This window comes from Lepidochelys kempii, chromosome 6, assembly GCF_965140285.1.
Source record: "Lepidochelys kempii isolate rLepKem1 chromosome 6, rLepKem1.hap1, whole genome shotgun sequence".
In the NCBI taxonomy this organism is placed as follows: domain Eukaryota; kingdom Metazoa; phylum Chordata; order Testudines; family Cheloniidae; genus Lepidochelys; species Lepidochelys kempii.
This window is the reverse complement of record NC_136385.1, coordinates 62294599-62869133: the sequence shown is the minus strand read 5'-3', so window position 1 is coordinate 62869133 and position 574535 is coordinate 62294599. Positions and strand designations below refer to the sequence as shown.

Sequence of the window (574535 nt, the reverse complement as noted above, 5' to 3'; positions counted from 1 at the left end):
ATTATCTGGTATCCCAGCTGAAATTCCACTCATTAGCAGAGCTGCAGGCGGTGAGCAAGGTTTCTCCTTCAGTTCCTCTTCCCAACTACTAGAGGCCACTCTGGGAGCTTCTGAGGAGGCAACCGAGACTTCCTCCCCTCTCTTCCCTTTTTTACTGACTCCCTTGTACATAGAGGGCCATAACCACAGATTGCAGGTTAGAACTTCCACTGGAGACCACTCTGATGCCTGGCTGGTCCAAGAATCCAGGTGGTAGAAAGACGGTATAAACCTACGATGGCTGACACCACCATGCACAAATGCAAGTAGCATTAAGGGAAGGTGCACTGCCACACTGTGATGTGCCTCAGATACTCCCAACTATGGCAGGAGATGCATTATTGTTAGCATCATATGAAAGCCAAAGACTCCGTGCAATACAAACCATACCTGCCTGGGCCCACTTCCTTTTTGTTTTATGCTGATGGAAAGTGATAGTTTGATAGCCCTTTATTTACCCATGGTAGGACACAGATACCTGTAGTACAAGCTACCTCTACTCTGCTTTGTCAGTGTGACTCAAGCCTCGCTGGGATGAGAAAGTTGTTCACTCTTCACAGTCCAGTCAGTCCTTGACCTGTCTTCTAAAAGAATGCATTAAATCGACCATCACTGATATTCGTTATATGGACATCTGCCCAATGGTAACTGTACTGAGATCATCAACTTCTTTTACATAGGTCACCAAACTAGCCAAATAAATGAAAAACAGATGAAAAATCTGAACTTTTAGAAATACCTGAGGCAATTGAATGACATGGGTGTGTATGGGGGGGCAGGAAAGGAAGAGGAGGGTGTGTGGAAGAGGTGAAAACAAGTCAGTCTGTAAGTGTGGGGATGCATTGTCATGATTTGCATGGGGGGAGAAGGCTGTGAACCATCTCTTGAGTGTTGTGACACATGCATAGTACTTAGACTTAATTTCTTTGTTTTATTTGAAGTTGAACAACACAGAAAGATCCTTTGGTGGCTCAGTAGAGGAAAGGGGATTTCTAGGTAGAAGACATCAAGGTAGCACAGAAAGATTACACACACTCTAGTGCTCATGCAGAATAGCTGTTGCTAATGGTGACCATGCAACCAGTAATGATGGAAAGGCTATAAAGAATTAGAGGTATTAAGGATGTCAGGGAACTGTTTATATCAATAATTCTTGGAAATATGTGTTCAAGAGGACACATTCTCATCTTGTTTTGATGATTTGTTCCCAGTGGCAATGTCACCAGAGGCTCATTGAAGGTTGATATATGTGAGCAAGCAGACAGTAACAGACTATGGCATGCAGTCCAGAACATGGAGAACACAGCAGAGAAGCTGAGGAAAGTACAGTCCAGGAAGACATGAAGGAGGCAATGAAACAACCACTTCAAAACTGAACAGAAATTAGAAAAAAAAGATGTTGAAGTGAGAGGGATCTTCCCTTGTTCCCTTCCTGAAAGGGAAGAACAGTATTTTCTGCATAACATACATTTTAAAAGATCTGGAAATAGATCTGGTCATTTGCCTCACTTCTAATATCACCGTATTCCTCTGTAGTGCCCACCAATAGAGGATCTTAAAGCACTTTGCAAACAAATCTGATTCGGTACAAACACCCCATGTGATAGGTCAGTATTATCATCCACATTTTATAGAATGGTGCAACTGAGACACAGAATGGTGACACTATTTATAAAAAGTCACACAAGTTTGTTGACACAGCTGGAAACAGAACACGGGAGTCTTGTCTTTCAGTCTCCTGCATTAGCCATTATACAGCGCACCTCAACAAATGGGCTAAATAATGTATTGAGCAGGTTTTATTGTAAAAACCACTTATCACTGACAACATTAAAATGTTGGTCACTTTGCAGTGCTTGCAGTACCATAATTTCTCCTATTCTAAGTATAGGTAAACATACTAAGGTTACTGTAGATACGTCGGGCCAGCAAATGTTGAGCCCACTTTAGCATGATTTTCTGAAAATTGCAGTTACTCACATGAAGAGTCCACTGTTTACGTTAAGCTCCTTGGCGCATAAATTATTCAATGATTTTTAAGATAGATTTTAGAAGTGCCTTCACTCTACAGGTGTGAACATAGCAAATTTGCAGTAGTGTCTGGACAGGAGCTGCATGTTCTTGGTGGTACAATTCACTAGCTAGGAAGGCATAGTTAGTTTTCTTGAGTATCTGGATGGGCACTGTAAATTCTTGATGACACCTGGCCCTGTTTACACTAGGGGCACTACAGTGGCATAGCTAACAGCACCATAGCGACACTGGTGCAACCCCATAGTGTAGATGCAGACTACAACGATGAACAGGGTTTTTCCCCCATCACTGTAGCAACTCCACCTCCCACAATGAGGGTAGCTAGGTTGAGAGAAGCAGTCTCCCCCAACAGCAGGCACGGGGAGCAAGGGAAGTGCGAGTGAACTTTGGGTAGATTGAGTACTAATTGGATGGGTCACGGCCCACCCAGGCCCACTGGTGGCTACACCTCCAGTTTCTAGCTTTTATGGTTGCATAGAAAAGCGAAAAAAAACCCATGAACCCCAAAAGATCAAAAAACAAAAGGCAAATAAAGAGCGCTCCGCATTTATCTTTTTTTTAAATCTCATGATTTTGGGGGCCTAACTCATGATTTTTGAGCATTTGGCATTGGCAATATTGTAAATTACTTAAGAAAAAATCATATTAGAATGTTATAGTAGTAAAAAAAAATCAAGCGTTTGAAAGTCTGAAAGTTGTAAATTGAGCTTCAACTAACCACCAGCCTTAAAATATACTCAGAAGAAATAGTCCTAATTGAGGAAGTGAATAAAAGAAATGTGACCATTCTAAAGTCAAACAATGAAATATATAAAACAGTGGAAGATCATTCAAAAAACAGCTCAAACCTCTCATTTTCAGACTCTGATATCTTCAACAAATGCTTGTCTAATTCTCACACATTTCTCCTAAAAATTTCCTTTGACACAAGACTAGACATGAAAAATTTCATTTAGAAAGGGTTTGCTTTGAGGAAGTTGGGGGAAGGAGGTTGTTAAAATTAAAGCTAGTTACAACCCAAAATACAAAACCAACAATGTAGCTTCATAATCCCAGAAGAATGAGCATTCTAGTCAGACAAAAACATTGTATATGTTGGCAGGTAAAGAGGAAAGTGTCCTGTACAATAAGTTGTGAAACTTTTCACAAGCTCATTGCTATGTGAAGTCTCTGGAATACCAGGAGAACATGAGACAGCCCATTTTTCTTAAAAACAAGTTGTTAAACAAGTTTATTATTGTTGTCCTTAATTTCTGGCATGGGTATCTCTGAAAAAGCAATTTCAACCTGGATTTCTTTAGTTTTTCAAAATGTTCCTTCTTGAGAGCCTGAGCTTTCTTGCAGTTGACATTTAATGGTTCTAGTATGTTCCATTTCAAAGTCCTGTGTATGTACTAGCAGCCCATTTTAACGTGCTTTTGAAATGCAGGTTCTGACTTTCATTCTTTTTTTGGAACTAGAAATATGTCTTGGGTAAGTTACTCTGGTATTATCCCATTTACTTTATCTACACCAAAGAAAACGCTGTAGGCACCAGGCCTGCTTTTATATCTGCTGAGCACTTGGAGCTTCCATTGACTTCAGTGAAATTTTAGGTGTTCACTTCTTAAAATCAGGCCCCTAACATTTTAAGACTGTTCACAATGGCTGAACATTGTGTTGTGGGCCACGTCTGGAATGTTGCATTGTATCCATAAAGAAGAGAGGAAGTGGCTAGGACAGTGCATAAGCAAAAAGAGACATAGTACTTGTCAGGGTATCTACGAGAGCTAACCATGTCTGTCCACTGAAACCTTAGGTCATCAAAGCTACAGTTTTCAGGAGTCCAGCCAAATTTCCACTTTAGCTACGCCACTACTAGAAACTTACTTTTTTTTAAATGGAAGGTGAGATTCTCACATAATCACATGATGCCAGGGGCTGAAGCTTTAAGAAATTCACCAAATATTGTGTAAGCTGGCAACATTGAATTTACCTGTTTTTCTAAATTTAATGAGGGAGGTGCTGAAATCAAAACACCGGATCTTGACATCTGTCCTCTTCCTTCTCCCCCACTCCCACCAGCTCATTAGCCTTCCATAGCCCATCTCCACCTGGACCAATATTCCACTGTCCTATATTTTATCTACTGATCTTTTTAAAAAGAAAACCTAGTAAGATGAAAACATAACAATAAGCACCTCACACTCAGATGCCATATTTCTTGCCTGCCTAAACACTCTCCCCACTTGGGTTTTGTTATTGTTCTTGTCATGCCATGCGGTGTTATGTCTGATTTTGCAATGAGCTCTGTGCGTTCAAACCCTGAGACCACAGAAACTCCCACTGACTTCAATGTGGCTGTGCACAGGTGCAAATGCTGCCCATGTGGAGCTTAATGTAGGATCAGGGATTTAGATTGTTAGCTCCTCTGGAAGGTGACCTATATTTTTTAATTGTCTGCAAAATGCCATGCACAGCTGTAGCAGTGTATTAATAAATAATAATAATAAAATTGCTGCTCCGAGGGAGAAAAGTATGAACTCTCTCTTTAAAAGAGCCAATAGCTCTGTTGTCATAAGGGGTTAGTTAAGGATACAGGGTTTTAAAATCAGTAAATGTCACAGCGATATTTGCAGAAGCAGTCGTGTAAATGTTATTTGTTGTGCCAAATGCATTTCCAAAGCAGATGTCTTCCCCAATCTACTCAGCTACATCAAAATGAAACAGTTATAGTTTCAGCCTCCTAGGCAGTATTACCATTCATGGGTCTGAATAAGGCCAGTTCATTACGGCACCAGAATAGTAACTCTGTTCACTCCTCTATGCTGCCCTTCAACTTTCTTTAAGTTACTCAGATGAAGATCACATGTCAGCTACAGGCACAGCCTTTTGGGGGCACTGAACACAACCAACGACATGAGCCATCCTAATCTGCACCCCCAGGTACAGACTCTTTGAACTAGCACAGCACCAGAATCTGATTTCATTTAGGGAAGCAAAAGCACTGAGACTGGCTTTGTCTTTCATGTCATGACATTTCTGCTAGCGATGAACAACGCTCAGATGGTTTAGGTGCAGAAGTTCAAAGATTTATCTAAAGTTTGTCCAGATTATTCAGCAAAGCAATGTCAAATCTCAATCAGATTCATTTGCTTGTCTGTTGTATCCTTAGCCCCTATTCTTCATCTGTTTGTGTCTTTAGATTGTGTGGAGGAGATTAGTTTCTCCTCTACCTTGGTGGGTCTTACGCTTATTGCTGGATTTGCTCACCTTGGAGTTTCATGGCAGCCCTCAGCTTGGCCGTTTTTGTGAACCCACAGTCCAGGTCAACTCCTCCTGTGCCTGACCAGGAGTTGGGAGATTTGGGGGGAAACCAGGCCTGCCCTCTACTCCGGGTTCCAGCCCAGGGCCCTGTGGAATGCAGCTGTCTAGAGTGCCTCCTGGAACAGATGTGCGACAGCTACAACTCCCTGGACTATGTCCCTATGGCCTCCTCCCAACACCTTTTTTATCCTCACCATAGGACCTTCCTCCTGATGTCTGATAATGCTTGTACACCTCAGTCCTCCAACAGTCCACGTTCTCACACTCAGCTCCTCACACGCGCACCACAAACTGACATGAGCTCCTTTTTAAACCCAGGTGCCCTGATTAGCTTGCCTTAATTGATTCTAGCAGCTTCTTGATTGGCTGCAGGTGTTCTAATCAGCCTGTCTGTCTTAATTGTCTCCAGAAGTTTCCTGATTGTTCTGTAACCTTCCCTGTTACCTTACCCAGGGAAAAGGGACCTACTTAATGTGGAGCTAATATATCTGCCTTCTATTATTTTCCTGTAGCCATCCGGCCTGACCCTGTCACAATCGTAAAACTGTTCAGGGCAGGGATTTTCTCTGTTCTATGTTTATAGAGACCTGAGCACAATAGGGCCCCCACCTCAGTCCTTTAAGTGTTACCAGAATATAAATATTTAATAATAAAGCTGGGCTGGTTGTTTTTTTTTAATGGAAAATGCAGTTTCTGCAAAATGAAATTTGCTGCAGGAAAATATTGGTTTTTCCATCAGGAAAAGCTAAACAAAATACTGCATTTTGGGTCAGGTTGGCCTGAATCAAAACATTTTAATTTGTTGAACCAAAACAAAATGTTTCACTTTGGGTCAGTTCAACATTAACCTGTCTGAGCTGCCCCGATGCCTAATGGGCCATGTAGTTCAGCTGCCTCCTGCCCCTTCAGTGGATTGCACCCCATTCTTCCCTTTGGCTGACTCATTGCAGTGGAACCTGGAAGTTCCATGATCACAATGCATCATAAGAACTACAGTCCAGCTAAGGAGCCCTTCCTATAGAGGAGAACAGAAGAGTGAGGCACCTGAACCCAAATTACAATTTCCATGAAGTAGCTCAGTACCTCAGGCGATACATTTCAATGCCAAACCTTTGCTATTGCACATTTTCATTTCAATTTGGGATCAAAAGGTGAAATATTTGAATTCCTCACAAGATGGAAATTCCAATTTTCAGCCAGTGCTATTTAATCATAATTCACCCAGCGACACTACCCTCATGTCAGTTGCTAACTTATCTTGGCTCCCCCATACCTAAAGTTTTGCCTCCTTGCAAGGGAGTCTGGCAGCCATCCTCATACAGGACTGGAATCGCCTCTGAAAGAGTAACTAAACAGCTCTCTTGCAGTTCTACCCCAGGCTTCAATGCCTTCAGGAACCCACCCAGGTAGCTTCACTTCTTCCCAACTCACTATCTTTTGGGATAGCCTGCCAGCCTGTTCCATCACGCTGGAGCATCAAGACTCCAGTAACATTTCTTCTGGATCCTCTTGCTTTGCCCCTTTTCAATTTTATAAAACACACCAGAGGTTATATCACACAGGGAATAGCTGGGCTGCAAATGTCTCAGTAATAGAATACCCCCTCCATTAATACCTCTGGAGCCTACCCCAAAGTCCTCCCCTAGCCAACCAATCAGCCAAAAAAACCCAAAACCAAATCAGAACCTTTTTTAAGGTTTGAAAAGAATCTGGCTACTTTTTTATTCAGCTGTTATTTTTCATTGTTGCTAGTATGTTAGGGCTTCCTGAGGTCAGCTGGGACTAGAAGCAGAAGTGCCATAATACTGTATCCTGTGAGAAGGGTTTTTCATGGTATTTCCAATACAATACACAGCAGAAAATATTGAGAATTCTCCCTCCCTCTCCCAAAAAGCTTTGCTCATGTGATTTCCAGCATAATTTTACAAACTCAAAAGATACAAAAAGTTTGGACAAGTTAGGGATAAGTATCTAGGACCTGATACTGCAGACTTTTCCCAGTCAAAACTCTCATTGACTTCAATGGGAGTTTTGCTTGAATAAGGACTACTGGATCCTGAACTTCGGGATGCTTGTTTGAACTATTCAATCTTGAAATGTTTAAAATGTGTCCAGGAGGCTGCACTTTTCCCTTCCTCTGTACTCTTGCTCCCAAAGCAGAATGAATAGGTCTAAGGCTTTTCATTTCTAGTAGCTCCTAGGCGTTATCCTACTCAGCATGTTGGCTGTTGAAATACCTGTTTTCCCTTGTAAGTGTTTCTTCAAACCACACTAGTCTATATATTTGGCCCTGACCCTTAGCTGTGGCTGAGGAGCATACAGTGGAACTCAGAAGTGGGGGGCATGCAAAGGTGGTTTTAAGCCACCTTTGCGCTCTCATGAGCCTGAGCTGAATTGTGTGCCATTTAGTGATCCTTAATCCTAAATCCCCTATTGTGAGGTAAAACAGCCTGAGGACTGCTCTAATATAGGTCAGCTGCCACTGGCCTCCAGGGGCCATTATGGCAGCTAGGGAATCACTGGGGCACTGGGAAACACTGGCTGTGCCCTCTTTTCCTTAGCCACATCTCTACATTGGTTGTAGGGATGGGAGGCGGTGAGGGAGCTTATACTAGCTCTGTGCCACATGCTCTTTCTTTGAGGTGATTCTCTTGTGACTGACTATGTAACTTTAGGACCATTTTTTGCAGCCAGTGCAGTGCAATGCAGAGCCAGTACAGCTACGGATTAGGGCCATTTATCGGCAGTGCAATCCATTAACTGTATGTTAATGTATGTTAATGTATGTTATGAGGAGAGGCTGAGGGAGCTGGGATTGTTTAGCCTGCAGAAGAGAAGAATGAGGGGGGATTTGATAGCTGCTTTCAACTACCTGAAAGGGGGTTCCAAAGAGGATGGCTCTAGACTGTTCTCAATGGTAGCAGATGACAGAACGAGGAGTAATGGTCTCAAGTTGCAGTGGGGGAGGTTTAGATTGGATATTAGGAAAAACTTTTTCACTAAGAGGGTGGTGAAACACTGGAATGCGTTACCTAGGGAGGTGGTAGAATCTCCTTCCTTAGAGGTTTTTAAGGTCAGGCTTGACAAAGCCCTGGCTGGGATGATTTAACTGGGAATTGGTCCTGCTTTGAGCAGGGGGTTGGACTAGATGACCTTCTGGGGTCCCTTCCAACCCTGATATTCTATGATTCTATGATTCTATGTTAGGCCAGGGACTGAAATCTTTCCCAATCTGGCTGTTTTTCATTCTTTGCTCTTAAATGCCTTCTCTTTATCTTGATATTATTCTCTTCAGCCTTGTGCAAGCACATGAGTTTAGACTGTAATTTCCATTTCTTAAACCTCTCTGAATTTAGTGTTGGGGAGAGATGCTGGGCTGAGTCCTCTATTTATACCCAAAACAGTGCAAGATCCACTTGTGCCCCACTCAACAGCCAACACCAGTGTGCCTCAGCCTGGACCTGGATGGGTGAAAGGGAAGTTCAGTTTCTGTGGTCAGTTTAGTCCTTGGCCACTGTTCACTATACCTGTTCACTATAACTACTGTGATAGTTTTTTGCAACATGGGCACCTGTCCACAGGGCTAAAGTCATCCAATCACTTTACACAGATGGCTGATTGGTCACCAGAAGGTAACAACTGGATTTATTTTAATAAAAAATGCAACTATCTTGCTAAATGAGGAGCACAATATAGAACCTAAATAGACAAACATGTGCAAAGTTTACCAAAAAAACGAAGAAAAAAAACTGTCAAGAGCAGCTCCCTCTATTGCTGTTAGCGCTGTGCTTGAGCGAGCAACATCCTATGGGGTCAATCTATCTGTCTATCCATAATAGTTATATACTTCATTTATCACCAACCTAGCTGAGAACTTACAAAAAATAAGCAAGTGGTTCTTGTCATGTGGTTCTCTTCTCCAGGTCCATCTCATGGTTGTGAGGAGTAATTTGTCTTAGCTATTGGCAAAGCTTTTTATTATATTATTGCTAAGGGAAAACTAGTGTGCTGAGATAGATTTTTATTTCAGAGTGGTGAGATTTAGGGTCATTCTTATCTCAGGAAGAGAGAGTTCCACAACCATGAGCCAGCTGTCAACAAAGCTGTTTCCAGATCTCTGGGGGCTTATCTTGTTGTAGAATCATCATTTCTGAGGAGTGCAGCTGTCAAGCTGTATCTTGGTCACAGAAGGAAAGGTGGTCCCTCAGGTAGTTCAGTCCTAGCCCATGAACAGCTTTAAAGATCAGGCTCATAACCTTGAATGAGTGGTCGCTGGGAGTCAACATAGTTTCTGAAACATGGGGGTGATGTGTTCCCTTCTGCCAGTGCTGCTTAGCAGGTTGGTTGGTGCATTTTGGATCTGTCTGCATCCTTTGGGGGCTTTAAATGTTCATTCCCAGCTACATAGAATTGCAATAATCTAGTTTAGGAGATCACAACAAAATGGAAGAGTATAGCCAAACATGTATTTGTTGAACGATAATACAGTTTCTTGGACAGCTGTAGGTGGAGACCTATTTGGTGGATATTGCTATTTGGGTATCCAAGATTGGTGAGGAATCCAGGAGGGCTTCAAAGTTGACCATTATCTTGAAGATCTGAGGGCTCAATCCCTTACCCATTGGTGACATTATGGTGCTAGCCAATTTTTCTATAAAGTGTACCACAGCTCACCATCATTATCTCCAGTTTGCCCAGGTTCAGCTTCAATCAGTTACTCTTCATCCGCGTGCTTATTTTTCTTAGGCATGGACAGAACTGAGAGTGAGTATTTTCTTCTTATGTGGTCAATGGCATCAGAAACAGCTGAGCGACCTAAAAGACTCTGCAGGAATACTTACAGTCTCTTTCTTCACAGACTTGCATCCTGTGTAGTCCTTTACGTGGGTGTATAGTGAATACAGATTGAGAGTAAAATGCTATCACTGACATGGGTGAAGAATTTTGATGTGGTAGCATTTTGTTCCCACTTTACCTGTGCTTTACACAGGTGTAAATGGCTATACAGTGTGAAAGGCAGCAGAGTATCAGATTCAATTATCTTTATCTATTGCCAGAAATTGCTCAGAAACAAGACCAGTGCAGTCTCCATACGGTACTTAGGCATAAAGCCAGAGGGAAACAGATCAAGGAAATATGATACTCCATGTGTTACTGAAGTTGATTCACCACAACATACTCAAGCTTCTTGTTCTAAAGAAGAATAAAGACAGTGTAAAAATTGGTATTTGGCACCAGTAGACCTGGTTATGCTTGAAAAGTAATCAGAGAGAAAAACACTTGTATCTGCTGCTGATTGCTGACAGTCTAAATTTACCAGCTTGTTCACCAGTCAGAACAGGTCTAATGTCAGGGAGACTTAAGGGATGCTATGGCAGAGGCAAAAACCAAAAACTTTTCTTCACTTCCTGCACAGGCATGATACAAATTCTTTGTTATATTCAGTCTGTGACTTCTGCCACTGGTATTCCAGCAGAGGCAATGTGGAGGGGGCACACGCGCCCCCAGATTTTTTGGTTGTGTCCCCTCAACCTAGACAGGCTGAGTGGCCTGCTGGGGTGAGTCAGGGGCTGGAGGTGGTGCTCCCTTTTTAAACCCTGCCAGGCTGGCCCAACTGATCCCCACCACATGGGGCTGGCTCAAGCCACCTGGTGTCACCACTCTCTATCTTTCACACACACACACACACACACACACACACCAGAACATTCCTCCACACGCCCTCGAGGGGAGCATTCCCCCCAGTTTGAAAGCCTCTGTGGGGTGGTCATGTGCCCCCTCAGAACCTTTAAATTGTGCCTCCTCACTATCAAGAGTTACGTGTCACCTCTGTCCAGCCATCCCCTACTTCATCTCCTACAGTTATAATGCTGTGCTGATCCACCGCTAGAGTCTTCCATTCCACTGAGCACATCGTACTCTCCCTCAGAGCCTCTGAGACCCAGCTGATTCTGTTTTGCCTTTGAGGAATAGGTCTTTTGCCCTACTAGGAAAGGTGTTTCTTGTCCTCATAGTGAACTCAACTCTCCATCTGTAAAATGGTGATAATACTACTCCCTCATATCACATGGATTATGTGAAGATGAATTAATGCTTGTGAAGCACTCAAACTATAGCGATGGAGCACCACAGAAAAAAGCCCTTGAGAAAATTAATATTTTGCCTTCCGAGCTGGGTTTGCATGGTGTGCAATAAAAAAGGAATAGATGTACAATGGGGAGAAAACAAACTATTGAATAACTAGCCAACCCCTGTTACAGAACCTGGGAGAGAACAGGTTGTTTGGCTATAAAGAGCAGCAGGAAGCTTTAATGAAGGGGGAATGTTCAGAGACTGCTATGGGAGAGCAGGCTCTTGTAGGAAGTCAGGACTGAGACTCCAGCCGGTAGGGTTTGGGAATTGCCAGCCAAAGCAGGAAAGGCCCCAAGTCTGGGAGGAGGAAGAGAAATCTTTGTTCTGCGGGGACTTGTGGATGGACTTGAAATCTTTATTTTGAATGTTTATCTAATAAAAACTCAACCTGAGAAGAGATGGGAATGGTCAAAAGTGTGGTGGTGGTGTTTTTTATTGTACTGAACAGCCCAAGAGGGGGAAGTAAGTGAGGCAGCTGCCTGTCACATGACTGTAAGTCATGAATGGGCATACAGGAGGTGGCCAGCCCTACTACACTACTTATTAAGTGAGCACCCTCCATTCTGTGGACTGACGGAGGTAGGGGTCCTGTGGAAAAAATGTGATCATGTAGTTAAAGACTGTATCATAACAGATATGCATAAAGGTGCCAAATAAAGGTTGCACAGACAACCTTAACTCAGGCATTTCCTACATTTTGAGTGCATGAATCTGCAACCTTAAGACTTTTAACATAGTTTTATGTGTGATGTATTATCATATAGAAAGTTCTGTACTTATCATTCCTACCTACTACTTATTCATCTGAGTTTCTACATTTTTTCTCACAAACATTCAGCATTTTTCATCTGCTTCCTGGCTCTAGGCTTATATGGTTGGAGGATAATCTGGCCTCCCTCGTGGCCTGTATTTTGCTGGGGAGCACAGCTGATGCTCAGAGAGCTGTCTTGGCAGTGCATTGTAGTTTTGGGGATTCTGCAAGTTTTCGATGTAGCTTTTTTCCCCCCTCAGCACATGTTTATTGATCTTTCTCTCCCCTCTTCTGCACAATAGGCTTTTAAAGAACAACTTTTAAAGGGCCAAGGCCTAGACTCCTTTCTTATGTACACACTTTGTTCAGATACTCAGAAGTGCATCAGACTGAAGATATAGATTCTTAAAACTATTTTTAAATCCCTACTTGGCCCATCTGTGTCCAGAGAACTCAACTAGATCTCACACTGATGTCAGTTGCTATGAAGACTGATGCTTCTGTTCATGCTTTTTACCTCACAACAGTTCATAAGCAGCTTTATGGATAGGCGGCTTCCATTCTTGTCCATGGACTGCGTCCGCTCGTTAATTAACTTATTGGGACCATTTCCACAGACCAGTTGAACAGCCAGTGACTGCTTGGAACAAATTGGTGACACTGTGCTTCTGGCACTGACATATGCAACTGCCAACGTAGGTTTGTTTGATCACTAAATGCAGAAAGACAAATAAAAGGTGTATTCGGTTCAGCACTTGGGGAAACACAGGTTCAGCTAATAGCAGTAAATTAAAAACAAGGAGACATAAAAGCTAAGTGCAGTTTTGTTTCATTCAGTGATGGCTCTGTACACACAAGGAAATACAGAAACTATATGGAGGGAGAGGAACACTTTAAGAACGCTGCTTCTCGGTGCTTCCCGATTTACCAATTAAGGAGCTAATTCACTACAAAGCTCCATTTGGGCGCCTTTGTTATGGGACTGGATGTCGACTTTGTTCCCAGCATGTTTCTCTGAATCTGGCTCTTTACACTTGGCAGACACTAGCAGCTGCATCCTTCTGGTGGCCATTTTGTAACTGCTACTGCATTCTCGGTTACCAGCTGATTAAATATTCTTAATTCCTTTTATTCCCCTTCCACTTTTCCCATAGGAGATTGTACATTCACACACTGGTTATGTACTTGGACAGAGCTAGACCCAAGTGAATTTTGCAATATGCACTGAATAAAGGATGTGAAATCACTGTGATGGTATTTGTGCCTCCTTTTCATTTGATTCTGAAAGCATTTCTACAAGTGAATTTTTGTTCACAGGTATGTTTGGGGGGAAAAGAGACATCACATACACTTGTGCTATGTAACTGCTATCTTGAAAAACTGTTATGGGTTGGAGTCATCCAATCAGGGAACAAAAATAGTTTCATGGGACATATCTATTTAGGGCTTGTCTTCACTATAGTGTTAACTTAAGGTATAGCTCAAAGTTTTCCCCTAGCCCAACTCCCATCCACACACAAAAATCTCTAGGTCGAGGTAAGTGGCACTTTAAGCTCAAGGTGGCTGGACTGTCTGCTAGCTTGAGTGGCATAACTTGAGTTAACTGTTACAATAAAGACAATACCATAGAGTAGGGGTAATCAATTATTTTTTGGCAAAATCCAAATCTCTTGGTCAGGGTCCAGACTCCAGAGGAAATAAAATAAAATAATAATAATAATTAAATTAGAAGATTTGGGGTCCGTTCAAAAGCCGTCCGCCTATTGACTATCCCGCCTTAGAGTGTAAGCACTTCAGGGCAGTACTGTGCCTTCCCTTATATCTGCAAGCGTGCACAGCACCTTTTGGACATACAACAGTATGAATAAAATAAAGAATAACCAACTTAAGACTCCAATCACACAAAGAAAAGAAGAAGCTGCATACAGGGAATTCTTAAAGCAGTAGTGACAGCAAATAGTTTGTGATTAGTCCATAGGCAGATACAGATTGTCAAATATTTCAGGTAACAAACAAGAAAATGCATCGACATTTGTCAAATAAATTGTTTGCTGTGAACAATTCACCCAGATCTAGAAAGGGAACGTAGGGGGTTTTAGTCAGTTTGATTCAGACCTTCAGCAACTGTCAGATGTATATAAAAATACTACAGGTTCTCCAATGACTTTTGTCAGGATTTGTAATAAGTATATTAATATAGATGAAATTAAGAAAAGGAGAATTTAAGATGAATATCAGGCAAAACATCCTAACAGTGATATCTATTCAGCCGTAGAATAATCTCCTGAGGGAAGCACTAAAATCCCCATCATTTGATTCTTTAATATTAGATTGGCCAAGCCCTGGAGAATCCATTAGAGGGAAAAATCCTGCACTGAACTCCAGGAATGGAATTGATGTGACCTACTCCTGGGTAGCGCTTTTCCATCTGTAACTTGAATAATTCTCTGATGATAAGGTACCTTGATAATACAACAGAGATAACAATGTAGGCATATAATGGGTACAGAAATTAAACACTCAAGGAAGACCAGGGAAGACTGTTTATTAACTGAATATCATTCCTGGTGGTTATTCCTCTTCTGCAACATTTGTTAAATAAGCTCATTTTGATCATAAGGGAATGTCCTGCACACTCAGGAACTCACTAACTGATTATCTAATAAATGACAGACAACATCATCCAGAGTTCAGGGGAAAAATACATACTTTATCCACAAACAGATACATACACTAAAAGATGCTGTCTTCAGCCTTTATGAGTAATTCCACATGAGTGCTCAAGTTGCAGGGACTGAAATCATTAGGTCCAAGATTTTTAAAAATAAGAACCTAACTGTCGGTTCTTAAATACATATTTAGGCAGATATGGAAGTAGCCTGATTTTCTAAAGTGCTAAGCACTCAGTAGCTGCTGCTGAGGCAGATTTAGAAGCCTATCTTTTAGGACCCATGGGGGAACTGGAAATCTTGGCCTAGGTCTACTTTGAAAGTGCCAGAGGTGTTGGTCTACAAAAATAAAACAAAGTAAAATGATTGCTCCTAAAATTCACTATAGTATTCAGTGTAAAGTTTTGGGAGGAAAAAAGGAAGAATCCTGGCACACTGACTGAAAATCAGACTATCAGTGACAGTGTGAAAATGTCTCAGTTTGTCCCAACCAATGATTCAAAAGATACCTAGAAATGACATGGTCTTGTGCTAGACCGGACAAGCAGTCAGGAGAGCTGCGTTCTGGTTCCAACTCTGCCAAAGACTTGTTGCATAACCTGTGGTTAGTTGTTTGGCTTTTCTGTACCTCAGTATCCTCATTTGTAAAATGGGGATCACATTTATCCAGGAGGGACATTCTGAGAGGCTAATTTTCAAGGAAGATGCTGTAGAAGTGAAAAACATTGTTACTCTTCAAACGACAATGGTAGATGATGTATTGTTACATGTGACTTCATGTTTATCAATAGGAAATGAGCTGCTATGTAATTTTATGGTTCATAAATGTGTGTGGTTTTGAGATAGAATCACTAACCATTACACTATCTGGAAAATGACAGATCATTTGTGCAAACAGTGGTCCCCCCAAAATGTAACCAAGTGGTTCCATGCCTCACAATAAATATACTGGGACATGATTGAGCTTTCTAGTGACCCTCCCTGTTGCTTTAAACAAACCCATATAATCTTTTCCAGCCATCTTGAGTGAGAATCATTCCTTTTACCTGTGCACCAGCTGGAGTGAACCTTAGGCTATGTCTACACTACCGCTGTAAGTCGACCTACACTACGCAACTCCAGCTATGTGAATAAAGTATCTGGAGATGATGTATCTTAGGTCGAGTTAACATGGGGTCTACACTGCCTATCATGCACTATTTCCTCCTTAGTCTTGTTACATTTGTTTGCGCTGACTTAGGCTACATCTACACTACAGCTGGGATCAACGCTCTGTCTAGTGAAGACCCGCCAAATCGACAGCAGATCTCTCTCCTGTTGACCCTGTACTCCAGCCCCGAAGAGAAGAGTAAGGTAAGTCGATGGGAGAGTTTCTCCCGTCAACCCCCTGCAGTGTAGACCCTGCGGTAACTCGACCTAAGGTACATTGACTCCAGATACATTATTCACTTAGCTGGCGATGCGTAGCATAGGTTGACTTACCTCGGTAGCGTAGACATAGCCTAAGTCAGGGTAAACAGATATAACAAGACTAAGGAGGAAATAGTGCATGAGATAGGTAGTGTGGGGCACAGCAAAGAAACTATTAATTGGCAGGAAGGTCGCGAAGTTAGGTGTATTGCCTAGAACAGGACCAAAGACTTGTGGGAATAACTTGTGGCAGTGTTTTTCTTTATTTATTTAGCATTTAAACAAAATTATCCATTATAAGTTGTTAAAAAACCTTTGATATTAAACCAACAACAAAAAAGGGGGGAAATGTAACTAGAAACAATCAAGTAGGAATACAATTTATAGCATTTTTACATGTGAAGTTGAAAAATACCAGGACATCACACTACCAATAATCACTGATCATTAGACTCTGGAAACCTGAACAAAAATTGCACTGGCAAGGTTTCATCTGATGGTAATCTAGAGCAACAGAGACATGCATAACTCACTGAGAGTCTGATGCAACAATCATTAATGCCTTCAGCAAGGCTCCCACTAATTTCAACAGAGCTAGATCAGGCCCTTAGTGAAGAATATAGTATAAACAGTATAGTATAAAGCTACAACCAGCACCTCTTATTTTTATTTTGCAAAAAAGAGCAGCAATGACAAGTCTGAGCTGAAATTGTGCATTAAAAACAAACCCCAGATCTGTGGGTTGTAACTCTGGCCCCACTGATGTTAGTGTGAAAACTCCCATTGACTTCAGTGGGTCCAGGATTGCACCCCTTATTTCTTACTTTTTTCTCCCTTGTACAGAATATAAATTCCTCTTTCAATGCCTAGATTAAGTTGCTTCTTAAATAGTTGCCTCTGCAGTTGAGTGTGTGGATTTAGGGTCAGGACAATTCAATACAATGTGAGATGAAAGTTCACCAGTGACCTAGCCAGAGAAATTCTATTAGCCTCTTCCTCCCATTATGGAATTTACAAACTTAAAAGTTAACATCAATAGCAAAGACACTTCAGCTGCTTTGTGCCTCTCCTGCAATGAAAGCAGCTATAAACTAGCCATTTACAACAGGATTATGGCTGTTTTGCATCATTGCAGCTGCACAAAGCAACTAAAGTACATTGGTGACTCTCGCCCTTAATCTCCAAGAGGGGAGAGGATTCAAGGAAGGTGCACTCTCTGCTCCAGTACACCAGAGGGCTTGCCCATCACCCTTTGCACCTTGCCAGGGAGCAAAGTACCTCAAGGCATTCAAAGGATTAAAGGGGATAAACAGAGCTGGCTTTGGAAAGAAGCTGTGATTAAAAACAAACATATATATAATTACCCATGTTCAGTAGCTACTCAGGCTACGTAAAAACTGTGAAGAAACAACAAACCTCAGAAACACTTGCTATTCCATGCAGCTGGAATGAGCTAGCACTCCTCTGGTAGTCTTCCGATTAGTTAATTGCAGAGTGCTAGAAAGACTGGGGAACACCCACAGCTGGTGCTGTGTCCTGGTCTTGAATTGGAGGATTGTGGCAATGAGGAAGCAGAGTGAAGCTAATGTGACTAAGCATGAGAAACAGATATAGAGGTTGGCAGGTCCCAAAATGGTTGCAAAAGGCAGGTTCTCTTTTCTTCCTTAAAGTCCAGTTTTCCAAAGGTACCGGCACACCTACCACGGCAGGAGCAGGGTGAGCAGTTTTCACCCTCTGCACCTAAGGTCTTAATCTGGCCCCTTGATTTTGAATTGTGCAGATTGGCTCTTTTCTCTCTCTCTCTCTCTCTCTTCCTCATCAAGGCACTCACTGCATTTTTCATTGTATTGCTTTTTGGATGGGGGATATTGATCTGCTGTTATTTGTAGATTTATCTTTCCATGCTGCCTGGAGGAGATTTCCCTGCAATTTATATGCATATTGCTTTTGTTTTAAATGATCTCCTGTGAGATACACATTTCCTTCTGCAGCCTGTTTTTAGATTATACTGTTCTGCTTTCTGATCAATACTTTTTAAAGGTGACATGAAAACCTTTGTACTTTCCAGATCCAAACTCCACATTCTCTCTTGAGTTGAGGAAATCACTTACACCTAAAACAGAGCCCTGCTGCTCTAGAATGATGTGAGACGGTTTACTATGAAAAAGGTAGAGGAGATAACCTGAAAGAAAATCAAATAGCTCAGCAACTGATTATTGTTTTAAGAGTAAAACATAAGCTGACCAAGGACAGCAGAACAAAAGTGGGTATTGCCCAGTGGCAGATATGGAGTCACACAGAGATGGTATTTCAGGACTCACAAGTATTATACCACTTCACTGGAGTTACCAAAGTAAAATCAGAATTAGGAAGTGGAGAATTAGGCCCTGTGGGCTGGAGCTTCCCTGGTTGTTTTGTGATGCTCCAGTGATGCAAAAAGGAAGTCAGCTCTACTCTTCCCCCCCCCCCCCCCACACCCCACCCTAATCTGAGCTCTGGTTTGTGGGAAGGGGGAGTGTGGAGAGAAAAGGGACATGGCTGTCCTCTAATGATCCCTAGCAGCTTCAATGGCTCTTGGGTAGCTGTTGCCAATATGTGAAACTTGGAACAGCACCAAGGCTGCTGTAAGATAGGAGTGGAGGCTAAGTCCTCCTCCGGTCAGCCCTAGAGTCAGGGAGCTGTAAGAATGACATAAATCATTCTTGTGCGACCTGCTCTTCACAAGGTTGTCAGATGCGGCACCAGTGCAACTGAGGGTCTGGGAAACATAATGGGCCTGATTCTCCATTGTCTTGCACCTTGTGACATCTGTGCAAAGAGAGTATACAATGCTACCAGATCAGAATGGGTGTCTGTTTATTCTCGCTTTTCACAGTGCTTTGCACTTTTATGTGAGAATTGAAGATTTTTTTTTTAGATGAAAGTTCAGGCTCTGGAGAATAATTGTCTGTTCACACTGTCCCCTGGCTAGATCTTCCTTTTCTCCCCTTTGCCCATTGGATAGTACCTGATGCTTTGGAAAGCACTGCCTGGGGCAAAGGCTTGGGATCTCTGGATCCAAAGAGTTGCAGATATGGTGGCCCCTCTCCAGCCTGCCCCAAAGCTTCCGTACATACCAGCACAGATTTTCACTCTGTATGACTGATTTACTCAAAGTCCAACCTACATGGGGCAGAGGGCTTTGTGCTGGCTTTCTACAGAACAGGTAAATTTCATCTTTACCAATTTATCTACTGTATTTATGGCATTTGCAATGCTGTCTTTTCTTAATATTTTAGAATTGTTAATAGTTTCCCACTAGTTCTTGGATGAACAAAGGCTAGGGGAGAAAACCCTGAACCAAATCATTGTGAAGAAAACATCAGGAGGTTGGCACTGCAACTCAGCTCTGCTGGTCAGCATCTCCTGAAATTGTGCTGCTTCCAAATGTCTTGGTTTCCAAGCATTTGGGCCTAGTCAGTACCACCAAGAGGGATGGTCCTAGGAAATCTACCATTGTTGACCAAAGAGCTGCAGAAGCTTGACTTTGACATAGCTACTCTCTTTGAAACCAGACTAGCTGACACAGACACTGTATGTGAGATGCATTGATTACACCTTTTTTGGGCATGGAAGAAGCAAACAAGACTGCCATGAACGTGGGGTGAGTTCTGCAGTCAAAAATTCATTACCACCCTGTAAAGGGGAACAGTCACCACCAGTACTGCTTAATGGTCAGGCAGGGATGCAGTAGGTTGTCACCCTTCCTGATGTCTCCCCTTTTCAGTTATAGTCCTGTCTTGTTAGATCTGTTCCTTCTTTTGTGGCTCAGCGCCCCCCTCCTCCCCGCAGCTGGGTCGCCCATTTCAATCCACCTATTTTGGGGTATATCAAAAGAAATTCTGATCACAGAGAAGTCTTTCAGTGCCCACAAAGGCTTCAGGGCTTTCACCTTTGTTCAGGGACTCCAGATCTGGGCCCTTGAACTCCAGCTGGAGTGTGCACTGAGGTAAAGACTCCCATTATTATCCTATCTTTTGGAGTTGGTAGGGGAGGCTGGGCCCACACTCTCCACTGGGCTCAAATCCAGGGCCCAATCATGGGCAGCTAAGTTCTTTGCCTTAGGACACTACATATCTATCTCCCTCGATCAAGTCTCCCCGTGGTACCCTTTTTCCCCATGGGTACATTAAAGAACTGCAAATAAAGATTATGATCTCCAACACCAGAATTTGCAGAATTAATCAGGTCTCTGTTGCCAGGACTCAGGCAACAAGAGCTCCTGGTTCCTATGGATAGGGTCCCATGCTCAAGGGTTAGGCTTCCTATATGTAGGGTACTTGGAGCTAGGATTATGGTTCCTATGGGTAGAGCTCCCTGCCCTAGGATTAGGGTTACTATGATTATACTACTTGGAGCTGGGGTTGGGATTCTTATGGGTAGGTCTCCCAGCACTATGGTTAGGGTTCCTATGATGAGAGTACTTGGTGCTAGGGTTAGGTATCCTATGGATAATGTTCCCTGCCCTAAGGATAGGGTTCTTGTAGGTAGGGCTTCCAGATATAAGGTTACGGTTTCTATGGATAGGACTCCAAACCCTAGGGCTAGGGCTCCTATGGGTAGCATAACTGGAGCTAGGGTTAGGATTCCTATGTTAAGACTTCTCCACCCTAGGATTAGATTTCTATGTATTAGAATTCCCACCCTAGGCTTCAGGTTCCTATGAGTAGGGCACTTGAAGCTAGGGTTAGGATTCCTATAGGTACAGCTATGAGGCATAGAGTTAGGGTTTCTATGGCTAGAGGTCCACGTCCTAGGACTTCATTCCCATAGTTTGGGTTCTTGGAGCTAGAGTGATAGTTAATATGGTAGGCTCCCCGCCCTAGGGGTAGCGTTCCCATGGGTAGCCGACTTGGAGTTTGAGTCAGGGATCAAATGAGTAGGCCACCTGGAGTTTCAGGGTTCCCATGGGTAGGCAAGCTCACCTTGGGGTCAGGGTTCCCTTAGATAGGGCTGCCCGCTCTAGAGTCATGGTTCCTATGGGTAAGGCTGCCCACCCTAGTGTTACAGTTCCTAGGAATAGGGCTCCCCACCCTAGGGTAAAGTTTCCTATGCATAGGGCTCTCCATCCTAGGGTTAGGGTTCCAGTGGGTAGAGAACTTAGAGTTAGGGTTATGGTTCCTATGGGGAGGACTCTCCACCCTAGGGTTAGTGCTCAAATGGGTAGGGTTCCCCGCACTAGGATTAAGATTCCTATGGGTTGGCCACTTGGAGTTAGGGTTAGCATTCCTATGGGTAGGGCTGCCCTCCCTAGAGTTAGGGTTCCCATCGGTCAGGCTCCCAGCCCTACAGTTAGGGTTCCTTTACGGAGGGCTCCCTGCCCTAAGGTTAGGTTTCCTATGGATAGGCCAATCTAATTAGGGTTCCTATGGGTAGGGCTCCCAGCCATAGGATTAGGGTTCCTATGGGTAAAGCACATAGAGTTAGGGTTAGGGTTCTTAGGAGTAGGGCTCCCTGCCCTAGGGTTACAGTTCCTATGGGTATGGTTCCCCAACCTAGGGTTAGGGATCCTATGGGTATGTAGCATGCCACACAGTAACTGAACTGCTTCGGTGCTTACTCCATCATCCTTCCAGAGGAATGTTTTCCATTCATTTAAAATACATAAGTAATTTTCAAAAAATGTATATAATTCTTAGTTAAACACAAATATATATGTTTTGGGGGACTTTCTTTTTTATCAGTAAAAAAAAGTTTCAAATTTATCCTCTTTATTTGAGGTACCAACATTTAGCACTGAACTAAAATATGAGCCATTTGGAAAATGTTATTCTTAAAGGGTTTAATACTGTGTTTGTCCAGGTTCCGTTTATCTTTCATGAAAAACTAGAAATGCTCAAAGGCTATTTTCTGTTTGCAAAGGCTTTAATGGTAAATAAAATACTTAATCCAATTAATTCCAGGCATCCTTCTCTCTCCTTTCAGTTATAACACAAACTCTAGGGAACTCCCCAGTAGGGAAATAACACTTAAAGAAACAGAATTAAAGGGAATTTTTAACTTCCCTGATTTACATAGTTGTCTGATAGTATTTAAGTGTCTTTGGCTGTACTTGCCTTTCCTCTCCCTGTCTCTTTGCTTTCAAACTCCCAGCTCAGGTGAAGTAACTATTGCTAGTTTCTTACTCATTCCCACACTTGATTCTCATCTTTCAGAACTCAATTCACATTCAATATTTGAATTTTGGACTCACCTGGCATTTGGTTTCTACACGTTGCCACAGTGCATGGTTCCTCATCCTGGTCCTCCTTCCCCATATGAACAGGAACTTGAGGAGAGAGAGACAACAGCAACTTCCTTTCTTCACACCTTCTCTGGTAGTTGGGGGTGAAGTGTAGAGGGGCTGTTTATTTCTCTCCATCTTCATAGATGCTGGAACTAAGGTGCTGTCCCTGACCTGCAGTGGTTTCCATCATATACGGGGTTTACAGTTTGGTTCAATGACTTTCAGTCCCCCCACTATAAAAATTGTTCCAGCATCTCTGTTCATCCTCCTCCAATATGTATCAATGGTGGGGTGACTGATGATCACTTTTCCCTTTCCTTTCCCAGCGAAGGAGCCAGGGGATTCCTCTCTCCTCTCCCCACAGAGATCAAGAGACAAGGCATGGCTATCTTCTCCCCCAGCCCCACAAGGTTGTGTGAAATAGCCTCTAGGGCTTTCCTCATCCCCACAAAGGCAGGGAGAAGCCTGACTTGGGATGTTCTTCACCTTTCCCAGGCAGTGGGGCCTTCTTTTGGCTCCTCTTGCATGACAGGGAGAGTGTGACCACCACCAAGTGTGATGTCCCAGATATCGAATGCAGGCTGGGGAGCCCCCAGAGAGCTGTCACATCCTGGCCTCCACCCAATGGCTACTGAAACTGGGTGGTCTGAGACGTTACTTGGGCTATAGCCCCAGCCAAGGCACCACCCATGGGAGCTCTGATTGGAGGATCACCTGGCTCCACCTATTGGTCCAAATATACTATTTAAGCTAGGAGGAGGAACCAGAAGTTTGTCTGAGCAACAAGGTGGGTTCCTGTTGTAGCTGCATTGTTTTTGCTTGTGCCTGCCCAAGGCTTAAATTTACCCAGAGCCCACCAGAGCAGAGCTCTGGTAAATATTTTCAAACCAACAGGTGCCCTGGCCCCTCAGAATTTTCTCAAACAAATGTCATAGCAATATTATTCTGGCTATTCCTGGGAATGTGAATATCACTGAAGTTTATGATACAGTATGCAGGAAACACATTTAGTTCAGCCTCACTTGCTAACACCTATCACCAGTCAGTTTTACATTCCACGCATTGCTCTAAACACAACTGCAGTACTAGCCCCTGTTTTTTAATCAGGGGTTTTTCCTGGATTCTGCCCTGAAAGCATTTTACGAAGAACAGACAATGTGTTGATTGATTGCTACAGTGACAGTCAAGTCTCACTATTGCATTGCTTTCAAACAATTCTTGCCAAAATGCTGTTTTCTAATAGAATCTGGGCATTCTGAGCTGATACTAGCAGCCATACTTGTTATAGGTCACAAACGTCATCTTTCTTAAACTTGGTAGGACTTGGCTACTTTGCCCTGTGATTATAGCAGCACAATAAAATAATCTGAAAGGAACGTCCAACTGTCTCTGAAGTTTAATTGGGACAACACCCAGCAGGGTATTCAGTATATTACCTCTTGACCATTGTGAATTTGCAGGGTATTTGGTTCAGAAATATGTGGTTCAGAAAAGATCACTGTGGACGGACAGGAGGCTTTTTCTTCACCTTTCATTTTAGAAGAAAGAAATCTGAAACCTGCTGCACAGTTGGGACTGATGAAGGCAGAAAAAACGTGTGGTCAACCAGTTACTGTGCAGAGAACCAAAGCCACCGCAAAGATTCTGATGAATACTGTGGACAGAGTCACTATGCAGGCTGGTGGGGCAAGTGATGTTTTGGCACACACAGACAGCTTCCAAAGGATGCACTTCCTCTCATGGTGGGAGAACCTCTGGCTTGGAAGTCGGGGGCTATGTCTGTTCTTCCTGCCTCTTGGAGCGATGGAAGCTGTGAACATAACTGCAATACCAGCAGTGGGAAGTGATCTACCTGCCCTCCCTTCCAGTAGTAAAAAGTCATGGTTCTCTGGTTTAATGAATGTGTGCCTGCTGTCATTCCCTGCATCAGGGCTGAACCAAGAATCCAGCTCACTGCTAAGGAGAGTTGTGCTGCTTGAGATGCCATCCATCAGATAAGACACTGACCGCTAGTATTTTTAACACATACAACAATACACTGCTGAGAGCAAACATGCATTCTCGGTGTTCTGGGGAGCAGAGTCACAGCTCAGTCTCTCCAATTCCCTGCTGCAAACAGGAACCCTACCTCCTTCCCCTCTCTCACAAAATGAGAGCCTGTCCTGTAAGGATGGGTGTCATGTTGCTAATATGGGAGTGATTATGCCAATATCTGTGGTAAGCTTCTGAGCAATTTCAATGTGATCATTGTAGCTTGTCCATCTTTAGCCCACCCCACATCCCCATTAATGCTGGTAGAAGCTTTATCCCACTCCAGGAGCCCTAGAGCTTCCTGCTCCCCACCTGCCATGCAAAGCCATTAGCCCTATTTCCTTGCCCTGGCATGCTACTAACTCTGCATTGTTTAACCCTAACCACAATCTGATCTGATGTGCCAGCATGACATGACTAACTTTCAGCTACTGGTGTGTGGCCTGGGGACTAGTAGGGCACGTGGATCACATCAGGAGCAAGAGTGGAGAGGTAGGTCGGAACTTGCTGTACCTTACACTACTGCTCAACCCTGCTTCCAAAACGTCCCTACACCTCCCCAGGACAGAAACCACCAAACACTCTGAAATTTCTCAGAACCCAAATGTTATAAACATTCAGATTTTCATGTCATTTTTCTCAACACTACAGCTGTTAACCCAATGACTTAGCCAAATGCTGTTATATTTGCTCCCTTGAATCACCCTATGTTTCCATTTGTACAGTGAATTCTCCTTAATTTCCTGTTCTAATTTTGTTAAACAGCTGAGGTGGCACTTGGCAGTGGTGGCTCCATTTGTGAGAGTGTAGTGAATCCCGTATGCATCGTTTTTAAAAGGATGTTAGGATGAATGACATATAAATTTAAGGAGGACTTGTGGCACCTTAGAGACTAACAAATTTGTTTGAGCATAAGCTTTCGTGAGCTACAGCCCTCTTCATCGGATGCATGCCGTGGAATGAAGTGAGCTGTAGCTTGTGCTCAAATAAATTGGTTAGTCTCTAAGGTGCCACAAGTACTTCTTTTCTTTTTGCGAATACAGACTAACATGGCTGCTACTCTGAAACACATAAATTTAAGACACTAAAATATTATCATTAACCTGTGGTCAACAAACAGCTTTTCAATGTTGCCTTTATGGGGGCTTGAGACAGATTCCCTTAAACCATCTGAATTTTCATTTCCCTCCTTCAGTTCTCAGAGCAACATCACAACAACCCTCCTCCTATAATTAGTGGAAATCATTAATGGTGCTCAAATGACAGCTGGACATAAAACCAGCAAGCTGTATGCTGGCCTTGCAAAAGTTGAATATCCTCCTCTCCAGTGACCATGGATCCAAGGAGTGAGGGATGATCTTATGACCTCCCTTTGCCCTGCCTCTCTAAGACACAGTCTGCTTCTGCTAGCTTGCTGACCAGTCCTCAAATATATTTGTTGAACAGACCTATTCCATTAGGGAACTGACATCTCTTGCTTGAGAGTTTGCCTCACCAAAGGCCACACATCATTGTCCCCACTTTGTTAATAGCAGCGGCTCTAACAAGTACCAACCTAACATTAACCCACACTGAGATTTTAAGACATTATGATTCATTAATTTAGGGCTAAATACTGGCTTCTTCCAATCCAAGTGCTGTCCTATCTCATTTGTAAAGGCAAAACAGTGAACTATAATATTTAACCAAGCCATCCCAGGCAAAAAATGTTTGCACAAAGATTTTCTCACATAACCATATCCAACTGGAATAATTAAAAAACAACAAGACAGCCATAAACATAAGGGTAGGTTATTAATGTGATCTACATATGCAAAGCCTGTCAGGCAGGCCCTGTTCATCCACAGCCTTCCAAGAATTATTGCTGGATTTCTAGTAACTACCAGTTTTTGCTACTCTTTCTGCTTCCCCCCCTCTTGTCAGTGTTCCTCCTGCACCAGGAAATTATCAAGGTACACTGCCTCCTCCCCCAACAGAAGTGAAATTACAGTAAAATATGAAATGCACGAATGTAACAAAGATTCAACTTAACTAAGGTCAACAAATGCAATAACCTTAGCTGAACCTCTCTGGAAAGTAGCTTCCAGAGAAGGCGGATGAGCTTGCAGTTAAAACTGCTTGGAGAAATTTCAACAGAATCATATTCCACTGGAAAATGTGGTTCTGTCAATGTCAAAAATGTTTCACAGAATCATACTGATTTCACTGCAATTTAATTGTGGAAGAAAAGCAGAAAAAAAAAGTTCTGACAATGTTGAAAAGTCCCATTTTTGATATTTTCAGAACAAAACATTCTGATTTTTTATTCTAAATTGACTTTGTTTTGGTTGTTGTTTAGGTTGTTGTTTATTTTGTATAATAATACAATACAAAATTTAAAAAGTCTAAATCAAAACAAAACATTTAGATTTACCTGAAATGAAAAATTTTGGGAATTTTTCTTTGTGGAGAATTTTGAAATTTGGGGGGATTGTTCTGATTTGGAATTCAGCCATATTTTGAAATCTCTTAGTCCTTTACAAAACAGACCTTCTGTCCTCCATACAGCTCTGCCTGGGGTTAAGAAAAAGAGTGGGAGTTAAAAGACCCTCCCCACCATGTATGCCCATGCACAGCTGATCCAAGAGCAGGACAGGTATGTTCATGGCTCAACTCATTCCTATTCCTAAACCCCAGTAAACTATCTGTGTTGAGGGTCCTTTGGCCTGTATGAATGGGAGGCCTGATTTGTTTTTGTTTTTTTAAGGATGGGTAAGGTACTGTGAAGTACTGAGTATCTCTTTAAGAGGCAGAGTAAAGACTGTATGGTTGTCTTAAGTATCACTTTCTCTCTCCATTTCCCAGTTGTCTAAAGTTTGTGTTTTGCATTTTATTGTAGTGTTAATGCTCTTGTAAGGCATCTTAACTCTATATTTAGTGGTTTTCAAGTGGTTGAGTTTTGGGAATGATATTCTCACATTCAGGAACCATGCATTATTGCATGGCAGTGACCTTAACTCCACATTAACAAAGATTTTTTGCATTTGAGTTAAGCATTAACAATGAGAGTTTCCAATCTCAGAAGTCTGGGTCATCATCCCAAAATTTAAATGCTTATCTGAAACTTGGCCGAATTTTTTGAGCTTGTCTCTCTTCTCTGCATCCTGGAGTAGTTATTAAAGCATAAAAGAAAAATATCTTTTCTTTGCAATGTTACTTTAAGATGTATTTTGTATTTAAATAAATCACTGAATCATTAATATGCGACTTATGCCAGCCACAAAAAACTAAAGGAAGCAGTCTGATTTTGAGGAATGATTTTACTCAACAAGCTTTAGATGTGAAAAAATGAATGGTTATGTAGAACATTAATATAACCATATCATATTTATAAAGTTCCTACTCTACTCAAAATGTGTCTTAAAGTTACTACTTAATGGATCAATAAAATCTGCTATTTAATGGCAATGGTTTTCTCATAATGTACTGAATACATTTGGGGACATTTTGGAGCAGTTGTTAGGATAGAGGATTGCCTAATAAGGAGGGACTCCAGTACAGGTTTCATTGCATTTGCTACTGGTTTTCCTGTTGTTCATAGTGTCTCCTGTTCGACTTTAATCTTATAGTTGTAAATGAATAATTTATAAAGTTACAAGCTTATTCTTCCAAAAAATGGAAATCACAGTTTTGGCCATCTCAGTAATTAAAAGCAGGTAAAGCAGATCTACGAAAGAGACATTTAACAAAAACTAACAGACCATACCAAATCACTGGCCACCTAGCACTTCACAGCTACCCTGTGGTGTATACCACAGCCACTTGGCATGCCACTAGGGGAGCAGGGATATAACACAGATCCTCTTGTATGAAAGGTATAGGCCCTTCCTCGCTGATCTAAAGGAAAGTCTCCGTCAGCTGTATAGGGATAATGACAGAGTGACCAAGTGGAGTTCAGTAGTACGCGCGCGCACACACACACCAGTTCACTGGAATATTTTCCAAAGAGAGATTTTTGTCAAACTGGGCTAGTTCTAAGTGCTAGATGGTTAAAATAGAGCAGAATGCGGCCCTTGTGTGGCGTAAGGCTAGATGCCATGACCCTGCCTCCCATCTACCTCTTTGTTGGCTGATACACTGGTGCCAGTCACTTTTTACACCAGTGCAGAACATTTCAGCTAGGAGCTCATTCCAATGCAGCTATATCAGTGCAAATACACTACCCCCAAAAACCCAGTGTAAACAAGGACTAATTAATTGGGGTTAGAAAAACACTCTTCCATACTTGCTTTGTGCAGGGTTTCTTGTACCTTCCTCTGAAGCATCTGGTGCTGGCCACTGTCAGAGACAGGATACTGGACTAGATGGACCTTGGGGCTGATCCAGTCAGGTAATTCTTGTCTCCTTAAATAAATGTATGATTTTAAAAAAGAATGGTCAGCCTAGTTCATAAACGCACAGCAGAACGCCCTGTAAAAGGCGGAATGACTGAAAATGCATTTAATTAAACTTTGTGTAAAACATCAACCCCATTTTTATTGGTAGTTTTAAGTAATTTTATTTTTAAAAGTAATTTCTTTAGTGACTAACCTGATAGAAATTAAGAGCTAGTGTCTGGATGTCCCTGGGTGGATGTGCAAAAAGAGAACGTATAGAGTTCTCCTTTCTGTGTCTTCCATTCCCACACAGGGGGCATGCACTCCCTGAATGTCAGGGGAACTTGGGTTAGTTCAAAAAGAGGTTTCAGAGTAGCAGCCGTGTTAGTCTGTATTCGCAAAAAGAAAAGGAGTACTTGTGGCACCCTAGAGACTAATCAATTTATCTGAGCATAAGCTTTCATGCATCCAATGAAGTGAGCTGTAGCTCACGAAAGCTCATGCTCAGATAAATTGGTTAGTCTCTAAGGTGCCACAAGTACTCCTTTTCTTTTTGCAAAAAGAGGTACTCCACAACCCAAAAGGGCATGGCAGGGTGGCATTGACATAGCCAGGGCCACACATGGCCAGCACACTGGGAAATGATTAAAAGATCATAAGCAACACTTAAAGAATGGGGGACTCTATCTTGAGAAGCTGTGAATCTGAAAATGATTTGAGGGGTCCTGGTGGATAAGCAGGTGAACATGAACTTTCAGTGCAACACTGTGGCCAAAAGGCTAATCCCATTCCTGGATGCATAAAGAGGAGAATCTCAAGTAAAAACAGAGAGGTTAGTTTACCTCTGTATTTGGCACTGCTGTGATCACTGCTAGAATACTCTGGTCAAGTTCTGGTGTCCACAATTCAAGAACGATGTTGATAAATCGAAGAGGATTCAGAGAAGAGCAACGAGAATGATTTAAAACATGCCTGATAGTGATAGACTCACGGAGCTACATCTATTTAGATTAATGAACAGAAGGTTAAGGGGTTACTTGATTACAGTTTATTAAGTACCTACATGGAGTATAAATGATCCAATGGCTGGAATTTGAAACTAGAGAAATGCAGACTGGAAATAAGACATAAGTTTTTAACAGTGAGGGTAATTAACCAGTGGCACATTTACCAAGGTTCATGGTTGATTCTCCATCATTGGCAATTTTTTAAGACTGAGTATCTTTCTAAAAGCTCTGCTCTAGGAATCTGTGGGGAGAAGTTCTATGGCCTGTGTAATACTGACCAGACTAGATGATCACAATGGTCCCTTCTGGCCTTGGAATCTGTGTGCGTCTGCTAGTGCACTTCAGTCCTGACCTGCAACACTTCCTGCTATTGTAGTGCTAATCAACCCTCTATTGAATAGAAACTGCCAAACTTTTTGATGTGGATAAATGGAGAGTATAATGAAATCGCCAATGCTCACTTCAATGGTGACTGCAGAAAATCTGTCTCCCTGGGTGGAAAAATAAATACCACCCTGTGCACAAGCCAAGATCAAAGACCCTCACCAAGGAATTCCATCTCAGCAGGCATGTTCTTCTTCCAAATATTTTTACCACTAATGCCCGTGAATTAAAAAGTAGCAATATTGTGGCAAGGGAGCATCTCACTGGAATGAGGTAGGAACAGGCTTTGACCCAGAACCTACGACTGCACCATTCACATTGGAATTCTTGATATGGCAAACTCAATCTTAGCACTACAAAAAGTAATTTTTACTCTGTTGACATTCACACCTTCTTGTCAACTGTTGGGAATGGGACACATCCACCCTGATTGAATCAGTGACCCCCCACTTGGTAAGGCAACTCCCATCTTTTCTCGTGCTGTATATTTATGCCTGCCTACTGTAATTTTCACTCTGTACATCTGAAGAAGTGGATCATAGCCCACAAAACCTTATGCTCTAATAAATTTGTTAGTCTTTAAGGTGCCACAAGACTCCTCGTTGTTTTGTCACTCTATTCACCACTGGTCACAGACTTCCAGAGGGAAGAATTGCAAGTGCCTGCACTCAGTTAGACCTGCTTCCCCCTTGTTAAGTAACTTCTACTACTACCTCCCCAACCTCCTCATCACTTTCAGCTACTTAAATCCCCTACCACTTCCTTCACATCATAAAATTTGTCTCTTCTCCCAGCTGCTTGCAAGCTCCAACCACCATCCCAAAGCAATAACTCTGCTCAGCGCTGGTAAAGTTGCACTTTACTTCACTTGCCACCACCAAACAATATTTTTTCTGGCTCCTAATCCCCCTACATCAAGTGCAACAAAATCTGAGCAACTTTGGCAAACCCCCTACATTTGGCACACACCAGTCACAGCAGGTACTGAGCTGGCTGTAAAGCCTTAAGACCAGTGAGCCCACTATTTATCCATCAGCACATGCTGGAAGGCCAGTGGAATTCTGAGGTTTGGTTTTTGTTTTATTGTGGTTGAGGGTGGTTGTTTTTTTAAACATGAAGATGATTAATGATCAAATTTCAGCCACAAAAATGCTCCAGCGGGCTTGTGCTGATTTTTGTCAGACACAGGCTGGAGAATCCCCTGGATTATTCAGGTTTACTGGATGTTTTTTGCTGCAAATAAGATGCAAAGAGTTTTATACATCTAGAGTCTAAAAGATTCATTGCTTAGATACCATCTTCACTGGCAATACTAATTGAGCACTCAACACAAGTTTCTACTCATCCTTCCCTGAAAAGGCTACAAGAAGAAGAGCAGCTGGTCCAGGGCATTGGAAGTATGATATGGAACCTTTTTAATTCTACCTCACTGGCTCAAAGCCTGACCAGTTTGGTAACAACTGAACATTACCACCACCGTGGTCTTGTTCATCAACAATAAAGCCTCATGCATTTTTGCCTTTAATTTCTTTTTTTTTAAATGCTAAGGAATTACTATCTTGCATCCCTATAGCACCTTCTATCCAAGGATTGCAAAGTGCTGTGCAACCATGAATGAATTAAGCTTCACATTATCCCTAGGAGGTAGGTATTACTACCCCCCTTATACAGGCAGGGAAACTCAAGCAAAGAGAGGGTAAAGTGATTTGCCCAAGGTCACAAAGGGTGATTGTAGCAGAGTCAGAAATAGCAGTTAGATTTCTTGACCCTTGGTCCTCTGCTTTAGTACCAAGGCCATCCTGACTCTGGAATAGGGCTCTCTGTGATTGTGTGTGTTCTGGAACTGCATCCCACCCAGAAGTGCACTTTTCCACGGAGAGAGTAAAAAAAACACCAACCCTTAAAATAGGCAATATCAAGCTCCAGCAGAAAAGCTACCAGTTCAGCAGGGCTCCTTCCAGAGCTGTTCACCATTCTCACCCAAACACTTAAGATGGTATTAGAAGGGCCCAGTAGCTCTTAGAACCTTTCTGCTGGTTTCCAGCACTGAGCATTTCAAATGTTGCTTGCTGTAGAATGCACAGTGCATTCTTAGGTGCATGCTTCCCAAATTCCCAAAGTTTGACGTGAATAAGCCATGTAAAGATAGACAAGAGGCAGTAAGTCACAGCTCGTGTGATATTTACTAAAACAACACTGGGAACGCAAATAATCTGGAAAAAAATTCTAAAAAGCGAGAGGAAAATTGGAGTAATGAGAAACTGGAATGTAAAATGAGGGCTTAGAAGACTAGGTTTTTCTCCTGTCTTTTTTACTCTGGATTCTAATGTACACAAGCAGCACAGATTGAATTGCTGGGACACTGTTCTCATAGTAGGCAATTTAAACGGATCAACTCTTCATAGATTCATAGATATTTAGGTCAGAAGGGACCATTATGATCATCTAGTCTGACCTCCTGCACAACGCAGGCCACAGAATTTCACCCACCACTCCTACAAAAAGAAAATCACACCTGTGCTATTGAAGTCCTCAAATCGTAGTTTAAAGACTTCAAGGAGCAGAGAATCCTTCAGCAAGTGACCCATGCCCCATGCTACAGACGAAGGCGAAAAACCTCCAGGGCCTCTTCCAATCTGCCCTGGAGGAAAATTCCTTCCCAACCCCAAATACGGCGATCAGCTAAACCCTGAGCATATAGGCAAGATTCATCAGCCAGATACTACAGAAAATTCTTTCCTGGGTAACTCGGATCTTCACTAATAAGTACCAGTGCAGCCTCATTTGAGCAAAGTTTGTGTGGCCTGGACTTGATCGCCCAAGTCAGTGTGCTGGTCCCCTACAATGTATATCTTTCAGATCACAGAATTTGTCTTCTTGTGCTTGTCGGTAAAGCTCTGTGAACACACATGATGCTATAGAATAATAAATAATCATTTTCCAACCTTGTGATCATGTTGTCATTACTAACAGAGATTTGCTGCCTGCACACTAATCACCAACCACTTATTCCCTCTGTGATGGAACATTAAGCTGGCAATGTCCAGTATCACCTCCATGACTGTTTTCCAGCTGCTGTCCTTGCAAGAGGAAATGTTTGCAATCTGCCACTCAGCAGACAGCTCAGCAGAATACAGCATCACACTGAAGTGTACAGGTCAAAATCCTGCAGCAGCTGCTTGCAGACGTTAACAAAAGCATACACATTTTAAAACTCGGTAATTTTCATGTTGCATCTGGAAAATTCATTTGGGATTATAAATTCTATTATCACCACTGAGATTGTTCCTGAAACTGAAATGGTCCTTTAATAGTTCATTTCCAGAAACTCCTAAAGGGAAATGGCAAATAAAACAAGCAAACCTACAAGCTCTTCTTTCTTCTGTGCTGAGAAAGCATGCACAGGGCAGTTATGGGAGACAAAATAGAGGGGAGGAAGGAAATAGAAGAGACAGGAAAGGTAAATGGGAAGGAAGGAGAGAGAGAGGGAAAAATTATACAGTGAGGAGAAGAATTACAGCAAGGGTGATGGAAGTGGCTGAGAAAGAAAAGAATAGAAGATAAAGAAAAGTACCTTTTGGAAGAAATCGCATCCCATGAAGCAGCTATCCCTGTTGAAGAAAGTGGCAGTGGTGTAGATGAAGCTGCCCTGTGACTGGCTGGGTGCTCCTGTGACATCCCAGGGCCTAACTCGTGAAGTAGGCAGAGTGTGTCCCAAAAATCAGAGAGCATGAAAGAATCATTAGAACTTGTTGTGTCCTCAAGGGCATGTTTAATGGAGAATTTTAATCGACCTTTGTGTCCCAAGAAGAACTGTTCAAAAATTTTCTGACAGAACATTTTTGTCAGAAAATATTGGTTTATTAAAAAGCTAAATGCTCTGTGGGAATGTGTACATCCTGACAAAATTTTGTTTTGAAAATAATAAAAATGAAGCATTTTGATAAGGTTGAAATGTTCCATCTAGCCTCTCACACCAATGCAGGCATCCCCATTGCCTCCCTGTGCGATTACATTTTCTCTTGAAAACCTCTATGAGGAGGTATCAGCAGAGCTCATGTCAAGGTTCCTCCCTCACTCTGAACTCTAGGGTACAGATGTGGGGACCTGCATGAAAAACCTCCTAAGCTTATCTTTACCAGCTTAGGTCAAAACTTCCCCAAGGTAGAAAATATTCCACCCTTTGTCCTTGGATTGGCCGCTACCACCACCAAACAAATACTGGTTACTGGGGAAGAGCTGTTTGGAAACGTCTTTCCCCCCAAAATACTTCCCAAAACCTTGCACCCCACTTCCTGGACAAGGTTTGGTAAAAAGCCTCACCAATTTGCCTAGGTGACTACAGACCCAGACCCTTGGATCTTAAGAACAATGAACAATCCTCCCAACACTTGCACCCCCCCCTTTCCTGGGAAATGTTGGATAAAAAGCCTCACCAATTTGCATAGGTGACCACAGACCCAAACCCTTGGATCTGAGAACAATGAAAAAGCATTCAGTTTTCTTACAAGAAGACTTTTAATAGAAATAGGAGTAAACAGAAGTAAAGAAATCCCCTCTGTAAAATCAGGATAGTAGATACCTTACAGGGTAATTAGATTCAAAACATAGAGAATCCCTCTAGGCAAAAACTTAAGTTACAAAAAAGATACACAGACAGAAATAGTTATTCTATTCAGCACAATTCTTTTCTCAGCCATTTAAAGAAATCATAATCTAACACATACCTAGCTAGATTACCTACTAAAAGTTCTAAGACTCCATTCCTGGTCTATCCCCGGCAGAAACAGCATATAGACAGACAGAGAGCCTTTGTTTCTCTCCCTCCTCCCAGCTTTTGAAAGTATCTTGTCTCCTCATTGGTCATTTTGGTCAGGTGCCAGCGAAGTTACCTTTAGCTTCTTAACCCTTTACAGGTGAGAGGAGTTTTCCCTTGGCCAGGAGGGATTTCAAAGGGGTTTACCCTTCCCTTTATATTTATGACAGCTCAGGAACATTTGCTTTCCCTGATGTTTTATTTCCCATCTCCTTCTTTTGAAGCATCAGAAATGGCCATGGCTGGAGATAGGATGCTAGTCAGAGTGGGCCGGTGTGCTGCAGTTACTAACAATTCTCTTCTCAGGTGCCTGGCTGGTGGGTCTTGCACACATGCTCAAGATTTAACTGATTGCCACATTCAGGATATGGAAGGAATTTTCCCTCAGGTCAGATTAGCAGGGACCTTAGATATTTTTGTTTGTTTGTTTTCCTCTGCAGCATGCGGTATGGTTAACTGTTGTGATTATCTGGATATTTCTCACTAAATTAATCCCCAACAGTTGAAGGGGGCTTGGGCATTGGTATCACTCGGCCTGTCCTATTCCCTGTCTGTGGCACGTAATACTTTAGTCTTCTGACGGCTGTAATATGTTGGTCTAATTCTGGTTGTTGGTTTGGTAGTGGGTGGCATTTAGTAGCCTCTGAAATACTGGAGGTCACACTAAATGAGCTCATGGTCCCCTCTGGCCTTAAACTCTATGAAGCTTTGCCTGCCTCCTTTGATAGATTGTTTCAGTTTGTGGAATTCATTCATTCAAGTCATTTTCACTAATACCATAAGAAATCTTGACAGGGAGCAATGGTCTGGTCATCTATGACAAAAAGAGGTGTGTGGGAGAGCTGTCTGAAATGTTCAGATTTATATTTATTTACTTTATAAACACTTATTAGTGAAGCCTCACAAATCCACTGTGAGGCAAATAGGGTCACAGAGAGATTGAGTTACTTACATAAGGTTATGCAGTGAGTCAGTTGTAGAGGGGGGAATAGAACTGTAGGCACCCCAGCTCCTAGTTCCGAACGCTCACCATTAGACAATATTTCTTGTCTCTCAACCTTGGCATAATTTGAGTATACTGCAAGTTCCAAAATTAAATGTATAGCTGAATTTTATTCCATTAAAAAAGCAGAGAGGAGGGCTGAACCTCCTTAAGTCAGGTCTGGTTGCTCTCTGGTGCATGTGTACAGGTTACCGGATGGCCTGTAATAGGCAGAGCAGGTATTTCAATACATATGATTGATATCCAATTTTAAACAACACAGTCTTTCTTGAATCTCTGACAAAGCCCATGCATCATAATGAGTTGCTTCTTGTCATACAGCCTGACCGAAGCCAATCCAGTGCATTGCGCCATATCAGAAATGTAAGTCATCCAGAGTCCTTTTCAGAGTGTGGAAGTCGGGGAGAATTTTTCCGCTCCTTGGGAGGCTTTCAGTGCAGTTTGAAATTTGTATTGGTGTTATATCATAAGACATGATCCCCTGATGCAGCTGGGATTGCTAGACAAAAACTGAAACACAAACACTGCTTTGATTCAACATGAGGAAATAGCTCTAATTTATGTTCCTTATTTGGTGGAAGTACATAACTAAAATTAAACAATTCAGGATGACTACACATAAAATATTTGTACGCTGTTGTCTATTGCTGTCCTGCCACACTAAATAATGTAATAATAATACTTTATGCTGATGTCACTTTTCATCTACATATCTCAAAGTACTTTACAGGTGTGAGCATCTGTTTATATAATAAAACTCACACACAATGTGTCATACTGGGTGGAATCACTCATGTCTATATGAGGCAGAGGTGACCATGTTGTTCAGCACACAGCACACCAGAAATATCCTTGATAATGTTTTTGGGTGAGTAGCATATTTTGTACCACCAGTTTGGCAAAGACTCTGGAATCTCATTTTGAGAGGGCCATATGCCTCCTCAGTTACTTAAAGTGCCACCAATATGCAAGTCACACAGCTCTACTTATCCTTCATCACATATGAACATACCACTAGCACCAGGATGGTCCAGTGTTTGGATGAACACATGGAATTACATGGAAGAACAACAGCTGGTTATGCAGAACCTGGTCAAGAAGGAGATGATGATGATGCTGAGCAGAAGAAAAGGACTTTGCATTGCATTGTAGTTGCAAACTCTCCTTTGGTTGAAAGCATACACCCACAACTGGTCAAATTCAGCCCATAGCTTAGGAGTACTCCTGGATTCCTTGCTAACGCTAAACTCTTGGATGGCATCATCTGCTAGTAATGTTTTCTACCATCTTCAGTTGGCTAGGATACTCTCTATTCTGGTGTGATTACCTGTCCTTAACTGTACATTAGTGTCATCTCCCATCTGGACTACAACAATGTAATATACCTGGGTATGAAACCTTTAGCCCTTAGCAAATTCCACCTACTACAGAATGCAGTGCATTTCCTCATAGTCACATGGACTGGCCCTTTGTCTCGTGCAAAAATCTGGAGTTTAGTAGCACCTCTCTCTGTGGCTTTGATGGCATACAAGATAATTTTAGTGTCAGCCTCCTCATAGGAACTATAAAGAAACTCAACAGAAAGTGTGAGCAGCTGCTTCATTTTGCCATGGAACAATGAAATTCTTCAAGCAGTGCTTTGCTGGAGCATTTTTACTGAAAAACATTTGGTTATTTCATCCTTTGTGCAAGTATGAGACAGTAGCTTTTTCATTGTGACATTGGAGATGTTCATGGAGTCATTGATTTTGCAATACCATGGAGTCTCTTCTTTCTGGTAATATTTTTAATTGATTCCTCGGAATATATGTCAGACATGAGGTGGACTTCATCATAGGTGAAGTATTTTCTCTGTAGCCTTGTAATGAAGTGTTCAGTCAAATCTCAGCTGGCGTTAACAGTTTCTGGTTTGTCGAGAGCTTGTACCTCAGCCATATCATCTACAATCGATATGCTGAAAAGCCTCTGCTGGCATATGGTTCTGATGATGTGGGTGCTGGCTAAGATAACCATGTAAGATATGCATTCATTTGCTTTTTGCCTGGCACATATGCATTGTTCTAATGAATTCAAACATCCATCGTGGTACCATGGAGAAATCATACTTTCCCAAAGTCTCACATAGATGACCATGATGCTCGGATATGGACATGACCAGGAGATGAGCTAACAATGATTTGTAGGTAGTTAGCTCTGTAATAATCCTTGGCATCTTCACTCTGACTTTCTTCTTTGCATTTGAGCACAAATGTAATCTATTCTTGATTAGAGCCCACAGATTGACAGAGCCTTAGATAATTCTTTGGACTTTGAAGGCTTCATGCAAGTCATGACCCAAAGTATCCATTTGACTAATATATTTACCTATCTCCCCACTGCTTTAGCCATGATATTAATGAGCTATGGTCTGTCATATGCAAATAGGTTGCCAGTGTGAGCAAGCTCATCTTGTAGCTTTAAAATTGTCCCTTCTTGGTATTTAACAGCACCCAATGAGTCTAAATGGTGTTGGTTACTTCTGGGGAAGTCATCCTAGCCATGCTTAATGTTTTGTTCAAAATTCAATAAAATTCTGGGGTTGCCAGGAAAGAGCATTGGGATGCCGTGTTATGCCCACTAACCCCCCAATGACTTTATTGCTCTGTTTTTGTGTTCCAGGGCTTTGTCCGAAACAAGTTCACAGAACGGAACTGGTGACCTTTTAACAACTCAATTTCCTTTTCAAAATTCTTCCCATATGTCAGGGTCAGACTTTTCTGCACTGCTGATTTCAATTAGGTACCAGGCAATCATTGCAGAATAGTTGGTTAAATCTAAAGCAAAAAAGTATTTCACAAAGTCTTCCAGTGCTGTGAAGTGCAAATTCCAATTAGCCATCCATACAGATTGATTAAAGAGCAGCAAAAACTCACGCATCTTCATGAATCAGCATACCATCCCATTGGTTTGTCACCAGTTCAACCTCTTCAAATTGCTTGATCCAGTCGGTGATATTGCAGCTCTCCATTGTGTGCAATAGGTCATTAGAAGCTACTGGTTTGTACTCTTCATCTCCCCATTGATGCCTAAAAATGATCAAGACCAAAGTAAAACAAGGTTTTTATAATAAATAACATTGGGATTTTACTAAATTATAGGTTTCAGAGTAACAGCCGTGTTAGTCTGTATTCGCAAAAAGAATGCAGTTGATAGATTTCCACTCCATACGGCTAAATGTTATGTTATGATTTGCATGCCATTTATGGATGGATTCCAGTAATTTCTGATTGGATGCTGATGTCTTAATCAGTGCCCCTTACCACTCCTTTGGCATAATGAACAAAACTGAGAATCAATATCACTGAACCATTTCTTCTTTGCTATCGATGGCAAATCAACTTGACGCACCCCTTGCATTGATAGTAATGTATACCATTAAAAAATTAATCAGGTATCATGTTCTGAGAATTCACTGATACCACAGTACTGTCAGTCAAGAGCTACAATTTAACTTTGTGAGGGCTGCATGCTTGGCAAGCCTATGTTACAGTATAATTTTGAAAAAGTTTTCAAAAAATATTTACTCAAATATATACCTACATAATTGTTGTAGGTTTGTCATGTGTGGTACCATTGTGTTAATGGGAGAAAGGGCTTTCACATGACACCCAACTTGACCCATTTCCGACAAAACTGTATTTTCAAAATTTCCACCAACAAGAGGACCTGGAGTGGCAGCAAGTCCCCACCTGCCACGTGCAGAGGGTGACACAATTGAAATTAAGAGTCTATAGATTTTTACAAATCAATGACACCTCCCTTTTCTATCATTAACTTGCCCACAAAATCACACATGCTCCCAGACGGTCAGTTGAAAAGCAGAGCCTAAAACTCAGCAATCCTGAATTTCAGTTCCCCGTGTGAAGCAGTAGAGTATGCTGCTTTCCTATCAGGTGATAAAGCGTGGAGCAGATTTACTGTGGTGGGGTGAATTATGGGTTACCATACTATGTTAAAAGTCCTAAACAATTCTACTTTCGGAGAATGTTGTGCACCAAATTCCTGTCCTCATTGACAGATCACCAACCTAATATATTAATAACATGCCAATTACCTTGGCATTATAATGGGGAAGCCCAGATGTCAATAGCAACTATTTATATCTCCATATCACAGCAATCCGAGAAAATAGGGAAACAAAGTAAGCTGCCATGGGATAAGAGGGAAGGTCGTCTCATGGACTGGTAACTGATTAAAAGATAGGAAACAAAGGGTAGGAATAAATGGTCAGTTTTCAGAATGGAGAGAGGTAAATAGTGGTGTCCCCCAGGGGTCTGTTCTGGAACCAGTCCTATTCAACATATTCATAAATGATCTGGAAAAAAGGGGTAAACAGTGAGGTGGCAACATTTACAGATGATACAAAATTACTAAAGATAGTTAAGACCCAGGCAGGGGCAGCTCTAGGTTTTTTGCCGCCCCAAGAAAAAAATTTGCTGCCCCAAGCTCCGAGAGCGCAACTGCCCAAGCCAAAAAAAAGGGGGGGGAGAGAAGGGGGTGGCCGGAATGCCACCCAAGCAAAAACAAAATGGCTGGAATGCCGCCCCTTGAAATGTGCTGCCCCAAGCCCGTGCTTGCTTTGCTGGTGCCTAGAGTCGGTCCTGGACCCAGGTAGACTGCAAAGAGCTACGAAAGGATCTCTCAGAACTGGGTGACTAGGCAACAAAATGGCAGATGAAATTTAATGTTGATAAATGCAAAGTAATGTACATTGGAAAGCATAATCCCAACTATACATATAAAATGATGGGGTCTAAATTAGCTGTTATCACTCAAGAAAGAGATCTTGGAGTCACTGTGGATAGTTCTCTGAAAACATCTACTCAATTTGCAGCAGCAGTCAAAAAATCAGACAGAATGCTGGGAATCATTAAGAAAGGGATAGATAATAGGACAGAAAATATCATATTGCCTCTCTATAAATCCTTGGTATGCCCACATCTTGAATACTGTGTGCTGATGTGGTTGCCCCAGCTCAAAAAAGATACATTAGATTGGAAAAGGTTCAGAAAGGGGCTACAAAAATTATTAGGGGTATGGAACGGCTTCCATGTGAGGAGAGATTGATAAGACTGGGACTTTTTTGCCCAGGTTGGGCAGTGATGGTGTCCCTAGCCTCTGTTTGCCAGAAGCTCGGAATGAGCAACAGGGGATGGATCACTTGATGATTACCTGTGCTGTTCATTCCCTCTGGGACACCTGTTACTGGCCACTGTCGGAAGACAAGATACTGGGCTAGATGGACCTTTGGTCTGACCAGTAGGGCCATTCTTATGTTCTTAATCCTGCAGAGACTGAATATCAATGTTAAGATATAAAATAAGCATTTGAACCTTGACAACAGAACATCTATCTGGCAGACAAGGTGAGGAAGCATGTTTTAGCTATTCCACTCCTGAATCACATGGTTCACCCTCAGGCACCTATTTTACTTTTCATAATAGAGGATATGTGGCGATTAATAGACTATTTTCAAGGTTGTTCATTTTGGACTATAATAAAAAAATGAGACAGTCCCATGGCCAGAAGTATCGAACTGTGGCAAATCTCTCAAAGGAAGCAGTAGAAATCCTGTCACTTGAGTTATTGAAAACTAGATTGACAAAACACTGGAGAGCACACTGTAGGGAACAAATCATTCAGTAGCTCCTAAAGGTTGGATGGGGGTTAGGTCTTGTTCAGCGCTACTGAGTATGATTTTATGATTCAGATGGCTACAGTAACAGGATGCTCTATATGAGCAAACATGGAACAGATGTCAGAAGAAAACCCATTTCTTTTCACATAATAGGAGCTGCATAATCACAGCATACATTCAAACAGGTGGGAGATTCACTTTATGTGCACTCATACTTTCTGTTCAGGCTCCTTCTTCCCTTCCCTTCCTCCCCCCCCACTCTTCTTTTTTGCTTTGAGTCAAACTATGAAGGCTTTGAACGCTGTAATCTCCTAGAGATAATAGTAAATTGTTACCTGAATAGTTTCCCATCACTTTAAGTTATGGACACCACCCTGTCTGGAGTTCCCAATAGTGTCAGTTTCTAATTATTGGGAAACCTTTTCTTCTAAGGAGGAGGCTCATTATCTGATAACATACAATGGAAACAGCTGATGAGAAGAGTATGATTAATCAGGAAAAGGCTTGAGAAGTTAGGCTCCTGGTGACAGGCTCATAATAAGAATATGCAGTAAAGCAATTGTCTGATTAGTATTTTTCTGGCCAGTTCTGCATACAAAGCAAAATGTTGGGGATGAACAGGAGGACAAAAGAATAGAAATTCTTCTTTTCACAACCGTACTAACATCATTCAATCTTAATAGAAACAAAACTCCAATCTCTTCCCTGCCTTCAACCAATGGAAACTCCAGATACTGCACAACAATGAACTTTTTCTCTCCCTGCTGAACTACTGACATCTTTGATTTGCTTTGTACCAATGGGATAGGTCTTTGTGGGAGAACCCAGTCTTTCTTGCTTAAAGAAGTTGGGAGTGTTCCCAAGGCACTCTCCAGTCACCTTGTCTGACTGAAAGAAGAGGTGGTTTATGGAGCTTTGAGAAGCATGGCAATAGTATATGATTCCTGCATCTTTTGTTATCTGGAACATATGGTTCCAGCAGAGTTCTAAAGCTTTGCTCATCAGCAGTCAGTTGCAGCTATAGCTAGGCTGGAGACTGAACCTAGGAACAGATTAGATGAAGCTTGCAAAAAAGATCCTCATTGTTCTAACTTGATAACTTTGCTGTTATTTTATTTTACTTATTCTGTTGTTGTCATGGTTAATTAAGAAGGCATATTTTTCTTACTGGACTTCAGGAAACAAAACAGAGGGTCACAATGATGTGGTGTTTCTAGAGACTTATCAAAGAGGGGCATCCTGGAAGATCTCCAGAAGACAAACATTATTGGTGTTTCAGCTTCCAGAGACTCCTGCCATAAATGAAGGAAATGTATCCATGTGCAGACAAACTAAAAGTCAGCAGTTATGAGTTCTACCAATTGCTCATGGGGCCTCCCACAAGTTTTTGAACTCCTCTGTGCCTCATTTTCAGTAAAACTAGGATACACAGTGCTGTAGCAGAAATGGCAAAAACATGAAACCAGTAAAGGTATTGACATAAATATCTGAGAAGGGAACCTACAAAAATGGCCATTACAAATGCCTTCATGGGGAATCCATTCTTCACTCAAGGATCAATAGTTCTGTGCTTCTTTATTGCCCTGTAGAATTTATACTGGTGCAGAGTGGGTGTAAAATACTATTAAACTAGAACAGTAGAATTTTAGCCTCACTTTTCACAGGTATAAATGACTAACAAGGTAAAGAGCAATGGATAATCTAGCCCTTTATAAATATTAATTCACAAAGCCTCACAATGCCCCTCTGTGGTAGCTAAGTATTATCTGCCGCATTCTACAGACGGTGTAGCGGGTAGCAAGCAAGGTTAATCTACTATAGTCATCTCATTTTTGTTTGAATTACTTCGTTTGTCCCCAAAAACAGCTGAAGTGACACAATGTTATCTCTTTACTTGGGGAAAATGGGGCCCCAGCGTTCCAGATTCCCTGCAGCAAAAAGCTGTCAATGTCACAGCACAGCATGATCAGCCAGGAAAGGTTTCCCTTGGGACAAGAAGCATGACAGCCAACAAGCTAAACCAGAAGCTCTGGGGGGGTTTTGTTGATGAAAGGTTAGTTTAAAAATAAACATTGTTATGTTAATTGTGACATTTCAATTGAATCCCCAGAATTAAAAAACATAAAAATGCAAACCAGTAACTGAGTGAGAACTATGATAAGTTGCTGACAAATCTTAAAAGGTTCAGAGATTTGGTTAAGCACTAAAAGTCTGGATACTTTGCTCAACTTTAGCTAGACTTCTGAGGCTTGCAAACTTGGGCTGAATGGATACCTCATGAGAACATGCACAATCTCTGCCCCTTCCTATTTCCAGCCTGGCCAGAAATACCCCATGAACAGGTTCTCTCATGTTATTGGGTACTATGTCTCATCTAGATGCCAAATGAGAAGAGGGAAGACAAAAATGAAAAGTAATAGGACAAAATGAAGTTACCTGAGCATTTTGAACATCTCCTCAACACCTCACCCACACAAAAAAATTGATTACCATTTTGGTGAAGATTTGGGCCAGTTTTTATTTTGTCTGAACTGGTTGACCCAGACCTACTGGCTAAAATTCAATCACCATTGAGCAGCGCTAGCTGGAAAGGCAAAAGCAGAGAAGATTGATGGCACAGGTGTTACCTGAGGCTTTGCTGAACCCAAAGCTCTTGGGTGAAAAGGTATGGCAGGAAATAGATCAATAGGGACATGGCCATCTGACCAACAGTTGATGCAAGCAGGCAAACGAAAGTGCTTTCACTCAAGGTTTCCACTTTATTTAGTATCCAGCACTTACACACGTCCATAACAGGTTAGTACAGAACCCCAAATTAACCCCAGATTAATATTTACCCAAGGTCTTGAGGAGGTCTTCAGTGGATTTCTGTAGACGTCCAGTGGCCAGCCTTCCATCTGCAGGAGAACTTGAGATGGAAGTTCAAGGGTCCACTGAGCACAGATTTCTTCCTGTTTTTATACCCAATTTGTTAGTATTACATAGCTTTTTTTTTCAAAAAAAAAATTGCGGCGCAGAAGCTAAGTAAAGTGTGGAGTTTTCCAGCCTGTCAGGCAAGGAATTTTCCATCAGTTAACCAGTTGTATTTCACATAGCCGTAGTTAACTCTTGCCAGACTTTCCATCTTGCAAAACCACATTCTCCAGCAAAAAGCTCAAGTCAGGAGGGCACAGGGTTATGTTTACTCCCTGTGGTCACTCACTTTCCCTCTTTCCTCCTGGTCTGTTAGTTGTGCTAAGGCTTCAGAAATGGCCTTTCTAGCTGCTTTAAGCAACGAGTAGGGACCTACCAAATTCACAGCCATGAAAAACACATTATGGACCATGAAATCTGGCTCTTGTAGAGGGGTCTGCAGAGCTGGGTGGCCAGAGAGCAGCAGCTGTGTATTGCCACCCTTACTTCTCCGCTGCTGCTGGCATCAGCACTGCTTTCAGACCTGGGTTCTTGGCCAGCAGCCACCACTCTCCTGCCACCCAGCTCTGAAGGCAGTGCAGAAGTAAGGGCAGCAACACCACAATTCTCCTACGATAGCCTTGCCCACCCCATGACCCTCTTTTGGGTCAGGACCCACACAGTTACACCACCATGAAATTTAAGATTTAAATATCTGAACCATGAAATTCAAGATTTTAAAAATGCTCTGACTGTGAAATTTACCAAAATGGACCGTGAATTTGGGTGGACCCTAGCAATTAGCATAACAGTTGCTATTCCAACTGCAGGCAGTGGCCTAGGTTTGTTACTGGGCTCTGGGCTATCCAAAATTCTTCCCTCCCACACAGGAGCTAGGAGACCAGGCTTTATTAGCTTCAAGTTTTGTGCAGCAGAGCTCAGAGCCACAGAACTCTGTTACAAGCACCATGGTGGCTGATTTCAGTTTGAAGAAGCAGCCTGAAAGCTCTGAAGGAAGGAAGACACAATCCACATTCAAATCCAGAAGAATCACCATAGCTCTGGAGTAAGCCTCATGTCTCTGTTCTGAAGATGTGTAGTGACCTAAGATAATGGTCTTTTGATGGCTCTTAGGTGGTTGAAATGAAATTAGTTTGATAATTTCAGTCTAGTTGGCCACATCCCAACCGCCACCAGCACAGCTGGCACTAACAGTTCCTTTAGGACAATCTCAGCAGAGAAGCCAAGAGCAGAATGGGCTGCTGAGACTTAGCTCCTTTCTCACCCTAGAGGTGGCCAGTCTAGAGTAACATACTTATTAGCATGCAAGTATGAGGAAGCTCTCTTTGCTCCTCCTCCAGCTGTGAACCAAAATGAGGGCTTCAGTCTAATGCCTTTCGCTGCACGTGCACACACACAAATTAAAAATAAACTATAAACAATAAAGTTGTATAAACCGTATTAGCAGTGGGTGGGGCACAGATATGAACGAAGGTTTTACAGGAATTTGCATGAAATTGTGTCACGGCAGATCTTGAATTAGCCTGTGTCACTAAGACACTTCTATTCTAAAGTTCCATGTGTTAGGGAAAAATTGTTTTTCTTGGTACATTTATTGCTTCCGTCTCTTCTTCAGCAGGAAGAAATTGTAAAATGGATCTGAAAATAAAGTTTTTAATTATCATTAGTATTTGGTGCTACCAGCTGGTGGTAGCCATCTTGCTAAAAATTGATACAGGCAATCAAACGTCAAAGACTACAATTTCAATCCTCAGATGCACCAGAGCTGCACTTGGCACACTGGGAGTGGCTTGGGGCCCGGGGCAGAGAAAGCTGGCTTCACAACACCTTTCCAACCATTTCCACAGCAGACCAAACACCAGAATGGCTCTTGGCACAACTTAGAGTAACCTCAAGTAATGGTGACTTACAGTAGCCTCATAGAAGCCTTTACACTAGCTGAGGATTTCTGGAGCTCAGCACTCATCCATGCCCCACCCATCCTAGGCTCACCCTTTGTACCAGAAGAATCCTCAGCTGCTTTAACCTATGCTAGGGACAACTGTAGTTCCCCGCTGGCCACAAAATCTGGGAGATGCAAAGGTAGGAAATTACAGTTTTGCTCCCCAACTCCACGCTGAGCTAGTCTTGGCCTGACAGAAAACTGGGCCCTCAGCATTTAGTGGATTTGTGCTGACACAAAAAGCCTAATTCAGCTCCTTGCAAATCACTGAGGACCTTTCAATTGGTTTCAGATGGTATTGAATCAGTCCCTGAACTTCTAACTGAAACTGTCTTTTGCGAGACATTGAATTGTAGTCAGAGACTTGGTGGGTTGTTAGTTCTAGCAAGATATGCTTGTTATTTGAACTAGTTACATTTGCCTGAATACACAGTAAACAAAAAACCACAATAATAGAGTTCCTGCCTGAGACTATTTCTTTGGAAGCCACAGACAAGTCCTCAGAGAGGCTGTGTAGTTGTTTCATGACAATGTTCAGAAGTTAAACATCTGTTGAAATATTAACATTTTCTATAATAGTTAAAGACAGCTTTAGAGAAGGATGGGAAGTGGTGTACAATCCCAGACAGCTTTTACTTGTAAAATTCACAAAATGAGTCAATACACATTCATCTGAAAAGCAGTTTGTGGCACACTGAAGTCTTGCCTAGACAGAGTTCTTATACAGAAAAAATAGCAAGAAAGATTACGTTTATGCAATGCAAGCTAATTCTCAAAGAAATATACACGTCCCCAAGTTTTGTCCTGTGCCTGCAATGTTTGCTTTATCCAAGTGATTGAGCACTGGCTCTCCCAATATACCATATTCATAGAATCATAGAATATCAGGGTTGGAAGGGACCCCAGAAGGTCATCTAGTCCAACCCCCTGCTCAAAGCAGGACCAATTCCCAGTTAAATCATCCCAGCCAGGGCTTTGTCAAGCCTGACCTTAAAAACCTCTAAGGAAGGAGATTCTACCACCTCCCTAGGTAACGCATTCCAGTGTTTCAACACTGACCTAAAGTAACCCCTACTATTTAACTACTGGGCCTCCATGCATCCTAAGTCTGACAACATAAAACTACAATAATTTCATTTTGTGAAGTATCTTCCAGCTTTCAGACAAAACAGCTGCAGAATTTAAAAATAAATTATAACCCAGGGAGAAAGATAAGAAAGGTTTGCTTTACTCTGAAAAGTGACTCTAAAAATAGCCTGGTGAGGTTGCATGTTTACTGCATCTCAATGACTCTACATCAAATATGCTCAGTTTACTAGTAATAAAGTTGCTCTTTTCTAATTGACATCACTACCCCACTAAAGGTGTCAAAGGATCCAACCAATAATCATCACCATAAAACTAGTTTGGACAAAGCTCTAGAATGTATATGCATATACATGAAAGGATCCTGAGCTGGTGAATGGGGAATTAATGAGGTAGGACTTCAGGTCTGCTGTGAGTTTATCCTGGCTGCCTATGGCCTCAAAGCTAACTCTGGAAGCCAGGGAGTGCAGAGGCACTTTGCCCATGCTCCTTATGCTGAGGACCAGGAGTGGGGATGCCACACAATTACTATGCCAGCTCTGTGGCACCCAGGGATTACTCTGATGCCAGCACACTGCACAATAGTGGGAGGGGATAAGAAATTTTGGCCAAGGGTACCAGAGCTAACTCCCACAGTTGCAATAAGTGCCAGGGGATTTTTAGTGCATACTCAGGGCAGACAGCACATCCAATTTTAAAGTTTCATCTGAAAGATAAGCTGGAATGGAGCTCTCTTTATCTACTTCAGAAAAATGAAGGACTAAGTAATCTCTTCCAGGATTTGAATCAGTGGTACTACACAATCTAGAATTTCAAGGCAGATATTTCACACCAGAGACTTGGGCCACTAAGGGTTACTTAGCTATAGTGGGCACCAGTGAAGTAAACATTTACCTATAGTTACCACACAAAGACCTCTAATGTGGACCTTTCCACTGTGACCACTAATTATGAGTCATGGGGCTTTTTTAACTAACAACCGTAAAGCACTGTGAAAATATGATGTGACTGTCCCCCTCTAAGCTTGCTGAATGCACTGTTTACAATCACTGTCTGGAGTTTCTCTCCTCCATTCCATCTAGATCCTCTCCATTTCAGCATCTGTCTCTTGCACTCAACTGAAAATGCTCTTGCCAAAGTCTGTAATTACCTTTTCCTGGTCAAAGCTCAAAACCAGCATTCTGTCCTCATCCTCCTTGACCTGTCAGCCACCTTTGACACCATCGACCGTGCTCTTTTGTTTGGAAGCTAAGGGAGAACAAGATTTTGAGACACCTGGTTATCCTCCTCTCTCTCTAATTTCTCCTTCAGCTTGTCCTTTGGAGTCTCCTCCGCATCACCCCTTTGCCTTTTGGTGGAGGTTCCACAGTGCTCTGTCCTTGGTCCCCTTATCTTCTCCTTTATACTTTGTCTCTGGCTAATCTCATCTGCAAACACAAATTCAACTACCATCTCTGTGAGGACGATTCACAGATCTAGCTCTCTACCCCAGCCCTGTTTCAGTCTGTCCAAATTACTATCTTATCCTGTCTCTCTGACATCTCCTTGTGGATGTGTAGCCATCAGCTCAAGCTCAACATGACTAAAACAGAACTCTGAATCTTTCCCCCAAACCCTCCCCGCAACACGCCCCTGCTCCTGCAATCACTCTGAACAACATCACCAACTTGTCTGTCACTCAGGCCCATAACCTTGGTGTCATCTTCAACTCAGACCTCTCTCCAGGTCTTCACATTCATGCTATGTCTAAAGCTTGCAAATTCTTTCTGCATAACATCTCTAAAATACAGCCTTTCCTATCCATCACACAGCTAAGACCCTTGTCCAGGCTCATCTTCTCAATTATTGAAATATCCTTTTCTCTGGCCTAGACAAATGCAATTTCGCTCCGCTTATAGCTATTCAGAACGTTGTCGCAAAGATCATTTTCCTAGCTGTCATTTTGACCATGTCACCTCTCTCTTTGCATCCCTCCACTGGCTTCCCCTCCTCTAACACATCTAACATAAGCTATTTGTCTTTACTTTCAAGCCCTTTCACAGCCTATCCCCACCTACCTATCATCTCTCATTCACTAGTGAGATATTGACTCCCACCATAAATAGGCCCATGATGCCAGCTTCCATCACCCACTTGTTAAATTTTCCAACAAGCACCTCTGTGCTTTCCCTCCTGCTGCCACTCATGGTTGGAAGAAGTTGCCCAGAAATATCTGCAAAACTAGCTCCTTTGCCATGATGCCTACAAAAACTTGACAACAGTTAGACTGGTTTCGTATTGTCTCCTTGTACTCACCTGTCTGTCTGTTGTCTCTTGTCTTATATTTAGATTGTAAACTCTTTGGGGCAGGGGCTGTCTTTTTGTTCTGTGTTTGTACAGTACCTACCACAATGGGGTAATGGGTCAATCTCCCCACAAATCGGGTCCTGGTCCAGGACTAGGGTTCCTAGCTGCTACAGTAATACTACTAATAAAATAATATGGTCTAGGGTTGGAAGGTGCTGGATAAGTACAAGGGGTATTATTGGAACGGGGAGGGAGATGAAGAGGGATGGAATTATTTGTTTTATATTTTACATCCAAACACTTCTGTCTTGTCTTGTTTTGAGTTTGAAAGTAAAACATTTTGATTCATTCTTGCCAAGTAGTAAAGTTATATAAGATGTGGAAATTAGTTAGCTTGGTAAACAGTTTCACACACAGTTCACATCTGTATATTATTTCTACCCAATTAAAATTACTTTTACAGCAAAAATGTTCAGAGAATGGAGCCTATTGGGAGCTAAATGGCAGGGGAAGGAAGCTCTTTCTAGGTTCTGTAGGTACCAGATTATTCAAAGTAGTTTAAACATTCCACAGATGCAGCTGACCTATAGGAAATTCAGTGCAATCTTTGTGATCTCATGATGTTACAATATCAAAGTGTTATCACACTAAAGCTATTAGTGCTAGATGACACCATTGCTCCTGTGATGTCAGATAAATACATCAAAATGCCATCACTTTTCAATATATTGCCTAATGGGGTATGGGTCTCTAGTCGGTCTCCAAGGCTGGTTTTGTCCAGCTAAATCCCAGCACCCCACTCTAAAAACGTCCCGTTAGTGTCCACCTAAAGCATCTTTACTGGGGTGGTTGTTTTTGGATTGATTGTGCCCAGACAGTGTTTGGCTAATGACAGCAGTCTGAAGGCAGGAAGCAATGACATGTGCCCCAGTGATGCAGAGAAGATTCCATACATGAATCAGTTCTAGTTGAGAATCACCATGCAACTTTTCTGACAATTGTTCATCTCCTGAGGGTAATATATTCCCCGGAAAACACACATCTCAGCACATTCACAGAGCTCTGTGCATGGCGAGGACTTGGGGCTGTCCAATTCTACAAATTTCTGCTAGTTGGTTGGGAAGTGCAAAGTCTGATGGCTCTTACGGGACGCTAACTGGACAAAGCCCTGGGGATAATTATTAACTTGTATGCAGGACTTCTCTCATTCTTTAATGCAGAGCTTAAAAAGCACACACTCGCTGCAGACCCACTTTCACATAAAAAAAAAGAAACTGCGCCTTAGCGCAGAAGCAGGCAGATGGTGACCCTTGTATTAATATCTCACAGCATAGGCAAAATTCCTACTGGCATAGAGGGAGCCCTGAAATTGCAAAGAGCACATAGGATTTCATAAATAAGTACAGTTCAGAACATCCTACTAATGCATTCTTCAGAGACACTAGCAAGGAATACTTCAACCTGGCCTTAGTTCTCTGGACTCAATGAAAAAGTCTCTCTCTCTCTCCCTCTCAGTTTCTGTCTCTATCTTTTTCTCTCATTCAGAACCTTGGCAAATGGCTGGCAGCAGGTGCATTCTGAGACTCAAGCCCAATTGAACAGCTTTACTCTAGTGTTTGGTCCAAGAATAAATTGCTAGGCCTGTGGATCTTGCAATGCAGTTTAATGGCTTTTGGAAAAGCCAAGATGGGAAACACAATAATCAATGCTGAGAATTAAAATTAAAATGCTAAACCAACCGTGCATATGACTGTCAGCGCTGTAAAAATGGCAAACACATTTAAAGAGACAGCACCAGCTCCTTTCAAATTATTTCTCTTTCCCATTATTGTCCATTACTGAAACCAGTGAGCGCCCTGCACTGTACACATTTTTAATATTTACTGGACTGTGGTAGGGTCCATTTAATAATCTATTCCCATCGTGTGTGGGGAGACAAATAATCTTGTCTACTATGTTCCCCGTTCTTGAGTCCTGTATCACACTGACCCAGTATTGTAAACCCCAAGCATTCAAATATCATGAGTCAAACCCCAAAAGATCATGAGATTGGTTTTAAAATAAAAAAATAATAAATGTAGGTGGTTTTTAATTTGCCTTCTTGTGGTGGGACATTTAAGATTCATGTTTTCAGACTTTTCTCTGCAGCCACAAGGGCTGCAAACTTATTCTTTTTAAATTAAATCTGAGTCTCAGGAAATAACCTGATTCCAGCAGCAAGGGCTCTAACAAAAATATCAAATATTGCGAGACTCCCAATAAAATCACAAGGGTTGGCAATCACAAGACTCCCACCCCACACAGTGTTTTAGCAATAATCCCAACCTCACTCCTCCTCTTGCAGTGGGGAGAGTGTACCACATTCTACCCACTTCCCTCCTCCCCAGCTTTCTCAGTTTGTTGTCCAGGATTGGAGGAGTCCAAGGATTCTGGCAGGACAGTGGCCAACCCCTCAGGGAAGTGCTGCCTGGGCTGCTCCCGGGCTTTACCACCTGACCGAGCAGAAGTGATTTTAACTTAAATTGGTGAATAGAGAAGCCCACACTGGAGTCTCTAAAGTAGGCTGCTGCTCCCAGTGGCTTCACCTTCAGCCTTCTCAGTGCCATCCACCATCCCAAAGCCACCTCAGCTCAGCTCTATCTGCTGCCCTGGAGCCACCTCAGCTCAGCTTTGTTCACTGCCCTGGAGCCACCCCAGCTCCATCCACCACCCTGGAACCACCTCAGCTACCCCAGAAAACCCTCAGCTCAGCTCTGTCCACTGCCCTGCAGCCGCCTCAGCTCAGCTTCGCTCCATCTTCTGCTTCAAAGCCATCCACTGTCTTGAAGTTACCTCTGTGCTGAGTCTTTAGAGAGGAATCAGTGGTATATAGACCTCAACAGGATCCTTACTATCAGAGAGGCACTTCCAGCAGACGGTAGGAGCCCTTCCCTCACCTTCCTTTATCCCTGTCCAGGCTCCCTTACCCAGCTGTACGTGACAAACCTTGGTCAGGGTGATTCTTCACCCTAGGCACATTTGGTGCCGTTCTCTTGTCCTTGCGTTTCCCAACACAAATAGCAGCATTGTATTGCTCCCAAACTCAAAATGTAAGTGTATTTTATGCAGAATGCCCCCAAATTGTCACATAACAGAAAAACAAATGAGGCCTGGGCCATCAGTCATTTCCTCTTGCTCACTAACAGGTGCTGACACCCTCCCCTATGGAGCCCCTGCCCACCTGGAGTTCTCAAGCAGCTCTGGGCTGCTTGTCCCCCTATTCATCAACAGGTGTCAATACTGAGATCCCTACTCTTCAGGCCACAGAGTTTACACAGATGAGATTAAAATTGATGGTCACTAGAGATCCACTGGCATTTTGTCAAGACTAGAGGAATTAGCCTTAGTTTCCAGGCTAAATTCCAATTTAGGTAGCTATGTTCTGTATTTTTAATTGGATTTAGTTTTCTTTTTTACTTCCTGTCTAAAGTTATGTAGCATTGATATGAGCTGTTATCCAGCTGGGTAGCTGTATTTTAGAGGTGGGTAAAGTGGGATGTGTGTGTGTGTGTGTGAAGTTTGTAAAGTGCTTTGGGGTTTCTCTGGATGACAGGTGCTATAGGGATGTAATAATCCGAACCAAAACAGAAGAATTGTCCTATGGATAGCTATTGGAACATTCTCCAGATAGCAGCAGTGACAACCCCAGCAAGAACATACTTAAAAGCACAGCAGAGCCTTTTGGAAGGCTCCTGTGCTGTGCAGACAAACTAACTAACTAATTGCATGTTGATGCAGTTCAGAAGTAGTGTATGAGTAAGAGGAAGTTGGGGCTGGAGGAATTCTTCCATTGCACCTCCTGATATGCTAGCAATTAGAAACAGCAACCTTTACCTTGTTGCAGTTCCCAAAGCATCAGGACCAGATGCTCTGAACACATGTAGCTCTGAGATCGCCTGCCAAGGAAAGAATAGAATGTCCATTTGCTGAATATGGTTAGGGTGCCTGCTGATAGGATGCGCTGCTGCATAACAAGTGGCTGTACCATCTTCCGCAAAGCTCTAAATAACTTCTTAATTAAAAACACTCTATTACTTTTTCATGCAGATTGTCCCACTTGTATGTGATTGTGCAAAGCTGTGAATGCTAAGAGCTGGTAAGAGGGAAACAGAGCCAAGCAGCAGGAACTGGACTGACTTAGAGAAAAAAAAATCTAGTCTAGCCATGAGTGGTAAGAAAAATGGAGGTTACTTACCTATAACTAGAGGTTCTTTGAGATGTGTGGTACATATCTGTATTCCACACATGGGTACGCATGTGCACCATGTGCCTGAGTTTGGAGATTTCTAGGAAGTAGCGTCTGTTGATCCACACATGCACAGTTGTGCTCCTTGTGCTCCAAACCAAGGGAATAAGGGGCAGTGTGGACCAACGCTCTTCTGTATCTTACTATGGACCAGACAAGATCCAAAGCAGAGGGGAAGGAGGGTGGGTAGTGGAATATGGATAGGGACCACACGTCTCAAAGAACCTCCAGTTACAGGTAAGTAACTTCTACTTCATCTTTGAGTGCTGATCTTTGTGTGGGTTCCACACATGGGTGATTAACAAGCAGTATTTAAACTGGAGAGGGGAGGCAGGATGCAGTTGGTATAGATGCTTGTAGTACTGCAGTCACAACAGCGGAATCTGCATAGGAGGTTTCAGCTAATGCATAATGCTCCATGAATGTGTGGCTGCAGCTCCAGGTAGCTGCCCTACAGATTTCTAGTGTAGGTACCTGTCAAAGAGATGCTATTGAGGTGGCTTGCGCCTTCCACTAAGAAATGGGCTCTCACCCCATCCGGGGGAGGAATATGCACCAGCTGGTAACACACCATGACACAGCCATAGATTCATGTACAGAGTATTTGAGCAGATAAATGTTTGTCCTTTGGACTGTTCCGTTATAGTCTCGGTGATTGTCTAATTGGTTTTGTCCCATGCAGATAGAACACCAGAGCTTGTCTGATGTCCAAAGAGTCTGACATCCTCTCCTCATTGGAAGCATGAGATTTTTGGGAAGAAAACTGGTAAGTGGATAGACTGATGGATGTGAAACTCAGAAATTACTTTCGGGATGAATTTTGGATGAAGGTGAATGGAAAACTTTTCCTTATGAAAAATACTGTATGGCAAATCAGCCACAAATACTCCCAGTTCACTTACCTTTCTGGCCAATGCAATTACAACGAAAATGGAAACTTTTATGGAAAGGTGGAACATAGAACATGTGGCCAGTGTTTCAAATGTTGGTCAGGTAAGTATTGACAGTATGAGATTGAAGTCCCCTTGTGGTGAAGATTTCATCACCAATGGGAATATCCTAACTAGACCCATCAGGAATCTAATTATTGTTGGGTGAGTAAAAATGGAGTGTCCCTCTACTGGAGCATGGATGGCACTGATCGCTGCTAGATGGACCTGCGAGCAACCAGTGGAAAGCCCTGAAGCTCTCAAGGACAGAGGTAATCTAAAATCTGTAGATTCTGGAGATGACTGATTACTGATGGAGAAATGCCTTTTTTACACTGTCAGGAGTTGCTCACAACTGTGAGTGCCTACCTCAGGGCAGACTGTCAAAAGCAGGGGAGACATCACAAACTGGTGATATTTTCTATAATTAGATTTCACCAAGCCAGCAACAAATCTTAACTCCTGGATCACTATAACAGTCTTACCATGGACACTCTAATCTATCTTGCCACCCAGGCAAGTTGGACTTAGTGTAAATGGTCATTTATTAAAATATATATAACAAAATATTCAGGCTGCCTCCAAGAAACCAGTCAGTACCCCAGATCAATAAGTACTCTAGATCTTACATCAAAGACCATGCCTGTAGCCAGTCTTGTAAAAAAGTATCTAAAGGTTTATTAATTAGGAAAAAGACATGAGAGTTATTTACACATTAGAGCAAGCAAACCTATGCACAAATGTGTTGCAATCTAAATCCCAAGAGTGACAGAGTTATAGTGATCTGTCAATTCAAAGTGCCTTTCAGACCAGACCCAAGAGGTAACCCCCGCGGATCGCTGGGTTCAGTTTAGTGTCTCTGGCCCTGTGAGAGTTCAAACAGCAAAGAGATGAAAAATTTTCCTTTGTCTGTTTTATTTCCTTCTTTCAGCCTCCAAATCCATAGGATGAGCTTACTTAGATGGGTGAAGGGACACACTCTTCCCATCTGAGCTCACAAGTTTAGAGCAAACGTTTTCAAAGTCACAAAGCAAAACTTACGTATTTCCTTATAGCATGGAATACAGACTTTACAAAAAAGATGAATGCATGAAGCAACATATAAAAATTCTATAGCGTCTAAATACTAAACACATTCTAATAAGACTCATGCCTATTTTGAGCAACACTAACACATACGTGAACTGGTCTGTTTTCCAGCTATGATTTTGTCTGTTTTTAACTAATACCCGCAGCCTTGGCACGAGCTGCCACCGGCCTGCCAGTGCCACAGTCGCCATTTAGCCAGATAACATTTTCTGGTAAAGTCCTTCCTACTTTGATTGATAACAGACTGAACAGCCTCCAAGCAGGAATGTTCTAGATCTGATGCCCATTAATACGACACCATGAGGTGAAGTGGGCCTGGGTTGCGATGTCTAATCTTGCCATTCTGCTAAGTTAGTAGATGTGGGGAGGGTCAGATACTGATGTGGGGACAGGTTGACATTCACAGAAGATCCAGAAACCAGAATTGTCTGGAATAGTTGAATGCTATGAAAATGACTCAGACTTTGCCGTATCAAATCTCCTGCAGAATTTGTGGTAGCAGAGGGATGGGAGGAAAGGCATATCTGAGCTGGTCAGTCCAGGATAACAGAAGGGCATCACCCATGGAGCTGTGATGCAAAGCTGCACTGGAGCAGTAAACGGTGAATCTCTTGTTCATTTGGAGGATGCGAACAGATCGCAGTGTTCCCCACTGAGTGAAGATCTCATTCAGGACAGAACTGTGCACCTCCCACTCATGGTCTGTGGAGAAGTGCCCACTGAGATTGGCCGTTAGAGGATTCTGTGCACCTGGTAGGTATGTAGCTGAGACCATTATGTGGTTTCTGATGCACAAGTTCCATAAATTGATTGTTTCCATACAGAGAGGAAGGGATTTTGCCCCACCCTATTTGTTTATGTAAAAGGCAGTGGTCATGTCTGACTGATTTGGACATGGGGGGATTGAATAAGTGGGAGAAAAGCATTGCAGGCTATATGGACACCTGTCAGTTCTACTCAATATGAATTCTGTACTCATGAGAAATCCAAATGCCTTGTGTGGTTTGGTGTCTACAGGGACTCCGCATCCAATAAGGAATACATCTGTGACAATGGTTGCATCAGGTGTGGAAATGATGAAAGGAACTCCCATGATGAACTTTATCCACCAGTTGAGAGAAGCAATGACCCTGGTGGGAATTCTCACTCTGGTATTTATGTGGTCTCTGTCTGGTGAGTAAGTGGACTGGAGCCAGGTTTGCAGGCAATATAGGTGAAGTCTGGTGAATGATGTTGCATAAGTATATGATGCTCTATGGCCTAGTAGGGGAAGGAAGACCCTGACAGTGGTTCATGGATTGCAAGTGACTTCTCTTAGCAGAATGTTCATGGTCTGAAATCTTTTTTTAGGGAGGTAGTCCTTGCTGAGATCAAATTTAGGGTCACTCCTATAAAGTCTATAGTCCTGTGGGAGTCAAAATTGACTTTTCTTTGTTTACACAGATTCCCAAAGCAGAAGAAGGAGCAAGAAAAGAGTTGCCAACTGGGTATCCTGGACCTCCTCTAATGGAATCTGAAGGTCATTGACAATCTTTGCAGAAGCTCCTGATGATGCCTGTGGTCATCAGACAGGGATAGCAAAGATGGGCCAATTGCCTCATCTGCTGGGGAAGATGAAACACCTGTTGGCACTGCTGGTACCTGGAGATCCAGCTCAATCTTCTCTTTCTCATGCTCCAACAGAGCTGGTATGTGTCACATGGGAAAGGTGCATTGGGACTCATGAACAGATCCAGACATCTACTGTAGAAATCCAATGAGGCCCAATAGGGCCAAGATGAAGGGTCAATCATTTGAAGGGGACCTCATGGCATCAGATACCATTGGTCCCTGGGGTAGTCATATCTGGGTGGAGGACAGGGTCTAGATCTTCTTGAGACTCTGTCTGAACTCACTTTCCCCTACACAGGGATGAGGAATTGTCTGGAGCCTCCCATTTCTCTGAAGACGTGATCAGTTCCCATTCCACCAGTGGTGCCATTGGTACCGATGACTGAATGTTCATGCCTAAAGGCTGAGGAGGGAAACATTACCATTTCCTCAAGGTAGCTTCCACTCCTGAGCTCATGATTGGAGGGGTGCTGCTCATTGGTTGAGGCTGGCGTACGGTCTCCCTATCCCGGATCATATTGATGTCTCATAACCTTCACAGTCAGATGTTTTCTCAGCCAGAGCTCATGAGCCTCATGGGATCATGGGGGAAATGAATGGCAAATGTTGAACTCAGCTGAGATATGTGCCTCCTCTAGACAATAGGGGCAGCACTGTACTCATCACTCATGGATAAGGGGTGGGGGCAGAAGACACAGTTCTTAAACTCTGGTACTCTGGGCATAGTCTTTGTCCACAGAGAGAAATTCCCTGAGACAAGGAGAAAACTAAATGATACTAACTATGCTAATCGTAGAATCATAGAATAATAGAATATCAGGGTTGGAAGGGACCTCAGGAGGTCATCTAGTCCAACCCCCTGCTCAAAAGCAGGACCAATCCCCAATTAAATCATCCCAGCCAGGGCTTTGTCAAGCCTGACCTTAAAAACTTCTAAGGAAGAAGATTCTACCACCTCCCTAGGTAACGCATTCCAGCATTTCACCACCCTCCTAGTAAAGAAGTTTTTCCTAATATCCAACCTAAACCTCTCCCACTGCAACTTGAGACCATTACTCCTTGTCCTGTCCTCTTCTACCACTGAGAATAGTCTAGAACCATCGTCTCTGGAACCACCTCTCAGGTAGTTGAAAGCAGCTATCAAATCCCCCCTCATTCTTCTCTTCTGCAGACTAAACAATCCCAGTTCCCTCAGCCTCTCCTCATAAGTCATGTGTTCGAGACCCCTAATCATTTTTGTTGCCCTTCGCTGGACTCTCTCCAATTTATCCACATCCTTCTTGTAGTGTGGGGCCCAAAACTGGACACAGTACTCCAGATGAGGCCTCACCAATGTCGAATAGAGGGGGACAATCACATCCCTCAATCTGCTCGCTATGCCCCTACTTATACATCCCAAAATGCCATTGGTCTTCTTGGCAACAAGGGCACACTGCTGACTCATATCCAGCTTCTCGTCCACTGTCACCCCTAGGTCCTTTTCCGCAGAACTGCTGCCTAGCCATTTGGTCCCTCGTCTGTAGCTGTGCATTGGGTTCTTCCGTCCTAAGTGCAGGACCCTGCACTTATCCTTATTGAACCTCATCAGATTTCTTTTGGCCCAATCCTCCAATTTGTCTAGGTCCCTCTGTATCCTATCCCTGCCCTCCAGCGTATCTACCACTCCTCCCAGTTTAGTATCATCCGCAAATTTGCTGAGAGTGCAATCCACACCATCCTCCAGATCATTTATGAAGATATTGAACAAAACCGGCCCCAGGACCAACCCCTGGGGCACTCCACTTGACACCGGCTGCCAACTAGACATGGAGCCATTGATCACTACCCGTTGAGCCCGACAATCTAGCCAACTTTCTACCCACCTTATAGTGCATTCATCCAGCCCTTACTTCTTAACTTGCTGACAAGAATATTGTGGGAGACTGTGTCAAAAGCTTTGCTAAAGTCAAGAAACAATACATCCACTGCTTTCCATTCATCCACAGAACCAGTAATCTCATCATAGAAGGCAATTAGATTAGTCAGGCATGACCTTCCCTTGGTGAATCCATGCTGGCTGTTCCTGATCACTTTCCTCTCATGCAAGTGCTTCAGGATTGATTCTTTGAGGACCTCCTCCATGATATTTTCCAGGGACTGAGGTGAGGCTGACTGGCCTGTAGTTCCCAGGATCCTCCTTCTTCCCTTTTTTAAAGATTGGCACTACATTAGCTTTTTTCCAGTCATCCAGGACTTCCCCCGTTCGCCACGAGTTTTCAAAGATAATGGCCAATGGCTCTGCAATCACAGCCGCCAATTCCTTTAGCACTTTCGGATGCAACTCGTCCGGCCCCATGGACTTGTGCATGTCCAGCTTTTCTAAATAGTCCCTAACCACCTCTTTCTCCACAGAGGGCTGGCCATCTATTCCCCATGTTGTGATGCCCAGCGCAGCAGTCTGGGAGCTGACCTTGTTAGTGAAGACAGAGGCAAAAAAAGCATTGAGTACATTAGCTTTTTCCACATCCTCTGTCACTACTAAAACTTTAACTACACTAAAATAGTAAAAACTAGTTATAATATATTTACAGGTTTGTTAAGGAAAAGCAGCAAAGAGAAATTCGACACAGAGAATTCAATTCAGGACAAGCAGTGGTAAGGAGAAACTGAAGAGGTGTCAATTTTGCACCATCCCTTACACCCTCAGTTCAGAGCACAAGGAGAACAACTGCACATGTGCAGACCAGTGAACACTATTTGCTGGAAATCTTCAAACTCAGGTGCATGGTGTCAATGGGGAATACATATAGGGACCAACAGTTGAAGAAAAACCTCTCTTTACAGCACCACCTCCCATGTTTGCATGAGAAACACCCACTCATCACACCAGACCCCATTCCTCCTCATTCATCAACTATCCTGCCAGACTTTGTGGAGGGAGAAGAAAGTTCTCCTATCTCCCACCCACCCCCACATTCAGGCAGGCCCCACTCCCCTCCACCATGCCTCTTCCTGCCCAACCCAGGGGGATGAGGTAGATGAGGCTTTCTTCCGGCAGCTCACGGAAGCTACTAGATCACATGCCCTGATTCTCATGGGTGACTTTAATTTTCCTGATATCTGCTGGGAGAGCAATACAGCGGTGCATAGACAATCCAGGAAGTTTTTGGAAAGCGTAGGGGACAATTTCCTGGCGCAAGTGCTAGAAGAACCAACTGGGGGGGGGCTTTTCTTGACCTGCTGCTCACAAACCGGGTAGAATTAGTGGGGGAAGCAAAAGTGGATGGGAATCTGGGAGGCAGTGACCATGAGTTGGTTGAGTTCAGGATCCTGACGCAGGGAAGAAAGGTAAGCAGCAGGATACGGACCCTGGACTTCAGGAAAGCAGACTTCAACTCCCTCAGGGAATGGATGGCCAGGATCCCCTGGGGGACTAACTTGAAGGGGAAAGGAGTCCAGGAGAGCTGGCTATATTTCAAGGAATCCCTGTTGAGGTTACAGGGACAAACCATCCCGATGAGTCGAAAGAATAGTAAATATGGCAGGCGACCAGCTTGGCTTAATGGTGAAATCCTAGCGGATCTTAAACACAAAAAAGAAGCTTACAAGAAGTGGAAGGTTGGACATATGACCAGGGAAGAGTATAAAAATATTGCTCGGGCATGTAGGAATGATATCAGGAGGGCCAAATCGTACCTGGAGCTGCAGCTAGCAAGAGATGTCAAGAGTAACAAGAAGGGTTTCTTCAGGTATGTTGGCAACAAGAAGAAAGCCAAGGAAAGTGTGGGCCCCTTACTGAATGAGGGAGGCAACCTAGTGACAGAGGATGTGGAAAAAGCTAATGTACTCAATGCTTTTTTTGCCTCTGTCTTCACTAACAAGGTCAGCTCCCAGACTGCTGCGCTGGGCATCACAAAATGGGGAAGAGATGGCCAGCCCTCTGTGGAGATAGAGGTGGTTAGGGACTATTTAGAAAAGCTGGACATGCACAAGTCCATGGGGCCGGACGAGTTGCATCCGAGAGTGCTGAAGGAATTGGCGGCTGTGATTGCAGAGCCATTGGCCATTATCTTTGAAAACTCGTGGCGAACCGGGGAAGTCCCGGATGACTGGAAAAAGGCTAATGTAGTGCCAATCTTTAAAAAAGGGAAGGAGGAGGATCCTGGGAACTACAGGCCAGTCAGCCTCACCTCAGTCCCTGGAAAAATCATGGAGCAGGTCCTCAAAGAATCAATCCTGAAGCACTTGCACGAGAGGAAGGTGATCAGGAACAGCCAGCATGGATTCACCAAGGGAAGGTCATGCCTGACTAATCTAATCACCTTTTATGATGAGATTACTGGTTCTGTGGATGAAGGGAAAGCAGTGGATGTATTGTTTCTTGACTTTAGCAAAGCTTTTGACACGGTCTCCCACAGTGTTCTTGTCAGCATGTTAAGGAAGTAAGGGCTGGATGAATGCACTATAAGGTGGGTAGAAAGTTGGCTAGATTGTCGGGCTCAACGGGTAGTGATCAATGGCTCCATGTCTAGTTGGCAGCCGGTATCAAGTGGAGTGCCCCAAGGGTCGGTCCTGGGGCCGGTTTTGTTCAATATCTTCATAAATGATCTGGAGGATGGTGTGGATTGCACTCTCAGCAAATTTGTGGATGATACTAAACTGGGAGGAGTGGTAGATACGCTGGAGGGCAGGGATAGGATACAGAAGGACCTAGACAAATTGGAGGATTGGGCCAAAAGAAATCTGATGAGGTTCAATAAGGATACGTGCAGGGTCCTGCACTTAGGACGGAAGAACCCAGTGCACAGCTACAGACGAGGGACCGAATGGCTAGGCAGCAGTTCTGCGGAAAAGGACCTAGGGGTGACAGTGGACGAGAAGCTGGATATGAGTCAGCAGTGTGCCATTGTTGCCAAGAAGGCCAATGGCATTTTGGGATGTATAAGTAGGGGCATAGCAAGCAGATCGAGGGACGTGATCGTTCCCCTCTATTCGACATTGGTGAGGCCTCATCTGGAGTACTGTGTCCAGTTTTGGGCCCCACACTACAAGAAGGATGTGGATAAATTGGAGAGAGTCCAGCGAAGGGCAACAAAAATGATTAGGGGTCTCGAACACATGACTTATGAGGAGAGGCTGAGGGAACTGGGATTGTTTAGCCTGCAGAAGAGAAGAATGAGGGGGGATTTGATAGCTGCTTTCAACTACCTGAAAGGGGGTTCCAAAGAGGATGGCTCTAGACTGTTCTCAATGGTAGCTGATGACAGAACGAGGAGTAATGGTCTCAAGTTGCAGTGGGAGAGGTTTAGATTGGATATTAGGAAAAACTTTTTCACTAAGAGGGTGGTGAAACACTGGAATGCGTTACCTAGGGAGGTGGTAGAATCTCCTTCCTTAGAGGTTTTTAAGGTCAGGCTTGACAAAGCCCTGGCTGGGATGATTTAACTGGGAATTGGTCCTGCTTCAAGCAGGGGGTTGGACTAGATGACCTTCTGGGGTCCCTTCCAACCCTGATATTCTATGATTAACCCCACAGATAAAGGAGAGAAACTATACTTTCTAAAGAAGCTGAATCCCCGAATGCTTTACAGAGTTAAATATATTGGCCCAGAGTAATAATAGCTAGGAGAAAGAAATTCAGAAGCCAGGGCAAAGGAGAAAAGACCTTTTCTGAAGAGATGTGAATTGAGATGGAGAGTCAGCGAAGCAGAAGGAAGCACAGGGATGCTGTTCCAGAGGGCAGGAGCTGCCAAGATTACAGCTCTAACACAGTGTTGAGACATTGTGAAGAGACAGAGATGAGGCAGGTTCTGTCTGAGAGGAAGCACCAGTGGAATGGAAATAAAAACCTGTTTCCAGGAAATCATCAAAAACATGAACAGTAATTCCATGCTGCCACCATGAATCCAAAGACTGCCAGAAACACACAACAAAGATCAGCCCTGAGAGGCCGATCACATCAGAGTCTCAAACAAACTTACCATGCTGCTAACAAGCCAGCACAAACACTTGGGAGGTCAGCAAAGGACTCCCAAGATTTTGTAGATTATGTAAATTATCCTTTAATGTAGTTTCATCAACAATGGAAATAAAAGAATCTATGCAGGAAAAAACAGAAGCCATTGCATCATTTCTCTTGTCTTCTTTGTACACCTAAGTGTCATGTAAGCTATCTGGTGACCAGACACTACAAAAGATTTATCCAATCAGTGAAGCCTTCCATTTGGGGGGCTTGGTAGACAAGCGTTGTATTAGATGAGCTCCCCTTCGCTGAACTGAGAGAATCTGAACTAACTAGTGCATGCAAACAAATACCCTCACCATGGAGCCACCCATCTATTGAATAACTTCAGCATTATTCTGAAAGCTTTGAATTCAAGATAGTTGGTATTTTGCTAGACTATACCAAAACCAGTGCCATTCCTGAAATGAAAAAGCATTACGTGTAGATTCAGTAGCTATAGATTTTTTTATCCTCAGCAGGCAATCAAGTAGGAATTCTCTGCCCCCAAACATACTGGCAGAATCCATCTCACTGGGATTCAAGGGGAGGAAATGGACAATTGCTTGGAGATAAGTCGTATCCAGAGGATATGAAGGTTACTTAATTGTAACTGGAGTTCTTTGAGATGATTCTGAATGTGTCCACTTATCGGTAATGAGCCGACCCGTGCAGCACAGTGGTAGAACCCCCTCCAAATAGGGCCCATTAGAGCACACATACACCCCCTCGCTGCAGCACCTCTGAACATTCTGAGGGCAGGGCTATATGAGGGGCACTGCACTCCACTGCCTCAGTTCCTTCCACTGCTGACCCAGAGGTATGAGAATAAGACTCTGAGAAAGAGGGGGAGGAGGGCAGGGAGTGTGAATATGCAGAGTCATCTTGAAGAATGCCGGTTAAAAGTAATCTTCATTTTTTCTTTGAGTTGGTCTGTGTATTCCTACTTACGGGTAGTTTGGTAAGCAGAGCTGAAAACTCAAAAGGAGGTAACAGAGTTCTAATTAAATAACAACTGAAGCTCCACTTTACCAAATCAAGCTCCACTCTCAAAGCCAAATCCAAAGCATAATGTTTAGTAAACATATGGATTGACTTCCAAGGAGCAGCCTTACAGATTTCCCCAATAGAAACATATTTAAGACAAGCAAAAAATACTGGCACCATATCCTAGTGGAATGAGATCTCACAACAGTAGGTGCAAAGACTGGTACTAACTTGTAACATTCAAGGATCATTGTTTAACCCATCTAGAAATAATGTGAGAAGATGCACTATAACTAAGCCTACAATTTAGTCACGGGTATTTTTAGTAAAACTAATGGACAGGTCAGGGGGAAATAAACAAAAATTCATGGACCGTGACCTGTCCATGACTTATATTATAAATACCCCTGACTAAATCTTGTTGTGGGGGGAGGCGCTGCTAGGAGGGACCAGGGGAACCACTGCTGCTGGGGGGACTCCCTGGGGCGGCTGCTGCTGGGAGGGGCTGGGACCAGTGGCATGAGCTGCCAGGGGTCACCAACAGCAGCTGCTTTGGCCACCCCAGAGACCGCTGCTTAGGCAGTCCCTGGGGCCAGCCACACTGGCCGCTGCTTGACTGGGCCTGGGGCCAGCTACCTGGGGACCACCTGAGCAGCAGCTGGTGTGGCTGGCCCCAGGACCACTCCAGCAGTGGCCGGTGTGGCTGGCTCCAGGGCAACTGACTGCAAAGCTGCTCCAGCAGGCTGGTGTGGCTGTCCCTGGAGCCAGCTGCTTGGGTTGCCCTAGGGTCAGCCACACTGGCCTCTGCAGAAGTCACAGAATCCGTTACTTCCACGACCTCCATGACAAACATGGAGCCCTAACTATAACTTATATGATGCATAGCATAAGAAACACATAACCTAGATGACTTCCAAAAAATCTTTGGTTCTATTTAAATAATATGCTAAAACCCTTTTATCAACTAAACTATGTAATGCAGATTCCTCATTATTAGCATGCTATTTGGAAAAAATACTGATGAATTAACTGACTAATGTCAAACTCTGATACTATTTTTGGTAAAGACCTGGTATCAGGACTAAGAAACACCTTATCTTTATGGAAAATAGTAAATGGTCGGTCTACCATCAAAGCATACAATGCACTTATCCTTTTGGCTGATGTTAGAGCCATAATAAACACAGTCTTGACAGACAGATAAAATAAAGAGCACTCTGCCAAGGTTTCAGAAGTTGGCTTCATAAGCAGAGATAAGGCCAAATTAAGATCTGACAGTGGAACCAGATCTCTCGGGGTGAGGCAGTACATGTTAGATAACCCCTTCATAAATCTTTTAACTATATATGCACAAATAATGATCAATCAAGACATCAAATAAGCTCTTAAAGAGGAATTAGATAACTCCTGAGAATTTAAATACATCAGATATTCCAAAACACCAGGAATAAAGTTGAAGCTGGTAAATCAGATTTTCACCATATCCAATAAACAAAGCTAGTCCATATTAAGTAATGATATTAGACTGCTTTCTAGAATGAAGTGATGCATTCTGACCCAATGAGGAACAAGATTGTTCTACATTACTCGAAGTCTAATAGCCCAGGCCACCAGGATGAAGAGGCTGAGGATCCAGATGAAGGATCCTGCCATGCTACTGCAGCTGCAACAGGTCTGGAGATAAAGGAAGACCCTTGCAGACTCCATCAGACAGCGGAAGCTCAGCCAAGCTGGGGCTATCAGGATCACCCTGTCCTTGTCCTGATGTATCTCCCTTCCTGCTCTTGAACAGAAGAGGTGATATTTTTTGTTGAACCTGGTTACAAAAAGGTCTATATCAGGCTCACCTCAGCTGGAGAAAATCTCTTGTACTACTTGATCCTTCAGAGACCACTCTTGCATTTGAGAACGGTCTCTGCTGAGCTGATCTGCCAACATATTGCTCTCTCCTACTAAATGCCAGGCCAACAGATAGACATTGTGAAAAATATACCAGTCCCATAGATTGACTGCCTCAGCACACAGCAAGGAAGAATGGGCTCCTCCCTGTGTGTGGATGTAACACATGGCTGTTGTATTGGCCATCAGTACATGAATAATCTTCCCCTTTATGTGAAGAAGAAAAGATCTGAGAGCCAGACAAATGGATCTTAATTCTAAAATGTTTATAGGCAAATTCTTTCCTTGAGAGGCCCAATGGCTTGAACTGAGAACAAACCCAGACGAACTCTCTATCCTTTGTTGGATGCAGCGGAGGTTATCATGACAGATGCTGACGGGGGATTCATCAAAGCACCTCTGAGAACATTTGATCTGACTGTCTACCACATCAATGAATTTAGGCTTTCCTAAGCATGGTGACTAACTTTTGAAGACTGTTCCTCTTTAGTCTGTAAATTGGGCCATCCAACGTTGCACTGACTCTTTCGGAGGCATTCAAATGAATTAACATAAGTAGTGGCTACCATAAGATCCATCAGACCCAAAAAGTAAATCACTTCCTGTGTTCAAAGTAGATGCCACACAATCCACTAGGTCATGGAACTGCAAAGCATCCTCAGAAGGAGATCATGCAGAAGCCACACATACATGTTCATCAGGTGACCATCAGGATCAAAATCTGTATCCACCTGATCTTGTTCAAAAAGACAAGTTGTCTCCTCATCAGACAAAGTATCAGGCATCACAATCTGAACTGCAGACAGTTCCAGTGGATTCAGATCTGAAGATTCCTCAGCCACCAGATCCTTATCAGTTGGAACATCACTTTTCCATCCATAACGTGGATGATTTAAAATCTCCTGTGCTAGAGCCCAATAAAGCCAGGGAGCCCAGGACTGCCAATTGCTCCAACAGTTGGGATCTGGGCACATATACATACGAGGAGGCACAAACTGTCCAGAACACTGAGGAAATCCAGACTTACCTGGCACAAATCTGGATGGCTCAGGTCTTTAAACTCTTCCTCTAGCCTCTTCTAACTGAGGATATGACCTCAGACTGCTATGGATCTCACCAGATCAGCACCAGAGGATGTAGAGACATAAAAGGTGAGAAGGATCAGTCTGGTGATCTGTAGGCTTCTTAGGAGGAAGAGGGAAAGATGAATCTGAAGAAAGAGACAATATCTTCTTTTCCACCCTTCTTTTCAGGTGAAGGGGGTGCAGATCTCAGAGCGGATGAATCCTTTCTCTTCCTCTGCCCCATTGGTCTCCCATTCATATCTGAGGAATACTCAGAACTGTGAACATCAGCCACCACAGTAATACTCCTTTTTGGATCTGACAAGGGCACTGGAATGGGATTGGACAATTAATACAGATATCATCCGCTTTTTCACACCAATATAGGGCAACACAAGTAGCATGAACTTCCCTCACCCTCTGAAAGAAAAGAAAAAAGCAGCAAAAGAGAGCCTGAGGACTAGAATCATAAAACAGAACTCCTCAAAGGGATGACTCACACAAGAGCTTGTACCCCACACTGAAATACAATGGATAGCCAAAATGGCAGCTAGAAAAAGACACAAGGAACTGAATGGAACTCCAAACAGAGCAGTAATTGCTCCAGCACATGTCCCATGTATCTGGACATAAGGGAAACTGCAAACAGGATATTTTCCTGCTCTAAACCAAGGATGTGCTAACATATTCCTGGTGGAGATGCAGGGAGGGATCACCTCTTGAAGTGAGAAGGAAATTTCAGCTCCATTCAGTCCTGGGAGACTCTGCTGAGACTGCTGATAGCAATTAGTACTGTGATACAGCATGGCCAGAAGGCAGCAGGAGAGTGATATAGGAGAGATATGTAAGTCCCAGGATGAGGAGAAGCCTTATTCTCTGTAGAGGGAAGAAAGTTTGCTATAGATTAATTCAAAGCACCTGAAGCCAATCACCTGATAAAAAACCCTGCTTCAATCAGCCAGGGGAAGGAGTTGGAGCAGAGTGGTTTGGAGTAGGAGCAGAGAGCAGTTTGGAGGAGTTGAAGTAGAGGAGAGTTTGGAGAAGTGCTGTGGCTGGCTAGAAGACCAAGACCCTAGGTAAAGAGACACCAGGCTTGTGCAGAGAGAGGGCAGGAAGCCCACAAGCTGACGAGCAGGAGAGGGAAGTAGCCCAGGAAGTACTAGTTCAAGTGGTTTGCCACTATCCCTAGGGCCCCTGGGCTGGGACCCGGAGTAGAGGGCGGGCCCGAGTTCCTCCTTTTACATTACCCTTCTCTGGGTTACTAGTGGGACAGTAGATATCCTAGATCAGGGGCAGGAAACTGCGCGCTCAACATCCCACCCCCCACAAGAAGAGGAAGAGCAGGACCTTTTTCAAGTTGCAGTGGGGGAGGTTTAGATTGGATATTAGGAAAAACTTTTTCACTAAGAGGGTGGTGAAACACTGGAATGCGTTACCTAGGGAGGTGGTAGAATCTCCTTCCTTAGAGGTTTTTAAGGTCAGGCTTGACAAAGCCCTGGCTGGGATGATTTAACTGGGAATTGGTCCTGCTTTGAGCAGGGGGTTGGACTAGATGACCTTCTGGGGTCCCTTCCAACCCTGATATTCTATGATTCTATGACCCATCATAATCATGCCAGCAGTTTGCCACAGTACCAATTATGGAAGGTGTTTTTTGTGATGTGGATGCTTATCTAGCAGGAACCAGGCTATGACTCTCTTCAGATCACTCCATTTTGGACACCAAGCAGCCATCAGTGTAAGGTCTTTAAGTCACAGTCAACTAGAGCCAGATTCAAAGTGGGGAATTGAAGTAAATGGCTGTGCGTGTCATTTTCAGTCCCCTACGCTGTCTACCTAAATACTTGGAGGGATATTTTTAGCTATCCAGTAGACAGGTGCCCTATTTAGTCATCAGCTACCTGCCCTGAAATCTTCCTATTGAAAAGTCGTTTGACCAAGATCAGGTACATACATTTTCCTGAAGCGAGGAACCATACATCTATACCATTATGATAAGCACCATACAAATGATGGGATAACGTGATTTTGGCAATTAATTGATCTTTAAATATTCATGGTAAATAGGCCCAATGGCCTGTGATGGGATGTTAGATGGAGTGGGATCTGAGTTACTACAGAGAATTCTTTCCTGGGTATCTGGCTGGTGAATCTTGCCCATATGCTCAGGGTTCAGCTGATCGCCATATTTGGGGTTGGGAAGGAATTTTCCTCCAGGGCAGATTGGAAGAGGCCCTGGAGGTTTTTCACCTTCCTCTGTAGAATGGGGCACGGGTCACTTGCTGGAGGATTCTCTGCTCCTTGAAGTCTTTAAACCACAATTTGAGGACTTCAATAGCTCAGACATAGGTGAGAGGTTTATCGCAGGAATGGGTGGGTGAGATTCTGTGGCCTGCGTTGTGCAGGAGGTCAGACTAGATGATCATAATGCTCCCTTCTGACCTTAGTATCTATGAATCTACGAAATACTTAAGAGACAGACAGACAGTGGCTACCAGTCATGAAAGCAATTATGAGTCAAGTAATCAGAGGCCTCATTGGTGAGATCTTCGAGAAGGACTGGCTAAGACCCTGAGAAGCACACACTGCTAAACTGTGGTGCTGCCCTAGTCAAATGCTTCAACACAATAGCAAAGGTGATTCTGAAGAGTCCTCATTTCACTGTGAGCTACAAATGGCTGATATCAGTGGATGGACAGGAACAGCAGCGAAGGTACTTTCTCCCTATTTTTGGCTACGGTTGGTATCATGAATAGATGACCAAGAGCAGCATGGAAGGGGCCTTCACTCCACATTGGAACCACAAACAGCTGATACAAACAGATGGGCAGGATCAGGCTGACAACTTAGCATTTTACAGTGGGTCCTATTAAAAGGTCAATGTTCAGCACTGCAGAAACCTGTTCTTATACTTAGAACAGGAGATACCATGATACATTAATCACACAGGGTGGCAAATATTGTGGTTGCCTGGTGTACCTTTTCAACACATTAACTAATTAACAGCCAGCAAGTATAATTGATGCATTAGCCAATTTATGTCTCATTTAGGGTCCTGAGCCCACCTTTACAAATGTCCTTATATCTGCACTTTCCTGTGAACACAGACATCATTAGTATATGCTAATGAGTGATTTCCATTGGAAATGCTGGTTGATAGACAAGATTTTCAGCTAATGATATGCTGATTGCCGGAAATATGTGGAACTGCATGCCTGGTTCATTTGAATATTCTTTTTTTGAAGATACCCTCTCCTCTGAGTCCAAAGGCATGCACCGTGCACCTATAATCACACTGAGCCTTGTCTCCTCCTGAGTGACAGGCTTCCAGATTTTCTCATGACCATTATGGCTGTCTATTACATTACAGTAAGAGGATACTATGCCACCCAGTCCTCCTGCTGTGCTTAAGAGAAGAAGTGTCTCCATGCCAGCTGTATCTTTGACTCCTTCACTATGAGGTACTGTCTCCTGTTGGTCAAAAAGCAGATTGCTATGGCTACAGCTGCCCCTGGGTATCAGTACAATCTTCATCTGCTGTGAAAATTCTGCAAAATTCTGAAAATCTCTTACATCCGCATCCCTTTCCCCAAATGGCTTTTTGCAAGCTCCAAGCAGCCTGCATGGACAAGTGTTATCTTCTATTTTCAAAACCATAATTCTGCCCCACACAAGCTTTCAAAATTCCATAAAAAAAACAGCTCTGACAAAACTAAGTACCAAATTCCTACTACAAGATCTTGATGATTTAACATAAAGTATAACTCCTGACATATAAGGGTATTGTAAATATGGATCTCTTCTCTCACACGTACACAGAGCAGCAGCAGAATCCATCTGGAGTAACGGCATGCCGTCTGACTCTAGGAGTGGGAGCCGGAAGTTGTGTGGGACAGCTGCACATGGCCAGAGTCTCAGAAGTGACATCAGCCAGCGGCCCTCTATAGGGCAGATGTTCATTGTCGAAGCCCCTATATCAGGAGGAGGTCTGGAAATTATTAGGAGGCCAATAAGCAAAGGATTCTCAGCTTTAAGAGGCTAATTTGGAGATCTTTCAACTTTGACTGTTCCGTTTAAGTAACAAACCACTTCCCTATTGCATTCCTAACAGGATCAGTCCAGGAGCTCGTGCAGATTTGCCTATGAGATCTATGAAGCACTATGCATCTGCAGAGACAGCTGGAAGTCCATACACTCCCAAATCCAACTCTAATTAAAGGGATTGAGAGAGTGGTTATTCCACAGATAGACAAGCTGATAGTGAGGACGGGTTTAACTTGCATGAAAGAATTAACAGCATTTTTTATATTGCTGCTCAGGGCGTTTCTGTTACTCCAGTGGGCGATGAGCAGTGACTAGAATGGTGGATTCCATTCGAAATAGCAACTCGTTCCATTTAAATAAAGTTGCAGGTGGCTCTCCCAACACAGAGGAGATATGGAAGCATCTATATCACTCATTTTGGTAGAGATTCAAATGACAAAGAACGCTCTTTCGCTGCCCTTGGTGTGGATCTGCGGTAGATGGCAGTACCCAGGAGAGACGTGTAGTGTTTCTGATACAGAAATTACTATTTTAAAGAACTGTTTGGGGTGAAAATCTTGCTGATGTAAAGTTCCAGACTGAGAGCCCTGAAAACGAAAGCCCTCTAATTAATGGAACAGGTATATTATATTACAGGTTAATAGGCAGCAGGTTTAAAACAAACAAAAGGAAGTATTTTTTTCACACAACACACAGTCACCCTGTGGAACTCCTTGCCAGAGGATGTTGTGCAGGCCACGACTATAACAGGGTTCAAAAAAGAACTAGATAAATTCAGGGAGGATAGGTCCATCAGTGGCTATTAGCCAGGATGGGCAGGGATGGTGTCCCTAGCCTCTGTTTGCTGGAAACTGGGAATGAGCAAAAGGGAATAGATCACTTGATGAATACCTGTTCTGTTCATTCCCTCTGGGGCACCTGGCATTGGTCACTGTTGGAAGACAGGACACTGGGCGAGATGAACCTTTGGTCTGTCCCACTGTGGTCATTCTTATGTACAAACAGATAGTAGCCATACAAAACACTGCCCCACTGATATGCCTCAACCTTAACCTCTAGTTCCATGGTCCACTCAGTCCTTGCTTTCTCTGCAGAGACTGCCAGCAAGGAACAATAAGATTTAACTGTGAAGATGATTCTAGTGATCTGTACACTTGTCCACAAGGATGAGACCCATTAAAGTTATTTAACATAGGCCACTGACCAGCCACAAGAAGATACACAGATCAGTAGTTACTGAAATATGTATCATTTTTACACCAAACTCATCTCCATAATATCTGAACTCCCTACAAGTTTAAACATATTTTTCCTCCAGGATGAGATATTTTAAATTTATCTCCCTCCCTCCTCCCAGATAGTATTTTTCATTTATTTTGGTTTTACTGTGGGGATGCTGAATCAAATAAGCAACTTTTGCCTTTTGCTCTGAAGATGGTGAGGTATGTAATCATTCTGATGTGTCCTGACAGTGAGTTTCACCCTCTTGGGCCATCTGCCAAGAAAGTTCTGTCCAAACCACTCACGAGTCTCACCTTTGCGTCTGACAGCTCCATTGTGCCAGCGGAGTATAACGTTTATGGGAGGTCAGTCACGTAAAGGAGGAAAATCCTCAAGTGGTCTGAGCTAATTTCATTGAGGGCTTTTAATACTGGAATCAAAACCTAGAATTTGATTCTGTATCCCACAGGGAGCAAATGCAAAGAGTGGCACACGGGATTGATGTGCTCTCAGAGGTCTGCTGCTGCATTCTGAATCAGCTAGAGATTTTTCATTGTCAGCTGTTTCGTTTCTACATAGAATGAATTTTTAGAATCAGTGCTAGAGGTTACAAAAGTATGAATTACTCTGCTCAGATCAAGATCTGATAGGGTAGGAAGCACATTGATGGATAACCTACTTTTATCCATAGACAAGTGGTATACAACCATACAACAAAAAAGGGCTGACGTTTGAAACTCTAGATTTGACCTGGATGTAGAATATCTGCATTCACTAAGGGCTAGAGCCTTTGCTTGTTTTGATTTCAGAATATGACTGTTTGAAAATTATGCTATGAGAATGTCCCATAGAAATTTTTCTTTCCTCTATAGGTATACAATAAAACAGATGGAGTGCAGCTAGTTATATGCACAGCTGATTAGATGCACCCTTGTTGATTCAAAGGTCTTAAAGCAGGGCAAGACAAATAGCTGTGGTACAAAGAATTTGCAAGCTGATTACACCCAGATGTTTTCCCTTAACTTTTTCTTTTTTCTGCTTAAAAAACTAAGTAGTGATAGTGTAATATTAACACTGGGAGATCCAGCAATCAGAAGTCAGGTATTAACTTTTTCGCTAGTTAAACATAAACCTTTGATACACACTATAAATTGCACAGGACATGCAAGGAGGCAAATGTAACTTTAAAGATTTCTCAACTTGTGAGTGTTGGAGATTGCAACTATATTGTAAGCCTCTATGTTGGCACTATAGAGGCTGTTTACAAATATATTCTGGGCCAGTTCCTCAGCTACTGTAAATTATTCAGTGAAGCCATACCCACTTACACCAGCTAATGGCATGACCCTTTATTTCCAGAGTTCATGCACACAGAAGGAAGCAAACACAAAGAGTTTTGCTGGTTTTAGCTCATTTGAATATGAAGCGAAAGAGTCAAATCAGAAAGGAAAGTGCTGATTAGGAATCAATTGTTAGTTCCCAGGTTCTTAAAAATCTAAAAGTGCAGCAGCAATAGTGGGATGATGGGAGGAAACTGCAAACAGTTAAGAATAAAAAAAAACCTATAAATCAAGGTCATTTTTTCTGAAATGCCTTTTGAAAGTTGGTCTAACTGCTATAGACAATTGGAAATTTGAAGAATCTGTTTGCTTCTCAATATCCTCCTGCTTTAGCTCAACATCAAAAACACTTCCAAGGCACAATAAGAAAGACAGTCCTACAAATGGTGCCTTTTAAGAAAGATCTAATGGACATGGACAAATATGCACCTTTCCAATTTCCCAAGTCCACATCCCATTTGAATTAAATTGGGGCAGGGAGAGATACAACAAGCAAGAGCATGAGCAAAAGGAGAGAGGGAGACAAACGGTGATTAATCAATCATCACCATGCCCCACATCAGGTGTTTAAGAACAATATTATATCAGGAATAATCACCTATTGTTTTATAAAGTATTGTGACCGCTACAAACATTTAACTTTAAATGCTAAGCAAAAAGACAGCAAAAGGAAAAAAGAGCTACATGTGCAAGAGACGTTCAGCGCATTAGACATGAAAGGCTCAGAGACAGTCTGACACTAACACTTTGTGAGGCCTATCCATCCGAACTGGTGTTTTCAAATCCACCCTAATGCAACTGACAGGCCGCTTTTTTTTTTTCTCCTACCAAAGCACAATTTACAATGGCCTTTGGAAGAAACTGACTGGCAATGTAGCAGGGAGCAGTGAAGATGCATCAGGCACAGGTAATTGGTGGTGTTTATTGCATCACTGTTCTTCCACAATCCATTGGACTTTCACAGTTACAGTACTGCAGATGGAAAACGATCATTCCTGACATGCACAGAACAGCCTAACCTCTGTTTTAAGGCCACTACAGCTGCTTTACATTTTTCAAAGATGTAGTAATTGAAAAACAAAATCACTAGTCTTTGGAGCAAACGGGCATGTTCAGAAGAGATGTTTCTTATGCATTTAATACAGGAGGTCAGGTGATTCCAAAAATCAAAGCAGAATAATTGCATAAAGCTGAATTGTAGAGATTGGAACCCTGAGGAATTCATGTCAGAAAGAGAGAGAAAGCTTTCTCCCCTTCATTTCAACCAATCCACCAGACATTCCCTTCCACTTTTCATCATCAGGTTTAGAGCTGGCCTAGAGCTGAAAATGACCATTTCCATCATTGCTTGGTTTGTCCTGTGTATAGAGAATGACACAAGAGTCATTCCTGTTCAGTAGTTCAGCAAACACATACACAATAAGGGCCTCGCCCATCCCATGGTCTCTAGTTACACTGAGATTCTATGGTATGCCAAATAGATAGGGAGTGAGGGGCTCATGCTGGGAGATTCCCCATCATTTCATTCCAGAGAGACCCCTGGGGAGTGTTCCTGTCACCTGCGCTAAGGTACCCATCTGAAAAAGTCTCATCATTCTCACTAGAAGAACCCTTGAAAAGTTTTCCTTTGCTGCTCCATTCAGAGTGAACACCTGGAGTGAAATCCTCACCCCTTTGAAGTGAGTGGGAGCCTTACTGTTGACCAAGATTTCAACCATGGTGATTAATATTAAATTACTTTTTTTCACACAAAAAGACTATCCAGACTTTGAGGACTATCCTGTATTGATATGCCCTATCACCATGGAAGTGTACAAGAGCAAGAGATGAAGTCTTGAGGCTCGAGCTGGGACTGTCCAATGGGGATACTTACCTACCTCAAAAAAGGGTTCTAAGATTATATTCATTAAAGTTTGAAAAGCACTTTGAAATCCTGAAGTGGAATAGGAAAGTATTATATTGTGTAGTGTGTGTGTGTGTTGTCAAGAGGACAATGATCAATTGTTCTCCATGTCCACTGACTGTAGGACAATAAGTAATGGGCTTAATCTGCAGCAAGGGACATTTAAGGTAGATATTAGGAAAAACTTTCTAAATATAAGGGTAGTTACATTCTGGAAGAGGTTACCAAAGAAGGTTGTGGAATCCCCATTATTGGAGGTTTTTAAGAACAGGTTGGGCTAACATCTGTCAGGCATGGTCTAGGTTTACTTGGTCTTGGCTCAGAGCAGAGGACAGGACTGGATGACCCTTCAAGTTCCTTTCCAGCCCTATATTTCTATGATTCTAAGGCCTCTATCCCTTCTCCTCCACAGCTTCCTATTCCAGAGGGAAAATATTTTGTGTGACAAATCTTTTTCTTCCATTTCTTTTTGGCATGTCCACTTTTGCTAAAGTCAGTATACAGACATTTCAAAGTACTCCTTCCACTTTGTGTTCTTGGGTTCTCATCACCATTTGCTGGGGACTGAGATTTACAATTCAGTCATTACCGACTACTCTGATTTCCCAAGTAAATGTGTTACTTTTTAATTTCATTGAGTACCTCCAGGAGAGGAAAAAACAGGCTAGTCCTTTCTATCATTTTCATTATTATATATGCTCCCTCAGAAAATAGGAGGAATGGGCAGGGAAGACCCTTCTAGCAAACAGACCTCTATTCTCTGCATTTTAATAACGTTTAATGTTTTTGTCCCTCAAATGGTCCAATATTTCTCCTTCAAGGTGATGAACATTCAGCAAATTGTTACTTAAAAAATTAAAAACTGTTCAATTAAAAAAAATTACTTAGGCCGTGTCGACACTACAAAGTTAAGTTGCCTTCATGTAAGTCAACATCAAGCCTCCGATTTCAGCAAGTCAATCTTGCATGTCCACACTACGCTCATTGTGTCGGCGGCGTGCATCCTCACTAGCAGGCCTTACATCAACGCACGGAGCACTGCACTGTGGATAGCTATCCCACAGTGCACATAGCCAAGTAGAATTTTGGGTTGGGCTTGTAATACTTTATGGGACCAAAACATTGGAGTGGGTGCTTATGGAAACATGGTATTAGCCTCCCATGATGCACTTACCTCCCTCCCCTCAATCAATGGCAAACAAACCAAGCCTTTTTGGTGCCTTTTTTTGTAAGCCTGGGTTACCTGCATGAATGCCATGGCACCATAAGCATAGATCCTGCTCAGCTGTACACCGTTGTTGTGAGCATTACAAACACCTCGCAACTTATCCTGCAGTATTTACACTGCCGATACAGGAGCCGTCATGCCAAACAATGTGATGCCATGCAAGCAGCCCTGCTGGAAGACATAGAGTGGAACAATTTTCAGTTGCTGGTAACAGTCACACATCACCTTGACACGGTTGAGTGGCATTTCTGGGCCCAGGAAACAAGCACTGATTGGTGGGACCATATCATTATGCGGCAGTGGGATGATGAACAGTGGCTGCAGAACTTTTGAATGTGTAAGGCCACTTTCCAGGAACTGTGTGAAGAGCTTTCCCCAGCCCTGAAGCACAGCAATACTAAAATGAGAGCTGCTCTGACAGTGGAGAAGTGAGTGGTGATAGCTCTGTGGAAGCTTGCAATGCCAGACTGCTACTGGTCAGTGGGGCATCAGTTTGGAGTGGGTAAATCTACTGTGGGAGCTGTTGTGATCCAAGTTTGCAGGGCCATTAACAGACTTCTGCTAAGAAGGATAGTGACTCTGGACAACATGCAGAACATAGTGGATGGTTTTGCCACGATAGGGTTCCCTAGCTGTGGAGGGGCTATAGACAGAACACATATCCCTATCTTGGCACCAGACCACCTTGCCAAAGAGTACATAAACCAAAAGGAATACTTCTCAATGGTGTCGCAAGTGCTGGTAGATCATAGGGGGCATTTCACCAACATCAACGTGGGATGGTTAAGAAAGGTGCATGACGCACACATCTTTAGGAACACAGGTCTGTTCAGAAAGCTGCAAGTAGGGACTTGCTTTCCAGATTGCAAAGTAACCACTGGTGATGTTGAAATGTCAGTCGTGATCCTGGGAGACCCAGCCTACCCCTTGTTCCCATGGCTCATGAAGCCATACACAGGCAGCCTGGACAGCAGTAAGGACCGGTTCAACCATAGGCTGAGAAAGTGAAAAATGGCGATGAAACGTGCCTTTGGATATTTAAAAGGTCACTGGCATTGTTTGCTTACTAGGTTAGCACAAGGGTAGCATTGATAATGCATACATTGTTTCTGGTGCAAGGTTAATTCTTTTTTTATTAAAAAAAACACCCCTCAATACACTTCACTGCAAGCCACAACGTAATCCAAACCACTGGCTATCGCAAGACTCAATTTGCTGCTCCAGCCATGGTGAGTAAGGCCAGGAGCCATGGGCAAGAGGTCTTGAGCTGCTGCTTTTATGAAGACATCCTTGGGACTGCAGGTTGGAACTTGAGAAAAGCCCCCTTTCCTCTAACAACCTGGAGGGTGCTTGAAGACAGGCACCAGTGTAAAGGCTCCCAAATAGTTTGCTTTTCACAAAAGCGGCACCAGGTTGGGGGGAAGGGAGATGAACAGGAAGCCGCTAACACACCCCCTTTTTCCAATGCTGCTTGCCATACACAGTGATCCCTTCCAACCACAACCATGGAACATTTGGAAAGCATGGTTGTGCAACCTAGATTTCACCAAATGCGGGGCAGATTACTTGTTGAATTGTTTGCAGTTTAAGGGCTAGCATTGAAAACTTACCCTGTTTCCCCTAGGTGACCCTGCCTTATTTCATCCACCACAATAGGACACTTTCCCACGCCACTCCAGTATTAACTCTGCTGGCCTCATTGCAGCACAAGGACCAGGTCTGTACCCAGATGCTTGCAGCATCTGCTCCCTTGCCACCTCTGTCACCTCTGCTCACCTGCCCCACTTTCCTTCTTCCTAAGTTGCTTTTTTCAGTGGTTGCTGCTGTACCGTAATCAGTTTACAAGGAAATTAACAGAAGTAAAGAAGTGGTTGAGATAAGTGTATATTCAGCAAAGGAAGAACAAGGAGAGAGGATATTTTTCATGGACTTTTAAATGTAACAAAAATGATATTTCTGGTCTTAATCTACTTTTAAATTTGAATGAATTTTACATGGATAGTTGCTTCTCTGTATTGAACTCTGTGTTTTTTCTATAAATACAGAAGCTGGGTTAGTGGGGATATTTTCTAAAAGTCACAAGTAAATAAGTAAAGTTTAGGAACTTCACTTATTAATTAAGGACCTAATCATGAGAGTTGCTGATTACCTTCTATTCCCATGCAGGTCAGTGTGAATGGCAGATGCTCAGCACCAGTTATGATCAGAGTCTAAATCCCTGAGCACTCTAACTTTGCCGTACCTCTCATGTCTGTAGCCTTACTGCATTATGCTTTGATCCTGTCAGAGGTCACACACCAAGCAGAGTTTGATCAACTTATTACTGGATGACTTGCCACCAGGGAACATCAAGATGCTGCAGAAAGAAGGACTAGCAATTTAATAGACACTCTTTTTTTCCTCTCAGTCAATACAGAAATGATGCCCTTTCCTGGTGTTAGGGAGTGCTATGCTACTGGAAATGCTGACTTTCAGATAAGACATTCCATTGAGTTCCAGTCAGTAGTTAGACTAAATGGCTGTGATGTCTGCAGGTGGTATTGAGACAGTAGACTGAACTTTGCCAATTTTCAGCAACTCTACTACAGTGGCTGGACAGCATGGGCAGCCTGTATGTTAACTAAATTTAAACCATTATCTTTGTGAGGTCTGGAAGCAGCAGCAGCTTTACCAGGTACGGATAAAATGGAGCCTCTGCCTTAGTCAGCTCGGTGAGAGCTGTGCTAAGCATGGTTCAGATAGAAATCTTGCTTTGTAAATTGTACAGCCATTTCAGATACATAAATGCAGTTGACTAGAGAAGACTGAAAAAAAGTTTGCTCTGTGGCTGGTACTAATACTTGTAGTATGTGTATATGTGGCCTTGAAATTATGGTAGGGCAGTTAAATCAGAGGGTCTCAAGGGAAGAGCCCTGATATCTCATGATGAAAGATCAGATTCCATTAATGCAGTGTCTTCCCTCTCCTTGCTTTGGCATCTGATCTCCAGCCCTGTGTGTAATGAAGGACTTGCGATCCCTGAACTTCACAGCCATTGGCAACCAACAATGCTGGTTTTACCAAGCGGTCTAAAATAAAAATATAACCTTCAGTAGATTATTTTGGGTCAAAAATGGGGATAAAGGGACAGGAGGTGAGAGAACAGACCTAGTCACAATGCAAAAAAGCTGCTGTCCTTGCTTTCATTTTTAAAAAGTTGTTGCGGGGGGTGGGGGGGGGGGCGAGAAATGAGCACAGCACAGCATTCCAGTGACTGAAACTCAGTGTTGCTGAAATAAATTGTGAAACCACAATGAACAAAAGTCACTAAAATAAATTGTGAACATTACATGAAAAATGTATAACTTCTACATTTACTGAGTTGTTCGGGCCAGTAGAGGGGCTTTCTAATACTGCACTACTGCACTTTGGTCCCTTTATTGCATTTATAACACTTTGTAGGAAAGCTCTCTGATGCTCCAGTGAATTCAGTTTTGTCATCTGCCCAACTAGTGTTGTTTATTAATTCATCACCTATCACTTATTCATGCAGTGGTTCTCTTCTCATTTCTCCATTCTTCAGGAACCATGTGGTCTCTGGAAAATGAAAGCAATGAGGCTGAAGTGACTAGGGAAATGAGCCCAAGTTGGGCATGTTCCTTGTGGGCAGAGTCTAGGAGTGCTTGATCTGAATGTACTCACTGGAAGTGGGAGAACACAGGCAAGTGCCCAGTGACCAAACCGGCAGCTTGGGCTGTTGTGGAGCAGAGTGTGTGAACTATTCAGAAGCCAAGAAACCCAGGTCAGACATCGCAGTGATAAGCACAGTATAAAGACATACATTCTCTGCGTGTTTCTCCACGCTCTTCTCCTGTTCCAACACTGATAGTTTCAACATCAGTGGGAGAGGAAGGAAACATGATCTGTAAAGGTAGTCATGTGTTTGTATACTGGCAATAAAAACAGAACACAAACTGCAGAAATCACTATCAAACCAGTGTTCTGTCCAGTTGCAATTATGGGGAAGCCATGCAAATGTGCATCATATTTTAGGAGTCTAAATAGATGCTTGCAATTTATAAACATCCTTCAAATCTAGAGGCTTCTTCCTTCTTGTGGCTTTACATTGTTTTGTGTATGTGTGTTAATAGACAGCAAGATTCTCTGCTGCAACTGAGATCTGCTCAGGGTAGTAAAGGGAGCCAATTACAGCTTCCTGATTCTCTTCCTGGCTTCACCCTGTCCTGGTTTAGCTTAGAGCAGCCTCAGGTCTGCTTCTCAACTTTCAGATGTGCTATTCAAAATGTGTAACAGGTAACTGAATTAAGGGATACCTGTGCTTTGTTGCATGCCATGTCATAATTGACAAATTTTAATGGATTTTAAGGTTTTTAATTAATCATTGAGGGATTCTAATGATTTTTTATTTTTATCTTTTACATTTATTCTACTTCTAATTTAATTTTAATAGTTGACAAGTGCTAATGTTTATTTTTAAGGCCTGGTTTACACTACAAACTTAGGTCGACATAAGCCGCGTTAAGTCAATCTAATAATGTGTGTGTCTACACTACCGAGTCTCTTCCGCTGACCTAAGTGGCCTCTAAGGTCAATTTCTGTACTCCACCTCTGCAAGAGGTGTAGTGCTTGATTCAACAGCCATGGGTCGACATGGGGATAGTGTGTAGACACTGCGTTGTGTAGTTTGAATGAATTGGCCTCCAGGAGGTGTCCCACAGAGCTCCGCTGTGACCGCTCTAGAGAACACTTTCAACTCCACTGCATGTCAGCCAGGTACACAGGAAACAGCTGCCCCCCATTAAAGCCCTGGGTACGTTTGAATTTTCATTTCCTGTTTGATCAGCGTGGAGAACTTGCCACCGCAGCGGATCATGGAGACTCAAGGCCGCAAACGCACTCCAGCATGGAGCACACAGGAGGTGGTGGATCTTGTTGCAGTGTAGGGAGAAGAGTCTGTGCAGGCAGAGCTCTGATCCAGCAGAAGAAATGCTGACATCTATGCCAATATTGCATGGGGTATGGGGGAGAAGGGCTATACCAGGGACACGCAGCAGTGCCATGTGAAAATAAGGGAGCTTCGGCAAGCCTACCAGAAGACAAGGGAGGTGAACAGTCATTCTGGTTCTGCCTCACAGACATGCCACTTTTATGAGGAGCTGCCTGTGATTCTTGGCAGTGACCCCACCACTACCCCAAAACACTCCATAGATACCTCCCACGAGTCCTGGGCAACCTCAAGCAACAATGAGGAGGACACTGTTGATGAGGAAGAGGAGAATGTGAGGTGGGCAAGCGGAGGATCCAGTCTCCCTAATAGCTAAGAACTGTTTTTAACCAGGGAGCCCATCCCTTCACAGGACCAGGTGATGGCAGAGCATGATACCAGGGAAGGCCCCTCTGGTGAGCACAGGTTTCCAATCAAACTGTAGGGGTTTCATGCTATTATGTTTTTATGTTTATTCTGAAAAAAAAAGTAGGTATCAGTGGCCACTCCAGCTACGCAGAGGTGTCCCACGGGAAGGACTGTTTATGTGCACAGGGATGGCCCGGGAATCCTCCACAGCGATCTCTAGGAAGCTTCCATGGAGGTACTCTGCGATCCTTCGCAGAAGATGTCTGGGGAGGGCTGCCTTATTTCATCCACCACAATAGGACACTTTCCCACGCCACTCCAGTATTAACTCTGCTTGCCTCATTGCAGCACAAGGACCGGGTCTGTGTCCAGACGCTTGCAGCATCTGCTCCCCTTGCCACCTGTGTCACCCTCAGGAAAATGATATTGCTGAAGTGACTGGCCAACCCTTATTAAGAGCTTGAACGATAGTTTCCAGTTAGTGATGACCTGATGAAAATTTCTTCCACATAGAGAAAATGAAAGGTCTGAGAGTTACCAACTGAGCTAGTTACAAGAACTGAATATAAGGCGATACGTCACTTCCTGCGCAAACATACTAGTAAACACACAGGATTCTCTGTTCCATGAGACATCCCTCTGAAGCTTTCACTGCTGTTAGAAGATCTTCACTCTTCGCTGAAGAGCTATTCTGGATAGATCCAGTTCAGTTCATGACCTCTTTAACTATGCAATGCCTGTTCTTATTAGCCATTGAGGAAAGCTGACAACGAGCAGCTGGTGTTAAAAGAGAGTTAACAATGTATGCGCAGAACCTAATTATTGACAAGTCATGCTTCTCTGACCACACCTTCTGTTCCTTTTCTAGTTGGAAACATTTCTTATGTTTCCTGTTTTGTGGGGCAGAGCTCAAATGTAACCTAAGCAAAATAAAATGTGGCCGTGACAGTGTTGTACCCTCAAAGCCTGATCTAGTCGTCATGGCTCATGGCTTTGTTCTTGTTTTTTTCATCAGAAATCAGAACACTGCTGTAATTAAAATACATGTGTGTGTGTATCTACACAAGCAAACAATACATCCCAACCCCCCCGCTCATCATTAGGCCTTTTCTTTAGCAAGAGACTTTCATAGAGCAATAGCCTGGCATGTGAAATTCAAATGCAAGTGGGTTTGAGATTTTTGGCTAAACAGTTATTTCAGATGAAGAAACAAAAATGCTACACTCAGGCTCTCATTCAAATTATATATGGCCACTTTACAAATGTAATTTGGACAGAGTTTTCAGTTATAACCTAAATGTTTAGTATCACTGCACTGTAATTCTCTGGAGTGTGCCCCATGAAAATTGTTTCTGCTCAGTCAGACATGACAACGTTTAGAAGGAAAGCATCTCAGCCACACATTGCCTACTGCATTATGGGTTTGTTTTTACAGCAGTTGAAATGGAAGCTTATGTATCAGGTTTATTTTAGTACATAATCACTGTAAATGTGTAAGCACTGCTGGGCTGAGAGACAAACACATAAGCATGCAGTTTACATTATAGATAATGTGAGTGAGTGTTGTATTTTACAAATGAGCAACAGCCAACAGGTGTGAAATTATAGTGAAATATGGGTCTCAGATTTGCATTGACTACCACTTGCTCCAGATAGTCCTGATCCTGATCCCATGTTACCAGTGGTGCATTGAAATTGGTTAGCATTAGTAGGCGGGAGAAATGGCTAATACACTCAGGAGGAAATGCTGTGGCTGTTCCAGGTATTAAGGCTAAGTGGACATCAGACACATGGTGGGTTCACCCAAGGGAGGACATTCACCATCTTCAAACATACAAGGATCTTTAACCCCAGTCGGAATGACATAAAGCAAAAGACTTGTACTGACAGCGAGTCAGTGAGATCAGTAAGAATCACAGCCTTAAATAACAGTAAGACAAAAAAATTAACAGGTCCTCTAACAACCAAATAATAATGATGAAACATATGCCCAACAGTCTCTTCTGGAACACACACTAGGAGAATTAAACTCTTTCCCAAAACAAAATTCTTAAGTCTAGAGGGCTAAGGCATCCTTCCTCAGAGATCCTCTCACAGGAGAGAGGCTTCTTGTCCATTCCTGTTTTGGGTTTTTTGGAGTGCCCTCTCCCCAAACAATCTGACTGGCTGAGGGGAGGGACTCAGCTGTCCATCTAAAACATCCTCTTATTGTAATATGTATATTTGCATTATACCATTCAGTCACTGGATTACTCTGTGTGCTGCATAAAATTTCAGCGTGTCAGTGACCAGGACATGGGCAGTCAGCTCGCCCCTGGAGCAGGAATCAGGCCTCATGATTCGAGCGAGGGTTGGTAGCCAGGAATCAGAGCCTAGGGACAGAGCCCAAATGCCAGAGCTAAGGGTCAGAGCTGAAGTCAAGAGTCAGGAATTGGAGCCAAAGGTCAGGACCAAGTTACCTGGAGTGAAGTGAGGCAGGAATACGCAGACAGAACTATCACAGCCATAGGTGAATGCTTTCAGCAGCCACTGCACTGCTGCGGCTGGGCTTCAGAGCTGGGCTTCTAACTCTTCCAACCAGTAAATCAGGCAGCCTACTACAGGCCACCTCCCCTCATCAGAGTGTCCAGGAGTCGCTTCTGCTGCAGGCCCTGAGTCCTCACAAGACAGGATGTGGTCCTTGGTAAACAAGATCTTGAGACAAAGCCAAAACTCAAGCTATATGAAAGTCTGTTTGTCTGTAGTTATAGCTGTTTTCTTTAATAAATGGTTCCCATTTAAAATGAATTGTGATTTTATGTATCATTACACTGATCACCCTGAAAGATACAAGACAGAAAGTGATGGCCCATTCACTGAATTATAAACGATCTGTTTACAGAATTTCTATTACATGCCAAAATATTATCTCATGCAAATTATGACAGTAGTTCCCAACTTTTCCATGTAACTGTACCAGTTTATATAACTCATCATCTGTACCAACTACTCAAATTGCCAAAGTATTTCAAATCAGAACCAGTTACAGTCCAACCACCACCATGAAGCCCCAGGGTTTTACTCACATATTGCTACTGTCTGGAAAATGTGCACAGAAACACTTTCTTCCCCCTGCCTGTCTTCATCTGGATACCTGTGAACTTTTTCAAGCTTTCTTCACAATGCATTTCAAATTTGAATCAGGTTCATTGGCCAGCTCATGAGATGGAAAGTCTCCTATCAATTTTTCCTGTGTCTGTGATTACCTACGTTTGCTCTGTTCAATCAGGAGTCTGCCCAGTTCAGCAGAAGCCGATTTCAACTGGTTTCTTAGCAAGAAGCTGCTGTTCAGTTGAGCTAGCTAATCAAAACTGGAAAAATTCAGAAAAAAATTCTAACCCTGTACATGTCTCAGAGTAATCTTCCAAACATTTATTATTTACAAGAGAATTTAGATATCTCCTTGTATTTCTGAGTCTGGACAGAGGCCTAAATTACCCACTAAGCTTGTTCCACCGTCTACTAGAGTTTCTTCAGTTGCCTAAGAATGATTTTATTATTTCCTCTGATTAGGGTTTGTTTAGTGCTGACAGTGTGCTCAGTGCTGTACAATACACAAAATAAAGATAATCCCCACACCAAACACCTTACAATTTACAAGAGAGACATGCAGAATAAAGAATGCACTGGGGGAAAAAAACTGATGGATAATTTAAATGTCTATGAAGTCCTCTTTCTGGAGAGATTTGAATGAAGAGCAGTGGTTTGGGAAGGACATTCAGAGCACAAAGAACAGTTTGGAATAATGCATAGACACAGGAGTGAGGCGAGGAGGTGAAGTGGGAACTGAAGTTGGTATCACTGGCAGAATGAAGAAAGTGAGAGGTGGGTGCAGCAGAATGTGGGAGATCATGATACACAATGGTTTCCAACACCAGCCACATGCTGACAAAGCCCAGCTCTAAATGTTTTTCATCTCAAATATAGAGAACACCATCTCTCAGCACCTGTCATTAGAGAAGCTCCTGGATAAAGTGCAGCTGGTTGAAACAAACCTGGACAATGTTGGTAGGAAGAGGAAAACATTTTGAAGAATTAGCCATATCTATAATGTCAAGCATCATTTGAGGGCATTTGTCCTCTGTCAAGGTGAATACACAATCTTGGGCCATAATCAACTCTATTACTCTTAGATACCCAAATAATGAGTGGCAGACATATGGCTCTCCATCTTTGGTTCACCTCTTCCTACTAGATATGGAAATGACCACAGTGATCTATACATTTGCTACTTCCAGGATAGACTGTTGCAGTGAGCTATGCTTGAGAATGAAAGCGGAGGCTTTGAGTAAGCTCTAGCTAGGTCAATTACGGTGTCTATTAAGAAACAGAGGTGACAACTGGGTATCCCTCCAAAGCTCCACACACTGGCTCCCTGTCCAGTAATTTATCCATTTCCTGGTTTTGACATTCAAAGCCCTCAAATAGCTGAGTCCTGGTGGCATCGGGCACTGCTTTACTTACCACAACAGATGAGTTCAGTAGTGATTCCGAAGCTGATGGGTATCTGGCTGAAGCTCACAGAACGGACTTCTTCAGGTTTTGGCCCCTGGTGGTAGAATGCTGCTTTCAGAGCTGAATGAGCCACTTATCTGTTCTCAAAAGCCTTCCCCACAACCTTAATAGAAAGGCCTGGCACCACTTCACTCAAAATACGTGTCACGTGTTCCAAAGCTTAGTTTTAAAAACACAAAAACAAACTACCGAAGTTCTCAGGCATAACATGAAGGGACAGAGCTCCTGAGACCAACTGTTTTTTATAATTTTGTTGACAGCCACCTACCATGGCAAAGGGTGCATTATAAATACCAGATTTATAGCTAGATAGAATATTAACCTAAGGGAAATAAAGCCAAATACTGCAAAATAAAATTATGCTTCAGACTTGTCCCCCTGTATCTTAATATGTTTGCACCTGTTTTACAGCTAAAGTGGCAGAAAAACAGCATCTGTTACATAAAGAAAAGCCTTTCAAGCAAAAACTTCTATATTCAGGAATCCCAAACCCCCAGTGTAAAGATTTATTAATTCCATCTACTGTATGTCACAGGTGGGGCTGCTCTGCATCATGGTATGGAAGGCACTCCTTGCCTTCATCCACAAGTTTTGGCTGCCTGCTTGGAGCAGGGTGGCCAGTACCAGTCTCTAAACTGTTATATAGAAATTAACTCAGAATTTGTCTGCCTGAATCTGTAAATAAACAAACAAAACCTCAAGGGAAGGTGCTTAGTTGCAGCACTTAAAGGCAAGGCCTTGACATTCTGGACTAACCCTGAGCAGCTACTTCTCTGACCCAATCTCACACAGCCCTGCCCCCAAGAAGTAGCAGGCAAGCCTTATTAACTAGCCTGCAGGATCCCGATTGATCAGTGTCTCCTCCTGGCCCTTCTAGGCCTGTGGAGGACTAAGTCTGGTTAGTAGCTGGCTTGAACAGGTGGATGTAAGGGCACTGATGGCCCAAGCAGCAAGCAAGAAGGCCTGATAGACCCTGTCACACCATATAATTTCCAGGGAGGGACAGATGAAAATTAAGGCAGTTAGCTCAGCCTTAAAGGATTTGTTTAGTTTTACAGAATTGAAATTTACTCCAAGCAAAAATAAAAATAAAAAAATTAAAAATAATGCCAGAGCACTATAAACTCCTTCTGAGCCAGGAAGAATCACGGCCTGTGTCAGTTTAATTCCACATGCTTTAACTTGTCTCGTTGGTATACTAACTCTATTCTCAAATGAAATCAAATAAAAATTTTATAGATGTTACAAAGTAACTACATATTTAACATTATCAAATTGCCACAGTCCATTCTCCAATAATATGCTCAAGTGGATAGACAAATTATATTCCCATTTACTGGCTAATTAGTTGTCTGTGGCTTGGCTTGACGGCATGAACATTGGGTTCCTCTTCACCCACTGACAAACAAGACAACCAAAAACCACCAGGCATTTCCCATTTTCTAGGGCTCCCTCTTTTGCTTCTTCAGTTTGATTCCTGCTGCTTGCAAAGATCTCTGTTAGCCTACTCTGCTTCCCTATCTTGTGGAAAGCCCGATCGGCTGGGAGTCTGCACTATCTTCTCTGAGGTAGTAAGAGGGGATGCAATATCAGATTTCAGTGACCCCAGACACTGAGGTTTATATAGCTGTATCCCAGGAGAAAAAAACTTGAGGAGGGAGAAGAAGAAAACTGAGGGTGTCTAGACAAGGAAGCCTAAGTTTGACAGATGGTGAAGAAAGAGAATGGGGTTCTCGGACTCTTTGTCCACTCTCCCAAAGGGAGAGCCTCTCACTGAAGTTCTGTGGTAAGCACTCTGCAGTCAAGGACTGTGTCTGCAGACATCTGTGCAATAAGCTGGTAGAGCAAGGGATGCTAGGTAGTAGCTTTGCAAAGCTTGACCAGAGATCGCCTTCTCTCCAGCCTAGGAGCTGTATATGGATCTAGTGGAATGGGCAATGTCTCACTAGACAAGGAACTTTTATGGCCTTGTAAACCTCATGGATACTGCACTTGACCCATTTGATCATGAGGCTTTTCCTGAAGTCTTGGAAGAGAATGAAAAAGGGGATCCATTCTCCTGAAGGTTTCTGATCTAAGTACATCTTAAGGGCCTTGTGAACTTCAATAGGTACCAAGCTTTTCCCTTTCTGGCTAAAGATTTGGATAGAAACTGAGAAGGGAGGTATATTGGTTAGATGAAAGCAGTAAACAGTCTTTTGGCAAAACTTAGGACAGGTGCAAACAACCTCCTTGTTGCTCTGAGAAGCCAAATATGGACAACTACTGGAAAGCATGAAGCACTCCTCACTTTTCCTGGCCAAAGTGATCACAATCCAGAAACTACCTTCAGAATGAGGAACTGCAAATCTACCAAGCAGGAAGGCCTGAAGGGAGGTTCATAACATGGAGGAAGACCAAGTTCAGATGTCCTGGATCAGGGAACAAATTTGAGGGCACAGAAGGTCACAGTTTTCAGGAAACATAACACCAGCCTGGAGGATCCCCCTGAGGCCTGCCACTACTGGATGCCTTAAGGCGCTTAGGGCAAAGGTCTGAACTACCGGAGCAAAGGGTTAGTTCCTGTACATTTCCTGGAGGATATCTAAAATAGCTGGGATTTTGGCTTGGCTAGCTGGAAAAACAACCCAACAAAAACAAAACAAACCCTTAAATCCAAATTAAAACAAAAACAAAAAGCCCTGTGCATGCAACAGGTGGGAAAAAACACCAACATCCATAACTGATCAAGAATAGAAAAAGTACTGTTTTTGTAGGTGCAATATGGTCTGGGCAGCCCTATAGATGATGCCTGCCTTCTTCTGGAGCTCCTGTAGCAACTTTGGGCACCTGGACCTAATGGCATTTCTGCACCATGCTAAAGAACATCTTGGTATACAGGTAGAGGGATTTTTACCCTTTGGGAGAGCATCAGCAGGTCTGCAGATCAAGCCTGTCTCAGCCAGTCTAGGGCAATTATTATTATTAGAGGATGCTAGTGGGAAGCAGCTGTAACATGAAGGAAGGAAAGGTATAACCTAAGGGAAAGTTCCATGGAATAGCAAACATGTCCCAGCCCAACATTGCTGGGTTCAGGTACCTGCTGCCAAAAGGGAGCAGTAAGTTCTGTTGGAAGACCTCAGTCTTTAGGGACACAATTTTGGAACAATTTTGGAGCCGCTTAGTTGTGCTGTTAAGATGGCAGAGTAGGTCTTTAGCAAGAGGGGGATCATCTCATTCTAAGCAAACAAGAGGCAAATTCCTTAGCAGGCTTGGAAATTTTACGCTACTCTGACGGTTCAATTTCTGCAGGGTCATCAGACTTTAAGACGTCATGCTTTAACCAGATTAGCCTTCAGAATACTATGAAGGACAATCCAACTGCTTGCAGTTTGGGCATTCTTGTGGATTTTTCTTTCCCTGAAGAGACCATTCTCTCTGTGCTGCATGGGCTTTGGGGTGAGCTCCTTACGGACTGGCATCTGAAGTAATCTGTACACTATTGGTGTGTTTCTTTTAATTATATTTATTTTTGTTCAATATGAAAACAAGTAAATTGAATAAAGCTGGTGCTCTCCAGTACTACTGCTGGTCCCAAGAGTTTTCTGTCCAAAAAACAGTCATCCAAATAAGGAATTACACCAAATGCTCAAATAAATTGGTTAGTCTCTAAGGTGCCACAAGTACTCCTTTTCTTTTTGCGAATACAGACTAACACCGGTGGTAACTCTGAAACCTGTCATTATGCAAGGCACTGCATTTAGCCGTATGGAGTGGAAATCTATCAACTGCATGAAAAAACTTGTACAGATACAGACAGACATCATCTTCCTTTCCAAATGCAAACAGATGGACATCGTACCAAACTGACTGAAGGTAAAAAATCCATTACAATCTACATACCACACAGACTATGCTGACAGCTTGTGCCACACGCTCTCAAAGAAACTGTGGAATCACCTGATCAACATCCTCTATAGCAAACAGGGAAAGATAAAGAAAGAGCTCTCAAAAATGGATACTCTCATAAAAAACCAACCTTCCATATAAACTTCCTCGTGGCTGGACTTTACTAAAACTAGACAAGCCATTTACAACACACACTTTGCTTCTCTACAAAAGAAAAAGGACACTAAACTTTCTAAACTACTACATGCTACAAGGGGCCACAGCAATGGTTCCCTCAACCCACCCAGCAATATTGTTAACCTATCCAACTATACTCTTAGTCCAGCAGAAGCAGCTATCCTATCTCGGGGCTTCTCCTTCTGCCCCTCCAACCCCATGAACATGATACAGTTCTGTGGTGACCTAGAATCCTATTTTCGATGTCTCCGACTCAAGGAATATTTCCAAGACACCTCTGAACAACATACTAATCCACAGAGACCTCCCTACCAACACTACAAAAAGAAGGATTCTAGGTGGACTCCTCCTGAAGGTCGAGACAGCAGACTGGACTTCTACATAGAGTGCTTCCGCTGACGTGCACGGGCTGAAATTGTGGAAAAACAGCATCACTTGCCCCACAACCTCAGCCGTGCAGAACACAATGCCATCCACAGCCTCAGAAACAACTCTGACATCATAATCAAAAAGGCTGACAAAGGAGGTGCTGTTGTTATCATGAATAGGTCGGAATATGAACAAGAGGCTGCTCGGCAGCTCTCCAACACCACTTTCTACAAGCCCCTCTGATCCCACAGAGTTACCAAAAGAAACTACAGCATTTGCTCAAGAAACTCCCTGAAAAAGCACAAGAACAAATCCGCACAGACACACCCCTGGAACCCTGACCTGGGATATTCTATCTACTACCCAACATCCATAAACCTGGAAATCCTGGGCGCCCCATCATCTCAGGCATTGGCACCCTGACAGCAGGATTGTCTGGCTATGTAGACTCCCTCCTCAGGCCCTACACTACCAGCACTCCCAGCTATCTTCGAGACACCACTGACTTCCTGAGGAAACTACAATCCATCGGTGATCTTCCTAATAACACCATCTTGGCCACTATGTATGTAGAAGCCCTCTACACCAACATTCCACACAAAGATGGACTACAAGCTGTCAAGAACACTATCTCCGATAATGTCACGGCTAACCTGGTGGCTGAACTTTGTGACTTTGTCCTTACCATAACTATTTTACACTTGGGGACAATGTATAACTTCAAATCAGCGGCACTGCTATGGGTACCTGCATGGTCCCACAGTATGCCAACATTTTTATGGCTGACTTAGAACAACGCTTCCTCTGCTCTCATCCCCTAACACCCCTATTCTACTTGCGCTATATTGATGACATCTTCGTCATCTGGAACCATGGAAAAGAAGCACTTGAAGAATTCCACCGTGATTTCAACAATTTCCATCCCACCATCAACCTCAGCTTGGTCCAGTCCACACAAGAGATCCACTTCCTGGACACTACAGTGCTAATAAACGATGGTCACATAAACCCCACCCTATACCGGAAACCTACTGACCGCTATTCCTACCTAGATGCCTCCAGCTTTCACCCTGACCACACCACACAATCCATTGTCTACAGCCAAGCTCTACGATACAACCGCATTTGCTCCAACCCCTCAGACAGAGACAAACACCTACAAGATCTCTATCAAGCATTCTTACAACTACAGTACCCACCTGCTGAAGTGAAGAAACAGATTGATAGAGCCAGAAGAGTACCCAGAAGTCACCTACAACGGGACAGGCCTAACAAAGAAAATAACAGAACGCCACTCGTCGTCACCTTCAACCCCCAACTAAAACCCCTCCAACGCATTATTAAGGATCTACAACCTATCCTGAAGGATGACCCAACACTCTCACAAATCTTGGGAGTCAGGCCAGTCCTTCCCTACAGACAGCCCCCCAACCTGAAGCAAATACTCACCAGCAACCACATACCACACAACAAAACCACTAACCCAGGAACCTATCCTTGCAACAAAGCCCGTTGCCAACTGTGCCTACATATCTATTCAGGGGACACCATCGCAGGGCCTAATAACATCAGCCACACTATCAGAAGCTCGTTCACCTGCACTTCCACCAATGTGATATATGCCATCATGAGCCAGCAATGCCCCTCTGCCATGTACATTAGTCAAACTGGACAGTCTCTACGTAAAAGAATAAATGGACACAAATCAGATGTCAAGAATTATAACATTCATAAACCAGTCGGAGAACACTTCAATCTCTCTGGTCACGTGATTACAGACATGAAAGTTGCGATATTACAACAGAAAAACTTTAAATCCAGACTCCAGCGAGAGACTGTTGAATTGGAATTCATTTGCAAATTGGATACAATTAACTTAGGCTTGAATAGAGACTGGGAGTGGCTAAGTCATTAAGCAAGGTAACCTATTTCCCCTTGTTTTTTCCTACCCCCTTCCCCCTCCCCCCCGAGTCGTTCTTGTTGAACCCTGGATTTGTGCTGGAAATGGCCCACCTTGAATATCACACACATTGTAAGGAGAGCGATCACTTTAGATAAGCTATTACCAGCAGGAGAGTGGGGTGGGGGGAGAGAAAACATTTTGTAGTGGTAAACACCCATTTTTTCATGGTTTGTGTGTACAAAAAGATCTTCTGTACTTTCCACAGTATGCATCCAATGAAGTGAGCTGTAGCTCACGAAAGCTTATGCTCAAATAAATTGGTTAGTCTCTAAGGTGCCACAAGTACTCCTTTTCTTCTTGTGGAAAGGTTGCTGATATGAGTAACATTACTTCTATGAACACACGTGGGGAAAATGTTAAGCCAAATGGAAAAGAGCTGCATTGAAAATGGATTGTGTAGACTGGCATTCACAAGTCCACTTGATGCCAGTAAAACTCCCTGTCCCTCTGCAAGTAGAGTGGATCTAAAGGATTCCATTTTCATTTTCTGAGATTTTATAAACTGGTCCAGCTATTTCAAGTTTAAAAAAACACTTTTGATCTGAGACAATGGGAAGGCTGACCACTATCATGGGAAGAGGTGGATGCTGGAGGAAACTGAGAAGATAACGATGAGAGAAAATAGAAAAGAACCCAGGAGTCCAAAGAAAACTAGAACAAGTTTTAACATGGGAGGGAACTTCCTGACCACCATGGAGTAACTTTCCTCAAAGAAGAAAGCTTAGGCTTCTTTTTCTGAGAAATTGAAATAGGAAGACAAAATTTGTCTGGCAATCTAGGGTTTTCTCCTGGAGAGGAGAAATATCTTCCCATATGACCAAATCCATAATGCCTAACAATTCACTAGGGAGGAAGTGAGTGTGTTGGCAGAAAAGCCTTGGGGAATCCCGTTCAATACAGTTCTGGGTATTAGCTGTCAATGGGACTAGGATAGCTGAGGGTGAAGGGGCAGTTCAGTTCCCTCTATACCTTAGAGAAGCCTCAGGACTGCAGTCTTTGGCAATACATAAGGCTACTTAACGGAAAAATATGCGAAAAGTTAGTTAGCCTAACTGGAGAGAAACCAAGGGAAGCGTTCCTTTAGAAAGAAATAACTAAAACTAGGTACAATGGAAAATAAATTATTACAGAAGATGTAATAAGTAGAACTGTGTGAATAACTGATTTTTTGTTTTGCTGACCATTCTGAAAAAAATAAAAAAAATTCATTTTATGTTGAACAAAACATTTTGTTTCAATTGAGCTTTAAATTTTTTTGAAAATTTTCAATAAAATTGAAATAAATTTTGAAGCAACAAGTTGTTTCAAATAAAAAAACCGAAACATTTCATTTTGAAAATATTGCAACAAAACGTTTTGATTTTTTCAAAATTGTTTTTTCCCTTAATGAAACAATTTCACAAAATGTTTTGGTTGATCTGAATCTGCATTTTTTGGGTGAAAAAAGTTTTGGCCAAAAAACTTTGCCCAGTTCTAATAATAGGCATATTACATATATAATAGGAAAGGCGGAAATTATATGGTTATATATTAAAATAAATTAAAAGGAGAGGAATTAAAACACTAGTTTATATCAAAGAGTACATGAACTATAACTAGGCTGGGGACTTATACCAATGATTCTGTCTTTATAGGGATATGTCAGACTTGGAGCTCTGATACAGAGAAACAAAATGGACTTCTGCAAAACTAAGACTTGATCGGACCAAGTAAAATTTATAATTATTATGCAACTTAACTAATCACTAGTACCTTCATGCGATGCTCCATTCAAGTTCCTTTCAGGAGTTTAATAGATACCGTCTTTTTATTTTCTGTTTTCTCTCTATTCCATAAGCTACAATATCTACTACAGGGCCTGATTCTCATTTACCCCTGGGCTCTTTACCACTGTGGTAGTGTAAAAGGGCTTTTTGGCAACTGTGACTCAAGTCTGTAGTAATTATTTTGTTTAATCTAAAATCAATTGAGTTTTGGCTGTTTTATCTGGGGAACTTATTAACTGGTTCTCCTGAAGGAAATAGATCTCTGGAAAACGTACGACAGGCAGCATATTGGAGTGGAAAAGCTGGGGTCTTTTCTCCAGGACAATGCTACAGAAGGACTGCACTGTAAGCACCAGAAGATCAAATGACCAATGGGAACAGGAGGCCATTTAGTTAATATTTAGTTAATATCTACAAATAAATATTTTATTGATAATAGTTTATATTTTATAATATTTTAAACATATCTTTATCAAAATCATTTCACTCATTATTCCTAAGGCTTTTAAAAGAAGTGGGGAAACACATGCATCTTGCCACACTTTTTTCTTTCAGTCTTACAGTTTGCTATACAATTGCCAAATTGGCTATTATTTCTCCCACAACAGCACTGGTTCTGGTTCTTTGGTTGCTACATCAGGAGCTTTGCTGTTGCCTGTGGGCCAGTCTCAGCTGCCTTGTCCCTTGGCTGATATTTTTATTTGACTTACCTCACTCCTCAGGAATCTTCATACTTTAGTTCATTTGTGAACATTATTTCTGCACTAATCTCCAAGTGATGAGTAGGAAGCTTATAAAGTCTGCATTTGTAAGCAAAGAGCTTAGAAAATCTATAGCAGTATATACTTATTTTACAAAATCTAAAAATATTGTATAGAAATTACAGTATTTATTGAGAAATAACTGAAAACATAGGGATTCCAAAAAAGTTAAAACTATAGCTATTCACTAATTTTCACTTTGAGATCAAAAGACAAGTGAGTTATTTCTGAAAAATTTAAAAAACTAATTTTTTCCCCCCAAGTCTTGTAATTCCAAATAGCTTTGTTCATCTCCCTCAAACTTAAAAAAAAAAAAAACTCCTCTAGCCTCAGACTATGCATGTGAAAAACCAGGCCAGAAATTTTGCTAAATTAGTGGGGAGACTCTCAAAATCAACTAGGAAACTGCCTAACAGAGTTAATTCTGTGGCTCCAAAATAAAGAACTGTTAAATGGGAACAGGCCAGCTTAGACACAAGCCCATGAGCTTTAGGATTTCTCTCAAACACACTACAGCAAAAGGAAAGTCTGGCAATGAGTAGATACAGAGGAGCCTAACCTTTTGAAATGATAGATTTGCTGACAAATACTATAAACAATGTGTTATATTTTACTTACATTCCAAAGTGATAGCATTCAATGCCAAAATAATAAATTAATGTTTATAATTCCCTAACAGAACTTTATATTTCAGAAGAGAAATAAAGAAGATGGAAAGTTGGAGACTTAGAGAAAAAGATATGGACAAAAAATTCTGAAGCACTGAAATCCATTCTCTGTAGAAGTCCCTGAGAAACAGTGACCCACTGGCAGTTATTCAACTGAGCAATGAATATTTAAAAATATATAAAACTCCAGCTACTCGTTTTTTAAATTTATTTTTTGTTATCAAAGACAATGTCCAGAAACATACAGTACTAAAGAATCTGTTCATGGCATTGTTTACAAAAGTTCCTAACAGACAGTGAATATTTTATTGTTTGGATGTATCCTTTATTATTGATGAGGTGAACTAATCAATGGAATTGTTTCTTTTAAAAGAATCTTGTAAAGAAAAAAGATCTAGTTTGATTTTTGAATCGGTTGATTGGAGCAAGTTCGCCACTCGTGACAAGACCAGTTAAAGATCAGCTCTTGCCTATCAGTGGAACTGGGCATGGCTCTTCTGAAAAGGTCACAGATCTTTCAAATATAGGCACCATGTTGTAAATTCTGCACATACAAAATATGTTCATGTCACTCAAATTACACAATATGGCAGTGTTATAAGTCTGAGTATTATAGTCAATTAATGACAAAGAGGAGAGCACAAAGCTCACACATGACTAATGACAGGGACAAATCTTGAAAGAGACAAATAGTATAAAATAACAGTTTTCCTGGGAGGATGTGTGCACGCACATGTGTGAGAGTGCATATAACAAAAAAAAAAAGTTCAACACAAAGTTCAAATAGCGACCTGTCCATTTGCTCCAAGCTTCTTATTTAGTCTGAATGCTGAAGGCTTTCATTTTAACTACATGTTAAAATGCGAATTCAAATCCCATATAAGCCTTCTGTATGTTGGTTGGTTCGAACGGATTAGAATTGAGAGTGAGTGACAATCCTCCTTTTGTTCTATTTGTCAGCCTCTGGGTATGTAGGGTACTTGACTGTCTCGATTTTCTCCTTTACTTTGTAAGATGGGTATAGGCCTGTTCTCCCTAATTTCCTATTGATGCCTTTAGAGTAACCATCCCAGTGGTTTCCAGCCACACCAATTATATCTTCAGGTTCCATGGGGATTTCATCAGCAGTTCGTGGATGATGGGCATAAATGGCAATCTGGTTGTGCGCATTCTGTCCTCCAAAATAGTAGATATCATCCAAAGAGTGGAAATATGCTGAAGCATCTGGATGCAAAGTCTGCATGATTTCATAGGCAACTCGACAAACCTTGGGAAAAAAAACAGAAAAGAAGCCATGAGTGCAGTATGTCCCTAACTCAACACAACAGTCAACAACATACACCCCACAGCTACATTACACACAAAAGAAGTTCAAGCACTGGAATTTCCAGCTTAAACTCTCAAGTTCTTTAAATGGCATATTTGAAAAATACTGTACGCTTGCTAACAAATATCACGTAACTCTGCTGTCAGAATTCTTAACATCACATTTGGGAAAAAAAGAAAATGAAAACTTTGCACTTTTCAAAAAAGAGGTGAAAGCTGAAAAAAATCAAGGATTTATAAAAAATCACAGTTTAGGTTTGTCTTTTTTTTCTTGTAACAATACTTTGAAATAAAGCAACAAGTAAAATGTGTCATCTCTCTACATAGAAAATCTTGGAAATCAGTTTTACCCTCCCCCACAGGATTTAGAGCTTTTACTCAAACAAAACATTAATCAAAGGCTTTACTTATCCACTGTCAATATCATGGACCACTCTCAGTTAGGTTTCAAGTCAGGTCCTGGAATAGAGTCAGCATATCACTGTTTCATCTCAGCAACATATTTTTATATGAGGTAAAGGAGACAGAACTAGGTGTCATTTGCATGCTACTAGCTTGTAGAACATCGTATCTCACAAACCTCCCCAATGGTTTATGCAGAAGTTAAAAAAGGTTGGAAAGAAAATCAAGCTTTATGGGGTGCCAGAGATGAATGCTCTGGAGGTGAAGGAATGTGGTGAAGGCATTAGTGATCGCAAGAGAGGATTAGAAGCATTTGAGTACTTTTCCATTATTCCTTACTATGTCACTGAGATGAAACAGTGGTATTCAGTGATATCAAAAGCCGCAGACAGTCCCAGGAGCATAGACATGGACATTCTCTGTGGACAGGACAGGTGTCATCCATCAGCACCACCAATGCTGACCCTATTCGAGGACCTGACTTGAAATCTAACTAAGAGGAATTCTTGAACCCCACTAAGTTGTTGTGGGAGACTCCAGCATTTATTTCAGCAACTTCAGAAAGAGTTGAGTGAAAGTATCAGGTCCTCCCCTTAGGGATTTGAATATTTCTATTCACATCCATCACCCCCCTTCATCTTGTTGTCACTGCAGTAAATGAACAATCCAAACAAGTGTACACATCTGTCCCTTGACATAAAGATAAAAAAAAGTAGATCTCTTTGGGTGGAAAGTACATGCTATGGCTTGGCTTAAAGTTAGAATCACAAACTACTTAGCCACGGTGACCAAATATAATTATATTCAGTGGGACAAAGAAGAGTTATTTTCTAACAAGGTACCCCCTGACTTAAGAGGAGTTTAAATCAATTTGGTCAGAGGATCATCTCACCATCAGAACCTGTCTTCAAGCTACTTTACACTCTGCAGACCCAGGGGCTAGATCAATGGCTACTGCTATTGCCAGGAGGAAAGACCCCAGGTTATCTGCCTCAGGATTCCCTACAGAAGTACAGAATGTGGTACAGGATTTACTGTTTGATAGACAAGAGCTATTTAACCCAAAAATGGATTATACACTGCACTTTTTAAGAAAGTCTCAGACCATGCTTAGATCTTTGGGAATTCATACTTCCAATTTTAAAATAAAAAAAGCATGAACCTCAGTATAGCTCTCAACAGAGCTCTCAATCATCTATGCCCTTGTACAACCAAATCCGTGTAGGAAAGGACAAAGGTTCCTAAAGTGGAAAGCGATTTCTTCATTGGCTTCTCAACTATCCCCCTCACAGAAACAACAAATTTGATGCTTTGGTCAGGGATACTGAACCAATCTATGTGGATCTGTATACCTTCCTTTCCCCCACTCCACTTTCTGCCTCTCTTTTTTCAGGAATGCCTTGACCAAAATAACATCAGACCGCTGGATCTTGCAGATCTCTCAGCTGCACTTTGGGATTTTATGAAATGCCTATCAGAGGTAATTGCTCATTTACATCAGCAAGGTATTTATGTGTATCCATACCTTGATGATTAGTTAATCCAAGGGTAATCAGTCCAGCAGGTCTCCAAACTCAGTGAGATTGATTCTGTGCCAGTTCTCAGACTTAGGACTGAAAATTAACCTAAAGAAATCTCATCTATTGCCGTACCAACCCTAGACTCCAGGAGACGCCAACTTCAACTCTCCTAGACTCCAAGTGATGCCTTTTGCCAGATTGAGGCTGAGATCTCTTAATTCTTGGATCAGACCAGTTTATCATCCAGTCACTTACAGAATGAACTGGCAAGTCACGATCCCTCAGTAGAATCTCTTGTCCCTCTGTTGGTGGTTAGAGACAGACATCGTTTGTAGATATATCTCCCACCCAGACATTAGTCACCAGATGGATCCACAAGCTGCTGCAGTGTACATCTGGGTCAATTCCAGATGCATGACCTATCGAACTTTGCAGATCAATCAGCTCATATAAATGTGTTGAAGCTCAGAGTGATTTGCTTCACTTGAAAATCATTCCTATCATGGTTGAGAAACCAAGCTACGCAGATTTTGACAACTCCACAGCTGGGGAGGAGCAAAATCAGACTCCTTTGTCAAGAAGCCGTTCTCCTCTGGGAATGATGCATCAATCATTGCATAGATCTCATAGTGATACATCTCCCAGGGGAATAAAATGCTCTGGCAGATTAACGAAGCAGGAAAAGCTGATCCACTCACAAATGGTCTCTAAAGGAGTCAGTGGTGAAACGTCTTCCAAACATGGGGTTTTCCAAAAACAGATCTCAAAAAACACCCTCTGTTTTGCTCTTGAGGGGGTCAGAGTAAGGGTGCTCTCGCAGATGAATTTCTAATCTCCTAGTCACATCACCCAGGCTATGCATTTTCTGTTTTTCCTTTAATTCTCAGGGTTCTAAGTAACATGAAGCAGGACAGGACTCAAATGATCCTTGTGGCCCCAGCATGGCCTTGTCAGTTTTGGTATTTCTCCGATCATCAGTTCATAGCTCTCCCATTTCTGCTGGACTTAATGACTCCAGATTCTGGAAACAGATTCCAGCCTTATGGGCTTATTGCACATGTATCCACCAGTAATACAAATACAATTTTCTTGGGTCTTAAACTTAGTCTCTCCTTCATTTATTGAGCTCTCATTTGAGCCTCTGACATCTTGCTCCCTCCATCATTTATCAAGCAAAGTGGCATTTCTGGTGGCAATCATTTCTGCCCATAAAGTGAGTGAGATCTAGGTGCTCATGTCTAACCCATCATATACAATATTCCATGCAGATAGGGTAACTATACAACCTCACCCTAGATTTATCCCTAAAATTGTCTTGCTCTTTCATATTAATCAAATACACACATACCTATATTTATTTCCAGGCCTTGGTCATCCCCAGATGAGGCAAAGTTACATACCCTAGATGTCAGAAGAGCCCTGTTGTACTATCTTAGCAGAAAAAGATCATTCAGAAAATCTCCTAGACTGTTCATAGCATATGGGAATGCATCAAAATGTAGACCAATCTCCTCTAAGATATTATCCAAATGGATCATGCATCAAGATTTCTTACATCATCGATAAATTACAGCTACCAAGTAGGGTGATTGCTCATTCTACCAGAGCCCAAGCTATTTTAGCAGCCTCCTTCAGCAGAGTTGCAGTCATTTAAAATTTGTAGAACAGCAATGTGGTCCTCAGTTCACACATTTACCAACCATTACTCTCAAGCATCAGCATCTAGAGCAGATGCTCAACCATTTTATATGAAAGTCTGCTCCCTTTATAAATGAATTAAATGTTTTTGATATTTCCAGCATGCTAGCAATTGTAAAATCAGTAGCCCTACAGTGTAGACTGGAAGAATCAATTTGCTGAAAAAGACTGATAATGTCTTCTTGCAAAACCTCATGCTTGACAGTGAAAGTTGACACATTTGCTGCAGTATGAAACTGCCATTTAACAAATATTTAAATAAATGGCCATACCATTTTGTCAGTTATGCCACCTTAGTAGCAGAAGCAAACCTTTCCACCCCTAAGGAAATGTTAAATACACAACAGCTGAAGTGAATATATGTAATGGGAAGCTTTGAATTCCACCCCATAGCTTTTTATATTATGTGCAACTCATCTATCCATCTCTATCTGTTAAATTATATCTGTTCATTCATTTTGGAAAACAACCCATTTTATGGCTATTGTTTCATAGAAATATTCTGTACCAGCATAATATTTACATATTACAGAATGCTTACTGAGTGGAGCATTTAGCAGGGAGCACATGGCACTGAGATTTGCACTGTTTACCTGTGGACCTCTGCGTAGCATTTAAGATGTTTGTCATGACCTATAATGCTCAGAAGGACCTAGGACCCGTCTAACTGAGGATTGCCTCTCCCTCCAAGACATACTGCCACAGCTGTAGTCAGTTCCTCCTGCCTTGGTCTGAAATAGCCTGAATTTGATGACTTTCAGAATAGGCTGAAAAAAACATTTGTTTGACTGGATTTTGGGGGAGGTATGAGGGCATAATTTGGGGGGAAGGAATGAGGTATAATTTGGGGATGAGAGGCTTTTCTGTATTTAGTTATTGTCTGCTGGCTCTGATAAATTGTTTTCGGTATTTAGTTATTGTCTGCTGGCTCTGATAAATTGATAAATTGTCTGATAATTTGGGGGAGGTATGGGGTATAATTTGCGGATGAGAGGCTTTTCTGTATTTAGTTATTGACTGCTGGCTCTGATAAATTGTTACCTCCATTTCATTATTTCTGTCAGAGTTAATTTATTTTTATATTAGTATTTATACTGATATGTGGTTATTGTATGTTTAATTATTGTTAGGGTGCAGAAGGTAATCTGTATTTTGAAGTTGTGCAGGATATTCGCCTCCTAAAGTGATTTCAGCACTCATTAGTATTATGCCTGTGTATCAATGTAACAACAAAATCATGTTGGCCTATGCTGCCAATATCCACAACCAAATTCTCTCTGATCAGTACTGCCATTTAAGAGCATAAGTGACAGCAGTAGGACCTTTGTCTGATTTTAATTACACCTTTTAGCTTTTTCACAGATATCCATCTGCCTGAACTGATGTCTTTTGGATCAGATGGAGCATCATGCCAGTGAGAAAACACTGCTTTTACTATACTATTTGTGTTTTAAAATCCTTAAGAATTTATCATGATCCATGAAATTATATTTACATGTAATAGAACAGAAAATACCACAACTATTGTATCATTCATATTCCCACTGGACTGAAGTGCTTCGTAAAGCTACTCAAGAAAACAAGCCTATAGCATGTAATTATTTGCACAACAAATCTGAGTGGATTACAATGGATACAATGTAAATTTACTGTACTGCTTCTGGCCTCGTGGAAATGTAATTGACCCTGAAGAGGAATTTCATTTCTTCCTTTCCCCTCCTCTGAATCCTATGAAGTAATCAACTGAGGCCAAAGGCTGAGGTGTTTAAACCTCTCAATATCAGCGCACTGAAGTGCAGAAAAGGATAAATTTGGGTTATCTACTGACTATGCAAAATCATAGAGTATTATACAAGCCTAATTACCATCTGCTTCTTTTAAATACCCTAAGCCAAGTGCATTAAACAACTACAATGGCTGACTTCAGTGGAGGAGGTGTAATCAACCAGTGCTAGCAAATAGTTCAATATACAGATAATATTATATGGAATCTTTTAATTCTTTCATGAAATTTTCACTACAAAACACTGAGAACATGGTACTATAGATGCACTAGCTAACATTAAGTAAAAAAAACTCAGACTTTTAAAAGAATTGACTGATGTAATGTATATTTAGCTGTTACATTGCAGTTTACCTGTGACGAAAACGTACAGACCAGGAAGTCTGCTTGAGACAGAAAGTGGATATCCAGAATAACACCCCGCAGTGAGTTTTCAGTGTATCGATTATGAAGTCCAGCTGACCAAGATATGGAGTTATCACTGATAAATTCATAATTTGGATATCTGGAAAAAATATAATCTACAATTAATATTAAAGCCTTAAAATTAAAATTTTACAAACCGGAAGCACCAACCTAATTGTAAGAGCAAGCAGTTTTAAGTCACAATTCTCTTTTACAGAGAATTTACCATTGCCTTTTTGACTACTCTAGGATTTTAGCCCTCTGTCCTCCCCTTTACCACCTCGCAAGGCCTCCTTCCCCCCTGCTCCCCACCACCACCAAAAAACCCTTCACCAAGCAGAGTTTTGACCCTGTAAAGGGAGAAGGGCCAGAGACTCCATGTGGTCGACTAGGGACTTTGGTCGACTAGGGACTTTGGAACGCACTCAGATACTATACGAATGGGCACCAGGATGAAACCCTAAGATAGATAGTATGGCACTGTGTTTTGATTTTAGTATACTTTTAGCCATATTTACTACCATTCTTTCTTGGAGGCTTTTAATCTGAGCATTCCATATGGAAATCAATTACTGGTGATAGGGTCTGACAAATAAACAAATGAGCAGAAACCGAAAAAAATCAATTTCACTTTATAACAAAGTGATTTAAATTACAGCACTGTTCAACTATAGTTACAGTGTAATTATGAAGCATACCCCTGCCAATTATTGGATTTAACCTGCCAATTATTGGATTTTTTTAACTAGGTGCATTTATCAAAATGTATAACTTTATAGTAATTACAGGGTAATGTGTTAAGTATGATACTAATGGAGTAAATAGTGAGTCATTCAATCATATAGTTAACAGTCTAGTTATATGAATTAATGGTACCTACAGTATCAAGAGTTCATAATTTAGAGCAGCCCCTAACACTGGGGCCAGAGCAGCTGCTGGTCCAGAATCAAGGTGCTATAACTGGCTTTCTTAGTACCTTCCCTTCTCCTGTGCTAAGCATAGCTCAGAGTAAGAGAGATTAGCTCCAAGTGCTTGGACAATGACTGAAGTTAGAATCTTCAAACACACTTTGTTTTATATATCAGAGGACACTTAAATATCAAGCCCTATTTGGTGGGAATATGCCGAATTTAAACCCTCACAACGTAAGAACTACTAGAGCAATTTTCTTCAAAGGTGAAACGGGTCATACACAAGGAGGCTTTTCTCTTCAAAATTAACTAGCTGTGGCCACTGAGACAGGGAAAATCCTTTGTCTAACGTCAACAGCTGATATTGCACAAAAACAAGAGTTTTATTTGCTCTTAAATACGTTGTTTGAAGCATCTGGCTTTGGGGGAGATTTAATTAGAATTTTGTGTCTTGAAGGAAACATTTGTTTCAACATAAAAATGAATATATTCATGGAAAACACTCCAGAGTTAATGACTCAGTTTTAAAGATAGACTTGGCTATACATAGAATGTGGAAACAGAGGTTAGATGAGAAAAGGAAGAAACTCTCAATTTTGAGAAGATGCTGCTGCTGCTCCTGAAGAGAAATAGACAAGGCCACGTATGACAGGAAATAGGGGTCATATCTCTGTCAGAGAGAGAGAGAGGGGCTGTCACTAGCAATATTTTTCTTCTTGTCTTCCCCATTGTGTCCAACAGCTTCTGCTAATGTTGCACTAAATACAGTAGATGATAATACTAGGGTGTCGATTAATTGCAGTTAACTCACATGATTAACTAAAAAAATTAATCGTGATTTAAAAAATTAATCATGATTAATCATACTGTTAATAGAATACCAATTGAAATTTATTAAATATTTTGGATGTTTTTCTACTTTTCATATATATTGTATTGTGTATTGTAATTTAAATCAAAGTGTATATTGTTTATTATAAATATTTGCAGAGTAAAAATGATAAACAAAAGAAATAGTATTTTTCAATTCACCTCATACTAGCACTGTAGTACAATCGCTTTACTGTGAAACTGCAACTTACAAATAGAGATTTGTTTTTGAGTGCAGTTATGTAGCAAAAAAAGAACCAATGTAAAACTTCAGAACCTACTCGTTCCTACTTCTTGTTCAGCCAATCGCTAAGACAAACAAGTTTGTTTATATTTACAGGAAGTAATGCTTCCTTCTTCTTATTTACAATGCCACCAGAAAGTGAGAACAGGCATTTGCATGGCACTTTTGTAGCCGGCATTGTAAGGTATTTACTTACCAGATATGCTAAACATTTGTATGCCTCTTCATGCTTTGGCCACTATTCCAGAGGACATGCTTCCCTGCTGATGATGCTCATTAAAAAAAATGTGTTGATTAAAACTGTGACTGAACTCCTTGGAGGAGAATTGTATGTCCCCTGTTGTTTTACTCGCATTCTGCCATATATTTCATGTTATAGCAGTCTCAGATGATGACCCAGCACATGTTCATTTTAAGAACACTTTCACTGCAGATCTGACAAAACGCAAAGAAGGTACCAATGTGAGATTTCTAAAGATAGCTACAGCACTCGACCCAAGGCTTAAGAATCTGAAGTGCCTTCCAAAATCTCAGAGGGACAAAGTGTGGAGCATGCTTTCAGAAGTCTTTAAAAAAGCAACACTCTGATGCGGAAACTACAGAACCCGAACCACCGAAAAAGAAATCAACTTTCTACTGGTGGCATCTGACTCAGATAATGAAAATGAACATGCGTCGGTACGCACTGCTTTGGATTGTTATTGAGCAGAACCTGTCGTCGGTATGGACGCATGTCCCCTGGAATGGTGGTTGAAGCATGAAGGGACATATAAATCCTCAGTGCATCTGGCATGTAAATATCTTGCAACGCCGGCTACAACAGTGCCATGCAAATGCCTGTTCTCACTTTCAGGTGACACTGTAAACAAGAAGTGGACAGCATTATCTCCTGCAAATGTAAACAAACTTGTTTGTCTGAGCGATAGGCTGAACAAGGAGGAGGACTGAGTGGACTTGCAGGCTCTAAAATTGTACATTGTTTTATTTTTGAATGCAGGGTTGTTTGTGCATAATTCTATATTTGTAAGTTCAACTTTCATGATAAAGAGATTGCACAACAGTACTTGTATCGGGTGAATTGAAAAATACGATTTCTTTAGATTTTTACAGTGTAAATACTTGTAATCAAAAATAAATATAAAGTGAGCACTGTACACTTTGTAGTTTGTGTTGTAATTGAAATCAATATATTTGAAAATGTAGAAAACATCAAAAATATTTAAATAAATGGCATTCTATTATTGTTTAACAGTGCGATTAATCCCGCAATTAATCGCGATTAAATTTTTTAATTGCTTGACAGCCCTAGATAATACTATTATTGTTTAAAATATATTTTATTTGTTTTGCGCTAATGCGAGTTTAGCTTGTCAGCATGCTTTTATACAGAAAAAGTGTAAAAACAGCAAGAGCAACACTTTTGAATTTTGTCAGAAAAAAAAAGAATACAATTTCTCTGTAATCGGAACTTTTTTGATCTTATAGTACATCACCAGACTTTTGTGGAACTTATAAAAAGCCAAATCTCACAAAATCACTTTCAGAATCCAGATAACTGTCATTATCAATCCCTTCTTATACAGCATAACAAGGGCATCTTGCAAAAGGAATGTGTAAAGTTGAATATCCTGCAGTTGAACATACATTCTGTGTGATCTGTTACTATGATATTATGGGGATAACATGATGATACTGACACACCCCATTACAAGTTCTTGTCACCAGGAGCACTAAGAGCAGGTGACTTTCCTCAACCTATTCTAGAACAAAGTCTACATACCATATAGAGTCAAAACCTCACCTCGTTTCCTGGGATTTTGCTTTAGTTACAAACAAAACTAACAATAACTTAAAAGTTCAGCTCAAGTCTTCTCCCCAGGGTTCTTACTTTAGTACTGCTTAGGCCATATTCTAGATTCTCTCTCTCTCTACAGAGCCAGCTCACTTTTGTCAGCATAAGGTAACCTGCCACCTACTTCAGAGATTCAGAAGCCATTTACTCTTTCACAGTAGGATCGACACTTTTTAAGAAGGTGGGTTCAAGTGGAAGAGATTCCAAATAACTTGTTGATTTTCAAAGGAACACTTGTGAATTTCTGTAAATGTTCCCAGAAATCCTACAGTGTTCAACCCCACCACAGTAAACTCTGTGTACCACAGAGAATTATGACTTAAAACAGAAAGATCGCATTTCATACTTTAAATCTATTTCAATTTCTTGTTAACTTGAGCTTCACTGCACACAGTGGAATCTTCTAGCCCCTTGTAATCACATACGTCTATTCAGAAGAGAACCTCTCATTTTTTCCTGTCTCCATTTGTTCAGGAATCCCAGGTTTCTAGATGTTTCCGAATCTGGGCAACCTCCATTTCATGAATTTGATTTCGAATCACCTTATAGTATTCTGTCAGCTCTTCAATTCAATCTGGCTAGTTAAAAGCATCAGAATATAATACAGTATTCCTTAGGGTCTCTGTCTTTCTGAAGAAATTATCAACCACTCCTCTTCACTGTAAAGCCAAAGGACCAGATTATGATAATCAAGCAAAATAATTAAAACTGGCATCTCAAAGCTTTCTTCATATTGGATTATCTGTATGCATTATTTCTTCCCCACTCATAGTTATCAGTTTCTGGTAGTTCATTTAAGCTTCATTATAAATATCCTCACACTGCATTCAGAAACAGAGGGTTTTATTTACTTTTTGGGGAGGGGATACTTTTTAAAATGTTATCTTCCTTCAGAGACCATTGACCTTGGATGAGACTGAAACTACAGCACAATTGAGGGACTAATTCAAGCTTCAGTGTGTTGGAACACAGTGGTTTAATGGATTTAGAAGTTACTAATGCTGATGTTTTTGCAAGACAAACTACAGCCATTACATGTCAAAAAAAATGTTTTAATTTAATGTAGTGGGAGTAAGGAAACAACAGTGAAGTGCTCTGGAAAATCTCCAGATGTGTTAGGGAAATTAAAATTGAAAAGGAAAGAGACAGTTTGTGCAATGCAACGGAAGTTGAAAGTTTAAAAAAAGCATAATGTGCTCAAGATTGTATTTATTTTTAAATATTTTCCTCTTTTTCTGCTTTACAATACTAAAAATATAAATTATTTTTAAATGGCCGAATAGATTATGCTCAATTTACAAAGTCTTACCGATGAGCTGAGGCCAAACATGGAAAGATTCAGCCACAACCAAAAAATTTCTGAGAAAATGACCAACAAATTACAAGAAAGGCTATAGTGAAAGTTGAATTGTAATCTCAACTGTATAAATTAAACCACAGATACTATGTTGAAATACCTACATTAAGAATTGTACCCACAAAGGTCAGGAATTGTAGAACTCTTCCTAACTGACACGAACACTTCCATTGCACATCTATATAATGCAAATATAATTAATCTTACTTAGATTTTGCCTCTTGTAGTAGCGAAGGGTCATCGGTAGCCAAATAAACCCGTTTTTTGTCTATATGCATTCTGCGGGCAAGAAGCTGGAAACGTTCTTCAACATGTACCATGTACTCTTCAATGGGATGAAACGCTGCCTCTGTTCCCACTTTGTCTGTCCTTCGGACGTGAACACTGAAAAGAAAGGCAGACGCTTGGGATTCAACATGTAAATCTTTTATATTTTTTATAATAGACAGTTTGGCAATTGAAATTTAGATTTGATCTTAGAATAAACATTTTTGCCCCATTATGGTACTCAGATGAGCCTTAAAATGAACCACTAAATAAAATGAAAAAGGATTAAAAATCAATAGCGTCTACAGACAAATATTCACCAAATGTGAAATACTAATTGCAAAGTCTGAAATATGCCAGGAACCACAGGACATACTAGATTTGTTATGTAACACCATGGGAAGTAACTACCATCCTGCCCTTGAAAACAGAATATAATTATTATTTTTGGAGGCGAAATGCTAATATGCTCCATATCTGTCACTGTGGAATCTTAGAGCTACAGTTCTGCAAACCTCTCCAAGTCTCTGCTACTGAGTAGGCTGAAGCTGACCTTCCTTTGATCTTTTCTGCATATATACACCTCCCAGGTTTTATTTAGTTGCCACAGTGTACAGTTTAAATTTCTTCAGGAAAACTATATATGAGCTGTCAGGACTAACAGTATTACATTTTCTCTGGTCTCAAAAGGAAGTGCATTTTTAAGATATGCTTGTCCCCTCCTACCTTTTACTAAGTCAAAACACTGCCAAGTAATTCCAATTTTCTGTATAGTGCTTCTGTATAGCATTTCTCTTTTGGGTTTTAAATGGAACCTTATTTGTCCTCATCAGAACTGCATCAATTGTAACACCTTTTAGGATTTGTCAGACACTTCCATTAAAAATCTGTGGACATTATATTCCAAACAAGTGATCTATCCCATGACAAATAAATGGCTTCAGATACTATTCAGGAATTCAAGGAGATTAAAACCAACAGGCGTGGCGTGAAAAGGTACATTCATTGCCCTTATATGGACTAGTTAGTTTACTCCACAACAGACAATATTTTATTTCCTTGCTCAATATTTTAAAATATCATGTTTTTACAGGTTTCCTGGCAGCTGGCTATGCAGTCTGCATGTCCAGTCTGATGGGAAAATCTAGAGGGAGCAATGCAGGGGCAAGGAGAAATTTCAGCTATTAGCATAGGTGTAACAGAGCATGCTTGTCCTTTAAGGTAGGGTGCAGCCTATCACACCTGTTACAGGGCCATAACCCTTTGAGAGCAAACATTCTGATACTTCTAGTCTCCAGGAAGTCTGCTGAAACCAAAGCCTCCTCGGAGATGATGCAGGTTATAAAAGTCAAGCTATAGTATCAATGGGAGAAAGACATGGAGCCCCTCTACTGGAAGACCTGAAGGAAAACAGGTGTGGTTTTTAGGTCACTCTTGGCAAGGGCCCAGGGAAGGAGCTTGAGTGGACATTGGGCCAGAAGCCACTGAGCAGGCCAGGGTTTGCCTTCAACTGGTGAGGACCCCTAGAGCCAAGAGGAGCAAAGAAGACTACTCAGAACCTATTGAGAAGGTTGTAAAGGACATCTGTAGTCAAGGGGTAGAAGCAATGTTGTGAACACTGATAAAAGAGAGGAAAAAAGTATTTGCAGGCCCTAGCAGAAGGGCTTTGGACACCTAAGTAGAGACATAGATGGGAAGATTATAGGAATATAGATTTATTGTAAATTATTGGCATATAATTTGTATATTAATAAACCAGACCAGAGAATTGGAGATATTATCTTTAAATTCTATTTGTATGAGATGTGATCACCAGAGGCATTGAAGCAGTTAGGAGAGAACTGATGCTCAGCTGTGCACCTAACAACATAGAAGTAAGCAACTGTAATACAGTGTAAAATGATTGATATAAGATTTCTAAATATGTGGAGTCTGGTTTTGTATCCATCATATTTTGGAAATTTATTTATAGCTAACATTTATGATGTGCAATAAACATTTATGATGTACAATTTCTTGGCAAACACCAAAATAAAATTCCTACCCAATAACTGGATGTTTGAAACCAAGTTTCCTTGTTGCTTCTTCGATTTCCTTTTCTAGCCATGGTTGTGGGCGAATCAAATATTTGACAAACTGCGAGACCCACCACACCGCAGGATCCCCATGGACACGAATTAGTCTATCAGCCAGGTCTTCTGGGACAGCCAATGGCAAATAAGGTGGTCGTGGGTGTAGGCTGTCAACGATGGGAAGTTCCACCACCTGAACGTTCTTATCATTTGCCTCACCTGTACCAGAATACAAATAGGATGAACCAAGAGTTTCAGTTCAATAACAATCTATATATGAGATATACGAGAATATGTAACATTCCAGATGGATTACCAGAACAGCATTTTCAACTTGTTAACAATGAGGCTAATGAACCCCCTTTCTATTTTTATTGAAATTTTATTTATAATAATGGATTAATACTATGCCATTTTTTATGCTTCTAACAACCTATGCCACCAGAATGTCTTTTCATTGTTATTAGGCTGATTATATATACAATAGACCAGAGGTTCTCAAACTGTGGTCCGTGGACCACCAGTGGTCAGCGAGCTCCATTCAGGTGGTCTGCGGATAGTTCCCTCTGAGGTGCATGCCTGGGCAGCCACACACAAGAGAATAAAGGGCCACCCTAATTAGTGGAGCCATGCAGGTGTGGCTCCACTAATTAGGTGCCTGGACCCTGGAGAAGACACACTTGTAAGGTGAGGTGGTGGCCTTGGGGGAGTAGGGTGTAGGTGGGAGGGGGAAGTGGGGTGAGAAGAGGGGGTGGGGGGAATTTGGGATGTGCAGGGCCGTGGTGGCCAGAGAAAGAGGTGACTTTCCTCAGCTCCAGGACTGTGGCTGCTGGGGAGAGATGACCCTCCTTCCCAGCCTCAGCTCAGGGGCTGCTGCGGTGGGAGAGAGAGGGAGAGACCCCCCCTCTTTCCCAGCCCCAGCTCAGGGGCTGTAGCGGCGGGGGAGAGGCACATCCATCGCATTGGAAAGGTAAGACTACTGATATTAAAATATGAGTTGTGCGCTTTTATTTGTAGAACAAAAAATGTTAATCATTAAGGGGTTTTTTTTATATAGTGCTTTATCCAAAGCACTTTACAATAGTTAGCTAACGATACAAACAACATTTGGAAAGATCATTAAGTGGTCTGCTGAGACCCTCAGCAATTTTCAAGTGGTCCGTGGGAAAAAAAAAAGTTTGAGAACCACTGCAATAGACCAACAAACCCTCTTAAAATATCACTATTGTGCTTCTCGGTCTACTTGGACATTCCTTGCAATTCCGAATGATCAGAATGAAGTTGAGTGTTTAAAAATAAATCAAAAACATTATTTCACAAATCAAGAACTGGATGACAGAAAAATGTAAACACGAATTCCTGCAGTGTTTCAATATGGGGACAGTTCTCAATGTAGGTCACTTTTCAAAAATTTCCATATACTATTATTTAATGTTTATATTACAGTCGAACCTAGAAGCCCCAGTCATGATTGTAGCTCTGTTGAGCTAGCTGCTGTACAGAGGAAGACACAGCCCTTACTCTGAAGAGCTTATAATTTATGATGAGTAGCATACCAAGGGGTAGGAGAGAGGGAGACAATCAAATGCACATTGAATATACATGCATGAATTTGCCTTCTTTTAAATATTAATTATAACAGAATTGATTTGTACACACATTGGGTTGCATCACTGACAGCTAAATGCCAGGGCAAATCCAGAGCTATTTTAGATCTGGGGCACCACTATTAGGACAAAACTAATTCCATTAAATATTCTCTTAGACTAAACTTTCAAAAAAGAATGAAAGTGTCCACTTTTCTGATGTTCCCAGAGCTGAACAAAAGCAACGATGATCAGAAAATTAGAAGCATCAGAATACAGTACTATACATTTTAATTTTTAAAATTGAAAGATTTAGATATGCATTTCTAGTGGGCTGATCAACTCACAAAAGACGTTGTCATTGTCTACAATGGATTCCAGTGCAACACAGTGAAAGCTGATCACTGGACCACTACAGAAAGAATGCTTTATGAGTGGCTCAGAGGATAAGCATATTTTCAGCTTAAGCCATCAGAAACAAACATGGTAAAAATACTTTTTCAGTACTAAGAATAAAGTATTCTATGAAGGTTTGGAAGTTAAAATGATCAGAGAATAGTTGTCAACTATTAAGACGGCTAATGGGCTGACAAAATCTATTTGCTGTAAGTAAGAATAATGAACCTGTGTCTTATTCAGTAAAAGGGGCAATTAGAAAATTCCCTTGGTTGCAACTGTTCTGCGTGTATGTAAAATTCATTTCAGTACACGTGTAAAACAAAGCCCATGAACATGACATTTACTGCATGATTAAAAGGCAAGCTGCAAGAATTTTTTCACTGGTACTGTAGAGTACATCAAAGTTGGCAGTCAAGGTTCAGGAATAACAGCAATAACCTCTATGAGATGCAGAACTTTAATCAGGAGCTGGTTGGTTAAGGTGAGGTTACTTTCAATTAATGTTTTCTGGAAAGAAGCCTACAAATTATGTAGCTGCAAATAATTATTACTCATGACTTTTAGAGATGAACCTGTATCTTCTTTGGATATGAGTCTTATACTGTATAGAACTACGTTTTAACTTGTATCTGATAAAGTTATTGAACTGATAATTGAAAACAGAATGATAACACACTTATAGCCTGCTACAGTAGGACGGTTCTGCCAGTACAGTTATACTGGTTTAGCTAAACTAGCAAAATTGTCCTAGTATAGATGCAGTTATAACACTATAACTGGGCTTATACTCGTGTACCTTATGCCATTCAATGCCACTATAAATCAGTGTTTCACCCTCATCTGGAACACTGTATTCAGTACTGGTCACCCCATCTCTAAGAGGATTTCGCAGAAGTAAATGGGATTCAGAAATGAGCTCTTATATGAAGAGACTGAAAAGACTGATAAGTTTACTTTAGAGAAAAGATCAATAACAGTTCACTATTATAAAATATACAAAATATTGAATTTTGAACAACATTAAACAAGTGGATCTCAAAATACAAGAACAATGTGCCATTAAATAAAACTGAAAGGTGGCAAATGGAAAACTGATCAAAGGGCATACTTTTTCTCATAACACAAAATTAGACAGCGAAACTCACTGTCATTATAAAAGTAATATTTTTTTTAAAGTTTTAAAAAGGCTGTGAAACCTCATGCTTTAATCTCTTTTGAGGTTAGGAGACTAACAAAAGAGTGTTGTCCTCAAAACAGTGCTGAACTGCATTTTAAAAAGAGTGCAGCCTTATACAGGCATTCTGCAGAGCAGTGAATTGCACCTGGAAACACACTATAGTTTTCAGACTATGGCTTTCTGGTGTACCGACAGTTGAGTGCAATACCCCACTCACATTCCATCACCACTAGTACTGAGCTCTCTCTATAACATTTCCAATCAGTCTTCTCTGAGAGGTCAGAAATGACTCTTCAGACAAAGATGCCATCAGGGAACCCATTCTGGTGGTAGTGCAGAAGCAGCACTTCAGAGATAAGAGAGGAAGAGGAAGGGCTACAACATGTGTCCACAATCATTCGTCTACTCACTTCCCAAGGAATTTGACCTCTCCCCTCCCAATTTCTTCCTGTTACAAACCATTTTAGCTTTATGTTCAATGTATATATTGTGGCTAGGCATCTCCCTCGCCTCAGGGGGCTCAGCATTTTCCTCTCTGGTGGTGGGGGCCTGGAGCAAATCAGTCCCACTCCAGAGAGCTTTTTAATTTCTCATTTGGGTTTTATTTTTTAATATTTAGAAGGTGGGCTTCTGGGTAGGCCCAAGGAGTACTCTTCAGCCAAACAAAAAGAAACAAATTCATAACACGGGTCTGGATTTCTGAAATGGGAGTGGTCTGCTGCTGGAGGGTTAATGCAAGCTCCTCACACATCTTGATGAAGGTCTGCTTCCTCAATCTGAAGTTCTATACCCATTAGTCATAATCCCAGGTTTCCAAGATCATGTGGTCCCATTATACTGGTTCTCTGGGACCAGAAGTGGTGGTCCACTCATGGGCATACCAATGCACTCTCAGCACTTGACCCATCTGTTCCTTGGGACCACAGTGGATTTTCATTCCATCTCTGGATCAACCACCTTCACCATCTCAAAGTTTTCTGGACCAATTCCTTCTTGTATCCAGTAATGTACTGCATGAACATTTATCCAGCGAGCGTAGCAGACCCACATCATCATATACTTGTTGCATGTTTCCAGTGTTGTTTGGCAGAATGGAGAGTTGAGTGGGAGCTGCAGTAGCAAAATACGTGAATGTGGTGTATAGTACCAGCAACACGCAGCGAGGTGATTGCCAGAGCATCTCCTATGACACACAGGACTCTGAAATGGTAGTGCTAAATGTCACATACTGAAAAAAGGCTGTATGGACACGGATATGAGCCTGTGTACAGCCTGTACTGATGCCCAGCTCAGCAATGTGGACACTTGTCACAGGTATGGGATACATGAGCTAGCAGTACACAGACAAGTACCCAGGGAAGTGTACAAATGTAGACATAACATTAGACATGTTAATTTTAGTTACAGAAACACCTATTGAGCTGGTGGAAAGTGAAACAAGAAGCTGGATAGACTTTCTCAAGGTTTAATCTACTTATAACGACCAAAGGGGAAATTGTTGGCAAGATGATAGGCTCAGTAAAATGAATTACATCACCTTCACAAGGAACGTCAGATGTACTTGCAGCACCCTCCACATTCTTGTTAAGCTAGAATGCACATGAATTCCTAGTTCCTGGAAGCACAAGTTCCAAGATAGGGAATCCTGTGCAAATGGTATCCTTGAATAATTTTTTTTAAAACTTAGAATGCTGTATGGAACATTGGACAAATTCAGTTATCACTTCACATATGTTAGTCTAAAATGTAACATATCATAATATAAATTATTTTCCTGATATAGAGTGAGTAATGTATGTAAGAAACCCCAATTGTAAATTCTCACTTGAGCAGTGCTTTTTTGCAAGAGACAATGCACATAACCAACTGCAAAACTAAAATTAAATACATGAGGTCATTATTATTTCAGGAGTCCGTTTTCAAAATGTGTTATGTCATTTTAGGTTTTTCTAAGGTTAAGCAAGATACATAAGCCAACTAATTCAGAATCATAGCTCTTTGCCTGAAACATTCCCCTGCGAAATCATCAGAACAACTTGAAGAAAAATAAAATGGAGGAACGTGCAGTAGTGGTATCCTGTTGATAACATTCTACTTTAAATTTGTCTCTTCCATCATTGTGGGTGATGAAAGAAAGACTAGCTGTTGGTTTTTATTCAATTTTTAAAAAAATCATTTGGCAGATAGACTCAGCAAAACAAAATGGTGTAATGAAGGAGAAGATACTCCTCTGTGTGAGGAACAGATAGGCATCAGAGCAGGTGACAGTTCTATTGCCCATCCCACTCATCACCAGATGCTTAAAGTGTGATTTATAGAATTGCCTGCAAGGGTACAGTAGTGTTTATATTTAAAAAAATGGTCACAATGTATTAAAATTGTGACCTGTGGGCTGGGAACAAGAAAACCCACCCATGACCACCACTCCGTAGTTCTACACCAAACCTTTTTTTCCTTTCCTTTCCACGATGGTACAAAGTTGGTGTGCAAAGGGGACGGATAAATATTTTTGTTCTGTGTGAAACTGGTGGCAGGATTTAGGGCCATATGCACCATACGGTTAGTTATCTGTGACCCTCCCCCAAACTGGTATGGAAAAAGTCTCAACATCCATCTACCCCACCTGCATACACTGTGTAGGCAGATGTAGGATTAATTTCCTAATGTTTAATTGTTCTGCAATTATTAATTTCAAGGCCAAGTTCTTACATTATTATAGTAGAGATTAAATTTAGCCCTTTGAATATACCACAAACCCTGTGCAGAAATTTTACAGCTGAGTCAAATACTCTAAGATTTTTTTATCATACTATCCTCCTGAGGGAATTCTGTGCCCAAAATTAAAAATTCTGCACACAATATATTAAAATTCTGCAAAATTCTGCATATTTTATTCATCAAAATAACAGAATATAATCACACCATTTTCAATTATTTTGGTAATTTATTTCAAAATAAGTGTCAGCAAATAATTGAAAATGGTGGGATTATATTGTTATTGTATTTGTGTTATTTTGACAAATAAAATACGCAGAACTTTGCAGAATTTTAAAATTTTAAATTTTTTGGTGAAGAATTCCCTCAAGAATACCAGGGTTCTGTGTGGCACAATCTGGATACTGGCAGCTTAGTGGGAGGCTGGGGGTGGTGGAATCTGGATGCACAGGGGCTCAGTGTGGGGTTCTGGGTGCAGGGGGAATGGGACTCTGCAGGGGAGTCCAGGTGAAGGTGGTTAGGGCTCAGTGGGGAGGACTGGGGGGTCCGGGTGCAGCTAGTTGGAGCTCAGTAGGGTAGGGGTCTGGGTGTGGGAGGCTCCTGAGGCAGGGGGCAAGACTCAGTGGCGGGGAGGGGGTTCAGCGGGATCAGTGGAGTGGGTTCTGGGTGTGGGGGGTTCCTGATGTGAGCGGGGGGCTTTGGGAGGGGGTGTTCCGGGTGCAGGGAGGAGAGTTGCTTCCCCTGACCGCATCACCAGGACCCTGCATCCAACCCCTGCTCGATTCCCCCCCGTCACCGAGCCTCAGCGCCCCCCCCCCCCCCGACCATCTCCCACCTACTCTCCCCCTCCCACAGAGATTCCTGCAGCCAGGAGAAGTTTCTGGGGGTTGATCTGACCCAGCCCTGGTGGCTTTGTGCCGGGAAGGGGGAGGGGGAGGAAGAACTCTATCTCAATCCTCCTCCTTTCTCCCAAGATGGGACTAATGTCCCTGGGTACCCCGGGGCACCCCCGGACCTCCCTCCCACAAGTGATTTACCTCTCCCCCGGCTGCCTGAACAGAATGTCTGAGCTGCTGGGAGGGGTGAGTGAGCACCATTGCAACTTCTCTTTGCTTCCCCAGCGAAACCATTTTCTGCAAGGAGCAACGGGAATCTGCAGGGAGGGGGCATTTTTCTGCTGCGCCGCAGTGGCACAGATTTTCCCCAGGAGTAACAGTCAAAACTTATGCTTGGCAGTATTTTTCTTAGGAGATCCTCAGTATCCAACTTGGAGTCAAAGATCCCTTCCACCCTCAAGAGATCATAATGCAGCAAACCATCCTTCTGGCTGAGGACTGAGTATTGGAGTTGTCAATATTACTCAATCTTCCAAAGATGGTGCTGTCAATCCCACCTCCTTTTGCCATCGAGAACAAGAGATTGGAAACTGGCTCTCTGGCACTGCTCAGGAGAAAACCAATGGTATATGAAGTAATGTCCAATAGGCAATTTTTGTTACAAATCTGGAACTGACCTCTTGTTCATTTCCAACGGATTGGTTTCAATAACTTTAATGGAAATTCTAAGTAAAGTGTGATTTTATTTTAGTTGATTGAATAGGATTCAAATATCATATCCTGAGTTTCTCTCACTGACCCCACCAGCAATGATCACCTTCCCCAATGCAGGGATGCAGGATATATTAAAGTGAATTGGATTTTCATTCATCGCTTCTATCGGAGCAGCCAATTTCCAAGGTAGCCCCCAGCTAACTTTCTGTATACAATACTTATACTATGCTGTGCTTAGAGACCATCAATAGGTTCTTCTGGTGCCATGTAGAGTTAAATCTGCTCAGAATGCCACTGGTCCTGAACTGTGTGGAGAGCAAGAGCCCCAAGATGGGTCCTACAACAGAGAATTCACACCTCAGCCAAGCCAATGGGCAGCCAGAGTCTTTTGAAAAGATTGAGCCAAATTGTTTGCTGATATAAATTGCTGTAACTCCAACTGAAGTCAATGGAGTTGTACCAGTTTACACCAGTAGGGAATTTGACTAATGAATTATTTGTATTTGAAAGAAAATAAAACAGACAAATTGCATTGTTAAAAATTTACAGTATCACAATATGTTAAAGCAACCAAACTAATCTTTAAAGAAGCTTGCAAATCAATGGGTTAGCATCTAAGCGGATCCAGCTAAAACCAGGAAGAAAGAAAATGCTACAGAGAAGAAATCTTTATTTGCAATCTGTAATGCCTTGTGAGAGCATGATTCTGACACGTGTTTAGTATCTGAAATTGCCATTGGCATCAATGGAAGTAACAGTTGCTCAGCAACTCTCTCGAAAAGACCCCCTTTAATTATATTAAAAAGAAATATGAAAAAATCAGATTTTTGAATCTGTGTAAGGAAAACCATGAAAAAAGCTGAAGCAATGATTTCCTGTCCTAATAGATGGCAACTATTAAGTAAAACTTAGATTGGCTAAATGACCATTTCAACAACAGTGTACTTTCATAAATATTTACTCAACACTGAATATATCACATCTTAATATGGAGGGGAACATCTGTAATATAAATCCTACAGGTTCATTACTTATTAGACTATTAAGAAAAGCAACATAACTTCACAGAATAGGCACTGGAAATAACCCATGATGTTTTGATACTTTGATTGCAATTTGGACATTAAAAAAAGCACGGTCAATATGTTTGGTTATGTATAAAGAGTGGGATAGACTGACTCTGCCCAGAGGAGTTTATAATCCAATTCAGAAATAGATGAAACAGTTCAGATTATAGCATAATACACCAGAAGGCAGTTCAGTGTCAAGTGGTAGGAATCCATTCTGAGAGATCAATGTTGAAGGGATTTTGATAAGTGACTCTTGCACAGTAGCCAATAGTGTTGGCAAAAAATTCAATGAAAAATATTGTATACTGTCCTAAAAGTTGGATAGCATATGCTCCATTCTTCTTGATGAAGGCAATGGATGGTTTATCTATAACAAGCGAATCAGGCAGAAGTTGCCCGAAGACCCAGGAATGGAATATTTAAAAATGATGTCACACAGGCCAACCTTACTTCAGTAAGGCATTTAGCACATGCTTAACTCTAAGTGAATTAGTAGTCTCACTGAACTCAGTTGGACTACTCAGGTACTTCAAGTGCATAGCTGGATCAGAGCCTAAATGGCTAAGTGGCTCTCTATTTCCACACCATACAGTCTTTTCACAAAGAGCCATGAACTGAAACTTTTAACCCTAAACATGAATATAGTGCTCTGAGCATGAGGACTTACTCCAAGCAGAGGGTCAAGATAAGAGAAAACATGATTTGGGTTCCACTGTTGGAACTATAGAACATTTGACTGCACTGACAGCAGATAGGAATAAGAATTGCCATACAAGATCAGACCACACCAATTCCAGCTTCCTGTCTCTGATAGTGGCTACATACATAAGAAGTACATACATACTTATTACTGGAGAAACATAAATTGGGCAATTATGGAGTAATCTTCCAATTTGGAAGTTTATTTCTAACATCTTCAGCTGGAGTTGTCTTATACAATGAGGCAGGAGAATTTATATCCCTTCCAAACTTGACATTTTTGCATATAAGCCTATCAAATATATTAATGGACATTCTCATTAGCAAAATAAGTATTCAATCCTTTTTTAATTGTTTAACCTCTTGGTTCCAATTATATTTTGTGGCAATGAGTTCCACAGACTAAACTGAGTGTTGTGTAAAAAAAAAGTTTTCCTTTTATCAGTTTAAAAATTGATGACATTCAGTGTCATTAACTTTCCCCTTGTTCCTGTATTCTTAGAAAAGTAAAGTAGGAGCTCCCAATTTACCTTCTTTGTACCACTCATTATTTTGTACAGCTTTATCATGTCACCTCTTATTTATCTGATCTCTAATTTAAAAAGTCAAAATCTTTTCACCTCTCTTCATATGAAAGTTTTACCAAGTTTCTAACCTTACCATCTGTCCCTAAATCCTCTATATATCTACTATACTTTTTGAGATACAATACCAAACACAGTATTGCAGGTGAGGATTTACCATTTACATAAAGGCTTTTGAACATTTTCAGTATTATTTCTGATTCCATTCTTTACGGATGCCAACATTTTACTTTTTTGACTGTTGCTTCACATTGAGCAGAGGTCTTGTCCATAGTTACATTGTCTTCCTCCTGAGTTGCTACAGTTAATTTAGAAAAACAGTTATATGCATAGGTCAAATTTTTCCTTTCGGTGTACATTATTTTGTATTTAAAAATACTGTTTCATCGGCCATTTCATTGCTCATTTATCTAGCTTTGTTTTGTATTTGAAGTTCCTTACAGTCTGGGTTAACCTAAATAATTTTGTGTCATTTGAAATTTTTGCTACCTCACTAATTATCTCCTTCTCTACAGCATGAATAAACAAATTTTAAAAAACAGTCCTAGTACAAAACCTTGTGGTGCCTATGTCAACTTTTTGCCATGATGAAAATTGCTAATTTATTCTTACTTTTGTTTTCTGTATCCTAGCCAGCTTCTAATCCATGACAGAACTTTGCCTCTTACCACATGACTGCTTGGTTTCCTCTTGTAAGGGACTTTGTTAAAAGCTTTGAGAATCCATGTATATTATGTCAGCTGACTCTCCTTTTTTCACTATTTTGGTGATTTGTCCAAATAATTATAAGGAATTAGTGAGTCATAGTTTTCATTTTCAGAAGAAATTCCGGTCACTTTATATCATATTATGATTAGCTATGTGTTTTATAATGCTATCTTTAAATTATTGTTTCAACCAACTTACCTGGTACTTAAGTAAAATATGATTTTGCTACTCTGCAATGTCCTTATCTTCCTTAACTGCTTACTTTATTCACTGGTAGCCCAGAGGTCTTACTGATCCTCTCAAAGAATTTATTCTAGTACATGTACACTTAGAGAACTTTCTTGTTGTTTGTTTTTATTCTCTTTGGCTACTGGCTTTTCAAATTCCATTTTAGTCCTCTTCATTTAATTCTTATGAATAGTAAGCTGCAGTTTATGCTCTTTTCTACTGACTTCGTTTAAGGACAAAGGATATCAATTCGGCTCAAATAACCTCTTGAATATTGTCATTTAGCCATACTGTTTCACTTCCTGCCAGTTGACCACTGGTTGAGAGCACTACTCAGTTCAGTTCTTCAGTTAGCTGAGCACTCACTAATTTGCATGGCAAAATTTCAACTCCTTTTCAAGTAACAGTGAACATAGTTAGTTGAGTGCTAATTGAAAAGTCTGTTTGAGCACTCTATTCACTTTCTCAATTGAAGGGTTAAAATCCATTGCTAATGTAATAACCTGATATATGGATTTGTGTACAGGCCCAAAGTCCAGAGTTTAGAGGTCAGAGGCCTAGAAAATAGTGATTAGCTAAGAGAAAGCAAAATAACCAAAAATAACCTCGCTTTTGCTAAAATATGCCTGGTCAGCAAAACACCGGATGTTTGAGGCAATAACTGTGTCTTATTCAAAGTTGCAAATACAACAAAGAAACCCTGTTTCTGTTGTAATCGTTTCTTCTGTAGGGAGACGTTCTTCCCACACATCCAACCTTGAGTTTATGAAAGTTCGAGCATGTCAGTATAAGATATGGCCTCCTCCCACCTCCCTTTTCCAGGGACCAATGCCTGCCTTAAAACACAAATAAACAACTTGAAAAACAATCTCTATTGCCATATACTTTCACGGTTTCTTTGCTTTTACCCCTAAATACATATCTGTTAAACAATCAAAGGAGCTACTTCATTCCTATGGACCCCAAATTAAATTCAACATATATATTTTATACTAATACATTTATTAAAGTACTAATTAAATGTTAATTTGTTAACTCGAGACCATGGGCGAAGACATTATGTAATCTTTGACCATTGGCTACTGTGCTATCATGTCTTGCTGCTAGACCTATCTGGGGAAGTGGGGCTGCCTACCCCGTCACTTTCCCCCACCCATAAAAAATCCATATATTCCATTGTAATCAATTAATTGACAGTGCCTAATAAGCAAGGTGACACTCCGTCAGCGCTGTACGTAATAAACTCCTGGGCTTGACCTCTACACAGTGTGAATTTATGTCCTTCATCAATATTTGTAAGTACAGCACCTTGGAGTACTTTTGCTGGAAGTTTTCTTAACAGTATGGTATGCTGCTTTGGATTTCCATAAGAAGAACGTTAATATTGCATGAATCTGGGTTTTGATTTAGTTCTTTTTTTTGTTAGAATACAACCAAAATATATTCCATCTGATAAGGGTTTCTGTGAGCTGAATGAGCAGCTGTCACCTTCCATGTGAATCTCATTATAGCTCTACTTAAGTAACAACCAAAAAAATCTATTATTCCCTGTTTGAAGCCTTAACTCAACAGAGTGAAAAGCTCTAAATTCAATCACATGAACACAGCACAGTGTTAAGAATGTTGTTAAGAATTAGCATATCACACAGTAAAAGCGTGAATTGTGCTGAATTCTCTCAAGACACTTTACTGTCTTGCTGACAACTGCACATGTATTGCAAAGACAACTGGTTCATGGTTTACTGACCTCAGTGATATTCTGATATATCTCTTTAGAGACCAGACAACAAAAAAATGACTAGTGGAAATTATGCATCATCTTTGTGAGCTATACAGCTTCATAAGTACCAAACAGCTTAGAAGAAACAAAAATAAGCTTTTGTTTTCTTTGCTTCATGCGAAAGAACGTATCCCACAATTGCTTTTAATGATTTTGAAACTATTATAATTATGGATGCACCTGATAGTGACTTCATAATTAGGACTGAGTTCTAAAATCAGTTCACAATAGGGTAGAAATTCCTGTTTTTTCTCTAAAATTAAATGGCCAGTTAGGTGAAATCTTACACAGAGTTAGTTTCTATCTTCTGAATTTTCTATGTATTTTTGTTGGGTTTCTCTTCAGAAATGTTTTATTAGGAAGTCTTTGAAATTGGGCTCTGACTGAACTGTTAATGACAATCTATTTTTTATTGTTGACCAATATATTTATAAACAAACATTATCTACACAAAAATGGATGGATCCTGAATAAATCTGGTACAATGTGCAGCTTTTAAAAATGGATTTAGAATCATTTTAATTTGTTAGTCAACTTATAATGAAGTTTATGTGCTGTGTAGCTGATGGGGTCAGATATGGACATAACACTTGGGCCATATGCATATAAAATCATTTAAAGAAGGTACTTAAAGGGATGACGGTGGGAGGTCAAGTTGCTGGCACGAAAAGTGTTCACGCACAGCTGCGGTCAGAAAATCTTCTGTCAGCAGCTGTACTTGTACTACACACTGTATGTGTGAGGTCACGTCGCATGAAGGATGCCATTTTGCTCTACAAAATGGAGTCCTCTGCGAAGTGTGACCTCGTACATTTGGTATGTGCAAGGTCACGCTATATGAAGAATGACATTTCATAGAGCAAAATGGTGTCCTCCCTGCATTGTGACCTTGCATGCACCGTATATAAGAGATAATGATGAGTGGAGCACACAAGGGATTGCTGCAACCCCATCTGCTGATGGAGTGACCCCACTTGGGGTCATGACCTGAAGTTTGGGAACTGCTGCTGTACTAGTAATGGTTCAAGTCTACAATTAATTGAAGGAACCTCCTGTATGCAGGAGGGATGTCTACTTGGAAATAAGTGTCCTTTAAATTGAAACCTGTGAGCCAGTCATCTTTGTTTAAGATGGGGATTATAGAGGCCAGGGTGATCATTTTTAAGCTCAGGTGGCAGATGAAGACATTTAGCTGTCTGAGATTTAATATGGGCCTCCAGCCTCCTTTGGTTCTTGGGGATGAGAAAATATCTTGAGTAGAATCATTTTCCGATGTGCTGAAGTTGTACTGGTTCTATGGCTCCCAGATGCAGCAGGGAGTCTAATTCTTGTCTGAGAAGCAACTTGTGACAACTGTCCCTGAAGATGGATGAGGAAGGGAATTTTGTGGGGAGAGGGGCACAGAGAGGAACTCTAATGTATAACCTGAAATGATAATCCAAAGAACATCCATCTGATGTTACATGGTGCCATGCCAAGGAAAACTGAGCTAGGCAGCCCCAAACAGGGTGTAGGAGTTATGTACAGGTGGATTCTTGGCTCTGGAAAGTCCCATTGTCAAAAGGATTTCTTCACAGGAAGATGGGGCTGGAAGGAGAATGAAGAGGTTCTGCTTACTATGCCACATTCTTTGAGATTTCCTAGGAGGCCCATAAGCCCTTTGAGGGTAAACTGGTTGAGGCCCTGGTCATTGTCTGTTAGACTGAGGCTTGAGAAATTTCCTCTATGGTGCCGAGATACAGCTATCCAGAGAGCAAAAGAGTTGCTCTCAAGTCTTTGAAAGTACATAATGATTCATCAATTTTCTCACAATAGGTTATTTCCCTCAAAAGCCAGATAACAGTGGATTGGAGCCACAAAGCCCATCTCAAAGCTATGGATGTTGCCATCAACGGGAAGGCTGTGTCTGCTGCACCCATTGAAAGCTGGAGGATTGAGGTGTCTGGCAATTGCATCAATAATTGCTGGAACTGGAGCCTATTCTCTTGAGGCATTGAATTTTGAGAATTTATTGTAATTAATAAAATCACACTGACCTTAATGCTTGGTAGTTCACTATGTGGAACTGTGAACTTGCTTCTTCTCTGTTCTAAAATGGCCTCATTAGCAGACTGTGCTATCTTACTGGGATCAACACTCTGGAGAATATCCAGTGGATGATGAGGGATATCCTGTACTTCCTCCAAAAGTATCTGGAGCATGTCTGTGATTCTCCTCAGAAGTTCCTGGATTGCCGATAGCCATCAAATGATGATGGCAAGGTAGGTGTGACCATTTCATCTGCTAAAGACAATGATAACCCCACAGGACCAAGTCTGTTAGGGTTGGTTATCTTTCTTGGAGTGAACTGAGCTTCTTCTCCAGGTGGGTAAGCAGGACTCAATATTTGGGATGTTTCATCTATGGATCTCAGACCCCAATAAATCTGGAGTGATCAAATCAGTAATGAGGTGGTTGTCACAGAGAAGGGCGCCATTAGTCCTTAGTCACACAGTCCTTCCTGTGAGAGTGGGAAAATGCTGATGAGATCTTGGACCTCCTGTAGAGGCTGACTTCCCACCTTGATAAGGCTCGTGAAGCTCTGCTGTTGTTTCATACTCATTGGAGGAAAATGAGGCAGTGCTGTCAGTACAATGGTCTCAGTATGCCTTGGATGATCGACAGTACCGGAGAGTGGTATAACGATGGTGTAGGGACTTCCCTGGTTAGGACCAGATCCAACAACACTGGTGATTCTGGGTCTACATAAATAGTAAGGTCCTCTGGGATGGTGTATCTAGCTCCTGTTGCAGGAGAGTGGACTGAGCTTCTGTCCACTGACGGTCCTGACAGAGCTGGCTTTGAATTGACAGTGGTTTTGGTGCTGACAATTCCTTTCCTCTGTGCACTGGCCTCCACTGGTGTAGGCAGTGTCCAGTCTCTTCCTTCTTCATCATTACCAAGGATGGTCCCACCCCTTTGGCTGTCAAAGGTTTTGGGGGACACTTAGATCTTGATTCAAAGTTAGGGAGAGTTTGGGCTTGCTTTGCAGCGTAATCCTTTCTCAACAGCTGGTCAATTATCTAGGCCATCACAGAGAAGTGTTGGAACTATGGCACCACCTTCTCCCCATCCTGCCTCCGTTACACTGGTTTATATCTCCCTGGCTTCATAGAAGCAACAGATCCTGCACATCCCTCAGTTATGCAATTTAGGATACTAGGTCATGTAGATAAAACCTCCAGATTTTGGACCTTTAGCCTGAATGGATACGTGAACACAATTAATAAAGCTTTGCCCATGGCTAGGTCTATTTAAGCTCTGAAATATAAGAGGTAAATATTTAGAGTTTGCTATCAAATGCCTTTTCAGCACCCATACATAAAACTATATTCTCTTAGGTTTGTTGGAGAAATGCATTAAATTATATAATCTTTGGATTACCTACAACTATGGGCAGAGCAAGCACAATCTGGGTCTAAATTTACAATTTGGTAAATCTAGTTTATTCAACAATATTTTAGTTAGTATTTGTCAGGCAAGGTTATATCTTGTCTCCCATCTTGTTTGGAGTTGCTATCAACTTTGTTATGTGACAGACTGTCAAGTATGGAAACAAGCGTTGCATGGAGAGAAGGCAAGCTTGGAGAAAGACTTTTCATACAACACTTGTCACTTGAAGATATGCAGCAAAAGACCAACAACCTTGCAAATTCTGCCAAGCAAATAGGTCTTATTATCAATAAATCAAAAATGGAGGTTATGAAAATTAATTTACCTACTGAGGATTGTATTGACTTGGAAGGTGAAGTCTTGAAAACCTAATAAATTTACTTCTCTGGGTAGCATCATTCACAATACCGATGATTACATGTTTGATGTAAATTACAAAGCAGGTGAAGCAAGTACTGTATTTCAAAAAACTTAATACAGTATAAAAGCCTAGTGAGATTACCAAAACCGTCAAATTTAAGATCTTTTGAATCAATATCCTAAGTGTCCTTCAACATGGAGAAGAGTTCTAAGAAAATAAAAAGACCATCAAGTACAAACTGAACAGCATTCTGTGCAGGTGTCTGTGCAGAATATTCAAAGTAAAACAGACTGACAGAATATGTAATGAAATGGATCTAGAATGGGCACAACTACCTAACAGAATAGAAGTAGTATGAAGAAGAGATGGACGTATTTTGGACTTATTTTAAGAATGGCCAAGAATAAGCATTTCTTTGGTGACATCAGTGCAAGAGATGGAAATGCCAACCTAGAGAGAGACACTGAAGCACAATAATGGCTGATGTGACATTATTACATCTGATTATAAAAGTCATGGAAAAATGAACACAGGGTATGGATGATTGGTGACATTTAATTTCTGCCTGTGACGGGGAGCCCCGAGGTACAACCTGGAACTAGGGGACTGCAGTGCCCTCTTAACCCTCCAGCCTGGACTATCTCTCACAGTGCTTTGCCAGTGACAAGCACGAAACCACTCCAGGCACGGTTACACTCAGCCACCAGCATGCAGAAGCATACCCCACTAAGTTGCATGAATGCTCTCCAAGCCACTAATGACCTATACAGAGGGAGACACAAGCAAATCCCCCTAGCCTTGCACCCTAGAAATGTACCATCTTACACTGCTCAGACCTTCTCTTGAACAATGCATGCTCATTAATTAATTAGCCACTTTGTCAAAGGATAGCAGACATGCACCAGCCTTTGTAATCAGTGCAGATTCCCCAAGCACTTTAGATAAACTCACTGGTAAGGATTAAATATTTAAATAAGTTTATTAGCTATAGAAAGATAGATTTTAAGTGATTATAACTGGTAGGTATAAATATTAGAGATAGTGACCTAAGAAAATAAAAAGTAAACATGCATTCTAAATCCTAAATTTTACAACTAAGCAAGATTTGAATCAAACAGCTTTTCTCACCCTAATAGATGTTACAAGCAAGATTATAGTTCTTAATACACAGGCTGAATTTCCTTCTCAGCCTGGGACCAGTTTCCTCAGTTCAAAGGCTTTGTCTCCTCAGCATTCTTGTTGCCTTCAGCACAGGCAGGGAAGGTGAAAGATGATCTCATGACGCTACTGTCCCTTATTTTATACTCTCAATTCATGTCCCAGGGAAAATAATGGCCCAGACATTTCCTGGTGAGTCTTGCTGAGAGACAGAGTTGAGCAATCCTCATTACATGGTGTTTGCACAACTGTCTCCTACAGAATTGTAAATCTCTTGTTTACAATTCCCCTGCTGGTCAATGGCTCATGATGGCCGCTTAACACCGCATCCTTTGTTACCACTGGGTGTCTAGCTGTGGATGTCTCCCGGACACAGAACATATTTCAATATCAATATCAACCATTAATATCAATATCATATTTCAATATCAACCATATAGCAGAATATCATTATTCCATATACAATTATACACATATATTGACAAAAGAATGAGTTTCAGCAGATCATGACATTTCATACACCACCTTGGCAAGACACGCTTTGTATGAAATATCACAACCATATACCAATGATTAATATGGAGGTTACAGAGCAATATGCTGAGGTACAGTACATCACACTGCCTTATGTACTTGATGGTTCAGAAGAATATGGATTTGAGAGAAAATGAGTAGTCAAACCAGTAATGACCTATTTCAGATTTTTGGGGTTTTTTTTTCCTTTTAATGTTATACACACACATTCATCCATCAAGGCAATTAACATATATTTTCCTTTGTATGCCATTGGTAACTTTACTTAAAGTGGCTGCACTTAAAATTTTTTTTCCATTTTGAGAGAGATGACTGGTTTCAGTGGTATTCCCCATTTTAAGTATTGAGAATCTCTATAACACTGGTAGACTCTTTCAGTATGGAAAACATTTTTAAAAAGTGTGACCATATCTACAGAACACTTCATAAGAAAAGCTAAACAAGTCTTCTTCCTACCACCTAGCTCTCCCGCAGTTTATCACTAACAGAATCAAAAATAATCTTTAATGAATGCTAATCCTTTATCAAGAATGGCTTCAACATAATTCCTCATATCTATTAAAGGGGGGTCAGTCATCCACTTAGGCCTATATAAATAGCTTGATCTGTTTCTACTGCAATAATGCAGACTTCACATTTCATTACAGCCTGACAGGGCACAGAAATTTATTTCATACTGAACTTATTAAAATACAAATGGACTCAGTCCAGGTGTCAACATGCTAGATTTCAGGTGGCATTGTCAGCTTTGTGTTGGGGGATGATAAGAATATATTTAAAATTTTAATACAATAAAACCAAAAGCCCAAAGACAAACATGCTACTGCATAAAAACGATGACAAAACAAAGCTAGCTACAAGAAAGTTGCATTTCCTGTGATTATGACAGCATTCTCTTTATGAAATATGCACAATTACATTGTATAGTTAATTGATTTTAACTCTGATAGAAACATAACACTTAACATACTTGCTGAGAGAAATGAGTAGCAATTATTAATGCACTTTACATATATAACTTTTTTCTGAAAATAAATTTTGTGCTCATAAAAGGTACCTGTAATGAGGGAAACACATCTCTGCCTTTTCTTTTCTATCTATTCTATTTCTAACATTCTTATCACCTAGGTATTTGGGAAACACAGAACAGAAACAAGGAAAACAATCTGATTGCTGTATTGTAGTCCTTTTAGATGAAGTGAAAAAATTTTACACACACACACACACTCACTCTTTTATACCTGGCTTCTGAGTGAATTTTTGTTTTCATTTTATTTATTTTTATTTTTAAAAGTGGTACAAAATTTTAACAGTGGTAGAGAATAAATATACCTATCTAAACAGAGACCGCGAATACGTAGTAGAAGATATACACAGCCAATAAAGTTACAATGGATTTAAAACTGTATAGAAAAGGAGAGGACTATATCACTTGAATACTGAGACTCTGCCATTTTTAAAATGTTCTTGCTAAGATCATCTTCCTGGCCTGTTTTCTGACCATGTTACCTTCATTTTGGCGTCCTTTCTGTAGCTTTCTTAACCCTATTGTACATATTCAGGTTTCTTTCTTGTCCTCATCCTCAAGGCCTTTACAATTCTGTTCCATCTTTTTTCTCAGCTCTTGTATCTTATTGTGTGGCCCTACAGCCCCATCAACTATACTGGTTACAATCATTTGTTCGTTGTCCACATCCTCCTCAAGTGTCTTCACTCTTTCTTCTATGCCACTCCGTATGCATCGAACATGGTCTCTTTGAACTAAACTGTAAGGCCAACAGTATGCCTGACAGAACGTTAGGCACCATTAGGAAAGGAATAGAGAATATGACAGAAAATATCACAATGCCACTGTATAAATACATGGTATGCCCACACCTTGAATACTGCTTGCAGTTCTGGTTGCCTCATCTCAAAAAAGATATATTAGAACTGAAAAAAGTACAGAGAAAGACAACAAAAATGACTGGGGGAATAGAATGGTTTCCAGACGAGGAGAGATTAAAAAACTGGGACTGTTTAGTTTAAAAAAGAGAAGATTGAGGGGAAATACGATAAAAGTCTATAAAATCATGAAAGCTGTGGAATAAGTAAATAAGAAAATGTTATTTACCCCTTCACATAATACAAGAACTAGGGGTCACCCAATGACATCATTAGGCAGTAAGTTTAAAACAAACATAAGAAAATACTTCTTCACATAATGCAGAGTCAATCTATAGAACTCATTGCCCGGAGATGTTGTGAAGCCCAAAACTACAACTGGGTTCAAAAAAGAATGAGGTAAGTTCATGGAGGATAGGTCCATCAATAGCTATTAGCCAAGATGGTCAGGGACATGACCCCATGCTCTGGGTGTCCCTAAAGTTCTGACTGCCAGAAGCTGGGACTGGACGTCAGGGGATGGATTACTTGATAAATTGTCCTGTTCTTTTCATGCCCTCTGAAGCATCTGGCACTGCCCACTGTCGAAAGACAGCATACGGGCTAGATGGATCCTTGTCTGACCCAGTATGGCCATTCTCATATTTTTTCTTGTCCTCATTCAAGATGCTCCTCAAGACTCATTTTTACAATGATGCCTCCAATAAAATGCAAATTAATAAATGGTTAGGCAGGTGACCAGCAGGAATTACTTATATCATTAATATTTTTGTCTATTATATTTTAAAACTCAACAAACAAAAAAGTTAAATTACTTTAAACCATCTCACTGTCTACACAAGTAATCTATATAACCTTGTGTGTCCAACATTGTCACCCTCATCCTTCCTGTTCCCTTGTTTTGTTATTCCATCTTGTTTTGTCTTTTCTTAAATTAAGCTGTAAACTTTTCAGGGCAGAAACTATCTTTTATTACACTATTTGTCTTTACAGCACATGACACAATGGGGCCTCAATGAGCTACTATAAGACAAATAATATAAAAATTGGGGCTATTGATGAATAGTAATTAACTCACACGATTAACTCAAAAAAGTAATCGTGATAAAAAAATTAATTGCGATTAATCACAGTTAAAATCGCACTGTTAAACAATAGAATATCAATTGAAATTTATTACATATTTTGGAAGTTTTTCTACATATTCAAATATATTGATTTCAATTACAACAGAGAATACAAAGTGTACTGTACTCATTATTTTTATTACAAATATTTGCACTGCAAAAATGATAAACAAAATAAATCATGTTTTTCAATTCACCTCATACAAGTACCATAGTGCAACTTCTTTATCATGAAAGTGCAACTTACAAATGTAGATTTTTTTGTTACATTGTTTTGTTTTAGAGCTTATGTAAAACATTAGAGCCTATAAGTCCACTCAGTCCTACTTCTTGTTCAGCCAATTGCCAAGACAAATAAGTTTGTTTACATTTACAGGCGATAATGCTGCCCGCTTCTTATTTACAATGTCACCTGAAAGCGAAAACAGACGTTCGCATGGCACTTATGTAGCTGGCACTGCAGGTATTTACGTGCCAGATATGCTAAACATTCGTATGCCCCTTTATGCTTCGGCCAACATTCCAGAGGACATGGTGCCATGCTGATGATGCTCGTTAAAAAGATAATTCATTAATTAAATTTGTGACTGAATTCCTTGGCGGAAAATTACATGTCTCCTGCTCTGTGTTCATCCACATTCCACCATATATTTCATGTTATAGCCGTCTCAGATGATGACCCAGCATGTTGTTCGTTTTAAGAACACTTTCACTGCAGTTTTGACAGACGGTACCAATGTGAGATTTCTAAAGATAGCTACAGCACTCGACCCAAGATTTAAGAATATGAAGTGCCTTCCAAAATCTGATTGGGATGGGATGTGGCACATGCTTTCAGAAGTCTTAAAAGAGCAACACTCCAATGCAGAAACTAGGGAACCTGAACCACCAAAAAAGAAAATCAACCTTCTGCTGGTGGTATCTGACTCAGATGATGAAAATTAACATGTGTTGGTCTGCACTGCTTTGGATCGTTATCAAGCAGAACCCATCATCATGGATGCATGTCCTCTGGAATGGTGGTTGAAGCATGAAGGAACATACGAGTCTTTCATGCATCTGGCACGTAAATACCTTGCAACGCCGGTTACAAGAGTGCCATACAAACGCCTGTTCTCACTTTCAGGTGACATTGTAAACAAGAAGCGGCAGCATTATCGCCCGCAAATGTAAACAAACTTGAGCGATTGGCTGAACAAGTAGGAGGACTGAGTGGACATGTAGGCTCTTAAGGTTTACATTGTTTTATTTTTGAATGCAGTTATTTTTTGTACATAATTCTACATCTGTAAGTTCAACTTTCATGATAAAGAGATTGCACTACAGTACTTGTATTAAGTGAATTGAAAAATACTATTTTTTATTTTTACAGTGCAAATATTTGTAATAAAAATAAAGTGATTACTGTACACTTTGTATTCTGTGTTGTAGTTGAAATCAATATATTTGAAAATGTAGAAAACATCCAAAAATATTTATATAAATAGTATTCTATTTTTGTTTAACAGTGCGATTAATCGTGCGATTAATTTTTTTAATTGCGCGATTAATCACAATTATTTTTTTAAATTGCTTGGCAGCCCGAAATAAATTATATCTATCTGGGTTGGTAGTAATTTTTGTAGTTCCAAAAATTGTAAAAGAATTAGTTCATGTCCCTTTTCTCAGTCATTTCATTTATCCATTATCAAGGTGTCTTCAATTTCGAAACAAAGCAATGGAACATAGGAGTTCCTTCTTTTCCCAGTAATTCACTAACATCTTCCATTTCTATTGGTCAGCTATATTTTAATAGCAGGCACATCACTGACATAAAAGAGAGTAAAGGCAACTTGGCCCTAGAAATGTCATGTAGTTTAAGATTTACGTCAATAATCTACATATCTTTGGTCTTTAAAGTATCATTGGGTCTCCACGTTCCCTCCAGTCTATTCACCATAGATTTATTGTCAGTAGAGAGTGAGGTGCCATTGCTACTTTGTAATGATTTACTTTTATTGTCACATAAAAAATGTTGCCACCCATTTCTATTTTAATACCTCAGTTCAAAACCACTTCTAGTTTATTCCTACTGACTCATAAAACTACCTCTATTTGTATTCCATTTTTAATATGATTATTCTTTCTTAACTCTAAAGTGTAGTGTACCTGAAGTTTAAAAGTGAGAATGCGAGCACATCTGTATTAAAAAAGACAGCCTCTAATGCCTTACTCATGAACAATGAAAGGTCACACCAGTTAACCTGAGACTACAATTTTATTCACAAGATAACATATCAGTGGCACTAAGAAAAAAAGATTTATAGAAATAGGGGGTGGGAGAGAGTTTACAGTAAGGAAAGAATGCAGGTATCCTGAGGTAAAAAAATAATTTCCTGATGGACAAAGATGTTAAAAGCACATAAGTGGTGCATACACTTTGTAATCCTGGAAAAGCTACCTCCTTTGTCCGAAGAGAAGTGAAAACAGCCAGCCATATTGAGGCCTGGAATTCAATGAAGCACAAATGTTTTCCCTAACAGTAAAATGTTCTTTTATTTCATTTTCTGTTTATGTATTCCTGCTACTCTCCTATGTACATTTTCCCTAGAATAGATGGAACTTAACTGTAATTCTGACCTCTTAAAATTCATCCTATACCCATCCATTCATAATACTCCTGGCACAATACCTACCTCACCTACATTTCCAATAGGGAATTTTCAGTTTAATTCACTTACCTTACATAAAGATATTTTAAAAATATGAATCACGCCCTTCTACAGTTCATCTGATCATTCGTAACAGCTGGACTGCTCATCTGCAACTACACTCCATCTAGCTACAACGCTATCAGTCACCTAGATCTGAAGATCTGCTGCTTCTTAACATAATAGGGGGGAATAACCCCCCTCCTTGAGTCACATAACATATTGAAACAATGTTATCAGCAGGAATACATACTCCTCCCACTGATCAAAGGGAGGAATATTGTGAGTGAAAGTCTTACAGCTTGGAAAACCAAGTGGTTTGTATATAACTTTTTCTCTTGATTTCTAGAGGCTGTATGTGACTAAGAGACCCAGCTGAACAATTACATTTAAATAGGAAGCAACTGTGTCCCTATGGTCAGAGAGGGAATTGGAGAAGAAAAAAAAAAAGACTTCTTTCAGCAAATTGTTTGAAAGGGATCACCACAAGAGGCAGCGCCAGACCTACTGAATGAGAAACAGGATGAGGTCAAGGTTGTGAATCACAGGACTCTTGAAGATAATTGACTTAGATTTGAAGAGAATAATATTATTAAGAATGTATACTGTGATATCACCATTGGGCCCCTAATCAGTATCAGGGCATCATTGTACTAGCCATTATAACAAACACTTTTGACACCAATATGAGGATGCACCTGAAGCTTTATGAAAGGCATTACAGAAGTACATGAGACCATTTGTCTCAACTTGCAAGAGTAAAATCTGCCCAAGCTGAAGTCAAGACCCTGAATCTTGAAATGCCTTCTCAAGATCCAAAAATCTGTTCTGAGGCACATAAATCAGGTTCTTCCAAGCACCTAGACAAGCTCCTATAAATAACAACAGACAATCAATTTCAGCTGATCTCTTCACATTTATCTTCAACTCTACAGAGTTAAAAAGGCAGCACAGTTTGTCTTGAGGACATGAACTATATCACAATAGATCATCTCATTACAAATTAGCGTCAGTGAATATGTGTAGCCACCACTGCAAAACATTTGGAGAACACCTTTGGGGCAGCTACCAGCCAAAAAGGCTGGTACTGAAAATAGCTGCTGACAAGCCAAAACTGGTATTTCCTCTGCTTTTTTCTAACTGGTATCTGGGAGGTACACATTCAAAAGTCCTGAACCAATTTTAAAAGCTGAAGGAGATAATAGGGAGCTGGTTCCATCCCTACAATGTAGGGTGACCAGACAGCAAATATGAAAGATTGGGACAGGGGGTGAGGGGTAATAGGAACCTATATAAGAAAAAGACCCAAAAAATCGGTACTGTCCCTATAAAAATCGGGACATCTCGTCACCTTACTGCAATGGCTGATAGCAAGACAAGTTGAACAAAAGTTAGAAGATATGGTCTTTCACATCCATGGTTCCAGAATGTTTTGGAAGAAATATGTGCACTTCTTCCTTCTGCTTTTACTGTTAATCATAGAAATGTAGGGCTTGAAAGAACATCTAGCCCAATCCCACCACAGTGAGGTAGGACCATGCATACCTGACCATCCCTGACAGGAGTTTGTGTAACCTATTCTTAAAAACCGCCAATGATTGGGGATTCCAAAACCACCCTTGGTAACCTATTCCAGCACTTAACTATCCGTGTACTTAGAAAGTTTTTCCTAATATCTAACCTAAACCCTCGCTGTTACAAATTAAGCTGATTAGTTCTATGGGGCATGAGGCAGGCAAATGATTCCTACAATGTGAACTAGCAGTAAATTTAATGAAGGAGAGTTAAAATATCCTATAGCAAATTTCCTGGTATCCTAAGCTAAAAGTGAAAACTGTCTTCACTCACACACTATTACACAATGTTGACAATTTCTGTCTGAGTCAGAGAAGTCAGGTCTCAAAAAGGAGGGGAGAAAACATGTCAATCTCAGCCAAACGAAATAAAACCGTCACGGGGCAGCTTTCTTTGGCCACAGGTTCAAATGAAACAAAAACACAAGGCAGTTTCCTTTAGCCAAGGATCCAGCTGGCAGTCACAAAACAGTAGTTATAATCTCTGGGCAGCAAGATAATCTTCCTCAGTTCAACACAGGGAGCTAATTATCCTGTTACTCCTTTTGCCTACCCAGGATTCAAGAGGCTTGTGTGGTAGGAGGAGACTAGACAGCAACTCCTCTTTATGCCTTAGTAACACTTCTCTCTCCCCTCCTACCTCCCCAGTTTGGAAGCTTCTGCTTCCTATTTTATGACTTCCCCCATTTAGCTCCACCAGCCAGCAGCCTAACATACCACAGCGGTTAACTTGTCTCTTGGGTCTGGCAGCTCAACTAGTATTTCAGGACTAGCTTCTTCCTTTCTGCGCATTGAAGGTGTCCAACAACTTCTCAGTCCACACAGACAGAGCACACATACACACTGTCACATATTCTTTTGAATGAAACGGGTTAAATAAATATGAGATTATATCATTTTTACTAACTTGCAAAGTAACTTGACTGCTACAACAAACCTTGTCACAGCTAAAACTGATCCTTATTGGCAGCTAACTAATCCTGCCAACTAATTTGTTATGGAGAATTACAGCTAAATTGAGCCAGCATTTTGAGATCCAAATGTGAGGATCTGTTCTTACTGAAACATTAGTATAAAATTCTGTCTTTTACACCCAGAAACATGCTGGAAATCAGGGGCATGTAGCATGACTGGGGGGGACTCAGAACCAGCTGCAGTGCTCGAAATTGCTTTTAATTATTTTTAAACATTGACTAGATTGGAACTTGATGTATCATTTTAAGAGTATGAACAAGATGTTCAGTTGTGTGTGTGAAATCATGGAATATTAGGGTTGGAATAGACCTCAGGAGGTCATCTAGTCCAATCCCCTGCTCAAAGCAGGACCAACCCCAAATAAATCATCCCAGCCAAAGCTTTGTCAAGCCTGACCTTAAAAACCTCTAAGGATGGAGATTCCACCACCTCCCTAGGTAACGCATTCCAGTGTTTCACCACCCTCCTAGTGAAAAAGTTTTTCCTAATATCCAACCTAGACCTCCCCCACTGCAACTTGAGACCATTGCTTCTCGTTCTGTCATCTGCGACCACTGAGAACAGACTAGCTACATCCTCTTTGGAACCCCACTTCTGGTAGTTGAAGGCTGCTATCAAATCCCCCCTCATTCTTCTCTTCTGCAGGACTAAATAACCCCAGTTCCCTCAGCCTCTCCTCATGAGGTATATGTCCCAGCCCCCTGATCATTTTTGTTGCCCTCTATTGGACTCTCTCCAATTTGTTCACATCCCTTCTGTAGCGGGGGGACCAAAACTGGACGGGAAATGGGATATTGCACACACAACTTGCAACTGTGTAACAAAATACATTTTCTGATGGTATCAAAAAAGCCCAAACATAAGAGCAGAATATATAGATGGATCTGGGGGATGGTGCTAGGCATTTGTTTAAGCACATAAGTAGTGCTTTTAACAATATAGTTAAAAACAAATTTTGCTGTCGAATTTAATCAACCAATTTGTATATTTACGGAAGTGGAGCCACTGAGCACTCCACCGTGAGCTTAAAAAACAATTATTTTCAAAGGGCACTGAAGTATCTAGTGCTGTTTTAAGTTTGGTTTGGTAGGGATCCTCCATTTCTAGAATTTGTTCCCCACAGAAATAAGATTAAGCATGAACTTGGCTACTTTTAGCCCTGGTCTACACTAGGACTTTAGGTCGAATTTAGCAGCGTTAAATCGATGTAAACCTGCACCGGTCCACACAATGAAGCCCTTTATTTCGACTTAAAGGGCTCTTAAAATCGATTTCCTTACTCCACCCCTGACAAGTGGATTAGCGCTTAAATCGACGTTGCCGGCTCGAATTTGGGGTACTGTGGACACAATTCGATGGTATTGGCCTCCGGGAGCTATCCCAGAATGCTCCATTATGACCGCTCTGGACAGCACTCTCAACTCAGATGCACTGGCCAGGTAGACAGGAAAAGAACCGCGAACTTTTGAATCTCATTTCCTGTTTGGCCAGCGTGGCAAGCTGCAGGTGACCATGCAGAGCTCATCAGCACAGGTGACCATGATGGAGTCCCAGAATCGCAAAAGAGCTCCAGCATGGACCGAACGGGAGGTACGGGATCTGATCGCTGTTTGGGGAGAGGAATCCGTGCTATCAGAACTCCGTTCTAAAATCAACAAAGGGGGTGTCTTTACATCAAGGAGTATTTCAGGCAGGACTTCACGGAGGGTTCCAATAAGAAATGGTGCACCTAAGTTATCGTTCTTATTGGAACAAGGAGGTTAGCCTGGCCTCTGATTGATACATGGCTAGATTTACCTCGCTGCACCTTCTCTGTGAGTGACTGCAGTGTGACCTAGAAGAATGAGTCCCCTAGACAGAGGAGGGGGGGTAGCAAATGAGTACAAAACAAATCTGGTCTATTTCTTGTTTTGATCCACTCCATCTATCTTTTACATCTTTGGCTGGCAGCAGACGGTGCAGAAGGACTGCATGCCATCCACATCTCATGGCTGCTCGGCAGAAGATGGTACAGTACGACTGCTAGCAGTCTGTATCGCCTGCCCGCTCACCATAAGACGGTTCAATAGGACTGACTGCAGGACTAAAGAGAATGACCTGGTCAAGTCACTCCAAATTTAGTCCCTGTGCCCATGTCTGCCCAGGCGCTCCCAGCCGACATGGCCAGGAGCACCTCAGACATGACGATGACGGCTACCAGTCGTACTGTACCGTCTGCTACCACAAGGCAAGGGGTTGCTGCTACTGCGTAGCAATGCCGTACCGCGTCTGCCAGCACTCAGGAGACATAGGGTGACGGTTACCTGAGCAGGCTCCATGCTTGCCGTGGTATGGCGTCTGCACAGGTAACTCAGGAAAAAAGGCGCGAAACGATTGTCTGCCCTTGCTTTCACGGAGGGAGGGAGGGAACGGGGGCCTGACGATATGTACCCAGAACCACCCACGACAATGTTTTAGCCCCATCAGGCATTGGGCTCTCAACCCAGAATTCCAATGGGCAGCGGAGACTGCGGGAACTGTGGAATAGCTACCCACAGTGCAACGCTCCGGAAGTCGACTCTAGCCTCGGTACTGTGGAAGCGCTCCGCCGAGTTAATGCACTTAATGCACTTAGAGCATTTTCTGTGGGGGGACACACACTCGAATATATAAAACCGATTTCTAAAAAAACGACTTCTATAAATTCGACCTTATTCCGTAGTGTAGACATACCCTTAGAAAGTAGTACAGCTTGCATCTCTATGCCCATGTCTTCACAACTGATTAAATCTCTCTTCTAAATGACTGCTAAAGCTGCAAGGAAGCATGGTGCTTGTTCTCTCTTAATAAGATCCTGAATGTATCAATCTTAGTTTTTTAAGGTACCTATATACCATGAGGAGAGGCACTAAATATTCTCTCCTTTACGTCCCTGTATAGCACTGTGTACAGTAAAGTAGAAAAAAAGATCTGGATTGCTGGTAATAACATTAGCATAAGAAATATTCAGAATGAAAAAAAAAAAGCCATTTGCTCTACCAAGTCTTATCTCTTACAACATATGATTTCTGCCAGAAAAGAATGTAATTGCTTTTGGAATACTCTCAATTCTTTGCTTCATTACCCCTCCCTGGTAGACTACAGTAAACATTTATTGTTTTCTCAGTAAAATGTCTTTGTTCTAAATGTGCCTGAGAGTTTCATTTTTATCACTGGCCCTCCCTATCCTCAGAGTTATGTCTTTAACTTGATGACCTAGATTCAAAATAGATTCCCAAAATGTCACAATTACCTAACTTTTAAGAATTCAGATTTTACCACCGTGCAGAGTTCTTTTCCAGCCTCTGTGATCTTCTCTGTCCTGGGCTAGTGTACTTTGAATTGACTTGATATTTTTTTGAGTGAAAGAAGAGTAGCCTCAAGAATGCAAGTTCTGCTCTACATAGCTACAAAACCCCCTTCCTCATTTGTAAGATCAATTAGATAAACAAGAGTGAATTTAACTTGTCGCATTAATCCAAGAATTAGGTTTTTTCTTTGGTAGACATCTTTTGAGCAAAAGTTATAGGTCAGATATATTTAGAGGCATGTGAGAGGTATTTTCCTGGTGTTCAAAGACATCTATTTTTGACAAAAATGTTTAGAACATAGGATGCTTAGCTTTTTGTACACATTGCTAGAAATCCAACAGCATAAATAGTAAATAAAAGATGTGTAGGCAACAATTTGTATTTCTCATGACTCGTGCCAAAATGAACACCAGTAAAACCCACACAAATGTAAATATCTTAAACAATTAATTTCAGAATTATTTTAATGAATATTCAGAAAAGAAATGTTTTAAACATTAAACTTCAAAAGACGAAAAAATGTGAAAGTATTAGCCAGAAAAAGCGTTTTATAACTGTAAGATAGAACTTGCAGTCTCTCTTTCTAGCTTGTCTCAGTAAGAAACAGCTACTACCAACTTGTCAGCATGCATCAACGTGAGTGCATGTAAAGGCAGTGAATATGCTAATTTGCACAAAGTTAGCAATGAATTTCAAAAATTCCTGTAAGGATCTGGAATTCTTGGAATCCCATTTAGAACCCAATGACCAGACCAAGTAAACAGGTAGTTGACCATCACGTAGGCTTCTTTCTGCCAGCTGGACTGTAAGATTCACAAATTCTAAGGTTTCAGAAAACACTATGATCATCTAGTCTGACCTCCCGCATATCACAGACCAAAAAATTTCACCAGAGATTCCTGCATCAAGTCCACAACATCTGGTTTCACTACAGCATATTGTTACAGCCCTGGCTGAGTCCTCCAGTGGATGGGTCACCAGGATATTATAACCAGACCGAGCCTTTAGATCCCACATTCATATAAGTCAACTGGGTCTAGGCAGAGCCCAGAAATTGCCTTTGGCTCTGGGTCTCTAGTGCACAGAGACAGATTCCCTCTTTAAAACCTTTCCTTGGGATGTGACACTCCACAGTCCAACTCCCCTAGACTCGAGATCAGTACTGAACCTCCCACGCCTGCCCAGTTCCTTATGCACGCTGTCCCTAGAGATCCACTGTCAATGGCACTCTGTTTTATAGTTTAACTCTTCAGGGACACATGTTAAGTAAAGTAAAAAACACAGGACCTTGTTAAACACACACACAGGACTGTTAACACAAGAAAGTTATAGATTTATGCAAAAGAATAAACCCCTGCATGCAATCTATCCATCAGAGTCCTCACCACTCCCGATAGTCCCGAATGTTGGTCTGTGTCCTTAGGGACAGGCAAAGCCAATTCTACAGCTGTATCTTCTGTTTTTCGTGATGAACTGCCTCTCCTTGTTCAAAGAATATGTCTCTTTTCAAAAGCCGTCTAACACATTTTCTCCTCTCCATCCTCCGGGTATTTTCCATGCTTCCAATCCCATGTGGGATTGCTGGGCAAATAGTCACTAAAAATCAATGGTTCTGCCAGCAGCAATCCAACTGTTCTACCAGGGCACAGCTATTCAATTCTTGATAGCCCTTTGACACCTCTGTTACACCTTTCCAGGTACAGTCTGTTCACTATATGTCATGTCCCTGTTATCAAATGGATGATCAAATTCACAATGATTGTTACAACCAAAAATAATATTTCACAAAACAAGAAGGAACTCAAACTGACATGGACATATTCCTCAAAGCATCACACATTTTTTAGGAAGACATCCAATCTTAATTAAAGGACTTCAAGTGATGGAGAATGCACCACATCCCTATGTAAGTTGTTCCAATGATTAATTACCTTCACTATAAAAAATGGATTTTATTTCAATTTGTATGGCTTCAGCTTCCAGTCATTGGATCTTGTTATGTCTTTGTCTGCTCAATTAAAGAGACATCTACTATCAGAAATCTCTTCCTCCCGTAGACAGAATGTGATCAAGTCACCTCTTAACCCTCTCTGTGTTAAACTATGTGGATTGAGCTTCTTTAGTCTCTCACTGTAAGACAGGCTTTCCAGACCGCAAATCGTTATGGTAGCTTTTTACTAAACCCTTTCCAGTTTGTTAATGTGTGGACACCAGATCTGAACACAGTATTCCAGTCTCACTAATGGTAATATCTCCCCCATACTTTTGTTTGATATTCTCCCATTTATAAATTCAAGGATCACATTTGCTGTCTTGGCCACCATTTTGTTCTGGGAGATCATGTCCAGCTAGTTATCCACCATGACCATTAAGTCCTTTTCTGAGTTATTGCTTTCCAAAAGATATCTTTATGTTTACTTTCATAGAAGGTCTTCAGGCACCAAACCTAGATTACGAAACCTGTAGCCAGACCTTAAAAGTCAATCAACCTCAGATGAAAGGGAAAACAGAAGCCAGAAAACCCTACATCTCAGACCACCTATTCACCCACTTTGTCAAGGTATCTCACACACTAGCATCTACCAAGTGCCTGCTCTTAAGACTACATTTCATCAACACTCGCATTAACTGATGTAAGTAATAAAATCCAATTTCTAATACAGATAAAAAACAAAAGCTAGAACCTGACACCTTTTTATTTATTTATTTATTTTTTGCAAACTGCCACAAAGGACAGTGAGGATAGTGGGTGTGAGAAAGAGAAACATTAAACCTCATACAGTAACTGTAAAGCGAGATTGCCTAATTAATTATAGTAACTACGTTTAAGAGCTTTATTGGATTCATACAAAATCTTTAATTGAATTCTGTGCTTGAATAATTCTAACTACTTTGTCAGGAATGACTCGTTATTTCTAGGAAATGTATACTATCCATGTAAAATGCAATTTTGCTGATTTCTTGCAGTGAAATCTACAGAACTGGTTTGTATGAATTAAGTTTATATTGTTGATTTATTCTGATTTCTTGCTGTCTGACTGGCAGTAACAAAAGTAGAAACTAATTTGCTATATCTATAGAGTCCAAAATCTTCCATCTCGGATTATACATATGAAAGGGAGCTAGTTAGTTTTCATTTTAACTGTAAAGTCAGCCTTCCAGTAAAACTTCTGAAAACTTTGTTTTGTGTAACTGTTTTTTCAAGTGATTTTACAGAATTCCAACCTCTGTGGCTTGGAACCGACCCTTTTCACTCATAATGTACCAGTGTCTCCTCCATTTCCTCTTATACCACCACACTGGTGTGGATGTCAGTTCTCACCTGTTTTCGTGCACTATACCTCATCCTCCTTTTTCTGTCCTTTTATTTGCTTTTCCCATGTATTTTTGTGGATTTTGCTGTCCATTTTTCACTCTTAGATTTTCATACCACCATTCTCTCCCTCCATACATTGTTTCCTTCCTCCTTTTCTGTCTTCTATCTTTTCAAGGGCAGGGTGAGAGAGAAAACAGGGAAGGATTAAGGCATAGGCCCTGTAGACCTGTGCTAGATCCCGTGCTCCTGAAGTGACATGATTACATCACAAGTTATGCTTTCATTTTTAAAAATGCAAGTTTCTGGCCGCAAAGGTTGTAAAGAAAACTTCAAAAATGTCACCAGACCATAACCAATGTAGGGATATCTGCCTGCGACTACAGACAGTATGAAACATTGACTCTGAGAAGAGTGAACAGATATCTTCATCTTAATGGTTTCTTAATTCCAAGATCCAATGCTCTGTGGGCTTCCTACCATCACTATCCCAGCAGAGGATGCTGTGTGTGGCAGGAAGAGAAAAGTGCAGCAGACCCAGCCTATCCAACCAACCAGATACACACTGGCTGCTGGGAAAATAATGGGGTGTTCATTTGTTGCCACCTCAGTCTCTCTATAAAGCTGAGAATCCCCCTGTCACCATTCCTGCTGCTCTGGAAGGGAGGGGAATCCCCATGCCACTGCCACCACAACACAGAGGGGGTGGGGGAATGGTGGTTGCCATCACATGGGAAGGGCCCTGAATTGCCTTAATTGGCTCAGATAGAAAGACAAGTGATTAGGTAAGTAGGTGAGGCTAACAATCTAATTTAGGCAAAATTTTGAGACTACTTTGGAAAGGAATTTGGGATTGGGACAAAAGACAGCTTTGTCTTTCAGAAAAGCTACAAACGGTGGGTCAGCCATCAAAGCCTTAAATTCAATCACTCTCTTCACAGGTGTGAAGGCTATCAGACAGATTTCTTCTTTCAAAGCAAAATGTAGACTAATGAGCATTCCCTGATAGTTGTTCAAAAAGTGCTTCCATCAGTCTTGTGAGCACCAGACTTGCTCACAACAAGATGACCTTGGTTATAATTTATCTGGAAAATCAGAAAACTCATATAATTGAAGAATCAGGTATAGGACAGACCTTTGATCCTATCCAACAGAAGTGCATCTGTGACAGATTTAATAACAACAGAATCTTGGGCACTGTGTATTTGAGTTGATTGTGAACAAGTTAACTTGAGGATGGCCCCACTCCTAGAACTTTGAATTTACTATTGATTGTTTGAGAAACCATTTATGTTGATCTTCAATTATGCAGTTCCACCATTTTGCCAAGGTGCTCTCTTTCTCCTCTAGACAAACAACAGGACAGATCATATGGTTTTTACACCAGTGTCACATGATTATCTTTTTGCAAAGTGATCTCAAGTGGACTCCTCCCTGGTTATTGACATAGAACACTGCAGTAATGTTGTTTCTAATGACCCAGAATACTTGATCTCAGAAATGTGGGTAGAAATATCCAGAAGCCATTTTATAGCACACATCTCTAATACACTAATATGGAGCTGTAACTCCGAGGTGTTCCATCTGCTAAATAGGCAGGTTTTGCCAGTGAATTTCCAAGCCTTTGTTTAAGGCATCTGACTTGATTACTGCTGCTCAAGATAAACAGAAGAGAACAGCAGCATTTTCAGGACATTCAGTCAGATTTCCAACCAGTGAAGTCACTGGAGCATGTTTGGAGGCACAGTTAAAAGAATCACAGAAATGTAGGGCTGGAAGGGACCCTGAGAAGTCAACAAGACCAACTCCCTGAGCTGAGGGAGGACCAAGTAGATCTAGGCCATCCCTGACAGGTGTTTGTCTAATCTATTCCAAAAAATCCTCCAATAATGGGGATTCCACAACCTCCCTTGAAAGCCTATGCCAGAGCTTAATTACCCTTATAGTTAGAAACTCTTCTAATATCTAACAGGAACATCCGCATTTGGTGTGTAATTGAGAGGTATCCTCAACCAAGCAAAAGGAGTCACATAAATTGCCAAAGCCATGAGGGCTTATCAGCTTGAGGTAAAATATCACTGGCTGACACAAGCTGTTTCTTAAACTTTGAATGGTGTGACATAGTTTCCAACAGTCTTTCCTCTGAGTTGAGGGCTTGCACAGAATCCAAGACTGCTCTGATATTGAAAATCCTCTGAAATGGACTGATAGAACATTTGTGCTACCTGATAAGAAGTTTTAGGAGGTTTAATCTTTGGCATAAACTTCAGCCTTAGGAACAAAGATGGATTCTGCCTTTGGAATTGGAAGTATGAGAATATCTGGATTTTCTTCTTCTGCAATAGGTAATCTAGCCTTGTCTCTCTCATTTTCTCCCAGCTGTCAGTGGGGGAACTAAAAAGACTTTACCCATCAAAAGGTAGATCCTCCACCAGGGTCTGCATCGTAAGTCACTCAGGAAAACTGTGTAATGGCTGAGCCTTTCTAGTCGATTATATTGATAATGTAGCATTATAGTCTATTAGTTAACAATATGAATGCACAATGTCACAGATGATTTTTGACAGGACTACTAATACATTTAAAGTTATGCACATGCATTAGTGCTTATGTTATCTGGGCCCAAATAGATATTTTGGGCCTAAAATAAAATTAATAGTATCTCTTTAGTAGTACAATCTCTATATTGATTATTTGTAAACATTTGACTTTTTATATCAATATAATAAACAACTACTCAGTATAGCTATGAATTATCCTGTCATGGACAGTCACCTTTTAACAATATATCTGTATATAATATGTGACTTTAAAATGAAAAACAATTTACACAAGGAAGTCTTTTCTTTTCCACCTGTTTAGAGAAATTGTATGTAGAATGATAGTATAAGGAAGTTTGTGAGAAATAAATGAAGAATAGAAAAATTAAAATTGTAATTGGGTATAAGGTAACTACTGTATTTGGCACAAATGCACAATATAATTTCTATTCTTATGACATATCTGAGCTAGAAAAACCCAGTTCCACTTGCAGGCATGTCATGTCAAGTTCATAAGAACAATTTTAATTCATAGCGTAGATGCTAAGGGAAATATCCCAAGATTCATTGCACAAGTCAGAACAATGACAGATGTAGTTAATTTATTGTAAGTAACAGATTAATGTCAAACAGCTTATTAGAATTCACTCTATTTCCCTTAATTCTAGAAACATGCTAATTAGTTTTCCTGAAATATGCACACATGGATAGCACACACAAATAGAAAAAAGACTGCAAGTATTGTGTTTTAAAAACCAAAATCCTCTTAATTCACATATAAACTTCTTAATTCTTCTGACAATAGGTTACTATCTAAATAGTATCAGTCACAATAGGCTTTAGAAATATTAAAATGATTGTTAATCTAAATTAATTAAAACAGGGACAGTCCAATTCATTAGCACAAAGATAAATGTACAATTTTAAACAGTACTTGTAGGGATTGGAAGAAGCACAATTTAATAAAACTATAATTCTGCCATTTACTGTAAATTATAAACAATATGGTCCTGTAGAACACTGTATGAAGAATACAAATGACTAGAAGAATATAGTTTATACAATTTTATGCAATTTTCAAAATTTTTCAAAACGTAATTCCCCCGCGTCCCCCACAAAATAGAGGATGTGTGTGTGTGTGTGTTTGCATACAATCATACTACTTTTCTCCATGATTCTGAATTTCAGTTTTATGCAATCTTTCCTTGAAAAAAGGAGATGGATGAGTAGAAAAATTCAACTACAACACAGAAATTTGGAGTAGCATAAAATGAGAACACAAATTTTGGCAATCCAGTGAGGTCATCCTTCAAATTTACTGGCAATTAAGCACCCACTGAAGATTCATATTAAAGCCAAAATTGGAAACAGTGTAACACACAAGCATCTGTGACAATCTTCCTCAGTGTTCTTGCCATCTCACAAGATTAGAATAGGATCTAGTCTAAAATCTAAGAGTTTGCCATAGGCCATCCTTGAAGGTCGGTCTTTCATGGATGGATGTGTTGCATGCCCATAACCTTGAAATTCAAACTGGTAGTTTGATGAAACAAACTCAAGCTGATGAGAGCAGCCCTGGATAAATGGCAAGATACATATTGATATTACAGCCCACAAGGGACTCAGTATGTGCTACAGGCAGAAAATAGGAGGGACCAAGGTGTACCAGTGTCCAACGCCTGTGCAATGGCAGGGAAATGATTACGTGAGATATAGACAGATTATCCTGGCAAGCCCATCCACACATTGCAGAAGAAGGCAAGCCCCCGGCAAAGTCACTGCTAACCTGACCTGGTGAAAATCCCTTCCCAACCCCAAGTATGGCTATCAGTTAGACCCTGAGCATGTGAACAAGAAACAGCCATCCGCAATATCTGAGAGAGAGAGAATGCTTGGGACCAGCTCAGAGCCCTGGCCCTCCCTGTCCAATGTCCCATCTCCAGCTGTGGCCACCTCTGAAACTTCAGAGGAAGGAGATGAAAAAACCCGCAGAATACTGGGGTGGCGGAGTCTCTTTTTTGTTCCCTGCAGGTGACTGGCTGAAAACCTGAAGCATGAGATTTTAGGAACAGAAGACATAAAATGGGAGTGAGCCCCAAGGCTGCTGAGCCCTGCCCCCTTCCATCACAAGCAACCCCATCACACAATTGAACTAATACATTTGTCCAGCACCACCTAATAACAGGAACTACTGGCAATGGTGGAATCCTAAAAAAAATAAGTGCTGGAATCAGGGCACTGGGAGAGCCCTAGAAGGGGCAGAGGGGAGCAGGGAGGAAGATAGTGAGGGAGTTGGGAGAGGCGAAAGAGAGCTTGGGGTGACACCTTGCAGAGCCCATCCCATCCCTGCCTCCCACCACCTGTGCCTTGTGCCTGCTCTCCAAGGTGTGGCGGCATTGTTTGGGCATCTCCTTTACCCCATTTTTCCCAGAGGCTCCAGCCCCTGTGCTCCCCTGCCTGGTCCTGGCAGAAGCATCCCGGCTCCCTACAGGCTGACCCACTGCTGAGCACCTCCCACCTGAGCTTGGCACTGGCCAGTTTGGTGGACTCTCTACAGCTGGGGAAGGAAAGGGGCCACCTGGGGTGGGACTGGCAGAAGTCCAGTTTTGTTTTGGTTCCTATAAAAAGAGATGGGATGGTATTTTTGAGTGTTCTAGCATGACGTGAGTGCTGACTATTGGGAAACATTAGTAATAGGCCATGGTACTAACCCTGCATGTACTATGTAATAAAATAGTTATAATGTAGCTCTACATAATTTTGTACTGTATATGCACATTCTATGTACATAGTGAGCATAAACACATTTCCAGCTGTGATCATTCTTTTGTATCTATCCATGATATATTTAGAAAACTCCTTAAAAGCTAAATAATCTCCTATTAGTTAATGGAAAGAGGAGCTGGTAGATAAGTATATCCAGTACCTGCTTTAACTAATAGGTACTGCGTATAATATCTGAATATTCAAAAAGGTACCTGCGAGCGATCATGACCTAAACATGTTTTTGGGAATTGTTTACATATTTCAGAGTAACTGTGCACAAGATGTCATTTGTTCTAAGGAAGACATTCTCTTTGTAAATCTAAATATCTTTTAAACATATGTCATTTCAACACTGGTAGCTTTAAACTGGAGCTTTTAGAAGCAATCCTCTTATCCAAATGCTTCCTATCCGGTTTTTGTAAATGTTTTAGCTGGAACAGGGTATGTCATTAGAGAATTGAAAAGACAAGGATTCCTAAAACATTTGGAGTTTTTTCTGTTAACTGAATGTCCTTTTTCTTATTGAACACAACTGGTCAAATATGCAGCACATACATATTTCCTAGGCTAAAATAAAAATATTATAAATGGCATAATTTATTCAAAAAATCCAATCACTAAGCCTATGCTTAAGAATTAGAAAGAAAAAGTACAAACCCATACCCAGTTTATGTATAAATCATATTATTACTCCAAGATTTCAAATACTAAAAAAATGCAAACAAAAAGAGGGTTTTTTTTTAAATATAGTCTAGTGCTTCATCCTTTTCTTCACCCACTTTACGGGTCTATTAACTCAATGTTGTCTGTTTAGATTGCAAGCTTTTAAGGGAAGGAATCTTCTTATGTAGCTGTATTACACTAACACATTTCTGAGTGCTACAAAAACAGAGGTTTTTCTACATCTTGAAAAAGATTTAAGGTAAAGCAATCAACCCACCAATTCCTGTGGAAATTATCTTCCAAAGTCCTGGTCCTGAAAACTCTTATGATACTTACATTTACATAGATTATGTGACTATAACATACCATGTAAATATTTGTTAGCAGCTATGGCAGGATTGGCACAACAGACTCAATCCAAGTGGGCACAGATTTCACTTCCCCAACTGCACAGAGGCCTGATCCAAAGCTCAGTGAAGTCAAAGAGAATTTTTTTATGGACTTCACCGGCATTTGATCAATTCCTATGTGGACTGAATGAATTTCAGTCAAAATTCAGATAAAAGAAAGGAGAGTGAGAGGTTAGGCAATGGCTAGCTAAGTGTAGAAAGCAGGGAGATTGGACTCCCAAACACACAACTCAAAACAGTACCTTTTGAGCCAAAACTACAAATTAAAATCAATAAGCCATCATCTTTGTGGCACTGATGCAGCAGAAACTTGGTTTTTTTTGTTTGTCTCCCCGAGTTGAAGCAGTTCCCTGGATGTTTGCTGAGTTGTCTCCCAAGGTGGCTAAAGCTGCCAGTGGATCTTGCAGTCTGCTTTCTAGAGAAACCAACTAACTAATGCAAAAGGGGTAACATTTTCAGGTCAGATTTGTGTGTGGATGGGTAACAGTTATGGACAAGCACTTGAAAAAGAACTTGGATATATTAACAATCCCATAGGGGCCACCAACTCAGTATCTGGCTTCTGCCTCCCTCACTTTCCACCTTCCCTCCTCTTCTATTCCCTTTCCTCCCTTCCTACCTTGGAAAGACTTGGACTCTTTACCCTACATGGTACATAAATAAGAGGAGATATGATAAAAAAAAACCCACAAAACAGTGAATGATATTGAGAAGGTAAAACACCCTGTTTCATGACACAAGAACCATGGGACACTCAATGGATTAAAAAGGTGAACAGTTCAAAACTCATAAAAGGGAATGTTTTCACACAATGCACAATTAAGCCTGTGGAACTCATTGCCATAGGATATCACAGAAGACAAGGGCTTAGTAGGATTCAAAAAGGATTAGACATTTATATGGGTTTAAATAATATCCAGAGTTATAATAGCAAACATTTTTTTTTTTAAATCTCATGACTGCCTAGTACGTGTTTTCTTAAATCTTCCTCTCAAGCAACCAGTACTGGTCACTGCTGGTGACAGAATACTGGACTTGGCTTACCATGGACCTTCTCCAATATGGCAATTGCCATGTTTCACCCCTCCTTGCCTGAGTTTTCACAGATTGCTGATTATCAAGCTGATGTTATTGCTCAGGCATTTAAAATACGGGGAACACAGATTAAAAACTTTTCTATGTTGTCCACAGGGGAGACAGACTAATTTCCTAATCTACAAATTTGTGATTTTTTTTTTTTTTTTTTTGCAAAAGTAGGTGCAGCAGCTCTGCTCTTTTTTACAGTGCAGGTTTTTTTGTTTTGTTTTTAATTTTTCCTTTCTTTTCTTTGTCTCTCGCTCTGGCAAAATAAAAAGATACATTTAAACCTCATTCAAAGTCACCAAAATGATAGGTAGCTTGGAGGGAGAAAAACATTTTGAAAACCTTTTCCATGGAAGGAACAATAGGAGCAATGACATCCACGTCAAATTTATTCCTGTACAGAATACATGTGCACAAGGCCTATGCACCACTTAAATCCTATTTATGCCTGGATTGACGTAGGCCTTGTGCTGAACTTCTGCACAGGCAAATTCTCCAGATCAGAGCCTGCCTAACCAACTTAATTACCAACCAGGGCAATTACCTGCAAGATTTTCAAATGTTACTAGTCAAAATTCAACAGGCAATACTGTTTCATCTGTGGAAAAATAGCAGATCTCTCAAAAAAGAGTCTACAGTAAGTCAAATAGTCACTGAACACTCACTTCATACCTCTCACAGTGAAGTTTGTATTGATGTTGTGGAGATGGATGTGTTACCCTAGAATTGACATTCTTGCATGTACCCCAGAATTTGACAGTACTGCACTCAGCAATTTTGTATGTTCAGCTACTGGCAGCTGAAAACCAAACATCACATAGCTAGGAAAATCTTACGCCTTGAGAGTTAAGGCCGCGCAGCTACATGCTTGCAGTCTGCTAATCACAATGGGATAATGGAACCAAAAGTTAACAAATTATAAGTAGGGGGAAAGGTAAGTAAATAGCAACTTTGGTTTTAAGTGCCCATAATATATTGTTGTTATGACAAGAAATGTCTTAATACTAATACAAAATAACAACTTGTTTTGCTGAAATTAAAAGAATTGGTGACCCACTAGGGATTACTATAGTGACCTGCGAGGAGTCACTATAGGTTATGTGCTTTGTTTGAGGTTAGCTATAAAAATTAGGCGAAAGAATTTGCTTTGGAGCAGTCCAAAGAAGCTTTCTTTGGGCAAGGATTTGACAGCTAAGTTCCCCAGCAGTCAGATGGAAGGCGGAGCCCCTCAGAAACCTGGCTGCTGATCCCTTTTGAAAAAGTAGTTTTAGGTAAAACCACTTTTGCTTGTGCCAACTATTTATCAGATGGATGCGCTGTGCCCCCATTAATTTATTCCTGACACCGCCTGGAGAAAAACAGTAAAGTTACCACTGCTTTGGGTTCTGAAGACCCTGCATACCATGTTATCACAGACTACTAAGAAAGTCTTGTGACTTAGGAACTCTGCCTATAATAGAATCAATTTAGAAAAAAAATCTAAGAAAAACTAATAAGCACATAATCAGTGTGTATGGGGGCAGTGACCTGGAACACTTGTAGAACAGACAGTTTATTCATGCCTGTAAATAGTGTTCTCATAACAGAAAATCTGTTTGTCTGGAAAAAACTAGTGGCCCAGTGCCAGAGGAGACAAGTACTGGCAAACAGAACTAGCCATACTTGCCTGCTTTCAGACCACTTCCCCACCAAGATTTGTGGGTCAGGAGCCTGACAGAAGAGACAGAGAGAGAGAGAATGAATAAACAGGAAATGAATACCTGCAAATGCAGGATCCAAAGACTTTTCCTATGAATATGGGAAAAGATACTGTGAGCTGCTTCTGTCAGAACACTGGCTTTGTGATGCAGTTCATAAATTTATATACTAATATATAGTGAGAATATAGGGAATAGTGGGGTACACAAACTTCTCACCAGTGAGCTGCCTCTATGAGCGTTGGTATTATGTAGTTCACCCAAAAGTTTATGCAAGAAAAATGGGTTGGCTGTGCATGAGAAAATCTTGTAAAGGTCCTAACTGGATCTGAAGCCTTCATTTGAGGCATTGCAAGTACCTGCTGTTTCACAGACAGAAAGACGTCAATCAAGTCCTATACCGGCGAAATTACTGAACTTCTTGACAAAGACATCACCTTGAGAAAATCTGGAATCTTGGCAACAACAATAAAATACATTTATTTCAATACTTCTGTTCTGAATTCTGTTGTTAACTAGTATTTTTAGAAGCAAAATGGATATTAGCTCAGAGAGAGGTCCCTGATCCATCAACATATCCAGATAAGCCTGAAATGTAGTCAAAATAATTATATTTATCACCCCAGCTAATGTAATATCTTTTCAAAAGGATAATGATATATGTGAATGGAATTCAACAACAGTGACCGTGATGGTGGGGCCAAAATCCTTTTGTGGGTCTCTAGAGCTACTCTAAAATAGATGATAAAAATATCAATCCTTCTTTTCTGCCCTTGAGCAAATGGTAACTGGACCAAAACATTTTACTTGGATATGACTAACATACCATGTATCAACAGCCAAGTTCTTTATTAATGCTAATGAACCTAAAGCTTTGGCCTGAGATGTGGTACAATGCAGGACTGTTTATCTCCCTTACTGTTTATTCTTACTATGGAATCTCTGGTCCAGCAACCATATTACCTGAATAAAAGTTAGGTGTTCTGATCTATGAATAGCATTATATGCAGATGACACCTTACTTTTTGTGTTTATCTTTATGGTATTCCCTCCTAAAGTAAAAAGAAAAGGAGTACTTGTGGCACCTTAGAGACTAACCAATTTGTCTGTAACAAATTTGTAGCTCACGAAAGCTTATGCTCAAATGTGTTAGTCTCTAAGGTACCACAAGTCCTCCTTTTCTTTTTGCGGACACAGACTAACACGGCTGCTACTCTGAAACCTCCTAAAGTACCGAAGCAACTACAACAATTATTTGGAGCTATTTAAATTAAAGGATGCCCCTTTTGCTATTCATTTTAATAAACATTTGCCTAACTGGAATATCTTAAACCTGTCATTTTCTCAGTTAAACACTATTAATATGAACACATATTAGCTACCTTTAAGTGCTTCTAGTATCTTTTCCAATTCTATTCAACAAAACTCCAGAATCATATATTAAAATATATTTGGACAGGTAACAAATTCAAAGGTAGTTTGGCCTTCCAAATTTAACGCTCTAGAGTTTAACGCTCTAGTGGGTCCCATCAGCTGACTGGCAGAGAAATTGCCCCCCAAAACATTAGATCTCTACGGAGCAACTACAAATCCCAGATATAGTATCTGAATATATTTCCCTTCTTCCATAGTGTAGGTTTATCCACTCTTTACGCACTCAATAATTAACCTATTTACTGACCACACAATGATTATATGGACAATAATTTCCAAAACTATTTAATACCCTCCATTCTCTTTGTCTCCCTTTTGTAAGAATCCACTGTTTCCTCTGGAAATCACATATCTTTGTATAGAAAGTGAGACTTCTTGGATGTCACTAGATTAATCTAGTTGATTATATCAGAATCATCACCTATGTTCCTTTGATCCATTAAAGACACAGAGGGCCAGATTCCAAACTGTCTTTCTCATGCATTTATTCCAATATTTCCAAACTCTCATGCATTTACAAGACAACAGTGTTTAAATGATCAGATAACTGACTCTGAAGAAACAGTATTTAATATATCTAACAATAGAGAAAGATTATCTAAAACATATTAAATACTTTTGGAAACAATCATTAATATAAAAGATATGCAAACAACAGGGAATTGGATATTAAAATTCCTGCCAATATTCAGCCTAGAGTTTGAGGAAAAGGCTGACATACTTCCAATCATCCGCAGTAGGCTCCTTCATACTAATGTAATGGGATTGTACATTTATACAAATATTTTGGGAAATGTTCAAAATGCAAGCTAATTTGATTTTGGAGTTTTCCTGTACAGTTATATTCATAGCTAAGCCAGGTGTTGACAGTGAGGTTTCACTAGAAAAAGTGATTCCACCCTCTCCATTTTCTGTATATACGTGTGAGACTATCTATTACTGCCCAATGGAAAAAATCCCCATGTTCCTTCTGTAAGCATTTGGTTCAATAAAATAATGGATTAATTTCCTGCCCTAAATAATAAAAATACACACATTATCTTGCTACATGGGCACCAATTACTGTTTTACTAGTCTATTTGATTCATAGTAAGAATTTATGTTTTATTATTGTTTTGAATATGTATTATATGCCTTTTTTTGTATTTATATTTCATATTTCCTTCAGTATGATATTCCTTCAGTAGGATTCCTTCAATATGATATTCCTTCAGTATATTTCATACTTCCTTCAGTATGATTATATACTTTAGCACTTGCCTCTCTTTACTGTCATCGCTATTCCCTCACAAAAATGAGATCCTAATCTGCCACCCAATGTAACTTGATATACTGTTCAAGGATTTTGGTCTGGATTTGGAACTGGTTTTGCATAAAAACTCCATGCTGATGTAACAGGATCCCCTAAGAGAGGATACTAGTATCTATTACAATACATAAATGAAGGGGAAAATGATGATCCATAAAATTGCAATCATAGTTAGTTATTACTCAATACTTAACAGTCAAGAAACAGGTTATGATATAGTCCTGTAATGTAGACACAACAAAAGGCGAAAGGAAAATTATCTGAGAATTGTTCATTGAGTCTTACCTGACCAGTGTCCAGTGGTAGTGCCTGATCTGTCTGTGCACGTCTCACTTACAGGTCTAAAGACAGTCTCCCAGCCACCAGTAGCATAGCGCCAATTCTGAGACTCCAGAATGAGTGTTCGTTGTGTTCCATATGCAATCATGAAGCAGTAGACAACATGATGAAGTTGACAGCCATAGCCACAGCCTTTGTTGATATTACACACAAGTTTCTTGGCTTTGCTGCAATCCTTGGGGTTCTGTAAGCAAGGATGAAGAAGTACAGTTGAAGACAAGATATACACAAAGGCATATTTCTCTAAGTTAATAAGTGACAAGTGTCATAAATCACACACACGTCATGCCAGTATAGTACATCCCACATTAAAATGAAGACAAGCACCAGCTGAATGAAAATTGTTTGTGCATTCTCAGCAGTTAACATGAACAGCGATTACATATACTTCACTACTCCAATGTAAAATAATACACCTTTAAGATATTAAATTATGTTTTCATTTCTAAGGGTGTCAGAATATGATAACATTCAGTCTCAAAGTTCACATCCAAAATAGTTCTGTGTAGGAATGCTCTTTCTTGATTTCCTCTGGCTCTTCTCCAGCTTTGTTAGCACTATTTCAATGAACATGAATGAATTATTTAAAAAGAAAAATTCAGTCTGCCTAGAGAGTCAAACACTTTATTAATAGACTATTTTCCAAACTAGTTTACTACAAACCAAGTATAGAACATACTACATGGTTAAACAAAGTGGTAAAAGTCAACATTTTCATCTGGACTGTATTCTTGATAAACATAAAATCTAGTTATTGAAATAGTCCAGCTCTGCACAAAAACATTATGCACTGAAAGCTTGATAAAATAATTTTAAAACAATTTTCTGTACTTTTAAGACATTATATCCTACATCATCTACATTAAAGGCCATTTATAGTATGTAATAATTTCTGATACAACTACTGAATTTAACTGCCATTAAATAAGGAATGCAAGCATGTTTAAAATTATAGAATATTAAATACTTTTTGGGTTTATAAAATCCGGATAAGATCTTTTTCTGTCAGAGTTTTGTTCTTTGCTGTATCCATTGTTACTTACATATTCCCAGACATCTTTTTTCCATAAATATAATTTTTATATGAAATATTTAGTATGAGAAGTTATTTTGGGTTGTTTAACTGCAAGAGGGCAGTAACTCTGTGCATCAATACAACCATATCTTTCCCTCCTTCCTATCCAACAGTCTGTAATGGATTTTTCCCTATCCACACTTGGAAATAGATAAGCCCTTTGCTGAGAGGAAGCTAAATATCACCCTCCCTCCTGAGAACTATTCAGAATTATATGTCTCTACAACTGCAGTCCTCAGACTTCTATTTCTTAAGAGTATTTCAATGTATTTTATTTGGCTTTCCCGCTAATTTTTCCCAAAACAATCCATTCAAATTTGACCTTTTGAAATTTTGGCAGTTTGGCCCAAAATAATTTTAGGAAGGGCAGATTGTTTGAAGCTAACCATTTAAGGGACCTGGTATAGATAACTTATCCTTATGAGGTTGCTTTGTCCAGACAACTCAAGTTTGACAGTTGTTCCAGCAGTTGGGCACAGGCTGAGACTCCATACCTGCTATGTCCTGACCATCTGAAGCATTGCAGGGAGATTGAGCCTGTCCCTGGGTGCCAAAATGGCTTATCTTTTGCTTGCTCTTCACCTACTTCATTGTTTTCTCTGCCTAATGGTTCCGTGAAGGAAGAGGAGCATGCCAAAGAGTTAATGAAGCATTTAAAGACTTTGGGAGAGAAGCTCTGTGGTGACCCTTAGATAAGGCTGTACATACCAAGGATTATAAATTCTTAGATATTAAAAGCACATTTTAACTCACATTTTGTGGCTGCCTAATGACTTGATTCATAATTTCAGGAGGCATTAATTTGTACAAATCTCTCTTTTTAGCACAGTAGACGAAAGGGAAATATCTCTTTCTGCCCTAAAATCTTTACATTAAGAATGCTACCACATTCTATTTTTATTGTAAATTTAATGGATTTACATACATTTAAAAATTTCTATTTATAATTGTTTTTGTATATTTTTGTCAATTTACTATCCTTCACATAACATATTAGTTGTTGATTTTATGCTGATTTCTTCCAAAATCTTTTTTTAAAGCACTCTTAAAATTGGGATGAATGCCTTAAGAGTGTGTATTTCTTTCTGCTCATAAGAATTCTCACAGAGCTTATTCAGAACCAATAGTTTTAAGTTGTCCTTTAAGTATATTAATGTTTATGTTTTCAAAAGAGCATTTTATACTAGCTCTCTGTTAGACCTCAAAGAAATGCAGTGTAGTTAAAAAGGATATGATTAACTTAATTTGTTTAATAACTTTTACAACCAGTATGTTAGATATATAGTTACTAATTCCCAAACTGTGATTGAACAAACAGTAGTAAACATATATATGTGCACGACTGTATCACTTTACTGGTGGGTTGAGGGCTCTGTTCATGCACCAGTAAAATAGTGGGCCTGATTCTCTTCTTTCTTACACAGATTTTACACCATTGTAACTCCATTTATTCCAACTGAGTCACTCCAGAATCACTCCCAGTATTTGCTGCTCCTTAGTTTACCAAGTAAAAATAATTTTTCTTCCTTCTGTTTCTGAAAATGAAATCCAGAATTTGAAGGCAGTTATCTCCTTAGAATTTAAGTACATAGGCATGTATCATTACAGTATCAAGGGGGTAAGCTTTAAGTCAACTTACAGCTTGCAAACAGTTTACATTGTAGATTTCAAAGGCAAGGGTGTAACCATTGATATGTTCAAATAAATTAGTAAAATTGCAATCAGAATGTACTGTAGATTGCTACTTCTCTATTGTTTGATCAACCTTCTTTTCATCCCTGTTTCTAAATTTATCCATCCATAAAGTTTTATACTTAAACACGTTCATTTTCTCTTCTCACATCACAAATAGAAATATATAAAAACATATACTTACATATACACAAACACACAGATAATTTTTTCTTACACATTAATTTTTCTGTTTTAACTGACGTTATGCTCTTTGGATCAGATTCAGCCCTTGGAAAAATAAGTAGGTACACTCTCATTGAAGTCAATGACAAATATGTACACCTAAGCTTGGGCCGAATATTTGGCACAATGTATACAATTTATATCATCAAAATAACATTACTCAAGACAGTGTGGTTTTCCCTTTAACAAAAAGGGGACTGACTACATAGCTCAAGCTTCAACAACCTAAAAATAATAAAGAATACAATAAGCGACTTTGCTAAAAAAGGATGAAAAGTTTCCACTTATTATGGGGTTTGCAGCTGTTTATAAACTGCTTGAGTAATTGTATCAACAGAATACGTCACACAAATTACAGATGTATAACGCTATAACAAATGCTGTTGTTAATGAGTTTTAGTTTATATTTACTTTTTCTCTGAGGTATGCTGAAAAACATCAATCATATGGCATTCTCAGCTCCAGCAAGCTCATGTAACAAATTATTAACTTGAATTATGTAAAAATAGCCAACCAACAAAGCAGGTAGGTTGTCTGCCAGCTGCTATTAAATAGAGTAACAGAAGTTATTAATGTAATTAGTTACAGATTACCGAACAGATTGGTTCTTTCTTGCTCCTTTAATTTTAGTTGGTTCCCTTTTCTTTTTCCTACTTACAGTCGTCTTCTTTTTGTTTATTTTCTGAGAGTTACACTTTCACCCTGCCCCCCACCATTTCCTTCTCTTTCTTTTAAGGTTTACTATATTAATTAATTCAGTGTATTTAGGATAGATGGGAACCATGTATTCCTCTGGTTCTTTAACTTACACCGTTCTTACCCGTTCCTGGTTAATAGATGGCTTGCAGAATGTAGCTGGAGTTAGAGACAGATCTACTTACTTTTCTTTTCTTTTTTTTGGGGGTGGGGGTGGGGGGGGGAGAGAAGGGGAATGAAAATTTCAAAATACAGAAAAATTTCCCTTCCCCCTTGAAAATCCAGTTTTGTAATACAATTAAAGCATAAAAAAGAAATGAGTAAACTCTGCAAAGTGTTAAAAAGTGCTAGCCCTTGTCTGCAAAAGCTCATGTAACAACTGAAATGAGTTTGGAGATAAATTAAAACTTTACCAGGCATCAGAGTATTACTTATGTTACTCTCCTGACAAATGCCCATGTTTTCATAGGAATAGGTAGCATTTTATAACCCATTTGTCTAGTCAGGCTATTCTAAACATAAAACAAAATTCCCAATGTTACTGAATCTTCCATAATACATCACAAATATTTTTACTCTCATTTTATTCCCTTTCCTTGCTGCTGGTGAATGACTGAACTCCCTAATGCACAGGGTAAGTGTACTCTATGTAGAAGCCAGCAGGACATATTTCACAATAATGTTACAAACCACTACATTCTGTTTTGGCAATATAAAGAACAGCCCCAAAGTATTTAGTTTATGGTGTGAGATCAGGTTAGTAGCACAACACTACAGTGGGTGGCAGCTCTATATCCGACCTCAAGTCAAGTTGGACCAAATAAAGTCCAAATAGTGTTTGAGACATAGTTGATTAGAATCAGTCAGAAATATACAGATATAGGGTTCAAGTCACTGTCAGAAGATCCATGTTTATTGGTCCCCAGCTGTGGAAAGTCCATCTGGAAGGGACATGAGTAACACAGTACAATTCACCAGGAACTCCTCTTCTTTTGGGTCTTGTCCAGTGCACTCAAAAAGTCAGTGGGGTCAGTGGGGGAAGTTGTCAAAAGTGCCACTGGCAAACCTCTCAACCGTCTAATGTGTGTGACACAAGCCAGCAAAACGTGACAAGTTATCAGAACGTAGAACATCGGTGCTCTGTAGCACATTATACCATAGGCAACAAATTACACTGCTTTTAATTATAAAACATGTTTTTAAAGATGTTTTTTCATTGTGTGAATCAAATAAGCTAGCTTTGCCATCTGTAACAGTTTAATTGGTGTGGAGTGAGACGGTGGCCTGTTACAGATGGCAAAACTGGCTTATTTGATTCACACAGTGAGAAAACAGTCTTATAAATAGCTTTTATACTTCTAAAACATAATTTCTTGCTTATGGCTTGATGTACAACAAAACACAAGTGCTCCACATTTAGGACCAGGTCCTCGACCAGGCTGCTAGGAAGCTTGAAGGAGGTAGTCCTTACCCACGCTTCTCACAGAGTGCCAGAAGGAGGGGAGTTCTCAACCCAGGCTGCCCCTAATTTAATTCACACAGCCCTCCCCCCACCCCCTACAATACATGTCATGCACACTATACAATCTGTGCCAGGTCCTTGCTTCCCACACAAAATTAATGCTAATGCCCCGCACGCCACCCACTTACCCACAGTCAATACAGGCCAGCTCTTCCCCCATCCCCCAGTTAATGATGGTCACTTTCCCCTTTAATGCAGGACCCGGTCTTCTAAATGTATTGCTGACCTGTTCCTGCTGCATTCTTCCCATTCCACTCTGGTGAATAAATTGTCAGCCCAAGAGCTCCCTTCCACCTCACCCCTCCTCTATCTGAAAACTTTCAGCTCCTCCTGGTGAGCCCTCCTTCCCACACAGGCTTCTCTTTGCTCCTTGGAAGGAAGGTTAGGGAGGAAAAGGAGCTCAGAGCTACTACTCCTCCAGCCAGCAGACTCAGTCTTGCGGACCACCTGAGTATGTATGTGGTGCAGTAGAATAGGGAGCCTGATCTTGCTCCAGTGTAGTATAGCTGAGTGCGCTGGCAGTCACCTACCCTCCTCTAGGAAGGGATTTCACCTTGAGCACAATCACCTCATGAATGCAGAGGGGCTGCAAACTATTTCCCTCGGTCTACAATCCCCTAATGGTAAACTAGTCCTGACTTACCGTTGGAGACTTCCCATGTAGGTATCAGCTGGGTTCATCTTAAAGGAGGTTTTTACCCTTATAGATTAGACATTTAGATAGTGAACTACAAAAGAATTGATGGAGCAGAACCAACACTTGATTTAATATTGTAGTAGACATTCTCTAAGCTTATTCAATTTTCATATGTTCACTACATTTTCCCTTGTAAAAATATAAGTATAGAAACTTATGTCATCTAATTCCAGTCTCCCTCAAAAACATCATTTAAAAACATGCTTTCCAGCTGCTATTTTCTCTTTTGCTCATTTGTTTTATTTTTAGGTAGCCTTTTTATTTTGCCTAAAAGACTGTCTTTTCAACATGCTGAGCCCCATTCCCATGCCTAAATTTCTTTTAAGGTGTTTTTGGAGAAGGTGTCTATTCACTAATCCAATATTATGAAATTAATTCAACAATGGTTGAGGAGCACATTAAACATGCATTGTAAAATACTAAAAAAAGGGATATGGTAAAAGATATTAAGAGAATAAGAAAATGCCAGGTTACATGTATAGTCACAAAAATTTGAATTCACTAAATATAAAGATTTCCAGACACTATTATATGATTATTGAAATCTATAGTAGTGAAACAGAACAAAGAAATCCATAGTGAATTACATGTAGTCTTGACAGTCCATTTAAAGGAAGTATATACATAAAATCCCTGATTGAATTTCTGAATGATATTGTGGATAAGGCAGAAATCTCCTGAGGACTTCTCTCCTGGTAATTTGCTGACTCTGTTGAGGCTTTAATACCAGAAGGAATAAAGTAGATCAGGCATGGAAAATTTTCTTATCAACTTTCAAAAATGGCAAACAAACAGCATGGTCATTGTGTCTGTGTTTTGTAAAGAGGCGTGTTTACGCTCATGCTTTCTAACTGTTTCTGCCTGAGGAACTATGAAAGAATGAAGACAGCTCATCATTCCATGTGGATGGTTATACATGAGAAACATTAAAGAGACACTGTCAACCTAAATTTGGCCTATTAAATTTTATAATAGTATTTTATAAAAAGGTAAGACTGATAGAAATGTTTCACAATTTTAACATTCCAATCAAAAACAATTGTTTTAAAACAAACATTTCATTGTATTGTCTGAATCACCACAGCACTAAGAACTTGAAAGTGAAATAGACTATAAAAAAAAAGTAAAGCTGACTTCATTGATATTTTTCCCGAAACTGAGATAAATATATATAAAGTAAACAAAGAGCAAATATATTGGATTTTAAAAATTCTTTCACTTGGAATATTGTGCAGTATTATGAGTAATATAAGAATTCTTTTTTAAACAACATATTATTTTTAAGTTTACAATGTCACTAAGACATTTTAATAATCACCTGGAGTTTCATTTGCTGCAAATCTAAATCAATAAGGGAGAAACAGTAGATCCCACGGTGTTATCTCCAGTTCTTTTGTATATATTCCACTAGGAAATATTCACCAGATCTAAAATATTATCCCGACCATAAATTAGTTTTAGCTACTAAAAATCAGAGGCAGAGCAGCTGAAACATTTTTCTGCTACTTTATAACAGTTATACAAAAATTATGTTAGATAATGGCAATACATGTAAACCAGCCAAAATTTCTTCCTGCCCAGTCTTGTTTCCTTTCACGTTATAAAACAAAGTCGTGATTAAGTTTTCACAATATCATTATGTAAAACTCTTAAGGGACATAAAAGCAAAGATTAGTAGTTTGTATTTGATGGAGTGGAGCAGGGGGAACCAGAGGAGGGAACCAAAGAAAGGGGTGATGTGGTCAAAGAGATAAGCCAGAAACATGATCTTTATAGCATAGTTTTGAATGGACATAAGTGAAGCAAAATGCATTTGCCATAGTGAGACAAATGTCAAGATGTGAGATGGTGGACAAACGGCTTAGCTTTGGAGAGGAAAGGCCAGATCTTAAAGATGCTATGCAGAGAGAAGAGAAGCAGCAGGATTTAGGCACAGCTTTGATGTTAAGATCTAGAGAGAATCATGTTGAAGGTAACATCCAAGCTATGGGCTTAAGTGACGGAAAAGATGATGGTGTTGCCTATAATGGCTAAGAAAAGGGGAAGATGGAAGGACGGGGGGAGAAAAAGAGTTCTGTTCTAGTCACATTGAGAATAAGCTGATGGTTGGACATCCACAAGGAGATGTCGGAAAGACAAGCTGTGATTTTAGTTTGGAAAGAAGACGACAGGTCAGGAGTGCAGATGTAGATCTGTGAGCCATCAGCATATGTGTGGTATTTATTGACATACAGAATGAGATATATCAAGTATGTTAGACACAAATAGCTAACATATTCTCTGCTTAAAGTATTTACAACATACCTAGTATGAGTGTCCAATTAGTTTTTTCAAGGATAGTAAGAAGAAAGTTTCTTCAGAGTACAACAATAATGGGGGAAAGAGCAATTATTACAGAAATATGAGAGAAATATGGGAGTACAATTTGATATATTAAAAATACTAGAGATTTCTATAAATTCTATAGGATGTACAGGGGCTTTAAAACAAAACACTGAAAATTAAGGGATTGAGGAACTCAGGAAGAACTAGAATAGGTGGTAAAAGGTGTTAGAGTCAGAGAAAGGGGACCTAGAACATGATTGGATCATAATTTAAAGAAAATATCTTTATGGGAGAAATTTTAATGAACATGTCGAAATTAAATAAGCTTAGATAAAAGCTATTACAATTTTAAGTGAGAATGATGGTTCTGCACACCAGCTGTTTATGGTTCAGTGAGTGACACTGTAATTGATAATGGATAATTACATTATTTATGTAAAGTATCTTCTCTCTCACTTCAGAGACACCACTGATGAATTGAGGAACGTGTCTATAGGAGAACTCCCAAAAGATATAGCCACTTCTTGTAATATACCAAAACACAAGCTATTGTTAGCTTTTGCAGACTTATAGAGTCTGAATGAAAAGGCAAAGTTATAGTCTACTGGCAATCATGGATCCAGCACAAAAAAATACCCACCCCCAAAATATATGTCAGAAGATTATATTATTGCACAATTACAATTAAACCAACAGTTAAACCCTTTTCTGTTATTGTCCCTTTGTGTGTGAAAATACTGGCTCACTTTACACATAAATACAAAGGATTATTACATATCTACAACATAAATCCTCTCATATTGCTATCTACAGAATTTGCACCTATACATTCACTTAAATTACTTGAATGTTTTTACTACATTGGCATATTTTAGTGGGTTAAAATATTTTTTCAACAAATCCCATTTTTAATTTTTCCTCTTAATTTAAGCACTTTTATTCTACCTTCTTACCTGAAGATATGTTATTCTCCTCTGTACCAGCTCTGTCAGATCTTTGGCTTCCTTTTCTCGCCAATCACCTGCTCCATCTGTTTGACTGAGGTAGTACAGATCTGTCATTATCGACCTATAAAAGGCAAGCAACATTAGATAGCTACCTTACTACTAAATACTAAATTAGAGGGCTAGGCAAAGCCACAAAGAGAAATTCAATAGGCCTTCTGATTACACTGATCTGCTTAAACGTTTTTAGTGGACAGAATACGTAATTAAACTAAGAGGGGACAGGTACATATGCACTGCAAAACACTAAATTAATTTGACTGTTGGTATGCCACAGCATCAGTGCAGATTACCTCTCTCTGCATGTATCTCCCAACACAAACAGCAACCCAAGATGGGTGTGTACACATTATCTGATTCTGTGTCCTCCATTTACCATATTTCTCTTATCCATACGTAACTGCAGTATTAAATGGCTGTGGGGTAGAAAAACTCTTAAGCCCACTAATCAAAATTTTTCACTGAAGAAAAGCCCCAAAGGCATTAGTTCCAGGATAGATCTGAAATTCATTGGCCCAGGAAAAGAGACAATCAGAGGGTGGCTTCTCTGACAATGTGATGTTGCTATGCCATCAGAGATCAGCTTACTGTCTTTATATAAATGTAACATTGTAAATGTCATGGTTCAGAGATTCTACTGTGTTCCCATAGTCCTTATTAGTACACCTGCAAACCAACTGTAGAATATTATTAAAAAATTTGGGATAAAGAAGCATCTCTTTGTCTATAATTAAAAAATAATATTATGGAAAATATAAGTAACAGCATAGGAAGAGTGACATGAGATGTGACCATGATGTAAATCTGGATTTAAGTCACAATAGAATCATAGAATATCAGGGTTGGAAGGGACCTCAGGAGGTCATCTAGTCCAACCCCCTGCTCAAAAGCAGGACCAATCCCCAATCAAATCATCCCAGCCAGGGCTTTGTCAAGCCTGACCTTAAAAACTTCTAAGGAAGGAGATTCCACCACCTCCCTAGGCAACGCATTCCAGTGTTTCACCACCCTCCTAGTGAAAAAGTTTTTCCTAATATCCAACCTAAACCTCCCCCACTGCAACTTGAGACCATTACTCCTTGTCCTGTCTTCTTCTACCACTGAGAATAGTCTAGAACCATCCTCTCTGGAACCACCTCTAAGGTAGTTGAAAGCAGCTATCAAATGCCCCCTCATTCTTCTCTTCTGCAGACTAAACAATCCCAGTTCCCTCAGCCTCTCCTCATAAGTCATGTGTTCCAGACCCCTAATTATTTTTTTTGTTGCCCTTTGCTGGACTCTTTCCAATTTATCCACATCCTTCTTGTAGTGTGGGGCCCAAAACTGGACACAGTACTCCAGATGAGGCCTCACCAATGTCGAATAGAGGGGGACGATCACGAGGGGATAGTTCAGAAAAAGCTTTCATATCAATGCATATGGGCATACTTTTGTATCTTTCTGTATGAAGCAGTTATATTTAAAATGTATACGCATTAAGTACAAAAAAAATCTACATTAGTATCACAAATTTAGACTACAGAATATGGAGATCATTTTTTAGGATCTGTCAGATACTAAATGATGACTTCTGTATTAGTATCTAGTTGATAGTCATAACTGAAGGTCCAGGGAAGGGTGGTAAGAAAATTCTGGCCAGCAGAAGAGAGCAGGAAGATGGCAATATACTGGGGATGCGATCAGGCATCCTGACCAACAGGAGGGAATTTGGGTAGAACAGCAGCACATCAAAGACAGCCACAACCACATACCACAGGCCTTTTATGGTATCCAAAATTTTTTGAGGGGAGGGGCTTGGAGAGAGGAAGCAATCAGAGGTAGACAACAAGTGGAAGGGGGCTCTCTTGGCAAAATCCAGTATTCATAGTAGGGTGGGGTTTAGATTCCTATTCACTCAATACCCAAATTATGCAAAGAAGAGTCAGTAAATGGAAAATATTATGTTACTCATAATGACATTACCCTGTCTACTCTGCAAATACAAAAATAATTTTACATTTAATAACCTAACTAATAATCCAACATTACAGGCAGAGAAAGGAGCAATGCCTACAGTTACCGCTGCTTAAAACTTCTGATTATAGTACCCAAGTTGCTTGTAACATTGACAAACTTTAACCATTTGGGATGATACCCTGTTTATTTGGACTTGAGGGGTTGTGATTTACCAGCCGAGAGTCTTGATGAACCACACATAGGAATACTGGAGCAGAGGGAGGATACATAACAGGGGTGGGGGGATGGAGGGAGCCAATGGGGATACAAAAAGGGTGAGGGCCAGGGAACATGCTTATTCTCCTAGGATCCCCTGGTAATGCCCTCTCAGGGTAAGGGTGGTATAAGAGACTCTACCTTGCAGTAATCTATGGCACTGGAGCTCCTTGGCTGAGGCTACTCCTTATAAGCAGGCTTGTTGACAAAGTGGGGAGCAGGCTCAGCATGTAAGTCCACATTGGCACCATGTACCCTCCTGCTGATTGCCTTCTATGATGAGATAACTGGCTCTGTGGATATGGGGAAAGCGGAGGACATGATGTATCTTGATTTTAGCAAGCTTTTGATACGGTCTCCCACAGTATTCTTGCCAGCAAGTTAAAGTAGTATGGTTTGGATGAATGAATGGACTATACGGTGGACAAAGTTGGCTAGATCATCAGGCTCAATGGGTAGTGATCAACGACTTGATGTCTAGTTGGCAGCTGGTAGCAAGTGGAGTGCCCCAGGGACCAGTGTCTGTCCTGGGACCAGTTTTGTTCAACAACTTCATGAATGATCTGGATAATGGGATGGATTGCACCCTCAGCAAGTTCGCGGATGACGCTAAGCTGGGGGGAGAGGTAGATATGCTGGAGAGTATGGACAGAGTGCAGAGGGACCTAGACAAATTGGAGGATTGGGCCAAAAGAAATCTGATGAGGTTCAACAAGGACAAGTGCAGAGTCCTGTACTTAGGACGGAAGAATCCCATGCACTGCTACAGGCTGCGGACCGACTGGCTATGAGGCAGTTCTGTTTCAAGAGTGACTTATGCCTCAGAGGACCATGAGACAATAATAAAGAAGAATAAGCCACTTGGAAGAAGGAGGAGATAAGGAAGAGCCCCCCCTCCCCATGAAGGAATTAACCATAATTTGTGGGCGTAAGGCACCTAGAAATAGATTCAAAACAGTACTCAGATCTGACTAAAATGCTTTCACTAAGGCTCTGTGAATTTTTTTTTTTTAAATTCATGGCAGAATCACAGGTAAAGTATTGAAATTTGCAGATTATGCATGGAATGCAGTCAGCAAAAGGTTACTGGTGCATTTCTTTGCATACAAGTGACTGCAGACATCCCCTGAACTGCTCCGAAATGCAGCTGCTGTGCGCTATGAGATGCACTGAGCATGAGACTGGCTCAGGAGAATGCCCAGTTCTGCTTTCCTGGTGAGGCTGCAGCTGCTCATGTTCCAAGCAGTGATGGCTACTGTACCGCCTTCTCCCGCTTTAATGCACCACCACAAACTCAATGTAATATGATGGATGGACGGAACACAACAAAATTACATGACCCTGCTCTCTTCTTCATTTCATTTTAATGTCTAGAATACTGGAAAAATCACAGTGCAGAGCTAATTTCATGATTTCTGCTCAGTGCATGAAATTACAATTTTCACAGGGCTGTTATCCAAGGAATCAAATCATGAACATCCTTTTCTACTACAGCTGATATATACAGAATTTAAGCAGCCTTGAGCCAGCCTGACTTGACTTCAACGACATCTTTGATGTCACCCCACTCTCCAGTCCATTATGTGGAGTGTTTCTTCTGACCCAAGTTAGACCACAATGAATATTTACAGCAATAGACCTTTCTTTTTTGCTTTGGCTGATCAGAGCCAATTGGACTGACAGAGCTTTTACTGAGCTTTGTATTCAGCAAAGCTTTGGACTCAAGGGTGTGCATATTCAAGGTCTTTAAATGCTTCACAGCTGAAACCTTTGTTGTGGATTGACTGGACTGTAAAAACTGTCATACTGGACCACACCATAGGTTCATATAGTCTAGTTCAGAGGTGGGCAAACTACAGCCTGCGGGCCACGGAACCCTCCTGTCTGGCCCCTGAGCTCCTGGCCCAGGAGGCTAGCCCTTGGCCCCTCCCCTGCTGTTCCTCCTCCCGCGCAGCCTCAGTTCACTGCGCCACCGGCGCAGTGCTCTGGGCGATGGGGCTGTGAGCTCCTGAGGCAGCACAGCTGCAGAGCCTGGCCTGACCAGGTGCTCTGTGCTGCATGGTGGCATGGCTGGCTCCAGCCGGGCGCCATGGCTGTAGCGCTGCCAGCCACGGGTGCTCTAGGCAGCGCGGTAAGGGGGCAGGAAGGGCTGGATAGAGGGCAGGAGAGTTCCCGTGCCGCTTCCCGCAGCCCCCATGGGCCTGGAGCAGTGAACTTCGGCCAGTGGGAGCCGCAATTGGTCAAACCTGCAGATGTGGCAGGTAAACAAAGCGGTCCAGTGCACCAGGGGCTTTCCCTGAACAAGCGGTGGACCAGCTTTGAGAACCACTGAGATAGAAGACACAAAAGACACTCATCAAATCCAAGGAGAATGCTTGCTCTCTATTTCCTGAGAACATCCAGGTATCTATTGACAGGTGTTCGTGCACTGACAAAATAATACATTTGCAGAAGCAACACAAGCTCACAGCAATATGTCGTCCATTGCCACAGAATCTACCCTTCAACACAGTTTATTTTACAGAATCTAAGCTTTCATTTTAAGCTTTTCATTTAAAAAAAGAATTACATGTCCAGCTCTGATGGTTGTGAAGAAAACATGAAGAGTGACAACCAATGCAGTACAGTCTTGAATCAGCAGAAAGCCTGAAACAAACAATGTCTCAGTGGGATAAGTCAAAAAATAAGAATGTGGGGACAGTGTAAAGTAATCTTGATGAATATAAAGAAGTAACATGGTAAGGGGAGTCCCACTTCTATGATTCGCAAAAAGAAAAGGAGTACTTGTGGCACCTTAGAGAGACTAACAAATTTATTTGAGCTTAAGCTTTTGTGAGCTACAGCTCACTTCATCGGATGCATTCAGTGGAAAATACAATGGGGAGATTTATATACATAGAGAACATGAAACAGTGGGTGTTACCATACACACTGTAACGAGAGAGTGATCACTTAAGGTGAGCTATTACCAGCAGGAGAGCGGGGCGGTCACCTTTTGTAGTGATAATCAAGGTGGGCCATTTCCAGCAGTTGACAAGAACGTCTGAGGAACAGTGGGGGGTGGAGGGGGGGAATAAACATGGGGAAATAGTTTTACTTTGTGTAATAACCCATCCACTCCCAGTCTCTATTCAAGCCTAAGTTAATTGTATCCAGTTTGCAAACTAATTTCAATTCAGCAATCTCTCGTTGGAGTCTGCTTTTGAAGTTTTTTTGTTGAAGAATTGCAACTTTTAGGTCTGTAATCAAGTGACCAGAGAGATTGAAGTGTTCTCCGACTGGTTTTTGAATGTTATAATTCTTGACGTCTGATTTGTGTCCATTTATTCTTTTACGTAGAGACTGTCCAGTTTGACCAATGTACATGGCAGAGGGGCATTGCTGGCACATGATGGCATATATCACATTGGTAGTTGTGCAGGTGAACGAGCCTCTGATAGTGCGGCTCATGTGATTAGGCCCTATGATGGTGTCCCCTGCATAGATATGTGGACACAGTTGGCAACGGGCTTTGTTGCAACGATAGGTTCCCTGGTTAGTGGTTCTGTTGTGTGGTTGCTGGTAAGTATTTGCTTCAGGTTCTGGGGCTGTCTGTAAGCAAGGACTGGCCTGTCTCCCAAGATCTGTGAGAGTGATGGGTCATCCTTCAGGATAGGTTGAAGATCCTTGATGACGCGTTGGAGAGGTTTTAGTTGGGGGCTGAAGGTGATGGCCAATGGCGTTCTGTTATTTTCTTTGTTGGGCCTGTCCTGTAGTAGGTGACTTCTGGGTACTCTTCTGGCTCTGCCAATCTGTTTCTTCACTTCAGCAGGTGAGTACTGTAGTTGTAAGAATGCTTGATAGAGATCTTGTAGGTGTTTGTCTCTGTCTGAGGGGTTGGAGCAAATGCGGTTGTATCGTAGAGCTTGGCTGTAGACAATGGATCGTGTGGTGTGGTCTGGATGAAAGCTGGAGACATGTAGGTCAGCATGTCAGTAGGTTTCCTGTATAGAGTGGTGTTTATGTGACCATGATTAAATTTCATATTTCATAATAGAAAAACTTTGAAAAAATTAAATGAAAACACCACAGAATTGGTTATCCTGCCAGATGAAAATGTGGCAGAATCTGAGAATATTACTGCAGAACTTTGGATCAGAATGTCATGGGGTACACAGGGCCTTTTACAAGTCCACCAAAACACTGATTAAAAAAATACTGGGGGGAAAATTCTGGCCTCATTGAAGTCAATGACAAAACTCCAGTTGATTTCAGTGGGGCCAAGATTTCACCCCAGGGGCAACAAGCATAGACTCCAGGTAGTGGATCAACATCAGCAGCTGAAGAGCCCACTGCAAAAAAAAAAATATTAATTTTTAGAACAAGTGGCCATGTGACCAGAAAGCCATTCAGAAACAGTAGTTGCTAACAGATGTCTATTCAGAGTCAAATTAATCTTTCAGAAGGGGTACAGATAGTTTACTCTGACTTCCATTTTAGATGTCTTCATTAGCGTGTGTTTTATTAACTGGCTGCATTAATTTATTGTTATTTTTGACTATCATAAAACAGATCTATATATGCTGGTGTAAGTTAGGAACCACAATGCAACACACCATTATGGCTAAAATGGAACAAGCTGAGACTTTAAATACTTTATATTTGCCCCTACAGCAGACTGAGGGGAGCTGTGTGAGGGGTCTTCCACACATTCTTCATCAGCTGATCCAACAAGTGATGTAAGAGCATGGCAATTCCAGAAGATGAGAGTTATGGTCCAGATACCTCTCTATTGTACCTCTTGCAGATTTCTGAACCTGTTCTAATGTAAACCAGTTGAGTTAGCTAACTTCTGCAAATACTGGGGGTATGTAGGATCATCCACATCAGCACCACTGTCAAACTGTTGATCTGCAACACAGATTTGGCATCAGAAGAGTCATCAGCTTCTTCTCTGTCTAAACTTGTCTTCATTCTGCTCTTCAGCCTACCCCATTCAATAGGATGGAATAGTTTAAGGAAAGGCAAGGCCTAGAGCACTGAGATAGCAGAAAAATCCTTCAAGGTCTGCACAGGTGCCATTGGCATGAAGGATGCTGTTGAATTGCTGGGGAATAGGAATCTGGGACCCAACAGAAATTAAGGTATTCTAAAATCCTTGTTTACTGTTACAATACTGAACAGTTAACAGTGGTTTAAGGTTTTGCATTAATTTATTTTTGGCTTACTCCCATTGTAACAACCTCGATTTAAAAAAAAAAAACCCTTAACCCTTTATTAAATATACAAAAAAAGAAGAAACAATTAATGCATTTGAAAAGTCTTTTTATGGGAAAATCTCCTGCCTGACAGTCTCTTACTTGCATTCAAGATGGTTCTTGCTGGGAGAAAGAAAATGCCAGTTTAAGGTGGTCACTTTGGGTTCAGTCAAATCCTGTTTCTTTTTAGGACAAAACTAACAGAAAACAGAGAGACAAGATTTTTAAGCAGCTTCTGTCCCTATTACTTTCAAATTAACTGCTAGAAAATTACAGACACAGCACATGGTCTCATTAATCATTCTAAGATTTAGCTAATTTTTACCAGTTGGACTGAAAGAGGAAGTTACTCACCTCATGCAGTAACGATGGTTCTTCGAGATGTGTGTCCCTATGGGTGCTCCACTTTAGGTGTCTGTGTGCCCCTGCACCTCTAATCAGAGATTTTTGGTAACAGTGTCCCGTTGAGCCCGTGCATGTGCTCTTCCTCCCTTGTGGTCTGCCTCGAGGCTATTTAGCACTGCACGGGCAAACCCCCCTCACTTCCTTCTTTACCACAGAGCCCTATAGAGAACTCCGATGTAGAGGGGAGGAGGGCGGGTTGTGGAGCACCCATAGGGACACACGTCTCGAAGAACCATCATTACTGCACAAGGTGAGTAACTTCCTCTTTTTCTTCGAGTAGTGTCCCTCTGGGTGCTCCGCTTTAGGTGACTCCAGAGCAGTACCCATCACTGGAGGCTGGGACTTCGGAGCGGAGTTTTTTTACTACAGAGAGTACTGTGGAGTTGAAGATGGTGTCAGCGGCCAAATCTTCAATGATCGCATAATGTTGTGTGAAAGTATGGACAGAGGCCCCCATCATTGCTCTATAGATTGGGGAGATAAGGGTATCCCTATGGAATGTGATTGAGGTAGGAACAGATCTCATGGAATGTGTATGGACGGAAGCAAGTCGCGCCCTTGCTAAGTGATTAATGCAACTAGAGACCCATTTGGATAGTCTTTGAGGCGATATCACAGAGCTTTTGGATCTTTCTGTGGATGAAAGGAAGAGTTTAGGGGATTTCCTGAAGTCCTTAGTCCTGTCCAAGTAGAATGCGAATGTCCTTTGTTAAGGAAAAGTTAGCACATGTGACTCCATTTTGGTTTGGGGCCCACCATTGTTTAAATGCCAGCACATCATACACCAGGAAGAGTGATCCTTAGATACTGAATCCCTGTGAAAAGCCTCCTCCTTGTCTCCAGCCTGCCTTGACTCCCAGTATCTGGTTTTTGTCAGTCTCTAACTCCCTGTCTCTTGGCCTTGACGTGAGGCCTCCCATCCTGATAATGAAGGTTACTGATGCATGGCTTTAGGACCATGCTGCGTAATTAACATACTGGTATAGCACGAGGAATGCACCAAGCAGGGATAGGTGGTAGATAAGACAAGGGTTTGTTTATTGGCTAAGGTTTCCAATGCACGAGGGCAACATGCTTTGCTAAAAAGTATATAACCTTTGTATAATCTGTATTCAGGGTCCCCTCCTGGCTAGCAGGGGGGCACCACGCTCGAGCGTAATAAACTTAGTGTCTTTTGGGAACTCTGCAGTTGTGGACTTTGTTTATGTGCCTCAGCCTAGATTCGAACTGTGCGTGTCCTACCAGGTGTAATTTGCAGCATTTGTGTGCGTGTCCTACCAGGTGTAATTTGCCGCATTTGTGTGCGTGTCCTACCAGGTGTAATTTGCAGCATTTGTGTGCGTGTCCTACCAGGTGTAATTTGCAGCAGTTGTGTGCGTGTCCTACCAGGTGTAATTCGTAGCACCTTCTAATATCTAGCATATGCACAATTGTCTCCCAGTTGTCACAATGTGGTTTTGGGAAAAAACAAGGAGATGGATCTGTTGATTCATATGGAAAGTGCAGAAAAAGTAGGGAGAAACTTGGGATACGGCCTTAGAGGGTTTGTTTGTTTGTTTTTTTAAAAGACAAAGGCCGTGAATGATGGGTGTGCCATCAGGGCCGCTATTTCTCCTATGTGCCTAGCTGAGGTGATGGCAATTAGAAATGCTGTCATCATGGACAGGTGTAAGAGAGAACAAGTTGCCCTGGATTCAGAGGGAGGTCTAGTCCAAGCCCTGAGAACTAGATTAAAGTCCCAGGCTGGAGTGGGTGGTGTCACATGGGGGAAGAGAATCCCAATGTCCTTAAAGAGTCTACGGATTAGTGGTTGAGCAAACTCCAAGTGGGAAGCCATTTTCGCCATGAGATGTACCTTAAGGGAGCTGAGTGAAAGTTTAAAATGTAGTGCAAAATCAGAGGGAGTAAAGATCAGGTTGGGTCTGTCCGTTTGAAAAGGTACAAACTTGGAGTCATTTACATTTTGTAGATAGGTATGTGGAGTGGTCATCTTGTGGTTGTGCTGCAACATGTGTTTCAGCTTGTCAGAGCATTCTGCTTCTAAGCCTTGGAACAAAGAAAGATCCAAGCCTAGAGGCGGAGGACACATGGGTTGGGGTGAAGGGTCAGCCCATTGTTTTGAGAGAGTGGGTGAGGAATGGGCTGATGTCAGAGGAACAGGAGGGCATATTGCCATCTGCATCAGGTAAGGGAGCCAGACCTGTCATAGTCAAGAGGGGCAATCACAATAACTCTCGCTTTGTTTCATTGAATTTTCAACAGAATCTTGGATAGGGTAGGAAACTGGGAAAAGACATACAAGTGGGCCCTGTCCGCTGGGAAGATGAGGGCAACTACCAGTGAATGTTTCCCCAAAGGGTGGCTATATCTTGAAGCATCTGTGAATTCAGTATACACTCATTGTCATGAGAAAATTCCAACTGAGACAGCTGGTTATCCCATTCTGTATCTCTTGTAGACAGACAGCTGAGATGAGCTCATTGTGATGGGTGCATCAATTCCAAAGTTTGAACGCTGTCTTGCAGAGGGAGGGAGATCTGGCAGCTCCTTGGCAGTTTATACAAAACATACAGGTCACATTAAGTCCATCATAACCTTTGTGTGTTGTTTCTGATTAAAGTCAGAGTTTGTGCACAGGCACTCCTGACAGCTCCTAGCCCCAAAAGAGTGATATGGAAGGTCATTTCTGTGGAAGACCATTTGTCCTGAACCTTGTTATTGTGTAGGTGAGCTCCCCAGCATATTAGGGAGACGTGTGTCCCAGGGTGATGAACATGGGTAGTGACAGGAGCGCTCTCGCTTGTACTGCATCAGGTTGGTGCTGATAAAGTCCAGTCACTGTACAGGGGTTAATAAGCTTTGGACTCCCTAAAATATAAGCTTCTCTGCAAAAATGATGGAGTCATGACATGTTCCCTTCATCTAGGGCTAGGGGGTCTGGCTTGGTGAAAACAGCACTCCAACGAGCAGAAAGCTCTCACTACCATCAATCTGGAGCACAAAGCCATCCCCAAAGCATCTTTGTGGCTGCTTCACAGAGGAACACAAGAGACCAGATCCCTGGGCATCCCCCTGCTTATTTGTATCTAAAAGACAGGCCTAACGTAGGACTCATTGTGTCCTGGCACAGTCAAGGAACTATGATGTGATTGGAATAACAGAGACTTGGTGGGGTAACTCACATGACTGGAGTACTGTCATGGATGGATATAAACTGTTCAGGAAGGACAGGCGGGGGAGAAAATGTGGAGGAGTTGCACTGTATGTAAGGGAGCAGTATGACTGCTCAGAGCTCCAGTATGAAACTGGAGAAAAGCCTGTTGAGAGTCTTTGGGTTAAGTTTAGAGACTAGAGCAACAAGGGTGATGTCATGGTGGGCATCTGCTATAGAGCACCAGACCAGGAAGATGAGGTAGATGAGGTTCTCTTCAGACAACTAACAGATGTTTCCTGATCACAGGCCCTGGTTCTCATAGGGGACTTCAGTCACCCTGACATCTGCTTGGAGAGCAATAAAGCAGTGCACAGACAATCCAGGAAGCTTTTAGAGACTGTTGGGGACAACTTCCTGGTACAAGTGCTGAAGGAACCAACTAGGGGCCGTGCTCCTCTTGACCTGCTGCTCACAAACAGGGAAGAATTGGTAGGGGAAGTAGAAGTAGGTGGTAACCTGGGCAGCAGTGACCATGAGATGGTCAAGCTCAGGATCCTTGGAAAAGGAAGAAAGGAGAGCAGCAGACTACGGACCCTGGACTTCAGAAAAGCAGATTTTGACTCCCTCAGGGAACTGTTGGGCAGGATCCCCTGGGAGGCTAATCTGAGGAGGAAAGGAGTCCAGGAAAGCTGACTGTATTGTATAGAAGCCTTATTGAAGGTGCAGGAACAAACCATCCCGATGTACAGAAAGAATAGTAAATATGGCAGGCGACCAGCTTGGCTTAACAGAGAAATCTTCGGTGAGCTTAAACACAAAAAGGAAGCTTACAAGAAGTGGAAACTTGGTCACATGACTAGGGAGGAGTATAAAAATATTGCTCGAGCATGCAGGGGTGTAATCAGGAAGGCTAAAGCACAATTGGAGTTGCAGCTAGCAAGTGCTGTGAAGGGTAACAAGAAGGGTTTCTACAGGTATGTTAGCAACAAGAAGGTGGTCAGGGAAAGTGTGGGACCCTTACTGAATGGTGGAGGCAACCTAGTGACAGATGATGTGGAAAAAGCTGAAGTACTCAATGCTTTTTTTGCCTATATCTTCGAAAACAAGGTCAGCTCCCAGACTGCTGCACTGGACAGCACGGTATGGGGAGGAGGTGAGCAGCCCTCAGTGGTGAAAGAACAGGTTAAGGAGTATTTAGAAAAGCTGGACATGCACAAGTCCATGGGTCCGGATCTAATGCATCCGAGGGTGCTGAGGGAAGTTGGCTGATATAATGGCCAGGGGTCTGCAATCACCTTTGAAAACTCGTGGTGATCAGGGGAGGTCCCAGATGATTAGAAAAAGGCAAATATAATGCCATCTTTAAAAAAGGGAAGAAGGAACTACAGACCGGTCAGCCTCACCTCAGTCCCTGGAAAAATCATGGAGCAGGTCTTCAAGGAATCCCTTTTGAAGCACTTGGAGGAGAGGAAGGGGATCAGGAACAGTAAACATGGATTCACCAAGGGCAAGTCATGCCTGACCAACCTAATTGCCTTCTATGATGAGAACTGGCTTTGTGGATTTGGGGAAAGCGGAGGACGTGATGTATCTTGACTTTAGCAAAGCTTTTGATACGGTCTCCCACAGTATTCTTGCCAGCAAGTTAAAGACGTATGGATTGGATGAATGGACTATAAGGTGGATAGAAAGCTGGCTAGATCGTCAGGCTCAACGCGTAGTGATCAATGGCTCAATGTCTAGTTGGCAGCCGGTAGCAAGTGGAGTGCCCCAAGGGTCTGTCCTGGGACCAGTTTTGTTCAACATCTTCATTAATGATCTAGATGATGGGATAGATCAGCAAGTTCGCAGATGACACTAAACTGGGGGGAGAGGTAGATACGCTGGACGGTAGGGATAGGGTCCAGAAGGACCTAGACAAATTGGAGGATTGGGCCAAAAAAAATCTGATGAGGTTCAACAAGTTCAGAGTCCTGTACTTAGGACGAAGAATCCCATTCACTGCTACAGGCTGGGGACCGACTAGCTAAGAGGCAGTTCTGCAGAAAAGGACCTGGGGATTACAGTAGACAAGAAGCTGGATATGAGTCAACAGTGTGCCCTTGTTGCCAGGAAGGCTAAAGGCATATTGGCCTTCATTAGTAGGAGCATGCCAGCAGATCGAGGGAAGTGATTATTCCCCTCTATTCAGCACTGGTGAAGCCACATCTGAACTATTGCGTCCAGTTTTTGGCCCCCCACTACAGAAAGGATGTGGATGAATTGGAGAGAGTCCAGCGGAGGTCAATGAAAATGATTAGGGGGCTGGGGCACATGACCTATGAGGAGAGGCTGAGGGAACTGGGTTTTATTTAGTCTGCAGAAGAGAAGAGTAAGGGGGGATTTGATAGCAGCCTTCAACTACCAGAAGTGGGGTTCCAAAGAGAATGGAGCTAGGCTGTTCTCAGTGGTGGCAGATGACAGAACAAGGAGCAATGGTCTCAAGTTGCAGTGGGGAAGGTCTAGGTTGAATATTAGGAAATACTATTTCACTAGGAGAGTGGTGAAGCACTGAAATGGGTTACATAGGGAGGTGGTAGAATCTCCATCCTTAGAGGTTTTTAAGGCCTGGCTTGACAAAGCCCTGGCTGGGATGATTTATTTGGGGTTGGTCCTGCTCTGAGCAGGGAGTTGGACTAGATGACCTCCTGAGGTCTCTTCTAACCCTAATCTTCTATGATTCTATGAATTGCCTGGAATTCCTTGCTTTCTGTCTGGGTATCTTTTACAAAAGCTTGACCACATCAGAAAATGCAGAGCCTAGCACCACTGATTTTAGTGGTCACCCCTAAGAGGAAACCTCCCCATCAGTGCTCTGCACGTTGGGGTAACTGGATGGGCACTTTGGAGGCCTGGCTGCCCTGCTGCACCTCCGATGGAATGTTCTGAATCAGCACTTCTGTGAGCATCACCTGTACAGATTCCCAGCAGTGTTCAGAAGAATTAGCCTTGGATTTGAGGATTTCTCCTTCAACTCACCATGAGGCAACCTTGTATCAGACATCTGGGAGTCTCCTTGGAGAGCCTAAACAACAACTTAGAGGCATTCCCCATGTTTCTTGAGTGTACTGGATGACATCATCAGACAAATTTCAAATCCATGGATGTCATAGGAGGCTTCCAGGCACGGTACATGCTGCATATGGTCATCTGCGTTGAACATTGTTATGCCACAAGATTGTGACTTGAAGCCAGAGACCATCCTCCTTCAAATGGCATTTGTAATAGAAACATGAGAAACTGCTGAATAAACTAGTGACATGGAAGAAACAAGAAAATGTGTGCAAGTGTTGAACACCAGTATGTATTGAAATAGAAATGCCAAGCTGTTACAATTTTTATTAAGGTTCTGGAAACTCAAGCTTCTCTGTTGGTGTCTACAATTTTACCAGAAATGCTCAATAAAAATGTGGGTAGTCTTTCTAATCTGAATAATTTACAGTCACAGAGCATGACTGCAGTTACCTTTAATCATGCTAACTTGGTTCATGGAACAGTGAAGCTGCAGCAGGGCAAACTTCAGTGTGGGCTATACCCACCTAGACCCCTGGGTAATTACTCATGAAGCTAGTTCATGTGGATGCTTACACTGCACAAATGTAATACACTTAAACAAGTGTAAGGCATTTTCCTTAGCAGCACACAACGTGCAATTAAAAAGTTAGTGCTAAACAACCTCAATAAAGCACACGTTTAATTGTTTAAGGGCAGGCCAACTGACAGATATCACAAAGTAGCTATTAATGGAGAATCATCATTAATTGGGGATTTTCTAGTGGGGTTCTGCAGGGTTGGTACTAATCCCAACGTTATTCAACCTTTTTATTAAAGATCTGGATTTTATCAGATCAGATTTTATTAAAGATCTGGAAATAACTATAAAGTCACTCCTGATAAAATTTGCAGATGACACAGACTGGTTGAGGGGTAAATAACAATGAGGACCTGGCAGTCACACAGAACAATCTGGACTGCTGGTAAACTGAGCCCATACACACAAAACACACTTCAGTATAGCTAAATTCAAAGTTTTACATCTAGGAAGAAGGAATACAGGCCATACAAGAAGAATAGGGGGAACTGCATCCTGGAAAGCAGTGACTTGAAAAGCATCTTGGAGTCATATGGATGAGCAACTCAACATGAGCTCCCCGTGTGATGCTGTGGCAAAAAGGCATAATGTGGTCCTTGGAATGTATAAACAGAGAAGTAGTGAGTAGGAATAGAGATCTACCTCTATATACGGCATTGGTGAGACTGTTACTGGAATACTGTATCATCCAGCGTGGGTGCAGAAAAGAACTACAAAATTATCTGAGGGCTGGAGCAAATGCGTTAAAGTGAGAGACCTAAAGAGCTCAATTTGCTTAATTTAGGAAAAAGAAGGTTGAGAGGTGACTTGATTAGCATATAAGTACCTTCACAGGAAGAAAATACTGGTTATGCAGGACTTTTTAATTTGTCAGAAAAAGACCTAACGAGACCCAATGGCCGGAAACTGAAGCCAGACAAATATAAATTAGAAATAAGGCACAATTTTTTTTTTAAATGAGGGAGAGATTAACCATTTGAACAAACAAGCAAGGGAAGGGGTGGATTCTTCATTTCTTGATGTCTTCAGTATAAGACTGGATGCCTTTTAGCCAAACACAGGTAATACTTTAGTCAAATACAATTTAATGGGCTCAATGCGGGGATAATTTAGCAAAATTTGATGTCCCACAAGACACAGAAGGTAAGACTAGTTGATCTAATGGTCCCTTGCCTTAAACTGTATGCATCTATAAACATGCTGGGGCTGAAGATTAAAGAATTAGTAGACCATGTCTCTTTCCGCTCTCCCAATACTTTAAATTTATACTATTTTTATTTGAAAAATTCAGCATAATCATGATGCTAAAATGAATTTCAAAGAAAAGAATATTCTTACTAGGTACTCCTGTAAAACCAGATAATTTTTCAGAACCCCTTTTAACACTGCTATTGATGTTAACGTGTGAGGCTTTCTTAGTTTAGTTTAAAGAAAGGGAGGGTAGGGTTCACAGTGCTAAGTTGTGTTAACAAAACAATTTTTCTTTTATTGTTCACTAATGAGACACTAATTGCGACCAGAATCCTACTGGGAATGTAAGCTTTTACATATAATAGGCCTAAGGACAGTTTTCACTGTATTTATGATGATTCTTGGATTCATTTTGTTCTGCATGAACACACTAGCACTAAAATGTTTTCATTTCACATGAAAGAAATTTCAGATGAAAGAAACTTTTAGTAATGGGAAAGTCGTAGGATCAGCTTCAACTGCAAACACAATTCAGGTTTTTCTGTACAGCACTATGATGGCAATGCAATTAAAGGAAAGGTACATTTTTATCTTAAATGTTCTGTTAACCTTTAATTAGGAGAAGAAATAGCTTTTTCTTAAATGGCTATAAGTCCTGAAATTACCAGGACACCTTCTCGTCTTAATGTAATTACAGTTTACTGTATGCTGATGAACAATATCATTCATTTCATTCTAAAATATTGAAAAAAGGTACCTAAAATTAAATGTTTTCTTGTGTTTTGTTAGTTGTCATAGAAAGAAAGAGAGAGGAAAAGTAACTATGAGTAGAAAGCCATAATAAACTATGATAGGTTTCTCACTGATAGATTAAAAATATATATAAAAATATCAAAGCAGAGTTTCCATCTAATATTTAAGACTTAATGGACAACACAGAAGGTTTACTCAATGACCCCTAACATACAGATATAATTTGCTGCTAATGTCCCAGTCATGATATTCTAATCCAGACAGTAGCACTTCTCCCTTTGCAAGGAATCTAATGTCCCAGTACCTTAATCAGTTTCTAGTCTTTAAAAAAATAAAAATGTAGTAGCAACCAGCACTAGTACCTTTCCTGGTGACCCAGATCAGATAGAAATTCATCAACATGTCTTTGGAGTTCACTTCCCTCCAAATTTTTCAACTTCTTCAATTCACTCTGAAGAAAAAACCAAAGTTCCTTGGCTCCATTTTCAATCCTTCTTCTCAATATTTCATGGTCTTTCCCCATGCCTGCTATTAAAAAGCATAAACATATCAGTATTTCCAGTGAAGTGGTACATGATGAAATTGAAACATTTGTGATATGGTATATAAGAGTTTAAGAACAAAAAGAAAACATCTCTCTACCAACCATCTCCAGTTCGTTTCTTATAGTTTTCTATCTGCTCTTTGGCCTTTAAAAGCTGCTCTTCTAAAGCATGTACCCTTCCTGCAGCTGGCCCCTGATCAATGGGACCATCCGGTATCCTAGAGCACCGGAAAGAAAATTAAAGCAATAATTAGGTTTATAAATTATGTAATATTTGCTTACTTCACTAAAACTAGTTACTGATAACACTTTCGGTATTATAACACATATAGAACCAACAAAACTCCAACAGAAACTTCTTCCCGGTTCAGCAATAATTTACACAAACAAGACTACAGTTCATTAACTAAAAGGAAAATGTCAGTGTAACACAAGATACTCTAATTATCACAACTGTATTAGGATAACTCAAAATTTCAGCAGCTAAGGTAACAAGTGGTGGTTTCTGGGCAGATACCTGTATCAAGAACAAACTTTAGAGGTGGCTATTAGGTTAGTCTTGGGAGACAATGGGGGGGAGGACAAACAAAATGTAATCCCTTCTTATGAACTCAATGACTTGAGGTTAGGGCATGCTTTTCCAAGATAAAACATTTATTTCTGATGATCTGTCGTTCTTCAGCAACTACAGTTTCAGATTATTATGGGAAAGTATACTCTGCAGCTAACACCCACTGTCTGGCCTGTTAAGATGTTATCTTTATAGCAATAGTTTGTCCTCAACTATCTTTACAGTGGCTCTTAAAACTTCCTCTTCCCTGCCTTCATTCAGGAAATGGGTACAGAATAATAATGTAGAACTGAAGTGATAAGTCAAGGCAACAAGAGCTACATTGCCAATCATGGGCAAAAAGGCACTTGCTGGAATATGGAGGAAATGGTATTGGTAGTCTGAAGACAGTGGTGTAAGAAAGCAAGTCTTGAGCTTCGATAGCACTGTCCAATGTAGAACTACCCTCAGGAGTCAAACTTCTAGTCCCCTGAGATTTTTCTCAGTCTCTGTGACACAGAGGCCCATGGTGGTTCACCACTTTGTGACAGCAACTCCTGTCAGACCTGACATAATCACTACACTTAACACACTATTGTCATGATATATACCCAAAAGGTGACATCTAATATATCCTTGGAAAACTAATGACTCACTAATCATCATTAATATTCTTGCATGATATACATATGGAGTAGGTTCAAAGAGTTTTAAGAATTACGTTCTTAAAATATGTTTGGAAAGCAATGCATAAGCCCAGTCTGCCTTAGACAAAGGAATATGCATTTGTTTGTCTGACTAGCCTGGTCATCAGGCAGAGACAATGAAGATACAGTTACATAAAAAGTAAACAAAGCCATGAACCTACCGAGTCGGGGAGATAGCCTCTTGCAGGGGTCTGAACCTCAAATGATAAGCAATTGAATCAACTGATTGCATACAATACTACTGTATTATAAAAGTGTATCAAGTAATGTATTTTATGAAAGCCTGTAACGCACTGGTGATGAATATCATTGTGAAGTGTATGCATTAACACTTCGTGACGAATTATGGATACTCACTAATATTATGCTTTGAAGTCTGTGACCAAACACAGGGAGAAACAGATTTTTCCCCAGCCCCAAAGACAGCATTGTGGAATCAATAGAATAGAAGCCCTATTTACATACAAATCAGCAGAGGGGTGGGAAACACACAGGCAGGGAAGAACAGCATGAAGTAATCCTGCTTCCTGAAGCAGGGTTAATGAACTCAGAGATATAAGGGGATCCATAGAGCCACGTAGGCGTCTTTCACCTAGGAAGACAAGGGAAACCAGGACCTCATACTTCTGTGGAAGGACCTGACTCAGAGAAATCAGCCATGGCTGGAAAGAAGAAAGACTGGTAAGGAATCTATATTTAACCAAGACTGTAGCTTTTTAAGTCTTAGTCACTAGAAAGCATATTTTAATTTTATTTGCTTGTAACCATTTTGGTCTTTATCCCTTGTACTTCAACTCACTTAAAAACCTCTCTTTTTGTTAATGAACTTAATTTATTTTTAATGTAAACCAAACCAGTACTCTGTTTTAATTGAAAGGATTGTTAACTCTAGCTGAAGTAATAAACAGTGCTTTTGTCTCTTCAAAGGTGCAACAAACCTTAGTATTTGTCTGAGTGTTCCAGGACAGGGCTGGACACTTCAGGGCAACCAGTTTTGGGGAAATTCTGGAGGAGGACTGGAGTCACTTTGCAAGTAGTAACCAAGGCTGGTGGAGACCAGGGTGGGGCAGGTTGTTGGGGTCAGAGTGCTGAACGAGAGCTGCACAGTACACAGACATTCAGGGAACTGTACGCTTGCCTGCTGGATATTGGTATCTGGGCTGTGAGCCACAGCAGCAAAGCTAGGATTACAGGGCAGGTGATGACAACTCCTTACTGGTCTGGGTTGAACCCCAAAATGTCAGTCTCACAATAGGAAGGCTGACAGCATACAGAACACCAAAATATATCTTCTTCATTCCAAACATCAACTATCTCCACAGTTACCTCTAATGGATCAACGGTTGGCATAAAATCAAGAAGGGCCAAATTAGTATGAATACTGAATCTATAATCTTAGCGGGTGATTTCAACAAAATATTGGATCTAAACTTTAATTAAAAAATAAATTAGCTGTAGACAAGCCATCATCAAAAGTATGCATTCATTATACTGGATAAAGCAATATATAGCAACACCAATGTTCCAGAAAAAGGCTACGCAGAGCTCTTGCTCTGAAATTCATAAAACACAGTCAAATATTTCTTTAGTACAAAAAACCCTTCCAAAAACTTCTGAAGATGCTGTTGGAATAACAGAAATATTAGTTATTAAATCTTTCTTTATTGTACACAGGTACTAAAGTTTGGCGTAGAAATGGCAGGGTATTTACCCAGGGCAATAGCATCGGCACATTCCCGTCAACTGTCCAGTTAAGCATACAGTGGCTGCATAGGAACCCTCCTGCTATTTTTTCTTCTTTACTGGGACCTGTGGACTGTAATCCTTCCAAACTGCACATCTACGCAAGCAAAGAAGTGAACGTGTTCTTAAATGACATTCACAGTTTGGGTCCCCCAAAGATTCAGTGGCTGCCATGTACTACCTTGGGTAAAAACTGACCAACTGGGATCATTTTGACCAATATCATAGCAATAGTCTGATCTCTAGCTCTGCCAAAAAAAAAAAAAAAAGCCATCTAGAAACTTTTTGGGCAATGGCTATTTTTTCAGGTTTTATATCTCCAGAACCCCTGACTTAAATGAGTCTAAATTTGGGTCACTAACTCTACCCACCACTCCAGTAATGTAAAGCAAATTTCAATAAAATCTGTGCAAGCATGCATATTTTAGAGCTTTTATAAGCACCATCCTTTAAATAGGAAAGAGAGGGAAAGCACTCCTCTACGCATCCATCTGCAGCATTGGAATCTCTCGAAGGTGTGAAGTGGCCCATTCATCTCAATGTGATGTTCTCAGATGAGAACACCTCATGGAGATGAATATAACCCGAAACAACAGTTGGGACAGGTGAATTGCTCCATTTACCTCAGTGTTGTGTTGTCATCCCCCTCGTGAGTGCTTTACAGCTTGTGATATACATAAAGTATGCCTGATCTTAATTCCCCACTCAAAGGGGTAGGACTTTCCCAGATCTCAGCTCACATGGGGGGCAGGTGGGGGGCCTCAGACCCTCCCAAAAGGGCAACACCCCCCCCCCAAAAGCCCAGCTCATAATAACGGGGTGTGGGGGATTCAACTCCTATTGATAGGCATGAGCCCCCAAATCCTAGAACATACAGCAGCGAGAGGTGTTCAGATGCCCGCAGAGTGCCACAGCTTCCCATATGCCAGCTTATATGAGGGGAGCACCGAGTGGGTTCAGACCTCCAAAAGGGGCAAGAGCCCCCCCAAGACTTGGGCATGCGCACACACGAAGGAAGATGTGGGGCTGAAATGTGCCCCTTCTCCATATCTCCTCCCGTCCCACTGCCAATCACCCCATGTCCTCCTTCCCAGTGTCCCAGCCCTCTACCCCTGAGTTCCCACACCTCCCTCACCTGAGCCTTCAACCTCTCTCCCCTCACCTACCACCTCTTCCCCATGACCCCCGTCCCCTCACTGCAGCCTCAAATTCCTTTCCCCTTATACCCTCACTCCTCCATTCATGAAAACTCCTCCCTGCTCAGGAAGTATTCACATCTAATTTCCCCCCCAAAGACTTGGATTATGTTCTCCCCAAAATAAATTTGTCACCGATGACTCAAATTGCAGCAGGTTCCAGCCACTCAGTACAAAACTACTTTTGTTTTAGGTGGGGGCTTGTGATTAATTTATCCTTAAATTATGTTAATTGAAGAGCCAGTTCTCACAGAGGTCTGTGATTCATCCAGTCATTTGTATCTCAAAGTTTAACAGTACAAGGCAGCAGGAACAAAGGTTTTTGGGGTTCTGTAATTGAGGAACTCCTTAGTCAAATGATCCCAAATTTGGATCACTAATGCTACCCCAAACTCCCATGAGGCACACCAAATTTCAAAGCAAGCCAAGTAACCATTTGGATTTTAGATCACTTACAAGAGTCAAGCTTTAAAGCATATAAAATAGAATGAATGGAAATCCTTCTAGCTGTTTTTCTCCATTGGCACATGCACACTGTAAAAATGTACATTTTCTTAAATACCATTCTCAGTTTGGGTTCCTCAAAGATTTAGTGGGTACAGTGCGCTATCCTGGGTAAACTCGACAGATTAAGACCATTTTGACCTGCATCACATCAACAGTTTGATCTCTAGCTCTGTGCAAAACACAAAAAAACCAGACGCTTTTTGAAAAAAATGGCTGGGGGGGGGGGAGATTATCTCTCTACTTGGCTCCAAATTTGAATCACTAACCCTAGTCTGCACCCTCCTGAGGCACACTACATTTAAAAGGAATCCAATTAAGCATACTGATTTTAGAGGATTTAGAAAGGTCTACCTTTAGAGTTAGTTTCAGAGTAACAGCCGTGTTAGTCTGTATTCGCAAAAAGAAAAGGAGTACTTGTGGCACCTTAGAGACTAACCAATTTATTTGAGCGTGAGCTACAGCTCACGAAAGCTCATGCTCAAATAAATTGGTTAGTCTCTAAGGTGCCACAAGTACTCCTTTTCTTTTAGAGTTAGTGTTGTGTCATGACTTCTGTTTATAGTGGTGCTGCCAGGCCACTATAATATATTTAACATACCCTTTGAGGACAGAGGAGTTTTGGGAAGTGTTGTGGGCATGCCTGCCCTGTGGCAGCTCCTGCTGAGCTATGTGGCACTGCATGCCTTAGTTTCCCTTCTCTCAGGGTCCCTTAAATCCAAACAGATGTAAGATTAAATTCCATGCTGGTGTTCTACTTTAATGAAATTCAAAATAAACTTGAAATAAAAACTTTCCCCTTGGTTTGAGGAATTGCAAAGCCCTCCTCCTTGGTGTGTGTGGTTCTCAATTCTGCGAGCGAATCTCCCTTTGGAGAACTTCTCTCTCTCTGACCATGTGCCTCTAACTGAGGGCTTGTCTACACTACAAAATTAAGTTAAACTTATCTAATTGAACCTCGAGCCCCCAAATTAATTAAGTCAATTGTGTGTGGCCACATTAGACCCATTGTCTCGATGTAGTGCATCCTCACTAGCAGCACCTGCATCAATGCGCAAAGCAACGCACCATGGGTAGCTATCCCAAAGTGCAACTTGCCACAATGCCTCATGGGACCAAAACGTTGTCGCAGGAGAGAATAGGAACATTGCGTTGGCATCCCACAATGCACTGTGTTCCCTCCTTCACATCAACAGCAAACAACCCAGTGGTTTTCGCGTCTTGAAATCGCCGCCCGTACGCCATAACCCCAGAAGCATGGAGTCTGCTCAGCTTGCACTCTTGCTGTTAGCACGTCAAACACCTTGCACTTTCTCTTGCAGTATTTCCAGAGCCAAAGTAGGGGCCGCCGCATGGAACATAGCAATGTCCTGCAAGTGGCCCTGCTGCAAGCCATTGAAAAAAACAGTTCACAGTTGCTGATGAAAGTCACAGAGCAGCTGCAGTCTGTCAAGCACTGTTTCTGGTCCCGTGAAACAAGCACTGACTAGTGAGACCGCATCGTTTTGCGGGTATGGGAAGACGAGCAGTGGCTGCAGAACTTTCGAATGCATACGGCCACCTTCCAGGAACTTTGTGCAGAGCTTCCCCTGCCCTGCAATTCAGCAACACAAAAAATGAGAGCTGCACTGAGAGTGGAGAAGCGAGTGGTGATCGCTATTTGGAAACTTGCAATGCCAGACAGTTATCGGCCAGTGGGGAATCAATTTGGAGTGGGTAAATCAACCATGGGAGCTGCTGTGCTCCAAGAGTGCAAGGCCACTGATCGACTTCTGCTATGAAGGGTAGTGAGTCTGGGAAATGTGCAGGATATAGTGGATTGTTTTGCCACAACACAATGGGATTCCCCAATTGCAATGGGGCGATAGATAGCACACACATCCCCATCTTGGCACCAGAGCACCTTGCCAAAGACTACATAAACCGAAAGGGATACTTTTCAATGGTGTTACAAGTGTTGGTGGACCACAGGGGGCATTTCACTGACATCAGCGTAGTATGGTTGGGAAAGGTTCATGACGTGCGCATCTTTAGGAACTCAGTTCTGTTCAAAAAGCTGCAATCCAGGACTTTCTTTCCAGACCACAAAATTAATATTGACGATGTTGAGATGCCTACAGTTATCCTGAGGGATCCAGCCTACCCCTTGCTCCCATGGTTCATGAAGCCATACACCCTCTGTCTGGACAGCAGTAAGGAACGGTTAACTATAGGCTCAGCAAGTGCAGAATGGTGGTTGAAATGCCTTTGGTTGTTGAAAAGGTGCTGGAGAACTAACAAGGTTGGACCTCAGTGAGATCATCCCCATGGTGATAGCTGCCTGCTGTGTGCTCCATAATGTCTGTCAAAAAAAGACGGAAAATTTTCCACGGTGGGCAGTTGAGACAGATCGCCAGGCAGCCATTTTTGAGCAGCCAGACACCAGGGCAATAATAAGAAAGGGGCACTGTGTATCCGCGAGACTTTGAAAAGCCATTTCAATAATGAGTCACAGTATTGTGAGCTGCTTGTCTGGATTGTGCTTTCCCAAACCTTCACCTAATTGGCATCACTGTCCCTGTAAAGCCAACCCCCCACCCAAGCCCATTTATTTTATTTAACAAACATAAGTAAAGAGGGAGAAGAGAAAGAAAAGGTAACATTGGGGGAAAGGGGTTGTAAAGTTAGAACAGGAGAAACATTTTCAGGTGTGTAACATAACCACATTCCAGACCACCAAAGGTCTCTGAATGGGTGCCTTCTGTTCCTTGTACCCTTCCCCCCTCCGCCCGAGTTAAGTGAAAGGGATAATTAACTTTTCGCCCATGCCTCGGGGAACATTTGAGGGAGGGTGATTTTGCGCCAGGCGATGCTGGCTGACTGTCCACCAGGGTCTGCAGAGGGACTCTACCCTCCTGCTTCTGTTCCCGCATTTCAACCAGATACCTCAACATGTCCGCTTGGTCCTTCATAATCCAAAGCATCTCATCCTGCGTCGCACACTCTTGCTCATTGGAAGCTTTCTTTCTCTCTATGTCCACGTCTATCTTCTCGGACAGCGAAAACCTCCACGCTCTCAGCTCTGCGTCAGTTGTCCTGGAGGCGTTCATTGTCTCGGTGAACACGTCCTCCCACATTCTCTTTCTCCTCCTTCTAATCTCTGAAAGTCTGCTTTCAGGTGTTGATGACCCGCCGAAGGACACATTTCCAGCTGTCACTCAGGGGAAAAAGATAAAGGAGCCATTGTACACAAATAATATGTTTCCATAGCAAGGCAGTTTTCATTAAAAAAAAAAACAAACCAAAAACCTTTATTACACTAGGTGCAAGCCATAACATAACAAGAATCCATAACCATTCACTGTGTCATTTTGCTGTTCCAGCCATGGTGAGTAGGCCCCCCCGGGTCATGGGTGACCTCACTTTTAATGAAGTTTATGACAGGCTCATGTCGGGAGCACAGGTAGCTAGTCAAACAATGGTTCTTCCCCATAGCACCACAGGAAGCTGTTTACGAATGGGGCAAGGGAGGAACATTTTCACTCCCAAATTGCGGAATCTCTCTTATGGGACCCCAGTCCCCTATCAGCCACTTTAAACTACTTGCCAACCTATGCCGAGCACAGTAAAGGCACATTAGTGGACGCATGGTTTGGCAATCCGGAATGTGGGGGTGGGTGCGTATTTGCCCTTTTTTTCCCCGTGTCAGAGCACTTTTAATGAGAACTTGCCCCGTTTCCCCTAGGCAACCCTATGTGATATCAGTCTCCTGAGGGTAATGGAGGCAGAAATGAAGGAGATGCTGCAAGCATCTGGGTATAGACCCAGTCCTTATGCTGTGTACTGCAATGATGCCAGCAGAATTAATTCAGGAGTTGTTTGGGAAAGTGTTCTACCACAGTGAAAGACATAAGACTGCCCTGCCCAGAAACCTTTTGCAAAGGATTGCAGAGTACCTCCATGAAAGTTTCCTAGAGATATCCATGGAGGATTCCCGGGCTATCCCAATCCACATAAACATTCTTTTCCAGGGGCCACCCTTTGCGTAGCTGGAGCGGCCTCTTTAAGCAGAGAGCCACAGCACCTCGCCTTTTCTTCACGGTAAGCATGCAATACCTCCGAATGTGTTTGCCCGCTAAAGTTTAACTGGACTTTCATTTTAACTGTATGCTCACCAGACGTGCCTTCCCTAGCATCACAATCCACCACGGTGATCTCCTGTGACCCATAGGGCTCCAGGGTTAAAAATATTTCCTGGCTCTTGGGGAGAATGGATCCACCGCTTGCCTGTCTCCCATTATCCTCCTCCTCCTCCTTCTCATCCACCATATAACCCTCCTTGTTGTCCCTAGATTCACACACCTGTGAGGTGTCCACATTGCTTGCGGGGGTGCTGGTAGGGTCACCCCCGAGAATCGCATGCAGCTCGTTGTAGAACTGGCATGTGTGGGGTTCAGCACCAGAACAACTGTTCGCCTCCCTTGCCTTCTGGAACGTTTGGCGAAGTTCTTTTATTTTCACACAGCACTGCGCTGTGTCCCTCATGTAGCCCTTCTCCCCCATTCCACGAGCGATCTTTGCATAGATGTCAGCGTTTCTTCTGCTGGATTAGAGCTCTGACTGCACAGACTCTTCTCCCCACACAGTGATGAGATCCACGACCGCCTGTGCAGACCAGGCTGGAGCACATTTAGGGCGTGTAGTCTCCATGATCAGTTGTGCTCAAGCTGGCACTCTCCCAATGCTGATCAAACAGGAAATGGAAATTCAAAAGTTCCCAGGGCTTTAGCAGGGGAGGGGCTTTTTCCTGTGTACCTGGCTGCAGTGCAGCAGAGTTGAAAATGATCTCCAGAGCAGTCACAGATGAGAACTGTGGGACACCACCTGGAGGCCAATTAAGTTGAATTACACAACGCTGCGTCTGCATGACTTCACAGTCAGGCCATGAAAATTGAACTAAGCGCTACACCTCTCGCAGAGGTGGATTACAGAAGTCGACGTAAAGGACCTGGTAGTGTACACACATACATTAACAGGTCAACGTAAGGTGGCTTCCTTCAATGTAACTCTGTAGTGTAGACCAGACCTGAGTCCTGATGGCCTTTTATCAGACCCAGGTGCTCATTACTCAATTAGCTGTCTAGATGGGCTACTTAAACTAGCTCATCACAGGCCTTGACTCCCCTTAAAGGGAACAGTAATCCCATGACAGGGAGGATGGGGAAAGAGTCAGGGGTAGTATGAGGGAAATGAGAGTTTTAAACTGTCCCCTACCAAAGCCCACTATGCTGCCATTTCAGCTACACTTTACATCCATTAAAGTCACCTTTCTACAGTAAAAGCTAAGCTAAGAGCTATTTAATACTCCAAAGTTAGATTTTTACAAAAGAAAGTGAATTTAAATTGGCTATTAGACTGCAATTACTGATGAGAAGGGCAGTGAGGCTTCTGAGGATAAGGAGTTGAGGGAAAGGGTCCAACTAGACAAGAGAAACTTTCAAAAAGAGAGAGCAAGCACCCACACAAGAACATGAGCAAGGAATGAGGGTTATAATACATATTCAAAGCAGTAGAGAAAAGATTTTATAACCATTTTCTTATTGTAGTTTTGTCTCCTCTGAATCTGTTACCTCATCAAACTTGGAATTGCTTTTCCCCCCATTTCTCAAAATTAGGAAAGAGATTCCTTTCCTCAACCTGCACAGCCAGCCCATCAGTATCCACAGATACATCTGGAGAACTGCATGTGAGACACAGTGGCAGCTCACCAGTGAGATGTCTTTGCACCAAGCAGCTTCCATATATGCCTGGTAACCCTATTACAAGCTCCAGCAGATCATTTGGATTATAAATACTAAATGTTAAGTATGTTTTTATATACATTTTCTTGAACAGTTCCGCTGCTTGAAATTTTCTAGATAATGTTACAGTCCAAACCAAACTTTGACATCTAATTTAGGATGATAATTTTAGAGGTTATCTCCAAAACTATGACACAGCCTTAACAACAGATGAACATGTCAATATAGCTCCAGTACAGTATATCTTCTTGCCTATTTGTTTTTTATCTTTCTCAGTAAGATAATATAATAAACTAAAAGGACAAATTAAAAAGGACAAATTAAAAAAATAAACCTCTTGACATATCCTTGACGTACCATGCGGGGGTTTTTTCTAGTACAAAACAACCAACAATTTTGCATATGCTGTTTCCTGCCAGCTCACAGTAAACAGAAACCATTTTTTCAATATGAAACCATGGCAACTGAAAATATTTCAGTCAGATCTTAAACATTTAACAGCTCTCAGAGATTCTCCACAATTATGTTTACTTGATATTTTGTGCCTTGTTTAGTGGTAAAATTGCACATGCAAACGACCATGCAAGCAGAAAAAAAGTATTTTGTTTAAAACATCCATTTTATTAAAAAAACATTTTCACATAATCTCCAGGTGACACAGATGGATGTCAGCACAGGGAACCAAACAGAAAATGTAATCATAGTGACATCAAATTTAGCTGAGGAGCACTGGTATGACATATACAATAGGTCCAAGACTTCTACATCCAGCAGTAGGTATTAACACTGGAGCCCAAGTTTCACTGAAGGAAAAGAAACTGACAAATAACAGAGACAAATAAAGCTTTTGCCTAAGATATAAGGGGGTTTTTTGTGTGGTTTTTTTTTTTTTTTTTTTTTTTTTTTTTTTAAGTACAACAGCCATCCCTATGAACCATAAAGAGATCTCAGAGATACATAGAATTCCCTCAAAAATCCTAGAACAGTAAATTCTGAATAAACTATTCCAAGATCATCTGTCTTTAAAGAAAATTTTATAGCAGAGTAGAATACTCCAGGTTGTATAATCTCACTTTAAAACAAAATACTGATGTTAACCAATTTGATTTATTTATTTTTGCATATCAGACTTCCCTAAGAAAAAAAGGTTTAAGTGCCTACGGCACTAATTTTCTCTCAGCCTCTAGATATTTTAACAGGTTACAATGAAATTCTCTCTACAAAGAAATGTGAAAAATTCCTAAAAGCAATCTATTGAATCTGTTGATTCTTTTTATTTGGCTTTTTCTCAGCTATTTGCATGGAGTGGAAGGTCTATTAACTGACTTCACCAACACTGGGATTTGTTTTTCTTTGATACTTTCCTTTAATTCAATAGTTTTTATTATGGGAAGGAAACAATACCCGGTTACTGAGGTAAGAGGACAACTGGCAGTAGCAAATAAGCATAAAGAACACAAACTGACTTGACTCTTCTATAAGATCAACCTTAGAAAGAGGACAGTACCAATGAGACAAACCTCAGGTAACTAAAACCAGAAGGGAAATATTAAAGGTGACCTGCAAACAAATATTGGGGGCTTCATCCTCGGCTGATGTAAATCAGCACAGGGCTATTGATTTAAATGGATCTATACTGCTTTATACCAGCTGAAGATCTAGCCCTTAGTTTTTAGAATTCTATGCTGAACCAGTAAAGGTAACAGCGATGATTATCATATAACAACTGAAAAACTCCCCCCACCCCATTTTACACACACTTGCTCTCTGTGAAAGCCCAACTCCACACCCAACTTCAGATTGGAGCCACCTATAGGGATATAATAGAACAAAAATATTTTAAAATTATATTAATTTGCTTCGTTTCTCTTTAAAAATATCTTTGTATCAAACGAGCCTTTGATATGTTTATAACATTAAGCTCTACAAGTTAAGTCCTCACTGGTGCTTAGTAAGTGCGGAGCAGTTGAGGGGAGAGCCACAATGGGGCTGTTTGAAGGTAATTGATTTTGAAACCGGTTCTATGGCAGCATCAGCCCGAAGTGATTTAAGGTACGCACAAGTATCTCCCTCAAATTAGAAACCTTTCTGTCCTTTATTAACAAATGTTTAGAGCTACATGAGTTATGTCTAGTATTACTGATGTTTGTAATAGGTTTGATTTTATTTTACCCTTTTCCCTCCCTTTCTTAAATATGTTCCTATTCCAGGGTAAGAAACAGATTCTTGAGATTAATTTTACCTAAAAGGAACACAGGTTCTACAAGACACAAACTGAATGTTTTACAGATTATAGGAACAACAAGCAATTAAAGTTTCCTCTGAACTAGTACAAAAAACTCATCTTTTTCTGAGCTAGCTACTGAATTTCAGGTGTGTGGAACCTGTGAGAGAACTCGACTGTCCTATACGTGTTGCAAGTAACTTGCAAACTGTCTTAGACAATGCATGCATTTGTGAATTAGATATATTGTGTGCCCTGATCATAACAGATACTTTGTAGAAAATTCTAGTTATCCATTTTTGTCTGTATTTACTGCAAACCATTTTGTGGCTGTTACACTGACGTTTGCATATTTTTTCTATTGATCTGATATATCATCTCACAGACACTATGCTGTGTTTCCTGTGTTCCTACAATCCTTTGCCTACATTTATTTGATCTAAATAATTTAAAATGTTGCATGTATAGTTGTCTGTGGCAAATGAATACAAATTGTTAAAAATCAAAGATCTTTGTTTCAGGACTGCTGGCTTGAATTAAAAATCATTTGATTAAAAGAATCTCTTGCTGAAAAAAGTAAACAATGATTTCCCTATACTTAATCATAATGGGATTACTACTATTAATTTTAATATAAAATATTGAACAATTAAATTACATTTATAGCATTTTGCATCATCTTTGGTTGAAACCTGATGGCATCCCATTAAAAGATAATTTTCCACATATCTCAACCTCTCTCATATTTATACACCCAACAGAAGAGTCCCTGGCTTGCCAGTTACACATAGGATGATCTGTCCCTATATCTCTCTATCTTTAGATTTGGATGCTACAGTTGATAGGCTGTATCAGCATCTAGCAGAAACCGGAATTTGGAACTGTTAGCTGACTGAAAGTGAAAAGAGAAAACGTTGGTGACTGGGAGAAACAATTGAAGGAAATGGCAGAGATACTGGGTGAAATCCTAACCCCCCTAAAGTCAGTGGGGTCAGAAATTTACCCAATATCTTTACATTCATTTTAAGATCAACAGGCCCAGTTAAATTGAACCCAAGAGTCTGAAAAGAGTGGGCTGAGGAGCCCTCCTGCCCACTGATGTTAATTTTTAATATATCTTGGCATACCGGGAAAATTCCAGAAGACTGGAAAAGTGCTATTGCCATACTGACATTCTAAAAGGGTTAGCAGGATGACCTGGATATTATAGGCGAGTTACCCTGACATCAACCTTAGGGAAAACAATGGAAAAACTGACACATCATTTAGTCAAACGATGGGAATACAATTAATGCCTGTCAACATGGTTTCATGGAAAATACCTCATATAAAACCTGATTTTTGATATGATAAATTTGGTGGATCATGATAACTATGTTTTTAGATTTTTGTAGAGAACTTGACTTAGTATCACACCATATTCTGATTAAAAACATAGTGATATATAATATCAATAAAGCACACCTTAAATAGACAACAACTAGCTATCTAACATATAAAAAAAGTAGCTGTCAATGGGGAATCATAAGAACGGCCATACTGGGTCAGACCAAAAGTCCATCTAGCCCAGTATCCTATCTTCCAACAGTGGCCAATGCCAGGTGCTTCAGAGGGAATGAACAGAACAGTTAGTCATCAAGTGATCCATCCTCTGTCCCCCATTCCCAGCTTCTGGCAAACAGAGGCTAGGGACACCATCCCTGCCCATCCTGGCTAATAGCCATTGATGGACCTACAAGGGGGGATTTGACAGCTGCTTTCAACTACCTGAAAGGGGGTTCCAAAGAGGATGGATCTAGACTGTTCTCAGTGGTACCAGATGACAGAATAAGGAGTAATGGTCTCAAGTTGCAGAGGGGGAGGTTTACGTTGGATATTAGGAAAAACTAATAGGAGGGTAGTGAAGGACTGGAATAGGTTACCTAGGGAGGTGGTGGAATCTCCTTCCTTAGAGGTTTTTAAGGTCAGGCTTAGCAAAGCCCTGGCTGGGATGATTTAGTTGGGGATTGGTCCTGCTTTGAGCAGGGGGTTGGACTAGATGACCTCCTGAGGTCCCTTCCAACCCTGATAGTCTATGATTCTATCTTCCATGAACTTATCTAGTTCTTTTTTGAACCCTGTTATAGTCTTGGCCATCACAACATCTTTTGGCAAAGAGTTCCACAGGTTGACTGTGTGTTGAGAGTCATGAATGAATAGGGTGTTACTTGTTGAGTTTCGTAGGGATCAGTTCTGGCTTAATGCTATTCAATATTTTTGTCATCAGTAATGTGGAAGTAAATATAAAATCACTACTGGTAAAAAACTCAGGATGACACAAAGGTTGGCAAAGTTATAAAAAGTGATGAGGACTGGGCAGTCATACAGAGCAATTTGGGACACTTGGTAAGCTGGGCCCATTAAATAAAATGTATTTTAATCAACCAAATGCAAAGTTGTACATCTAAGAACAAAGAATGAAGTCAGTACCCATAGAATCTGGGACTGTATCTGGGAAACCAGTGACTCTGAAAAGGATTTTGGGCTCACAGTGGACAAGCAACTCAACATGAGCTCCCAGTGCAATACAGTGGCAAAAAGGGCTAATGAAATCCTTGGATGTATAAATAGAAGTGGGAAAGGGATTTCCCCTCTATAAATGGTATTGACAAGACCAGTACAGGAATATTGTGTCCAGTTCTTGTGTGTCCATAGTTTTGAAAGGATGTTGAAAAATTGGAGAAGGTGCAGAAGAGAGACAAAAATGATTTGAGTACTAGAGAAAATGCCGATAGTGAGAGACTTAAAGAGCTCAATCTGTTTAGCTTATCAAAAAGAAGATTGAGAGATGACTTAAAAGACTCTTCTGTCTGCTGGAGAAAGGCATAAGAACCAGTGGCCAAAAGTTAAAGACAGACTTCACATTAGAAATTTTTAATAATGATGGTATTGGAACAAACTACCCAGCGAACTGGTGGATTCGCCAACTCATGATGTCTTCAAATCAAGACAGGTGCCTTTCATAAAAATATTCTTTAGTGAAACATATTATTGGGCTAAATGCAAGGGAACTGAATGAAATTCTATGGCCTGTGTTGTATAGGTCAGACTAGATGATGCAATATCCCTTCAGGTCTTAAAATCTATGAAACATATGACTCTATGAATAACTAGTATAACATTATCTCAGCCTCCCTTCCCTCCACCCCCAATCATATCCCCTGCAAACATGGGTGCCTTTAATGGCCATTGGAAGATATTTGAAAATTCTAGCTAATAACCTTATGCTTGAAAAGGTAGTCTCAAGGTAAAAAGAGGCACTAAGTAAGTCTAAAATAAACTCAAAGAGTTGCATACTTTGTTAGCTGAGAAATAAGCCATCCTGTAAAACTCACTTGCACTAACCAGGCCTGAAAAATTCAGGAAAGGTTTTTTGGAGGTCATTAAGAACTCCCTGGAGATCTCTTAACACAGTGAGTCTTAATATAGATTTGAGAGGAGTTGCTTCCTTGACCTAAACAAAGAGGGGCTGTTGTATTAATTTATATGGAATGTATTTGCCAAAGATATTAACGTGACTATGTAACTGTCCAACATTAAACAGTTGGAAACAAGGTTTGGGGTTTTGTATACAGAGACCTCAGCCTGATTAGTACCATTTTAATGGTAAACACCATTAAAAATCTTTTAAACCTTTCATAAAAGATACAGAAAAAGAAGGAAAAAACAGCTAAAGCATTTGAAATGTAATATAATAAGCCAGGCTTTCACTTTAACAACATTAGATGGAGACAGATTTTAGAAGGAACCCTCCCACCCCCAGTCCCTATTCTGACAATCTATTACATGGGAACAACTGTCCTTTTTGGGAAAAAGAGAAAAAGTTAGTTGAGATGGACTGCAGCTGTTATTATTGCTGCTGTTAAAGTCTGATCCGGTTTCTTGGAAAACAAAACAAGACAAACACACAGAAAAGGGGAGAGAAAAGAACAGCACAGATAGAAAATGCAGCTTCTGTCTCTGGTGTTGACTCTTACTTGCAATCTTACAGCTGAAAAAACACAGGCATGGCACTTGATCACCTTAGTCATTTCAAGACCTTGCAAACTTGTACCTCCGTAGGGTTATTTAGGGTACTGCTTTTACAGTTGTCTCTCTTGCCACAGGCTGACAGCAGTGTTGCAAAATATACAGTGTAGGCCAGCTAAGCCAGATTTTTATTAGACGGGTGGGGGAAAGGAGAAGTATAGCTTTACCTCAGCTAATTTCCCCTCAAAAGTCTTATTTTAAGAACCCCAAAAGGCATGATGGGAGGAACAGCCCACCCCTTCTATGTTTTGTCCACCAATTAGGCCTAATTTCTGACATACCAAATTGCTGATTGATTTCCAGTCCCACACTTTTCTTGATCTTTACCCCATCTTTGAGTTAAATTAGTAGGCCTTTTTGTTGGACTAATTTAGTCTGTCTCCCTTTTGCACCTTTTCCCACATTTATCATTGATTGGAACATTCTATAAGCTTTCACTCACTTCTCACAGTTGAGGTAACATTTCTAGACCCAATTATCACAACAAGGCCTTTAAGGAATACTGACCAAAAGTTTCAGAAATTACTGATAAATCAAAAAGTTGCAGGCAGATGGAGTCCAAATTAGTCCTGGAGCTGGATTCAGTTTAAGAATCTAAGAACAGTCATATAGGATCAGACCAATGGTCCATCTAGCCCAGCATCCTGTCTTCCAACAGTGGCTGATTCCAGATGCATCAGCGGGAGTGAACAAAACAGTTTTGAGTCATCCAGTCCCAGCTTCTGGAACTCAGAGGTTTAGAGACAGCCAAAAAAAGGAGAAAGTCTTCAAGAGGAGCATGAAAAATTATATATGGAGCCCTGCTTGTACCACATTACAAAACTCCTCTATTTGGCATCGAGGATATAAGCATTCATTCCCTACAGAAGGCACCATTGGGACTTTGAAGCACCAATAACAGAACTTAGCTAAGTGACTTAAAGACTAAAATGAGAATATTCTTCATCAGAACGCAGCTGACAAACTTTGATACACTGGCCCCTGCCACACACATCTGAAAAGGTGATTGCAGAAACAGCACCTTATGAATTAAGAGAGAAAATAATGGATTTCTGTTAGTGCACCTGCAACTGAAGAGGCCTGAACCAAAGTACTGACAATTTGCAGAGCTCAAACATAAGACTACTATAAAGTGGATGCACAACTGGTTGAAAAATTGTACTTAAAGAACAGTTATCAATGGTTTGCTGTCAAACTGGAAGGGTGTATGTGGCTGAGTCCAGCAGGGTAAGTCCGGCGTCCAGTACCATTCAATATTTTCATTAATGACTTGGATAATGGGGTGGAGATTATTTTTTCTAAAATCTGCAGATGACATCAAGCTGGGAAGGGTTGCAAACACTTTGGAGGACAGGACTAGAACTCAAAAGAACATTGATAAATTACAGGATTAGTCTGAAATCAAAAAGATAAAATTTGGTAAAGACAAGTGTAAAGCTTTACGCTTAGGAAGAAAAAATTAGATGCACAAATACAAAATAGGAAATAACTGGCTCGGCAGAAGTACTGATGAAAAGGATCTGGGGGATTATAGTGAACCAAAAGTTGAGTATGAACCAACAATGTGATACAGTTAAGAAAAAGGCTAATATTTTGGGATGTACTAACAGGAGTCGTATCTAAGACATGGGAGGCAATTGTTTTACTCTGCTCAGCAGTGGTGAGGCCTCAGGTGGAGTACCATGCTCTGTTTTGGGCACCACACTTTAAGAAAGATTGGACAAATTAGAAAGAGTCCAGAAGAGAGCAACAAACATTGTAAAAGGGTTTTGAAAATCCAGCCGAGGAGGAAAGGTTAAAAAAAACTGGGCATGTTTGGTCTTGAGCAAAGAAGACGGCGGGGGGGACTCGATAACAGTCTTCATATGTTAAGAGTTGTTATAAAAAGGATGGTGATTAATTGTTCTCCATGTCCACTGAAGGTAAGACTGTCAGGGATAGTCTAGGGAAGGTATACATGGTCCTGCCTCAGTATGGGGATTTAAACTAGACGAGCTCTTAAGGTCCCTTCCTGCTCTATATTTCTATGATTCTATGTTGAGGTGCCTTGATGTGAGGCACCAATATCCAAAACACCAAACTTTAAAGATGCTGGGGTGTAGGGTACTGAGCTCCTGAGACATCACAGTGAGATCTGCAGAGGCACCAGAGTATTTGAACTTTTGAGGAGCCGGAACACCAAGACAGCGAGTTACTGAGCTGCCGAGTTCTATAAACATTGGAGTCCTGAGCAGCCAAAATGCAGAACTCCACAGATATCAGTTTTCTGAGCCCCTGAGATGCTTCAGCTCTGATCTCCACAGGCAACAGGGCACCCGGCTCTTTGACATGTCAAAGGCACAGGAATATCAATTACCACTGGTGGTGGATCAACCCTAAGGGTGAGAGGACTTAAACCTGCACTTGAGACACTTGGTGCCGAGTTTTTTGAAGCAATCAAGGTGCTTTGCTGCTCAACCCACCAATCACCACTGGCATTAAGGCTCTGAAAATCCCAGATACTGCTCTGTTCTGTTCAGAGGCACCAGAGTACCTAAGGTGACAAAGCACTGACCTCTGGATGTTCCAGAATGCTGAGGTTTGGAGCCATCAAGGTGCCAAATTTCCAAGGCACTGAGGTGTGAACCACCCATGTTGCCAGGTTCAAATCTCTAGTGGCTCAGAAGGTAAAATCCAAAATAGGCACCAGGGAACCCAAGGCACTTGAAGCACTGAGCTCCTGAGCATCAGGATTCTCCATTCCCCATAAATATTATTACAGCACCCGATGTATATTGCTAAATTATTACGATTTATAATTTAAGTGCTGACTGTGTGGTCAGCACTGTACAAGATAACTTTTATATAAGTGAAAAGAGATAATCAAAGTTTTGGTTTTTTTTCCTGTTTTTGCCTACTGGAAGGGAGGATTCATAGCCATCTTATTTAGTAGTAGTAGTAGTAGTAGTAGTAACAATAGTCTAAAATGAACCAGGATGCAATATTTCACAGACGTCAACTGACTATACAAGAATACAAATAATTTCCTTTTGGACTGTACAAGAATACAAATAATTTCCTTTTGGACATCATTCAGATAACCCTTTCGAATCTCTATCACAAGATTTGAAACATCAAAAAGTAGCAAATCCAGGCATTACTGTTAATAGTGCAAACGACTTCTACTGTACAAATGTTTTAGAGACAAACTTACTTCAAACCAAAACTGAAGGGTAGAGCCAGCCACAGACTCAGAAAATAGGTACGGAACCAGCCAAAACAGGAACTGCTGAACTGGAAGGAAGGGAGTAAAATGGGACCAAGTTGGGGCCACCTTTACCCCTACACCCACCCCCAGAACCTCTCTGAACCCAGAACTGTGGAAACTAAACACAGCCACAAACACACTGGCGCCTCCCCTCACCTGCCATGTGTACTTGAGAGAAAATGTAGAGAGGAGCCACCCACAGACTCCAGCCAGTAGGGGCAGATGCAGCCAAAGCAGGGACCATTGATCCTCTGGACTTTCAGTAAATGTACAATTTTGACTGGACTTTCTCTGGCCTTTGGTGACTAGTTGTTCATTCCAACCCTCTCCTTCCTCCCAGTCTCTTCACCTCAGCTTCACTCCACATCTGCTTCTCTTACCCTCTTTCTCCTCACTCTGTCCCTCTCACCCACTTCCCTTCCCTATCCTAAGTAAACCCACCCCAAATAAAAATCAATGAACTAACATGTTTGGCTTAATGGAAAAAAACATGAGACGATATGAGGGAATACAACCCATTCAGGGGGAAAAAATATGACAGAACAGAAGAGAAAGAAAAACATTTGGAGACAAAATGGAGGAAGGAAAATCAACATCAAAGAGAGATTGGAAAGATTAGATAACCCCACTCTTCACATTACCTTTCTAAACTACATACACATCTTCCATGGTTCAACTTTAATTGATTTCAGTAAAAAATATTTTCTCTGTAGTTTTCTTGTATATTGCTCTCCTCTCATTGCTTCTCTGTTCTTCCTTTTATTTGTCACTTAGTTCCTCCAGTCTCCCTTTGTCCTCCCCAATTTGTTTCCCTGTTAATAACAAGTTATCAGTACTGAGGAAACCATAACATTGAAATGATCTTCTACAATAAGGAATTAAGAGAACCACTATTGAGTGATCAGATGCTTCTCCAAATAAAACTTTAGAGTTGCAAAACTGACTTGAAAATATCATGAGAAAAGCCTCTCGGAGTTTTGGTACTTTCATTTCTGGCAGGAACTAGAAAGTGTAGAAAGGAGCAAAGATTAAATAATGAACAATGTATATAAAACTTTTCAAACTTTACCAATGTCTTGATTTGGACAACAGGATAAAGTTCAAGTTAATTTTTATTTTCTTCTGATGATACAGCAAAAGATCAAAACTAATTGGTGAATAATTAAACAAGCTCAGTGGTCTATAAACATGTACCATGGACATGCTGGAACACTTTATAATAGATAGAAATGTCCTGAAGACTGTAGTTTGTTGTTAAATGCATATAAAAATTAAATGTTTTTTATCTTACAGGATTAAAAACAAGATGTAAAGATTTTTAAGCCATATGGGAAAGAAAGATTTAGTCAATATCTCAGTGAGCCTTAAATATAAATAAGTGATTACTAACTTGACCTTCAATTTCTAATGCTTTTTAAAATGTGATTCAACAGCTAGAAATTTTTCAAAAAATGCAGCCAAAAAACATTGTACTTCCAGAAATTTGGGATAGCATCAAATACTTTTACACTTACAGTAAATTTTTCTAAATGTTGATGTTACCAAGTAAGAGCATAATAAATAACCTTAAGATATGCACCCTTTTATCTCTCACATTATCCTCTTAACAGAATACAATAGGTGGTAGAGAGGATGAAGCAAAGCATTATGATGAGGAAGTGCAAAGCAAGATAATGTTTTATTGTCTTCAAATGAAAATTGGCAATGCACCACTAGGAGATGGGACACAGTTTTGAAGCTTAATTTTAACTTGCCAGCTTCCAAAAACATTTTTCTGCTTTGAAGCTTTTCAGTCTTCTACTGTACTCACTCACCCAATGATTTTCCCCATGATGAACAGACTCTTCTGAGACAGTAATTTTCCTCAATGATCAAAAGAATAATCTTAAAAACGTGCTTATATAGTAGTCAGGGACTGGCAGCCAGTAGAACTGGTAAGATGGCTGTCAGTTCTTCACCAAACTCTGGTAACAGATGTCTGAAGCTTCAAAACCAGGCAATCTGTTAAGGTTTGATAAAACTTCTCTGGTATAAATGGTGACATTCACTTGACCAACATCTCAGACCACTCTAGATGTCTATTGTTCTTCAGTTGTTCTGCTCAATGTCCTGTATCTAAATAGGAAAAAAATTAGAAGCAGGAAATACTGTTTCCAAGTACAAATTCTTTTAATGTTTTATTATAAGACCACTATCTACTAGTGACTTATTTGAACTTATTAAATCTATTTGGATTGACAGTTGAAAATCTGAAGATCACCGCAAATAAAAGTATTGTATGTTGATGTGCATTCCCAAGAACCCATAATTTAAATGGTTCAATAGTCTGCTTCTTCAATTCTGTCTTAGTTTTTGTCACAGATATTTTTCTTAAAAGATATTGCTGTTCCAGCAACAACATCAACTGGATTAAAGACACTATGGCTCATTGATTAGAATACAAATGCATAATATGACTGCAGCTGACTAAAGGCTTTGCTACATAGTAAATAAAAACATAGTACTTTTACAGCATTTTGCATCAATAGCTCTCAAGGCTTTATAAAAGAGTTGTATTATTCCCATTGTATAAATGGTGAATTGAGGCACATAAAGGTTAAATGACTTGCCCAAGATCACTAAGCATGTCAGTGATAGAACCCAGAATAGAACACAGGTCCCCTAACTCACAGTCCTACATGCACTATATACTTCCTCCATAAAGCAAGGTTTCTCCAAAAGAAAAAGTCTATTGTGTATATTCAAACTTTGCCAGAATATAAGCAACTAAATATTTCAGAAAGCTGCTGTGTAGAAGCATATGTCATCCAGTAATGTAAAATAATCACTATGATCATACTACCTATAGCTATCTTCCGTTATAAAAATTGCCTTTTGGATCATCATCAAATAAATAATGATCCAATGATTTACCCACCTTTTCAATAAGGATAAAAGTGGTGCTGGAGTATTTCCATCAAAAACTTTAGGCCCAATATCTAGACAGTTTGTTATACTTGGTGCAAATATAATTTGTTTTAGTGACAATATAGAAGGAAGGAAGGAAAAAGTCCAATAAGAGCTTAGATACACCATAAGATGCACTTGAAGCATGCATGGCAAAGTTCATATTACCGATGTGGAGGCAATTCCTTACATTTGCATCTGTGATGATTACTGGTCCCTGAGGATCCAGGAAAGGCACTCCTATGGAAAGATCATGAGGATGCTTCCATCATATAGGAAGACCTGGAGTACTGAAGTTGGGATGCTCTTAGTCTGTAGGACCTTCATGTGGGGTTCACTGAGATAGGAGGAGGAGAAGCAGGGCCAAATGTGCTTCCTAGCCTACAACCAAATCTATGAAGGGTTACATGACACAAAGCATCTGGAGGATCTGTTTGATCAGATAGTCATCTGATTTCCCAATGTGAGCTACTGAAAGAAAGGCCTTCTTAATTCTAGGGTAGGTTGAAGACAATTCAAGTGGACCTATTTCTGGGAAAGGACAAGTTTACTCTCCTTGATGTTTGTTTATTTTAAAAAAAGTCCCAGGCAATTAAGAGCTCCACTGACTTCTGAACTCCGCCCCCAAGCCTCCAGAATTGACAGAGCCTTTCAAGACACTTTCTCAGAGTCCTCTATAAGATAAGACACAACTTGCTCTATAAGCAAGTGAGCTGGGGAGGCTCTTTCTCTCTTGGAAGCACCCACCCACCTCAGAGCTTTCTTGCCACAGAAAGGATCGATGTCACTCCATAGTCTATGCAATGCATTGCTTGCTACTTCAATCCTACTATCACTGGCCACAGCTGCAGGAACCTGTCTCACCATGAAGGTTTCAGTGTTGTTGTAGCCAAGCCATGCTAATTCCAGGATATTAGAGAGTCAAGGTGGGTGAGGTAATGTTTTATTGGATCAACTTCTGCTGGTGAAGAAACAAGCTTTTGAACATTCACCTTGAAGAAGCAGATAACTGAGGCTAAGAAAGAAGGTGCTGCTGATAGGAAGGATTCTGCCAAAAGTCTAGAAACCAGGTAGAGAGTGGAGCTGCCTTCAACAGTGTAATTAGGAGCAACAGCTCAGTGTGGGCTCCTCACACAATGCAAATTTGATAGCAACTGTAACACAGTACAGCAAAAGAGAACACAAGAAAACTATGAGTGTCAACACAACAATATATTGCAAAAGGGAACTCAGGGACAGAATAGGAGGCAGGGAGATTGGGAAGTACTCATTCACTCTTGAAAAAATTAGAAATGACAGAAAAGTAATCATGCAAGCTTTTCTCCTTCCATCCTCCCATTATGTAGTCTTCTAGATAACACAGTGGCAGACTTACTTGCCATTCTCAAGTCATGCATGATCCTCTTTACTGATTCAAACAGAGTTCAAGGTATACTATAATCTCTGCAACTAATAATGATATAGTGTTACATAAAATTTTGATTATTTCTCACTCAACTTCCTTCATTTTTACCTTCAAAAAGGATCTATGAAACTTATACTAATAATAATAAGTGGTCATGATCTGGCAAGTGTTCATTCAATTCTACTGAATTCTTCCTGGAAATAGAACAGTAAGTACTCAATTTATAAGGAAGTCAGTTTTGCAAATATTTTGTAGTATGGGGATTGTCTGGGTCACTTTACAAATAAAACCAGATTTGTCCATATCAATGTTATCTATAAACATGTAAAACTGTATATCTATCCCAAATGTTACAGATGATGAGATTAATTGTGTGCATAGTTTCTGATAGACAGAATAAAATGCCTTTTGTATTCATCTTCTGCCAGGCTAATATGCTCTTGTAGCATTTTAGAGATTCACAAACAATCTTTATTGAGCACCATATTGACAGAAGAAAAAACACAGTAACTTTTCACTCAGGTGCTTCCAAAGGCAATGAAGCAAAGCTTCAAATGAAGCTTCTGTCCCACTTGGTGCACTAGGATGGGGGGAGGGAACTGTATGCTGGGGTCTCATGCCGCATCCGGAGAGAATGACATGGGGGTTTGTTCGGGGAAAGCCCACCCTGACTCTCATCACTCTCCTTTCTCCCTCCCCACCCCACTTACAGCTGCTGTGGCAGTTCCCAGCATTCCCAGTGCAGTGGCTGCTGCTTTTACAACTCAGCTAAATTTGCATAGAATTTCACAGGACAAAGAAATGTTACTGCTATAGCCTCAGAGGTTTCTCCCTTCTGAATATCAAAGGCCTTCTGCAAATAATAGAAGTGGGGAGGTTTCTCAAAGAAAAGGTCACAAGAACCCTTTATAATGGAAAACGTTAGGTAATCTAAATATAGGAATAACTACCAGCACTAAGCCCCAGTTTTCTTCAGTATCCAAATGTATACTTTCTCGTTCCAATCACCACCAATCCCTGGGGGACCCCACTCAGTCTCTTTTCATATTGACAATTAGTTTCTGATATCTACACTTTGCTTCCTAGCTTTTAAATACTTTCAAAGCTCCTTGACAAGAACTTACCTTTCACCCCATGGTAACCAAATTACCTTCAGACCTTAACAGATATAGATATAATTTAATTTATTTCATACATGACACTACCAAAATCACCAAGATAAGCTACAAAGATTCTGCAGAATATTATCCAGGAACCTTACAGAACCTAAGGTCAGAAAATCAAAAGGGCTATAGAAATACTGTTTTGTACATTCTGTTAGTGTGTATTATCTTTTAAGCTACAACGTACTTCTGTATGACTATACCATACTATTGCTTTAGCATTCAACCAGTGAACTGGAGAATAAGAAGGGGATGCAAAATATAAAGTCTCTCTCTCTCTCTCACACACACACACACACACACACACACACACACACACACACAGAGAGAGCATAGAAAAAGAAAACTGAGAAGGAACAAAAAGGAAAGTGACAGAACATGAAAGGAGAAAAATATGAATTGAAAATGTTTTTTTAATGGCAAATGTGCTAGGCATAGTACAAGGAGACACAGATGTTCCACAGAATGCCAACCTATCAATCCATCAAAAAGGGGCACTCCAACAACAACAAAAAGTGTGGCAACTAGGCAAAAGTAATCATGTCACCTTCCCCACCCCTCACTATCGTGAATGGCACAGCTGGATACAATACTGAATCATCTACAATCCCAGGAACCGTCCTCCCACAAATTCACAATCCTCCTGACTAAGGGCTTGTCTACACAAGAAAGTTTTACTCGTTATAATGTATAGTTAAACAGATATAGTTATACGAGTTGTGACCCAAGAATCCCATAATGCTACCTTGCAAAAGCGGTCCGTAGGGGTTACAGGGTTCTCCTCAGTCTGGCATATACGTTCTAGTTCAGCAAAGAATGTCATGTGACATCTCAAAATAAAATGGTTTCACACTAGTCATCGATATGATTGTGAACTCGTGTATGAATGTTATACAAGGAGTTATGTACATACGCTGCACATTATGTTCTTTAGGTTTGGGTCTAGTCACCAGAAAAGGTGAAAAATAGGTATTTTTGTCAGACAAGAAATGTTAATCTATCTGGTTGTTTACATGTAAACTAAGTATTGTATGGTTCACAATGGTCTCGTCTCATCAGTCTAATCTGAATGCTAATGAAGAATTGTAAAAACTTCCAAAGAAAAGTAATAGGAAGATGCAAGGGTGGGGGAGAAAACCCTAGCTTGAGGTGCACATCAAAGATTTGTTACATTTGAGGGACACAAAATACCCTGTCATCCTTCACTTAGGAGGTAAATGGACAGCACGTTTTCTTAATGAAAGAGGAGTCTCAACCAGACTGGAGAGAGCTTTGGGTGAGAAAATCTCCTTTAGACAAGACAGTAACTCGTCCTAAGGGAAAGGTTGTATAAGTCCGGACATAAGGTAAAGATGCATCATGGTACGCAGGAATAGAGGCCTTGGTGTGTGTATCAGTGTGAATGAGGGTCGCCGAAAGATGTCCAGAGCACCCTGCAAAGCCAAAAGGCTTGTGACCGGGACTGTCTCTAACACAAGCCCAGTGGACAACCCCTCAGTACCAGTACATTAACCTTTTTGGGGGCGGCAACACAGTTCCCCAGCACCGCTCTGTATCTGATCTTGCTGCACAATCAATAAGTTCGGATGGCATAAGCCCAAAAGGGACAGATAGCCTCACGGACAGTCCTCCTCCGATACCCCAATAGAGATTTCAAAAGGTCTCTCACCTCTATTGTGGTGCCATGGGGTTCGAAGGGGAACAGTCCGCAGCAGCTGCTGTTGTCTCTGCAGGTGTTGCCATCCTGGATGAGCCCCCAAATTGTCAGAGAAAAACATAGTTCTCACTCTCAGGTTGGGTGCAGCAAGTCAGATACACTTTATTATCTCAAGCAATTGCACAGAGGGAGGGAGTGCACTAGGACACAGGGTTTCCCCCACCTAGGCAGGTCTCTCCAAGATAAACAATTAGAGCAAGTGTTTATACCCTTCCCCACTATAGTCTTGAAAATGCCCCACATCTGGTCTCAAGCATAAAGAGAAACAAAGTTATAAAAATATATATTAAATGTGAATGCATCCTATTGGGGCACAGCAGAGCAGTGGCGGCTGTTAAGGAAGTCAAGTAAGTTTATCTGGTTCCATTTCTCTGCTTTTTCATTGGTATTAATGGATGCAGCAGGTAGGCAGAGTTGTAGGAAAAAATAACTAGTGTGTTAGTAGCCCTGTCCTGGTTTCCTTTTTTCAGCATCTGGTGCCACACTAAATTAGATGCCTCCTGACGTCTGACTCTCTTTCTCCAGTTCTACTCAGACTACAGCCTTCCTGTTTTTTAAACAAATTAAAAACAATAAATTTTCCATCCCACACAAAATAGTCTGTTTTGTGTGATTGTATTCATGCACTGGGCACAGCTGTCAAAGGGAAGTCTTGCAGGGCAGATGAATCCAGTCAGGCACACTGAGCAAACATTTGGTAAACTTTCTGCTGCATCCTGGAGAGCAGGAGAACCATGTGATTCTACCCTGACAAAGATGAAAGCAAAAGACCTGTCACCTCAAGGGATTACGCTCAGACACAAAGGGGTCAAAGGTGTAAATAGCTCTTAGATGTGACATAAACCATCTAAAGTCTGCAGCATCCCACTACTTCAGGCTGCAGTAGATTTCTCCTCAGCAGCAGCAACGTTTTGGTTCGACATTTCATCATCAGAAGCTGTACTGGAATACACAGGAACCCCTGTGACATCACATTCTTGTGCACCAGTAATGGTAAGGATATCATTTTTTATAGTAGTCTGATGTTTTCACCGGTGACTCCACATTCCCATTGCTTCATGGGATGGTCAAACTACCAATGATGAGAAAAAATTCTGAATTCTTCAGAAACAAGTTGGGGTCTATTGTTAGCAAATACAGTGTTCAGAATCCCATATCTTGCAAAATCTTTCATTTGCTAATCACTTCCTAACTCTCATATCAGGCAGAAAGAAAAGGAGTACTTGTGGCACCTTAGAGACTAACCAATTTATTTGAGCATAAGCTTTTGTGAGCTACAGCTCACTTCATCAGATGCATACTGTGGAAAGTACAGAAGATGTTTTTATACACACAAACCATGAAAAAATGCGTGATTATCACTACAAAAGGTTTTCTCTCCCCACCCCCCCCACCCCACCCATTCTCCTGCTGCTGGTAATAGGTATCAGGCAAAGTATTCCAGAAGTTGGAATAGTAAGGTTTTCCTTGAGGGTAAATAAATTCACTGCAATTGCCTTCCACACCCTGATAAGAAGCTCATGTATCATTAGACTCCCGCTATTGGTTGCTACAAGAGTGACATCTCTCACACTTTTACATATAGGACCACAATTGTGCATTCATTCCCCAACAGTAAATAAATCTTGAACCTAACTCATCCTTCAGTTCCACTAATCAATTCTACACTAGTCCATGGCAGATATTTTAATGCAGATAAGAGCAATGTGGACGCAGCTCTAACTTGAGACAGATGAGTCTGGTCTCCAGAGATCCTTATGTTGGTTGGGGATAGTCAGAGCACAGCAAGCTCTGGGCACATCTCCTGACCCTCCCTCCCCCCTGAATTAAGGGTTGCAGGAGGAAGACACAGGAGCCAGCTGAACCAGCCTGTGCTGACTGGGAATCCTAAGAATCTCCTGCAGGGGACTTGAAGGGATTAAATGTATTTATAGAAGTGGGAATCTGCTCTGATAGCTATAGAAAGGTTTTGCCAAATTTTTGTGCTACTAATCTGGATAGAAGGCCACAGAAGGCAACTGAAGGATTTTATGAACAAATGAACAATTGGTTTACCTTGTTTTTCTGCTTAGTTCAATACATGGCTTAATGGATTAAAAGACCCAGCTTTTCGCAACCAAAGCAAAACAAGTTGGTTTGTTCATCAATAAGGGGGAGACAAATATATATATATATATAGCTATCAATATCCCAAAAGCAACTATCAGAGTAGACGGAGAAACACTAGAAGTATGTCATTTTACCTATCTAGGGAGTGAAATGTGCAATGATCGTTACACCATGCTAGACGTCAAGCAACAAATAGCAAATCACTTTCATCAACCTGAAAAGTAACATTACTGACATTTACACAAATATATAAATTTTTAACATCAGCATTGTGTCTCCTTTTGATGGAGCAGAGTCATGGAAATCTACAACTGAAACTGATAAGAACAACTCATTCCAAAGTAGATTTCTGCAAAAGATCTTCAGCTTTCACTTCAGAATTAATTGCAACATTGGAAATTCTAAGGAGAGCAAACCAACCTATGCCATCAAACATGGTAAGAATATGATGATAGACATTCAGGATATGCTTTAAAGATGCTACCAACATGACTTCCACATCAAGTGATAATATGGATACCATCTGGAAAAAGGAAAAATAAGGCGACCAAGAGAAACATTTCACAAAGAGAAAGAAACCAAATCCATCAACATGACATTCAGAAGCCTAAACAGACCAACAAAAGACCAAAATAAGTGACGGAAACTGATGGATACTCTGTGCATCTAAGGTTGCGGGCGGATAAAGAAGAATATAGATAGTATTCTCAGAGTACTTGCAAGATTATAATCTATTTTAGACAGTGAAACGGAAACAGTTTAGGTATATCAAGGTATTGAGAAGCAAAGAAATAAAGGAAAATGTTATTCTTGTGTAATTTTAAATGCTATGCGCTACTGATAGGAAAGGACAGTACTATCATCATGGCTAGCCATCCATCACAAGACTAACACCCCATAAATTAAGGTCTAATAGTTTGCAAGAGGGAAGAAAAAATATTTTTATATGTTTATAATTACCATTGATATATTTCAGTGGCAATCAATGGATCAAAGTAGTGAATTCTAGCTTTGACCAATATCAGATAGAGAGGCTATATTTAAGAGTTCATACATGGAGAAAGAATACTGCTCCTTCAGTATGGTGGTTGGGGACTCTCTCCTCAGGGGGACTGAGTTATCTATCTGCCGCCCCGACTGGGAAAACCGAGAAGTCTGCTGCTTGCCAGGAGCTAGGTTTCACGATCTGACGGAGAGACTGCCGAGACTCATCAAGCCCTCGGATCGCTACCCCTTCCTGCTTCTCCACGTGGGCACCAATGACACTGCCAAGAATGACCTTGAGCAGATCACTGCAGACTACGTGGCTCTGGGAAGAAGGATAAAGGAGTTTGAGGTGCAAGTGGTGTTCTTGTCCATCCTCCGCTTGGAAGGAAAAGGCCTGGGTAAAGACCATCGAATCGTGGAAGTCAACTGAATGGCTATGCAGGTGGTGTCGGAGAGAAGACTAAGCTGTTCTCAGTGGTGGCAGATGACAGCACAAGAAGCAATGGTCTCAAGTTGCTGTGGGGGAGGTCTCTAGGTTGGATATTAGGAAACACTTTTTCACTAGGAGGGTGGTGAAGCACTGGAATGTGTTACCTAGGGAAGTGGTGGAATCTCCTTCCTTAGAAGTTTTTAAGGTCAGGCTTGACAAAGCCCTGACTGGGATGATTTAGTTGGGGATTGGTCCTGCTTTGAGCAGCAGGTTGGACTAGATGACCTCCTGAGGTCCCTTCCAACCCTGATATTCTATGGTTCTATGATTCTATGGCTAATGTTTTTTCCCCCACACATAATACTGTTGAAAGGACCAGAGGAAATATAAGCACAGTACTTCTTCCAGAGTAGCAGCCGTGTTAGTCTGTATTCGCAAAAAGAAAAGGAGTACTTGTGGCACCTTAGAGACTAACCAATTTATTTGAGCATAAGCTTTCGTGAGCTACAGCTCACTTCTCTAAGGTGCCACAAGTACTCCTTTTCTTTTTACAGTACTTCTGATTCTTTCAATCCCACTTTCCCTTCCTACACTCAGAAAAAAATTCAACATTTTAGGATACTTTTCCTAAATGTATAATACTCTCAGAAGCATTAGGAAAAACGTCAATAGGTTAGGTAGTTGCCTTCAAAATTAGTGTCTTTAATCTAAAAAAATGACAGCTTCAGACTTCTAGACTTCTTTCCAACTCTAGTCTATATGCCTTTTCTTCAAAAGACGTTCTTACAACAGATTGGTTATCTGACCTAATTATACAGATATTTGAAGTCATATTAGATAGTCTATCACATGCTATGATTAGCGCACAAAATGTACAATTAACTAATACAATTTTAAATAATATAATATAGATATCTGATTGATATTGATGAGGAAGACAAACTACATACTTGTCCAGGTCAGGAAGGGCTAAATGGTCAGTCCTAGAAATGTGAACTGTCAATCCTGCCCCACAAAACCTGCCATCAGTATCAATGCTTGAGGGAACAAAAAAGGCAGAAATAGAACCTCAGAGCAGAGCTGTCTTGACACAGGGATACTGGATCTGAAGCAGAAAAGACCTGGAGTGTGCAGTGAGCAGCCCTGAATTGGGAATCCTACAAGCAATCAAGCCTGGGGAGAAGGCTTAGATTGTATTAACTGATCACCAGACTGGAAGCTGGTGGTGCTGAGGGTCCAGTTATCATGGCCCCATTATGGGCAAACAGAGGGAGTTCTAACCAGTAATGTACATACTTGGTGCTTCAAAAGGGCTAACTTTCCCAAAGCTGAGGAAAACTAACTGAAATTGATAGGGAGAAAAAATTTAGAGAGAAAATCTGAATGAAAATTGAGGTGTTTAAGAAGAGTTTATTAGATGGCTAAAAAGTCACAATTTTACAGTCACTTAAAAGGACAACTATAATACATAACAAATGGAAAAACAGGAAGTAGACAGAAATCAACACATTCAAATTTATTGAATATATAAAATTGGAAAGAGTAAGTAAAGATATCATGGAAAAAATCCACAGCTGGCAGGGCCAAGGACACAAGAAGGAGCTTTTTAAATATATCAAGAACATAAGAACGAACAATGGTTTAGTCCCATTACTAGATGGAGATAGTAAAATTAGTAATAATGAAGAAAATACAGAAGTGTTCGATAAATATTTGTCCCGTCTTTGATAAGAAAAAAGATGTACTAATATCACATGAGGATGATGAGCTACTTTCCAGTCCATGAGTAAGGAGGATGTTAAACAACATCTAATAGAAATAAACATTTAAAGATCAGTAGGCTCAGATAACTTACATCCACGAGTCCTAAAAGAAATGGCTGAAATCTCTGGCCTCCTGACGTTAATTTTTAACAAATCTTAGAATCTAAATCTTCTCAATTTAGAAAGTTGAGAAGACTGGAAAAGTGCTAAAGTTCTGCCAATATTCAAAAAGGGCAAGCAAGATGATCCAGATAATTATAGACCAGTTAGCCTGATGTCAGTCCAGGCCAAAAAAATGGAAAAACTGACAGGATTCAATCAACACAAAATTAAAGGATGGGAATGTAATTAATTAGGGTTTTCAATTTTGGTTGGACATATTCCTGGAGGTTTCATCACATGCCATAATCTTTAATCTGGAGCTTTTTCGCCTTCCTCTGTATCATGGGGCACAGGTCACTTGCTGGAGGATTCTCTGCTCCTTGAAGCGTTTAAACCACGATTTGAGGACTTCAATAGCTCAGACATAGGTGAGAGGTTTTTCGCAGAAGTGGGTGGGTGAAATTCTGTGGCCTGCATTGTGCAGGAGGTCAGACTAGATGATCATAATGGTCCCTTTTGACCTTAGTATCTATGAATTAAAGACTAATCTTTAAGCCCTGGAGACTTCAGGACAGGAGGGTTGGCAACCCTAGAATTAATGCCAATTTTCACGGAAAACATCTTGCCAAACAAATCTGATTTTATTTTTGATAAGGTTACAAGTCTGGTGAAAGAGATAACCACACAGGTTTAATATATTTTGAATTTTGTAAGGCATTTGACTTAGTACTGCACAAGATTTTGGTTAAAAATTTACCCTACACACCTTCAATAAAGCATGAATTAAATGGATTAGGAACTAGCTAATTAGCAGATCACAGAAAGAAGTATTTAGCAGGGAATTATAATTGAATGGGGGTGTTTGTAATTGGGACCCACAGGGATTGGTTCTAGCACAACACTATTCAATATTTTTATGAACTATCTGGAAGTAAATGTAAGCCTGTGGTCTGAAGCTGTAGAAGGAAGGAGCTTTCTGCTGCCATCTATTGGTGAAGCATAGGAATAAACACAATAAGATGGACTTTATTTGCATATTAATAATGATCTCAGCGTGAATATTCTACTTGTTTTAATTAAACTTCATTTAAGTTTTGAGTATAGAGGTAAATGAAATGTTTCTATCCTTATTATGTTACAAAAAGGCAAAAAACTGCCTTTAGTGTGCTCTGAGTGATGAGGCACCAAAACCAAATCTCCAATTTTGCATGACTGAGGAATGGAGTTTGGACACAAGGGTTTCCTATCATGTGGCAAGGAGTGAATCTCTGGTGACAAGCACTCTGCTGAAGGGTTCTATATGCCACTGAACCCCCTCCACAGCTGGATCTTTGCTGAAGTTACAGAGGACCATGACAGAGCTGAGTGAACTCTGTTAAAGACCCCCTTATTCAGCACCACCAGAGCTATAATTACTATAGCTGGGTTAGATGGCACAGCCTGTGGACCAGATCCAGAGTAGGGATGGCACTGCAACAGTGTGACAAGAGATGGCATAGAGGCAAAACTGTGGAGAGAGACAACGCAGAGGTGACACCTACCCAGCACCAGCTCAGCTGAAATCACTTTAGCTGGGTTAGGCAGTGGACCAGTCCTAAGGTTTGTCCTATAAGGACTGGTTGGGCTATCTTTCAGAATAGCAAAATTAAGCTGACTGGTTTATAATTCCCTGGCTTGTTTTTGTTCCCCTATTTATAGATAGGCACTATATTTGTACTTTTCCTCTGGGATCTTGTCTGTCCTTTCTGAATTCTCAAAGATAATCACTAAAGGCTCAGAGATCTCTTCAGCCAGTTCCTTAAGTATTCTAGGAAGTATTTCATCAGGCCCTGCTGACTTGAAGATTTCTAACTTGTCTAAGTAATCGTTAACTTGTTCTTTTCCTATTTTAGCCTCAGATCCTACCTCATTTACACTGAGATAGTTTGCTCTTGTGCCCCTTATGTCCCTTTAATAAACTGCCAATTCTCCTGCACTCTTTTTTCCTTAGACTTGCTTCCCACAGAATCTTACCTACCAATTATCTGAGTTTGCTAAAGTCTGCCTTCTTGAAGTCTCTTGTCTTTATTCTGTTGTTTTCCCTCCTACCATTCCTTAAGCTCATAAACTCTATCATTTCATGGTCACTTTCACCCAAGCTGCCTTCCACCTTCAAATTCTCAATCAGAACGAAATTTATAATAGCCTCTCCCCTCGTCACTTTCTCCACTTCTGTAATAAAAAACTGTCTCCGATGCACTCCAAGAACTTGTTGGATAATCTGTGCTCTCCTGTATTACTTTCCAACAAATATTTGGATAGTTAAAGTCCCCCATCACCAGCAAGTACCATGTTTTGGATGATTTTATTCCTTGTTTTAAAAAAAAAAAGTGTCATCTTTCGTCTTCTTTCTGGTTAGGTGATCTATAGCAGACATTTACCAAGACATTACCCTTGGTTTTTTTTTTTTTTTTTTTTTTTTTTTTTACACCCCTTTTGTCCTTACTTGGAGACTTTCAACAGCTATGTCTCCACTTTTATCTCAACCTCAGTGCAAGAGTACACATCTTTGATATACAAGGCATCACATTCTTCTTTTTTCCCCTGCCTGTCCTTCCGGAACAAGCTGTATCCTTCTATACCAATATTCCAGTTAAATGAATTATCCCACCACGTTTCTAGGATGCCAGTTATGTCGTAATTGATTATTCACTAGTATTTCTAGTTCTTCCTGTTTATTCCCCATACTTCTTAACTTAGTATGCAGATACCTAAGATAGATTTCTCCTCTATTTTGCCTCCTCTCCTTCACTCTGCTGTGATTGCCAGGTTTTCCCCAGATTCTGACCATTCACCCAGGTTTCCAGGTTTTGGAATTACCTGTGGGCTTTTATCTCCTGCCCTAGACAAACCTAGTTTAAAACCTGTCTCACTAGGTTAGCCAGTCTATATTGGAAGATACTCTTCCCATGCAAAATTTTAATTCATGAATAAAAATATTTAGCTGTCATAGGTCAAAAACGGATCTCCATCTTCCCCTTTTCCTAGGAACTATTAAATAGTTGTAGTAAAACCCTTTTCCTTGATGCTGAGTGGAACTTGCTCCTAACACAAGGAGAGAGTCCACCTCATGTCCGAGGATTTCCTCTTAAGAGTGGTCCTGGAAGAGGAGCCAAGGTAGTGGTTTTGGAGGAGGTGGAGAAATAAATTTGATGGTGTAGCCAAAGTGCATGATATCTAGTATCCACTTGTCCATTTTGATAGCCCTCAATTTATAGGCAAAGTAAGGTAGGCAGTAATCAAAGGGGAATTTGGAAACAGGTGCAGATTACATCATTGTTTGGTCGCAACTCTTGAGAGTCCCAGTCATGCAAATCTCCCCACCAGGTTTCAGTAATACCAACGAGGTCAAATTTATGCTCATAAAGAGCAATTCCTGTTATTCTTGTTTATTACGAAGGCAACTAGCACTGGTGTATAGGCAATTACAGTTACTTGATTAGTCTATAAATACCTACATAGGAAGAAGATATCAGACATAAGGAGGCGCTTTAATCTAGCAGCAATAACAAGATCCAATGGATAGAAGTTGAAGTTAAAAACTTGTCCCTGGGTTAAACAGGGCTTCAGGGTAGGAATATCACTTCATTTCTTTAAAGCTGACAGCATGTTGCACACGCTGTTCCATTCAATCATAAAGATGACCAAAGAATTGGATTCTCTGTACTTTATGTGCTATGCATAATTTGTTCACAGATTAATTAAATTACAAATGAATTCTGCTACTTATCTAAAATGCTACTTTTCTAAAATGTGAACACTAACATTTCTTCAATATAGTACGTCTCGTCAATGTCAATTACGAGCAATCCAAATGCGTAGGAAAATATCTTTAATAGAAGGCATCTTTGTTATAACATAGTTAACACTCTACATTTTAAAATAAGGTAATTTTGTACTGTACAGATGTAAGGAGAGTCTGGATGAGCTCTCCCCTGACATCTAGTGGTGAGCTGTGGAAAAAGTCTTAAGAAGCTGATCTCATTTGCATGGACACACCAACCCTGCCTAGGTGCTCAGCATAATGGGACTGCTTGCCCAAATGATCACTTGTGGCTGGAGTTGGATCCCCAGGCTCCTTGTTATTCGGGCAGGAGTAATAAAGGGTTGTTATCCTTGTTGTGTGAACCAACGACAGCAGAACTGTACCTGGCATACCGCAATGGAGGGACTCGCCCTCAACTGAACAGCACTCGCTAGGCAAGGGGCATGGGTCACAAAGCCCAATGTACCTGGTGGTGTGGGCCTGGTTTAATGGTCCTAGACACCATTAGACCCTTCCTCTCTCCATGGTATAATAAAAGAGCTAATTTAGACTCAATTGAGAGTCTTGTTACATGCTGCAGAGCTGAAATCACTGCTACCTAGGTCTAAGTATTTGACCTACTTTGGGACAGTGTCTCTATTGCAAGAGACTGTCCAGTGTGCACCAGCAGTGAGGCTCCCCCACTAACAGCTGATATCATTGAGAGCTGAAATCACTGAGAACATAAGAACGGCCCTACTGGATCAGACCAAAGGTCCATCTAGTCCAGTATCCTGTCTTCTAACAGTGGCCCATGCCAGGTGCCCCAGAGGGAATGAACAGCACAGATAATCATCAAGTGATCTATCACTCGTTCCCAGCTTCTGGCAAACAGAGGCTAGGGACATCATTCCTGCCCATCCTGGCTAATAGCCATGGACCTATCCTCCATGGATTTATCTAGTTCTTTTTGGAACCCTGTTATGGTCATGACCTTCACAACATCCTCTGGCAAGGAGTTCCACAGGTTGACTGTGCATTGTGTGAAGAAATACTTCCTTTTATTCGTTTTAAACCTGCTGCCTATTAATTTCATTTGGTGACCCCTAGCTCTTGTTTTATGAGAAGTAAACAACACTTCCTTATACACTTTCTCTACACCAGTCATGATTTTATAGACCTCAATCATGTCTCCCCTTAGCAGTCTCTTTTCCAAGCTGAAAAGTCCCGGTCTTATTAATCTCTCCTCATTCGAAAGCCGTTCCATACCCCTAATCATTTTTGTTGCCCTTTTCTGAACCTTTTCCAATTCCAATATATCTTTTTTGAGATGGGGTGACCACATCTGCACACAACATTCAAGATGTGGGAGTACCATGTATTTATATAGAGGCAACATGATATTTTCTGTCCTATTATATATCCCTTTCTTAATTATTCCCAGCATTCTATTTGCTTTTTTGACTGCCACTGCACATCGAGTGAATGTTTTCAGAGAACTATCCACAGTGACTCCAAGATCTCTTTCTTGAGTGGTAAGAGCTAATTTGGACCCCATCATTTTATATGTATAGTTGGGATTATGCTTTCCAATGTGCATTACTTTGCATTTATCAACATTAAATTTCATCTGCCATTTTGTTGCCCAGTCACCCAGTTTTGAGACATCCTTTTGTAACTCTTCGCAGTCTGCCTGGGTCTTAACTATCTTTAGTAATTTTGTATCATCTGCAAATTTTGCCACCTCACTGTTTACCCCTTTTTCCAGATCATTTATGAATATGTTGAATAGGACAGGTCCCAGAACAGATCCCTGGGGGACACCACTATTTACCTCTCTCCATTCTGAAAACTGACCATTTATACCTGCGCTTTGTTTCCTGTCTTTTAACCAGTTACCAATCGACGAGAGCACCTTCCCTCTGATCCTGTGGCAGCTTACTCTGCATAAGAGCCTTTGGTGAGAGAACTTGTCAAAGGCTTTCTGAAAATCTAAGTACACTATATCCACTGGATCCCCTTGGTCCACATGCTTGCCCCCCTTAAAGAATTCCAGTAGATTGGTGAGGCATGATTTCCCTTTAACAAAATAAAACCTGAGAGCTATATTAAGTGTGTGTGGGGGGGCTGAAGACATCTTGGCAAGCAGGCAGCTGGGAGAGAGGCACGACCAGCAGGGCAGCTGGCGGAGAGGTGAGGCAAGCGGCCAGCAGGGCGGCTGGCGGAGAGGGCCAGAGCAGAGCCCTGCAGAGGCGTGGCAATCGGCTGTTGTGGCGATGAGCGAGTGCCCGAGCAATGCAGTGTCTAAGGTGCCTCCTTACCCCGCCTTCCACACAGGGTGGGAGGTGAACTCTGTGGATGAATCTCTGTACTCTGGGGCTGCACTGGCCAAGGACAGCAACTGTGAGTGGGGTACAGAGAAGGGATGGGCACGTTAAAGGGACTTTTGGGTTGCTGGACTTAAGACCCTGAGAGGAAAGGGACACTGCCCAACTTACTTGGGGGTGGGTCTTTTGCTCATGGTTTGTGTTTATGAACCTTAGTTGTGGTGTTTTCCTAAATTAATGCTAAGTTAATTCCCTCCTTTTATTAAAAGTTTTTGCTACACTCAGACTCTGTGCTTGTGAAATGGGAAGTACTGCCTCTTAGAGGTGCCCAGGGGGTGGTGTGTAATTGTCCCAGGTCACTGGGTGGGCACTTGAGCTGGTTTTGTATTGTATTGTTGAAAAGAAACCAAAAGATACTGAACCTGGCCCTTGTTGCTGCTGGCTCCGCATGGCAGAAGGGTTACATATATAGTCTCTAAAATGTCTTTCTGGGGAAAAGTCTGCATTAAGATAGATTACATTTGTCTCGATCCTGTCATACATCATCAGCATACATAGTAACTGTCATACAATTAATTTTTTTGAACATTTACTCACAATAAACCATACCACCATTTGCACCGAGGAATAACTGGGAAAAAATGCTTGTATGAAATCTGTTTTAATCTTGCAAATGTGTATAAACAATGGGATAAAAAAAACTTTAAAAAACTTTGAGACATCACACAGGTTCTCTGAATAATTTTTTTTAAACCTACCTGAGAGACTCTGCCATCCGCCTTAAGTCTTCATTTTGCTGTTTTAAACGTTCAAGCTTTGCAAGTATCTTGGATAGTTCACGGCTGGAGTGATCTGGGTGTTCATTGTCTCGTACCAAGTGTCCGCCTATATAAAATAGCAAGGTCCCCCAGGCAAAGAGGATGAGCATAATCCAACGCCAGGAACCAGTCCATGGCCGCATTTTCATATGCTCAGTTCACTGCAAAACTGTTTTAGCTCACAAAATAAACATTGTAATTCCTTAGTCTCCACAAAGATGGACAACTTCTGTTCCTCTGTTTCACCACATTATGCTTAAGACAAATTATAATCAGTGTTAGTCCTACAGCAATTCTTTGAGAGAGATCCTTATAATGTTGTATGTAGAAAGCTTTAGTATCACGTGCTTCTTCGTTTTATATTCTGTAAAAAGAATAAAACGAGTGTAATTAAGTAACATGACTTATAAATAATCGAATATATTGGACTGCAATTAAAGTAAATGTACATGCAAGAAAACGGGCAGATAAGATTTCTACCCCTTCATCAACTAAGGAAAGAAAACCTCTTAAGTTTTCACACTAAATCTACTGTGTTTATTAGAAATATGCCATGTGATAAAACAATCAGCTCCAGAACTAAAACAACACAAAGCATCATCAGCTCTTCCAAATAATAATGCTCACTAATTTGTCCAATACCATTTCACACACTACAAAGGGTTAAGTCATTGGTTTATCAATAAATCAGAATAGGCATTCTGCAGTAAATTTTGTATTATCTCAAATGGAAATGTAAGCATAGCTATTATTCAATTATACTATTTTTTCATCATCTATCCTTTCTCATTTTTATGAGCTCTCACTACTAGCTATCATTATTGTATTTGCCTTAGTACACAAGAGGTGGGTTGCCATTTTTATAGTAGACTACACTACTGACATGTAGATTGGCCAAGCAGCATCTATAACAGCAATTAAGCAGCTCACAAGCACTCCAAAGACTATAAGCAATAATTTATAAAATAACTATCCTCCATATGCATTCATCCTTAACTAGGTCTGTATTCTCAATAAATGTGGCAAGTTGCCTTCTCCCCTATAAAATATCTCATGTGCTTTGTATGAGCATAACAGGTCAACCTGCACTGGCTTCAAGTATGGAAATGTAAAATTAAACTACAAATCTTTATTTCTCATTTAAACTGCAACACAATCCAGCTTCATTATTAGGCCTTCCAATACTATTCACAAATGTTTCCTACAAAGAAACACTGAACTTTCAAAGGGGGTGGGGGGGACACTTCAAACAAATTAACACCCTATAGTTAAGCACAGAGGGAAACCACACCTGGTTCCAGACAGAAAGAAAAAAAGAAAAATCAGCTAAGTTTTTGAATGGTGTGAAGAATGCATAAGTACTTCATGTAATGCTAAAACATATGCAATGATGCATACCCACATATCTCCAAACAAAACCAGGTTTATGAAGCCAGTTCAAATTGTTAAAACTCATGTTTATTTATATACAAATTATATATGAGTTACATATGCAACTGTTAAAACCAAATTAAAAAGTACTACATTTGACATAAAAAGACCAAAACTATTTTATCCAAAGTGACCTTTTTAAAACATCTCTCAGTTAATTTTCTGCTTAGCAAAACACATAACCTCCTGGTTCTAACAATTTCCTTTATCTCACTGTATCCAGAACTGATATTTTAAAGTACTAATTAATAAGAAAGGCACACAATCATCTAACCCCACGTGTTACTCTTTCTTCCTTGTCTGCAACTGAAAATTTGTGCAGATTGTCAGGAATCAGTATTTCCTATGCAGTTGGGAGTTTTCTTTTGCCCTCCTTTCAAGTCTGTAAATCTGCCATCTAAACTAAAGCACCCTGAAACATTTCTCTAAACTCTTTTTTTACCTTCCTTCGATGATGGTCTCCTTGTGGCTCTTCAAGGGAAACTTCAAGGGAAAAGTCACCATTCTAAGTTGAAAGGAATGTTTTTTTCTACCATGCAATAACCTACATACTCATCCAGTAACAAAGGATATGTGGACAGCATTGGCTTCCAGATCCATGAAATTCAAGGTAACATGAAAATTACTAACTGCCACCAAAACCTGACAGAGCTTTCTCACCTTTTTTGAGAGTGTGGCTCAAAACCTTCATCTCAGACAACCAGCAGATGGCAGATCTGGACATACAGGATTAATAGTCAGTAGATAACAACTGAGTAACACTTAAATGAAAAAGATTTCTAGTAACCCTCTCAGCCTTTGTATCTAAGGGGTCTTTGGTGAGACAAATCAATGTGCAGATCAGTTTTCCTTGAACAAGACAATTTCAGAATCGCACATTAGGAGCCCATAATTTTCTAAACATTTCTAAGGCAACTTTATATATGTATTTTTTGTTCTGTCATGGCAAAGAGCAAATTGCATCTGGGGAGACATAGGCTGCTTCCACAAGCTTTTGGTTGTTCCTCCTTAGTAAGAGTGAATCAATAGGATCCAGTTTCCGTTCTGGTCCTTCAAACCTTATAGCTGCAAAGACATTCTTAAAGCAGTCCTACAATACTATATTAATTATTTTTATTACTGTAGTGCCTAGGAGCACTAGTCATAGATCATGACCCAATTGTGCTAGGCTCTGTACAAACCCAGAACAAAAAGATGGTCCCCTACCCCCCAAACAGTTCACAATCCAAGTATAGAATCATAGAATATTAGGGTTGGAAGAGACCTCAGGAGATCATCTAATCCAATCGCCTGCTCAAAGCAGGACCAACACCAACTAAATCATCCCAGCCAAGGCTTTGTCAAGCCGGGCCTTAAAAACCCTCTAAGGAAGGAGGTTCCACCACCTCCCTAGGTAACCCATTCCAGTGCTTTACCACCCTCCTAGTGAAAAAGTGTTTCCTAATATCCAACCTAGAGACCTCCCCCACAGCAACTTGAGACCATTGCTTCTTGTGCTGTCATCTGCCACCACTGAGAACAGCCTAGTTCCACCCTCTTTGGAACCCCCATTCAGATAATTGAAGGCAGCCATCAAATCCCCCCTCACTCTTCTCTTCTGCAGACTAAATAACCCCAGTTCCCTCAGCCTCTCCTCATAAGTCATGTGCCCCAGCCCCCTAATCATTTTTGTTGCCCTCCGCTGGACTCTCTCCAATTTGTCCACATCCCTTCTGTAGTGGGGGGACTAAAACTGGACGCAATACTCCAGCTGCGGCCTCACCAGTGCCGAATAGAGGAGAATAATCACTTCCCTCGATCTGCTGGCAATGCTCCTACTAATATAGCCCAATATGCCATTGACCTTCTTGGCAACGAGAGCACACTGCTGACTCATATCCAGCCTCCCATCTATTGTAATCCCCCGGTCCTTTTCTGCAGAACTGCTGCTTAGCCAGTCGGTCCCCAGCATGGGTGCATGGGATTCTTCCTTCCTAAGTGCAGAACTCTGCTCTTGTCCTTGTTGAACCTCATCAGATTTCTTTTGGCCCAACCTCCAATGTGTCTAGGTCTCTCCAGACCCTATCCCTACCCTCGATCATATGGAGGACAAGAGACAACAGAGTACAAGGATAGACAGAATACAAGGAAATAATGAGACAATATTGGTCAGCATGCTAGGCAATGGTCTCAACGCACCGGGAGCCTAACCATTGTCAATATTTTTTTTTTGCAGGCAACATGGCAAGAGTGAGTTTTCAGAAGGGCTTCAAAGGAGGAGTAGGAGGCAACTTTGTGGTTGTTTATAGGGAACTCCTTCCAAGCATGAGGAACATCACAGAAGAAAGCACAAAGGTATTTGTTTGAAAGTGTAATAAGAGGGTGATGGAGGCTGGCATTATGGGCCAATAGGAGGTAGAAGTTGACTTCTCAATAGCAAATGAGAGGCAATAGTAGAGCAGGGACAGACTATGAAGACTGAGTCTGCGGCTGTGCTTCAGCCTCTGAGTATGACAACACTTAATTCTCCTCCTCAAAAGGGTACTCTGGGGGCACGTGTACACTACACAGAAAGTTCTTAATTCACATTATACAACACCTTAGCTAAATCAGATTAAAGCAGCAATGAAGGTACAGAAATTTGTCTTTGAACTTGAGTTAGCAGCTTGAGTTCAAGTCTATAGGGCAGCCTGGGGTTGAACTCAAGCTGCTAACTAGAGATAAAAGCTGAGCTGCTGAGTCTTCATTGTTTGCAGGGTAGACAGACCCCACAGAAAGCTGGCTGCCAAACAAAAGAGCAAAGAGTCTAAGGAAGTACCAGTTGGAGCTTGATTGCCTGAGTTTTCAGAGCTGAAACAAATACATCTCTTTGAACTGTCAAGCAAGTTTCTAAAGAAACCTGGGCAGATTTTTCTTTATAGAGGAGCAAAAGGAACTTTGAAAAACTTCAGCCTCCATGAAAAAACATGTTAGCACAGTTAATGGCTTCTAAGATCAAGGATATGGACTGAAAGAAAACTCTAGGAGAACCATCCACCGCTGCTGCCTGACCCACACTTATACAATCAAAATCATCATCTGGCCTTGTGCTGCTTTTTTTTACCCCACATCACCTCCACCTCAAGTTACTCAGAGGAACAGGAAGAAATGCACGTAGCAGAGAATACTGCTCCCACTCAAGAAGAAAGCATCCATGAGAGAAAGTTTGTCCATTCATGCTCTGGAGCACAATTTCAGGCATTTTATATTGATACTAGTTGCAAACCAGTGGATTCAGTGGCCACTCACACTGATCCTGAAGAATACAATTCAGTTTGTCTACATGAATTTTCTCCTTGCTGGCCAAATCAAGGACAATAGGATAAAAATGAAGAGCTATGTACTGGTCCCAGAGAGTTATTGTGTCCCAGTAAAAAGGCTTGGGGGCTTCTACTTGTCTATCTAAAAGAAACATGCTGTCTGTAAGAATTTGAACCACACTGCCTCTGATTTGAGAGAAATTATTTGAGGTCTCAGCTAACATATTACAGCTCCAAATAATTTATAAGCAGTTTCTCCTCCCCAAATGCTCCAATGACCATGCACTGTGAAGGATCCCCAGCCCAGTTTGGAGTCTTCTGTGATAATTACAGTTGATGGTGACAGAGGAGTGAAGACCTTGTCTCTGAGCAAGTGATCACCAATTCCCATCACTCTAGAAACTCAAGGACCTGTGTCAGGTAAGCAGACATATCATCAACATTAGGAGTAAAGTTCTGAGCTAGACAAAAGTGGAAGACCTCATCCAAAGGTGGACATAAAGTGTCACATATGGTGAGGATGCCATGAGGCCTATCAGATGGAGGAAGAACCTCATTGTCTGACACAGGTTTTCATTTAAGGTAAATAGGCCTTGAGACACATTCAAAAAACTCTCCTCTAGGGGGGAAAAAAAAGAAAAAAGAAAAAGACATGAACTGAGTTTGATTTAGTGCTAGTGAAATAAATCATCTGAGAGGATACCAGAAGACTGTTTTCCCAATATAAAAGGAGGTCCAGAGTTTGAAATGAATTACAAGTACTTTTGATCAAGTTTTTCAAAGCCTGACAAAAGCATGCTTCAATCAGATGGTCATCTAAATTCATGCATTTAAGAATTAGCTCATACCATAGATAAGATTTGCCCACCTGGGCAAAGTATTTGGTGAAGACCCTGGGCACCATATAGAAGCTGATGGCATAGAAGATTGTCAATAAATCCACCTCATCCACGGATTATAAAGACCAGGTAAAATGGGCTGGATTAAATTCACCCAAGGAGCCTAATGAGTTTGATAAGGAAAGTTTCTAGAAGGACCAGAAGGGGACCAGAACTCATATTTACTGGTCTAGGAGCTGTCCAGGTAAGTCTCAAAGCCAAAAGACAAAAAGGTCAACTGGAACAGCCCCTAGAACCAAGTAAGACTTCCCCGGGGCCAGATATGAAAAAGAGCTCTGATCAGATAACCAGCAACCCTGGCACAATAAGATCTCTTTCCTCCTGAGGACAGTCAAATTGAGTCCAGGGAATCAGTAGCACCAGAAGAGCTTGCAACAATATTGGCACCAGGGAAGAAGTAGCGTCCCTGTCTGCTTAGGAGAGACTTGAGGGCAAGACAGGGTTGCAGATGAGTTTCTTCTTAACATTGGGGAAGCCACAATTGACAGCTCTGAATTCCCTCTGCGCTTCCTGGACCTATGTGTCCATGACTACTTTTTCTAGCTAAAGGAGGAATGGGTCATTGGCACAGAAAATGCCTTGAAGACCTGACTGCTCTTGCCTTTATGCTTGAGGGCAGAGAAGTGTGGAACTCAGGCCTACTAGAAATGTTGACTTGACTGCACCTCTATTTCTGATGGAGGTACAACATCCAAGTTAGAAGAAGGGGTTCATTCATCCATTAGAACCAGAACCACAGCAGGCACTGAAAAGCTAACAATGTTGTTAGCAACAATTTCAAAGCCCTAGCTAACTTAAGTGGAGGTGGCATGAACCAGCTAGTGCTGAAACCATGGCATCAACAGTCTCGGATAGATCCCTTGCAGTAGATACAGAAAATGGTGCTATTCCCAGCATTGACTCCTTCATTCTGCCTCCAGAAGATTTAGTTGCCTCAGATGAATCTAAGGAGTTGGCTTTCAGTGATTTCTTTAGAAAGAAGGACCTAGAGTTTGCTCTTTCTGAGCCTGGGGCATGAAGGAATTGACACAATGACAACTCGCTGCACAAATAACCCTTGCTTAGCCAGACAAGAAAATAAGCATGTCTTTTAGGTTTGTCATAATTCCTGTCATAGAATCATAGAATATCAGGGTTGGAAGGGACCTCAGGAGGTCATCTAGTCCAACCCCCTGCTCAAAGCAGGACCAGTCCCCAACTAAATCACCCCAGCCAGAACTTTGTCAAGCCTGACCTTAAAAATATCTAAGGAAGGAGATTCCACCACCTCCCTAGGTAACACATTCCAGTGTTTCACCACCGTCCTAGTGAAAAAGTTTTTCCTAATAACCTAAACCTCCCCCACTGCAATTTGAGACCATTACTACTTGTTCTGTCATCTGCTACCACTGAGAACAGTCTAGATCCATCCTCTTTGGAACCCCCTTTCAGGTAATTGAAAGCAGCTATCAAATCCCCCCTCATTCTTCTCTTCCGCAGACTAAACAATCCCAGTTCCCTCAACCTCTCTTCATAAGTCACGTGTTCCAGCCCCCTAATCATTTTTGTTGCCCTCTGCTGGACTTTTTCCAATTTTTCCACATCCTTCTTGTAGTGTGGGGCCCAAAACTGGACACAGTACTCCAGATGAGGCCTCACCAATGTCAAATAAAGGGGAACGATCACGTCCCTCGATCTGCTGGCAATGCCCCTACATATACATCCCAAAATGCCATTGGCCTTCTTGGCAACAAGGTCACGCTGTTGACTCTTCTCCAGCTTCTCATCCACTGTAACCCCTAGCTCCTTTTCTGCAGAACTGCTGCCTTGCCATTCAGTCCCTAGTCTGTACCGGTGCATGGGATTCTTCCGTCCTAAGTGCAGGACTCTGCACTTGTCCTTGTTGAACCTCATCAGATTTCTTTTGGCCCAATCCTCTAATTTATCTAGGGCCCTCTGTATCCTATCCTTACCCTCCAGCATATCTACCTCTCCTCCCAGTTTAGTGTCATCTGAAAACTTGCTGAGGGTGCAATCCACGCCATCCTCCAGATCATTTATGAAGATATTGAACAAAACCGGCCCAAGGACCAACTCTTGGGGCACTCCACTTGATACCAGCTGCCAACTAGACATGGAGCCATTGATCACTACCTGTTGAGCCCGACAATCTAGCCAACTTTCTATCCACCTTATAGTCCATTCATCCCGCCCATACTTCTTTAACTGTGTCACCACGCCACAGTGCACACAGTGAGGAAAAAAAACTGCACTAAATGCAGAAAAAAGTTTAAAACTATGTTTTGAAAACACAGTCACAAATAAGCAATGCTAATACTAAAATTACAACTCTATAAAATAAAACTAGATTAGAAAAAAGTCTTGACCAGGAAAGATAGTTTTCTGCATCTATAGCTAATTGTGGAAATGAGAGGACACAGAGATTTTAATGCCTTTAAGAAAAAAAAATCCTTACTGTGTTGCTAATACCACTTTAGATTTTTCAAACTGAATTTTAAAACCTAGTTTATATTTCTATTGAACTTGGAAATAGATACGAGGCCAGTCAATTTCAAGCCAAGTTTACTTCAGGTGTTCATGTACTACCATAATTCCACAGGGGAACATTTATTAATTTAAAAAAAACTGCTTCAACAGTAATTTTTTAATTTCAATTAAAACATTTATATTGCTTTTTGGTTTGGTAAGAATTCTCTTTCTATAAAGAAATTCTGGCCTAAATTTGACTTGACAGCAGGCTTTTAAGGTTTCAGTTGGGACTCTAACTTTGCCTCCTTACCTCCACTGTAAACATCCATTGCAAGACAGATTTTCATTATATGATCTCACAACAGAATATATGCACGAATTCAAAATGTTACACAAATGTATTTGATTAGAGTACAATTAAAAATATATTGGGGAAATGGATCCCTGAGGCGCTTTCTTTAGATGAGGAAAATTATCCAGTTTACTGTGGAATTTGCTTTATGATCACAGATGGAAAAAAGACTACAGTCAGAAACCCAGGGGAAAAGCTAATCTTTAAAGACTCTGATGTCAGAGACAAGGAATGAATTATTACTGCTACAAGGCAAGATGCAATGTGAAACTTAAGGAACACACACACTGAGAAAAGCTGAGTGATGAGAATTTTTTTTTTAAACTGACGCCTCAGTGGTATCTCCTTCAAAACGGAGAGTACCATATCCAGACAAGGGTACACTCAAGGTCCTTACAATTTAAAACAATATAAAGAACCAATTATGCAATAACAGATGACACAGATGAAAAAGTCAGTGGATAAGAACTATTTTGATAAGTTCTGAATTAAATCGGCCATGTCTTATTATGAGATCCATATATTAAGTCAACTAGGAATCCTCTCTGTTTGGGAACTGTTTCTTTCAAAATGCTCTTAGAGACCGTGTTTTTCTTCTCATCATAGCTGTAAGCATCTTCAGAGAGTATTTTTGTGATACAATATGTTTATTCTTAACAGTATTGTAACATCACTGTATGCCAGAAATGGGCATCCTTTATTTTGCTATAGTTAACTGTATAAACTAGGGCTGTCAATTAATCACACTGTTAAACAATCCAATACCAAATGAAATCTATTAAAATATTTTTGGATGTTTTTCTACATTTTCAAATATACTGATTTCAATTACAACACATAATACAAAGTGTACAGTGCTCACTTTATATTATTTTTATTACAAATATTTGAACTGTAAAAATGATAAACAAAAGAAATAGTATTTTTTTCAATTCCCCTCATACAAAGACTGAAGTGCAAACTCTTTATTGTGAAAGTGTAGCTTACAAATGTATATTTTGTTGTTGTTACATAACTGCACTCAAAAACAAAATGTAAAACTTTAGAGCCTACAAGTCCACTCAGTCCTACTTCTTGTTCAACCAATTGCTAAGACAAACAAGTTTGTTTACATTTACGGGAGATACTGCTGACTGCTTCTTATTTACAGTATCACCTGAAAGTGAGAACGTTCGCATGGCACTTTTGTAACCGAGGTTCCAAGATATTTACATGCCAGATATGCTAAATATTCATATGCCCCCTTCTTGCTTCGGCCATCATTCCAGAGGACATGCTTCCATGCTGATGATGCTAGTTAAAAAAAAGTGTTAATTAAATTTGTGACTGAACTCCACGGAGGAGAATTGTATGTCTCCTGCACTGTTTTACTCGCATAAACAGTAAAATAGTAAATAGTAAAATTCTGATTTCAAAACACTACCATTCTCAACCAACTTTGTACACCACCCAGCCCTAAATTATAATTCTATTATAATGATTTTCTACTGACTTAAAGGAAAGAATGCCCCTACTGAATACCTCCCTGCACAACACTTCTTCTGTATTCTCAACAATAGCGACAGTATCAAGTGTCTTGTGATAGTTGGCATTTTTCATACAGTTCCAGCTCTCAAAGTCATTTTATTATATGAGGATCTCAGCCTTGCATTTTTTTAAAAGGAAGTTTCTAGCTCTCATGCTTGTGGAGAAAAGCTAAATGCAGAAGGTTAAAAACCAGAAAGCAAATAAAAAATTCTAAATTTATTTTTTTTAAACTCATGATTTTTAAGCCAATCATAATTTTGGGGACCAGATTCATGTTTCCTGTAACATCCTCTATTCTCCTTGAAGATCTCCCAACCATGGAAGGTTGCAAACCTATTAAGCTTATGAGAACTCAAGATTGTAAGGAAGATGTCTGATGTAATACCGAATGGGCAAACCGGAAATGCTGGGAAACCCTTAACTGTAGTTTTCCCAAAGCTTGTGCAATTAAAAACCCTTGAACTTTTAGATATGCAGGTTGGGAGCCTAACTGTCCTTTGAATATAGAAACATTTCCCCAAGCATGGGGTGTTCGCCCCTGGGGGAGCACAAAGTACTAGCTGGGGGTTGGCGTGCAGACAGACCTATTAATTCTTCTCCTGAGTCTTCATTTTTTAAGAAATTAATCTGTAAACTGTTACAGTTGCAAAGATAACTTTCAGAATATGACCTGAGTGTAATCGATGAAACAATGTCTGCCTGAGTTTGCAGTGCACCTGAAACAATAACTTTGAGGTGTGAATTGCCCCATTCATTTCGGTAGGTACTAGCTCTGATGCCAATGATGACAATTAACAATGTTGACATTTAAAGTACTTCACTAATAGTTTATTCTATTACTTCTAGTTACATCCCTTAGGCATGTCTACACTACCGTGGTAAGTTGACCTAAGTTATGCTACTCCAGTTACGTTACTCACGTAGCTGGAATCAACATAGCTTAGGTCAACTTCTTTCTTTCCAACTTCAGTGCTCTCCCATTGACATACCTTAATCTTCTCATTCCAGTGGAGTACTCTGCAGTCAATTTAGCAGGTCTTCACTAGATGTGATCCCCGCTACATCAATCACAGCTGTGTCGATCCCCAGTAAGTGTAGACATGCCTTAAGGCTTGGCTACACTTGCGAGTTTGAGCACAATAAAGGAGCCCTGGGCACACTAGCTCACTACCCGTCCACACTGGCAAGGCATATAGAGCGCTCTGATTCCATGGCTACAGCGCTGCTGATACTCCACCTCGGTGAATGGAATAACATTTGCTGCACCCTTGCTGGAGCGCCACAGAGCCATTGTGAACGAGGTGTTGCTTTACTGCGCTTTGATCAGCCTCCGAAACATCCCATAATCCCCCTAAGTCAAGTAGCCACTCTTGTCATTGTTTGGAATCAGCTGTAGGAATGTGGAAATGCCCTTTGAAAGCTCCATTTCTGATAGCCGGCTGCTTATCTGCTCTGAGACAAAGCAACCACTAGTGTGGAATGCTGTGGGGAGGGGGGAACGGGGGGGTGACGCGGGTCTGTGGCTGTCTGAACTTCCAAGACAGCATGCTGACATGCTCTCAGCCCCCCCAAAACCCACTCTCTCTCCCCTCACATACACACAACACACAACCTGTCACACTCCACCCCACCCCCCACATTTGAAAAGCACGTTGCAGCCACTTGCATGCTGGGATAGCTGCCCATAATGCACCACTGCCGATGCCGCTGCAAGTGCTGCAAATGTGGCCATGCCAGTGCGCTTGAAGCTGTCAGCGTGGACAGACTGCAGCACTTTCCCTACTGCGCTCTGCGAAGGCTGGTTTAACTCAAAGTGTTCTACATCTGCAAGCGTAGCCATGCCCTTAGACAGCCCTAATTCTTATCCATTCTTGGTATTTATAAAAACCAAATACTTCCAAATACCTGAAACACCTATGGTGAAATCTTTGCCCCACTGAAATCAATAGGAGTTTTGCCATTGACTTTAATGGAGTCAGGATTTCATGCTATGCCTATCACCTAGTTACTGGAGTGCATGAGAGAGAACAACAGTTAATGATACAATATTTCTACAAGAACATTGACCGTATTATCTTAATTTTAATGAGAAGGTTTATTAAACCAAGTTCTAAAATCTTTGTTTCCACACACAAAAAATCCATTCCAAGTGCTGAAATAAAAACCAAATTATTTCATGGCAGTATGGAAACAATAAGAAATACCACTGGTAATTTGTTTTTTTTTAACAGAAAAAGCTTGCCACATTTTCAAGTGGTATAATTAGCAAGCTTTACAGAAACTGTAATGCCTTATTGCCATATGGTTTAGACAATTCCATGAATAAAGAGAATGCTCATTTTAATAAATAACTTATATATAACAGCTAAAAAGCATTAGATAAAATCTATAAATAGCTATGTTGACCAAAAATATTTAAAGCTGTACACTAGTATATCTATTTGTTTTTAGGATAATACCAAAAGTAAGGCGATAATCTATTTGAAGCTAACCTATACTAACTAAACCATTAACAACTACCAGAAGAACAAACTAGAATTAAATTAACTAGCTTGAAGACCTTAGAGCCAAGTTCCATTAGATCTCTGCTGCAACAAAAATACTGAGGCAGTTGGGTGGGACGTGCATTTCCTTACAGAGAGTAAAAAGAAAAGGAGGACTTGTGGCACCTTAGAGACTAACCAATTTATTAGAGCATAAGCTTTCGTGAGCTACAAGCTCACGAAAGCTTATGCTCTAATAAATTGGTTAGTCTCTAAGGTGCCACAAGTCCTCCTTTTCTTTTTGCGAATACAGACTAACACGGCTGTTACTCTGAAACCTTACAGAGAGTAGGGCACTGACATCATCCTCCGATGGAGCTAGTCAAACACCACACCAATGGATATTCAACAGAGCTGACTGAAAATCATTTCAGCTTTTTTATCTCATTTTTATAAGGTCAAAGTATTGTGAGAAGATAAAAATGTTCCGTTTCTACTGTATTGCTTTGATTTCATTTTAACTTTTATATTAAAATAGTATTATATTATATTTGATATGCTATGTTCAATAATAATATTTTGACATTATCAAAACAAAACGTTAAAAAAGTTCCAAAAAAACCCCTTTCATTTCAGAGTTTTCATTTCACAGAAAATTTTCGCTTTTCATTCCAATTTGGAATGAAAATTTTGGTTTCCTACCAGCTCTATTATCAAGCCAGTTCTGCAGCTCCACACCAGGGCTGCTGTGGTAAAGCAAAGTGGTACAAGCATAGACAACTTCAAAGAAGAAATTGCCATTTCTTTTGTGTCCATCACATCTCCAAATTGCAACTGCTATTCATGTAATACAATGGTTCTCTCAAAACGAGGTCTGTGTAGCAACACTAATTCAAGGAGTAAATGCTGACTGTGAAAGATATGACAAACACAGGCATATCTTGAGACTATTACATTTACCTTTATGAATACTATCTGTATGTTTGAGCCAGCTGTGGAAAGCATGAAAAACTTCAACGACTATTATATCAAGATGGGCCAGACAATAGGAACCCATAAAATATTCATAGACATTTGTATCAATAAGTTTTTTATGTGTTTGTGTGTTTCTGGCTCAGTGGGTGGGGTCCATGTTGAATCTGGAATGATTAGGAGACAAATAATGCAAAGTCCCAGGGCTGATTATGCAGATACTGAGCCTTTGAAGCCTTATCCCCGGGGGAACACGGGTAGCAACTGGTTTTACCTCTTTCAGGAAGCCTGGAAACAAAGATGGGGATTGGGGGTTTAAAAGTTGAGCTTGAACTGAAGGGGGTGCTTCTTTGGCTACATTCTAACACAACCTGATAACCAAGAGAGGCTCGTATACCTGCACATCCACCAATGTGATATATGTCATCATGTGCCAGCAATGCCCCTCTGCCATGTACATTGGTCAAACTGGACAGTCTCTACGTAAAAGAATAAATGGACACAAATCAGATGTCAAGAATTATAACATTCATAAACCAGTCGGAGAACACTTCAATCTCTCTGGTCACGCAATCACAGACATGAAGGTCGCTATCTTAAAACAAAAAAACTTCAAATCCAGACTCCAGCGAGAAACTGCTGAATTGGAATTCATTTGCAAATTGGATACTATTAATTTAGGCTTAAATAGAGACTGGGAGTGGCTAAGTCATTATGCAAGGTAGCCTATTTCCTCTTGTTTTTTCCTACACCCCCCCCCCCCGATGTTCTGGTTTAACTTGGATTTAAACTTGGAGAGTGGTCAGTTTGGATGAGCTATTACCAGCAGGAGAGTGAGTTTGTGTGTGTATGGGGGTGGGGGGGATGTGAGAAAACCTGGATTTGTGCTGGAAATGGCCCACTTTAATTATGCACATTGTAGGGAGAATGGTCACTTTGGATGAGCTATTACCAGCAGGATAGTGAGTTTGTGTGTGTGGTTTTTGGGAGGGGGGTGAGGGAACCTGGATTTGTGCAGGAAATGGCCCAACTTTATTATCATGCACATTGTGTAAAGAGTTGTCACTTTGGATGGGCTATCACCAGCAGGAGAGTGAATTTGTGGGGGGGGGGGTGAGAAAACCTGGATTTGTGCTGGAAATGGCCCACCTGATGATCACTTTAGATAAGCTATTACCAGCAGGACAGTGGGGTGGGAGGAGGTATTTTTTCATATTCTCTGTGTATAAATAAAGTCTGCTGCAGTTTCCACGGCATGCATCCGATGAAGTGAGCTGTAGCTCACGAAAGCTCATGCTCAAATAAATTGGTTAGTCTCTCAGGTGCCACAAGTACTCCTTTTCTTTTTGCGAATACAGACTAACACGGCTGTTACTCTGAAACCTTAGAGAGTAGTTTGAAAGACTCTGAAACCTATCAGCAACTCTCATAAGGATTGATAAGGGGTCTCTGGTAAGTTTAATTATGTGTTTAGATCCGTTTATTGTTTTATATGTTATCTCTGTATACTTTTGTCCTTAAAAAAAATGTACCCTGCTTTGGAATTGCTGCTTGGTTACAACTAACCACTGACATACATTGGCCATAGCCTTTGGAGAGAACACAAAGCGCAGGGGCTGGACTTGAGTCAGACTTGTTGGGATAAATGCAGTGGAGTCCAAGAGGTCTGCAAGACTAAACCCCTGGTCGAGAGGGGCCTGGATCCCTGCACAGAGAGGTGATAGCTAGAGGCCTGAGATCTGAGAGGGCATTCCTTGAGGAGACCATGGAACAGTTCAAGCATAGATACCCCAAAACTGTGAAAACGATAATTGACAGATCATACTGGAAACTGAAGAATTGCCTCTCATTATGTTTCCAGCTGCACAGTGAAAAGTAAAGAAGCTAACAATAATTAAGGGATTTCTTCAAATTACTTTCTTGGACTTCACACACAGTGTCACAAATGGCAAATATTTCCCACTCCCAAAAGAATGATACAACAGGGTACTGGAGCATTCCAGAGAGAGTCTCTCTCTCTCTCTCTCTCTAAATATACGCACACCCACACACCCCTCCATACGCTGCTCAATCATTCTCCACACCTACAACTACAAACCATTTCATATTAACAGGAAACTTTACTCTCCCCCAGCCCCACTGCCTACCCAGTCCCTGTCTTCCCTCTGCACAGTATGGCCTCTACCAAAAGAAATCTCAGCAAAACATTTATAGGTTTACATCAGGGTTGCTTAAGTGTAAAACCACCTAATGCAATCTTTGAAAAACAAGGAAACGTCCAGTGAAGTAAACCTTATTTAAGATACCTAGATACACACACATCTCATTAACTAGGTGTAATGACAGACTACATTCCTTCATCTCCTTTTCCCTTTCAACATATAAAGGAAAAAACAGTGTACATGACACTCCACAATTTTATTTTCACCTGACAAATGACTGACTTAACATATCCCCTCCTCCATAGCTTCCAAAGTCTCCTCCTTTCCTAGTGAGGAACATTTCCAAATCCCTTTTCAACAGTAGAAACCTTTCTGGGCTTTAACAAAAAACAAACAAACAAAAAAGGACAAATGTCCAATCTACTACCTAGCTGCTGTGGAAGTATAACATTGTGGAAGTATAACATTGTATAAGGGGACATGCTGGATACATTGTATATGAGAGGGCATGCCAAAACATGTTACAAAGTATCTGAGGGAGATCTGATGAAGTGAGCTGTAGCTCACGAAAGCTCATGCTCAAATAAATTGGTTAGTCTCTAAGGTGCCACAAGTACTCCTTTTCTTTTTGCGAATACAGACTAACACGGCTGTTCCTCTGAAACCACATAGGGACAGTTAGCTTTTGAATGGAGAAGCAATTAAGATAGAGCCAACACGTCTAAGAAGCAGGCATCAGAATGGAAGGTGTGAAGGGCAATTATTTAAGTTAACTGGAAGCTGTTAAAGGAGATTGTTAAGGGTGGCAGGTAATTGAAGATACGTGACTGGTCTCAGGGATCTCGAGGGGTGGTGACTAAAATCTTTTTTCTTCTTTTGTCTATAACTTCTCTTTAACTTGTTCTCCAAAAACTGTATAAATTAAGAGACACAAGCCTCACTCGGGGGGCTCACTTCTAAATGTATTAGCAGAGCAGCTTTGCTAATAAAACAGAGTGGTCTGATAAATTGTGAGTCTGAGTCAAACTTTGACACTGCCAAAACGACACATCTCCCAACCTATGAATAAAAAGACTTAACATAAGCAAGCTGCAGAAAATGCCCAAGAACCTAGTTGCATAAATCCTTTGAAAACTCAGACTGACTCAGTAGCCAACTGTGAAATCTTCCCTGGAGCCTTTTATTGGAGACACAAGAGACCTGCGACAGGTTTGGTAGCACATATTTCATATATCAAAGAAGATAAAGACACTTATGAAGATTTCCTGTCCATCCTTGTAAATTATTTTGGTTATTACAAAATGTTTTTAAACTAATGAGAAAAATTAAGAAAACAGTTTTTAGGTTCAAAATAGTTGTACTGTAAAATAATGGATAGAATATTGGTAAAGGCAAATTTTTAATTGAAAATAAATTTTACCTATATTTAAGCCATCATTTTCAGGTTTAACGTGATCTTGAATGTATTAAGATCTGTTAAAAAAATCAGCATAGAATATGCAGTAACATTTAATGAAGCAGAAAAATAATGAAAAGTATCTGCTATTATAATTCATTAGAAGTACACTGCCCTTACTATAACGGATCCATTGAGGGGTAACTAATATTTCAGGAAAGGAAGCCCAAATCATCATTTACTTACTGCTACATGTGGAGAACAAAAAAAGTAGTTAGTGGCACAAACTTAATTTAGACAGTATTAAAGAGAAGGCAAAACATTGACATAAAAATTATGCTAAGACACCATTCAGGATCTGCTTGGATGTATCACCCAGAAAACCACATACCAGAAAGCTACTATACATTAAAGCAATAAACCAGGGTGGATAGAAAAACAATGATTTAAAAAAATAAAAATAAAAAAATTGGATTTTTTTTATTTAAATCAGATTTTTTTGATAAAATGCTTTTTGAGGAAAAAGCCTATCTAAATATAGCTTGAATTAAGATACATTATAGCTCAAAGATATCTCATCATGGAATAGGGATTATAAATTCTAGTTGAAAACTGGACCGTGTGCTCTCAGCTTTAGGAGGCTGATTTGCACCCTGGCCTCCAAAGCTGCCAGAAGATGGAGCAAGGACAGAGTCACTGACTGGACGTTCTCACTGGAACAACCCATTAGGAGCCAGTCATCAAGATTCGGAAAAATTGTATGGGCCTGAAATCTCATCTGGGCCCTCACTACTGAGAAGACCTATGTGAAGACCCTGGGTGCTGTAGCTATGCTGAACAGGAGTACTTTGAACAGATAGTGTTATTGTCCTACCATAAACCTGAGGAAACTTCTGTGGGACAGATGACTGTCCACAAGAATATAAGCATCTTGCATGTCAAGAGCCATGAACCAAATTAACCTCCTGTAGGTAGGAGATCCTTGATGCCAACATTACCATTCGTAATTTTGATTTGCAAATAAAAACATTTAATTGCTGAAAGTCAAGAATGGGTCTCCATCCTCTATTTTTCTTGGGGACTATGAAATATGGAGAGTGGAACTCTTTCTTTTGGTACTGATTTGGTACTTGTTCTATGAACCTTGTTGGAGGAGAGAATCTGCCCCCCGACAAAGAATCTCCCCATTAGAGCAGTTCCTGAAGAGAGGCTGAGAATTTTATAGAATAGCCACAGTGGATGATTAATAGTACCCACTTGTCTGTTGTGATTGTCCTCCAATTATGGGCAAAAAGGGTGGGGCAGACAACAAAGGTTGAGGCAGCAGTAGATGTCATCGTCAATAGGGGTAGGCGGTTCTTGATCGTCCCAGGAAAAATCTCCCGGACGGTGGATGGGGCTGGATAGTTGTAGTTGTGGTAAAGGCAGCTGTATTTAGGCCTTTGTATGCTCTGACGTTTGCATGGTGGCTCGAATGATGACTGGCAGTAGAATGGTTGGGGAGACAGTCTTGGCTTGTACACCTGTTTATGGCGTTTTTGGAACCGAGATTTAAATGCTGAGAGAGCAGAGAGTTGGTCTGAAGACTTTCAATGAGTGTAGAGACTCATCAGTCTTCTTGTTAAGACCAGATGGGGATGATGAAACATCCATTGGTCCCTGTGGATCCAGTTCAATCACTCCTGCCTCATACTCTGATGGAGCCAGTAGGTGTTGCGTGAGGGAGGTATGGTGAGATTCCTGGATGGATCCAGGATGTCTCATGTAGGGATTCTATGGTCCCCAACAGAGCCAATATGAAGGGTCAACTGGCTGAGGGAGTGATGGGGCACGCCCTCACTCTGGTGGAGGACAGATTAACAAGCTCTTCTGGGCTCGTTCAGCCCTAAGAAAGCTCACCTCTAAGGCTTGCTCTGCCTGGAGGGGTGGAGCTTAAAAAGGGGAACGGCAACAGGATTACCTGCCACAGGAAGGGTCAGTGAACAAGACAACTGCCATACCTCAGCCATGATGAAGCCAGTCACAGGACTAACCATCCTGGAAACTGCATGGACCAGCTGTCAAGCAGGGTGCCCCGAAGAGATGGGCCTGGAGGTAGACCCTAATTAAATACTGTAGAGCAGCAGCTAAGCCAAGCCCTAAAAGACTGACCCCAGAAAGACTTCAAGAGACAAGCCACCTTTGCCTTTATTTTCTTTTACAGTAAGTCTCATGTCTCACAAGGGAAAGACAGAGAAAAGGACCTCTTTTTTGTTTGTCTTTTTTGGAGAACCTCTGGTGTGCTACAAACAGGGGGAGGACTTTATAAACAACTTGGATTGGCATCAGGTAGAATCAGAGAACCACAGGGTTAGAAGGCACCGCAAGGGTCTTCTAGTCTAACCCCCTGTCAAGATGCAGGATTTGTTGGGTCTAAACCATGAAGAACAGATGGCTATCCAGCGTCCTTTTGAAAACCTTTTGTGCAGGAGCTTCCACAACCTCCCAAGGCATCTGTTCCACTGTCCTACTGTTCTTACAATTGTGAAGCTGCTAAATCTGCTATGCTGCAGTTTCAAGCCATTGCCTCTTGTCCTGTTCCCTTTGCGGCAAGAGACACAACTTTTCTTAGGGTTGCCAATTTTGGTTGGACATATTCCTGGAAGTCTCATCACACAACATAATCTTTAATTAAAGATTCATCTTTCATTTCTGGAGAGTCCCAGCCAATCCTGGAGGGTTCGCAACCCTAACTTTTCTCCATCTTTTTTATGGCAGCCTTTCAAGTATTTGAAGACCGTCATGTCGTCATCCCCCCTCATGTCCTTTTTTCCAAACTAAACATACCCAGTTCCTTCAGCTTTTGCTCATATGGCTTGCATTCCATCCCTTTTATCATCTTGGTCACTCGCCTCTGGATCCTTTTGATACACTGGTGACCAAAATTGAATACCGTACTCCAGCTGAGGCCTCACCAGTTTTGAGTAGAATGGTACTATCACCTCTGATGACTTGCATGCTAGGCCTCTGTAAATGCAACCTAAAATTGCATTTGCTTTTTTTTTGCAACAGCATTGCATTGTTGACTCATGTTGAGGTTGTGATCCCCCACAACTCCCAGATCCTCTGCAACAGAGATGCCTGTGTTTGAGGCCACCGTGCTCATAGTGCCAGGTCTCCGCAGCTGCCTAGTCAAGTAATAGAATGGCTTTTCTAAACTGTCAAAATGTAAAATCTGGATCCTGAAACTACTGTAACATCAGCAAAATCCCCAAAACATTATTTCATCAAAAGATCTATACATGAGAGAGGAACGATGGTTTTGCTGTGAAGGAACTGGACTGGGACTGAGAAGAGATACATTCAATTACGCAGGTATACCATGGACTTCCTAGGATACCTTGGGCAAGCCACTTAAGGTCAGAGTTTAAAAAGTGCTCAACACTCACAAATGGGGACAAATTTTCAGAGGAGTTCAGCATGTTGTGTGCCGGGCTCTTTTGAATATCTTCCCATAAATGTCACAGGTGGAGCTGCTGCATGCTGACCACTTTTGAAAATCTGGTCCTTATTTTACATGCCTAAATGGGAGCAGAGCTCTTTGAAAAATCCAGACCCACTTGTGCATGCTAAATGCTTGAAAGTTTGGCTTTGATTTGGTGAAATCCCAGCTCTCTATACCTCAGTGCCCCCTCTGTCAAATGAGGTTAATATTTCCTCTCTCTCACTCATAGAAATGTAGGACTGGAAGGGACCTTGATAGATCATCCAGTCCTGTCCCCTGCATTGAGGCAGTACTATTATCTAGACCATCGCTGATAGGTGTTTGTCTAACCTGTTCTTAAAAACTTCCAATGACCGAGATTCCACAACCTCCCTAGGCAATTTGTTTCAGTGCTTAACTATCCTTACAGTTAGGAAGTTTTTCCTAATGTCTAACTTAAATCTCCTTTGCCACAATTTAAGCCCACAATTCTTGTTCTGTCCTCAGTGGTTAAGGGGAGCAACTTTTTACATACTTGAAGATTGTTGTTATCCTCCCCCTCAGTCTTCACTCCTCTAGACTAACAAACCCAGTTTTTTCAATCTTTCTTCATAGGTGATGTTTTCTAGACCTTTAATCATTTTAGTTGCTCTCCTCTTGACTTTCTCCAATTTGTCCATATCTTTCTCAAAGTGTGGTGTCCAAAACTGGACACAATACTCCAACTGAGACCTTATCAGTGCTGAGTAGAGCGGAAGACTTACTTCTTGTGTCTTGATTACAACACTCATGCTAATACATTTGAGAATGATGTTCACTTTTTTTTTGCGCAACAGTATTACATTGTTCACTCATATTTCATTTCTGATCCACTATAACCCCCAGATTCTTTTGTGCGTACTCCTTAAAGGCAATCATTTTCCATTTTGAATTTGTGCAGCTGACTATGCCTTCCTAAGTGTAATACTTTACATTTGTCCTTATTGAATTTCATTCTATTTATTTCAGAACATTTCTCCAGTTTGTCAACATCATTTTGAATTTTAATCTTGTCCTCCACATCACTTGCAATTCCTCCCAGCTTGGTATCATCCGCAAACTTTGTAAGTGCTCTCTATATGCCATTATCCAAACATTTATGAAGATATTGAAAAGAATGGGCCCCAGGACAAATCCCTGAAGGACCCCACTCAATATGCCCTTCCAGCTTGACTTTGTATCATTGATAACTACTCTCTGAGTACAGTTTTCCAACCAGTTGTACACCCACCTTATAGTAGATTTGTCTAGGTTATATTTCACTAGTGTGTTTATGAGAAGGTCATGGGAGACAGCATCAAAAGCCTTACTAAAGTTGAGATATAACACATGTACTGCTTCCCCGCTACCCACAAGGTCTGTTACCCTGCCAAAGGAGGATATTAGGTTGATCTGATGTGATTTGTTCTTTACAAGTGCTAATTGACTGTTACTTACCACTTCATTTTCTTCTTAATGCTTACAAATGTATTTATTATTTGCTCCACTATCTTTCTGGGTACTGAAGTTAAGCTGACTGGTCTATAAATTTCATGGCTTGTCCTTATTGCCCTTTTTATGATAGGTACTATACTTGCCTTTTTCCACTCCTCTGGGATCTTGCCTATCCTCCACAAGTTCTCAAAGATCTCTTCAGCCAGTGCCTGAAGTATTCTTAGATGTATTTCATCAGGTCCTGATGACTTCTAACTTGTCTAAATAATTCTTAGTGTTTTCTTTCCCTCTTTTAGGCCACGTCTATATGTACAGCACTTCAGCAGCACACCCGTACCAGTAGAGCTGCGTCACTGCAGTGTGTCTGGTGAAGACTCTCTATGCTGATGAGAGACAGCTCTCCTGTCAGCATAAAAACGCATCTCCACGAGCAACATAAGCTTTGTCAGCGGGAGAAGTTCTCCATCTGACGTAGCACTGTGCACACAAATGCTTGTGTCAGTGTAACTTATGTCACTCAGGGAGTGGAATATTGATACACTTTGCCGACATAGGCTGTAATGTAAACATAGCCTACGAGTCAGATCCTACCCCTGTTACACTGATGTTCATTAGGACAGGTTTCAGAGTAGCAGCCGTGTTAGTCTGTATCCGCAAAAAGAAAAGGAGGACTTGTGGCACCTTAGAGACTAACCAATTTATTAGAGCATAAGCTTTCATGAGCTACAGCTGAAGTGTAGTGAAATGATGAAGTGAGCTATAGCTCATGAAAGCTTATGCTCAAATAAATTTGTTAGTTTCTACGGTGTCATAAGTCCTCTTTTTCTTTTTGATGTTCATTATGTTATTCACCCAATCACTGCTAAGTTTTTTGGTGAAAACTAAAACCAAAAAAAAAAAAGGCATTTTACTCTTCGGTCATTGCTGTGTTTTCTGTTATTGTTTTTCACTCCTCACTAAGTAATGGACCTATCCTGTCCTTGGTCTTCCTCTTGCTTCTCATATATTTGTAAAATGCTTTCTTGTTACTCTTTATATCCCTAGCTAGTTTAATCTTGTTTTTTGGCTTGGCCTTTCCAATTTTGTCCCTATATGCTTGTGGGGTTTTTTATATTCATCCTTTGAAATTTGACCTACTTTCCATTTTTTGTATGATTCTTTTTTGAGTTTCACCATGTCTTTTCTATTTTGATAAGCTCTTCAGAGCAAGAACAGTCTTTTATTGTTTTTGTACAATGCCTCGCTCAATGAAGCCCCTATCTCAGCTGGAGGCTCTAGATCCTACTGTAATACAATAATAATGTCAAAGATTCCTTCCTTTAACATAAACAGACCAACTGAAATGCATGAGACTATTGTACATATTTTCCTTCAGTTTGCTATTTTATATGTATCATCTCTATACATTTCAAATGCTATGAAATGGAGAGGTTACTTACATGCACTATAACTGGACTTTGAGATGTTTTGTCCATGTGGGAGCTCCACTTTGCACATCAAAGCACTTTCAATCCAAGATTTTTGGTAGAGTATCTGCTGGGTCAATGCCTGAGCCCTATATATCCTCATGCTCTAATCAATCAGAGGGCCTATGGGGAAGACAGACCAAACACCACTCCAGTTCCTTCTCAGCTATGAAAACCATTCAAGGTAAGGACTCCAAAGAAGAGGGGAAGGAGAAAGGGTAGTGAAGCACCCATAGGGATAAAACACCCTGAAGAACTCTAGTTACTGTACAAATAAGTAATCTCTCTTTCTTTAGGTAGCTCTCCCTATGGAAGCTCCACTTTAAGTGATTCCCAAGCAGTGTCCCAACTACAGAGGTGAGTGCTGAGGAGATGGCTCTAATACTGATTGGAGAACAGCCACACCAAAGGCTGCATCTCAACTAGGAAAAAGTGTACATAGACAACTAGGTGGCAGCTTTACACGGGTCTGACGTGTATGTTTTTAAGTAGAGCAACAGAGCTACCCTAGTGGAATGGGAAGACACGTTTGCTGGGGATGCACTCCAGAAGCTTCATAACATGTCAAAATACACACACACTTTCATAGTCTGAGTGGAAAGAGGGGCTCCCTTCATCTGGTCTGCAAGAGAGAGTGAGTCTAGGATAGGCTCTGAAGAACATGGTCCTTTTGAGGTAGAATGCAACAGCTCTTCTCATGTCCTGAGTGTGAAAAATAGTTTCTTGTCCTGAAGTGAGAGGTTTTGGGGAAAACACTAGCAACTGAATGTCCTGATTGACATGCAAGTCCAAGGAGATCTTGGACAGGAAATGAGATTGGGGACATAGAATCATCTTGTCCCGGTTACATACCATGTAGGGTAGATCTGTCAAAAGTCTCCCAAACTCCCCTACCCTTCTGGCCAAGTGATGGAGAACAGAACAACTTCCCATGGACTTAAAGGGTGGTTCCTCAATACATTGAGAAATAGATTAAGGTCCCAGGTGGAGTAGGCTCTCTGATGTGAGGAAGGTTGGTCAATCCCTTAATGAACCTTGAAGTGAAAACCCTTCAACTGATAGGTGAAAGGCGGTAATGTCAGCCAGCTGGACTTTGATAGAGCTCAGCGACAAGCCTAGAGTTTAATTCAGCATGTTTTCAAGTATGTGGGTGATATGTGACTTGGAGGGAGAAATTGCCAACTGGATGTTCCAGCAATGAAATCTCTTCCACTTTTGCAGGTAAGACTTTCTTATGGAAGGTTTACGACTAGTTAGTTGGGGATTGGTCCTGCTTTGAACAGGGGGTTGGACTAGATGACCTCCTGAGGTCCCTTCCAACCCTGATATTCTATGATTCTATGACTATTCAACAGCATATTCTGTACTTCAAAAGAACAATCCTTTTCTACACCCGAGAGACATCAAGAAGCCAGGCCTTGAGACATAGCAAGGAAAGATTGGGGTGAATTATTGTGCCTGATTCTTGGGCCAGTAGGTCTACTGTCAAAGGGAAACAGAGGTGGATTCAGACACAAGGAAATCAGATCCAGGAACCATATGTGCCTCAACCATGCTGGTTCTATGAGGATAATTACCAATTTTTCTTGCTTTAGTTTGTTGAGTAGCAACAGCATCAGGGGATAGGCATACAGCAGAATTTGAAGTAAAAAATTTAGGAAGGCATCTCCCAAGAAGAGTTTCAACTGTGTCTTCCTCCTCAAACAAAATCAACAGCATTTTGTGTTGGATGGTGCCCCAAAGAGGTCTATCTCTGGGAAGCCCCAAGTGAGAAAAATCTTCAGTAGCATAAAACCACATTTCCCATTTTTGATCCTGACAGAAATGTCTGCTCAGCATATCTGTATAACGTTGTTCAGACCTATCAGATATGTCACTAAGATGTTTATTTGGTGGGTTATACACTAGTTCCAAAGTTTTATTGCCTCTGCACACAAGGATTGGGATCTTGCTTCTTGTCAGCCCTCTTGCAAGTAGGCGGGATAATGACCCATGTTTTCCATATTGCTTGGACTAGTGACAGCAGGAGGTCATTTATAGGTAAGGTTACCTTGCTTTGGAGAGAGGTGCGTAGGTTATCCACCAAAGCATATTATGGTTCCTGCACCACTTCCAAGGAGATCTATAAGGATTCAACTACCTTCTTCATGAGTTCTTGGAAAAAATTCAATTAATCCTCACAGGAGGAGGGAGGGAACATACCTGCCTCATAGGGCAAGGAAGAGGACATAGATAGCAGGGCCTCCTCCACTCTCAGCTCTTGTTCTTCTAAGGGGTCCTTTTGAGGAGGGGGGTTCTGGGGTACCAGTGGCTGCCTTCCTTGGCGGATCCTCTTACATGAGGGTACCCTATAGAACAGGCCTCTGTACAGGACCCAAGGATTACAGAAGGCCCAACAACATACCTAAAGGCCTTACAGGCAACATAAAGGAAAGGAGAGGGGCCCCAAGGTGCTCCTGCTATGAAGGTTGTTGGGTCAGTTGTCAACTGGTATCTGGGGTCTCTGCCTTAGGATACACTTCAGGAGAGGGAGGTTCAAACAGAAAGGTAATGGAATCTTTGATGGAGATCTCGGAGTTCAAGATATTTTCCCCCTGTTTCTAGGGAGGGGGGCAGAAGCATTGGTACCAGTGGCTGTGTTGTATTGGTGGTTGAATTGGTACTGGCAGAAGAGCCTTCATCTGAGATTGGGGCAGCACTGAAGGGTACATCGGAACCAGCAGAAAATCCCTCTTGGTCCTTCTCAACTTAACACCATACATGTGTCTGCCCTCATTTTGCTGCTGTGCCCACACCTTATTCAGGAATGAAAGGGCCCAAAGCAGCTGAAAAGCTGTGTGTGCTGTGCAAGCAGCGAGAGGGGAAGAGATGGAAGGGCAAGAGTGATGGAGACTAAACAAAGCAGGACCACATATCTCCACCAAGTGTTCCAAGGCTCACCATGGAGAGAAAAAGTGAGCAAGTAACTGTTTCCATTTAACCACAAATCCACATAGGAGAGGAGTAACAGACATTTACTCAATTAGAATCATAGAATCATAGAATATCAGGGTTGGAAGGGACCCCAGAAGGTCATCTAGTCCAACCCCCTGCTCGAAGCAGGACCAATTCCCAGTTAAATCATCCCAGCCAGGGCTTTGTCAAGCCTGACCTTAAAAACCTCTAAGGAAGGAGATTCTACCACCTCCCTAGGTAACGCATTCCAGTGTTTCACCACCCTCTTAGTGAAAAAGTTTTTCCTAATATCCAATCTAAACCTCCCCCACTGCAACTTGAGACCATTACTCCTCGTTCTGTCATCTGCTACCATTGAGAACAGTCTAGAGCCATCCTCTTTAGAACCCCCTTTCAGGTAGTTGAAAGCAGCTATCAAATCCCCCCTCATTCTTCTCTTCTGCAGGCTAAACAATCCCAGCTCCCTCAGCCTCTCCTCATAACTCATGTGTTCCAGTCCCCTAATCATTTTTGTTGCCCTTCGCTGGACTCTCTCCAATTTATCCACATCCTTCTTGAAGTGTGGGGCCCAAAACTGGACACAGTACTCCAGATGAGGCCTCACCAATGTCGAATAGAGGGGAACGATCACGTCCCTCGATCTGCTCGCTATGCCCCTACTTATACATCCCAAAATGCCATTGGCCTTCTTGGCAACAAGGGCACACTGCTGACTCATATCCAGCTTCTCATCCAGCCATAAAAATTCTTCAGGTTATATTCAGCAATAGTTTAGCACTGCTAGGCTTCCCGTGTCCGTATGTGAGGCAAGAGATAGGGTGTGTGTCCAACAATAGTTATTCTCTATAGTTATTCTCTACCCTCCTCTCCATGACCAAAACCCTTTTACTTGCAGGATCAGCATGAGGACTTAGATACTTTACTAATTTTTACGTTTCTACAAATGCACCACAACACGTATCTCTAGGGTTGTTGTTTTTTTGTGGGGGAGGAGGTTAATTCAAATGTACAAAAATTAATGTCAATTATTTCCTTAAGAGTTCTTCTGCTCTCAAGCAGGTGCTATATTGCTTTTATACTATGTCCTAGAGGTCAACAAATCTGGACTCTGGCAGACTAACATAAAAATTGAATTTCAGAATTAAGGGTACTCTACAAAGAACTTCTTGCCCTGAGCCTCAGATGTTCTGATCTAGAGACTCTTCACTTTCTTCTGAAGGAGATGTGGTAAAAACAGGGAGGCCACTGGAGTAATGGGAATATGAATTGGACCTGCTCTACCTGGTACTAATATGATCATCGGTACTGGGGTCAGTGTCCAGGTCAATGATAAAGGCAGGTGCTTCACAGAAGCAAAAAATGGAGAATATGATTCCCGACAAAATGGTAAGGCCTTTGTAACAACATATAGCTTTGGTGCCAAAAGAGCTGACAATATCATTACCAAGGATACAGGCATGAGGGTAGTGAGTGTCACTACATACAATCTAGATAGGCTCAGTACCAGAACCACAGATACAAAAACAGACAGTGGTGCTTCACTAACAGTACTGGTGTGATAAGTACCGATTGTATCAGTATCATAGTAGCCAGTGCTGTGGAGAGTTAATCATGAGATCTCACTACAGAGGACCTTACGTTCACCAGTACGGTACCAGAAGAGATCGGAGATAAGTCCATGTCCACATTGTGTTCAGTAACTTCACTATCAGAAAGGGTGTTCTGAGAACAACTTTAAAGTCTTGAGCTACCTTTATGTCTGAAAGTCTGGTAGTTTTATAAGGTTTGGATGCCAAACTTGGAGAAGGTGAGTTGCGTATTTGCTCCTTGTGGCAATTACATTCCTTCTTACTTGTGACTCCAGAGGGTTTTGTCAAAACAGAAGATTTGGTGGCTGTTTCAACCATCCAGGAAGATGAAACTGCAGAAGCACTCAGAGGATCTCTCATCCTTTTTAGTCTCTCATCATTCAATGATTACCTGTTCTGTTCATTCCCTCTGAAGCACCTAGCATAGGCCACTGTCAGAAGACAGGCTTCTGAGCTAGTTGGACCATTGGTCTCACCTACTATGGTTGTTCTTGTGTTATGTTCTTATATGGCTGTGAAGCTTGGGTCAGAGGCTGGGTGCACTGATTGTGCAAGGAAAAGCATCCTGAAGCAAGACTTTCTTGTTTTAAATATGTGAATTTATTTTGCAGCTCTAAAATAGTCTGCAAGTGTCATACCTATCAGGGATGTGTGCTTCCTTCAGGCACATCAAACATCTTATATGACCATCAGTCGGCAGCATGACAGCTTCACAAGATGGGCAATTTTTTAAACCCAAGGAGTTACGGTTTATCATCGTGAGCGAACTGATACCAAGTACTTCCCAGGGGGAAAAAATATTGTTCCCAAATATTGTTCCCAACTGAAACTACACAAGAAGTACTTAACTAAACAAACTACTGCTAACTAAATAACTGACTATTTAAAATGTATTTACAAGGACAGGAAGGCAAGCATGCTAAAAGAGGAGAGCTTCGACTCATAGCCATGGGCAGTGAGAAGGAACTGAGGGTAGTTGGGTGGCCTGACCCTTTTTGCCCTCAGTTGGAAGTACAATGACATACAGGGTTCAAGCGCTGCCCCAACAGGTATTGCTGATTAAAATCTCTATCTTGAGGCACTGGGCAAGCACTTACCAACTATGGAATATCTATATCTATCTATATATGAAAAATCACTTGAAGAAGAATCACAACTCATTCAGTTTTAATCTCCAAGTATCAGATATGAACAGTAATCAATAAATCTGAAAAACAACTTACCTTCTCCATGACAGTAGGAAGTAGAAACAGTTGCATGATGGGCTTCTAGGGAAATAACTGTTTCCTCTGATCCAGCAGTCAGTGAAATTAACTGCTCAAAAAAAGCCAAACAAACAAATTAGTCATAATTTCAATGACTGCATTTTATTCTGTAGTACAGCAAGCACGTGCCACATCCCAAAGTGCAACTGCAAAAGTACAATATGGCATATTGTTGAAGTTAAAAATGATATATCCACTGTCTTCAACTCTACTAGTTTTTGTTCAACTTGTATATTGCCAAAATGGCACCAAATAACAGAAAGCACTTATGTATTGTCAGAATAATCTTTTTGACCTATTAGTTCTTCAATATTTGTTACAAATACACTAGAAAGATGATATCTGAGAATAGCTTTATTAATAAATTTTAACATCTCAGAAACAACTCTAAGGTGATCCCAAAAAAAATAAAAGATGCTCTTGACTGGGAACACATATTTATATATTTCCTAGATAAAATTCTGTCAATATTAAACTACCAAAAATCAATCAAGTTTAGTAAATTAAAATATCTAATTTTTGATGTACATATCTAGTGGGTGCATCCTCACAGTGGGTGCATCCTTGTAATGCCAGTAACACTACTGTTTTGGATCACAAAAAACACTGCGTTATCCATCCCTCATTTGTGTCTCCATTTTAATCCCACCATTCTCAAATCCCCATAGCACAGCTTCTATCCTTCCAGATAAGAGGTTCTAAACAGAAAAATGATCAGCCAGATGTGCATTGGCTGAACCACTGGAACACACTGAGCCACTTCTCCACATCACCTTAAAAATTAGGACAAAGCCTCCATGGTGCTCCAAAACCCAAATATTGAGATACTGTTGTCTCCTACATACAACAGTACAATGAATAACCACCATAACTTTTGGCTAGCTCAACTCTAGTTATTGTATGAATGGGATTTCCAGTAGCCACTGCAAGTCATAGCTACAGAAATAAGAACATGTTTTTGAAGGAGGTCTACAGGACATATAATATACAGCTGATAATTACTTGAGACTATATACAATTCTCTTTTAAAATATAATCTTGAATGTTCTGAATCCACTGTTTTCCCAAGTTTGATCTACTTTCCACTCAGATCAAAACTGCTTGAAGATGTGATGGATTGCTCCTATAAAAGTCGCCCATTTTTAACAGTAGGCAGCAATCATTTGCAGGTCAGTTAAAGAAGAGGCTGCAAATAGTATTGTTGGTTATCTATTCTGTTTGTAATTCTAAATACTCTGAATCCCACAGCTCTTAGGCCCTATTCGAGGAAAATACTTAAGCGTGCATTTAACATAAAGCATGTGCTTACATCCCAATAAACTCCAATGGGACATAAGGACATGATTATGCATTATCCTGAATTGGGGCCATAGTCCCTGAACTTCCCATAAATACATTTTCCTGTAAATTTTCTGTTATGCAATACAGCCGAAAGAGTATTGGATTTCTGCCCTTAAGATGCCTTAAATTCTGCTTTTCCTTCATCAGGTTCACATAAATAGAACACAACAGGCAATCATAAATATGTATGAACACAGTATCTTCCCTGACAGTAAAAAAGTACCAAATTTAGTGTAAAGGCTATATTTAGTTGCAAATCAAAATGTTTTAATCGTTACTAACCAATGAGAATCAATCTTTCTTTAGAAAAGATAACTAAAAATGTACAAATACAAATAGGACTAAAATAATTATTTAAATCATGGTTTCCTGCTTGCTGATTTAAATAATTAATTTAGATTATTTAAATCACTTTGATTTAAATCAATCCCAACCAGGTTGTGTAAACGCTGTAATATTACTACTAAATAATTTGTTGCAAAGATACAGAAAAGACTGTGCCATAGGCCAAAGACTCCCAAACTGTGATCCTTAGACAATTAGTGGTTCACCAACCACATGCTGGTAATTTACAAAGAGAGAGATTGCCAGTTACATTATTTTGGTTTCTCCTTATTTACAACTACTAAATTGAATTAAAGGACAGATAAACAACTCTGAACTTGGACTAGTTCAGATGGAAATGGGAAACAATTATTTAAAAATAAATAAGACTCATGCCTATCATATGCCTTTATAAATTTTGATATTATGAGAATAATGCCATCCTTGTTTTTATTTTAGATATGCTATTAAAAAAGAAAAAGGAAAGATGTATAGAATTTCTATAATATACTCCATAAAAGAGGTGGAAAACGTATTTTATATACATTTTTAACATTATTTTTAAATTAAAACTGCTATAGTTGCAACAGGGATGTCATGCAATTGTGAATGAAACGGGAGGTGATTCCATTGAAATGAAAAGGAAAGAAAATGGTCCAGAGAGAACAATTATTAAATATGTGATCCACCCTATAAACAAGTTTGAGAACCCCTGCCAGAGAACCTAGGCTAGAAATAAATTTAGTTTTTCCTATCAGCCATGTAAGCACTGATCAGTGTTACAGAGGCAACATACTGTCTCATGAGGGAGGAACACAGAAGAGTCATTTTAGGAAGCAGTGGAGAAAGCAGATAAAGCAGTCTGCACTTCTGTTTTCAATGTCTCAGTAATGCCTTTTAACTATGGCTGTCAAGCGATTAAAAAAATTAACCACAATTAATCCCGCTGTTAAATAATAGAACAACATTTATTTTTCAGTGTTTTCTACATTTTCAAATATATTGATTTCAATTACAACATAGAATACAAAGTGTACAGTGCTCACTTTATATTTATTTATTATAAATATTTGCAATGTAAAAAACAAAAGAAATAGTATTTTTCAATTCCCCCATTACAAGTACTGTATTGCAATCTCTTTATCATGAAAGTTGAACTTACAAATGTAGAATTATGGACAAAAATAATTGCATTCAAAAATAAAACGATGTAAAACTTTAGAGCCTACGAATCCACTCAGTCCTATTTCTTAGTGAGCCAGTCGCTCAGACAAACAAGTCTGTTTACATTTGCAGGAGATAATACTTCCCACTTCTTGTTTATGTCACCTGAAAGTGAGAACAGGCATTCACATGGCACTGTTGTAGCCGGCGTTGCAAAATATTTACGTGCCAGATTTGCTAAAGATTCATATGTCCCTTCATGCTTCAACCACCATTCCAAAGGACATGCTTCTATGCTGATGACAGGTTCTGCTCAATAACGATCCAAAGCAGTACGGACTGACGCATGTTCATTTTCATCATCTGAGTCAGATGTCACCAGCAGAAAGTTGATTTTCTTTTTTGGTGCTTCGGGTTCTGCAGTTTCCACATCAGTGTTGCTCTTTTAAGACTCCTGAAAGCACGCTCCACACCTCATTCATCTCAGATTTTGGAAGGCACTTCAGATTCTTAAACCTTGAGTCAAGTGCTGCAGCTATTTTTAGAAATCTCATACTGGTACCATCTTTGCGTTTTGTCAAATCTACTGTGAAAGTGTTCTTAAAATAAACAACATGTGCTGGGTCATCATCCGAGACTGCTGTGACATGAAATATATGGCAGAATGCGGGTAAAACAGGACAGGAGACATGCAATTCTCCCCCAGTGAGTTCAGTCACAAACTTAATTAACACTTTTTTTTAAATGATCATCATCAGTATGGAAGCATGTCCTCTGGAATGGTGTCCGAAGCATGAAGGAGCATATGAATGTTTAGTATATTTGGCACGTAAATACCTTGCAATGCCAGCTACAAAAGTGCCATATGAACACCTGTTCTCACTTTCAGGTGACATTGTGAATAAGAAGTGGGCAGCATTATCTCCCAGAAATGTAAACCAACTTGTTTGTCTTAGTGATTGGCTGAACAAGAAGTAGGACTGGGTGGACTTGTAAGCTCTAAAGTTTTATATTGTTTTGTTTTTGAGTGCAGTTATGTAACAAGAAAAAAATCTGCATTTGCAAGTTACACTTTCACAATAAAAAGACTGCACTACAATACTTGTATAAGGTGAACTGAAAAGTATTTCTTTTGTCATTTTTACAGTGCAAATATTTGTAATCAAAAATAATATAAAATGAGCACTGTACATTTTGTATTCTGTGTTATAATTGAAATCAATATATATGAAAATGTAGAAAAACATTCAAAAATATTTAATACATTTCAATTGATGTTCTACTAATTAACTGTGATTAATTTTTAATTAATTGCATGAGTTAACTGCGACTAATCGACAGTCCTACTTTTAGCTATTAAAAATGAGACAGATATCAGTCAGAAACACACCTGGGTGAAAACTACCAATATCTACTCTTAGCTATTCTAATGTCTTCGGTAGATGTATTTATTTGCATGGAAAATATGGGCCCGAATAGTCAAAGGTGTTAACATAATCCAATCACCAAAGAACATTAAACACTCAAATAATGTTCAGAGTTTGGTATACAGAAATCTTAGCCTGTTTAGTACCATGAGAAACACATCATCAAAATCTTCTTAACATTTTATTAAAGGACACAGAAAAAGAAGGAAAAACAGTTAAGCATTTGAAATGTAAATATTAAATAAGGTTTTCATTTTAACAACATCCCTTGCTCCCTTTAGTGGGAGACAGGTTTCAGAAGGAAAAATCTCTTGTTTGACAGTCTCTTAGATTGTATTAAAGATGGCAAAAACTGTCCTTTTGGAGAAAACAGAAGAAGTTAGTAGAGATGGGCTGGAGCTGTTATTGTTGCTGTTTAAGTCCGATCCCATTTCTTAAGAACACAAAACAAGGTAAACACATACAAAAGGGGAGAGAAAACAAACAGCAAAGATAGAAAATGCAGCTTCTGTCTGTGGTGCTGAATTTCACTTGCAACCTCACGGGTAGAAAAACACAGGCTCAACACATGGTCTTAATAGCCACTTGGAGAGCTGACTAATTTGCACCAGCTTCAAAAAGCTTAGATGTTTTAGTTGCCTCTCTGGTCACAGGCTTAAAGCGGTGTTGCAAAATATACAATCTTAGCTGGCTAAGTCAGACACTTATTAGACAGAAGGAAAAAGGAGAGAGGAGGAGGAGGAGGAGAAGAAGATATAAAATAGAGAAAGAGAAGGACATGTGGGGTGTGGGAGGAAGACAGTCTCACAACCCAGGTAATGTTTGGGATTCAGATGGAACTGATGAAGGTGCCATGTCATCTGTCTCCCTCTCTCTGGCTCAGTCTGGTCAGGACATCTCTCAGGATCAGAATGATGAAGGCCCGAGATCCCAGGAGATGGTGGGGATCCCAGCTATGTTTCATAGATCCATAAGTTACAAGGCCAGAAGGGACCATTGTGATCATCTAGTCTGACCCCCTGTATAATACAGGCCATAAAACTTCCCCAAAATGATTCCTAGACCATATTTTTAGAAAAACATCCAATCTTGTTTTAAAAATGGTCAGTCAGCGGTGGAGAATCTACCACAACCTTTAGTAAGTTGTTTCAATAGTTAATTACTCTCACTGTTGCAACACTCGTGCAACTGAGGTTGTAGATTACATCCTTTTCACCCTCCCCAAGTGAACGAGCAATGAGTCACCTGATTCCAAATGTGCCATTCCCACAGATGGATACACAAGACAGTAGACCAAGCTACCCTCTGTTGAGGTAGTACATAGAATCATAGACTCATAGAATATTAGGGTTGGAAGAGACCTCAGGAGAGTAACCACATTACCCATGAGACTCTAAACAGATTCCCTGTGATTTGAAACTGGAATGGCCTTGAGAGCCCGTTCAATGCCTTTTGTTCTAGTACCAAATTCCCCAGGGTGTCAACCATGGCACTGACCCAAAATTCTTCAGCAACAAGCCTGGCAGCAAGGCAGAGGCATATGATCCAGTACCAAGGTAAACACTAGTCTTCCAGAGCTGAATATAGAGTATCATAACTGCACCAACAAAAACATGTTTAACATCAGGGTCTAGCAAACATAGTAACCAACAAAATACAAAGATAAGGCTTCTACTACATCCCCAGTTTTCCCAGGTTTTACAGTATCTGAAATCAACAAAATGCATGTCAGGCATAGACACATTTTCCAAGTATGTGAGCCATATCTTTATAAGCAGATGTAGATTTCTCATTGGCAGTAAGGCACTTTTACACCACTCTGGCTATGTAAAGGGGCTTTAAAGCTTAGCTCAAGACAGAATCCAAGCCACAAAGAGCATTAAAGACTGAATTGAACCGAGAAACATTTTTTTAATCTTAAAAATGAAGAATACACATACAAAGACATATAAGTGATAGTAGTAATACACTGCCTCACCAACATGCCTCAATCCTAATCTGGAAGGACCAATTCTAGACAGTAGAGGGAACTTGAGAACTGGTACCTGTGACATAACCCAGAGTACAATCTGGATGTTTCAACACCTGTGTCCCCTCAGTTCTCCAACCTGGGGTGCCTTTTACATTGCCAAAGAGCAACCACTTCTGCCCTGCTCACATGCAGCCTCCAGCATGTAAATTACTCCCAGTTATACTGCAATAGTGTTACAGCCAGCCACCCCTCGAATTGCACTTTGGAGCAAGACCAGCAAATTCCCAGTCCCAGACTTTCCCCCAGAAACGTGCATCTTGTAGAGTCCAGCCCTCTCCTCAACACCACAAATTAAAGTCCATCATTTTGTTAACAGAAAATGATACGGACAAATCCTGTTACCTCAAATGATGTTTCCCAAACACTTCAATCCAAGCACACTGGTTTAGTTAAAACAATAAAACAAAATTATTAACTACAGAAAGATAGCTTTTAAATCATTACAAGTAATGAGGCATAAAAGTCAGAATTGGGTACAAAGAGATGATACAACCATAGTGTTAGAAGACTGCACCAGTTATCTACTGTAACCTCCTGTCAAGATGTAAGATTTGTTGGGTCTAAACCATCCAAAACAGATGGCTGTCCAGCCTCCTTTTGAAAGCCTCCAGTGAAGAAGTTTCTACAGCCTCCAGAGGCAGTCTGTTCCATTGTCCTACTGTTCTTACAGTTAGGAAGTTTTCCTGAGATTTAACTGAAATTTGCTATGCTGTAGTGGGAATCCATTGCCTCGTGTCCTGCCCTCTGTGGTAAAAAAGAACAACTTTTCTATGGCAATCTTTTAAGTATCTGAAGACTGCTATCATATCCTCTCTTAATCTCCTCTTTTCCAAACTAAACATACCCAGTTCCTTTCTCCCTTTGCTCATATGGCTTGCATTCCATCCCTTTGACCATCTTTGTTGCTTGCCTCTAGATCCTTTCCGTTTCTCTACATCCTTTCTATACATTGGTGACCAAAAGCGTACACAGTACTCTAGCTGAGGCCTAACCAGCACCGAGTGGTAGTATCACTTCCCATGACTTGCATGCAATGCCTCTGTTAATGCAACCTAAAATTGCATTTGCTTTTATTTCGACAGCTGGTTCATACTGAGGCTGTGATCCACCACAACTCCCAGATCCTCCTTAGCAGTACTGCTGCCAAGCCAGTTTCCCCCCATTTTTTATTTGTGCACTTGGGTTTTTCTGTCTTAAGTGTAGCACCTTGCATTTATTTGTTGAATTTCATTTTCTTGTCTATACCCCAGTTCTCCAATTTTTCAAGATCCCTCTGAATTTTAGCTCTATCCTCCCGCCTAGCTGTCTCATCTGCAGACTTGATCAATATGCTCTCTATATCTACACCTAGGTCATTAATGAAGATCCAGAACAGAACCACGTGGAACCTCACCTGAGACCTCTCTCCAATCCAACATAATTCCATTAATAGTTAATCTTTGTTTGCAGTTGTTTAACCAATTATGTATCCACTTAATGATAGTTCTGTCGAGCCTGCATTTCTCCAGTTTACTTATCAGAATGTTATGTGGGACTATGTCAAAAGCCTTGCTGAAGTCCAGGTATATTATGTCCACCGCATTCCCCCTACCCATCAAATCAGTTACTCTATCAAAGAAAGAAATCAAGCTAGTTTGGCACAATCTGTTCTCAGTAAATCCAGGCTGGCTCTTAGTGATTACCCCTTAATCTTCCAAGTATTCGCAAACTGAATGTTTAATATATTGCTCTAGTAGCTTCCCAGGTATCAAAGTCAGGCTGAGTGGCCTATAGTTTCCCAGCTCCTCCTTTCCCCCCTTTTTAAAAGATGGGCACTATGTTATTCTAGATGACTGAAGAAGGGCTCTCTCCGAAGTAAAACACAACATCTAACTTAACAAGCTAAGTGAATTCAAAACAAAAAGTCTCTCTCACCACCTGCTGCAGCAATCTTACTGGCTAATCTCTTTTCAGACAGGCTCTCTCCCCAGTCTAATGATGCTTCCTTTGTCCTTCAAGTGTAGTTAATGCCATGAGTAGAGATGAAGGGAGAGATTATTTCTCCACTCTTTATACTTTTCTTTTTCTTTGAAAATCATCTCCAGCTGAGGTTCAGGAGACAGCAAATCTGTAGGGACAGGAACTTCCAGCTGCTTCTTTGCCAAAATGTAGATTTCTCATTCACACCCTTTTTCCTGCCAAAGAATGGCTGCTTAACTGGGTCCATCTGATTTTGTTGACACCTGGCTGAGATGTCAGTTTGCCTTTTGACTCTGAGGAACTGGTTTATGCCTGCTTTACTAAACTTGGAACATATCTAAGTAATGTTGTACAATAGAATCTTATAACTTTACACACAACATTGCCACACATATTTTACCAATACAATGATGATCAGCAAATTATGAGTTTTCAAATGATACCTCATAACGCATACTTTGTACAAAATTTATCATAGTCTTGTAAAAAGGGTGAACATAAGTATGCAGACTGTCACGGTACCTGTTTAATCTTTAACCATCACTGCCAGACTAAGGCCAGACACCAACTAGTTGTGAATGTGGATTTTTTTATGTCTACTGCTATCCACTTATAACTAGATTTAGAACAATTGATTTCATATAGCATGCTAACAGCCACCTAAGTGTAATAACTTTCAATGAGTATTGGCCTGGGACAAATTTTAGTTAGTAATCTGGCAATGTAAGAGTCGCTGTATCCCACAGCCAGGACTCCATGTTACCTGTGGTTCAACAGACATGGAATTCAACACTTACTACAGAACTGTAATCCAGAAGCTCTTTTTTTTTTAAAAAAAAAAAAAAAGATGTTTCTGGCCCTTATGGTTGCAGAAATAACCTAGAAAATGTAAGGGAAAATCTGAGGCAACAGCTGAGCGGGTGTGTGCTGAAGTGCCTGAGAATACTGGAACAGCTAGAAGTAGTGGAGGTGTCTGCAGTGGGTGAATGTTTGTAGGTTGCCTGGGGCTGCTGGAGCAGGGCAGAGAGTACTCAAGAGCCTAGCTGTTAGAAATGGGTGTCTCGTGTGGCCGGTGGCTGTTGATGGTGGCAGGAGTAACTAGGTGTTAGCAGCAATTGACTGGATGTTAGGGAGCTGGGAGGGTGTTTGCTTGGGAGGAGGCTGTTGCAGCTGACTGCAGGGGAAAAGATGAGGCAGCCTGGGCCAATATTGGGCCCCTCACTTTGTGCTGTATCTGACACTTCCCTCTGTGATTTCTACCACCTCTTGCCTCTCACTGCTCCTTAATGGCTGGGATCCAGCATGGGAAGGTGGGAAAGAAGACACTGGCTGCCTTTTCAGCTGCAGCCAGAGCAGCTGACGGAAGGTGCAACTTCAGCTTGGCCAAAGCTCGGATGAATGCATTAGGATTCAGGGTGCCAAATGTGTAACTGCTGTACAAGATGTGCAACACTTGGCAGCCTTAAGGAAATTTGAGTCACACTTACACCCAGGAAGTTAAGAGAAGCCAAATGCGTAGGCAGAATCACACAGCACCCAAGACCATTGGAAATGAGTCAGTGAGGATGCCTACAATCTCCCCACCTTCCTTAGTGCATGTGGAAGGAAGGAGGTTCTGAGCTGAGCTGCCTGGACAATGTCATGGTGTCCAAAATCCAGGGACATGCACAGAATGGAGAAAATTGGTGGGAGCAGGGTGAGAGAAAGGGACAATGTCATTATTGCCAAGGTCCAGGGACAGGGAAAACATAGGGGGAATGAATGGGATACAGAGAACATTGAAAGTATTCCCTATTGAAGTAATCACTGACTTTTTTTTACATCAATTACCATATTAAATTTAAACCACAGTTGTGTGTGTTTGTGGAGCCTGAAGGATGAGATTGAAGAGTATTACACAAACAATAGAATAAATGAATAGTATCATAAAAATGTAGGGGGGCTTGCTGTGATATTTGAGCTCATTGTGCCACAACATACACTTGCCTAAGCCTATAAAAATCCCTTCAACTATTCAATCTCCAAACAATATATGTTATATCTTCAAAGAAAAGAGTTTTTACTTTTCATTTAGAAAAGCATGGAAATTAAATACACAAAATATCTAAACAATATTAAGGTGACATAAACCAAACCTGAAAACACAGGAAGCTCAAAATTAAAGCTGAAGCTGTCCTGAATTAACAAGCTAGTGTCTTCTCCCCTCTCCTGCCGCCTCCTCTAAACAATGGCATGAAATACTGTAAGGATGAAGTGTTAGCCTTATGACTGAATTTCATGAGTTTTGATATCTTCTGTCATGGCTTTAATGGTATTTTAGTTTATTTTAATTTTACTTATAACTGAATCACAAATGTCAAGTGCTAAGATCAGTACATTAACCAAATTTCTCTTGAAATTACAATGTAATTACCATTAACTCATAAACTTGCTACTATAGCACAAATGATTATACGAATGATAACTGACTGTCTGGCTTTTAGTATAATGAGCTGTTTTTAAAAAAAAAGTTCATTAGAACAAAGTTCTTTACCACAGAAGCAAATTTTCTTGGCATATTTTTGTCATTGGGGATCAATTAGGCAAAAGTATTCCCTTTAAACAAAGAACATTTTCTAAAGTAAATATTCAAACTAAAAGAGGAACTAACTTTCCCTGTACCACACAGGACAGGTCATATAAATTAAGTAAGTTATTTTTCAAACACCTTCCTCTTTTTGCCTGTTTTTAACTCGATAATACAAGTGAAAGATGTTACTATATTGATTAACTACGTATTTTACGAAGGACTCTGAAACGTTAATTTTAACTAGATATACTTTCTCTCAACCATAGAGGTATTCACATTTTTAGCTAGGTCAATGGTGTGCAAACACATCTTGTGGGATTTGAAATAGCTCCTTAAAATGCACAAGGACAATCATTAAGCAAGATCTAGTATCTATCACACAAGAGCAACTCCACTATTAATTTTATTTAGATTTCTTTCTAGTTAGTGAATCAGTACAATTATTTGTTGTCTACTGCCATTGACAAAACAGGTCCTACGTATCACTCCCTTTTCATCACTTCCACACCTGGCTTTGGTATACTCAGAGAAATGAAACTGTTCAGAAGGCTGGTGTGCCAGAAGTTGATCCACCTGGAGGCAGACTTCACTGTTCATGGGAAACAATGCAGTCTGTTAGACTCATTTTACGGTTGGGAATCAGGAAGTTCTGGGTTCTAATCCTAGCTCTGACTTGCTGTATGGAGTGATTGAGACAACTCATTTCACCTCAATGCTCCTGTTTACCCATCTTTAATAATGGAGATAATACTGTACCTATTTCACTGGAGTGCTGTGAGAATTAATTTGTTAATATTTGCACAGCATTTTGAACATGCAAAGTGCTCTAAAACTGGCAAGTATTACTATTGATTCGTCTCCAAGAGAACTCATGTGATGTGTCCAAAGCAAAGACTGCTTTTATAGCAGGACTGTTGCAGATTGCTGATGGCCCTGTGCACCAGTTGCCTGTGGTCCCCAACAGATTTGATGCTTACAGTAATGCCTTTCATTTGTTCTTTCATAAGAAGGGGAACCTCCTAGGAACACTACCTTAAAGTCTGTGTCTAGCAACTGCCAGCAAAAGCACTTCAGCTGTCAAAGAGTTACATGAAGTTTAAGTACTGTACGTCCTCTTGGTAGTGTAGTCCAAACCATAAATTAAAACTAGCAACTGTCCCACTGTTCCAGAAGAAGTCACGGTTCTTCTCAGCTGGACAATTTTCAAGGTATCTAAGCCTCTAAATGATTAAACAAGGCTGGTCCTCAGAGTAACATCAATATCTGTACAGGAAAAGATGAACATGCAATCTCTTTTGGTTAAATTCCAAATTGTCTTTCTTTCTGAGACCAAGGTGGTACTTGGTGGGTACTGATGGTACATACTGAGCCACGTGTGGCATGATCCACATCTCTAAAATGGGACAGGGGAGAAAATTGAGTGAAAAGATCCCCCCTGAAAGGGTGTAAACATGTAGTTTGACCTCCCGGTATTACATACTTCACCTTCCCAAGCAGGGAGAATAAGCAAGTTTGTTATGAAAAGTACATGAAAAAATGTGATTAACCACACATTTAAACTCAACAGATTTTATCACAATGTTCTGTTACAGATTCATTGACCTACCTATTACTGATCTCCTGAGTTACCCTATCCCATGGTTCATAAGTAAAAGTTGTAGTGGACTTATTTTTCTGAAGTATACAGGACTCCCTCAAACATCTTACAAAATTCTTCACTGTATGTTCTATGGAAATTTTAGTCAATACTTTTAAAGCCAGTGGGTAAGGTTAAGATTTTGTCAAGGGTATTTTTAGTTAAAGTCACAGACAACAACAAACAAAAATTCACAGAAACCCGCAACCTGTCCATGACTTTTACTAAAAATACCCAAAACTGACAGTCTGAGCCCTGCCAGGGGCTGACCACCAGCCACTGCTCAACACTGCTGCTGCTACTGCAGCAGGGGCTAACCGCCGCTGCTCCAGCCCGGGGGACTGACCCAGCCCCACTGCTGCTTCAGGTCCTGCTCCAGTGCTGGCCACTGACCACCAGCCGCTGCTCCAGCCCTGCTGCTCCTCCTGTGGCAATGGGGGCTGAAGCCAGAGAAACAACAGAGGTCCATTGAAGTCACAGTCACATGACCTCCAAGACAAAATCATATCCTTACCGATGGGTTACAAAGTTTTAGAAGTCTCAGGCCACTAAAGCTAGAATAAAGTTTTGGTCTTCGTATAACAGAAGTGGTAATGCCAAAATACAGAAGAAAAGATGCAAGAGTATATAGAAACCTTAGAAGAAAGCTGATCACATAACAAAAACCTACGAGGACACATTAAAAATCACAAATGTACAGAACTTGTAGAGCAGAAGATTAGAGAAGGATTTAATTTATGGGCAATGCATAAAATATTAATAAGGCAAATGTCTTATTTAAAAGCTCTATTAAGGCAAAAGGTAACTACAAAAATTGTTAACATATCAAGTCATGCCACTGTGAATCAATTAGTGAATAATGACAGATACAAACTATTCAATACTATGTTTCTGCACCATAAGGAGTTTAAAAGCTGAATTGACCTTTTAGCTAGATATTTTCAAAAGTAGTTACATTAGTTGTCTGGAGCATTCATATTTAAATTGAAATACAGAAAAAATTAACAGGTCTGATTTCAGAGGCTATGAGACAGATATAAGTCAGCGGACGTATATCAGCACAGCTCCACTAACTTCACAGAAGTCCTCAAGTAGGATTGCACGTTCCACTTCCTCTCAATACTGCCTCCCAGCAAAAGGCTAGCGAAAGCAGAGCCAGATTCCAAGCTGAAGTTGGGTGCTATAGAAGTATAACCCACGTGCCTAATATGGAGATATCTCTTTAAGAGATATATAGGGAGCAGGTAGGAATGAGTTGTGTCTGGTTCATTGTTGCTAGGTACATGCACAATTAGTGCTCCACATCCAGAAGTTTCTGGAATTGGATGTGGTAGTTTTGGGTATGCTCAATAGGTTCCCTGTTGCTGGGGTCAGACTCCATGAGGGCGTAGTAAGGGGAGCTGCTTTATAAAAGGCCATGTGCCCTGTGTGGCTTGGGAGAAGCTGAGCCACAGGAGCAGAAAGCAGGCTGTTTTCCCTAACTCTGAAACATTTTGCAGCAGGTTTCTGTGGGGACTGACCTGTTTAGATTTAATTTGTTTTCTTTATTTATATTTATGCATAACTATGAAGATAGTGTATATGGATTATAAAGGAGCCATGTTATGTTCTAAAAATTAAGTTGTAGTCATTATTAATAAATAAAATAATAATAATAATAATGTTTCTTTATTGTAAGACTTCATAAAGTTGGTACTTAAGAATTAAGTTAGACTCATAGACTTTAAGGTCAGAAGGGACCATCGTGATCATTTTGTCTGACCTCCTACACATTGCAGGCCACAGAACCTTACCCACCCATTCATGTAACAGACCCCAAACCTCTGGCTGAGCTACTGAAGTCCTCAAAGCATGGTTTAAAGACTTCAAGTTACAGAGAATTCACTATTTACACCAGTTTAAACTTGCAAGTGACCCCGTGCCCCATGCTGCAGAGGAAGACTAAAACCTCCCCGGTTCTCTGCCAATCTGATCCGAGGGAAAATTGCTTCCCAACCCCAAATATGACCATCAGTGAGACCCTGAGCATGTGGGCAAGGCCCATCAGGGAGATAACTGGGAAAGAATTCTCTGTAGTAATTCAGAACCTTCCCCACCTCCAGCCATTGGGGATTTTTGCTACTGGTAGTCGACAATGGGCCACATGCTTCCATTGTAGAAAGTCCCATCATACCATCCCTTCCATAAACTTATCAAGCTCAGTCTTGAAGCCAGTTAGGGTTTTTGTTATATTGGGGCTTAGACCCTGTGCAATCCTTGTTGAAAGTCTTTAGAGACTGAATTTTGGGTTTCAAAGTTGCTCTTCTGTGAGAGATGGGTTTTTTAAGGCTCTGGAAAGGGCAATGAAGTAAACTATGGCTCATCCAAACGTTACAGAAGTATTAGAAAATTTCCAAGGGAGAACATTCTATTCAAGGTACTTCTTCATTTTAAAGGACATTATAGACCACAAATGCTCAATTAAATGAAGAGGTTAAAATTTCAAACGCTCACTCTGGCCCTCAACATCCCTTTACACTCTCTGAAAAACTGGTTTGAGGTTCTCAATCTGAAAGATGCTTATTTCCATATCAATATCAGACAGTCACATAGCAAGTTGCTATGCTTTTGTTCGGGATATGACCATTACCAACACAAGGTATTATCCCCTTCAGGCTCTTCACAGCACCAAAGTTTTACCAAACATTTAGTTATTTGAGATTACAAAGTATCTGTTTTTCCACCTTGTATGACTGGCTGGTTCAGGCAGCATCTTATAAAAACTTAAAAGACTCAGTGCAAAAGAACTCCAGTCTTGTTCCAGACCTTAGATGGTCTGTTAATCCCCTTGCAGAGAACCTCTTTCATCAGGAAAGTTCTGGACTCCATACAGGCCAAAAGCTCCCTCCTGGAAGAAGGATTATTAAGCACATCTCAAACCACTGGTACTCCGAGGGAGAATTTTTGTCAGATGGGGAAATTCTTCTTCATCAGGCTCATGCAAAATCATGCTCCTGAATCCCAGCTTTCATTTAAAAAGTCAAGTGCCTATCCTTTTTCATTGCAAAACTATCCTCAAAAATATTAACTGAATTTAAATCAATGCTTGCACGAAGGGTGAGCTTAAGTAAGTCAGAGCAACATTGCACCTTTAGTTAAAGCAGAGCAACTTGTGTTTAGACAAGCCCTGAGTCGTTAAGGAACCTGAAACAATGGCTCTCAAAGGTGCACCCTGCCCCTGTCATCTCACTCAGAGACTCATGGACTCAGCATAACTGCTTGGCCATGGAATTTGGCATTTTATTTCAAAATACCACAGAACTCAGCATTTTTTCCTGCAGAGTTCATGATTTTGCTGCAGGGAGGCACACAACTTTTTGTTTTCTATCTCCTTCCCCTGCTGGAACCTGCCTGCAGCTGTCTCCTCTTGCCTCTTCTGTACCTTTCCCTACTACAGGGGAATTGGATTACAGTGTATACTCCCTTCATTGTTCTAAAGTACCAGTCAGGAGAGGTCAGAAAGCCAGAGCTAGAGTTCAGTTTCAGCCAGGGAGAAGGGGAACTAGAAAGGCAAACTGGGCAATTAGGCTGCATGGAGAAGAGAGTAGCAGCCAAGGCCTGTGGAGCTGAGAGGAACTGCTGAAACTGACGACAAGCTTCCCTTCCTTCTCTGGTACACAAAGGGCAGGAAGATGATGATCCCAAGCCAAACCACCCACACAACATCGTTAACTTATTCAGGTCATAAAGCCGGACTGTTAGAAGAATAAAGCCAAAAAAGATATCCATCAAAAATAATCACTGCTAAAAATCATCATTAAAGAATTATACATCAATGAGTATTTTCAACAATGAGCCATAACCATGTGTGTGTTTGGGCACAGGAAGGATAGGAGAAAAAAGAATGTTACAGAATGTTAATAAATTAACACTGCCATACAATTTCTTGCCAAAGAATTTAAGGGGTGCTTAATGCAGAATTTCCCATTGGGCTATAGAGTACATAGAACCCTCCCTATAGTTTTTATTGGTTAGAATTGAGGTGTATTTTTTAAAATGTTCCCTCACTCTGTGGGACTGCTGCTTACATTTAGAGAAACAGTGAACTGTAGAGGTAAAGTAGCAGCCCAATAGGATCACAATTGTAGATGCTACTATAAAAACAGAGAGATTGGGGACAACACATAGCCCTAAGCACTTTGTATAATAAAAGTGATGTGTAAATTGTTTTAGTGATAGAATAAAATATTCAATATACTTCTATAATTAAGTCACCTTACTACAGCTAAGTTTTTGGGCCTGCAGGAAACAGCTGAAAGACACAAGCACTAATAATTGGAAGCTCTTCATAGCATATTGATCAAAAAATCATTCCCTAGTAATTGTTTTTGTGTCTGCAGTACCTTTCATCATTATGCTCTTTTGCTGGGAAAGTTTCTCTGGGTTTTTAGTAGGAGAAGTAGCAAACTACTAAGACAATCTTAATTAAGGATCTTTAAAAGCAGGCTGTTCAAAAGACAAGACAGCACAAAATGACTAAACCATACTTCTAAATCCGACTTCTGTTCAATGAAATTTGCAAGAAGAAAAAAAAAAACAGTTACATACCAGTTTGGTAACTGATGTTCTTTGAGATGTGTTACACATGACCATTCCACTTTAGGTGCATGCGTGCCAGTGAACCAATGCCAGAGATCTTTTTCCCATAGTGGAATGTGTCAGGGCAGCACACACACCCTCCACACACCCATTCTGCTGGCCAAGGGTATAAAGGGCAGAGCTGCCCCGACCTCCCTCGGTTCCTTCACACCAGAAACATGTTATCTTTGACTCCAACGTACATGAGGAGAGTAAGTTATGAAATGGACATATGCAACACATCTCAAAGAAAAAGAAAGTTACCAAACAGGTATGTAACCATCTTCTCTTCTTTGAGTGCTTGCATTCATTCCACTTCAGGTGACTCATAAGCAGTTCCAGACAGAGGAGGGTATCAGAGTCTACCTGAACAAGAACTCCAATGCCACTCTTCCAAATCTAGCATCATCTCTTGATAGACTCCTAGATATTAAGGTCAGAAGGGAACATTATGATCATCTAGTCTGACCTCCTGCACAATGCAGGCCACTGAATCTCACCCACCCACTCCTGCAATAAACCTCTCACCTATGTCTGAGCTATTGAAGTCCTCAAATCATGGTTTAACGACTTCAAGGTACAGAGAATCCTCCAGCAAGTGACCCGTGCCCCATGCTGCAGAGGAAGGCAAAAACCCCCCCGGGGCTCTTCCAATCTGCCCTGGAGAAAAATTCCTTCCCAACGTCAAATATGGCGATCAGCTGAACCCTGAGTATGTGGGCAAGATTCACCAGCCAGATACCCAGGAAAGAATTCTCTGTAGTAACTCAGATCCCACCCCATCTAACATTCCATCACAGGCCATTGGGCCTATTTACCATGAATAGTCAAAGATCAATTAATTGCCAAAATCATGTTATCCCATCATACCATCTCCTCCATAAACTTAGAGTTTAATCTTGAAGCCAGATGGGTCTTTTGCCCCCACTGCTTCCCTTGGAAGGCTGTTCCAGAACTTCATTTCTCTGATGGTTAGAAACCTTCATCTAGTTTCAAGTCTAAACTTTCTGATGGCCAGTTTATATCCATTTGTTCTTGTGTTCACATTGGTATTGAGCTTAAATAATTCCTCTCCCTCCCTGGTGTTTATCCCTCTGATATATTTATAGAAAGCAATCATATCTCCCCTCAGCCTTCTTTTGGTTAGGCTAAACAAGCCAAGCTCTTTGAGTCTCCTTTCATAAGATAGGTTTTCCATTCCTCGGATCATCCTAATAGCCCTTCTCTGTACCTGTTCCAGTTTGAATTCATCCTTCTTAAACATGGGAGACCAGAACTACACACAGTATTCCAGATGCGGTCTCACCAGTGCCTTGTATAACAGTACTAACATCTCCTTATCTCTACTGGAAATACCTCGCCTGATGCATCCCAAGACCGCATTAGCTTTTTTCATGGCCATATCGTATTGGCGGCTCATAGTCGTCCTATGATCAACCAATACTCCAAGGTCCTTCTCCATCTCCGTTACTTCTAACTGATGCATCCCCAGCTTATAACTAAAATTCTTGTATTAATCCCTAAATGCATGACCTTACACTTCTCACTATTAAATTTCATCCTATTACTATTACTCCAGTTTACAAGGTCATCCAGATCCTCCCGTACGATATCCCAGGCCTTCTCTAAATTGGCAATGCCTCCCAGTTTTGTGTCATTCGCAAACTTTATTAGCACACTCCCACTTTTTGTGCAGAGGTCAGTAATAAAAAGATTAAATAAGATTGGTCCCAAAACCGATCCCTGAGGAATTCCACTGGTAACCTCCCTCCAGCCTGACAGTTCACCTTTCAGTATGACCTGCTGTAGTCTCCCCTTTAACCAATTCCTTATCCACCTTTCAATTTTCATATTGATCCCCATCTTTTCCAATTTAACAAATAATTCCCCATGTGTCACCATATCAAACACCTTACTGAAATCTAGGTAAATTAGATCCATTGTGTTTCCTTTGTCTAAAAAAATCTGTTACTTTCTCAAAGAAGGAGATCAAGTTGGTTTGGCACAATCTATCTTTTGTAAAACCATGTTGTATTTTGTCCCATTTGACCTCAATGTCCTTAACTACTTTCTCCTTCAAAATTTTTTCCAAGACCTTGCATACTACAGATGTCAAACTAACAGGCCTGTAGTTACCCGGATCACTTTTCTTTCTTTTCTTAAAAATAGGAACTGTTAGCAATTCTCCAGTCATACTGTACAACCCCTGAATTTACAGATTCATTAAAAATTCTTGCTAATGGGCTTGCAATTTCATGCGCCAATTCCTTTAATATTCTTGGATGAAGATTATCTGGGCCCCCTGATTTAGTCCCATTAAACTGTTCGAGTTTCGCTTCTACCTCAGATATGGTAATATCTACCTTCATATCCTCATTCCCATTTGTCATGCTACCATTATTCCTAAGATCCTCATTTGCCTCATTAAAGACTGAGGCAAAGTATTTGTTTAGATATTGGGCCATGCCTAGATTATCCTTAACCTCCACTCCATCCTCAGTGTTCAGCAGTCCCACTTCTTCCTTCTTTGTTTTCTTCTTATTTATATGGCTATAGAACCTTTTACTATTGATTTTAATTCCCTTTGCAAGGTCCAACTCTACTTGTTCTGACCTCAATAAGGTAGCTTTCCTTGCTGATCCCTTCCATCTTCCTCTCCCTGTATGCTTTCTGCTTTTTCTTAATCATCTCTCTGGGATGCTTGCTCATCCAACTTGGTCTACAACTCCTGCCTATGAATTTTTTCCCCTTTCTTGGGATGCAGGCTTCCGATAGCTTCTGCAGCTTTGACTTGAAGTAATCCCAGGCCTCCTCATAATCCCAGGCGTCCTCTGCCTTTAGATCCATAAGTTCTTCAATCCAATCCACTTCCTTAACTAATTTCCTTAATTTTTGAAAGTCAGCCCTTTTGAAATCAAAAACCCTAGTCGCAGATTAATTTTTGTTTATCCTTCCGTTCAGTTTGAACTGAATTAGCTCATGATCACTTGAACCAAGGTTGTCCCCTACAACCATTTCTTCTATGAGGTCCTCACTACTCACCAAAACCAAATCTAAAATGGCATCCCGTCTTGTTGGTTCTGCAACTACTCGATGAAGGAATCCATCAGCTATCGCATCTAGGAAAATCTGAGCCCTATTATTACTACTAGCACTTGTCCTCCAGTCTATATCTGGGAAGTTAAAGTCTCCCATGATCACACAGTTTCCATTAGTATTTACTTCATTAAAAACATTAAAGAGGGCTCTATCCATATCCAAATTAGATCCCAGCAGTCTATAGCACACCCCAAGCACTATCACAGGGGAGGCTCTAGTAATTTTCTTCCCCAATGTGATTTTTGCCCAGACAGACTGTCTTATCCATTCCATCGCTTCTTATTTTATGATTCTATGATTCTATTTCTTTACATTCTACCTCATCATTGATATACAATGCTACTCCACCACCTTGGCCTTTATTTCTGTCTTTCCTAAACAGCACATACCCCTCAATACCTGTAGTCCAGTCATGACGACTATTCCACCATGTTTCTGTTATCCCTATAATATCTGGTTTCACTTCCTGCACCAGTAGCTCTAGTTCCTCCATTTTGTTACCTAGGCTTCTCGCACTGCTGTACCAACATTTTTGCTGTTTGGCCTCGCTCACATTCTTTACCCGATTAGGCACGGATATTCTACAGCCAGTATGACCTGTTAGACTGGTATCCATACTGCCCTTCCTCCTTATGTCCATTCTCCTACCCATGGAGCATAATGAGTGGTGAAAGTGTGAACAGATGACCAAGTTGCAGCCCTGAAAATGTGATTGATGGCTACATAACTTAAAGCAGACAACACTGCTTGTGCCCTTATAGAGTGCGCTAAAATGCGTTAAGGGGAAGGAACCTTAATATCATAGCACTGATGAATGTAGGAAGAGATCCAGGGGGAGATCCTCTATGAGGAGACCAGTTGTCCTCTCATCATCTCAGCAATGGAGACAAATAGACTGTTTAGATGTTACTGATTTGTTAGAGGTAGCTGGAGGCAGGAAGAGGAGGTGGTGGTGGTCTCTGATTCTTATGGTGCATCCTAGAGATTAGTTCAGATACCTTGGCAGATAGTACATCCCTGGTGGACCTAAGGATGGAAATGCTCTCTCTCAAGGGCTGGAGTGTAAATGCCTAGTGATTTAAAGATTGCCCTAGAATCTTTAGCAGAATGCAAGGCTTTATCTGTTTTCTCAGGGAATAAGTTTACGTCTTCACTGGGAAAATATTCAATTGTTTGTCGGATTTAGCCAGAATGGCAGATGATTGCTGTGATGCTGGCAGACCAAGTACCAGCTCATGCCCAAGTCCCCAGGTCTCAATTGAACACTAACAAATACATAGCTGGAATCAGTCTGGCTCACTCTGTGTTAGTATTGTTAAAATAGGTATTAGAATTATAAGAATGAGTTTAGTATTTAGACTTTGCTGAAGGTTTATGAGCTGCTACTTGCATTAATCTCACTTATAACCTCTGTATCTCATGTTGTAAGGTAATATTTGGGTGGTTGTAGTGTGAGCCCATGTGACTGTTAATCACCAGACTGGAGAGAGACAAATTAGTGTGAAGTGATGATCTTCAACAGAAGGTATTATGACAGGTTTCAGAGTAACAGCCGTGTTAGTCTGTATTCGCAAAAAGAAAAGGAGTACTTGTGGCACCTTAGAGACTAACCAATTTATTAGAGCATAAGCTTTCATGAGCTACAGCTCACTTCATCAGATGCATATCGTGGAAACTGCAGCAGACTTTATATATACAGAGAGAATATGAACCAATACCTCCTCCCACCCCACTGTCCTGCTGGTAATAGCTTATCTAAAGTGATCATCAGGTGGGCCATTTCCAGCACAAATCCAGGTTTTCTCACCCTCCACCCCCCCCACACAAATTCACTCTCCTGCTGGTGATAGCCCATCCAAAGTGACAACTCTTTACACAATGTGCATGACAATCAAGTTGGGCTATTTCCTGCACAAATCCAGGTTTTCTCACATCCCCCCCCCCACCCCCATACACACACAAACTCACTCTCCTGCTGGTAATAGCTCATCCAAACTGACCACTCTTCAAGTTTAAATCCAAGTTAAACCAGAACATCTGGGGGGGGGGGGATAGGAAAAAACAAGAGGAAACAGGCTACCTTGCATAATGACTTAGCCACTCCAAGTCTCTATTTAAGCCTAAATTAATAGTATCCAATTTGCAAATGAATTCCAATTCAGCAGCTTCTCACTGGAGTCTGGATTTGAAGTTTTTTTGTTTTAAGATAGCGACCTTCATGTCTGTGATTGCGTGACCAGAGAGATTGAAGTGTTCTCCGACTGGTTTATGAATGTTATAATTCTTGACATCTGATTTGTGTCCATTTATTCTTTTACGTAGAGACTGTCCAGTTTGAGCAATGTACATGGCAGAGGGGCATTGCTGGCACATGATGGCATATATCACATTGGTGGATGTGCAGGTGAACGAGCCTCTGATAGCGTGGCTGATGTTATTAGGCCCTGTGATGGTGTCCCCTGAATAGATATGTGGGCACAATTGGCAACGGGCTTTGTTGCAAGGATAAGTTCCTGGGTTAGTGGTTCTGTTGTGTGGTATGTGGTTGTTGGTGAGTATTTGCTTCAGGTTGCGGGGCTGTCTGTAGGGAAGGACTGGCCTGTCTCCCAAGATTTGAGAGAGTGTTGGGTCATCCTTTAGGATAGGTTGTAGATCCTTAATAATGCGTTGGAGGGGTTTTAGTTGGGGGCTGAAGGTGACGGCTAGTGGCGTTCTGTTATTTTCTTTGTTAGGCCTGTCCTGTAGTAGGTAACTTCTGGGAACTCTTCTGGCTCTATCAATCTGTTTCTTTACTTCTGCAGGTGGGTATTGTAGTTGTAAGAAAGCTTGACAGAGATCTTGTAGGTGTTTGTCTCTGTCTGAGGGGTTGGAGCAAATGCGGTTGTATCACAGAGCTTGGCTGTAGACGATGGATCGTGTGGTGTGGTCAGGGTGAAAGCTGGAGGCATGCAGGTAGGAATAGCTGTCAGTAGGTTTCCGGTATAGGGTGGTGTTTATGTGACCATTGTTTATTAGCACTGTAGTGTCCAGGAAGTGGATCTCTTGTGTGGACTGGACCAGGCTGAGGTTGGTGGTGGGATGGAAATTGTTGAAATCATGGTGGAATTCCTCAAGGGCTTCTTTTCCATGGGTCCAGATGATGAAGATGTCATTATTAGAAGGTTATTAATAGAAGGTATTATGTCCTTCTCAACAGCAAAAGTCCATTGACACCAGACGGACTATTGTGGGATGTTAAAGAGGGCAGAAGACCGTTGTTCTGCTCTCCCCACCACTCATGAAGATGATGTGAATCATGCAAGTGGATTCCTCCCATCAGCTGAGCTTACAACTCAGAGCACAATGCAAGAAAGGGATAAAAAAAACCTTAATAAGAAGGAACTGGTCATCTTTGTGCTGCTTGGACTCTGGGGGGTAAAAAGTTTTCTAGGCATAAGCAAGAGATCCCCATCTGCTTAGCATGAGTTAGTCCTAAAGGACATATAGAGCTTGCTTACTATACAAGGCCTATTATCTTTTGAAATGTAAGATTGTAGTTCATTTGTGTATATATATGTTTATCTGCTTTAACCTTCTCAATAACTCATTTCCTTTTCCTATTTAATAAATTTTCATGTCGTTTATTATAGGATAGGCTACAAGCATTGTCTTTGGTGGGAGTTCTACGGTACAATTGACCTGGGGTTAGCGACTGGTCCTTTGGGACTGGAAGTAACCAGAATATTGCCATGGTTCTTGGTGTAAGGGACCATCACAAAGGTATGCTCACCTGGGCAGAGAAGCAGATCGGCGTACCCAAGGAGAGTGTCTGTAACTCCTTGTTTAGCCAGTTATAGAACCCAAGGCATTTACACACTTAATAATTGGTTGCTGAAATCTAAGTATAGAATTCACAACCAATTTGGGGTTTGTGCCCTGGTTCCTAACAGCCTGTCCTGAGGTTGGTATTCACACTCTTGAAGCATTACAACTGCAGCCACGAAGCATAACACATACTGACTGCCATTACCCTTACTTGAACTGCTAAATCCACCTCATCTAAACCAGCCTGTAAGGACAATCTTGCTTCCCAGCAGCTTTCACTCACAAGTGCTGTGTACTTCTCCTTAGAATCATCTAGCAACTTGTCTATACATTTCAACAATCATAACGAATTATGAGAGCATGATGATTTGCCATTCTAAACTGCAATCCTGGTAACAAATAACCTTTCTCCAAAAGAGATCCAATTTTTTGTATCTTTGTCGCTGGCAGTAGATTTAGATCGCCCTATCTCACCTTTTCATTCACAGCCATCACTACCAAAGAGATCCCTGCTGCACTGTATGTTTCAGATGTTATTGGTACCAACAAAGTAAGATGTATCGTAGAGGAAGTTGATATCACAGAAGGTACCAGCAATGTCTCAAATGGTACCACATGAGGTGCTTGTGTCAACAACTCTATAATGCTAGAATGCAGTACGAGGGAGTGCATAGCAGGAGCTCCAATCTCTGTGCTAGTCTTCCAGTATGAGACCTAGCCCTCAAAGATGAGGAGGGCTTCTTCTGGTTACAAGAGGTTCAAGTGTTAGACTTCTGATGCTGTTTGCAAGGTACCAGAGAACAGTATCTTCTCTCCAGCTCTCTCCACCCAAAGATGTCACCAAATCTGGTGGCATGCTCTGAGACTGAGTCAAGTCCAAACGCTTATGTACCAAATGGCTTAGTTTCAAAGGGGGTCACAAAGCTGCTTCCATCAGGATAATCTCGAAGTCGAACATCCATCAGCTTCTTAGTTCTGGTCTTAAACCCCTACAGATATGGCACTTGTGCCTCACATGTCCTTCTCCAAAACATTTTAAGCAGCAAGAGTGAGGATCACTCACTGGTTAGATTTGTGACAGCTGGAATAGCATTTAAACCCCTGGGACTTAGGCAAATCTCGATAGTGCATTAAAAGCTCAATGAAAAGTAAAATAAAAATCAATACATTTTTCCTAAACAAGTACCACTAACTAAAACTAGAACTAGAACTATGCTAAAACTATTTAGAATAAAAAAAAATTAGGAAAAGGTTCTCTAAAGACAGAATGGGAAAGAGTGTGAGAAGCTCACAGATGCCCCAGGTACCAACCTTGGTCAGTGAGAAGGAACTGGGGGGGGGGGGCGGGGCGGGTCAGCGCGGCACCACTCTTCATACCCCTGACTAGCAGCATGAATGCACAGGGGTGGGTGTGCCACACTGTCCCAAAAGGTACTGCTATGAGAAAAAGAACTCCAGCTTCAATGCACTGGTGTGCACACATCTGAAATGGAATGGACACTTGAAGATGAATAATTGACTCTGGATTAATATATACTGAAACAGAGAAGTGTATTTACATTTATATATTTCCATTATAAATTAAGTACTGTAGAAACACTAAAATTCTAATATATTTCAACCATTTATAACATTATATGCTATAATATTATAATATGTTTTATTATATATATAGAATATGTTTTATTATTTCTGTTCGAACAGCTGTGAATGTCAGCTTGTGAACTGCATCTCAGCAGATGTGCAATGTACAATGTACATCAAACAAAATGTACATATTCCAATGTGACCTTCACATAAGCTTATGCCACTATTCGCACCTTGCTTTTGAAGCCACAATCCATCATTAATAATCCTGCCTCCCACCTAGAAAGCAGGGAAGCAGCACTTTTGAAACAGATTGATTCTGTATGATAGATTAAACAACAGGATGTGCTCAGATAACAAGCACTGGGACAAGTACATACATATACACGTATTCCCACTCTACCTGAGAAAGTACCAAAAATCCCCAACTGCTGGAGATGGGACACTAGACAGGGAGGGCTCTGAGTTACTACAGAGAATTCTTTCCCAGTTATCTGCCTGGTGGGTCTTGCCCACATGCTCAGGGTCTCACTGATCACTATTCGCCTTTCCCTGTAGCATGAAGCATGGTTTAAACTAGTGTAAATGGTCAATTCTTTGTAACTTGAAGTCTTTAAGCAGAAGTGGGCAAACTACAACCCGTGGGCCACATCCAGCCAGCGGGACTGTCCTGCCCGGCCCCTGAGCTCCTGGCCTGGGAGGCTAGTCCCCAGCCCCTCTGCCACTGTCCCCCCTCCCCCGGAGCCACAATGCCACATGGGCAACGGGGCTGCGCGCTCATGCAGGGCAGTGCGGTAGCATGTCTGGCTCCGGCCGGGTGGTGGAACGGCCAGACATGCTGCTCTGAGCGGCAGGGTAAGGGGGCCGGGGGGTTGAATAAGGGGTAGGGGGTTCCGGGGGGCAATCAGGGAACAGGGAGCGGTTGGATGTGGCAAAGGTTCTGGGGTGCTCAGGGGATGGGGAACAGGTGGCAGTTGGATAGGGGGCGGGTCCCAGGAGGGGGTGGTCGGGGACAAGGAGCAGGGGGAGTTGGATGGGTCAGGGATCCTGAGGGGGGCAGTCAGGGGGTGGGAAGTGGGAGGGGGTGATAGGGGGCGGGAGCCAGGCCATTTGGGGGGGCACAGCCTTCCCTATCTGCCCCTCCATACAGTTTCGCACCCCAGTGTGGCCCTTGGGCCAAAAAGTTTGCCCACCCCTGCTTTAAACCATGATTTGAGGACTTCGGTAACCCAGCCAGAGGTGAGGGGTCTATTACGTAAGTGTGTGGATGAGGTTCTATGGCCTGCAACATGCAGGAGATCAGACTAGATGATCACAAGGTCCCTTTTGACCTTAAAGTCTATGAGTCTATGTGCTCAGATGACTAGCAGTGAGACAAACACGTCATCCACTATATGTAAGACAACTTAGTCCTTCAGTGTTCAAAGGAATTATTTCCCCTACTCTCTCCCTTAATATTGACCCTGATCCTTCAACTGACTCCATGTAAGCACAAGAGCTGCTCAGAGACTCAGCTGCAGGACTGGTACCCAATTGTCCTCAAAGATGAACAACATACTGCACCTGTACTATATATCTTTATTTGTACTTAGTACAAAACTATGAGTCTTCAATCTACTCGCAACAACATTCCGCTTCCCTCTCTTATATGAAATCAGATCACTTTGGAGGGGTGACAAAGATTCACTTTTCATCATGCATTTGTCTGCATCTGTAAATTATCGCAAACTCAGTATTTTTGTCATTTAGTAAAATTAACTAAGCACATAATAAGACAGACTGAAAAGTAACACTGCATTTTCATTCCATTACTGGTTAGCCCATTTTCTGGTCATATTATGAAAGGGGTAGGGAGGGAAATGAACCCAAAATCATCTTGAAAATATTCAGGTCAAACAAAGGAGGAAAAATATTTACCCCTCCAGTTAAAATTTCAGTAATCACAAACCATGTATTTGAAATCCCTCAGAAGAAAGATTAAAGGACACAATCATAGTACTTTGGGCTGAAAATTTAGGTTTGTTTAATGTAGTTGTTACAAACAAAAAGTCTACTAATAGAAGCTTCTTTTATAATTGTAATGAAAACACTTTCTGGTTTGGATTTACACATTCCTCTGCACTGTCTGAAATCCAAACATCCCAACAGTATGGTAGCATGAGAATCAGAAAGTGAAATTTAGTAAAGAGCATCAGTGGTAAAATGATAAACATGTTTTTTAAAATCCTCATACTCGGGGTATATCTATACTATGAAATTAGGTTGAATTTATCCAAGTCAATTTTTAGGAAGCGATTTTATACAGTCAATTGTGTGTATCCACACTAAGCGAATTAAGGTGGCGGAGTGCGTCCACAGTATTATGGCTAGCGTCGACTTTCGTAGCGTTGCACTCTGGGTAGCTATCCCACAGTTCCTGCAGTCTCCGCTGCCCATTGGAATCTGGGTTGAGCTCCCAATGCCTGATGGGGAAAAATATTGTCATGGGTGGTTCTGGGTACATGTCGTCAGTCGCCCCTCCCTCTGTGAAAGCAATGGCAGACAATTGTTTTGCGCCTTTTTTCCGTGCAGGAGCCATACTGCTGTCAGCATACGGTGCAGTCGGCCTGCTAACCATCGTCATCCACCGCTTCCACTACAACTCTGCTCTCCTGGTGTCATGAATCCACCTCGCAGGTCCTCTCTTCGTTCTGTATAAATATCTATTCTCATGGCATCTGTCGTCAGCCACCACTTCCACTGCAACTCTGCTCTCCTGCAGACACCATACCACAGCAAGCATGGAGCCTGCTCAGCTCACCGCTGATGCTGTGAGCGTTGTAAACACCTCACGCATTATCCTGCAGTACGTGCAGAACCTGCAAAAGCAGGCGAGGAGGCAATGACAGTGCAATCACGATAGTGATGAAGACATGGACACAGACTTCTCTCAAAGCACGGGCCCTGGCAATTCGGACATCATGGTGGTAATGGGGCAGGTTCATGCTGTGGAACGCCGATTCTAGGCCTGGGAAACAAGCACAGACTGGTGGGACCGCATAGTGTTGCGGGTATGGGATGATTCTCAGTGGCCACAAAACTTTCGCATGCATAAGGGCACTTTCATGGAACTTTGTGACTTGCTTTCCCCTGCTCTGAAGCGCAAGAATACCAAGATGAGAGCAGCCCTCACAGTTCACAAGCGAGTGGTGATAGCCCTCTGGAAGCCTGCAACGCCAGACACCTACCAGTCAGTCGGAAATCAATTTGGAGTGGGTAAATCTACTGTGGGGGCTGCTGTGATCCAAGTAGCCAACACAATCACTGAGCTGCTGCTATCAAGGGTAGTAACTCTGGGAAATATGCAGGCCAGAGTGGATGGCTTTGTTGCAATGGGGTTCCCCATCTGTGGTGGGGCAATAGATGGAACGCATATTCCTATCTTGGGATCGGACCACCTTGGCAACCAGTACGTAAACTGCAAGGGGTAATTTTCAATGATATTACAAGCATTGTTGGATCACAAGGGACATTTCACTGACATCAACGTGGGATGGCCGGGAAAAGTGCATGACGCTCACATCTTCAGGAACTCTGCTCTGTTTGAACAGCTGCAGAAAGGAACTTACTTCCCAGAGCAGAAAATTACTGTTTGGGATGTTAAAATGCCTATAGTTATCCTTGGGGACCCAGCCTACCCTTAATGCCATGGCTCATAAAGCCATACACAGGCACCCTGGACAGAAGTAAGGAGCAGTTCAACTATAGGCTGAGCAAGTGCAGAATGATGGTAGAATGTGCATTTAGACGTTTGAAAGCTCGCTGGCACAGTTTACTGATTCGGTTGGACCTCAGCAAAACCAATATTCCCATTCTTATTGCTGCTTGCTGTGTGCTCCACAATATCCGAGAGAGTAAGGGGGAGATGTTTATGACAAGGTGGGAGGTTGAGGCAAATCGCCTGGTGGCCAATTACGCGCAGCCAGACACCAGGGCGATTAGAAGAGCACAGCTGGGCGCCCTGCACATCAGAGAAACTTGGAAAACCAGATTCATAACTGGCCAGACTATGATGTGACAGTTCTGTTTGTTTCTCCCTGATAAAAACCTGCCCCCTTGGGTCACTCTACTTCGCTGTAAGCCAACCGACCTTCCCCCTTTGATCACCACTTTCAGAGGCAATAAAAGTCATTATTGTTTCAAAATCATGCATTCTTTATTAATTCAGCACTCAAATAAGGGGGAAAACTCGCAAGGTAGCCCAGGAGGGGTGGGTGAAGAGGGAAGCACCAGGTGGGGTGGTGGATTAGGGGAGGAGGGAAGGACAAGGCCACACTACAGTTCAAAACTTATTGAATGCCAGCCTTCTGTTGCTTGCGCAATCCTCTGGGGTGGAGTGGCTGGGTGCCCATAGCCTCCCTCCTGCATTCTTGGGCATCTGGATGAGGAGGATATGGAACTTGGGGAGGAGAGCAGGCAGTTATACAGGGGCTGCAGCAGCGGTCTGTGCTCCTGCTGCCTTTCCTGCAGCTCCACCAGACGCCTGAGCATGTCAGTTTGCTCCCCCATTAGGCTCAGCATTGCATCCTGCCTCCTCTCAGCATGATCCTCCCTCCTGCCATCGCATTAATTTAACGCTTTCCTGGACTCTGCCATTGTTTGCCTCCATGCATTCTGCTGAGCTCTTTCAGTGTGGGAGGACTGTATGAGCTCTGAGAACAAGTCATCGCGAGCGCGTTTTTTTCACCTTCTAATCTGCACTAGCCTCTGGGACTGAAATGATAGGGGGAGTGTAGAAACATTTGCAGCTGTGGGAGGAAAAAAAGGAAGAGTAGTATTTAAAAAGATACATTTTAGAGAACAAAGGGAAGACTATTTCACACTGAATCAAGCGATTCAAATTACATAGCACATGTGCTTCACCCCACCCCCCAGCCCGCACCCGCCCACCATGTGGCTAGTATCAGGGAAGATCCCTCTCAGCCAAACACGAACAGCTCAGCATGAACGGGCCTCCCCACACCACGTGGCAAAGGCTTTTAGAGTACCTCCAGGACAGCTTCATGGAGATGTCCCTGGAGGATTTCCACTCCATCCCCAGACACGTTAACAGACTTTTCCAGTAGCTATACTGGCTGCAAATGCATCCCAAGTCTTCAGGACAAATTAATCATTAAACATGCTTGCTTTTAAACCCTGTATTATATTTACAAGGGTACACTCACCAGAGATGCCTTCTCCAGCTTCATGGTCTGGGAGCCCGCCTTGGGAGGGTATTGGCTCCAAGAGGATGAACAGTTCCTGGCTGCTGGGGAGAAGGGATTTTCCACTTGCCTGCTATGCACTATCCTCAACCTCCTCCTCATCATCATCCTCTTCCTCATCCACAAAATCCTCATCCCTGTTGAGTGAGAATCCCCCCTTACAGGTGTCCACGGACACTGGTGGGGTAGTGGTAGGGGGCCACCCTAGAATTGCATGCAGCTCATCATAGAAGCGGCATGTATTGGACTCTGACCCGGAGAGACCATTTGCATCCTTTGTTTTTTGGTAGGCTTGCCTCAGCTCCTTAACTTATAAGCGGCACTGCTGTGTGCCCCTGTTGTAGCCTCCGTCCATCATGCCCTTGGAGATTTTGGCAAATATACTGGCATTTCGTCTTTTGGAACAGAGTTCTGCCTGCACGGATTCTTCTCCCCATACAGCGATCAGATCCAGTACCTCCCGTTCGGTCCATGCTGGAGCTCTTTTGCGATTCTGGGACTCCATGGTCACCTGAGCTGATCAGCTCACCTCGCTGGCCAAACAGGAAATGAAATGCAAAAGTTCCTGGGACTTTTCTTGTCTACCTGGCCAGTGCATCTGAGTTGAGAGTGCTGTCCAGAACAGTCACAATGGAGCACTCTGGGATAACTCCCAGAGGCCAATACCATCGAATTGCGTCCACACTACCCCAAATTCAACCCAGCAAGGTCGATTTTCGCACTAAACCCCTCGCCGGGGAGGAAATCAATTTTAAGAGCCCTTTAAGTCGACAAAACAGACTTGGTAGTGTGGACGGGTGCAGGGTTAAATCGACTTAACGCTGCTAAATTCAACCTAAACTTGTAGTGTAGACCAGGGCTCAGATTAAAGTGAACACTTTGTTTTGTGTTGGGTTGAACCTTGTTGTTATGAGTTGGCCATAACTACCATTTTTCACTCAGGATGAATGTAAAGAGGGGATTGAAACAGCGGCCATCATATGGAAAAATTAATTACTCTTCAGTCACTTCTACCCACAACACCCCAAATCTGGCCAGCCACTTCGGTCAAAAAGGGTAACAATATTTTTAGACATCCTGAACTCAGACAATTCCCCACTGACTTGCACCTTATGCAGTCACTTAAACTTGCATAAAGTGAGTGTAAAATACAGCAGTGAGTATTTTGGTAGTGTTTTACACTCTCCTTGCACTCTATTTGCAGATGTGTAAATGATTACACTAGGTGTAGGAAAACAGTAGAGAATCAGACCCACTGTATTTCAATTTGCAGCCGATATCTGAATGGATAATCCTCAAAAACTTGTTATTCAAAATTATGAAGAGAAACAGGCATGATAAAACAGTCATTTTATACAGTTGACAAAACACTGCCAAAGGTTTAATATTTAAAATCAGAATATGTAAGAGTATAATGAAAGTAGATCTCAGTTATGGTACCAACCTGTGTCTTTTTTCTTCTATGGAAGGTAATGAAGATTTTTTTCTACTTGAAGCTGGATCACGTGTATCTGCTTCTCTCCTTGAATTTTACAAAGACAGTGACCTGAAACAAAACATTAATAGTTTGAATATACAACTTATGAAAACATTTCCACTAAGGGCCTGATTTTCAGAAGCACCAACTCCAACTGAAGTGAAAATGAGCTGTAGATGCTCAGGATCTCTGAAAACCAGGCCCATAGTTTCTTTCGTGGAATAAATTACATATTTTTTCATCTTAAGTGCTCAACTATACCATGTAAATCTTTATAAGACTATTAGTAGAATAACATCACCTGTGTGAAGTAGGAACTGACCTCTCACCACATATTTCAATTGTTTGCAAAGGTAGAACGTTCACAACCTCAATTATCTTCAGAAAACACATAACTTTGTGAGAATGTTCTTTCACTTTAGATTTCTAATTACAGGTTAAATCAAAGTCTGGTGATAAATATTAAATTCCTTCACTTCCTCTAACCTGTAGCTCACTGGATCAAATGGGAACGCCTATTGCTGTAGCTATCTACCTTCATCTATACCCCCAATATCAACACCATTACATCACCAGCACCATCACTAGCCAGCAGAGAAGCAGACTGTCTACTTCTGCCACAGCATTTACCTTCACCCTTCAGCGTAAAATACATCTATTTTAGCATTTTGCCATAGTTGTTCTGTCACTTTCACTGCACAAAGTACAAAGCAAAAGTACAATAAATTGCCTCTAGTATAGCAACTGCTTTGCCCTATGATTATCATTAGTCTTCAGAAGTCTAGTTGTCAATGGATGTCAGCACAAATGTACCAAGGATTAAAAATGAGTTAAGCTTTCTAACAGAAACGGTCAACTGAAATTGAGAGTTTCATAGTTCTTTTTCCTACAAAGACATTACAAAGTAATACTTTTATATACTAATTGGGACTATTTTATGGCTATCACAGTCATGGATTACATATTTTTTATGCTCTTTAAAAAAAACTGATTACTTGACATTTTTGGAGTTTTCCATATATGTAGGTAGATGTGACAATAACAACATGAACCAATCTAAATAAGAAATTTGAGTACTGCCAATTTAAAGGTTCATAGATTTTAAGGCTAGAAGGGAGTCAGCTCACCAACGTGGTATGCAGAGGTAACAGTTCCCTACTTCTGCTCAGTGTTCCCCTGCGTCTACATCCAAGGATCATGTTAGTCTTTTTTGTCACAGCATCGTGCACTGGGATCTCATCTTCACTTTGTTATCAACAGTGATCCCCAAGTCCTTTTCAGAGTCACAGTTTCCAAAGTACAGTCCTGGCCTTGTAAGTATGGATTGCGCTCTTTGTTCCTCAATGTATGATCTTGTATTTGCATAAAGACTGTTTCTAAGTACAAGTTCATAGTAAAAATAGGGTGTTTTTGCACAATAAATAATAGTCTCAGTTAGCCACTGTTGCTGGATAATAGTGTTCTGTAGACAAAAGAGAACAGGTGAATCTTAAGGTGATTTGACAGAGGGTACAATGGTGTTTTCAACTGGATATTGGACAGGGAGTTCTTCCCTGTATACATAAGGGATGGTATGGAAGAAAGTGCAAAAATATTTTTGAGAGTAGACTAACAGGTGGTGAAGACACACATTGCTGGCAAAAGCAAAGAGTGCAGTTGTCAGCACAATAATTAGAGCAGCCAGATAGAGCTCATAAATCTTGAAAGTAAGGCAAAGAAGCTTATGTTTGATACGGTGGAGAAGACAGAGCTAGTAGAGGGATGCACATAACATATGATTTGGTAAGAACAAGCCAAAGTGATCTTAGCAGAAGCAATTTCAAGGGATTTTTGTGGTGTGGTCAATGTTGCAGTAGTCAAGGCCAGAGGGCTATATCAAAGATACTCACATTATGGGCCTGAGTGACTGGAAAGATGGTGGTGATGTGATTGAGGCAGTGATTCAGAAAGCTGGGAGAGCTTGTGAGGAAAAGATCAAAACTCAGTTTTGGCCATGTTATGTATAAATTAATGTCTGGTCATCCATGAAGAGATGTCAGAAAGAAAGGCTGCAACCCATATTGGAAAAAGGGAGACAAGTTCAGAGTGCAGAGTAAAAGTGAAAGTCGTCAGTGTAAGATGTATGCAGACTTGTCGTAGTCATGTCGGTCCCAGGATATTAGAGACACAAAGTGGATGAGGTAATATCTTTTATTGGACCAACTTCTGTTGGTGCGAGAGACAAGCTGATAAGTTACACAGATCTCTTCCTCTCCCACCTTGTCTCATCAATGTAAGATGAAGAACAAGGTGTCAAACATATTGCCCACAAGCCGGATCCCTCCTCTATTACCCTTTCTTTCAGCCTGCAGCTGCCTCGGCAATTTATAAAGGTATCCATCCTGCAACTGCCTCTCTACTATAGCTCAGAGGTCCTGGGAAGGACCCAGAGCAGGAGGAGCTGAGGAGGGAGCTCATGCCTGGCTGGGCACAGGTACCTGAACCCCTTCCCCACCACACCACCACCAGACTTCAATTCCCTCCTGCTGCCTCCTCTGTATTGCCATGAAGGAGTGAGCTCCTTCTACCTCACCAAGCATCCCAGCATCAGACTGGCAGACTGCTCCCCTTAATCTGCCAGTGATGTCAGTCTTTACTATCTATTACTCCATTTCTCCAATAAGTAATTTTGCACTTCCCATCCTCCTGTTCCCACCCACTTCCTGTTGCTGCCAAATTCTGAAGGACCAGGCTCAGGATAACAACTACTTCCTACCTCTGCTGGTGAACAGAAACCTAATGGAGAGAATCCTCTAAGACAGTGTGGGGATAAGAGGGTGAAGGAGGGATGAAAGACTCCCCAAAGAGAAGGAAAGTGGGGCAGACAGAAGAGGCGAGCAGAATGTTTTTTTTATTCTTGTATATTAACATTAACTTCATTGTCATAACAGTCCAGGATATCTTTATGGACTGACAACTTTTTAAATAATTTATCTTCTCTCGCTAACAGACTATAATAATTTTGTCAGCTAAATGAATTAAACATTTAACAGAATATTTTTGCTTTCCTTTGGAAACAAGAGAGAACTGCGTATAGTAATTTGTATTTTCCACATGGCCTCTTTACAAACTTTCTTAATATTTATGTTCAGCTTCTTAAGATCTTGTCTGAAAAATCCAGAGAGTAATGAATAGAATTCAAGTGATCTAATTTGAAGATAAATGTCTGAGCTAATCTTGCCTAAAATATTTATAGGTGACTTGAAAGAAACCAAATATTTCAAATCGGGAACCCAATTATCCCATTAACCTATAAACAAAGTTTTAGTGTTTATCCTGTCACTTAACCTTTACAAACTACAAAAATACAAAAGAAAAACTTATCGTGTTTCTTACCAGGCAGCCTAGTACTACAGACACTTCATTTTGTGTAATGGGGAGGCCATGACACATCGCAGCATTATTTGAAGTCATATCCCACTCTAGTTTCAATTTTATTTTTTAAAAGGTGATATATAATTGATTTGGTTTAAACAGAATCTTTAACGTTACCAAAACCATACAAGAGAGACCTTGGTAAAAGTTAGAGTCCTGGTGCTAGAGTAAAACAATGCCATACTGCCAACCAGGGAAACAAGTACTGGAGCAAGTTACCTTCTGTTTTGGGGTATTTAGGTTAAATAATTATATCTAACTCTTAAAAACAAATACTGACTTGAAAACAAATGTTTTTACAAAAATCTGACAAAAACATTTTATGCATCATTACGACAGAGTTCAGACTTTTAAAAATGTGTACCACAAATGAGTTAGACTTGCAATAATGTGATGAGAAACTGTAGCTGCAACAAACAGCAACAATTGCTAGATAAAATAGCAATATGTCAAAACTGATTTTCACAGTATACACTAAAATCATAATCAAAAGCTTGTGATTTTCTCAGGGTATATTTTGTTTTTTTGTTCTAAATCTTAGGTTAAAGGCACACTGTCAAGCATAAAACAAATTAATTCAGAACACAGATTAGTCATTTCTCTTTCACTAGCCTCAATCCTGAAAACATTACTTGAGGCATATGCCAAAAGGCAGTGTTGTACTCCTTTCCTAAACTGTTCAAAAAGGCTTTCACGTACCACACTGAAGAACAGAAGTAATCAATGTAAACTATATTCTCCATTGGCTAAACATTGTGCATAAAAAGTAATTTTAAAAATCTTTTTTTGTTTAAAACATTACATAACCCAGGGAGATCCCAAAAATCTCACTATGTACAAATTTGACTTTTTACAATCCGCAGTTCTCACATCATAGAGACCTAAAACATGATGAGACTCAAAATGTGAATGTTTTTAAAAGACCAATTAGTAACTGATCAAAGGGAGAGGTTACTCATCTTGTGCAGTAAATGGAGTTCTTCAAGATGTGTCCCCCTATGGGTGCTCCACTTCAGGTGCGCATGTGCCCCTGCACTTTTGAGCAAAGATTTTTGCCAGATTTTACCCAGACTATAAAGGGTTGTGCAGACAAACCATCTTCAGTTCTTTCTCAACTGCACAGTCCCATAGAGAAAACTCTGATGCAGAGGGGAAGGCGGATGGGAGCTAAACACCCATAGGGACATATATCTCGAAGAATTCCAGTTACTGCACAAGGTGGGTAAATCAAATTATGTTTCTTTTGGTGCTCTACTACATGTAACTCATAAGCAGTAACCCCACAGGGAGAAGGGAGCTTCAGAGTAGAGTCAAATACTGAAGACAAAACTGCAATGCCAACTACAGTATCTGATCTAGAGGCACAGTGGCTGGAGAAAGTATGTACTGAAGTCCTAGCTTCAGTTCTGCAAATTTCAGGAACTGCAGCATTCTTGGGTAATGCCATGGAAGTAGATTGCAACCATGCAGGATGGGCTAAAACTCTAGAGCAAAAGGTCCCCAAACTCTGGGGTGCGCCCATCCTAGAGGGGCACAGAGGAACCTTCGAGGGGCACGGAGGGGCATGGACTAGCCCACACGGGGGGGGTGAAGAGAGAGCACCACTCAGCCCCTCTCTGCTCCCAGCTCTGCTCTCACCTGCAGCTGTGTCCCCAGGTCCTGGTCCCGTGCCTGGCCCTGTCCCCAGCCTTGCAATGGCTCCTATCCCAGCTCAGCCTCACAGCTCCATCCCCTGACCTAGGCTGAGGGTGGAGCCAGAAGTGGAGCCACACCTGGCTGCAGGCCCAGCTGCTGCTCTGTTCCCACCTCCAGTCTTGGCTCCATCTCCATCCCCGCTCCTGGTCCTGGCGCCCTCACACCTGTCTGTGCCCCCCACCCAGCCATGGCCCTGTTCCCATCCCTGGCTCCAGGGAGGGGGGGGCGCATGACCCTCAAAAATTTGCGGGATCACTGGTATAGGAGAAGGTTGAATGTTGACTGTCATAAAAGAAATAATATACCCAAAAATCCATCTTAAGAGCCTCTGGGTGGAGCAGCAGGTTTAAAACAAACAGAAGGAAGTATTTCTTCACACAACGCACAATCAACCTGTGGAAATCTTTGCCAGAAGATATTGCGAAGGCCAAGACTATAACAGGGTTCAAAAAAGAACTAGATAAATTCAGGGAAGATAGGTCCATCAATGGCTATTAGCCAGGATTGCGTCCCTAGCCTCTGTTTGCCAGAAGCTGGCTACGCAGGTGGTGTCGGAGAGAAGGCTTTGAATTCTTTGACCAATGGATGGTGTTCCAAGAAGGAGAAGTGATAGGCAGAGACGGGCTCCACCTAACGAAGAGAAGGAAGAGCATCTTCGCAAGCAGGCTGGCTAACCTAGTGAGGAGGGCTTGAAACTAGGTTCACGAGGGGAAGGAGACCAAAGCCCTGAGGTAAGTGGGGAAGTGGGATACTGGGAGGAAGCACAAGCAGGAGAGAGCAAGAGGGGAGGGCTCCTGCCTCATACTGAGAAAGTGGGATGATCAGTGAGTTATCTTAAGTGCCTACACACAAATGCAAGAAGCCTGGGAAACAAGCAGGGAGAACTGGAAGGCCTGGCATAGTCAAGGAATTATGATGTGACTGGAACAACAGAGACTTGGTGGGATAACTCACATGACTGGAGTACTGTCATGGATGGATATAAACTGTTCAGGAAGGACAAGCAGGGCAGAAAAGGTGGAGGAGATGCATTGTATGTAAGGGAGCAGTAGAATCATAGAATCATAGAATATCAGGGTTGGAAGGGACCCCAGAAGGTCATCTAGTCCAACCCCCTGCTCAAAGCAGGACCAATTCCCAGTTAAATCATCCCAGCCAGGGCTTTGTCAAGCCTGACCTTAAAAACCTCTAAGGAAGGAGATTCTACCACCTCCCTAGGTAACGCATTCCAGTGTTTCACCACCCTCTTAGTGAAAAAGTTTTTCCTAATATCCAATCTAAACCTCCCCCACTGCAACTTGAGACCATTACTCCTCGTTCTGTCATCTGCTACCATTGAGAAGAGTCTAGAGCCATCCTCTTTGGAACCCCCTTTCAGGTAGTTGAAAGCAGCTATCAAATCCCCCCTCATTCTTCTCTTCTGCAGGCTAAACAATCCCAGCTCCCTCAGCCTCTCCTCATAACTCATGTGTTCCAGTCCCCTAATCATTTTTGTTGCCCTTCGCTGGACTCTCTCCAATTTATCCACATCCTTCTTGTAGTGTGGGGCCCAAAACTGGACACAGTACTCCAGATGAGGCCTCACCAATGTTGAATAGAGGGGAACGATCACGTCCCTCGATCTGCTCGCTATGCCCCTACTTATACATCCCAAAATGCCATTGGCCTTCTTGGCAACAAGGGCACACTGCTGACTCATATCCAGCTTCTCGTCCACTGTCACCCCTAGGTCCTTTACTGCAGAACTGCTGCCTAGCCATTCGGTCCCTAGTCTGTAGCTGTGCATTGGGTTCTTCCGTCCTAAGTGCAGGACCCTGCACTTATCCTTATTGAACCTCATCAGATTCCTTTTGGCCCAATCTTCCAATTGGTCTAGGTCCTTCTGTATCCTATCCCTCCCCCCCAGCGTATCTACCACTCCTCCCAGTTTAGTATCATCCGCAAATTTGCTGAGAGTGCAATCCACACCATCCTCCAGATCATTTATGAAGATATTGAATAAAACCGGCCCCAGGACCGACCCTTGGGGCACTCCACTTGATACCGGCTGCCAACTAGACATGGAGCCATTGATCACTACCCGTTGAGCCCGACAATTTAGCCAGCTTTCTACCCACCTTATAGTGCATTCATCCAGCCCATACTTCCTTAACTTGCTGACAAGAATACTATGGGAGACCGTGTCAAAAGCTTTGCTAAAGTCAAGAAACAATACATCCACTGCTTTTCCTTCATCCACAGAACCAGTAATCTCATCATAAAAGGCGATTAGATTAGTCAGGCATGACCTTCCCTTGGTGAATCCATGCTGGCTGTTCCTGATCACTTTCCTCTCATGCAAGTGCTTCAGGATTGATTCTTTGAGGACCTGCTCCATGATTTTTCCAGGGACTGAGGTGAGGCTGACTGGCCTGTAGTTCCCAGGATCTTCCTTCTTCCCTTTTTTAAAGATTGGCACTACATTAGCCTTTTTCCAGTCATCCGGGACTTCCCCGGTTCGCCACGAGTTTTCAAAGATAATGGCCAGTGGCTCTGCAATCACAGCCGCCAATTCCTTCAGCACTCTCGGATGCAACTCGTCCGGCCCCATGGACTTGTGCACGTCCAGTTTTTCTAAATAGTCCCTAACCGCCTCTATCTCCACAGAGGGCTGGCCATCTCTTCCGCATTTTGTGATGCCCAGCGCAGCAGTCTGGGAGCTGACCTTGTTAGTGAAAACAGAGGCAAAAAAAGCATTGAGTACATTAGCTTTTTCCACATCCTCTGTCACTAGGTTGCCTCCCTCATTCAGTAAGGGGCCCACACATTCCTTGGCTTTCTTCTTGTTGCCAACATACCTGAAGAAACCCTTCTTGTTACTCTTGACATCTCTGGCTAGCTGCAGCTCCAGGTGCGATTTGGCCCTCCTGATAACATTCCTACATGCCCGAGCAATATTTTTATACTCTTCCCTGGTCATATGTCCAACCTTCCACTTCTTGTAAGCTTCTTTTTTATGTTTAAGATCCGCTAGGATTTCACCATTAAGCCAAGCTGGTCGCCTGCCATATTTACTTTTCTTTCGACTCATCGGGATGGTTTGTCCCTGTAACCTCAACAGGGATTCCTTGAAATACAGCCAGCTCTCCTGGACTCCTTTCCCCTTCAAGTTAGTCCCCCAGGGGATCCTGGCCATCCGTTCCCTGAGGGAGTCAAAGTCTGCTTTCCTGAAGTCCAGGGTCCGTATCCTGCTGCTTACCTTTGTTCCCTGCGTCAGGATCCTGAACTCAACCAACTCATGGTCACTGCCTCCCAGATTCCCATCCACTTTTGCTTCCCCCACTAATTCTACCCGGTTTGTGAGCAGCAGGTCAAGAAAAGCACCCCCCCTAGTTGGCTCCTCTAGCACTTGTGCCAGGAAATTGTCCCCTACGCTTTCCAAAAACTTCCTGGATTGTCTATGCACCGCTGTATTGCTCTCCCAGCAGATATCAGGAAAATTAAAGTCACCCATGAGAATCAGGGCATGCGATCTAGTAGCTTCCGTGAGCTGCCGGAAGAAAGCCTCATCCACCTCATCCCCCTGGTCCGGTGGTCTATAGCAGACTCCCACCACTACATCACTCTTGTTGCACACACTTCTAAACTTAATCCAGAGACACTCAGGTTTTTCTGCAGTTTCGTACCGGAGCTCTGAGCAGTCATACTGCTCCCTTACATACAGTGCTACTCCCCCACCTTTTCTGCCCTGAGTATGACTGCTCAGAGCTCAAGTATGAAACTGCAGAAAGACCTAAGAGTCTCTTAATTAAGTTTAGAAGTGTGAGCAACAAGGGTGATGCCGTGGTGGGAGTCTGCTATAGACCACCAGACCAGGAGGATGAGGTGGACGAGGCTTTCTTCCGGCAACTCACGGAATTTACTAGATCGCAGGCCCTGGTTCTCATGGGAGACTTTAATCACCCTGATATCTCCTGGGAGAGCAATACAGCAGTGCACAGACAATCCAGGAAGTTTTTGGAAAGTGTAGGGGACAATTTCCTGGTGCAAGTGCTGGAGGAACCAACTAGGGGCAAAGCTCTTCTTGACCTGCTGCTCACAAACTGGGAAGAATAAGTAGGGGAAGCAAAAGTGGATGGGAACTGGGGAGGCAGTGACCATGAGATGGTCGAGTTCAGGATCCTGACACAGGGAAGAAAGGAGAGCAACAGAATATGGACCCTGGACTTCAGAAAAGCAGACTTTGACTCCCTCAGGGAACTGATTGGCAGGATCCTCTGGGAGAAAAGCATAAGGGGGAAAAGAGTCCAGGAGAACTGGCTGTACTTTAAAGAATCCTTATGGAGGTTACAGGAACAAACCATCACGATGTGTAGAAAGAATAGTAAATATGGCAAGTGACCAGCTTGGCTTAACAGTGAAATCCTTGCTGATTTTAAATACAAAAAAGAAGCTTACAGAAGTGCAAGACTGGACAAATGACCAGGGAGGAGTACAAAAATATTGCTCAGGCATGCAGGAGTGAAATCAGGGAGGCCAAATCACACCTGGAGTTGCAGGTAGCAAGAGATGTTAAGAGTAACAAGAAGGGTTTCCCTCAGGTATGTTAGCAACAAGAAGAAAGTCAAGGAAAGTGTGGGCACCTTACTGAATGAGGGAGGCAACCTAGTGACATAGGATGTGGAAAAAGCTAACGTACTCAATGCTTTTTTTGCCTTTGTCTTCACGAACAAGGTCAGCTCCCAGACTACTGCACTGGGCAGCATAGCATGGGGAGAAAGAAGTGGTTCCGGACTATTTAGAAAAGCTGGACAAGCACAAGTCCATGGAGCTGGATGCGCTGCATCTGAGTGTGCTAAAGGAGTTGGCAGATATGATTGCAGAGCCATTGGCCATGATCTTTGAAAACTCATGGCGATCAGGGGAGGTCCCGGACGACTGGAAAAAGGCTAATGTAGTGCCCATCTTTAAAAAAGGGAAGAAGGAGGATCCTGGGAACTACAGGCCAGTCAGTCTCACCTCAGTCCCTGGAAAAATCATGGATCAGGTCCTCAAGGAATCAATTCTGAAGCACTTAGAGGAGATGAAAGGGATCAGGAACAATCAGCATGGATTCACCAAGAGCCTGACTAGTCTAACTGCCTTCTATAACAAGATAACTGGCTCTGTGGATGAGGGGAAAGAAGTGGACGGGTTACCCCTTGACTTTAGCTAAGCTTTTTATATGGTCTCCCACAGTATTCTTACCAGCAAGTTAAGGAAGTATGGGCTGGATGAATGAACTATAAGGTGGATAGAAAGCTGGCTAGATCGTCAGGCTCAACAGGTAGTGATCAATGGCTCCATGTCTAGTTGGCAGCCAGTATCAAGTGGAGTCCCCAAGGGTCGGTCCTCAGGCCAGTTTTGTTCAATATCTTCATTAATGATCTGGAGGAGGGCATGGACTGCACCCTCAGCAAGTTTTCAGATTACACTAAACTGTGAGGAGAGGTAGATACGCTGGAGGGTAGGGATAGGATACAGAAGGATCTGGACAAATTAGAAGATTGGGCCAAAATAAATCTTATGAGGTTCAACAAGGACAAGTGTAGAGTCCTGCATTTAAGATGGAAAAATCCCAGGCACCGCTACAGACTAGGGACCGAATGGCAAGGCAGCAGTTCTGCAGAAAAGGACCTAGGGGTTACAGTGGACGAGAAGCTGGATAAGAGTCAACAGTGTGCCCTTGTTGCCAAGAAGGCCAATGGCATTTTGGGCTGTATAAGTAGTGGCATTGCCAGCAGATCAAGGGATGTGATCGTTCCCCTCTATTCGACATTGGTGAGGCCTCATCTGGAGTACTGTGTCCAGTTTTGGGCCACACACTACAAGAAGGATGTGGAAAAATTGGAAAAAGTCCAGCGGAGGGCAACAAAAATGATTAGGGGACTGGAACACATGATTTATGAGGAGAAGCTGAGGGAACTGGGATTGTTTAGTCTGCAGAAGAGAAGAATGAGGGGGGATTTGATAGCTGCTTTCAACTACCTGAAAGGGGGTTCCAAAGAGGATGGATCTAAACTGTTCTCAGTGGTACCAGATGACGGAACAAGGAGTAATGGTCTCAAGTTGCAGTGGGGGAGGTTTAGGTTGGATATTAGGAAAATCTTTTTCACTAGGAGGGGTGGTGAAGCACTGGAATGCGTTACCTAGGGAGGTGGTGGAATCTCCTTCCTTTGAGGTTTTTAAGGTCAAGCTTGACAAAGCCCTAGCTGGGATGATTTAGTTGGGGATTGGTCCTGCTTTGAGCAGGGGGTTGGACCAGATGACCTCCTGAGGTCCCTTCCAACTCTGATATTCTATGATTCTATTATAACTATTATTTAACATTCCCTACTGTACCCTCTGTTGAACAGGAAGTCTCTACCCCCAAGAATCATGAAGGAGCCAGGTCTGAAGTTGCAGAACTTGCAATCCAAGATGCAGTAACCAACCAGCATCCTGAGACAACAGATGGTGACTGACTGGAAGTCTCAGCAGCAGATAAAACTCTCCAGAGCAATATTGTTCGTGGGTATGCATAGAAGAGGCCCTTTGCGTAGTGAATGAGGATCTAAACCCCCTCTGGAACAAAATTTCTTGCATTTTTTGTTGGCAATCGTTGCAAAGAGGTCCACCTCCAAGTTAGGAATATGAATAGGCTGTTGAGGACTTGAGTCCAGCTCCCATTTGTCATTTTGAAGAACTGCCTTCTGAGGTCATTAATTGTGGTATTCTGTATATCAGGAGATAAGAAGCTGAGATGACCTCAGTGGCTATCCACCAATTCCAGAGTTTTATTATTTCGACACAAAGTGAGGGGGAACATACCCTGTCCTGGTGACTGATGTAAAACATGTAGGTCATATTGTTTGTCATCATCTTGTTCAATTTGGCTCTGATCAGAGGAAGTCAATTCAAGCATTACTGTCTGTTCTTTACTCTAGAAGGCTGATGTGAAGGAGTCACTAATGGGATGACAATTCGCTCAGGATTGTGTGACACCCCAGATGTACCTCCCATCCCAAGAGGGATGCGTCTGATGTCATGGTGATGGAAGGTAGATCTTGAGTAAATGGGACTCCTACACAGATCTCTGGGTCCTTCCACCAGATGATTGATTGCAGAACATAGCAAAGAGCAGACACCTGTTTGTCCAGATAGTGCTTGTTCAGTATATAGAATGTCCTGAGCCATTCTGGATGCATCAGAGATGTAACCTGGCGTGCTGAGTTACAAAGAACACAAACTGCCATGTGCTCTAATAGCTAGCGAGAATTTCTTGCTGAGGTTTGAAGACTGAGCTGAATCCTCAGTCATCCTAAAGATGAAAGTCTTTAGGTGGAAAAATCTGACCACAGGTAGGTAAGCCCTAGGTGTCACTACATCCAGAGAAGCTCCTATGAACTCCATTCACTGTACTGTCATCAAAGTGGACTTCTCAAGATTGTATTGGAGGCCTAAACTGTGGAGTGGCAATCCTTTTGCTTGTACTGCTGACAATGCCTCTTGATAAGATCTACATCTAGGCAACTAATCATTGAGTTAGGGAAGATGTAGAAGACAGGAAGACGTTGTGACTTACACCCCATATTCTTCATAGAAATTTGTTATGATATGAATATGGCATGACTAAGATATGTTTTATGCAACAGGGGTCATAAGAGGTATAATTGAGAAGGTTATGATCTACTGAATGTGTTTATCCAATTTGTATGCATGTATCATTTTTATATCTGAAGCTAGAAATATTGACCATGTATCTGTATTTCAAATGTACTACTTGGGTGACATCCACAACTAGCCCTTCAGGTACAACAACTAAAGAGCCAGACAGGGCTGATGGCCCATCAGCAAAGACAATGGACTGTGAAAGAGCTTAGTCTTCCTTTGTACTCTCCAAACAGCCTGTGAGAAATGGCTGCAGGGACAAGTGACTGAGTCACCTGCTACTGTACCCCCACCTTGGAATGCCCATGTTTTTCCACTGCAAGACAAAGGGTTCCCACCATACACAAAAGCTATATAAGACAGGGGAGTGACATCATCGTGGTTCTCCTCTACCTCCCTACCCAAAAAAACACTGGGAAACACCTGGAAACAAGAACTGAACTGGTGGGGAGAAGAGCTGAGGTGTCTAGCCTGTGAATAATAATACCTGAAGCTTCAGGCTGCAGGCCAGTGAAGCTGGCTTTCAAGAATCTTTGCAATCTGCCTGAAACAACACTTAGGGTGAGAAATTACTATTTGTAGCCAGTTTCTTTAGTGTATTAAGTTTAGTCTGCGTGTTTTGTTTTATTTGCTTTGTTCCATTTGCTATCTCTTATAATCACTTAAAATCTGCCTTTTGTAGTTAATAGATTTGTTTTGGTTTTTATTAAACTCAGTTTGTGCAATTTCTAACTGGGGGGGGCAAGAAGTTGTGCATCTCTCTTCATATTGAGGGAAAGGGCGAATTTTTATGAGTTTGTGCTGTGCAGATCTTTCTATATTGAACAAGACTGTATTATTTCGGGTTTATTCCATAAAAGGAGTGAATCCTCTCACAGAGAGCTGACTTCAGTCTGTCTCTGCAGCTGGATGTGGCAGTGTGTGCGCGCGTGCAGGCTGCAAGAGGCTGGAGAGTCTAATTCAGCTAACAGGGAGAGGGAATCCAGGCTGGTGGAGCAGGAGAGGCTCAGTGAAACCCCAGTACATCAGGTGGCACCCCAGAAGGAGGAGTCTAACCAGTCACAGACATATCTTCAGATGATATGGGTGAGCGACTAAGACCACCATGATCTTTGAGAATACTCTTGAGGCTGAGAAGGGGCTGAAAGGGAATATGCTGTATAGGTTGTGGTTGACTCTGAAACAAAGAAACCTCTTGTGAGAGGGATGAATCATGACATGAAAATTGACATCTTAAAGGTCAAGAGTTGCAAACCAATCCCCTGAATATAGGAAAGGAATTACAGCTGCAAGGGTCACCTTCCTGAATTTCTGCTGTTTCACATAGTTGTTCAAGTATCTGAGATCTAATACTGGCCTCCATCCCCCGTTCGTTTTGGAAACCAGAAAGTACAGAGAATAAAATCCTTTCCCAATGTGCTGAACTGGAATTGTTTCTGTAGTTTCTAAGCATAGAACTCAGGTGACCTTCTCTCTCACCAACTGATCATGAAATGGTTTCCTAAATAGGGATAGGCCAGATGGGTGGGATGGAAATGAAATGGATGGAGTAACCGGACATTATGACCTCCAAAACCCACCTGTTGGATGTTATGGTCTCCCAGGCAGGTTGGAATTGGGGAGGTAGTATCAAAAGGAGGCGAGGAAAAGGATGCTATAGTAACCTGTGGATCAAGTGGTGCTGAGATGATGTGGATGGCTGAAATGAAGCAGCTGTGGCAGTAGCTAGCCTCTTTTTGGAATATCTTGGTCTCTTGGCTGGAGGTTTAGGTGGTCTACAGAAAGTAGAGAAGTGTGCTAGTGGAGATCTCTGTGATATTTGAGACTTGCTAAATTTTCTTTTATTCACAGGTGTATAGATCCCTAGGAATTTAAGTGTTGTTGTCAAATCCTTTAACTTGTGAAGGGAATCATACACGGAGTCCAAAAATAACTTGTGACCATCAAAAAGAAGGTCCTTTATAGTAGATTTTACCTCCATAGGGAAGACAGACAGCTGGAAGCAAGATGCTCACCACATCATAATCATGGTGGATATGGACTGGATTGTAGTATCAGCTGCATCTAAGGATATCTGTAAAGAGGTCTTTGCCAAGAGCTGACCTTCATATATGATGGCCTTAAACTGTTCACTGTGCTCCTGCAGCAAATATTCAATAAAGGTGTTAAATTTGGTACAATTGAGGTCATCATATTTTGACATGGACACCTAATGATTCGTTATCCTGAACTGTAATGTTGCAGACCAATAGCTTTTGTGACTGAAATGATCAAGACACTTCTAGGCCCTGTTGTGCTGCCTTCTGCATTCATTAACTGCATCCACAACCAAGGAATTCAGTGTTGAATGTGAGAATAAAAATCCCAAATCCTTGGCTAGGACACATTTTTGTGGGCATATTTGCATGTTGGGGGTGTTGTGCCAGGAACTTCCCAGATCACCTTGGCTAGCTCTAGAAGAGCCTCATTAAACCAAAGTGTCACACACGTTGACACTAAGGCATGTAAGAACTCCAGGAATTTATGATGGCAGTCCTGTACTTCCTTAAGAGGAATCTGAAGCATATCTGCAATTCACCTCTTAGAACTGCTGAAAGCAACCCATGAAGGAAGGTGGTGAGGACATTGCAGCCTCTTCTAGAGATGAGAAAATATTCGTGTGAGTTGTTACTTGCATGTGAGCCCTTCCCTCTTTCTCTTCAAAATATCCTTTATTGGTTCTGGTTGCTGAGGAAGGAGAGAGGCATGGGAGAACAAGACTGTCTATGCTCCCTGCAAGACAGACTTGGGGCCCTTAAAAATTAATGATGATATAGGGCCTATGGACCCTAATAAGTCCACTGAGGCATAGGAGAAGGTAGCCACCGTTGGTCATCCCAGCTGGTCGAAGATGGAGGTAGTTTATCCTCCCTTCTCTCTGTATGTGGAGAAGAGGAATGTCTCCTCCAACAAACAGGATACACTAGAACAAAGAGCTGAGATTCAGAATCAGAGTACTCTTGCACATATTAATCTAATGGACATGATAATTACTCTCCCTGGATGGCGAAAGTCAGAGAAGTAAAGAGTCTCAATTAAAAATTAGTAGTCGGTGACCCAAAAGATCTTGGTACCAAGAGGTGCAGAGTCCCAGTAAATGATGCAGACTCTAGCTCACTGGAAACTAAGAGGTCTCATCTATAATTCAGTAAAAATGGGTTTCAGAGTAGCAGTCGTGTTAGTCTGTAGCCGCAAAAAGAAAAGGAGTACTTGTGGCACCTTACAGACTAACAAATGTATCTGAGCATAAGCTTTTGTGGGCTACACCCTACTTCATTGGATGCACAGAATGAAACATATAGTAAGACAAAAAATTTTTATAGTTGTTTATAAACTATACACACACACACACAAGGTGGAAGCTGATAGATATATATCTCTCTCTTCTTACTATATGTTCCCTTCTGTGCATCCGATGAAGTGGGCTGTAGCCCACGAAAGCTTATGCTCTAATAAATTTGTTAGTCTCTAAGGTGCCACAAGTACTCCTGTTCTTTTTGCGGATACAAACTAACATGGCTGCTACTCTGAAACCTGTCATTTAAAGCCTGGTGATCCCAGAAAATAAAAGTCCAAAATGACCTGGCAAACAGGAACACGTAAAAGAGAAAAGATAAGAATCCCAAAAGGAACTACCTACAGCTATATACTATCTATCTAACAACAATAAGGCACTCAGTCGAAGCAGGCATGCTCAATGCTCTGTCTCAGGCCAAAGGCGGTTGAGAAGGAACTGAGGATGGTTCATCTGTGCAGATCTACCCAGCCTCGGTACAGGCCACACGAATGTATAGAGCACATATGGGCTGACTGGGCACTGCTATCAAAAATCTCCAATCAAAGGCTCAAGGGTGCATGTGCACCTGAAGTGGAGCACCCACAGAGACACTACTTAAACTTTGAAATTTACTAAACAGATTTTACTTGAAAGCTACCAGAAAATTCAAGCTTCTCTGTGAAATTATATGCTGAAAATCTGGGATAGATACACTATATAAATAATAGTGATAACAATCAGTGGTTGAACCCTAGCTTTAAGTGCAATATAGAATTCAACCTTAACTATGGAATTACTACTGATCCTCCTTAATACTGCCTTCATCACCATGCTATCAGAATGCCTTAGACCAGAAGATATACAAAGAAAACCTTCTCAAATAAATCATGTTTTTATAAACAATGGGCACCCAGTTTTCTATAAAATAATAAATTTTAAAACTTACTACATCTCGCCCTTTTTTGTTCATTTATTTGTTCGGCGGGGTGGGGGGGGTGTTTTCCTAGTCTCCCTCTTTCTTTACTTGAAAAAAGTTTATTCTGGATTTAGTGGGCTAAGTTACTGATAGTTAGAATACCGATGTGTGCATCAAACCTTATAAACCACTACCTCATACACTTTGTGTGTGCCCAAGTTAATTCGTATGAAAACCAAGAATATATAAAATATTGATAAGACCAGAATCAACAAAAACTAAACTCAAAAAAAAATAGTTCCTTCACCATAGATAGGAACAGTGGGCCCCCTCTGCCCACTTGCCATTCATGACTATGTCTATCCACACCCAAACGATCCCACAGAATCACAGCTCCTGATATTTTCTTAGCAAACAAAAGGCAGGAGGTTTTTTTAATGTTTTTCTCCCTAACTTGCTATAAAGTAATACAATACAAAAATTATCATAGTTTTTGTTCAGCTGTCTTTCTTTACTCAAAAAAAAAAAAGGAGTACTTGTGGCACCTTAGAGACTGAAATTTATTTGAACATAAGCTTTCATGAGCTACAGCTCACTTCATCGGATCCACTGAATGCATCCAATGAGGTGAGCTGTAGCTCACAAAAGCTTATGCTCAAATAAATTTGTTAGTCTCTAAGGTGCCACAAGTACTCCTTTTCTTTTTGCGAATACAGACTAACACGGCTGCTACTCTGAAACCTTTCTTTACTCAGTACTTTTCTTCAATTCTGTCTGTCTCTTCCCTCGGATTAATTTTTCTTTCCAGTTCACCCCAGGCGAGTATATTTTTCAAACTTGGCCTTTGAATTTTTTAATTTAAAGTTCAATGGCACAGGGGATAGACTGGTGAAATGTAGAATAGTATCTGGAATCCACCTGCCTAGAGTGGGAGTAGTCCAGAAGGAGAAAGAAAAGTGTTTATTTTATTGTCTTAAGGAATCCTGAACAGACAAAGTCACCTTATATGTTTGAGATGTTGATGCCAAAAATCAAGTTATACTAGATATAAAGGAAAGAACGGACAAGAAACATGTTTAAACATTTTTTCCTGTTTAGTTAGATCACCTACACCTAGGATTCTCCATTTAAGAGGTACAGCTTGGATTCAAGCGCCAGACCCACATATCTTACGAGGAGGAGATTTCTGAAAGTGGACTTAGATTATTCAAGTTATTTCCACTGATCTTTTCCCTGTCCTGAGGCAGGGCCAGTGGGTGCTGCTCCCAAACTTTCTATTTCTGATCTTCACATCCTTTTGTGGGATAATTATCTCAAGCTTTTGGAGTTAAGGGTAAGGCAGTTATTTCTACAAAATGGCTGCCAACTCAGAACATAAGTATAAGGGACTGTCTTTCAGCTAGCATAAAAGAAAGACCGGAAGAGATGGGCAGGAGCCTGGAGGCTAGGTCTCATTTCTTACTTCAAATTGCACTGAACGTTGATCAGCCCGGTTTCACAAACTATCATACTATGCCATATGGGGGAGGGGGAAAGACAAACATCCCTATTTCTTCCCCCCAGTCCTGATCTTTACTACTGGATTACAGTCAAGGTACTGAATGAATGACAGTGTGATGGGGTGACTAACCCACACTCACCCTGCAGGGTCTAATGCAGGCCAGATAGGTCAATTAACCCATTAGGCAGCTGATTAAGGAGGCTCAGCTGGAAAGGAATAGATGGGGCCTATACAGCCCAGGAGATGAAAGCAGAAGGAGTTGCTGGGAAAAGGCAAATACCCCCAAGAAAAAGGGAGGAGTGAAGTGGAGACTGCAGTCATTCCCTGGGAAGAGGGAGGAAGCTTTTGGGAACTGGTAGACCTAGGAAGAAAAGGGGAACCAGTAGTAGGAAGCAGCCCAGGGACAGAGCAGTGAGGACAGAGAGAGAGAAGGCACAGACTGTTCAGCTAAGGGTCCCTGGGCTGGAACCCAGAGTAGAGGGTGGACCCAGGTTCCCCTACCAGCCACTGGGCAAGTGACACTGAGTGGGAGGACTGCCTCGGCTATTGAGGTCTAAACCTCCCCTGGAAGGGGGGAAAAATGGAGAGTGACACGGCCAGAGGGCCAAGCCATGAAGAGGACGCTATGGTTCCTGAGGCTGCGGGAGAAGCTGCAGGTAGATGGAATGACGATGTGCAAACTGCAGACACGGTGGGGCACTGGCCTAGAGCTAATTCCCAGTGTACTAGGAGGAGATGACAGTCCAGCAGTGAGTGGTGTGCCCCGTGACAGACACTAATAGGGTAGCGGTATGCTAGACCACTCTGTTGCATAACCCAGAGTACTGCTGGTAAGTGCTAAACAAGATAAACTAGGCCATTCCAGTAATAGAGGGGCCAGACCAGGAGAGGGGAAAATAATTGATTTATTAATATTTTGCTGTTAAAATGAATTCAGATTCACCACTGAAAACTGAGCTAAGGGGAAACAGTTTTGTTTCTTTGCGTTTTTTTTTTTTAAAGGAAGGAAAGAAGCTCGCTAAGGAGGAAGGGGGATGTTAAGAGACTGTCCTGGGCAAAGGAGATTAACAGAAACAACTCATGCGACTACCTGCGGAGTCCTAGATGTTGCACTCTCAAGGTAAGAGAGATTTGAGAGCAACGTACAGGTACAGAAACACTAATTTGAGAACATGAAGAGAACTTTATTGTAATAAAACTGTAAGAGTCAAACTTACTGCTGGAGCTTCTTTACAAGCTGCTTTGAGCTTAAGGACATGAAGATCTTGGACAGACACAGAGCTCTGTGACTGGGCTTGTGGTCATCAGGAAGTTCTTCTAGGACTCTGCACCACTGCCCTACCCCAAACTGATTACATTACAGACAGTTAGTAAAATGTCATTCTAAGTGAAGGAGCACATACACCAGGAAAAGCCACAAGTGCAGACAGTTCTGTGGGATTGTGCAGGGAATAATTATGAGAGTTCCTAGCCCTAAGGAGTGAATGGAAGATGTACAGGCATAGAGAAAAAACAGGAGTCAAAGTCCCGATTGTACCGTTACACTCTCCTAGTTTGACAATGAACCATTGATACCTATTCTTTTGTACCAATCTTTCAATCAGTTCTGCACCCACGTTATAGCAATTTCATCTGGACCACATTTCTCTAGTTTGCATAAGAGAATGTCATGTGGGACTGTGCCAAAAGCCTTACTAAAATCCCTACACACCAAGCCCGTAACCCTGTCAAGGAAGGCAATTAGTTTGGTTTGGCATTATTTGTTCCTGACAAATCCTTGACATTCCTTATGACCCTACTATCCTATAGGTGCCTACCAATGGATTGTTTAATAATTTGTTCAAGTATCTTGCCAGGTGTCTAAATTAGGCCTACTGGTCTATCATTCCCTTTTTGTTCCCCTTGTTCCTCTTTTGTTCCCCTTTTTAAATATAGAGTACAATGTTTGCCCTTCTACAGTCATCTGGGGCATCACCTGTCCTCCATGAGTTCTCAAAGATAACCGCTAACAGTTCAGAGATTGCTTCAGCTGGTTCCTTAAGTACACCATGATGAATTTCATCATGCCCTGCCAACCTGAACATATCTAATTTACCAAAATTTCTTTAATCTGTTCTTTCCTTTTCTGGCTTGTATCTTAACCCTCACCCTAAATCAATACTTTTTTTAAAAAACTCATTTAAAATTAAATGTGAAATTATGACAACCTACTGTAAGGCCTAAGCTTACTCTAATCTAATAAAATCAAATAAAAAAATATACAAGCAGTACGTGTTTTCTGCCAGAATTTTTAAAAAAGTCAAACTATTAAACTGGAGAAAGTCACTGGCTAAGCACCTGAAACCACACTGTTGAAGTGATAAACCAGCTTTTGTAAGTAGTACTCTCTTCTGCAGGCTCAGTTCAGTGAGTAGTTCATTCTAAGTTAAACCAATTAGGAGTTGAGAAAGCATGAAAGCTTCTTTTCCTCTTTCATCTCTAAATAAAAACCAAGGTGTGAGAGGATGAGATCATCTACATTTAATTTTTTAATTAATTTTTGTTGATGTTTATATAAAAACAAAATAAGCAATAAAAGTACAAAAAGATCAACAACTTACAGCTTGCATATGTTTCCAAATATTAATCTTAAAGGACATGGTAACCAGAAACAATCAGTTAAATTCACTAACTACAGATATTTCCTTGGTTTAATAAATTAGATAATATTAAGTGCAAAATATGTTTTTATTAACTTTTTTTCTTATATATTCCTCAAATTTAAGGCACTTTTAACTAATAAAAAAATAAAATGCTGGTTTTGTGCAATTTTAATTGAATTTTAATTACCATCCAAATGCAGCCTGACAAAAATCATGAGTAAAAATATTAATTCTCCGGTAAATAAATAAAAAAATGCATCATTCACCATTTTATAACACAATAAAAATTTCAAAATTAAGAATCTGAATAAATGTATGTTAAGCTACATAATTACTTAAATAAATCTGTATAAAAACAGCATATCTTCCAAGTTACCAAAAGTATGAAATCGAATATAAACACTATATTTAGTTACAAACCAGCATGTTTTAATGATTACCAATCAATGAGAATCAACCTTTCTTTACGAAAATAACTAAAAAGTAGAAAGGCAAAACAAAATTAAAATAAATAATTTAAATCAAGGTTTCCTGGTGGCTAATTTAAATGATTTAAAATCAGTTATTTTAATTAATCCTCCCTGCATCAATCCTGTATGATTTTCTTAAAACCAAAGAAGTGATTTTGTTTCATGAACACCATCATCAGATCTAACATTATTAAAATGTGATTCAAAAATAATGCACAGTCTTGATAACAAGGGTCACACTTTAAAACAAGTAACATGAAAGGAAGATGATGCACTGAAAACAGAGACCGTGATCAAACATTATTTTCAAATTTTCTGCAATGCTGTAATCTACTTCACTATCCAGAAAAAAGCTTTTATTTAAAAAAAAATCACATGTAACAAAAACATGTTATACACCTTAAAATATTTCAGCAAAATGTTAGTGTCCACATTTAGGCAGATGTGTCAGTCATATAAACTCAATACAAGAGTAAAAACAATTTTTTCTCTCTAATGAAGAATCAAGTTTCCTACCTACTTGCATTTTAAGTAATGGGATTTGGAAAAGTCACTTCCTTATAGCCTATCAAATCCTTTAAGCCACAGCATTTTTGTGACCATTAAACAGAGATATCTTTACTAACATACTATACAGAGTAAATCTTCAACATTCATTGAGACTCAGAATTAAATTTCTTGTAGTAAGCCTTGAAAATGAACCATATAATCAGCTAATGTGCTTATAAATCAATTGTCAGCAAGCACAGCCATACATTTACCCAAATGTTCAGTAATATTTAATACTCATGCAAAAATATAAAGAATAGATTAGAGAAGACTAGCTTAAAAAAATAAAGATTCAGAAGACTTATCTCCATGCATACGGGTACTTACATTCTTAACTCCCACTAATACCCATGAGAGTTATCTGTAAACTTGCCTCATAATCCGTCACTAACTCCCCTTTCTCCCCCAATTAAAATTACATTCATAAATATAAGCAGATTTCTCTCTGAACTCTAAATGACTGTGTTGCTGTGGTCATTGTTGGGTGGTGAAGTAAGAGATCAAGATGAATTTGATATTTCATTAACAGACAAAGTACTATGAATGCTCTTACAGAAGTGTTTATCCTACAAAACTCTTTCCACTATGCTTACAAAAAAAAAAAAAAAAAAGAAATGGTTACTCACCCTGTGCAAAAAGAAAAGGAATACTTGTGGCACCTTAGAGACTAACAAATTTATTTGAGCATAAGCTTTCGTGAGCTACAGCTCACTTCATCGGATGCATTAGTAAGCATGGTTCTTTGAGACGAGTGTCCCTATGGGTGCTTCACTTTAGATGTCTTGCATCCCCTGAGCCCTTGATGGAAGACTTTTCATAGCAATGTCAGTTCAGCACGCCCCTGCATGTTACTCAGTCTCACGTTCTTTGCTGTTGTTATATAGCACTGCCCAGGCAAACTGCTCTCAATTCCTTCTTTACTGCAAAGCTCCACAGCAGAGAACTCCAAAGCAGAGGGGAAGGAGGTCAAGTGATACAGCATCCATAGGTGAACACATCTCAAAGCACCACAGTTACTGGACAGGGTAACCATTTTTTTTTTTTCTTCGAGTAGTGTCCCTATCGACACTCTAGGTCCTACTGAGTAGTTCCCCTGAGGGAGAAGGGGGCTTCAGAGATAAGTCCAATACTGAGGAAAGTATAGCTGAGACAAATGCAGCATCAGAAGCAGAGTCATGAGTTATTGCAAAGAGCTCAGCAAACATATGTATAGAGAGCGTCAAGTCGCACCTCTACATATTTCAGTGATGGGAAGATTTTTAGAAAGGCTTTAGAGTTGGAAATAGACCTGGTAGAGTGAATTCACATGTTTGAGGGTTCTTCGAGATTACAAGATTGGTAGCAACAACTAATGCAGTTGGATATCCACTTGGAAAGCTTTTGTTTAGAGATTGCAGACCCTTTTGACCTGTCTTTAATCAAGACAAATAATTTGAAAGTCTGCCTGAAAGGTTTATCTTGTCAAGCTAGAAGGCCATGGCTCTCCTGACATCAAGTGTATGTAACAGTGCCTTTTCTTTGCCTAGGTGAAGTTTAGGGTGGAAAGATTTGGAGGTGAATGGGTTAGTTAATATGGAACTCAGAAGATATTTTGGTAAAACCTGGGGGTATGTTTGTAACGTGACCTTGTCTTTGAAAAATACTCTGAAAGGGAGATTGCCATAAGAGCTACTATTTACCCAACTCGCCAAGCCAACATGATGGTTACTAGAAACACTTTTCGTTGATAAATGGAGGAGTGAGCAGGTAGCCAACAGTTCAGACCGTGATCTTGTAAGTAATTTAAGAACCAGAGTGAGGTGCCAAACCAAAGGACAACATCTGACTGGTGGAAAGATTTCAGAGCCCCTTGAAGAACCTCGTTGTTGGGTGGGCGAATACGGAATAACCTTTGTGATACAGCAGGGCCAGAGGGCAGCAGGAGAGTGCTAGATGGGAGGTATATAAGCCCCAGGATAATCAGAGCCTTATTCTCTGTGGACTACGGAGAGTTACTATGGGTTAATTAGCGCACTAGAGCCAATTAAGGCGCCATCTGAGACCTAATAAAAACCACTGCTTCAGTCAGACAGGTGGAGGGAAGGAGAACTGACTGTAGTTTGGAGGCATATTTGTGTTAACCAGAGAATCAGAGTATCAGGGGAAGAGACCCTACCCAAGCAGGGCAGAGTGACTCCCCCAGTACAGAGGACCAAGAGAAACCCTGCCCAAGGGGAAAGAGGCCTATGAAGCTGAAGGGGCTGGGACCAGAGATGGGGGTGGACCTGGGTCCCTTGCCCACTCCCTTTCTCCCCTCTCTTTCCCCCCTCTCCAGTGAACTAGCGGACCCCAAGAACAGGGGCCAGGGCAGCACCCTGACCCACCACAATAACGTCGGCCCTTTGCCACACATTCTGTCTGAGAATAGAAAGCCAAGATGGCTACCAGGTGGACTCTAATGGAGCTCAACAGCTGCCCCAAGTTTTGTACTTCTAGGATGTAATCCAATATATCAGACAGCCATGAGGTTGTTTGTGAAACGTTTGAGGTCACATCAGTAGGCAAAGCTTGTCCATTTTTGTAAGTAAGCGCACATTGTTTTCTGCTGTGTAATAGCACTCTTTTTACTTCCTCTGAACCAGTAATTTCTAATCCTGTGAACCATCAACTAGACATATTTGAGGCAAAGAACTGCGAGATTGGGATGAAGGATCTTCCCGCCTCCCCGGGAGAGGAGATGAGGAGAGGCCTGGAGAGTAATCAGTGAGTGAAAGGTCAGTATATCCCATATGGAACTATGTTTCTCTGTGCCAAGTACGAATTATAACAACAACTCTGGCTTTGTCCTTTTTTGAGTAGAACTTTGGATATTTGAGGAGTCAGAGGGAACCTGTACAGTCAGAGGTGGATTAGGGGTTTGTGGGGCCATGGGTCAGAGCAAGTGGAGGCCCCTCCCCACCCCTTCTGCCTGCAGTCCCCCTTGTCCATTGCCAGCCCCGGCACTCCTGCCGGGGAGCATGAGCGGGCCACCATGGCTTCCCCTGCCCCGGCTGCCTGGCACTTCTACTGTACTGTGTACAGTAGATCCAAAAACCACTGAAGGTGAAAGGTATCCCCCAAGGATCGGTGACCCAGCCTGCCTGTGGAGCAGAACTGGGTACACTTCTTGTTTGTCACCTTGGCAAACAGGTCTACTTGAGGGGTGCCTCAATGCCGGAATATGTGGTAAAGTATGATTAAATCTATCTCCCAGTTGTGTTCTTGTGAGAAGTTCCTACTGAGTGTTCACAGTCACAATCTGAACTCCTGGAAGGTAAGCTGCTGTGATGACTGTGTATGCACCAATGCCAAAGCTTGACAGCCTCTGCACAGAGAGAGGGGGAATCATACCCCACCTTGCCGGCTGACACAGAACATGCATGGCAGTACCAGCTTTGCCATGGTCTTCAATACCGATGACTCCTCCTTATTCCACACTGGTACCAATTGCTTAGGAAGCATCCGCTGCCTTACTGGTACTGGGAGTAGTCCCGTTCCTTTGGCTAGGGTGGGTTTCAGGAAGTTCTTGCCTTTCACTGCTGGGAAACTGGTACCGTGTCCCTAGTGAGCTCCTGACACTTCTTTATCAGGGCCTGGAGCCTCACCCACTTAGGAGTCAGAGAGTAGGAACTCTTCTTGGACGAGGACTTGGAGGAGGATTTCTCATGTTTCTTGTGAGTGTTTGCTCTTACCTTCCTCATGCCTTTGTTTGGAAGAGTCCTTAGCTCTGCTTCTATCATACCTAAAACCAGACACCATCATGCTCAAATAGGTGGTTTTCTGTGCTTCCTTCCAACAGAACGGAGAGTCTGATGGGCCAGGATTGGTCTGGGGCCTAACTGTTTGGTCCACGAGGAATCTTCTAAGTCTATACTCATGGGCATGACAGACTCAGCTAGGAAAAGATGGGCAGATGCTCCAGTTAGAGGGGATATGTGCCTTTATTGCTTAAAAGAAGCTCATGTCTTGGTCGTCTCTGACCAGAAAAGCCTGGGGGAAGGCTTATCTTTGTTAATTTAAAATATATATTTTTGCAATCTCTTTAGAATCTCCTCTAAGTTTTATATATTTCTCTGTCCTCGCCCTGTTGTGCCGGATCCATTATTCCTTTAAACAGAACAGAGGTACTGGCTACCCCATATGGTAATTTTGCAAAACTAACTAGTATTCCGTCAGAACAATTTTTTTTAATCTGGTTCCAGTGCCATTTGCACCAATATCATAGGACAAGTCAAGTTTGGTAAACTTCATTCCTTCTGCCAGTTTTGCAAATAAATTTTGTGGTTTAGGAACTGGATATCAGTTCACTTCCAGACACGAGTTTATGGTGACTTTACAGTGCCAACAAATTCTTATGCTAACATCAGCCTTTGGGATACACACAACTGGTGCAACCCAGTCACTAAAATCCATGGCTGAAATTACACCCTGCTTTTGCAATTCCTTCAGTTGCTTTTCTACAGACTTGCAGAGCACATGACACAGGTCTAGCCTTTAGGAATGGCCTTTTCAAACACAACGAGCCTCGCTGTAATGTCTTTTACCAAACCCATGTCTGTATTAAAATAGAGTCTTGTATTTTTCTTTCATTTCCTCCATTCTGTCTAGCACGTGGTATACTACAATTCAATCCAAGTTAAGCTTGTCTAGCTGTTTCTGCCCATCAGTTGGAGGAGGTGTGAGTGGGGCATTTCCTTTAGTTACAATTAACTCTAATAGTGAATAAATACCTTTAAATTACAGTGACAGGGGGACTACCTAATATTCCTCTCTGCCCTTTATTGTAATTCTGTAAAAGCACATTGGATTCTCTTAATCTTGCCCCAGGAAATATTTTTGTACACCACTTCAGAAATCATGGACTTTGCTGCTCCTATATCTATTTCAATATCATATCATTTACCTTTACATTAACATAGTATAAGGGATAGGATGTCTGTTCAGTTCTGTGAAATGACATCTCACACCTCTTTTCATCCTGGGGAAAACTGCTTCCAAGCCTGACTCCTCCACAGTCACAAAACTAGTTCAGTGATTCATACTTGTAGGCAAGGCTTCCTTTCAGCATACCCTTTGGTGTGCAGAGGTGCACTGTGGCAAGCCCAGGTGGCATGTCCCCTTTTACTGCACTTCTTACATTGCAGCTTATTAAAGAAACACTGCTCCTGCTGGTGTGATGTCCCTAAACAGCAGAAACAAGGCTTCCTCAATTTTGCTGCAAGCCTGTGATCGATGCCAAACTGTGTTGTCATCTTTTCCACCACCTGCTGAAACCATTCTTCCAAGCATGGCATGATGGATCCAGTCTATTTTCAAATTTTTGAGTTATTTGTCTTTGTGGATTCAAACAAAGCAGTCTCTATAGCTCCTTCTAGCACAGGGGTGGGCAAACTTTTTGGCCCGAGGGCCACATCTGGGTATGGAAATTGTTTGGCAGGCCATGAGTGCTCACAAAATAGGGGGTTGGGGTGCGGGAGAGGATGAGGGCTCTGGCTGGGGGTGTGGGCTCTGGGGTGGGGCCAGAAATGAGGAGTTCAGGGTGTGGGAGGGGGTCCCAGGCTGGGGCAGGAGGTTGGGGTGCGGAGGAAGGGTGAGAACTCCGGCTGGAGGTGCAGGCTCTGGCGTGGAACTGGGTATGAGGGATTGGGGGTTCAGAAGGGTGCTCTGGGCTGGGACAGAGAGTTGGGGCGCAGGCTCTGGGCAGCTCTTACCTCAAGCAGCTTCTGGAAGCAGCGGCATGTCCCCCCTCTGGCTCCTATGCAGCGTCACAACCAGGCGGCTTTGCACACTTCCCCGTCCTCAGGCACCGCCCCCACAGCTCGCATTGGCTGGGAACTGAGGCCATGGGAGCTGTGGTGGCGATGCTTGGGGCAGAGGCATGCCGCTGCTTCTGGGAGCCACATTGAGCTATGGCACGCAAAGAGTGGGGCAAGTCCCTGACCCTGCTCCCTGGCTGGAGCAGGGCAAGCCCCAGACCCCACTACCCAGTGGGATCTCGAGGCCCGGATTAAAACAGCTGAAGGGCCGGATGCGGCCCCTGGGCCGTAGTTTGCCCACCCCTATTCTAGCAACAGTTCCTTTTTTATATACAACATTCATCCTCTCTTAATTCTGGGTGTTTTATACCAAGAACAATTTGATCACTGAACGCCTCTTTTAGAAAGTTACCAAAACAACAAATGGACAGTTTTTTCAGGCTTCCCAAAAACTCAGGTACTTTCTCCTTTTATTTAGTTTCTTAGAAGCTCACATCATTCTGTTAAAAAAATGTGGACGGCACAAGTTTCTTTAGAATCTCTATTGTCCTTATATGTCAGCTCACCAGATTCTTGTGGAAAGCAAAAGTCTGTAAGCACTTAAATGTTTTCTCCCACCAATGTTAGGAAAACAGTCCATTATCAGTATCTTCTATAGCATTTGCATAAAACTACTACTCAAGTCTGAGTATATGCTGCAAAATCTTCCTCTTTTTCATTAACTTGAACACTGTCCATATTGCCATATGCAGCCATTTTATTTTTACTTTTTAAAGAGAAGTTGCATAAAAACATAAAATTCTTGTTCTAGAAGGATGCAATGTAATATGGCTTTATTTGCTAGAATCCAGAATCCTAACAGACAAGAACAAAAAGACAGACACACAAAGCAGGCTGCTTCTTAAGGCAGAGTGGCACAACTCAACCCACCTTGTTCTAGGCTGGCTGTTTGCAGACTGCTGAAGACGAAATCACATGCTTCCCTACAGAGTTTCCGAGCCTGCCAGCAGAATCAGGAAATGCCTTACAAATTAAAGTGGTAATTACTAATTTTAATACAGTTTTCAATACCCTAACAAGGGGCATCACCTCTTCCTCCAGCACTATTTGCAGAAAAAATAGCTAAGGTACTTCACTGCAGTAGAGGGTTTACATGTATGAATCCCAGGCACTTTTTTCCTCCCCAGAATTAGGGACTTTACAGCTCCCCACTCAACATACTGGTGTCTGTGGATCCCTTTATTAGGCACCACTTTCTCTACGCATTGCATACAGAACTTTGGTGCCTAACTCATGATTACGGATTCCACTGGGTGGCAATGTATCTGAAAGTTAGGCACTGCAGTGCCTAAGTCAGTCCCTTTGTGGATCTAGACTTCAGGACTGGGGTGAAGAATCCGATCTTTGTTTCACAACAGGAGATCTAGAACAAGTAAGGAAAAGGGACTAGCGAATACCAGGTCTAACAAACCAGAAAATCAGCAATGTCTCACCCAAAATGGAGCCATAATGATCACTGTGTCTCTTTCCTGATTTTCCAAATCAACCTGTATATGAGGATTCAGGAGAAAATGCATTTAACAGGTTCCCAAATCACTGTAGGAAGAAGATATATTTAAGTTGTACTTAGATTGTCTTCCTTGGAGCAAAAATAATTTGCACTTACTGTTTTTACTGGCTGCAAAAAGGTCTATATGAGGGGATCTCCACCTAAGAAACAGAAATGAGAGGATGAAATCCCTTAAGGACCATTCATAGTGAACTCTGTACAATCTGCTTGTACATAGACTAGTAGGTTGTTCTCAGCAGTTACGTGAAAATTATTTCACCTGATGTTGTATGCACCATGTTCAGAACCTAATGGCTTCTTGGTGCAGAAGGGTTGACTCAGCTCCACCATTCCTGCAAATATAATATATGGCAGTGACTTTGTCCATCAGGATCTACTAAAAGATGCCCTTGAATCTGTAGGTTATACAAACTGTTCTGAACTGTAGTGCATTTTAGAAAAGAGGATTCCTGTGGAATCAACAAACGCCAAGTTTCCAAGTGACCCAGATGAGTATCCCACCCTTCAGTGGAGATGTCCAACACCAGTATTGTTGAAGGAGGTTGTGAATGGGATTCCTCTGAACCCCAATCTCAAGATTTGTGCACCTGCACAAATATACAAGGACTGGGGGAGGGGGAAGAGGCTGTATGTGAATAGCAGATACTGGAATGTTCCTTTCATCCTGATTGGATTAGAGGGTAGTCTTTACCATTGACATTGCCTTGAAGAGAACATGATGAAGTTAAGACAGACATGTTATACAATACAGAAGGCCATATGGCCCAGAAGTCTTAGACACATGCACTGGCTGAAGCATGCGGGCTCGCTCTGAGATTGGAGATGAGGTTCAAAATGGTTTAAATCTGTCCAGAAGCAGAAAGGCTTTGGCTACCTTCGCGTTTAGGACTGCCCGATGCACTTCAATATCTACACCAGTGTAGACTTTAGCAGGCTGATTTTCAGTCTGAGTGACTGGAACACTTTTAGCCATTTAATCATGATTTTCATTTCAATTTATGGGAGCCTTAGTGGTGCTTCAAGGAATCACTTTCAGGAGGTATCTGGTTTGTTGGTTCTGGTTTTTGTTTTTTAGGGATTCTGTTTCACTGCAGCAACCTTCGGGGGTAGGGGGAAAGATAGTGAGAGGAAGTTGTTGAACAATGAGGTCAGGAAAAGCTGACACCCAGGCAGCATGACTGTCATGAGTTGTGAGAGGAGGTGCAGATCAGTATCTCTTCAATTTCTGAGTAGATAGAGATTTGTTTTGACCTAATATTAAGTTAGTCCAGTCCATTCTAGTTTGTGGAGTCAAAAAACAAAACAAAAACATCAGCAACAACTTTTAAGGGACCTGATAACTTATTTGAGGAAAGGATGGACAGAAAAATGTTACAGAGTCATCAAAAGTTCTCAGCAGGGACAGTGAAAGAATCAGCAAAGGGAAGCCGTAAATTGTATTGCCCTGCGGCATTTAGGGGTCCACAAACTAAACATTTTCTGCCCCAGCTATTAATGTTATCCTTTCTGAAATGCATATTGGAGGACTCTACATGGCAGGCAAACCAGCCAAAAAATTGTTAAGATGGTCTCTTTCTGACCTGCCTGGCAAAATCCCTGTAAAAGGATGCAACAAGCAGGGACCAACGGTTCTCTGAAGTCCTGCTCTAACAGCTACTGGAAGAAGAATGCTTGGAGAGGCCAATGAAATAAAGGAAACACTTTTCTGCCCTCAATGCCAATCAGAGCAGTCTCTGTCCAGGCATATTATATCACAAATGCTTCAAAGAGCATGGGTCTCAAAAAGTCCACCCAAAAAAGACCACTGGAGAGTTAGAAAGGAAACTCCTGCTCTCTTCAAATCAGTGGCTGAGCAAAGATACAAGCTAGTGATGAGGCAAATGAAACTTTAATGTAGCTGCCTCTATTAACAGCAGAAACTGGTACAACATTGCAGCAGTAAGGACTAAAACAGTGTTACCTACATGTCTAATACTGTACATATTCATGGCATAAAGTAATTTTAATCAGCACTGTTGATGAAAGTAGCATCCGTAAGATTATAAGTGGTTTACATTCAAACAATTGATGTAACCACAGTGAGTTACAGATGAGATTTTTAGTGTGTGAACAGTCAAGCAATTTAGATGTGTATGTACCTGTTCAAATATTTGTTTTATCAATAATGATCTCTCAACAAAATTCTGCCAGTGTACAATTGTTACTTATTAACTTACTGTAAGCTAAGTATAGAGAGTTTCATCAGCAATTTTACTAATACAGCTTCCACTGGTATATTTAAAATTCTGTCACACTTTCACTACAAATCCCTTTTTCGCAGTATTAAAATTAGTCAAACCTGAAAATTAGCAAAGGAGTTGCCCAGGACAAGATTCATTCGAGGCTATGGGTTGCATAGTCAACAGTTTTGCCTTGACATGATTTAAGATGAAAATCCAAAAAGCACGACTGTGAAGACACTAGGTGTGCTATGAAGTGCTTTTCTAAATACAGAATAATGTACAAAAAGACATCCTTACAAAACACACTGAACAATACAGTCAGAGAAAGCTGAATATAAGAATACATCAAAATATAGGCAGTTTTTAGTTTCTCTTTTAAAAACAGTTATTTAGGAAAACTGAGCAATTTTATAGATCATTACAAGTACCAGAAATATAGTATGAACCATTACAGAAATGAATTTAACACTTTTGTTTAGAGAAACATTATGCAATAATACAGTCATCAAGTTTCTCTCTTTAGAATGGTAATAAAGTTATAGGATGACCCTCTCTATGCACTTTGGGCTAGATTCACAAAAGGTCTTAGGTGCCCAATTGCTACTTTAGGCACCTAAATCACAGAACCAGGCCCCACTAAGATTCACAAAACCCCTGCTCGGCTGCCACTGAATGCTAGAGGAGCCTAAACTGGCTTGGTGCCAATTTTTTTTGCAGTAAAAGTTCTCTGGTACCTTTCTTTCTGGCTCTGTGCATGTGCACTGCAGCCCCCCACCAGCATCCAGCACCTAAACCCCACATTGATTCATGAACCAGGGAAAAATAAATAGACACTCCTCTGCTTAAATCATCTGCGGGGCCCAATCCAGTAAGCATGCTCAGACCTTGACTACTGGATCAGGCTATCTGTAGGTGAATTCTCAAAAAAAAAAAAAAAAAGAAAGGTAGGGGAGAAGGGATTTGAACAGGGATCTACTCCCCTCAGTTGAGTACCTGAGCCACTGGGCAATGAGATATTCTGATGTGGGGCTCCCTCACAGCCTCTACTGTTGAAAGTGCTCCATTCTGGATAAATAATTTAAAGAGTCATTAGAGCAGAGGGAATGGACACATGATCTTGCAACTACAGAGTCATTCTGATGCTTGCTCCGACTCTGGCCTCATGATTATTTCATTATTTATCCATAGTGGAACAGTTTCAACAGGAGAGACTGAGGGAGCGCCACATCAGAATATCTTATGTTGCAGTGGTTAGGGTACTCACCTGTATTGTGGAAGAGCCATGGTTAGTAACTTAACCACTGGGCTAAAAGTAATGAGGGATGTTCCCCTCCTCCTCCTCCCTCCACCCCAGCTTCTTGCTAAAACAGCACAAGGCACCTAAATCCAAGAGAGGGTTTGCAGCTGAGATCCCAAACAGAGAGAGGAGACTCCTTGCAACCCAGACTTGGGCACCTAGCTCAGTGAGGGGCAGAGCTTAGCACACACCCCTCAGCTTGGTACCTTGCATTGGTTAACTTGGGCAGCTCTCCACCTAGCACGCTGGCTTTTGTGAATCCTGTTCTGAGGAGCCTATCTCACTCCATTCATTGTATTGGGAGCCTAGGCTTCAAATCCAGGCTTTGTGAATCAGAGATTTTCTAGGCACCTAAAACTCACATGTTGAGAGTCAATTGTAAATCAATCATTACAAATCCAGGTTTGAGTTTAAGTCATACTCAAAAAACAATCCAAACATCTTAAGGTAAGAAATGCACAAGGCACCTGTAAGAAGTGGCACATCCCCCAACAGCAAGCCACAACATGACAGGTGTGCCTCCCCCAGTTTCCCCTCAGTCCAGCAATAAAGGTAACAGTCTCTCCCAGTGTCCACTTGAAATCCCACCTCTGGACATAATTTATTCAGGTACACATACAATAATCTACAGAGCCTTCATAGTAAAAACTCTTCCCCCAATTCCCACAGTAAAACAGAGAATTCTACAGCAATTTTCCAAGCTCCTCACAGAGGAATCCACCAGCACTCCACTCCCAATTCCTTTCTGCCCTTGTTCTAGGACACCACTCTCCAGGCCAGCGTCCTGAGAGTGACTGAACTGGAAACATCCATTCAATGTGCAGCCTCAAAAAAAGCTAACAATGTTTGGAACCATTAGGAAAGGGATAGATAATATTACAATGCCGCTATATAAATCCATGGTATGTCCACATCTTGAATACTGCATGAAGATGTAGTCATCCCATCTCAAAAAAGATATATTAAAATTGGAAAAGATACAGAGAAGGGCAATAAAAATGAGTAGGGATATAGAACAGCTTCCATATGAGGAGAGGTTAAAAAGACTAGGACTTTTCAGCTTGGAAAAGAGATAATTGAGTGGCGATATGATAGAGGTCTATAAAATCTTGACTGGTGTGGAGAAAGTGATTAAGGAAATGTTATTTACTCCTTCTCATAACACAAGAACTAGGGATCACCCAATGAAAATTAATAGGCAGCAGGTTTAAAAAAAACAAAAGGAAGTACTTCTTCACACAACACATGGTCAACCGGTAGAACTCTTTGCCAGGGAACATTGTGAGGCCAAAACTATAATAGGGTTTGAAAAAGAAATAGATAAGTTCTTGGAGGATAGGTTCATCAATGGCTATCAGCCAGGGTGGGCAGGGATGCAACACCATGCTCTGAGCGTTCCCAGCCTCTATTTACCAGAGACTGGGTGTGGAAGACAGGATGGATCACTCTATGACTGCCTGTTCTGTTCATTCCCTCTGAAGCACCTGGCATTGGCAACCGTCAGAAGACAGGATACTGGGCTAGATGGACCATTGGTCTGACCCAGTAGAGTCATTCTTATGAGCAGTCCCATGACTCTTCTGCCTAAAACACAGTCCCATCAATCATCTCAGCTCTTTTCCGCCTTTCAGCACAGGTTCTTTAGTTCAAGAAGGTACAAAAACTAGCACCTCTGCTGGCTTCCTAGCCAATTTCTCCTTCTTCCCAGGAGTCTCTGCAGAACTTTCCCTGTCTACAGTCATTTCCAGCTTTCACCTGCTCCATTGCTTACTCCTCCAATCTGTACTCAGGCAGCCCTGATTCACTCGTCTCTCTTTCTCTCACTGGATCCAGATGCCCTCTTTTAAACCCAGTAGAAGTGAGCTAATGAGGCACAGGTACACTTATTTAAATCAGATTTTTTTTTATAAAAATGTTTTTTGAGGAAAAAACCTATCTAAATATAGTTTTAATTAAGATACATTATAGCTCAAAGGTATCTCATCATGGAATAGGGATTATACATTCAAATTCTATAGTATGACAATATATTCATGTAATGTTTAAGAAAAGTTTTTGTAAATGAGTTCCAATAGTTCATGGATTATGGAACCAATCTTATGGGGTTCCAGGGGCTTCTGTATACATTATTTAGGTTAATCTTTCTAACTACCCAATGGGACTCAGTGCTCAGTCTAGAAGATACCATCAGAGATGCTTAGTTTTGCGGTTCTCAAACTGTGGATGTGTGTCTCCGGAGATAACATGCTTGTTAACAGCAAAAATGTTTTTAAATAAATAAATAATATATAGAGGTGAGAAATAACAGTCCTCAACCCTATTGTCCCTCTGCAAATTTGTGTACACAGAGTCAATCCCTTACCTCTCTCTAAAAGTGCAAAGTTTCAAAAAGTTCAATGAATAGAAGATTGTTGGGGGCGGAATAGATCTGGACAAGGAGAAGAAGTCTGGAGATAAATGTGAAAAGGGAGGCACAAGCAGTAGAAACAAAAGTGAAACTGTTTGAGCAACATATTCCAGAAGTTTTAAGGTCTTTCTGTGTGTAGTCCTCACCATATCATTCTCTCACTAGAAGGGAAAACCTATAATGGCAGCAGGCCATAAGAGAGACCCAGTTTTGGAACATTTTAATGAAGTTCCTCTACCTGTGGGTAAGACAGGTCATGCCTGCAAAATGCAAACAGTGCAACAAAGAAATACAAGGCCTGGTTGCCCGAGTGAAACAATATCGTAAGAAGTGTTCCTTCTCAGGAGGAAGCTGGGCTGAAGATGATGAAAGGAACATGTCTGAACATGCAGGATCTTCAGGTTGGTAAACTTTTGTATTTCATACTTCTTTCTTAAGGACTGCCTGTCTCCATCTGGATTATTCTTGAATTCTCATATTTGAGCATAAAATATAGTTGTTACTCTATGGTACTATCATTTTAGATGCAGTTGTGATAAAAAATAAAAAGCTGAAATAGGCAGATCTTCTTTTTACAATTTCACCTTTAAAGTAGTACGGAGGGTCAGTGAATGCAATGAGTAACACTAAATGAGCAGTATGGTAATAATAATTAATTAACTGCATTGACATTTTGTTTAGAATTCATCCTCAACATACAGGATTCTGAAGACTATCTACCTTCAAGATCACCATCATTTTCTATAGTTTCAGAGCTAACTGCCAATTATAGTGTTTCAGTCACATCCCATATGTCACATAGCCACAGTATACCACCTGTAGCAAAAAAGAAAAAAAAAATTTCCATCATCCAGAAACAACCATATATAAGTTTGTGATAAGAACCAGCATATTACAAAAAGAGGTAATTGATTAAAAGATTGCCCCGTTTGTTTATGCAACAAAATCTCCTTTCCGTATGATTGAGAACCCACACTTCATTAACATGGTTCAGTCATTAAGACCAGGATACAGTCCACCCAACAGAGCAGATGTCAAAGGCAAATTGCTTGATAAAGTGTATGAAAGAGAAACTGAGCAGTGTGCAAAAGGTCTAGAGGGTGAAATTGTTAACCTGAGTCTTGATGGGTGGAGCAATGTCCACAATGATCCTGTTATATGTGCCTGTGTGGCAACAGAAGAAGGGAATGTCTTCCTTACAGAAACAATTGATACATCAGGAAATGCACACACAGCAGAATACTTACAAGCAGCAGCAGTAAAAGCTATAGCAAACTGAAAAAAAAATTCAAATGTCTAGTACGCACCATGGTCATAGAAAATGCTGCAAATGTATCCAAGATTAAAAGAAATTTAGAAGAGAGTGACGAGAGTCCCAAGCAACATGGTTGTAGTGCTCATCTGATGTACCTCCTAGCCAAATACTTCAGTGTTCCAGAAATAAAGGCTAATGTTGTTGAAATTGCAAAATACTTCTGTAACAACCTCTTTTCAGCAGCTGCTCTGAGAAAAGTGGGCGGAACCAAGCTAACTCTCCCACAAGACGTGCGATGGAACTCAGTAGGGGACTGTTTTGAGCACTGTATCAAAAACTGGCCTAATCTGATGACAGTTTGTGAACAAAATTGGGAAAAAATAGATGGCACTGTCACAACCCAAGTTCTCATATTGGACTTAAGAGAAATGTTGAACACATGCTGAGTACCCTGAAGCTTATTTCTGTAGCCTTAAACAAAATGCAGGGAAATAGCCGTTTTCTTGCTGATGCTTTCGAAATTTGGAAGGAACTGAGTGAGATCTTAAAGAGAGAAATATGCAATGACAGAGTTAAATTACAAGCATTAAAAAAAAAACAAATGGGACAAGCACTATCTCCAGCTCATTTTCTTGCAAATAGTCTCGGTACCAGTGTCAAACCTTAACTGCTGAAGAAAAGGGGTTGGCTATGACATGGACATCCAGCAAGCATCCCTCCATAATGCCAATTATAATAAACTTCAGAGCTAAGGGTGAACCATTCAAGAAATATGTTTGCTGATGACATTTTAAACAAAGTCACACCAGGAACTGGAGGAAGTCACTTAAGACTTGGATTCAGAGACTGTTGAAGTGATAATCTCACTTTTAACAGCAGTAGCTTCTTCTGCTGATGTAGAAAGAATATTTTCTTCCTTTGGACTAATTCATTCCAAATTGAGAAATCGTTTGGGACCTGAAAAAGCAGGAAAGCTTGTTTTTCTTTTCCAGATTATGAACAAACAGGAAAATGAAGGTGAAGATGATTGAGTTAGCTGCAGAAGCCAAAATTTTAAGTTTCTCATCTTGACCTGGCTGACATAGTCAATTTAATTTTGGGTTTTTTTTAAAAAAATATTTCATTTAATTATTTTAGTTAACGATTTTAACAAAAACAAACCTGATTTTAAAAAACTTGAATGTTTAACTAAATTCAAAAATTCATATGCTTGTTTTGTTAAAATATTATGTGTTTGCCATTGAAGAAAAAAATCTAGAGTACACAAAGTTGTTGTTTTAGTTAAATAAAACAATTTAAATGTCTGTCTGGTGATGTTCTCCTCCTAGTACAGCATGGCAAGAAAATCCTCCAAATATTAATGATTAACCTGCTGAACTGGAGATAGTTCACCTCCCAATGACTTCATAAATATTTGTTTCAATTACCTTTGGTAAATGAAATAACCAATCATTCATTTTCTGATACAGCTGTAAAACTAATCTGAAAAGTTTTCAAAATAAATCACTTAAAAATGTATAGTGTGTACCTTCTAAAAATGAAACCTACATCTATCTCTGAGTTGTGAATATGTATTAAGGTTATAACAACCAACATGCACTTTTATGTAGAAATCCATGATTAAATCGAGTCTTCCTGACTAGTGATTTAAATCAGTTTGATTTCAATAAAATCCACCCTGCTGATAACCCACAAGGGAATCAATTACTTTACAGGCAGAAAGAGGTGGACAACACCTATTCTCTTGGATCGGAGGATGAAATGCTGAAATCACCACTCAACTGGACCCTCAAGTGGAGCTGCGTGAGAGGCCTGAGGACTTAAGATGTAACAAGTAATCCAAAAAGACTTGAATATGTGCTAACCTTAGCTGAATTACTTTAGTCAATGACCAAACCAAAAACACTTCCGCTTAACCAAATAGGTAGACCTAGTAGGAGGTTTTCTACTATTAAGTAGAACTCACTGCTCTGCTTACAACGCTGTTCTTCCTGTTCATCTACCCATGTGGCATCCATGCCATTAGCCGCAGATTTGGCACAGGATGCCATACCTGACCACGTTGTTGTGTCAGCAGATTGGGAATGAGGGTGAGAGATCTGGGAGTCTAAATAGACAGACTGGGGGAGGTTGGAGAACCAACACTGTCTCAGCCAAGACAGTGCAATGAGCATCCACTTGACATGATCCAATTTTAATTTGAGAAACACCTTGGGGAGGAGCATGATTGTGGGGGAAGGCATACATCAGGGCCAATCCCCAATTCAAAGGGACAACTTTGGTTAATAAGCCTGGATTGAGACCCACTTGAGAGCAAAACTGATTGCATTTCTGTCTTTCTTTGCAAACAGATCAACCATCAGAATTCCCCACTCCTTGAAAATGACTCTAAGTTCCTGCTGAGATGATTGGCCATATGGTTCTGTGCAACTGGTAAGTGAGCAACTGTGAAAATGATGTTTTCCCTGATTCACAATTGCCAAAACCTTATTGCTTTAGACTGAGCTCCTCCCTGCTTGTTCACATGATATACCTTAATGGTATTGTCAGTAAGGATAATTAACTGCTGTGCTCTTGATCTGCACCCAAAAGACATGGCAGGCATTGTAAATAGCTTGAAACTCCAGCACATTGATATGGATAAATGCTTCCTATGCAGTCCACAAACCCCGAATTTTCAGTGTCCTCAGATGTTCTCTCCAACCTATTGTGGAGGCATCAGTAACTATGGTCTTGACCAGTGGAGGACAGGCAAAGGGAACACTTTCACAAACACTGAACTGATCTTGTCCACAACTGCATGTACTCCAGGGTCACTGGTGACACTTGAACAAGCCTGTCCAATGACTGACAATTTGGGCAACAGACCAACTTCAGCCAAGCCTGAAGAGGAGGAATATGCAATCTTGCATGCCATAGAACAAAAGTGCACACAGCCATACAGCTTAGCATACATTGGCCATAGCTGAAGGATGTGAATGGAGGGACAGAGATAGGTGACAAAATTGTTTGGAATCACTCATGCAGGTGAAAGGCCCTTGAATTCACATAGTAGGGCCCAAATAAACTCAATATTTTTGTGTTGACATTAACACTGATTTTGCTTTGTTCAAAATCAGCCCCAGCCAATTTAAAAGAACCAAAATAAACTCATCATGGTGGAGAACTTAATTTTCAGACTTGTCCCTCACAAGCCAATCATACTGGATGGGAAGACATGGATTCCCACAGTTCAGCCTGCATTTTGTAAATGTGTGGGACTGATGACAGGACAAAGGGGAGAACTATGTATTGATAATGTTAACCTGCCACTACAAACCTCAGCAACTTCCTGTGGATTTATAAAATTGCTACATGGAAGCAGGCATCCTGAAGATTGAGGGCAGCAAACCATTCGTGCTCCAACACAGGAAGAATTGTAGCTAGGATTACTATATGGAATTTCATATATTTGATGTATTTGTTCAGATCTCTATGATACAAAATAGATTTCACACCTCCCTTGAACTTCAGGATCAGGAAATATCGTAAATAGAAACCCTTTCCCCAATGCTACAGGGGAATCTCTTCTATAGCTCCCAAAGCAAGCAGAGTCTGGACCTGCTGAAAGGGTTATGACTCATAAGAGGGCTCCGGAAAGGGGGAATGGAAGGAATTGGATGGTACCAAATCCCACAGTGCTTAGAATCCACTTGCTTGAGTTTATTGACTTCCAAGCACTGTGGAAGTGGGACAGCCTGATCCCAAAATGAAGGGGAAATGGACTGGATGTTGGCAAATGATATGCTGCTCTCAAAAGAAGCGTCAAATCAACTGCTTGCCAGCAGCTGATGGAGAACAGGCTGGATGGCTGAACCTGGAATCAGAGGGCCTTCTCCTGTGTGACTTATGTCTCCTCTTGGAGTAGTCCTGTCATCTAGCAGAATGAACTGACTGCCTGAAATACTGCTTGGAGCACTGGTGGAATTGCTGCTGCCCCATATGACGACACCTTTTGACTGTTGGGGTATAAACCCCTGAAGATGGTAAAGTGGCCCTGGAGTCCTTAAAAGAATGTAACATCTCATCAGTTTTTTGAGAAAACAAAAATCAGCCATCAAATGGTAAGTCTTCGATGGTCTGTTGAACTCTGGTATTACTCCTGACATACATTAGCCAAGAAGCCCTCCTCATTGTTACAGCTGAATGCATAATCTTAGATGAGGTGTCAGCTACATCGAGCACCAATTTGAGTAATATTTTAGCCACTAGACAACTCTGGCATCCTTAGGAAACTTATCTGTAAAGTTAGACATATTCCAATTCAAAAAGTCATATTTAGATAAAGGCACCTTTTGATTAGAAATGTGCATCTTTAAGGATGATGTAGAATAAATCATCCTCACCATTAAATCCCATCTCTTGGCCTCTTTCTTTATGGATCAATGTATATCTGCCCTGGTACGTTTTGGAGTAGGAGGGAAGGACGCTGGCATGTGCCACAGGGACTCTGTAGCTCCAAGAGAGCTTCATTTATAGGGAAGACTACCTTTCTCAGGGATGAAGGTTGCAGAATGTCCATCAACTTATGGGTGTTCTCTTGGACAAGCTTGGCTCAGATATCCAAAGCTGCAGACATCCTCCTTAAGCCTTAAAGTCTTCCAGAACCAGGGAGGATGAGTCCAGGACAGTGAAATCATCTGATGAAGATGATGAGAGAGGTGGTGGGGCAAAAACTTCCTTCATAGGCAAAGCTTGTTCCTCTTGATGCACTGGAATTTGATGAGAGCAATATCAGGTTGTGTCTCCCATCTAAGAGATATAAGAGGTGAAAAAACTGGACAATTCTGGGATCTCAGTTAAAGTGTGAGCAAATTAACTGGGATCTTGAAGAATGTGGGACACCCCATAGATTCCAAGAATGCCAATGTGGAAATGAGTATAGTACCACAGGCCAATAACACAATGCCAAGCTCTCCTGTCTCCCAGTCAACCAGTGGGGGCCAGACTGTCAATGCCAAATAACTGCTAGGACACTATTAACTAACTATTTAAGAAAGCCAACAATCTCACTGTCAGTAGCCATGCAGTAAAATCTACACAGGAAGCTATAAGTCAAGCTGCGGGGAATGAGAAGAAACTAAGGGGGGTTGGAGCAGCACTGCCCTTCAATAGCCATGGGAGGAATACACATCTGCAATCACTCAGAAGAATTCTGGATCAACCTAAGGTGAAACCCTTTTTAGAGCACAACTCAGTGACTAAGGCATGGATTACAGCATCAAGGGGTACATCTAAAAAAAGAATTAGTCTCCTGATCAGGTAAGGATAGTAAAAAGTATTCCAGGATACTATTGCTATCTGACCATCTAACAATAGCTAGGAATCCAACATAAACCCCAGATGAGCAACAAATGTCAGAAACACACCTTCTACCAAAGGGGGGATATCAGTCTCGACATATATTATCCAGTTCTTGCCCCAACCCAACAGAAATCATGTTAGTCTTATCCAAAGTGAGCTTCAGCCAGCTGGCTCTCATCCTTGCTTTACACACTGGGTCAGAAGTTCAAAAGCACTGGCTGAGTCAGGTGCAATAGATGCACAGAACTGCATGTCATTCGCATATTCAAGACACTGCATCTCATACCTCCTCACTAGCCCTCCTGATAGTCTCCTATGTGCTTTGAAGAGGAGAGGAGACAAGATAAATCCATGCAGAACTCCACAAGAGTATCTTAAGGGGTCAGAAGCAACTTCCCTAAAACATTTTCTAGGATCTCTAAGCCCTGGTCTACACTAGGACTTTAGGTCGAATTTAGCAACGTTAAATCGATTTAAACCTGCACCCGTCCACACAGTGAAGCCCTTTATTTCGACTTAAAGGGCTCTTAAAATCGATTTCCTTACTCCACCCCTGACAAGTGGATTAGCGCTTAAATCGACGTTCCCAGCTCGAATTTGGGGTACTGTGGACACAATTTGATGGTATTGGCCTCCGGGAGCTATCCCAGAGTGCTCCATTCTGACCGCTCTGGACAGCACTCTCAACTCAGATGCACTGGCCAGGTAGACAGGAAAAGAACCGCAAACTTTTGAATCTCATTTCCTGTTTGGCCAGCGTGGCAAGCTGCAGGTGACCATGCAGAGCTCATCAGCACAGGTGACCATGATGGAGTCCCAGAATCGCAAAAGAGCTCCAGCATGGACCGAACGGGAGGTACGGGATCTGATCGCTGTTTGGGGAGAGGAATCCGTGCTATCAGAACTCCGTTCCAGTTTTCGAAATGCCAAAACCTTTGTGAAAATCTCCCAGGGCATGAAGGACAGAGGCCATAACAGGGACCCGAAGCAGTGCCGCGTGAAACTGAAGGAGCTGAGGCAAGCCTACCAGAAAACCAGAGAGGCGAACAGCCGCTCTGGGTCAGAGCCCCAAACATGCCGCTTCTATGATGAGCTGCATGCCATTTTAGGGGGTTCAGCCACCACTACCCCAGCCGTGTTGTTTGACTCCTTCAATGGAGATGGAGGCAATACGGAAGCAGGTTTTGGGGACGAAGAAGATGAGGAGGAGGAGGAGGAGGTTGTAGATAGCTCACAGCAAGCAAGCGGAGAAACCGGTTTTCCCGACAGCCAGGAACTGTTTCTCACCCTAGACCTGGAGCCAGTACCCCCCGAACCCACCCAAGGCTGCCTCCTGGACCCAGCAGGCGGAGAAGGGACCTCTGGTGAGTGTACCTTTTAAAATGCTATACATGGTTTAAAAGCAAGCATATGAAAGGATTACTTTGCCCTGGCATTTGCGGTTCTCCTAGATGTAGTCCTAAAGCCTTTGCAAAAGGTTTCTGGGGAGGGCAGCCTTATTTCGTCCTTCATGGTAGGACACTTTACCACTCCAGGCCAGTAACACGTACTCGGGAATCACTGTAGAACAAAGCATTGCAGTGTATGTTTGCTGGCATTCAACCAAAATCCGTTCTTTATCTCTCTGTGTTATCCTCAGGAGAGTGAGATATAATTCATGGTCACCTGGTTGAAATAGGGTGCTTTTCTTCAGGGACACTCAGAGGTGCCCGTTCCTGCTGTGCTGTTTGCCTGTGGCTGAACAGAAATGTTCGCCGCTGTTAGCCACAGGGAGGGGGGAAGGTTGAGGGGGTAGTCACGCGGTGGGAGGAGGCAAAATGCAACCTTGTAACGAAAGCACATGTGCTATGTATGTAATGTTAACAGCAAGGTTTACCCTGAAAGAGTGTAGCCACTGTTTTATAAAATGTGTCTTTTTAAATACCGCTGTCCCTTTTTTTTTTTTCTCTCCACCAGCTGCATGTGTTTCAATGATCACAGGATCTTCTCCTTCCCAGAGGCTAGTGAAGCTTAGAAAGAAAAAAAAACGCACTCGCGATGAAATGTTCTCCGAGCTCATGCTGTCCTCCCACACTGACAGAGCACAGACGAATGCGTGGAGGCAAATAATGTCAGAGTGCAGGAAAGCACAAAATGACCGGGAGGAGAGGTGGAGGGCTGAAGAGAGTAAGTGGCGGGCTGAAGAGAGTAAGTGGCGGACTGAAGACAGGGCTGAAGCTCAAATGTGGCGGCAGCGTGATGAGAGGAGGCAGGATTCAATGCTGAGGCTGCTGCAGGACCAAACCAGAATGCTCCAGTGTATGGTTGAGCTGCAGCAAAGGCAGCTGGAGCACAGACTGCCACTGCTGCCCCTCTGTAACCAACCGCCCTCCTCCCCAAGTTCCATAGCCTCCACACCCAGACGCCCAAGAACGCGGTGGGGGGGCCTCCGGCCAACCAGCCACTCCACCACAGAGGATTGCCCAAAAAAAAGAAGGCTGTCATTCAATAAATTTTAAAGTTGTAAACTTTTAAAGTGCTGTGCTTAAAGTGCTGTGTGGCATTTTCCTTCCCTCCTCCACCACCCCTCCTGGGATACCTTGGTAGTCATCTCCCTATTTGTGTGATGAATGAATAACGAATGCATGACTGTGAAGCAGCAATGACTTTATTGCCTCTGCAAGCGGTGATTAAAGGGAGGAGGGGAGGGTGGTTAGCTTACAGGGAAGTAGAGTGAACCAAGGGGCGGGGGGTTTCATCAAGGAGAAACAAACAGAACTTTCACAGCGTAGCCTGGCCAGTCATGAAACTGGTTTTCAAATCTTCTCTGATGCGTACCGCGCCCTCCTGTGCTCTTCTAACCGCCCTGGTGTCTGGCTGCGCGTAACCAGCAGCTAGGCGATTTGCCTCAGCCTCCCACCCCGCCATAAACGTCTCCCCCTTACTCTCACAGATATTGTGGAGCACACAGCAAGCAGTAATAACAGTGGGAATATTGGTTTCGCTGAGGTCTAAGCGAGTCAGTAAACTGCGCCAGCGCGCCTTTAAACATCCAAATGCACATTCTACCACCATTCTGCACTTGCTCAGCCTGTAGTTGAACAGCTCCTGACTACTGTCCAGGCTGCCTGTGTACAGCTTCATGAGCCATGGCATTAAGGGGTAGGCTGGGTCCCCAAGGATAACTATAGGCATTTCAACATCCCCAACAGTTATTTTCTGGTCTGGGAATAAAGTCCCTTCCTGCAGCTTTTGAAACAGACCAGAGTTCCTGAAGATGCGAGCGTCATGCACCTTTCCCGGCCATCCCATGTTGATGTTGGTGAAACGTCCCTTGTGATCCACCAGAGCTTGCAGCACTATCGAAAAGTACCCCTTGCGGTTTATGTACTCGGCGGCTTGGTGCTCCGGTGCCAAGATAGGGATATGGGTTCCGTCTATAGCCCCACCACAGTTAGGGAATCCCATTGCAGCAAAGCCATCCACTATGACCTGCACATTTCCCAGGGTCACTACCCTTGATATCAGCAGATCTTTGATTGCGTGAGCTACTTGCATAACAGCAGCCCCCACAGTAGATTTGCCCACTCCAAATTGATTCCCAACTGACCGGTAGCTGTCTGGCGTTGCAAGCTTCCACAGGGCTATCGCCACTCGCTTCTCAACTGTGAGGGCTGCTCTCATCCTGGTATTCATGCGCTTCAGGGCAGGGGAAAACAAGTCACAAAGTTCCATGAAAGTGCCCTTACGCATGCGAAAGTTTCGCAGCCACTGGGAATCGTCCCAGACCTGCAACACTATGCGGTCCCACCAGTCTGTGCTTGTTTCCCGAGCCCAGAATCGGCGTTCCACAACATGAACCTGCCCCATTAGCACCATGATGCATGCATTGGCAGGGCCCATGCTTTCAGAGAAATCTGTGTCCATGTCCTGATCACTCACGGGACCGCGCTGACGTCGCCTCCTCGCCCGGTATCGCTTTGCCATGTTCTGGTGCTGCATATACTGCTGGATAATGCGTGTGGTGGTTGATGTGCTCCTAATTGCCAAAATGAGCTCAGCGGCCTCCATGCTTGCCTTGGTATGGCGTCCGCACAGAAAAAAGGCGCGGAACGATTGTCTGCCGTTGCTCTGACGGAGGGAGGGGCGACTGACGACACGGCTTACAGGGTTGGCTTCAGGGAGCTAAAATCAACAAAGGGTGTGCCTGTACATCAAGGAGTATTTCAGGCAGGACTGCACGGAGGGTTCCAATAGGAAATGGTGCACCAAAGTTATCGTTGTTATTGGAACAAGGAGGTTAGCCTGGCCTCTGATTGATACATGGCTAGATTAACCTCGCTGCGCCTTCTCTGTGACTGACTGCAGTGTGATCTAGACAGGGGAGGAGGAAAATGAGTACAAAACAAATCTGGTCTATTTCTTGTTCTGACCCACTCCATCTATCCTTTACATCTTTGGCTGGCAGCAGACGGTGCAGAAGGACTGCATGCCATCCACATCTCATGGCTGCTTGGCAGAAGATGGTACAGTACGACTGCTAGCCATCTTCATCTCTTGCCTGCCTGGCATAAGATGGTACAATACGACTGCTAGCAATCCTCATCTCTTGCCTGCCTGGCAGAAGATGGTACAGTACGACTGCTAGCAGTCCGTATCGCCTGCCCGCTCACCATAAGACGGTTCAATAGGACTGCAGGACTAAAGAGAATGACCTGGTCAAGTCACTCCAAATTTAGTCCCTGCGCCCATGTCTGCCCAGGCGCTCCCAGCCGACGTGGCCAGGAGCACCTCGGACACGACGAGGACGACTACCAATCGTATTGCACCGTCTGCTGCCAGAAGGCAATGGGTTGCTGCTACTGTGCAGCAAAGCCGTACCGCGTCTGCCAGCACCCAGGAGACATAGGGTGACGGTTACCTGAGCTGGCTCCATGCTTGCCGTGGTATGGTGTCTGCACAGGTAACTCATGAAAAAAGGCGTGAAACGATTGTCTGCCCTTGCTTTCACGGAGGGAGGGAGGGAACGGGGGCCTGACGACACGTACCCAGAACCACCCGCGACAATGTTTTAGCCCCATCAGAGTGCTCCATTGTGAGTGCTCTGGACAGCACTCTCAGATGCCCGATTGTTTGCCATTGCTCTGACGCTGGGAGGGGCGCTTACAGGGTTGGCTTCAGGGAGCTAAAATCAACAAAGGGGGTGGCTTTACATCAAGGAGTATTTCAGGCAGGACTTCACGGAGGGTTCCAATAAGAAATGGTGCACCTAAGTTATCGTTGTTATTGGAACAAGGAGGTTAGCCTGGCCTCTGATTGATACATGGCTAGATTTACCTCGCTGCACCTTCTCTGTAAGTGACTGCAGTGTGATCTAGAAGAATGAGTCCCCTTGACAGGGGAGGGGGGGGAAGCAAATCTGGTCTATTTCTTGTTTTGATCCACTCCATCTATCTTTTACATCTTTGGCTGGCAGCAGACGGTGCAGAAGGACTGCATGCCATCCACATCTCATGGCTGCTCAGCAGAAGATGGTACAGTACGACTGCTAGCACTCCGTATCGCCTGCCCGCTCACCATAAGACGGTTCAATAGGACTGACTGCAGGACTAAAGAGAATGACCTGCTCAAGTCACTCCAAATTTAGTCCCTGCGCCCATGTCTGCCCAGGCGCTCCTGATCGACCTCACAGAGGCGACCAGGAGCACCTCAGACATGACGATGACGGCTACCAGTCGTACTGTACCGTCTGCTGCCACAAGGCAAGGGGTTGCTGCTACTGTGTAGCAATGCCGTACCGCGTCTGCCAGCATCCAGGAGACATAGGGTGACGGTTACCTGAGCGGGCTCCATGCTTGCCGTGGTATGGCGTCTGCACAGATAACTCAGGAAAAAAGGCGCAAAATGATTGTCTGCCCTTGCTTTCACGGGGGGAGGGAGAGTGGGAACGGGGGCCTGACGATATGTACCCAGAACCACCCACGACAATGTTTTAGCCCCATCAGGCATTGGGATATCAACCCAGAATTCCAATGGGCAGCAGAGACTGCGGGAACTGTGGGATAGCTACCCACAGTGCAACGCTCCGGAAGTCGACGCTTGCCTCGGTACTGTGGAAGCGCTCCGCCGAGTTAATGCACTTAATGCACTTAGAGCATTTTCTGTGGGGGGACACACACTCGAATATATAAAACCGATTTCAAAAAAACCGACTTCTATAAATTCGACCTAATTTCGTAGTGTAGACATACCCTGAAAGCGGCAGAGTCCCGTGGCACCTTATAGACTGAGGGTATGTCTACACTACAAAATTAGGTAAAATTTATAGAAGCCAGTTTTTTAGAAAGCGTTTTTATACAGTCGATTGTGTGTGTCCCCACACAAATGCTCTAAGTGCATTGAGTCGGCGGAGTACGTCCACAGTACCGAGGCAACCGTCAACTTCCAGAGCGTTGCACTGTGGGTAGCTATTCCATAGTTCCTGCAGTCTCCGCCGCCCATTGGAATTCTGGGTTGAGATCCCAATGCCTGATGGGGCAAAAACATTGTCATGGGTGGTTCTGGGTACATATCGTCAGGCCCCCCCTTCTCTCCCTCCCTCCGTGAAAGCAACGGCAGACAATCGTTTTGCGCCTTTTTTTCTGGGATACCCGTGCAGATGCCACACCACGGCAAGCATGGAGCCCGCTCAGCTCACCGTCACTGTATGTCTCCTGGGTGCTGGCAGACATGGTACTGCATTGCTACACAGCAGCAGCTCATTGCCTTTTGGCAGCAGATGGTGCAGTATAACTGGTAGCCATCGTCGTCGTACTTCTGGGTTCTCTTTTAGCCAATCTCGGTGAGGTCAGTCAAGGGCGCCTGCGCAGACATGGGAGTGACTCAGCCAGGTCTTTTCCCTTTCTAAGTTTCATATCATGGAGATTCAGTCCTGCCGGCAGTTGTACTGCACCGTCTTCTGATGAGCAGCCAGGAGACTACGATGGCCAGCAGTCATACTGCACTGTCTTCTGCCAAGCACCCAGGAGATGACTATGGCTAGCAATCATACTGCACCGTCTGCTGCCAACCTAAAACATATGAAGATAAATGAAGGGGATCAAAACAAGAAATAGACCAGACTGGTTTTGTATTAATTTTCTCCCTCCTCCCTCCCTCTGTGAAATCAATGGCCTGCTAAACCCAGGGTTTTCAGTTCTATCTTTGAGGGGTCCATTTTACTTGATGCAAAGCCATCCCCTTTGATGATTTTAATTCCCTATAAGCCAACCCTGTAAGTCATGTTCTCAGTCGCCCCTCTCTCCATCAGAGCAATGGCAGACAATCGTTTCGCACCTTTTTTCAGCGCGGATGCCATAGCACTGGGAACATGGAGCCCGCTCAGATCACTGCGGCAATTATGAGCACTATAAACACCACGCGCATTATCCAGCAGGATATGTAGAACCATAACCAGCAACAAAAGCGAAACCAGGCAAGGAGGCAACTCTGATTCTGGGCCTGGGAAAAAAGCACAGACTGGTGGGACCGCATAGTGTTGCGGGTCTGGGATGATTCCCAGTGGCTGCGAAACTTTTGCATGCGTAAGGGCACTTTCATGGAACCTTGTGACTTGATTTCCCCTGCCCTGAAGCACAATACCAAGATGAGAGCAGCCCTCACAGTTTAGAAGCAAGTGGCGATAGCCCTCTGGAAGCTTGCAACGCCAGACAGCTACCGGTCAGTCGGGAATCACTTTGGAGTGGGCAAATCTACTGTGGAGGCTGCTGCGATGCAAGTAGCCAACGCAATCAAAGATCTCCTGATACCAAAGGTAGTGAGTCTGGGAAATGTGCAGGTCGTAGTGGATGGCTTTGCTGCAATGGGATTCCCTAACCGTGGTGGGGCCATAGACGGAACCCATATCCCTATCTTGACACCGGAGAACCAAGGCAGAGAGTACATAAACAGAAAGGGGTACTTTTCAGTGGTGCTGCAAGCACTGGTGGATCACAAGGGACGTTTCACCAACATCGATGTGGGAGGCCGGGAAAGGTACATTATGCCCACAACTTAGAATCATAGAATATCAGGGTTGGAAGGGACCTCAGGAGGTCATCTAGTCCAACCCCCTGCTCAAAGCAGGACCAATCCTCAACTAAACATCCCAGCCAGGGCTTTGTCAAGCCTAACCTTAAAAACTTCTAAAGAAGAAGATTCCACCACCTCCCTAGGTAACGCATTCCAGTGTTTCACCACCCTCCTAGTGAAAAAATTTTTCCTAATATCCAACCTAAACCTCCCCCACTGCAACTTGAGACCATTACTTCTTGTTCTGTCATCAGCTACCACTGAGAACAGTCTAGATCCATCCCCTTTCAAAATACCTTTCACGTAGTTGAAAGCAGCTATCAAATCCCCCCTCATTCTTCTCTTCTGCAGACTAAACAATCCCAGTTCCCTCAGCCTCTCCTCCTAAAGTCATGTGTTCCAAACCCCTAATCATTTTTGTTGCCCTCTGCCGGACGTTTTCCAATTTTTCCACATCCTTCTTGTAGTGTGTGGCCCAAAACTGGACACAGTATTCCAGATGAGGCCTCACCAATGTCGAATAGAGGGGAACGATCATGCCCTTCGATCTGCTGGCAATGCCCCTACTTATACAGCCCAAAATGCCATTGGCCTTCTTGGCAACAAGGGCACACTGTTGACTCATATCCAGCTTCTCGTCCACTGTAACCCCTAGGTCCTTTTCTGCAGAACTGCTGCCTTGCCATTCGGTCCCTAGTCTGTAGCTGTCCATGGGATTCTTCCATCCTAAGTGCAGGACTCTCCACTTGTTCTTGTTGAACCTCATCAGATTTCTTTTGGTAAAATCCCCTAATTTTTGTCTAGGGCCCTCTGTATCCTATCCCTACCCTCCAGCGTATCTACCTCTCCTCACAGTTTAGTGTAATCTGAAAACTTGCTGAGGGTGCAGTCCATGCCCTCCTCCAGATCATTAATGAAGATATTGAACAAAACTGGCCTGAGGACCGACCCTTGGGGACTCCACTTGATACTGGCTGCCAACTAGACATGGAGCCATTGATCACTACCTGTTGAGCCTGACGATCTAGCCAGCTTTCTATCCACCTTATAGTTCATTCATCCAGCCCATACTTCCTTAACTTGCTGGTAAGAATACTGTGGGAGACCATATAAAAAGCTTTGTTAAAGTCAAGGGGTAACCCGTCCACTTCTTTCCCCTCATCCACAGAGCCAGTTATCTTGTTATAGAAGGCAGTTAGACTAGTCAGGCTCTTGGTGAATCCATGCTGATTGTTCCTGATCCCTTTCATCTCCTCTAAGTGCTTCAGAATTGATTCCTTGAGGACCTGATCCATGATTTTTCCAGGGACTGAGGTGAGACTGACTGGCCTGTAGTTCCCAGGATCCTCCTTCTTCCCTTTTTTAAAGATGGGCACTACATTAGCCTTTTTCCAGTCGTCCGGGACCTCCCCTGATCGCCATGAGTTTTCAAAGATCATGGCCAATGGCTCTGCAATCATATCTGCCAACTCCTTTAGCACACTCAGATGCAGCGCATCCAGCTCCATGGACTTGTGCTTGTCCAGCTTTTCTAAATAGTCCGGAACCACTTCTTTCTCCCCATGCTATGCTGCCCAGTGCAGTAGTCTGGGAGCTGACCTTGTTCGTGAAGACAAAGGCAAAAAAAGCATTGAGTACGTTAGCTTTTTCCACATCCTATGTCACTAGGTTGCCTCCCTCATTCAGTAAGGTGCCCACACTTTCCTTGACTTTCTTCTTGTTGCTAACATACCTGAGGGAAACCCTTCTTGTTACTCTTAACATCTCTTGCTACCTGCAACTCCAGGTGTGATTTGGCCTCCCTGATTTCACTCCTGCATGCCTGAGCAATATTTTTGTACTCCTCCCTGGTCATTTGTCCAATCTTCCTTGCTGATCTTCAATACAAAAAAGAAGCTCACAAGAAGTGGATTTCACTGTTAAGCCAAGCTGGTTGCCTGCCATATTTACTATTCTTTCTACACATCGGGATGGTTTGTTCCTGTAACCTCCATAAGGACTCTTTAAAATACAGCCAGCTCTCCTGGACTCCTTTCCCCCTCATGTTATTCTCCCAGGAGATCCTGCCCATCAGTTCCCTGAGGGAGTCAAAGTCTGCTTTTCTGAAGCCCAGGGTCCATATTCTGCTGCTCTCCTTTCTTCCCTGTGTCAGGATCCTGAACTCGACCATCCACTTTTGCTTCCCCTACTAATTCTTCCCAGTTTGTGAGCAGCAGGTCAAGAAGAGCTCTGCCCCTAGTTGGTTCCTCCAGCACTTGCACCAGGAAATTGTCCCCTACACTTTCCAAAAACTTCCTGGATTGTCTGTGCACTGCTGTATTGCTCTCCCAGGAGATATCAGGGTGATTGAAGTCTCCCATGAGAACCAGGGCCTGCGATCTAGTAAATTCCGTGAGTTGCCGGAAGAAAGCCTCGTCCACCTCATCCCCCTAGTCAGGTGGTCTATAGCAGATTCCCACCATGACATCACCATTGTTGCTCACACTTCTAAACTTAATTAAGAGACTCTCAGTTTTATACTTGAGCTCTGGGCAGTCATACTGCTCCCTTACATACAATGCAACTCCCCCACCTTTTCGACCCTGCCTGTCCTTCCTGAACAGTTTATATCTATCCAGGACAGTACTCCAGTCATGTGAGTTATCCCACCAAGTCTCTGTTATTCCAATCACATCATAATTCCTTGACTGTGCCAGGCCTTCCAGTTCTCCCTGCTTGTTTCCCAGGTGTCTTGCATTTGTGTGTAGGCACTTGAGATAACTCACTGATCGTCCCTCTTTCTCAGTATGAGGCAGGAGTCCTCCCCTCTCGCACGCTCCTGCTCATGCTTCCTCCTGATACCCCACTTCCCCACTTACCTCAGGGCTTTGATCTCCTTCCCTTGGTGAACCTAGTTTCAAGCCCTCCTCACTAGGCTAGCCAGCCTGCTTGCGAAGATGCTCTTCCCTCTCTTCGTTAGGTGGAGCCAATCTCTGCCTAGCACTCCTCTTTCTTGGAACACCATCCCATGGTCAAAGAATCCAAAGCCTTCTCTCCGACACCACCTGCATAGCCATTCGTTGACTTCCACGATTCGACGGTCTCTACCTAGGCCTTTTCCTTCCACGGGGAGGATGGACGAGAACGCCACTTGCACCTCAAACTCCTTTATCCTTCTTCCCAGAGCCATGTAGTCTGCAGTGATCCGCTCAGGGTCATTCCTGGCAGTATCATTGATGCCCACGTGGAGAAGCAGGAAGGGGTAGCGATCCGAGGGCTTGATGAGTCTCGGCAGTCTGTCACATCATGAATCCTAGCTCCTGGCAAGCAGCAGACTTCTCGGTTTTCCCAGTCGGGGCGGCAGATAGGCGACTCAGTCCCCCTAAGGAGAGAGTCCCCGACCACCAACACCCGCCTCCTCTTCTTGGGAGCGGTGGTCATGGAACCCCCAACCCTAGGACAGTGCATCTCATGCCTTCCAATTGGCGGAGTCTCCTTCTGTTCCCTTCCCTCAGATGTATCATCTAGTCCACTCTCCACATTAGTATCCTCAGGAACTCTGGTCTGTTTGAACAGCTGCAGAAAGGGACTTACTTCCCAGACCAGAAAATAACCGTTGGGGATGTTGAAATGCCTATAGTTATCCTTGGGGACCCAGCCTACCCCTTAATGCCATGGCTCATGAAACCATACACAGGCAGCCTGCACGGTAGTCAGGAGCTGTTCAACTATCATAGAATCATAGAATATCAGGGTTGGAAGGGACCCCAGAAGGTCATCTAGTCCAACTCCCTGCTCAAAGCAGGACCAATTCCCAGTTAAATCATCCCAGCCAGGGCTTTGTCAAGCCTAACCTTAAAAACCTCTAAGGAAGGAGATTTTACCACCTCCCTAGGTAACGCATTCCAGTGTTTCACCACCCTCTTAGTGAAAAAGTTTTTCCTAATATCCAATCTAAACCTCCCCCACTGCAACTTGAGACCATTACTCCTCGTTCTGTCATCTGCTACCATTGAGAAGAGTCTAGAGCCATCCTCTTTGGAACCCCCTTTCAGGTAGTTGAAAGCAGCTATCAAATCCCCCCTCATTCTTCTCTTCTGCAGGCTAAACAATCCCAGCTCCCTCAGCCTCTCCTCATAACTCATGTGTTCCAGTCCCCTAATCATTTTTGTTGCCCTTCGCTGGACTCTCTCCAATTTATCCACATCCTTCTTGAAGTGTGGGGCCCAAAACTGGACACAGTACTCCAGATGAGGCCTCACCAATGTCGAATAGAGGGGAACGATCACGTCCCTCGATCTGCTCGCTATGCCCCTACTTATACAACCCAAAATGCCATTGGCCTTCTTGGCAACAAGGGCACACTGCTGACTCATATCCAGCTTCTCGTCCACTGTCACCCCTAGGTCCTTTTCCGCAGAACTGCTGCCTAGCCATTCGGTCCCTAGTCTGTAGCTGTGCATTGGGTTCTTCCGTCCTAAGTGCAGGACCCTGCACTTATCCTTATTGAACCTCATCAGATTGCTTTTAGCCCAATCTTCCAATTGGTCTAGGTCCTTCTGTATCCTATCCCTCCCCTCCAGCATATCTACCACTCCTCCCAGTTTAGTATCATCCGCAAATTTGCTGAGAGTGCAATCCACACCATCCTCCAGATCATTTATGAAGATATTGAATAAAACTGGCCCCAGGACCGACCCTTGGGGCACTCCACTTGATACCGGCTGCCAACTAGACATGGAGCCATTGATCACTACCCGTTGAGCCCGACAATCTAGCCAGCTTTCTACCCACCTTATAGTGCATTCATCCAGCCCATACTTCCTTAACTTGCTGACAAGAATACTATGGGAGACCGTGTCAAAAGACCGTGTCAAAAAGCCTATAGTCAAAAACTATAGGCTGAGCAAGTGCAGAATGGCGGTAGAATGTGCATTTGGGCGTTTAAAAGCGCACTGGTGCAGTTTACTGACTTGGTTAGACCTCAGCGAAACCAATATTCCCACTGTTATTGCTGCTTGCTGTGCACTCCACAATATCTGTGAGAGTAAGGGGGAGATGTTTATGATGGGGTGGGAGGTTGAAGCAAATCGCCTGGCCACTTATTACGCACAGCCAGACACCTGGGCAGTTGGAAGAGTACAGGAGGGCGCGGTGCGCATCAGAGAAGCTTTGAAAACCAGTTTCATGACTGGCCAGGCTACGGTGTGAAAGTTCTGTTTGTTTCTCCTTGATGGAACCCCCGCCCCACCCCGGGTTCACTCTACGTTCCTGTAAGCTAAGCACCCTCCTCTTCCGCCTTCCATCACCGCTTGCAGAGGCAATGAAGTCATTGTTGCTTCACATTCATGCATTCTTTATTTATTCATCACACAAATAGGGGGATAACTGCCACGATAGCCAGGGAGGGGTGGTGGAGGAAGGAAGCACCGGGTGGGGTGGTGGAGGAGGGAAGGACTAGGCCACACAGCACTTTAAAACTTTAAAACTTATTGAATGCCAGCCTTCTGTTGCTTGGGCTTTTGCTTCTGTTCCTCTGGGGTGGAGTGGCTGGGTGGCCGGTGGCCCCCCCGACCACGTTCTTGGGCTTCTGGGTGAGGAAGCTATGGACCTTGGGAAGGAGGGCAGTTGGTTACACAGGGGCCGTAGCAGCGGTCTGTGGTCCTGCTGCCTTTCCTGCAGCTCAACCATACGCTGGAACATATGAGTTTGATCCTCCAGCAGCCTAAGCATTGACTCCTGCCTTCTTTCAGCAAGCTGACACCACCTACCATCTTCAGCCCACTACCTCTCCTCGCGGTCATACTGTGCTTTCCTGAACTCTGAGATTGTCTGCCTCCAGGTATTTTGCTGTGCTCTGTCAGTGTTGGAGGAGAGCATGAGGTCAGAGAACATTTCATCGCGAGTGCGTTTTTTTCGCTTTCTAATCTTGGCTAGCCTCTGGTAAGGAGAAACATATGCAGCTGGTGGAGTAAAAAAAAATGAAGAGTGGTAGTTAAAAAGACATTTTATAGAACGATGGGTACACTCTTTCATGGTAAACCTTGCTGTTAACATTACACAGTACATGTGCTTTCGTTACTAGGTCGCATTTTGCCTCTTATTGAGGGCATGCCGGTTTGGTGTGAGAGATCACTCACGCAGGGCCAGGCAACAGAATTCGGCTTGCAGGCAGCCATGGTAAGCCACGGTCTTTTGGCCATAACATGTGGGAAGGGTTTCAAACAGCAGCGCCCTCATTTCCCATATGAAGTAGCCGTTGGGTTGGCCATTTAAAATGGGTTGGCAATTTAAAAGGAGGGGCTGCGGTTTCTGGCTTAACATGCAGTAGAAACCCAACTAACCCCCACCTACCCACCCACCCACACACCCCCAATTCTCTGGGATGATGGCTTCACCCCTCCCCACACCGTGTGGCTAACAGTGGGGAAGATTTCTGTTCAGCCACAGGCAAACAGCCCAGCAGGAACGGGCACCTCTGAATGCGCGCTTATTAAAACCACCCTATTTCAACTAAGTGACCATGAATGATATCACTCTCCTGCGGGTAACACAAAGAGATAAAGAACAGATGTTGTTTGAATGCCAGCAAACACCGGGACCATACGCTGCAATGCTTTGTTCTGCAATGATTCCCAACTACATGCTACTGGCCTGGCATGGTAAGAGTATCCTACAATGGAGGATGGAATAAGGCTGCCCTCCCCAGAAACCTTTTGCAAAGGCTTTGGGAGTACATCCAGGAGAGCTTTATGGAGATGCCCCGGAGGATTTCCGCTCCATCCCCAGACACGTTAACAGACTTTTCCAGTAGCTGTACTGGCCGCAAATGCCTGGGGAAATCAATCATTAAACACGCTTGCTTTTAAACCATGTATAATATTTACAAAGGTACACTCACCAGAGGTCCCTTCTTCGCCTTCAGGGTCCGGGAGCACATCTTGGGTGGGTTCGGGGGGGTACTGGCTCCAGGTCCAGGGTGATAAACAGATCCTGGCTGTTGGGGAAACTGGTTTCTCCACTTCCTTGCTGTGAGCTATCTTCCTCACCCCCAAAACCCGCTTCCGTGTTGCCTCCCACTCCTTGGACCGAGTCAAAGCACAGGGTTGGGGTAGTGGTGGCTGCATCCCCTAGAATGGCATGCAGCTCATCATAGAAGCAGCATGTCTGGGGCTCTGAACCGAAGCAGCCGTTTGCCTCTCTGGTTTTTTGGTAGGCTTGCCTGAGCTCCTTAATTTTCATGGGGCACTGCTGCGAGTCCCTGTTATAGCCTCTGTCCTTCATGCCATTGGAGATTTTTTCAAATATTTTGGCATTTCGTCTTTTTGAACGGAGTTCTGCCAGTACGGATTCTTCTCCCCATACAGCGATCAGATTCTGTACCTCCCTTACAATCCATTCTGGAGCTCTTCGGCGATTCTAGGACTGCATGGTTTCCTGTGCTGATGGGCTCTGCATGGTGACCTGTGCAGGTGAGCTCGCCACGCTGGCCAAACAGGAAATGAGATTCAAAAGTTCACGGTCCTTTTCCTGTCTACCTGACCAGTCGTATCTGACTTGAGAGCGCTTCCAGAGCGGTCACAATTGAGCATTCTGGGATAGCTCCTGGAGGCCAATACCGTCGAATTGCGTCCACACTACCCCAAAATCAACCCAGCAAGGCCAATTTCAGCGCTAATCCCCTTGTCGGGGGTGGAGTAGAGAAATCAATTTTAAGAGCCCTTTAAGTAAAAAAAAGGGGCTTCGTTGTGTGGACGGGTGCAGGGTTAAATCGAGCTAACGCTGTTAAATTCGACCTAAACTCGTAGCGTATACCAGGCCTAACAGACGTATTGAAGCATAAGCTTTCGTGGGTGAATACCAACTTCGTCGGATGCACGTAGTGGAAAGTGAGAGTCCGGAAACAGTCACCTAACAGCAGTCAAAAAACCTAGACCACTCATGATGCATTCCGCAGGCAAATCAACATCTCATAATGAACAGAGCAGTATAGAAGGACCCTTATAAGTAAACACATTATACATACATTCTTATGCTTAAAAAAAAACTGAACAATCTGTTTGGATCATCACAACCCAAGCATTTTTATTAAGGATCCAAAGATTTATTTTTATTATTAAAATATTTACTAGCAGTACATCAGTCTAAGGGTACATCTACACTGGACACTCCTTATGGCTGTATGTAGACTAAATGCACTGCATGCTCCTTTAGCATGGGTATACATACCAGTGTAGATCGTGAGGGATTGCTTAGCCAAGTAGAGTAAAGACAGGACTGAATCCTACACAGCTCTCCAGACAGCCAGGCACTGCCTCCCTTGTCTACACTGCTATTTTGAGCAGAGTAGTGTCCCTCTACCTCCCTGCTGACTCCCGCAACAGCCTTTCATGGATAAGTGTCACTACACAGGGCACTATGGATGCAGCCTGCTTTTCACAGCATCATGTAGCCACACATACCCTGCATGCCGCTACCAATGGCGTGCACCAAAGACACAGAAGTAAATCCTTTTAATCAAACAAAAATATAGACCAACTGATGTATTCTCATCTTGCACACAAATCCCTTGTGAACAGAAAAAAAGATTGGACTTCATGACTAAGGCTGCGTGTCTGTGACGGAGGTCATGGATTCCGTGACTTTCCGTGATTTCTGCAGCAGCCAGTGCAGTTAGCTCCGGGACTGCCTGAGCAGCTCAGCCAGCCCCTGGGCCCGCAACAGGAGCAGATGGGGCACGGGACGGGGTCAGGGCTGGGGCAGGGGTGTGGAGCAGCATTTACCTCGGTGGGGTTCTCTGGAAGTGGCTGGCATGTCCCTGCAGCTCCTAGGCGGAGAGGCCAGGGGGCTCTGCGTGCTGCCCCTGCCTGTAGGCACCGCCCTTGCAGCTCCCATTGGCGGCAGTTCCCAGTCAACGGGACGTGCAGAGCCAGTGCTTGTGGTGGGGGCAGCGTCCGGAACCCCCGGGCCTTCCCTCCCCCTAGGAGCTGCAGGACATGCCGGCCGCTCCCAGGGAGCTGCGTGGAGCCAGCCAGGGAGCCTGCCAGCCCCGCCAACCCTCCCCCCCAGCACCAGCAGGGGTCCCGGGCTATACACCGCCACCCACCTCCCCCTCCCTCACCCCCCAGCACGACCAAGGGTTCCAGGTTGCGCGCCCCAGCACCCACCAGACTGCCCCCTCCAGCCCCAGAGCACCTGCAGACCCCAGGCCCAAGTTTTAATTAGGGGGGTATACAGTACAGGTCACAGACCGTAAATTTTTGCTTGCTGCCCATGACCTGTCCATGACTTTTACTAAAAATACCCATGACTAAAATGTAGCCTTATTCATAACTAACTAAAGCTTTTCATATGTATATCTATTTCCAGGGCTTGTAAAACTTAGATATCCCATACTGTGAGAAGTAACTGTGGAAAGAATACTACAGACTTTTCATAGTTATATGCTACTAGTTCAGAAAAAATATTTTTTTAAAAATTGTATTCATCAAATGAGAAACAATGGGAAGGCTCTCCTTGCTGCACTATATGCCACACAACTGAACATTTCAAGCATCTGGCATTGTGATTTGAAATCGCTTACTTGTAGATTAGTTCAATGCATTTTACAATTACAGATCTTAGGACCTAACTTAAAGCTAGTTAATTATAGCATGCACTAGCAATGCTATTGTTATGGTTGAGGAAGAACTTTAATTATAAGACTCCTATTTTAAGGTAATCTATTTTTGTGAGGTAGAGACAAGTACTTTACCTAAAGAGTTCTCAAACTTCTTAGACCAAAAGGTTCTTTTTAAAATCAACTTCTTCCTGGCAGTTTGAATTAACCAATAAATAAATAAATAATTTGGGGTAATGCAGCATACAACAGAAGACATTCCAAGAGGCATTAAATGGACACACTTCTCATCCCTTGAAGACCTGGATTTTGCAGATGATGTCGCTCTCCTATCACCCAACACCATATACAAGAAAAAACTTGACTCAATGCATTCAGCCAGCAAATTGATTGAAAATCAACCGCAATAAGACAGATATCATGACCTTTAATATTGCCTCACCATCACCAGTACAGATACAGGATTATGTTCTCACCAATGTAAAAACATTCACATACTTGGGCAGCACCATCAGCCAGGACAGTGGAACAAGCTAGGACATCTGGAACAAAATCAATAAAGCCAGGAACACCTTCAGGAGCTTAAATGCAGTGAGGAAATCATCAAAATACAAAACCAAACAAGATTTATCAGAGCTGCGTACTTTCAAAATTACTTTATAGTGCAGAATGCTGGGGAATGAGAAAGTATGACATGTCCAAACGGTCTTCATTGCATACAACCTGCCTCAGAAAAATGCTTCACATCTTTTTGGCCCAAAACAATCTCAAACCAGGATCTATTGACACAGTACAGCCAAGAGGATCTGAGCACCACCATTGCCAGGAGGCGTTGGAGATGGATCAGTCATGTGCTTCAGATGGAAACTGATACCATCATCAGAGTAGCAATAAGATAGACACCCGAAAGCAAGCAAAAACGAGGCCACCTGAAAACAACATGGAGAAGAGCTGTGGAAGCCAAGCTGAAAAACCTGGGGCACAGGTGGGGAACTATTTAAAGACTTGCCAGAAACAGACAGGAGTCACTGCCCTAAATGCCAGAGGCGTAATAGGAACACGATGATGAATAATTAATAAAAGTTAATGGTTAAGAAACTGTTCACATGCTTGTTTCTTTTGGCAGGGGGCAGCACTGAGGAAGAGAATTTGCACTTAGATTAATACCAGAGTAACTTATTTTTAAAATCTCAAATTTGTCACAGACCTCAGAGATGACTAGTGCCTTTTACGTTGAGAAGACTAGCTTAAAATAATAAAACTAAGTATTTGAAAATCATATCCTAGAACTGCACATGTGCATCAAACTACTTTTCACTAACTATACTATAAGCATACATATATATATATAAACTTCAAAAGAGCTAGAAATATTCAAATAAATGCCTACAGTATTTTCTGTCTGCTTTTTCATTAAAAAAAGCAAGAATCTGAGATATGGGAATAATATGGGTGAGATTTTAAATGTAAAAAACAATTTCAAAGCTATATTCCATGCCAAACATTACTCAACTGCATAAATTCAAATTACTTAAATGCATAAAAAGACAACAACATTTAGAGCTGTGTAAGCTTGAAAGCTTGTCTCTCTCACTAACAGAAGTTGGTCCAAAAAAAGATATTGCCTCACCACCTTGTCACTCTAACATTTCTAAAAGTATGTAAAGGGGAAAGCAGAATCATCTATTTTACTTGTATCACAGATCTGTGCTTTTTGCACCCACAAAGCAGAAAGCTCTGAATGCCCACTGCTGTAGTATGTTCAGAAAACAAAGGCACAATTGTTTTTTTTAAAAAAAAAAAAAAAAGGTAGTTCAACAGCGCATGTGCAAATGGCAGTTTTCTTCGGTTTATAACTTGACCTAATACAGTCATTTTTGCATAAAGACATTGGAAGGTATTTTTCTGAGCTCAGGATTATCCTTCGACCAAATTGTAAGTTCTTCTTCGAACCCATGGAGGGGCCAGAGCTGTTCAAAATAATTGGGGGGGGGGGGAAATGGAAACAAATTTTAATATTGGCAGTTACCTATTTCGTTCTCAAAACAGTTAAACCATTTTTCTTAAACTTCTCCAAAAAAAAAAATCATCCTGAGACACTGATCAAGCCTGAAAAATTTCAGCCCAAACAGTTAAAGATATATATCACTGAACACAGGCGAGGTTGGGCAGGACAGTGGTGGGAATGGTTATAACAGGAGTTGTTAGGCAACCTTAACCAGGGGTTAAGTTGCACTTACATGTTGTACACATAAGTGTTGCTACACTTTAATACATATTCAGACACACACACACTTTGGAGGAAAGGATAGCAATTTTATAGAATTCAGAGAAAACGTGAAAGCACAAAAAAGGCTGTGGGAGAAGCGGATAAGCAGTCTATCATCATGGCAAAGTGTACGAGAAAGAAACTTGAATAGAGGAAAGAGTGGATAAAAAGGGATGGGAAGAACTGTGAAGGGTCTCAGTAGTTAGGATATGAAACTTGACAGATTTGGTGGATGATGTGGAATAACGAGAGGAACTCAAAGAGGGGGTGATGTGCTCAAAAATATTAAAATTATTTTCAATTATTTTATAATGTTTAGTTTATATATATGAGAAACGCTTCTCACTCTGGAAATTTTCAGACTGACAAGCTAAGCAAAAAAAAATTGCCGCTTTCTATGAAAAATGTGCAATACTTCATAGGTCTTACAGAGTAAAAAGAATGGAATGGTAGTGAAAAACCTTAATCTGATCATAAAGCTACAGCATCACAAACAAAACAGGCCCGGTTATACTTATTTCTTGAAGCTTCTGAATTTAACCAAAGCTCTTCTAGGAAATCCAATGTAAAATACCGTACGTCCAAAATTACACAAATCGTCTACAGGACTTGATAAAAAGGAACAATCAATCATATCTAAAAGCTTACTTGTGCAATTTTGCCACCATCACCTCATCAGCCTCCTAGCCAGGCTGATTTCTATTACATACAGAGGACCAAAGAGAATATAAGATTTGGAGAACTTCGATTGGCAACAATTGTTGTAACATTAAAAAAACTTGTTACAGTGAGATTTTTTTTTAGTGTGAGAAATCTGCTAAACAGTAGGTACACGCTGCCTGTCACTAAATTCAAGGAAGCTCCTATGAAATCTAGATGTTGTAACAGAGTCAAAACGGACTTTGAGGTTGATTTGAAGGCCCAGGCTGTGAAACAAGGAACATGTGATCTTTACTGATATTAACACTTCCTAATAAAATCTGACTATTTAACCAATCATTTAGATAGGGGAAAATTATTATACTCAAGCAACACAGGTGAGTGACAACTACTGCCAGAATCTTTGAAAATACCCTCGGTGCCAAAGATAGGCCACATGGAAGCTCCCTGCATTGGCAATACTCCTTGTTTATTAGAAAACAAAGAATGTTGTGTGAAGGATGAATAACGACATGAAAATGTGTGTCTTGTATAACAAGAGTTGCAAATCAAACTTTTACTTCTAATGAAGGAATTATTGCTGAAAGTGTCACCCATCCTGCATTTTTTGCTGCTTTATATATCTATTTAGAGACCTGAGGTCTAAAACTGGTCTCCACCCTCCATTCTTTCTGAAAACCAAAAAATGTTTTGAATAGAATCCCTTCCCCTGTGCTGCACAGGAACTGGTTCTACTGCTCCTAAACATAGAAGAGAGATCACCTCTTGCTCTAACAATTGATCATGAAAGGGGTCCCTGAAGAGGGACAGGGAGGGGAAATGGGTAGGAGGGATAGATTTGAAATGGATAGTATAACCAAATGTTATGGCTTCCAAAATCCATTTGTCTGACATTATATGCTCCCATACATCCTGAAAATGGGAGAGGTGGCAACCAAAAGGAGGGAGGGGATAAGACGTTGCAGCTGTAAGACCTTGTCAGTTGGATGACTGAGACTCTCGATCATGCCACCAAAACTGTCGCTTGGAGGACATGGATAGCTTAGATGATGTAGTTGTAGCTGAAAGATTTATTTTTTGAGTATCTTGGTCTCTTGCCCAGGGGTTCAGAGGACCTACACTATGTTGAATACAAGACTGTGTGCTCTTTGTGCCACCAAAACCTACTAAATCTCCTTTTATTTACAGCAGTGTAAATCCCTAGGGATTGCAGCATGGCTCTCGAGTTCTTTAAAGGGTGTAGAAATGTATCTGTTGAGTCCACAAAGAGCTTGTGACAGTCAAAGGGGAGATCTTAGACAATGGTCTGAGCCTCCCTTGGAAAGCCCGACAGCTGTAGCCAGGATGTTCTTCTCATGACCACTTCAATGGAGACAGACTGTGCTGCAATATCTGCGGCATCCAAGGATTCCTGAAGTGATATCTTGGCCCGAAGCGGACCCTCTTGTATAATGGACTTAAACTGATTCCAGTGTTCTTCTGGCAGATGATCAACAAAATAATTGAATGTTATAATTTAAATAGTCATATTTGGCTATGAGTGCCTGATGGTTTGCTATCCTGAACTAAAGTGTGGCTGAAGCACAGGATTTATGACCAAAAAAGATCGAGCCTCCTGTGGTCCTTATTGTACAGGATGGACTCAGAGTTATGTTGTCTGCCTCGTTCATTAACTGTCTTCACTACTAGTGTATTTGGTGCTGGGTGAGAAAACAGAAAGTCTGATTCCCTAGATGGAACAATATTTTTTGTCTGCCCTCTTGCAGGTAGGCAGTGCGGTAGCAGGGGTTTGCCAAACCACCTTAGTGGGCTCTTTCAGAGCTTCACTGACTGGAATGGCAACCTTCATAGACGTCAAAGTGTACAAAATATCTAGCAGTTTATGGTGGGACTCCTAAATCTCCTCTAAGAGAATCTGTAGCTCATCAGAAATCCACTTCATTAGTTCCTATAACTGCCTGAAGTCATCCGCCATAGAAGGCGGTGGAGGCATGCCAACTTTATCAGGAAATTAGATGTAAATATTAGTAAAAGGTGTCACCTCCTTATCAGCCCTTGCTTCTTGCTCCTCAAAGGCCTCTTCCTCTGGTATAGGTGGTGGTAGTAAAGGGGGGTTGAGGAGAATGGGCTCTTCTCTGTTCCCTCCAGTGTTGCAAGGACTTCAATGTAAACCCCAACGTAAACCAATAGAACACCCACAGATTCCCGCAAGGTCACTGAGGGGGCCCATATGGCATAGGTGGGGACAGCCATCTGTGTTCCTGCCATGCAAGGTCTATCCTCCTGTAATACATCAGTATAGGAAGTAGAGAGATGTGTCCTAGAATAGGTAGGAGAGCCCTGCATTGAAATTTGAGATGTGTTGTCTTCCCCTTACTCTAAGTGTGGAGATAGCTGTTTTGTGCAGAGTAGACAAGGGTGAGTGTGCTGCTCTAGGTGCTATAGGGGTCAGTGACCAAGTCAATCTTGACACTGACAAACCCTCAGCACTTGTTGACAAAGGGGACTCCAGCTCAGAAGAGATTATCAAATCCTTACGGTACCTAAACTCTTGCTGTACCAATGGGATTCAAGATAGGGCTGAGTGGGAACCTCTGAAGGATGGTTTCAGTTCCGATGTAACTGGTACCAAGCACTGGTACCACCTCGTTACCACAGGTAGGTGAGTGGTCTTTGGTACTGCTGATTCTTATCGGTACCAAGGGCTCTTCAGAGATGGGCTTGGTCTTTTCAACCCTGTGTCTTCTGTTCTGCATACGGGCATCCAAACTTGATACCAATGACTCCTTGGATCACTGACTCCTTTTTACCTTTGTGGTACCTGCTTCACACCAAGCCTTCATGGAACTCCTCTTGGAACCTGAGATCTCAATAGCCTTCTTGTGAGATAGTGACCAAGAACTTCTTGCAGATTTACTCCTTACCTCCTTCTGCTTAGAGGCAGATGTAGATGAGGACTTGGGTACCATAAATGTACATGGTGCCAGGGAACTGCCTACCTCTCTACCAGTCTCCAGTGACCAAGATGTTCATGTGGACAGGGCACTAGTTGTACTGGGAGGTTTATGTATGAGGGGGTCCTCTGTTTCTGGATCCAAAGCTGGATGTAAAGCTTGCTCCATCATTAGGAGTTGAAACTTATTTTATCTATTTTTTCAGGATCTGCCCTAGAAGGAAGTGCAGATCTAGTACTTACTGAGGACATGAATATCACCCAGAGAGCAGAGGCACTGGGAATGTCCATCGCTTATTGGAATAGTCTCACGGCAGGAGAGGCAACTCTAGAATCCCTGGGAGCCCATTATTCACAAGCAAAACTAACAAAAATGTACCCCTAAAAGAGGAAATCTAACTATATAACTATTTCTATGAACAAAAAGGGGTTTATTTGTTTTAAGAAAGAAAAGAAAAAACAAAATGATTGTTTTAATAACTATAACATTATAAGGTAACTAACTAAGATAAATATCTGAGAAAAAGCTAAATATTAGAGAACAGGCACACAGTAGACTCTCTCAGGCAAAAGGTAGTTGAGAAGGAACTGAGGGCAGTTCACCCATGTAGTCCCATAAAGCCTCAGCATAGGGCAGGCGTCTCAAACTCAAATGACCACAAGGGCCACATGAGGACTAGTACATTGACCCGAGGGCCATACCATTGACCACCCCGACCCGCTGCCCTAACCCCGCCCCCACTCCATCCCTTCCGTGAGGTCCCGCCCTGCCCCACCTCTTCCCACCCCTTCCCTACCAGACAAATTGGGTGAAACTATAATAAAGAACAATATTGTCAGACATATAGATGAACATAAATTTGTTGAGGAAGAGTCAACATTGTTTTAGTAAAGGGAAATCATGCCTCACCAATTTACTAGAATTCGTTAAGAGGGTCAACAAGCATGTGGACCAAGGGATCCAGTGGATAGAGTGTACTTAGATTTTCAGAAAGCCTTTGACAAGATCCCTCACCAAAGGCTCTTACACAAAGTAAACTACCACGGGAGAAGAGGGAAGGTGCTCTCATCGATTGGTAACTGGTTAAAAGATAGGAAACAAAGGGTAGGTATAAATGGTTAGTTTTTAGAATGGAGAGATGTAAATTGTGATGTCCCCCCAGGGGTCTGTTCTGGGACCTGTCCTATTCAACATTCATAAATGATCTGGAAAAAGGGGTAAACAGTGAGGTGGCAAAATTTGCAGATGATACAAAATTACTTAAGACCCAGGCAGACTGCAAAGAGCTACAAAAGGATCTCTCAAAATTGGGTGACTGGGCAACAAAATGGCAGATGAAATTTAACATTGATAAATGCAAGGTAATGTACATTGGAAAGCATAATCCCAACTATACATATAAAATGATGGAGTCTAAATTAGCTCTTACCACTCAAGAAAGAGATCTTGGAGTCACTGTGGATAGTTCTCTGAAAACATCCACTCAATGTGCAGCACCAGTCAAAAAAGCAAACAGAATGCTGGGAATAATTAAGAAAGGGATAGATAATAGGACAGAAAAGATCGTGTTGCCTCTATATAAATCTGTGGTATGCCCACATCTTGAATACTGTGTGCGGATGTGGTCACCCCATCTCAAAAAAGATATATTGGAATTGGAAAAGGTTCAGAAAAGGGCAACAAAAATTACTAGGGGTATGGAACGGCTTCCGTATGAGGAGAGATTAATAAGACTGGGACTTTTCAGCTTGGAAAAGAGACTGCTAAGGGGAGATATGATTTGAAGTCTATAAAATCATGACCAGTGCAGAGAAAGTAAATAAGGAAGTGTTGTTTACTCCTTCTCATAACACAAGAACTAGGGGTCACCAAACGAAATTAATAGGCAGCAGGTTTAAAACAAATAAAAGGAAGTATTTCTTCACACAACACACAGTCAACCTGTGGAACTCCCTGCCAGAGGATGTTGTGAAGGTCATGACCATAACAGGGTTCAAAAAAGAACTAGATAAATTAATGGAGGATAGGTCCATCAATGGCTATTACCCAGGATGGGCAGGAATGGAGTCCCTAGCCTCTGTTTGCCAGAAGCTGGGAATGAGCAACAGGGGATGGATCACTTGATGATTACCTGTGCTGTTCATTCCCTCTGGGGCACCTGGCATTGGCCACTGTCCGAAGACAGGATATTGGGCTAGATGGACCTTTGGTCTGACCCAGTAGGTCCATACTTATGTTCATCCCATGGGAAGTTCCAATATTTCATACATTTGTTTTCATCCTGAAACTGGACAAAGTCAAAATATCAAAAATTTTCACATAACAAAAGGTTACAATACATTTTAATTTGGAAATGCTGAACATTTCATCTTGAGTTAGACAGACACTAAACTGCATTTGCCTACATTGCTGTGGTGCCTCATAGGAATTTTAGTTTGTATACCACATGTCCTGTTTCTTCTCTAATGGCTGGGGTCCCTGGTTGGACTACAGCTCCCATGATGCACTACATGGCTCGGTCAGAGGGGAGCTCACAGTATATAATCAGACATGTAGTCCAGTCAAGGAGCCCAGGACCACAGGAAAGAAAGGGAACATGAAGTATGTGAACTACAACTCCCATGAAGCACCATGATGCTCTATGCAGTTGCAGTTTAATGTCAAAATGACCTGAAATAAAATATTTTGTTTCAATTTTCCTGTAGTAAAACTTCAATTCTGTGGAAACGACTTTTTCCATGGAAAAATCATTGACTGAAAATTCCCCATCAGCTCTATCAAGATTTATGTAGGCATTGCAAATTTGGCGTAGAAAGTATATTTATTTAGTGCCAAGTCAACATGATTTAATGGTTGACAATCAATGAGAATCAACTAAAATGTACAATGCAAAACATGATTAAAATTGATTTAAATCAAGGTTTCCAGCCTACTGATTTAAATCATTATTAAAATTGACTATTTAAATGAATTCATCCTGGGACAAAAGCACAAAGGTACTGGTTTGAAAACTTTAAAAATGGGAGATCAAGACTATCATCAATATGTTAAACAAAGGTGCAGATGGACATCTCAATACAATGTCAGAGGTGGAGCAGTGATAGACCATCAAGAGCCTTAAAAATGAAGACAAGTATCTTGTGTTTGATGTGGTTGAAAAGAGGGAGCCTGTGGAGGAACACAAAGAGAAGAGGGATGATGTGATCAAAATGAAAAGCAAGGAAAATAATCTTTGCAACAACACTGAGTAGATACAAGTAGAGCAAAATGGGATTTGTCACAGCCAGAGAAGAGGATGTTGCAATAGTCAAAACACAAGATGATGAGGGACTGAACAAGACATTTAGCTGTGGAGATGAAGAAGAAAGGTCAGATGTTAGAGATGCCATTATATAGACATAACCTGGTTGTGAGGATTTTACAGTTGGTGGGGAGTCGCCCCTTCTTGGCAACGGTCTGAAATCACAGTCCGACCCTGACCGACCCTGACCCTGACACCCTCCAGTGACCGTGGCGGGGCTGTTGAGACCTGGGTTTGCCTAATGACCATGGTAGGCGATCGGCGGGGAGTAGCGCCGCCTGCTGGAAGAATAATACGGGGCAAGCGCAAATGACGCGGAGATCCTGAACGATTGCTCCGGGACAGTGACCGATGACTAGGAGACCTTCTGGGAGGTGACTGGCATCTAGGTGACCTATGGCCAGATGGTCACCGCTACTGGGGGCACGGGAAGCGGCACCATGAATATGGAATCCCTCGCCTAGTAGAAAGGGATCTTGACGGAGGCCTAGGCCTTCTGGCCAGGAAGCTAGGTTGTGGTGCCAGGGTCTTAGGTCGCAGCGACAGGGACTTGCGCCTGCAGTCTGGCGACTTGGGGTGTTTCTCCAGTCAATGTTGTAGCAGCACCCCAGTGGTTTTCCCCTTCAGTGTTGCAAGCGGAGCCATTTCGGTCACCTAGCATGGCACCCGTGGAGCCGGTCAGCTTTCCTCTTTAGCTCCTAGAACCATTTTAGGCACTGAAGGCCCTGTAACTGGCTGCTGCCGGGGTGGGAGGCGGTTCCCCTGGCCAGGCTGGAGGGGGGAGGCAAAGTGCTGGACTTGAGTGCCGCAGTGGAGGGCTCAGATGCCAGACAAAAAGTGGCCTCCATCAATAACGATATCCCACACTTTCTGAGTCGGCGGGCGAAAATTTTTAAAGATGCGGCACCTGTCTTTTCTATGGGCTTTCTCCCAGACACTTATGACAGCTGCTGTGAGGATTGCTGATCGGCATCTGTCAAGGTTCCTCCCCCACTCTGAACTCTAGGGTACAGATGTGGGGACCTGCATGAAAAACCTCCTAAGCTTATCTTTACCAGCTTAGGTCAAAACTTCCCCAAGGTACAAAATATTCCACCCGTCGTCCTTGGATTGGCCGCTACCACCACCAAACTAATACTGGTTACTGGGGAAGAGCTGTTTGGACACGTCTTTCCCCCCAAAATACTTCCCAAAACCTTGCACCCCACTTCCTGGACAAGGTTTGGTAAAAAGCCTCACCAATTTGCCTAGGTGACTACAGACCCAGACCCTTGGATCTTAAGAACAATGAACAATCCTCCCAACACTTGCACCCCCCCTTTCCTGGGAAATGTTGGATAAAAAGCCTCACCAATTTGCATAGGTGACCACAGACCCAAACCCTTGGATCTGAGAACAATGAAAAAGCATTCAGTTTTCTTACAAGATGACTTTTAATAAAAATAGAAGTAAATAGAAATAAAGAAATCCCCCCTGTAAAATCAGGATGGTAGATACCTTACAGGGTAATTAGATTCAAAACATAGAGAACCCCTCTAGGCAAAACCTTAAGTTACAAAAAAGATACACAGACAGAAATAAGAAAAGGAGAACTTGTGGCACCTTAGAGACTAACCAATTTATTTGAGCATGAGCTTTCGTGAGCTACAGCTCCGTTCATAGTTATTCTATTCAGCACAGTTCTTTTCTCAGCCATTTAAAGAAATCATAATCTAACACCCGTACCTAGCTAGATTACTTACTAAAAGTTCTAAGACTCCATTCCTGGTCTATCCCCGACAAAGACAGACTATAGACAGACACACAGACCCTTTGTTTCTCTCCCTCCTACAAGCTTTTGAAAGTATCTTGTCTCCTCATTGGTCATTTTGGTCAGGTGCCAGCGAGGTTACCTTTAGCTTTTTAACCCTTTACAGGTGAGAGGAGTTTTCCCCTGGCCAGGAGGGATTTCAAAGGGGTTTACCCTTCTCTTTATATTTATGACAGCATCGGCCTGCTACATGATGTGCATGGCTTGAAGCCGAGGGAGCAGGGCATGCCCCATTCGGGGCAAAGTTCCAACTGGGACTTCACTAACACACACTATCAACTAACTACAATGAAACTATGTACAATGAGGTAGGCAAACTTTTTGGCTCGAGGGCCACATCTGGGTATGGAAATTGTATGGTGGGCCATGAATGCTCACAAAATTGGGGTTGGGTGCAGGAGGGGGTGTGGGCTCTAGGGTGGAGCCAGAAATGAGGAGTTCAGGGTACGGGAGGGGGCTCCAGGCTGGGGCAGCGGGTTGGGGTGAGGGGTTGACAGCTCCAGCTGGAGGTGCGGGCTCTCGGGTGGGGCTGGGAATGAGGGGTTTGGTGTGAAGCAGGGTGTTCTGGGCTGGGATCAAGGGGTTCGGAGGGCAGGAAGGAGATCAGGGCTGGGGGAGGGGGTTGGGGCCTGGTACGTGATCAGAGGTGCAGGCTCCAGGAGGTACTTACCTCAAGCAGCTCCCGGAGCAGCGGCATGTACCTGTTCTGGCTCCTACGCAGAGGCGTGCCCAGGCAGCTCTGTGCGCTGCCCCATCTGCAGGCGCTGCCTCTGCAACTCCCATTGGACACAGTTCCCGGCCAATGGGAGCTGCGGGGGCAGCGCTTGGGGCTGAGGCAGCATGTGTAGCCTCCTGGCTGCCCCTTCACGTAGGAGCCGGAGAGGGGAACAGGCCGCTGCTTCCAGAAGCCATGCAGAGCTGCAGCACGCGCTCCTGGCTGGAGTGCGGGAGCGGGACAAGCCCCTGACCCCACCCTACAGCGGGAACTCGAGGGCCGGATTAAATTGACTGGCAGACTGGATGTTGCCCACGGGCTGTAGTTTGCCCACCCTGATGTACAACAACAACAAAAGGAAGTCTATGGAAAAAACGCTTCTGCTCTTGCGAAGCAAGGCAAGGTGGTCCAACTAACCATCACAGCTGGTAAGAAGGAACTGAGGGGGCGCAGGGCCAGAGGCGCATGGGAGCGCCACTCCAGAGGGTGCCACAGCCGGCCCTACAGATACCGCTAAGGCAGAAAACTCCGACAACTGTGCACATGGGCACGTACACACCTAAAATGGAATCGACATGAGCAAGCACTTGAAAAAGGATAAAATTTATTCTGATACTAATTTCAAAAAGTTATGTGCACAGCTTCCTGGTTCCAATTAAAAAAAATGAAAGTATAAGGGGCATCAATAATGCTTATTTAAATTTTTAAAGCACTGAAATCCACAGACTAAACATCCAAAATTGCATGTTTAGGGGTCTTTTGTTTTGTTTAAAAATAGTGGGAAAATGTACTACACTTCCCCACCCTCCCACACTCAAAAAAGCTGAAGGAATGTTCCTCAAAGTTTTGGTGAAAATAATCACTTTCAAATAGATCAAGCACAGAAAATTTATGCTCAAAAGAAAACTGTGAAAATAAGGCATTAATGGAAACGGTTTCACAATATTAACTATAGCAGTTGCTACTGGTTACTGCTCTAATCACTGAATGAATTAGAAGATTTGTTCATTCCAATAATTACCATTGTCAGGATTTGCTTCTTTTCCAATTTTAAGATTTCTAAAACTAATCTGAAATCATGTGTATATCACAAACCTTTTGGAAGAACACTTAACTCTTCCTTTTACATGAGCATATGAACGATCACATATTTAGGGCTTTTTATTCCCATAAAACGATATCACCTTGATTCTAATAACATTTCCTTACTTATGTATAAAGACTATATGTGGTAATTAGGACTGACTGTATAGTTCTTAATTTTCTGTTGTTCAGTAGAATCCATGTTTTCAGTTTCTTTTAATTTCAAAGCTGACACCTTTAATTTCATTTGCAAAAAAAACTTAACAAGGCTAAACTCTGTAATGGTGCAATTTATTTGGGCTCGCAGGAGATTCTAAAGTTACCTTTACATAATGCAATGGAATTCTTGCTCCTTTTGTTTCCCCATTTACTGAGGGGATTTGACAGACAGTAGCAAGTCGGTTCATGAAATTTGGGGTTACTTTCAAACCACGCCTTTTATACCAAAGCACCCATAAGTCACATATAGTATGAGCACGCTTTTCAGTTACCTGTTATGTACAGGCTGAATCCTTATTTATTCCATGCCAACTGTAAGGATGTAAAAAGTAGTATTGCCAAGCTACATTTCAAGCATCTTCGCAAGGTACATCTTTAAAACAAAATTATATGAACAACCCCCCAAACAGTACCACAGGCTTGAAGAAAACATTTACAGAAGGATTAAAAGCTAATTTTCAACCTTTCTAAAAGTTCAGAGGATGAGTTTCATCTCTTGAGTTACTTTCAGTATAACAAAAAAAGCCTCCAACCTAGCACTTTGCTTTAAGCTTTTATATATAAATTAAATAAATATATAAATAAATAAAATAAAAATAAAAATAAAATCCAAGGTCTGGGACTTATGTTAAGACCAGAAAAAGTTACTAAAAAGTATTACTGTCATGAAGTGACAGTTTTAATGTCTGATTTCATCCAAAATATCAGGGCTAGAAAGGCAAAATTATTTTCCTTATCTTTAATTTTACTTCTCCAAGTAGGTATCTGCTGCTCCATTACTCATGCCGATGGACTTTCAACATTTTGCTCCCCATTTCAGAGGTAGTCACAAGAGATGAGATCCTCACCCCTCTGGCTCCTTCATGTCAGCTAAAAAGGCTGGAACAGTTTAAGCGAGATTCTCTAAAAGTCCCAGATTTAGCGAGGGGATGATTTCTGCTAGAGCTCAAAGAGAGCTGTAAGGCTGCCTTTCGAGAACCCCCTCAAGTCTTGGCATAGGGTGCCATGCTAGGGACAGAAAAGGCAAGTCGGGGAAGAGCTGTAGCACACACCAGTGCGACTTTCCACTGTACTGTGGCCCACAGGCAGCCAGAGACAGGCTACTGTAACTTAGCCTCAGGGCCGTCTAAATTATGCTGGGAGCCATAGAGCAGGTCAGATTCAGGAAAGCGCAAAGGTGCCTTAAAGCCAAATTAGATCACACATCTCCTTGGGCTAAGAGTTTTATCCTATGACTCTAAGAGCAGCATAGACTCTCACCCAAGATGCAACATGTAATTGTTTTCACCACACACACACACACACACACACTTACCCAACACTTCTCAGTGCTGGCTTCCTTGCTGATATGCTTGAAGAACTACAGCCACATTGAAGAGTCCAGGAAGATTTATACGTTAGCTGTGGCACTCTCAAACACTAATAACTATGTATGAACATTTTTTGTATTGCAAGGGAGGAGACATATAGAAATAGGATTTATTCTTCAACAACTGAAATGCTTTGGTAAAAACTACTCCCTCACTAAATCCAAATCCATTCATTCAAAAAAAAAAAAAATCAGTGATATTATTCCTGTGTTCTTTGAAGTAACAGAGGCTTAAAACAAGCTTTACAAAAAACCCAATGTGGGGTCTACTAGAGCAACAGGTACCGACTTGGAAAACACTTCGTCTTTAAAAATATTTAGTTTGCTTATCTCTAACCTCTCACATGGGTACCCATTGCTCCATTAGTCTAGTACCCCCGAGAAGTAGCAAGAGATAAACATTCTCCAACAAGAGGGGAGGGGACACCACCCCAGAACACTTAAGTTAAAAAATAATTTCAGTGTGTTTTTAGTACAGGAGTCTTACTGCAGGAGTCCAAGGAAAGAGTGGAGTACACTTAATCTAAGTTAGACATTATGGCTCCGTCCAACGTATCTTTTAGAGCTTAGAAAAAGGAATGCACACTAGTACAAGTTTGTTGCACAGCAGACCTCATCATAAGATCTTCTGTGCTGCTCTGTCCAGGAGGTAGATGTCTTCTTGAGGAGGCCTTGATTACTGCAGGTTTGGTGGGGGAGGCAGTTTTTACTAAACATTTTTAGGCTTGAAAAATAGTGACAATATCCACTTATAAAGAATAGATTTGGAAGTTTTGCACTCCTTTTTAGGTCCCCCACATAAAACCCCCAAAAGAGTACAGGATTTCCTTCAAAGTTTTGTTCAACTTAAATGGAATTTTACAATCTTCACTATAACCAAAGTATGTATTTTCAATGCCACAAATGGGAGTTAGATAGCCAACTCCCACTGATTTTCGATCAGAATGAGGTGCTTAATTTAAAAATCTCCAAACATAATGGTTTCCTCAAGGCTCAGGTAAGATTTAGGACAGAAAGTGTAAAGAGGTGGATTGATTCAAGTGAACAGCAGATTCTTTTTATGAACACACTCCGGGGCCAGCCTAAGAAATATCTTATCAGATAGTGTCCCATGCAGAGTGACTCTTCTGGCCAAATTGCTTACCTAGGGGAAGGTCATCTTGAAGGTGATAAGATAGAAGGACATCTCTCCCATTGGTTAGAAACTTTGATTTGGATCCCACTCTCCTCTATCCGAGGTGTGTGAGCTTAGCAAGTTTACTCATTTGTCACTTTTACCTTGAATATAGGTAGCCTTAATTTACAGATTCTGGTGTTCCCAGAACAGAAGATACCTCATTTCACTGTTCAGGACCCTCTTCTTTTTTGCTTTGCCTTAAGTTTCAGATATGCCACAGTGATTTTATTGTCATATTCCGTGTATGTGGTTGGGGGATGGAGGGGGATCATTTTGAGGAAATTTTCTGAAGCAGGAGTATTGGTTTTATTTTAACTACTCTAAAGTTTCAGGAAGTTTATGCTGTGTACAAATACCTGATTTTTGCTCACAAAGTCCTCAGTCAGATTTTGAATCTTTAGGAATCTCTTTCAGTAGTTGCATCAGACCAGTGTTTTCTTGGGGGGGAAAAAGCTCCCCGGTGAGTTAGTTCTTGTGACAATGTTAAAGAGCCTGTCTGATAATTGAAATGTATTCTGATTCTCCAAAATGCGGAAAATCCTGTTGGACTCAATAGTAGGAGCCTTCAACAGCATATTCTCCAGATAACGGTAAATCTGAATGCTCTCCCCATTTCAGATTGACCAGCGCTTTGAGAAAACAAGATGTGGAAGAGAGTCCAAAGGGCATTAAGTAATATTGGCAGTGGTCCCCTCTCATTTCCAAGCATCAGTATGCAGGAACAGGCCTCCTTGAGGCTGGTGGAGTAAAGTATCCTAGCACTCTTTCTTAAATCATAAGGGTCAGGAACACCATGAAGAAAAAGGTTTTGAACACTACTTGACTTAGCTTGAACAGATCCAGCACTGAGCAAAACCTCATTTTTTTCTTGACAGGAAACTAAAGAAACTACCATTTCCTGAAATTGGAACAATGATCCTAAGGTGAAGAGCACTGCCATGTTGTCCAGCACTACTTGCTGCTTTTAAGAATCTGAAGAGGCAGTCAGTATCTATGAAGTTTCTTCCAGGATTATTCTGAAGTGTTACTAATCTAGGAGAAGAAAGAGTTCCTCAGTACTCCTTTAAAGTATGGGCTTCATTATCTGGAGTAGTCATCTCTGCAAGGATCACCTCTTTAGCTGTGTTCAGAAAGCATTTTCTGGTTCCAATGAAGCAAGAAAGTCAAAAGGGACCTGAAGCTTCTTCCTGAGTCCCTGAAAGAAGTTTGGTTTGGCATGATCCTGTTCAAGTCTAAAGAATTCTCAAAAGCCTTTTCAAGAGCTTCACTGAAAGGCAGTACACTACCAAAGGGAGTCTAAAACAAGATTTATTCCATTTTCAGGGGCAGTCTTCAAGACTGTGAGCCACAAGTTGCTGTCAGCTAAAGTAAAGCAGGGGAGAGACACATCAGAAAACCTGGTAGTGTCACAGGTTTGTACAGGAAGTAGAGTTAACCTGATGGATCTCAACTTTTTCTTAGACTCCCTTTCCAGAGACTCTTGGGGGGGGGGGAGTTACTAACCCTTCAGTAATTGCTGGTCTTCAAGATGTGTTGCACATATCCATTCCACTGTAGGTGAGTGCACACCCAGTGCATGATTGCCAGGTTTTTCCCTCAGTGGTATCCAATGTGCCTCAAGTGCCCTCTACTGCCACATGCCACTGCATGCAGACATGAGCCGCCCCCAACCCCCTCAGTTCCTTCTTACTCAACAGAGAGGGGAAGGGGGGCAGGTCATGGAATAGACATGTGCAACACATCTCAAAGAATGGTATCATTCATGGACTTATGGATGATAGAATAATGGGTGGCAAACATGTCCTGAGGACTAAGTCACCACTCTGCAAATGTCCAGAATATGTTCTTGTACCTAAGCTGCATACCCCCTGTAAAACAAAGGTCTCGACCAAAAAGGTCAAGCTTCAATTCCTTTCTTTTTCACATCAACACCTGGTGTTCCTGCCTCTCCTTCTCATCAGTTGCCTCAACTATTAAGGAGCACAGTAGAGGATAGGTGTCCAGGTGCTCAAATCCCTAAGAGGGGACATACTATTTGCTCCCTGCCCTTCTCGCTGTGGGAGAGAGAGAAAAGACAGATTTGCCACAACGCCATGACCAACTCTATAATAGCTTCATTGATTCCTTAGAGCCTCGCTGGTGGCTCCTGCTGAAGCCAAAATATCCACCAGCTCATGGGATTTCTCACGTACCTCCTCTGCTTGGATATCCAGGACTGTGGCTACTCTTAACAAGTCCTAGAGAGCTCTATATTCATCTGGTGGGGAAGAGCTGCTCACTGCCTCTACCACTTCATCTAGTGATGAGGAAGAGGAAGCACAAGGACATAGAAACAGAGTTTACTCTATATACTCTGCTAAAGGAGCCACTGAAGTGGTTTCCATCTGTTTGGCACCAGTCACAGTACCGATGAGCAGAAGATGTCTCCAGTACTGATGCTCCAAATGCACACCCAAAAGTACAGACTGAGATGGATGAGGGGATGATCTGACAGCTGCAGGAAACCCCACAGGGTCCAAAAAGGCCACTGCCTCTTGTCTGATGGCCACTGCTGAGGCTGCTGTGGAAACCCTGGGACATAAGTCTCCAACAGAGGATGCATGTCCTGTCTAGCATAGGCAGCAGGTAACATAGGCAAGGGAAGGCTGTGCCTCCCCAAACAGTCTAGCATGGCCCCACTCATGCTCCATCCCCAGGCCCCCTCCTTTGGAGTTATCAAGGCCAGGAGAAGGATATTACAACAGTCCAGAGGAGAGAGAACCAACGTGTGAACAAGGAACTTGGACCAATAATCTAAGAACAAGAAATTTTGATCCCTGCCACGGCTAAAAGGAAACTCATCAATTCCCTCCAGTTCACAAAAAAAGAGAACAAATTCTACCATTACCAATCCTTCATCTCCAACAATGAAAGAAAGGACTGAACAATACAAGTCACAAAGAATACATATGGTAAAACAAACCAAAACCGAAAGGAAGTAAGGGCCTTGAGCCTAAGAATTTCCTTTGCCTTTTAATTTTTGTTTAAATACCACCAATGGTTTATAAGCTTTAGATTACAAAGGATTATTTTAAAGCTACAGCATTTGAGCTCTCTTTCTGAGTTCTAATCAGTTTCATAAAAAAAGGAAATAAAATTAAAAAAAATTAAAATTAAACACCTTACTAGTGGCTGCAGTTACCATTACAATGTCAAATCCCAGCTTGCTTTCTCCTCCTGAAGTCAAAGAATTTTGGGGAGGGAGGTTCAAAGAAGACAATCCCACAGAGCTACTAAAAATCTTAAGTAAAAATACATTAAAACAACTCATACTTTGGCAGGCACGAAATCAACACCAAATTCAATGCTGTACAGATTTTTGTTATACCATAGCCTCCACATAAACCATTCCCCCCATCCACTCAACAACAAAAAAAGTGTGTACACAGAACTTCAAAATTACACTTTAAACTTACCTAAGGTAAGACGACATGCTGATCTGACAAATGAGGGGCACTTACACTACCAATTTCTGCAGCACTTAAGTTTTTTTTTAAATTTATTTCAGACAAAAACCAAGTATAAATCAATATAGTATCTTCTTTCAGAGTCTATAGTCACACAGCACTAATGTCTCTGCTTCTTTTCATTGCTTTGCCAAACAGCAGTAAGATGAAGTTAACAAGAGTTTGGTCAACTTTAGTGCTGCCAGTCAGAGTCTGGTGAACAGCTTTACAGCTTTCAATTCCACGTCAATTCCACATTGCTGCTGCCAGAGAGAGCTATGAACAGCTGCAAGAGTTATTCATGACAGAAATAGAAACCAAAACACAATCTAAAGGGGATGTGGCCTGGCAAAGACCTCACGCTCTTTTTGTAGCAACCACAAGTGTAGGGTAGAGAATACACTTCCTCCACTCAGTAGCCAGGAAACTGTGGATGCAGAAAAGAAACAAAATTCTTCCTCCCTTCTAGAGCCTAGACAGAGGTACAACTTCAAGTTTCAGACACCTGTTAACCAGAGGCGACATGAAAGAAAATCCTCATGCAAGTATCAAGGAGAGTACCCTGGCAAAAATTCCAGCATTCACCCACCTCCCAACAGCTCTCGTGGTTTGCTTCTCAATAGAGCACTGCCCCTAGACCTCATCATTGGGGACCCCATTTTCATCTTTCAGATATCTCTGGCCAGTAGGTGGAAAATTTCCATCTTTCAGCATTCATGAGCAGTGAAGCTTCTCAACACCAGAAGAAAAACAAATACAGGAAAAAAGACGTACAAACATCTGAAAAGGTATTTCTAGGGTCATAAACCAAATTCACGGTCCATTTTGGTCAATTTCATGGTGATAGGATTTTTAAAATCATAAATTTCATTATTTCAGCTATTTAAATCTGAAATTTCACATTGTTGTAATTGTAAGGTCCTGACCCAAAAAGGAGTTGTGGGGTAGGGCGGGAGGGTCGCAAGGTTATTGTGGAGGTGGGTGGGTTGCAATATTGCCACCCTTACTTCTGTGCTGCTGCTGGCAGTAGTGCTGCCTTCAGAGCTGGGTGACCAGAGAGCAGCAGCTGCTGGCCGGGAGCCCAGCTCTGAAGGCAGAGCCACCACCAGCACCACCACAGAAGTAAGGATGGCCTGGTATGGTACTGCCACCCTTACTTCTACCACTCTCTGCCCGCCCAGCTCTGAAGGCAGCACAGAAGTAAGGGTAGCAATACTGTGACCACCCCGCCCCCCCCCCCAACTCCCTTTTGGGTCAGGACCCCCAATTTGAGAAAAGCTGGTCCGTCCCTCCCCCCCCCCATGAAATCTGTATAATATAGGATAAGAGTACAAAAAAGACCAGATTTCACTGGGGGGGAGGCACTAGATTTCATGGTCCGTGACATGTTTTTCATGGCTATGAATTTGGTAGGGCTCTAGGTATAACATTCAGCACACCAGAAAAGGCCTTCATGACTATTGCCCACAAACACACTACTATACACCTATTTTGCATAGCTTATGCACTACAGAAAATAGAAGCCCTAATGGTTGCATCTGCTGTATTGATTGCTTCCAGTACTGCAGCAACTTACCAGATCTAAAGAATCTTGTCACTTTTTCTCTTTGCCCTGGTCTACACTAGGAGTTGAGGTCAAATTTAGCAGTGTTAAATCCATTTAACCCTGCACCCGTCCACATGACGAAGCCCTTTTTTTCCAACTTAAAGGGCTCTTAAAATAGATTTCCTCACTCCACTCCCAACAATGGGATTAGCATTGAAATCGACCTTGCTGGGTCGAATCTGGAGTACTGTGGACACAATTCGATGGTATTGGCCTCCGGGAGCTATCCCAGAGTGCTCCATTGTGACAGCTCTGGACTGCACTCTCAACTCAGATGCACTGGCCAGGTAGACAGGAAAAGAACCGCGAACTTTTGAATTTCAATTTCCTGTTTGGCCAGCATGGCAAGCTGCAGGTGACCATGCAGAGCTCATCAGCAGAGGTGACCATGATGGAGTCTCAGAATCGCAAAAGAGCTCCAGCATGGACCGAACGGGAGGTACGGGATCTGGTCGCTGTATGTGGAGAGGAATCCGTGCTATCAGAACTACGTTCCAGTTTTCAAAATGCCAAAACATGTGTCAAAATCTCCCAGGGCATGAAGGACAGAGGCCATAACAGGGACCCAAAGCAGTGCTGTGTGAAACTTAAGGAGCTGAGGCAAGCCAACCAGAAAACCAGAGAAGCGAATGGTTGCTCTGGGTCAGAGCCCCAAACATGCCGCTTCTATGATGAGCTGCATGCCATTTTAGGGAGTTCAGCCACCACTACCCCAACTGTGTTGTTTGACTCCTTCAATGGAGATGGAGGCAACATGGAAGCAGGTTTTGGGGATGAGGGAGATGATGAGGAGAAGGAGGAGGTTGTAGATAGCTCACAGCAAGCAAGCGGAGAAACCGGTTTTCCCGACAGCCAGGAACTGTTTCTCACCCTAGATCTGGAGCCTGTACCCTCCCGGACCCACCAGGTGGAGAAGGGACCTCTGGTGAGTGTACCTTTTAAAATACTATACATGGTTTAAAAGCAAGCATTTAATGATTAATTTGCCTTGGCATTTGCGGCTCTCTTGGATGTACTCCCAAAGCCTTTGCAAAACATTTCTGGGGAGGGCAGCCTTATTCCATCCACCATGGTAGGACACTTTACCACTGCAGGCCAGTAGCACGTATTCAGGAATCATTGTAGAACAAAGTATTGCAGCGTATGTTTGCTGGCGTTCAAACAACATCCGTTCTTTATCTCTCTGTGTTATCCTCAGCAGAGTGATATCATTCATGGTCACCTGGTTGAAATGGGGTGCTTTTCTTAAGGGGACATTCACAGGTGCCTGTTCCTGCTGGGCTGTTTGCCTGTGGCTGAACAGAAATGTTCCCCGCTGTTAGCCACGGGGAGGGGGGAAGGGCTAGCCACGCACTGGGGGGAGGCAAAATGCGACCTTGGAACGAAAGCACACGTGCTCTGTATGTACTGTTAACAGCAAGGTTTACCATGAAAGAGTGTACCCATTGTTCTATAAAATGTGTCTTTTTAAATACCACTGTCCCTTTTTTTTTCTCCACCAGCTGCATGTGTTTCAAGGATCACAGGATCTTCTCCTTCCCAAAGGCTAGCGAAGATTAGAAGGCCAAAAAAATGCACTTGCGATGAAATGTTCTCTGACCTCATGCTGTCCTCGCACACTGACAGAGCACAGACGAATGCGTGGAGGCAAATAATGTCAGAGTGCAGGAAAGCACAAAATGACCGGGAGGAGAGGTGGCGGGCTGAAGAGAGGGCTGAAGCTGAAAGGTGGCGGCAGCGTGATGAGAGGAGGCAGGATTCAATGCTGAGGCTGCTGGAGGATCCAACTAATACGCTCCAGCGTATGGCTGAGCTGCAGGAGTACAGACCTCCGCTACAGCCCCTGTGTAACCAACCGCCCTCCTCCCCAAGTTGGATAGCCTCCTCACCCAGACGCCCAAGAACGCAGTGGGGGGGCCTCCGGCCACCCACTCCATCCCAGAGGATTGCCCAAGCAATAGAAGGCTGGCATTCAATAAGTTTTAAAGTTTTTAACTTTTAAAGAGCTGTGTGCCCTTGTCCTTCTCTCCTCCACCACCCCTCCTGGTGCTTCTCTCCTCCACCACCCCTCCTGGGCTACCTTGGTAGTTATCCCCCTATTTGTGTGATGAATTAATAAAGAATGCATGAATGTAAAGCAACAATAACTTCATTGCCTCTGCAAGCGGTGATCGAAGGGAGGAGGAGAGGGTGGTTAGCTTACAGGGAAGTAGAGTGAACTAAGGGGTGGGAGGTTTCATCATGGAGAAACAAACAGAACTGTCACACCGTAGCCTGGCCAGTCATGAAACTGGTTTTCAAAGCTTCTCTGATGCGCACCGCGCCCTCCTGTGCTCTTATAACCGCCCTGGTGACTGGCTGTGCGTAACCAGCAGCCAGGCGATTTGCCTCAACCTCCCACCCCACCATAAACGTCTCCCCCTTACTCTCACAGAGATTGTGGAGCGCACAGCAAGCAGCAATAACAGCGGAAATCTTGGTTTCGCTGAGGTCTAACCGAGTCAGTAAACTGCACCAGCGCGCTCTTAAACGTCCAAATGCACATTCTACCACCATTCTGCACTTGCTCAGCCTGTAGTTGAACAGCTCCTGACTACTGACGTGATCGGAATAACAGAGACTTGGTGGGATAACTCACATGACTGGAGTACTGTCATGGATGGTTATAAACTGTTCAGGAAGGACAGGCAGGGCAGAAAAGGTGGGGGAGTAGCACTGTATGTAAGGGAGCAGTATGACTGCTCAGAGCTCCGGTACGAAACTGCAGAAAAACCTGAGTGTCTCTGGATTAAGTTTAGAAGTGTGTGCAACAAGAGTGATGTAGTGGTGGGAGTCTGCTATAGACCACCGGACCAGGGGGATGAGGTGGATGAGGCTTTCTTCCGGCAGCTCACGGAAGCTACTAGATCGCATGCCCTGATTCTCATGGGTGACTTTAATTTTCCTGATATCTGCTGGGAGAGCAATACAGCGGTGCATAGACAATCCAGGAAGTTTTTGGAAAGTGTAGAGGACAATTTCCTGGTGCAAGTGCTAGAGGAGCCAACTATGGGGGGCGCTTTTCTTGACCTGCTGCTCACAATCGGGTAGAATTAGTGGGGGAAGCAAAAGTGGATGGGAATCTGGGAGGCAGTGACCATGAGTTGGTTGAGTTCAGGATCCTGACGCAGGGAAGAAAGGTAAGCAGCAGGATATGGACCCTGGACTTCAGGAAAGCAGACTTCGACTCCCTCAGGGAACGGATGGCCAGGATCCCCTGGGGGACTAACTTGAAGGGGAAAGGAGTCCAGGAGAGCTGGCTGTATTTCAAGGAATCCCTGTTGAGGTTACAGGGACAAACCATCCCGATGAGTCGAAAGAATAGTAAATATGGCAGGCGACCAGTTTGGCTTAATGGTGAAATCCTAGCGGATCTTAAACATAAAAAAGAAGCTTACAAGAAGTGGAAGGTTGGACATATGACCAGGGAAGAGTATAAAAATATTGCTCGGGCATGCAGGAATGTTATCAGGAGGGCCAAATCGCACCTGGAGCTGCAGCTAGCCAGAGATGTCAAGAGTAACAAGAAGGGTTTCTTCAGGTATGTTGGCAACAAGAAGAAAGCCAAAGAATGTGTGGGCCCCTTACTGAATGAGGGAGGCAACCTAGTGACAGAGGATGTGGAAAAAGCTAATGTACTCAATGCTTTTTTTGCCTCTGTTTTCACTAACAAGGTCAGCTCCCAGACTGCTGCGCTGGGCATCACAAAATGCAGAAGAGATGGCCAGCCCTCTGTGGAGATAGAGGTGGTTAGGGACTATTTAAAAAAGCTGGACGTGCACAAGTCCATGGGGCCGGACGAGTTGCATCCGAGAGTGCTGAAGGAATTGGCGGCTGTGATTGCAGAGCCACTGGCCATTATCTTTGAAAACTCGTGGCGAACCGGGGAAGTCCCGGACGACTGGAAAAAGGCTAATGTAGTGCCAATCTTTAAAAAAGGGAAGAAGGAAGATCCTGGGAACTACAGGCCAGTCAGCCTCACCTCAGTCCCTGGAAAAATCATGGAGCAGGTCCTCAAAGAATCAATCCTGAAGCACTTGCATGAGAGGAAAGTGATCAGGAACAGCCAGCATGGATTCACCAAGGGAAGGTCATGCCTGACTAATCTAATCGCCTTTTATGATGAGATTACTGGTTCTGTGGATGAAGGGAAAGCAGTGGATGTATTGTTTCTTGACTTTAGCAAAGCTTTTGACACGGTCTCCCATAGTATTCTTGTCAGCAAGTTAAGGAAGTATGGGCTGGATGAATGCACTATAAGGTGGGTAGAAAGCTGGCTAGATTGTCGGGCTCAACGGGTAGTGATCAATGGCTCCATGTCTAGTTGGCAGCCGGTATCAAGTGGAGTGCCCCAAGGGTCGGTCCTGGGGCCGGTTTTATTCAATATCTTCATAAATGATCTGGAGGATGGTGTGGATTGCACTCTCAGCAAATTTGCGGATGATACTAAACTGGGAGGAGTGGTAGATACGCTGGAGGGGAGGGATAGGATACAGAAGGACCTAGACCAATTGGAAGATTGGGCCAAAAGGAATCTGATGAGGTTCAATAAGGATAAGTGCAGGGTCCTGCACTTAGGACGGAAGAACCCAATGCACAGCTACAGACTAGGGACCGAATGGCTAGGCAGCAGTTCTGCGGAAAAGGACCTAGGGGTGACAGTGGACGAGAAGCTGGATATGAGTCAGCAGTGTGCCCTTGTTGCCAAGAAGGCCAATGGCATTTTGGGATGTATAAGTAGGGGCATAGCGAGCAGATCGAGGGACGTGATCGTCCCCCTCTATTCGACATTGGTGAGGCCTCATCTGGAGTACTGTGTCCAGTTTTGGGCCCCACACTTCAAGAAGGATGTGGATAAATTGGAGAGAGTCCAGCGAAGGGCAACAAAAATGATTAGGGGACTGGAACACATGAGTTATGAGGAGAGGCTGAGGGAGCTGGGATTGTTTAGCCTGCAGAAGAGAAGAATGAGGGGGGATTTGATAGCTGCTTTCAACTACCTGAAAGGGGGTTCCAAAGAGGATGGCTCTAGACTGTTCTCAATGGTAGCAGATGACAGAACGAGGAGTAATGGTCTCAAGTTGCAGTGGGGGAGGTTTAGATTGGATATTAGGAAAAACTTTTTCACTAAGAGGGTGGTGAAACACTGGAATGCGTTACCTAGGAAGGTGGTAGAATCTCCTTCCTTAGAGGTTTTTAAGGTCAGGCTTGACAAAGCCCTGGCTGGGATGATTTAACTGGGAATTGGTCCTGCTTTGAGCAGGGTTGGACTAGATGACCTTCTGGGGTCCCTTCCAACCCTGATATTCTATGATTCTATGATACTGTCCAGGATGCCTGTGTATGGCTTCATGAGTCATGGCATTAAGGTTAGGCTGGGTCCTCAAGGATAACTATAGGCATTTCAACATCCCCAACGGTTATTTTCTGGTCTGGGAAGGAAGTCCCTTGCTGCAGCTTTTCAAACAGACCAGAGTTCCTGAAGATGCGAGCGTCATGTACCTTTCCCAGGCCATCCCACATTGATGTTGGTGAAACGTCCCTTGTGATCCACCAGCGCTTGCAGCACTATTGAAAAGTACCCCTTGCGGTTTATGTACTCGCCAGCTTGGTGCTCCGGTGCCAAGATAGGGATATGGGTTCCGTCTATGGCCCCACCACAGTTAGGGAATCCCATTGCAGCAAAGCCATCCACTATGACCTGCACATTTCCCAGGGTCACTACCCTTGATATCAGCAGATCTTTGATTGCATTGGCTACTTGCTTCAGAGTAGCCACCACAGTAGATTTGCCCACTCCAAATTGATTCCCGACTGACCGGTAGCTGTCTGGTGTTGCAAGCTTCCACAGGGCTATTGCCACTTGCTTCTCAGCTGTGAGGGCTGCTCTCATCTTAGTATTCTTGCGCCACAGGGCAGGGAAAAGCAAGTCACAAGTTCCATGAAAATGCCCTTATGCACGTGAAAGTTTCGCAGCCACTGGGAATCGTCCCAGACCTGCAACATTTTGCAGTCCCACCAGTTTGTGCTTGTTTCCCGAGCCCAGAATCGGTGTTCCACCACATGAACCTGCCCCATTAGCACCATGATGCCCACATTGCCAGGGCCCGTGCTTTGAGAGAAGTCTGTGTCTATGTCCTCATCACTCTCGTCACCGCACTGACGTCGCCTCCTCGCCCGGTATCGCTTTGCCAGGTTCTGGTGCTGCATATACTGCTAGATAATGCGTGTGGTGTTTAATGCGCTCCTAATTGCCAAAGTGATCTGAGCGGGCTCCATGCTTGCCGTGGTATGGCATCTGCACAGAAAAAAGGCGTGGAACAATTGTCTGCCACTGCCCTGACAGAGGGAGGGGCGACTGACGATATGGCTTACAAGGAAGTAAAATCAACAAAGGGAGTGGCTTTGTGAGAAACTGAATGGCCCCCTCAAGAATACAACTCAAAACCACAAGGATAGAACTCAAAACTGGGTTTAACAGGCCATTGATTTCACAGAGGGAGGGAGGAGAAAATGAATACAAAACAAATCTGGTCTATTTCTTGTTTTGAGCCACTTCATCTATCTTTATACATCTTGCTGGCAGCAGACTGTGCAGTATGACCGCTAGCCATCGTCATCTCCTAGGTGCTCAGCAGAAGACAGTGCAGCATGACTGCCAGCCATCATCTTGTGCTGGCTGCTGATTAAAAGATAGTGCACTGCCGGTAGGACTCAATCGCCATGAGACGAAACTTAAAAGGGAAATAACCTGGCTGAATCACTCCCATGTTTGCCCAGGCGCCCCTGACCTCATTGAGGTTGGTTAAAAGAGCACCCAGGACTACGTCGACGATGGCTACCAGTCATACTGCACTGTCTGCTGCCAAAAGGCGATAAACTGCTGCTGTGTAGCAATGCAGTACCACGTCTGCCAGCACCCAGGAGACATACGGTGACGGTTAGCTAAGTGGGCTCCATGCTTGCCATGGTATGGTGTCTGCACAGGTAACTCAAGAAAAAAGGAGCAAAACAATTGTCTGCCCTTACTTTCATGGAAGGAGGGAGGGAAGGGGGGCCTGACGATATGTACCCAGAACCACCCACGACAATGTTTTAGCCCCATCAGGCACTGGGATTTCTACCCAGAATTCAAATGGGCAGCGGAGACTGCGGGAACTGTGGGATAGCCACCCACAGTGCAACGCTCCGGAAGTTGACGGTTGCCTCGGTACTGTGGACACACTCCACCAACTCCATGCACTTAGAGCATTTGTGGGGGGGGCACACAATCGACTGTATAAAAACGCTTTCTACAAAACCGACTTCTATAAATTCGATCTAATTTCATAGTGTAGACATACCCAAAAATTTGAGTCACTGTCACTTTAATAAAAGGACTAAATAAGTGCTGAGATTAAGGAGAATCCACTATTAGGTGGCCCTTTGAGCATATGAAGGTTTTTCCTGAAACAGTTATGCTTGCTCACTTATCCTTCACCTTGACTACCTATTAGGCAATCTCTGCTTACTCGCTTTTTCCTCTGATGCTTTTTTTTTTTTAAACTATTTAATTAAGAAAGTATTAACAGGTTTATTAATCCTTGCCATGTAAAAATCAGAAACAAAACAATCATTACAACAATAAGCTTTTGTTTAAGGAGACATACAGGAATCTATTGTATGTCTACACTACAATTAAACACCAGCAGCTGGCCCATGTCAGCTGACTCAGGCGATACTGCTGTTTAACTGCAGTTGTCGGGCATTCAAGCTTGGACTGGAGCCCAGGTTCTGGGACAAAATCCAGCCTAAGCATCTACATAGCAGTTTTACAGCCCTGCAGCCCCAGCCCAAGTCAGCTGACCCAGGCCAGTCACAAGTGTTTAACTGCTGTGTAGATGTACCATAGTCACCAGATTTATTTAAACACAGTGTTACCATATTACAGAGTGAGCATCATTACAAACACCTATGACGTGATGTTTCTAGTGATTCTATTGAGTGAAATCTCTGATTACACATTTCACAGACGGGGCATGTCTACCAAATGTTAATATTGAAAATAACTGGACGTGGTGCTGGGGTTTTTTTTGTTTTTTTTTTTAAGGTAAATGTATTATGGGTATCAAATAAAAGGTAACAAAATATCTAAATATTTGTTTGTCTTCTGTCTGTTTTGCTGTGTATATAATCTGATGCTTCTTTTATGTGTGGCTCTTAACAAATTAGTCATTTCTGTCCTACTTAATGGTGAAAGACTAATACCTTTTTTAAAGTTGTACACTGATTAAAATCAGTGTGTAACTATCAGGACATTAGAATGAAAGACAACATATAAAAAAAGATGTAAATGGGCTCGTCCAAATTGATGTAATGTTGATTAAAGGAGCCAGACTGAAAGCCCTGGAGACTGCCATCCTGTGTTTAGCCCCAAAATGGATACATATTGGCAGTTACTTTGCCTGTTTCTCCACACTGTCCCTTCAACATGCCTCAATCTGACCTTGACAACCACCTTCCTATTAAGAGCTAGTTTAGCCTCCATGGAGTGAAAGGCTCCGTTACTAAAATGATTCCATCTTCCTTAATCAAGGTAGATTTATTCAGCCATTCATCAGTACAGTTATACCACTAATATTTTCAAGGATGGAACTCTACTCCTAAATCTGTCCCCAGATTCCCACTTAGGCTGTGTAGGGTTATAAATTAGAGAAGAATTTTAACTGTTCAATTAGAGCTTAAATTTAAGAGCTTCATTTCAGATGAACTAGGAAAATGTTGTGATCAGAATTTTGAGGGACATTTCAAGAAACATTCTGAACCTCTAGCAAGCTCTTATACTGTAAAGAAAAATGTATTACATTTGGAATTCTCTCCATTATTATTACTTCTAACCGTAAATGTTCATCTGGGACTTCTAAAAAAAGAGTGGGTTATTTTAAATGACCACTATCAACTTGGAACTCCCATGACAATAAATGTACAGATCATGACCCCAATACTACAATTGGATCCACATAGATAGATTTCTAGGCCCATACAGAGCCCTAATGAAGTCAAGAGTTTTGAGCCTAACTAGAATATTTGAGTATAGACTCAAATTATAAGGCCAGAAGGGACCATTGTGATCATCTAGTCTGACCTCTTGCAGAACATAGGCCACAGGACTAGCCTAAATTAATTCCTGTTTGAATTAGAGCATTTTTTTAAAAAAAATCCTATCTTGGTTTTTATATTGCCAGTGATGGAGAATCTACATATGTTGTTCCAATGGATAATTACCCCAAATGTTAAAAACCTGAACCTTAATTTTGGTCTGAATTTGTCTAGCTTCAACCTCCAGTCACTGGATCTTGTTATACCTTTGTCTACTAGACTGAAGAGCCTATTATCAGACTGCTGTTCCCATATAGATACTCATAGACAATGATGAAGTCACCCCTTAGCTTTCTCTTTAATAACTAAATAGACTGAGCTCTTTGATTCTATCAGTATAAAGAATGTTTTCCTATCCTTTCCTTATTGTCATAGCTCCTCTCTAATTTATTAACAACCTTCTTGAATTATAGACACCAGTCTCGGATAATATTCCAGGAATGGTCGCACCAGCGTCAAATATAAAGGTAACATAACCTCTCTACTCCTACTCAATATTCCTCTTTTTATACATCCAAGGATCTACTAGCCTTTTGTCCAAAGCACCATACTGGGAGCTTATGTTCAGCTGATTGTTTACCATGACGCCCCCAAGTTTCTCTAAATCACTACTTCCCAGGACGGTATCTTCTATCCTATAAGTATGCCCTGCATTTTTGTTCCTAGATGCATGACACTACATTTGGTTGCACTGCAATGCTTATTGTTTGCGTCCATCTAGTTTACCAAGCAGCCGATGTATCAGTTGCTATTGCAATACAAATGAACCATGGTAATTATTTTACTCCTACCAAGGGATAAAGGAAAAAATTAAATAACAGAAGAAAACAGCAAAGAAGTTTTACATCCATCTTTATTGGTAAGGGTGTTGAACAGATAACTACCAGAGTATGCTGGCTTCATTAAGAACAGGCACCACCCATCAGCCTTTTATTGGGGATTTAGGCCTTTACAGGAGAGGAATTCTGAGAGATGTTTTCCCAAGAGGGACTGATGGGAGAAGTAGGCCCAGATAGGTCATATGAACCATGTGACTGTGCCAGAATTATATAAAGTGTTGTTCTTGGCTCAGAAGAACAGAGACCAGGATTGAATCAAGATGTTGGGTGAGATTTTTCTGCAGAAGCCAGGAGGGGCTCAGAGACACCAACAGAGAGCAGGTGGTGGTACTGAAAGACCAGGGGAGATGGAATCTGGAGAGCAGCTCACTGCCAAGAGAGCTTAGGAAACTCTGACCTCAATAATAGGGTTGTTGAAAAGACCTATGACAACAGACTGTGAAAGGATGCAAGCGGCTATGATGGAAGAAGGAAAGGCTGAGACAATATAGTACTGGGGTGGGATGGAGGCTCAGTTGATGTTGTAAATCCTTGTTTAGGAGAGTTGGGCTTCTGCTTCCAGAGAAGACAGGAAGAACGCCACCTTCAAACCCCTGCATCAACAGGGTAAAGAACTACTGGAGCCTAGGGAGAAAAAAGAAGGCATCTGTAGCCCAGGGAAGATGAAGACATTATTTAGCCCAAGAAAGGCAATCCTGCATCAGCAAGGGTAAAGAACTGAGTCTAGAGAATACTTCTTTATTTGGGACTTTTTACACTTGGAAGGGGTGTCTTTTTCTTTGGCTGGAAGGCAAGAGCAATGAAGACTGCAGAACCAAAGAGGAAAACCCAGGTTCCAAGACAGGGATGCTGAGGTAATAACACCAGAGATCTAAGAACCCGTTGCGTTACTCCCACGGTTCTCTTGAAATAAAGATGAGCTACTGTCAGGAATTTACGTGTTTTTTAAAATAAAAGGAGGATGGTGGTACAGGCTGATAAACTAAAGAACAACAAATAACCAGAACCAGACAGTATTCCTTCAGAATTTTTGAAGGTATTTGAGAGTAAAGTATTTGATGACAACCACTGATTGGCGGCATTCCTTCAATAAAACCTGCTACTATACAGGAGGGCTGGAAGAAGATAGCAGGCAAATGTTTTACCTAATTTTTTTTTTTTAAGTGCTAGCGATAATCCTAGAAATTACAGATCAGTAAAACTGTATGTCAGGACCAGGTAAATTGTCTGAAACAATAATTAAAAACAGATTTTAAAACACATTACTCATAATGTGTAAGGGACAAGCAAACACTACTTTGGCAAAGGAAAATTATGCTTCTCTACTTTATCAGAATTCTTTGAACATATCAAGTGGATGAACAGTGATGTGAAAACTTTCAGATAGCAATAATGTAGGTTAGTTAGGATTAAAGACAACTATTAGGAACCTTCACCTGAAATACTGTAAGTCCCAATTGCCCTAATTATTGGGGAGAATTGGAAGTTGTTTCACTATGGGCAGTTATGTAATAACCTGCCCACTGTATGGTTCCTGCCACATTCCTCTGCAACAGCTCGTATTGGCTACTATTATACAGTTTACCTGACTAGAGTACTAGTCTAATTTACCATGTATAGGGCCCTACCAAATTCATGGTCCATTTTGGTCAATTTCAGTTACAGGATTTTTAAAATCGAAATTTAATGATTTCAACTATTTAAAACTGAAATTTCAGGTGTTGTAATTGTAGGGGTCCTGACCCAAAAAGGAGTTGTGGAGCGGGGGGGAGGGGGGTTGCAGTACTGCCACTCTTATTTCTGCGCTGTTGCTGGCAGGGCACTACCTTCAGAGCTGGGCAGCTGGCCCAACAGCCACCGCTGTCTAGCCAGACAGATCTGAAGGCAGAGCAGAAGTAAGGGTGGCAATACCATAACCACCCCCACCACTTAAAATAACCTTGCAACACACTCCACCCCATCCCGCAACTCTCTTTTGGGCCAGGACCCCCCAATTTGAGAAACGCTGGTCTCCCCCCATGAAATCTGTACAGCACAAGGTAAAAGCACACAAAACATACCAGAATTTATGGGAAGGAGGGGGCAGGGACCAGATTTCATGGCCTGTGACGCATTTTTCATGGCCGTGAATTTAGTAGGGCCCTAGCTATGGGAATTCCTGTACTGTTTTCATTATTACACATTAGGCAAAAATTAAGAAAAAAAAATTTTTTAAACACTACTTAATATCACAATCATAAAAGTTTAGTTATGATCCTGAATTTCTTGGGCCCTCTCCAAGCACAGCTGAGGTTATCAGAAGCTCTGGCTACACTTAACTGCTTGTCTCAATGATTTTTCAAGTATGTTCCTTACTTATGGTGATGTCAAAACGAAAGATAGGGAAGGTGAAGAGAGACCTTCAAGGCTCTTGTCAATTTTAATACTTCAACACATTTTTGCAACAAATCACTTTTTTCTTGTTCAACAAAAGCATTCTTATACTCACCAAGCATGAGGAGGAAAGTTATCATAAGTTAATGTGCCAATTTAATTAATTGCTTTTTTGGATAGGTGTTTTTATGTGGAGGCAAAAGCACACGTGTACATACTATCTGCTTTTCTGAAGGGTCACAGCTCAGCAGTGGTACAACGAATTTCTAGTCTTTTGTATACAGAGTTGGACCATTTTCCCCCCCCCACAGTAGACGCATGTTTATTCTATTACGAAGTATTAAGACTTACGTCCCCAATCACTCTATTTTCTAGAGAACAGTTGTTAATTATGGAGGTTAAAAAGGTAACCTTTGCATGCTCACCTCCTACATGCAACTCATGCTATTGATTTGTATTCAGACACAGAAGCAAGTTTTATGAACAAATGTGTATATATACAAAATAATAACAGGTTTCAAAAAGTCTTCAGATCTGAAAGAGTTTAAGGACAGCCACTATTTTCAACATAAAAACATTGATTTATTACTATATAAATTCTACTAAATTATAGAAAAGTTTAACCCACGTAACTCAAAAGGCTAATGAAAGATATCGGGAAGTAGCTGGAACAGCACTAACCTGTATTATATAGTACTTTTAGAATACATAATATATTAAAAAAGGTTAGCAGAAATATCCTGGGTAGAAAAATTATGTAACTAACCAAACTAACCAGAACCATCTGCCATAAGATATGCACAATACTATTCCACAATCTTTTACAAAATTGTTAATTCTACAAAGTAAAAATTGTCAGAGTAACTCGTCACTATTAAATCTCTCCAAATATTCTACTTTTAAAAGAAATTAGGGCTGTCAAGCAATTTAAAAAATTAATCATGATTAATCACACTGTTAAACAATAAAAGAATACCATTTATTTAAATATTTGTGGATGTTTTGTACATTTTCAAATATATTGCTTTCAATTACAACACAGAATACAAAGTTTACAGTGGTCACTTTATATTTATATTACAAATAGTTGCATTGTAAAAAAAACAAGAGAAATAGTATTTTTCAACTCACCTAATACAAGTACAAGTACTGTACTGAGCCACCATTCTAGAGGACATGTGTCCAAGCTGATGACAAATACTGCTCAATAACGATCCAAAGCAGTGTGGACCAACGCAGTTCATTGTCATCATCTGAAACAGACGCCACCAGCAGAAGGTTGATTTTCTTTTTTTTGGTGGTTCGGGTTCTGTAGTTTCCGCATTGGAGTGTTGCTCTTTTAAGACTTCTGAAAGCATGTTCCACACCTCATCCCTCTCAGATTTTTGGAAGGTCTTCAGATTCTTAAACCTTAGGTCAAGTGCTATCTTTAGAAATCTCACATTGGTACCTTCTTGGCATTTTATTAAATCTGCAGTGAAAGTGTTCTTAAAATAAACAACATGTGCTGGGTCATTGTCCAAGACTGCTATAACATGAAATATATGGCAGATTGCGGGTAAAACAGAGCAAGAGACATACAATTCTCCCCCAAGGAGTTCAGTCACAAATTTAATTAACACTTTTCTTTTTTTTAAACCAGCATCATCCACATGGAAGCATGTCCTCTGGAATGGTGGCTGAAGCATGAAGGGGCATACAAATGTTTAGCATATCTGGTACGTAAATACCATGGCTACACAAGTGCCATGCGAACGCCTGTTCTCACTTTCAGATGATATTGTAATTGAGAAGTGGGCAGCATTATCTCCTGAAAATGTAAACAAACTTGTTTGTCTTAAGAGATTGACTGAACAAGAAGTAGGACTGAGTGGACTTGTAGGCTCTAAAGTTTTATATTGTTTTGTTTTTGAGTGCAGTTATGTAACAAAAAAACCTACATTTGTAAGTTGCACTTTCACAATAAAGAGATTACATTACAGTCCTTGTACGAGGTGAATTTCAAAATAATATTTCTTTTATGATTTTTACAGTGCAAATATTTGTAATAAAAAATAATATGAAGTGAGCACTGTACACTTCATATTGTGTGTTGTAATTTAAATCAATATATTTGAAAATGTAGAAAAATATGCAAAATTTAATAAATTTCAACTGGTATTCTGTTTAACAGTGCAGTTAAAACTGCAATTAATTTTAATTGTGATTAATTTTTTTGAGTTAATCGCATGAGTTAACTGCAATTAATGAACAGCCCTAAAAGCAACTATAACTACTTTCACCTTAGCACTATAAGGTTACCAAGCAGACATACAATGAAAGAATGCCTTAGAACTGCAAGTCCGATTTTGTGGAAGCATACCAACCTTTTTTCTCAATGTGCATCATAGGGTAATTAGCGTCAATGCAGGCCTCAAATTCTAGACTTGCAGAATTGTTCTGTATAGCTCTGTAATCAGTCGTGAAGTGTTCCATTTTATTCTGAACACTATATATTGTGACAAAATGGCCGATGTTAGTATGGTGGGTCCTGCGCTTTTGTTGGTGGGGGGCTAAAATGCCACCCCTTGCCCCTGCTCTTGGGGCACCAAGGGCCCCACTAGTGGCCTTGGAAAGTGGTAGAGAAGGGAAATGGGGGAGGGGTCTGGTTTGTTCCTCACTCTGAGCCCCAGCCCCTCAGTCCCTGCAGGTTCATTATCCTCTTCCCCCTTGGGTAGAGTTAACCTCAGTCTTTGATGCTGGGGGAGGGAGTCTCCCTTCCTTCGATCCTCTGGTTTTACAAGTCTCAGAAACACACCTCCAAACTCCAGTCCTCTCTCCTTCCTCACACACCCCTGACTGCCTGAAGCAGGGGGTTTTATTAGGTTCCTGACAGGGCCTTAATTGACTACAGGTGCTCCAATTAATCTGTAGCAACCCTCCCTAGTCTACAGGAAACCACACCTAAATTAGCCTAGGGCTTATATATCTCCCCTCTACCACTCTCCCACTGCTCCCTGGCCCTGCTGTATCACAATATGCAAACAAGTAAACTACATAGATCACATTTTCATTTCGGCTGATGTTAGAAGGAACTAGGTAAAACAGCTACCTGTAGATCCCCTAGAAATTTACTATGCTTTGTTGCAGAAACCACCACTTACAAAGAGACCTTGTTTCAGAGTAGCAGCCGTGTTAGTCTGTATTCGCAAAAAGAAAAGGAGTACTTGTGGCACCTTAGAGACTAACAAATGTATTTGAGCATAAGCTTTCGTGAGCTACAGCTCTCTTCATTGGATGCATTCAGACCTTGGGATCCCTACTTGCCAACCACTGGAGATGTTGAGCTCTCCAGTGAAGTATCAGTTGAATATCTCTGCTGATGGCAGCTTGCATCACAATTAAAACACCTCCTGACAATCATTTAACAATAGCACTTTGCCTCAGGCATAGTTATGATTTAAAGACTTGAGGTGAGATATTTAACAAACATGTTGGGGTCAGACTAACAGCATGGGAATATCCTCTTCTCCCTCCCCCACAGCTCTCTATTTTATGTTCCCTTTAAGATTATTAGTGTGGGTTAAAAAGATTTCAAACAATGGGACAAGTTTAACACAAAAGTTTTAGATTGGGAAGTTTTAAACTCAGAATTGACCACCAATTCTCAACAGTATTACATCATCAGAAAAAAGTTCCCACTGGAAATTCATAGAAAATCATAGAAATATCAGGATTGGAAGGGACCTCAGGAGGTCATCTAGTCCAACCCCCTGCTCAAAGCAGGACCAATCCCCAATTTATGTCACAAATCCCTAAATGGCCCCCTCAAGGATTGAACTCACAACCCTGGGTTTAGCAGGCCAATGCTCAAACCACTGAGGTATCCCTCCCCCCTTTAATTTTTAAAATTAAAATGTTACAAGTTCAAGCGCGGGCGGCTGAGGGGGTGGGGAAGAGCCTGAGCCCCAGTGAGAGAGGAGGAGGGGTCCAGCACATACTGTTGCAGCGGCCAACAGCTCCAGGGGGGCCTACCCACTGCCCGTGCCAGCTGAGAGATCCAGGGGCCCCTCCCCCACATACTGGTTGAGAGTTCTGGGTCCCCCATACCTGCTGAGAACTCCGGCCCTGCCACCCTGGAGCTGAAGCTGAAAATGTCACAGAGGTCTCTGAAAGTCACAGAATCTGTGAATTCCGTGACATAATCTTATCCTTAATTATAGGCAAGGCTGGAAGCACCACCTATTATTAAGGTTAGCAGACACTCCTTATTATAAAACAGTTTTCAGTTGAATATAACTTTGCCAAACTTCAGCCATTCAGGCTGAAGTTTTCCATTCCAAGTGTACACCCAAGGCTGAACTGTTTTGGAAAAAATCAGCAAACACAGTTCAGATGTTTTCAAGAACAAGGCTATGGAAAAATACGTTGTTTTGCCCAGGCTGAAAAAAAAAATGGCAACCGTTTCCTTGAGCAGCTCTAGCACCCCAATGCATTGGATCAGGGACTTGAAATTTGTCAGAGGAGTGGTGGCCTATGTATAAGGGATGTGATTTTTGCCATTCCTGTGAAAATCTGCCCGAATTTGGCTTTTGGAAAATAAATAAATAAATCAGTTTGCACAATAGAGACTATATAATTTTAGCAGATAAATTGCTTGAATTCATCTCCACTGAGCTTGCTGCAGCCCTGGACTGCAGGGGACTGAGTAGGACTTCCCCTGCAATTTCAGCTCTGGGAGGCTGCGGGCTGTGCTGGGTCCTGGTGCAGGCACCTGAAATGAAAGCGGAGAGCCATCTCTCTCCTGTGTACTGCTCTCAATGAAGCGTGCAGGAGGAAGCTGTCTAATATGAACACAGAGGGGACAAGCCATAACTGCTGAGAAGGGGGGGAGAAATAGAAGTAGGAAACTAGGACTGGGGGGCAGGGTCTAGGAGCCAGAAAAGGAAATGGTGTATGGAAAAGACTGGGAGTCAGTAAGTGGGATGGGGGAGGGGAACTAAGACTCGCTGGACAAAGAGAATGGGGCTGAGAACAAGTGACATGATGAGGAGTTGTGGTGTCGGGGGAGAAGCGGGGCTGGCTGGGTGAAGAGATTGGGACAAGGAGCTGCAGGGAGGGTACAGGACAATGAGATTGGTCAAAGAGCCTGGGAGAAAGATTGGCACTGGGATCCAAAGGGAATGGGCAACTGGCAAGCAAGATGAGGGAGAGAAACAGACTGGATCAAAGCCCAGGAGGGAGGGAACTGGAACTAGCTAGGCAAGGAGATTGGGTTTGGAGGGGGACACTGGGACTGGGTGTCTGAAGAGGCGAGACTAGAACTCTCTGGTCAAGGAGACAGGCTGGTATGAAAACCTGAGGAGCAGAGACTGGGACTGGTTAGGTGAGGAGAATAGGATTGGGAGGAATAGCCAAAGTGGGGAAGAGACAGGAAGGAGAGAACGTAAGGGATAGCTCAGAAGGGGTCACAGTTTGGACGGGGGAAATAAACAGAAAACTCTATGCTCACTAGAACAGTGGTTCTCAAACTAGGGCCGCCGCTTGTTCGGGGAAAGTCCTTGGCAGGCCAGGCCGGTTTGTTTACCTGCCGCATCCGCAGGTTTGGCCGATCACTGCTCCCACTGGCCGCGGTTCACTGCTCCAGGCCAATGTGGGCTGCGGGAAGCGGCACGGGCTGAGGGATGTGCTGGCCGCCCTTCCTGCAGCCCCCATTGGCCTGGAGCGGTGAACTACGGCCAGCGGGAGCCGCGATCGGCCTAACCTGTGGACGCGGCAGGTAAACAAACTGGTCCGGCCCGCCAGGGGCTTTCCCTGAACAAGCAGCGGCCCTATTTTGAGAACCACTGCACTAGAACACACTCCTCTCCATAACTTGGAATGGGACCCAAGGTTCTTGCATCTCACCATTCCTCTGCTGTCAGCAAACAACTGTTAAACCTACTGGCATGTCTCATCCCCCTCTGGCACTAGTCCAAATAGATGATGACAGCCTAATACTGCTGTCGTTTATTCCATTAGCACAAGTGGCAGAGGTCTGTGTGGTTGATCTAAACGTTCCAACCCTGCTGATGACTCATGTTGGTGTCTATATGCCACCAGATGATGAAATTCTTGTTTTTTCAATTTGTTTCTTTAAAAAACTAGGAAATTAGATAATACAAACATTTTTAAGGTTACAAGATCAAGTTAGGAAACACCAGAAAATTAATGTGCCTGTGAAACTTTAATTCAACTCCCTTGTGCATATGCATTGTGAAACAGTTTAACTACATGATCACACACCATTTTATCCACAGAACCCTATCCCATTCAGTGCATAGGACGAATGGTGCTTGCTTAACTATTTGATATTTTGTTTTTTCCATACTGTTCTATGTGTGGCTCCATACCTTCTTTATCGCATACTATTCAAACCCAGCTCTAAAAACAAATTTATCAGATTCCTCATGGGCTTTTCTATGATGCTCATCATTACAGTATCTGAGTGCTTCATGAACATTAATGAATTTATTTTCACAATACCCCTTTGAAGTGAGGGGCTATTATTATCTCCTTTTTACAGATGAGGAACTGAGGCACAAAGAGATTAAGCTCAAAAGTATCCACTAAATTTGGGTGCGCAATCTGATTTTTTAAGATTTAGCACAATATATGTTCGAAGCACAGTTTCCATTGACTTTAACTGCAGCTGTGACTGGTCAGCACTTCTGCAAATCAGATCCCAGGATCTCAAGTCAGGCACCCAGAAAATGAGAGAAACACAATTAGTAACCACATGTAAAAAGTCTGGTTTAAGTGAGTTGCTTAGCATTACACAGAAACTCTGTAGAAAGGAAGGGATAGAATCCAATTCTCCAGGTCAGCATTCATCTGCTTTAACCATGAGACCCCATTTTTTCCTCTTCTTACAAACCCTTGCCTCATTTGTTACACATGTTCCAAATTGTGCAACAAATGAAGATGGGATCCTACAAGACAAGAGCTTACTTTCCTACTCAACCTTGATTTATCCCCAGAGCAGATTTATCCTGTGCACTGAATGAGGCTGGGGTCCTGTGGAAAAATAGTACGTGGTCATGTAACTAAAGATTGTATCATAGTGTATATGCACAAGAGGTCTGAATTAAGGCTGTACAGCCAATCTTAACTCTGGCATTTTGTAACCTGTGAGTGCTTGACTTTATAACCTTCATAATGTTCTGTTAGTAGAGGAGTTTGTATGTATGTATGTATGTGTATGTAATGCATATAGAACACGAGTACTTGTGGCACCTTAGAGACTAACAAATTTATTACAGCATAAGCTTTCATGGGCTACAGTCCACTTCATCAGATGCATAGAATGGAACATATAATAAGAAGATTATATATATATATATATACATATATATACACACACACACACAGAGAAGTTGGAAGTTGCCATACAAACTGTGAGAGGCTAATTAGTTAAGATGACCTATTATCAGCAAGAGAAAAAAACTTTTGTCATGATAATCAAGATGGCCCATTTAGACAGTTGACAAGAAGATGTGAGGATACTTAACTAAGGGAAATAGATTCAATATGTGTAATGACCCAGCCACTCCCAGTCTCTGTTCAAACCCAAGTTAATGGTATCTAGTTTGCATATTAATTTAAGCTCAGCAGTTTCTCGTTGGAGTCTGTTTTTTAAGCTTTTCTGTTGCAAAATTGCCACCCTTAAATCTTCTACTGAGTGGCCAGAGAGGCTGAAGTGTTCTCCTACCAGTTTTTATGTTATGTTATGATTCCTGATGTCAGATTTGTGTCCATTTATTCTTTTGCGTCGAGACTGTCCGGTTTGGCTACATATAATGCAGATGTATCACTTTTTTTATATGATGTATAGTATACATTAGTACAGATACATTATAAACATTCAGATATAATATGCATTATCTATATTTCTTTATTGTATTATTGGTCCATCCTGTGATCAAACTGGAAAGAGATCTGCAGTTTTTTGAATGGTCTACCATAAATCTACATTTCTTTTCTTTATGGTATTGGTATATCCCATGGTCAAACTGGAAATAGATCTGCAGGCTTTTGAACGATTCTAGCATAAATGAAGTTATATTTTGCTTTGACACTAGCTCCCCCTCCAGACCAGTCTAACAATATTGTAATTACTTTTTATTTTAAACTGACTATACAAAAGATTTAAATACTCAAATTCAACTATTTCTTTCAGAATATATCACTGAATCCCTGAAATTATGCTGAAAAGACTGATCACAAAATGAATAGCCAAAATCCACAAACAAGACTGTGAAATTCATTCAATCTAAAATACAACGGGTAAGCAGGGCACTCATGTATACAGCTACAATAGGTCTGAACAGATTAAAACTTTTCTTAATCAGATGGGTATTTCAGGAACTGTCTAATACATTTATCATCTTCAACACAATTCCATTATACGCTCAAACTAATCTCTTTGTTTGCACCTTAATAAAGTAATCATAAACAATTAAAATTAGATTACAGAAACTAGTAAAACTCTATGGATCTTAGTATCCTTGCTGATTTTATTAATCCATTTGTTCTTGAGAAAGTATAAAGATGTTTTACACCTGTTCTTGTAGTCACAGAGTTTCCTTTCAGTTGCTTAGCTAATTTACTCAGACAAGATTCTAAACAAAATCAAGCAACAAGAGAAAAAGCAGTTACAACTTTAAGACCGCCTACATTCTTCAGCTGTCAGATACACATCTCCAGTTGTCTACGTCTGAGATACTGAACTTGTGCAATTCAGCATTCCAGTGTCTGCTTCTTACTTTATCCTCTTTATTGAACAGCTTGCTCAGAAATATGAATAACTAATTACACTTTATACATGGAAAAACTGGCTGGTTTGTTGTGTGTATGGGGGGGGGGGAAACTTAGCAAAACACTGCTTCGCTGCACAATGCAGAATGATTTCATCTTGAAATTATTTTAGGCAAGTACTCATACAATTTTGGCAGTGTACAAGCTTGTACAGCTGCAGCATCCAAGCAAATACAGATTATTAAAAATAAAAGTCTGTCATTCAAATTGTAGTCACCAATATAAATATTGTTGATTGTGAACTTTCATACATGTAAAAAGATTACTGTAAAATCTGTTTTTAGTGACCACACAGGGAACCAGCAAATATCAACTGCCTTTATAGTTGCCATACAGTTTACAACTTTGAGTTTTTTGTTACTTAAGATAAGGATGATTTTCAAAAAATTGACCTCATAATATTGTGAAACCCAAGAACTACCTCACTTCTAAATGGCCATTTTGAAGTATCCCCATGACCGTTAGACAATGCCTAGAAATTGATAGAAAATGATTAAAAATGCTACTGTAACACGCCAACTAAACATGATTGTAAATTCTAATATAAGCAGAACACAAGTATGTTCCCAGACATAATGTATTATTATATAGTATCTGTATTGGAGTAGCACCAAGAGGGTAGCATGGGCAAACCATGGCCCCACTCGACTCAGGCTTGACAAAGCCCTGGCTGGGATGATTTAACTGGGAATTGGTCCTGCTTCGAGCAGGGGGTTGGACTAGATGACCTTCTGGGGTCCCTTCCAACCCTGATATTCTATGATTCTATGACTCTGGCTGTATGGCTTGGTCTACACATGAGAGTTATATGGGCATAGTCAGTTGGGGGTGTAAAAAAAAAACATATCCCTGATATAGTTATGCCAATATAATTCCCACTGTAGGCGTACTATATTAACAGAAGAGTGCTTGACATAGCTCACGTTGTTTAGGGTGGTGGTGTTCCTAGGAGGACAGAAAAATCCCTCTGTCAGCGTAAATTGTGTCAACACTATAAGGCTGTACTGACATAGCCATGTCAGTATAATCTCCATAGTGCAGACAAACCCAAAAACAGTCTCTGTCTCAAAGAGTTTACAGTCTAAGGCCCAATCCTACAACATATAGCATATGTCTGGACCTCTGCACTCAAGTGCTATATGTTATCTAAATAATGAGACAACAAGGTGATATAAACAAACAAACAGTTGCTGAGAGCACAAGGCAACAAGTAAGATGACTGATGTAATAAATTGTAGGTAATATGACTACCCTTGTCCCCTTTCCCCTAACCTCTGTTTACTGGTCTGTCCTTACTTACATTATGTTTTTGTTTTTTTTTAAAACAAGGCCCATCCTTTCTGAGTGTTTGGAAAGCAACTAGCACACAAGCGGGTGCTGCCATAAACAATCAACTGGCCACAGCATCCCTAGAATTAAACATGCCTAGGAACAAGCACCAGTGCCTTATCTACACTACAATTCAAAGTCCTGTAAATTAATACGAGGTGGAAGATGGTTAAAGATCCTCGTGTGGGCAAGCGCCCGGCAGTAACCGACTTCGGAGCGGATTCGTGGGGCAGTCACTCCTCTGGGCTCCCCGGGGCCCTTCACGTTAAGGGGGCTCACCGGAGATCCACTCCCACCACTAGCATTTTCTGCTCGTCATTTCACCCTGCAAAGACTGACTGCGGGGCCGGGGCATCTGCCGGGTGAGTGAAGTTTGCCGCCGCCGCCTCTTCCCTCGCGGCGGCGGCGGCGGCGGCGGCAGCTCGCAGGACGACAGCAGCGCTCCCCGCCCCGAACCCCGCGGCAGCCCGGCCCCAGGAGCGCCGCCTCCGCCCGCGCAGCCCGCTCCGCGCTCCCCCGGCGACTCGCTGCGGGAGCTCGGGACTCGCACGCGGCTCCCCGGGGGCCGGCCAGCGGCCCCGCCGCGCACAGGGGTTCAGCAGCCCCCTGCTCCCCAGCGGCTCAGGCCCCGGCCCGTGGCACCACGCGGGGAGCCTGGCACCCGGCGGGGGACGCTCTCCCCTTCCCCCACCGGCGGCAGCCGCTGAGCCGCGTTCGAGCCTCCGCAGCCCAGGCCCGGGGAGGGATGGGGAGCGGCAGCTGGAGCAGCCCCGAATCGGCTCCCCCCCCCCCGCTTCTCAGCGCCTCCACACCCGGACCCCCGCAACCTCTTACCCGAGTAGCAGCAGCAGCGCCCGCCGGCTCCCCTCCTGCTGCGGGTGCCGGCTTGCAGGAGGCGTCGGCGCGCGGACGCGGGTCTGGAGGGGGGGGTGAAAATACGGAAACAGGAACCTGCCGTCGCTTAACGGAGCTTCTGACTGAGCGAGCGGGCGCGAGAGACACAGCGCGGAGCGAGCGCGCGTCAGGGAGCGGGAGCGCGCGCGCGCGCTCCGGGGAGTAAGAGTGCTGAGCGGGTGCGCGCACCAGAGCCCGGCAGCCTGTGAGCGCTCAAGTGGCGAACGGCGCTTCTCGTGTAGGGGAGGGATTCGGTTAAGCTGGGCAGACAGCACTAGCCGCCGGCAGTGCGCATGCGCCATCCATGACGCTCTTGCGACTGGCCCAGATTCCGCGAGCCCTGCTTGGCGGAGCGCTGCTGTTCGGCGCTGGCTCCTACAGCGCGGCCGAGGCTGCCCGACGGCGACAGGCTGGGCCCCCGCGCGGCCGTGCCTTGGGCACGGCTTGGCGGAGCACCGGCACTCGGGGCATCTCCCCTTCTCCCCAGCGCCGCGCCCGCGGGAGCCGCCGGCCAGGGCTCTCGCCCCGCGCACAGGGCGGAGCGGGGCAGCTGCCGGAGCAGAGCCCGCTGAGCGCGGGTCTGAGCGCGGCCTCAGCCTGCCGGGCGGGGCCCCCTGCCGCTGGTAGGTGGCTGTGGCGGACGAGGCTGAGTCGCTTCGCACAGCCCGCAGAGCTCCCAGGTGCTGCAGTTTTGACGGGAGCCCGGTAGAGCGAGAGGGAGGGGGTGAAGGTGTGTGCCTGGTGCCACTAGGGTTGTCCCTTCTGGTTGGCCCTGTTCCCGAAGCTTCCATCATATGATATAATCTTTAATTACAGATTGATCTCAGCCCTTGAGATTTCAGGACAGTCCCTGGGAGTGCCAGCCCAGGCAGCAGGAGCAGTGCGGGGAAGGGCAGTCCATCACCTATTGTTTGGAATGTATCTCCGGTGAAACCTGCATTTTTTTTTTCAGATAGGTTTAGTTTGCTGGCAGGAGGTGGATGTGTTCTCTCCCTTCCTCAAAATAACCGTAGCTGCATGTTCAGCAACAGTTTGTGGTCCAACAGTCACTTGCAATTACCTCTTTATTAGAAAGTTAGGATCCTGGATTAGTTTCTACAATAGAAATTGAGTGTTAGAGGGGTCAGAATGACAAAAAATACTTTCTGGGGTTCCAGCTGGAATGAAAACAACTAATTTTCCCTTCAGTTGATGGGGCATGCTGTTCATTCACAAATTTCATAGTCAGTTGAGGGGGATATGATATAGGTCTATAAAATCATGAATGGTGTGGAAAAAGCTAATAGAGAAGTGTAATTTATCCTTTCACACAATACAAAAAACAGGGGTTTCCCAATGACATTGAGACAGTAGGCTGAATACAAACACAAGGAAATACTTCTTTGCACAATGCATAATTAACTCATGGAACTCATTGCCATGGGATGATGTCCTGGTCAAATATATAACTGTATTCAAAAAGAATTAGATAAATTAATCTGGCTATTAGACAAAATAGTCAGGGATGCAACCCCCTGTTTGGGACAACCCTAAACCTCTGACTGCCAGAAGCAGGAGGGGGAAGACGGGTGGACCACTCCAACTACCCTGTTCTGTACAGTCCCCCTGAAGCTCTGGTTCCAGCTACTATTGGATAACGGGCTAGATTGACCATCGGTCTAACAATTGTGGCAGGTTCTTATTGTCAATTTTTTGTGATAGTTGCATATTACTCAGATTACTAGTAAAGGTAAACTACCCTTGGTGTTCGCTTGATCAATTAAATAATTGCGTGGACACGTTACACTACTATGGTAACACAGTTGGTTCAAATAGTCTTCCCACAGTGCACAAATCATTGTAGAAGTCGTCGAATTTCTAGCATGTATTCAGCTGTCAACTTGCCCAGAGGTCTTAACGGTTGGATTCATTGGGGAAGTTATCAATTCTACACTCTCCTTCCTTCTCCCTCATCCCCAATAAAATTGAACAAAGGCCTTATCTGCACTAGAGAAGTCAATCAGCAGTATAGCAACGCATTATTTTACACCCATTGTTACACCACTGCTTGATAATATCATGTTGCACCAGTTTAAAGACCTCCTTGTTTTTTCCTACATCCACCCTCGTGCTATGTGCATTAATGGAGGTGCAGTGCCCTCAAGAAATATATTCTAGAGTTCCCATTACTGCTTCTTGGAGCAGTACAGTCTTACTACAGTAGATTGGGCTACAGACTTATGGCATTTTTAAACAAAAATCTTGAAGCAGGCAGAGTAAATTTAGTCAAAGTCACAGATTTAGAGAGAAACTGTGTAAAATCATGGGGTTATGTGGGGGGCCAGGTCCTGCCTGCAGGGGTGGGAGGCCCTGGGAGAGGGGCTGGAGAGTGAGCCCACATTGCACTGACCTTGGGCAGCAGGAGCTCCTGAGTCCCCTGGGGCTGATCTCAGAGGTTGAGAGCAAGACCGCCCCATGCTCACCCTGGGAAGCGGTGGCTTCTATGTCCCACAAGTCTGGGCCCAGAGGTTGAGAGCGAACATGTCACCCTGGGCAGCAGCAGCTCTTTGCCATATCAACACCACTCACTCAAATTTGGCCAGGCCACCAGATAGAGAAATCATGTGACTTTTCCATCACCACAAAAACCTGTAGCCCCAACAATAGGCAGTGTGAAAAGAAAGGTCACACACCCCCATATGCTGTAAACTTACATAGTTCTCCAGTGAATGTTCTCATGGGTCAGGGGGTGCTGCCGTTTACAACAGCAAGACCAGTTAGAACATTCATATCCTGGTAAGAGAAGTTGCCTGTTAAGAGATGTCCATAATGGAGTTTTAAAAAACGCAAGGCAACTCTCAAGTGGTGGTAAATGATTTTCTGGGCCTTCATGATAAGTGCTGGAAAGCATTAGGAGTGGTGCACATACATCAGAGAAATGCTTGTTTGAGCTGCTAGACTGGTAGACCCTGCATACTCTGCTTCCCTGGCCACAAAATGGAAATCTGGAAATGCAGAGGTAGATGAACATTCAGTTACACCCTGAGCAAATGCAGCATGGCAGTAGAATGCACTTTAATAAAATAAATCCAAAATTTGATAAATATTCCCACATCAAAACTTATTCAAAGATATACACATCACTTTTTCAAAGTATTCTGCAATACATAATGCATATATTCACTTTTTCCTGGTGGAGATTAAATGGCAGAAACAGGGAGGATGTGTATATGAAGAGGGAATTCCAATATGACTCAGTTTCTGTATTTTGTAATGCAAGATACTGGGCAATAGCAGGGATTAGCAAGGGATATATATCTCTGTAAGGTTTCAGAGTAGCAGCCGTGTTAGTCTGTATTCGCAAAAAGAAAAGGAGTACTTGTAAGCCTATTGTATAGCTCCATGTTGTTCCAGAATAGTAAGACTCTAAGCACCTAGTGCAGGTCAATCTCCTGTTTCATGTATCTCTCCATAGATGCCTTGTCCTAACTAACTAAGTATGTAATTTATCACTGAAATCAGCCACTGTACCAGACAACTGGAAGGTAGATAATGTAATGCCAAATTTTAAAAAGGGCTCCATAGGAGATCCTAGCAATTACAGGCCCTTGAGACTGACTTAAGTATTGGGCAAATTGGTAAAAACTATAGTAAAGAACAGAATTATCAGACACGTAGATAAACACAATTGTTAGGTAAGAGTCAACACAGCTTTTGTAAAGGGAAATCTCGTCTCCCCCAGTCTATTAGAATTATTTGAAGGAGTCAACAAACATGGGAATAAGAGTGATCCAGTGGATACATTCTACTTGGAGTTTCAGAAAGCATTTGACAAGGTCCTGCACCAAAGGCTTCTAGGGAAACTAAGTAACTATGGGGTAAGAGGGAAGGTCCTCTCATGGATCAGTAACTGGTTGAAAGATAGGAGACAAAGGGTAGGAATAACTGTGCAGTTTTCACAATGGAGAGAGGTGAACAGTGGGGTTCCCCAAGAATCTGTACTAGAACTTGTACCGTTCAACATATTCATTAATGATGTGGAAAAGACAGTAAATAGTGAAGTGAAAGTTGCAGACAATACAAAATTACTCAAAATAGTTAAATCCAAAGCAGACTATGACGAGTTACAGAGGGATCTTACAAAACTGGATGACTGGGCAACAAAATGGCAGGTGAAATTCAGCATTGATAAATGCAAAGTAATGCACATGAGAAAAAATAATCCCAATTATACATATACAATGACAAGGTCTAAATTAGAAACTTATTAGATAGATTAGTTATCACTCAAAAAAGAGACTGTGGAGTCATCATGGGTAGTACTCTGAAAACTTCTGCTCAATGCACAGTGCCTGTCAAAAAGGCTAACAGTACAGTAGAAACTACTAGGAAAATGATAGAAAATATCATAATGCCGCTATATAAATCCATGATGCACCCATTACCTTGAATACTATGTCCAGTTCTAGTCACCCCATCTCAAAAATGATATAGTGGAACTGGGAAAGTTCAGAGAAGGGCAACAAAGGTGATCAAGGTTACGGAATGACTTCCATAGGAGGAGAGAGTGAAAAGATTAGGGCTGTTCGGGTTAGAAAAAGAAATGACTAAGGGGGGATATTATAAAAGTCTATAAAATTATGAATGGTGCAAGAAAAGTGTTATTTATGCTTTCACACAATACAAAAAACAAGTCCAATGAAATTAATAGGCAACAGGTTGAATACAAACAAGAGGAGGTACTTTTTCACACAATGCACAGTTAACATGTGGAACTCATTGCCATGGGATGTTGTGATTGCCAAAAGTATAACTGGGTTCAAAAAAGAATTGGATAAGTTCCTGGTAGACAGGTCCATCAATTGCTATTAGCCAAGATGGACAGGGATGCAACCCCATGCTGGGAGCAACCCTAAACCTCCGGCTATCAGAAGCCAGGAACGGAAGACTGGGGTGGATCATTCCATAATTGCCCTGCTCTTTATATTCCCCCTCAAGATCTGGTACGCGCCACTGTCAGAGACAGGATACTGGGTAAGATGGACCATGGTCTGGCCCAGTAAGACAACTATTATGTTCATATGTCATGCGTCTCCAACGTCAGCCATAGCCTTTTCTCCTTGTATTAGTGAATGCTCTCTGATGCACCCATCAGTCTTGCAGAATGTAATCCTTGGTCTTTTACTTCTGACTTGAAACGTTGAGGCAATTGTTTGGTAATGCGGGCAAAGACCAGTGGCCTTTTCGGTACAGCTGCTGAGCCAATATTAAAGGGAGAAAAAAGATAAAATCAGTATCTATAGCAACCTTCTACTGAGGCCTAGGAATGTCGAATGATAAAGTATCCATTTTTCCCTAGTTTTGCACTCCAAAATGGTGTTATTGCAGACTGGCTCAGACACTGATATGGTAAGCAGAGCGCCAGTGGCTCTCCACTATTATGCTACTGCTACTACTCCCTTACCATTATGGTTATTAAAGATTTGTATTGCAGTAAAACCTGCACGCCTTAGTCAAGGATTGAGGCCCCTGTAGTTCTAGACACCGTACACATACATAACAAATTTCAGAGTAACAGCCGTGTTAGTCTGTATTCGCAAAAAGAAAAGGAGGACTTGTGGCACCTTAGAGACTAACCAATTTATTAGAGCATAAGCTTTAATCCCTGGCACAAAAGAACGTATGATCAAAATATATGAAAAAAGTAAAAAAGTAGATATAAGCAAATAGATAGGGGAATACAAGGTAACATTCAGGTGATCCAGGGAATTGTGGGTTCCAAACATTTCAAAGGGCAAATGTAATAATAGCCCTTAGCTTCAGGCAGCTCCAGCCTCAGATGATCTCACCTTGAGTAAGATTCCCAAAAGGGAAAGACAAAAATTGTTCCAGAGAGTTATCTGAAAGCTGGAGAGAGATGCTGCAACTTTATTTTCCTATATGGTCCCTCTGGCTGAACTTGAAGCGGTGAAACATTGTTATCTATTATAAGGATAGATATATCTTTCCAGCCACCAAGGTACATGTCAAAGCATTCAAATATCTTTAATATGACTGTTTCTCAAACAAAGTGGCGACAGACTGAAGAAAAGTCAGGGCTGAAATAAACCGAACATTGCATTAGGATGCCTGTGGGCCATACAATTGTACATACTGTGTGAAATTAAATGAATTGTAAATATTTGCTTAATGCCATAATGATACTACTGCTGGTTTTCATGCCTTCAAGCATACTGCCTTAAAGAAAACCTTACACCACTGGAACTGGCTTTGCATGCATTGTAGATGTTGCTGGACATGGAATGGCAGATAAAATATGATGTAAGTACTTCGGCCAAAGTGCCACAGTTTGTGCTCTAGCAATTCAATACTCCTGTTTTTATGTGGTGATCCATTTGTGCCTTTGGTATATTTTTACCTGCACTTCAGGACTGTCCATGTGAAATAGCTCTGCCAGCTACTTGGCAAGCTGTGCTAGTGGTTTCTGTTCTGACCTGGTTGGTTTAGTACCAGAGACGGTGAAAACCAGGCGAGTGACAGAGGAAAGAGAAAATGGGGGATCCACACTTTCACCCTTGTGTAGCTATAACTGCCCTTTTACAAATGCTAAAGGCAGCAGCTGTGTGAATCCAGAGGCAAGTTTCCTAAACCAACATAAAAGAACCACAAATAAGTAATTGCTTTTCATAGTAAAAGGTACTAAGTGTAGAAAAACGAGGACTACTTGTCTCTAAGATACTCCTCGGGGTTTTTTTGCTGATACAGACTAACACGGCTACCACTCTGAAACCTGTTACTAAATGTAGAGGCTCCCTTATCACCCAAGAACTCCTCAACTGGGAAATAATCAGTAGGTGTCACCCCAGGAACTTTTAAGGATATGCTTCAGTTGGTGCTAGCTCAAGTGATTGAGTTCCATGTGGATACATCCCTCTATCATGGTAATGCATTCACCACAAATAGTCCTCCCTTGGAAGTCACTTGAAGCTACAGGTGCTCAGCACTTCTGGCAAAAATAGGCCCTAGGTTTCTCAAGCTGAACCTCCTGAAAATGAGGAGGAAGCGTACACAATTAGTGGACTCCTCTGAAAATTCTGTTTTAAATGAGTTGCTCTATGTCATATAGGAAGTGCGTAGTGAAGCCAGGAACAGAATTCAGTTCAGTACCATAACTACAAAACCATTCTCTCTCTTCCCACAACCTTCTCCTTCACACTTTCCAGCTCTTGAAGCAAATGAGTTGGTGTCCTGTAACAACTTCATTTACTACACACTCTTCCTTTTTTGCTATCTGAAAACTATCTGTGCCTTGAATAAACAGAAATTCCATGATGTGAAACCCAATCACCCCTGTGTAGAATCTCTGTAAGCAGTGTTGTTGTAGCCATGTCTGTCCCAGGATATTAGAGAGACAAGGTAGGCTAGTGATTGATAGGATTTGGGACAAAGTTCAAAACCACACAGAGACAGAAGGCCTAATAGCCCCTCACAAAATAAAAGTATTTCCCACTGAAACTTATGCCAGCAAACAATTTTCTCTTCTCCCCAAAATTTGCTGGCTCTGATTCGCCTTTATTTTGTGGCCCCTTTGTACTAGTACAGAATCAAAAAAGGGTCTTAAATGCAGTGTAGCCAATTCTCAAATTTTATTGCAAGGTTCACAATATTTGGTGTTTTTCTTAAAGCTCAAGCCCCTGGAGTCAAGTGACCATACCAGAATGTCAGCTTTCATTCAAGCCCTCATGGTTGTGAAGATAAGCTTGAAAACCACGAACCTGCACAGTTCACAAGTCAGAAGGCAAATAAAAATAATACATTTGGCGTTCTTTTTTTAAATCTCCTGATTCTGGACCTGACAGATGTTTCTTCAACATTTGAAGTTGGCAGGACTGTAAATGTACCTTGCAAAATACTGCTATTGAGGAGTTCTGTTGCTGTCATAACAGCACTAACGCAGTACCCACCTGGCTTCTGTGATACGGAGTATGTTGGGGGTGGGCCAGAGCTCATTGCACTCTACCTGTTCTGGGGTAGCAGCCCCTAGAGGACCACTATAAACTGGCATAATTTAAAGCAGCCCTGAGAAAAGGGCCAGAATTATGAAGGAGCAACTATGACTTTTCCTAGGCTGACTGCAGAAAAGTAAGAATGCAGAATTTGGCCCCCTTTCTCCAAATCCTATTCTCCCATACAGGGCTGGAGTAAGGCAGGGTGAAAACAGGACCTCACATCTGGATTTGGTGTGATTTAAGAAGCACGCAAAAAAGTTGTGTCTGACCGAGAGTTCTGAAAGTGCAGAATCTATGCTGGTTTTGATGTCTTTATCCATTTTAAATTAAGACTGTATACAATTGAGGAAACAAAGACTGGGAAAGAAATCCAAAGATCTGCCGTCACTTATTTGTCTTCCCATTCCAGAAATCCAGACCTCTTACCACACAGGAAAAAAATATTAAAGATAGATACTAATCTCTTGGGGGGCTGTTAGGTAAAACATTTTCATTCATAGCCACTTAACTTTCATATAGGAATACTGTCAATGTCACAATAATTGGGGAAATAAAAGAAACCCTCAGTGTTATACAAAGCTTTTTTGTTTTGCATGTTTTTAAAGTGATTGTTAAAATGTCAATTATTCAGCACCTGTAAAATAAGTTTTTAAAATTCTAAAGAATCCTTTAGAAACTTTAAAGAGCCTTTCAAAGATTATTTCTATACGTCCTTTTTAAAACATTAGAATTTGCAATAAAATTTCAACTGATTTAAGACCTGATCTCAAACCTGTTAGAAATCGATAAATCCCAATCAACCAAATTAATTTAAACATAAATTAGTAACATCACAGAAATTTTTTTAAAACATTTAAAATAATATCCACATGTATGTACAGCAAAGAGTGCAATGGATCAGCAAAATATGCATTTTATGATTTTCTGGTGCATTTCTGAAGTTGTTTTAAACCGCTCTTTAGAAATGCCTTTTGGTACATCTGCATCAGTATAAGCAAAGAAATTACTTGAGCTTCCACCTCTGGGAAAAAAATAGATAATCTGTTGTGATTCACTGAGGAGTACTGCTCATACAAGATATAAAATATCACTTCAGCAGAGGATACAGAAGCACTTAAAAGATATGCAGTGAAACTAAACAAACGTTTCTGTCCCGTTTATCAAAGCACTTGTAGTTTCCAGTTCAAAGCAGGAGAAACAATAACAAATATTGCACAAGAAATGTTATCTGTATCCAAAACATTTTAGTAAAGTGTCTTTATAAATCTGTGTAGACCTGTTCTCTCTTGGCACTTCCATTCTTGCCATGTTTTTCATTTGAGTTTTGACCAATTTTTGTTGTGTCATGGAGCTTTGTGCCTTACTATGCAATGGTTTTATAGAAAGAAGAGATTTGTGGGTCAACAAGGAGGGTGGTACAAAATTATTATTAAAATTAGGTGGACAGGTTGTGGAATAAATTATCTCATGGATACTCCATACATATGAGCTGTCTGTATTTAAATGCAAGATACATCTGTTCGGCGGTCTCTTTTCTGAGTGACTGAAGCAGAGAAAACTCCACTACCAAACCACCTTTCCTGTGAACTTCAACTGAGCAGAAATGGTCTGTTCCATAAGGTTGAATTGGTATACTTGAAAATGTAAACGTATGGAGCTTCAATATAAAGTTTAAAAAAAACAATTTAAAGAAAATCCAGCTACATATAATATAGCCATATAAATAAAATAATTCTACAAAATATACAGACATCTTAAAAATACACAGACCATCCTTTATAATCAGAAATGGTTTTATAAGATTAAAAGTAGTCAGTTAGTCAATACAAAATTATTATAGGTAGGACTGGTAGCACTGTCCATTATTAAAGTTGCCTAACACTTTCCAGCATAAGACTCTGTTTTCAGTAGTTTGTAACTCTGCCAAACTTTAACCATTTGGACTGAAATTTACCATCCTTGGTGTCTTGATCGGCCTGAATTATTCTAGAAAATTTCAGCCACAATGGTCCAGCCATTTCTGAAAACAAGAGTAGGGAAAAAATATGTTTTGTCCATGTTCAAAAATTATGTTTTCTTTGAGAAGCTCTAATGCCACCATGTTTTGGAACAGGGACTGGAAATTTGGTAGGGGCTAGCTTGTGTGTCAGATGTGTCTTTTGCTGGTCCTGTGAAAATCTGCCTACCTTTGGCCAAGTTATAAGCTTTTGGGTGGGAAAAGTAGCAGTTTGCACATGATCAGTAGAGACTTATTGGCGCTTCACAGCTAAATTCCCAATGGTTCCATCCACACTGGGCATGCTCCAGCCCAAGGATGAGCAGGATTTTCTCTGTAATTACAGCTCTGGGCTGCTGAGGGCACAGCTGCAGAACTGAGAGCTGAAGTGAGGCAGCATGGAGGTGGAAACTGCCTGATTTGAATACAAAGAGGCAGTTCTGGAGGCAGGAGGAGTAGATTGGGACAAGGATTTGGGGAAGTGGAGAGAGCGCCTGGGGCCTAGTCTACACTATGGGGTTAGGTAAAATTTAGCTGCGTTAGGTCGATTTTAAAATGAATGTGTCCACACAACCAATCCCGTTCCATTGACTTAAAAGGGCTCCTTGACTTCTGTACTCCTTCCCAGCGAGGGGGGTAGCGCTAAAATCGACCTTGCTGGGTCAAATTTGGGGTAGTGCAGATGCAAATTGACGGTATTGGCCTCCGGGAGCTATCCCAGACTTCTCCATTGTGACCGCTCTGGACAGCACTTTGAATTCCGATGCACTATCCAGGTACACAGGAAAAGCCCCAGGAACTTTTGAATTTCATTTCCTATTTGGTCAGCATGGCAAACTCCGCAGCACACAGGTGACCATGCAGTCCCCACAGAATCACAAACGAGCTCCAGCATGGACCGAAAGGGAGACACTGGATCTGATTGCTGTATGAGGAGAAGCATCTGTGCAGGCCGAACTCTGATCAAAAAGAAATGCACATATATTTGCCAAAATCTCACAGGGCATGTTGGACAGAGGCTACAACAGGGACACACAGCAGTGCCACGTGAAAGCCAAGGAGCTCAGGCAAGCCTACCAAAAGACAAAGGAGGCAAACAGTCGCTCTGGGTCAGAGCCCCATACATGCTGCTTCTATGATCAGCTGCATGGTATTCTAGGGAGGGACCCAACCACTACCCCACCACTGTCTGTGGACACTTGCAAGCGGGGAGTCTCACGCAACAGGGAGGAGGATTTTGTGGATGAGGAAGAGGAGGAGGAGGAGAATGCGCAGCAGGCAAGTGGTGAATCCATTCTCCCCAGCAACCAGGACCTTTTCATCACCTTGGAGCCAATACCTTCCCCAGGTGGGATCCCCAACCCTGAAGCTGGAGAAGGCACCTCTGGTGAGTGCACATTTGTAACTACAGTACAGGGTTTAAAAGCAATAGTGTTTAATGTCTGATTTTCCCTGAAGACTTGGGATGCATTCGTGGCCAGTACAGCTACTGGAAAAGTCTGTTCACATGTCTGGGCATGGAGCAGGAATCCTCCAGGGACAACTCCATGAAGCTCTCCTGGAGGTACTCTGAAAGCCTTTGCAGATGGTTTCGGGGGGGGGGGGAGAAGGGGAAGGGGCTGCCTTATTTCATCCTCCACGGTAGGACAGTTTACCACGCCAAACCAGTAGCAAGTAGTCTGGAATAATTGCAGCACTAAGCATGGCAGCAAATGGTCCTGGATTTTGGTCACATTCAAGCAACATTCGGTCTATAATTTTTTGTGTTCGCCTCAGGAGAGTGATATCGTTCATGGTCACCTGGTTGAAATAGAGGAATTTTTATAAGGCAACAGTAAAAGGACACCATTCATGCTGGGCTGTTTGTGCTTGACTAAAAGGGATCATCCCGGAGAATAGCCATGCAGTGGGTTGGGGGGAGGTGTGTGCTGCACATCCAACCAAAAACCGCAGCCCCTCCTTTTAAATGTGAAATACAACCCATTGCTTGCTATGGGAAAGGATGGTGCTGCAGTTTGAAACCATTCCCACATGTTATGCGTTAGAAGCCAACTCCGCATACCCTTTGCCTTACCATGGCTGCATGGAAACTGAATTCTGTTACCCAGCTGTGTGTGATGTGTCACCAAACCGGCAGGCGCTCAATATAAAAGGCAAAATGCCATCTTGTACCTAAAGCACATGTGCTGTCTGCTGTGAATTGCTTGATTCACTGTGAAAGAGTCTCCATTTTGTTCTCAGAAATGTATCATCTTAAATTTTACTCTCCCTTTTTATCTCCCCCCAGGTGCAAATGTTTCTAGGTTTCCCCTATCATCTCCGTCCCTGAGGTTATCACAGATTAGAAGGCAAAAAAACCACACTCACAATGACATGTTTTACAAGCTCATGCAGTCCTCCCGCACTGATAGGGCACAGCTGAATGCATGGAGGCATTCAGTGTTAGAGGCTAGGAAAGCCTTAAGTGAGCGTGAAGAGCAGAGGCAGGAGCACAAAAAGCAGAGGCGGAGGTGATGCTAAAGCTAATGGTGGAGCAAAGAGACATGATGAAGCATCTGGGTGCAGCTGCAGGAAAGCCAACAAGAGCACAGACCCCCCGCTGCATCCATTGTACAACTGCGTGACATCCTCCCCAAGTTCTATAACCTCCCCACCCAGATGCCCAAGAATGAGAGGATGGGGGTAGGCTCCGGGCACCCAGCCATTCCACTCCAGAGGATGGCCCAAGCAACAGAAGGCTGTCATTCAAACGGTTTGATTTGTAGTGTGGCTACAATAAGCAATGTGGCCTTGTCCTTCCCTCCTCCCCCATCCCACCCCACCCGGGCTACCTTGTCAGTTATCTCCCTTTTTTTTTTTAATTAATAAAGAAAGAATGCATGGTTTCAAAACAATAGTTATTTTATTTCGAAGGGGGGATGGTGGTTGGCTTACAGGAAATTAAAATCAACAAAGTGGGCGGTTTTGCATCAAGGAGAAATACACACAACTGTCACACCGAAGCCTGGCCAGTCATGAAACTGTTTTTCAAAGACTCTCTGATGTACAGTGCACCTTGCTGTGCTCTTCTAATCACCCTGGTGTCTGGCTGCTCAAAATCAGACGCCAGGCGATTTGCCTCAAACTCCCACCCCGCCATAAACATCTCCCCCTTACTCTCACAGATATTATGGAGCACACAGCAAGCAGCAATAACAATGGGAATGTTGGTTGCGCTGAGGTCTGACCTAATCAGCAAACAGCACCAGCAAGCTTTTAAACATCCAAAGGCACATTCTACCACCATTCTGCACTTGCTCAGCCTATAGTTGAACTGCTCCTGACTACTGCCCAGGCTGCCTGTGTGTGGCTTCATGAGCCATGGTAGCAAGGGGTAGACTGGGTCCCCAAGGATAACTATAGGCATTTCAACATCCCCAACGGTAATTTTCTTGTCTGGGAAGTAAGTCCCTTCTTGCAGCTGCTCGAACAGCCCGGAGTTCCAAAAGACACGAGCATCATGCACCTTTCCTGGCCATCCCACACAGATATCGGTGAAATGTCCTTTGTGATCCACCAGTGCTTGCAGCACCATTGAGAAGTACCCCTTGTGGTTTACGTACTGGTTGGCAAGGTGATCCGGTGCCAAGATAGGAATATGCGGTCTATCACCCCACCACAGTTAGGGAAACCCATTGCAGCAAAGCCATCCACTATGACCTGCACACTTCCCAGAGTCACTACCCTTGATAACAGAATGTCAGTGATTGCATTGGCTACTTGGATCACAGCAGCCCCCACAGAAGATTTGCCCACTCCAAATGGATTCCCGACTGCAGTAGCAGTCAGATGTAGCAAGCTTCCACAGGGCTATCGCCACTCGCTTCTCAACTGTCAGGACAGCTCTCATCTTGGTATTCCTGCGCTTCAGGGCAGAGAAAAGCAACTCACAGTGTTCCAAGAAAGTGGTCTTATGCATGCAAAAGTTTCATAGCCACTGTGAATCATCCCATTCCTGCAAGACTATGCGGTCCCACCAGCCTGTGATTGTTTGCTGCACCCAGAATCGGCGTTCCACTGTATCAACCAGCCCCACTGCCACTATGATGTCCCAGTTGCCACAGCCCATGCTTTCAGGAATGTCTATGTCCATGTCCTCATCAAAATCGTCCTCATGCTGGCGTCTCTTAGACCAATTCTGCACATACTCCAGGATAATGCGCAAGGTGTTTACAATGCTCACAACAGTAGCAGTGAGCTGAGCGGGCTCCATGCTTGCCGTGGTATGGCATCAGCAGGACAGCAGAGTTGCAGCAGAAGCAGTGGATGACAGATGCCTCGAGAATAGATATTTATACAGAACGACGAGAGGACCTGCGAGGTGGATTCATGGCACCAGGAAAGCAGAGTTGCAGCGGAAGCGATGGGTGACGACAACATGCTATTGAGACTGAGCTCATTTACAAAAGCAGGAGAGCAGAGTTGCAGCGGAAGCGGTGGATGATGACGGTTACCAGTTGTACTGCACCATCTGCTGACAGCAGCACCCATGACACACCAGCAGCGGTGACAGCAAGCTGAGCTGAGCAGGTTCATGCTTGCTGTGGTATGGCATCTGCACAGAAAAAACGCATAAAATGATTGTCTGCCATTGCTTTCACGGAGGGAGGGGCGACTGACGACACGTACCCAAAACTACCCGCAACAATGTTTTTGCACCATCAGGCATTGGGAGCTTAACCCAGAATTCCAATGGGTGGCGGAGACTGCGGGAACTGTGGGATAGCTACCCACAGTGCACCGCTCTGTAAGTCGATGCTAGCCACGGTAGTGAGGACGCATTCTGCTGACTTAATGCGCTTAGTGTGGACATACGCAATTGACTGTATAAAATCAATTTCTAAAAATCGACTTTATAAAATTGACCTAATTTCATAGTGTAGACATACCCCGGGACTGGAGTGGGAAGGAACTGGGAGTTGGGGTGGGGGCAGATTGAGACTAGGATCTAGGGAAGGAGAAATAGTGTGTCATCATGTAATTAAAGTATCTCATCATCCATACACATAAGAGGGCTGAATTAAGGTGGCAACCTTAATGTTGCCATTTCCTAACTTCTGAGTGCTTGACTTTTCTGCTTTAATAATGTTCTTTTAACATAATTTAAGTTTATATATACATGCACACACCATGAGAGCTGTTGGAAGTTCAGTACTTCTGAAAATCATCTCACTTATTTAGAATCTATTTGTAAAAGCTTGGCTTCTTGTGTTTTCCCCTCTGGGTTTGGACTGCTTGTTAATTCCCAAAAGTCCATTCCAGGGTTAAAGAATTGTGTGTAAGAACAGACAATATTGTTGTTACCTATATATTTGTCTTCTCATAACAGGAAACCCATACTGGATTTTTCCCATTTTTTGTAAATATATTTCTTAATTGTTTGAGAACTTTAAGTGTTTGACTTTATCTACTTACAAGGCAGTTCTTAGGTTTATATAGCAGTTGGGCACCAAAACCCCTCACCTAGGGTTACCATATTTCAGGTTCCCAAAAAGAGGACACGGAGGAGGCGGGGGGCAAAGCTGGGGGGATACAGTTGGGGGTGATGGAGGGGTACATACAGCAGGGGTACTCCCTGGAGGTGGAGGGCAGTGTCACTCCCTGTCACAGTGCAAGGATAGCTGGCGCAAGCCCAGGAAGCAGCAACAGCCATTAATCAGCGCCTCCCTGCAGGACCTACCACCACCCCAGGGTTAAGAGCCAGGGCCTGAGTGGGTGGGATCTGGCAGCTGTGGCTTGCAGGAGAATGAACCAATCAACTGTAGATGCAGGGGAGGGACCACTCAGGAAACAAACCAATTGGGACTCTTTCTGAGCTGCAGCTTCTCTGCTCTGCAAAAAACCCGGACATTTCCTGTTATTTTAAAAATCTGCCCAGACAGAGAAAAGAGACTCAAAAAAGAGGCTATGTCCAGGAAAACTCTCACAGTGAGCTGCCTCCATGTGTGTGCATAAGTGTGGTCATCCCAGTAGTCCTTTCCTGACCAATTGCTTTCCTATTGAGAAAACAAATTTACAAGTGAGAACAAAATGATCTATTTTACAACATAAAGCAATAATATGGGAAAGACCACTTTATCCATAGTTTGGGTGGACAATATGATCACCTATTCTCAGTTATACATATAATAGCCCCTGAGTGCCCTCTTCCCTTACATTGCCTTCACAAGTCATACATGATCATACCTTTCAAAGATGATCTGCTAATGACAGTTTGTACTATAGTTTTCTGTTTCACTGGATGAAGATATTTTCACATGATATCCTGCTGGAGAGTTTTGGATATAAAGTTTTTTTGAAACAAACCAAAGTCCAGCACATGCAATTTCATTAATCTTTTATTAAACTCAGTTATTTTGTATCTTGTTTCTGTACAACTAATTTCTATTGCTTTCAAAACAGCCAGAACAGTTCTAAAATCTCTCTCAAGCTATTAGTTGTTGTTATTGTATTTATCAATATTTGGCACAATATAGGAACAAAATCCAGCAAACCAAGGCAAGTCAAAAATTGAGTAGTACAAAATTGGCTGCTTGATGGACTGTGATTAGACCACGTGAATATACTCAAAGTGATCAGGAATTAATTTTCTTCTCAGTCCATCCCACAATCACATGTTTCAGTAGAAGACTGTCCTAAGTGAAACTTGAATGACCTGTTCTTCCTTTCATTAACAGCTGCACAAAGAAAAAGATCAACCTCCCACAAAGGAACAAGAAAAACCAGATACTATATCCTGGACAAAAGCTTTAAAAGTTCCATGCAGGCACTTCAATTTCAATTAATTCCTCCTTCCTTCTAGCACAAAGGAAAGGATGTGACCATCAAAGCAGTAGCATCACAACTGCTACACATCTTAAAGTTAATCCCCCTACAAAAATCAGGCACCCCACAGAAAAGGGACACAGCCCTCACTCTTAACATCATAAAACAGAGTAGGCCCCTACCCTGCAGCCAGGAGCCAGGTCAGCAGCTGGTCTTTCTACATTTTGGATCCCTAATACAGGTGGCAGAACCATACTCTATCCCTGTCCCCAGAAAGAGGCAGAGTGGGAGCCCTCTCTGTGGCTGTCTGCCTAGATAATTATTAACGTAAATCACCCTCTTTCATCAGTAGCTGCTCAGAATTTTGTTCCGCTCTTATCAGTCTGGCAGAGAAAAAGCTCCAATTGGTTCAAAATATGTCAGACTGTCTGCTTAGCTACACAGATTGTTGTGAACTCTTTACTCTGGTTCTCCACTCTGTGTATTGGCTCCCCATTGAATACAAGGGCTGTTTCATGGTTTCTGTCCTGACACCCAGAATCCTCATGTAACCAGCACTCTCTCCAGGAAAAATATATATAGCTTTGTTAATGTATTGTTATTTATGGTGTGCTAGCAGCATGCTGAGAGCCTGCACAAACAGGAAAATGAGTATTCCTGTCTCAAGGGATCTCAAAATGAGAAAGCCTGATCCTGCAGGCAATCCATTAACAGAACTCCCATGAACATTAATGAAATAGCTGCATGTATAATAGCACTAGATCTTATGGGCTCTTTTGTGACTTTTAGTCATATCCCTGCATTGGAGGTGGGATGGAATTGCTCTGCACCAGCAGGAGCAATTGGAAGCATTATGGATCAGGGAGATATTGTACAGTGCCTTCCAGAGTGCCCAGGAACCCAGAAGTAGTGTATTCCCTGAGCCATCTGTTCAGAGGATGCAGTGTATGTTCCCCTGCATGATCAACTCTGCTAGCCACTGTATGCCCCCCTTCCTTTAGGATGACTTATCGAAGGCAATAACAGGGTGCAGTGAGACTGTATCTATGATCAGCTCTTGCACAGGGGATTCCAGATGGCGGTGAGTCTTTCTGCACTCTCCCCCTTCCCTGGCACACCAGAACACACCAGGGGCCAAATACAATCTATCTGAACCCATGTTAGATAGTGGTAATGCAAGCACCATTTTTGTTTGCATTACCACTAACTGTGCTTAAATTAATTTACCTGGTCATGGTATCCATAGCAGAGCTAATATACTGCAGTTTAGCTGGTATGTCCTATGAGCCAAATTCAGAGATGGTATGGTAATATAAGTTCCATGACAGGAAGATGGCATATATTGATGCAGACATCGTCAGAGAGCAAGGAGTGGGGTTGTAGCTTTTTTTTATACCTTTCTGCAGTCTTCTGCTGATGGCTTGTTTCGTTTGTTTTCTGCTTCAAACTTCCCTTTTTGCCTTTTCAGAGTCTAAACTATGCCACTTTATGCCAATTTACTGGCATGTAACTCATGTCTCCATTGAATCAAGGCCATAGCCTCCTGAGGTATTTTATTGACAAGATGGCAACCTTTAGGGTTGAGGGCAGGAACATTTATGCAGCAGGTTTTGAACAGACAAATGCTCCCCTAAAGACACTGCCTAAGTGCATATCATCCTAATCCACTCTGGCTCCAACCAGGATGACTCCAACTCTGTCATAATAATATTAATTTTATATCGTGTCTTTCATACTAGTATACTACATCTCTTTATAGCTGTAATGATACAATTACGGAATTAAACAATGAGTAGTAGTATAGTTACAGGGTTACGTAATACCTTGGGTAACACAGAAGAGAAGAAAGAAAAAGGAATTAAGAGGCACAGGAAAGGGAGAAAAGGGTGGTTTACTGGAGGTAGCTACTAAATCTAAAAGCTGCCAGCAGCATTTCCTAGAAGAAATGAGCTTTGCTCTCATTAAACTGGCAGAACACCTTGTAGAACATTGTACCAATCTAAGTTCCAATCCAAACTGAAGACATTGGACATTTCTTTACCTGCCAGTACTTTTCTCTGCCCCGCATGCTCTCTACATCCAGCTGAACTCACTGTCCAAACACCAATACAGAGAGGATGCCTTTTGAAACCTCTGCTACTGAAATGGTAGGGATGGCATGTTGAAAGTACAAAAATCACTGAAAGTTTTCCTACCTCAGATGGCTTGCGTTAAAACATTCTTCATCAGAATATTTAAGTTCCACAAGGACAGACATTTCAAATCAATATTTAAAAATACGTACAAATCTTTCAAAATCTCTATTGATATAACTGGGCAGGTATTATTACTAGAAATTTTTAGTAGTCATTTAGTGATCAAGTGATAAGAAACTTTAATTCCACTTTGTTTTGTAAAGTCACTCCAGTCTCATACCTGCAGAAAAGACAAGAAAATGAGAAAGTGGCTAATGCTGATTTGGAGTGGTCCAAATTCTGTCCTTAGATATATCTGTGTGCTCTGTCCAGGTAGATGACTGCATGCTGAGCATCTCAATCAGCTCTTGTAAGACTGATCTAGACGTCCTGATTCCCAACCCTATATTCTAATCCATTGTTTCCCAGTTTGGATCCATATCTATTTTCAAAATCACTTTTAGATTGTTGTAAAAACTCTGTGGACTTCAAATTCATTCCCACAGCTGCTAAGTTTTATAACTAGCACAAGTTGATTTGACAGAAATAGCGCATGACTAAATGTGTAGCTATATTGGACAATCATACACCTCAGGGACAGCAATAGCACAAAAACCTGGTGTGTAGTTATAAAGATATCCACATATTTTGGGGTATATTCCAAGGCATAAAACTGAAGTTGAAGGGCTTTAATGACCTCTAAAAGTGCAACTACCATATTCCTAACCCTCACTTTTTCATATGTCTTACTGCTATTATAAAACTTTTAAGTAATGTGGCTTGGTTAATAAGACTGATTCCAACATTTATACCAATTACCTGCACAATGGTAATTATTTTACTTGCCACACTTTCATAGAATCATAGAATATCAGGGTTGGAAGAGACGTCAGGAGGTCATGTAGTCCAACCCCCTGCTCAAAGCAGGACCAATCCCCAACTAAATCATCCCAGCTAGGGCTTTGTCAAACCTGACCTTAAAAACCTCATAGGGAGGAGATTCCACCATCTCCCTAGGTAGTGCATTCCAGTGCTTCACCACCTTTCTAGTGAAAAAGTTTTTCCTAACATCCAACCTAAACCTCCCCCACTGCAACTTGAGACCATTACTCCTTGTTCTGTCATCTGGTACCACTGAGAACAGTTTAGATCCAGCCTCTTAGGAAATCCCTTTCAGGTAGTTGAAAGCAGCTATCAAATCCCCCCCTCATTCTTCTCTTCTGCAGACTAAACAATCCCAATTCCCTCAGCCTCTCATCATAAGTCATGTGCTCCAGCCCCCTAATCATTTTTGTTGCCCTCTGCTGGACTTTCCAATTTTTCCACATCCTTCTTGTAGTATGGAGCCCAAAACTGGACACAGTACTCCAGATGAGGCCTTGCCAATGTCAAATAGAGGGGAACAATCATGACCCTCAGTCTGGGGCAATGCCCCTACTTATATAGCCCAAAATGACATTAGCCTTCTTGGCAACAGGGGCACACTGTTGACTCATATCCAGCTTCTCGTCAACTATGACCCCTAGGTCCTTTTCTGCAGAACTGCTGCCTTGCCATTCGGTCCCTAGTCTGTAGCAGTGCATGGGATTCTTCCGTCCTACGTGCAGGACTCTGCACTTTTCCTTGTTGAACCTCATCAGATTTCTTTTGGCCCAATCCTCTAATTTGTCTAGGTCCCTCTGTATCATATCCCTACCCTCCAGCATATCTACCACTCCTCCCAGTTTAGTGTCATCTGCAAACTTGCTGAGGGTGCAGTCCACGCCATCCTCCAGATCATTAATGAAGATATTGAACAAAACCAGCCCTAGGACCAACCCTTGGGGCACTCCGCTTGATACTGGCTGCCAACTAGACATGGAGCCATTGATCACTACCCGTTGAGCCCAACGATCTCACCAGCTTTCTATCCACCTTATAGTCCATTCATCCAGCCCATACTTCTTTAACTTGCTGGCAAGAATACTGTGGGAGACAGCGTCAAAAGCTTTGCTAAAGTCAAGGAATAACCGCGTCCACTGCTTTCCCCTCATCCACAGAGCCAGTGATCTCGTCACAGAAGGCAATTAGATTCGTCAGACATGACTTGCCCTTGGTGAATCCATGCTGACTGTTCCTGATCACTTTCCTCTCCTCTAAGTGCTTCAGAATTGATTCCTTGAGGACCTGCTCCGTGATTTTTCCAGGGGCTGAGGTGAGGCTGACTGGCCTGTAGAACAATACAAAAATACTTTGTAGAACAAACTGAAGTTTCCATAAAATAGAAGAGAGAAACCAAGTATCAGAAAAAAATCACATGGGAGAGTGATCCAATTCCTAGAGCAGATGAGTTTTATGGCTCTGTTCGTGTGCTGGTTTTTCGGATTATATGTGCTTTTGCCTGATGTCCTGAATTTTTTTTCACCTTTCCTTTTTAGAGCTGAGATGAGCTACATCCTTTTTGTAAAGTTCACTGACCTCTCGCACACACTGCAGTGCGGGGGATTCTCTCTCACTGTTAACATTTGCTCTGTGTCTTATATTAGTAGTTTTTGCAGTAGTCATGCCCATTCTCATTCAGCCTTTTCTTCAGACCCATACCATGGTGGCAGCAGCTTCCGGTTTCATTGGACATAGGCAACATGTATTCAGTTGTAAAGCTGCAATACATTTCTTTAACCAACCTGGTATAATTTAATCAAACAAATACTTCCAGTAATTTGTTATTTCATCCAATTAGTATTTCCTTGTTATCTATAGCCTGCAGCCATACTGCCTTCTGCTGTGATTCCATCAGATCTCACAAGCTAACAGGTGCCAGTATTTTCATAGGACACCTTCAAGGAAAGCCAAGAACGGTCCATAGAGTGCCACCCATTCAATAGGGTGAGGTTTTCCTATGGGTCAGCACTGAACCAATGACTGGAATAACAGAGACTTGGGGTAGCTCACATGACAGGAGCACTGTCATGGATGGGTATAAACTGTTCAGGAAGGACAGGCAGGGGAAGAAAGGTGGAGGAGTTGCACTGTATGTAAAAGCACAGTATGATTGCTCAGAGCTCCAGTATGAAACTGGAGAAAAGCCTGTTGAGGGTCTTTGGGTTAAGTTTAGAAGTGAGAGCAACAAGGGTGATGTCATGGTGGGCGTGTGCTATAGACCACCGGACCAGAAGGATGAGGTAGAGGAGGTTTTCTTCGGACAATTAACTGAAGTTTCCAGAACACAGGACTTGGTTCTAATGGGGGACTTCAATCACCCTGACATCTACTGGGAGAGCAATACAGCAGTGCACAGAGAATCCAGGAAGTTTTTGGAGAGTGTTAGGGACAACATCCTAGTGCAACTACTGGAGGAACCAACCAGGGGCCGTTCTCCTCTTGACCTGCTGCTTACAAATAGGGAAGAATTGGTAGGGGAAGTAGAAGTGGGTGGCAACCTGGGCAGCAGTGACCATGAGATGGTTGAGTTCAGGATCCTCACAAAAGGAAGAAGAGTAGCAAAATACGGACCCTGAACTTCAGAAAAGCAGACTTTGATTCCCTTAGGGAACTGATGGGCAGAATCCACTGGGAGGCTAATATGAGGGGGAAAGGAGTCCAGGAAAGCTGGCTGTATTTTAAAGAAGCCTTATTGAGGGCGCAGGAACAAACCATCCCGATGTGCAGAAAGAATAGCAAATATGGCAGGCGACCAGGTTGGCTTAACAATGAAATCTTCGATGAGCTTAAACACAAAAAGGAAGCTTACAAGAAGTGGAAATTTGGTCAGATGACTAGGAAGGAGTATAAAAATATTGCTCGCGCATGCAGGGGTGTAATCAGGAAGGCCAAAACACAACTGGAGTTGCAACTAGCAAGGGGTGTGAAGGGTAACAAGAAGGGTTTCTACAGGTATGTTAGCAACAAGAAGGTGGTCAGGGAAAGTGTGGGCCCCTTAATGAATGGGGGAGGTAATCTAGTGACAGATGATGTGGAAAAAGCTGAAGTACTCAATGATTTTTTTTGCCTCTGTCTTCGCAGACAAGGTCAGCTCCCAGATTGCTGACCTGGGCAACACAGTATGGAAAGGAAGTGAGCAGCCCTCAGTGGTGAAAGAACAGGTTAAGGACTATTTAGAAAAGCTGGACATGCACAAGTCCATGGGTCCAGATCTAATGCATCCGAGGGTGCTGAGGGAATTGGCTGATATGATTGCAGAGACACAACCCCTTAGATCTCTTACCTGGGTTCAATCTCCCTGTCTACATCTCCTGGGGTTTTCAGTGAAAACATCTCTGAAACTGTGATTTTGAACCTCATTCCAGAGTCTCTTATTTCCCACCCCCGCCTTAACCATCCCTTGAAGCTGAGGCATGGGTCATCTCTACATTGGGGCTGGGTAATTCTACACAGGGTGTGGGCACTGGTATACAATCTGCCAGTGCAGAGTTTGCTGTTTAGCCTCCGTTCCTTATCCTCCGTAAAACTAGTATGGGCGTCAACATAGAAAAGTTTGGGAACCCACTTCCACAATTCATCGTAAAGACTGAATAGGTGGGAAGGTTGGAGTGTGACAGTCAGAGAGCCAGTGACTTTTCAACAGTCATGGGTACACTTGGGTATGGTTCAGGGTCTGCTCTCAGAAAAGTTAAACCTACACGACAGCTGAAGGCTTACACTTCAACAACAGTGCAAGGAGACTCCCCCTCCCTGCTGGTGCAGGGTACCTTCCATGACTACCGTGCACAGGAGGGGAGATGAAACATTGGCATCATTGCTCCTTTTCATAATTTAGGAATATAGTTTTTGCAGGTTTATGATAATGAGCATGAATGGGGAACTTATTAGCATACTTAACTTCCCTCTCCTATTTACATGACACTCAGCACAGGCACATACGTGAACTAATATTTTCACCAATCATGTCCTTAGGAAAAGGGCAGGGCTGCCAGGGCAAGAGAAGAAGTATATTCTGGTGGCTTGGTGTACAGCATTATGCATTCTCTCTGTGGGAAGGAGGGGATTTGGAACAGGAATCGTGAGCCGGGTCTTTAAGGGTTTAGCTCTCCCTCCTGCAACACAGAAATATTTTTTTCCAGGAAACATGGGAATTGCCTACCAGATGCAAGAGCTGTTTATGGGATAGCCTGCTCCCAGAGAAAGTTTCCTCTTAATTCCTGATAGCTAGAGATTAGTTTATGCTAAGGATTAGTTTATGCTAAAGCATTTAAACTAATCCCATCCAAACCTTTTTTTTTTTTTTTTTTAGGTGCCTGGACAAGATCAGCTCATGGATGAAGAACAAGTGGTTGAAGCTGAACCTGAGCTTCCTTCAACCAAGGGAAACTGAACTGTAGCAGCAAATTCTTCAAAGTGCTGTCTTCTGCCCAAAAGTATGGGGAAGCACATACTCTCAGAAATGCATGATATTTTATCTGAGAAGCAGGTAGGTGTGAAAGGGCTACTTAATACATATGTGTCACACAAATGTCTGATATTTGGCAGGTCTGAATGTAAACTTGAGATGTGGCACTCCCTCTCTATTAAATGTGCTTTTGGTTTGCTGTTTGTGACCAAAGTCTGTATGTATTATTGCCCTGGGTGATTCATCAATCTTATCTAAGAAGTTAGCATGTAGGCAAGAGTTAATATTTATACACTGATTTAGGAATGACATTTCCAATCAGTAAGGGTGTGACACAGATCAGGCAAAGTCAAATAACCAAAGCCTAACATTCTGTTTGAAGACTCATTAGCTGGTGCCTGGATTGTTGCAACACTGACTGCACAGTCACTATTACTTCAAGCTCTTGCTCACAGTAGGAAAGCATGATGTAATAATTGTAAGGGGGAGTGCTACACGGATATGAATTATTTGGCTTGGTATAGGTTCTACATTCCTTGTGATTTAAACAGAGTAATTTGTGTATGTTGATTTTTTAAAATGGTATTTCAGAAAACAAGCCACTCCCACTCCTTATCCTATTTCCTTCAAAGAGTCCTTGTGAGTGGTATTTAGAGAGGTTGTAATCTTAGCAAAGTGGAGCTCATTATTTGTTTTTTAAGTTCATGAAAGTTCACATTTCCTTTGCATACTGTTGCGTCTGTCCTATTATCCCACAAGTAAGGGTTTGTCCACACAGAAAAGTTGTACCATTTAAACTGATAAAGTTGTACACCCCCCAAAGTGGATGCAATTGTACAGATATAAAAAGTTCCTAGCAGTATAGCTTATTCCTGTACAGGAAGGGGAATAAGCTATAGCAGTATAAGGCATCTTTATACTGGTACAGCTGCATCCACACTAGGGTTTATATCAGAGTATAATCATTTTAGTTTAAAAAAATCACACTCCTAACCAAAATAATTATAACACAATTAGGATTCTATAACAAAAAACTTACGTTTACACTTTAGCTGTGTGGAGATAATATTTCTCAGCATTTTAAAACACATTAAAGGAAAAGTGAAAAGCTTTGTAAAAATGTTAAACTAATTATTAATTTTAATCAGTAATTATAAGAAATTATGCTTCAGAGCCTGAGCTGGTGCAAACTGGTGTCGCTACATTGACTTCAAAGGACCTTTGCTTATTTACACCAGCTGAGGATTTGGCCCTACAGCTACGTAGAGATGTATGGAAATGAGATTTATTGAAGGGCTAGGGATGATGGGATGAATTGTTCCAACAACTCTTTAGATCATTTAAATGATTATAGGGCTAAGGTAACTGACTTATAAGTAATGAATAAAGAGAGAGAAATCCTAAGAGTCAGGGCATGTCTAAACTAGAATAAAGATTTGGGGTTTTGTTTTTTATTTCTTAACTGTAGTTAAGTAGTTAACTTGAGATAGGGTACATCCACATTTAAAATCCACATCAGCACTGCTGTAGCATTTCAGTGTAAACACCACTTATGTCAATGGGAGGAGTTCTCCCATCAACATAGGTAATCCACTTCCCTAGCACTGTCTACACTGGGGGTAGAGAGATGTAGCTATGCTAATGTAACTTCCCAGTGTAGACCAGCCCATAGCTAAGACCATTCTGCTGAGTACACACAACGCTAGTGCAAGTAGCCAAGTACGACCTGCATGAGCAATATACTAGTTGTGATGGCTTTACACTGAAGTAATTCATGTTGACCAAAGTTTGTAGCATAGACATGGCCTGACTCCAGGAGACAGAGTCCTGTTCATGAATCACTAAGCAAATATAGGTGCTTCCTTGCAGCCTGAACTTAGGTGCCTATCTCCATGAGAGGAGAGGGACTTAGAACACACCGTCGTATTTGCATCTCCTACTGGCTAGCTCAGCCTAGTGTGCTGGCTTTTGTAGATAACATTTTAAGGGCCTGTCTCTTCCCATTCATTATATAGGGAGTCAAGGCACCTAACTCAGGCTTTGTGGATTGCAGTGTTGTTTCTGTGATTTTTTAAGATCCTGGAAGTTAGGCATCATGATGCTGAGCACTGCAATGCCTCAGTCTCCAAGGCCCAGGTCAGGCTAGTGTCCTGGAGCCTGTGGGGCTTGCAACCCCACAGCAGGCAGCATAACTTCTGACCCCTTCTCTCTCTTAGTCATCTTCCTTTTCCTGTTTATATATAGCCTCGGCATGAGACAGGTTACTCCTTGATTACTTCCATGCTTTCTGGGCCCTGAGAACCAAGCTGTCCCTTAAGTGGTAGCACACCTCATCATATTCTGAAATAAGAGCATCCAGAGAAAGACTTGCACTGAAATAACAAAATCAGTTTTAGGAAACAAATTTTACTACATTAGTGCAAGATTGTGTGCAGACCCAGCCCAAAGATTCAGGCAATTAAAAGAGGCTTGGATAGCCATTACTCTAGCCTAGGCAGTCAGGCGAAATAAACACAGTAACGTTAAAAAACTCATCTTTAAGGTTCCTTTTTAGCACAATGTTCCGCTGCTGTATTTCACAGACTCTCAGGGCCCATAACATGGTGCTCTGAGCAACTGGTCAGAGCCAGGGTCACAGTTGGAAGTCACACCAAAGGTCAAAGCCAGATTTAGAGTCCAAAGCTCAATCAAGGGTCAGTGCCAGGGTCGGAGCTGGTAGCCACACCAAGGATTGAGACAGAATCAGAGTCGGAAGTCACACCAAGGGTCAAGCTGGAGTCAGTCAGTGAAATTAAGTCAAGGAACGAGGAACAAGGAGCAGGAACCAGGCAAGAAGGTAGGAACTTGGTCTCAGGAGATCTGGTCATCATCATCAGGCCTAGCAACTAGCTACTTGGATAAAGGGTGGGATAGGAACAGGAAGCTTTATGCCCAATCAGTGTCTGCTGCTCGTCATCTGACTCAGCTGAGTCAGTGGACATAGACTCTGTCATGAGGGAGGGTACTCGCTACAGTTCCCTCATTTGCCTTTATAGTGTGGTGGCACGAAGGGTAAGGCTCTTGCTTGGCAACCCCATAGGACTATGATTGAGGCATGTGGCACCTACTCCAGACAGCTTTCTAAGATGTAGACATAAACCACTGGCAGGAAATCTCATCTTATTAGAGCTCTTAGTATGAGCGTGACTCTGAGAAACATTTGGTATTAAAGAGGCAAGTGGCATGCAAACAGAGTTGCACAAAACATTAAGGGCTACGCGTTAGGTGTCATTATTCACATCACATGGGATAGCATCTCAGCAGCTCTGTCTGGACCATAGTTGTAGCCATGGTAACTAGACAGGGATTTTGGTTTCCCGTGGGTACCAGATGGTTCACTGTCAGACAGTATCAGTGTGTATGTGTGGTAAGGCAGAAAGAAGAAAAGGAGAAGTACCCATTGCCAGAAAAGATATACAAAGCAAAATGAAATCAATGACCCTGCCCGTACTGCTGGGTCAGAGAAAGCATGGGTGAGATGTAAACACAGGCAGCTGATTGCGTGAAGAGACAGGGAATCAAGAAGGAGAACCATAGCAAAGAATGATTAAAAATCATGCAAACAGTCAGTACCACTTCTTAAAGTCCCACTCATGGGAAAAGATTTTCAGTCTCCGAACCCTTCTTGTGTTTACTCTGTGCAAAGTTGTTTGTTTAATGTTAATTTGTTATTAAACAATTTCTTACTTCCAACTGCACTTAATGTTAATTATAATATGTGGCACAAATGTTTTCAGTTAATCACATCTTGCCATTTCAAGATTATTCATAAATTTTAAATCTGAATATGGCCTTTTATAAAATGGTAATTGAATGCTACTGAACCTTAAGCTTTCAACTACTGTAAGCCCAACATATAAAAGTTGTGTTCCATTGTAATTTACTGTTTGGGGTTTTGTTGTAATTTTGTGCAAACAGGCAGTCAGGGACCACTAAAATACAACTAGTTCTGTTGCAAAAGCCTGAAATGAATTTACATAATGGGCTGTTGCTCTAGTGGAAATTTAGTGTGGCCATAAACTGTAAGCAGAAACAAATTTTAAATGAGATAATGGCAGATTGCTACACTATTTTTATTTACTAGGACTGGAGAATGGGGGAGGTGTGGGGAAATTCCACCATACAGATCTGATTTTCAGTTAATTTCCTTCTGATCATTTATTGAAAAATCCTACATAATTAAAAAGAAATGTTAGCAAATTGGAATAGACAATAAACTGATTTGATGGCAAACCAAAATAAACAGCGAGGGAGATTTTGGTCGCTAAGGAGGAGGCAACTGGGGCTTTTGGCACCTGAGAAGGTACAAGAAGCGATTTGGGATTACAGGATGAGCTAACATTAAAATTACAACTTGCCTTGTCCACCCTCGGATTTCAAATAGGGGTAAGTTAACATGTTAGACACACATTTTTTCCGAGGGCAGACATGGCCTTGAGACTAAAAAGCTAGATTTTTTAAAAAAAAAATAAGCAATTAATTGGTCAGAATTAAAGTTGCTGTGTTGTGGCAATATTTGCAGTTCCTCATGCTTGGTAAGTAAAATGTCCTTATTTGGTTCATGGTTAGTATAAGATTTATGATGGGCTTAAGTCATTTCCTTGCTCTTATTTCCTTGGTTTTAGCTTTCACTCATTCAAAAAGCAATGGATTCAACAGTGGAGGAGAGGCTGGCATTAAAGATGAAGATCACAGAGAAAAGGGAGTGTTCAGAAGGGGCAGCAGGGCCTAAGAGCTACAGAGAATCATAGGGTAAAAAACTGAAGGTCATTAAAGGAGTAGGTGATCAGATGGATGAGAGAGGGGAGTAAGCACTATTAAGGAAGGGTGACATAATAAAATAAAGTGACCATGGAGTTTGAAAGAGCAATTCTTGGTTAAGACAGGATCAACACAGACAGAGGGAGTAGATCAAAAAGATGACTGTTAAATGAGGAAGTTGAGGGGCTGAGAATTCAGGTGGGCTATTGTGCAAGTTGAAGTCACCCTGTATAAAGGTAGAAATTGAGATTAAAAGAAGACAGATCTCAAAGTTAAATAAGACAATGAGGAGCCAAGCCAGTAATAATGATGGTCACACAAAGGAAAAGGGAGCAGAAATATTTGATGGAAGCAACTTCAGAGAAGGAAGGTGTGTGGCAGTTGAGTAGAGGGGAGGTGAATGAGAAGAAGAGAGAGAAAGGGAACTTCACTCTGCTATAGCTTTAGGTCAAGTGGAGAGAAAGAGAGAAAAGATCATTGAGATAGCATTAACAGAAGCTGAGTTGGAGTGGGGGATTTCTGTGAGAATAATGAGGTAACAGGAGATAAAGAGATCAAGACTTGTAGAGTTTTAAAGAAGGAGCACAAATTGTAGAAGCATGAGATGGGAAGAATGAGAATGAATCGTGGCTGCCTGTAGACAGGCAACAGAAAAAGGAAAGTCTGAAGGAGCATTAGGATGGGAGAGAGGTCACTAAAGTAAGACTGAGACAGAAGAAATGGAGAAGTAAGAAGGCCACTGAGAATGAGCAATGGTGGGATAAAGACTGGTGCCATAACAATGAGAAAAGAAGGTAATAGGGCTCATGTGAGGGTAAGAAGAAGTGGAGTTAGAGGAAGGAGAAGTTGGTATAGGAATGGAGTAAAGAGAGACTCAAGTAAGGAAGAGGATACAGGGTAGAGTCCTGAACGTACAGGACACATGGTGAGAAATAAATTAGTAGAAAACTTCAGTAATGAAAGAAGCACAAAGGCAGACTAAACAACAGTTTAGAGTCATTATATATCAGTGGTCTCCAAACTTTTTGGCTCGCGCACCCCCCAGGGCAAAGACCGGAAGACCTGCCGCAGACGTGCCACCAACGGAAAAAGACTGGAAGACCTGCCGCAGACGCGCCGCTGGAGGGGAACACCAGCGGTAGACATGCAGAGCTGTCACCGAAGAAAAAAAGCAGCAGAGTGCCATCCGGCAGCGCTCCTGCTGCTGCGCACCCCCTGGGATCATCTCGCGCACCCCAGTTTGGAGACCACTGATATATGACAAATAATGTGGCAGCAATAATAAATGTAGCAGACAGCTTGTATAACAGAACAATTAAAATAGCAGGAGAAAGTGAAATGAAATGAAATGGGCATATAGGTAATTTCTGGCCTGTAGCTGTGAGCAGGAGCCAGGCAGTGTGGAGTGTGGGAGACTGGTGGGGAGTAGCAGGATCAAGCAGCCCTTCTGTGTTCCTGGAGCAGCCCCTGGGGATAGGCAGAGTAGAACTCAGATAAATGCCCTGTTTATAAGTGGTGTTTTAAGCCCAAGAACTAGACATCAAGAGAGCCTAGATAAGTGGGAATCAGAGTCTTTGATACTCCCAGAACAGACCAATGTAAATATTGTATCACCCATATTATCGCTCTTTTTTTAGCCATGTTGATTTGTAACTAACTTTTGGCACATAATATTTTCAGCAACCATATATCACCCTCATAAGAACATCTCAGGTTTGATCATGGATATGTAACACTTCTGTTACATATGAAGCTCTCTGACATGAAAGCATTGTACAAAGGAAGAATTCTACATCTGTCTTCAGTGTACTTTAGTGGCTAACGCATCAGAATGGAAGCTAGGACTCCTAGGTTCTAACATTGACTAGCTGTGTGGTTTAAACCTAAGTGACTTGGCCAACATTTTCAGGTATCCATTAATAGTGGGTATCTAACTTCAGTATCTAGGGCCAGGTTCTAAGTGGTGCTGAGCAGCCATAACTCCAAATGAAGTCGATAAGCGGGAAGTGCTCAACACCCTGATGATCAGGCTCTAGTTGTATTGAGTAGGGCACCAAAAAAAACAGAGACAACTTCTGAAAATGTTTGTCCTAAAACTTTCTGTACCTTCATTTCCTCATCTGTAAAAGGGGAATAAAATCACCTACCTCAGAGGGATGTGAAGATTACTTTATAATGTACCTGGAGTCCCTCAGCTGAAGAGTCAATTGCTGCCTATGACAAATGGGCCTTTCCTTGAAAAAAAGTGTATGGCAGAGATAAAAGGCATCCTCCCCCAACTAGACAACTCCATCCACAAACTTTCTGAAGATTCAAGAAGCAATACAGAAAGAAGAGAGACTGCTTCCCTTTTCTCCCTTCTAAAAGACTGCTTCAGCCAAGGTATCCCTGACTCTCGCTGTATTTTATCCAGTTGTTACACTAGCCACAATGAAAAATACCCCTGCCCTGAGGTCATTGAAACATTCTGTTCTTATGACCTACTCAGAAGTTACCCACAGTGAAGCTATAGAAGCTTACCTGATACAGAAAGAATCAAATTTGTTTCTTCATAAGACACCAGTAAAATGTAGAAGCTGAATATGGTTTAAAATTACAGAATCAGTTTCTTGTTCTGGTAGGCTGGGAGAAGATAGATTTCATGTCCCTTCTAGGGAAAACTGTGGCAGATTTAACACAATATTTCCTTGCTGTTGTCTGAACCATGATTTTTTTCACTATTTCTGTGGCAGAGCCCAAATCCAAAGTCCTTCTCACAAGCCACTGGTTTTGCTTATTTGCTTAAGAAACAAAGAACTCTATTTTAAGAGAGAGCCCTGCTTATTTATTTTAGGAGAAACAGCACAAAATACTGTCTCTCCTGTTTTCCAGAGAGCAGATTGCTAGAAGAAACATCCAACTTTGGCAGTGATCATGTCAGTCCTCCTAAAATAATTAACATTGGATTGGGTAATCCTCCAAGGAAACTGTACTGAAAATTTAGTTGGTTGCACTCTTCCATCTTATTCAATGCTCGAGCACAGTGATAGTGGGATGCTTGCTGCTGGGGGCTGCTATCTGTCAACTGAAACTCAAAACTGAGGTCCTGACCATGTTTGCTTATTAGAAATCTAGCTGCACTCTTTGTAAAAATAAGAGTGTCAGGCCCAGTGTCCTGGCCAAATCCCAGTATAGGTAATTACTTTCCACCCATCTAATATAGTAGAAAGGAGAAATATATTCTGTAACTAGCAGCAAGAGCACACAGGCACACTAAACTGCTTCTTCTATAAATGGTCTCTTCATGTTTGTTCCCATGTGAAAAGTTCATCCTATACAAGAAGTTAAAGAGCTCCCCTACCTCAAGAATATTTTTAAAGGGCACCTCTAATAGAGAGTGTCTGTGGTAGATATATACAGCAATTAGAAATGGGCACATATGGACGAATGATCAAGATGTTCCACATCTGGCAAAGAATGGAGGTGGAACAGTACAAAGACATAAGTCAGCAGGAACGATAATTACAACCAAGACTTCAGCAAATCTGACATTTTGACCAGCAGGAACTTGCAGAGCTGGAAAAATAAGGTCAAGGACTCAGAAGAGACCAAGGACTGGTGGAAAAATAAAAAAGTGATTTTGTGTGACTAGATTAGTTTAAATTATACCAAAGGAAGTTTGACAGGCAGTTGGTTTATAAATTTAAATCAGCAGTGTCTTTCACCTGCTAGTGTCTTTGCTGCTCTTCTGCCGATTTTCCAGATTTAAGTTATTTCATCAATAAATAGATGCAATTGTATAAAGACTCTTTGGTATGAAGACATAACAGAGAGAAAAAGAAACTGACCTTGGCACTTGGGTGTTATCTTTCAGGTATGCAAGCTTAAAGGATCACTCCCCCATTGTGCCTTCCACATTATCTCTGTGTCAGAGGGCAGTTTTTTCTGTAACCAGTACACATTGTTCTGCAGACACTGTCTTTGTTACACAAGACTGAACAAAAGACGTGATATATTTTATATAGGTGGGGATAGTGGTGGTGAAAATTAATGGCTTGACAGCTTTGGAGACTGAAGTATGCTGTTTATCAAGAGAACACGTACTATGTGGGTACCAACACGGGAGGCTTCCTTCCATAATGTCTTCTTATTGTTCTTCAACCTTGATCTGCATGGACCACTTCTGCAGAAGGAAGAAGAGTTCAGTCTCCCTGATCCACTCATTCCTGAACCTTTTATTAGCAGCTGTGATCTTGATACTAGTCCGTTAGGAAATGAATTTATACCAACTAATTTCACATAAAGACGTATAGACCAATAAACGTCATTAGCTCCATTCACCAGGTGGAGTGAAGTGGAACACGTGAGCAGGGCTTGCTGAGACGCATGTTACCAGCAGGTCCAGTAGACTTCTCCTTGCAATCAGCAAAAAGTCACTGAGAAAGAGGCAGGTCTCGCCTCCTCCATACCACAGCTCTTCTGTAACAGCTCCTGAAACTCCTTTTACTCATTCTTTGTTTTCTCTGGTCCATTTGGCCTCACATCCTGCTCCCAAGAAGATCATTGGCCCTACTACTTTTGGGATAGTTTCCCCTGACAGATGCAGTGAGACTCTCTGGGAGTCTCAGGGAAAACTTTGCTCTTTCCCAGAGTCCTAACAGAACACCTGGGACTGCCTTTCACTTATCTGCAGCTGCACGGATGAGTGCTGCCTCCATCAAAGCAGTGACAACAGCCTTTTCCTCTAACCAGAACCTGAGTCAATCGAGAAGTTTGCTCTGTTCTCCTCTCACTCCCTTTTTCCTTTCATGCATGCTCAGCCATCTCTTGACCTCTTCCCCTTAGTTATAGCAGGCATCAACAGCAGCTCAAATAGTACAATCAAAGGCAGGCTCCTCTTTGTTGTTCCATTCTGTGGCAGCCCAGGAAGAACTTCATACTGATCACAGACAGAACCCCTTGGTGCCACCAAATGAAGTCAAAGTAGATTATCCAGGCTACGTTAATTCATAAAGGGAAAAAAACACATCGTGGGATTTATGAAAGCTGGACACAATTGTAAATGTATCATAATAATATAAATGTAATTTTAAAATATTATAAAATATCATGACGGTATAATGAGCTTTAGGAAAATGACGAAGTCTCATCCCAAGAATCACACCTTCACTAAATCTAAAGCAGTAGTATTGTAAGCTGTCCCAAGAGATCAAGGAGCTAATTCACGACTAAACAAATTTTGTGAGAACAGTGCCAGATAAATTCACAAAAAAGTATACAGTAATAGTGTACCTTCCACCGGAAAACAATACAGTAGAAATACGGAAGTCATTGAGACACTTTGATACAGACAGAGTAAATGTATACTTATAAAATAGGCAAGAAGGGTGTTGTGACACTGTTTGGAATATGTGGGACACTATGATATCGTTGCTGCCAATATTATAAAATCGCAAGGAATTTGACCAGATATGCCCTGTGAGGTATCTGTGAAAATGTTACAATTTGCCAAGTATGATAATCTTGTTTATATATTTGTATCAGCTTGTATTATGTATTTGTATTATGAAGGGAGATCCCTTCCTCATCCCTGCTGGTGGCTGGCTGCAACCCTGAAGCATGAGCTTTAGAAATATAAGACATAAACAAGCAGTGAGCCACAGGGCTGTTGAGCCCTACCCCCTTTCATCACAAGCAACACCATCATGCAACTGCACTCAAATCTGTCCAGCTGTCTTAACAATTATTCGTTAAATTAAGGAACATGGGGATTGGTACAAGTATTTAAGATGGATAAGGAATGAGTTGTGCTGAAAGGTGAATTATCGGACTGAAAGGAGTATACTAGCGGAGTTCAAGGATCTGTCTTGGCACCAATCTTATTGACTATGAGCCACCAAGGTGATGTGGCAGTGAAAACAACAAATGTAATCCTACAATGTGTTAGGCGAGGCATTTCCAGTAGAGACAGAGACGTATTAGGGCCTTTGTACAGGGCACTGGTTAGACCTTATTTGGAATACTGTGTACGATTCCTGTCACCCATGTTCAAGAAAGAATTTCTTGTGCCAACAAAGCCCCTTGTAACCTAGTGAGGATTCACCCCAGGGGAAGGCAAATGGTTGCATTGCATCTTGAGTTCCCATGGAGTTTTCACCAGAAGATGGAGGCCTTAATTCCCACTGATTTTATGAACCCAGCCAGTAGAGGTTACCAAGGAGTTGTACTGAATCAGTGCAGCTTTTGGTTGGACTGGCCACTACCCATTCTCAGTGACTACTGGGCATTTTTTGCTTTGCAACTTCTTACTACAGCCCCCTGACAGGAGAGGTTCCATGCACTTTACACCACTGCTGCTTCCTCTTCTGATGTGAGACTTTGCTGCCTAAGCTATACTTCCAGGGTTTAGCTGGCAGAAGCTGGTGCAAACAAGGACTGAATCCAGTCCATCTTCTGTATAACTGGCAGATGTGACAGGGGAATTGATGAAAAATAAATGAAAAGTAAACGGCTTTCTTTTTAAATGTTGAGCTCTTAAAAAGTGTTCACCACTCTGAGAATTTTGTTGAGGACTGGGGCTAATTCTCCCCAGCCTTGCACCTTGTGCAGTCATTTACACAGTGGGTGTAAAACACTACTGTGACAGTTCTTGGGACACTCAGAACTGTGACTCACCTTGTTACCCCCTGCCACCAGTGTGAGAGAGCGTTGCTTGTGGTAATTGGGTATAAACACAACAACACCGCCTGCTTTTAAGCCACCCAAGCACTCTCCTCTGGACTATGCCAGCCCTGTCTTTGCCTTGCAGGTTAACAATAGGGTCACATCAGTCCCTGAGTCCCTTTGAATCGTTCCCTTGTGACATCCAGCCTGACATTGGCTACTCACAGAAATCTCAGATCCTCTGCTTCCAAAGGAGCAAGGTACCCCAGTTTACCTTAAATCATTGTACCTGTAAAATCACACAGCACTTTGTGAGCACTTATAATAAAACAAAATAGGTTTATTTAAGAAAGAATTGAGAGTTAAATAGACACAAGAGAGTGTGGTGGAAACAAATGGTTACAATACAAAACGAAATCATAAAACATGAATCTGGGTCTACATTTAATAGTTACCTTTCTTATCTAATAAAGAAAATCTTCCCCCAAAAGTTCAGTCTGTAGGAGAGCTGGCTTGCTTCACAAAAACCAGGATCCAATTTTTCATGAGAACATCCCTGCTCCCAAAGATGTTTCCTCTGTGAAAGGCTGCAGAGGGTCTTCCCCCCTTCCCCCATATACTGAATCAGTCTTTTATCTTTCTTCACAGAAAGGGAGAACTTCTGTTTGTCGTAATATTCCTCTTTTACATCCAAGTGGTTTCAATTGTTTGCAGTTATCTTTGATGGTTTTCCATTGATAGTCTTGGAATGGAGCTAGGCTAGACAACTGTGCTTTGCATTACATTACTTGCTAAGCAGGGTGGGGTGACAACTTCCTCATGTTTGAATAGACCATCACTGAGACAAACTGGGCGTGTCTACACTGCAATTAGACACCTGTGACTGGCCTATGCCAGCTGACTCAGGCTCACTGGGCTTGGACTAAGGGGCTGTTTAACTGTGGTGTAGACATTTGGGATCAGGCTGCAGACCAAGCTCTGGGACCCTCCCACCTCGCAGATTTTGTAATTGCAGTTTAGATACACCCATTTTCCCCTGGTGACTAACTTTGACTCCAAGCCCATAAAGCATACTTTCGCTATAAATACATTATTCCTTAAATATTAGCCATACACCATCTTTCAATTATTACAAATCTTGACAAGTTACAAGCTTTCTGTAGATACCTTACATGCTAATCTTTATGGATAAATACCCTGCAAGACGTTTAGGGTGCACTGAGTTTGTTAGGTTGAAGAGCTGGGGGCCCTTTGCCAAGGACCCTCTTCAGGGGTGCTGGAACAATTTTTATAGTGGGGGTGTTCAGAGCCATTGAACCAAACTATAAACCCTGTATATAATGGAAACCACATTATGCCAGGGGGTGCAGCACCTATGAGCCTCTGTGTCACAACTACTACTCTGATTTGGTAGCATTATACACCCAGTTTGCACTGGTATAAATGGCTACACTAGGGGAAGGGCCTAGGATCTGGCCTAGTAGACCTGATTCTCAGGTGGTGTGAATCAGTGTAGCTCCATTTAAGTCAATTGAGATACACTGAATTCTATCAGATGTGGATCGGGAGTTTGGTTTTTACTGCATGCTTAATACGTGCTTCATGTTTGAGCTTCCCAGGCATATTGGGCCTACGTAACTGAACCACTTTCAACTCTAATGTAAAACTGTGACCCGCTGAGTAAAGCAAGTTCCTCCCATCAGCTGCCCTGACTGGGCGCAGAGAAGTTAGTACAAAGGACACTATGTGCATTGTAGGGCTGTGTTTTCATTTTTGTGAGGGTGTGATTAGCAAACATCTTCCTAGACAGTAGATTTTGCTACAGACCCACACAACTGTAACTTGAGGGCAGAATAATGTCTAATCCCCACTGCAGTGATTGCTGATTAGTGCTAAGCCTTTTCATGCTAGCCTCCTGGATACCTTTCAGTAGTCTTTGCCAAATGTGGTTAAAAAGAAATTGATTCCATAATAATACACACCATTAGAACTGAGTGCTTCTTCTTCCATATCCACTTATATTTCAAGAACTCTTTCCCCAGTCAGCATTCACAGTGGCTTTTAGTTAAACAAAGCTTCACCATTATATTATACATAACAATGTACAAAAATATAACCATCCTGATTTCAGTGTATTTCATTAACCAATAAGGATAAGGGAGCCCTGTAGTTCTCTGGTAACATTACAGGGCTTGTTTAATTTCTACCTAAAATATATTTTAGTGTTTTATCTTCTCTGGGGCCTCACACTACCCTTCTCCCTTCAAACGACCTTGCTATTGTTTTAATGAATTTCCTTGTCTTCTGCAGCTCCTGCTCTCTGGAATTGACTTCCTGTACCCAGCCTTACCAATTCTCCTTCTATGTGGGGTCACATGACTGTCATGCTGGAGTAAGGAAAATAGATTCAGTGAGCTCCCACTCTCCTCTTCCTTAATTACCAGCAACATTGGCATCAAAGACTCCAACTAGACCCCATACCCTAATTTATAATCTGAGGGAACCCAGAAGAGCAGAAGGCAGGTGAGAATAAGGCAAGATAACTGGCTCTGTGGATGAGGTGAAAGAAGTGGACATGTTATTCCTTGACTTTAGTAAAGCTTTTGATACCGTCTCCTACAGTATTCTTGCCAGCAAATTAAAGAAGTATGGGCTGGATGAATGGACTATAAAGTGGATGGAAAGCTGGCTAGATCGTCGGGCTCAATGAGTAGTGATAAATAGCTCCATGTATAGTTGGCAGCCAGTGTTCCCCAAGGGTCGGTCCTGGGGTCGGTTTTGTTCAATATATTCATTAATGATCTGGAAGATGGCGTGGATTGCACCCTCAGCAAGTTTGCAGATGATACTAATCTGGGAGGAGTGGTAGATACACTGGAGGGTAAGGATAGTATACAGAGGAACCTAGACAAATTAGAGGATTGGGCCAAAAGAAATCTGGTGAGGTTCAACAAGGAAAAGTGCAGAGTCCTGCACTTAGGACGGAAGAATCTCGTGCACCGCTACAGACTAGGGACCGAGCAGCTAGGCAGCAGCTCTGCAGAAAAGCACCTAGGGGTTACAGTGGACAAGAAGCTGGATATGAGTCAACAGTGTGCCCCTGTTGCCAAAAAGGCTAACAGCATTTTGGGCTGTATAAGTAGGAGCATTGCCAGCAGAGCGAGGGATGTGATTGTTCCCCTCTATTTGGCATTGGTGAGGCCCCATCTGGACTACTGTGTCCAGTTTTGGGCCCCACACTACAAGAAGGATGTGGAAAAATTGGAGAGAGTCCAGCAGAGGGCAACAAAAATTATTAGGGGGCTGGAGCACATGACTTATGATGAGAGGCTGAGGGAATTGGGATTGTTTAGTCTGCAGAAGAGAAGAATGAGGGGGGTTTGATAGCTGCTTTCAACTACCTGAAAGGGGTTTCCAAAGAGGATGGATCTAGACTGTTCTCAGTGGTACCAGATGACAGAACAAGGAGTAATGGTCTCAAGTTGCAGTGGGGGAGGTTTAGGTTGGATGTTAGGAAAAACTTTTTCACTAGAAGGGTGGTGAAGCACTGGAATGCATTACATAGGGAAGTGGTTGAATCTCCTTCCTTAGAGGTTTTTAAGGTCAGGCTTGACAAAGCCCTAGCTGGGATGATTTAGTTGGGGATTGGTCCTGCTTTGAGCAGGGGGTTGGACTACATGACCTCCTGACGTCTCTTCCAACCCTGATATTCTATGATTCTATGAAGGCGGGGGGAGGGCAGTATCAGAGACGATGAGAGCAGAATGAGGGCCTCCCCACCACCAACATAAGTATGGATTCAGTAGTGTTGGAGGGATGAGTGAGAGGCCCATCTGCCTTACTGATAATGTATACATAGTGAAAGGCAGTGTTTTCACATGTGCCCTGGCTCCCTGACACCCTTAGCTTGCTGAAATAATGAGAGACAAGCTCTCCTCATTCTCTAGGAAGAGGAGCAAATGGGTCTTCCGGGGCTGGAGCAGCAGCTGGGGGCCGGAGCAGCAGTGGTCAGTCCCCACCGAAGGAACAGCAGCAGGGCTGGGGCAGCCTCCTGTGCCCCTGACTGTTAGTACTCTCCCCACCTCACCCCCATCAGTATTTTTAGTAAAAGTCTGGGACAGGTCATGGGCTTCTGTGAATTTTTGTTTATTGCCCGAGACCTGTCTTTACCCATAATCTTTGAAACATGACTCAAAAGTTTTTTAATCTGACAGTCCAAGCAACTAAAATTAAGACTGAGAGGGCACATCAGATCAGCATACCAGTATACAACAGAAATTTGACTAGACCATGTCCAGTCATAGTACAGCTACACAACTTCTGAGACCAAGTTTTGATTCTTGATGCAGCCAAGAAGTTGAAAGGAATAAGAATGGAGGACAACCAAGTATCCTTCTTCAAAGATTACTCTAGAGATGTACACAGGAAAAAGGCTGAAGTCCACAGCAGCTCCATAGGGAAAAAAATTCAATTTGCACTGATATTCTCAGCAATACTAAAAAATATATCAGGTGCGTCAAACCCACACTTTCTACACACAAAGGAAAGCCCAAAAGTTCTTCACCTCAGTGCTGGAACCAAAACGTGGTAGATCAAAAAGTAGCAACTTATTAGGCTCAAGTTAAGTACGTATCAATTGAAGGCTCACTAAGTATAAGGGAAGGGGAACTGGGAAAACTTTTGAATGTAATAAAATACAGTTGTTATGTGTTGTAAGAAAAATACTAATCTTAGTGGCAGATATTTATGGAATGAGTCCTTTAAATTTATTAGGATTGCTGTTAAGTAATTTTCAACAAATAATGGTACAGGAGTTAATGTTAAGAAAATGTGTAATTACTATTAACGATATCATAAACTGTTGTACAAAGTATGGGGGGAAATTAAAATTAGAATGTTTAAAATGTATGATTTAAGGTTATATGTTAAAATTGGGGAGAAAATTGAATGTAACTGCAGGGGAGTTGATAAACAATTATAGATACAGATATCTGCGGGTTAAGGATGGGAGAAGATGGTAAACGCAATACGTGAAAAAGATAATGCTGGATATTCTGAGAAATGGGTAAAAGAGAATCAGGAATAATCTGATGCTCCTGGAATGTTAGGAACTAAACCGGCCAATAAAATGAAAAAAGATACTATCTGCTTTAAAAAAGAAGGTATCAGTGTCAATGCTTCAGGAAAGTTACCTTAAATCAAAAAGAATGACTCAAACATAAAAGGGAACGTGTATCCCACGTATATGGAACATCTTTAAGCTCCCACAAGAGAGGTGTATGTATACTAATAAGTAAACAAGTAGCATGGGAATCTAGAAGGATTCAAACAGATCCAGAAAGTATAGGAATTTTGCTGCAAGGTGTATAGATGGTAAACCTGTTACAATATGTAACAATTATACCCCAAATGAGAAAGATACCTCCTTCTTCAATAATAGTTTTGAATGATTGCAGCAGTCCAGAATTCACAAGTAATAGTGGTAAGCGACTAACTGCTGTCTTAACCCAATGAGGAATAGATTACAAACTAGGCATAAGAACAAAAGAACGGCCATACAGGATCAGACCAAAGGTCCATCTAGCCCAGTATCCTGGTCTTCCGACAGTGGCCAATGCCAGGTACCCCAGAGGGAATGAACAGAACCGGTAATCATCAAGTGATCCACTTTCTGTCGCTCATTCACAGTTTCTGGCAAACAGAGGCTAGGGACACCATCCCTGCCCATCCTGGCTAATAGCCATTGATGGACCTATCCTTCATTAATTTATCTAGTTCTTTTTGGAACCCTGTTATAGACTTGACCTTCACAACATCCTCTGGCAAAGAGTTCCACAGACTGACTGTGCATTGTGTGAAGAAATACTTCCTTTTGTTTGTTTTAAATCTGCTGCCAATTAATTTCATTTGGTGACCTCTAATTCATGTGTTATGTGAAGGAGTAAATAACACTTCCTTATTCACTTTCTTCATACCAGTCATGATTTTATAGACCTTAATCATAGCCCCCATTCATCTCTTTCCCAAGACGAAAAGCCCAGTCTTATTAATCTCTCCTCACATGACAGCCGTTCCGTACCCCTAATCATTTTTGTAAGTGATATATTTTAAAGATAAGAATGCACTATATGAGTTTATTAGATTATGGGTTATGAGATTATACAGATTATTTACTTTGCTGTAAAAAATACTTTCAAAAAAGGAAAGGAACCAACAAAGCTATCTGCACTAGAAAATTTCATACAAGGGCTTGAAGTTGCAGCAGTCTAAATTGTCTAACTGAACATATAATTTTATGAGTATGTTTTTAAAAGGCAAACCACATAAAGCTATTAAGTCATGGAGTGCAGACTGTAAATATGAAATAACAGCAAAATAATGGAATGAGATAATGCAGTTAATAAATGTTGGCTCCATTACTAACCAAAGACTACAAGTTCAGTACTGTCTAGTTCACAGATTCTATATTTCCTGTCTATATATTAAAAAAATCATATATTGCCCTACATGTCTGTATGAAATGGAAAACAGCCAAGCTCTCTTTCATACACATGATATGGGAATGCTGGGTGGTAAAAATATTGTAAAAATCAATGCTGAAAGAAATAAAATAAACCCTAGACACAGAACTCAAACAGGACTTAAAGACTTGTATTAGGAGTTGATCTGTTACAAATATTTAAACTGGGAATAAGGAAGCTTCTCATAATCTTGTTCTTTATAGCAAAAAAAGAACAAACCAAAATCCATGTTTTTTGTGAAAACAGTGCCACAGAAACTCACAAAAAATAGATAAAAGTAAAGTATACCTTGGACAAAAAAAACCCAATGTAACAAATACTGAAATAATTGGGACACTTTGATATGGGCATGATACTCTTGTACTTATAGGAACAATAGATCATCAAGAAGGGCATACATATCGGACAATAATTGAAATATATCCCCTCCCCTGCTCTAATTTTCCATAATTCCTGTTTTCTGCGTCTCTTTGCCTTTCCCCCACCCCCTCTACTCCCCAGAAGACAGCCAGCTCTCCAATAAAGGTTTCTAAAGGTTAAATTGAATGGCTAAATATTCATTTATCAAGTTAGATTTATGTTTAAAGTTCTTTTAAGGGGAAAGGGTAATGCAAGGTCAAAATACAACAGGCTTGTTAAATCTTGTTAATTTTGTAATAAGGTATTGTGACAAAGTTCCTGCTCTACCTTGGTGAGTCTTGCGCTTATTGGCGGATTTGCTTGCCTTGGAGCTTCACGGCAGCCCTCAGCTTGGCTGTTTTTGTGAACCTACAGTCCAGATCAACTCCTCCTGTGTCTGACCAGGAGTTGGGAGGATTTGGGGGGAACCTGGGCCCGCCCTCTATTCCGGGTTCCAGCCCAGGGCCCTGTGGAATGCAGCGGTCTAGAGGGCCTCCTGGAACAGCTGTGTGACAGCTACAACTCCTTGGGCTACTTCCCCATGGCCTCCTCCCAACATCTTCTTTATCCTCACCATAGGACCTTCCTCCTGGTGTCTGATAATGCTTGTACACCTCAGTCCTCCAACAGTCCGCGTTCTCACTCTCAACTCCTAGTGCCTCTTGCTCCCAGCTCCTCACACGCACACCACAAACTGAAGTGAGCTCCTTTTTAAAACCCAGGTGCCCTGATTAGCCTGCCTTAATTGATTCTAGCAGCTTCTTGATTGGCTGCAGGTGTTCTAATCAGCCTGTCTTAATTGTCTACAGAAGGTTCCTGATTGTTCTGGAACCTTCCCTGTTCCCTTACACAGGGAAAAGGGACCTACTTAGCCTGGGGCTAATATATCTGCCTTCTATTACTCTCCTATAGCCATCTGGCCCAACCCTGTCACAGTATGTATTTATATGTCATGATACCAATTGAAATGTTTTATTGTAAACAACCTTAAATATTAATAAATAAAAGCCTCACCAACTATTGTCAATTCAATTCTTCTCTGAAAATCTCTTTTCCAGGCTTCTTAATTTCTTTCTCCCACTACTATTTTGTTCAAGCTTGCAAAGCATTTTGAGATATTGTTTGTACAAACTGTGCTAGAGGAAAATAAAGTTGTATGTTGCTGCAGCTCTGAACTACTCGCCCAGTTTTTACCTTATCTAGCTTTCCTACCCTCTAGCACCCCACCTCAGGTTGATTTTGCAGTAAATCTGCAGAAGAGTGGCTTCCCCTTAGCAGGTACGAATTATTCCAATTTTTTATATTTTGCCTCTGCAATTCTTTTGCAGGTGCAAATCTGAGTAGCCCCATTTTATTATGCCTTTTATCCCAAAATAAATGGTTATGGAATAAGACAAGAATAATCTGCATTCTCTTTTCTGCAGTTTGTAAAAGTTAACTGAGAAAGAATGATATTGTGGTTAAGGCACTGGACAGAATCTTGGGAGATCAATGTTCTGCTCCCAGCTCTGCCACAGACTTCTTGTGTGAGTTTGGGTCAGTCACTTAATCTCTCTGTGCCACAGTTCCCCATCTGTAAAATGGGGATCACACTTCAATTTTCTCTATTCTTTGTCTTGTCTATTATACTGTAAGCACTTAAAGGCAGGGACTGATTCTTACTGCTTATTTGTACAGCACAAGGAGGCTCCAATCCTGTTTGGAGCCTCTAAGACCTACTGTAATACAAATAAATAATAATTTCATCTTTGCTTTGATTTTTGCTCTGCCTTTGCACTTTTTGCTTTCAACCAGAATCAGAAGTGCTAATATACCAGGAGAAAGGCTATTCTCTTGTAGTATCTCCATCCTAGCTAGAATTAGCAGATACCAGAAAATTCAGTTTAAAAAAAAACAGCTGTTCTCATAAGCCTGATAACCGAAGGAGATTTTAAAAAAGCTTCCGAACTCTTGGAGCCTTATCTGAACCAAGTCTTGTGAGGGCTTCATCTCAATTGTTTTATTACATGCTGAGGGATTTATGAGTGTGCATACTGTGAGTTACCAATCAAAAGTAAAAAAGATGGAATCAGAAAGATCATGAGAGTACAATGTATTCCCCAGCTAAAGCACACAACTGATCTTGCTGTAGGCAATGGGATGCATGCACAGAAGTCACATCTCTCTTTTATGATGGGTTTGAGCAGGTGATAGGGACAGGAAAAATTGAATCTAACTGCAGACCTGTATCTCAGCTTTATATCTCATATTATATAGCATAACAATCTGCGATGCTGTGGAAAATACTCCTTCATTGGGTGCCTGGAGACTAGATGTATAGCTTTCCTATCCCGAATTCTAATATTTTAATGCCATAACCTTAAGAAAACTAGAGGCATCACTGTGTCTGGTCCTGCCATACTCACATTTTAGACTTTGCGGCCCACCCCCATCAGTGTTTTTTGGTGAAAATTACATAACCCTCTGCAGGTATTCTGTTTTATAGGTTTTTATACCATGTTCATTACTGTAGTATGTCTTTACCTTCCAGTAGTGCATTAAGTAATGTGATTACACATCTGTCATGTGTTGTTTGTTCACTCTCCCCACAGGAGAAGTGTGTGCAGTGGAGTGTTTTGTTTTGGGTAGGTTTTAAACAGAAATACACATGTTACTCTGTGTCTGTAAGAGAAGGCAAGGTCACAGAAATGCACTTGGCACTTGGAGCAGAAGCTGGTGAGGTTTGTGACTGTGCTCAGTTCCCAGAGGAGTTCATTCCACGGCCTCAGGCTGGCCTCCAAGAGATCTGTCTCATGCACAGATGAACTTTACCTCATTACAGAGAGTTTCATTGAGAGTCACATTTGCAAGAGAAGTAAAACTGTTCACCATGTACTTCTTTCCAGAACTTTACGTGGTCTTGCAGCTATCCTGGGCCCAGGCCTTTGTGCACCTTGAAGATAACGACCAAGACTCTGAACTTGATTTGGTGTTCTATGGGGAGCCAGCGTAGAGAGCAGAGAACATGTAGCACATGACACTGAGGAGACATGCTGCAGCATCCGTACTAGTTAGTTTCTTAGGCGCTTCATTCCCAGATATACAGTATTGCCATAGTCCAGCTGAGAGGTAACAAAAGGTGTGAATAACTGAGGCCAGCTCATCATCATCTGGATGGGACAGTTTCTTAGCCAACTGGAAATTAAAAGTGTTTAATGGGGCACAAACCTCCATCCAAGGCAGGAATGGGTTAATGGGCTACTGAAGGCCCAAGTCAGACAAACCGAGAAACCTGGAGCAGGAGACAGGCTCACAGGGAGGGGCTTAAAAAAGAGAACACAGCTCAATTTGGGATCATGGAGGCAGAGAGCAGACATGGGCGCTTGTTTGGGATCTACTGATCTCCCCTTCAAGAAAGGGGGGATAAAGGAAAAGATGGAGCCAAAATATTCAGCAAGCTTCTTCGGCATTGTGATGTTTACTCTCCCAAGTTGGTGTATGGAGGAACAGCCACAGACATCAGAGGTTCTGTTCCAGTTGCAAGAAACAGTCAGGCTGGAAAACAGATCTGGGCTTTCCACCTACAACTCCTGGAATAGCAATGAAAAGTGTGGGAGTGCAACTGGAGCTGCAGAGGTGGATTCATAATGGAGGGACAGTAGAAGACAGCAGAGTCTGTTGGAGAGTTTGAGAAAAGAATCATCCAGTGGACACAGGCATTGGGTAAAAAAAGTTTATTCAGGGGCCTAGAGGTCTGAGGCCCAACCAACAATATGCTCTGCCTATGGGCAAGCTGGGGAAGTGAAAAGGGCTTACATCACATGAACTATGCTATAAAAGTTTGTTTTGAGGAGGATGGAGGCAGACCAAGGGAGAACCTAAAGACACTCATTGCCCAAGTGTGGACAGGAGATAGATGTTATGTGTAGAGAAGCAGGACATTTAAGAAAATATTGCCCTTAGTGGAAAGTGAATTGCAACCAGAGAAAGGACTGGGGACCCAGCAATGGGAAGAAAAAGGAGCAGGGATCCCATGGCATCCTTGAAACAGAGACCAGTAAGAGAATTGTGGCAGCTGGGACAGTGGCTCTCACAGATATGCAATGGATCCAAAATAGTTTGTTTTGGATCAGTGCAACATTAAACTACACACTCCTGTCTCCCTCATATTACCCTTACAAGAAGTTATTAGTCCTCATGAGCAGAAAGCAGCTTTCACTGCAGGAATTTTTGAAAGTCCACTAGTTCTGCAATATGTTTCTTTAGAGCAGCAGGGAGTGCCTGTCCAGAGGAAAGATCATGCTGGGAATACAGAGCAGCACCACCTTCACACAGGAAATTGACAGAGATTATTCCATATCATAGAATCATAGAAGTGTAGAACTAGAAGGGATCTCAAAAAGGTCACCTAGTCCAGTCCCTGCACTCAAGGTAAGACTACATAATAAATTGACTATTCCTGACTGGTGTTTGTCTAACCTGTCCTTAAAAACTTCCAATGATGGAGATTCCACAATTTCCCTAGGCAATTTTTTTCCAGAGCTTAGCTTCCCTGACCATTAGGAAGTTTTTCCTGATGTCCAACCTAAACCTTCCTTGCTGCAATTTAAGCCCATTTCCTCAGAGGTCATATTTTCTAGGCCTTGAATAATTTTTGTGACTCTTCTCTGGATTTTCTCCAATTTGTCCACATCTTTTCTGAAATGGGCTGTGGTGCCCAGAATTGGACACAGTATTCCAGCTGAGGCCTTATGAGAGCAGAGTAGAGTGGAAGAATTACTTCTCCTGTCTTGCTTACAACACTACCACTAATGCATCCCAGAACGATGTTTGCTTTTTTTGCAACAGTGTTACACTCTTGATTCATATTTAGCTTGTGATCCCCTATGACCCCCAGATCCCCTTCCGCAGCACTCCTTCCTAGGCAGTCATTTCCCATTTTGTATGTGTACAATTGACTGTTCCTTCCTAAGTGGAGTACTTTGCATTTGTCCTTATTGAATTTCATGCTGTTTATTTCAGACCATTTCTCCAGTTTGTCCAGATCATTTTGAATTTTAATCCTATCCTCCAGAGAACTTGCAACCCCTCCCAGCTTGGTATCATCCGCAAACTTTATAAGTGTACTCTCTATGCCATTATCTAAATGATTTATGAAGCTATTGAAAAGAACTGGGCCTAGGACCAATCTCTTCTATAATAAATCTAGACTGGACCTAGGTGTACTAGCACTCAGTGCAAACATGGAAGTTGGCACCTTTCTTGCCAGGGCTTAACATAGACTTGAAGAAGTAAGAGGTCTGCCATTGCATGATGATGGAATTTCATTCATTTGTAACAAACATCTTAGGGCTCAGACAGCTGACAAATAGTTGTTAAAGTATTTCTTCCTTTGATGGGACAGAGCAGAGATTTTAGTACTAGAGAACAGCTACAGAATGGACACTAATAGGAAATTGTGAGTTTGACAGTGCCTGAGTGTGGGGTAATGGCATTGGCTGTATAGAAGCTAATTGCGTCTAATGAAAATCTTAAATGAACCAAACTGTATCTCTATGGATAGCAATTCCATGCTCTAATAATAAGTATATAGCAGTAGAGATATATTACCGACCACCTGACCAGGATGTTGATAGTGATTGTGAAATGCTCAGGGAGATTAGAGAGGCTATTAAAATTTTAAAAATCAATAATAATAGGGGATTTCAACTATCCCCATATTGACTGGGTACATGTCGCCTCAAGATGGAATGCAGAGATAAAGTTTCTTGATACCTTAAATGACTGCTTCTTGGAGCAGCTAGTCCTGGAACGCACAAGAAAAGAGGCAATTCTTGGTTTAGTCCTAAGGAGTGGGCACCTGACCAAAAGAGCCAATGGGAGGCTAGAACTTTTTAAAATGGGGAAACAAGTCCCCTTTGTCTGTTGTTCTCTGGAGAAGGAGACATGGAGCAGCAATCCTATAAGCAGGAATGCTGTGTAAGAGTTGAACCAAGTATGAAAATTCATCTTCCATACCTAGAAGAAATTATTGGACAGGAAATGTTTAAATAGACGCGATCAGATTTATTTCTTTATTTTGGCTTGTGGAACTCCTCTGCGCTAACCCCAGATGCTTTTGTTTGCTTGTAACCTTTAAGCTAACCCCCAAGAAAGCTATTTTGAGTGCTTAATTTTTGAAATTGCTCTTTTAAAATCTAGCAAAAGCCTAAATTCCAGATGTATTTTCTTCCTTTTTGTTTTTTTTAAGAACAGGATTGGATTTTTGGAGTCCTAAGAGGTTAAGGCATGTTTTTTGGTTAGCTGGTAGCAACAGCTAATTTCCTTTGTTTTCTTTATCAGCTCTTCCCCGGAGGGGGGGCGGGGGCGTAAAAGGGCTTGAGCGTACCCAACAGGGAGGAATTCCCAAGTGCTCCTTCCTGGGCTTAAGGGGTTTTTTTGCATTTGGGTGGTGGCAGGGTTTACCAAGCCAAGGTCAGAGAAAAGCTGTAACCTTGGGAGTTTAATACAAGCCTGGAGTGGCAAGTATTAATTTTTAAAATCCTTGCAGGCCCCCACCTTCTGTACTCAAAGTGACAGAGTGGGGATTCAGCCTTGACAGCATATAACAGGATCATCACACCCCAAATTTTGAAATCAGAAAGCAAAAAAATAACAGATTGCTTTTGTAGAAGATGCACCTAAACCCCATTTCCAGAGCACAACCTCCTCTCCCCCACATTACATACATGAGAGCCTAAATGCAAGTAGCTTTTTGTTCTGAAAAGAGCAGGAAACTAATCAGAAAACACCCTAAGGTGGAGATAGTCACTGTGCTCCCTTTCTATCAGTCAGCGAGCAGCATTCAGAACTTGAATGCATCACAAGAACCTGACTCTCCTCTAAACCATGTCTAAGTTCCTCTTCCTCTCCTTTTTTGGCCAACTCTATGACCCACTTTAAGCCTTGCCTGTCACCCCCAAAAATGCTCCACAAATTCTTTGTATGGGCTGAAAAACCACTCTTTGGAGGGGAGACCTTTTCTTCTCCCCTGCTTGTATGTAGGGGAGTTACCACAGTAATTTCCAGCCCTGAGATAGTTGGCAAATCGTTCCCCTGTGGAAAATTTCTGTGAAGATTTTTAAAAAATATTTCATTGACATTTTCAATGGAAATGGACATTTTTTACTTTTTTTGGCAAATTTTAAAAGCAAAACTAGACATGTCAACATTCCCAAACTGAAACCTTTCATTTCAGTTTGTGGAACTGAAACAAAATATTTTGTTTTCGCTCAGTGCAACATTAAATCACCTTCTACTAAAAGAGTGTTTCCCAAACTGTGTTCCACGGAACACTGGTGTACCGCACGATGCGAATAGGTGTTCTGTGAAAGAATCTAGAATTTAATTTTGATTCTTGCACTTGATTTTTGTACTACTTTATACACACTTTCCACTTAGAAATTGTTAGTTCAAGTTATTTTAAATTTGTATTTTTGCTTTGTTTTATAAAATAAAATATATTTGAGCATAAATAACGCATTTTTTTTATTTGAAAACCAAACGACTACAAAATAATAATATAAGTGTTCTGTAATAGGCCAAAAAGTGTTCCATGGCCAGAAAATTTTGGGAAACGCTGTACTAAACCACTGTGGTGACTCATCCCCCCTTCTCCTCTAAGGGCTGGGCTACCTCGTTGGACTACACCTCCCATGATACACTATAGTCTCTCCTCTTGCTGAACATCTGCAGTGTATCTTTGGAGTCCTCATGGCTGCAATGCATCATTGAAGATGTAGTCTGGCTGGGGAGCCCAGCCCATAGAGGAGAATGGGGACATCAGACAACCAAAAGTACTACTCCCATGAGGCACCACAAATTTCCCAATCTAGATTTTTGGGTTTTCGGTGTCCAGTTTTTTAACAAAAAGTCAGCATTTTTCACAGAAAGAGTTTTTTCCTAGAAGTAACTTTGTTTTGTTGAAAACTCAATTTTCCAGCAAAAAAACAGGTTTTTGGCAGAACCAACACTACACCAGCATCCCTCTAGACATGAGGTCCTTCACCATCTCTAAATAATACTCTCTTAATAAGATGCCAGACCTATGGAGAATAGGACAGCATGCTTTCTTGCTGTTTCCTATTCTTAAAAATGTCAAGCTGCTGACACAGGTGTGATTTAGATGTTGCAGTTGTCTGGGTGCCCACTGGAAGGACTGTTGTAGTGATGAAGAGCCATCACTGATCTCCTCCCTCTATCACACAGTTCTCAGGGGGTTGGTCTTGTATCATAGTAGTAAGAAACGTGTCTACAATACCTGGAGGCCAGTGCTGAATTGCAGGCTCCACACCTGTGCTTTGAAATGTTATGCTGAGGTCACTGTAGCTCTGACTAGTAACTAGTGATTCTTACAGCAAGACTTTCTATTTCACGTCATCCAGGAGAATAAATACCTAGGATCAGGTGCAGAGCAAAAGTAGTAGCCTTGCCAAAGTTGGGGAAAGACTACTGACTTGCAACAAGTTACTTGAAAGGCTCATCCTTCACAGAATTGCTCCCAACACTGATATTATCCAGAGTGTAGATCAAGTAGGTTTCTAACCAAATCTCATTACCAGGATCAAGTGCTGGCATTGACCATTTACCTCAAGAATGGCTTTGAAGCTAGGCAGAAAACAGGCATAGTATTTCTAGATCTCACTGCTGCAAATGATACAATGTGGCATACAGGCCTGCTGTATAAATTATCATTAGTCCTACCAGAGTGGGTTGTCAAGACTGGATCTGTTGCTGAGAGTCTGCCAGTCCTGGAGATACCAAAAAAATGGTCTACCTCAGGGCTCAGTTCTAGCACTGACACTTTTCAACCTCTTCACAAATGACCTTCCCTACACCACTGCCAGGCATTTTGTTTATGAAGATTACATCTGTCTGGCAGTATGGGACCAGGATTTCCGTCACAGAAGAAATCCTGAATGCTGACATAAAAGTGATGGCCCACTATTGTAAATAATGGAGACTTAAACCTAGTTTCCAGCTGCTATCTATACCGCACAAAGGCCAACAAAGAGCTCAGCTTCTTCCTGAATGAATATACGTTTGACCACGACCCAAAATCTGTCTTCGTAGGTGTTACACTGGACCTTATTTTGACTTTCAAGGAATATCTTACTAAGACATCACTGAAAATAAAGACAGGAAACAACCTGATCAGCAAACTGTCTTGTTCTACCTGGGGAGCCAATGCACAGACATTAAGAAATGCTGGGCTTGCCTTGTGCCATTCTCTACTAGAGTATTGCTCCCTGGTGTGGCTCAGCTCTTCTCACACAGGACTAGCAGGCATTCATGTGTATAATAAATGGTGCCAGGAGAGTGACCAACCTGGCCCACCTGCTGGTCCTGTCCAACATCAACCCTCCTGACATCAAGGCACCTTGCAGAATCTGATCCTTAAGGTGCAAGACATGCCACATCGATCCCTGTTTAAAGATGTGTTTACTTCACCAAGCCACTTCTCTGCTCAAGGCATCTCAGCTGGACAGTTCCCCTAAGGAACCTTGATATCACCTCCAAGTGGAGTAGTATGTGGCAAGAACAAGCTCAAATATGGCTCATACTTATCTCGTAACACATCCAGCAGTCCAGCCCTCTGGTTTTGACTTTCCATGCCATCTTTAGGTAAAGCTCACTCACTTCAGACATGGAGTAATCAGATTGCTGCTAATAACTATAAGTGGAACTTTTGTGACTCCCTGCATTGTCGCTACAGCCAGTTGAAAGGTGTAGACCACATACTTCCAGGCTGCACCCTTTGGCAAGGATACCCTGGTTCCCTTATGGACTTTCACAGCTACTGAATGATTAAGACATTTAGACTAACATGTGCGATTTGTCCATCCATGTTGATGAAATCACTATATATACAAAATACACATACACACTGCAAGATTGATAGCCGCTTTATTTGAAACCTGTTTAGTGAAGCTCAAAGTGACCAAACCAAGAAATACACATTGATAAGTGAGAGGGCCCAAGTGCATCTTCCACACATTGTCAAAAACAAGTTAGGCACCTAAATATGTTTTTTTAAAAAATCTGGGCCACAGTGATTGGCACAAGACTTGCTGCATGGGTTTTGCCAGAGATGACGCGTAACTGTTGATAATGGGGGGCACAATTTAAAGGTTTTGGTGGTATGCAGTGGGGTTCAGAACAGGGCATATAAACCCTGTCAGAAATCAGGGGAGGAATGTGACCCCACCAATTCCCCCCCCCCCATCATTTCTGGGTTTTGGTTATATTGTCTTTGTTTCTATATGAATCTCTTATTTATAAAAATCTCTATATGAATTTCTCTGTATTTATAAAAAAAGACAGCTTGTTAAAATAATGGGCAGAATAGGTTTTATAAGTGCAAATCTTTGAGCTCAGCCAAAAGACTTGCCAAAGTATCATAAGTGATCACCACAAGAACTAATGACAGATAAGGGATGATGAAGGTTGTTGCCAATGTGCACTTAGGAGGTCATTAAATATTAAGTAGTGCTTTCATTTCTTCTAATACAGTCATGCCCATAGGCAGCCTACAAGCCCAGTGTAGTGTGCAGCCACCTCATGTTTAATACAGAGGAACAGAGGATGGAGATTAGAGATGCTCCATTGTGATCTAAGGAGCCATCTCTTGGATGAAGATGAAGCATTCATTGCACACTGGGAACTATAGTCTCTGCAAGCTGCAGCTTTATAATTGAGACAAAGGATACTGCCATCTGCTTTATTTAAAAAAAAAAAAAACACCTTCAATTTTATAAAAGACTTGTCAGTACACATACTGCCTGCCAATTTGTGAAATGGCAGAAAAGAGGAAAGCTTTCACACAGGACATCTATAAACAATTCAATGGGAACACACACAAATGAACAAATTAGCAGGGCATGGCCTATAAAGAAATCCCTGTGATCCTAAATCCACGGCCAAGAATAATGAACTGAGGTGAGAGGAGAGGAGGCTGAAGAACCCTAGACAGGCTGTTACACAGACTTCTTGAGTTTATGTCCTTTCAAATGAATGCAGGGAAACATAGATAGCCACCAGCTCAAATAGCCAGGCCAACCAGAAGATGAAGGATTGATAGTCTTTTCCAAAAGCTGGCTATGCTGTATCTGTAGCAAGAACTGCCATGAGGATGATGAAAAAAGGCAGGATGATAATCTGCTATATTTTAACGCACACTGGATGCAGCCCTTGGGACCCTGGATGTTGCCAGTGTAGCTGTTGACTGGGCAAGGTTGGGGGCGTATTTTAAAGCAATGAAAGCTGGTAAATAGACTGGACTATAAATGAGGAAAGATTAAAAGGTGGAAGGACAAGGACATGGAGGTTCACCCACTATGAGGGAAAGTCCTCTAGACTGCAGGGGTGGGAGCTGTCAAAGTTGTTAGCACCGATACTGTTGCCTACCAATTCCTGGATTCCATTCCCACTTCTGCCATTAATCTGACCTTAGACAAGTCACATACCATCTCTGTAGCTCAGTTTACCTATCTATGAAATAGGATGAGACTACTTCCTTCCTTCCGAATGGCATTGTAAAGATTAATTAGTGTTTGTAAATCACTTTACAATCTTTAAATGGATGGAGTCATGGAGAGAATTGTTATTTATGCATCCATCTTAACATTAGTTTAAATTGATCCCCATCTGGGTAAAAAATGAGGTTAAAACTTCTTCTCCCACCTTCTCTGTGTATTCTAAGTTCTTCCAGACAGAAGCTGTCCTTTATCACCTAGCGTAATGAGGACCCAAACTCTGTTGGAGCCTCTTGATAACAATTTAATACACATTAAGTTCTAGAGAGCATATTCACCTTTTCCCTATGTAATTAGAATTTGTTAATGAGTCTAGTCAGGGCAAGAAACTAATGCTGTGCGTATCATCTCCTCCATTTCCTACCAAATATTTATTCTGTCTCCTCCACCCTTTTTCCTTTAGTATAATGTGGTATTGTAATACAGTTCAACCCCTTTCTCTCAGCTTTTATCCCAGATCTAAAGAAGAGGAACCCAGAAGTAGGGATCAGATCACTGCAGAAATGCTATAAAAAGTACCTTGGCTATATTCTGAGAGAAAAAATGGAAAGCAGAGGTCTCTGTCCCTCTGGTAGCAGCTGTGATATTTATTTTATCAGCCTTTAAAACATCTCAGCATTGAAGTAGCCAGTATCAAAAGCCACTTTTGAAAGTTTTGTCTTCTGCCCTGGTAGGAGTTCTCATGTCAGGGAGAGACATAAAGGTCCCATAATGTACCATGGTGGCAAGTTTTCCTCCTGAGCCCAGAGGGGGATCCATTTACATTCAAGTATGATGAATGAGAGTCTTGGCAATTTTATCAGTTTTTGTCCCTGCAGAATAAGTGTCTAATTCTTGTAATTAAAAACACTGGCCTGAATCCTCAGCTGTGCAGAGCTCCTACTTGGGGCAGCTGGGCATAGGAAACACAGGCAACTAAACCCCTTTCTCCCTTTTTTAATCCTGGGACTGGCTGGGGGTCAAACCAACCCTCTGCACAAGTTAAACTAACGTGGGGGCAACTCTGTGCAGTGCCCTAAGGACTTTTCTGCCAACCCAAGATTGGCTGAGTGCATTGTGCTCCAGCTCACTTTCAACATGTGCCTGTGTCAGAGGTGGGAACAGGTGGTGTAAAGTCTACTATGCAATGCCATACCCCCGTGTCAGAGGAATCCTCAGCTGTCCAATTAGAGATGGTGGTTCCTTTATGCCTCTATGACAGTGCAAAGGACTTAGCAGGGGCTAAAAATCTGTCTCTCGGTTTTGAAGTATTTCATAATTTTATTCCTCATTGGAAAGATTTCTTATCCAAATCAACTTCAGGGTGCTGGACCTAGACAAACAAGGATCCTGAGAAGGGCTTATTTCCCCAATGAACTTTTTCAGGCTGCTGAGCAGAGCTGATGTTATTCTATAGTGCCCCAAAAACAGTACAGATAAGTTGCACCAGAGAGCTTACAAGCCAGTTTTACACATGGAATAACAAATGATCAAGAAGACAGTGGGGTGGAATGGTCTAGGAAAGAAAGCGGCCACAATAGTAAAACTGAAGTTACCAAGCAGAGGCATATGTACGCAGCATGACTCAACAAATTATCTTCTAAAAATAGGGTCTTACTTGATACCCTTCTTATGGTAGAAGTGGTTCTTATAAAGGGACTGGAATGAATTGAGTGATGCTGACCATGGGAAGAACTTCTGGCCCCAATGAACATTCAGACTGCTGGGTTTTGACACAAGGGGAGAGATTTCTTTTAATCTGTTTCTTTTGTTCTTACACCAATACATTTTAAGAAGGCTGCCCCCTTGGATTGCTGCAGATCACTCACTTAATGACATATTACTCTGGTATGTCATGCATATACCTGGAATCTCAATTCTTTTAACACATCTTCAGAGGCCCTTGCAGGGACAAGGGATACCCAGATGAATAGATGCTAATGTAACTATTACAGATTTTTCTGCAGAGGGTTTAGAGGCTCACTGAGTACACTTCATGCAGCAGGCAGGGTCTCAGCACCCCACGCATAGTTTTCATACATTCCCCAAAGAAGCAGTCAGGTGTGAGGGGTAGCATGAAAGGTTATTTAGTCCCCTCAGTTATCTGAGCCAAACTTAGTTGTTGCTCCTACAACAGGGCTCAGTTTACCAGACCTGTCACCAATGGCGGTTCTGCCTGTGAGGAACTGCTCCACTAACACAAATGAGAAAACAACATAAAAGCAAAAAATACATTTTAGGCCAACATTTCCAAATTGAGGTGCCTTGTGTTAGTCTTAAATCTATATTAGGGTTCCTAAACAAAAAAAACCCTTGATATAATAAGAGCCCTAATTAATGTGCGTATAGCTAAGAAGGGTTAATTTCAATTTAGAGTTGCCTCTACAGGACTGCTGATGCCTCTCAGAAAATTCTAAAAGGTTTTCAGACTCAGAAGCAGTTCTGCCTCAAATATTCCCTTATATTATTTGCTCCCTTCTTCTTTATCACTGTTCCGGTTTTCATTAAACTAGTATATCTTGTTCAGCAGTTCATCTGCTTCCTGCTGCATAATCATATATGATGGCAACAATGTCAGTTGTGGTGATCGTTATGTGACAAAAAAGATTCTAGCATCAAGTAATGTCTAAAGGGCAGAAACAAGTGAACTTGAAAGGAAGAGATATTCTATTTCCATGTTCCTCCTTTCAAGAAAAAGGATGAGAAATTAGGAAGGATGGTCTTTTGAACTAATCACAGACTTTAGAGGAGGTTGATTCCCCAGCTCTGCCACAGATTGGCTGCATGACTTCAGAGAAGTCAAGTTATCTGTAGCTCAAGTTTCCCTAACTGCAAAGTGGGGATAACAAACTTATGTGCCAGGGCTGTTGTAAGGCTAAATACCTGAATGCTGGCAAAGCACTTTCACACCCCCCAAAGAAAGTTTAAAATGTTATTAAATACAGAAGACAGCTAAAACACAAAAAGAAAAGGAGTACTTGTGGCACCTTAGAAACTAACCAATTTATTTGAGCATAAGCTTTCGTGAGCTATAGCTCACTTCATCGGATGCATACTGTGGAAACTGCAGAAGACATTATATACACAGAGACCATGAAACAATACCTCCTCCCACCCCACTCTCCTGCTGGTAATAGCTTATCTAAAGTGATCACTCTCCTTACAATGTGTATGAAAATCAAGGTGGGCCATTTCCAGCACAAATCCAGGTTCTCACCCCCCCACCCAAAACACACACACACACACACACACACACACTTATTTCTAAACTGAATGTGTTTCCAAGAAGACTCAATGGCTCCTTACTAAAGGGGCTTTGTATGGTAATGTGACATTTTGCAGCCTATATGCAGCCAACTATCTTTGAAAGAAAAATGACCAAATTATTTTGATGAAAATAGGCTCTAATTGAAAAACTTCTGTGGGAGTTGAAATCCAAGGACCAATGTATATATAATGCTGATGCAGGAGCTGTTATTAAAAGGTACTAGAATTAAGGAGTCTCGGCAGACAAGTGGGATTCAGACAACATCAGCCCTGTACCAGACTAATCTATAACACTAACTGGAGCCTGTACTGTCTGTTATGCGAATAATATTTATCAGTGTTTCCTTACACCTCCCTTATGCTCCTTCCTGGACCCCATGTGAAATGTAGTATACTACACTGGGGAAGATAATTGGGGCTGCTTAATGTCTCAAACTCACAAGGTCTATGGTGTAAAAAAATTAGAGAATATTGATATATCTACTCATCTAATAAGTGTGCAAATACACTGATGACACTCAGGACGCACAGGAAGGGGTCACAATTGCTTTGATCCTGCAGTATTAAGTCAGTGAGTTTTACCACTGATTTCATGGCAGCAGGAGTAGGGCTTAAGTGCACAAAAAGTTGCACCTGCACTCAAATACATACAATAAGTACCTATAATCACACCCACACTTAGCAAAATTATCTATCTATCTATCTATCTATAGTCCACCCACATGCCACCACATATACAATCTGCATCCACCCACAATCCGCACTATTATATTATCAAATGGGGCAACTTTAAGCCTGCCCTCTCATGGCCCGCTCCCCATTCCACTTTTGAACTTTTACATTTTTATGGATGACGGCTCTTGGAATAGGGTAGAAAGACAGGCTGGGCAGCAGATTGAGGAGCTGGCTCATTCAAGCAAGTGCTCAGGTTTCAACCCTTCACTGCAACTGTAAGCCAGTTCTTAAAATAAGGCATTCTTCCCTTGGCATAAATCAAACTGTTGAGACAAAAGTCAACTTCATTAAAAAACACCTACTGTATTTCTGACATTTAGGTCCAGTTACAAAGCCAATGAACAGGAGTGATCTCTGCTAGTTTTAGGTAATCTTCAAATGTGGGATAGTGTTATGATCTAGCCCAGAATGGAGTATCAGCCTATTCTGAGTAAGGGGCACTGCCTAGCCCAGGAATAGACCTGAGAACCAATGGTGATTCAGTCATGATGCCTTTCCTGATCTGGGAGGATTTGGTAGATTGCACTCACTTCTTTGAGGACCCCCAGTGAAAAGGCACAGTGCTGCCATTTTCTTCTGCACCCTGTACTCCCTGCAGGCTGTCTGTCAGCCTCTGGGGTCTTCTGTGGCTCACCCCTCTGGCTAGGTCACACAGTTCAATCCCCTTTTGAGGAACAAAGTCAAAACACAAGTTTGTGGCCCTTCAGGGCCAATTATAAATAAAATGGCTTCTTGCTGCTTCGGTTGTGGTCTAGGGTGCATCCTTCCTCACTCCAATGGCTCCAGCCAGGAACTATCTTGCTAGCAGCAGGCAGCTCCTTTTATTTTGACCTGCTGAGTCATAATTGGATGTTGCTGGTCCTCAGCCCTTCTAGCTACTGGAGGGCCAGATCTCAATGGTTCTCAAAATGGCTGCTCCTGGGATGCCTCTCTAGGCAAGCCTGGAGGTCTAATACTGGCTCCTCTTTTCCCCTCAGAGAATTATTTCCTGGGGCGGGGTGCAGCAGAATAGTGGGGCCTCCAGCGCTGTGCTCTTGCCAATGGTAAATCTGTGCAAAGCTGCTTCTCTCTCTTTGGGAATAGCCTTCCAGGATACGCTTGCATGCACAACCTTCACTCACAAGGTCATTTTTCATCCAATCCATCTCCCTCTTTGATAATAATTAGAAATCCTATCACATCTATTTTCCCTGATGGCCTTCAGTAGAATGCTTATGAAGGCCCATTTCAATACACATCACATGATGCGTATGTTACCTGTTGGAGAATCATTTTTGTTGTTCTCCTTTGCTTGTAGGCTAGTCTTCCTTTCAGTGACACTTTGATTGGGGCCTTGCAATGCTTGTCTCTGAGATGAGCATCAGCTTTTCCTCTTACACCTCAGCTCCTTCTTGGGTATACCTCCCTCCCCCCCAACCCCGGCCTGGTGGCTTCCCTTTCCAAGGTTTTGAGGTACTGCCTCAGCCTGTTTGTGTTATGCCTGACATTCCCTGGACCTCAATTCCCTCTTGAGGGCTACTTCTCACTTTCTAGTAATTCAATTCTTATCTTGGGTCTTGATAACCTAGGACTGTTGAAGGACTTTTTCCACAAAGCTCTCAGCTCCATCTGTAACAAGTAGCACTGATGTTCATAACCTGCTTTAGGATAAAGGTGGAAGGCAAACTCTTGCTCTCACTTTATGGCTTGAGCCATGGTCCAGACCCTTGAAAAGCATATTTTCACTAGCTCCTGGAAGGCTACTACCTTTTGGCCCACTAGAACATTGACTTGTGCCATAACTTCCTCCTTGACCTTATCTTCTAATTGTCACCAGTCTATTAGTGGTTGGGTTTGTTGGGTTGTTGGCTACTGCCATCACTGCAGCTACTACAGTTGACACAGCCTTGCATATTGGTGACTGTTGATATTAAGTCCTTCACAGGGTGGTGAATCCAGGCCATTACACCATCTTCTGGGGTGCTCAAATCCTTACCCCACTTTCTTGTGGGGACATAAGCTTCGTGATCAGGTGTCACCAAGATTTCCATTTCAATGGCAACATGGAGTCTTGGGGGTGGGGCCATGGGGAAGGTGTCCCCATGCTCGCCTTCCTTGTGTATTCTGAAATGCAGGTTTGCTTTGTCTCTCTTGCTATCTCAAGGACCTTGTTTACTACTTATATGTAAATTGAGGTAAACATACATGCCTTTGTTTAAGGTAGACCTGCTTAGCCACTCCTGTTTAATTGGGGCTACATGGGTTTGAACGTGTGCTACTAACATCATAGAAGGGGAATTCCTAACTTTACATATAATGTTGCTACAGACCTTTCAGCATGAGATTATTGACCAGCATGTTATTAGTTTTCAGATGATACTTCATAAGATAGTAATCTTTGTACAAAATATGCAATAGTGTGTAGGGTGTGAATATGGTCACACCTGGTTCCCTGCCAAGGCACTCCTGGAGTTGTCACTTCTGCTTCATCTGACATGTCATGCTCAAGCTGGGCATGAGCATCGCTCCGAGTCATTAACCCTCCTTGACACTAGGGGGTCTTGCATCCCACATCTGATAGTGTGGTGGGTTGCAATCACTTCTTTGAGCACCCCTAGTGTCCAGGAATGGTGCCGCCATTTTCTTCAGCTCCCTGCACCTGCTGCAGACTATCAGTCTGTCTCTGCAGTTCTTCATTGGCTCAGGTCTAATACTTGCTGCTTTTTTTCTCTCAGAAAACTATTTATTGGGGTTGAGGTGCAGAAGAGCAGTGAGGCCTTCAGCCGGGGGCCACAAAGGCCTGGTATACCCGATCACAGAGGGAGAAAGTTGTTCAGACTTTTTCATGGAGCAGCTTACTCTTTCCTGTGCACCTGGCCAGTGACTAGGGGTAACAGAGCCAGGATTCCTCTCTGCCATTTCCTTGCAGTGGGGCGTAGCAAGCTAATAGCTCTACTCAGTTTCCCATGATCACGGTCGATGTGAGCAGGGAGACATTACTCCCATCTCAACCAAGGTCAAATAAGATCAGGTGACAATCCAGCCTATGTTCAACTCATCCCTAGCAAAAGGGTGCACTTTCTCCTTATCGCATTTTATTGATCTTGCCCTGCTGTTCCAATGTCAAGTGAGAAAAGTCAGCTGGGAGATCCCAGTCAGAGATAGCAGAGGATGTGGATTGTTGTGTGTGCCAGGCTGTTGTGTTCCCTTGGAAGAACTGGCTATATTATCCATCCATCCAGGTATTTGTATGGCCCTCACTCTAGTATGAGCACCTCTCATATTTGAAGAAATGGAAGGTTCTCTCTTTCTTCCCTCCTACCAAGGAACAGGCTTATGAGGATTTACTTTGTTTAAATGAATTAAGCTGTGATAACAAGGATACTATTGTGGGAAAGCTTGGGCGAAGAGGTGGGTTTTACATTAAGAGCCTAATGTATGAGGTTAATGGCCATTATTTCTTCTGGCAACAAGCTCCATGGTCTTGGTGACGCTCCTGTGAAAGGGCTGTCTTCCACAGTCACAAGCTTCCCACACTGGTGAACAGCAGCATCATTCCAGTGAAATGCAGGTGGCATGAGAGGTTGTGGTCACAGAGAAAGACAGCCAGTCTCAGGTGGCCAGGGCCAGTCCCAGATAATGCTTTGAAAATCATGACAAAGATCTTCAACTGGACTCTTTTTTCTTTGGGGAAGTCAATGCAGAGAACAGGGTGATGTGTTCTAAGTAAGCAGTGTTGCTGAGTAGGGCTGCTGCATTCTGAGCTTGTTGGAGCTTTTTCAGGATTGGAGATTCATTTTTGTACATGAAGAGTTACAATAGTCCAGACTAGATCTTACAAATGCATGAATCACTGTAGCCAGCCCTGCATTAGATAGGATCAGGTACAATCTCCTGGCCAGCCTCGGATGGTGGTCAGCATTTTTCATTGCTGTAGCTACTGGGATGAACAGTGCAAAATAAGAGGAACCCATAGCTATGGGTCAATGTGTCCAATGGAACTGATCATTATGAAGGAGGAAAGTTCCAGCAAGGTGCTACTTTCCACTAGCTTCAGTTCAGTCTTATCTGAATACAGCTTACTGCTCTTTTTCTAGGTGCTGATCTCAGAAAACTAGTCAGCAAGCTTGTTGATATTATTGTATTCAGTTGATGTAAAGGCAATCTAGAACTGGGTGTCATCTGTATAATGCAAATATTTCAGCCCATGCCGTCTCATTAGCTCTCCGACGACCTCATATAGATGCTGAAAAATTGAGAGAATTGAGCTTTGAGAGACCTTCCATGGGGGGGTGGGGCAGGGGCGCATGCAGGAGAAAGTTAGACACCTTTCTGGCCCCAAACTCGGAATCAGCACCAGCCCTCCTGTTGTATCCACACTCTTGCAGGTCTTGAAGAAGAGCTAGCAGGTGCATGAGACAGGAAATGCAGCAAACATAAATTATGCATTTTATGTATAGTCAGTTTCACTGAGTATACTAACTGAATAAATGGAGAAAAGTTTTTAAAGTTCTCTAGCTTTTTTTCAGTTCTAAGAAACTTTGGGGTTAGCTGTAACAAAGTAAGTAAAATTTTCCCAGTCAGTATTGTGATTTTTAAGTTGATGGCTACCTTCTAACTATAGGTTTCATTATATGTGATGTGGCAGAGCAGGAGCATTCAAAATGCCCTTGTCAGAATTATACAGCCAAATGGCAGGGAGAGCTGGGTAATCTACTTTCAAGTGATAGAGTTCATCTTCTCACTAGATACTTCTTATCATTCCTGCCAGAGAACTTATTCCTGAGGTTCACAAAAATACTTCTAAAGAGGACCATGTTAGCTACTTTGAGCTAGACTGCACTGACAGCAGGTATTTTCAAAGAGTTTCCCAGAAGGAAGATATAAATTTTTCCCTAAAAATGGTCTTAAACCTCCAGCTTCTGTTTCAAGTCACTGAAGTTGAACACTTGGCTATACTATAAAATGGCAGACTCCATATTTCTCAGGCACAAACTACAAACATACCAGCAAAGTGCCCTTCATATAGATTTGTTTGACAGGTGCCAAGGCTGTCTTCCTTGGATAGAGCTTTTTTAAAATGGGAAAATATATTAAGAGATTCCCCACTCCTTCTCCTAGTAAATGCAGTCTCTAGAAACCAGAGATTAACACTGGAAAGTACGGAAATGTTTGCTGAAGTTTCACTATGAGCCATTGGGGCTGGATCATCTTAGAGATTTATGAGTCGCTTACTGCCTCCAAAATAACGGAATTGCCTTTTAGCTTAAGTGAAAGATGCTTATGTTTTTAGATTAGTATATTTCAGGTTCAGTCCCTGCAGATGACCTAGTCAAAAGGCATCATTACAAACAGAATGCTATAATACACTACAGTGGACAAGACATATTGGCATATTACAAGATGGAAACTTGTGAATTGTTTGTAGTTATGTTGAGAACGTTATATGTATGCCACATAATACGATCAAAGTCTACCTCATTATCTCTGAGAAATGAATGGAACAGATCTGCAACTTCCACAAAACCTTCCAACTTAACTCTGCAGGAAAGCATGATTAATATTTTACATTTATATTATCTTTCTCTTGGTTAATTTAAAAGCATAACTGAGTGAAACACACAGAAAGCCCAGAGTGTCAGGTCAATTAGTTGTTTTTGTACTAGGTTGGTTTTCAAACACTTGTTTCAAATTTCAATACATGGAATGATGAAAAGGCACAAGACTAGAAGGATAGTGAGGTAAAGGCTGCACAGAATAGCAGAGTTTGGGGGTGGGGCACATTGCAGATAAATTATCCTTTTTATAAGGAGTGTCATCTAAGGCAAGTCAAACATTTTAGGATTGGTACCCCAGCAGACCAGTCTTCTTTCCAGCATTAAATTAGTTTCCATAGCAATGATAGAGCCTACTATGTGCAAGAAGAGGCTATATTTTTTTGGAGATAAGCTAGACACAATTGAGGAGCTAATTTGTGTACATATTTACCATGATTGTATAGGCAAACTGAATAACTACACAAGCATGTAACTAATTGTGGTTTCTTTAATAGTCTGCCTCCAGATTAGTAGTTTGCAATTTTGGGGAATGAGAAAAGAGCAATTAAGTGATGCAGTCCATCTTCCTGACAGTGCTGGATTGTTCCGTTGTGCATTTTCTGACAAATCAGACTGTTGACCTGCTACACTAACTCATGTAATAATAAATATTAGTACTTTGCATTCTTTAGTAACTTTCTTGAGGTTCTCAGGATCCTCAAAGAAAAAAATAGTTCACAATAACCCAATAAGGTATCATTATTCCCATAATACAGATAGAGAAACAGATACAGATAAGTTATTAATAGAGCTGTGTGAATAACAGATTGTTTTGGCTCTTCAGCAGAAAAAGGGGACAAAAAGAAAGTTCAGCTTGATTCAAACAAAATATTTTGTTTAGGATACTGTGAATCTTTTAAAACAAAAGCTAAGGAAATGAAGGGCTAGATTTACAAAACAGTGCAGGAAGTGGTGCTCCCATTGTTGCCTAGTGGTTAGGGTGCTTACTTAGGGGGTGGGAAATCTGGTTCAAATCCCAGTTCTAGAGCAGGAATTTGCATGTAGGTCTTCCTACTCCCAAGAGAATGCCCTACCTAGTAGGGTATTCTGGGATGAGTGCCTCTCACTCTCTCCTGTTGAAGCTTTTACTTTATATACACATTAAATAGTCACTGGAACAGAGAATGGAACCCAAGTGGCCCCCTTCCCAGGTGAGAGTCCTAATCACCAGGCTATAGAATCATTTTCACTCTCTCTCTCTGGCCCAATGATTAGCCAAGTATTTTATACATTTGGTCATCACAGGCACATTATTGAAATACTGAGCCCTGTATGCAACTGTTGATTAGTTGTGGGGAGAAAAGCAGAAAACATGTGTATTTAACAGACCCCACAGATTTCTCAGAAAGCCCTGGCACTCCACCAGTGCCCTGGCAGAGTGCTTTCTGTTTTGCATTGCTCTGAAATGCGTATGTTAATGTTCACTAAAAAGAAGGTTTTTCAAATTGTGAGAACCCCCAAAAAGGTACAAACTTCAAAGCCGAGCTTTGTGGAAATACTCTGCCTCCACCTGCTGATTGGAGGTGAATTGTAATGCTCTCTACAAGCAAGAGGACGCTATTCCTTCTAAACTCCATCCTCGCCTGTTGTGACTGTGCAGAAATTCATAGGTCCGACAGCTCTGATCCTGCAAATATGGTCTGCTTTCCTGCACTGCTGTGCCTGCAGGAAAATACACCCAGATGAATCATTTAATGGTATAGTTTAGTGCTTTAAAGCATTATCCATTCTCCTTTCTGGCATGTGCAATGTAGCACACGTCCCAATATGCTGATTCAGTAGCTTGGCTGACTACCAGATAACCATTCTTTACATCATCCTCTTTGTTGCTTTGCAGGACTGTAATGCAGTGGGACTCACCACTGTGGTGCCTCCTGCTGGCCATCCTGGGAATTAGCTCTCACTTTACCAGAGCACCCACATCTAATGGTGTCTCACCCATCATCACTCTCATCTCCATCTATAGAACCCACATTACTCTCTGAACCGCAGCATCCTCTTCTGGACACAGCTCTCCACCTGTGCCCTACACTGTTCTTTCCCCCATTCCAGGGGACCAGACAGTCCTCAGTCCAACCACTTGCCTCTATAGCAAACTACAGTCTATGCACTGGCCACTCTCCTCAAGCTGGAGCGGGGGGCCCAAAGCAGGGGACCTGGGCCCACCCACTGTTCTGGGTCCCACCCCAGGGACCCTATAGCCAACAGCCATGTTCTGCCCCTCCTCCTACTCCACCATCTGTTTCCCTACAGCCCTAGCACCTTCTCTGCCCTTGTATCAGGGCCTCAGTCTGGCAGCCATCAGGCTAGAGCTCTCTCTTGCTCCCATGACCGCACCCACCACTGCTCTGTCCATGGTGTGGTCTCTTTCAACCCTCCTACAGAGCAGCCAGTCCTCCTCCCTTAGCCTCCAGGGAGAGTCTACCTCTGTTCTACTCAGCAGCCCTTCTTATATAGGCCAGCCTGGCCCTGATTGGCTGCTCCACTAAACCTTCACCCTATTGGCTAGCTCAATAAGCCCTCTGATTGGCTAGGTGCTGCACAGCCACCCCAAGGCTGATTTAACCCTTCTTCTGCCTGTGTGGAGCAGCCACCCCACCACAGGAACACAAGCCTATAACCAAGCATGGAACATTCCATCTGAATGCAAGAAAAAAAAAAGATGTGCAAAATGTAAGCTTTGCCTACAATATGTAGTACATCACAACAACCATCCTGCTCCATGAACTTGTGTACTGTGTCTACCTACACACAGCATTCTCAGCAAGCATTGAAGAGTATGGATTTTTGTATCTATCCTATAATTCCCAGCCCAATTCCCTGGACCTTCCCAGAAAGAAGACCACGATATTTACAATATATAGTGTCTGTTTACTCCTGTTCACATCTGCAGTTTGTTTCAGTTGTTTTGTCCTACACGTGCATAAGTGTCAAGTTTTGTGCAACTCCACAATGCTTCTTGACATTGACCTATTTTCCCCTGTAGGGTTGCCATACAAACAGAAGAGACAAGTGTTGGGGAGGCAGCAGCCTCTTCCACACACAGGTTAAAATCAGAAGGGCTTAGGAGGAATTAGGGACAGCAGGCAGTATTGGGGTAACCACTAGGGAATCAGTCTATTGGAGCAGGCTGAGGACTGCTGGGTGGGGTGTGGATCGTGGTTGGAGGGACAGTCAGAAAGAGGGGTTTTTTTCACCCTTAATTCTGGCATTTTTATCTTCTGAGTGCTTGACTTTGCAACTTTAACATTGTTTTAATGTCAGTTTTTCCATCTTAAATAAATTCTGTTCTTATACACACACACACACACACCCCTTTCTCCCAGTGAAGCTGCAGTAAAGTATTATGGAAAACATAAGTGAAGAGAGGCCAAAACCAAACTATTCATTTAAAATAACCTACCAAACTTTGAGGGATCTGATATGAAAGGACCAAGCTCCAAACCACTGCATGCTTTTCATTTTGCAAGATCAAAAACTTAACAAGGTTTTGCAAAAGCCAAAACCACAGTCTCCTTTCTACTGAGTATTTCAGTTCTGAATGCCCTTAAAGGGAACTGTCAACATGATTTCATGTTGCAAGTTCAATGTAATTTCAGACACTCCTCAATCACCTTGTCAGATGTGTGGTTTTAACGCTTTTTTTTTTTTTAAATAAAGAGGAATCATGTTTCTCTACCCTGTGATAGGCCTACACAAGCAAAAGGGGAATGGTGCATAGAGGGCAAACTATAACAATATTACACAAAATGCAGTCAAAACCAAGAGGAAACTGAAAAAAGAATATAGTTTTGGTTTAAGATATCTCCTTTGTAGTGATCTTAAGTGTTACTTGTAACAATTGGTAAAAACATTCAGAACGAAGTAAAATTTTTAATCTAGTGTTCCTTTAACAGAAACCCACAAATCATGAAAAGTTGAACCTCTGTAGCACAGAGAATGGCGATAGATATTTAGCTGTTCTTCTGGCTCTAGACCAGACAATTATGTGGTAAAATGGTTCCATAAGTTGGAGGAGTTGTGGCACTAAATTTGCTAACACACCTCAGCAAGATGGTCACCATCAGTATGCGTCACTAGCAAACTGCTCCAAGAACAATTGCACTCAGTTGCTCATTATATAAAATCCCCATAGAACACTTGGCACTATGTTCTTCAGAAGACCAAAATGTTAGCTACAGCTTCTACGCATCTGTTAAGAATTTTCTCTAACAGGTATCTTAAGTGTTTCCTTCTTTAGTTTCAGGCTACCGCTTGTTGTCCTTTCAAATTTAGTTACTCTTAATAACTCACTTTCACTTATTATTCTTTAACACTCAAGCATGTAAGTGAACATGATGTTTTACAAACAAAAGACATTATCTCTTCTCCTTAGTTTAGTTCAGATATGATTAATTGGAAAACAGTTTCAGCTCAGGAATAAATGAAGATGCAGTTGGGGGAAAAAGAAAAGGAGTACTTGTGGCACCTTAGAGACTAACCAATTTATTTGAGCATAAGCTTTCGTGAGCTACAGCTCACTTCATCAGATGCATCGTGTTGGGGGAAAGGGTATCAACACTGGAAGCCTTAATGAAAGTTGTGGGTTTTAAGGACCATAGGGAGGGCACTTGAAACACACAAAGTGGAAAGCTATTGTAAACACGGCGGCAGTGTGAAACATGGCACACAATTCAATGTGGGAGAAACAAAAAGGGAGCAATTAGAGAGGATTGGGAGAAAGAGCATGCAGAGAGATATGTGGGCAGCAGTGTTTAGAGCCTTGAAGGCAAGGAGTGTGAATCTGTTGTGGAATTGGAGAGGATGTATATGAAGGAATTTTATGCTTACTTTGCAAATACTTTTGGACTATTCCCTCTCACTCTGTAGCCTTTGCTAGGCTGTATAAATTTAGGATCTTCTGATTCTTTAATGTTGAGAAAGTGAATGAAAGAGGAGACATGATCAGAACATGAAGCCACCTTGTCTGCTATGCAGAAAACCTTCTTAGGGTGAGACCACACAGCATGCAAGTTGACTCAGGTTTTTTTTTTAAAATCAAGTGATCGAAGATTTGCTTTTCTTACTATTTCACATGCATGAGGGTGGTCATTTTCAGTGGTCACTAGTCATATGACATGCAGATATGACAGGTGACAATAAATCATTTGCCAGTGAAGACAATCTTTGATAATATTCCTGGAAGTGCTGCCATATTTTTGTGTAGAAAGGTGAAGAATTAACTTCTGATACCAGGAAGATGAGAATTAGCCAAAGTACTGCAGGGTGAAGCTTGCACTCTTATTGCGGCTGTTCTGCCCTGCTTATGTGAAAGTAGGCGTTAAAAAAATTAAGAATTAAGCAAGAAATTTTGTGACCCTAAGTCAGTCACCCATATTTGTAGAGGAACCTGGCTCAACCTTAATGAGCCCCTAATTTTAAATTATCCGTAAAAAGGAGAGCACAAGGGTGATGAGAGAAATATTCACGACATAAGTCACCTTACTTACAAGCTCTGTGTGAAAGCAAGAAGCTAGAAAAGGTGCATGGGTGACTAATGCATGGGAAGGATGTGTGTTGTTTACAGTACACCACTGCCCTCTGATGGAACAAATCAGATTTGTTCTAGTATGTGTGTGGATTTGCAGTGTCGTAGACGTGTTGGTCTCAGGATATTAGAAGGTGGGTGAGGTAACATCTTTTATTGGACCAGCTTCTATTGGTGAAAGAAACAAGCTAGTCCAATAAACGATATTACCTCACCCACCTTCTCTCTACAGTATGTGAATGGGTGTCAGTGGAAGAAACATTTTCCTTTTCTTTGCTGACCTCTGGAGGGTTTATTCTCATGAGACAGAGAAAGAAAGGAACAGAGCCCCAAATTTTTCCTAGCCACTGTTGTAATTGTTGGGCCTTGTCAGACAGTGCCCTATGCACCACTGGAGTGCCTCCTTTTGGTGATCTGTGGGGATTAGCTCTGCCAGGCCAACATCCCTTTCAGTAGTTTCACTCTAACACTCTCGGGGCCTCAAGTGCTCCCACTTTGTGGCTTTGCCCTCCAGCCAGGTCAGTGTAGTCTTCCCTTTCCAGGGTATCAAAAGGGACTCAGGACCCACTGGCCCAGGCAGTTCTTCCTCTTTCACAAACCCTTAACAGTGCCACTTCCCTAGTGGCTGGTAGGGGAACCCAAGTCTGCCCTATACATTGGCTTCCAGCCTAGGGACCTACAACAAGCAGTCAAGATCTGAGCAATCCTGAACCTTACTGCTGTATCCCCTGGGCTACTTCCCACTTTACCTTCTTTCCCACTTGGAAAGGCTGCAATTTCTCTTTGCCACACCCTTCTAATCTCAGCTCCTGATCTTTACACAGGCTCCACCTGTTCCTGTCCAGCTGAGCCTTGTGTCTAATTAGGCCTGGCTCCTCTTCCAGGTGTAGCCTAGGCTGTTAATTGCCCCCCGATCCCCTTCAGCCTTGTGTGGGGTGGACACCCCATCACAGGCATACACATTTGTGCCTAATTGTGAGCTCAACTGTAAAAGGTACTTGAAAGGTCATAAAATGACACACTAACCTATCACAAAAATGGTGACAGAAAGAGGTACAACAGGGGCAGAAAGACTGAATTAGTTCAAACTAAAAGGACTACTGATATAACTCAAGGACTGTGCTAAGATCATGGCTGTAAACAAGAAAGTGTGGGACCAGAAATTAATGAACCAAAAGTGGTGTGTTGGATATTAGGCCTAATTGATAGACCAAATAATGAGCAGATGGGCTATTTCACCTATCACTCCCTATATGGGTCATTCAAGAAAGCCTGGCTACTGGAGCAAGCGTCACCATCATGGGTATCACCCCAACCATCTCCTGGGACCTTGAACTTTCTTCATCCTAATCCCAAGAGAGATCCTGACTAGACTAGGCCAGAGAGAAAGAAACAGATAACACCTCTCCAACTCTGTCTAAATCCTGAATGCCATCTGGGATGTGAGACTTTGTCTCTCTCCCCTATTCCCATGTGTCCTTTTCCTTCCCCACCTTGTTCCTTCACTTTCCTATTCTCTCCTTTTTCCTTCTGTCTAATAAGATCTGGCTTAGCCAGCCAAGATTGCATATTTTTGCAACACAACTGTAAGCCTGTGACCAAAAAGAGGTAGCTAAAAGCAATGCCTTAAATGGCCCAATGCTGGTGAGGTCTCACAGTGGCTGATAAGACTGGGTGCTGGGCCTCTGTTTTTGAGTAGTCAGGTTATATTCCATCTAAATTAATACAATACTGCTTGGGTCAAAAATGAGCAACATTATTTTGATGCTTTTGGGGTCATGAAATTGACTTGAGATATGGTAACTTTGCTGGACTGGGGTGGGAAAGAATTCCATGCATAGTGGGTGGCATGGAGGTTATCAGTTATAGTAAAAGAGTCTCAGCCTAGAGCCCAAGGGTGATGTACTGATACTTTCTTGCAGTGACTATACAGTATGTACTCAAGTTGTTCTTACAATGACTGAGACTGTACACAAAGCTAGGTAATATTGAATGCAAATGACCAGGTTAATGTGCACATATAATTACTTGAGTAGTACTGGTAATAACTGTGTGTAAATTAGGCAAGCAATTGTGTCTGTCTAAAATTTTGAAAAAAATCAGACATTTAATTGTTAGATATTTTATTATGACTTCAGGTTGTTCATATTAACTCTGTTAGAAACTAAAACATATCATTGACTAATAATGTAGTACCAAAATACTGCAAAAAAGACTTCTCACTTAACTGGAAATAAGAGTCACAAAGCTAGTCAATGGATTACAAGTCCCTGGCTCCGAGATGTGCTTAATCCATTAGACCACACTGCCTCTCTAAACATTTTCACATCTTTATTTTAAAGACTTCTTAAAATGAATGTAGTGCTAGTGAAAGATGTGGACTGACTGCCTAGAGACCTGCACTTGCTGGGGACAAGTCTCATTTACACTGGGACCACTTTGGCAGCATAAAAAGAGGCAGAAGTGGGCCCCACAAGAATGCTTCATCTGCATAGGGCCACCATGTCCACTGCAGACCCAGCATATGAATTCTTCACCAGCCCTACTTCCAGCATAGAAACAGATCGGGGATATGGCCAGCATGCACTGCACTATCGCTATTCTCTACTTCATAGGTACCATAGAAAGCACACCAAGTTAGAATAGCCTAAATGCCATTCTAACTTACAGCTAGGGCCAGGCAGCCCCCTACATGACCTCAGAACAGAGCGGCACAAACACAACTGAAATCCATCTTTGCCCACACTTCTCATCTCCTCCCCTCAATATTTCCACAAGTGCAGGAATGAAATAACTGACAATCAGGCCCTCTATTTATACCCTAGTGAAGGTACAGTAGAAGCAATGGAAATGTAAGCTTCCCTCTCACACAGAAGCTCCTTACCCCTCCTCACCTGGCACAATCAGCTCTAGAGCTATAAGGTTGTGAAGAGGGACACTCACCTCTCATGAGTGCCTCCTGTCAGCTGGGTGTGAACCTGCACTCCCTCTTTCTCTGCTCAAAGTGCCCCTGTCAGTAGTTACCCTCATCAGGTGGGTCTTCAGTGGCTCAGCCCTCCGATCAAGTGACACACACTCAATATGCATGAACACACAAACCCCTTCCTGGGTAAAAGGTCCAACAGAGCCTCTCCCTGTACCCTTTAGTAGTGTCCTCAGCCCTGTCTCTGGGCTCAGTTATCAAAGGTCCAACAGGGCCTATCACAGTGCCCTTTGGGGGTAGTGTCTTTAGCCCTGTCTCTGTGCTCTGTCCTCAGCCCCTTCTGGGCTTGCTTTAAGTCAGTATTTCTGCCCTGTTACAGAGCAGTGCTCCCAGGGCTTTCTCTTTGGGGGCTCTTTGCCTTTAAAGTCTAGCCTTGTGCTTAGGCTTCTAAATCAGGTGTGTGCAAACTGTGGGCAGGATCTGGCCTGTCAGGGCTTTGGCTCTGGCCCGTGGGATTGCCACCCCTGTGGCGCTGCGGGCCCCGCACCACTCCCAGAAGCGACAGACATCAGGTCCCTGCGGGCCCTGGGGGAGGGGGAGGCAGAGGGCTCCGTGTGCTGCCCTTGCCTGCAGGCACTGCCCCCCGCAGCTCCCATTGGCTGGGAATGGGGAACAGGAGCCCTCTCCCTCACCCCCCCGCCACCAGGGGCCTCAGAGCCATGGTGCCGGCCACTTCTGGGAGCACAGTGCGGGGCCAGGCCAGGCTGCACGCTGCTGCCATCCTGGAGCCGCTCCAGGTAAGTGACATTTAGGCTGGAGCCTGCACCCCGAACCCTTCCTACACCCCTGCCCCAGCCCTACATTCATGGCCCTGCATGAAATTTTCCCACCCAGATGTGGCCCTCAGGCCAAAAAGTTTGCCCGTCCCTGTTCTAAATGAAACTTGTCCCCTACTCGTGGCTTTGGCCACTCTTCCAGTGGGAGGACCCAAATCCATCCACTATTCCAGGTCCCAACCCAGGGACCCTACAAATAACAGCCACATGCTGCTCCTTTAATAATTGCTACTGTTATTCCCTGGGCTATTTCCCACGTAGCCGCTTTCTCTTCACCCTTACCTCAGGGCTGAAGTTCTTCCTCATGGAATGCCAGTGTCACTAGACCCCATCTTCTGGTTCTCCCTTGAGCTCCAGCAAGGAGCACCTGCCTTGCTCCTCTGGTTCCTGCCAGCAGTTGGTCTGTTCTGGCCCTCCAGCTTCTTCTAACTGAGCCTGCTGGACTCTGATTGGCTGCTTCCCTGCAGCCTTTCTAGGCAGGCCTGGAGAACTCACTTTCACTGCTCCTTTTCTGGGGTAGGATGAGGTAGGGGGCGTCAAAGGGCCTGGTCCACCCCATCATAAAGGTATTTCATGCTCCAAAACATGTTAATTCTGTCAAACTGTTTGTAGTAGCTCATGAACATAAGTGCCAACTTCAGGGCAGACTGTTACAAACCAGGACACAAACCCCATACTGGTTGGGTGTTCTATAATTAGATTTCACTAATCAAGTATCAAGAGTGAACTCCTCAAGTACTATAACAGCCTTAACGTAGTCACAGACAGTCCCCTTGGACTCAACTAACTTGCCACCTAGGCAAGCCTGTCTTTGTGATAGATGGTACTTTACCCCAAAAAATCACAACAATATTTGGGTTTGACCAGTCCCATAGGTCTGGTCACTTACCCCAGGACAATTGTACCTTAGACCATTGTCTCAAAGAAAATGCTTGTAGCTAATCTTATATTAAGATAACTAAAGGTTTATTAACTAGAAAAAAGAAATAGGTTTTTACAAGATTAAAAAAGGTAAACATACACACACCAGTGAGTTACAGTCTTAGGTTCCAAAAAGAAATAGAAGCTGCTACAATGTGCAAGCTCTATATGTCTTTTAGGGCTAACACAAGCTAAGCAGTATGTGCTACCCCTTGCTTATGCTGAGAAATATTGCCCTCTCCAAAATCCAAGCAGCACAGAGATACAAATCCTTGACCAGAAGGATTTGTATTCCCTTCCCCCACAGTTCAGACAGTGATAGGATGAGGCTTTGTGTATGTCCCCTCTTCATAGGTGTGGGGAGAGCAATCAACACGGTCTTTTGTCCACTGATGTTCCACAATGTGCAATCTATAGGCCTTCTTTTGATGGGCAGGAAATGACACCTCTTGTAGTAGCTGATGCAGCAACTCATGGTGTCAGACACATCAGATATCAAGGGCCATCTACATAGAACACATCACTGGACATCAGCAATATCAGGAAGGATGAACTGGCGTGCCAAGGAGAAATGCAGCCAGGAAAGTAACTGAAATACTTCCCTGGTGGATTGTATTTTCTAAATGAACAACCTACCCTAAAAGCTCAATTACTGAGGGACAATCTACACTCATTCCTATATTTGCTTTCTACAACCAACTCTCTGTAGAACTTGTCATGAGTGATGTACCCGAGTATTCGGATTCTAATATCTAAATGGTATTCTTAAATTTATTCACCTTAATTTGGGTTGATTATGCACTATATGTATCTTATGACTTAAAACAAACTTTGTATTGTGGATAATCTAAGCACTATGCCCAGATGTATAGACACTCTTTCCTTAACCTGTTTATATATAATTTTTTAACATTAGCTTTAATAACATTTTTAAATTAGTATCTCACAGTTGGTAATGCTCCTCTCCTGACTATGGTGGTTTCCAGTGTCATAGCAAACACTTTGATAGTTACAAAGTAAACACTTTAAATTTTACCTTATAATATGAGATACAGATATTATAAGTGAGATTAATGCATGCAGCAACTCACAAGCTTTTCATAAAATCCAAACACTGAACACATCTCTATAAATCTATTTTAACAGTACTAACATAGGTGAGCCAGACTAGTCTCCAGCTATTCATTTGTAAGTGTTCAGTGAGACCTAAGGGCCTTAGCATGAGCTGGCATCTGGTCTTCCAGCGTCACAAATTCCTTAGAGTTTGTGCAGCGATTTCTAACAAAGGGGCTAATTTGTGCTAGATGTGGTGGTTTTGTGATGAGGATACCCATCAACAGAATCTCCAGTGAGATCAAACGACTGATGACTGACGTTACAGCAGGCACCAAACATCCATATGTACTACATCTGCTCCTCCTTTCTGCTACTAAAAATATTAAATCTTTGCCATGTTTGTATCATCTAGTTTGTAGTTTGGTTTGGCAACTGGCAGAATTACTAATGAAATCTAATTTTACTACCTAATGGAAAACCACAACAACATTTTGCAAATTGAACTCTACCATGCAATAGAAAAGATACATAAAGTTCAAACCATGTAAACCTAACAGAAAGCCCTGTCTTTTTTTGGCTCTGCATGGTTACATTAATAAAGTAAATGATGTAGTAATGAGGCCATTATTCTGGCATCATCACCTAAACTGAGAGACAGATCAGATCGTTCACCTTAATGGTGTCTGTCTCTTTCTTATGAAAGTTTCAGTAAAGAACAGAAAGCTGAAGACCCTCTCACAGTCTGCAGGACCAGACTCCAAGGGTGAGTGTTTCTTAGTGTACTGCTGAAATTCAGTACACTGAGAAAAATGTCTGAATTTATGTATTAGAACATTACACAAGTCTTCTCTCTTCAGGCAGGGCCAGATTAACATTTTGTGGGCCTGGCACCAAATATATTTGTGCGCTTCCATAGGAGCAATGGAGCATGGCGCAGAGAAGTCAGTCCCCAGAGCGAGGGGCCAGCCAGGGGCAATGGGGCACAGCATGGCAGGAGTGGCCCTGCTCCGCCCAGCCCAGTGCGAGGGCACTATTTACAAACTGGCAGTTGCCAGACGCACAGTGGCCCACCCAGCCCTGTGCTGCCAGCGTGCCCCTTCCCCTCAGGGGCAAGCCCATGCCATGCCACACAGCCCCCCCCACCCAACACCCCATAGGTGCTGATTCCGTGGGTGCTCCAGGGCTCGAGCACACAGGAAAAAAAAAATGGTGGGTGCTGAGCACCCACCAGCAGCCCCACCGATCAGATCCTCCCCCTTGTCCCCAGCGCCTCCGGCCTGCTGCTGATCAGCTGTTCAGCAGCAGGCAGGAGGCATGGGGGGGGGGAGGGAGAGGACAAGGGGCAGGAAGAGGCGGGGGCACTCTGGGGAGAGTGCTGAATGGGGCAGGAAGAGGTGGGTGGCAGGGCATTGGGGGAAAGGGTGGAGTGGGGGCAGGGCTTGGGACAGAGCTGGGGTTAAGCACCCATGGGGAACTCAGAAATTCAGCACCTCTGCCACATTCCCCTTCCCGTCCCCGCGACTCCCTATGGCCAGAGTCCCCCCAACTGACAAATGCAGAGCGCCCTGCAGGCCAAGACGAGCAAGTGGTGGGCGGAGGGTAGCCAGAAAGCGAAGCAGGCTGGGGCCCCTTCTGAGCATGGGCCTGGCTCCATGGCGCCACTGCCACCATTGTAAACCCAGCACTGTCTTCAGGAGCCATTCTATAGCACAAGCTTCTCCAACTCCACTCTGCTTTCTGGTATTTTAGTGATAACCAGAGCAAGTTTTAAACAAAAACTATTTAAACAAGAAAATACTTAAAATAACTATAGTACTGATGCTCCTGTAATCTAGCCTTGCTGAACTCTTGTCATCCACCACTCCTATAGGTTCCCATCTATCTGTTGCCAAGTCACACATGGAGAAAGAAAAAAAAAAGCAGCACTACCTTTCAAAATAAGCCCAAAACAAGCCCAACTCGTCTCAGAGGGAGGGAAGTAAGGGCATTGCTTCATTCATAATGAAAGAGATGCCCCGGCGGCACAAATTAAACACGGCACACCCTAAAAGAGGCAGGAACAGTGAGAGATTTTCCTCCTGAGGCCTGGAAAGGAAAATACTCAAACGTTTGCAACAGGGTTTAACCAGGGCAAAGCTGGGGGAGGGAGGAGGAGAGAATGACGACACATGTGCCTCTTTCTTTCCAAAGTCAACAGCCAACACGAACTAGGCAAGGTCTACCTCACCCAGTTCAGACTCCAAAACCTGGCTGAGGACAAGTGGGGCAAGCACTAAGCTCTGCTAGCACATGGTGGGAGAGCCAGGCAGTGAGTGAGGGGCAGGGGACAGACTAGGACAGCCAAAGGAGGGGGCAAAGCTGGGGAGGGGGGAAGTGGTGGCAGAGGCCATTCACTGGGTGACTGACTTCAACCAGAGGGGACTCACCTCCTGCGGCACAGAGAAGGCCATGGCGGTGGTGTCCCAGATGGCGGCAGCTGGAGGCCGCAGCAGCGAGGCTGGGGGCTTATGGACCTGGAAGTGGCTGGCCAGGCCCGTGTCCTGCCCACAGCACAAGAGCAGGAGCAGGGACCATAGCAACAGAGCTCTCCCCTAAGCCTCACCTACACGACAAAATGTTGTTGTAGCAATGTGCATGGAACTGGAGGAAATGAGAACAGGCTGCAGGAGGGAAAAGTTTGGAGAAGGCACCAGGAAGCTAGCCTGGGTACCCATGCTTTGAATGATAACTGCTGTTGAATGCTATCACAGACAGCGACAAGCAGTCACAAGCAGAGATGAAGGCGTCATGCTACCACCACCCCTCTACTTCAGGGGCAGGCGTGAACCCACCTGAATGCACCTGTGGTTTGAGATATTGCTGACCTTGGACAACCAATTGTGAGTGGGAAGCAGTAGAGGGAAACATGCAACAGTGACTTAAAAGTATGTAAACAATAAGTATTTTGGGCAGTGGCCTTTGCCTCAGTTTCACAGCTTGCATTGTGCAATTACACTTGAAGAATCAATTTTTTGTAAAGCAGTTTATAAGTAATGATAGGTGACTCTCAAACTGTTTAAATCATCATCCCAGTAGCTTAGTAAAGGGGAAATAGCCCATCACAGAGAGGAACAGCCATAATAAAATCAGTAAAGTTTATAGTAGCAGTGGCATTGCCTTTTTCAGTGTCATGAAAAAGCTGACTACATGGTATGTAGCTCCCACTAGAGAATTCCTTAGATTTTTCTAAATCTATTGTAGGAGAAGCAGCTGAAAGATACCCACTATGAATGTTATTTCACCTCCTACATTTGCTCCTCTGCTCATTCCTTCAAAAAGGGGCTTTAGAAGCTTAACTAATATTTCTAGTCAGCTTTTTTCCCCCAATGTCCTTGGAGTGAAAAATTATCTTTTGGCAAGAAAAACACGTGCCATTGTTGTTTAATATGGCATTTCATGTAGTTATATAGTAGGCACTTTAGCAGTTGCTTCTACAGATTATTTCAGGGATTCTGCAGTACGGACTATAGTTTCTGCTCTTACATTTAGGAATCTCAGGAATTAGGCACCCATTATACAGGTGATGATCCTAATATTTCAATTTTTTTTGAATTCTAGAGAGAGGAGATATAGCCAACATACCTAATTCAGGAATCATACAAAGGATGATATAATATGCTCCTGATATATCAGGAATTTCTCATTTATTCAGTACAGGAAATCTCATTGAGCCATGATTCTGTTCTATTTCATAGAAAACAGCAACGGGTTGTCACAGGGTTAGGTATCCCTTCATTTAGCTTAAGTATAAATGGTGAAATATAAACAAACTTCTAAATAGTGACAATCAATTAAGTGAACACTTTTTAAAGTGCATGATGGTTGACTATTTTGGCACTTGGCAGACATATTTGATAAAACTGAATAATTTGAAAATCTTTCTTCAACGTCTAGAACAAACATATTGTGATTTCAGAAAAAAACATACTGTATTCAAGAAGAAAAAAATATCCTTTGAGAAACTCGTGTGAAAGTGGTAGTGTAGAAGTATTTTTAAGCATGAGTGGATTCCTAAAGAAAATGAATTAGAATATGAAGATGTAAAATTGTTGGTCTTGATTGGTCTTGACTCATCAACAATCTTGAAGCTCATTTTCAACAGTGTGTTTTCAGATTGTGACACAGACCATGGGTGGTTCGCTACTCTGTGTCAGCAACTCGTCAGACCTGACATACTGACCACACACAGTTGTCATAATTTGTATCTAAAAGGTGTCATGTAAAGTATCTATATAGACAGGTAACTGGCTGGTCCTGAAAACCATTGTATGGTGTATATATGGGGTGTGTGCAATGAGAAAAATATGCACTAAAATTGTGTTTGTGTTTGGAAATTGCTCTATGCATAATCCCAAACTGCCCTAGACAAAGTAATGTGTATTTGCTTGTTCAGCCAGCTGGGTCATCAGGCAGAGACAACGAAGGTAAATTTACTTATAAGGTTAACAAAGTTATCAAGTGATGGAGAAGACAGCATAGCGTCTATAGGACAGAAACTTTGTCTGGGCTTACATTTCAAAGGTTTTCTGGACAATAAAAGGAAGGAGCAATAACTCCATAGTTATCCATTACTGGGCAGATACAAGAGACCAGGGCTCTTGTAGATCTAAGAAAAGTGGCTCCTTCAAATCAGAGGGTTGAAGTCTCTGGAATATAGATGAGAAAGATGCTTAGGCAAAGATAGTAATTTGCTGAAGTTAAGTTTTAGTCTTAGAAGCAAAATTTTACTTTTGTTTGTAACCATTTCTATCCTTACTGTTTGTACCCTGGTATCACTAAAACCTATGACTTTTTGTTTAATAAACTTCTGTTACTTTTTCTATAAATCACTTCAGTGCTGTGATTGAGATAAGAGCAGGTTTCAGAATAACAGCCGTGTTAGTCTGTATTCGCAAAAAGAAAAAGGAGTACTTGTGGCACCTTAGAGACTAACCAATTTGAGCATAAGTTTTCATCCGATGAAGTGAGCTGTAGCTCACGAAAGCTTATGCTCAAATAAATTGGTTAGTCTCTAAGGTGCCACAAGTACTCCTTTTCTTTGAGATAAGAGTGTTTGTCAAACACTAGTTAAATTAATGAGCTGCAGTGTATCAACTCTTTAAACAAGCAACAAACTTACTATCTTCTGTGAATATACAATGATAAGAACTGTGCATTGCAGAGACATCTCTGAGGATCTCAGGGGCTGGAGTTCACTGACTGATGCCTGCTAGGCAAAGTTAAGACTGGTGTAGTCTGGAGGAGTTTGCTGGTGAGGAAGACAAATAGGCGTGGCAGGGAGCTGACACATAGTCCCATCTCTGCCAAAGCTCACTCTTGCTGAGGCAGAGAGGTAACAGTGGTTACAGCAGCGTGTTACACAGATGCAGACTTTTCAGAATATTATTGGATTTTGAACACAGTCAAAAACTTAATTAGCTTTACTTGTTTTCCATTCATAGCTCAGAAACCTTTCAGAATTCAGTAGCAACAAGACTTCTCAAAATTCAACTGAACTCCTCTTAATGAGTTTTTGCCATCAGCTAAAAATGAATATCCTCAATTGTCCCAACAGGCCATACGAAATTTAATTCCATCCATATCTGTTTACTTCTGCAAAACTGTATTTTACACCAGGCAGTAAATAAAGACAAATTCATCTTCAATTAGGAGATCTACAAACTAGCCAACAAAAGATTCTGTTTGAAGATGGAAATTTATCCTTCCTTCTAAATATCCATTATGTCAGTAAACCCATTATGTCAGAAGTCATTTAAAAGTTAGTCTGTATCAACAAAAACAAGGAGTCTGGTGGCACCATAAAGACTAACAGATTTATTTGGACATCCGAAGAAGTGGTTTTTTACCCACGAAAGCTTATGCCCAGGGAGAACTGAGCTGCAGCTGGGAGTTCAGACCCTAGGACTGGAACCAAAGGGAGAGAGTAGCAAAGATGAAGGGGTTTTAGGCAGCTCCAGACATCTAGAGAATGCTCCTTAGCAACAGACTGGGAACAGCTATTTGTGAAGACAAAATTCCACAGAGGGTGAGGACAGAAGAGCGCAGCTCCACAATAGATGCCTTCAAGCAGGCAAAGGTCAGAAGTAGCTCAGAGAATCAGTGAGGAATCGCAAGGAACAGACACTAACTGCTTATGGACTTTGAGCATTGCAGTGTCTATTATAGGCACTAGATGTGGTATGGAGTGGCACTAATTTTATGTCTCTGCTTTTCTGCTATTTTAAAAACCCGTGACTTGCAAAAATTAGTTTTTTTATGTATCATGCATTGCAGATTCTTTATGAATGTACAGTATTTCTAATTTATAATAAAACAGGTTTACAATGAAACAGTGCAGTGGAGAGCAGTATATAACAGTTTCAAGGAGGGAACTCCAATTCACTGGTGAGTGTACATCTTGCTCTTGTTCTTTTGCCTTCTGGCCCTGAGTGTTGGGACTCAATGCTGTCAGGGGCATTTGATGGGTGGAATAAGTTGGGATCCTGGATGAGCTGAGGCTGGGGAGGGAAATGGCATCTGGGAGCATGGCTGTGGAGGTTGTCAAGGTTCCTTCCCCACTTTGAACTCTAGGGTACAGATGTGGGGACCTGCATGAAGACATCCTATGCTTATTCTTACCAGCTTAGGTTAAAAACTTCCCCAAGGTACAAACTTTGCCTTGTCCTTGAACTGTATGCTGCCACCACCAAGCGTTTTAAACAAAGAACAGGGAAAGAGCCCACTTGGAGACATCTTCCCGCAAAATATCCCCCTCAAGCCCTACACCCCCTTTCCTGGGGAAGGCTTGATAATAATATCCTTACCAATTGGTACAGGTGAACACAGACCCAAACCCTTGGATCTTAAGAACAATGAAAAATCAATCAGGTTCTTAAAAGAAGAATTTTATCTAAAGAAAAGGAAAAAGAATCACCTCTGTAAAATCAGGATGGTAAATACTTTACAGGATAATCAGATTCAAAACATAGAGAATCCCTCTAGGCAACCTTAAGTTACAAAAAGACACAAAAAAAGGAATACATGTTCCCTCCAGCACAGCTAATATCACAAGCCAAAAAAACAAAAGAAAATCTAATGCATTTTCTCGCTAGATTACTTACTAACTTTACAGGAGTTGGAAGGCTTGCATCCTTGATCTGTTCCCGGCAAAGGTATCACACAGACAGACAAACAAAAGCCTTTCCCCCCCGCCTCCAGATTTGAAAGAATCTTGTCCCCTCATTGGAGATTTTGGGTCAGGTGCCAGCGAGGTTACCTTAGCTTCTTAACCCTTTACAGGTGAAAGGGTTTTGTCTCTGGCCAGGAGGGATTTCATAGCACTGTATAAAGGGAAGGGTAACCACCTTTCTGTATATTTATGACAGGGGTACAGCAGGGAATGTATGCTGGTGTTTGCAATACCCTATATCATTCCAGGTGCAGTAGAACATAACTGAGTCCTGGTTGAGGGCACTGGCTTGTCTGTGGGCCTGCTAGCAGCATACAGAAGCAGAATGCTCTGCTGGAGTGTATTTTCTCCAGGAGTTGCCTCTGCATGTCCCTGTCTTTCTCTGCCCACTTTGACGCTCTGGATAACTGCCTGTCTTTTTCCCTCTCCGACTCCAAACAACCTCCAGCTCCAGCAATTATAGCTTTTTTTTGGGGGGGGGGGGTATGTATTTGATTTCCCCTCCATGAGCTTCTTGCCAATCTTGGGGAGACCTCAGAGATGGCAAGTGGTGTGTGTTGGGGGCTAGAGTGGGAATTTTGGGTGGACAGTATGCTGTTCATGTTTGCAGTTGTCTTGGGGGCTGTTGGGTGAGGGTTGGGAATTAGGTTCCCAGTTTGGGTTCACAGTTCAGGCTGTGCCTTGGTGGTACTTACATGGCGTCAGAGAGGTTGTGGGGGCAGCATCTGGGGGCAAGCTGGATAATAATGGCCTCTTCATTCCCTGTAGGTTGTCCTGACTCACCATGCAACATTACTCTGAGCTGGGTAACTAGAGGCCAGAGAACAGTATTTTTCAAAAAGGCTAAGGGCATACCAGCGAGATATGTTGTGAAGTTATTCACCAAGATGTCCTCCCTGACCCCTACGGTGCTTTAGAAGTGGAAGGGACTTGTGAGCTTTCCTGCGGACAATGACTGTGCAGCTATCCTACAGAATGTCCACACTACAATCAAACAAGTTCTCAGTCTTAGATTCTACTGTATCTCCCCTGCAGACATGCTGAAAGTACATTACAAAAAAGATTGGGGTCTGTATTCATTGTCTGAAACCTCGTAGGCTTTTTCTATGTAAGCTTGTGAAAAAGCCATTAAGAGTTGTACAGCTGTGCTATCCTGAAGGTAAACTTCTCTTCTTTTACAAATCCCTGCTACAAGCCAAATATGCCTCACCAGAGAGCTGTCATTTTACTATCTTTATGGGCATCTAATGCCCATGTTTACCTCATGTAAATGGAGAACACTAACCAAACTTTTTTTTCCCCCGTAACTGTCTCAAACTGTTAAGTTCCCCCCTAAGCTCTAGTATGATTTCTGTGGGATTTCAGTATTGTACATCAGCTGTTCTGTTTGTTCTCTTCAGAAGCAATTATATGTATCACACTGAATTGTCCTATATCTTTTCTGAATACCCTCCCAAATGAAATAAAATACCTCGTCTCATTTGCTAACATTTTCAATTCCTAGCTGACTGATCTATATGTTAATGATCATTTATTTTCTCAGTGCTGCTGGAACAGTCAGTCTTGCTTCTCTTAGCAAAATGTCCTCCTCACTAACTTCTTCCTTAAATGACTGATCTGGTCTCAGTTTGGGGTCTAAATCTCCACTTTCTTTGGACCATCCTTTTAAAACAGTTACTCTCAGTTTATGCTAAAAGTAGTCTCCATTTTTCAGTTTAAAATTCTCCTAATTATGAAGTAATAATAGGAATATGCCTCACCGCATGAATTCTGTACTCATCAATAACACTTTCATGTGGTATTGATCTGTTTATCACCCTGTTCAAGACATCCATGTCTTTACTCCTTTTATATTCTACACAGAAATAATATTTCTGCACCTTCAACGTCATACATTAGCTTCTAGTTTGCTGCTGAAGACCAAGGTTTTTAAAAACAAACTAGTGCTAATTTCTACATTTAGAACTTTCTGTCCTGTATAAATTGTGTATAGGGTTGTTGAACCGAAGATAAACAAAACTAAAACACAGTTGGTAGTATCCCCTCTTCAAGCTTGCCATCATTTCTTTCTGCCTTCTATGCAATTGCTTGCCCTTCTTGCATAAGACTTGACCTACTTCTCTGGAAGATGCACCTATTGACAATACACCTGACTCAGGTAATTCACAGTATTTTAAAATGGATAGATTAGTGAACAATGTTTTAAACTGCTCTTTATGTCTGTTTTCCCAGTGCTTGACAATATTATTTTCCAGCAATTTTCTTAACGGGAAATTTGAGGCCCTCATAGCACTCCTACAAGATCTCCATTTCATGCTAGAATGTGGAGAATTATAACTAAATGGATCCCAGTTCTGTACAAACCACCCAGCTCTCCAGTGCACTTACAGTACACATCTCATCCCATAAGATATATCAGATGAGCACAGATTTACATTTACATACTCCTGCGGGAATTCTGCACTACTGTGCTATGCAGAACTTGTACAGAATTAATATTCTGCACAGAATTTAATTTTTTCCTGAAGAATTGGTGTTGCAGAGCTGCTGGCCCCCACTAAGGGCCGTTGGACCCAGCAGAGCCTGGCTCCCCAGATCGAAAATAGAGGACACTGCTGGGGAGAGGGGGTGGGTTGCTAGCATTCCCTGAAGGAAGGAGGTAGCGTGTGGGCCGTGCCCCTGCAGTGAACGGAGGGCCCAGTCCAGCCCGGCAGCGATGGAGGCCCTGCTCACTGTCAGCCCTGACAGTCCAACACTGAAATCACCACAGGAAACTCCATACAAGTACAGTCTGACCTGCATCATGCTCTCTCTATTTGGCTCCCTGGGCTTGAGGAGTAAGGGGGTCCAGGTATCTGGCCCTGCAACAGGGCTTGGGGAGGGAGGAGGTACAGGTGTCTGGAATGGGGGCACCCCATGGCTGGGCTCTGCAGGGGACAGGTAGCAGTTGTCTGGGCCAGGGGGGCTCTGTACCACCCCCTCAAACACCCCCAAATATCCTCACCTAGTACACACAACCCACAAGCATCCCTCAACTGTACCCCCCCCCCACAACTCCTCTTCCACCCGGCAATGTCCTCCATTTGATCCTCTATAGGGTAACCCTACAGAGGCAGGGCAAAAAAACGAGCATCAGCTAAAAGACCTGAGGGACAGAGTTTTCACCCCAGATATGCCCAGATGGTGTGTATGATCAGACTGAGGTACCCAACAAAAGCGTTACAGAGAAACAGGAACTGGGTTGTTGTAGAGATTTTTAACTCTCTACTCCTGGGGAAATTGTGTGTGTCTATGTTGTTAAGAGACATACTTGCTGACAGGTATTTTGAAATAAATTACCAGAATAATTGAAACTAACCTGATTAAAATATGCAGGATTTTGCAAAATTTTAAAATATTGTGCACATAATTTACTTTTTTTGGGTACAGAATTCCCCCAGGAGTAAACATTTACAGTACCTCCTTCCCCAAAAAGGGAGAATTTCCCCCCCACCCGCAATGGAGAGAAGAGCAAATCGTATTAAAAAATTTGAGAGAGCTTTGAAGCACCCATTGTTGCCTGTATTCATGAGATTGGCAGTAGGTTAAGTCTGTCCCTGCTAAGACCATTCTATTTCCATATAAAAACAAAATTCATGAACATTATTTTTCAGTTGTCACTCATCCCAACAGCCACTTCTGCTTATTGTGAAACTCAGCTTTGCTCTCTGGATCCCTTGGCAAATAACATTGTTGTAATATATTGGAGATGATTCAGAATGTTTAGAGAGCTGCTATCCAGATTGTAGCTTTCAGAGTGGTAGCCATGTTAGTCTGTATCAGCAAAAAGAACGAGGAGTACTTGTGGCACCTTAGAGATTAACAAATTTATTTGAGCATAAGCTTTCATGGGCTAAAACCCACTTCATCAGATGCATGCAGTGGCATAACGTTATTGACATAACCTGGGACCATATAGATCATTGTTGCAACCAAGGTCCTGTAGTGGCACCAAATCTTATATAAAGGGGGTCAAATGAGGTATCTTAGACAAGGTTATGGTTTGCTGGTTATGATTATGCTATCTGTAGGTGTGTATCATTTTTATAGTTGAACTTATGAATATTGGCTCTGTACTGTCTGTATTTCAAACTTATGCTATGCTTTTAGGTGATGCCTCAGACAAGTTGGTGTCAGCTCTGCCTAGCCTGCTTGATGGCCCATTAAGAACCATCAGCCATATAACTGACCCACTGAGAGAAGGCAGACACACCTTGTGACTCAGCAAGTTATGCAGGGACATGCCTATGGACAGAACTCTGAGGTTTTTCCAGCCTATGTAATGGACAGCTTGTCTTTGGAACAAAGAAAGACCACATGGCAAGAGACTATAAAAAGCTGCTGCAGCTCCTCCATCTGGTCTTCAATCCTGCTTCCTACCTCTGGAGGGACTTGGCTACACTGAAGCTCTGAACAAAGGACTGAAAGACCCATCCCAGCTGTGGATGTACTCCAGAGACTTGATTTGAACCTGCAGTTTATTCCATCGCTGCTGCAAGCCTGAACCAAGAACTTTGCCATTACTGTATGTAATTGATTCCATTTAACCAGTTCTAGCTCTCATCTATATCTTTTTCCTTTTATGAAAAAAAATCTTTAAATTTTAGATTCTAAAGGATTGGCAACAGCATGATTTGTGGGTAAGATCTGATTTGTATATTGTCCTGGGTCTGGGGCTTGGTCCTTTGGGATTCCCTTGGGAACCGTTTTTCTTGTACTGGGGTATTGGTTTTCATAACCATTCATCCCCATAACGAGTGGCATTGGTGGAGATACTAGCAAACTGGAGTGCCTAAGGGAATTGCTTGTGTGACTTGTGGTTACCCGGTGGGGTGAGACCAAAGGCTGCTCTGTTTGGCTGGTTTGGTTTGCCTTAGAGGTGGAAAAACCCCAGCCTTGGGCTGTAACTGCCCTTCTTGAAGCAATTTGCCCTGAATTGGCACTCTCAGTTGGGTCCTGCCAGAACCAGCATCGTTACAAGTGGAAAATACAATAGGAAGATAGATATATCTATATATACACATATACATACATACACACAGAGAACATGAAAAAATGGGTGTTGCCATACACACTATAATGAGAGTGATCAGTTAAGGTGAGCTGTTATCAGCAGGAGAAAAAAAATTTTTGTAGTGATAATCAGGATGGCCCACTTCCAAACAGTTGACAAGAAGGTGAGAGTCACAATAGGGGAAAAAATAAGCATGGGGAAGATGGTTTTACTTTGTGTAATGACCCATCCACTCCCAGTCTTTATTCTAGCCTAATTTAATGGTGTCCAGTTTGCAAATTAATTCCAATTCAGCAGTTTCTCATTGGAGTCTGTTTTTGAAGGTTTTTTTGTTGTAGTATTGCGACTTTTAGGTCTGTAATTGAGTGATTACAGTAATTCATCTGATTAAGTGGGTTTTAGCCCATGAAAGCTTATGCTCAAATAAATTTGTTAGTCTAATTTGCCACAAGTACTCCTCGTTCTTTTTATCCAGATTGTAGGGACCAGTGAGTTGGTCTGAGTTGCAGAAAGGTCAAGGCCAGCTGCAAGGCAAGAAGGGAAGGAGATGAGAAAATGCGCAGAACTAATGAAGCAGGGAAACACACATTTCTAGTGTTACCTTTTTACCTGTGGCTCTCTCCATTCCTTTTCCTTAGCAACATGCAGAGAGCTGCCAGTAGCCCCGAGATACAGTTCTAGGCAGCAGCTGACATAATTAATTTTAGACCAGACCCTAGCTCTGCTTCACGGACTTTCTGTTTACATAATGTCAAGGCAGCATTTGTACACACAGATATTTGAGATGCAATTTTTATATTAGCCTGAAACTCTCACATGTTGCTGTCACTGGGTCTGCTAGGCTGTCTGGGCCCCTTACTAAACAAGGTTGCATTACAAGCAGGTCTTGCGGCTCAGTTTTTTGCAAGCAGACTGAAGGTGTAGATAATGGGAAGCTGGACTGAGGCACAAAACTCTGAATGGATATATAAACTTGGATTAACAGCAGGCAAAGTGTGTGAAGGCTTCTTACACAGATACTCGTTGCATAAGCAACCAAGGTGTGTACATGAGGTCAGTGTGGTGATGGCAGACCAGATGCCAGCTCATGGCAAGGCCCCAGGCCTCACTGAACACTTAAAAATGCATAGCTGGAAACCAGTCTTGCTTACCAGTGTATTAGCATGATCAAAATAAATATTGGATGTTAAGTTAATAAGAATGTGTTTAGTATTTACTAAAATGCTTGTAGGATGCTGCATGTATTGTTCTCACTCAACTATACCCTATGTTAAAAGTGATAGCAATAATTTGCATTGTAAACCTTTGTGACTAACTCATCAACCAGGGAAAAAGCCTTGTGTAATGCAAATGATGGCCTCTAACAAGATGATGTTAAATCCTGTTCATTAAACACAAATGAGCCATCCTGGGAGATCAAGGGTCAAAGACTTTTAAGTACATTCCTCCTACCAACCCTCCATGATGAAAGGACCTCCCTGGAAACAGTTCCTATCAGCTAGGTTTCTGAGGGAAGAAGATATAAAAATGCCTCACAAGGAAAAATGATCATCTTTTTGCTGTTTGCTTTCTCACTCGGCCAGAGGCTCTAAACTGAAGCGAGAGATCCCTCAGAGTTAACCCTGGTTTTGCTCCGAAAGACATGTTGAATTGACAGATCACTACAACTCTGTTGCAACTCATTTGCGTGATATGCTTGCTTGTGTTAGCCTGCAAATAACCAGTGCTTAATTTGTGTTAGGGCTTGCCAGAGCTGAGCCCTGGCACCTCTGGGCTTGCCGTGTCAGTTATGAAAGTAAAAAAAAAAAAAGTTTGAGCCCCAGCACCTAATTGCTTGAGCCACAGCACCTTTTTCATTACAAATTAAGCACTGTAAATAACTTTCATTTTCCTAGTTAATAAACCTTTAGATACTTTATTACAGAATTGGCTACAGGCTTTGTCTCTGGTGAGATCTAATATATAAACTGATCTAAGGGAAGTGACTGGTCTCTTGGGAATGGAAGCAACCTGAATATTTTGTCAGGTTTCAGAGTAGCAGCCGTGTTAATCTGTATCCGCAAAAAGAAAAGGAGGACTTGTGGCACCTTAGAGACTAACAAATTTATTTGAGCATAAGCTTTCATGAGCTACAGCTCACTTCATTGGATGCATTCAGTGAGCTGTAGCTCACGAAAGCTTATGCTCAAATAAAATTTGTTAGAGTCTATTTTCAGTGTACAATGCTCCAAAATGAGTGAAATGCTAAAACTGAACACAATAGTGAAAATTAAATTAGATTATTATTTCCATTTACAGGGTTACCTAAGGTATTGATAATTTTAATGATTTTTCCTCTTTAAAATAAAATGATTGTTTAATTTTTAAAGGAAACAATGATCTATAAATATGTATATATTTTTATTTAAACTACCAGATCCCCACTTTGCTGTGTGAGGGTAAGAGAGGGCGAAAAGTGAATAGAAAGAGCAAGATGTTTATATATATTTTATAATATAATGTAATATATAGAGTGGGAATGTGGTGCACACTCACTCAGCATATAGTGTGCTTTTATACTAGCCCACTGGGAGACTTGGGGTGGACAGTAATTCACAGCAGCACATTCACTTGAACCAGATCCCCATATTGCTGGGGTTCATGCACAGCAACGTACACATCAGATTCTCTACATCTTGTAGGACTGAGGTTATTCTCTGTCTCTCAATTGCCCATTTCCCACTCCTAGATGGGAGCCCCACATGTTCCCCTTTTCTATGTCCATTTCATTGAAGTTGCCCTCATTGCTATCTTGTTCTCTCTCATTACACAGGGTCATGTTTCCTCTCCCTGTGAAAAAGCATTGCCCTTTCTCCCCAGGAATCCTTAAGAAGGATGAGTGTTATTTCCTTTAATAGTGACTTTCAGCTTTATAGAAGCTGCTCATTCATTCTGGCTCACCTGTTCAGACTGGGGAAGGAAAAAAAACACCTTTTCCTCATTTAATAAAAACTTTTCCTGATATAAAGATATAATGATCTGGAAAAAGGGGTAAACAGTGAGGTGGTAAAATATGCAGATGATACAAAATAACTCAAGATACTGTGACAAAGCTCTGTCCTTGCCTCTGTGGGTCCTGCGTTTCCTAGCAGATTTCAGAGGCTCACTGTGAACCTCCACGTAAAATTTCTCTCTAGAGATAAGGGTCACAGTCTACTGAGCCATTTTCATCATAAGCCAGCGAGGGAGGTGAGGAGAAGTTATCCTTCCTTGCACAGTCTCTGTTGTCTCCCAGGCTCAGTGATTAATCAGGGGGCAAACGTGGGGGGGGAGGAGTCCAGGCCCACCCTCTACTCTGGGCTCCAGCCCAGGGACCCTAATAGTATCAGCTATGGTAGCTGACCTTTTAGAAACATGACATGTACAATTCCCTGGGCTACTTCCCCCACAGCAGCCCTCACTTCCTCAAGCTCCACTTCACCCTTACCTCAGGGCTTCCTTCCTTGTGCCCGATATGGTGTGTACTACTCAGTCTCTCCAACAGCACAACTTCCTCCCACAGCTCCTGACGTGCACGCCCACCTGACTAACTGGGAGGCTTTTAACTAGTTTCAGCCAGTCCCTGATTGGCTTCAGGTGTCCCAATCAACCTAGCATTCTCCCCGCCTTCTGGAAAGTTCTTAATTGGCCCCAGGTGTCTTAACTGACCTGGAGCAGCTGCCATTTCACTTATCCTGGTACCAAGGATTTGTTTAGCCTGGAGCTAATATATCTATCTCCCACTACTTTTCTATAGCCATCTGGCCTTGCCCCGTCACAATAGTTAAGTCCAAAGCAGACTGTGAAGAGTTACAAAGGGATCTCACAGAACTGAACATTGCAGACAAAATTCAGTGATGATAAATGCAAAGTAATGCACGTTGGAAAACATAATCCCAACGATATATACAAAAGGATGGAATCTAAATTACTGTTATCACTCAAGAAAGATCTTAGAGTAAATATTGGATAGTTCTCTGAAAACATCCACTCAATGTCCAGTGGCAGTCAAAAAAAACTGACCAGACAAGGCCGTAACTAGGGCAGGACAAGCAGGGCAGTGGCCCAAGTGCTGAGCTGCCAGAAGCGCAAAAATGGGGTGGTGGGAGCCCCCTCTCCCCCCCTCAGGATTGGGCCCAGCAGCATCTGGCTAGAGCCCAGGGTTCTTGGAGCCCCCCTCACAGGATTGCAGTCCCAGTGATCCTGGCCAAAACAGGCTCCCCGGCACTAAGACCCTGGCAAGGCAGTAGGTGGGCAAGGCACTGAGTGCTACTTGGCTCCTACTGAGCATGCTCATTGCTCAGTAACATCTGCTGAAGGTGCTGTCTTCGCTGGGGATTGAAAAGGTTAAAGGGGGACAAACGGGACAAATCAGGGATGGGCAATGTCTGAGCAGGGCGTGGAAACTGACTGCATGGGGATGGGTCAAACAGCTGGAGGCAGGAGCAAGGGAGGGACTGAGAAGCAAAATTGGAGGCAGGAGGTAGCAGCTGGGGTTCAGCCCAGGGGTGAGATGCTGCCAGAGGGCAAAGACCTGCCACAAGGAGAGGCAGAGGGGATAACAGATACCAGTAGGTTGAGCCACCTGCCCTGTTTGCAAAAATAAGGTGAGCGGGGGTTTCCATGCTTAGGGGGAAGTGTTCAGACGGAAGTGTTCAGACAAGAAAAATGAAGATATCCTGGGCTGCTTGTGATTTACAGTTGGGGAAGCAACTGTAGAAACTAAGTAGTGCATGTCAAACAGAGACACAGCTGTGCCACTGTAAGGTCTCCCGTGTAGCTGCTCTTTGCCGGCAGGAGAAAGCTCTCCTGCCGGCAAAATAAAACCACCCCCAATGAAAAGCAGTAGCTTTGTCAGCATGAGAAAGCACTGTTCACACCAGTGCTTTTCATTGGTAAAACTTGTGTTGGTCAGGGATGTGTTTTTTTCCCCCCACACCCCTGACCATCAAAAGTGCAGTGTAGACATAGCTAAAGAAAGTAAACACTGCACAAGTAAAACATGCCTTTTTAGTCAACACTCAGTAAGGGTAAAACATACCTTCCCTCCTTTAGCTGTGTTTAACTGGTATTGTGACCTACCCTTACTTGTTGCTGCCCCTAGCCTGATTCAATTGTTATTAAAAGAACAGAATAATGAGCCTCCTTAGGAGCCATTATTATAATGCTCCATTAACTGGCCAGTAAGGTGCACTCACACATCAGGGAATTGATACCATCAGGGCAGACTGGCCCTGGATGCTGAACACACTTTGCCTTTTCTTTTAAAAGGCCTCTAATTTTGGGCTAGAGACAATTTTCAGTTGTGCCCAGACAGATAAAAATACAGGCCATTTACTGTACAGGTGAAGAGACCAATACATAAATCTGCACTGGGTTCAGATCGGGATTGGGGCTGCTGGTGAGATACACACTGGTGAAGAAGTAAGTCCACTTTGACCTGTGCTTGTAGCATTCTGGGCTGTGACCCAGCTAGTCTGTTCCTGACACCCTTCTCTATGAGACCAGGGCTATCCATCATCTCAGTGATATGCCCATCTAGCCACTATAACCAGGGCATTGGCATTGTCTCATACTGAAGCACACAGTCTGATTTCAAAAATCACACAGCCATATACTTTCTTCTGTCTCCATACTTAGGTGTGTGAGGCCTCACCTGGCCAGAAGTCAAAAGTCATAGAATCACAGGGTTAGAAGGGACTGCAAGGATCATCTAGTCTAACCCCCTGCCAAGATACAGGATATGTCATGCCGTCTATCAGCTGTCTCAACATAGCTTCCCCAGCTGAATGATACTTCCCACACTGGCCTTATACAAACAAGCCATGATGTTATAATCAGAGGCAGATTATGGGTTTGGGGGCCCTCCCCACCCCTTCTGCCAGCAGTCCCTCCCCCCCCACTCTCCTGGCACTCCTGCCAGGGAGCAGGGGAAGCACCTGTGCCCCAAACCCGCTCCCTGGCGGAAGCACTGGGCTGGCGGGGAGAGCAGGGCAAGCCCCTGCACCCTGACCTTGCTTCCCCCAGCAGGAGCACCAGGCAGGCAGAGCAGGTTGGGGTACGGGGCACCCCAATTGACTGAGGCCCCTGGGCTAATCTGCCACTGGCTATAATCCTTAATCACAATTTGCTTGGCAGGATTCATCAGGAGAAATAATTAGGTAAAAGCCAACCATAATATTGTACCAGGAAGTAAACAATAATCAACACTCTTCTTAGAAAAACATCACAATGCAAAAAGGTAAAACACAGAAATCTTACAACTCTCCCTGCCCCCCGCAGCCCAAAATGGCTGTCTCCTTCTAAAGGCCAGAGAAAGGGTGGCTTCTGCTTATACAGAGGCAGATGCTATGGTGGTAACTCAATTGCTAGATAATCTACCTCTGTGGTAAATTCATTCTTTGTGTACTCTTGAGTCCCTTTTATTCTCCCATGTGTCATTGAGAGAGATGGTGGTTTATTCTAGCCACAGTCTCACTGTGGGGTGAGGAAAACCACCAGTATCACTTTTATATAAACAGAAATGCAATGCTATGTCTTTCTGAATGTTTCATGCTATTAAGTCATTGCAGTCTCCATATTTATGTTACTATGATTTTCAGTTCATTTTTTTTCAGTACTTATCAATGAGTTTACTTAAAGTTTATATAGGAGGATACTATGGGGATTTTAAAGGATTGTGTGAAAATTAATGTGGCACCTAAATGAAGCCTACAGTAGCTTTTATTGTCTACAGACTGTACTGATATAATGCATTTATTTTTGTGTAATTACTCTATAATAACCTAACTCATCATCTAAAAAACCTGGTAGGGGGTGCAAATATGCTTGCTTGCCTAGGGTGCTAAAATGCCTAGTTACAGCTCTGCTAACAGTGTCAGGAATAGTTAGGAAAGGTATAGAAAATAAGACAATAGCTATCATAATGCCACTATATAATCTATAGTATGCCCACACCTTGAATACTGTGTGCAGTTCTGTTTGCCCCATCTCAAAAAAGGTATATTAGAATTGGAAAAAGTATGGAGAAGGGCAATAAAATTATTAAGGGTATAGAACAACTTCCAAAAGGGGAGAGATTAAAGAGAGCGGGACTTTTCACCTTGGAAAAGAGACAGTGGAGGGGGGATATGATAGAGGTCTATAAAATCATGAACTGTATGGAGAAAGTGAGTAAGGAAGTGCTATTTACCCTTCACATAACACAAAAACCACAGGGTTACCCAATGAAATTAATAGGCAGCATGTTTAAACCAAACAAAAAGGAAGTACTTCTGCCACAAGTCAGCCTCTGGAACTGATTGCTAGGAGATGTTGTGAAAGCCAGAAATATAATGTAGTTCAAAAAAGAATTAGATAAGTTCATGGAAAACAGGTCCATCAATGGCTATTAGCCAAAATGGTCAGGGATGCGACAACATGCTCTGGGTCTCACTAGCCTCTGATTGCCAGAAGCTGGGAGTGGATGACAGGATGGATCATTCAATGATTGCCATGGTATCACTAGAGGGCAGCAGTAAGGTTGTTCGGGTTGCTTATCTGTGGATTTCTTACTTTAACATGTCTGGATTTAAGTGTAACCTTAACTCTGAATTTCTTGGGTTTGTGATTCCTGATTTTGGGATAATTACAATGTCCCTGTAATGTCTGTTACCTTTAAGCAACTGACATGAACTCTCAACCTTAACTCCATATTAATTTAGTTTTTGTCTGGGATTTAATATCTTACATGTATATAAGACTATCTCAATTAATTTTACAAACAAGAATCACTTCCTCCTAAGTGTGCAGGCCCCATGCCCAGGAGGTGGGAACCAAAATCTTGTAGGACAAAGTAGTGTGTTTCCATAAAGTGACAAAGAAACCCTTTGATCAGGCCAGGGCTAAGGAAGGTCCTCATGTAGCTTTCCCTGGAATGGAATGTATGAGCTTCTGGAGCCAAGTCCAGGTTTTAGAGATTGACAGGTGAAGAACTCAATCTGTCCCCTTTCCTCCACATGGCCTGTGCTGCTGTTACTCTTGCAGTAACTGGGAGAACTGAATCCCTCCTGCTGAATTCTAGCAACAAACCTGGGGTGTACAATCCTCCACATGGGTGATGACATTAGGTGGTGAACAACATTCTGGAGGGTGGGCTTAAGCACTATCCGTTTAGCCTTTGCCTGATGAAGGGGTTCTTTTGTTACTTTCTGGAAACTCACTGCTTTGCCCTACACAATTTTGGTTCTCATCTTGTACAGCCTTCAGCTATTCAACTGGCAGATAATTTCCACTAGTCCACAATTTCTGGCATGGAGCAGGTGCACAATAGCCACAGATGCCGCTTTCATGGAGCTTTAAGCGCTCCCTCACACACACTTTCCATCAGGTATTAGGGCCAAAGCTGTGTCAGTGTCTGTCTTTGTTACTGTTAGGCTGAGTATTTCACTTTTAGAATAAAGGATATTTGCAAGTATAAAAGGGCAGTCTGTCCCCTTTACAGGTAGGTGTGGCTAGGCATCAGCCAGTCTTTTTCCAAGGCTCAGTCCTTCTAAGAAAAGGCATTCTGGGACTTGTGGGTCCCAAAAAGGATCATATGGCCAAATTGAAGTTTTCCCCTTTGACAATAGGCTGACAGGTAACGGTCATCTGACCAGTCACAGCATGGCTCCATGTGGAGAGGTAGACTCAAGGGAACAGGATGAGATGTCTAGCGCAAGTAGCAATAGCAGTGAAGACAGAACACCAGGGCTACTAGGATGATCTGAGGAACGGAAAACCTGTCTTATGAAAGGAGACTCAATGAGCTTCACTTGCTTAGCCTAACCGAAAGAAGGCTGAGAGGAGATAGGCTTGCTCTCTATAAATATATCAGAGGAATAAATACCACAGAGAGAGAAGAATTATTTAAGCTCAGTACCAATGCAGACACAAGAACAAATGGATATAAACTGGCCATCAAGAAGTTTAGACTTGAAATTAGATGAAGGTTTCTAACCATCAGAGGAATGAAGTTCTGGAACAGCCTTCCAAGGGAAGCAGTGGGGGCAAACGACATATCTGGCTTCAAAACAAAGCTTAATAAGTTTATGGAGGGGATGATATGATGGGATAGCCTAATTTTGGCAATTAATTGATCTTCAACTACTAGCAGTAGATATGCCCAATGGCCTGTGATGGGATCTGAGTCATGGGCGGTGAGTTCTGTGGGCCCGTGCTGCCTGGGCACCAGGAATATTCCTGGCCTGGGGCCTGGCTCCAGCAATGTTTGAGGCCAGGTCTCTCCCTCAGCCCCGCCTTCCACCCCCAAGCACTCCCCCCTTGCATCCCACAGGCAATTTAAAATGGCCTCGGGCCCCCACCCACCACCAGCAGTGCAGCGGAGCAGAGCAGCTTCCTGCCTGCAAGCTCCATGTGGCTGCCAGCCCCTCCCTGCAGCCACTGGGTGGAGGGGAGGGTTCTACATCTATGAGTGGTGCTCCCACCCCAAGCACCCCTGCGGCCAATGGGAAGCTGTGGGGCAGTGCCTGGGGGAGCAGCGCACGGAGCCCCCCCGGCCTACCCTGCCTAGGAGCCCCAGGTAAGCACTGCATGCACCCCGTTTCCCCACATACCCCCTCCCACTCCCAAACACCCTCCCAGAGCCTGCATCCCCTCCCATCCCTAAACTCCCTTCCAGAGCCTGCACCCAAACTCCATCCCAGAGCCTGCACCCCTCACCCCCTGCCAGAGCCTGCACCCAAACTCCCTCCCAGATCCTGCACCCCTCACCCCCCATCCCTTGCCCCAGCCCAAAGCCTACACCAAACTCTGTTCCAGAGACTGCACCCCCTCCCTCCACACCTCCTCCCATCCCCAAACTCCCTCCCAGAGCCTGTACACCTCACCCCCTCCAGCACCCCCACCCCCAGAGCCTGCAACCAGCACCCAAACTCCCTCCCAGAGCCTGCACCCCAGCCCTCCATACTCCCTCCCAGAGCCTTCCCCTAAACTCCCTCCCAGAACCTGCACACCTCACCCTCTCCTGCACCCCCACCCAGAGCCTGCATCCCCTCCTGCACCCCCACCCCTTGCCCTAGCCCAGAGCCTACACCCAAACTCCATCCCAGAGCCTGCACCCCTCACCCCCTTCTGCATCCCAATCCCCTGCCCCAGGCCAGGGCCTGCACTCCAGACCTCTTCCCCCCACCCAAACTCCCTCCCAGAGCCTTAGGCAGGTGGGGGGCAGAGTTTCAGGGGGTGGAGCTTGGGGGGGCAGACTCTGGGTGTTCTGGGCACCAGCAAAATTTCTACGAACCTGCTGCCCCTGATACGAGTTACTACAGAGAATTCTTTCCTGGGTGTCTGGCTGGTGAGTCTTGCCCACATGCTCAGGGTTCAGCTGATTGCCATATTTGGGGTCGGGAAGGAATTTTCCTCCAGGGCAGATTGGCAGAGGCCCTGGGGGTTTTTCGCCTTCCTCTTCAGCGTGGGGCAGGGGTCACTTGCTGAAGGATTCTCTGCACCTTGAGTCTTTAAACCACGATTTGAGGACTTCAGTAGCTCAGACATAAGTTAGGGGTTTGTTGCAGGAGTTGGTGGGTGAGATTCTGTGGCCTGCTTTGTGCAGGGGGTCAGACTAGACAATAATAATGGTCCCTTCTGACCTTAAAGTCTAAGATTCAGCACAGATAGTACAAGCCTGGCATGGCCCATTGGTACGTACTTGGCTTGCTAGCTGATTCTTAAGCCTTTGCTGCACTATTTCCACTGCTATTGTTACCTGAGCTAGCTGAAGTCACATTAGCTCCAGCTGGCTAGTTTGTGCTCAGCTTTAGCTGTGCAGACAAACCCCTAGGGAGCTAAAAGACCAGCTGGGAAAGGGTCCTCTGAGGACCTCTAGGCTGGGCTACAAGAAAGATGCTGTGGGAGGAGGAGTGTTATATAACTGGAAAGAAGCCAGACAAAAGCTTGCATAAGGAGGAGAAACAGGACAGGGCAGTTTAGCTGGTGAAAGCAGATTGACTGATAGGGCCCCAGGGCTTTCAAGTATTAGCTAATTAATCTTCCCTACTCACCTATTGATAGGAAAATAGAGGTTCAGAAATCATTAAAAGATCAAGGTCCCAGCATAATTGGCCCAAAACTAGAAACATGAGTCAAGTTCAGACCAACAGATAATGCTGCCTCATTGGTATTAATTTTAGTTACAAATTCAAAATAAATGGAACAATCCCCAAAATAAAGTGAAATTGGTGCTGATCAAAGACTACAGCTTCACAGCCCACATGACTATAGTTCTTTATGTACAGCACAATGGATGCCAGGGCAAGCTTCCCCTACTCCAACCCTTGCCAATGTACCTTTCCACTAGTCTGCAGAGGCCACCTAGAAAGGCAAGATGGGAGTTAGGTCTCTGGGGTCCATTAAGTCCCTGGCCTCTATAGGGTTTGTCAGCAATAGGGCTTGTCAGCAATAGGGCTAATTAGTACCAATTGTGATGTTGGATTTCACTAGAAACTGGTAGGTCACCTGTTAGAACACAAAAGTATGGAGGTGTCATGAAAATTACTCATCCAGTCTTTGGTCTTCTGTACTTATCTGATATTAGTTTGGCCTTTCCAGCTTTCTCAAAGGAAGTCCTGAAATTTGCAGACTGTTATTACTGCTGAAGGATGACCAGACAGCTTTTTTGAAGCCTCAGATAATTAAGAGAATAAATTAAAGCACAACATAGGCATTTGTGCTCTTGGCATATGAAGCTGAAAATACAACAGCTTCATGAAATGCATAACACATTATCCTCCGGTAATGGTGGTGTTAAATTTATTGCTGAGGTGAAAAAACAAATATCCTAAACCTACCAACTGCTGGGATGAGAGAGAGAACTCTGAGGTGAATAGGAGAACAATGAAATTGTGACATTTTAATGCTGGTTTAGAAGTAATGCCTGAACTATAGTCAGTCTTCCATTCATTATCTTTCTATATGAATAGCTGTTCTGTAGGGGACAGAAGCATCTGGTGACATTTGTCTCCTAACCTTTCACTTCTGGAGTCTTGGTGTTAAACTGTTAAGTCACAAATCATTATCTGAAAAAAGTGGCCCCTTAGCTTTGTCTCTGTGGAACAGGTATCCACATTCAATGTTCCAGACAGGCCATTCCAGAGAGGCCATTCAGCTGATTTTAAGCCAGTGATGATTTCATCCGGTATCATGGATGAGGGATGCCATTTTGAAGGGTATGCTGCTCTGTCCCCACCGGCACGGTGCACATGAAGTCACGCTGGCAGGGGTGGGCAGCATGCTGTTCAAAATGGCATTCATCATATAGCATGACCGTGCACACTGGGGTGAGGGGGTATAACACCATTCCCACAAGTACCAGAATGTCCTGTATTCTGGGGAATATGTGAATGGTCACCTCAGACACACCCTACAGAATTTGGCACAGTTGGTAGCCTTCTCTTATTTTTTGCAACTTCCTTCCTCTCTGGCAGCATACCTCCCGGCTTTGCCTGCTGTACATGGAGGAAGATAAACATGAAAAGCTGTCTCCACCTTTGCCTAAAGTGTGCCACCCTGCTGTTGCTCCTCCTCACCTAAGGCTTCCTGGACCATACCATTCCCTTCCTTTCCCTCCACCCCCAATCTAGCTCCTGTTTGGTGCTGCAGCATTTTCCCCTCTTACATTACAACACAAATCCCCTCCCCTCTCCTAATTTAATGGACTGGGAAGTACCATGGGTAGTGTCCTACCAAATTCACGGACATAAAAAATGTGTCATGGACCGTGAAATCTGGTCTTTTATGTGCTTTTTCCATATAGTCTACAGATTTCACAGAGGAGACCATCATTTCTCAAACTGGGGGTCCTGACCCAAAAGGGAGTTGCGGGGGGGGTCACAAGGTTATTTTAGAGGGCTTGCGGTTTTGCCACCCTTACTTCTGTGCTGCCTTCAGAACTGGGCGGCTGGAGAGTGGCGGCTGTTGGCCAGGTGCCCAGCTCTGAAGGTAGCGCCCCGCCAGCAGCAGCGCAGAAGTAAGGGTAGCAATACCATACCATGTCACTCTTTACTTCTGTGCTGGTGCTGGCCGTGGCTCTGCCTTCAGAGCTGGGCTCCCGGCCAGCAGCCGCCACGTTCCAGCTGTCCAGCTCTGAAGGCAGCACCACTGCCATCAGTAGTGCAGAAGTAAAGGTAGCAGTACTGCAATCCCCCCTACAACAACTTTGCAACACCCCCACACGCACCCCCACCCCACTCCTTTTTGGGTCAAGACCCCTACAATTACAACACCGTGACATTTCAGATTTAAATAGCTGAAATCATGAAATTTATTATTTTTAAAATCTTATGACCATGTAATTGACCAAAATAGACCATGAATTTGGTTGGGCCCTAACCATGGAGTAAAGAGAAACAGGGGGTGGAGAAAAGGGATAAGTGTGTGGGAAGTGTGTGAGACGAGAGGTTGGGAAGAGGAGAAGAATCTGGTAACATGTGAGAAGGAAAGAGCCAGGAAAGAGGGCGGACTTGTCTACACAACAGAGGCTGGACTGAATTTAACTATAGGTATGATGTGTGGCATAGAAAGAGGTCATTTAAATAGTTGGATGCCAAGTAATTTTATTTTAAAAATATTTAGTTCAAAGAAACAAGAAGTGTTAGGCCAGCTCTTACTAATTTCAGAGTAGCAGCCGTGTTAGTCTGTATTTGCAAAAAGGAGTACTAGTGGCACCTTAGAGACCAACCAGTTTATTTGAGCATCTCTAAGGTGCCACTAGTACTCCTTTTCTTTTTGCTCTTACTAATTGTTTCTCTTACTCCCAACTCAGGGGTCTGACTTTCCCTGTTTTAATCACAGTGGTTCTTTTATATACACCTTAGGGGACACCTTGAGAAAACTAAACAAAATAATCACAATTATTAACCATGGCTATTTTGTTATTAAAGGAAAAGAAACACTGAGCAAAATAAGATCACAAAATGACAGAACACAAATAATACACTAGCTACTTCAGGTACAATCTCTGCTGTATGCCTCTCCATGAAGAGCTTTTAGGAGAGATTACACCTTTCAGAGTGGGTCACCTCCAGAGGCATTCTTCATTTGGTAAATTCAGACCGAAGTATATGGTTTCCCAAATTTATTGTAAGCCCATTTTAGTATCTCAAATACTTTAAACTGTTTATAATTGAGCAAAAGAATTTGTTTTAAGGCAGTTGGGTTCCAGTTTGGTACATTATTGATAACCTAACAGTTTATAATTGAGCTAAGCAATCAAAGAAAATATTTAGATCAGTTATTCAGAAGAAGCTATTTAAGGACCTGTCTTGAGCAGTCCTGGATTGACCAGTATGCACTTGGTGCACTTGCAGGGGGCCCCCATTTCAGGGGGCTTCCGACCACTGGAGAAAAAAAAACTGAGTAGCACTGCAACCTCGTGCACTAGGTCACAACACCACTCACTCAAATTTGGCCTGGGCACCCTTCTGTCATGGTGGAGAGATGGCCAGCCCAAAACGGAGTGGTGTAGGGCAGTGTGAGAACAAGGTGAATGATGGGAGTGAGTGGAGCTGGGCAGCCAGGATCCAAAGGAGCTGCTCTTGCCTGGGACAGGAACAGACCACTGAGCTGAGAGAGTGCTGATGAGTAGTCAGGAAGGTCCTGGGGGCAGTGGGTGAGAGGCTAGGGGCAAGTTGCAGGGCTATAGGGTAAGTGGGAGATGTTGGGGACCAACATGTAAGCTATAACAAATGGGACTGAGATGCTGGGGGCTGCAGTAAACAGGATGTATGTTGCAGCTGTTGAGAGGTATGTGGTGGATGTCAGGATCAGTGGAGCTGATGGAGGGTTATTGGGGTATTTGTGGGATAATGGGGGGCATTCTGGGGACTGTGTGTGGTGGCATATGTTTGGGACAGGGACACTTTAAGGAAAGGGAGCAATTTCCATAGTGCACAGGGCCCCAAAATTCTTTAATCTGAGTCCGGTTTTCAGTCAGGCCAATTATGACTATTAAGAATCTTACATCTAATTTCTTTGTTTAGCTCATGTCTCCTCTTCAGAAATACAAGGCCTAACCATTTGGTGGTTAACAGGAGAGATAATTAGTTACAACATCATTTCCATACCCCAATAAAATCATTACAAAACTTCTAAATCTAATCTCCTGGCAGTGTCTTATGGTATGTCTACACTGCAAAAATAAAATAAATAAACCCTGCAGCAGCAAGTCTGAGTGCCTGGGTCAATTGACCCAGGCTCGTCCTACAGGCTAACAATAGCAGTGTAGATGTTCCCACTCAGACTGGAGCCCAAGATCTGAGACCCATCTCCTTCACTGGGTTTCAGAGCCTGGGCCATAGCCCAGGCAGGAACGTCTACACTGTTATTTGTAGCCTCATAGTGCAAGCTTGAGTCAGTTGACCCAGGCTCTCAGACTTGCTGCTATGTTTGTTCCCCCCCCCCAATATAGATGAACCTTTTGTTAATGTCCTCTCACCAATGTTGAGGTGCTGGCAGGATATGGATTTTTATTTTGAAAATATGATCATTTTAGGATTCAGGTGTATTATCAGAGCTGGAGGTCCAGGGCTCGAACAGTAGAGCAGCTGCAGGTCAGGACTGAGGCATTTGCAAAGCTGCGTGGGAGATGTTTGCATACTGCCTGTCTGCACTACACAGTGTGCCTTGCTGTGATCATTCAATGCTTCAGTTTCAAGAGTCATTCAAAAAATTAAAAAAAGACATTCACAAATTAAATGGGCCAAGAAAAATGCTAGCATGACTGTCACTGACTGTATGTCTCAAGAGAAACCTGCTGAGTATGTTTGAGCATTTCCTGAGGCTTTGTCTGCAACTATATTCCCTTGGTGTTATGCTGCTGTTGTTGACGGTCTCCAAGGATCACCTCTCTCCAAGAAATCAAATACTCCCTAGATAATTTTAATAAGACACTCGAGCTTTAATAAGCTTATAACATGGGGCATATAATAGGTGGGAAAACCCTTCAATTCCCCCAAACAAGAAGATAGAGAAAAAGTAGACTTTTTCCAGTCACTGATCTTTTGGCCAGAACAAGTGATGAAATCTGTTACTGCTTTGCTCCTAAATGAAATATCATCTTAGTCCAAAACTGTATTGAAATTCTGGCCATAAGATCATGTAGTCCAGGATTTCAGTTAGTCTTGTAGGTTTCATTGATTTTAATCATAAAGACTAACTTTCCTAGCAGCATCCTCGGTTTTTCATTAACTGAGGCTTCATCAATAGTGGAGCTAGATCCATGTTAGGAGAAAAGTGATTTCTACAATGGTTTGAAGTTCACTGGGAGAATAACTTGTGCTAAATATGACTTAAGTTATTAGCAAATGCTGCTTTTGGTAATTAACAAGAAAAATTACATCTCAGTATCACCCCAGAGCATGCCACTCAGGAAAATGATTGAGGTAAGCTGCTCAATGCCCAGATGAGGCCTGTGAGGTATTATAACATAGGTCTGGTTTAACTAAAGGTATTTTTTTAACCCAATGTATTTAAAGGTGCAAAACCTGGTTGCACTCTCTAACTCAATGAAAATCTGTTTTATCATCTTTGTTTGCACTGATAAATTTACAATAGCATTTAAATTTACAATCAGAGTAGGAGTACCTCCCTTTTCCTAACACCTCCACAACCTGAAGCAACTCCTACATCATCTGAGCAGAATTGGAGAATTGTTTTGCAGTCTCTCCTCCAATCTGTGAGCCAGGTGCATTCTAGAACAAAGACCTAGTTTCTGAAGGCAAAGATTAGGCTCTGTTGGATGATTCACCATATGCTATGTCTCTTAGCATAATTAGAATCCTGCCATGGCTCACAGTTCTCTCAGCTCTTAGGGAGAAATAAGGAGGAAGAAATTGACACCCATTTCCCAATGTAATGGCTTTGGGTGGATCTTCCCAGTCAGCATCAGAGGGAGGCCACTCTGCCTCACTACACCACTTAATGGCGGAGAGCTGATCAACAGGTGATAGGCACAGTAAGTCAGTAGAGAGTCTAGGCCCCTGACCCCTCAGGACAGGGCAATTGGCAGTCTTCAGCCTAGCCCTCCAGCTGGGGCAGGCAGTAAGCACAGCCAGGCTCAGCCCTTGGGCCAGGACAGAGCAATAGCAATCTTAGCCAGCCCTCTAGCTGGGACAGACAGCATCTAGACACAGGCCATCCGCTCTAAGATGAGTTGGCTGTCACCCCAGAGGTGGGATGCTGGGGTGTCAGCAAGGGGAAAGGGAACCTAGGCCCACCCTCCTCCACCAGGTTCCAGCCCAGGGGGCTAACAATGGCAAGGAATCCCATCAGTAGGGATCCTGCCAAAACATGCTGACTGTGGTTTCAGCAGCACAATCAGACTAATGTCTGGTTTCCCTGGTCTGCTTCCTCCCCCTACCTATTTGTAGGGCTTCATCACTCACAGGCCCCCAGTGGACTCTGCCACCGGCAGTTCCAGCAGCTCCTCAGCATATTCCTCCAGAGTGAATCATTGATATAGCTCAGTCCCTGGTTCAGGGACCAGCAGCAAGGCAGAGGCATCTGACTCCTTCCCTGACTCTCCCTCAACTAAACTGGAGGCCCCACCTCTTATACTTCCTGTTCCACTCCTCTGCTTCCAGTGGACGAGGTGTGTGAGGCCTGGCCCCGCCCACCAGAGGGCAGGGATGGTCTCTCCTGTCAGCGTCAGAGGAAGACCACTCCGCCTTGCTATACCGCTTCATTTGGAATTCCCTTTCCTTACCTGTCACTTCAGATAGATTTCTATGCTAATTTTTTGGCCAATTAAATGAGCTTCCAAATGAGTCTAATGGAATAAGGCCAAGTGAATTATTTCTAACATCCAAACTTTCAAGGTCCTCGGCAGGTTACAATTTACCAGATGCAATTATTGTGACGAAAAGCTCTCCCCGGGTTCTGTCAGTGAAATGTCAGCACTTCAAGCAATTAATCACCTTAGAAGTCTCATTGGCCCAACATTAATAATGACTCAAGATGTAATGATTGCACTTTATGTAATGGTCAGAAGAAGGAATACGTTACTAGTTCTGTGAAGACCCATTGAAAACCCAGCACCATTGTAAAGAAAGAGAGAGTCCATTAATTTATAATAGTCTGAGACTGTCTTTTGTAGTGAGAGGTGGGAAGGTCTCAGAGCTCAGGCTGCAGTCCAAGCCCTAATGTCTACACCACAATTAAGCAGCCTTTTAGCCCGAGCCCCATGATCCCAAGTCAGCTGGCATGGGCCAGCCATGGGTGTCTAACTGCAGTGTAGACACACCTGGAATGTTTTCATGCCACAACAGTGGTAAATCACCACAGCATATAACATACTTGATGTTTTCATTCTCTCTTTTGCAAAAAGGGCCCTCCAGGTAAGAGATCCCTGAACCAACTCTTGGATTATTACCTTTTTAGAAAAAAATCAAGAATAGTCACTAATACTTAGGGTTTATTTTAGTGGCTCCTAAATTATGCCATATTGAAATCTGACCCAAATGCAAATTTTGAAGTGACTGACCTACTCTCATGTCTCCAGTTCTCCCATTTCAAGCAACTTTCTGGTAGAGTTGTCACATCATTTTTAATTTTTCCAGCTAGACAAAGCTTTGTGTCTATACTTCACCACGTTCATGAAACATAATTTTGGTGATGTTAATAAACTTAAAATAGTAGTTTCAAGAAATTACTTTTCTTGTGGTCTCCCCATCAGTATTGGAACAACCCCAGGAAATCCAGGAAGGATGGCAAACCTAACTACTCAGTCACTCTCTTGAAAAAACTTTCTTTTGTTTTACAACTAAGGGCTTGGCTACACTTGCGAGTTACAGCTCATTAAAGGAGCCCTGGGCACACTAGCTCACTACCCGTCCACACTAGCAAGGCACGTAGAGCGCTCTGTCTCCGCGGCTACAGCGCTACTAGTACTCCACCTTGGCAAGTGGAATAACGTTTTGTGTGCCCCCGCTGGAGTGCTGCGGCGCCAGTGTGGATACCCTGCTTGGTTAGTGCACTCTGATCGGCCTCCAGAAGTGTCCCACAATGCCTGTTCTAGCCACTCTGGTCAACACTTTGAACTCTAGTGCCCTGCCCTCAGGTGACCAACTGTCAGACCCGCCCTTTAAATTGTCTGGGAATTTTGAAAATCCCCTTCCTGTTTGCCCAGCCAGGCGTGGAGTGCTCTCAGCGCATCTTTCCAGGTGACCATGCCTCCACGCACCAGGCAACCCCCAGTATGGAGCATTGGTGAGGTGCTGGACCTCATCAGTGTTTAGGGGGAGGAAGCTGTCCAGTCCCAGCTGCGCTCCAGCTGAAGGAATTACAATACCTTTGGGCAGATATCAAGGGACATAATGGAAAGGGGCCATGACCGGGATGCACTGCAGTGCAGGATTAAAGTGAAGGAGCTGCGAAATACCTATCGCAAAGCCCGAGAGGCAAACAGCCGCTCCGGTGCTTCCCCTGCGACCTGCCATTTCTACAAAGAGCTGGACGCAATACTTGGGGCCAACCCCACCTCCACTCCAACTACCACCGTGGACACTTCAGAGCCCAGTTCAACAAGGTGGGAGGAGGAGGAGGAGCAGCAAAGCAGGAGCAAGGATGCTGAGGTGGAGGAAGACACCCCGGAATCCCTAGAAACATGCAGCCAGGAGCTGTTCTCAAGCCAGGAGGAAGGTAGCCAGTCGCGGCGGCCGGTGCTTGAGGAAGGACAAACACCAGAGGAGGTTCCCGGTAAGTGGCTTTTATTTTGGGAAGGAAGTTATTCGGTGCAGGCTCTTGGGGCGAGGAGGGTTAGGGCTGTATGCATGCCTAGATGCGGAATAGGGCGTTGATGTGCTCTCTCACATCATGGTAATCGGCCTCAGTGATCTCTTCAAAGGTCTCCTCCAGAACTTGGGCAATGCGCTTGCGCTTTTCAGGAGAGCCACTGTTGTCCTCGTCCCAGTAAGGCTAACTTGTCCACGCCATTGTGCCGTGAGAGGTGGGGGGACCATTGCTGCACACAGGCAAGCTGCATATGGGCCAGGGCGGAATCCACATTGCAGTAGAAGACCCTCCCTTGCTTCCCAGGTCACCCTCAGCAGTGAGATATCTTCCAGGATGAACTCCTGTGGAAAATGTGGGGACAGTGTTCAGTATAGGGGCCCCCTGCCACTGTTGGCTCTCCCCAAGGCACAGAAACCCAGAGGACAGTACAGCCGTGAAACAATCAGTCATGCTTGACTCTGTGCTTACTCACCATTTTGGGGCTCCCGTGGGTTATGTGTGCTCGCTTTGGGATGGGCAAATTATGCTATTGTGTAGACTGTGCTTGCCCTTAAGTATGGGGGAATCATTGCTCTGTCTGGTGTGAACAATGCTGCCTCTGTTAAGTGTTGCATTTTGCCTTTCAGATGCAACCTTGAGATCTCAGCCATCCATGTTATCACAGTCCGAAAGACTCCAAAGAATCAGAAAGAGGGCACATAGAAGCAAGGAAGACATGTTGCATGAAGTAATGCAGCATTCAAGTAATGAAAATCAAAAAAAGTGCAGGGACAGTGAAAGGAGGATCCGCCAGCAGAATGAGGAGCACTGGCACAAAAGCACGGTGCTCCGGCAGCAAAGCACGGATCAGCTGATAAGCATCATGGAGCGCCAAGTGGACTCGATCCAAGCACTCGTAGCCATGCAGGCGGAGCACTACCATGCCCAACCCCCACCTACAGCCCTTGTCCCAAAACTCTTTCCCTTGTGCCCCATGTCACCTCCAACCCACTTTCCCCAACATCCAGGTTCTTACCGTCACCAGCTCCCTCCAACACCTGTAGCTTCAACACCCAGCCCTGAAAACTACGACCCTTACCCACTGCACTCAACCCCCATCACCATGCAGTATAGCCATCCTGAAGTGCAGCACTCATTGCACTGCACTCCAGACAGGAAGGCTGAGTATGATAACAGGACATACGCAAATCTGTGATTGTACCGTTCCCCACCCCACCCCCTTGCCCTTTCTGTTTCCCAAGCAGTTGTGTTTCTTTTCAATAAATGAATTTTCTTTTCAATAAATGGATTTTTTGGCTTTGAAAACATTCTTTAGTATTGCATAAAGTAAAAGATACCTTAGCACAGGAAAGAAACAGTCACTGCAAGTCAGTAGCAAACACAGATTCCTGCTAACATTGGAACAACTGCTCTTCACTCCTGTGCAGGGCACCAGACATTACTGGTGGCTTTCAGCCTCAAATTGCTCCCTCAAGGCATCCCTAATCCTTGCAGCCCCACGCTGGGCCCCTCTAATAGCCCTGCTCTCTGGCTGTTCAAATTCAGCCTCCAGGTGTTGAACCTCTGAGTTCCATGCCTGAGTGAATCATTCACCCTTCCCTTCACAAATGTTATGGAGGGTACAGCACGTGGATATAACCGCAGGGATGCTGTCATCGGCTTCCCATACAGAGAGCGCCAACAGCCATTTAAATGGCCAAAAGCACATCCACAGTCATTCTTCACCGGCTCAGTCTGTTGTTGAACCGTTCCTTGCTGCTGTCAAGGCTCCCTGTGTAGGGTTTCATGAGCCATGGCATTAAAGGGTAAGCAGGGTCTGAGGATCACAATGGGCATTTTGACTTCCCCTACGGTGATCTTCTGGTCTGGGAAAAAAGTCCCAGCTTGCAGCTTCCTGAACAGGCCAGTGTTCCAAAAGATGCATGCATCATGCACCTTTCCGGTCCAGCCTGCGTTAATGTCAATGAAACTCTCACGGTGATCCACAAACATCTGGAGACCCATAGAGAAATACCCCTTCCGATTAACGTACTCAGAAGCTAAGTGGGCTGGTGCCAGAATTGGAATACGTGTGCCATCTATCGCCCCTCCACAGTTAGGGAAACCCATTTGTGCAAAGCCATCCACAATGTCATGCATGTTACCTGGAGTCACGGTTCTTCTGAGCAGGATGCGATTAATGGCCCTGAAAACTTGCATCAATACGATTCCAACGGTTGACTTCCCCACTCCAAACTGGTTAGCAACTGATCGGTAGCTGTCTGGAGTTGCCAGTTTCCAGACTGCAATAGCCATCCACTTCTCCACCGTCGGGGAAGCTCTCAATCTCGTGTCCTTGTGTGGTAGGGTGGGTGTGAGCTCCTCACACAGTCCCATGAAAGTGGCTTTTCTCATCCGAAAGTTTTGCAGCCACTGCTCGTCATCCCAGCCTTGCATGACAATGTGATCCCACCACTCAGTGCTTGTTTCCCGAGCCCAAAAACAGTGTTCCATGGTGGTGAGCATGTCCGTGAATGCCACAAGCAAACTTGTGTCATATGTGTAACTCGAGTCGATATCATCGACAGAGCCCTCACTGTCACTTTGGATCATAAGAAATAACTCGACTGCCAAACGTGACGTGCTGTCGAGACTCGTCAGCATACTCAGCAGTTCGGGCTCCGTTCCCACAGACTGAAAGGGAAGACAGAGTGCGCAGTACAAAAAATGTTGAAAGATGGTGCCAAATGTGGACAGAAGCACAGGGATTGCTGGGATGCGAACCGATGCAGCACGGGGCATTGGGACAGGACCCAGAATGCCCCGTCCCCCGCCCCCTTCCCACAAGCCATGGCGCCAGAATGGGAAGAGGTGCTCCGTGGGATAGCTGCCCATAATGCACCACTCCCAATGCCTCTGCAAGTGTTGCAAATGTGGCCATGCCAGTGCACTTGTTCCTGTCAGTGTGGACAGACTGCAGCGTTTTCCCTACTGCGCTCTCCGAAGGCAGGTTTAACTCAAAGCACTCTACATCTGCAAGTGTAGCCATGCCCTTAGTGTGCCTGTACAGTCCATACAGAACTAAATGTCTTGTAGGAGTAGTGATGAGGGTCTTTAAGGGGCTTTACTTGTAATTTAGGAAGGCATATTTAATTTGGTGCCAGATTGTAGCCCAGTTTGTGCAGTCATGCAGTGCAGTAAAAGGGTATCCCTTTACTCCCCTGCACAGGCTACCCACACTGGGTGTAGCAGTACTGAGGGATGCATAGCCTCTGCAGATGTAGATCTTTCCATCCACCCCAGATCAATGGGTGGGGAATAACTGGAATCTTGGCTATTCTCCCATAGTGCACCAGAGGAAGTACGCTGTGCCAGGTAAAGACTTGCACAGGCTACTTTCTCCCCGAAGCAAAGGGAAACCAAGAGGCAGATTGTGACCCTAAGTCACAATCAGCCCCCCGAGTCTACTCTTGGGATAGAGCAAGAGTACTAGTACAAGAGTACTGCCCCTTGCTTGAGGTTCATCGGAAGGCCACAAACACCTTTCAAGTGAAGGGCTAAGTTTAGTTTAATGAAAAACCAGCATCTGCTATACCTAGACTGCCCCTACATTGCTTACTGTAGGAGGGATTGCTGGGTTGTGCATTTGGCCTGACAGATCTGCATCCTGCAAAATTAGTGGGTGACTACCAGATAGAAGAGATGGAAATAATTTTCCTTTGAGAGAGTTCGTATTTGAATCCACTTCCCATTGAGAACTACTGGAATCTTTAATCTCTAGGTTGCTGTCTCCATTTCTGAGGGAGTTTCCACAGTGGCAATCTAGAAAAGGAGTACTTGTGGCACCTTAGAGACTAACCAATTTATTTGAGCATAAGCTTTCGTGAGCTACAGCTCACTTCATCGGATGCATACTTTCCACAGTATGCATCCGATGAAGTGAGCTGTAGCTCACGAAAGCTTATGCTCAAATAAATTGGTTAGTCTCTAAGGTGCCACAAGTACTCCTTTTCTTTTTGCGAATACAGACTAACACGGCTGTTACTCTGAAACCTGTCAGTGGCAATCTAGTAAGATAGCATGGAGAGATCACTTAAACTCTGCAATATCACCTTCATTCAACAAGATTTTCTGTCTTATTAATGGGACCCAGTTGTCATGCGTCTTGGGCCTAATTTTCAGAAGTGATGAACACCCAAAACTCCTGGAATCTGAAATCAGTGAGAGATGTGAGTACCTCTGAAAATCAGACTCCTCATCCCTACAGCCTCTCTCTGCCTATGCGATAATATAAAGATAAGGTTATGCACCTGTCTGGTGACACCACACAGGTTCCTGATGTCAAAAGAATCTATGGGAGCAGCCTCTAGATCCTACACCAGATGTGCAGACTCCCACTGGCAGGAATCATCCTTCAGGTGACCCTACAGTTATGTTTTAGGGTTGTGCTCACCAGAGGGATAATGGCTCTGGCTCTCTGTCTTACTGCAATAGATTTGATTCCATTCTGGTATTCTATCGCGTTAGATTTATTTCTGGTGCAGTTTTTGTGTTTTATTAAATACAAATTCAATTCTTAGTTCTCTCAGACATTATTGAGTTAGGCTTCAAAACCACTGTGAGGTAAGGTAGTATGATTAACCCATTTTGTAGATGGGAAGTCGAGGCACTGAGGAGCTTAGGATTTGCCCATGCCTCTTGGAAGGAAGATATGATGTAGAATCAGGAATACAAGCCTGTATCTCCCAAGACAGGTTTGTGTGGAGAATTGGATGGTGGCCTCAGTGTGCTTTAAGGGCTCCAAGCCCAAACACCCTATGTCTCAGAAGTGCTAAGTCTAGGTCTAGCCCTGCACCTGTCTGCAGCTCTATTTTTGTGGTACCACTTTTTCACCTCAGCATAGAAGCCATTATCTCTCAGTGATATCTGCTTTCTGTGTTCCAGTATGTGTGGGGACAAGCATGAAAGCTTTTTCTCTTCATCTGTTGACTATGAAAGTAATTGCTAAACCCCAGGCTCAGCCCATTGAAGAAGTAAGCTCAATAGTTTAACTCCCTGATTTTACAATTTAACCCTGGCATTAGGAGCTCCTCATTAAGTGGTTTTGGACTTCCACATGAATGAGCCAGTGGTCCTCCTGGTCCTCTAACCTAATCCTGCCTCTCCTTTTAAGAAGAGAATACATTCTGTGGATGTAAAGAGAGACACTAAGTTTTATTTCTATCATATGCAGCCCTTTAGAAGAACAAAGTGCTTGTTTGTCTTTTTCCAAGACTGAAGTAGGGTATAGCTCTTGCTACCCTATCAGTCATTGGCTAAAGGCATGTACAACTTGGCTTGCAAGACTCTACCTCTGCCAGAGAGAGGCCACTCTAGTGAGGTATTTCCACCTCCTGGGCTGAGAAGTCTGAGGGAATCACACTGAAAAACTGAAATACCACTACATCATGTGTCTTACACTTACATTATACTTTACCAAGCGGTCATAAATGGCAAAGGCAAACTTAGCTCCTAATATTTTGCAAACTGCCTCTTAATTAAGTTTTTCATCTCTTATGGGACTGCTTGCTATATACACTGGCTTTCTGATATTTTCCTCAACATTTTTCTTGTGAATGGTAGAAGAGGAGGAACAAATTACACATACCTGAATACAAGAACCTAAGCCCTGATCTCCAGATAAGTGAAATCCAATCCCATTCAGTCTGAGAAAGGGACTGTTACTCACTGGGAATTCTTCCTTTCCACATCCTCCCCTCTCATTTTATGGACATTTTTATCAGGGTTGGAAGTTGTTGGCTTTAAAATTTACTGAAAGGCAAGCAGGTGGATTCTGCCCTGCTGTCCTCTCCATTATACTGTTGGGTTATTTTTGCCTCCTTAGTAGATGATGCTATAACACTGATTGCCTGGAATTTTCCATGGGATGGGAGAAGAAGGACTATGGTAAAATGAACTTACTGTGAGTAATATTCATTCTCACACTGGATGGAATTATATTTTATTTATTGGAAAATGAAAACTGAGGCAAGATTTTCAAACCTATTTCAGTGCCTAAAGATGCAGATAGGTGATTTTGAAAACCCCACTAATATGCATCTTTAGCCCTAGGCATTGAAATAACTTTGAAAATCTGACTCTGATGGTCTTCACTTCAAGAAAGTGGTCATGGAGTAGGAGGAAGAGGCAATGGGAGTTTTCAGAGTCATTCTTCATCAGTCTTCATGTTGAAACCACACTGGAAGCTAGGAGTGCTTCCAGAATAACTTAGCCTGCACTAATCTCTCTGTCTTTACCAAATGTAGTTGCTATGGCAATAGGAATACATTGTGAGTTTTAAGAGTTGGAATTTTCCATGATTCACTGTATATTTTTAGCCACTTGTCCTCTTGTTCTCGCCTGATAACTGTCTATTAATACCTTTTATGAGGGTAAGATAGGACTAAGTGGCCAAGCCTCAGCATGGGAAAAGGTTATTGGTGAATTGTCCAAGTAATATGTACTAGGCTTAGTGGCATTCATTAAATATCCTCTAACCAAAGCCTCAGATGACAACTTCTGGCCACATCCCATGACTTCTACACCATCCTCATCCTTCTTGACCTCTGAGCCTTTGACACCATCAAGTACTCCCTACTTCTTGAAATCCTAGCATTCTCTGGCCTTCATGACTGCACCTTCTAGTGGTTCTCCTGTCCCTCAGTCTTCATGTGTCATTTGGTCAATCTTCCACTCCTCTTCCCCTTTAAAAGGGCATCCCACAGGGTTCTTTCCTTGGTTGCCTCCTTTTCTCCCTCCATAGCTGTCAAGGTTCCTTCCCCGCTCTAAGCTCTAGGGTACAGATGTGGGGACCTGCATGAAAATCTCCTAAGCTTACTTTTACCAGCTTAGGTTAAAACTTCCCCAAGGTACAAACTATTTTACCTTTTGCCCTTGGACTTTTGCTGCCACCACCAAACGTCTAACCAGGTTTATTATTGGGAAAGAGCCATTTGGAAACAACTTTCCCCCAAAAATCCTCCCAACCCTTGCACCCCACTTCCTGGGGAAGGTTTGGTAAAAATCCTCACCAATTTGCATAGGTGAACACAGACCCAAACCCTTGGATCTTAAGAACAATGAAAAAGCATTCCGTTTCTGAAAAGAAGAACTTTAATAGAAGTAAAAAGAATCACCTCTGTAAAATCAGGATGGTAAATACCTTACAGGGTAATTAGATTCAAAACATAGAGAATCCCTCTAGGCAAAACCTTAAATTACAAAAAGACACAAAGACAGGAATATCCATTCCTTTCAGCACAGCTTATTTCCTCAGCCATTTAAAGAAATCATAATCTAACGCATATTTAGCTAGATTACTTACTAAGTTCTAAGACTCCATTCCTGTTCTGTCCCCGGCAAAAGCATCACACAGACAGACCGAGACCCTTTGTTTCTCCCTCCCTCCAGCTTTTGAAAGTATCTTGTCTCCTCATTGGTCATTTTGGTCAGGTGCCAGCGAGGTTATGCTAGCTTCTTAACCCTTTACAGGTGAAAGGGTTTTTCCTCTGGCCAGGAGGGATTTTAAAGGTGTTTACCCTTCCCTTTATATTTATGACAATAGCATATCCCATAAACCAGACCAACTGTAGGTGCCTAAATATGGATTTAAGAACCTAACTTTAGATGCCCCTTTTATTAGTCTAGGACTACACAGCTAGGAGAGATAAGAGATAAGAGAAGAGGTAAGACAAGTGACTGCAAAATGAATGTTACAAGGAAGGTTTTGTCCTTATCCATAATAATGTACAAGAACAAGGAAACATTTGGTGAACTAAAAAGGAAGCAAACTTAAACCTTAAAATCAAACTATTTTCTTAGCACACAGAAAAATTAACCTGTGAAGTTTCCTGTTTCAGGCTGTTACTGAGGCAAGATTCAAGAAAGGATTAGATGTTTAAGTATGACATCCATATGCATCTGCAGGTAAAATGCAAGGGCACTCAACCCTGTAAGCTTCATCGCCAGTTGAGGTCAGGAAAAAAAAATCTCACCAGTGGGACAGTGTTATATAATTAGGTACATTATGCTACATTCCTCTGTAGCATCCCTCTCTCCCATCAGTGATGCTCTCCAGGGGTACCCAGGATTGTGAGGCACCTCACCATCTGTGCAGAGCATGAAGCAGTCTTGTCTCTGCCGTCTGTGGATCAGCTTCCTGAAACCAAGAGCCTCTGACAGCACAAGCACTACCTTCCAGGCCTCCGCAGGCGCCTCTCTCTCTCTGTACAATAGGCACACACCAACCCCCAAATTCTTGGAGCATTCCCTGCACTGTCCAGCTTCTTATCCAGTGGACACTGACAGATATACCAGGACTGCTATTCCCAAAGCAACAGTATACACCAGCTTGTAAGTTTCAACTCAGGAGTATCAATTGCTTAATACAACTGCACTTAGATGTATGTATGATGAAAACAAGAATAAGTTTTGAATTTCAAAGAATAGAAATTCACCTGATAGTGAGTAAGAATATTGGAAACACATGATTATATATAAAACAAAATCATAACATGCTTTCTAGAGACTAAACTTAACTAACAAGTTACTCTCTTGTCTAAAGAAGTTTATCTCACACAAAGTTCTCTGCAGCATTTTCAACCAAGCCTGATTGAAATCCCACTTTCATGAAGGAAATTCTCTTTTCATTTATTTCTTAGGTGAGGGATGTCAGGGTATCTTTTTTGCCTCCCAAATATGTAGAGCAAACCTTTGAAGTCTACTTCAAGATAAGGTTCTTCTCCTACACCCCCTCCCCCATTTTTCTCTTTCTGTTTGGTTTTTTTCCTGAAGTTCTCACAATCCTACATCAACATTCAGTTCCGTCCGGTGCTAGGAAAATTGTTGTGAATGAGACAATACTCGATTTACATATAAACAGGTAGATGGTGTGATAAAGTTCCTCCTCTACCTTGGTGACTCCTGCGCTTATTGGCGGATTTTGCTCGCCTTAGAGATTCACAGTAGCCCTCAGTTTGACCACTTTTGTGGCTCAAATCTGCCATTCACTCAGATAACCTCATCACTGGCCAGCATGGGAAAAAAAAGAGTAAGAACAATCCCCGCAGTTTCTGCTGATCCACCATGTGGGTCGGGGAACAGCTCAGAGACCTTCCCCTCTGGTGGAACCTCCTGTGTTGGGTCCAGAGTTGGGAGGCTTGGGGGGAACCCAGGCCTGCCCTCTACCCCAGGTTCCAGTCCAGGGCCCTGTGGACTGCAGCTGTCTAGAGTGCCTTCTGGAACAGCTGCACGACAGCTACAACTCCCTGGGCTAGTTCCCCATGGCCTCCTCCCAACACCTTCTTTGTCCTTACCACAGGACCTTCCTCTTGATGTCTGTTAATGCTTGTACTCCTCAGTCCTCCAGCAGCCCGTCCTCTCACTCCCAGCTCCTTATGCACACACCTCACTAACTGGAGTGACAGCCTTTTTAAACCAGGTGTCCTGATTAGCCTTAATTAATTCTAGCAGCTTCCCAATTGGCTACAGGTATCCTAATTAGCCTGCCTGCCTTAATTAGTTCTAGAAAGTTCCTGAGTGTTCTGGAATAGTCCCTGTTATCTTACCCAGGGAAAAGGGACCTGCTTAACCTGGAACTAATGTATCTACCTTCAACCACTCTCTTGTAGCCATCTGGCCTGACCCTGTCACAATGGATAAAATCTCTTGTCTGAAAGAAAACCTGTTTGTCACTTCTGTTGGTAACCACTACCTATACACAGACTTTAAGAACATATTTTCGGTATGTATACATTACTCTTTACAAGACATCAATACATGTATTTTGCAATGATATTGATGGTCAGTGTGATCCCAGCTTTTATTTGAGGCCTTGCATAACATTGTTTGGTGAGCTAGAATGTACATATCAGGCTCAGGAGATTCCTGTAACTCCTATGCACCCCCTCTTAGTGTCAACTTGCAAGGGATGCAGAGGTTCCTAGGTCATACCAAACCTCCCTGCCACCTTTTATTAGACTGCAATATTTTGCGGGTAAGTGCCATCTTATATGTTTTATATATAGCATCTGACATATTCTGGATGTAACCACAATGTAAAATATAAAAACTAATAATTGGTTACTATCAGACAGAAGATATTGGACTAAGAGTCCATTCATGTGTTCTGGTGAAATGATTCCTGTGTTCCTACAATTTTATCTTTCTTGACTCTGAGCCTCCATTGTTCATGACTAGATAAAATGAATACAGAGCAAACACAAAGAAAAATAATGAAATTGCCCAGTGACTCTCCACGAGTGAGGACAGAAGGAAATAGAAACCAGAAGGACACATGGGTGCTGTAAAACTTACCAGAATACCTTGATTTTAAACATGCAATTAACACAAAACCTGGCAGTATGGGTACTCATGGGCTTTGCCCATGAGAGTCAGTGATACTGGGGCTACATGACCACGTCTTGCTTTTATCTTGCTCCTAGTATCAAAAGCCATAAATATTGTAGGCTTTCTTAAGCCAAGGGTCCTCTGACCTATGTTCTTTCCCAGCAACTGAGATTCACAGGACTGGAACTGTTGATCATTCCTCTTCAAGTCATTCTGTAGACAGAAAGCAGGATGCTCTGTTGATGCTACTCTGATGAAAAAATTCTCTAGAATTTAATAGGAGTTGACAGCTTATCTATAGACTTCCATAGCGGGAATATAATTCTCTTTAAAGATCCTCAGTCTCTGTTCACTTCTATAGAATTCTAGCATAATTTCTATACAGGCCAAGTTTCACCCCAATAAACTCTGTAGGTCTTTTCCATAAGCAAGGAATGCTTTCCTCTATATACCAGAGTTCATCTCTGGCAACCATTAAGGCAAGGAGATTCAAGGCTTCTCTTTGCTATGTAGCTTTATTTTTTGGAGGGCTTGCACTGGTTTTTATACAGGGTTTAGGAGTTTGTTCCTACTCTCAAATTTGACTGGGCATGCTGCCTTCTAACCGTAAGTCATCTTTTTAGCTTTTTTGTTACGGTGCCCTGAGGCATTTTGCCATAGGAACCCATTGTGACGTTCCCCTCTGGTGTTATCCAGACTGGTGATATGCTAGGCTACTCCAATCCTTGACTCTGTGAGCCAGCCTTACCCTGCTCTGCTGTGAGAACCCCCACTCCTGGGCTATTCACGGACAGCCTCTGGCATGTAAGCTTCTCCCAGCTACTTGCAAGTGAATGACACTAGCCAATATCTCCGGTCTCAGACACAACCCTAGGAACCTCTGTCTTGCAGTGTCCAGTTATGCCCGCTGGATGCTGTAAGCTTATATGAGTTCATCAATTTAACAAAGAAATTGATATGTACCAGGCTTATTATCCCCAGGGGAGTCTCTGACATGCTTCAAACCAAACACACTGCTTCAGGTAGAATAAACAAACAGATTTATTAACTATAAAGATAGATTTTAAGTGATTATAAGTCAAAACATAACAAGTGGGATTTGGTCAAATGAAATAAAAGCAAAACGCATTCTAAGCTGATCTTAACACTTTCAGTGCCCTTACAAACTTAGATGCTTCTCACCACAGGCTGGCTGGTTGCTCTTCAGCCAGGTTCTCCCCTTTAATCAGTGCCTCATTTGAGTAAGAACATGGCAAACGTCTCTTCCTTTTATGATGACCTTTCCTCCCTCTTGGCTTTGCCCACCCCTTCAGAGTCAGGTGAGCATTACTAAGTATCTCCAAGCAAGGCTGAGCAATTCCCCTGGTGTGGCCTCATACAGGTGAGTCATTGCATTGTGGCTCCCTTGCTGGACAATGGCTGTTGATGGGTTGTTTGACACTTACCTGGGCATTGGTTACTTTCCCTGCTCTTGCGTCTGGGGAGCTAATATCTGGCTGATTGCCACAACTTACAGCATGTTTTAGTGACAACCATACTACACAATTCTCATAACTTCATATGCATTAATGATATACATATATGGATAGAGAAATTACTTTCAGCAGATCATAACCTTTCCGCTGATACATATAAAACATGTCTTGTAAGGTAAGATCACCATTATATGAAAATGAGGAATATGGGGGTTACAGCACGCTCCCCCAAGGTATAGAATGTCACACCCATAAATTAAATATTATTGTATTAATGTTGTTACATAATTAATGCAAATAAATACATTTTAGTAATTATTACATCAGCACTTAAATGTCTCATGTTCCTATAAGCTATCCAGCAGCACACTCTGTTACTTGGAACAAGTAATGTTCATAGACAGAAAATTCTAGTTTACGTCCACGTTTTTCCAGAGGATTGGAGGGAAAAGCAAAAGATCTACAATTCTTTAAAGAAACAAGAAGGAAACAAAGATATAAAAGCAATCTTGTAAATCTGATATAAATTCCTAATACAATCATCAAACAAGTATTAAGAAAAAACATCAAACTTTCTATTATGGCTTGCCTCTGCATAGCCATACTGTAATTAGTGTAGAAGTACTACCCTGTGCCCACCATCTCAGGAATCATTACTAGTAGTAATGCCAAGAGGGGATGGATAATAATATACTGTCAGATTCAAATATTCATGAATTGAAGCTTATTAAAGAGACTCTACCTCCCGTACCTATTCTCAGGGTTTGTTTTTTTCTGCCTGCAAAATCTGGTAATCTTGGAACTACGTTTCTTCTATTATTATTTGTGTTACAGTAGCACCTAGAGGCCTCAAGTGAGACTGGGGTTCCATTATGATAGGTGCTATCCCTACATTTAACAAAAAGACAGCCACTGCCACAAAGAATTTACAATCTAACTAGAAAAGACAGACTGAGAGTGTGAGAAAATAAAGCATTTATCCCATTTTACAGAAGGGACACTGAGGTGCAGAAAGATTAAGTGACTTCTCACAAAGGGAATCGATGGCAGACCAAGAAACAAGAGCTAGTTCTGCTCAGTCTCAGTCCAGTTTCTTGACCACAAGACCCTCCATTCTACCATTCTCCTTGAGTCTTAGTTTTAAATCATTTATGGACTCAGTTCTGCAAGGTTCTGACGTCTCTAATCCAACAAAACACTTAAGCACACAGTTAGCAACACTTGTGGATGGGGGGGAAGTAGTAGATGTGGTATATCTTGACTTTGGTAAGGCTTTTGATATTGTCTCACAGGACCTACTCATAAATAAACTAAGGAAATTTAACCTAGGTGGAGCTACTATAAGAGGGGTGCATAACTGATTGGAAACCCGTTCTCAGAGAGTAGTTATCAGTGGTTCGTAGTCAAGCTGGAAGGGCATATTGAGTGGGGTCCAGCAAGGATCAGTTCCAGATCCAGTTGTGTTCAATATCTTCATCAATGATTTAGATAATGGCATTGAAAGTACACTTATAAAGTTTGTGGATGATACCAAGCTGGGAGGGGTTGCAAGTACTTTGGAGGAGAGGATTAAAATTCAAAATTATCTGGACAAACTGGAGATATGGTCTGAAGTCAATAGGATGAAATTCAATAAGGACAAATGCAAAGTACTTCACTTAGGAAGGAACAATCAGTTGCACACGTACAAAATGGAAAATGACTGACTAGGAAGGAGTACTGAGGGACAGTGGATCACAAGCTAAATATGAGTCAACATAGTGTTGTAAAAAAAAGCAAACATCATTCTGGGATGTATCAGGATGTATTGTTGTGTAAGCAGTGTCAGGATGAGCTCCACCCTGACATCTGGTGGTGAGGTGTGGCAAGTTGTGGAAAAGAACTTCAGGGGCCGATCTCATTTGCATAGGCACACCCACCCCGCCTAGAATGAGACCATAGCTGCCCAAATGGTCACTTTGGCTGCTGTGGGATCCCCAGTGTCTCTGTTATTGGGGCAGGAAGGATAAATTGTTATTACCCTGATTATGGGAACTGTGCTTGGAACTGTACGTGGCCTTTTGTTATGATGGAGGGATTCACCATCAACTAGGTAGCACTCGCTAGGCAAGGGTCATGGGTTTCAAAACTCTGTGAATGGAGAGAGGTTGGGGACAAGTATTAATACTTGGTGGCATGGGCCCCTTGGTGAGGGCCTTACATGCTAATTACACTTCCTCCTCTCTCCACTGTGGAATATCAGAGCTAATTTTGATTTCATTAGAAGTCTAGTTATAGGCTGCTGAGCTCACTTTGGGCTGACAGTGCACCAGCACTGGGGCTCCCCTACTACAAGCTGAATTCACCTAAGAGCTGAAATCACTGAGTGTTGTGTTAAGTAGTGGGGGAGCCTGAAGATATATTGTGTAGCAGTTTGCGGGACGGCTGGAGTGCCTTGTGGACAGGCTGGTGAAGCAGTTCGACGCGGAGCAGTTCGTGGATGGCAGGAGCTGCTTGTGGGCCGCGGAGCTGAGCGAAGGAGCTCGTGGGGCGGCTGGCGGAGCGGAGCGCAGCTGAGCGAAGGAATTCGTGGGGCGGCTGGCGGAGCGGAGCGCAGCTGAGCGAAGGAGTTTGTGGGGCGGCTGGCGGAGCGGAGCGCAGCTATGGAGCTATGGGGCGGTCAGCTTCAGATCATGTAAGGTGCCTCTTACCCCCGTCCCATCTCCACCCAGGTTGGGAGGTAAAGCTCCGCAGATAAACTTTCGAACTCTGGGGCTGCCCTGACCAGGGACAGAGACTTTTGGGTCATTGGACTTTTGGGACTTTGGGTGATTTGGGGTTGCTGGACTCAAGAGCCAAAGGGAAAAGGGCATGCCCCAATTTTCTTGGGGTGGGTTTTTTTTGCTCATGGGTTGTGTTATGAATCCTGTTGGTGGTGTTTCCCCAACATAATGCCACATTGTTTCTCTCTATTATTAAAAGGCTTTTGCTACACTCAGACTCTGTGCTTGCGAGAGGGGAAGTATTGCCTCTTGGAGGCGCCCAGCGGGGGTGGTATATATTTGTCCCAGGTCACTGGGTGGGGGCTCGAGCCGGTTTGCATTGTGTTATTGGAATGGATCCCCTAGATATTGAACCCGGCCCTTGTTGCTGCCAACTCTGACGGGCAGAAGGGTTACATTTGTAAGCAAGACATGAGAAGTATTTCTGCTCAACTCTGCGCTGTTAGGCCTCAACTGAAGTATTGTGTCCACTTCTGGGCACCACATTGCAAGAAAGATTGAAAGAAAGAAAGAAGATCAACAAAAATGATTAAAGGTCTAGAAAACATGACCTATGAGGGAAGATTGAAAAGACTGGGTTTGTTTAGACTGGAGAAGAGAAGACTGAGAGGGGACATAACAGTTTTCAAGTACATAAAAGGTTGTTACAAGGAAAGAGAATTTTTTTTCTCTTTATCCTCTGAGGATAGGACAAGAAGCACTGGGCTTAAATTGCAGCAAAGGCGATTTAGATTGGACATTAGGAAAAACTTCCTAACAGTCACGGTGGTTAAGCACTGGAATAAATTGACTAGGGAGGTTGTGGAATCTCCATCATTGGAGATTTTTAAGAGCAGGGTAGACAAATTAGATCATACTTAGTCCTACCATGAGTGCAGGGGACTGGACTAGATGACCTCTCAAGGTCCCTTCCAGCCCTCCGATTCTATGAATAGGCCTTTTGATTTGAAATATACTACTGTCAGAAGAGGAGAGGTGTAAATCATTTCTAGGCAGCTTGCATAGCTGCTAGTGAGGTGTTACTGCATATTTAACTGGATTCAGATCAAGGGCTGCATACAGCTTCTTAGCTTTGCTCAGCCTTTAAATGAATTCACTGATCTGTTTTTTGTCTTGTGATCTTGGTTCTGGAATGCATCTCTAACTCAGAGGTTGGAGTAAAGACTGCATACGAGTTCTCTGATCCTGCTCAGATGGGGAGCATCTTTTACAGAAGTTGCTTCAGGCTTTGGAGGTATGTTAGGAAAAAGAAGTGTCGGGTGCTACTCCTATTCTGACTGTATTACCAGAGAAGACTGGTATTTCTTGTTAATATTTTAGTACTCAAATTTCCAAACTGCATTCCCTGCATTGTCCAGTAGATGATGCTGGTATGTTACAAATACTACTCAATTCAATTTTAGTCAGAAGAAAGATGTCTGATTCCAAAAATGTAGATTATCTAAATTCTTGTTTCATTTAAAAGCCTTTCACAATCCCCTCTTTAACTGTGAAACTAAGTTTCAGAAGTTCCTTAATTGAAGTTACAATTTATTCATTCAGATTCTATGACGTGCAATAGTTTTTCACCTCCCTCTGCAGCATGAGGCATGGGTCAAACAGGTTTAAACTACTGTAAATGGTGGATTTTCTGTAACTTTAAATCTTTAAATCATGATTTGAGGACTTCAGTAACTCATCCAGAGATTATGGGTCTACTACAGGAGTGGGTGGGTGAGGTTCTGTGGCCTGCAATGTGCAGGAGGTCAGACTAGTTGATCATGATGGTCCCTTCTGACCTTAGAAGCTATGAGTTAGTTTCATGTTATGTAAAATGTGTGTATCTTTGTCCACACTGCAATAATTATGGGCTTGATACTTACACTAGAATTTAAAAAATCCTGAAATAAGAGGAAATAAAACATTCAGCACATACATAAAAGGAGAGGGGCAAGAGTGAGTCCTGTGAATCTTACAAGCTTAAGAATGGCCTGGGCTCCTTTTCTCAGTCTTTCTAACACCATCTCCATGATTAGCATGCCTAAATTATAAAATATCAGGGATGAGTTTTAAAACAATTCTTACTTTGGGACAGATTCTGATATCCTCACTCTGAGTTGCACTTTACTCCACAAGTAGCCTCCTTTTAAAGATGATGTAAAGTGCTACCCAACATAAGTATCAGAATCTAGCCCTTTTCAGAGAGAAAGAGAGTGTCTCAGTGGCCTTGTTTTAAGGATTCCTCATGTTGGGGAGAGAGAGGTATCGTTTTCTGTGATGGTATGTGCCTGCGGAGAGAGTGAGTACATTCGTTTTTAGAAGAAAGTGTGAGAGAGTGAGTGCATGGGTGGTTTCAAGTGAGTGCTTGAATTACCATTTCTGTTTGAATACAGAGGGGGTTACAGTGAGGTTGTTGTATGATGGAGATTATTGTGTGTGTATATGTAAGATTGGATGTGGAGTGACAGGAGTGAGTTGAAAATTACTTCACTGGAAAATTGGTGACACAGAGAATGGAATAGTGTTGTGTAGTTTCTTATATGGTATAGGGGATTTTTTGGATGTGGTTAAGATCTGCAGGTTTGAGAGAAATATTGCCTCCAGTGAACAGGTGATGATAGAAGGTTCTGTTTTTCTATGCAGTGTTCTGAGGAAGTATTTTTGATGGGGATTAAAAAATTTTAGAAAGTAATTATTCTTCTTTGAGTACTTGTTCATGTCCATCCAATCGTGTGCGCATGGATGTGCATGGGAGCCGGAAGATTTTTCCCATAGCAGCATCCATCAGGTCAGCCTGGGTGCTCCCTGGAGTCACATCTTCATGGGACTCAATATAGAGCCCTGCTGACCCGCCACCCCCTCAGCTCCTTCTTACTGCCAGTGACGGTTAGCTGGAACGTCCCACAGCTTTTGCTTTAGCAAGCGCTTCTGTCCATTTTGTTTGTTTATAGATCTTCTGTAGTTAGTAGTAGTAGTTTTACAGTTAGTTTAGCGTGTGCTTGGGGTTCCCCCCACCTTCTGACCCCCCCGGAGCCATCGTATGCCACGGTCCCCGGGGTTCAAAAAGTGTGAGGTCTGCGCTAAGCACATGCCAAAAAGTGACCCGCACACTGCATGTTTAAGCTGCCTAGGTGAAGATCATCAAAAGGATTGTTGCAGAATCTGCTTCAAGTTTCGCCCCAGAACTTTGAAAGCAGGGAGCAGCAGATCAAAGTTGTGCTCATGGAGGCAGCTCTGCGCCCCCACTCAGACCAGGGATCAGGGGATCCTGCGCCCGGCAACTCCTCCTCGGTGCAGAGCACCCCGGCGCTGTTATCCTGGGACCCAGTGCCAAGAAAGGACTCTTTGCAAGAGTCTCGGCACCATCATGGTTCCTCCTGAGTCCCACTCAGCAGGTAGGCACTGGTCTCAATTGCCGGTGCCTCAGAAGAAAAAGAAGCCAGAGGGGGATCATTCTTCCCCGGCCAAGTCTGAAGAGCCAACGACTGTGAGACCCCAGTTGGGCCACAGCACCTCGTCATCTGTAAGGGTCAGGTCGACTCCTGCCCCAGTGGGGCAGTTGAGTCTACCCCACTCGCCGGAACCTAGGAGTCAGCAGCTGCGGCTCCGATCAACCCCGGCGGTATTTGAGGCAGCTCAGGACTTGTTATGCCTCATGGTGCTGTTCTCACCTCCAAAGAGGGATGAACCAACGGCACCGACAGCACCGGCCCACCCCACAGTACAATCAAGAGGGAAGCTGGCCATGCTGTCCAGGCGCTTACCTTCTCCACAGTAAGCCCTGCCACCAGTAGCTGCAGAACAAGAGTCCAGTCGGTCCCCTAGCTCCCCACACTCGGTGCCTCACAGCACAACTCCTCCGTGGTCTTCTTTTTCTGAGACCTCGGAGCTGAAGTCCAATTCCTATTGCTCTGGCAGAAGTAGGAGCAGGAGATGCAGGTCGCAGCAGGAGAGATGAGCCTACCCAGCACCATGGCCTCCACAGTGGCAGAACCCAACACAGTGGCCCTTTTGGATGCCCTGGACCTTCCATGAAAGCCAGGGTCGGAGTCAGGGGTTGCGCTCGGCAGCAACATCTGTAGCTTTGGCTACCTTCGTGCCACCTTCTGCTCCTCATGGACCCTCAGCTCCGGTGCTCCCTGAGGCATCGCATCCAGCTACTGAGGCACTGCTGCCCCTGACTTAGATGCCGCTGGCTGCAGCACCATTGCCAGCACCATCTGCATCAACATCTACACCGACATCAGCACTGATGCCATCAGGAGCACCTATATCGGCACTGATACCTCCTGCGGCACCTACAGCAATGCCTACAGCCCTGGCCTGGGTGTCTTCTGTCCCGGCACAGAGAGGCACGGCACCGTCTGGGTCGGCAACAGCCCGGGATCCCCAGGATTCACGTGACCCCCTTGGGCGTCGATGGAAGGGAACAGCCACACTTTATGGGGGTTTCTTCCTCTTCCTCGCCAGATGAGGCGCTGGAAGGCACCGCTATAGCCCCAGCCCTGGAGGACAACAGGGTGTTGCAGCAGTTGCTGCAGCGAGTTGCACAGTTACTGGGTATTCAGACAGAGGTAGTGCAGGATGCGGATCCCATGGAGGATGTCCTTGCGCCCTCCAGACCTGCACACATTGCCCTGCCTCTTATCAAGACCATATCGGACACGACCAAAACTTTATGGCAGACCCTGTCCTCATTGCTCCCCACAGCTAAGCACAATGCATGGCGCTATTTTGTGCCATGTAGGGGCTACGAGCATCTATACTCGCACCCACCGCCTGATTCCCTTGTCATGGATGCTGCCAATCAGCGTGAGCAGCAAGGTTACCAGGGACCCTCCCCTAAGAACAGGGAGGTGAAAAGACTTGACCTTTTTGGGAGGAAGGTCTATTCTACGAGCAGGTTGCAGCTCCACATTTCAAATCAGCAGGCCATTGTCAGCAGGTACTGGTATAATACATGTGGGGCAATGGCAAAATTTGCAGAGCTACTGCCACAAGACTCCCAGGCCGAATTCTCGGCCTTTGTCAACGAGGGTAAACTCATTTCCCAGGCTTCTCTGCAAGCGGCACTGGATGGAGCTGATGCGGCCACAAGGGTGATGGCTACAGGGGTGGCTATGAGAAGAGGTGCCTGGCTCCAGGTCTTTGATCTCCCTTACAAGGTCCAACAGACAATACAGATACAGGACCTTCCCTTTGAGGGTGTGACTCTGTTTTCCGAAAAGACAGATAAAAGGCTTCACAACCTGAAGGACTCCAGAGCCACTCTCAAATCCTTGGGCCTTCACACCCGTGCCACGCAATGGAAACACTTCAGGCCACAACCTCCGCCATGGTTCTTTCAACAACAGAACTGACAGGACAGTTCAAGGAGGAGGAATAGGAGCGGCAGGAAGAGGCTGCACCCGTCCTCAGGCTAGGGCTCTGGCCAATCCAAGCCACCTTTGGGCCCAAAACAGGCCTTTCAAAGGGGCAATTGAGGATGGCATACCAGCACAAAGACTGGATCCACCCCTTTTTGTCCCAACTATCCCCTTTCTGCCCTGCATGGTCCCGCATCACATCAGACCATTGGGTGCTCCACACAGTAGAGAGGGGATACTCCATCCAATTCTGTGCCTTCCTGCCCTTCCACCCCCTTCTCCATCCCTCTTCAGGGACCCATCTCTCAAGCAACTCCATGTACAAGAGGTGCACTCACTCCTATCGCTAGAGGCAGTGGAAGAGGTTCCTCAGGAGCAGAAGGGCAAGGGCTTCTATTCCCGGTATTTCCTAATACCAAAAGCCAAAGACGGGCTCAGGCTCATTCTAGACCTGTGGGAGCTCAACAGGTTCATAAAGAAACTCAAGTTCCACATGGTCTCCTTGGCCTCCATCATCCCTTCCTTGGATCCAGGGGAATGGTATGCCGCCCTCAATTTGAAGGACGTGTATTTTCATATTGCCATCATTCTGTCCCACAGAAGGTACCTCAGGTTTGTGGTGAACAACAATCACTATCAGTTCACAGCCCTCCCGTTTGGCCTGTCAGTGGCATCTCGACTGTTCACCAAGTGTATGGCAGTGTACGCGCAGGTGGCGGGTACAGGTGTTTCCGTACCTCAACGATTGGCTCATCAAGGGTCGCTCCAAGACTCAAGTGGAGGCACAAATTGACTTCATGAGAATGATGTTCAATGAACTGGGCCTTCTCCTCAACTTGGGGAAATGGATTCTGTTCCCGGTTCAGTGGATAGAGTTCATAGGGGCGGTACTGGACTCGTCACAGGCCAGGGCATACCTCCTGGAAGTGAGGTTTCAGGCCCTCGCCAACATCATTCGAAGTCTCAGGCAGTTTCCCATCACCACAGCAAGGAATTGTCTGAAACTTCTAGGACACATGGCCTCTTGTATCTATGTGGTGCAACACGCCAGGCTCAGATTCCAGCCGCTCCAGTTGTGGCTAGCCTCGGTGTATCGGCTGGCTCGGGACAGTTTGGACAGGGTTGTGACTCTACCTCACCCGGTTCTCGACTCCCTCCAGTGGTGGCTCAACCTGCAGGTAGTGTGTGCAAGGGTCCCCTTCACTGGTCCTCAGCCACCCCTCTCGCTAGTTACGGACGCCTCAGCCTTGGGTTGGGGAGCACATCTGGGAGACCTGAGGACACAAGGCCTCTGGTCTCAGGTGGAACTCACTGTACACATCAATGTCAGAGAGCTGAGAGCGGTGCGCCTGGCATGCCAGACTTTCCAAGCCCACCTGACAGGGAGATGTGCATCATGACAGACAACACCACAGCGACGTTCTATATCAACAAACGGCAGGGTGCACGCTCCTCTCCCTTATACCAGGAAGCCCTCATGTTGTGGGACTTCTGCTTAGAGCATTCAATACACCTGCAAGTATCGTACCTTCCTGAGGTACAGAACAAGTTGGCGGAATATCTCAGCAGGTCATTCCATGGCCACAAGAGGTCCTTATGCCTGGACGTCGCAAACTCAATCTTCCAGTGGTGTGGCTTTCCCCAGATAGACCTGTTCGCCACGCGACACAACAGGAAGTGCCAGCAGTTTTGCTCCTTCTTGAATCACAGTCAACGCTCCATCACAGACGCGTTTCTCCTCCGATGGAGAGGCTATCTCCTCTACGCGTTCCTGCCCTTCCCTCTCGTTCACAAAGTGCTCCTCAAGATACAGAGGAAAGAAGCTTCAGTGATATTGATAGCTCCAGCCTGGCCCCACCAACACTGGTATGGAGCTCTCCTGGACATGTCCATGGAAGCCCCAGTCACCTTGCCGCTCCTCCTGGACTTAATAACTCAGGATCACAGCCGTCTCCAGCACCCAAACCTTGAGTCATTGCTCCTCATAGCATGGAAGCTCCGTGGCTGAACTTCATGGAGCTCTCCTGCTTGGACCCGGTTAGACAAGTCCTCCTTGGCAATAGGAAGCCCTCCTCCCGGGCTACCTACCTTGCCAAGTGGAAGAGATTCTCAATCTGTTCAGCGCAGCATCATTCGTCCCCGACACTCATATCTATACCACTTATACTGGACTATCTTCTCCACCTAAGCAGCAGGGACTGTCCATGTCGTCAATAAGGGTTCACCTGGCCGCCATCTCTGCCTTCCATCCAGGCACAGAGGGCTGGTTGGTCTTTGGCAACCCTATGGTCAGCTGTTTCCAGAAAGGTCTCGACAGGCTATATCCACACGTCCAACAGCCGGTCCCAGACTGGGACCTCAATCTGGTCCTTTCCAGACTGACGGGCCTGCCCTTTGAACCACTGGCAACATGCTCCCTGCTCTATCTCTCGCACAAGGTGGCGTTTCCAGTAGCGATAACCTCAGTCAGGAGGGATTCTGAGCTCAATGCCCTAACATTGGAGCCTCCTTACACCATGTTCTATAAGGACAAGGTTAAGCTCAGGCCACATCCAGCTTTCCTCCTGAAGGTTGTTTCCCAATTTCACATCAACAAAGACATGTTTCTCCCAGTTTTCTATCCTAAGCTGCACTCAAGTGTCAGGGAGCAGAGGCTTCACTCACTGGATGTCCGCAGACTGCTAGCCTTCTACATCGAGAGAACGAAACCATTCAGAAAGTCCATTCAACTGTTTGTGGCTGTGGCAGACAAAATGAAGAGTCTTCCAGTCTCCTCCAAACAAATTTCATCGTGGATCACGTCCTGCATCCGGGAGTGCTACACCCTGGCAGGAGTACCTACCCCTCCGCTCACGGCACACACCACCAGGGAGCAAGCTTCTTTAGTAGCATTCCTGGTGCAAGTTCCCACCCAGGAAATATGCTGAGCAGCGATGTGGTCCTCCATACTTTCACTGCGCATTATGCAATTACCCAGTAGGCCAGAGATGATGCGGCCTGCGGTAGAGCACTGCTCCAATCAGTGGATAATTCCGACACCGCCTCCAGAATTTAGGCTTGGTAGTCTTTGGAATGGATGTGAACAAGCACTTGAAGAAGAAAAAATGGTTACTCACCTTCTCGTAACTGTTGTTCTTTGAGATGTGTTATTCATGTCTATTCCAATACCCACCCTCCTTCCCCTCTGTCGGAGCAGCCAGCAAGAAGGAACTGAGGGGGTGGCAAGTCGGCAGGACTCTATATTGAGTGTCATGAAGGCGCGACTCCACGGGGTGCCCTGACCACCCAATGGATTCTGCTAGGGGAAAAGTCTTCCAGCTGCCATGCACATGCGCACGCACACACCTGCTTGGAATAGACATGAACAACACATCTCGAAGAAGAACAACAGTTACAAGAAGGTGAGTAACCATTTTTTTTAGTTTAAAAAACAGTTAATGAACATACATGAACAGTTAATGGATTGCTTACTATAATCTGCAGAGTTTGAGTGGGTTCCATACACTCTGAGAGACTGGCTTGTGAATGTTTTAGGTTGCAGTGTTTTGTGGGATAGAGTTTTAACGCAATATTCATGGCGTGATATTACAATTGATTTTTTTATTTTTTGAGGTGCTGCTTTATTTTTCAGCAATTAGCTAAAGAAATTATTAGGAGAATGCTGTTTATTGAGAGTTGTGTGTCTAGCTTGCTGTTGTGAGATCTTAAGTAGTTTTTTCCCTGTAACTGTTACTGAGGATTTAATTTTAGGGCAGTTAAGATTAACCTGGAAGTATCTGACTGAAGTAAATAGACATAGATAAAAGATTTGGTTCTCCCATGTAGTTCTGAGGAAGTGTTTGGGGAGGAAAGGATTAATGATTTTTTTAAAAGGTGATTTTTTTAATGACTTTAAAGCTCTGGCCATCAATTTAGTCGGGGTAGGGGGTGCAAGAATGTTGGCAGTGCTCGAAAGAGGATTAATTAGATACATCTGAGGGTTTTTATTTGTGGTAGGTATCAGTGATTTTAAAAATCCCAACAGGAAGTGTTTTCTTCTGGGTGCTGCAGTCTGAAGTGTTTGGGTTTGACTGGCTGCCAGCTCTTTCCCACGAGGCAGGCAAGTAGGAATTTTCCGTTCCACCCTTCTCCCTTACCCTGCAGAAGTTTGTTTAGTAAAACATTGTGTAATTTTGCATTGTGTATTCACCAGGATAGATTACGTTTAGAATATGTTCATGACTAGGAAGAGATTTTGTAACATGTTTGTATAAACCTTTGGTTGGTTAGTGCATCATTTGTAAAGTGTAATTTTGGTTATGTGGTTCATTATCATTGTATATATTTGGATGGATTTCTTGTTATGTTTTGTAGAATAGATTTACCTTGAACAAGTAGATTACATTGTGAGTATAAACACAGTTGGCTCCCAGGAGCCAAATCCCTAGGTGTGACTGAGAAGAAAGAAGAAAGACCAGAGGAAGAAGTATTGAGTCTGTAAAACATAGAGATGATGGGCAATTGAAATGTAGAGGGTTATAGAGGGGAAGAGCGAGTGAAGATCTCCAAGAGACTTCAGAGGGGAATGCCATGAGCTCTGTAAAAGGAGGAAAATTTCATTTATGGAATTTGCTATAAAATAATTTGACTTTTTACTGTATAAAAAAAGGCATAGAGCAAAACACATATATGATATGAAGGAGTATGTAAAGTGTTAAATGGTCATGCTTTGGCACGTCTGAGAGATGGACTGAATAAGAACATACTTTGTTACTTATGTCTCATGGTCCTATACCATCCCTGTATGTGTAGGTTGGTTAGAAAATTTCATGGCTCAAGCTCCAGCTAGGGATTTGGGGCTGTTAGACTCATATTTGGTATATGGAAATAAAACTGAGATTTCAGCTTTTTGGGTTATTTTAAATAGATACTTTCAAGGAAGGAAAGATTTGGATGTGGAGGCTTTTAAAGTTGGGTGGGACCATAGTGGTGGTAATGAGTTAAATGTGAGGGAGAAACTTGGTAAAGAGTTGTCTGTATTTGAGGCTGCCAAATATGAGAAATTAGATCAGGTCTCTGGTTGCTATGAGAAACTTTTATGTGGAACAAGTGAAAAACTATGGCAGGAACAGAAGTATGGCATGATGTCAATGTCTGTCTTATTATATTGCACATTTGGAGAGTGAATGAAATTAAAGATGTGCACTGTGCTATTTTTGATTTAATGAGTAACAAGCAAACAAGACTCTTCATAAAAGTGTAAGGAATGGAATGTTAGGGGATAAAGTTCTTGTAATTGTAATTAGAGATCTGAACATATATGAAAAGATTTGGATTCAATTAGTGAAGCCATTTCAGAAAGTTATTTGTTTGCAGACTGAAAGAGGTTGGCAAGTTTCAAAAGAGCAGTACATGGTGTAAACAGCAAAGTGATGTGTCTTTTTTGCGCTTCAGGAACATACTTATAACTTACCATTTGATAAGAGTGATGGAAGGAAAACTGATAATTCTAGCTAATGGGATCCCAACAACAACAAAAAATAACATTTGGCAGGAGTTGGGCGGTATGTTTTTGGAGGTAAATAATTCTTTGTATGCTGAGATTGATATGGCTGAAAACGCCCTAGTACAGAAAATGCAGATGGAAGTATATTGAACCTTATAATTCCTTCAAAAGTAAGAAACAGCTCTGAGAACATGCTATTCATTTTTTTATAGCAAGAATGTAGTTGGGGAAAATACAAGTTTTTGTTTAAATAAGACTTTTTGCAAGATGTCTTCTTTCTGTAGAAATTTTTGATTTTGTTGAAAAACTGAACATGCAAAAACTGAAATTTCCAGCCAAAAATTTTGATTCATAAATACTAGCATTGTATCTCATGAGAGTTGTAGTTCAGATGTCTCATGCCCCCATTCTCTTCTACAGTCTAGGCTCCCTTGTCAGACAACATCTCCCATGATCAGCAAGAAGGGAGATCATGGTGCATCATGGATGACACAGTCCAGCTAGGGAGCTAGGACTGTAGAGGAGAATGGGGCATAAGGCACTTGAACTACAATGAGGCACCGCAACAGTACTTCCAAATAAAAAATTTTGGGTGTACATTTTTTTCACAAAAAGTCAACATTGTCCGTGGGGAATACAGAACATTTTCTGACCAGCTCTAATCTTAAGTAATATGCATAGTATCAAGAAATATTGGTATAGACAAAGTTGTCTTGTATGCTAAGGTATTTCAGGACTCCCATTTGACTTCTTACTGAGGTGTGCAGGGTATATATGAGAAGGTATGCTGATGTGTTGAGGTGGAAAAATAGCAATTCAGAAGGTACTGAAGTACAGTGTAGCGGGGAGAGCTTTCTCTTCTATTAATGTCTTGGCATTTTCACCATAGAGTTCAAGTTATGTTGCAGTTTATCTATTTAAAGAGTCCTCCCCTGGGGAAAGTAGAGAAGTACTTTTGGAGAGTAGAATATCAGAATTGTGATGTATCACACATTCATATGCTTCTTTGGGTAAAAGGTGCTTCATAACAGATAGCAATGAATCAATTGTGCTTAGTTTTATAACTAGTTGTGGAGAATACTAGTCTCCAATCATTGGCTGGTTGTGTGAAAAGCCAGGATAAGTGTTATGCATGTTGTCGGTTTGAGTATCTGAAGATAGCTCCACTGGAGAAGTACATGTGGAGTCTTTAGTTGTACAGCACCATTTGAAATAAAAATCGATGAAGACAGTGTATGATTTGCCACACAAGTCAGAGAATCTTACTAATGATTAAAATTCTGCTACTTTGTCAGTTTGGAAAGCTACTGTGGATATGCAATTTATTGCAGACAATTCTGTTGTATCAGGTTGGTATACTGCTTCATGAGTCTGCTGATCAGTTGCTTGAAGCAGATTTGTATGGGAAGCCTGTTGGGATTTGTTAGTAAATTTTGAGACAGAGACAGGGAAATTTGCAACCATATAAAGATGCTGAAAGAACAATGGCAGCAGATCCAGAGAGCACTGTTGTCTTGTGAACAGACCAGACCTAACTGATATTTGCTGGAGGATGGGTTTTTTGTCAGAGGTAGCAGAGTTGAATGACAGCAAGTTTGAGATTTCTGAAGATTGTGAAAAGGAAGATTTGGTCTAAGACATGTTGATGGAAGTTCTCTGAAGCGGACTGAATCATGGTGGATTAATCATGGAAAATTGCAAGAACATGCATCAGAAAAGATGAATGTGTATTGCTTTTTAAGCTAGGAGAGAGTAGGATGAATTGGTAGGTGGTCACAACACATATGAGGAATCACAATTAATCAGTTAGTTGGCTTGTAAAGAGGGTGAAACATGCTGAAAAAGTAATTTAGAACAATTACAATAAGTTTGAGAGCTGGTATAGTTTACCAGACAATCAAAATTCAGAGGTGTTGTAGATTCATTAGGTAAGCCTTCCTCTATTACTGAGGCTGCGTTAGCTGTATCTGATGTGTCTGCTGCTGTGGAACAATGCAGACCTAATAGAATGAATTTGAATACTGTGGTTGGGCAGTTAAATATAGCCAACGCAAGGGCATATACCAGAGTTTCAGAAGCTCTTGAGCATGGTTAAGATCATGTAAGTGGTACATGTTGCTGTAGTGATTAGAGGCTCTTACTGACATATGTTAGTAATGGGGCTGGGATTGGGAATTTTTTTTTAATTCAGATGATTTCTGAGTTTGCACAATAAATGATTCACTCCCTTATATAATTGTGGCTCCAACAGGCTTAGCAGTTTATAGTGAGCGTGCGGTTAGTCTACCTCACTTATTAAGTTTGCCAGTGAAACGTGGGAAGAGTTTACCATACAGAAGGCTGTCATCAGAAGCAGATTTTGAAGTTAGGTATTGTGAAGGACCCTTTTAAGGAAGGTATTGACCCTTTTAAGGGTCAGTCAGGAGTTCACAATCAGAACAGCCTGTGTATAATCAAGGAGCCGCCCTGTTCCACCCTAGAACTGACGTATTTGAACAGGAAGATGAGCAAGAGAGAGGAGATTAGAAGCTGCCTAGCTTGCAAGGGTGTGGAGCTGTCTTTCCAGATCTGGAAGGCTAGCCTGACCAGGCACAGAGACTCTGTTTTAGGATGCTAAGTTTGGGTACTCTAAACGAGGGTTCTGAGTAAGGATCTTTGAACAGTTATTCCAAGTTCTCCTTCCATGGGGCTTCATTAAAGGAGATGTACTTCTTTTGACTGTTTGTTTTGGCTTCTCATTCCCCTCATCTGTGCAAGCAGAAGTTTTGATGCCCAGTTGGGGAAAAGTAAGGTGTTGCCTACCTGCAGTGCCATGCCTGACCACAAGGGTGTGCATAGGGGAGCCCACCCATTTACTGGTCTGTTCTAAGTAAGATGAAGAGATTGATGGTGGATTAAGTAAAGATGGCCTCTCATTTTATGCTTGTTTTCATTCAGTTACATTTGCAGGAGGTTTTGCAAACTGTAGCGCCCATGATGGTATTTGGTGGGATGTTTTCAGGTGACCTTTCTTAATTTCAATTAATAAAGGGGAATGTTTAAAGTCCTGAATAGCTCTGATGCTCAAAAGAGTATGGTAGCAATGGCAATGTCAATTTAAGGAGGCTTTAAAATGTGAAGAATCTAGCATTAATATGCATCAGACTAGAGATGAGTATGGGAAAAGTTTTAATAACTTGCAGAGGGGCAACTAATGATTATGAGTAACAAAGTTTTTCATGATGGTGGTGGTATGTGTACTCCTGCTGTAGAAATTCTTTTCAGCCTATCTGACTGCACCAGAGTTTGTTCCTATGTGTTGGTGAGCCACTTGGAGAGGATGTGAGGAGTTCAATCTTATGTTGGCTATGGAAAAACAAACTGAGATGTGTGGTTAGTTACTGAGTGAATACAACATACCGGTAATTAAGCAGATAGTTCAAGGGGCTACTAGGTAAATAAAAAATATGGAGCAGGGCATCCTGAAGACAGTATGTCTTGAGTCTGTTTTGAGGGTTTGCTTAAATTGTAGAATTATAGTATGTTCAGTTTTATTTGGAATTTACTTTAGTAAGTGGAGCTATGAGTTATATTTGTTGTTTTAAAATGGATCTGAGGCAACTTTTGAAGAACATTGTAGTTAAATTTGATATTAAAAAAACCCTCAGAAAACTTAGAGCTTGGATGAAGTTTTCAGTTTCTGAGGGGTGTTTGAGAGGCTTCCTCAATGCATAATTTAGTTTATACAGCTAGAATCTATAAATTCCAGTGTTTCCGTTTGGATTCTGAATGGATGAAGCATCTCTTTTCAGTCCCAGTGTATGCTGTGTTGATTTCTCATGTGTGAGTACATTAACTGACCCTCACATTTTTGAACTGGATCCTGCGACATTATTGATAAATATAAGTAGTTAAGATAGGATTATGCTTTTCATTTGTCCCAAATTTTTATACCTACATGTAAAATGATTACTTCTGAAAAGAGTTTTAGGCAACAATATTTCTAGGTGGGAGGAAAGCACCTAAAAGATGTTTTCCTCATCTGGAAATCACGGCAGGAGCTATTTGTTATGTAAACTGCATAATAGTGTTTGTTCCATTTAGCTGATTCAATTGAGTTTGGTTGTGATGTCAGGGGACCTATTCATGGTTATATGCAAGGTCTGTTGGATTCAATATGTAGGTATCCTCATGAAATTCGTAATTGTACATCATTATGAACTGTTGTAACTACTACAGATGGGATGGGGGCAGAGAGTGTTCAGTGTTTCTCAACTGGATTGTTTGGCTTTATTTATTTTTTGTCAGGGTGAAGTGTTTGGCAGAGATGAGATTTTGAGATCTCTATTTGATCTGGCTGTGAAAATGACTTATTTCTACTACCTCCCACAAACCTGTGGCTGAGGTTGAGTGCTTCAGTTGTGGATTAGTGTATCTCTAGCTTTTGTTTCAAGTTTAATGATCAGTTTAGTATTTAATTGGAGACCTATGTGCTTCTTGTGGAAATAGTACACACAGCCCTGTAAATTTAGGGAATGTAGTACCCGTCTCCTGGCTGTCTTATTGTGGTCATGCAGTAAGTGTGAGGAATGATAATGTTATTACTAAAGCTAATTGAAAATGGGAATTTTTCTTGTTTCATTAAAAAATGTGAAACTTTGAATAACTGTAGCTATCATTCATTTTGTGCCCAGTAATGTGCATGCAGTGAAGTATAGCTTTTATACTTGGACAATAGTTTTCCGTAAGGGACAGAGTTTGGAGTCTGGGTGTTACATTACATGGGTAAGGAAATTGTTATAATACCTCTGAAAAAAGTGTAATTGATGTAACTGATAGTGTAAAAACTGTTGTGGTAATGGGACTCCACTCAGCCCATCTTCCATGTCTGACATGGAGTCTAACATTGCTTGCATAGCTGCTGGATCTATGAGAATTATCTCTGTGGGTTATAAATAATACCTGGCTGTGAGGCTATAATACAGAGATTGGTGCAAAACCTAACTAAGCTCTTTAGTGGCGTTATCCAGGGCCTCCCCAAAAAGAATGCCAGGTTCTTGAAAAAAAATCCACTTCTTCAATCTTAACACACAGATTCTCCACATCTTTTTGCTTCAGATCCCAGAGGAAGCTCTCGTACCTGCATTTTTTCCCCCTTGATCTAAGTCCACTCCCTATTTTAAGAACATCCTTATTTCACAGCCACTTCAGATCCCTAATGCAGGAGTCCTCCCAGTCCTTCCCTGACCTGGTCCTAAAAGCCATACTAAAGTCAGCCCATTCCCTCTTTCACCCATAACCAGGGGTGAAAGTAAGTCAAGTGACTTACTGGTATGCTGGGGCCAGCTCTGGCCCCCAGAAGGGGCAGGGTCTAGGGCAGAAGGGGTGGGGCTGAGGGGGTCAGAGCCAGCCCCAGCCCACCCTGTAAGATAAGTGCCCCCCTTCTCCTCTTCCCCTCTCCTCCACTGGGATAGCAGCAGCAGCCCACGGCTCCGGGGGCTATTTAAAGGGCCCGGGGCTCCCCTGGTTCTACTGCCCCGGTCCTTTAATTAGCCGCCAAAACCCTGAGGAAGTGGAGGGGCTCCAGTGGCTATTTAAAGGACCGGGGCAGCAGAGCCAGCTGCAGCCCCAGCCCTTTAAATAGCCCCTGGAGCCCCCGCTACCCCAAGGCTCTGGGGGCTATTTAAAGGGCCTGCAGCTCCCCTTCTTCTACTGCCCCGGGCCCTTTAAATAGCTGCTGGAGCCCCGCAGCTGCTACCCCAGGGCTCCAGCAGCGGGGCTCTGGAGGGCAATTTAAAGGGCTCCACTGCTGAGAGCCCCTGGCCCTTTAAATTGCCCCCTGGGAAAGCCGGGCTGCCCCAGTATGGTGCACTAGCTCTTGCCGGTACGCTGTACAGGGGCATACCGGCTTACTTTCACCTCTGCCCATAACTGGTCAACTGCAAGTAATAGGTATTTGCAACTGTTTGCAAAGGAATGGCCAGAGCCTCCTAAGCCTGGTCCAAGAGGTCGTCACTGTCAGTTGCTCCATAGACTTTCTCACAGGCCTCAGACCCTCAAATCTTAAGATCATTCATTAGCCCTGGAATCCCTTTCTCTCCAGACAGTTCTAGACTCATTTTACAAAAAAGCCATCAGGTCAGCCCTTCTGAGGGAGGAGGGTGGAAAATTTTACTCTCAGCATTCCTTTTATTCTTTTTCTGAAAATGTCCCAATGGGTTTTGCCACATTTTAGGTCGGTGTCACCTCAGCAAGTGACTGTGAAAGTAGCAGTTCTCTGTAGAAACCCCCCTGTCTTATCCTTCAGTCTCTCCAGCAGGATGACTTTCTGTTCAGAGTGGATGTTGGGGTGCCACATATCTGTGCTTCCTGCTAATTTTTTCTTGGGGAATTTCATTTTCCATTAGATGGCAAAATGTTGACCATTCTCTTTCCCAGAGTGGTGGTTAGTATACTAAAAACCATCCTAGTACAGAACTGTTACCTTTTTAATCATGGTACAAATTGACCACTTATCTTTGTTTTTTGTCTCTTAGCCTTGCACTATCCCACTACTACTTAGTGGGACCTATCCCTTGTCCTTCAAGTACTCATGGGACATCTTTTTGAATCTTTAAGCCAAATTTATTTGACATTTCTCACTTTAAAAGTGATAATACTAGTTACTGTTATATCTGCTCTGATTGGAGGACTGATATACTCAGTTTTGTCTCCTCCTTATTTGCAATTTTTCCTAGCTAAGGTAAATACTTCAGGCCCAGATCCACAAAGGTACATAGGAACTTAAGACCCAGTTTGGGGTGGTGCTACAATCCACAAAACCCCTGCTCTGCTGCTGCCTAACCCTATAGATGCCTAAACTCAGTAACTGCCTAAATTTTCATAGTAAACGTTCCCTAGGGGCCTACGTTTTTGCCTCTGGACATGCTGGTGGTTGCCTCGCATTAGGCATCTGTGCACCTATCTTCCATCTAAGCCCCAAAGCAATCCATAAATCAAGGGGAGATAAGTGCTTCTTAGCGTATCTCACCCCTGGGCCCCAATCTGGTAGGCATGATCAGAGGCCTATCACAACATGTGGTGTACCTCATCCAGTGCCTCAGATGCCTCAACAACTATGTGGGTGAAATCAGACACTCACTACACTCTTGAATTCGCACAGAAAAATGATAAAAGACAAAAACACCATATTACTGTGACGTGACACATAGACCCCACACAGACAAGGAAGGTGCCAGGGTGGCGGTGATCTCCCAGATCTCTGAGGGAGAGGACAACCCATATCGCATTTAAGTCAAAAGCTGTTCCTGCGTGAAAGAGCCTACTTTGTAATAGAAAAGCAAACCCTCGCCCTGAAGTGGACCTTGATGCTTTGTGCTACTACCTGCTGCGGAACCCCTTTTTGCTCCTCATGAACCACACGCCCCTCTGATGGCTACACGCAATGAAAGACACAAATGCAAGGATCATGCACTGGTACCTGGCCCTCCAGCCATGCTGATTCCAGGTACTTCATCAAGCCAATAGGGCTAACACTAATGCTGATTTCTTTTCATGGAGTATGAATATTGTCATGAGTAAAGAGGACGTGGTCACCACAAGGAGCGACACCCTGTGTCGTTTTTGAAGGGGAGGGTATTTGATGGAGTGTAAAGACCTCCCACAGAAAAGAAAGGTGCCAAGGAGGCCCTGGCGATAGGGCTAGCCCCACCCCTTGGGCCCTGTCAATCATATATGATTGGGAGGAGGCCTTTGAAAGGGAGGAAACTGCAGTCAGCAGAGCAGGGAGGATCAGGATTGCCCTAAGCAGTAGACTGTAGGAGTGACTCCTGGAGCCGCAGAGGAAACCCCTAACCAACAGAGCTTCACTCTGACCCTGAGGAGAGTACAGCAGACTCCTGGGTAAGACAGACAGGCTGAGCCTGACTCAGAAGCAACTTCCCTAAAACCCACCATGCTGGTGCTGGATCATTGGCAGCACTGTAGACTTGTTGCCCCTCCCCCTTTCCTGGGGCAACTGAGAGTATCTCCGAATGTATTGAGGTCTGTGACTTTCATTTTGACCCCCATCTGGAGAGGCTTAAGAAGGCTCACAAAGCACGAGCCCTCCCTTGTAAGTAGTAAGGCCTGTGATGGGACCACCAAATGTAGGTAACTGGTTGTGGTCAGGTTCCCCCATCTTCTGATGGAAGAACCACTGCGGACTCTGTTACAACCACCCATGGGTGAACACTTTTCACAAAGTGATCACTCCATATCTGACCTCTCAGTCCTCATCCTCAAAGGAAACCTGCACAACACCTTCAAAAGGTGAACCTGGAACTTAAATTCATAAGTCTGCTGGCAGCTACCAGGACTGGTACCTGGGGGGTCATCTGGTACCTGCTGGGATGGAGGTGTGGGGATTCCTGATAGCTCCTTATTCAGGCATGTTGACATGTAAGTGCACAGCCTCTGCTGCCACAGATACATGGGAGTCGCAGAAGCTACTAGATCGCACGCCCTGGTTCTCATGGGTGACTTTAATTTTCCTGATATCTGCTGGGAGAGCAATACAGCGGTGCATAGACAATCCAGGAAGTTTTTGGAAAACGTAGGGGACAATTTCCTGGTGCAAGTGCTAGAGGAGCCAACTAGGGGGGGAGCTTTTCTTGACCTGCTGCTCACAAACCGGGAAGAATTAGTGGCGGAAGCAAAAGTGGATGGGAATTTGGGAGGCAGTGACCATGAGTTGGTTGAGTTCAGGATCCTGACACAGGGAAGAAAGGTAAGCAGCAGGATACGGACCCTGGACTTCAGGAAAGCAGACTTCGACTCCCTCAGGGAACGGATGGGTAGGATCCCCTGGGAGACTAACATGAAGGGGAAAGGAGTCCAGGAGAGCTGGCTGTATTTCAAGAAATCCCTGTTGAGGTTACAGGGACAAACCATCCTGATGTGTCGAAAGAATAGTAAATATGGCAGGCGACCAGCTTGGCTTGACGGTGAAATCCTAGCGGATCTTAAACATAAAAAAGAAGCTTACAAGAAGTGGAAGGTTGGACATATGACCAGGGAAGAGTATAAAAATATTGCTTGGGCATGTAGGAATGAAATCAGGAGGGCCAAATCGCACCTGGAGCTGCAGCTAGCAAGAGATGTCAAGAGTAACAAGAAGGGTTTTTTCAGGTATGTTGGCAACAAGAAGAAAGCCAAGGCAAGTGTGGGCCCCTTACTGAATGAGGGAGGCAACCTATTGACAGAGGATGTGGAAAAAGCTAATGTACTCAATGCTTTTTTTGCCTCTGTCTTCACGAACAAGGTCAGCTCCCAGACTGCTGCGCTGGGCATCACAGCATGGGGAGTAGATGGTCAGCCCTCTGTGGAGAAAGAGGTGGTTAGGGACTATTTAGAAAAGCTGGACGTGCACAAGTCCATGGGGCCAGACGCGTTGCATCTGAGAGTGCTAAAGGAATTGGCGGCTGTGATTGCAGAGCCATTGGCCATTATCTTTGAAAACTCATGGCGAACGGGGGAAGTCCCAGATGACTGGAAAAAGGCTAATGTAGTGCCAATCTTTAAAAAAGGGAAGGAGGAGGATCCTGGGAACTACAGGCCAGTCAGCCTCACCTCAGTCCCTGGAAAAATCATGGAGCAGGTCCTCAAAGAATCAATCTTGAAGCACTTACATGAGAGGAAAGTGACCAGGAACAGTCAGCATGGATTCACCAAGGGAAGGTCATGCCTGACTAATCTAATCACCTTCTATAATGAGATTAATGGTTCTGTGGATGAAGGGAAAGCAGTGGATATATTGTTTCTTGACTTTAGCAAAGCTTTTGACACGGTCTCCCACAGTATTCTTGTCGGCAAGTTAAAGAAGTATGGGCTGGATGAATGCACTATAAGGTGGGTAGAAAGTTGGCTAGATTGTCCGGCTCAACGGGTAGTGATCAATGGCTCCATGTCTAGTTGGCAGCCGGTGTCAAGTGGAGTGCCCCAGGAGTCGGTCCTGGGGCCGGTTGTGTTCAATATCTTCATAAATGATCTGAGGAGAGTGTGGATTGCACTCTCAGCAAATTTGTGGATGATACTAAACTAGGAGGAGTGGTAGATACGCTGGAGGGCAGGAATAGGATACAGAGGGACATAGACAAATTGGAGGATTGGGCCAAAAGAAATCTGATGAGGTTCAATAAGGATAAGTGCAGAGTCCTGCACTTAGGACGGAAGAACCCAATGCACCGCTACAGACTAGGGACCGAATGGCTAGGCAGCAGTTCTGCAGAAAAGGACCTAGGGGTGACAGTGGACGAGAAGCTGGATATGAGTCAGCAGTGTGCCCTTGTTGCCAAGAAGGCCAATGGCATTTTGGGATGTATAAGTAGGGGCATTGCCAGCAGATCGAGGGACGTGATCGTCCCCCTCTATTTGACATTGGTGAGGCTTCATCTGGAGTACTGTGTCCAGTTTTGGGCCCCACACTACAAGAAGGATGTGGATAAATTGGAGAGAGTCCAACGAAGGGCAACAAAAATGATTAGGGGTCTGGAACACATGACTTATGAGGAGAGGCTGAGGAAACTGGGATTGTTTAGTCTGCAGAAGAGAAGAATGAGGGGGGATTTGATAGCTGCTTTCAACTACCTGAGAGGTGGTTCCAGAGAGGATGGTTCTAGAGTATTCTCAGTGGTAGAAGAGGACAGGACAAGGAGTAATGGTCTCAAGTTGCAGTGGGGGAGGTTTAGGTTGGATATTAGGAAAAACTTTTTCACTAGGAGGGTGGTGAAACACTGGAATGCGTTACCTAGGGAGGTGGTAGAATCTCCTTCCTTAGAAGTTTTTAAGGTCAGGCTTGACAAAGCCCTGGCTGGGATGATTTAATTGGGGATTGGTCCTCCTTTGAGCAGGGGGTTGGACTAGATGACCTCCTGAGGTCCCTTCCAACCCTGATATTCTATGATTCTATGAGTCCCTAAACACTGACAAATGGGTGTATGGGAGCCCAGCCACTTGCCAGAATGGTTGACTATGTGTGGGGTTGGGGGCTGGTGTCTGCAAAACTAGATAAGTGGGAGTTCATCTTCTGGGATGAGCACAAGGGGGAATGGGAAGTGCTCTGGCATCTCTTGGGATGGGTGTACTGGGGTCTACAGTGCCTGCTAGGGTAGGTTTCTTTAATAATTCCATGTGTATGTTTTCTCTCTGAAAGCCCATCTTAAGAGCTTTTATCTCAGTGTTACTACAGGGGGTCCCCTGTATACATTGGGGTTGCGTTCTTGAAAAGGGCGATGGATACCAAAACGATGTATACCGGGGAATTTTTCCCCATAAGAAATAATGGAATAAAGGTGGGGGGATGAGTTCACAACTTCACCACACTCACCAATGACAATGCTCTTTTCACCTAAACAGTGTACAATGACAGGTTATACAATACACATTTTACACATAAAACATTGAATAAAATAATGTAGAACCCTACTAACCCTGTTCAAACACATAGAACATTATAATACAGTAAATACAGAATAAAACTGTGTCAATTACTCTAAACTTAGGTAGGTGTGGCGGCTGGGTTTTCTTGGGCTGGCTTTTCCGTGGCTGGCTTTTTGGTTGCTTTAAGAAGTCTTTTAAAAAGGAGCTTACCAATGTCTGCTCTCCTGCATGAATCTTTGAATGATAGATCTCCTGGTAGCAAGCCACTGAATCATTGAGAGACTTGGAGACTTTGGCAGACCGTTCATGAAAAGGATCACAGTTCTGTATGATTTCAGTCATCTCATCTAACACCTCAGAGAAACAGGAGAGATTCTTTGTCATCAGACTCCTGGCTTCCGGCCCTATGTCCTTGCTTTCTTCAGATATCTGTTGTTGGTCCAGCTCAATCAGTTCCTCATTTGTCAGTTGCTCAGTGTGAGACTCCAACAATTCCTGTACATCCTCCTTCTCCACCTCCTCAAAGCTGATATCCTTTGCTAACTTGACAATTTTTTGCTCGAGAGCAGGAACAGCATCAAATCCCACAAAGCTGTGGACAGCATCTGGCCATGCATGGCACCAAACGCCGTTCAAACATTGCAAAGTGACCTTTTCCCATGATGCGTCAATGTTTTCCACGCCTTTCAAGATGTTCCAAAAATCCTTTACACTGGACTTTCCTTCACCTGCCATGTCCTTAATCAGCATGGAGAATGTCCTCTGTAGGTGATGCGTCCGCTGGCCACGTTCAAGGCTTAAGTACGGTACTGTACTGTACAATAAGGGAACATGTTCCAATTCACGTCAGTCCCGATCCGTGCAAATGATGGATATGCGGATCAGGACGAACATAAATCAGAACACATTCCCCTATTGATGAGTGACAGATATCCAAAATAACAGATAAGGGAGAGATGTATACAGGGGGACCCCCTGTAGATGGCCAGGAAGAGTCCAAGCCTTCTGAGCCAAGGTTACATTCAGAAAAGGGGGAGATTTGGGAGCATAGGTGAAAAGAAGGGGCCAAAACCAAGGGAAGGGCTAGCAGTGGTATAGAGAAGTTCCCACTCTACCTGTGGTACTTATGTGGCCCCTTCACCATAGTATCTGAGGCTGTGCCTCACAATGTCTAACCTATTTCTCCTCCCAGCTCCTCGGTGAAGTAGAGCAGTGCTGTTATCCCCATTGTACAGATGGGGCACTGATGTACACACAAAGGTATTTAGGAACCTAGTGGGATTTTCAAAAGTGCCTAGAAGGTTAGATTCTTTGTAAACCCCCCTAGATGCATCTTTGGGTGCCTAAAAGATTTTTAAACTCTGTCCTTAAGACACTGGCCTGAAATCATACAGGAAGTCCATGGTGGGAGTAGAACCCAGCTAGCTCCCTATCCAGCAGACCAGCCTATCTCTCAGCTGCATGCTGCAAAAAGGGAGGACTCTGATAGATGGGAGCAAAACCAAGGCGGCCAGTTCTCTAAGACTCCAGCAAACAGTTCCAGGAGGTTGGGATGGATGTCACGGTTGACAGCATGGAAAGCAGCACAGAGGTTAGGAAGGATGGCGAATGAGAGTCACATGAGAGATCACTTAACTCCCAAGGGATGGCAGATTCTGCCCCATGCTGACTTGTAGAGCAATGGCTGCTGTGCAATTTTACATTTTAACTGGAAACCATTTTGTTTTGTCTTTTTTTTTTTGTTCTGAGTTCAAGAAAAGGAAGGAATCAGAAAGTGTCATATAAGTATCAGATCTGTTTATGCTTCAAATTCTTAGGGTTTCAGCTGTATCCATGCCAATTCCGGAACAAAGAACAGAAATTGCATCCACAGAGTCCATAAAGTTGAGGATTATCATCATGATTTGTATAATTCACTGAGCACCATCTGTGTGTTCAGCACTGTTCAGAATATGCCAGAAAATGTAGTCCCTTAGTCACTGTGTATAAAATGTGTAGCCCTGGGTAAGGTGGCTCAGATATTTAAGTATGAAGTGTATAGTTATTAAGCACATGTTAACATCTATGAGTGGAGGTGCTGATGGCAGAAGAAGTTTTACTGGATTAAGGACTAGAAGATTTGACCCTCCAACTTCCTGTCAAGAGGAAGAGCTGCCCAGAGCTTCTGTGTCTATTTATTTTCCTTTCTTGCCTGCAGTGGCCATGATATACCTCAGAAATCTGTTGTTTTTTCTCTCAACTTTAAAATGTGGAATTTTCTTGGTGTTTGGTTTTAAATATTCTCCTGTAAGAATTGCAACTCAGTCGCTGTAGTGTTGTGTTTAGGAGCCTTCTGGAAAGTAACTAGCCTTTAAACAGAAGTAAAAGCAGTGTTGCCAACTCTCATGATTTTGTCATGAGTCTCATGATAATTATTGTTTTCCTTAAAGCGCCAGCTCCTGGAGTCAAGTGGATAGGTGATGATTTCAGCCTTCATTCTTAAAGAAAAACGAAGTTTCTAGCCCTTGTGACTATGGAGAAAGCTTCAAAATATGACCCCCAGTGAACCCTAAAGCTCAAAAAGCAGAAGGCAAATAAAAAGAACCCCAAATCTATTTTTACATAATCTCATGATTTTAAAGCCATTCTCATGATTTTTGGTGAGCCTGATTCATGATTTTTGAACATTTGGGAATGTCAATACAGTGAAAGTGACTTGAAAGACTTCAATTTCACTCCTGTTTAAAGTCAGTTTTTAGTTATTATTTGTAGTGGGGTAATATCCCTAGAGCCCCAGGCAGGTGCAGTATAAACTCATGGGGCCTTGCCCTAGTAGGATGTTTCCAAAGTTAAATGATCTATTCCAAGCTTGGTGAACCGCCTAAAAGTAATCTAGATTTTTCTACAATTGTTTCAATTGTTATATTCAGGAGTTATTAACAACGTAAGAATATACATTAAAATTTTAAACCTAACCAGTGTCCCTTAAGTGACTTGACACAAGACGTGAGAACATGTTAGTATTAGAGCTGAGTGGCTCTAATATTTATTTAATTCTCTTTTTTATATAGGAATTAGATACAGTGCTCCTATCAGCTAATTTCTAAGTTATTTGCTAAAAAACAAACAAACAAAAACCCTATAGTTTTCAGGTACCTAAGTAGCCCCTGGAATCAGTTAAAGCCCACCCTCCTCCCCCCCAAAAAAACAACCAAAAATCTGAAATGTGTCATTTGGAACCTGTATGCCATTTAATACCAGGGACAAGAATTCTTTCCTGACCAATTGGTGCTCCCCCCCCAAATGAAAATCTGGAGTCCCCTGTAGTTTTATCCTAACTGCTGTCAAAATTCTTTGATACGCCATTGCATAATGACAGATTTCAGAGTAGCAGCCGTGTTAGTCTGTATTCGCAAAAAGAACAGGAGGACTTGTGGCACCTTAGAGACCAACCAATTTATTTGAGCATAAGCTTTCGTGAGCTACAGCTCACTTCATTGCTGTAGCTCAGGAAAGCTTATGCTCAAATAAATTTGTTAGTCTCTAAGGTGCCACAAGTCCTCCTGTTCTTTTTGACACACCAAGCGCCCTATGAGCTTCCAACATAAAGGGGGGAAAGACTGGGTATCTGGTAGGTAAAATACGCTCAACAGCTGCTCAGCCCAGGGCTGTGCAGCACATTTGGGGATTTGATTCCCTGGTATCCACGGATCTTGATGGGGATCGCTGCACATGCTGTTGTCATAAAGCTCTGAGTGATGGTGCAGAGTCAGCTCGGCTCTTTCCGAGGGAAGGTGACTGGGAGCCCAGAGAGGCTTCCTGAGCTTGGCTGCATTGGCCTAGACCGCTCCACTCCCCTCGCGTCTCTTGTCACATTCCTCTTCTCCCTGCCCTTCGGAACCCTTCGGCTGTGAAGCTGGTGCCCTGCCATGAGCGGTACTGTGCCAGGTCCCCCCCACTCCCTTCCCCCGGCCCCCTTCCGGCCGCCCCTCCTCCTGTCACTGATTCGGTGCTGGAGCCCGGGGTGTCTGAGCTCCCCCTGCCCAGTCCCCCTCCAGCAGCGGCGACGGCTCCGGCGCTGTCAGTGCGCACACATCGGCCGGGGCTCCGGGCACAGGCACTTACTTACACGGCCAGGTCCAGCCCGCGGCTCCGGCGGAGCCAGTGCCTCGCAGCAGCAGCAGGTACGGTCTCGCCGTCTGCCGCACCCGGGTTGCTGCCCCCTGCAGGCCCGGGGGGGTGGGGAGCGGCTGGGGTAAGCCCGGAGAAGCTTCCTTCGGGAAGACAACGGGTCACAGGGGGTTGGCGTCGCGGAAGGGGGCTGTAGGGTTGTTATGTGGCATTATCTTGCGGGGGAGGGTAGGATGGAGAGCAACATGGAGTATTATGGGGGAGGGGGAGACCCGGGGGGTTTAACCCCTGCATCAGTCTGGGGGGGGGGGGAACAAGCTGATTATTATTACCTAGATCTCCAAAATGTCATCTTGGTCATGGTCTGCCCCCAGCCTCGCTCCTTCAGGAGGAGCAGGCTCCACAAACACTCTGAGAAAGAGCCACTCCAGGCAACCCTCTCCTCAGGTGCAGTGCTTCCCTGCCCCTTGTCCCAGGTGCTGTGCTGTAATACTCCTGTAGGGTGCGACTTGCCATGACACTCAGCCCCTTGGGGCTCTCTGCCTCCTTTCTTTGTGGGGCTGGGATCACTCCTTGTCCTGAGTAAGAGGTTAGACTTGCAAATAGATTAAAATGACATACCTGATAAATCCCAGCCTTTCAGTATAAAATGGTTAAGCTTATGCGGAAGATGCAAGGATCTGTGAGTCCTGGCCCTGCTCTCCAGGGAGTTACACCTCAGAGTACTTCCCTGAGGTCAGATTCTTGGAGGGAAGGAGGGTTAAGCCTGTATGGTCTCTCTGTAGTTGGTTTCCTGGGGGAGTTGAGCCCCATGGCTCCTCCTGGGATTAGTCTATGTGACTCCATTGACTTCTGAAAAGTGTAATTTTGTGCCTGATATTGTGAACAAATCTCCCTCGTGTGTTTGACAATCTTACTGTCACTTCCTCTCCCCTCCACCACCAGCTCCTAGGAAAATGGGTCAGCCTCTCCAGATAACATATCCATAAGACAATTTGTGAGTTTCTGAACTGCCAGCCGGTTCGGAGGCAGCATTCTGGTCCTTCTGTTTATGCACATACTGAATGTGCCTTGCTTCAATTATTCATCCTGGTGCCATTGCAACTTCCTGCAGCTTGTCTCCTCCACAGAGCTGAATGTGTAACAAGGTTTGAAAATACTTTGTCTTTGAAGCTATGATCCCATCCATCTACACGGCAGCTGTTTGCTCGCACACCCATAGTCAAGGAGCTAATGGTTAACTGATACCTGAGAAATTACTGTGTCTGTGTGGAGGGAGGTGGGGGTGGGGGCTCTGAGTACATCAAGGGTGTCCATCCCATTCCCCATAGTCCATCACAAAGAAACATGATGGATTATGATGGGGTTGGGGTTAAATAAGGAATCATATTTCTGGAACTTGGTCTGATGACCATTCACTTTCTGGAAAAGTTGGTCTTTCCCAGGCACAGTTAGTCTCAATGGTGGAGAAGTTAGTGACTGACTTAATCCTGATAACACATCATGGATATTATCCCTATTTAACAGAGGAGGAGGAGATGAGCACAGAAGTGGGAAGTGAGTGAGTCAGTGGTGAAACTGGGAATCTTATTAGCTATCATGTGTATTTCAGTTTGATCAGCTAGCATCTGGACCACCCTCACTACTGTGGGATCTGGACACTTTACTAAACTGGGAACTATTCACATTTCTGAATATCTGGACTCAATAAGTCAGATAAACCCACTGCAGCCAGCTGGCTCAAGTGCAGAAGGGATGCTCTAATCAGGTAGGTGCTCAAATATCCATAGTTCAGTTATCCTAGGAAAGTCTGGAAAAGTTGTATTACAATTGTTTCTAAATTCAGTCCGGTTTGGGGTTAAACATAATTCCAGAAAGGAGCAAACTCCAGCAACAAGAGCCATTTATTGATTTCCAGCTCCTATAAGACAGGTATACAAATAGGGAGAAGCTATTTCTAAGGTAGAAAAGACCTAAACCATTTAGGTCTTTTGTAGCTAGTAACCAGCATCTTTAGTTTTACCTGGAAGTGAATTGGCAGCCAGTGCAGAGCAGAAGTGTAATGAGCTCTTGGTAGCCCCCGAGCTGTTGGTGGGTGCACTAGGCAAAAAGTATGAGCAGTTAGACACAGGTACAGTTCATTGCAGTGAACCAGCCTCAAGGTGACAAAATCATGGATAACCAAGATGAGGTGAGCATCTGAGACATTGGAATTCAAAAGTTTGTCCTTCCCCTCCCTCCTGTGTTCTTTCCTCTATCCTCTTTCCTCCCTTTGTTACAAGATGAGAGCAATGTTGTTCACAAAACAGGGCCCTGGAGCCTGTTCCATCTCCTTTTGGACAGGGATCGGATGCCAGATGCTGAGGTCTAATATTCAGAGTTACTTTGTAATTTATTCCTGAAAACTCCAAAACCTTTTAATTTCTCAGAATATGATTTCTAACATGAGTTGCACATTGTCCCCCTGATGCAAAGTCCTCCCTTGCAGGATCAAATTCTCATTGCAGTGGAATGAAAGCTTGTTGCATGGCCTAAAAGGGCAAGTTTCTATGTGGTGTTCTAAGGATCAGCTAACATTCCATCATTCATTGTTCAAACAGAGCCTACCTGACTGAGCTCCCATGTTTTCTCCAGCTCAGACAAGAGATGCCTCAGTTCTTCCCTCCTGATTGTCATCCAGGAGTTTAGTATAGATCTCATTACATAGATCTCATTAATCCCTTGGTTTTTGATTCATCTGTTGTGACTGTCCAATTCCCAGTTGACTTAATCTAGTCACATACAGCATCCCTGCCCCTCACACTCCTGTCAGTCTGTCCCCCAGAGTGCTCTGTTGCCCCCATATACCCACTGTAGATTGCTCATTTCTTTCAGTCAGGTTAGAGAACAAAAGAGGGATTCCTGCTGCATCTAATCAAAGAGCTGAGGTTTCCAGCAGAGAGAACCCAACCAGGAGCAGGAATTTATCACAGAACTGAGCAGCAGAGAAATCCATCCAGAGGCTGGTAATTGATTACAAAGGCTCCATGGGGGAAGTTGTACAGGCTAGACCTCACTCTGTCCCCCAGCAATTTGCTCATCCATCCCACAGATAGCTGTTACTGTGGCAGTGGCTCAGACTGCACCTGTATCTACCAGAAAACCCTTTGCTAGTTAAGTGAAAGGGAATGTAGAGACTGTGGGTGGCAGGAGCAAGGACTTAACCATCCAGCTTCAGTCATCTAATGGGATGGCGCCTTTGAAAAAGTGGGTAAAAGGAAGGCAGATGGATTCTCCTTTGGCTACAGTGCTTGCTTGAGCTACTAAGGTTTGAGATATGTGGAGGGTGGCTGGACTGGTGCTGATAGATAGGAATGAACAGAATCTCATAGATGTCGGAGATGGAAAAGCAGGGCCCATTACAGCCAGCCTAGGGTCCCCTGCAAAACCTTTTTTATTGCTGCACCTGCAAGCAATCCCTCCCACCTGCCCCACTTTTGCAATATGGGAGGGGGTTGCAGGTTTGGCAGTGTCATAGGGCAACCTTACCTGCAGTGCTGGAGTGCTCTCCTGCAGCAGAACATGCAGGTGGTGCCTGCCTCAGTTTTTCTCCTTCAGAGTCCCCAGTATCTCCATCCAAGCTTTCTTGCCTCAATAATACCCTTTCTTGGGGCCAGTTTATTACAAAAATGGTAGTCTATAATAAAAGTCCAAAACATAGTCCATCTGCAGTGTGTGTAGTCTTCAAAATCTAGTCCCTCAACACCCCACATACCACACTGCAGTGTTTTTAGCCGCACCTGGCTCTTTGTCAGTCCTCTCCTGTCCTTCTGCCAGGACAGTCATCCCAGCCCTTCCAGCTGGAGTGCAACCTATTCTTCCCAGCAGGAAACCCCCCTTCCTCCAACCTCTCTGCTGGGAGCTGTTTCTCACAATGGGAACATCAGTCACTCCCCCTGTACATTTAACTCTTTTGTCTCAGGTGGGAACTTCCACTGTCCCCCCGTGACAGCTCTGTAGCATGAAGGCTTCAGCAGGAAGGTTTCTCCACTGCTCCCCTAACTTCAACTCTCTCTAGTCCTAGCTCTCTGGCTTGGGGAGGTCAGCTGGCAAACCTCTCTGCTGCCTTCAGCCTTCTCCCAGGGACCTCCTACAATCTCCTAGTCTCTGGCAGCTCTCACTTGCTAGTCTTACATCTGCAGGGTCCACATGCCTTCTTTCAAGACCAGTTGGGGTCAGCTGACCAGTCTCAGGTGCACTGGTCTCTTCACTCTTACAGGGCAAGTGTTACCCTGTGACAGGCAGATTTGCTAAACCAGCTGTAAGCCCTACTAGGTTCCATCTAGTCCTCCCTCCTTTGAATCCAAAGGAGCCATGTTCCCTGCAGTCTGCTCTCCAGGACTATAAGAACCATGGGATTCTCCAGAACTAAACTGTAGAGCAAAAACCACCATTTTGCAGCATTGCCCAGTCCCTTCAGCAGGCTCTGTCTTCCTCACTGCCCACCAGGCTAGCCAGTACAGTATCCCTTGTGTTACTGATGTAATTGGATATTAAAATACTCTTATTTTATGCTGACTCACATTTTCACTATGTGGCAGATCTTTTTATTGATGAGGAACTGCATTATAGACTTTGTTGGGAAAAAGCTGGAGGTTCTAACAGCTGAGAGGGGGGCAGATGGAGCTTCTAGCACCCAGAAATGCATAGGAGCTGGTTGTAGCTTTTGGTAACAAGGAGGCAGCTGAAGAGTTTAGTACTAGGGAAGGCTTGCACCGACTTTCTCCCACTTCTCTTCCCAGAAGAGACTTTAAGTCTGTGGGGAGTGGAGGTTTAAAGTTCTCATTCCACACCCCAGAAATCTGAAAGCAATTAGCTACCTTGCTCCATCCCTCCCATTGCTACATCCAACACTGACAAATAAGCATGTTACCTGGATGCTTCTACTAGAATTCAGCAGTGAAATAATTGTCAACATTTTAAACTGACATCAAGGAGAACAGTGTTTACATGCTATAGCGATGAATGGGGCTGTTGGCACTTCTCTGAGCAATTATTTCATGTTGCCTGTAGACTCTGGCAGAAATCATTGAATTGGATTACATTCACTTTATGTTTTAAAGATTTTATTTGCAACATAAGGGCTGCAGACTTAATTTCTTTTTAAATAAAATCTGAGATTCTGGACAGTTGTGGAGCAATTTAAAATTTTGCAGTGGTGGGGGTGCAGAGCAGGAGCCAGAAGTGACAGATTGGGTAAACTTCATTTTCTGAACAACTAAAACTCCTTTAAACAAATAGAAATGCAAACCTCATAATGCTTTGATATTTTTATTCTGAGCCACTCCCCCAAACAAGGGCGGTAGTCCTTAGTGGGAGCAAAACTAAAGAAAATCCACCTTTTGGACTTATTAAAATCTTGGCCTAATACCTCATACATAGTGCAGGCACAGTGCAACACTTATGGAAGTGGAGATAAAAGAAAGGGAGCCATTTATTAGAAGAATGTTGAAAGAACTCCCTTCTGGACAAGGCATAAACAAGAAGCCTCTCTGATGTCCTTAGAGCAGATGTTTGAGTCTGTGAATGCTAAAAAGCATGAAATGGGAGAAAATAATACATGAGATGGAACAACCAGAAAATCAGTCTGAAACGAAGACACAGCCTCTGCCCTATACTAGTATCATCACAGCTCAGAGCAAAGCCCTCGCTAAAAACAATGCCATGCAAGAGAGACGAGAGAAACTACTATAAAATGAAGTGCAGTCCCACAATAGACATTTTTAGGCATTCCAGCAAGGAGAGAAAAACTGGATTATGTAGCTGTTATGGAAACGACAGTGCCCAAATGTATAACATAAATAGTATGGAACATTCTTCTGTGTATGATGAAAAGCTATTGGATCCCAGTGAGGAGACAGGTACAAAAAATAAGAAGAATCATGATCCTTTTTTTCAGATGCCATGGTGATGAGCTCAGTATAAGATGCTGACTAGAATAGATGGAGCATGCTCTGAGCTCAGACAAAAAGAATTTTAAATCCTCTGAAGGGAGAAAGATTCTTCTGTCCCCAGGTTTTAAACATTTCCACTTAGACGAAAGAAAAGCTCTAAGAGAAGGTAAAGATCATCACATAGCAAAAGGAGTTGAAACGATTTTTACACCAGTCAAGCACTGGGGAATCTCTAAATATGAAAACAAGACACTCTCTGGGACCAGAAGGCTAAAAAGCGACTGCTGGAAAGAATCCGTGTTGAATGCACAGGACAAGGAGAAAATGGAAGAATTAGGCTCTGATATTTAAAAGGCTGCTTTCACTGAGACTTTGCTCAATGAACTGTGGCATGTTAGCATTGAAATCCAGTGTGGCTGAAATATTCTTTCAGTGGAATTATCCACAGAGTGTTTAAGATCATTCTCTGGGACTTGTGAGTACAAAGTATGACAATGAGCAACCAATACTGTATAAGCTCTGACTGCTCTTTTCCCCCCTCTCCTTTCAGTGGAGCATAAATACTTTGTGAAAAATAAGAATATATTTAGAAAACTGATCATTTGGTGTCCTATATACTGCAGAATGTATTCACTCCATCATCCCCCATCCCAATCCCTGAAGGACTGACCATTTCAATAATCAATACTAACTCATTGCTTTGTGTGTGTGTGTGTGTGTGTGTGTGATGTTTTTTGTCTCTTCTCCCTACCCACCATATATGAATAGTACTGATGTTCCCCAACACAGTATTTTAAGATGGGGTGCTGGCTCTTTAAAGAGACTGTAGATCCAGAGCAACCTGCTTCCAGCTCTGGCTCCAGAACAAAGAATTCTGGAAGGTATAGGCAAAGCAGCCATGCATGTTGGAAAAGGATATAAAAGAGCTCCCTTTTCCCCCAGTAAGAGAGAGATCCTAGGGAAGTGGCAGGATCTGCAGTGTTGCTTCCTGTTAAAATGGCCTAAGATGACATGTAAGAGGCAGATGGACAGGAGAACAAGGAATTGAATCCATTTGCATCTCTGGCCTCTTCACTGGGGCTCGTACCAGGCAGATTTTCCTTATTGGTCCTTAGTGCAGAACTCTTTCTGTACCACTTCCACCTCTGCCCCCTCATCAAGGGAAGTCTAAAATTTGGCCTAGTTTTAATGTGGTTATTTGACTGGCCTCTTAGTGTATGTCTACACTGGAGGTGGAAGGTATAATTTCCACCTCAAGTAGATATACCCTCACTAGCTCTGATGGGTCTAGCATGCTAATAATAGAAGTATAGGTGCAGTGGCATGAGTGGTGGCATAAACTAGCTAGCCACCCCACTCTTTGTGCCGGCTGTTGTGGCTACATTTCTATTTTTAGCACATTAGCTTGATCAGAGCTAGCATGGGTATATCTCCTTGAGCTGGAAGTTACAACTTTCCTCTCCAGTACAGATATACCCTCAGTTGTCTTCCGCACCTGTAGTGCCTTCAGTCCCACTGCAACTCAAGTCACAGCTGCATTTGTGCAGAGCAAGTCCCACTGCCATACACCCCAGGGAGCTCTGAATCCTGGTGTAGTGTGATTTGTCATAATTTGGATTTTGGAGGCCCAGATTCCACTACACACTTACCTCTCTAGGGACCATGGCAGTTAGCTGCCTCCAGGCAGCCAGGCCATCTTAGTTCTTGTGAAGAAAGTTTCTCTTTTTCCTTCCCAAACTTTTATTGAGAACTTTACCAGAAAAGGCTGTGGTGCTAACAACTATCTCCACTCTGTCTGTGTTCCCAGCCTTTCCACCCACCAGCCAATTTCTCCCACAGACACTTTCAGGCTTTCTCCCATGCTGCCCCTTATGCATGGGGAACAGGGGAAATATCTCTCATATAATCTGTACAGCCACTATCTTATCCTCCTTCATATTCCTCCTTTAAAACTTGCCTCTGCTTTGATGCCAACAAAACCTTGCCTGATGATCATAACTAGGCAGGTGATGAAAAATGACCCTTCCCCCTCTCCCCCCACTCATTTAGTTTTACTAACTTGTTCTTCAAGTGATTGCACATGTCCATTCCACTTCAGGTGTATGCGCACCAAGTGCACCAGAGCTGGAGATTTTTTCCCTTAGCAGTACCCATTGCAGTAGCGTATATCTCTCTTCTTCCTTGTGCTCTCTTCTTCATCCTTTCTCCAATGGTGTAAGGGTGGAACCACCGATTCCCCTCAGTTCCTTCTTACTGCCTATGACTGGTAGTCTGAGCATGTTAGCTTCCTGCTGACAACGTTCTCCCTTTCCAGAGACTTTGTTTATCTCTTGTATGTAGTTAGTGGTATTTGTTTTTCATATTTGTTAGTAACTTTAGTGTAGGTTTCATTTGTTGCTTTTCTTAGGGTCGCTTCCCACTTGTTTTGAGTACTGATGCCTGGTACTGGGGTGTGCTTCGGTCTCCAGGCTTTAAGCCTTAAAAAGACTATGCCTGTAAATGACCCTCATTCTAGGCACCTAAAGTGCGAGGGTCACCTCCATGATCGTTGTCCAATCTGCAGAGACTTTAAGCTCCAGATGAAAAGGGATAGGAAGATCAGACTGTGTCACCTTATTTCATGGAGGCCTCCCTGCGTCCACCTTCTGTACCATTCCGCTCAGGGTGCGCACCAAATACTTATCTCTCAGTTAGAAGTGCCCCTCTAGATATTGTGGATTCTCAACACCAATCCCCTTCTGATGTGCCAAGGAAGAAGCACAGACAACATCCCTTGAAGGAGCCAAGCTCCTTCAAAAGATCAAGGCCCAGTACCGTCCATCAGCAAAGAAGCTGGAGGATAGGGTAGAGTGTCCTCGGAGAAGAGATGCTCCTCTCCTGTGTGGCTGTTGACTCCAGCACCAGTGCCTGTGCTATTGAGGCCAACCCCTTTGATGCAACAACAAATCTTTTGGTACTGACAACACCAGAAGCATATGCCGCAGTCTGGGACCTGCACTCTCTTTCGGAACCGGATTCTCCAGCATTGCAAGAAACAAACTATCTGATACTGCTTTATCCTTCAGACTTACATGCAGAACAGGCCCACCCCTTAGTCCTGTGGCAGACTTCATCAGACCATCCAGTGCTTCCTCGCCCGGTGCCATCCAGAGGCAAACCTAGCATGCTGTCTCCAGTGTTGACATTTCTGGAGACATGCCACCAGACCTTGGCACTGCCTGGTACAATGCCTCTTTGATCAGGTGACTCAGGATCTTCCTCAGAGTTGGAGGTAGGCTCCAATGCCTCTCACTCCCAGGATAGGAGACTACATTCACCTGTGCTGTGAGGATTCCACTCCAGGTAACCAGCAGATGTCCAGGGACCCAGATCTTTGGATGGTAAGAGTTGGAATCCTATACCCTATGGTTGGAACCTGTGGGGTTTCCCATCACCACCAGGTCCTCCATGGCTCTTCTTCTCTCTAGAACCCCAAGCAGAGGAGGCTAACAATATTGTCCCCCATACAGAATATAGTACAAAGGGGTAACCTCAAGAATAGCCTTGTATAGCCTTGATCCACTTCAGTACAGAAGGCTCAACACCCCTTATCAGTTTACTGTCCTGCCCTTCAGCCTCTCCACGGCTCATGAGTATTCACAAAATGGCTGGTTGTGGTGGCTGCATTTCTAAGAAAAGCAGGTGTACAAGTATTTCCTTGCCTGGATGACTGGCTGGTGGGAGATTGGTCTAAAAACCAGGCAGAACTTAGTATGGCCAAAATCCAGTCCTCCTTCAGTGCTCTGGGTTTGTCATTCAGTGAGGGCAAGTCAGTCTTCTCCTCAGTTGAGAGGATAGAATTTATAGGGGAGGTCTTGGATTCTACAGTGGCCAGAGCTTTCCGCCTCAATCTAAATTCCAGATAATGTTAACCACTTCCACAGACCTAAAAACGCATCCAACCACAACAATAAGAAATCACCTTAGACTTTTGGGGTACAGGGCCTCCTGCATGTATGTGGTTTGGCACACCAGACTTTGTCTCAAAGTTACAAAGCCAGCTAAAGTCAGTAAACTCCCCAGGTTGTCATTGGTTGGACATGCTGATTCAAGTGCCTGCAGGAGTACTAGCCTCCTTAAATTGCTGGATGGATCTGGCCAACATGTGTGCGGGAGTTCCCTTTGCCCCTTCCTTATCCACATTAACTCTCATTATGGACATGACTTCTCTGGGGTGGGAAGCTCACCTAGGGAACTTACGAACTCAAGATCTGTGGTTGCCTCAAGATTTAGTTGTCCATATAAATACGGTGGAATTAAGGGCCATTCATCTACCCTGTCAGGTTTTCTCCCTAACATTAAGCGAGAGACGCTACAAATTCTCATGGACAAGGCTGCGGCAACATTCCATGTAAACAGACAGGGAGGGGTCAGTTCGGAAACCATCTTCATCAAGAGACAATACATGTTTGGGAGCTTTGATTCATTAGTGTAATTATCTCAAAACCTTTCGGTGATGGGTCCCCTCCCCCCCGGGTGTCACTTGGAACTGGGGTACACTCAGCCCACCTGACCCACCCTCGGCTCCCTTCACACTGTATTGCTGAGGCAAGCTGGCCAAGCCTTCCCTCAGGCTTCAGACTGCACTTTACCAGCACACATACAGGTAGGGACACACCCAGCTGCAGCTGTACACACAGATGCTACTATCAGCTCTGCATGGGGAGGCTCAGCGAAGGAATTGCCCAGTACTCAAGTGCACACCCCCCTTTAGAGAGTAGACCCAAAATTGTACCATCTTGTGCTGCACAGCATAGGCTCATGAAATTCACCCCTTCCCTCAATGTGGAGAAAAATATGTAACCGCTTTTTGCCCCCCAGTCATGGATTCTACACACTGGGTTTTAGACAAAACAAAAACAAGTTTTTTACCTACGAAAGATAGATTTTGAGTGATTATAAGGGATAGCAAACAGATCAAAGTAGATTACCCAGCAAATAAAACAAAAAGCAACCTAAGATTAATATACTAAAGAAATTGGTTACAAGTAGCAAATTTTCACCCTAAATGATGTTTTAGGCAGATTGCAGAGACTTGCTTGCAGCTTAAAACTCCAGATATTCCTTTCATAGGCCAGACACCCTCTAGCCTGGGCTCAGCCCTTCCCCCCAGCTCAGTCTTTTTGTTTCTCAAGTGTTTCCAGCAGCCTTCTTTCTTGAGTGGGGAGTTAGTGAAGAACGAACCCCAATGATGTCACTCCTCTGCCTTCAATAGTTTTTGCATATGGCGGGACTCCTTTGTCTCCCAGTGTGATTCCCACCCTGGTCAGTGAAAAAATACTAGTAGTATCATGGAGTCCAGAACCAGGTGACTCAGAGGCTGTTTGTAGAATCCTCAGGAAGACTTCTCAGTGGGTGATTAGCATCTTCAAACACCTATTGTTTTCCCTAATGGCTCTTCCCAGCGAGACATCTAGACTGATTGCATTTTGCCTAGTTGGCGTTCCCCAGGTGTAAACACATTTGTAATAGATGCATAGACAACATTCCTAACTTCAGATACAAAAATGATACATGCATACAAATAGGATAATCATAATCAGTAAATCATAACCTTTCCCACAATATCTCACATTACCCAGCTTGCATAAAATACATCACAGTTATGCCATAATCATATCATAACAATATACCTATGAAGAATATGGGGTGTAATGCCACACTCTCATCTTCCTAGTGTTCAGAACAGCTTGGCAAATCACCTGAGTAGATACTTTAGCAGAGATCATGAGTTGTCTCAGACTGGACATCATTAAATTCACATTTTAGACCTGGGGATCCCTCACATAGATCTGTTTTGCTTCTCATAACAGAGCAGGCCACAATCAGGGAGCTCTGATGGATGGTTACCTTCTGTCTTGGAAGGAGAATCTGCTATATGCCTACTCTCCCATTCCATTAATTCCAAAGGTGTTGGGATTGTGTTTGCATGATCCTCACTGCACCAGCATTGGGTCTTTAGTTTGCTGAGCCTATCCTGCAAGGCTCCTATATTACTCACTTCCTCCAGAACCCAACCTGATCTCCCAGAGCTTAGCCAGCTTCTGCATCCCAACCTGGTTGCTCTCTGTCTTAATGCCTGGATGCTCCATGGTTAATATCTCAGGCGGTGAAGTGTTCCATGAAGTGCAGTAGGTTCTCCTGAGCAGAAGAAAACTGTTTACAAGATGCACTTACCTGCTAAAGTGGAAGTGGTTCTTATTATGGTCACAGTGGAAGGGTGTCTTGCTAGACCTGGCTTCTGTCTAGCATGTTTTAGACTTTTTGTTCCACCTGAAACAACAAGGTTTATCCATCAGTTCCCTCATGGTTCACCTGGCAGCTGTCTCTGCTTTCCACCCTTCAGTTGAGGGCCACTGAGCAAATTTTTTCTCATCCGATCTCAGATTCTAAAAGTCTCTGAACAGGTTGGAACCCATCCCTCCTTGGGTCTTAAATCTGGTGCTAACAGTGCTGATGGGTCCACCCTTTGAACAGTTGGTTACCTTTTCTTTGCTACATCTATCTGTGAAAGGAGCACTTGGCAGAGTTACAAATGTTGGTGGCTGATCATCCTTACAGTTTTTCTTTAATAAGGACAAGGTATGCTTACATCTGCATCCAGAATTCCTGACAAAGCTTTAGGCTATATCTCAGCATTCTTGGAACTGGTGTCAAGTTTGGACAAGTGGTCCTTCAGTCATTTTTCATGTAGATTCTGATTTGAACTGCTTGTGAATCACCTGAAGTTGAATGGACATGTGCAATCACTTGAAGAAGAAAAAAGTGGTTACTAACCTGTTCTGTAACTTTTCTTCAGATGTGTTGCACATGTCCATTCCACGACTCACCCTCCTTCCCATTTGTATTGGAGTCTGCCCAATAAGAAGAAACTTATTTTTAGGGGAATCTTGTGTGGCTCCATTCATTATACCAGGGTGCAGTAACAGGAGGCGGCAAAGGGCACATGTGCTGCCCTGACTGCAATAGCTAAGGAAAAAATCTCTGGCTCTGGTCCACTGGGTGCACACACACCTGAAGTGGAATGGACATGGAAATGCACATCTTGAAGAATGACAGTTACAGAACAGATTAATAACTGCTTTTTTCCAGTGATTCCCTGTCCTACTTTATATTGGTATAATTACAAGAACAAAACTTTGCCAATTCTTTGCTATATTCATTTGATTTGTACAGTCTATCCCTGTCATCAACCTTTTTGTCTTTTAGGTTGTAAGCCTTCCAGCATAGAGATGACCCTTATCTGTGTGTGTTTGTATAGCACAATGTCCTCTCCTCAGAAGTTAAGGAGAACAATTTTTCTCCCTCCTCCTTATAACAACCTTTTATGTACTTGAAAACTGTTATCATGTCCCCTCTTAGTCGTCTCTTCTCCAGACTAAACAAACCAATTTTTTTCAATCTTCCCTCATAGGTCATGTTTTCTAGACCTTTAATAATTTTTGTTGCTTTTCTCTGGACTTTCTCCAGTTTGTCCACATCTTTCCTGAAATGTCGCACCCAGAACTGGACACAATACTCCAGTTGAAGCCTAATCAACATGGAGTAGAGCGGAAGAATTACTTCTCGTGTCTTGCTTACAAAACTCCTGCTACAACATCCCAAAATGATGTTTGCTTTTTTGGCAACGGTGTTACACTGTTGACTTATATTTAACTTGAACCACTATGCACCTCAGATCCCTTTCTGCAGTACTCCTTTCTGGGCAGTCCTTTCCCATTTTGTATGTGTACAACTGATTGTTTCTTCCTAAGTGGAGTACTTTGCATTTGCCCTTATTGAATTTCATCCTTTTTACTTCAGACCATTTCTCCAGTTTGTCCAGTTCCTTTTGAATTTTAATCCTATCCTCCAAAACACTTGCAATCCCTCCCATCTTGGTATCATCCGCAAACTTTATAAGTGTACTCTCTATGTCATTATCTAAATCATTGATGAAGATATTGAACAGAACTGGACCCAGAACTGATCCTTGCTGGACCCCACTCAATATGCCCTTCTAGCTTGACTGTGAATCACTGATAACTACTCTCTGGGAATGATTTTCCAGCCAGTTATGCATCCCCTTTAGGGTAGCTCCATCTAGGACCTAGGCCCTAGATTCTAGGTTGTATTTCCCTAATTTGTTTATCAGAAGGTCATGCTCTAGACAAGCCTCTCCCATCTGATTCTACTCCCCAGCGTGACCTTCCCCGATGGCCTACTGATCATATTGCCATAGCAGCTCCCACACTGGCTGGGGAGAGAGGGAGTCTAGAAAAGAGTGTATGTGCACGCGCTCACACACATGAATGAGAATAGAAGTGAGACTTTTCTAACCTGGTGAGTGGAGAGGATGTTTTTGTTTTTGCACAAATGTAGCTGCACCAGTCCAAAAAAAACCAGTGTAGACACCACCTCAGTCACTCATGTGTACAAAGGGGAAGTGCAATAGCATTAATTAAACTTCACATCGTAACAGATGCCTGTGACCTTCTCAGATTATGGCTCATAACTTGTTTGGGGCAATCTACACCTGCAGCTAAATCATGCACCCCTGAACTGGGATTAAACCCATTGTCAGCAGTGGGTAACTTTTTTTTTTTTGCTACCTATTACTGACAATGCATTCAGCACCTGATCAGCTGTGTGTGATTTAACTGCAAGTATAGGCAATGCAACAATAATTCAGCATCATTTCAGAAAATGTGCTTAAAACGTCTCTGCTTTGAGAGCCTTTTCCTTCTAGTATTCAAGACTGATGGGCATGAGCGGGTTCTTGTTCTCGTGTGCCTGAGTTTAGTGTCTCTAGATATGTGTAGAATAAGATTAAAAGACTGAAGGTTGTATCTTGGTTGTTTTGTAAGCTAACACTTTAAAAATAATGTAGACAGGGCAAGCTGTAGTTGAACTCATGTTAGCTGGTTGAGGCGAACCCATGGCTCCCACTTAGGGTTTACCTCAATCAGCGTGTTTAAAATGTAACTTGCCCTGTCTACACTAACGTGTTTGAGCTTTTAAAAAACAAACAAAAAACTTCATCCTAGTCTAGACATCCCTGACCCTTTGGGATTCTAAACTGAGGTGTGAGAGGTTTCATTAATATTCTGAAATGCAACATCACTCTAGAGGTGTGATGACATTTCTGCCAAAACACAATCTCTCCACTTCCTTTTCCTAACTTGGGCTGCAGTTGGGGAACTTCAAAGGGTTTGTTGTCCCTCCAGGGATATTTTAGCATATGGAAGCCAATATATTACACTAATGGACTCCATGGACTAAAGTAAAGATTTGAGGTGAATGACTCCCTATCTTAGCTCATTGTAGTTTCTGCATTTCAAAATGTTAATTATACTTCCCCGAAAGCATCCTAAGTAGTTCACAGAGAAAAGCTTGGTAATGTCTCTCCAGTGAGTATTGTCCTAGAGTTCAGTAAAACCTCATCCATCATAAGCAGAGAAAATCTGAAGACAGGAGTGAGTCCTTAGGCACTTCCACATGGGACCCTTTACACCATTTCTGCTTTTAAGGAAGTGCTACAATTAATCTTTTCCTTGATGTTGTAAGAAATTATGAGTTTGCATCATTATCTGATACTCATTTTTGTGGCCAGTGAGTGGAACAGAAAGTATATCTGGGCAAATCAAAAGAAATAGATTCATCATATCCCTGCTAACCACAGGGCAGGCAGGCTGCTCATTACACAGGCTTCTGATGATTCAGATAATTGAGACACTTGCAGCTGTCTTTTAATATTAGGGTGAAAGCAATGTGTTCAGTGTAGTCAGCTAGAAAGTGCTAGTCTTCTCTCTTGCAGCTTGCATGATTCTGTGAAGCTTTTATTATATTCAATCCAGCAGCAGCATGTCATTCGAACTCTGTCTGATTCTTCATCTCTCACTTGAGTGAAATTCCCATTGAAGTCAAAGGGGATTTTTCTTGAGTAAGGGCTGCAGAATCCAACCCCTTATTAATATTTTGAGAAAAATCCTTATCTGCCTAACAATGTAGAAATGGGGTCACCTTTCTGTGTCTACAGAAGACTTTTTAATGTTCTTAATATTGGTGCAAGGATAAAGCTAACTCTTCTTCCATTTATGGGTTGATACTGTTCCCAGGTCAGAAAAATCACCTCCATCCAGCACTAGGCTATTGATGATGTTTCCCAGGTCAGGCAAAGGGTGAAGTGTTTCTCATTCCTTTAAAAAATGGTTTGAAATGCCTATCTTGCTGTGTGAGTCACTACCACTTTGGTGCCTTCCTTTCAGATTATTAATTTAATGTCAGTAATTCAGCTGCATTTGGAAATCATCTGGCTGCTCCAGCCACATAGAAATAACCTCCTGATATATCCTTCTGACTGCTTAACCTCAGCCAACGACCTCTGAAAACTCCCATTCATATATACCAGACATAGATGGTCCCACAGCAATGCTCATCTCCCCCTTCCTGCTACTCTTGACATCTAAAATACGAAAACTGGGTAGCATTGAGTGTAAAAACATAAGAATGGCCATACTGGGTCAGACCAGTGGTTCATCTAGCCCCATATTCTGTCTTCTGACAGTGGCTGGTGAACAGAACAGGGCAGTTTATTGAGTGATCCATCTTCTGTTGTCCAGTCCCAGCTTCTGGAAATCGGAGGTTAGGGACATCCAGAGCATATCAAAGGGGTTGTGTCCCTGACCATCTTGGCTAATAGTTACTGATGTAGCTATCTTCCATGAACTTATCTAATTCTTTTTTGAACCCCGTTATAGTTTTGTTCTTCACAGCATCCTCTGGCAATGAGTTCCACAGATTGACTGTGTGTTGTGTGAAAAAGTGCTGCCTTATGTTTGTTTTAAACTTGCTGCCTATTAATTTCATAGGGTGATCCCTAGTCCTAGTATTATGTTAAGGGCAAATAACACTTCCTTATTCACTTTCTCCGTACCATTCATTATTTTATAGGCCTCTATCCTATCCCTCCTTACTCGTCTCTTTTCCAAGCTGAACAGTCCCAGTCTTTTTAATCTCTCCTCATATGGAAGCTGTTCCATACCCTTCATCATTTTTGTTGTTACCCTTTCTCTGTACAGTTTCCAATTCTAATATATCTTTTTTTGAGATGGGGTGACCATGACTTCATGCAGTATTCAAGATGTGGTCATGCAGTGGATATAGTGGCATTATGATATTTTCTGTCTTATTATCTATCCCTTTCCTAATGGTTCCTAACATTCTGTTAGCTTTTTTGACTGCTGCTTCACACTGAACAGATGTTTTCAGAGAAATATCCACAATGATGCCACAATCTCTTTCTTCAGTGGTAACAGCTCATTTAGACCCCATCATTTTGTATGTAGAGTTGGGATTATGTTTTCCAATGTGCATTACTTTGCATTTATCAACACTGAATTTCATCTGCCATGACTGTTGCCCAGTCATCCAGTTTTGTGAGATCTCTTTGCAGTCAGCTTTTGGGCTTAACTGTGTTAAGTAATTTTGTATGGTCTGAAAACTTTACCACCGCACTGTTTACCCCTTTTTCTAGCTCATTTATGAACAGCACTGGTCCCAGTACAGATCCTTGGGGGACCTCACTATTTACATCTCTCCATTGTGAAAACTCACCATTTGATCCCACCCTTTGTTTGCTGCCTTTTAACCAGTTACAGATCCATGAAAGGACCTTCTCTCTTATCCCATGACTGCTTACTTTGCTTAAGAACCTTTGGTGATGGACCTTGTCAAAGACTTTCTGAAAGTCCAAGTACACTATATCCACTTCATCACCCTTGGTCACATGTTTGACAACACTCTCAAAGAATTCTAATAGATTGGTGAGGCATGATTTCCCTTTACAAAAGCTATGTTGACTCTTCCCCAACAAATAGCATTCATCTATGTGTCAGATAATTCTGTACTTTACTGTTGTTTCAACCAGTTCACCTAGTACTGAAGTTAGGCTTACCAGCCTGTAATTACCAGGATTGCCTTCGGACCCTTTCTTAAAAATGGCATTACATTAGCCATCTAGTACAGAGACTGATTTAAGCAATAGGTTACGTACCACAGATAGTAGTTCTGCAATTTCATATTTGAGTTCCTTCAGAAATCTTGGGTGAATACCATCTGGTCCTGGTGACTTATTACTGTTTAATTTATTAATTTGTTCCAAAACATCCTCTGTTGACACCTCACTCTGGGAAAATTACTCAAATTTGTCACTTAAAAAGAATGGCTTAGGTGTGGGAATCTCCTTTACATCCTCTGCAGAGAAGATTGATGCAAAGAATTAATTTAGCTTCTCTGCAATGGGCTTGTCTTCTTTGTGTGCTCCTTTAGCATCTAAATTGTCCAGTGGCCCCATTTATTTTTTAGCAAGCTTCCTGCTTCTGCTATGTATTTACATTTTTGTTGCTGTTTTACTTTTAGTCTTTTGCTAGTTGCTCTTCATATTCTTTTTGGACCTGCATAATTATACTTTTACACTTGAGTTGCCAGAGTTTGTGCCTTTCTATTCTTCTCACTGCGATTTCCAATTTTCCAACTTCCAATTTTTAAAAGATGTCTTTTTGTCTCTAATCACCTCTTTTACTCTGTTGTTTAGGCACAGTGGCATTTTTGGTGTTCTTACTGTTTTTTTTAATTTGGGTTATACATTTAACCTCTACTATGGTGTTTTTAAAATTAGAAATTGGAGCATGTTTTGTGCAGTTTAGTTTGTCTTCATGTTCTTCATTCCTGTTGCACGCTATGGTGTCTCAAGCCTCTTCTCCCACTCTTCCCCATGGGCAACTGTTCCTTAGTGGGATAGACTGCTCCAAAGCAACACTGTATCTTTGTCCCCCTGTATTTGATTGGTTTTCATGGTGCACTTCTGTGGTGACACCACATATGCCAGCGCTATCGGCGGTAAGGGAGGGCAGAGTGGGTTGGCCAGAATCCTGACTGGTGCCCAAATGCAGTGAGAGTGCTGCAGTAGACAGACTATGTGGCCCTGGAGATAGAGCTTGTGTGGTCCATTCTGGAGACCTGGGTTCTATTCCTACTATGGATTGCTCATCTTACTCCTTAGTTTCAGAGCCTATATCATAAAGTGACCTGAAGGCAGCAACTGCAGTGCCTATCACTAGCTTCACATGCTGGAACTGAAACGCACTGCCCTGGCAATCTGCTGGAAAAGTTCAAGACAGAGATGCCAATGTGGGTTTAAATTTAACAAACATCAGAAGACCTATTGGAATAATGGATGGGCCTTCTAGTTGTTCCTAGCTGAGACTCTTACTACAACAGCATCTGAGTTCAAGAAAGGATGCAAGATATTTCTGTTTAGTACAGCATTGTAGCTGGCTGAGGACTTTCTGATTGTGTCAAGGTGATATGGGGGAGGTGTGTTCCAGCTTAATTGGCCATTAGTATTTTGGTATCAGTGCCCTCCAGACACTTTCTAAATGATTTTAAATAGAAAAGTAACCTAAATAATCCTGAGAGTGGTGAGTGGGAGTTGTCACAGAAATAACACATGCTGTTGGAAACACAGCATAATTAACCTCTTTATTTAAATAATTTACTAGTGAGTTATTGGGAAGAGCTAATAAAGTGAAATCAGAAACTCTGCTGCAGCTGGTTATGTCCACACTGTGATAAAAGACCTGTCATTGGCCTGAGTCAGCTGATTCGGGCTCTTGGGGCTTGGTTTTAGGGGCTATAAAATTGCAGTGTAGACATTTTGGGCTTGGGCTGGATCCTGGGCTCTGAAACCCTTTCCCCTTGTGTCCAAAGTGACCTTTTTACAGAGAAATCTGCATGCATCTGATGAAGTGAGCTGTAGCTCACGAAAGCTCATGCTCAAATAAATTGGTTAGTCTCTAAGGTGCCACAAGTACTCCTTTTCTTTTTGCGAATACAGACTAACACGGCTGTTACTCTGAAACCTGCTTTGGAATTGAAATCGGTCAGTTGTTGTTCGAGGCAACATAAGGTCAGAATTCACTGAAGAGTTTATTAAACTGATAAAGTCCCTGTGTGTGTCTTTTGCCAGGGGGGCTGTCACTAGCCAATCCTCTGACTCCCAAATGCACTGAGTCAGCCTTGAAGCAAAGACAGAACGTTAGAACCATGCTGGTTAATGTAGCTGATGACAGAAAAGGATTCAGCATTTCTTTCATTCCCATTCCAAATTCCAGTATGGATGCCATAGTCATCATGGTACTCAGTGCAGTTACACAACCTGTGTATAGGGGTATGTCTATACTGCAATAACACACCCACAACTGGCCTGTGTCAGCTGACTCAGGCTCGCAGGGCTCAAGCGGGGGGGCTATAAAATTGCAATGTAAACATTCGGGCTCAGGCTGGAGCACAAGCTCTGAGCCCTGGCTCTCCTGAACTGGTTCCCACAGCTACTATGCTCTCTGCATTCAAATCCCTCACTTGAAACTAACTTCTACTATGATGCTTACAAGAAATAATTAACCAATGGCAAGTCTGGGGGGCAGCTTGGGATAATTTATATATATAACAAATTGATGTAAGATAAATGAATATATCTATTTTAATAAAACTATTTAACCCTGGCCTATCATCAGTTTAAGCATTGTACAGTTCATGGTCTTTCTTTCACCTCCCTTTGTTTGTTAATTTGTGAACACTTCAGGGAAGGGAGTGTCTCTTCTTCTATGTCTGTACAGCACTCAGGTGGTACTGCAGTGTAAACAACATTAAGGGTATATCTACACTGCAATGTAAGCCCAGGGTTAGTAGAACTCAAGTTAGCAGACCCTGGGTTTGTTAACATAGGATTTGAGCATCTATACTTATTTGTAACCCCAGATTAGGAATTGTTAAACCTGGGCTCCCAGCTTGGGGCTCCAGTATCTACACTGCATTATGTGGGCCTGAGTCCAACTACTCATATCCCAGACTTTCTTGTGCCCTCCCAAAGTGTGGCTGCTTTAACCCTATGTTCTTGATGCAGTGTGGGAAAACTTGACTGTCTGCTAAACTTGACTGTCTAGAGGACAAAGAAAATTGGCCTGTGGGATTGTGAGATACTTTTGGTGGACTCCTAGATCATGAATCCAGTGTGACTGCATCTACACTGCAAAGCAATAGGGCTTGAACCCTGGGTCCTGGCATGAATCAGGCTCAGACCCTCCACCCCATGGGGTCCTGGGTCTTTAGGTCTGAGCCATGAGTTAGCACAATTTATGTGTCGAGAATGGGAGTTAGGGCCTGAGTTTGAACCCTATGCTTATCCTATTGCAGTGTAGACATAAGCAGGATGTCTAATTAACAGGGTCCACCAACTTCCCTGGCTTACAGTTCCTACACCCTTTGAAGCAACCAATGCTGTATCAGGCCATTTGGCTAATCTTGCCCAGTGACATCTGCATGGTAATCTCTAGACCATATGTTCCTCAGCTGCATTTTAGCATAGTACAAGGCTTATGTAGGGTAATGTTGCTTCCTAATCATAGCATCTCAGTCCTGTAAATAAAAGTGTTTCCAGAAGGAGCCCTCCCAGAATCCTGATCAGGGTTGAGATTTCTGTGCACTGTGAGCAGCAGGGCTCCATGAAGTTACCACTGAAGGCTGCCAGGCTCTCAAAGAAAAGGGATTTTTAGGCCCCTGAGTTCAGGACTAGAAGCTTCACCTCTGACTGCAGACAGCCCTGGGATCTGAACTGAGTCATGGTCCCAGGGCTTAGTTAGAGCGTCTGTTTTCACTCACACTGATCAGAGATAGGACTCAGGACTCATCAAAGCCTGACAGGCCCTGGAGTCTATGTAACAAGGTACAATTCTGGGTTTCACTTGGTGTATAAGTTGAAAATACTTGCGCTAAAATGTGTTCCCTTTTTCTCTTCAGATATGATGATGGCCCTGAAAGATAAGCTCCTGTTTAGCTTCCTGTGCTATGTGGCCTGTACCCTTGTGTATGGCTACCCCACCGATCCTGGGACTGAGTTCCGCTCCGCTTTCTCTGTGGCTAGAACCAGCAGCATGGAAGGGAGCGCTGAGATGGTCATCACCTTTGACAAGGTCTATGTGAACATTGGCAGTGACTTTGATCCCAAGGCTGGGTTGTTTAGGTGTCGGATCCCTGGGGCCTATTACTTCTCCTTCACGGTTGGGAAATACCCCAAGAAAAACTTGTCTGTTATGCTGATGAGAAACAAGAATGAAGTGCAAGTGATTGTGTATGATGAGCATCACCGTAAGGAGCGGAAACTGGCTAGCCAGAGTGCCATGCTTCAGCTGGACTATGGAGATACAGTCTGGCTGCGTTTACATGGGGACCCCAAGTATGCGCTCTACAGCAATGCAGGCCCATACACAACTTTCAATGGGTATCTTATCTATCCAGATACCTCTGCCTACTTCCAAAATGGTGTGGTCTCTCAGGAGCTGGGGGGAGCTGCAGGGCTGCCCCATCCAGCTATTCATCAGCTTTCAGGAGAACAGAATGAAGCTTCAGAGGGACACATGTTGTCCGATCAGCCAGCCAGAGAACTAGATCCTCGCTCTGCATTTTCTGTTGCTCGCTCACAAAGCCTCCTGGGAACAGATGAGAAGCAAACCCAGCATGAGCCAATCACATTTGACATAGAGTTTGTGAACATTGGAAGGGATTTCAATTCCTCAAGGGGCATCTTCTTATGCCGCGTGCCAGGTGCATATTACTTCTCCTTCACCATTGGTAAAATGCCTTTTAAGACCATGTCAGTGAAACTTATGAAAAACCACAATGAGGTTCAGGCCATGATCTATGATGACAACCACTCCAAGAGGCGGGAGATGCAGAGCCAGAGCATTATGTTACCTCTGCACTATGGAGACACTGTCTGGCTCTACAGCCACCAGCATGATGGCTACGGTGCCTACAGCAACCATGGCAAGTACATCACCTTCACGGGGTTCCTTATCTATCCAGAGGCTCAGCCAAAGCCACCCCCAAGTCCCAGTTCCCCCATGAGGTCAAAAATCTAAATGCAGGTGTGAAAGGAGCATAAGAGAAGCCAAGATGCAGTGGACTTGGGTGCAGGTCCTGGTTGGATGTCACCCTCTACAATGTTAAAGAGCATGCTAATGTATATCCAGTGCTTTCCTTATGCTGCATACTCATGTCCTGGCTGCAGGGCCATTGCTGTTTCTGTCTTTTATCTGTAGAATGATCTTTGCAGGGGGTAGTGTGTGTCCAGTGTTACTGTTCAATTTAAGCATAAAGCATAAGGTAGTTTGGGGGCATGGGCAGTGAAATGAGGTGTTGTGATTCAGGGAGCCACTGCCGAAATGCTGGGAGACCTACTGAAGACAACCCCACCAAGAAGGCACAGCACCTGGTGACATTCCTTGCACATACAAGGGAGGCGGGGGGAGGGAAAATGTAATTGAAATTAATTTAATAAAAGTAAAAAAATAAAATGTGCAGGGTTTGCAGAGACACACATTGTTTCACAAGATGCTGGACTTATGTGTATATAACTGCCTGTGACACTGATTCTGGACAGGAGAGAGGCTCTGATAATGTGTGAACTAATGTATGTGTTTGTGTTGTGAAGACTGTTAAACAGAGTTAGATTGTATGTCACTGTGCCAGAGTGTCTGTATTTTGTGGGAGGAGGAATCCAGTATTGCCAACTCTTATGATTTTGTTGTGAATCTCATGATACAGTATCTCATGATACAGTACTGGGGGGAGGGATAGTTCAGTGGTTTGAGCATTGGCCTGCTAAACCCAGGGTGGAGAGTTCAATCCTTGAGGGGGCCATTTGGGATCTGGGGCAAAAATTGGGGATTGGTCCTGCTTTGAGCAGGGGGTTGAACTAGATGACCTCCTGAGGTCCCTTCCAACCCTGGTATTCTATGGTGTTTTGCTTAAAGCTTCAGCTGCTGGAATTCACAGATTCTGTCTGTCTGTGATCTCGGCTTTCATAACAAAAACACTCCACTACGTTTCAAGCTCTTGTGGTTATGGAGAAAAGTTTGAAAACATGAGCCAAGCATATCCTAAAGGCTCCTAAACAAGAAGGCAAATAAAAATAACCCAAAATGTGAATGATTTTTAAAAATCTCCTGATTTTGGAGGTGCCTGGCTCATGATTTTTGAACATTAGGGGATGGCAAAGGTCAGTATGTGCATGGTGATACTGCCTGTATTGAACTCTACCATTGCCAAGAAATGGGCACTCTTAACATTATAGTGTGGCTAGACTTCATAACACAACATGTTGTTTCCTTGTTGCTCTACCTAACCCTGCCTTAGGCGGAAGCCACCACTGTACTTCTAAGAGGTGATTTCAGTGTCCATCCTCTCATAGTCCTTGCCTTTGCTCCACACTGTGTCTCAGTGAGCCCCACTCCTGTAATAGAGAGACCAGTGTGGATGGCACTAAGATTGCAGGGGGCTCAGGGCAGTGGTAGCACAGTAGTGTGAGAGGTGGTGGGAACCCAAGAGTTCAGCGGAGCAATGGCTATTAGGGAGCGCCTCAGAGCTATGGGATTAATGTCTTGTGTGACAAACGTTGGCTTGGCTCCCAAATTCAATAAGGTTTCATAGGTCTCAGCCTAAACTTTGGCTGAAACTTGGCATCAACTTGACTTCATTGGCAGTCTTTGTTCAAGAGAAGACAAAACCTCTGCCCTAACCACCCGTGAAAACTCTAATCCCAGACAGTACCTCCTTATCTGAGGTCCTCATATCAAATCCCATAGTCTCAACCAAGAAAGTTGCATCTCACCTGGAAGCCTTACTCAAGCCTTAGCAATACTGTGGTCTCAAATCTTTCACCGTCTTGTGAAACCCAAACCCAGCCTTATGTTCAAGTTCTCTACCCCAACTACATTCATTTGCAAGACCCCCACCAAGATCTTACCCTTAAAAGACTAAGTGACTTCCATAAATGGGTGAAAGGTTAGGGTTAGGGATATACAAAGAAGTGTACGATTAAAGCATGAGGCAGCAGTTATATTTTATACCCAGTTTCCGGGAGTTGGAATGCAAATAAGACCCTGGTCCCAATTTCTACATGCTTTGCAAGATCTATGCTTTGCAAACTCCCTGTTCTCCTGTAAAACTGTAACTCTGACCTTTAAAATCATTCTCTGTGCCCCAAAACCTACATCTTGCTTCTGGGCCTCTCATTATTGGGTTACTGCTTTTCATCTCCATCTGTCAGATAATGAGAGCGAAAAATATAAACTAGGTCAAAAGTTAATTGTTGCTGTTGGGAATGTCATTCTCTACATGCATTTCTGAAAGTGGCTCCTCTGTGGAAGTTGTGAGTCTAGTGTAGGGGTGGGCAAACTTTTTGGCCCGAGGGCCACATTAGGGTTGCAAAACTGTATGGAGGGCTGGGTAGGGAAGGCTGTGCCTCCCGAAACAGCCTGGCCCCCGCCCCCCCATCTGCTCCCTCCCACTTCCCGCCCCGTAACTACCCCCCTCAAAACCCCCGAGCCATCCAACCCGCCTGCTCCTTGTCCCTTGACCGCCCCCTCCTGAGACCCCCTGACCCTAACCGTCCCCCCAGGACCCCACCCCCATCCAACTTCCTGTCCCCTGACCGCCAGCCCCCGCCCCCTCCCCCGCCCAGAACCTCCACCCCATCCAACTGCCCCCTGCTCCTTGTCCCCTGACTGCCCCCTGGGACTTCCTGCCCCTTATCCAACCCCCGGACCCCGATCCCAGCCCCCTTACCATGCCGCTCAGAGCAGAATGTCTGGCAGCCGCGCCGCCTGGCCGAAGCCAGACACGCTGCTGTGCTGCCCTGCAGGAGTGCGCAGCCCTGCCACCCGGAGTGCTGGCTGTCGGGGACGGGGGACAGCGTGGGAGGAGCCAGCGGCTAGCCTCCCCAGTGCAAAGCTCGGGGGCCGGGCAGGACAGTCCTACGGTCCGGATGTGGCCCACAGGCCACAGTTTGCCCACCTCTGGTCTAGTGAAACTGTGTGGGAAGTATGACCCTAACCAGCAAAGCGCAGGCTGTAGAAGCTCAGGGTTAGTGCATCTACAGTGTAAATGGGAGCCCCAGCACAAACCAAGAAACCAATAAAACTCACCTGGACTAACTGAATTTATGTTGCTAATACCATGCTGCAAGGAGTATGACAAAGAAGCATAATTGAGCTCTACATTGATTGAATTCCTGATTATAAAGATAATGATTGCACATATACAGTATTGTTCCAATTACTTTATTTGTAAAGTGCCACAGATGTACAAGAAGACTCTCTAGAAGAGGTAAAATCTGATGAACAAATAACTGGATCCCTACCCTCAAAAGTTTAGTAGATGAGATACAAGCAAATGCCCACTCTGTATTAATACAAAATGGGGAACGATATCTATACCAGAAGGGTTCATGGAATCAGTACATTTTCAGGAGTTTTTGGAAGGAAATGGGTGCACATTACTTGGGAAACTGTTCCAGGCACCTGGCATGGGATGACATAAAATGAGTCAGAACTTAATATGAATCACCACAGAGTGTAGCCACCTATGAAGTGGAACACAGCAGCTGTATAAACAGCACAACTATGCTATACAGTGAGTTATTGTAGTAAAGGAAAAATACTATATCCAACTGCAACCACAGGGAATTTAGGGAGGCAAAATGGAATTACCTGAAATGGAATTCAGCCATTACAGGCTAATACCTGGACTTCTGCAAAAAGTGCTGTGACATCTCTAATGGCCATCAGTGATCAAGGCAGAAGTGCATCTCAGAAGTGTGTCTTCTATGGAGATCCTAAAAAGACATCCCAGGCTTTGTTTCACATTTAAAGATGGGGCAATAGCTGGTTGGATAAATGCCTAGAATGTTGCCAGTACAATACAGAAAGCAAAAGAGGAAGAATGGTGGCACTTCCGCACATTAACCAGCATAATCTGGGATGACTGGCAGCACTCATAATAATAAGAATGCAATTAAATCTCCTCATGTCAACCTCCTTACTCAGTGCCTCTCTTCATCATGGCCAGGCTGGAATGATAAGACTTTTTCAGTGAGGTTAAATAAAAAGGCTTCTCCTTCCAGGGCCAGGAAGTCAGGAGAGTGGAATTTGCAGGGCAGAATCCCTTGCAGAGATCATGGAGGATTTCATCAACTAGCTGAGAAAAGAAACTGATCCAGAGATTTTTGTCCAGGCCCTGAATTGAGCGAATCTGATAAGCGCAGTAAACGCTGGTGAAGAGAAGCTGATCAAACTCTACTAGACTCAGAGGGGCATCTGCCTGTGAAAGATGTTTCAGTTGCTCCTTGATCCCTTCTGATGTCTTGGGAACCTGGTGCTGGAAGATCTGGAGAAATCGCTTTGCTGGGCGCAGAGAGGCCAGTTCCTCATCCTGCAGCCTGATTGTCTTGTTAGCCTCAATCTCCAGTCCTTCCCAGAGCAACTGAAAGAGAAGGGCACTATGAGAGCAGGAAGTCTAGGGCCAACCACTGTCCCGCAATTGAGGGTCCCCTGCAGGGATTATGAAGAGATCTGCCACCCCTAGCAAATCCAGGATTGTATAAAGGAGGTCGGGGAGGGGGATGTGTGGGGTATGCAGTACAATAGGCAAAGATTATTGCTAAAGGTAAAACCATGGACATTTGAACAAACAAATTATATTTTGTTTTCAGGCTCCAGCATGTCTGTCTCCCACCCTATCCTTGACCTCCCCAACCAGTTCCTCTCATCTGCCCTGTTCTTCCTTTCTGATCCCATAGTTCCCCTGCCTCCTATGGTGCTCTTCTCTTGCCTCCCCTCCCCACATTCCCCTATACCCAACAACATCTCTGTCCAGCCTGTACATGTCTGACTCCTTCTTGGTCTCTCTTCCAGGCTTCTACATTAACCTCTTTATCCCCCTCCCTCACTCCTCACTTCATTTGCTCCTCATAGCAGCCTGCCTGATCATATTACCCAAGGATAGCCTGGCTTCCAAACCATTCAAAATAATGGGAGAGGGTGGCTAATTTTATTATGAGGGGAGAAGGGAAATCACAGAGAAGTTATTGCTAGGATCCTGAGCAGCTTAAAACCAGCCCCCAGAATCATGAGTCAGGGTAGTATCACAAGGGCTGGCCATGCTTTAGCCCCATCTGACATCTTTGGGCAGCAACTCCTCTTACCTCCCTCTGAGGGCCAGCTCTCCTCCCTCCTTCCCTAACTTGCTCCCTGAAGTTCCCTGTTTCTGTCTCTTGCAGGGCACTTCTCTGTGTTCGACAGGGGCAAAGACCATTTTTTTCATATGGGGGAGCCAGAGAGAAAAAAACACTGTGACAGTTGAATATTGCTTTCATGAGTTTTGTAGCGACTAAATTTGTCCACTGTTAATAAGCTTCTGTTCCAAATTCAGCGTTGCCTTTGTTAATGTAATCCCTACATTTGGGGGTGGGAGATGGCTGCCTCTCCTCAAACCTCCAGTTGTCTACATCCCTGTTCCATGTGTCCTCCTCCTCCCCCACTTTGTATCTGGCCTTTCCCCTCAGCTTCGGGGAAGCCAGGCAGCATCTGCTGCTTTCTCCTACGTCGGGCGCAGCAGGCACCCAGCTGTTAGCCCCTGGATGTTCTTTCTGTTGTAGCTGTGTCCTCTCTCCCCGGGCAGAGTTCACATCTCCCTGCCTGTCCCCCGTCCTCGGGAGCAGAACAGCAGGGCAGGGCGCATCACGCGGGCCTGGGCCCCTGCCCCCGCCGGCTCTCTGGCAGAGAGGAACAGGCAGCACAGGGCTAAGCACCCTGATCCAAGCTACGTCCTCGCTGCGGGCGCGGGGTAGGGTGACCAGACGTCCCGGTAAAATCAGGACTGTCCCGAGTTTTAGGTCTTCGTCCCGCGTCCCGACCGATGCACAGTCGGGGCACCATTTGTCCCGATATCGCGGCTTTGGCCGCTCCGGCGTGTTTTGTTTTGCTTCGCCAACTCCAGCCGCTTTTTTTTTTTTTTTTTTTTTTTTGCGCTTCCCCCCATGTGTCCCGTTATTTTCTCTGTTGAATCTGGTCACCCTGGGGGAGAGGGGGGGATCCTCGCGATCTGAGCTGCCCAGTGCCCCAAGTCCCGGTGGGAGTCTGCACTTCGCTACAGCAGTGCCCGGCGCAGGCCAGCCCCGAGGTTGGTGACCGCCCTTTGGGACAATCGTCGCTGGAAATACAGTGCAGCTCGCGGCAGCTCTGAGCGCCCTCGCGCTCCCTGCGCGCTGCCCAGGCCCAGGCTCTACCCAGCGGCCGCCCGCCCGCGGCGCGTTTATTCATCCAGCCACCATCAGCAGGATCAGCCCAAAGGCGCCACCTTGTGGGACGTGTTGTGACGACAAGAAGCTTTGCTTTTGTGTACACCTTATGAGATAGGCAAGGAAGGGGAGGTAACGGCTTTTATTGGACCAACTTCTTCTGGGGAGAGGGGCCCGAAGAAAACTCTGTGTGAATTAAAAGATATTAGCTCCCCCTTCCCCCCCCCTTGTCTCTATAATATCCTGGGACCAACTCTGGTTCCTGCAACCCTGGGTATCCCCTATTGTCCCATCAAGAAGTTCAAGGACTGGGCTGACCAGGAAGCCAGAACTCTCAGGTAAGTCTACCCCTTAACCCTGGCACCAAGCTGGCTACCTTCTGTCCTTGCTCAGGGGGCTTCTTCCTATCTGCTTTCTCGCAGTTCATTTGAATAAGCACTGCTACTGCAGAATGACCTGTCCCATTCACTTATCACCCCCCTAAACATGTCATAATTAAACCTTCCTTCCTCAGAGCATAAGCCAACCAGTAACTACAGGGGTTAAGGAAAGTTATTCCATAATTATCCGTTGTGGGGTTTCCTCTGAAGCATTTGGTGCTGGCTACCAACAGAGACAGGGTGCTGGACTAGTTGGACCTCACTCGTCTCGTTCAATATGGCAGTGACTTTGCCGAGATGTACACTAAGGCATCTTCCAGAGCAGTGGCTCTCAAACTTTTGTACTGGTGACCCCTTTCACAGAGCAAGCCGCTGAGTGCGACCCTCCCTTATAAATTAAACACACTTTTTTATATATTTAACACCATTATAAATGCTGAAGGCAAAGCGGGATTTGGGGTGGAGGTTGACAGCTCGCAACCTCCCATGTAATGACCCTGCAACCCCCTGAGGGGTCCTGACCCCCAGTTTGAGAACCCCTGTTCTAGAGTCTCCTGAAATAGAAAAGCAATGAGAACTAGCGGAACATTTGGGTGTTTAAAGCTGGACTGGGCAGAGTCTCCCGACAGGAGCTCACACACTCTCATCCTTTCCCACAAGCTCCACAGCATAACCCAAATAACCTCTAGCATGACGTTGGCATCCTCCAGATTGTTATGAAACACATTCACATCAGCATGGTCCTCGGTGTGAAGCTGCCCATCTGGAAAACATTAAAGAGCCACAGAGCTTCAGAGAGCAACAGCTTAGCGCACCCTTCCTATTGAGTCTCAGTAACCATGTCTGTCTGTCTATCTTTGATATTTCTGAGGTGCCTATGCCTGTGGTATTTAAAGGTATAAATATACAGCAGCTGTATATTTATACAGGTGTAATTCTCAGCATGTGTAGACATACAGCTGATAGCTCTCCTGGAGCTAGTGCTTAAAAATAGCAGCATGGCTGCAGCAGCTCAGGCTAGCCATCCCTGATACTGCCAGAGCCACACAGCTACTTTTAGACACTAGCTTGAACAAAGCTAACATGTTTATGTCTACCCCCCGCCTCCCCGGGAATTACACCTCCCAGCTGCTGTGTAGATGTACCTTAAGTGCCAAATAGTCTAACCGTTGGATTTGGGGGAGCAGAATTGGGGTTTTATCAGGGAGATAAAGCAAGTTCAAGAAAGGAAAAGGAAGGTTTCAGGACATTGACCCCTTCCTTACTCCTAGCCAGTATCATTCTGGACCTGCGATGTTAGCGAGCAAAAGTATCTGCTTTGGTAAGCCTGTGGGAAAACCCTCCATGCTGGGATTTGTATCTGTCCCATTTGGTCTGAGAAAGATTCTGAATCGATCTCCTTCCATGACTGTTTTGTAGCATCAGCCTCCAGGAATTCATATTGTGCAGTGAAATGATTAACCATTAGGAGACCAGCTAATTCCTGGATGGATGTCACCTGGGGATTTAAGCTGAGGGAGGTTAATGCTGCATCAGGGAGGGAGAGTTTCTGACCACTGGAAGGTAGCACTAAACTAGGATTCTGAGGCACAGCCCTCCCTCTTCTCTTGGCCTGTGTGCTAATGTATACTAACTCCCCTTCTACCAGTTCCAGACTCCTTCAGGCCAGGGAGGAGGAAGCAGGATCACATTGGGTGGGTCAGGATTAGGAGACAACCAGCATGGAACACAGAATTTCTGTGTGCAGAAAAGCAGTGCTGGCAGCAGGAGATAGGGAATGGGAGGCTGGCTGTCTTTTTGGGCGGGGAGGGAATCTTCTGGTTCTCATGTGAGGAGAAAGGAGGCAGAGCTGATGTTGGGTAAACTAGTCATAAGTACTCAGCATATCTTTCTGTGGGATCTGAAGTGTTAAAATTAGCAGGTGCACATAACAAACAGAAATGTGATTTAATCTTTTAGTTGTATGGTGCTGCTATCAAAACCAGCTTCCAACTTTCCATTCTGGAGGAAAGCTCCCCCTGGGGATGGTAGGAGCTGTTCAGAGATGGATACTGCTTTCCCTTCTGCCTGAGGAAAGGTTCATTTCTCTGCACAGCTGCAGGCTGCCTGATCAAAGCCAGATGTGCTTTCAGAATGTTAGCTGGGATTTGAGCTGCTGTTTCCGTCTCCTCGGTGCACATTCCAGCAAGGCTTGTAGCTCAGGTAAAGATACTGCACCCTCTAAGAGCTGCTTTTCTAGACTTCTAGTGGCTACTTGATTCCCATTTCACCTTCTGCCTATTCTGATCACAGCTAAATGCACAGATCTCTATAGTTGGGGACATCCAGCCAACTGCAGGGTTTCAATGAACCAACAGAATAACCCCCTAATCACTCTTACTAATATTTTAAAAATACATTCCAGTGTCAGTGTAGAAGGTAGAGTAAAACATACATAAATAAAACATAACAAGAAATGTATGAAAATAATTGGCCCAATGTTCTTCAGAAATAGAAGCTCTTCTCACAAGAAGAAAAGGAGTACTTGTGGCACCTTAGAGACTAACCAATTTATTTGAGCATGAGCTTTCGTGAGCTACAGCTCACTTCATCGGATGCATACTGTGGAAACTTCTCACAAGGTTTCCCTCACAGTCTTTTCTAATCAACAGCCTTGTAAAGGCACCTGGAAAAACTTTCTTCAGCAGGGGCTGAAGGAGTCTGTCCTTCTGCCTCCAAGAGTTATGGCAGGTCAGCCTCACACTAACTGGCAGTGGGTCTCTCACCCGGGGACAGCTGGGTATTTCATAGGAAACAATTCAGCAGGTGACCCTCTGATTTTGAAAGATGTAGTGTCAACAAAGACTGTAAGGGCATAAAAGGCATTTGGGGGGACAAATAAGTAGTATAAATAAATAGTAGAGCACTCTCAAACTTCTCTGGAGACAAACTCTGCCATCCCTCTTCCCTCAGTCAGAATAGAGTCCAACATGGAGCACAATTCATTTGCTCTCTCACAGAAAGTTGTCAGGACAGCCAGCCCACCGGCCTATTTGGGGAATTAGGTAAAATCCAGCACCAGTGGAACTGCCCAAACACATTTGTTTTGCAGAGCAGCCTCCTCCCTTGCAGGTGCACCTCCTACCTGTCTGCCTCCAGGATCCAGCAAACACATAGAAGACCAGTGCTGTCCACAGCCAGGCTCTGAGCTGCGGCTGGAGCAGGAGTGCCATGGCAGATAAGGGTCCCCACCTGTTCTGTAGATAAATGTCTTGGGTGAAGGGAGAGCTGTTTACTGTGGCTTCTCTCCTCCCTTTGTCTGATCACAGCAGCCTCTGCTGGAATGGATCCTCCCTTCTCCCTCTCCCTGACTCCAGTCCTGGGAAGGGCCTGCTGTTGAATTCTCTGTTCCCAAAGGGTATTTTCCATTGCAATCTGGAAACTTTAAGACTTTGTTGTTTAGTTTTTGGCAAAATTCTTAAAGCCTCTTTTCCAAATTCTGATTTTTTCCCACCTAAGTATTTTAATGGGAAGTTTCTAATTCCAAGGGATTTTCCATTTAAACACATGACAAACTGGAGTTTAATCTAATTTCACTGTAGAGTGTAGATACCCTCCCCCCAGATGTTTCTCCTAAGCTCCTTGGCTTTCTTTTAAATTTTCCACTTACTGAGTTTGGAATTTCAAAAACAATCTTGAAATGTCACAGCAGGATGGGGCTGGCAGCCTGTATAGGCTCCGCAGCAGGACAACAGCATCCAAGATATACAGGCCGACAAAGGAAAGGTCATTCTTTCAACTGTAGAAACCTCCCTGGAGGGAAAGTTTAGTACAATGATCTGTCAGACAACAAAGACAAAAGCCAATCAGCCTTCAGGTTTCAGAGTAACAGCCATGTTAGTCTGTATTTGCAAAAAGAAAAGGAGTACTTAGAATCATAGAATATCAGGGTTGGAAGGGACCCCTGAAGGTCATCTAGTCCAACCCCCTGCTCGAAGCAGGACCAATTCCCAGTTAAATCATCCCAGCCAGGGCTTTGTCAAGCCTGACCTTAAAAACCTCTAAGGAAGGAGATTCTACCACCTCCCTAGGTAACACATTCCAGTGTTTCACCACCCTCTTAGTGAAAAAGTTTTTCCTAATATCCAATCTAAACCTCCCCCGCTGCAACTTGAGACCATTACTCCTCGTTCTGTCATCTGCTACCATTGAGAACAGTCTAGAGCCATCCTCTTTGGAACCCCCTTTCAGGTAGTTGAAAGCAGCTATCAAATCCCCCCTCATTCTTCTCTTCTGCAGGCTAAACAATCCCAGCTCCCTCAGCCTCTCCTCATAAGTCATGTGTTCTAGACCCCTAATCATTTTTGTTGCCCTTCGCTGGACTCTCTCCAATTTATCCACATCCTTCTTGTAGTGTGGGGCCCAAAACTGGACACAGTACTCCAGATGAGGCCTCACCAATGTTGAATAGAGGGGAACGATCACGTCCCTCGATCTGCTCGCTATGCCCCTACTTATACTTGTGGCACCTTAGAGACTAACCAATTTATTTGAGCATGAGCTTTCGTGAGCTACAGCTCACTTCATCGGATACATACCGTGGAAACTGCAGCAGACATTATATACACACAGAGATCATGAAACAATACCTCCTCCCACCCCACTGTCCTGCTGGTAATAGCTTATCTAAAGTGATCATCAAGTTGGGCCATTTCCAGCACAAATCCAGGTTTTCTCACCCCCCCCCCCAACACTAACTTACTCTCCTGCTGGTAATAGCCCATCCAAAGTGACAACTCTCTTCACAATGTGTATGATAATCAAGGTGGGCCATTTCCTGCACAAATCCAGGTTCTCTCACCCCCTCACTCCCCTCCAAAAACCACACACACAAACTCACTCTCCTGCTGGTAATAGCTTATCCAAAGTGACCACTCTCCCTACAATATGCATGATAATCAAGGTGGGCCATTTCCAGCACAAATCCAAGTTTTCTCACCCCACCCCCACCGCCATACACACACAAATTCACTCTCCTGCTGGTAATAGCTCATCCAAAGTGACCACTCTCCCTACAATGTGCATGGTAATCAAGGTGAGCCATTTCCAGCACAAATCCAGGCTCTCTCACCCTCCCCCCCGCTTTTCCCGGGGACACACACACACACACACACAAACTCACTCTCCTGCTGGCAATAGCTCATCCAAACTTACCACTCTCCAAGTTTAACCAGAACGTCTGGGGGGGGGGGGTAGGAAAAAACAAGGGGAAATAGGCTACCTTGCATAATGACTTAGCCACTCCCAGTCTCTATTTAAGCCTAAATTAATAGTATCCAATTTGCAAATGAATTCTAATTCAGCAGTTTCTCGCTGGAGTCTGGATTTGAAGTTTTTTTGTTTTAAGATAGCGACCTTCATGTCTGTGATTGCGTGACCAGAGAGATTGAAGTGTTCTCCGACTGGTTTATGAATGTTATAATTCTTGACATCTGATTTGTGTCCATTTATTCTTTTACGTAGAGACTGTCCAGTTTGACCAATGTAAATGGCAGAGGGGCATTGCTGGCACATGATGGCATATATCACATTGGTGGATGTGCAGGTGAACGAGCCTCTGATAGTGTGGCTGATGTTATTAGGCCCTGTGATGGTGTCCCCTGAATAGATATGTGGGCACAGTAGGCAACGGGCTTTGTTGCAAGGATAAGTTCCTGGGTTAGTGGTTCTGTTGTGTGGTCTGTGGTTGTTGGTGAGTATTTGCTTCAGGTTGCGGGGCTGTCTGTAGGCAAGGACTGGCCTGTCTCCCAAGATTTGTGAGAGTGTTGGGTCATCCTTCAGGATAGGTTGTAGATCCTTGATGATGCGTTGGAGGGGTTTTAGTTGGGGGCTGAAGGTGACGGCTAGTGGCGTTCTGTTATTTTCTTTGTTAGGCATGTCCTGTAGTAGGTGACTTCTGGGAACTCTTCTGGCTCTATCAATCTGTTTCTTCACTTCCGCAGGTGGGTATTGTAGTTGTAAGAAAGCTTGACAGAGATCTTGTAGGTGTTTGTCTCTGTCTGAGGGGTTGGAGCAGTTTCCACGGTATGCATCCGATGAAGTGAGCTGTAGCTCACGAAAGCTCATGCTCATGCTCAAATAAATTGGTTAATCAGCCTTCAGTTAACTCACTGTCCACTTGTGTGATTGACTTCTTCATCTCAATAAACAATACCAGCCTTGAGTTTTGTAGTTATATATACACAAAATCCCACCTAGATCACTCCCCAGCTATTACCAGGTCTCTACCCCTGTGCACCCCTGACAGCCTCTTTCCTCATTTACAATCCCACTCATGCTAAGGCTCTGTGACCTCTGGAAAAAAACAAACAAACCTAGGTTAGGAAGACAGGAGGTAGAACTGAAGTATACACCTTTTTAGCAGGAGGACAGAAGATTCCACTCTGATGTATATGCTGCCACCAGAATCAGTTAGACTATTGTACTGAGGCTCAGAGCTAATGCTCTGGCTGGTGGTTTGGGTCTGAGCATGTAGCACAGGGCCTTATGCAGCTGCATGGGCCTAGGGCTGCCACTGGCAGTTAATATGGTTGCATTAGCTACAAAGGAGATACCACCCAATGGAAGAGGTATTTGTGATCCACAGAAAGTCCAGTGGCTTAGGAATAGGGAGGCTCTGAATCTCTCTCCTAAGGGAAACTGTTTTTGCCTATAGTTTGGCTAGAAAAGGAGGCTGTATTTTTACAATAGCCCTGGATTTCTGAAGTCAGGCTACTCTTCCTCACTTGCTTCAGATCCAGTTACTCCTTGTTAAACCCTTTAATCTAGGATGGGATCTCTCAACCATTTTTGAAGAGTGAACATTGTAGTAGAGATTGTCTTGAGCATACCTCCCCTTCTCCCCTTTGCCATTACATCCTCTGCTTGCAATAACTACAGCAGTTGCTGGCATACAAAATTAGTGTTAGGAAAATATTTAGGTGATTTTAATGCAATTTAGCACTGGGGTGGAAGTTGGCAGTATGTGATCAGGCAGTTACCTGTGGAGCACCAGCAAATTCTCCACGTATCGGTTTGAGAACCACTGCCGCAGGAGGGTATTTAGTTATAATTTATATTTTTTTCTTTGTTGATTTTAAGGCAGAAACTCAGGTAAAGCTATCAGCATTCTCTGGCTGCTCCTCTTCTGTGCATCTGTAAGTAGATCAGATCACTGCACTGGGCCTTGCTCTGCTAATTCATGCTAGCATTTGTCAGGGTCAGTAGCAATCCCAAAGCATTTCAAACAGCTGCTGTGAGGAAAGTTGGTCTGTTCCTCCAGTGGGATCTACCAGTCCCTACCAGTCAGGGCTCTGAAGACACCTGAGCATGGACAACTTTGGGTTCATGCTCTCCATTGGAGGAAAAAAATGTACATTTCCCACAGAACTTGAAATATTTCAAGGCAATGCAAATCCATCTCTCATTGGTCCAGCCAACATTAGGTCATGACTCCTCTCCCTTATTGTTACATACTACCCCTTCCAGCTCCACCAGCACTTTAGTCACTAGTCTGAGCAGCACTAAGTGAGGCCTTGTAATCTCCAAGGATAGCATGGATGAGTGAGTAGGCTGCAGCTACAGGCATGGTTTTACACTGTTATAAAGCCCCAGCTTTCTCTCACCAGAAAGAATTTGGCCCCAGTCATAACCCTAGTTTCCTCAGTAAATACTCTGGATAAGATTAAACTCGATAAGTTTATGGAGGAGATGGTATGATGGGATAACATGATTCTGGTAATTAATTGATCTTTAAATATTCATGGTAAATAGGCCCAATGGCCTGTGATGGGATGTTAGATGAGGTGGGATCTGAGTTACTACAGAAAATTCTTTCCTGGGTATCTGGCTGGTGAATCTTGCCCATATGCTCAGAGTTTAGCTGATCGCCATATTTGGTGTCAGGAAGGAATCTTCCTCCAGGGCAGATTGGAAGAGGCCCTGGAGATTTTTCGCCTTCCCCTGTAGCATGGGTTACTTGCCGGAGGATTCTCTGCTCCTTGAAGTCTTTAAACCACGATTTGAGGACTTGAATAGCTCAGACATAGGTGAGAGGTTTTTCGCAGGACCGGGTGGGTGAGATTCTGTGGCCTGTGTTGTACAGGACTCAATAATGGTCCCTTCTGACCTTAGTATCTATGAATCTGTGGGTAGCCAAGACCTTGTCCTTAAGCCAAGTGCTGTGCTCTGACTCCATTAGGACAGTGGTTTGGACTCTACCACCACTTCCTTTAGCAGTCCTAGCATTGTGTCTTAGCTTGGCAGGGCCCTGCACTTCTTGCCCATCTCACTCAAGTTCCCCACTCACGCAAGAGTTTTCCTTCTGTTTCAGTGACCATCCCTCATTTTTCTGGCTTATCACAGTCACATTATCAAAAGGCTACATGTACTATGGTTCATGGTACTATGCCCCAAGCAACTTTGTGGGGTTGCAGCAGGGAGCATGCTTTATGAAGTTCTATCTGCAATAATGGATAAACTGCCAAAACTACTATTTCTAGCACAATACATGCTGTCCCATAGCTTTCTATATTCCCACCAAACAATAGCACCAGGTCATGTTTTATAGGTCATGTTTCTAGCAGTGGCCACAAGAATATTTTCTACCTAATCACCTCAGATGATGGGATGTGTAGGCTTAAAGCAAAGCTGGGAATTGTATAAAACCTAGAAGGCCTGTTGACTGCTCTGACTACTGCTTCCCTCTCACAAGAAAAACCATAACTTTTCATGACTATACTGAAGACAACTGTCCTTCACTAGACAAGGCAGCTCTAAGTCAAGTCCCAAACACAAGGAGTTGCAGCAGCC

The 574535-nt window shown here is 42.6% G+C and overlaps 3 protein-coding genes across 11 annotated transcripts; 1 reads left to right on the top strand and 2 right to left on the bottom strand.

Moving 5' to 3' along the window:
* Positions 1–97387: 97387 nt before the first annotated feature.
* FUT8 (fucosyltransferase 8) lies at positions 97388–388532 on the bottom strand. 8 transcript variants are annotated; one of them, XM_073348344.2, is made up of 14 exons: positions 388119–388532; positions 313836–314052; positions 313273–313365; positions 284365–284466; positions 252077–252167; positions 222879–223302; positions 183471–183586; positions 183187–183352; positions 166192–166306; positions 156953–157190; positions 111865–112111; positions 109761–109937; positions 104269–104419; positions 97393–98452 (listed from the first exon to the last, which is right to left on the bottom strand). In XM_073348344.2, the coding sequence occupies exons 6-14, from the start codon at positions 223085–223087 to the stop codon at positions 98135–98137; spliced, it is 1737 nt and encodes a 578-aa protein (XP_073204445.1). In that variant the 5' UTR covers positions 223088–223302; positions 252077–252167; positions 284365–284466; positions 313273–313365; positions 313836–314052; positions 388119–388532; the 3' UTR covers positions 97393–98134. The 8 variants fall into 8 exon arrangements, with proteins under 8 accessions (XP_073204450.1, XP_073204449.1, XP_073204452.1 ...); XM_073348345.2 differs by having other exon boundaries at positions 313273–313342; XM_073348346.2 differs by lacking the exons at positions 313273–313365; positions 313836–314052 and adding an exon at positions 236747–236828.
* Positions 388533–536040: 147508 nt separating this feature from the next.
* On the top strand, positions 536041–559704 carry C1QTNF4 (C1q and TNF related 4). The gene is made up of 2 exons (XM_073348336.2): positions 536041–536231; positions 557988–559704. The coding sequence occupies exon 2, from the start codon at positions 557990–557992 to the stop codon at positions 559106–559108; it is 1119 nt and encodes a 372-aa protein (XP_073204437.1). The 5' UTR covers positions 536041–536231; positions 557988–557989; the 3' UTR covers positions 559109–559704.
* Positions 559705–562302: 2598 nt separating this feature from the next.
* On the bottom strand, positions 562303–570409 carry FAM180B (family with sequence similarity 180 member B). Of its 2 annotated transcripts, XM_073348341.1 has the most exons (4): positions 569356–570409; positions 568831–568942; positions 566390–566469; positions 562303–563510 (listed from the first exon to the last, which is right to left on the bottom strand). In XM_073348341.1, the coding sequence occupies exons 2-4, from the start codon at positions 568916–568918 to the stop codon at positions 563067–563069; spliced, it is 612 nt and encodes a 203-aa protein (XP_073204442.1). In that variant the 5' UTR covers positions 568919–568942; positions 569356–570409; the 3' UTR covers positions 562303–563066. The 2 variants fall into 2 exon arrangements, with proteins under 2 accessions (XP_073204442.1, XP_073204443.1); XM_073348342.2 differs by lacking the exon at positions 569356–570409 and having other exon boundaries at positions 568831–569107.
* Between the last annotated feature and the right edge of the window lie 4126 nt (positions 570410–574535).

Bases quoted from the DNA above. Each gene is read 5' to 3' on its own strand.
- FAM180B (XM_073348341.1), bottom strand. From the start codon at position 568,918: ATGGCACTCCTGCTCCAGCCGCAGCTCAGAGCCTGGCTGTGGACAGCA. The intron at 566,470-568,830 runs GTAGGAGGTGCA...AATGTTTTCCAG, and splicing joins TGGATCCTGGAGGCAGACAG to ATGGGCAGCTTCACACCGAG. The intron at 563,511-566,389 runs GTTATTTGGGTT...CTTCTCTTTCAG, and splicing joins ATGCCAACGTCATGCTAGAG to TTGCTCTGGGAAGGACTGGA.
- C1QTNF4 (XM_073348336.2), top strand. From the start codon at position 557,990: ATGATGATGGCCCTGAAAGATAAGCTCCTGTTTAGCTTCCTGTGCTAT.
- FUT8 (XM_073348344.2), bottom strand. From the start codon at position 223,087: ATGAAAATGCGGCCATGGACTGGTTCCTGGCGTTGGATTATGCTCATC. The intron at 183,587-222,878 runs GTAGGTTTAAAA...CCGGTGCTCTAG, and splicing joins CGGATGGCAGAGTCTCTCAG to GATACCGGATGGTCCCATTG. The intron at 112,112-156,952 runs GTAAGACTCAAT...ATTCTGGTACAG, and splicing joins TACCACTGGACACTGGTCAG to GTGAGGCAAATGATAAGAAC.